Source organism: Nyctereutes procyonoides, unplaced genomic scaffold, assembly GCF_905146905.1.
Source record: "Nyctereutes procyonoides isolate TBG_1078 unplaced genomic scaffold, NYPRO_anot_genome, whole genome shotgun sequence".
Taxonomy (NCBI): Eukaryota; Metazoa; Chordata; class Mammalia; order Carnivora; family Canidae; genus Nyctereutes; species Nyctereutes procyonoides.
In genome coordinates, this window is record NW_026575046.1 from 64187012 (window position 1) to 64610792 (window position 423781).

At 37.4% G+C, this 423781-nt stretch overlaps 9 protein-coding genes, 2 non-coding genes and 1 pseudogene across 34 annotated transcripts; 9 read left to right on the forward strand and 3 right to left on the reverse strand.

Annotated features, from left to right (window-relative positions):
- The first annotated feature begins 3308 nt into the window (after positions 1 to 3308).
- ANXA7 (annexin A7) lies at positions 3309 to 35867 on the forward strand. Of its 2 annotated transcripts, XM_055325414.1 has the most exons (14): positions 3309 to 3404; positions 12116 to 12170; positions 14083 to 14287; positions 14826 to 14936; positions 15475 to 15539; positions 15952 to 16017; positions 20020 to 20122; positions 20337 to 20431; positions 24518 to 24631; positions 25003 to 25173; positions 27220 to 27390; positions 27470 to 27545; positions 29096 to 29208; positions 31599 to 35867. In XM_055325414.1, exons 2-14 carry the CDS (start codon positions 12117 to 12119, stop codon positions 31719 to 31721), a joined length of 1467 nt encoding a protein of 488 aa, XP_055181389.1. In that variant the 5' UTR covers positions 3309 to 3404; position 12116; the 3' UTR covers positions 31722 to 35867. The 2 variants fall into 2 exon arrangements, with proteins under 2 accessions (XP_055181389.1, XP_055181390.1); XM_055325415.1 differs by lacking the exon at positions 15952 to 16017.
- On the forward strand, positions 5635 to 5739 carry LOC129510000 (U6 spliceosomal RNA). Its single transcript, XR_008664462.1, has one exon. It is a non-coding gene; the product is annotated as a U6 spliceosomal RNA (small nuclear RNA).
- Positions 35868 to 39101: 3234 nt separating the features above from the next.
- On the forward strand, positions 39102 to 133681 carry CFAP70 (cilia and flagella associated protein 70). Of its 11 annotated transcripts, none has more exons than XM_055325243.1 (28): positions 39102 to 39240; positions 41609 to 41711; positions 42903 to 43089; positions 57271 to 57369; positions 57534 to 57613; positions 70656 to 70835; positions 74340 to 74522; positions 77088 to 77182; positions 82109 to 82208; positions 84208 to 84342; positions 90064 to 90234; positions 90419 to 90499; positions 92045 to 92136; positions 100291 to 100351; positions 100679 to 100873; positions 102681 to 102812; positions 103499 to 103624; positions 106879 to 107012; positions 107134 to 107249; positions 107449 to 107676; positions 114395 to 114541; positions 115077 to 115198; positions 116594 to 116746; positions 117453 to 117614; positions 120161 to 120250; positions 121944 to 122045; positions 131025 to 131072; positions 133165 to 133680. In XM_055325243.1, the coding sequence occupies exons 2-28, from the start codon at positions 41649 to 41651 to the stop codon at positions 133243 to 133245; spliced, it is 3363 nt and encodes a 1120-aa protein (XP_055181218.1). In that variant the 5' UTR covers positions 39102 to 39240; positions 41609 to 41648; the 3' UTR covers positions 133246 to 133680. The 11 variants fall into 11 exon arrangements, with proteins under 11 accessions (XP_055181218.1, XP_055181220.1, XP_055181221.1 ...); XM_055325245.1 differs by having other exon boundaries at positions 114410 to 114541; XM_055325246.1 differs by having other exon boundaries at positions 74364 to 74522.
- A 1090-nt stretch (positions 133682 to 134771) lies between these two features.
- Positions 134772 to 136362, forward strand: MRPS16 (mitochondrial ribosomal protein S16). 3 transcript variants are annotated; one of them, XM_055324952.1, is made up of 3 exons: positions 134772 to 134958; positions 135384 to 135644; positions 136117 to 136362. In XM_055324952.1, exons 1-3 carry the CDS (start codon positions 134946 to 134948, stop codon positions 136248 to 136250), a joined length of 408 nt encoding a protein of 135 aa, XP_055180927.1. In that variant the 5' UTR covers positions 134772 to 134945; the 3' UTR covers positions 136251 to 136362. The 3 variants fall into 3 exon arrangements, with proteins under 3 accessions (XP_055180927.1, XP_055180924.1, XP_055180926.1); XM_055324949.1 differs by lacking the exon at positions 134772 to 134958 and adding an exon at positions 134965 to 135139; XM_055324951.1 differs by lacking the exon at positions 134772 to 134958 and adding an exon at positions 135147 to 135283.
- Positions 136363 to 136513: 151 nt separating this feature from the next.
- On the forward strand, positions 136514 to 143253 carry DNAJC9 (DnaJ heat shock protein family (Hsp40) member C9). Its single transcript, XM_055324948.1, has 5 exons — positions 136514 to 138757; positions 138893 to 139033; positions 139826 to 140080; positions 142070 to 142156; positions 142506 to 143253. The coding sequence occupies exons 1-5, from the start codon at positions 138578 to 138580 to the stop codon at positions 142620 to 142622; spliced, it is 780 nt and encodes a 259-aa protein (XP_055180923.1). The 5' UTR covers positions 136514 to 138577; the 3' UTR covers positions 142623 to 143253.
- A 138-nt stretch (positions 143254 to 143391) lies between these two features.
- FAM149B1 (family with sequence similarity 149 member B1) lies at positions 143392 to 214782 on the reverse strand. 4 transcript variants are annotated; one of them, XM_055324945.1, is made up of 14 exons: positions 214605 to 214782; positions 209256 to 209360; positions 207641 to 207770; positions 185533 to 185675; positions 184619 to 184735; positions 177269 to 177436; positions 176127 to 176314; positions 155864 to 155964; positions 153963 to 154069; positions 151402 to 151626; positions 149244 to 149364; positions 148869 to 148994; positions 146141 to 146219; positions 143392 to 145052 (listed from the first exon to the last, which is right to left on the reverse strand). In XM_055324945.1, exons 1-14 carry the CDS (start codon positions 214649 to 214651, stop codon positions 144970 to 144972), a joined length of 1740 nt encoding a protein of 579 aa, XP_055180920.1. In that variant the 5' UTR covers positions 214652 to 214782; the 3' UTR covers positions 143392 to 144969. The 4 variants fall into 4 exon arrangements, with proteins under 4 accessions (XP_055180920.1, XP_055180919.1, XP_055180922.1 ...); XM_055324944.1 differs by having other exon boundaries at positions 155840 to 155964; XM_055324947.1 differs by lacking the exons at positions 207641 to 207770; positions 214605 to 214782 and having other exon boundaries at positions 155840 to 155964.
- A 162-nt stretch (positions 214783 to 214944) lies between these two features.
- Positions 214945 to 252037, forward strand: ECD (ecdysoneless cell cycle regulator). 5 transcript variants are annotated; one of them, XM_055325054.1, is made up of 15 exons: positions 214945 to 215109; positions 216729 to 216946; positions 221001 to 221118; positions 224141 to 224228; positions 224312 to 224490; positions 225529 to 225721; positions 226479 to 226607; positions 229246 to 229374; positions 232311 to 232396; positions 238897 to 239003; positions 239136 to 239319; positions 240807 to 240874; positions 242369 to 242583; positions 244072 to 244282; positions 251594 to 252037. In XM_055325054.1, the coding sequence occupies exons 2-15, from the start codon at positions 216742 to 216744 to the stop codon at positions 251683 to 251685; spliced, it is 2004 nt and encodes a 667-aa protein (XP_055181029.1). In that variant the 5' UTR covers positions 214945 to 215109; positions 216729 to 216741; the 3' UTR covers positions 251686 to 252037. The 5 variants fall into 5 exon arrangements, with proteins under 5 accessions (XP_055181029.1, XP_055181032.1, XP_055181033.1 ...); XM_055325057.1 differs by lacking the exon at positions 251594 to 252037 and adding an exon at positions 244482 to 246832; XM_055325056.1 differs by lacking the exon at positions 214945 to 215109 and adding an exon at positions 215123 to 215285.
- On the reverse strand, positions 245957 to 262882 carry NUDT13 (nudix hydrolase 13). Its single transcript, XM_055325060.1, is given in 10 exon segments — positions 245957 to 247058; positions 248167 to 248321; positions 248999 to 249038; positions 249040 to 249111; positions 249269 to 249394; positions 250970 to 251076; positions 252057 to 252191; positions 253603 to 253742; positions 256537 to 256628; positions 262786 to 262882. Coding segments are annotated over 9 exon segments (1053 nt in total). The 5' UTR covers positions 256620 to 256628; positions 262786 to 262882; the 3' UTR covers positions 245957 to 246863.
- A 17962-nt stretch (positions 262883 to 280844) lies between these two features.
- On the forward strand, positions 280845 to 361948 carry P4HA1 (prolyl 4-hydroxylase subunit alpha 1). 3 transcript variants are annotated; one of them, XM_055325404.1, is made up of 15 exons: positions 280845 to 281077; positions 297590 to 297697; positions 298555 to 298651; positions 299584 to 299735; positions 301864 to 302001; positions 315726 to 315965; positions 318765 to 318961; positions 320861 to 321037; positions 323388 to 323458; positions 340491 to 340590; positions 352132 to 352185; positions 355294 to 355359; positions 358832 to 358900; positions 359387 to 359483; positions 360965 to 361948. In XM_055325404.1, exons 2-15 carry the CDS (start codon positions 297622 to 297624, stop codon positions 361033 to 361035), a joined length of 1605 nt encoding a protein of 534 aa, XP_055181379.1. In that variant the 5' UTR covers positions 280845 to 281077; positions 297590 to 297621; the 3' UTR covers positions 361036 to 361948. The 3 variants fall into 3 exon arrangements, with proteins under 3 accessions (XP_055181379.1, XP_055181378.1, XP_055181380.1); XM_055325403.1 differs by lacking the exon at positions 323388 to 323458 and adding an exon at positions 324493 to 324563 and having other exon boundaries at positions 280847 to 281077; XM_055325405.1 differs by lacking the exons at positions 280845 to 281077; positions 323388 to 323458 and adding exons at positions 296012 to 296098; positions 324493 to 324563.
- Positions 361949 to 366990: 5042 nt separating this feature from the next.
- On the reverse strand, positions 366991 to 367857 carry LOC129509882 (protein AMN1 homolog; annotated as a pseudogene).
- Positions 367858 to 384393: 16536 nt separating this feature from the next.
- LOC129510059 (U6 spliceosomal RNA) lies at positions 384394 to 384500 on the forward strand. The gene has a single exon (XR_008664501.1). It is a non-coding gene; the product is annotated as a U6 spliceosomal RNA (small nuclear RNA).
- Positions 384501 to 401864: 17364 nt separating this feature from the next.
- On the forward strand, positions 401865 to 423047 carry PLA2G12B (phospholipase A2 group XIIB). Of its 2 annotated transcripts, none has more exons than XM_055324810.1 (4): positions 401865 to 402207; positions 413006 to 413094; positions 416844 to 417009; positions 422348 to 423047. In XM_055324810.1, the coding sequence occupies exons 1-4, from the start codon at positions 401997 to 401999 to the stop codon at positions 422467 to 422469; spliced, it is 588 nt and encodes a 195-aa protein (XP_055180785.1). In that variant the 5' UTR covers positions 401865 to 401996; the 3' UTR covers positions 422470 to 423047. The 2 variants fall into 2 exon arrangements, with proteins under 2 accessions (XP_055180785.1, XP_055180786.1); XM_055324811.1 differs by having other exon boundaries at positions 422351 to 423047.
- Positions 423048 to 423781: the final 734 nt, after the last annotated feature.

Consider the following 423781-nt stretch of genomic DNA (forward strand, 5'->3'; position numbering starts at 1 on the left):
CACACACAACATATAAAAATTTAACTCAAAATGGACCAAAGGCCTAAACTGCTAAAACTCTACAACTCTTAGAAGAAGACATAGCGGTAAATCTTCTTGAAGTTGGATTGGGCAATGGTTTCTTAAATATGACACCAAACCTGTAAAGCAGCCAAAATTAAAATAGATAAATTAGACTTTATCGAAATTAAAAACTAAAAAGGACAACATCAAATGAAAAGCATGGGAGAAAATACTCATAAATCACATATCTGATAATGGACTTCCATCCAGAATATATATAAAGAACTGTTACAACTCAATAAAAAAACAAATACAAAAAAAAAAAAAAACAAATACAATTTGCAATACAAGTTGGGCAAATGATCTGAATAGATATTTTCCCCAAAGAAGATATACAAATGATTGATAAGCACATGAAAAGACGCTTAACATCTTTAGTCACCAGGCAATAAAAGTCAAAATCATAATGAGGGACGCCTGGGTGGCTCAGTGGTTGAGCACCTGCCTTTGGCTCAGGGCGTCATCCTGGAGTACTGGGATTGAGTCCTACATCGGGCTTCCTGCATGGAGTCTGCTTCTCCCTCTGCCTATGTCTCTGCCTCTTTCTTTGTGTCTCTGTCATGAATAAGTAGAATCTTAAAAAACAAAACAAAACAAAAAAACAATGAAATAGCACTTTATCCATTAGAATGATGTAATTAAAGACTGAAAATAAGTGTTGGTGATATCGAGCAATTGTGATCCTCATAGACTCATGAGGATATAAAATGGTGCACCATTTTTGGAATACAGTCTGGCAGTTCCTCAAGAAGTTAAACATTGAGTTACTATTTGGTCCAGCAGTCTTGCTCCTTGGTATGTCCCAGAGAAATGAAACCATGTACCTATGTGGTTATAGTGGTACTATTCACAAGAACCAAAAGATAAAAACCTAAATGTCCATCAACATACGAATGGATAAATGTGGTATATCCATGTAGTGAAATACTTGGCCTTAGAAAGGAATGAAGTACTGATTCATGCCCAAGGTTCATAGATGAACCTTGAAAACATGTTCATTGATGTTCGTGTTAAATGAAAGAATCTAGTCAAACACTACACAGTGTATGAGTACATTTATATGAAATGTATAGAATAAGCAAATCTATGAAGACAAAGTAGATTAGTGGCAGCATATAGATGAGGGTTATTGAGGTAATGGCTTACGGGTATGGGTTTTATTTTGGAGGTGATATAAATGTTCTTGAAATTAATTGTGGTGGTATAGGTCTATATGTGACTATATTAAAAACGATTGAATTGTACACTTTACATGAGTGGATTGTATCTTCATAAAGCTGTTACAAAAAAATTTTTTTTTAATCTTAGAGAACATAGGGGTCCCCAGGTGGCTCACTTGGTTAAGCCTCCAAGTCTTGATTTTGGCTCAAGTGATGATCTCAGGGTTGTGGAAATGAGGCCCATGTTGGGCTCCATGCTAGACACATAGTCTACTTGATATTCTCTCTCCCTTCTGCTCCCCCTCTTTGGGGGAACAAAATCTTAGGGAATGTAAAAACGGAGAATATTTGCTAAGTGCTTAATGCAATGCCTAGCACATTGTTCATACTTAATAAATGGTACTTCTTGTTAAATTCATACTACTTTAGTTTTACACGGTAATGTAAACACATTGAGCTAACAATACTGTGTAAGTACTGCTATGATGATGGAAAAACCAGTTGGATGTGCCATGGTTCAGACAAGATAATGCAAGTGCCAGCTAAAGTGATAGTAGGAGGCCTGGAAAGGAACAGGTAATTTCTAACAAGTGAATAGTGACAGTTTATAGATAAAGAATGTAAGTAAAATCTATAGAGTTTGGTTACTGATTGTGATGGGTGAAGTGCAATGTATCAGAATCAAATCAGGAGACAGAAGCCACACAGTAACAAAGGACACAAAAGTTTCCAACTTAGTAGACTGGTGGTGAGAGTACCTAAGTCTAAATGCCTAGCTTCATGCTAACTGCTGAGAAATCTAAGATGGCTTCTGCCCTTAAAGTGTTTCCAACTTAATAGAAGGAGACTGACATCATTAAGTGCAATATATTTCCTTACTCAGCAAATGAAAAAATTTGCATTTTAAAAACCTTAGTGAAAATCTTTTGGATAGTGCTATATGGGATTCTAGCACATGCTCATCTCAGCAGGTCTGTCAGAGCCATTTTTCCCCCCTCCAGTATTGGATATAAATCTCTGCTTATTTGATCACCAGATCAAATGTTAGTCTGGGTTTTGGGGGCCATTCATTTGGGGGAATGATTTTTCTAAAGAATAAATTGGGCTATGTCATTCCCTTGTTTCAACTTCTCCAAGAGCTTCCCTCTGAAACCAGAAAAAATCCAAATACTTGATGAGGAAGCTTTTGGGTGGAGAAGCATGTAGAGTAATAAGTTGATGGTTCTCAAACTTAAGTGTACATTAGAACTACCTGGAAGGCTTGGTAAATTGCCAAGCTCCACCCCTAGAGTTTGATTCAACAGATCTAAGGTTGAGCCCCAAATTTGTATTTCTAACAAGTTTCCAGGTGATATTGCTGCTGCTGGTATGGGGACCACGCTTTGAGAACCACTGTAAAGGGAAGCTGGTTTTTGCTCTGGAATAAACTTTTTAAAAGATTTTATTTATTCATGAGAGACACGGAGAGGCAGGCTCCCTGCAGGGAGCCCAATGTGGGACAGGATCCTATGACCCCGATTTCACACCCTGAGCCCAAGGCAGACGCTTAACCACTGAGCCACCCAGGTGCTCCTGGAATAAACTTTCTTAATGAGTTTAAAATACTGGTCTGAGCCCTTGAAATTAAGTAAGATATTTAATGCTAGTGTGGGCGTCAGATTTTAGGGCTCTAGTGTGAGGGGAGCCTAGTGTCACCCAACAACCCGTTTAGAGTGGTTTTGATTGACGTATCTCGATATCTGAGTAGCATCCCCAATAAGAATTAATTCATTTCATAGGGATCTAATAAAAGACACGATCTTTATCCTTTACAAGGCCTCAGGGGAGGACAGTAAATCAGGCGGAGGGGCCGCACCTGGACGCCCAGCCGCCCATCACGGAAAGGGCTCCGGACTTTCTTACAACCGCTGTGACTTGAAAGAGCCCCCAACGAAATTAGAGAAACGTGACAAAACCGGCTGGTTCCCTGGCAGGCCGCGTCTCCCCACAGGTGGGGCTGCGGCGCGCGGACTGCGCGACAGCCTCGGGCCCGGCGGGCGGCCCCGCCCCCCGCACCAGGGGCGTTCCCGCGCTCCCACCGGGCTCGGGCGGCGGCCGCGGCGCTCCGCCTCTGCGGGCCCGCCCCCGGCTCCATCTTGCTGGCGACCAGGGTCGGGCTGTGACGCTGCTCCCCCGGGCCAGGTGAGGAACGGCGCCCCCTACCCCTCCCGCCCCCCTCCCGCGCGTCGCCTCGCTCAGGCCCGCTGAGGCCCGCGGTCCGGGGGGCGGCCGGGCCCGGCGCGTGTCCCCGCGGGGGGAGGGGGGTCGGCGGAGGGGCCTGCGGGGCGGGGGGCGGCTCCGCGCGCGTCTCGCGACCCGGGCTGCCCGGCGGGGGTGGGGGCGCGGCGGCTGGCCAGCCCGCGGATCCTCCGCGGCCCGAGGGTCAGAGGGAGCAGGGACACAGGTGGGGGGGACTGAGGCCACGGCCCAGCTGAAGTGACCTCAAGGCAGGCTGAGTAGGGAAACCAGCAAGGAGCAACAACGAAAGCTGGCGGGCGGGGATCTCCGGGTGGCTCAGCGGTTTAGCGCCTGCCTTTGGCCCGGGGCGTGATCTTGGAGACTCGGGATCGAGTCCCACGTCGGGGTCCCTGCCTCTCTCTCTCTGTGTGTCTCTCATGAATAAATGAAGTCTTAAAAAAAAAAAAAAAAAGGCTGGTGACTAGATTTTCCGGTGACACAGCAAATTTAGGGAAATTTGTCCGGCGCCTCACTAAGCCTAGGACAGAATGCCTAAGCCTCAGATTGTACATTGCCTCAAGGAGACTGTTCTGGGAGATAACATTCCAGATTGGATTCCTGGTCCCTGAACAGCAAGCGTCGTCCCGAGAGAACACTTCCTCTGCAGAGAAAGAGAGAGGTGGAATGTTCCCCATCAAGTGACAGAAATGAGAAGTCCTGACGGCCTTTAGACTCCCTGGTTTATTCTATCTGGTAGGGACCTAATCTGATAACCTGTCCTAATGAGAGCTAATGAGTTACCTTTCAGGCACGGAAGGAGTTTCAGGCACTAGTTGGCCACTCCAAATTTAAGCTGCTTTTCGGTCCTCACTGATGGTGGCTGCCTACGCTCCCCTGAAGTCCCCGCCGGCCCTCCCTTTAGTTCTTCATCCAAGGGCCCTGACTGACAGATTTAAGTTGTCCTTCCTGACCAAGAGGCGGGTTTCAGAAAGCTGTAGTATCTCCCGTTGGCCATCTTCTCTTCACTTGCCCTTCCTGTTTTGTATTTGTTTCATAGATCTGCAACAGCTGCCTCTTGTGTTCCTTGGACTTCTTGCCATCTTGAGACTCCTATAGTGAGACCCACCCCTTTTAGTAACTGACTCACTGGGTGGAGATGGTTTGGAGAACCAAGAATGATCTCTAGTCTTTTAAAAGTAGTTGCAGATCGAGAATGTTAAAAAGGAAATAAAAGGTCTTGTTTACCAGTATAGTCGTCTTTATTCCTTGGGCGAAATGAGTAATTTGTTGAGTCATCCTGGGATTTGTTTAGTTTTTTGCAAAAGCTTTTTAAATCTGCCTTTTGAGTAGATGATACATGCACAATTCCAAAAGAGCTAAAGGTACATTGAAAATTGAGTTTCCTTCCCATGATGCCTCAGCTCGCCTCCCTAGAGGCAGCTACTGGTTTCTACTTTTCTGAGAATACTTTCAGGGATAGTCTCTTATACATAGAAGCAAATATATCTTCTACGTTTATAGTTGCAGTTTATCTATGCAGGGTTCACCTGGCCTTTTTTCCACACTTAATATGATTTAGAGATGGTTTTATATGGATTTTAAAAAACTGAATTTTATTTTTTATTAAATAATCTATGCCCAACATGTGGCTTGAAGTCAAGGACCATGAGGTCAAGAATCACATGCTCTACCAACTGAGCCAGCTAGGTACCCCAAAAGCTGCTCGTGCTATGTAACACTTCATTGTCTGGAATCCATTCCACCTGTACTTTATTGATGGACTTTTATTTATTCTAAAGATTTTATTTATTAGAGCGAGTGAGCATTAGCCAGGGATAGGGTGTAGGGCCCGAGGGAGAAGCAGACTCCCCGCTGAACAAGGAACATGAAGCAGGGCTCCATCTTGGAGCTCAATCCCAGGACTTTGAGATCATGATTTGAGCAGAAGGCAGCCACTTAACCACCTGAGCCACGCAGGTGCCCCTTGATGGACTTTTAGGTTGTTTTTAATGTCTTCTATTACAAATAGTGCTGTAGTGAAGAGCCTTGTACATGTATAATTTTACATTTGTGCAAATAATAATAATTTCATTTCCCTGGAAATGAAATTGGATTCTAGGACTTTTATAATTACATTCATCAGAATGTACCCAAATTCACCTTCTTAAATTTGCTTTAAGTTTTCTTATATGCAGTGCTTGCTTCAGCAGCACATATACTAACATTGGAATGATACAGAAAAGATTAGCATGGCCCCTGCACAAGTTTTCTTATATGCAGATAGTCTTTACTTCATTTTCATTCTGTTTTGAAACTTGTTGACATAATATCTCTAGGCCTTTAAGGGTAAGATTTAATATAGTAGTTAAAGAATGTAGAAATAGGACTTTGTCACTGGAACAATTCCTGAGATTTAGAAATTTAAATGTAGTCTTTGGTACTGTTAACTAGTTGCCTTTAAAATTTTTCTCAAAATTATCAGATTTTTTCCCCCTTTCTTTTGACACTGACCTCTTTTGCCGTTGGTCCATCTGATTGTTCTAAGATGCTGTTGTCCTTTTATTCCTTATACCAAACATTTTTTTTTAATTTTTATTTATTTATGATAGTCACACAGAATGAGAGAGGCAGAGACACAGGCAGAGGGAGAAGCAGGCTCCATGCACCGGGAGCCCGACGTGGGATTCGATCCTGGGTCTCCAGGATCGCGCCCTGGGCCAAAGGCAGGCGCCAAACCCCTGCGCCACCCAGGGATCCTATACCAAACATTCTTAGAGAAGAAAGGAAAAACTGATTTAGTCTCTTCCTATTTTTACATCTGAGCCTTTGAATTACAAATGATTTAGAACTGACTGGATCAATTTTCTTACTATCTTTCCTATTAACTTATAATTTTGACCCAATATTGACCCAGTACATGCCCATTCATTCTCAATTTAGTGTTTTTAGCTTCTATCTTGTGCTTATAAGAGACACTACAATAAATTTTTAAGATTTTACTTATTTAGCTTTTTTTTTTTTTAAGATTTTATTTATTTATTCATGAGAGACGTAGGGAGAGAGAGAGAGCGCGGCAGAGACACAAGCAGAGGGAGAAGCATGCTACATGCAGGGAGCCCGACATGGGAGACATGGGACTCTATCCCTGATCCCGGGTCTCCAGGATCACACCCTGGGCTGAAGGCGGCGCTAAACCACTGAGCCACTGGGGCTGCCCACTTACTTACCTTAAAATCCAGCATGCATGAGCTGGAGGAGGGGCGCAGAGGGAAAGGGAGGGGTATAGAGAAGTGAGGGAGAGGTTAAGAATCTCAAGCAGACTACATGCTGAGCATGTTGAGCATGAGCCCTTACACTGGGCTTAATCCCACAACCCTGAGATCATGACATGAGCTGAAGCCAAGAGTTGGATGCTTAACCCACTGAGCCCTCCAGGTTCCCCCTATAACTTGTTTATTATCTCATTTTTCTATACTGTGTACTCAAAAGATAGGATACTTTCCTCCCCAACCTTTCTATCAGCACCAAGGACAGTACTTATTACATAATAGGGTTCTGTTATGTTGAATTGGATTTGTTTGGGGTCTTTTTTTTTTAATTTATTCATGATAGTCACACAGAGAGGGGGGGGGCAGAGACACAGGCAGAGGGAGAAGCAGGCTCCATGTACCGGGAGCCCGATGTGGGATTCGATCCCGGGTCTCCAAGATCACGCCCTGGGCCAAAGGCAGGCGCCAAACCGCTGCGCCACCCAGGGATCCCTTTGGGGTCTTGATATAAAAGAAAATACGTATCATTTATAGCCGTAATGGGGAGAAGAGCCAAAACACATGGAAAAATTTAGCAAATTAGATGGTAGATCCAGAAACAACCAAAATATTCTGGTATACCAAAATATGATTCATAGACCAGCATCACCTGGAACCCTAGTTAGAAATGCAGAATCTCATACCCCATTTCAGAACTACTGAAGCAGAGTATGCATTGTTTTTTTAGACTTTTTTCATGAGAGACACAAGAGAGGCAAACACATAGGCAGAGGGAGAAGAAGGCTCCTCATGGACTCAATTCCGGGACCCTGGGACCATGACCTGAGCCAAAGGCAGACACTCAACCACTGAGCCACCCAGGTGCCCCCGGAGTATGCATTTTTAACAAGATCCCCAATTGATTTGCATATACATTAAAGTTGAAGTACTGTTTTATCAAGTACATTGTTCAAAGAAGGAAGCGAGAAGATTTGAGCTGGTTAAGTCAGGAGAGGTGAGCCCAGGCACGAGGGCCAAGTCAGTTAATAACAGTGGCTGAAGCAAAGGTATGCTGAGAATGGTTCAGGTGGTAGAGATTTCACATTGGAAGTTAGGTATTGTTAAGAGATAAAGTGCATAAGTAAATTGGAGGTAGTACTAAGGTGACCTGAATGTCAGGCCTATGAATTTTCATTTGACACTCCAGCAGTAATCCTTGAGTTCTGACCTTAAGAGGGATATGCTGAAAGAGGAGCATTTTAGGAAAATTATAAGTGTGAAAGTACATGGGAGGACATAAATAGAAAAGTAATTTTAGTAAAATAGACATCAAGTGATAAAAACATGATCTAAGGATGTGGCCATGAGAATAGAAACTACAGGAAGAGTGGGAGAGGCATTTCAAAGGAAAAGAAAAACATTAGGTTAATTAATATACTCAGTAATAGGTAATTTAAGTAGTGGTACTAGTAACAGGTACAGAATTTTTTCCACGTTTCTGTTTAAATCCTAGTCAACACAGTACAATATTAGTTTCAGGTGTAGAATTTAGTGATTCATCAGAACACCCTGTGCTCATCACAAGTGCTGTCCTCAATACTTATCACCTGTTAAACCCTCCCCACCTTCCCACCCTTCTGTAACCATCAGTTCTCTATAGTTAAGAGTTTCTTGGTTAGATATGGGATATTAAGAGTGATCTGTTGGGAAAAGATGAGTATTTAATTCCACACATACTGAAGGCCTCCTAGCTGGCTTCTCTCTTAATATACTCCTCATTCTGTTTTGATGATTGTTCATCTTATAATTATATCCCACCTTTTGCCTTGCACACATGGCTGTTCAACTTTCCTGCCAATGTATCCAACACCTTTTATTTTTTTAAAGATTTTATTTATTCATGAGATACAGAGAGGCAGAGACACAGGCAGAGGGAGAAGCAGGCTCCATGCAGGGAGCCCGACGTGGGACTCAATCCCGGGACTCCAGGGCTACACCCTGGGCCGAAGACAGGCGCCAAACCGCTGGGCCACCCAGGGATCCCCTCCAACACCTTTTAAAACTTAGTTTAGGGGCTCCTAGGTGGCTTAGTGGTTGAGCGTCTGCCTTGGGCTCAGGTAATGGGTCCTGGGATAGAGTCCTGCATCAGGCTCCCTGCAGAGAGCCTGCTTCTTGCTCTGTCTCTGTGTCTCTCGTAAATAAATAAAAATCTTTAAATAAAACTTAGTTTAAACTTTTGAGAATTCTGTTACTCTGCAATCTTAATACAGTGTTTTTATGGTAGATGCTAAATAAATGATTATTTGGCTTTATATAGATGTATTTGCCAGGTATATTGCATCTGATAACCAATAGTTTTTTAGATATGGTCAGGCAAAGAAAGGTTAGTGTTTTGAATGTTTTTGCCCCTCTATTGTTTATTTGCATTTGTTTTAGGCTAGTAGTGTTTTCTTCAAATGCAAAAGGTATTTACCTATACATATATGTATGCATATATTTGTGGCTTTTTGGTTCACCCTGGCTGCATTTGTTTTACATGAGTTGCCTTTTAAAATTTTTTTAAAATTCAGTTAATGTAATGTATTATTGGTTTCAGAGATAGAGGTCAGTGATTCATCAGTCTTATATAACACCCAGTGCCCAGTACATCATGCACCCTCCTTAATGTTCATCACCCAGTTAATCCCCTCCCCTCCCCTCCAGCGACCCTCAGTTTGTTTCCTGTGATTAAAGAGTCTCTTGTGGTTGGTATGAGCTGTCTTTAAAAAGAAAAACAACAAACTTTATTATGGAAAAATTTTAATATGCAAGTGTGGACAGAAGAGTGTATTGAATACCCATGTACTTGTCACCCAGCATAAATAATCAACTCATGATGATCTAGTTTCATCTATACTCCAGCCCAACACTTTCATGTTATTTTCAAGTGATTCTCAGACATTATAGAATTTTATCTATCTATCTATATATATATATATTCAGTGTGTATCTCTAAAAGATCAGATGCTTTACAAAAATCAATACTATTATCTAAAGATGTAATAATTTCTTCACATCGGATGTTCAGGTTGTTTGCATATCCAAAAACAAATGAGCACCTATTGAAGAAAATAACTTTGAATTGATTCTGTCCTTCTCTTTCTCCTTCCTCTTTCTTTCTTCTTCTTCTTTTTTTTTTTTTCTTTTTTTTAATAGAGAATCTTAACCAGGCTCCATGCCCAATGCAGAGCTTGATCTCACAGCCCTGAGATCATGACCTGAGTTGAAATCAAGAGTCAGGGCAGCCCCACTGGCTCAGCGTTTTAGCACTGAGGCCCAGGGTGTGATCCTGGAGACCCAGGATCGAGTCCCATGTCAGGCTCCCTGCATGGGGCCTGCTTCTCCCTCTCCCTATGTCTTGGCCTCTCTCTCTGTCTCTCATGAATAAATAAATAAAATATTAAAAAAAAAAGAAAGAAATCAAGAGTCAGATGCTTAACCAACTGAGCCATCCAGGGGCCCTGATCAAGCTTCTAGATCTGACTACAAATTTATAGTAAATAACTGTTCAAGATTATCATGGAGATTCAATTGGCAAAATGCAGATTGAGGAGATTTCAGGACAAACTGGTTCCTTTAAGTAAGCTACACAGAAAAAAATAAGAGAAGTGAGGCTTATACAGAGATTTAAGAGACATACCAACTGTCTAGAATATATGGACCTTATTTGTATACCAACTTGAACAGCCAAACTGATAAAATTATTTTGAGACATTTGGGTAAATTTGAACACTGAATGGATATTTAATATTAGAAAATCACTAAGTTTTTAAGGTACAATATTGGTAAATGACCATGGTTTGAAAGAGTCTTCTTTTTACACATGGTATACTGACATAAGTTAAGGGATATGATGTCTGGGAATTTGTTTTAAAATGATCTAGGGAAGGGGGCCCAGGGTGGCTCAGTTGATTAAATGACTTTGGCTCTGGTCACAATCTCAGAACCCTGGGATGATTGAAACCCACTTTGGGCTCTGCACTCAGCAAGGAGTCTGCTTGTCCTTCTCCCTCTCCCTCTGTCCCTCCCCCTGCTCAAGCATACACTCGCTTCTCTCTCTCAAAAATCTTAAAAGACCTATGGAAGGGTAGTGGTTAGGATACAAATGAAATAGAATTAATTATGATGTGATAATTGTTGAAACTAAACATGAAGTTCATGTGAACATTCATTATATCAGGTTGAACCACAAGAAATTCGTATGTTAAAACAGTTGAATTTCAGGAACGCCGTGTATTTCAATCTAACGCTGTTCTAAAATCTGTGAATTTCCCATAACAAGTAAACAAGTACAAAATAAACAATAAAAATATTTAAAAGACAATTAGAAATTTGGACACCGACACATTGATGATATTATGGTTTTATTTTTAAAAGAGCCCTGTTAGGGACACCTGCGTGGCTTAGCAGTTAAGTGTCTGCCTTCGGCTCAGGGCATGACCCCAGGGTCTGGGATCCTGTCCCACATCAGGCTCCTTACAGGGAGCTTGCTTCTCCTCTGTCTATGTCTCTGCCTCTCTCTATCTCTCTGTCTCTCATGAATAAATAAATAAACAAACAAATCTTAAAAAGAAAAAACCTGTTAATTTTTTTAAGCCCTGTTTATTAAAAGAAGTTATGTTTGCAGGGATATATACTGAAGTATGTATAGGTTAAAATGGTAGGATGTCTGGGATTTGCTTCAGAATAATCCAGTGGAGTGGTAGGAAATGACTGAGAGTATTGAAAAAACAAAATTGGCCATGAATTAATAATTACTGCAGCTGAGTGTTGAGTCTGTGGGGTTTCTTATACTATTAACTTTACTTTTGATTAAGTTTGAAACTTAATGAAACAATAAAAAATTAATAAAAAGGTATATGTAACTACAGAATGTTAACTGTTAGCCATTTAATGTTACATCAAATAAGGAGATATCTGTGGCACCTGGAAAGCCCTTATTTTAATATTTACATATTCATTTTATTTTTTAAATATATTTTAGTGTTACCTTTTCTTTGTGGCAAGGAACTATTGTAAATTTTGCATTAATGGAAGTAATATAAAGCAGACATAAAATAGATTTAAGTGAAAAATTAATTGGCTTAAAAGATACTCTGTAAATATTCCATAAAATAATAGTACTAATAGTGTTCAGGTATGACAAAAATTATATGGTATGAAGAGAATGAAGTCGGAACATTTACTGTGTTATACTGATTCCATTGGTATGAATGGTAAAATGAAGAAGCATTTTATAAACTTTGCTTATACCTCTAATATCCGCATGTTGAATGCTTAACAGACTCTTTTGAAGATCTCTTTTGTGTAAAACCCCATGACAATATATATCTTCAAAGGACTTAACTCTTATAAAAAATTACAGAGGACTTTTTTTTATTGTTACAGAATGTCATACCCAGGCTATCCCCCAACAGGCTACCCACCTTTCCCTGGATATCCTGTGAGTATTGCCACTTATAAGAGTAAAATAGCTTGTGTACTTGGAACAGGCGTTGTATAGGACTAGCCCATGACAGATCTTACAGGTATGTTAGAGCAAGGGTCATAAATTCAATTACCCAGAGGTACTGAGTAGAAGAATAAGTGTATTAAGGCAGGTGTTATGGAGGAATGAGAGGGTGCTTGCCTAGTTTATGGATAGTTGACAGCTACTCAACTTTAGCCTCACATAGGCATACTGGCAGGCAGACTCCATGTTGCTAGATATTCCATTTCTTAAGTAAAGCCAGATATGTGGATTTGATGTGAAATTGCTCCAACTTTTTGAATTGGGAACTTTTTTAAAATGTTAAATGTTGTATGAGCCAATAAAACATATGTAAGCTAAATCCATCCCATGAGTCACTGGTTTTTAACCTTTGTGTTAGAAGGTTTAAAATAATTAAGAAGGGCTTGACCCAGAGATAACAAATTGCAGTGGATTAAAGATCCCTGGGTTTGTGGTTCTAAGACTTTTACTATTCGAAGTTCATTTTACAATGTGCTACTGAGTTCTGCCTTATTGATACCTGTACTATGAGGACTAAACTTATAGCTGAGACATTTTTTTTATTATTTATTTATTTATGATAGTCACAGAGAGAGAGAGAGAGAGAGGCGCAGAGACATAAGAGGGAGAAGCAGGCTCCATGCACCGGGAGCCCGACGTGGGATTCGATCCTGGGTCTCCAGGATCGCGCCCTGGGCCAAAGGCAGGCACCAAACCGCTGTGCCACCCAGGGATCCCTATAGCTGAGACATTTAAGTGAGAATTATGCTTTTCAATTTTATACTCATAAGTGTGTATACCTTCTTTCTAACTCTGGGAGAAGACAAAGAGAGGCCTATGCAGATTAATGATAATGTGTGTGTCCTTATGTAAAATGAATATATAGCTCTCTTGAATAGGAGTGATGAGAATTATGAATATTCCCAGGCCCATATACTGAACTGGACTCTGGCTACCATTTCTGTCGGTGTTGGCTAATTTTTGAAACAAACAACCCCAACATCAAAGTGACTTGGCACAATCAAAACTCATTTCTTGATTACTTTAGTTTTTAGAAGTCAGTGGTGGGAAGGCAGGAGGAGGGGGGAATCAAGGAGGCTTTGTTCCATGTAGTCTTTTGGATTCTCGGGCTCCTTCCACATATTGGCTCTACTATCCTCTAGTGCCTTGGAGTCCTTCCTTGTATTTTCTGCTTCCAGTGGCAGATGAAGGAAAAGAGGAAGGAGGTTTTTAGGGAAGGAAGGAAGTGGTGTAAGTGGTGTACATCACTTCTGTTGCTGTTCATTCTCCAGTATTCAGTCATATGATCCTACTTAACTGTAGGGGAGATCTGCGAAAGGTAGTCTAGCTTTATGGCCAGGTGAGAGTTTAGTGAACATGTAACAATCTCTGCAACTCTTAGACATTGTCTAGTTTGAACTGGGCTCCAAAATGTCACACCCATGTATGACTCAGGTCACCCCCCCCCCTTATGCAACAGGTTCTGGTGTGTTGCAAGAGAGCCGTGAATTCTCTTTAGGGTAGAGAGATAATTTTTTCTCATATTTCCAGATGCTAGAAAAATAAGGAATGAATTAGCTTTGTTAATTTTTCCTGAAGCCTTGAGGTTTGTAGAGAGTATGGTTCTTACTCCCAAAGAGAGAAACAGACCCCTCCTGCCTCACACAGGTAGAATTAAATTTAACTGAGTTCTGACAAACTAGTATACTGGTAAACTAGTATAAGACACCAGGACTTTTAATGCGATTTTTATTATGTAAAAGAAAATCTAGACCTAAAGAGTAATCGCAGTTTGGTTCTTTTTTTAGGTGGGTCATATTTCTCTATGATCACATTCATTTGAAAAATTTTCTCATTTTTTTAGCCTGCAGGTCAGGAGTCCTCTTTCCCCCCTCCGGGTCAGTATCCTTATCCTAGTGGCTTTCCTTCAATGGGAGGAGGTACCTACCCACCAGCCCCAAGTAGTGGCTACCCCGGAGCTGGTGGCTATCCAGCCCCTGGAGGCTATCCAGCCCCAGGAGGCTATCCTGGTGCCCCACCACCAGGGGGCGCTCCATCCTATCCTGGAGGTGAGTGATGTATTGTGGAATTAGTGATGATTTGGGATTGCTGTACCACTTTTTCCTTTTCTTTTTTATCCTTTTCATTCTTGCTTGTTTTGAATGAGGTCAGAGATGCTCTTAACCTACTCTCTACCAAAGACATTAAGAACCTAGCTGGCAAGATAGACATAGGAAGCATAAAAGCTAGGAACAGTCTCAAAAATTCTGTTGTGAAAAAGAATAAATCATGGTAATAACAGACCAATATATAACAGTTTGCTTGATTATTTGTAATCTTAAGAATTGATATTTCAGTTACCATGATTGTGATCTTTAGGACAGGTTTGTCCAGAGGTAAAAAAGCTTAGCAATTTTGTATTATGTTATGTGAATGAAGTAAAAATTATTTTGTAATGGAGAAGGAATTGATAAGTTGAATTTAAATCAGAGACTGCTGTTACAGCATCAATAGCATATTTTTTTTACACTGTTCTTAGTAGATAGATATTTTCCTAAAGTTTACTCTTCACACAAGAACTGTCACTATATTTATTCTTTTTTCTAGTTCCTCCAGGCCAAGGATTTGGAGCCCCACCAGGTGGAGCAGCCTTTTCTGGCTATCCACAGCCACCCTCACAATCTTACGGTGGTGGCCCAACACAGGTCCCACTACCTGGTAGGTATCAGCTGTCCAGAGAAAAATAATAGCATGCTATTTTAAATTTTTCAATTGTCATTGAGAGAACTTAGTTTACATCTGGATTAGCCTTCAATAAACTTGTACAGATGGAAATAAGGGCCCACTTTTTCAATTACAAAAAATCTGTTCCGAAGCCAAAAAAGCAAAACCTTTAGGAGCTTCTCTGCTCGCTCCCATAATACTCCTAAAATGTCCTGACATCCTTTCCAGATGGAATCAGAATTTAGTTTGGTTCAAGTGTTTAAAAATAAAAAGGTGTTATTTGTTAAATTGTGTAGAACATGGAATATTTTAAAAGGTTCTTCTGACCAAAGTTGGTTTCAGATTTAGCGAATTATATATAATATTAAAAGTTTATCCTAGTGAAAAAAAAAAAGAAAGTTATCCTAGTGAATTAACAAGGCATGAATGTTCTCATGTTTTCATATTCATAATAGTTCATGCTATTTTGGAAAATTAAAACCTATCGGACCTGTTTACTGTATGTTTGTGTGGGTTTTTTTTTAACGTGTAGGTGGCTTTCCTGGAGGACAGATGCCATCTCAGTATCCTGGAGGACAAGTTCCTTACCCAAGTCAGGTATTTCTGCTCCTATTTTTATATTTCATCTAATTGAATTGGATAATGCCAAACAAGGGCACCACTCCTTGGCCAGCATAAGAGATTTCCATGAAACAGAGGAGATGGTCTATTACAGTCACTTAAGTTTTTGATCTTTGCTTCTGGTACAACTCAATGCTCTCTTTGGTCCATTGGCTTTAAGTGGTGTCCTGATGACTTTAATAAGCGTAGGTCCCTTCTCACAGGTGATGATACCCATAACTTTCTCATAGAGATTCACTTGGGTTCTTAACATTGGTTTTCCTTTTCTTCTTCCCTCACTAACAGTTAAAACTATGAACCTGGGTGACTTGAGTAATTGGTATTTCTGGCAGTGTTTGAGAAAGTGCAGTTTCATTTTCCCTTTTGTAACCTTCTACTCTTTTTTCAGATCAATACAGAATCCTTTCCTTCCTATCCTGTTTTCTCTCCTGTTTCTTTGGATTTTAACAGTGAAGTGAGTAAGGTTTTCTAATGTTCACTAATTACTAAGTCCCCTATATGTGCCTTCACTACTTTCTGATTCCTTGTGTTTGTCTCTCACAACTTCTTTGAGGGCTCAACTATGTCTGTTTTATCTTTATGTCCTTATGTGCTGGGCGAGGCTTTAACCACGGTAGCCAACTAATGTTTGTTGAATTGATTTCTCAGTAGCCCTAGAAGGTCTCCTATATATCAAATGTTTGGTCTATAGCTGTATAGCCCCTTAATTTAACCTTGCTTAATTTTTCATTGCCTTGTTAATCCTTTTATATCCTATGCAAGTTACTAGGAACACAGTGTACTTTTATGCTTATCTTTATCTTGATTTTTCTTATTTATTTCCAAACTGTTTATTCATAAAGATCTAGCATTTTCAAGCTTTTTTAAAGCTGGGGTGGGAGAAGGATTACAGTGTTGGAAGAGAAACATGCTAGCTATTTTCTGGCTTACTTTCTTGACTTGAGGAATTTGAGCTCCAGAGACACTAAGAAATTTGTCTAGGGCCACACAACTAGTGAAAGACATAGCTAAGACTAGATCTAGTTCACCTGACTTCCAGACCAAAGGTCTCGCTGTTACATAATGCTGCTTTGCTGATACTGTAAATGATATTCCTCCAAAGCACATAGGGAATTCCTTTCAATCCTCTTCTTATTATTGAAGTTGATTTTTAATCATATTATAAATCTGTAGCTATCTTAAAAATGAATGACAATTTTATTTTGGCTTAAGCATGCACATAGTTTTATAGACATTTTATGACTGAATATAAAAAATTTTCAAGCATAAAACACTAAAAATGAAACACCCACACGTGCAACTCATGTGTAACAATTACCCATTTAAGATAAAACTAAAACCAGTAGGTGGAAGTTAACAGAGTGGTAGATTTTGGAAGATCTTTTACATGGAATTGGAATAGGCTATCTTGTGAGGAGAGTTCCCTATCACTGAAAGTCCTCTGGTAGAGGGTGTGTGTGTGTGTGTGTGTGTGTGTGTGTGTGTGTGTGTGTGTGTGTGTGTGTTTAGGAAGATGAAAATTTCTGTCTTGGTTGGGCAGATGGGCCAGGTGACCTCTCCTAATTGATCCAATTTTGTTTTTCAGCAGGAAGATTGACATCAGATAAATGTCAAAGGGTAGAACTTTTGGTGGCAGATAGTGTGGGCTTTGCTGTGCTGAGAAATTTTCCCTAGTTTGAGTTTTGACCTGTAGAACATAGACTTTCATTTCTTTTAATCCAGTATAATGCCTGGAGGATAGTATTTTTGATGAAGATTTGCTTCAAATGTAGACTTTCAACATAGAATGAAACATCCATATTTCCCTACAGATGAAAAATGGAGTGATTTTTTTTTTTTAGATTGATTTAAAAGATTTATTTTAGAGAGAACACAGGTACACATGAGCATACACTAGGGAGTGGCAGAATTCAGGCTCCCTACTGAATGGGGAGCCTGACCTGGGGCTCAGTCTCATGACCGTGAGATCATAATCTGAGCCAAACCAAGAGTTGGATGTTTAACTGATGTTCCACCCAGGCACCCCACTAATTTGAGAGAGATCCCCTCTGGTAGGGGGAAGGGGCAGAGAAAAGGGAGAGAGAAACTCAAGCAGGCTCTATGCTCCATCTTACAACCCCTGAGATCGTGACCTGAGCTGAAACCAAGAGTCGGATGCCTAACTGACTGCGCTACCCAGGCCTCTCCCACCCCAGTTTGTTTTTTAAGAAAGAAGAGGATAACAGAAAATGAGAATCCTCAAATAGTGCATGTTAAGGGTTAGTTTCTGTTGCTGTCTAGTCCAGTGTATAGCAAAGGTTTTTGCTCTACTTAGGATTTTAGTAAAGGTGGTTACATCAAAGGAACTTTCTTAGTTTCTTGATACCATAAGGCTCCTATAAAGACTTATATTGAAGAAAAAATTATACTTGAATATTTGCAGTTGAGAATGGTTTCAGTTTTTTCTTAAAACCACCATACAAATATGTGTTGGTTCTCTGCTTGTATTGCTGGCTTAGAAACTTCATAGTGTAGAACAGTCGTTAGAAGAAATTGTTGGTGTGAGAGAATAGGTAAGAGAGAAATTATTGACCCTAAAAAAATCTTTGCTGAAAGACGCTCTGGTCCCTTTTTCCCCATTTACTTTGTGTCTGCAGTTGCTGGCATATTGTTGTATTCAATGAATATAACTTTAAATGCAGTTTCAGTTGCCTAAAAAGCAGTTGAGTCATTTTATATTTTGGAATGGTGTTGAATGTATCTTTAAGTGATATTTCAGAGATAATGGGTTAAATGAAATATATTATTAAAATACAGTTTTAAAAAACTGTGGTGGGATATCCTCTCATTTCATCCCATCTCTCTTAAGCCCTGATTTGAATAGTTTAAGAAAACTATTTGTTTCCTAGCTGTGAATTTTTAAATTCTTTAAATTTTGAAATAATTTGACTTACAAAAAAGTTATAAAAACTGTACATTAGAATTCTGTATACTCTTTACCCAGATCCTCCAATATTAACTTCTTACACAAACACAATATGATCAAAATCAGGAAGTAACATTGGTGTAATACTATAACCCAACCTATAGACCTTATTCAAATTTACCAGTTGTCCCAATAATGCCCTCCTTTTCTGGTTCAGGATCAAATCCAGGATGAAATATTGCATATATTGTCATGTTTCCTAAGTTTCCTTTTCTTAAAAAATTTTTACATTATTATATTTTTAGTAATTTCTATGCCCCATGTGCCCCTTGAACTCATGACCCTAAGATAAAGAGTAACATGCTCTACTGACTGAGCCAGCCAGGCCCACCTCTTGTTTCCTTTAATAGGACACAGTGCTTCAGTTTTTGTTGTTCATGACCGTGACACTTTTAAAGAGTACTACCAGTTATTTTGTGGAGATTCTTTGGCTTGGGTTTGTCTGATGATAGTTCCTCATGATTAAAGTCAGGTTTTGGGAGGAATACCACAGAAATTATCTTGAATCCCCATATCAGGAGGCTTTTATCATTGACTTACTCTGTTATTGGCAATGATTGGTTTCGATCACTTGGGTCTGCCAGGTTTTCCACCATAATGTTACAAACTATGCAAGTATCTTGGTTCTCATCATAGTTGTACTCGCTAATTTTAGCATCCATTGATGATTCTCTCTGGAAAAATTATTGCCATGGCATTCATTATAGTGATTTTTACATTTCCCCGTAGATTTATATTTTCACAATATAGTCCCTGTTTTGCTTTCTGGTTTATTTCCTGTATAATCAGTGAAGAATATTCTACCTCTCAAAGTCTCCAACCATTGTTTCATTTTGTGTCTTTTCTTAGTTCAAAATGAGTTCTTTCATGTTCGATAATGAGGGCCTGTTAGAAGAAATGGAGAGATATTGCCAAAATTATATTGCTTATTTGAAACCTTATTGGGCAGCTCAAGGTCTACCTAACTAAAATTCTTATTGTGTTATTGTCTTTAGATCAAACACTGCTGCTCATCTCACTACTATCCAGTGATCAATCTCTTTTTTCCTCCTACCAAGAAGGAAATCAAGACCTAGGGAGATTGTAACTAATTTCACAAGCTTGTCTTTCTTGTCTCCTGAAAGTTTGGTGTTTAGCTGTCTTTTGGTAGGAAGAGGATAGGTCTTTCTTGCCTGTTCCAGAATGAGCCTTCATAATAAAATGTTCAAATCCTTTGTCTTAAAACTTAAACATGGCCTCTTTGCCTAAGTGATGTCTTAGGAGGTCTTAAGTTGTCTTGTCAGGAGAGAATCCTGACTTTTTTTTTAATTTGTATTTCTTTTATTAAGGAAGTTGAATGTTTGTTCATGCTTCTCCCCCCCCAATTTTATTGAAGTATAAGTGGCGTGTAACATTGTATTAGTTTTAGGTGTACAACATGATTTGATATATTTTTATATTATGAAATAATTAGCATAACAACTGACATGGATTTTATGCCTCTTGTTTCAGCCTGCCGCAATGACTCAGGGAACCCAAGGAACAATCCGACCAGCTGCCAACTTTGATGCCATGAGAGATGCAGAAATTCTTCGGAAAGCAATGAAAGGTTTTGGTAAGGAAAACAGGTTTTTAATCTTATTTATAATTTTGAGTAGTTGAATCTAAAGTAAAAATAGGCTTAATATTATAAATCAAATTTATGTGCCTGTGCACATACCTCAATTTAATCTGGCACCAGGCACCTTATAAACATCTAAGAGATGTCCTCAAGGAATACCCAGTACAGAATTCATCTTTACTTAATTAAACATGTATGGTTCTTCCAGGGACAGACGAACAGGCAATTGTGGACGTTGTGGCCAACCGTTCCAATGATCAGAGGCAAAAAATTAAAGCAGCTTTTAAGACCATGTATGGCAAGGTATATATATATTTTTTTCTTTTCTGGCCACAAACAGTGGCCTGTAGACTCTTCATTTTTGTCGGATTGGATACTATCTTTTTATTAGTGCTAGTGGTATAAAGTAGAGACAGCTAGATTTCAGAGACTCCCGGAGTGGTGTGTTCACTATTTATCTCTCTTAAAAGCCTTTCTAATTCTGGAGTAGTCCTTGATCTCATAATCATACTTCATACTATGTCTGATATGTGATGGATGCTCAGTAGAAAATAGATTATGGCCACAATAGCATAATTGATAACAAATTTATATATAAAATAGAAAAATAGTATAATAGAGAAATAGTTTGGTTCTCAGTCTTCTTTATAGTGGGATTCAAGGACTGACTTTACAGCCCCTCCTATTTTTGGTGTTTGGGATCTTCTTCCACTCCTCTAAATATATCCTCATTATGATTGCATGGAACTTCTTGCCATTCTTGCAATTCCCTGCACACATCATGGTCTTTTACATTTCTATGCTTGGTATACATTGTTCTCTTGGCCTGGAACACCTTTTCCTCTTTTTCTTCATGCCAAACAGCTTCTTCCAGATTTACCTTAAATCAGCAACTCTGAAATTTCTTTGATTTCTATGGGCAGATTTTTGCTCCTGCTTTCTCTGTGGCCGAGTAGCATTTTATAAAACCTCTGCTATAACTGATCAATCGCACTGCCCACTCCCTGAACCCATGAGCTCCCCTCAGGTAAACCATGCCATATTCATATGTGCGTTTTTAGCTCCAAGTACAGGAATAATAATAAATAGCCACTTAATAAATATTTGCTGACTGGATGATCAGTGACAAAATCCAGCAAGATTCTGTGGCTAAATAGTGTTATTGCTTAGACATAAAGGGTAGGCCAGGTAGCATTGTTTTTCCATTTAGATAGGAATCCTAGCATTTCCTGACATTCTCTGGATCCAGTTTACTTTTCTCAGAATGGGAGTAAAGGTTCATTGGTTTGTCCCACTTCACCTGATCTGCTCTGCCTTATTCTTGCTGCCTGGCCCAGGTCCACTTCTTTAGTCTTAAAGCTGATTAAGTGATACAAACTCTTGATTTCCTCAGGGTTCAACATCAGGCTTGCTTCTCGAAGAAAAGTATTTTCCATATTATGAATCTCTTTAGTTCATATATAACCTGTGCTATGCTCTCCTAAATTTTTTCCTATATCATTAAAACTAAATTCACAGGCTGTTTTTTTTTTTTTAACAGCCACCTTTTCTCTTGGCTTCCTATTAATTAATACAAATATCATTTGTTGTGGAGTTCTTGATTCCACATTCTTCTTTATCAATTAGCCTGTGAGTACTTACTCAGTGCCTACTGTATGCCAGCCACTGTTTTGTCTTAGCATCCAGTTGTTGACTATATCTCATTGATCTAATATGTAGAAGGGTTCTTTTAAAATGTCTTCTATCTCAAATCCACCACTCAAGTCTAAGCCTTTATTACTTCTTATCTAAGTGTTCTGGTAGCATAAATTTCTTATCTATAGGCTCGGTCATCACAGTCCATACTGCTGGTAGTTGTCATTTCAGTGCCATCTTCTTGCATAAAAACTTCTAGTGGTTCCTCGCAGCATGCAGAATCAAATCCACATTCTTTAGCTTGGTCTTCAGGGCAATAACACAAGAGTATTGTTACAACTCTGACTCACTCATCTGTGAGAACATTCCCCTCTAACAAAATTGGTTATCTTACTGCTTCATTAAACAAGCTTTGCTCATTCTTGCCTCACTCTAGTGATTCTCTCAACCTTAGCTGAACATCATAATCCCATTTCAAACCTAAGAACACATGCAGAATATGAATATTTGCCCTCTACATTACTGTCTTTTGTGGCTTACTTGGATTTTTTTTTTTTTTTTTAAGAAAAATTCCACAGTGGGGATCCCTGGGTGGCTCAGTGGTTTAGCACCTACCTTTGGTCCAGGGCGCAATCCTGGAGTCCCGGGATCGAGTCCCACGTCAGGCTCCCGGCATGGAGCCTGCTTCTCCCTCCTCCTGTGTCTCTGCCTCTCTCTCTATGTCTACCAAAAATAAATAAATAAATTTTAAAAAAAATTCCACAGATAATTTTAATGCATAGCCAAGACTGGGAACCATGTTTCTTTTTCTCATCTGTGTTCTTCCCTCTTGCCTGAAATATCTTTCTTCTTCCTCTTTGCCTGCTAATTTTTACATACTCTTCAGGGTCTGGGCTAGGAACTTTCTCTAAGTTCTCTGGCCCACTTTTAACTTCTCCTGTTCCAGCTTTTTCTGCTGTTTGTTTATGTCACTTACTCATCTGGTGCTGGAGTTGCCTTATATTATCTCTTTATAGATGTTTATCTTTCCAAATAAGAACACAGTAGAACAAGAACAGTATCTTATACTAAGTAAATATCTGTTTATCATTTTGTTATATTCTTTATTTCACGTGTCTTTTTTTTTTTTAAGATTTTATTTATTTATTCATCAGGGACACAGAGAGAAAGAGGCAGAGACACAGGCAGGGGAGAAGCAGGCTCCATGCAGGGAGCCTGACGTGGGACTCGATCCTGGGACTCCAGGATCACGCCCTGGGCCAAAGGCAGGCGCTAAACCACTGAGCCACCCAGGGATCCCCTCACGTGTCTGTTTTTGTACCTGGTATAGTGGTAGAAGGATAGTAGGTATCTATTATTAAGTGCTTATTGGTAGGGACACCTGGGTGGCTCTACGGTTAAGTATCTGCCTTCAGCTCAGAGCATGATCCCCGGGGTCTGGGATCCAGTCCCACATCAGGCTCCTTGTGGGGAGCGTGTTTCTCCCTCTGCCTATGTCTCTGTGTCTCTCATGAATTAATAAATAAAATCTTTTTTTTTAAGTGCTTATTGGTAGATGAATAAAATATGTCTGCTTGAGGGGCACCTGGATTGCTCAGTCAGTTAAGTGGCTGACTCTTGACTTCTGCTCAGGTCACAATCTCAGGATCCTGGGATTGAGCCCCGAGTTGGGCCTTGAAATGTTGGCAGGGATGTAGAGAAAGGGGAACCCTCTTATACTGTTGGTGGGAATGCAAACTAGTATGACCAGTCTGGAAAACAGTATGGAATTTCCCATTTTTCCCTCAAAAAGTTTAAAATAGAGCTACCCTACAACCCAGCAATTGCACTATTAGGTATTCTCCAAAGGATACAAATGTGATGTAGTGACTCCAAAGGGCACCTGAACCCCAGTGTTTATAGCAACAATGTCCACGATAGCCAAAATATGGAAAGAGCCTAGATGTCCATTGATGGATAAATGGATAAAGATGATGTGGAGTGTTTGTGTATATATGTATATATACAATGGAGTATTGGCCATTAAAAAAAATGAAACCTTAACATTTGCAATGACATGAATGGAACTAGAAGGTCAATCAGAGAAAGGCAAATACCATATGATTTCATTCATATGTAGACTTTTTAAAAAAGTTATTCATGAGAGACAGAGAGAGAGGCAGAGACATAGGCAGAGGGAGAATGGGGAGCCAGATGTGGGACTCGATTCCAGGACCCCAGGATCATGAGTTGAGCCAAAGGCAGATGCTCAACCACTGTACCACCCAGGTGCCCCACTCATATGTAGACTTTAAGAAACAGAACAGGTGAACATAGGTACAGGGAGGGCAAAATAAAGTAAGATGAAATCAGAAAGGGAGTCAAACCATAGAAGACTCTAACTGTAGAAACAAACTGAGGGTTGCTCGAGGAGAGGCCCCCAGGGGGATGAACTGGGGTAACTGGGTGATGAACATTAAGAAAGGCACTTGATGTAATGAGCACTGGGTGTTAGATGCAACTGATGAATCACTAAACTCTACCCCTGAAACTAGTAATACACTACGTTAATTAATTTCAAATTTAAAAAAATACATCTAAAGTGTAACAAACTTTAAATGTATATATTTACTTGTTTCTAGTATATGCTATTCAGATTTGAAATTTAGGTTTTCATAAAGCAATTTGATTCCATTTTTCCGTATTTTTCTTAAAAAATTTAAGCAACAAAATTTGGAGAGCACTCATACTTAGTTTGTATTTGTAATTAAACAGGATTTAATCAAAGACCTTAAATCAGAGTTAAGTGGAAATATGGAAGAACTGATCCTTGCCCTATTCATGCCATCTACATATTATGATGCCTGGAGTTTACGGAATGCAATGAAGGTACTGTATGTCATTTACTTTATATATTTTTATCCTATTTCAAATGTTAAACCCCACAAATTATGGCAGTTTTGAATGTACAGCTAAATCAATACATCATATCATCTGAATATATAGAGCTTTTTAGGTCTGGAGGCCAAAGAAATATTTGATAGAATAGTAAGATTTAATTACTTCCAGTGATTTTTGGTTTTCTTTTTTTTTTTTTTTTAATAGTTTATTTATTTATGATAGACATAGAGGCAGAGACACAGGCAGAGGAAGAAGCAGGCTCCACGCCGGGAGCCCAATGCGGGACTCGATCCCGGGACCCCAGGATCGCGCCCTGTGGTTTTCTTTTGTATAATTCTTCCTTTCTTCATTTCATATAGGGAGCAGGAACTCAGGAACGTGTATTGATTGAAATTTTGTGCACAAGAACAAATCAGGAAATCCGAGAGATTGTCAGATGTTATCAATCAGAATTTGGACGAGACCTTGAAAAGGACATTAGGTCAGACACATCAGGGCATTTTGAACGTTTACTTGTATCCATGTGCCAGGTGAGTATAGCATGAATATATGTTGGAGGGAACATTCTTTCTGCTATCAATGAGCATATTTACTCTTTTTAGTATTTAGCCTACTTGGAATGTTGCCATCTTTAGGAATTCTTAACACAGACTCCAATGTACAAATTTCTTTATAGTCACAATTGAGATTTATTTATGCAGATCTGGCTTTTGTAAGAGATTAGAAATTAACCTCTTTAAAGGTATATGGAATCAGAAATCAAGTTGAGGCTCTGTATTTTAGGCTGGGAAGAATCTTGTACTTCTAAGCTTAGCATTGTACTGTCAGTTAAATTGGACCATCAGTTGAAAATATGCAGGACTGCCATGGAAGTGCTATAGGAGGTGGAAACTATGAGGAGAGATAGAAGTGCAGAAACATTTCTCACACTTCATAATAATGTTGTGATTAGCACCATCCCTTATTCTGATTTCCCAGATGTGCTGGAGTAGTGACAGAAAACTCTCCAAATAGAGTATTTGGGATGATATTAAACACACAGAATGAGATGATGGTTTATTTGAAGACCAGCACACTGGTTCAGTATCAGGAGCTATTGGCTATCCTGCTAGTCACAAGGTTGGACACTCTGGAGGGATCTGAAAATAGAGGCGGCTGTTCAGAGCAAAGGGAGATAGTTGCCAAGAACCGTGTGCAGCAGTTAGTGGATGTGGAAATGAGAAAATAAAGCAAATGGGTGGGAAGAAACTGAATTTCCCCACCGTGGACTAACAGAATAAGGGAGTAGATTAGCATTTAAAAACAATAACAAGACAACAAAAGCAGGAACAGAGACTTAACACTAAAAAATGATTATTAAGACTTTTTATGAGGTTCTGAGTCTCTTTATGCAGAATTCAAGGCCCAGCTACTTTACAAAGTAAAGCGACCTCTTACAGGGAGTGAGCAGAGGAATGGCTTCCCAGGAAAATGCTACTGGTGTTGTGTGTCTGAGTCCAAAGGCAGGCAGTCATCTGGGAAGCTTTTCCTGAACATCTTTTCATGTGCTCTCTTTAGTCTTCCATTTAGAATATGCTTCTGCATATTTCTTCTGCCCAGTACTCCTCAGAATACAGCGTCTCACCTTCAAGGAATACCTTTCCATTTTGTTCCTCAGACAGACACAGAGACTCTAGAGGGCAGCCTTTCCTTCTTTTGGGTTTGTGTTTCTATTTTTGAGAGAAACCAAATGCCCATGTAAGCTTTACTCTCGTTCTGGCCTAGAGCTTCCTCTCTGGCTCTCTCCTTCCCCTTTCCAGGGAAGAGTTTGATACACAAATTGGCACAGTCCAGCAGAACTGGAGTTATTTACAGCTTTTTCTAAAAAGCTTATGTGTCATTTTTATGTTATGTATTTAAAATAAAACTTACATATTAAGACTACACTTGGCTAAAGGAAAGGAGATTCATGAAGCTTCCATATTACATATGATCTAAATCCTTTGAGGGCAGGGACCTTGTCTTTCTTGTGTCCCTACCACCTAGCACATCCTGTTGGTTCACTTTCTCTGGAGAACCCTGACTAATACAGCCTCACACAAAACAAGTGCCCTATACCTTTTAGCTGCATGAATGAATGCAAAGTGGAACTCAGTATACTGCATATTGATCTTAAATCCCAGCTAAGGAGGATTATAATTTCTTCATTTGCGTGAGAGTTTATATCTCCTAGTAGAGAAGTTTTTCTTTTTGTGTGGGGGAGGGGTTGTGTGTGTGTGTGTACACGTATGTATGTATATAAATAATTTTTTACAGAAACTTTTCTGGTTTAACTCTGTCTTTAATGCCCCGAAAACCTCTCATTTTAATATAACCTCATTAAACCATGATCAAATATTATAAACTCCATAGTTGGTGGTATAATAAAGTACTAGTTACACTAGTATAGGTTCTTTGGAAATGAAGATATGCATGGCAAACTTTATGCATTAATCTCTAACAAATTGTCCCTTTAAGTCCCAAAGTGACTACACTGTTAAAAAATTTTTAATAGAACTTGTATCATATTTTCCAATTCCTGCCTTCCTCTGTTGCAGGGAAATCGTGATGAGAACCAAAATGTTAACCACCAGTTGGCTCAGGAAGATGCTCAACGTCTCTATCAAGCTGGTGAGGGGAGACTTGGGACAGATGAATCTTGCTTTAACATGATTCTTGCCACAAGAAGCTTTCCTCAGCTGAAAGCTACTGTGGAGGCTTATTCCAGGGTATGAGCTTTTCTTTTAAAGGTTTGGTTTCAGTTTTAAGTTGTGAAAATATTTTAACCCTTGTACTTTTTGTTTGCAGGTGGCTAATCGAGATTTGCTAAGTAGTGTTGCCCGTGAATTTTCTGGAAATGTTGAAAGTGGTTTAAAGACTATCTGTAAGATACTTTTATGTTTTGCTTTTATTTTATTTGTAGATGGTAATAGTTGTTACCATTAAGTGATGATAATATAGCTGTAGCCTCCTGGGAATCTGCTTAGGCAGAACTAATCCTATGTTTTTATATACAGTTCCCTATGAATGGTGGTGGTGTGATCAAAAAGGATTGTTTTGGAATTATTTGGTCTTTATTCTGTATGCCCTTCATGAGGACTAAGCAAGAATTACAGCAGATATAACATTTCCATTAAAGTGAATGGGAAAGCCCTAAAGAACTACAAGTGCCACCATACAAAGCCTCATTTTGAGCTCCCCAAAAAACACATTTAAAAAATATTTATTTATTTAACAAGAGAGCCTGAGCAGAGGGAAGGACAGAGGGAGAGGCAGACTCACTACTGAGCAGGGAGCCCAATATGGGGCTCAATCCCAGGACCCTGGGATCATGACCTGAACTAAAGGCAAGTGCTTAACTGACTGAGACACCCAGGTGTCCCCACAAAAAAAAAAAAAAAAAAAAAAAAAAAAAAAAAAAAAAAAAACTTTTTTTTTTTTTAGTTTATGTATAATCTTTCCACCCAACATATGGTTTGAACTCACAACTCTGAGATCAAGTCACATGCTCCACTGACTGAGCCAGCCAGTGCCCCCCAAAAAACTGATCTTTCAAATATTCAGTCCATTGAGACTCTTTTCCCTTTGAAATAAAAAATTCCAGTTTCTGGTGTTCTTTGAGATGTCCCTTAAAGAAATGGGAATTTAATTCTTATGGAGAATATATGACTAAAGAGAGTTATTAGTAACACATTGTTATTAGTTGAGTGTCCTATAAATATTACTATAGTAATTGTACTTAAAGCAATAATGTACAGTTAGTATATCTCTGCCATCTGCAGGAAGAGACTCTGCTAAGTTAATTTTCCAGAAAGAAAACGTATCAGACTTATTAACATTTTCAAATTTTGGCTCACATCTGGTTTTTTTTTTTTTAAGATTTTATTTATTTATTTATTCATGAGAGAGAGGAGGCACAGACACAGGCAGAGAGATAAGCAGATTCCATGCAGGGGAGCCTGACGTGGGACTCCATCCCAGGACTCCACCCTGGGCTGAAGGCAGCGCTAAAGCTAAACCACTAAGCCACCTGGCCTCCCTCACATTCTGTTTTTTATATTAGAATGTATCTCTTATCCTTCTGTCACCCAAATGATATATTTGACATCAAGAACTCAGATTTCAGTTATTATTTCTTTTACATAAGATATTACCAGGATTCAGTTGCTACATATTTTTTCACTTGAAGGAGGGGAAAATGTAAGGAATCTAAGGTATTACATCGATGGAGGAAAAAATAATGGGATTTATTGGCTAAAGGGAATCCTCTAGAATGAAAGGTAACCTGTCTGACAGCTAGAAAGATAGATGGATGCTGAGAAAAATCAAGATTTCTGAGATGATAAGGATCAAAGGCGGCTAAAAGTGTTAAATGAAGCTGGAGCATGGATACCTTTGTTAAGGCGTCATGTGTAAAGCATCTCTAATTTGCAGTGCAATGTGCCCTGAACCGCCCCGCCTTCTTTGCTGAGAGGCTCTACTATTCTATGAAAGGTGCTGGCACAGATGACTCCACCCTGGTCAGGATTGTGGTCACTCGAAGTGAGGTGAGGCTATCTTTTCTTGTCTGATCCTACTTGATTTTCTTTTTTTTTTTTTTAAGATTTATTTATTTATTTGAGAGAGAAAGAGCACACAAGTTGGGGGAGAGATGGAGGGAGAGAGCCTTTAAACCTCGTACTCCTCCTGAGTACGAATCCTTGCAGGGCTTGATCTCAGAATCCTAGGATTGTGACCTGGGCTGAAATCAAGAGTTAGGATACTTAACTGACTGAGCCACCCAGGCACCCCTGATCTTACTTTATTTTGAATGTTCATTTCCTAAAAGTTCCTCAGCTGGTCATTAGGAATGGTGTTCAGAAAGAGCTCACTTTAGCACTGCTAGTAGAAGCTGTGTAAAGTAGTGTTTATTCATCCTGTGCGAGAGGATTGAGTTAGTGAAACAGACCACTGTCTCCGTATGTCCAGTGCCAAGAGATTTTCCTACTTGAGAAGGTCTGCAGAGAATACTGATTTATGCTAAGTTGGAAAAGTGTTTATCTTTTTTATTTTGCTAATGTAAAAAGTTATATGAAAGATTAATCCTATTGGATACAAAAATTCTTGAAATTTAGCATGTCTTTTAATTACAAAACAAGTTTTAAAAATTTATCTTTTTCTCTTTACCTAAATATACCTCAAATGCTTTCCTTTCTTTGACTTTATATATTTATTGGACTTCTTTTTAAAAGAAAACATGCTACTAAATTAGAGAAGGTAAATCATTTTCAAAAGATCACCATCATACGGTGTTTTAAAAAACCTAATTTGTACTTAGACCTAAATTTTCTAAGCACAATCTTTTCTTTAAAGCATAAAATATACACAACCTGAAACTTAACATTTTAACCATTTTAAAGTATGCATTCCAGTGGCTTAAATTAAGTACATTCACATTGTACAATCATTACCACCACAACTTTTTCACCTTGTAAAACTGAAAATCCATACTCATTATATAATAATTCACCATTCTCCTTTCTCCCCAGCCCCTGGCAACATTCTGCTTTCTCTTCCTATGAATTTGACTACTCTAGGTACCTTGGATAAATGGAATCATACAGTATTTATCCATTTGTGAGTGGCTTCTTTCACTTAGCATAACATTTTCAGTGTTCATCCATGGTTGTAGCATGTGTCAGAATTTCTTTTTTAAGGCTAAATAATGTACCATTGTATGTATACACCACCATCTGTAGATGAATAAATCTGTCAGTAGACACTAGGGTTGCTTTCACTTTTTGCCTATTGTAAACATAGTTGTACATATATTTGCTTGAGTTCTTGCTTTCAAGTCCTTGTTTTTTCGTATGTGTATATACCTGGAAGTGGAACTGCTATATCATATATATGGTAGTTATATTTTAATTTTTTTGGGAGTCACCAAACCTTTTCTACAGCAGCTGCCCTGTTTTACATTCCTACCAGCAACGCACAAGGATTCCTGTCTCTCCACATCCTTGCAGGCACTTGTTATTTTTTGTGTTTTTAAGAGTAACCATCCTATCAATTTTTTTATGTGGTTTGTTTGTTTGTTTGTTTATTTATTTATTTATTTATTTATTTTTAAGATTTTATTTACTCATGAAAGACACAGAGAGGCAGAGACCTAAGTAGGCTCCCTGTGGGGAGCCCGATGCAGGACTGGATCCTAGGATCCTTGGATCATGACCTGAGCCAAAGGCAGACACTCAACCACTGAGCCACCCTGGTGTCCCTTTTTAATGGTTTTTAACTGACCAATATTTTGGGGATAATAGATGAAACTAGTACCACCCTTATTCATAGTATCTTTACACAACAGTGAATTAGCCCTTCTCTGGGTGATGCTAGCAGTGGTAAGAATGCTAGCTCTGAGATGTCAGTCACTTGGTGTTTTCCGCCCCCTCTGCTTTGATTTAGAATTAGGTTCTTTTTTTTTTTTAAAAAATTTATTTATTTATGATAGTCACAGAGAGAGAGAGAGAGGCAGAGACATAGGCAGAGGGAGAAGCAGGCTCCATGCACCGGGAGCCTGACGTGGGATTCGATCCCGGGTCTCCAGGATCGCGCCCTGGGCCAAAGGCAGGCGCCAAACCGCTGCGCCACCCAGGGATCCCTAGAATTAGGTTCTTTTCACTATTAAAGAATAATTCTGGGCAGCCTCGGTGGCGCAGCGGTTTGGTGCTGCCTGCAGCCTGGGGTGTGGTCCTGGAGACCCAGGATCTGGTCCCGCGTCGGGCTCCCTGCATGGAGCCTGCTTCTCCCTCTGCCTGTGTTTCTGCCTCTCTCTCTCTGTTTATGAATAAATACATAAAATCTTAAAAAAAAATAAAATAAAAATAAAGAATAATTCTAATAAATATCAGTTTCCTCTTAACAGCTTTTTTCTAACATCAAAAATATCTCTTGCATGCAGATTGATCTTGTACAAATAAAACAGACGTTCAGTCAGATGTATCAGAAGACCCTGGGCACAATGATTGCAAGTGACACGAGTGGAGATTACCGAAAGCTTCTTCTGGCTATCGTGGGCCAGTAGGAGAGATTTTCTAGATAAATGAAGCATATCCTTCAATGACTGATCTGCATGCAGCAATATCAACCATCACCTAACCAAAAGAGCTTTTTACTAAGGACTGTGTCAGGGTATTGTGCTTGGTTTGCACATGTGGTTATTGCCTTAATTCTTATTTTTTTCCTCTACAATCAATGTGAAGCAATATCACAATGATGGTAGTAATAATGCAATGTTTATAAGGCATAATTTTCACTGTTCTTATTCTAATCAGAATCCCAAATAAATATCACAAAAAAATAAATATCACAACAATCTCTAATTCTGTGTAATAAAGCTGAATAAAAGAAAAAGTTGCTGAAAACTTTTAGTTTTCAAAAAGTTCCAAAGTTCACTAAGTTCCAAAACCTTAGTAGGTCCATTGGACAGTTATAGTTGGTAGTATGTCAAAACTGTATTACTTTTTTAAAGATTCAGCTCTTTAACCTATAAGAGTAATTTGCATCTTATATTACATAAATTGTCATTCTATATTTATAAATGCTAAACTTTCACGTGGAAAAAGGATGAGTATTCCTGTAGCAACTTTTTAAAAAGGGATTATATGTTTAGATGCATAAATATAAATAATATATAGCCTACTTTTATGTCTACTAAAACTCCCTAAGGGTCTTTATTGGCCCTTGGTTTAAAAAAAATAAGAAAACTTTAAAAATTAGTTGCAATTTAATCATGATTCAAGAAAGTGAAGCTTGACATACAGGAGGTGTACTCAATTAGTGAATGAAACTTATAGTATTGGGAAAATTGGATGCTAGCTCTTTGGAGTAGTAGTTCAGGAGCTCAGTTAGTGATGTAGCCGTATCATTACAAAACTCATTGGTTTATCCCCACTACTGAGCAATTACTTATTGAGTATATTGAGCATTATAATGGGTAGTCAGAAATACAAAAGGAGGTTTTAAATATACTAGGGGTTCTAAACAAAAATTACGATACAAAAAATTGTAAATATTAGATTATAAATTCTGCTGAGTATGAGAACCCTATTTGTTCTTTGTGTGAAGCTCCCCAACACAAAGCAGAAATTTAACAGATTTGGCGAACGACTGTACCAAGAATTGAGAATAGTAAATATCAATTATAATTCAAAGAACATTAGTTTTGTGTAAATATTAAGGGGCATGTAAGGTGGCATAAGATACAACCTTACTCTAAGAGAGGTAGACCTGTGCTCGCTTCGGCAGCACATATACTAAGAGAGGTAGACCTATGTACAACTGTAGAGACCTATGTACAACTGTACAACCTTACTCTAAGAGAGGTAGACCTATGTACAACATGGACAGGATAATGGGATGGATGTTAATTACTTTTTTATAGTTTTATTGAAAAAGTTCCAGTTTGATGTGGATTTTGAAAAAGTAACAGTGACGGGCTTTGGTAAATACCAGAAGTCAGGATAAGGTATTAAGGAAAGAAAAAGATAGGAACAATATATTTTTAAACTTTGAAAATTGAGAAATAAATCCTATACCATTCACCTTTTTAAAGTGTATATACACCTCTGGTTTTTAGCATATTCACAAATTTCTGCGATCATCATCATAATCAATTTTGAGTATTTTCATCGTCCAAAAAGAAACATTAGGCCTACCAGTAGTCACTCCTCATTCTACTTCCTCTTGTCCATCTCCTAGCAATCACTAATCTTTCTGTTTCTACGAATTTGCCTATTTTGGACTTTTCATATGAATGGAATCATTTAGTATGTGGCCCTTTGTGTTTGGTTTCATTCAATTAGCATAGTGTTTTTAAGGTTCATCTGTGTTGTAGGTGAGTCAATACTTCATTTTGTTTTATGGCTGAAGAGTCCACTATAAGGATATACATTTTTTTGTCCATGCATCAGTTGATGGGCATTTGGGTTGTTTTTATCTTTTGTCCATTATGATTAATGCTGCTGTGAACATTCATGTACAAGTTTTTGTGTGGACATGTGTTTTCAGTTCCCTTGGCTTTAGAACTAGGAGTGGAGTTGCTGGATCATAAAGTACCCTTATGTTTAACTTTTTGAGGATCTGCCAAACTATTTTCCAAAACAGCTGCATTTTACAGTCCTACCCCTCAGTGAACCCAGCTTCCAGTTTCTCTTCATCCTAACCCAACACTATCACTATCTGTCTCTTTGATTACAGCCATTCTAGTTGATGTGAAGTGACCTCTCCTTGTGGCTTTGATGTGCATTTTCTTAATGACTTATTTTCTTGTGCTTATTGGCTATTTGCATATCTTTGGAAAAATGTCTTGTCAAAAGTATTAGTACTTTGTCCATTTAAAAATTGCGTTATTTATCTCTGTATTACTGAGTTGTAAGGGTTATTTATATATTTTGTATGGAAGACCCTTATCAGATATGATTTTTGTTCTCTCTTGTATGAAATTATCAGTTTAGGTGCAGCCACAAGAGGAGACACAGGAGAGGGTCAGGAAAACTATTATATTCAAACATCCTAGAGACAAGAGGTACTGCACTCACTGGGCCACATGGTAAAGACTCCAGGGCAGTCTGGAGGCCCAGGGGAATGCTTAGGCCATGATCTTTATTGTGGTTTCTGGAAAGGCAAAGCAGGACAGGATAAACAGTTAAGTATCAGCTAGTTTGAATAGTTTTGGTAGTATTTGGGCTAGTTGGGTAGTCTCTAATGTCCTCATAACTGGCCCTGGGATAATTAAGGCAGAATAATATAGCCTTCTGGGGTGAAGGCCTGATATAGGAGGTATGACTCTGGTTTGATTAAAGGCATGCTCCTTGCTGGGACCTTTGCATTCTCTGTGAATGAGCTTACCAGGGAGGACGAAGTCACTTTCCAGTCAGAAAAGTTTTTTAAGATAGAAAAACATAAACACAAAAAATGAATGATACAGCCACTAAATACAGATTTATAAATATTTTCTCCTATTCTGTGGATTGCCTTTTTACTCTTTTAAAAAAAATTTTTAAGTAATCTATGCCCAACATGGTGTTCAAACTCAGAACCCCAAGATTAAGAGTTTCATGCCCTACTGACTGAGCCTACCAGATACTCCTTTTTTTGTTGTTGTTGTTTTGGTTTTTTGTTCATTCATAGAAACAGAGAGAGAGGTAGAGACACAGGCAGAGGGAGAAGCAGGCCTCATGCAGGGAGCCCAACATGGGACCCAATCCCGGGTCTCCTGGATCACACCCCGTGCTGCAGGTGGCGACAAACCACTGCGCCACTGGGGCTGCCCCAGATACTCCTTTTTAACTTTCTTGATGATCTCCTTTAATGCACAAAACTAAAATTCTGATGAAGTCCAATTTTTCTATTCTTTGGTCACTTGTGCCTTCAGTGTCATGTCAAATCGTTATCTAATGAAGGCTTAACATGATTTACCCATATGTTGTCTTCTAATATTTTTATGGTGTTAGCTCTTATATTTAGGTCTTTGACATTTTTAGTTCATTTTTATATATGGTGAAGTAGGTGTCCAGTTTCTTCATTTTGCATATATGATTGCCCTATCATTCATTATCTGTTGAAAAGACTGTTCTTTCCCCATTGAATGGTCATGGCACTCTTGCCAGAATTCATGGACCATAAATACAAAGTTATATTTCTGAATTCTCAATTCCATCCCATTTGTCTATACATTTATCCTTATGCCTTGATTAAGCTATACTTATTTGATAACTGTAACTTTGTATAAGTTAGAAATTGCGAAGTATAAGTCCTCCAGCTATGTTCTTTTTCAAGATTGTGTTGGCTATTTTGGCCATTTCCATGCAAATTTTAGAATCAACTTGTCAATTTCTGCAAAAAATCCATCTGGGATGTTGATAGTGATGGTATTGACTCTAAGTCAACTTGAAGGTGAGCAAGCAATATATTTGATTGTATTATTGCATGCTATTGGCAATAAATTGACTGTAAATAATAGATTAGCTGATTAGAAAATGGTTTTGGAGTAACAAGAAAGGAATTTGTTGGGATAGTGAGTCATTTAGTGTGGAGGTCTTTGAAACCTTTGAATTTTTTTATCTATTAGATATTAGAGCTTCTTTTTGCCCCCAAATTGGCTTGTATATGCAGATGATTTAATTCTGACTCTCAGTACTGTTGTATTAAAGACGGTCTTTTCCATGTTTTATTATGAGGTTGATGTTTTCAATCAGTCAAAAAACATTTGAATGCCTTTCTTTTTAAGGACTATAGGAAATTCAGAGTGGCTAGCTAAGCACTCCAGGAGAATAAACGAACTACAACACAAGGTTTTGCCCTCAGGCCCTCTACAGTGTCATTGTCTCGTGACAATGATTAATTATGTTTAAGGAAGTGACACCTGTTACTTATCCTTTTTTGCCGACCCATCATGAGTGATCTAGAACAGTTCCCAAGCGAAGACTTGCCCCTAACCCTCACTTATTAGGTAAAAAAATATTTCATGAGCAAGATAGGGTGGCTGTCTTGATGCACATTTACTCTCAGCCCTCACCTGGGAAAAAAATTCAGAAAGCAATGCCTTACTCAATAGTTTCATAGGTCTACTTTTTTTTTTTTATTACATGTATACTGCAACCTTAAAAGATCTTAATTTTTATAATTTTAATATGTTTATAGCAGGAATAAAATTTATTTTTAAAATTTGGCTCTGGTAATTCTGTATCCTCATGTTTCCATGGACGTGGTATGTGTGTGTGTCATAACTTGTTTTGAAATAATTGCAAATGTACAGAAAAGTTGCCAAAAACAGTGCAAAGAATTTCCATGTCATTTTCACCCAGATTCTCATATAGTTAACATTTTATTGCTTCATTGCTCACTTTATATGTGTGTGCATATGCACGTGCATACGTTCTTTTATTTTTTCTGGACATTTTGAGGGTTGACAGAGCAAACTATAGACATGATGTTCTATGTCTCCTAAACACTCTGTTGTGTATTTTCCCCTAAATAGGGACAGTCGTACACAAAAACAACCTTCCAAATCAGGAAATCATTTTTGGTACAGTACCATCCAATCCATAGAGCCCATTCAAATTTTCCCAACAATGTCTCTTCTCTGGTCCAAAATACCAAATAGGAATACATTTTGCATTTAGTTGTCATGTATCTTCAGACTCCTTTAATTTGGAATAGTTCCCCATCTTTATGTCTGTAACAATTTCAAAGAGTACAGCATTTATTTTCACTTATTTGTAGGACGGCCTACAACCTGATAGCAGGAATACCACAAAATGATGCATTGCTTTTCCCAGTGAATACCAACAGGAGGCATGCAGTGTAGACTCCTCCCAACCCTGGTGATTAACCTTAATCACATGATCTTGTTGGTTTCTTCATTTTACCATTTCTCCTTTGTAATTGATTAGTACTCCAAAATAATGCCAATATCCTCTTCTCCTCAAACCTCCTCCCACCAACCTTCAGTATCCACTGAAGACCCTGCCTGAATCATCCATCTCTGTAATGGGTGCCAAAGGTAGTTCTCTGTTTCCATCATTTCCTCTGCTTTTTTTGGATTAGCATTTTACTATTAGAGCTTTTCTTTCTCTCCACTTATTTACATCAGTGTGAACTTTAGATTCCTGTTTTACTCAATGGATTGTAATCCATTATTATTGTTTATTTTGATGCCCCAATTGTCTCTGATTTGACCAGTGGGAGCCCCTTCAAGCTGGCTCTTAACATTGCAACATTTGAAAGTATGTATATTAATAAACATGGATCATTAGAGTTTTAGTTTCCATTGTGACATAACAGAGTTTTGACATTTTGAAGCTTGCATTTCAGCTTCACCTAGGATACTTTACTCCCTTCTGTTATGGACTGAATGTCTGTCTCCCTAAAGCTCATATGTAGAAGCTGTAATCTTCATTGTGTCTAATCTGCAGTAAAGAAGTAATAAAGGTTTAATAAACCTTAATAAGAGTGCAGTCCTGATCTGATAGGATGAGTACCCTTATAAGAGGAGATACCAGAAAATTCTGTGTGTGCACACACTGAGGAAAGGCCATGTGAGAACACACCAAGAAGTTGGCAGACTGCAATCCAGGAAGTGCTCTCACCAGAAACCTAATCAGGCAAAGCCTTGATCTTGCACTTCTAGCTTCCAGAACTGTGAGAAAATAAAACTTCCATGGTTTAAGCCACCCTCTCCCCCAAAAAGTATGTATGTTGCTAAGATTCATTCATATGATAACTATAGTTCATTCATTTAGACTGCTTTGTAATATGCTATTTTGTGCCTATGTCAATGTATTCATCTACTCATTGATAGACACTGGGTTGTTTCCACGTTTTTGCTATTTTACTATTCCAAAATCCTAATGTTGAGCTTGAAATGTATTAAAATTTTGAATTAATATCATATCCTTCAAATCTGTTCATTGTATAAGTATTGAACACTAGAAGTATGATTGTTTTGCAGTCTCACCAACAGTACGTGAGAGGCTCACTTTTATTTTTCTTCCAAGTTTATTTTTCAAGTTTTTATTTAAATTCTAGTTAACATACAGTGTAACGTTAGTTTCAGGTGTAGGATTTTAGTGCTTCATCACTTATATGGAACACCCAATGCTCATCCTCACATGTGTACTTCTCAACACCCACTACCCACTAACCTATTTTACCCATTCCCCCCCTGCCACTCTCCCCTCCAGCAACCTTCAGCATGTTCTGTACAGTTGAGTCTTTTATGGTTTGCTTTTTTTTTAATCCTCTATTTCATCTGCTGTTTCTTAAATTCCACATATGACTAAAATCATACAGTATTTATCTTTTATTTCATATAGAGGGTCACTTTTAAAATACTATCATCTGCATTTTTTTTTTAAGATTTTTATTTATTTATTTATTTATTCATGAGAGACACAGGCAGAGGGAGAAGCAGGCTCCCTGCAAGGAGCCCGATGTGGGACTCGATCCCAGGACCCCAGGATCACGACCTGAGCCAAAGGCAGATGCTCAACCACTGAGCCACCCAGTCGCCCCTATCATCTGCATTTTTCATGGAGAAAGATTTAAATGACCTGTTTTCAAAACCATGCAATAAACGCTTTTAAGTAAATGTCCTCTTGGTTTTTCTTCTATTTATGTAAGGATATTGAAGGAAAAGGGTCGAGAAAACAAAATCAAAAGTTGGAAAACTTTAGGCTCGTGTGGATGCAAATTTGCATGCACGGACGAGGCGATCCCAGGCAGGACCGGGCGGCTCCAGCACGCAATTCGCAGAGCCCAAGCGCAGAAACCCACCCCCACCGCCCCCAGCTGTTTCCCTCCCCTAAAACTTTATCGCGAGTCTTGGGATACACTTTGTGGTGATTGCTTGGGAACTAAATTCTCGCGAGAGGTAGGTAGTTGCTACAGTTACGCTTAAGGCGTTTGCGGCTTCCTCGGGTAAGACGTCGGTATCGCTGCTCAGGGAACCTTCTGCTCCCGGACTCCCCGCCGTGGCTCTGCGACCGCGCCCGTTACCTCAGTCTCTTCAGCTAGGCCGCGTCCCAGCGCCGTGCACTGAGGTACAGACCTAAACGCCACCCACCCCGCTGGCCGCTGCGCCGGCCCCTCCCAGGCCTCCCACCTGAGGCCGGGCTTAGAGCTCCTTCTCGCTTTGCCCCAGATAGCCGGCAGTAGCTCCCTACCGCGCCCCTGTCCCCAGACGACACCCGCCCATCCCATCGTATCCGTCGTCAAACCTGTTTCTGGTGTGACTGTTCCCTCGCATTTGTTTTCGTCTTAAAGATTTTGCTTTTAAGTAATCGCTACACGCAACGTGGGTCTTGAACTCACAACCCCGAGAGCAAGAGTCTCATGCTCCACCCACTGAGCCAGCTAGGTGCCCCTCCCTTGCATTTTCTTATGAGCAATATGACAAGGAATGGGTGCTTCTTGGGAGCAACAAGAGCCCGCCCCCGCCGCCTGGACCTTTTAAAAAATTTTTTAAATTGGAGTTCAATTTGCCAACATATAGCATATAACCCAGTGCTCATCCCGCCAAGGGCCCCCCCTCAGTGCCCGTCACCCAGTCACCTCGCCCCCCGCCCACCTCCCCTTCCACTACCCCTTGTTCATTTCCCAGAGTTAGGTGTCTCTCATGTTTTGTCACCCACACGGATATTTTCACTCATTTTCTCTCCCTTCATTCCCTCTCACCAATTTTTATATTCCCCAAATGAATGAGACCATATAATGTTTGTCCTTTTCCGATTGACCTATTTCACTCATCATAATACCCTCCAGGTCCATCCACGCAGAAGCAAATGGCGGGTATTCGTCGTTTCTAATGGCTAATATTCCCTTGTATACATAGACCACATCTTCTGTATCCATCATCTTTTGATGGACACCGAGGCTCCTTCCACAGTTTGGCTATTGTGGACATCGCTGCTATAAACATTGGGGTGCAGGTGTCCCGGCGTTTCACTGCATCTGTATCTTTGGGGTAAATCCCTAGCAGTGCAATTGCTGGGTCATACTGCCGCCCTGACCTTAATGCAACTAGCCAGATTTCTTGCATTCATTATGCAGTAAATATCCTGCTAAGACAAGGCAGAGTGCCAGGCCCTGAGAGACTGTAAAAATGAATGAGAGATTACTTGTCTTGAAGGGAGTAATTGAACTTTCAGGAAAAGCAGTGCACATTAATAATACCATTTGTATTGTACTTCATAGCTTAAGCAGTTTTACTATTTTAGTGGATATTCACAACAAATGTGAAAATCAGAAGTTAGATTATCTCTTTTATAGAAGGTGAAACAGGCTCTGAGAAATTAGGCTAGTGAAGGCCTAATTCATGTGCTACTAATGAAAATGAGAGTAATGTAAAAAGGTCGTTTCTAATGTGAATTAAAATTTTTTTTTAATTTATTTAAATTCAATTTGCCAATATATACTATAACACCTAGTGCTCATCTCATCACGTGTCCTCCTTAATCTAATGTGGATTTGATAAGAAAATTGTCAGGGTCACTTAGATCCTGAATGAGCCTGAAGACATGGTGTTGAACAAGTGATCTGAGATGTTTAGATGACTTCAAGTGAGGGAATAGCTGAGAAGAGATAGGATAATTTTTTAAAGATTTTATTTATTTATTCATGAGAGACAGAGAGAGAGAAGCAGGCTCCATGCAGGGACCCCAATGTGGGACTCGATCCCAGGACTCCAGGATCATGCCCTGGGCCAAAGGCAGACGCTCAACCCCTGAGCCTCCCAGGCATCACAAGACAATAATTATAAAGCCTGCGGACAGCAAGGTATCACCTTTTTTGTACCACCAGTCCTAGACATAGCATAGTGTGTCCTCAGTAAACGTTTGAATTGCATTAAGTTCCACTTAAATTGAGGTAGAAAATCTTTCTTACACCAATTTATTTTTGAAATTATGTCCTTAGTATTGTAAAATAACTAGAAAATATCTCAGACTAAATTGGACATATGTCAGAACTTTTACTGATGAACTAACCATTATTCCATGTGGCTGTTTTTTTCCTGTTAGATATTTTTATAAAAGCAATTAAGTCATCTTTGAAGGGAGATTTGCACATTAAAAAAAAAAAAAAACCTACCAAAGAATACTATGGGAGATGTAGGGGGTAGTGGTGGGGTGGGAAGTAAGGGAGATGCCATTCCTGCTCTCTTTATCTTGTGATGATTTGTGCTTCATGGGTTGGTTATATGTATAAAGATCATGTCAGCACTAACTGAAGGAATCCTTCCTGTGATCAGGTCTGTAAAGCACAATCCAGCAGCAGAGGTTGGAAAGGGCACAAAACAATGCTGGACTGTGGCATTTTCCTAGGTTCTCACCTAGTATTGGTTATGATGTAATGTGGGTATTTCTGCAGCTGTGGTACTTGAGAGGAGAGATTGATTCATTATGTTTACAGAGACCAAAGAAGTCCAGGGGGACTTTGCCCAAGTGCTGCTATGGAGCAGATGTCATCAACAGGCAGACCCGTCCAGATCACTGTGACAGATGGATATGACTTGGTAAAGTTATTTTTGGAAATTAGAGAGGTTCTTAGTTTATTCATTTTTCTTGAAAGTATATTTGTCTTTGAGTTCAAGTTTACCTGTCAAACATCTATCTGCAGGTTTCATGAAGATGTATTGGGAGCACCAGCAGGAGGAATGGTTTTGCACCCTCCAACACATCAAACCTGCTGGTCTTAACATTTCAATGGCATTCTTTTTAAGATTTTTTTTTTTTTTTTTTTATTCATGAGAGACACAGAGAGAGGCAGAGACACAGGCAGAGGGAGGAGCAGGTTCTATGCAGGGAGCCCGATGCAGGATTCGATCCTGGGTCTCCAGGATCACACCCTGGGCCAAAGGCAGCGCTAAACCGCTGAGCCACCCGGGCTGCCCTTCAATGGCATTTCTTTCTCAATTTTCCTTTTTGTTAGACTATATAATCAGCAGGTCACATCACTATGTGTGTAAAATACCTGGCAACTACATTTAACAGGTGAAACAAGAAGTGATTTTTGTTTTTCTATACTACAGGTCTTTTTCTTCTGAATTCTTCCAGAGTTTCTCTTGTGATTAATTTCAATTGTTGATTTTAAATAATAAAACTACAATATAAGGTAACTTAAAAATTACAAGAATAATGAAATGGCAAAATATTCATTCACTATTATGAAGTCAGGTAGCTCATTCCAAAACAGGATGTCATGAATGATCTCTACTTTGTTTTAAAAGGTATATATAAAAGGTGTATGTATAAATGTGTGTGTACATATGTATATATATATATATATATATATATATATACACACACACACACATATGTGTATTCACAGAAATGCACTAGAAAATATATTCTAAAATATTAATAGTGCTTGCGTGTTAGAGTGAAACTATAGGTAATTTGTTTTCCTGTGTGCTTTTCTCACTTTTTCAAATATTTCACAATATACTTTTATAACCATGTGGATAACAGAAGTTATTTTTAAAAACTCCGAATGTAATGGCATTTAAATAGAATGTTGCAGTTAGCTACAACTAGATTTGTTTAATTTGTTACAACTTTCTATCTACCCTTTTTGTATTTGTGATATATAGCTTGTTAGGAAAACATGGAAAATACTGTTTAGTTCAAGTCAAAATGAGTTGCCAGATATGTAGGAAAATTCTCTCTTTGAGTATGATTGTAAAGTGGTATCTTTCTGTCAACAGAAAGGTTTTAAAGGAGAAACTCCAGTTACTTTTATTCGTGCAGAATTCAATCAAATGGTTCTGGGAGACTCTGCAAAAGTTACGGTTTCTGCAGAAGGAACTGCAAAGTACAACCTCACAAGCAGTTTTGAGTTCAATCCTGAAGGAGGAATTACTTTAGATGACATTGCCCACAAACCTGTGTTCTGTAAGTCTCTGTGGTACTAAAAATATTAATTATGTTGAGTATGTTGTAAGGAGATTCTGAGGTATTTAGTAGCTGTTTGGGGGACAAATGAATACACCATACCTTTTTCACCTAGGAATAACGTGGTATAATTTGAATCCTACCTGCTTTTGGCAGCAGTCTCCATAGGCGGCTAATTTTAATCAGTTTGTATCAAAGACCTTTTGACATTTGACTGTACTTTGCAGTCCTTATCTCCTAAGCTGGATTGGGAGCTTTCCTAAATATTTCTGTGTTTAGGGTTGCCAAATTGAGGAAAAATAAAATTAGGACATATATTAAAATATTCATTGGTTATCTGAAATTCAAATTTAATTGGGCATCTTGTATTTTACCTGGCTACCCTATCTGTAATTCTGTATACAATACTTCTGTACACTTTTTTTTTTTTGAAATTCAGGTCTGTATCTTACTTATTTTAGAATTTCTAGTGCCTAGAAATATCTGAGACATAAAAGGGCTCAAAAAATGTTCAATGAATGAATGAATAAATGGACATATAACTTCTGTATCAATACTTTTACAGTTTCTAAGTACACAGTATTATCTCTGACATACTTTGTTCTTACACCTATACATTAATCTAAAGCTCTTGTTTTAACCTATACTATACCTATAATTTTTGTTTTGTTATTTTTTTAGTGGCACATCTCCTGTAGCATCTGCCAAAAACCACAGATTCCAAGATCCCAGACCCAGAGAAGTGGGACCTACCTGGGAATCCTACAGTATTCTAGAGTATTGCATTCTAAGCCTTTTTTCCCATGAAAGTCACCTGAGGCTGAGAGAAAATAGGCTTCAGAGTCCTACCCTAGACTATTAAATTCATGATTGCCAGGGAAAGATCCTAGGGAGCTGCATGTAGGAACAAAAGTGTCTGGTGATTCCTGGGAAACACTGTTCCAGAAAAGTAATTCTTAGGTCTGACCTAGCTGGGAATCAATTACCCATGGAGGCATCCATCTAATCCATACTCTCTACTCACTCCATTCTACTTCTTTCTTCTTTGCTTTGTGCTTCTCTGTCACTCCCAATCCCAAGTAAGAGGAGTGTCAGTATCCTAATTGCCTTCCTCCCTGGCACGTTAGATGGGAAAGGCAGAACTGGAACATGGTTTTAAATGTGACATTGAATTCATGAGAAAGAAAGGGCCAGCCCTTTGTTACAGAAGCAAAAGCTGGAACTGAAACCTGGAACTCTTGAACAGCTGCTGTTGGTATGTGGTGGTGTAGGCAGAAAGGGCAGTACTCCAAAATCTAGGGACTTGGGTTTTAATGGTCTTAAACCAACATACCTTGGGCAACTGTAGATGGGAGCTGTCCCCAACCCCTTTACCACAAGCCAGGACTCTCAAAAAGAATGGACTAGAAAAAAAATCCATGCCCCATCATATGTGGTCTAGCCATTGGATAGATGAAAAAGGTCTTTCCTAATAAGTAGTAATCATAGGGTTATTCCAATCATTAAATAACATACATTTTCTTAAAACATACAAGGAACATTTATACAATAGAAACTGGCTGGCCAGATACTACTCAATAAAACAAGTTCTGCCATATGCCAAAGAATCAATGGGATACAGACTAAGTTTTCTGACCAAAACACAAGTCAACAAAATTAGAAATATATAACAAAAATATAGGGAAAAAAGGAATCCATTTGGAATTTTTAAGTAACACTTAGGTGTAATTCATGGGACAACAAAGAAATCATAAGACAAACTATAAAATATTTAGAATCAATAACAGAAAAACACGAAATATCAGACTTGTGAGATATACCTAGAGGTACATTTATGCTCTCAAGTGCAGTCATAAGGGATCAAAAAAGATTTAAAACAGAACCTCTGGGGTGGCTCAGTCGATTAAGCATCTTGAGACTCTTGATCTCAGCTTAGGTTTGATCTCAGGGTTGCAAGTTCAAGCCCTGCTTTGGGTTCTATGCTGGGTGTGGAGCCTACTTAAAAAAATAATAAAACAGAGCCTCTGGAGTATATATACTTTCCCCTATTCGTTTCACTAAGTACAACTGCATACCTCAAACTTCCTATGTAAAACAAACATAAGAGACTCTGAGAAGTGGAGAGAAAAAGGAAACGAGACATGAGGAATGACACAGTGATGAATTGCTTGGGTTTTTTTTTTTTTTTGCCTTGTATATCCTTGACTTGATACTGAAGAGGCCAGCAACCTGGAAACATGAATGAGTGCAGACCAAAAAAAAAAAAAAAAAAAACTAAAAGAGATCTGCTCTAACTAAAGACCAGGCAAAGGACAGCCTAGCAAGACAGAAAACTTTCAGTCAGTAGCTGTGCTGCTCCAGCCAAACATCACAGACACAAAAATGTGGCCCCACTCACACCCAAGCTGAATGGGAGACTGACTTCTACTCTCACAAAACTTAAATTAGGTGCTCCAGCTAGGTGGTGTTTGAGAATACCAAATAGGAGGCCAGGATTTTGGTGCTGTGTGGTCATGAGCTCTCTCTTTCACCATGCGGTTTTAATGGAGACCACATAGGAAGCTTGGGCTTCTGCCGCAATCTGACAGTAACAAGATGTCATTCTACTACCTACTGGTGTGGTGTCAGAGGAGGCCTAATGTCAGTTTGAGACTCACCATCATCTATTGGTAATGAGCCTAAACCCACTGTGGTATCTGTGGAAAAGAGGTAAAGAACCAGAACCCGCACCCCTCATCAGCAATAATGAGGAACTGTCCCTCTCAGGTATCAATAGAGGCAGATTGGAGATAACAGACAATGCCCCTCCCCTTCCTCTGTTGGAGCAGTATAGAAAAATCCAGCTAAAACAGATGGTTTAATCAGAGTTTCATAACATACAAAAAGTCCAAGATTACATGAAAATCATTCATCATACCAAGAACCTGAAGATCTCAAACTGAATTTTAAAAGATAATCAGTAGATGCTAACAACAAGGTAACAGATACATTAGAATTATTAGACAAAGATTTTTAAAAGTCATGATAATCATTGAGCCATTGCAAACATGCTGGAAACAAAACATAGACTCAGCAGAGAAATAGAAGGTCTTAGAAACAGAAGACATGAAGAACCTAATGGAAATTTTAGGTTAGAAAAATATAGTAACTTATGAAAAGCTCAGCAGATGGGCTTAACAGCAGAATAGAGGAGACAGAGAAACTGGAAGACAGAAAAATAGAAATACCCAATCTGAGTAATCTGGAAGAAATAAACTAAAAAAAAATGTAAACAGCTTCAAAGGCCTGTGGGACTATGACAAAATGTCTAATAGTGTCATCAGAGTCTCAGAAGGAGAGGAGAAAGGGTGAGACAAAGAAGTAAAGCCTGAAAACCCCAAATTTGGCAAGAGACATACACCTACAGATTCAAGAAGCTGATCAGACTCCCAGTAGGATTAAGCCAAAGAAATCCATATTAAGAAACATCATAATTAAACTTTTGAAAACTAAAGACAGAACAAAATCTGAAAGCAAAGGAAAACAACTAGAATGTCATCAGTTTGTCATCAGAAGCCATGGAGGCCCAAAGGGAATGGAATATTTTCTAAGTGGTAAAAGAACTCTCACCCAGAATCCAATACTCAGAGAAAAGATGTGAAGGGGAAATCAAGACTTTCAGATGAAAGAAAAAAATTGTGACCAGCAGATCCACCCTGAAAGAATGGCTGAAGGAATTTCTATAAAACAGAAGAGATATGATGAAAGAAAGAACTGAGGAACATCGGGAAGGAAGGAAGAATATGGTAAGCAAAAATGTAGATAAATAAAGAAGCTTTTCTTCTCTTTGAGTTTTCTAAATTGTGTATGACACTCGAAACAATGTATAACACTGTCTCATGCAGTTCTAAGGGTATATTGAGAAAATATTTTAGGCAGTTAAAAACAGGAAAAGCAAAAGGACATAAGAGAGGTAGATTTCTATACTTCAACTACTGATGACACTTGTAATAGATTGTAATAAGTAATGTATATGTAATGCAATACCTAGAGCAATGACTAGAAAACCTATACAAATATATACACTTAAAAGTATTATAGATAAAATAGAATTCTAAAGAACGTTCATATAATCTACAGGAAAGCAGAAAAAAGAAAACAAATGAAAAAGGGAGGACAAAAGACTTAAACCCTACTATATTAATAATTACATTAAGAAATCAAGAGACAGAGTTTGCAGAGTGTTTTTTAAAAAAACATGACCTAACTGTATGCTGTCTACAAGAAACTCAAAATATAACCATATAGTCAGGTAAAATGTAAACAGAAAAATATATTATGTACACATTCATCAACAACTGGAAATGACTGTATTAGCATTAGATAAAATAGCCCATGCAAAGAAAATAACCAGCGTCAGAGAAGTTCATTGATAAAAGACTCAACCCATCAAGAAGACATAGCAATCTTAAGTGTACATGCACTAAACAACAGAGCTGCAAAATATGTTAAACAAAAACTGATAAAACTGAAAGTGTGAATAGACGGATCCACAATTATAGTTGGGGACATAAACACCCTTCTCTCAATTTATGGAACAACTATATAGAAAATCAACAGGGATATAGGAAAACTCAACAACACCCATCAGCCTACAGTATCTAATCAATATTTTTTGGAAAGCAGAACATTATTTTCAAAAGCCCACAGCCCACATACCAAAATCATACTCTGGGTCACAAACAACCTCAACATATTTAAGTGACTTAAAATGTGTTTTCTGACAAGAGTATCAAGCTAGAAATCAACAATAGAGAACAGGAAACTAAACACTTGAAAACAAAAAGACACATTTCTAAGTAATCCATGGGTCAAAGAGGACATCTCAAGGGAAGTAAAAAAAATACAGTGAACTGAATGGAAATAAAAATACAAGGTAACAGAGTTTGTGGGACATAGCTAAAGAACTGCTGAGAAAATTTATCACACTAAATGCATACATTGAAAAAGAGGAAAAGTCTCAAATCAGTAATCTAAGCTGCCATCTCAAGGATTTAGAAAAAGAAAAGGAAAATCCAACAGAAGGAAGAAAATTATAAAGATGAAAGCAGAAAGCAATAAAATGAAAAACAGAAACAATAGGGAAAAATCAATGAAACAAATAACATAGCTGGTTATTTGAAAACATCAAGGAAGACTCACCAAAAGCAGAAAATGCTCCAGAGGAGAAAAAAGGCACTATAAATTATCAATATTAGAAATGAAATGGAATTAACATCACAGATGGTAGACATTAGAAGGATAATAAAGAGATAAGCAACTATACATAAATTTGACAAGAAAATGGGCCAGTATTTTGAAAAACACAAATTCATCCTATATCATCCTATATGAATAAAGTTGCTCTGTAACTGTCAAGGAAATTGAACTCATAATTTGAAATCTCAAGCCCAGATAGTTTTACTAAAAAGTTAAAAATAATAACTAACACTAATTCTACACAATCTTCCAGAAAATAGAAGAGAGGAAATACTTCATTTTCTGATGCTGGTGTTACACTGATACCAAGACAAGACAAAGTACAAAAATGGGAAACTTGTGGCCAATATTTGTTATGAATATAGACACAAAAATTCTAACAAAATACTAGCAAGTAAGCAAGTAGGATTCAATATATAAAAAGAATTCTATGTCGTTATGAAGTGGGATTGATTCTAGGAATCCAAGATTGGTTCAGTATTTGGAAATTAGTCAATGTCATCTACTGTGTTCATAGTCTAAAGAAGAAAAAGCACACAGTCATATTGGTCAAAACAATAAAGGTTTTGACAAAATTTAATACCAATTCATGATAGAAATTCTCAGAAAAATATAAATAGAGCGAACTTCATCAACCTGACAAAGGCAAACATTATACTTAATGGCAAAAGATGAAATGCTTTCCTCCTAAGATTGGGAACAAATCAAGGTCAGATCTGCTCTCACCACTCTTATGAACATAGAGCTGGAAGTGCTAGACAGTGCAATTAAGTAAGAAAAGGAAATAAAAGGCATCTAGCTCTGAAAGGAAGAAATAAATCTGCCCCTATTTGCAGATGATATGATTGTCTATGTAGAAAATATCAAGGAATATGCAAAACTTTTAGAAAGAAAAAGTGAGATAATAGGATACAAATTTAAATGCACAAAATCAATTGTATTTCCATATGCTAGTAACAAACATGGACACTAACTAAAAATATAATAATACATCACTTACAATTGCTCTTTAAAATTAAGTCATGTAAATTTAAGAAAACATATATAGCACTTATGTGCTGGAAATTATACACTGTTAAATGACATTTAAAATTTTTATAAATGGAGAGACATACTGTATTCATGGACTAGAAGACTCAACATAAGTAAGATGTCCGTTCTCCCCAAACTGATACAAAGGTTGAATGTAATTCTTATCAAAATCCCAGAAAGATTTTTTGTAGATATGGACAAGAGTATTATAAATGTATATAGAAAGGCAAAGGAACAAGGAAAGCTAAAATAATTTTGGAAAAGAATAAAATGGGAAGAATCACTATACTTTATTTAATGACTTATTATATAGCTACATTAAAATTGTGTGGTGTTTGTGTAAGGATAGATCAATGGAAAAAATAGAAATAAAAATAGACTCATCTGGGGATCCCTGGGTGGCTTAGCGGTTTGGCGCCTGCCTTTGGCCCAAGGCGTGATCCTGGAGTCCTAGGATCAAGTCCCATGTTGGCTCCCGGCATGGAGCCTGCTTCTCCCTCCTCCTGTGTCTCTGCCTCTCTCTCTCTCTCTCTGTGTCTATCATAAATAAAATAAATAAATAAATAAATAAATCTTTTAAAAAATAGCCTCCTCTAAATATGCCTAATGATTTTTAAAAAGATTTTATTTTTAAGTAATCTAGACCCAATGTGGGCTTCATACTCAGAACTTGGAGATCGAGTCATGTGCTTCACCAACTGAGCCAACCAGACACTCCTGCCTAATGATTTTTGGTAAAAGTGCAAAATTAATTCATTGGAGAAGTAGCCTTTCAACAAATGATGTTAGAGCAATTGAATATCTGTAGGCAAAAATATGAACCTCAACTTTAGTCTCATACCTTATACAAAAATTAACTCAAAATTGATCACAGATTTAAATGTAAAATGTGAAGTCAGAAAACATTAAGAAAAGAAAAAGAAAATCTTTAGGATCTAAGGTTAGGCAAAGAGTTCTTAACACTAAAAGCATGAACCATTAAAGAAAAAAACCTGGTGAATTGGACTTCATACAAATTAAAAACTTGCTCTGTGAAAAACCGAGGTTAAGAGTAAGAGAAAATATCTGCAAATCACAATTCGACAAAGTAATAGTATCAAATATATAAAGAACTATCAAAATTCAATGATAAAAAATACTCCAAACAAACCAGTTAGAAAATAGGCAAAAGACATGAAGAGACAATTTACCAAAGCGGATAAAAGCATATGAAAAACTGTTCAAAGTCATTAGCCATTAAGGAGATGTAAATCAAAACCACAATGAGACATCACTGCACACATATCAGAATGGTTAAATTAAAAATAGTGAAACCATCAAATTCTGACAAAGTTGCAAAGAACCTGGATCACTGATACATCCCTACTGGAAATGTCAAACGTCAGAATTTCTGGTGGGAATGCTGTCAGTCTAGAAAGTAGTGTGCAATTTCTTTAAAAACAAAACCTGCAAACCACCATATATGATCCAGCAATTGTACTTCTGGGCCTTTTTTTAAAAAATTTTATTTATTTTTTTAAATATTTATTTATTTATTTATTATTATTATTATTTTTTAATTTCTGGGCCTTTATCCCCCCCCCACAAAATGAAGACTTATATTCACACAAAAAACAGTATTTAATTTCTAGGAGCTTCATAGTAAAAAACTGTAAACAACCCAGATTCTTCCATGGGTAAACAAACATACAGCCATACTATGAAATGCTACTCATCAATAAAAATGAACAAATTACTGGGACACAAACCAATCTTAGTGGATCTCCAGAGAATTGTGCTGAATGAAAAAGCCAATCTTAAAAGGTACATACTGTAAAATTATATTTATATAACATTTTTTAAATGACAAAGCATAGAAATGGAGACTAAATTAGTTGTTGCCTGGTGTTGAGGATGATAGTGGAGGTGTCTTTAAAAGGGTAACATGGGTTAAAAGGGTAACCAGAATCCTTGTGGTGATGAAATGATCTGTATCTTGACTGTATCGATGTCAATATCCTGGTTGTGATAATTTACTGTAGTAATGTGAGATGTTACCATTGGGAAAAACTGGTACAAGATAGCTTTCTGTATTACTTTCATAATTGTATGTGAATCTGAAATTATCTCAAAATAAAAAGCTTAATTTGGGATATTCTATTCTTACAGGGGGAAAAAAGCATCTTCGGTGGTGAGAAGTCTTGAAACTCAAAACCACTGGAGTTATAATGATAAAGCATTATTGTCTGCTCAAGAGTGAAAGAAAATACACAAATTAATGAGTCAACCAAAAGCAACCCCTCCTCAGCATAGAGCCCACAAATTAGACTGAAACTGTGAAGGTAGCTGTGAAAACAAAACAACAAAAAAAATGTGGAGACCATGAGTACCCTCTGCAATATAGTGTCATTTTCCCCTTGGATTTTCTTGAGAACCTCTTTCCACTTTGCCGAGAGTTAAGCTGTATAAAAGAAAGTTTCCTCTTTGCTAGTGGGGGGTTTATTAACAGTGTGTAAGTCTTCTAAGAAGATGAAAGAGAGCTTTGACCATTTTGTTTTTGGAGCTCTGAGTGTATTAAAAAATGGGCACATTCCCCATCCATGCCCCATGGATACAAAATTGTTTAAATATATCTTTAATAAAATAGTTCTCAACATTAAAAGATTAAAACCTATTGAGTTACTACTAAAATACAGAACTAAAATACTAAAATAACAGAACTAAAATAACAGAACTACTGTTCTACTAAAATAGAACCCCAAAGAATATAAAATGAAAGAAGAAAGATAAGAACAAAAATTAATTAATTGGGAAATAAGCCCTAAAAAAGAGCTACAAAACAAAACCTGCTTCTTTAAAAGACTAACAAGGGTAACTTGGGTGGTTCAGTGGTTGAGCGAGTGGTTCAGTGGTTGAGGGTATGCCTTAGGCTCAGGGCGTAATCGCGGGGTCTTGGGATTGAGTCCCACATGGGGTTCCCTGTGGGGAGCTTGCTTCTCTCCCTGCCTATGTCTCTGCCTTCTCTTGATGTCTCTCATGAATAAATAAAATCTTAAAAAAGCAACTAACAAAATAGACAAACTTCTGGCATGATTGGGCCAAAACAAAATGAAACCAAGACAAACAGTATTAGGAAGAAAATGGGGCACTACAGATAGAGTGTACTTTTGAAAATTATGAAAAGAATATTTTTGAAGATTCTGGGAAGATAAAGTAGGAAGCACCAGGAATCTGTCTCCCCACCTACACAATGCTTGCACTGCCACATTTTGTCTGCTACAACTATTTTGGAACTCAAGTCTGTTGAAGGCTTGCAACTTCCAGGGGAAAATTTTGATGGCACATTGTGATTAATTTTGGTTAATTTCACTTTTTTTAAGGTTTTATTTATTTATTCATGAGAGACAGAGAGAGAGAGAGAGAGGGAGAGAGGCAGAGACACAGGCAGAGGGAGAAGCAGGCTCCACACAGGGAGCCCGACATGGGACTTGATTCCGGGTCCCCAGGATCACGCCCTGGGCCGAAGGCGGCGCCAAACCGCCGAGTCACCCGGGCTGCCCTAATTTCAGATCTTAACACAGTAGCAGCTACTCATTTCCCACCCCTGTAGGCATGTAGCAGGGAACCATGTATGTGTTCCTCTAGTAGCTCGCACACAGCATGCTGGAGCCAGGATGAGCTAAAAGGACCTTGTCCTTAAATATTGTGGATCTGTTCTCTGATTGCTGATTGCTGCTTCTGATCACAGAAGACAAAGAGGCTATCTGCTGTTTGTTGTTGCACCTCCCTCCATTCCATTGTTGTAAGGCCCTTCCTCCTGCTAGAAACTACCAAGGGATTTAAAGGGAGCATCCTTTATCTCCCTTTCCTTTTTCTTTTTCCCCTGTTGAGGAACCAGACATTCAAAACTAGGACACTTGAGAACAAGTGCACGTGAGGTGAAAACTAGAAAGTGACCATGCATGTCTAGGGAAATACTCAGAAAATAATTTGGGCAACCTGGGTGGCTCAGCGGTTTAGCGCCACCTTCAGCCCAGGATGTGATCCTGGAGACCTAGGATCAAGTCCCATGTCAGGCTCCCTGCATGGAGCCTGCTTCTCTCTCTCTCTCTCTCTCTCTCTCTTTCTCGTGAATAAATAAATAAAATATTAAAAAAAAGAAAATACCTTAATTTTATGCCTCAGGCTAACCCTCAGCACAGAGACAACCTACAGTGACAAAAAATAAACAATAAAAAACAGTAAACCCTGGGAAGGGGGAGAATCTAATTTCCAGACTTATCCCATTATTAGATTCAAATATCCAATGTTCAACAAAAAAATCATAAAGTATACAAGGAAACATAAAGTATAGCCTATTCAAACAAGAAAAAAAATCACAAGAAACAACAATGTTGGCCAGAATGTGGAGAAGAAACTTGTGCACTGTTAGTGGGAATGCAAACTGGTGCGGTCACTGTGGGAAACAGTATGGAGGCTCCTCAAAAAATTAAAAATAGAATTACTATATGATCTAGTAATTCCACTATTGGACATTTACCCAAAGAATATGAAAACACAAATCCAAAAAGATATATGCACACCTATGTTTATTGCAGTATTATTTATGATAGCTAAAATATGGAAGCAATCCAAGTATCCATCAATAGAGGAATGGATAAAGAAGATATATATCTTCTAAGCTAAAGGGCAATCCAAGTGCTTATATATAATATTCTAAGCTAAAATATGGAAGCAATCCAAGTGTCCATCAATAGAGGAATGGATAAAGAATATATATATATATATATATATATATATATATATATATATATATATGCATCTGACTCTTGATTTCAGCTCAGGTCCTGATCTTAGGGTCATGAGATTGAGCCCAATATCAGGCTTCTTGCTCAGCATGGAGTCTGCTTGGGTTTCTCTTTCTCTCTGCCCTTCCCCTGCACTCTCCAAGTCAATCAATCAATCCTTTTTTGAAAAGCAGGATACAAATTCAGCATACAAATATCAGTTGCATTTCTATATACTAACCATGAACAACATGAAAAGTAAGTTATAAATTCCATCCAAAGGAATAAAATACCTAAGAATTAACTTAACCAAGAAGATGAAAGACTTAATACAATGAAAACTACAAAATGTTGCTGAAAGAAATTAAAGATAACACAAATACATTGAAACATCCCATATTCCTGGATTGAAAAAGTTAATGTTGTTAAGATGTTAATCCTACCCAAAGTGTTTTACAGATTCAGTGCAATTCCTACCAAATCCCAGTGTTTTTTTTTTTTCAGAAATAGAAAAGGCCATTCTAAAATTCATATGGAATCCAAGAGACCCCAAATAGCCAAAATGATATTGAAAAAGAGCGAAGTTGGAGACTTCACACTTACTGTTGTCAAAACTTACTACAAAACTAGAGTAATCAAAAAAGTATAATAATGGCAGAATTAAAGACCTATATAACAATGAAATAGAATAGGGAGCCCAGAAATAACTCCTTACACATATGGTTAAATGATTTTCAATAAGGGTGCCAAGACCAGTTAATGAGAAAAAAACAATCTTTTCAACAATAGGTGCTAGGAAAATTGGATATCCGCATACAGAACAATGAAGTTGGACCATTACCTAACACCATATATAAAAACTCAGGATGGATTAAGGACTTAAATGCAATACTAGAAAAAAAAACTCTTAGAAGAATATATAGGACAAAGCTTCATGACATTAGGTTTGGCTATGATTTCTTGGATAGGATACTAAAGGCAAAGGTAACGAAAGAGAGAAATTAGGGGAATTAGGGGTGGCTGGGTAGCTCCATTGGTTGAGCAGCCGACCCTTGGTTTCGGTTTGGGTCTTGATCTGGGGGTCATGGGATGGAGCCCCATGCTGCTCTGCACTTGGTAGAGGATCTGCTTGAGATTCTTTCCAGCAATTTTACTTAAGGGAATATATCTGAAATAATTGAAACCAGGGTTTCAAAGAAATATTTGTACACTGGTGTTCAAAGCAGCATTATTCAGAAAAGGTAAAACATGGAAGTAATCTACATGTCTGTCGACAGAATGGATAAGCAAAATATGGTATATATATATATATATATACATATATATATATATATATATATATATATATATATATATCTGAATATTATTCAGCCTTAAAAAAGGTCTGACATACACTACAACAAGGATGAACTTTTTTACATTTGTTTTTATTGAAGTTCAATTTGCAACATATAACACCCAGTCCTCATCCCATCAAATGCCTTCCTCAGTTCTGTCACCCAGTTACCCCAACTCCCCACTCACCTCCCCTTCTGCAACCCTTTGCTCATTTCCCAGAGTTGAGGCTCATGGTTTGTCTCCCTCTCTAATTTTTCCCACTCAGTTCCCCTCCTTTCCCTTATAATCCCCTTCACTATTTCTTATATTTAACAAGGATGAACTTTGAGGACAAGATGCTAACTGAAATAAGCCAGTCACAAAAAGACAAATGCTGCATGAAGTATGTAATCAAATAAATAGAGACACAAAGGATCATGGTGGTTGCCAGGGGGTGGGGAGAGTAAGAATTATTGTTTAATGTATATAGAGTTTCAATTTTAGAAGATGGAAAGAGTTATGGTGATGGATGGTGGTGATGGTTGCACCAAAAATGTGAATATGTTTAATATCATTGGGTATGCTGGTAAATTTAATATGTATGTTACAATTAAAAAAAGACATTAAAAAAGTATTTTGTAATTACTTTTGAAAACAAGATCACAGAGTTTGATAACATACCACACAGGCATGTATGTTATTAAATTGTGTTGTCTTTGCCAAAAATACTGAAGATGAACCTAAGTTTACAGGAAATAAGAACTCAGAAACAAACACCATGGAGGAGAGGGAGACAAATCCAGGAAATGAGACATTCTATAAAACAACTGGCCTGATGTCTCCAACAAGTCAGTATCATAGAAAAAAAAAATGTATGTGGGTAAAAAGACTGTTCTAAATGAAAATAAATGTAAGACATATGAGAACCAGATGCAACATGTTGTCTTTGGATCCTAGTTTGAACAAATGAGCTACAAAATAAATTTTAGGACAATTGAGAAATATTGAATGTAGACTGGGCATTAGATGAATTAAGGAATTACACTTAATTTTATTATTATACACTTGCTAGATTGATAAAAATTATTGTGACTATGAAGGAAAATGCCATATTTGGAATTTATATACTTTAGCATTTAGGAGTAAAATTTCATGATGTCTGCATGTACTTGAAAGTATTTCAGCAAATAAGAATGGATAAAGCAAATATTACATGTTAGTTATTGTTAAATCCAGGTGATGGCTATATAGATATTCAGTATACCAATCTCTCTACTTTTTCTGTGTACTTCAGATTTTTCATAACACAGAGTAAGCTGCAGTGGAAAACCTGGTACATACCTTGCAAGCTCTGTAAATTACTCAAAGATCTAGTAGATCCTATGCTAGGCAAAATGGGAAGATGTAGAATAGTTTTTTTCAAACTGCAGATCGCAACTTTCTTGTCATTCATAAAATTGATGGAAGGGGATCATGATCAGTGATCTCTTATACATGAAATAGAATACAAAATACTTAAGGGTTTTCAGTTAGTAAGGTATGAATATTATATGCAGCTTTGTTTTAATCATATCCATCGGTTACTTTTATACCTATGTATGTACATGATGATGATATAAAGTCTACGTTTTACTTTAACTTGTAGGCAAAAATTCAATATGTCACTGACGTGGTTCAGTATTTCCATCAGAAGTCACTAATATTGGTGGCTTCTAGGTTTTAAATTAATATCTCTTAAATGTTTTTGACAATGCTTTGTTTGCTGCATCATGATTATCTGATGGATGACTCAGACATGTTCTCATTTTCTTTGTTTTGATTTTTCTAGTAACTATGACTGAAGTTTTACCAAAGGAAAAGAAACAGAAAGATGAGAAGACCTTAATTCTTGGTCAAGCTGTGGTGGACCTTCTTCCTTTACTGGAAGGTCAGATGTGTGATTTGGTCAAAAGCAGATATAGGAAAGCTCATGAATTTTAGCTCCAGAGAAGTGCAAAAATCAGCCTCAGTAAATTTGAGAGATTTGATAAAAAGATGAGCTGCTTATCTCTGCCTAATCCTTCTATGGCTTGATTTGCCTTCTTTTTGCAGGAGAGAGTTCATTTGAAACAATGGCCCCCTTGCACCCTGTGCCAGGCTCACCTTTAGAACCTCTTCGGTCAAGTGTTAAGGTAACCAGAATTATAAATCTCAACCTTCCATCTGCCATTCAGTCTACCAAGTTTGTTTGCTATAAAGGTTCAATTCAGTTGAATACAGTTCATCAGGAGTATTCTTTTCACAGGCACACATAGTACTAAGTTCTGGAAACAAAGGCAAATAAGTCAGAGTCCTATTTTAGAAGTCCATAATCTACACACCATGGGTTATAATTAGTCTGATTAAATGGTGGAATGGGGCATGTGGACACAGAGTAGTTATTGGTTACTTTCCAGGGGTACATGTAACCATGGAAATGCCTCTTGAGCTATGTCCTGATGGATTAAATTGAAATATACATGGATGCACCTAACACACTTCCTGGCATAGTAAGCCTGAAAAGTGGCTGTGCCACTGGTTTGTCCTCTGGGCTGTGTTTTCCATTCTTCAGTGGTCAGGGTCAGCAGTTTCTTGGGGCATTATTTTTGCCACTCTGGTGCAACTGCACTCACTTTCAACAGGTACCACAGCTGCTTTCTGTTTTGCAAAAGTAAAAGGAGAGAAGGGCCCAAATGACCCAACTATTCCAAATGCAGTTCCCTAATTAACCATTGCTGTGGGGGCCTTCCTTCTTCTTATTGATTCTGACCTTGAGTCTGCGATAATCTACTTCTGTATCTGCTGTAGTCCTCTCTCTCTCTTATTTTAGGCTGTGGTTTCTTTCTCTCTCTTTCTTTCTTTCTTTCTTTCTTTCTTTCTTTCTTTCTTTCTTTCTTTCTTCCTTCCTTCCTTCCTTCCTTCCTTCCTTTCTTCCTTCTTTCTTTCTCCTTTTCTTTCTTTCTTTTCTTTCTTTCTTTCTTTCTTGCTTTCTTGCTTTGATCTGATTTAATTTGCTTTCTGTCTTTCTGGGATTCCTAATATGTAGTCCACTGATAGCATTTCTTACTTTCCAGGGTTATTATAGCATTATTCTTTTATTGTATGTAAAGGTGTAATTTAGTATCTTTCTGTAATTCCATGTGATTTGTGTTGGAATGACATATATATTTGAGCTCAGTTGGCCTCCACTGATCCAGTCTCCTCACTTATGTACCGTTGATTTTCCGTACATATCCTTTTTTTTTTTTTCCAGTGAGTTGGTGCCTTTATTGGCCAGCCGGCTACTTGAGGGGGAGATGAAGTGGGAGGAGTGCGTGGCCCCGATGCCGGGCCTGCCGTGCTTCATTCCTTACATATCCTTACAAGAAAAATTAGTCAAAGGGATTATTAGTACTTAGGATGTTTGCTCATTAGTATTCCTGTGTTTAGTTGTTTTACTCATTCAATGAAAAAAAGCATGATACTTAATTTTCATTTGCTTGTGAATTCCACTAATATTATATGTAAGCATCTACCCTGGTTATTCTCAAAACTCAAAGAGTAAAATGATATAAACCTGTCCTTAGAAAAGTTTCCAATAAAGTATTCCCTGTCTGGATTGAGTGATACAAATTAGAAATCTTGAGGATATTTTACTTATCCTTCTAGAGACATATTGATCAGAGATGTCACATTCTTCAGTGCCTCTCTTAAAATATTCTTCCCTTTGGTATTCTCATTTCCCACTCACTGACTGTACCTTCTTAGGTTCTTGCACCATACCTCATTCTTCTGCCTGTGTCTCGTGCGAATGTTCTGTCCTTGGCCACCTTTTCTTCTTAGTCTGTGTTCATATTCCTGGTTTGCAGGGGGAGGTTATTCATGATTTAACAGTCACCAGTATGAGCGCTCCCTTGGACCCCAAATATAGCCAATCCCCAAATGTGCCTTTCAGCAAATCCAGACTATTTTATCTCCTAAATGCCTCTGGACTCTCTCTTCTTAGCTTTATTCCTATTATTATTGACTTATAACCTTTCAACATTACAGGTAGCCTCCCTCCAGTTCTGGCTTCTCACTGCTTGCTGAATTACTTACAAGTAAATATGATGACTTCTCATCCCCTGTTCAGTACTGTTTAATTCATAGATTCTCCCAGCGCTTACATGTTAAGGTCTAGAATCCTTAGCAGGCACGTAACAGCTTCTGTAATAGGAGCCTGCCACTTGTTAAATGTCATCTCTCAGACTCCCCTTCTTATTCTTTATATTCTAAACCCCTGAACTACTTAGACCTGAACAAAATACACCATGCTATTTCTTTTTTTTAAAAGAGTTTATTTATTCATGAGAGATACAGAGAGGCGGAGACATAGGCACGGGGAGCCTGATATGGGACTCCATCCCAGGACCCTGGAATCATGCACTGAGCTGAAGGCAGATACTCAACCACTGAGCCACCCAGACATCCCACACCATGATATTTCAATTGTCCTTTACATAAACTCTTCTGTTGGTCATTTGTATGTCTCCCTTGGAGAAATGTCTGTTCATGTCTTCTGCCCATTTCTTGAGTGGATTATTTGTTCTTTGGGTGTTGAATTTGATAAGTTCTTTACAGATTTTGGATACTAGCCCTTTATCTGATATGTCATTTGCAAATGTTTTCTTCCATTCTGTAGGTTGTCTTTTAGATTAAAAAAATTTTTTTATTTAAATTCAATTTGCCAACATATAGTATAACACCCAGTGCTCATCCCATCAAGTGCCCTCTTTAGTGCCCACCTCCCATCTCCCTACCCTCCTCCCCTTCCGCAACCCTTTGTTTGTTTCCCAGAGTAAGGAGTCTCTCTCATGGTTTGTCTCACTCCTTAATTTTTCCCCACTCAGTTTCCCTCCTTTCCCTTATAGTCCCTTTCACTATTTCTTATACTCCACATATGAGTGAAACCATATGATAATTGTCCTTTTCCAACTGACTTATTTCACTCACTACAATACCCTCCACATAGAAGCAAACGGTAGGTGTTTGTCCTTTCTGATGGCTGAGTAATATTCCATGGTATATATACCACATCTTCTTTATTCATTCATCTGTTGAAGGACATTATGGTTTCTTCCACAGTTTGGCTATTGTGCACTTTGCTGCTATAAACACTGGGGTGCAGATATCCCAACGTTTCACTACATCAGTATCTTTGGGGAAAAACCCAGTAGTGCCATTGCTAGGTCATAGGGTAGCTCTAGTTTTAACTTCTTGAGGAACCTCCACACTGTTTTCCAGAGTGGCTGTACCAGCTTGCATCCACCAAATAGTGCAAGAGGGTTCCCCTTTCTGCACATCCCCTCCAACATTTGTTGTTTCCTGTCTTTTTAATTTTTGCCATTCTTACTGGTGTGAGGTAGTATCTCATTGTGGGTTTGATTTGTATTTCCCTGATGGCGAGTGGTGTGGAGCATTTTTTCAAGTGCTTGTTGGCCATGTATAGGTCTTCTTTGGAGAAATGTATGTTCATATCTTTTGCCCATTTCATGACTGGACTGCTTCTTGGATGATTTTGATAAGTTCTTCATAGATCTTGAGTACTAGCCCTTTATATGATATGTCATTTGCAAATATCATCTCCCATTCTGTAGGTTGTGTTTTAGTTTTGTTGATTGTTTCCTTCACTGTGCAGAAGCTTTTTATTTTGATGAAGTCCAGTAGTTTATTCTTGCTTTTGTTTCCTTTGCCTTCATAGATGTGTCTTGCAAGAAGTTGCTGCGGCCAAGTTCAAAAAGGGTGTTGCCTGTGTTCTCCTGTAGTATTTTGATGGATTTTTGTCTCACATTTAGATCTTCAACCATTTTGAGTTTATATTTGTGTATGGTATAAGAGATTGGTCCAGTTTCATTCTTCTGCATGTGGCTGTCCAAGTTTTCAACACCATTTATTGAAGAGACTGTCCTTTTTCCAGTGGATATTCTTTCCTGCTTTGTCGAAGATGAGTTGACCATAGAGTTGAGGGTCCACTTCTGGGTTCTCTATTCTGTTCCATTGATCTATGTGTCTGTTTTTGTGCCAGTACCATACTGTCTTGATAATCACAAGTTTGTAATATAGCTTGAAGTCAGGCATTGTGATGCCCCCAGCTTTGATTTTCTTTTTCAATATCCCTCTGGCTATTTGGAAACTTTTGGGTTCCATACAAATCTTAAGATTATGTGTTCCAACTCTGTGAAGAAAGTCCATGGTATTTTAATAAGGATTGCACTGAATGTGTAAATTGCTCTGGGTAACATAGACATTTTCACAATATTTATTATTCCAATCCATGAGCATAGAATGTTTTTTTTAATTTGACTTGAGTTTATTATTTTTTTGTAAATTTATTTTTTATTGGTGTTCAATTTGCCAACGTATAGAATAACACCCAGTGCTCATCCCATCAAGTGCCCCCTCAGTGCCCATCACCCAGTTTCCCCCACCCCTCGTTCGTTTCCTGGAGTTAGGATTCTCTCATGTTCTGTCTCCCTTTCTGAGATTTCCCATTCATTTTTTTCTCCTTTCCCCTTTATTCCCTGTCATTATTTTTTATATTCCCCAAATGAATGAGACCATATTATGTTTGTCCTCTGACTGACTTATTTCACTCAGCATAATACCCTCCAGTTCCATCCATGTCGAAGTGAATGGTGGGTATTTGTCATTTCTAATGGCTGAGTAATATTCCATTGTATACATAAACCACATCTTTATCCATTCATCTTTCGATGGACACCGAGGCTCCTTCCACAGTTTAGCTATTGTGGACATTGCTGCTATAAACATCGGGATGCAGGTGTCCCAGCGTTTCATTGCATCTGTATCTTTGGGGTAAATCCCCAGCAGTGCAATTACTGGGTCGTAGGGCAGATCTATTGTTAACTCTTTGAGGAACACAGTTTTCCAGAGTGGCTGGACCAGTTCACATTCTCACCAACAGTGCAGGAGGGCATAGAATGTTTTTCCATCTCTTTGTGTCTTCCTTAATTTCTTTCAGAAGCGTTCTGTAGTTTTTAGGGTATAGATCCTTACCTCTTTGGTTAGGTTTATTCCTAGGTATCTTATGCTTTTGGGTGCAATTGTAAATGGGATTGATTCCTTAATTTTTTATTCAGTTTCATTGTTAGTGTATAGAAATGCCACTGATTTCTGGGTATTGATTTTGTATCCTACCACACTGCCAAATTGCTGTATGAGTTCTAGCAATCTTGGGGTGGAGTCTTTTGGGTTTTCTACATACAGTATCATGTCATTTGTAAAGAGGGAGAGTTTGACTTCTTTGTCAATTCGAATGCCTTTTATTTCTCTTTGTTGTCTGATTACTGAGGCTAGGACTTCCAGCACTATGTTGAATAGCAGTGGTGAGAATGGACATCCCTGTCATGTTCCTGATCTTAGGGGAAAGGCTCCCGGTGTTTCCCCATTGAGAATGATATTTACTGTGGGCTTTTCATAGATGGCTTTTAAGATGCTGGGGAATGTTCCCTGTAACCCTACACTCTGAAGAGTTTTGATCAGGAATGGATGCTGTATTTTGTCAAATGCTTTCTCTGCATCTATTGAGAGGATCATATGGTTCTTGTTTTTTCTCTTGTTAATATGATCTATCACGTTGATTGCTTTACGAGTGTTGAACCAGCCTTGCATTCTGGGGATAAATCCCACTTGGTCATGGTGAATGATCTTAATGTACTGTTGGATCCTATTGGCTAGTATCTTGTTGAGAACTTTTGCATCTGTGTTCATCAGGGATCTCGGGTCTATAATTCTCCTTTTTGGTGGGGTCTTTGTCTGGTTTTGGAATTAAGGTGATGCTGGCCTCATAAAACAAGTTTGGAAGTGTTCTGTCCCTTTCTATCTTTCAGAACACCTTTAGTAGAATAGGTATTGTTTCTTCTTTAAATGTTTGATAGAATTCCCCTGGGAAGCCTTCTGGCCCTGGACTTTTGTGTCTTGGGAGGTTTTTGATGACTGCTTCAATTTCCTCCCTGGTTATCGGTGTGTTCAGGCTTTCTATTTCTTCCTGTTCCGGTTTTGATAGTTTGTGGTTTTCCAGAAATGTGTCCATTTCTTTTAGATTGCCTAATTTATTGGTGTATAGCTGCTCATAATGTTTTTAAAATCATTTGTATTTCCTTGGTATTGGTTGTGATCTCTCCTTTTTCATTCATGATTTTATTAATTTGAGTCTTATCTCTTTTGTTTTTGATAAGACTGGCTAATGGTTTATCTATCTTATTAATTCTTTCAAAGAACCAACTCCTGGTTTTGTTGACTTGTTCTACAGTTCTTCTGGTCTCGATTTCATTGAGTTCTGCATGAATCTTTATTAACTCTCTTCTTCGGCTTGGTGTAGGTTTTACTTGCTGTTCTTTCTCCAGTTCCTTTAGGTGCAAGATTAGCTTGTGTATTTGAGGTTTTTCCAATTTTTTGAGGGATGCTTGTATTGTGATGTATTTCCCTCTTAGGACTGCTTTTGCTGTATCCCAAAGATTTTGAACACTTGTATCTTCATTTTCATTAGTTTCCATGAATCTTTTTAATTCTTCTTTAATTTCCTGGTTGACCCTTTCATCTTTTAGCAGGATGCTCTTTAACCACCACGTGTTTGAGTTTCTTCCAAATTTCTTCTTGTGATTGAGTTCAAGTTTCAAAGCATTATAGTCTGAAAATATGCAGGGGACAAACCCAGTCTTTTGGTATTGGTTGAGACCTGATTTGTGACCCAGTATGTGGTCTATTCTGGAGAAAGTTCCATGTGCACTTGAGAAGAATGTGTATTCAGTTGTGTTCGGATGTAAAGTTCTGTAAATATCTGTGAAAACATCTGGTCCTGTGTATCATTTAAAGCTCTTGTTTCTTTGGAGATGTTGTGCTTAGAAGATGTGTCATTTGCAGAAAGTGCCCTGTTGAAGTCTCCCAGTATTAGTGTATTATTATCTAAGTATGTCTTTACTTTGGTTATTGATTGATTGATATACTTGGCAGCTCCCACATTAGGGGCATAAATGTTCATGATTGTTAGGTCCTCTTGTTGGATAGATTCTTTAAGTATGATATAGTGTCCCTCTTCATCTCTTACTACAGTGTTTGGGATAAACTTTAATTTATCTGATATGAGGATTGCTACTCCAGCTTTCAAGGACCATTTGAATGGTAAATGGTTCTCCAACCTTTCATTTTCAGGCTGTAGGTGTTCTTAGGTCTAAAATGAGTCTCTTGTAGACAGCAAATAGATGGGTCTTTCTTTTTTATCCAGTCTGAAACCCTGCATCATTGGTGGGATCATTTAGCCCATTCATGTTCAGAGTTACTATTGAAAGATACGAATTTAGTGTCATTATGATACCTATTCAGTCCCTGTTTTTGTGGATTATTTCTTCAGGCTTCCTCTTTCTTTTAGAGTCTCCCTTAATATTTCTTGCAGAGCTGGTTTGGTGTCACATATTCTTTCAGTTTCTGCCTATCTTGGAAGCTTTTTATCTCTCCTTCTATTCTGAATGAGAGCCTTGCTGGATAGAGTATTCTTGGCTGCATGTTTTTCTCATTTAGTACCCTGAATATATCCTGCCAGCCCTTTCTGCCTTGCCAGGTCTCTGTGGAGAGGTCTGCTGTTAATCTAATATTTCTTCTCATATAAGTTAGGGAATCTCTTGTCCTTTGCTGCTTTAAGGATTTTCTCTTTATCTTTGGAATTTGCAAGTTTCACTATTAAATGTCAAGGTGTTGAACAGTTTTTATTGATTTTAGGCGGGGATCTCTGTATCTCCTGGATCTGAATGCCTGTTTCCCTCCCCAAGTTAGGGAAATGCTCAGCTATGATTTGTTCAAATATGCCTTCTGGTCTTCTGTCCCTTTTGGCATGCTCTAGAACCCCAATTACATAGATTTTTCCTTCTGAAGCTGTCATTTATTTTCCATAACCTTTCCTCATGGTCTTTTGTTTTTCTCTTTTTTTCCTCAGCTTCCTTCCTTGCCATCAACTTGTCTCCTATGTCACTCACTCTTTCTTCTACCTCATTAACCCTCGTCGTTAGGACCTCCAGTTTGGATTGCATCTCATTTAACTGATTTTTTTTAAAAAGGAAGATATATTTTTTTAAAGATTTATTTATTTATGATAGGCATAGAGAGAGGCAGAGACACAGGCAGAGGGAGAAGCAGACTCCATGCTGGGAGCCCGACGTGGGACTTGATCCCAGGACTCCAGGATCACACCCTGGGCCAAAGGCAGGCGCGAAACTGCTGAGCCACCCAGGGATCCCCTCATTTAATTGATTTTTAATTTTGGCCTGATTAGATCTAAATTCTGCCATCATGAAGTCTCTTGATTCCTTTATGTTTTTTTCCAGAGCCACCAGTAGCTTTATAATTGTGCTTCTGAATTGGCTTTCTGACATCGAATTCTGTAAAATTCTATAACTCTGTGGCAGAGAGTACTGTCTCTGATTCTTCTTTTGTGGTGCGTTCTTTCTAGTCATTTTGCTCAGTGCAGAGTGGCTGTATGAGCGGGCTGAGTCAAGAATATCAATCATGACCTAAGTAAATTTCACCCTAGATGATTCTGCCAAGGTCAGAGACCAGAAATTGAAAACAAAGATCAGAATGAAATAAAACAAGAGGACCACTAAAGTGAAAAACATATTTTAAAACAAAGTAGTAAAAAATAAAAGGCCAGAAATCCTAAAGAAGAGACAAAAAAAAAAAAAAAGAAAAGAAAAAGAAAAAGAAAAAAAAGGAGAAGAAAAAAGGGGGGGACTGGGAGATGGTGGTGGTGACAATGTTGTAGTGGAGGGAGAATGTAGTTTCCCTGAGGGGTTCTAGAGGGTGATCCTCTTGTTTCTGAGTATATTAAGTTCTGTATGTTAGAGGATGCTCAGTCCCAAATTTATATAAACCAGAAATACTTATAGAGGGCCCCAACACTGACCACCAAAACATAAGTGAGATAAAAGAGGGGGGACAAAATGGGAATGAGGAATCTCACAGAATGAACCAGCACAGTATACCGCTTGGTTCTGGGTGCATGATGGTAATGTTTTAGAAGGTACTAACTTCTGCCATTGTAGAACAAAATGAGTCAGATAAAACAAAAAACACAAAACAAAACAAAACATATCTTGTATATCTCCCAAAATTAAGTTGAGTATGTTGAAGAGAATCTAGAAGTGGAAAATATATCTAGGACCTGTAATTGTAGGAATATGAAAGTCAAAAAGGAAGAATCTTAAAAATGAAGAGGTGGTAAAATATTTAGGTAAGGTGGGAAAAGAGAAAAAAATATTGGAAATTTACAGTCTTTTTTTTTTGGTATTTTTTTTTATTGGAGTTTGATTTGCCAACATGTAGCATAACACCCAATGCTCATCCCGTCAAGTGCCCCCCCTCAGTGCATGTCACCCAGTCACCCCAGGAAATTTACAGTCTGATATAAAAACGAGTTGTACTGGAAAAAGAAGGGAAAAAAAAAAAGGAGTGGTACCCTCTGGTTCTATATACTGTAAATCCCTCAACTTCCCCTGGAGCTTTCCAGCGCTGCTAGGTCAAGAACTTGCTCACCCCCTGTCCTTCCAGTTGGTCTCTGGGGGAGGGGCTGCTGTGCTCTCAGGTGTGTGCAGCTGGGGGAGCTGCCCTGCCCCCCGCCGGGTGCAGGCTCAGGGGGAGCTGTTGACCCCCTGAGGCCTCTGTTCCCTGGCGGCTCTACCCCTCCCAGGCACAGGGTGACACCAGGAGGAACAACACCACTGACGGCGGCCAGGTCTCCAGCTCTGGAGTCAGCTCCCACAGTAAATACCGCAGCTCCCAGTCCGCACGGGGCTAGGTATTCCCGGGGTGGTGGGGGTGCTGACCTGCACAGCTTGGGGGCGCCTGGTGGCAGGAGAGTCCTCACTGTCCTGTGCCCTCCCCGTCTCCGCCTGTCCTGGGGGCACCACAGGATCCTGGTCTGTGTCCCCCGGCGCCCTGGAATCCGGGGCCTGCGCTGCTGGAATTGCGCTCCCAGGCCGCAGATCCCCAAGGCAGCAGGGTGCAGCCCCCTCCATCAGCCGCCGCCTGAGCTTCTCCTGAGGCCCCACCCGGCGCGGCCTCCAGCCCTTTACGGAGCTCAGCCCCGCGGTCTGTGCCACGCTCTCCCTTGGGGTGCACTTCCTCTGTCAGTGACTCCGGGAGACTGGAGGCTCCACAGCCCTTTCTGTGGTTCTGCTCAATTTCCCTCCTAAGCGCCTTTTCCTCCAGGAAGAATCCAGCGTGGATTTTTTTAAAAGTTCCTGCTTCTCCAGGGCTGGGCTTTCCGGTCCCGAGGCTCTTGCTGCCCGGCCTTAGCCCGGCTCCTCGTGGGGCCCCACCCCCACTTGATTCTTTTTTATTTTTTTCCACCTTCCTACCTTGTTAGAAGCAAAAAACCCTTCTTTCTGTAGCGTTCCAGCTGTTCTCTCTTTAAATCTCAGGTCGAATTCATAGGTTTTCATCATGATTTGCAAGTAATCTAGGTAAGTTGGTGGGGCCGGGTGAGGTGAGGCAACTACTCCTCTGCCATCTTGCCCTCCCCCCTAGAACTTTATCTTTGAAATTTGCAAGCTTCACTATCACATGTCAGGATGTTGATTGGGTTTTGTTGGGTTTTTTGGGGGGGTCCTCTCTGTCTCTTGGATATGAATGCCTGTGTCCTTCTCCAAATTAGGGAAGTTCTCAACTATGATTTGTTCAAATATACTTTGTGGTCCCCTCTCCCTCTCTATCTCTTCTGGAATCCCAATAAGATGCATATTATTCCTTCTCATGCTATCATTTATTTCCCAAAGGCTTTCCTCATCAGTTCTTAATTGTTTTTCTCTTTTTATTTCAGCTTCCTTCCTTTCCGTCAACTTTTTTATGTCACTCACTCTCTCTTCCATATCATTAACCCTAGTAGTTAGAGCATCCAGTTTAGACTGCATCTCAGTTAAAGTATTTTTAATTTCAGCCTGATTAGATCTCAATTCTGCAGTAAGAGAATCTGGAGTCTTTTATGCTTTTTTCTAGAGCCACCAGTAATTTTATTATTGTCCTTCTGAATTGTATCTGACATGGTACTTAAATCCATATCTAGCAGATCTGTGGCAGAGAGTATTACTTCTGATTCTTTCTTTTGTGGTGAATTCTTCCTTCTAGTCATTTTGTTCAATGCAGAATGGCCATCCCCAGTCCAAGTGCAGCTGCCTTGCTCCTTGGGCGCTGCTGGTCCCCTCCCTCAGGCCCTGGGATCTGGTCTTGACAATGGTGCATCCCCTTTAAGGAATAATCTGATCAGAACTGATGTGTGGTTAAACCTCCAACTCTAATTTTAACTGGATTTCTCTTTCTCCCCACTGAGTCTGATGGATGCCCGCCAGTGCTCCTGCCTTTCGTTTTGCTGATTGTTTCCTTTGCTGTGCAGAAGCCTTTTATCTTGATGAAGTTCTAATAGTTCATTTTTGCTTTTGCTTCCCTTGGTTTTGGAGACATATCTACTAAGAAGTTGCTGTGGCCAAGGTCAAAGATGTTGCCGCCTATGTTCTACTCTAGGATTTTGATGGATTCTTGTCTCATATTTAGATCTTTCATCCATTTTGAACTTACTTTTGTGTATGGTATAGGAAAGTGGTTCAGTTTCATACTTATACATGTGGCTGTCCAATATTCCCAACTTCATTTGTTGAAAAGTCTTTTTTCCATTGTATATTCTTTCCTGCTTTGTTGAAGATGATTTGACCATATAGCTGAGGGTCCATTTCTGGGTTCTCTATTCTGTTCCATTGATATATGTGTCTATTTTTGTGCCAGTACCATACTGTTTTGATGATTACAGTACTCTAATACAGCTTGAAGTTCAGAATTGTGAGGCATCCAACTTTTGTTTTCTTTTTTCAACATTACCTTGGCTATTTGGAGTCCTTTCTGGTTCCATGCAAATCTTAGAATTATTTTTTCCAGCTCTGTGAAAAATGTTGGTGTTATTTTGGTGGGGATTGCATTGAATGTGTCATTTGGGTTGTATAGACATTTTAACAGTATTTGTTCTTCTAATCCATGAGCATGGAATGTTTTTCCATTTTCTGTGTCTTCCTCAATTTCTTTCATAAGTGTTCTATACTTTTCAGAGTACAGATCTTTTACCTCTTTGATTAGGTTTATTTCTAGGTATCTTATAGTTTTTAGTGCAATTGCAAATGGGATTGATTTCTTGATTTCTCTTTCTTCTGCTTCATTATTGGTGCATATAAATGCAGCAGACTTCTGTGCATTGATTTTATATTCTGTGAGTTTGCTGAATTCCTGTATCACCTCTAACAGTTTTTGTTGGAGTCTTCTGGGTTTTCTACATAGAGTATACTCTATGTGAAAAAAAACATAAAATTAAAAAAAAACTACTACACTTAAGTTATAAAAGTAGTCACAGGGATCCGTGGGTGGCACAGCGGTTTGGTGCCTGCCTTTGGCCCGGGGCGCGATCCTGGAGACCGGGGATCGAGTCCCACGTCGGGCTCCCTGCATGGAGCCTGCTTCTCCCTCTGCCTGTGTCTGCCTCTCTGTCTCTCTCTGTGTGACTATCATGAAAAATAAATAAAATCTTTTTAAAAAAATAAAATAAAAGTAGTCACAGAATATAAACTAGCAAATAAAGCAACCCAATGTCACTCTTGTGAAACTATTATTAACATTTCAGGATAGAACCTTCCAATTCCTCTCATATATGTATTTGTATACATATATGAGAGGAATATATATCAGTATATTCCTGATATATACTGACATCAGCATGGTAGAGGGGAAAGGCCTCTAATTTAGGAATAAGATTCTCATTTCGGCTATAGTTCTGATTTATGGGACCTAGAGAAAGTTTTTTTTTAAGATTTTATTTATTTACTCATGAGAAACACAGAAAGAGAGGTAGACACAGATAGAGGGAGAAGCAGGCTCCACGCAGGGAGCCCGACGTGGGACTCGATCCGGTACTCCGGGATCATGCCCTGGGCTGAAGGCAGGCACTAAACTGCTGAGCCACCCGGCTGCCCAGGACCTAGAGAAAGTTATTTGAAACCTCTATATGGAAATAATTAAACTTGACCTTCTTACCTCGAACAGTGATATGAGATTCAAATAAGATAAAGAATGGAATGGGTTGGGAAAGCCTCTGGCATTTTCAAAATGCTGCATAATTTTATTCTTTTCCAGCAGTGCAGTCTTGAAGTTAAAGTATTTGTGGCAGAACCATTATTGACCACAGCACAGATTTTAGGAGGCAATCTACTGAAAGTTACATTGGAGGCTGCCTACTCTGTGCCTGAGTCTTTCATTCCAGTAGGGCCTCTGCAGAACTACATGATTGGTCTACAAGTTCCGTCAGTTGGAGAGGTAAAGCCCTACAGCCAAATATTTATATAGATTTAAACACTTATATGGTCATCTCTTCCTCACCTGCATTCAAAGCAAGCTCTATTAATGGTTGAGACTTTTTTTTTTAGGCTTAAAAAAATAAAGTTTACTTCTGTTTTATATGTAGATATGTATAATTTACATGTATATAATAGTATGCAATACATATAATTTATGTCAATAAATACATATTTATGATGGAAAATAAGTAAAACATTTTTAAATTGATCATTTTAATGTATTTAAATACATTGTATTTATGCATATATTTTGTAAGTTTTGTACAATGTGCTTATTTATATAAAACTTTATTAATTTTGGGTTATTTTCTTAGTCCAAATTTCTTTTTTAAAAAAGATTTGTTTATTTTGGAGAGAGAGAAAGGTAGAGAGAGCACAGGTGTGCAGCAGGGAAGGGAAGAGGGAGATGGAGAAGGAATTTCAAGCAGACTCCCTGCTGATTGCAAAGCCAGACATGCAATCAGGATCCCATGACCCTGAGATCATGACCTGTGCAGAAATCAAGAGTCAGACACTCAACCAACTAAGCCACCCAAGCACCCCCTTAGTCAAAATTTCTATGGAATGATTATGTCTGGATTTTTTGAGGCTCTTGATAGAGATTTCCAAATTGCTTGCTAAAAGGGTATAATAAGCTAATACTGTCATCTGTTTTATTGCCATCTACATTTCAGTATGGAACCTTCCAATTCCTCTTCACCATTTACATTCCCACTAGCAGTATAAAGGGTTCCAATTTCTCCATATCCTCATCCACATATATTATTTCCTGTTTTTTATTTTGTGATAATACCCATTCTAGTAGGTGTGAAGTGGCATCTCCTTGTGTTTTAGATTCGCATTTCACTAATAACTAATAATGTTGAGCATCCTTTCTCATCTTTATATTGCCATGTGTATATTTTCTTTGGGGAAATGTTTATTCAAATTCTTTGCCCATTTTTGAGTCAGGTTGTTTTTTTGTTGTTGAGTTTTAAGAGTACTTTATATATTCTAGCTATGGTTCCCTTATCAGATATGTAATTTACAAATATTTTCTCCCATTTTTAACTTTGTTGTTTGTATGTTTTGCTGCACAAAATTTTTAAATTTTAATGAAGCCCTAGGACACCGAGTGGCTCAGCGGTTGAGCACCTGCCCCTGGCTCAGGGCATGATCCTGCAGTCCCAGGATCAAGTCCTGCATCAGGCTCCCTGCATGGAGCCTGCTTCTCCCTCTGCCTGTGTCTTTGCCTCTCTCTCTCTCGGTCTTTCATGAATAAATAAATAAAATCTTAAAATGAAGTCCAATTTATCTATTTTTTTTCTTTTTTGTGTGTGTGTTTGTTATTTCTTTTTTTTTATTGGAGTTCAATTTGCCAACATATATCATAACACCCAGTGCTCATCCCATCAAGTGCCCCCCTCAGTGCCCATCACACAGTCACCCCCACCCCCGCCCACCTCCCCTTCCACCATCCCTAGTTCGTTTCCCAGAGTTAGGAGTCTCTCATGTTCTGTCTCCCTTTCTGATATTTCCCACTCATTTTTTCTCCTTTCCCCTTTATTCCCTTTCACTATTTTTTATATTCCCCAAATGAATGCATTTATTTTTTCTTTTATTGTCTGTGTCTTTAGTGACATAACCAAGAAATCATTGTTTAATTTGATGTCATGAGGATTTCCCCCTGAATTTTCTTCTAATAGTTTTACAGTTTTAGCTCTTACATTTAGGCCTTTGGTTCATTTTGAGTTAATTTTTGTATGTGGTTTAAGGTAAGGGTACAACTTGATTTTTTTTCCATGTGGATAATTGGTTTTCTGCACTGTTTATCGAAAAGACTGTCCTTACTACGGAATGGTCTCGATATGCCTAATTTTGATAATTTTTGCCAGCATTCTAGTTTTTATGAAAGAACAGATTTTCAGAGGTCTTTTCTCTGTCATTCCAGAAATGCCTCTCCTCACAAAAGTTTTTTTTTTTTTAATTTATTTATTTTTATGATAGTCACAGAGAGAGAGAGAGAGGCAGAGACACAGGCAGAGGGAGAAGCAGGCTCCATGCACTGGGAGCCCGATATGGGATTTGATCCCGGGTCTCTAGGATCGCGTCCTAGGCCAAAGGCAGGCACCAAACCACTGCGCCACTCAGGGATCCCCTCACAAAAGTTTTTTAAGCTTAATCAACAGAACTAGAATTGTTGAGTTATAGGGTATGACAATTTTAAATTTACTGGTGACTGCAAAATTGCTTTCCATAGTATGCCAATTTACACTTCAATCAACTATGTATAGGAATACCATTCCCTTCACAATATTCCCAATGCTTGATATTTTCAGACTGAATTTGCCAATCAGTGGTTTAAAATGGTATCTCATTGTTTTTATGTTCATTTTAATTGTTCTTAAGGAAGTATATCATGTTTTAATTTAAATGTTAGATTATCTTTTCCCTTTCTATAATTTGCATATTCATATCTTTATCAATTTTCTATTGCAAATATGTTTTAAATAAGTTATAAGTAAGAAAGTGCCTATGTTGTTAACCCTTTGTCAGATTTGTTTTTAAAAAGGTTTTAAAACCTTTTTATACCTTAAAACCTGTTTTTAAATATATATATATATATATATATATATATATATATATGTATATATATTAGTGAATACCTATATATATATATATATGTATTTTGGAGTTCGATTTGCCAACATACAGTGTAACATCCAGTTCTAATCCCATCAAGTCCCCCCTCAGTGCCCGTCACCCAGGTACCCCATCCCCCACCCACCTCCCATTCCACTACCCCTTGTTCATTTCCCAGAGTTAGGAGTCTCTCATGTTTTGTCACCCTCTCTAATTTTTCCCAAAACCAAAAAGGGTTCAAAGGAGAATCTGAAGAAATAACCCATATATAAGCAATCAGGAATGTTGAAATGAATTTGCTAATAATTTTATTTTATTTTTTTAATTTTTATTTATTTATGATAGTCACACACACACACACACACACACACAGAGAGAGAGAGAGAGAGAGAGACAGAGAGAGAGAGAGAGAGGCAGAGGGAGAAGCAGGCTCCATGCACCGGGAGCCCGACGTGGGATTCGATCCCGGGTCTCCAGGATCGCGCCCTGGGCCAAAGGCAGGCACTAAACCGCTGCGCCACCAGGGATCCCAATTTGCTAATAATTTTAAACTCATCATCAGCCACAGGGCAATAATCAATTACATTTTCACCAGACAAAATATTTTTGCATATCTACGGATAAGAATACTTTTCATTATTATCTATTTTTATCAATTAAATAATTTTAAAATAACACAAAGACAATGAAGAGCATAGGCTCCCCTGTAGAGTCAGATAATCACAGATGGAAGTGTCTGTTAGACAACACCCAACATTACACTGAAAAGATACTTCAGTAATCTTTTTGTTCATTTGAAAGTCATAAAAAATTTCCTGATGTATGATAATTTATTCTGTAGAAAGATTATTCTATTTTGTTCAAGAATGGAACTCTGAAGCTTGGAGGAGAAAGAGAACCGGTTCCCAGGCCCAAAAAATGGCCAATTGCCAACATTCTGGCTCCAGGAGCTAATAACATTCCTGATGCTTTTATCATTGGTGGGCCCTATGAGGAAGAAGACGGAGAACTCAGCCGTCCTGAGGTGAGAGAATGGTGCAGTTTTTTTGTGATAAACTAAGTACACAGACAGATACTCAAACATTTTTTGAATCCTCAAATTTATATATATATTTGTTACTTGTTAAAACAATTATCTGATTCTGATGAAAATATCTCCTGCCTTCTTAAGCTCAACAAACAAAATAATTTATTAAATTCAAATGTGCTCTTTATTTTATTTTAAATTTATTCATTTTTAAAATTTTTTCTAAGATTATATTTATTTGAGGGAGAGGAGCATGAGTGGTGGAAGGGGGGAGTTACAGAGGGAGAGGGACAAGCAGACTCCCCCCTGAGCAGGGAGTGCTACTTGAAGCTGAATCCCAGGACTCTGGGGTCATAATCTGAGCTGAAGGCAGATGCTTAACCAACTGAGCCACAAAGGCACCCCAGTTTTATTTATTTATTTATTTTTTTTAATAGTTTTTTTTTTTTTTTTTTTTATTTACTTATGATAGTCACAGAGAGAGAGATAGAGGCAGAGACACAGGCAGAGGGAGAAGCAGGCTCCATGCACTGGGAGCCCGACGTGGGATTCGATCCCGGGTCTCCAGGATCGTGCCCTAGGCCAAAGGCAGGCGCCAAACCGCTGCGCCACCCAGGGATCCCAGTTTTATTTATTTTTGAGTAGGTAGTTATATGGTCATAGGTCATGTACATAAAAGCAAATATATATACTCAAAAGAAAAAAGGAAGACTCACAAGCAAAAACATTTGCAAGAGTGAAGTTTCCTTGTAAAGAGTGCAACAGAGTAACATTTCAGAAAGACTGACTCACATAAGTCAACATAGTAAAAGACAAGAATAAAATTGTTTTTCTTTAGGAAATCTAGATTCATAGAAAGTATTCAAAATCTTGTTATTTTTCAGAACTGGAACCTGTCAGGAAGACAGGTTTTTGTTTTATCTCAGGATATAAAGTGTTTATTTGTTTATTTTTATTTTATTTTTTAAGTTTGTTTTTTAGCGGAGTATATAAAGTGCTTCATGATATTGAAAGCAGGGGAAAATGTTAGTTTTCCTTTATATACACACATATGTACATACATGTATTCCTTTCCTATTGGTTGTTTTTGTTTTTGTTTTTGTTCTTACTGAAATGGTGGCATACTCACTGTTTTTGCAACTTGCTTTTTAGTGTCTTGGTGATTTTTCCACGCTGCTGCCTAAAGAACATTCTTATTTTTATTTCTTTCTTTACACTTCCTGTGGACACACTTAAATTCACTTGACAAGTCTCCTTTTGGTGGATGTTTAGGTTGTTGAAAGTATTCTTTTCTTTTTTATTCCTTTCTCTCTCTTGCCTTCTCTTTCCTACTTCCTTTTTCCTTCCCTCATTCTTTCTTAATTCTTTCTTTGTTTGTATATTCTAAACTTGTTAAAAGCAGAGAAAATACTGCAAAGATACATGCAAATGTTACTTGAACGAGTTAATAATCATTAATGGAAACATTCAATAAAATAATTTGTAAAGTGAGGATGGTTGAATTATTTTAAGTATCTAATTATTTTAAATAGTTGAAATAAGTCTGGCAATATTTGAAAAACATTGTATAGTATCTTCTCATCATTGTGATTAGTGAAAATTCATACTGCTCTTTGATTTATATTTTTATTTAGATCAGATATTTTATTTTACATATTGAGATTTTATGTTACAATTTGCTTTATTTCTTTTTTTTTCCATTTCAAGTTTTTATTTAAATTCTAGTTAGTTAACATACAGTGTGATATTGTTTCAGGAGTAGAATTTAGCATTTCATCACTCACATAAAATATTCAGTGCTCATCACAAGAGCCCTCCTTTATACCCATCACCCATCTAGCCCATTCTCTGCCTACCTCCTTTTCAGCAACCTTTAGTTTGTTCTCTATAGTTAAGAGTCCCTTATGGTTTGCTCTGTCTCCTTTTTTCTTTTCCCCTATATTCATTTGTTTTGCTTCTTAAATTCCGCATATGAGTGAAATCATATGGTATTTGCTTTCTTTGACTGACTTATTTCACTTAGCATAATACTCTCTAGCTCTGTCCATATCATTGCTGGCAAGATTTCATTCTTTATGGTGGCTGGATAATAATCCATTGTTTTTTAGTCCATATCTTTAGTTCTCAACCCTGGTTGTTCATTTGAATCACCTGGAAAGCTTTTAATACAATAACAATGGCCAAGCCCTAACTGAGATCAATTACATAAGAATTTACTTTCAAAATATCACTGTCCAGGTAGTGATTTTTTAAAAAGCTCCCAGACAATTCTAATATGCATCTAAGGTTGAGAACTGGATGACTGAGGTTATATGAATGATATTTGGAACTTTAGTACTGGATTGTTATGAGAATATGAATAATTTATATTATGTACTTTATTAATAGTAAAGTACCCTAAAATTTAAGATGTGGTAGTAGTTATAGTAGTAGTCATATTTATAGTAGTAATAGTAGTAGTAATAAAAGTGTTGTGATCAAATCCATTAAAAGAATGCCTCACAGATTGAGCAGAATGAAGCCATGACACACCGAGGAAACAAAAGTCTTATTATTTTACAGGACAGGGAATTTAGGAACCAAGCAGAGTGCATAAAGAAAAGGATTATTTGGGACTTGGAAAGTCGCTGCTACCTTGATCCTCCTGCAGTGGTCAGGTAGGAAGAGGAATGTCTAACCACCAAAGAGTGTAGGCGGGAAGAAATGTTACTTTTGTTAATTTTATCTGTATTTGAGTTAAAGTGATCTGAGAATCTTTTCCACCACAAATTCTAATAACAGAAGTTTTTAGTGATTGTGGCTTAACTAAGGTGGGTTCTGATTCCTTTTCATATAAAACAAGTCCAGAGCTAGTATGTATGGTACCTTCACAGTGTATCAGGTATCTAGGCTCCATCTTTCTTTTTGCTGTATCTTCTTTAGCATGTACCTTCCAACCACAAGGTTGTCTCATGGTCTAAGATGGCTGTTGGAGTTCTATCTTGCACATTCACATTCCTCACAGAAAGTTGGAAAAGGGGGCAGTGTGTATGGATTAAAAAAGGACACATGCTGGGTGTTTTAGCCCCCTTATAGAGCCTTCCTAGAGCCCATAGGTTGAGCCTTCTGCAGCCTCAGTTTATATCTCAGTGGCCATCTCTAGATGCAAAAGAGGCTAGGAATTATATTTTTATTAGACACATTGTTACTCAGACTAAATCAGGAGTTTGATACTAAAGAAGAGCAGGGCACTTTATATTGTGTGAGTAACTACCAGTCTCTGTTACAGTAACCTAGTGCTTAGGGAGAGGATGGGAAATAGAAGATTATCAATATATGTATAATTTGAATGAGCAATTCTAATATTTTTTCAATTCATAGACTATTTTCAAAAACCGTGTTAAAATTACAAAAAAATTGCATAGACATTTCAGAAAATTTCTATGTACCTCTGGTTCCCCACATGACTGTGGTGTATAATATAAATATACATTGTTGGGATTGACTTGCTGATATTTTGTTAAGAATACATTATTGCTATTATTATTTTGATCTATTTGATCAGTTAAAAATAAGAAAAATTTGAAAATTTATTTTCCCTTAATTTTATTCTCTGATTCTCTTCTTTTTTTTTTTTTTTTTTGATTCTCTTCTTTTTTTTTTTTAAAAAATTTTTTTTTTTTTTATTTATTTATGATAGTCAGAGAGAGGCAGAGACACAGGCAGAGGGAGAAGCAGGCTCCATGCACCGGAAGCCCGATGTGGGATTCGATCCCGGGTCTCCAGGATCGCGCCCTGGGCCAAAGGCAGGCGCCAAACCACTGCGCCACCCAGGGATCCCTGATTCTCTTCTTTTTTTAATGAAGATCCAAGTTTCTGACCTTATAGGATTTTCTTTTTCTCTGAAAACTTTTAGCATTTTTTGCATGGCAGGTTTCCTGGCCACAAATTCTCTTCACTTTTGTTTGAGAAAATCTTTATTTCTCCTTCACTTTTGAAGGATGATTCCCTGAATACAGAATTCTAGGTCGGTGGCTTGTTTTTTTTTCAAAACTTTGAATTGATTTCACTCCATTATTTTCTCACTTGTATGGTTTCTGAAGAGAAATCCAATGTAATTCTTATCTTTGTTCCTCTATAGGTAAGGTGAGTTGTCCCCCCTCCCGCACCCCCGTCTTCTTTAAAGATTTTCTCATTCTCTTTGATTTTTTACAGTTTGAGTATGATATACCTAGGTTTTTTTTTTCTTTTTCTTTTTCTTTTTGGCTGTATGATGCTTAGTGTTCTCTGAGTTTCCTATATCTGTGGTATGGGGTCTGTTATTTAGTAAAATTCTCTCAGTCATGACTTCATGTATTTCCTTTATTCCTTTTCGTTTCTTCTTTCTGCTATTCCTGTTACACCTTTTGTAATTATTCCACAGTTTTGGATATAATGTTACGATTTTTCATTTTTTTCCTTTCCATTTTAGTTTGGGAAGTTTTTATTTTTTTAAAGATTTTATTTATTTATTCATGAGAGACACACAGAGAGAGGCAGAGACACAGGCAGAGGGAGAAGCAAGTTCCCTGCAGGAAGCCCGATGCAGGACTCCATCTCAGAACTCCGGGATCATGCCCCAAGCCAAAGGCAAATGCTCAACCGCTGAGCCACTCAGGCATCCCAGTTTGGGAAGTTTTTATTGACATATCTTCAAACTAACTGATTCTTTACTCAGCCATGCTCAATCTACTAAGTCCATCAAATGAATTCATTTTTGTTACAGTTTTTAAATTTTCTAGCACTTCTTTTTTATTCTTTCTTTGGGTTTCCATCTCTCTGCTTATATTTCCATCTCCCTATTATATTATTTGCATGTTTCTGCTTTTTCCATTAGAGTTCTTAATGTATTAATCATAGTTATTTTAAATTCCCTATGTGATCATTTCAAAATATATGTTGTATCTGAGTCTAGTTCTTATGTTGTGTCTCTTGTCTTTTTTATAGCCTTTTAGTATTCCTTGTAATTTTTTATTGAAAGCTGGACATTATGTATTGGGTAATAAGTGTGGTAATTAGGGTTTTTAGTGTGAAGTTTTCTATCAATCTGGCTAGGGGCTGAACTGTGTTTAATGTTTGCTGTAACTGTAGGTGCTAGAGGCTTCCGTTTCCTTTTTTGCTCCTCCCCTGTTGTATTTGGTTTGCCTAAGAATTTTTCTTAGATAGGGTCTGTGTTTTGCAGCCTCTCAGTTATAATCCATTGTTACTATACCAGAACCCTGCTGATGTGGTGGGAAAGTGTTGGAAAGGGGAAGTGTTTTATAATTCTGTGGTTAAAGTATTGTAATGGTTTGACTCCCTGGGCTGTGAACTTCAGAAGTGTTTAACAGCATTTTTTTGTTTCTTCTTATGTGAGACAGGAAGGCTAGACAGAGCTGGGGTTGTCTAATTGCCCTTCCCCTGGGTCAAATAAGGCTCTGGTAAAGTAGTTTCCCTTAAAGAGTAGGCATTTGGGGGAAGACTGGGTGGCTCAATGGTTTAGCACTGCCTTCAGCCAGGGCTTGATCCTGGAGACCTGGGATGGAGTCCTGCGTCGGGTTCCCTGCATGAGCCTGCTTCTCCCTCTGCCTGTGCCTCTGCCTCTCTTTCTCTCTGTGTGTCTCATGAATAAATAAATAAAATCTTTTTTAAAATTAGGCATTTGTTATGGATAACACTCCAGGAATATTTCAAAATGGTTGCTTTTCCTTCTTCCTGCCTAAGAGGATTTTTCCCATATCTTCACCGTGAACATTTGATGGGACTCCTTGATTTAAAACCAAAAATGGGGATCCCTAGGTGGCGCAGCGGTTTGGCGCCTGCCTGTGGCCTAGGGCACGAGCCTGGAGATCCGGGATCGCATCCCACGTCAGGCTCCCGGTGCATGGAGCCTGTTTCTCCCTCTGCCTGTGTCTCTGCCTCTATCTCTCTCTGTGACTATCATAAGTAAATAAAAATTAAAAAAAAATAAAAAAATAAAAATAAAAAAAATAAAACCAAAAATCTATGGGAATTCCTTAAGACTAGGCTTCCAGGAGTCTAACTCTGGCTAATCCAGCCTCCAGCAATTTGTCAAAATTACCATTAAAATGTTTTTACCAGTTCCTGGCTCCATTGCTTTTTCCTACTTGTAAGAAGGTCTCAACTGTGATTCTCAATACTGGTCTGTCTCTCCAAGTTTCAGGGTGGTGAATATGCCCCATGAACTTACTTCTTTTTTTTTTTTTAAGATTTTATTTATTTATTCATGAGAATACACAGAGAGGAGAGAGAGGCAGAGACACAGGCAGAGGGAGAGGGAGAAGCAGGCTCCATGCGGGGAACCTGATGTGGGACTCGATCCCAGGTCTCCAGGATCAGGCCCTGGGCTGAAGGCAGTGCTAAACCGCTGAGCCACCCGGGCTGCCCCATGAACTTACTTCTTAGATGGATTAAGAAAGGTCATTGGTTTTTCAGTTTGACTTTTTTGTTGTTGTTCTGAGGACAGGAGCAACAACTTCTAAGCTCTTTACATGTCAGAGCTAACACTGTAAGTCCTACTTTTTTTTTCCACAGGAGAAATAAATACCTCTTATACTATTTACATACTTGTCTGATTATTTCTTTAGAATAAATCACTGGAAGTGGAATTTCTGGGTCAAAAATTGTGACCATTTTAAGGTTTTTGATACATTTGTTGAATTGCTCTAAAAAATGTATAGTCTGCCTCTGCTAGCAGTGTAGTAGAATTATTTTTTGAATTTTTAGATTTGGGAAGGTTTAAAAAACCTATTTATAATAAAAATGCTTATATATGTGTGTGTATTCCTTTACTTTTTAAAAGATGTATTTATTCATTTTGAGACAAAAAGGGAGAGAAAGCATGGTGGTGGGGGTGGGGTAGACGGGAAGGGCAAAGGGAGAGGTAGAAGAGATAGTCTCCCAAGCAGGCTCCATGCTGAGGCTTGAGCCCCAAAGAGGTCTCAGTCCCATGGGGCTCAGTCCTACAAGGCCAAAATCAGGACCTTAGCTGAAACCAAGAGTGTTGCTTAACCAAGTGTATCATCCAGGTGCATCTCCATTAATTTTTTTTAATTTAAATTCAATTTTCCAACATGTAGTATAACACCAGTGCTTATCACATCACATGCCCTCCTTAATGCCTGTCACCCAGTTACCATCCACCCACCCACTTCTCCTTCTCCACCTTTGTTTCCTAGAGTTAGGAGTCTCTCATGGTTTGTCTTCCTCTCTAATTTTCCCCCACTAGTTTCCCCCTTTCCTATGGTCCCTTTAACTATTTCTTATATTCCACATACTTTCTAAAGACAAGGAATACTTACTTTTATTTTATTTATTTTTTTTAAAGATTTTATTTATTTATTCATAGAGATGCAGAGAGAGAGGCAGAGACACAGGCAGAGGGAGAAGCAGGCTCCATGCAGGGAGTCTGACGTGGGACTCAATCCAGGGTCTCCAGATCACGCCCTGGGCTGCAGGCGGCGCTAAACCGCTGTGCCACCCGGGCTGCCCGGAATACTTACTTTTAAATTACACTAACCTCATTTTTGCATATGATGCTAACGGGCTGATTTTTTTATTTGCAGTTTTCAGAAGCGAATTGCTGACTGTCGATTTTGGCCTGTAGAGATCACAAGAGTTCCTCTGACTATTGCACCCAAAGGGAAAGCTGCAAAATTTGATAAGGTTAATTTGTTTGCTTAAAAATATTTATATAAGAAATGTCTTGTCAGACCCAACCTTTTGTTCTGTTTCTAAAATGATACCAAAGGACTGTGTGAAATGATGTAGCTGCTCTCTATGGTGACCAGCTTAACCCGATTTGCCAAGTAGTTTCCTGGTTTTAGCACTGAAAATCTCCTGTCCCAGGAAACTCTCCTGTGTCTGGCAATCAGGACGACTGGTTACCCTAGCTCCCCATTGTCCACTAAAACTTGTTTAGACTTTATTCCTAGACATCCTATTTCCTTTTACTTCTTTTTTTTTTAATTTTTAAATTTATTTATGATAGAGAGAGAGAGAGAGAGAGAGAGGCAGAGACACAGGCAGAGGGAGAAGCAGGCTCCATGCACCGGGAACCCAACATGGGATTCGATCCCGGGTCTCCAGGATCGCGCCCTGGGCCAAAGGCAGGCACTAAACGGCTGCGCCACCCAGGGATCCCTCGTTTTACTTCTTTGTTATGGTTTTACCATTGATAAAAACACATAAAACAGCCATTTTTATAGGTCACAGTAGTTACATATTGGCAACATGGTTCAACCTAATACATCCTCCTGAATTTCTTTTAGACATCCTACTTAAAATGTTTTAGCCTGATAATTAGAGTAATAGAATTCATTGATGTACATTATTCTGAAAAGATCTAGCTTTGTGAGCCTAGAACATGTTTTCTCTGGTTTTATTTGTACATGTCTGGTATTTTCTGCTTGTTCATAAACTCGCTGAGGGTAGGAATCCAGTGATTGACTGCTTTGTATCCTCCACAGTACCTAGCATGACTCAGGCTATACAGCAGATCCTTAACAAGTACCTAAATTACTTTATTAATTTTCAAAATAGTGTTTTTTGCATAATGAAAATACTACTGCTAGTAACCACTTCTCCCTTTGTAATATGTAATATACATTGGCTAAATTTCCTTAATAACATAATGTTACTACATGAACATAGGACTTTTTAATCTAATTTCTAATTATTATAATACATGTAATCAAAGATATTACTTTTAATCCTGTGGGGATTAAATGTGTTTTCTTTTGCTAAATTGATTTTTTCCCTACTAAAATTTTCTATGGCAAACCATATAGCCATAAAAATGGTTACATTAATTAACAAGTATTCATCTTTGTAATGGAAGTTTAGGTGAAATTAGAGATGGCAAATACATGGTGGGAAATCTCATTCATTCTTCTCATCCATGGCAGATATTACTGATTAATCAAAATGTTTTTTCTGGGCACCCCTGGTGGCACAGTGGTTTAGTGCCACCTGCAGCCCGGGGTCTGATCCTGGAGACCCACGATAGAGTGCCGCGTCAGGCTCCCTGCATGGAGCCCGCTTCTCCCTCTGCCTGTGTCTCTGCCTCTCAGTCTCTCTCTCTCTCTGAATAAAAAAATTTTTTTAAAAATGTTTTTTTCTTTCTGAACTCAGATAAGGATAGAGAATCTTTCTCAATCAAATACTCTGAAACAAATCCACCAATTTATTAGAATTTAGGCATAAATTAAAGTCTGTCATCAGTGGTTTGAATGATTTGTAAGGTCTCTTTCATTGATAAAAATCAGAATCACAGCTTCTGATTCTCTTATTTTTTTAAATTATTTTACAAACCTTCACTTTTTCTTAAGAGGCAACATGGTGAAATTGACTTTTCAGTTGGATATATATTGTCAATTTGAGTATGTATTGATTTAACTACTGCCTTTACTATTTATTAACACTGTTTTATGCATTATTTCAGTGATCATAATATTATTAAACCCATTTTTAACATAAAAGAATGTAGATCCAAAATATCTATGTAACTGGCCTAAAGCCAATAGTTAAGTAGCATTAACTAGTTCCTAAAGCCAGGTCTTTGGATAACTAAGTCAGTGCTCCATATCTTATGCTGCATTGCTCTATACCACTAATAGATCTCTGGTTTTATTCCTTTTATTCTTCTGGTTTTATCATCCTTTAGGTTGATGATGAAAGTCAGCTTTCATTTCATGGTGTGGCTTATGTTAATATGGTCCCATTGCTGTATCCGGGTGTGAAGAGGATCCGGGGAGCTTTTCATGTTTACCCTTACCTAGACAGTACAGTCTATGAAAAGGTAAGAAAAAAACTATATAGAGGGTATTATCCTATTTATCCTTTTATATATGTGTTTACTTACATCTTTAGCATATATATCATTGCAATTGAAGTTTGGAACCAGCTGGTATACTAGGATTTAAATAGAGCACCTTACAGTTATTCAGTCATTGAATACTTAAAAACTTTAGGATAATAAAAGGTGAAAACTAGAACAATCTAAATCCCCATCAACAGGTGAACAGAAAAACAAATTTTGCTGTATATCTATAAAATGAAATACTACTCAGTTATAAGGAATGAACTATTGATACATGCAACATGGATGAATCTCAAATGCATTATGCTAAATGAAAGAAGCCAGATAAAAAACAGTACATAATGTATGATTCCATTTAAATAGAATTCTAGGAAAATAGTCTGTAGTGACATAATACAGACCAGTGGTTGCTTGGAAACAGGAATAGAAGGAAGGATGGATGATAAAAGAATATGAGGAAAGTATTAGGGACAAGGGAAATTTTGGTTATCTTGATTATGGTGATGGTTTCACATGTGTAAACATGGGTCAAAATTAATCAAATTGTGTACTTTAAATATGCAGTTTATTATATTTTAATTTTACTCAATAAAGTAAGATAATCTTTAAGATAATGAAAGAAGTCTATTGCATTAAGTATGCAAAAACATAAATCCATGAACTGATTAATGAGCTACAATATGGTTCTTTCCATTTTCAGGTGTTAAAACGTTAAAATCATTTATCTTTTTATCTATCTATATGTGTATATATATAGAGAGAATATATATATGTATACATTTTTTGCCCAAATAAAAAATTAGTTTTATCATGTTGTTTCTTAGGAGAAAGTGAGTCTTTGTAAAACACAATAATAACAAAAACATTACTGTTTCATCAGTATTAGGACAGCAATTTTCCAATAATAGAGTCATGAAAGACCTATCATCTATTTGCAAACCAACTGAATAGTAAATTATTTTTATATAAGTATCCTTTAATCAGAATTCATACTTAGAGGGATGTATCTTAAGGAAATAATTTAATAAGATCAAAAACTTTATATTCGTCAAAACTTTTTGGGATCTATAATAGTAAAAACTAAAAATGAGTTTAAATGTCTAAAAAAAATAAATAAATGTCTAATAATAGAGAAAGGATTAGTAAATTACTATAAATAAAAATGATACAATATGCATCCATTAAAAAAGATAACTGTTAATGCTTTGTAAATAGTTAAATGGAAAAAAAGAATGCCAAGATGTTTGATCTATATAACATAGATCAAAATAAATTCCAAATGAGTTAATTAAAATGTGAAGAATAGTTAAATGTGAAGAATATAAAGTTTAGTTTAATAGTTTAGTTTTCGATGGACACCGAGGCTCCTTCCACAGTTTGGCTATTGTGGACATTGCTGCTATAAACATTGGGGTGCAGGTGTTCTGGCATTTCACTGCATCTGTATCTTTGGGATAAATCCCCAGCAGTGCAATTGCTGGTGTGTAGAATCAGAAAAGACCACAAATAGGGGAATATTAAAAAAAGAAAACCAGAGCTGGGGGCATCACAATGCCGGATTTCAGGTTGTACTACAAAGCTGTGATCATCAAGACAGTGTGGTACTGGCACAAAAACAGACACATAGATCAATGGAACAGAATAGAGAATCCAGAAATGGGCCCTCAACAATATGGTCAACTAATATTAGACAAAGCAGGAAAGACTATCCACTGGAAACACTGTATCATAATTGAAAGGTTATGGGCCTTGATTTTAGTCAGTCTCTAGTTTGAATTCTGGAATTGCCATTCACTAGCTGGATGACTTTAGGCAAGTAATAAGTTTCTCTCAACTTCAGTTTATTCATTGCTAAAATAAAGACAATGCTTATTCCCTAGAGTTGTTTTGCATATTAAATAGATAAAATATGTAAAGCACTAGGGGTATAGTTGACACACTGGCATTTTTATCTATTACTTTTATTATATCCATATGGTTGAAGAATATTGTGTATATATTAAAACTTATCCTTATGAAAATTTTAAAAACATGAGATGATGCATGTGATAGTCTATTACATGAAAACTCAGGATATAAAATTATATTCAATATGATCACAACTTTTAAAATATATATAATCATAATTTTTAAATGTATAGAAAATATTAGAGAGGAAATCTTTCTGGCTATATCTGAGTGAGGAGGTTGTCAAATTTCCTACCGCCTCCCCACAAAAGCAACTATAAAGCTGGAAAAATTGACAAAAAAATCATTTTAGCACTCTGGAAATTGATCAAAGGCATAAACAAACTAAAAAGTATTAATGAATGAAAAACTATGGAGTTTAGGGCATTCTTGTTTGGGGCTGCTCCTAAAACTTCCCTAAGCTCTTCCCTACTCCACTCCTTTGGCTTAATCAGTATCACAATTTTTCTAGGACAGGATAGGCTCTGAGGACTGGCAACTTTGCTGCCATAGAAGAGACACAATTTGGGACAGTGGTGAAGGACCCATGCCCAGTGATGTTGTTGGTTGAAACGGAGATCTTGTGGAGAGCAACCAACATAACTGTAATTAGAGTCCCAAGAGAGAAGAGAGTAAGAGGCAGAAATGACACATGAAGAAATAATGTCTGGAAATGTCCCATGTTTGATGAATACATTAATCTACATATCTAAGAAGTTCAGAGAACCCCATACAAAGATCTACAATATACACATTATAGTGAACTGTTTAAAGACAAAGAAAAAATCATGAATTCAATAGGAAAAAAAAAACCTCATTGGTTATATGGGAGCACCAATGTAGTTAACAGCTGATTTTCTTCTGAAACAGTGGAATCCAGAAGGCAGTGGAATAACATATTCAAAGTGCTAAATGAAAACTCTAGCAATCACAAATGAAGGCAAAATAAAGATATCCCAGGATAAACAAATATTGAAAGAATTTTTTACTAACAAACTTGTCTTGCAAGAAACACAAAAGGAAATTCTTCAGCTTGAAATGATATGGCACCAATTGCTAACATGAATCCACCAGAAGAAACAAAAAACACTAGGAATGGTTAAATTTAAGTTAATATAAAAGACTTTAGAAATATGTTTTTTCATTTTTACTGTCAATTTCTTTGAAAGACATTATATAAAGCGTTATCTTGTTGGGTTTATAACATATATAGATTTAATTTATATGATAATGGTAGCATAAAGGAAGGAGGATAGTATGGAACCATGGTTCACTAAAGTTTTTACATTATTTCAGAATTAAGTTAGTATCAATGTGATATAGATCTTAATTAGTTAGGGTGGCTAAGAAATTGTGTGTGTGTATGTGTATATACATATTACTATATACAAATACATATGTATAAATAAATAAATAAATACACACACAGAGGAATTAAATGGGAGCATCACAAATATTTAACATTAAAGAAGGCATTTAAAGGAAGAACAGGGCAGCCCAGGTGGCTCAGCGGTTTAGCACCACCTTCGGCCCAGAGTGTGATCCTGGAGACCCAGGATCAAGTCCCATATCGGCTCCCTGCATGGAACCTGCTTCTCCCTCTGCCTATGTCCCTGCCTCTGTGTGTGTGTGTGTGTGTGTGTGTGTGTGTGTGGTGTGTGTGTCTCATGAATAAATAAATAAAATCTTTAAAAAAGGAGTACCAGAGGAACAAAAAAGACAAGATATATAGAAAACAAATAGCAAAATGGCAAACATACATGTAAATACTTCAACAATAACTTTATGTGTAAGCAGCATTAAACAACCTAATGAAAGGATAGAGATAAGACTGGATTTAAAAAAAAATCAAGATTCAATAATATGCTGTCTAAAAACAGACAGACTGAGATTCAGATACACATAAATTGTAGTAAAAGGATGGAAAGGATATGCTATGCAAATGGAAAATGTAACATAACTGAGTGGATATATTTATATATTTATATCCAACAAAATAGACTTCAAGGAAGTACTAAGAACATAGAGTGGCATGTCATAATGATTAAAGGGTCAATTAATCAGGAAGATAGAATTTATGAAGTATTATATATAGGGACACCTGGGTGGCTCAGCAGTTAAGTGTCTGCCTTCAGTGTGATCCTGGAGTCCTGGGATTGAGTCCCACATCAATCTCCCTGCATGGAGCCTGCTTCTCTCTCTGCCTATGTCTCTGCCTCTCTCTGTGTCTCTCATGAATGAATAAATAAAATATTTTAAAAATAAAAAATAAAGTATTATATATAATAAATACATAAATTATAAATGTATACACACCTAACAACAGAACCTCATGGCACTTGAAGCCAAATCCAACAGAATTGAAAGGAGAAATAGGTAATCTGACAGTAACATTTAGAATTTTCAATATTCTGATCTCAATACTTGGTAGAAAAGCTATATATAAAATCTATGTGAAACACTAACATAGCATACAATCCAGAGAATCATTTTTAGGAACTTACCCAAGAGAACTGAAAACCTGCATTTACACAAAGACATATATGTGAGTATTTATAATATATCAGTGAAACTATCACCATAATCAAGATATATATAAATATCCATTACCTCACTGCAAAGTTTTCTTGTGTCTTCTCATACCTTTGACCACTCTTCCTCTCTTTATTTTTTGGTCTGGCTTCTTTCACTCAGCATAAATTATTTAGATTTCATCCATGTTGTTTAATTAAAAAGTTGTTATGAGATTCTTTTCCAGTCATTTACCAGTTTGAATTTTACCATACAAAGTTTTTATTTTTTTTTAAAAGATTTTATTTATCCATTCATGAGAGACAGAGAGAGACATAGGCAGAGGGAGAAGCAGGCTTCATGGAGGGAACCTGATGTGGGACTCGATCCCAGGACCCCAGGATCATGCCCTGGGCCAAAGGCAGGTGCCACCCAGGGATCCTGATACAAAGTTTTTAGTTTGAACTTTAAACTTGCCCTATTTTTCCAATTAGAGTTGATAGGCCAACTAGTAATTAGATAATATATATATTTTTTATTTTTTATTCATGAGAAACACACAGAGAAAGGCAGAGACATAGGGAGGAGCAGGCTCCTTGAAGGGAGCTCGATGTGGGACTCCATCTGTGACGGCAGGATAATGCCCTGAGCCAAAGGCAGGTGCTTAACTGCTGAGCCACCCAGGCGTCCTGGATAATATTTCTTTCTTTCTTTGATTTCCCCCTAGGTTTTTTTCTTTTTCTTTTCTTTTTTTAGATTTTATTTATTTATTCATGAGAGACACAGAGAGAGGGGCAGAGGGAGAAACAGGCTCCCCCAGGGAGCTCAGTGTGGGACTCAATTCCAGGATTCTGGGATTATGCCCTGAGCCAAAGGCAGACACTCAACCACTGAGCCAGGAATCCCCTGGATAATATTTCTTATACAGAAGTAAATTCTACCACTTGAAGTTAATCTGAAATTATGTATCAAAGATTAAGAGCTTTCTGGGAATAAGAGTTATGAAACAAAGATCTCTTCATAATAATTTAAATAATCGGATAGGCAGCTAACTTTCTATGATGGTTTTAACCTGCTCAGCCGGATGGCAGTCAATAAAGTTTTTCATTTCTGCATCTCCCTCTGATTCTACAATGTTGAGATTATCTAGAAAACTAAGTGAGAAAAATTAAGACAGAGGTCTTTCAAATTTGTCTCATTTGTCTGTGATTCATTCAAACATTTTTGTTTGTTTCCTTTCAGACCAAATGTTCATTTAGCTTGTTCCGGGATACTGGCCATCATTTGGTTCAGAATAATAAAATAGGAGGAATTAATTCTCCATTGTCTAAACCTGCTGTTTCCAAGAACGTAAAAGAAGATAAAACAGTTAAAGAAAAGGATATAGAAGGAAAGCCTAGGCCTGGAGATATGGTAGGTTGTTGAGAAGGTGATGATTTTGCTAATTTTGTTACATTCCAGAGGCTTATACTGATTTATTATATGGTAAATTGCATCAGTTTAGTTTGCATTTTCTTGCAATATAATGATCATTATTCCTGACGTTGTGAAGATCATGTAAGAGTTCAGTTTTTGAGGTGTGTTCATTTTCTTTCAGCAACCACCTAGTATAAAATCTCAAAGCTCAGATACTCCTTTGGAAGTTGAACCCCCTCTAAGCCACAATCCAGAAGGACAGGTAATTATGCATAAAGAGTTGCAAAATTAAGTATGGTATTGTGAAAAACTCTTATCTTAATTACCATCCCATATTTGCCATGACTATTTTATGACTTTGGATAAGTTTCTTTGTCTTGTTAAGACTCTCTAAAATGGGCAGATAGTACCAAATTAACTTTAAGGTCCTTCCTAACATTATGAGTTTATGGCTTTTATTAATTCTATAATATGTACTAGGAGGGATGCAAAAATGCATGATCTGCAGCATTTATTCATCTGTACTCAGGACATTCAACAGTCTGGTGGGTGAAACAGATTGGTACATAACTAACCATAATACAGAATTTTAATGAATGCTCTAATAGAGGTACAAATAAAAGGGCTGCAAGGTATCAGAGAAGACAGATTAATGACTCTTAGGATGGAGCAGTCTCAGAAGGCTTCATGGAAGAGGTGGCATATGTGCTAAGTAGTGAAAGATGAAGAGAACACTGCCGGAGGAAGATGACAGGATTGGCATTTCAGGGCCCGGAAATAGCTTGAGTCAGGGCACAAAGAAGATAGCAGAATTTGGAGTATGTCAATTAAATTAGTATACAGCACAAAGAAATGAAAAGAAGGGAGAGATTCTGGAAGGAAGTGAGAAAGGAGGCAGAGAGGCTGCACTGAGTTATAGGAAGACTTTGAAAGGCTTGATATAAAGTTTGGGTTTCATTGTATAGGTGATGAGGAACTCTTGAGCCTCTTCCTGGAGACTCACATTAAAATTTTTTATGTCATGTGGAAATAAAATCTTATCTGTATTTAAGGGCAGAACTCTTGCAAGGATGAGAGGGAGAGAGAGAATGAACAAGAGAATGAATTTGGGGTAGAGACTTCAAATATCAGTTTATAGGTTTTTATCATAGTACAGATGAATGTTGATGCCAGTTTGATTTAGGAAAGAGGCTGTAGTAAAGAAAGTCAGAAACTTGAAAAGACAAGATCTACAATTGGGAAGTTTGAGGGTGCTGAGGAAGAAAAGCTAAAGATAACTCAAGTTTCAAGCCTTACATTCTAGAAGGATGAAAAAATTATTAAGAGAAATGTCAAAAGAGAGGTCAATATAAGGGAAATGATAAGTTCAATTTAGGACGTTATATTTAGGATACTGGCAAGATTCTGGAAATGTCCATCAGGTTGCAGTTGGTAGATAATGATGTGGATGCTGTGAGTGGGAATATCAGAACATTATGTGAGTATTTCTTCAGGTCTTCAAAGATTTGGTGGCAGAAAGAATAGCATTTACTTAAAACATTTCCAAGAAATGTGCTGAAGTGCTTCAGCTGAGGTAGAAGTTTCCAAGAATAAAATTGGAAATGCTTTTCTGCAAGAGATAACCACTGTTACTATTTTCTCTCAGTTATTTTTCTATATTAAAAATATAGAAAGATCAAGCTCTATACAGTAGTTGGATATGCAGTTTTCTTACTTATATTGTGAATGTTATCTTATGTTACTAAAATTTGTTCATAAATATCTATTTTTAATGGAAAGAATAAATTAGAGAAAACTACCTTTACAGCAATATGTAGAAGCAGGGACATACATCGTGTTGGAGATTCAGCTGGACAAAGCCTTGGTTCCAAAGCGAATGCCTGAGGAGCTAGCCAGAAGGTGTGTAGCAATGGTTCTTATATTTGTTTTGCAAAAACATTTTAGGTATAAATAAAAGGAATTCAGATTGTCTTCATAAATATAGTTTTCCATGTTTTCCGCCTCAGATGAAGTTTTCTTTGTTCCTGTTGTTTTCTTATTACAAAAGCAGTATGTGCTCATTATTAAAAAAAATAAAGGTTTTGAAAAAATTGAGATCAGCAAGTATACAAAAACACTCAGATTTCTTCTCACTCAGTGATAGCCACTTAAAAAAAACTGGTATTATCCTTCTGGAATTATTGTAAAGTTTCTATATTACACACATAATAATATATAATAATGTGTAATACAGAAACTTTACTCATGTCATAAATAAATAAATGTAATTTTTAAAAATAAATGTAATTTTTAAAAACTGTTTTTATATTGTACCATAGTGTTTTGATTGTGTTTCTAGGAAATTGTCCATTTCATCTAGGTTATCCAATTTGTTGATAGACAATTGTTCATGATATTCTCTTACTATTCTTTTTATCTCTTTAATAAAATGGGGAGTAATGTCCCCATTATTTATTTCTGATTTTAGTAATTTGAGTCTTCATTCTTTTTTCTTGTGGTTACCTTGGGAATTATAATGACTATCTTAAACCTGTAACAACCTAATTTGAGAATACCAACTAAGCTTCAATACTATTCACCCTGCTCCTCTATGTCTCCATCTTTCCCTCTTTATATTATTGTAGTCACAGATTTTGTTTATTTATTTAAAGATTTTTTAAGATTTATTTTTTAGAGAGAGAGGGTAAGAGGGAGAGGGAGAGAGAGGATGTCAAGCAGACTCCCCACTGAGTGCAGACCCAGATGTGAGGCTCAGTTTCACCACCCTGAGATCATGACCCGAGCCAACCAGGCACTCCTACCACAGATTATATTTTTATACGTTGTGCAAAAGATTAGCACAGATTAGCAGAGATTTCTAGCTGCTATTTTATGCATTTACCTTCTAAAAACAAGTAAAGAGGAGTACAAACCAAAAGTATGATAATACTGGCTTTCATATTTACCTTTACCAGTATTCCCTATTTCTGCAGTTACTTACTAATGTCCTTTCATTTCAGCCTGAAGGGCTCCCTTTAGCATTTCTTATAGATTAGGTTTTACTAATAGACTCTTTGTTTATTTTGTTAATTTCTTCTTCATTCTTGAAGGCTAATTTGCTGTATATAGAATTTTTGGCTGGCATTTTTTTCTTTCAAAACTTTAAATATGTTACTCTAGTACCTTCTGGCCTCAATAGTTTGTGTTATTCTTATTGACATTATTGAAATTATCTGTTTATCCTAGGTGACAAGTCACTCTTCTCACTGCTTTTTGAGTTTTTCTCTTGTCTTTGGCTTCTGTCAATTTGACTACAATTTGTCTTAGTATAGATCTCTTTAAGTTTATTCTGCTTGGAAATTGTTATGCTTCTTGGATGTATAGATTCATGTCTTTCTGCTCCTTTCCCTCTCTCTTCTCCTTCGGGGATTCCCATAAGGTGTATACTGATTGTACAAATTGTGTATGTTGATTGTGTCCCACAGATTTTAGTCCCTGTTTACTTTTTTTCATTTGTTTTTCTTTATGTCCCTCAGACTAGGTAATTTCAATTTTCCTATATTCAAGTTTGTTCATTCTTTCTCCTGCCAAGTCAAATCTGTTGAACCCTCTAGTAAATTTTTCATTTCAGTTATCGTACTTTTCACCTACAGACTTTCTATTTTGCTCTTTTAATAATTTGTCTCTTTACTAATATTCTATTCTTATTTTGCTTATACATCATTTTCCTGATTTCTCTTAATCTTTTGTTTGTGGTTTCCTTTAGCTCTTTGAGCACAAGTTGCTTTATTTCACATCTTTTTGTACCAAGTCCAATGTCTGGGCTTCTTCAGGAAAAATTTCTATAAATTTCTTTTTTCTTTTGAAAGAGCCATACTTTTACTTTTTAATGCATTTTGTGATTTTTTGTTGTTGAAAACTGAACAGTTTGATATTATGATGTGGGAACTTTGGAAATCAGATTTTCCCCTTCCCTGGGGTTTGCTGTTCTTAATTATTGAGTTATAGGTTGTGTTCAGTCAGTGTTTTGATTGAGATTTTCTTAAATGCCAGGATCTTAATATAATAAAATAAAAATAAAACAAAAAATCTTTTTAAAAATCTTTGTGAATGACTCCATGCTAGAGCATTCTTTTTTTAAGATTTATTTATTTATTTTGAGAGAGAGAGAGAGAGAGAGAGAGAACATGTGAATGGGGAAAGGGGCAGAGGGAGGGAGAGAAGCAGACTCCTTGCTGAGCAAGGAGCTTGAGGTGGGACTCAGTCTCATGACCCTGAGATGATGACTTGAGACAAAATCAAGAATTGGACACTTATCTGACCCAGGTGCCCCTGAAGCATTCTTTTAACTCTTAATGAGGCTGTTTGTAATTCTGCCTCAGCCTTTACTTCCTGCTTCCACTGGGATTATAGATCAGTCAGTGGTAGAAGCTTAGGGTCTTCTCAGCTCTTTTCTGAACATGTATACTGTCCTGAACATGTGTGCAGCTTTCTAAATTCTTCTACACAAGTACTTTTGAATACCCTAATTTCCAAAAAACCTGTCAGGCTTTTCTTCCTAGGCCTTAGGTGGTTTGTTGTGTTGTAACCATAATCTTCTGTCCCACAGAGCTGTGAGTTTTTGATAACCTTACCATGTTTTAGGGCAATGCACACCCACTGGTTTTCTACCACGAGTGGATTTCAAGAAAGAAGAAACAGAATTGAGTGCCTTATGTCAGTCATTCAAGTAGCCCCAGATAGGTTAGAACAAATGAAATAACTTGGGAACAAAGTCTGCTCTGCTTCTCCAGAATCAGAGCCCAGTGTGCCATACTGGAAATGTCGGTTTCCATTTTCAATTTGCCACTGAGCTGGGAATGGGGTGAGGCAAGGGCAAGTAAAAATGCCACAAAGCTGTAACACTATTGTAATTGCCTTTTTCTTACTTTGGTATTTGCTTGGTTGCTATAAGCCTTAGACTGTCTTCCACAGTTCTGGCAGAGTTGGTTCTGACAGTTGCTGATTGTATTTTTCATTGTTTCTACAGAGGGATGGGAGTTTAGGGTTTTTTACTCTATGATTTTGCTGACATCTAGACTTCAACTTTCAATGTGAGGAGCACTATGCTCAGTGCAGGATGAAAGGAAATGATAGCTTTTTATCTTGGAGGTTATTTACTACTGAAACTTATTTTTAAGGGTTTTGATAACTATCCCCATGTTGCCTTCCAAAATGTTTGCAATCCCACAAGTGATAATATGAGCCTACTTCTTCTTCATACATTCACAACACAATATGTTTTTATATTTGCTATTTTGACAGGGGAAAAAGTTTCTCATTTTAATTTTAATCTACATTATAAATGATTTAGTGAGATTAAACATTTTTTCAAGTATTAATCATTTAGAGGTATTCTTTTGAGAATGACTTGCTGGAAGTGGCACATTTATCCTTTATACCAAAAATTTCAAAACTTTTTATTTTTATTTTTTTAATTTTTATTTATTTATGAGAGTCACACACAGAGAGAGAGAGAGAGAGAGAGAGAGAGAGGCAGAGACATAGGCAGAGGGAGAAGCAGGCTCCATGCACGGGGAACCCGACATGGGATTCAATCCCGGGTCTCCAGGATTACGCCCTGGGCCAAAGGCAGGCGCTAAACCGCTGCACCACCCAGGGATCCCCAAAACTTTTTAAAACTGTGTTTAGTCTCTTTCCAAAAATAAGTTGATAATATTTACTATAAATTACATATATAAAAATAAAGTTGATAAACTGGAAATAGAGAGTTAAAAACTCAAGTTCTGGAAACAAAGAGGAGGCAAGTATTAAGTAGAACTTTCATAAATAAGCACCAAATATTAGTTCTCTAACAAAAAAGGAAGTCCTATAAATTTATGTAGCTTTAACCATAAAGGAGGACCCATACTAGTTCCAAAAGAGATCAGATTTCCTCCTGGCATTAAATTCTAAAACAGATTTCTCATTTGAGCTCTTACATAGGGAATACTGAGTGACAAAATAACAGCATGCTTAATGAAGGTTTTATAGCAAATGTAGGTGCAATTTTTTATAACTTTTTATTGAAGTATAATTGAAATTTAACATTGTATTAGTTTCAGGTGTACAACATAATGACTCAATAGTTGTGTACATTGTGAAATGATTATGACAACAAATCTAGTTAATATGTCATCATACATAGTTAAAAATTTTTTTTCTTGTGATGAGAGTTTTTAGGTCCACTCTTTTAGCAACTTTCAAACATGCAATACAGTATTATTTCTTGGGGTTTTTTAAAGTTTTTTTTTTTATAGTAATCTCTATACCCAACATGGGGCTTGAACTCATGACCTTGAGATCAGTCATATGCTCTTCTGACTGAACCAGCCAGGTACTCCTCAAATATGCAGCACAGTAGTATTATTTTATCTTATTTTTATTTTTTTTATTTTATCTTATTTTTAAAAAGATAAATTCATTTTAGAAAGAGATGGGGGGAGAAAGAGAGAAAGTGTGATGTAGAGGGGCAAAGGGGAGGGAGAGAGAATCTCCAGCAGATAACCTGCTGAGTGCAGAGCCTGATATAGGGCTCAATCTCACAATCAGGAGTTCAGATCCTGATGTCAGGATCAGGACCTGAGCCACCCAGGTGCCCCTATTCTTAGACTTTTTTTTTTTTAAATACAATTTATTTATTTATTTATTTATTTATTTATTTATTTATTTATTTATTATAGTCACAGAGAGAGAGAGAGGCAGAGACACAGGCAGAGGAAGAAGCAGGCTCCATGCACCGGGAGCCCGATGTGGGATTCGATCCTGGGTCTCCAGGATTGCGCCCTGGGCCAAAGGCAGGTGCTAAACCGCTGCGCCACCCAGGGATCCCTATTCTTAGACTTTTTAATGAGATATGGTTATTACCTGAAAGTTTTTCTTTGACTGTAGGGAGGTAGAAGATAGATTTCTCTTCCAAGGTAGCCCAAATGACTATTATAGAGCAAAGGAAAATTATAATGGCAGTGTTAGAAAATCAGACCCAATACTCATAAAAGGTAATTTGCCTTTGGTTCCTGCCTGAGGCATATATATATATATATATATATATATATATATATATAACTGCTGAATCTATGTCAATGTATAATAATATACATAAATTTAATGCATTCTTGGGCAACCCGGGTGGCTCAGCAGTTGAGTGTCTGCCTTCAGCTCAGGGTGGGATCCTGGGATCCAGAATTGAGTCCCATATCGGGCTCCTTGCAGGGAGCCTGCTTCTCCCTCTGCCTGTGTCTCTGCCTCTCTCTCTCTTTCTCTCTCTCTCTCTTTCTCTGTGTGTGTGTGTGTCTCATGAATAAATAAAATCTTTTTTAAAAATCCAATGATGGGGCTCAATCCAATGTTTCCAGGGTCATTGTGACCTATGATTAGTGAGTAATTACTCAGTCCTCCTTCAAGCACTTTCTTTACCAGGCTCTCAGGATATCAGACCCTGATATCCTGAGTTTTATTTCTCCTCCTCTGGTCTTCTTTCTCTCTCCAGCTTCTAATGTTGGAGTCTCTCAGAGCTCAGTCTTTGGACGTTTATTCAATCTACCTTAACTCCCTTGGTTTTTATCTAATCTCATGGCTCTACTACCAGCTGTATCCTAATGGCTCCCAAATTTATATATGGAGCCTGGACCTCTCCTGATATAATATGGAGAGAGGTCATATATCTATTTCTCACAAACTTTCTGGTCAGTCATAGTAATCTCTCACCTGGTCTCCCTACATTCTACCCTTCAGTTTATTCTTTTTTTTTTTTAAGTAACAGCTTTATTGAGATATAGTTCACCTAGCATTCACTTCACCCATTTAAAGCATACAATTCAGTGGCTTTCAGTATACCCACAGAGTTGTACAGCCTTCACCACAATCAATTTTATAATACTTTTCTTACCCTTAAAAGAAACCACATACATATTAGCAGTTGCTCTCCATTTCCTCCCAATTCTCATGACAGCACCCAACCCAGAACCCTGCAGTCATAGGCAACTATGTATCTAATTTTTGTCTGTATAGATTTTCCAGCCTTGGACATTTCATATAAATGGAATGATACAATATGTGGTCTTTGTGACTGGCTTTTTTCATTTAACATAATGCTGTCAAGGCTCATCCAGACTATAGCATGTATCAGTACTTCATTTCTTTGTTGTTGAATAATAGTTAACTGTGGTATACCACATTATTCCACATTCTTCAGTTGATGGACATTTGGACAATTTATTCTATACTGATTGTGTTAAAATGGAGGTCAACTCCTGTAACTAACTCCTCTGCTCAGAAACTACTAGTGACTCCCTGGCACACTCTGAGTAAAAGCCTAAGTCCTTACAATGGCCTACAAGTGCTAACATATTCTGTATGTACGTTGCTCTCACTTTTTCTGTCCAGCCACATTTGGCTTCCTGCTGTTCCTCACAAATGCCAGGCACACTGTTGCAGCAAGGCCTTTACACTTTCTGTTCCCTTTGTCTGTACTTTCCTTATCCCAGATATCTACACAACTTGCTTCCTTGAGATCTTTACTCAAATGTTACCATCTCAGTAAGTGGCTTGAGGAAATGTGTTTCCCTATTTCACCACCCTAACCCCCAACACAGTCTGTCTGCCTTACTGCATTATTTTTCTCCATGTCACTAACATATCACTAACATATTTATCTTATCATTCTTTCCTCCACTAGAATATAAGCTCCATGAGGGAAAGAATTTTTGTTATTTATTTATTTATTTATTTATTTATTTATTTATTTATTTATTTAGATTTTATTTATTCATGAGAGACACAAAGAGAGAGGCAGAGACATAGGCAGAGGGAGAAGCAGGCTCCCTAATGGGAGCCTGTTGTAAGACTCGATCCCAGGATCCCGGGATCACGACCTCAGTCGTAGGTAGACACTCAGCCACTGAGCCACCCAGGTGCCCCTTGTCTAATTTATTTAATGCTCTATCCCCAACACTTAGAAAAGTTCCTGATAAAAAAAAAAAAGAAAAGTTCCTGAGGAATGATAGTGACTCAGTATATATTTTGAATGAGTGAATAAATAACATTGTCTTTGGAGAAGATATTGGGAGACCACACAACAAGGTTGTCAACAAGGTTCACAACAAGGAGACAATTTAATATATATTGTTTTATACTTCATAAGTTTTTAATCATAGGGATATATTACCTGTTAAAGTAAATAAAACTAAAATTAGAAATTATGAGCAGAGGTATACAATTACATAGGACCTATTAAATAAAAATTTAATTTGTGAATTTGATTGTAAACTTGAAGGCAATACTATATACTTCAATAGGATCTGAAATTATAAGGAAGAAGAGCTAAGAGTTTAATATCCTCTAGTTTTTGTAAGGTCTCCCGAAAATGGAAGTTAGAAGTTTTGGCATAAGTACGTTGACAGTGACAAAATATATTTTCTTAATCAGCACATCTGATATAATTATTATCATTTAATGCAGTCATAAATTATGTGTGCCAAGAGTATACTTTTTATCCTGGATAGAGAGGAAGGATAAGCATTCACTTGGCTGTACTGTTTAGATTTCCAAAACTTCATTCTTTCAGAGACTCTACAGGGTGCACCTAAAATGATAACACCCATTTCTTGCCAACTCCTAAGTCAAGCAATCTCTTGAGAGAAATAGCAGTTTTTAAAAAGGTGTAAGAGTAAAGCCAGGGCTCAAATTAGCCAAAAGTACAACCTAGCTACTTTCTGAGCAGCAACTTCCTGGGTTCTTTCCTATCTACTCCACAGCCATATACTATTCTATGGTTCATATCTAGGTTTTACATGAGAGAATTACAGTGCTCAAGTGTGATATGGGAACAGAACTTAGATCTCTCCCGTATAGGCCCTTTGGAAGTAGGAACAAGAGAATAGAAATCTGCAGATAATAAGGTTTGGTTTGGTTTTGTCATTTTTTTCTTGTACAGGGTCAAGGAAATGATTTCTCCAAGGCTACCTCTTACTCGTCGGACAGGAAATCTGCAGATAATAAAGTTTGGTTTTGCTTTGTCATTTTTTTCTGGTACAGGGTCAAGGAAATGATTCCTCCAAGGCCACCTCTTACTCGTCGGACAGGAGGAGCTCAGAAGGTAAGTGCCAGAGCCAAGGTGAAACTATAAGTAATAAGGTGTTGAGTGCACTCATTTGAAAATTAGGCATAGACTCTTCAGTATATTTTATAGAAGGGGTGAGAAATTGTAACTTCACTATTTCCCTTCCTGGTTCAGTTTGTGACCAGTGACATATAATGAATAGTGAACATTATTTAATCTTGGCCAGTAGTTTCTGAGCTGAAAATTAAAGGGCAGTTTATACCCAAAGCATTATTGAACGTAAAACCCAATCCGGTTTCAGACTTCCATTATATATCTTGATCTCTTCGAGGCCTCTTTACCAGACATTTTGTATTTTCCTAGGCGGTAAGTGACTACCACACGCAGGTCAAGAATATTTCTAGAGCTATTCTGGATGAGTATCATAGGATGTTTGGAAAACAAGTGGCCAAACTGGGGAGTGATATGGATAGTGAAACCCTGGAGGAGCAGAAGTGCCAGCTCAACTATGAACTTAACTGCTCTGGAAAATACTTTGCTTTCAAAGAACAACTCAAGGTAAATATTCTTTTACTTATTCAATGGATTTTTATGAAGCATCCTCTCTACATGCCTTATTATTAGTTTTTCTCTGGTCATGTTCAGCTATGCTTCTACCATTCTTGCTGTTGGTGCAAAGAGTTATGTTCCCTATGATAGAATATGAGAAGCTCCACTTGTGCAAAGCCTTGGAATGGTTCAATATCTATTCCAAGTGTGAGCTTTGAAGAAACTAAGTCATTGCTTGAAGCTAGGCCAGATTTTGAGCCAGGTTTCATGTTGCTGTAGCAGGCAGAAACTATACCTTGTACTGATTCCATGACTAATTATCTGTCTCCCATTTCCTATCTTTCCATAGTCCACAGAATCACTAAGATTTGAAAAATATTTACTTAATAATAATTTCCTACATAATAATGATTAACATTTATTGAGTGCTGTACACCAGAAAAATTTTTGAATGCTTCATATTTTACTAATTTAATCCTAACAACAACCCTGTGAGGTATATGTTACTCATTTACAGGTAGAGAAATGCCATATTAATTGGTTAAATAATTTCCCCCAAGGTCACAGAACTAGTAATGGTTAAAGATGGGACTCAAGGGGGATCCCTGGGTGGCTCAGCAGTTTAGCACCTGCCTTCAGCCCAGGGTGTGATTCTAGAGTCCCAGGATCGAGTCCTGCATCAGGCTCCCTTCATGGAAACTGCTTCTCCCTCTGCCTGTGTCTCTGCCTCTCTCTCTCTCTGTCTCTCATGAATGAATAAATAAAATCTTAAAAAAAAAAAAAAGATGGGACTCAAATTCAGGCAGTCTTCTTGCTCCAGAACCTACATTCTTAACTCCTACACTGGATTGCCACTCTACATTTACTAAGCGTCCTGTACTGTACTTATTAGATAGTAATAAGGTAAAAAAACAACGATGCTCACGGAGGTAAAGAGCTCTTCTCAGTAGGTGGCATAGTCACAACTTAGTTTGATTCCTGGTTCTACTATTATTGGATGGTCAAATGACTTTATCTCTCTGAGCTTTAATTTCTTTACCTAACAATGAGGAATAATACTATCAGTAGGTGGCATAATCACAACCAGTTTGATTCCTGGTTCTACCATTATTAGATGGATGGTCAAATGACTTTATCTCTCTGAGCTTTAATTTCTTTACCTAACAATGAGGAATAATACTATCACATGGGGTCATTTTGAGAATTAAATAATATAATGCATGGGAAGTGCTTAGTACAAAACCTGGCAATAATATTAGCTTAGGGGAGAAAAAGCTGTCATGGCTATAGCAATATGTTATCTGTATAGCATTTTAAACTTCACTACCTATCTGTTATCTTTCTTTGGCTTCTCAATCATCTTCTGAAGTAAGATAATAAGACCAGAAGTACACATCAATATAACAAATGAGGAAAATGAGATACTAACTGTAATTTTTTAGGTTGTACAGTGGCAGATTAGAACCAGAATTCCATTCTCTAGACTGTCATATCAGGCCTTTTTCTCTTGTATCATGTGGTCACCATGAACGATGTAATGCATAAACCTAATGCTGAGGTCTTCTTTAGCTTTATGACTCTCTTCACATGATATAAGTTCTGCACTGACAATATTAGTGATGATGTCAAGAAAAGAAGTCATGCAGAATATGTCGACTGGGGAAAAATCAGAAAGCTGACATTCTAGCAGTTACCAAAGGAGAAATCAATTACTTTCTGAAATTCTGATGAGCCTTAGACCAGAAGCTCAAGGAAGGCCTGTGTTGTCAGCATGGTGCTGGACTCTAATCAAATGGATGATCTATGTCTCTTACAGCATGCCGTAGTAAGGATTGTGAGAGAGAAGTATTTGAAGACAACATCATTTGAAAGCCAGGAGGAACTGCAGACATTTATTAGTGAGCTCTATGTGTTCTTGGTGGATCAGATGCATGTGGCCTTAAACCAGGTAGATGCTCAAGAACTAAGAGCCCTTCCTTTTCTCTGCAGGGCATCAAAGTCTCTGAATGATTCCTTTCTTCCTTACTTCCTTTCTTGCTTCATTTAGCAAACATTTATGAGGTGTCTGCTCTGTGCTAGGCACTGACAAAGGAGAATAAGAAACTGCTTAAATTATAAAACTAATTTTGGGGAGAACAGGGAGAATAATTCAACTTCCTGGAATAATAAGTTTCATAACTGTCATAAATGTGATGGATAAAAGACATACATAAAATCACTTAATTCAATTATAAAACAAAAATCATTATTTTATTTATTCTGTGCATGTGTGCAATTCTGTTTGCTTTCCTGTGAATGTGTGCAATTCTCAGTTTGTTCTCCATGACTGGCAATCAAAACTAAGAAACATTATGAGCTTTCAGGTATTATACCTGAATGACAATGACACTTCAAACATGCTTTTTCTTTTTCTTTTTTTTTCAGACAGGGGATGAGGGGGCAGTGGGCAGGGGGAGAGAGAAATTCCAAAGCAGGCTCCCCAGTCGTTGTGGAACCGCACACAGGGCTCAACCTCACAACCCTTGAAACTCCAATATCATTTTCAACTTAATTACTGGGTCTAATATCTAGTTTATTCATATAAGACTCTACTTGTAATTGCTTTGTTTTGTTTAACATCTTGATATTGATAAGACCATGCCAGATGATATCCAAGGCACTGTTCCAACCATTTATACAAGCAGTGAACAGCTTCGACTCTTTGCATTTGAAGCAGAAGTCAATGAGAACTTTGAAATGGCAGCAGTATATTATGAAGAGGTAATTAAATGTCTTCCCAGTGGTAGTTGTTACTATTATTTGTATAATGTGTGTATAAAAAATAGTAGTTTTTAATTATTTAAAACCCAATGGAACTGAAAAAAGGATAGACACATAAATCAATAAGATAGAGTCTAAAGATAGGTCCACACAAATAAGGCCATTATATTTTTGACAGCGGTATAAAAGAAATTCAATGGAGAAAAGACAGCCTTTTCAAAAAAAAATAGTATTAGACCCACTAGTCATCCATATGCAAAAAATGAACTTTGACTTAAACCTCAGACATTGTATAAAAATCAACTTAAGGGGCACCTGGGTGGATCAGTTGATTGAGTATCCAATTCTTGCTCTCAGCTCAGGTCTTGATCTTAGGGTCATGAGTTTAAGTCCCATGTTGGGTTCCACACCAAGTGGGGAGCCCAATTAAAAAAATCAACTTAAAATGAACCATAGGTCTGAATGTAAAACATATAAATATTTTAAAAGAAAGCAAAGGAGAAAGTCTTCATGACCTGGAATTTAGGCAAAGAGTTATTGGACATGACATGAAAGCATGATCCATAAAAACAAGGGTAAATGGAACTTCATTACAATTAAAAATGTGTTCTTGTAAATGATACTATTAAGAGAAAAAAAATAAAAGTAGAGACTGGAAGAAAATATCTTCAAAACATATCTGACAAAGAGTTTGTATCCAGAATATTCAGAACTCTCAAAATTCAACAATTGAAAAACAAATACAAATGGGCAAAAGATTTGGACAGGTATTTCACTAAAGAGGATATAAATATGGTAAGTAAGAGCATGAAAAGATGTTCAACATCATTAGTCATTAGGGAATACAAATTCAAACCACAATAAGGTGCTACTATGATTTATTAGAATAACTAAAATGAAAAATGCTGACAATATGAGGTGCTAGTGAGGATAAAAAGTAACAGGAACCCTTATACTTTGTTGGAGGAAATGCATAATAATAAAGCCTCACTCTGGAAAATAGCCTGACAATTTCTTATACATTTACCATATGACCTACTCCTGGGTATTTACCTTAAAGAAGTATAATCTTATGTACATGAATGCTTATGGCAATTTTTTTCATAATTGATCAAACCAAAAACAACCTAAATGTTCTTCTAAAGGGTGAGTAAATGAACAAACTAATGATTTACCTATATAGTGAAATATTATATAGCGATAAAAGAAATGAACTACTAATACAACTTGGATGAATCTCAAAGGCATTATACTGAGTGAAAAAAGCCACTGTCAAAAGGTTATGTACTGCTTGAGAGACTCCTAACTCTGGGAAATGAACTAGGGGTGGGGGAAGGGGAGGTGGGCGGGAGGTGGGGTGACTGGGTGACGGGCACTGAAGGGGGCACTTGATGGGATGAGCACTGGGTGTTATTCTATATGTTGGCAAATTGAACACCAATAAAAAATAAATTTACAAAAAAAAGGTTAGGTACTGTATAATGTTATTTATATGACATTCTCTTTTTAACTGAAGTATAGTTGAATATAATATATTGCATTAGTTCTAGATATGCAATGTAGTGATTTGACAATTATATGCATTACTAAATGCTTATCACAACAAGCATATTTATTATCTGTCACCATACAAGTTATTACAATATTATTGACTATATTCCCTAAGGTGTATTTCTCATCCCTGTGAATTCCTTATTTTATAACTGGTGATTTGTACATCTTAATCCCTATTTTGCCCATCCTTCCATTCCTCCCTCTGGCAATCACCACTTTTCTCTATTTATGAATACACTTCTGGTTTTGTTTGTTTTGTTTTTTAGATGCCACACATAAATGAAATCATATGGTATTTATCTTTTTCTGTCTGACTTTTTCACTTAGTGTATCACCTTCTAGGTCCATCCATGTTGTTGCAAATGGCAAGATGTCATTCTTTTTTATGACTGAATAATATTCTGTTGTATATCACATTTTCATTATACCATTCATCTGTCGATGGATACTTAGGTTGCTTCCATATCTTGGCTATTATAAATGATGTTTCAATAAACATAGTGGTGCATATCTTTTCAAATTACTGTTTTGGTTTTCTTCAAGTAAATGCCCAGAAGTGGAATTACTGGGTTGTATGGTGTTTCTATTTTCAATTTCCCGAGGCACCTCCATACTGTTTTCCATACTGGCTGCACCAATTTACATCCCCACCAACAGTGCACAAGTGTTCCTTTTTCTCTACATCCTCACCAACACTTGCTATTTCTTGCCTTTTTGATACTAGCTATTCTTACTGGTGTGAAGTGATAGCTCTTTGTGGTTTTGATTTACATTTCCCTGATAATTAGTGATGTTGAGCATATATTCACATATATCTTGGACATCTGTATGTCTTTCTAAAAATGTCTATTCAGATCCTCTTTCCATTTTTAATCATATTATTTGTTTTTTTTTGGTGTTGAGTTGTGTGGGGGTTGGAGGAATGGGCAAGTAGGTGAAGGGGATTAAGAGGTACAAACTTCCAGTTATAAAATAAATGAATCACAAACTTCCAGTTATAAGAGAAATAAGTTTAATAAATAAACCACAAAACAAATAAATAAATAAATAAGAGAATTATAGCATAGAGAATATATAATAATTTTGTATTGTGACAGATGGTAACTATACTTGTGGTAAGCATCTTGTGATGCATATAATTGTCAAATTGCTATGTTGTGTATCTTAATAAATACAATATTGTATGTCAACTATACTTCAATAAAAAATAAAGTGTACAGTGGTGTTTAGTTTATTTACAGAATTGTGCAACCATCACCACAATCTAATTTTTACAAACAAATTTTTAAAAGATTTTATTTATTCATTTGAAAGAGAGAAGTATCAAGAGAGAACACGAGCAAGGAAGAGGAACAGAGGGAGAAGCAGGCTCCCCGCAGAGCAGGGAGCCAAACTCAGGGCTTGATATAAAATGAATCTGGGTTCCTAAGTAGTTAGAGGAATTTATGGTGACCATTGACATTGACACTAAGAAGCAATGACTTGAAGATTTAATTTTAAAATTATTCCAATAATTATTTATTCACCACATACTATGAGCCAGAATAGTGACTGTGCTAGACATTCAGAATTCAGTGGTAAACAAAAAAAATGACTTAATTTCTGCTATCATAAACTTAAAGTATTTATGGCATTATGTGCATAAAAAATATGACATAGTGTTACAATAACCTTGGTCTTCCTGATGTTTCATGGGATAGAGGTTGGTCCGGGAGCCGCAGAATCTGGAACACTGGCTGGACTATGGTGCCTTCTGCCTTCTAACTGAGGACAACATCAAAGCACAGGAGTGTTTTCAAAAAGCCCTTTCTCTCAACCAGAATCATATCCAAAGGTATGGGTGAAAGGGAGATGAAGAATGAGTAGGAGCAGATAAGCTTTTATATGAAATATTCTTGGTTCCATGACTGTGACATGGGACCATGCTGTTAATTATGTTGGTGGTCTCTTCTCAGCTTGTTGCTCTGTGGTGTCCTGGCTGTCCTGATGGAGAACTACGAGCAGGCAGAAATTTTCTTTGAAGATGCTACTTGCTTGGAACCAACTAATGTTGTAGCCTGGACTCTACTTGGTATGGTATTTTCCTGTGATATAGATTGTGTTTTCTTCCCTTATAAGATTCTCACTTTCTCTTTTCATTCTGTAATGGCTCATCACATCGTTCTTACACTTTGGTAAAAATATGGGAAATACAAGTGAAATGTTGCAGTTCTTAAGTTTATGGTGGTGGAAAACTAGCCACATTTATTTCAACATCTTTATTTTTTCAGGTTTGTACTATGAAATTCAAAACAATGATATTCGAATGGAAATGGCATTTCATGAGGCCTTCAAACAACTTCAGGCACGAATGCTACAGGCACAAATAATGAAGCAGAGGAGCATTGGTACTGTTGAGTACATTGAAGAAGGAGGGAAAGTAGAAGAATCCAGTTTAGGCCCTTGGGGAATCACTAATGGTTCTTCTGCAACAGCAATTAAGGTGGAAGCCCCAGCAGGTAGGACCAGGAAATGGAAATAAGTGGCTATTGGGAAAAGTAATGGCCTTATGAATAGGACATGGCACATAATAGGTATTAAATAATTGTCAAATGAATCAGTAGACAGAGTTTTGAGTTGTCCCAGGGATACCAGGAAAGACTCCTTCTAAATAATTCCTCATTCATATGAATGAAAGTCTGAAGCTTTTACTGTTGCTATTTGGGTTTTTTAGTCTTAGAGAATTTACTGTTTCTGTGTATACATAAGAGGGGTATCATTGTAGAAGAGTAAATTTCTTTCATTTTCCCCTCACTTTCTTTAACAACATTCTCAATCTCTTTGTGATTATTTTTCTTTTTTTTTTAAGATTGATTTCTTTATTTTAGAAAGAGAGCATGAGCAGGAGGGGCAGAGGGAGAAAGAGAATCTCAAGCAGACTCCACGTTGAGCGCAGAGCCAGAGGCCAGGCTTGATCTCAAGATGCTGAGATCATGACCTCAGGTGAAACCAAGAGTCAGACGCTTAGTGGACTGTGCCACCCAGGCACCCTCTCCCACCCTTGTGATTCTTAAGTTTATTCATATTTTTATAAACACACACACACACACACACACACACACACACACACACATATTCCCTTTTTCCCTGTTCTTCATTGCCATTCTCCTTTCCTCCATTTTAGGAAATCAATCATTCTAATGTGTTTAATATGTGTGCCTTTGTTTAATATGTATATGCCTTTCTTGCATATGTTATTTTATGTGTTATTGCATATTGTTATTTTATGTGCATGTATTTTTAATAGTTTGAGGTATAATTGACATTTCATAAACTGCACATATTTAACACATACAGTTTTATATGTTTGATGTATGAATATACCCATGAAAACATCACCACAATCAAGTTAATGAACATACCCCAAATCTCCAAAACTCTCCTTGTGCCCATTTTTAAAAAAATATTTTATTTATTTATTCATGAGAGACAGAGAGACAGAGAGAGAGAGGCAGAGACACAGGCAGAGGGAGAAAAGGAGCCTGCTGTGGGACTCGATCTCAGTCCCAAGATCATGCTCTGAGCCAAAGGCAGATGCTCAACCACTGAGCCACCCAGGCATCCCTCCTTGTGCCCATTTGAATCTCTTTCTCTGGCTCCCATTTCCAGACAACCAACCACCAAGTCTCTCTCTGTCACCATCAATGAGCTTGCATTTAGAAATTTTCTAGAATTCTAAAATTCCCAAAATTTTCTAGAACTTCTAGAATTAAATAGAATTGCACAGTATGTTCTTTTTTCACTAAGCACAACTATTTTGAGATTCAAACATGCTGTTGCCTATATTAGTATTTCATCCCTTTTTATTGCTTAATAGTATCCCATTATATGGAGATACTATAATATGTTTATCTATTCACCTATTGATAGATATTTAGAGTGTTTCCAGTTTGGGACTATTAAAATAAAGCTGCTATGGATATTTGTCTACAAGTATTTTTATAGACATACACTTCCATTTCTTTGGGTTAATACTTAGGAGTTGAATTGCTGGGACTATGGGTTAGCAGTGTGCTTTTAATTTTATTTTTTTCTATTTTTCTATTTTTAAAAAATTTATTTAAATTCAATTAACATATAGTGAGCGTATTATTAGTTTCAGAGGTAGAGTTAAGTGATTCATAAGTCTTATATAACACCCAGTGCTTATTACATCATGTGTTCTCCTTAATGTCCATCACCCATTTACCCCTTCCTCACACTCCCCTCCCCTCCAACAAACCTCATTTTGTTTCCTTTGTTAAGAGTCTCTTATGGTTTGTGTCCCTCTCTGATTTTTGTATTGTTTTATTTTTCCCTCCCTTCCCCTGTGCTTCTGTTTTATTTCTTAAATTCCATATATGAATGCAATTATATGATAATTGGCTTTCTTATATTGACTTGTTTTGCTTAGCATAATACTCTTGAGTTCCACCCATGTCATTACAAATGGCAAGGTATCTTTTTTTGGGGATGGCTGGGTAATGATATATTGTGTGTGTATGTGTATACTATATATATATATATATACACACAATATATACAATATATATACAATATACATACTATATATATATCATCTTCTTTATGTATTTATCTGTCAATGGATATCTGAGCTCTTTCCATAGTTTGGCTATTGTAGACATTGCTGCTGTAAACATTGGGGTTCAGGTGCCCCTTTGGGTCACTACATTTGTATCTCTGGGGTAAATACCTAGTAGTTCAATTGCTGGGTTATAGGGTAGCTCTATTTTCAATTTTTTGAGGAACTTCCATACTGTTTTTTTTTTCCAGAGTAGCTTCACTAGCTTGCATTCCCACCAACAGTGTAAGAGGATTCCCCTTTTTCTGCATCCTTCCTGACATCTGTCATTTCCTGACTTCTTAGTTTTATATACTTTTAATTTTCTAAACATATAGGGAATTTTTCAGGTATCTTTGTTATCTATAATTTAATTTCATTGTGGTTAGAAAACACACTTTGCAGATTTGAATCCTTTTAAATTTATTTTGTTCTGTGATCCAGCAAAGGATCTATCTTGATAAATGTTCCATATTCACTTGAAAAGAATGTGTATTCTGCTGCTGTTAAGCATTCTATAGAATTTTAGGTTGAATTAGTTGATACATTCAACTCTCCTATATCCTTTGTAGTTTTATGTCTTTAAAGTTTTGTTTTAATAGTTCTTCTTGCCTCATATTTCCTTTAACTTTATATTTGTTTTATATTTAAGTTTATTTGGATTCCATCCTTGAAAGTGATGCTAAATAGGCATCCAATTTTATTTTTCTCTATATAGAAAAATACAATTTTTCTCAAAATTATCTATTAAACAACTGTCTTTTCTGTTTTGTTGTAAAGTATATGTCTCCAAGCTTTTTATTCTGAGTGACTGGTCTGATCTTAAAACAATATTATATCCTTTTTATTGCTGTGGTGTTGTAGTGTGCCTTAATATCTGGTGTATTAGGTTCTCCCATTTACTTGCCTCCCATTTTTATATCTGACTTGCCTATTAATGGACTTTATTTATCTATATGTATTTTTAAAAATTTCTTTAGAGCACTTTATTTTATTTAATATGCACTAAAAATATTTACCTCTTAGTTATATCTAATACTTTTACTGAGTAATCTACTGTCTGAACTGCAGAAGTTGAAGTTTTAAAAAAGGCAAATGATTTACCACAAATCTGTTGACACCTGAAAAACATCTAATGGCAAGTCTTCTGTTTTGGTCATTTTATATTCTAAGGTGTCCATACAAAAGTAGGACTAAATTTTTTAATCTAACAGAAGAGAAGCCTGTACACAGTCTGAAACACACATCTTAGATCTGAGCATCACAAATAAAGAGAAGAAAAATGAAACCAAGCCAAAGTGGTTTATCTGACTCAGGCACTGAACTCAGGTTACTAAAGGTGGGTTTATTCCAGTAACCATTCAAGTGGGGATTGGCTCATTTTTAGGATTTACTTCCAGGCCTCTTCTGAGTCCATTAAGCCCCCAGTCAATGCAGATGTCCCACTTGATGGACAGATGAGTAATCTAACCCCACTGGGTTTATTTCAATAGTTTGATATGTGATAAGCTGCTTCTGAAGATTTTCTGAGAAGTCTGTTCTCTATTAAAATAAGATAGACCCTCAAAATATGAATGTGAACATTTTCTAATGTTATAGACAACATATATTACAAATCCACTCTTATAGGAATATTAGTAAGAATACAAATTAGCTTAAAAAACAGGCTCATGGGCAGCCCAGGTGGCTCAGCGGTTTAGCACTGCCTTGAGCCCAGGGCCTGATCCTGGAGACCCGGGATCAAGTCCCATGTCGTGCTCCCTGCATGGAGCCTGCTTCTCCCTCTGCCTGTGTCTCTGCCTCTCTCTCTCTATCTCTGTCTCTCATGAATAAATAAATAAAATCTTAAAAAAACAGACTCATCTATATGTATTTTATAGTGTGTTTATCAAGTATATAAACAATCCAGTTGAAATTTTTATTTGGACCTTACTGAACTTATTGATTATTTTAGGGGTAACATCTATGTTATTAAATCATTCTATCCAAGTATGAGGAAGGTCTTTCCATATCCTCAGATCTTCTGTGTCCTTTATTAAAGTTATAGCATTTTCTCCAATGAGGCTCTGTTTAAGTAATTCATAATAACCTTTTGGATAACACTGCTACCATAAAGAATCTTACTTTAATTTTATTTTCTCATTGGTTATTACTGGTATTTTTTAGTGTATGCTATTGATTTTGACATTTTATTTCTTTTTAAGATTTTATTTATTTATTTATTCATAGAGATGCAGAGAGAGAGAGACAGAGACACAGGCAGAGGGAGAAGCAGGCTCCATGCAGAGAGCCTGACGTGGGACTCGATCCCGGGACTCCAGGATCATGCCCTGGGCTGCAGGCGGCGCTAAACCGCTGTGCCACCGGGGCTGCCCAATTTTGACATTTTAGATTTTAGTGTTTTCTGTTGTTTTTAGATTGAATTTGTATATGTCTCTTGTTTGACTTTTATTGATTCTAGTAGATAATTAATTGTATTGTTTTTTTCTAGAATATGATTATCATATTATCTGCTAATAACAATAATGTTAGTGTTACCTTTTCCCTCCCAATCCTCATACTACTTATGTTTTCTTACTACCTCCAATAATATATTATATGTTAGTCATGGTGGTCAATTGTATCTTCTTTCCTATCTCAATGGGAATGAATTTTAAATTCGGCTATTAAATATAAAATATACTGTAAGCTCTGTCAAAAAACATTTCTAGAATTAAGGAAATCCTTTCTATTCCTAATTTTCAAAGAGTTTTTTTTATTCACAGCTGTTATACTTTATCAAATTTTTTCTGCATTAATTGAAAAAAGTAAAATAATTTTCTTTATTATTTTACTATTTTATTATCATCTGTGCTGTTGAAGTTATGTATATATAATTGTATTCTTATGTAGAAATACTATATAATGGTATGCTCTTATGCAGCTCTTCCTAACTCTGCATTCAGTGACGTAATATTGGTTGCTTGAAATCAGCTATGACAGGCAAACACTACAAACCAGACTTCATACATATTCAAAAGCCAATTGTTGAACATTTACCAGCTCACTACTTGATATATAAGAAAACCTCAAGTATTTGTAAATTAAACAATACACTTCTAAATAACCCATAGATCAAAGAAGAAATCACAAAATAGTTTGAACTGAATGATAACACAACAAATCAAAATTTGTAAGATGAACTATATTAGTTCCCAGAGGGAAATTTATAGCTTTAAATGCCTCTATTAAAAAATAAGAAAGATCTAAAACCAATTATCCAAGATTCTACCTTAAGAAGCTAGAAATAAATTAAGTGCAAAGTAAGTAAAAGGAATAAATAATAAAGATCAGAGTAGATGTCAATGAAATGGAAAATAGACAAGAATAAAGAAAATTAATGAGGTAGTTGTAGATTCTTTGAAAAGATCAATTAATAGATAAATCTGATTAGAAAAAAGAGAAGATACATAGTACCAATATCACAAATGAAAGAGGGGACACTACTGCAAATCATATAGATATTAGAAAGATAATAAGGGAAATTATTAATAATGTCAACAAATTTAACAACTTGTATGAAATGTAAATACCTTGACAGACATACAAAGCTTAATCAGAAAGAAAGAAAATCTGAATAATCAAGACAAAGAAAACTCCAGGCTTACCCCATTCCTATCATAAACTTAGGAAATATAAGACGGAATACTTCCCACAGTTTGACCATAATTATCACTGTCATATTCAAAATCAGACAAATCCATCCCAAGAAGAGTACACACCAATAGCCTTCTTGAACCTGGACATAAAAAAGTATTAATATTACTCCATAAATTTTAGCAGCATATATAAAAGATAACATACCCAATTGAAGGAAGTTTGATCTTACATTTGAAAATCAATGTGATTTACCACTAGAATAGCTAATTTAAAATAAATGATAATACTAAGTAATGGCAAGGTTATAAGAGTAGCTGGAACTCTCAAACAAGGACATGTTCATGACTCAGGCTAGCAGCAGGGTTGGACTAGGGGTCATAGTTATAGAAGCTGTGCTGTCAATTTGGCTTGAACTTTTTAAATTATTCAGAAATATAAAAATATATAAAAAGTCTGGGGCATCTGGCTGGCTCAGTCAGTGGAGCATGTGACTCTTGATCTCAGGGTTATACGTTTGAGCCCCATATTGGGTGTAGAGATTACTTAAAAACAAAATCTTTAAAAAGAAAGAAATATAAAAAGTCTATAAAACAGGTTTATCCATGCAATATTTAGGAAATATGCTTCTGGGATCCCTGGGTGGCGCAGAGGTTTGGCGCCTGCCTTTGGCCCAGGGCACGATCCTGGAGACCCGGGATCGAATCCCACATCGGGCTCCCAGTGCATGGAGCCTGCTTCTCCCTCTGCCTATGTCTCTGCCTCTCTCTCTCTGTGTGTGTGTGTGACTATCATAAATAAATAAAAATTTTAAAAAAAGGAAATATGCTTCTTATACTTTGAAAATAATTATATTTTATATCCTGTAATAACCTTTTAATATCTAATATAGGAAGGGTTTTTCTTTCCTTTTTTCTTTTTTTATTATTTATTTATTTTTTGGGGGGGGTTCTTTCCTCATTAAAGTTTAATCTATTTAGGACCATCCATTCTAGATGACTTTCTTGAAGAATCCTCCAAACAGCAGTCTGACTCACGAGAACACATTACATCCACACAATCTCAGGATCCAACTATCAGCCAAAAACCATCCAACATACTTCTCAAGGAGATGCCAGTGAAAAAAGGTACTTAGGAATAAAGATTTCCACTTGAAAGAAGGGCATAAACAAACTAGACAAGGATGAAAATTATTATGATGACCAATATGGCAATCTTAACTTGTTTGAAGTTGATTATTTGTCATATTGCCTAAGTTCCTTCATATGAAGTTAGGTTCTGATAATCTGAACTCTGTAGTGCAACTCTCTCAATAAGCAAGGATTTGTATTTAGCTCGGAGAAGGGGCTAACTACAGACTTATGATTAGAATATCTACAGGTTGTGTTTCACATTCAGGAAGATCTGAATACTTTTAATAACCATTTTATTTGGTTGTGACATGAATTTGCGACCACCAGTAGTCTAACCTTGAGCACTTTTGAGATCTTTGGGCACTGTTGCCCTAAAGGAATCTATTGCTTTTCAGACCATAACCTCTTTCATACATTAGATTAGAATTTTCTCCTTGCTATCTTGGTAGTAATGTAGCTCACTGCCTGAGCTTCTGACATTTTTTTCCTTTACATCTAATCATCTCTTTTTTTAATATAATATTTTCAGAAACATCAAAATGTCAAGATTCATCAGCCGTTTTGTATCCTAGCCCTTATGGTGTTTCCCAAACTCCTGCCACCATCTTCATGGAGACCATACGTTTCTTGATGAAAGTCAATGCTGTGCAGGTCAGAATATTTGGGAAAGGGCAAGTAGATGGAAATATTTTAGTGAACTACTTCTTCAATCCATACCGGTATCTTTCCAAGCTTTAATATGTATGATGCAGAAATCAAATATGCTTTTGAGAGTATACTGTAGGCCCAATGGTATGAACATCCAAATATGAACCACTCTCTACAGAGAGCATCAGAAGACCATACTGCAAATCTGTTCCCTCAGAATACCAGCAGAGCAAAATCAGACTCTAAAGGATATATATTTATTATCAGAACTCATATTATGTGAGTGTTGGGGGTTCACAGGAGCCTAATCATATACCCTTCTTCCTTTCTAGGTTGTAAACAATTATAAACATATACATGATACTATATGAGGGAATAAAAATATTATTTTTTTATTTGTATAATTAGGCTGGAGATGTGACTAGCCTCAGATTTGACTTACTTATGCAGTCATGGGTAGAGCTACTGGAGAATTGTCCCTTCCTCCCAGAGAAGAAGAGCGTCCTGTGAGGTCTGCCTACCACATGGGAAACAAGAAATATATCTGTGAAGCAAGCAGTAGGAGAAAGAGCAAAATGCAGTAGCCAGGAGACTTGGCCTTGATCCTGAAGAGTGCATGTTCCACTTAAGGGTGGAGTAGGCCACATTAAACAGGAGCTTTTAACACATTTCCCAATAGAGAAATAGGCTTTCTGTCTTCCGGATTAAATAAGTCACTATCCCCCCTTTCTCCAGGGCAAAGAGCCAGAAATATATGTAGAGGGAACAGCTCCAGAACCTCTTCTTACTGTTTTTCTAAGAAGATGTAAGTGTAAATGGGAGTTGGGAGAAGAAAAGAAGGGCTCTTCCTTCTGCTTAGAAAGTACATCTGACTTTGTCAAATTTGCAAGCCTTATATAGCATTAAAAACAAAGAATAGCCCAAAGTATAAAACTGGCAAACATAAATAAGAGTTTTTCAGAAACAGGTATTTATGTTTCCAAGACCTTGAGTTTAGAATTTTAGAAAAGGAGGTTTTGCCTCACTGTCAGTTTTCTGAATAATTACAGCTGCCTGAAAAAGTTACCTCATGTGTCAGTGGGGTGGTTAATGTGTTTTTTCTCTGCTGCATAATAAATATATGCAAAAACTCACCTAGTATGCTCACCAGCAAGACCAGAATTGTGCAGTACTGCAGATTTTTCACTTTGAAATGTCTACATCTGGTGACTAGGTAGAATACCTGGTAATGGACCCATGATGTGCTGTATCTTTATAATTCACCTCTAACCTTTTGAGGTTGATAATCATTTCATTTCTTATTTGTTATTATCAGGGACATAATATTCAACTGCAAGAGCTAAGATACTGATACAATGCAGCTATTTATATTCCTTATAATCTAATTTTTCCTTATAGTATGTGCACAGAGTGCTTGCACATGAGCTGTTATGCCCTCAAGGAGGCCCCAGCTGTGAGTATTACTTGGTGCTGGCCCAGACACACCTTCTCAAGAAGGACTTCGCCAAGGCAGAGGAATGCCTTCAACAAGCAGCTCAAATGGACTACCTGGTAATAACTTTTGCTAGAACATCTTGAGTATAGTTTGGAGGGAGGCAAGCAGGCTTTCTTAAAGGTGGTGATGCCATATCACAGATAGATTTCTGGTTACCAGAAGTGGAGGTCATCAACTTTCAGTAAACTCATTTATTTTATTCTGTTCGTTTTTCTCAAGCAGTTATGAGTTTTGCAAGGGGCAGAGAAAAGGATAAGGAAGGATACCTCTTTAGGGCAGCCCTAATGGCCCAGCGGTTTGGCGCTGCCTTTGGCCTGGGGTATAATCGAGTCCCATGTCAGGTTCCCTGCATGAAGACTGCTTCTCCCTCTGCCTGTGTCTCTGCCTCTCTCTCTTTCTCTCTCTCTGTCATGAATAAATAAAATAAAATTTAAAAAAAGGATATCTCTTTAGCAGAGAGCTGATCTATTTCAAGTTTTCCGGACTTCTTCTGTTTTCATATTGTGAACATTCTCTTGGTTTGTTTGAATGTTTTTCTTAATATTTACCCCAAAGACAAAATAGTTTTGAAAAATGCAAGAAAGAAATGAGGGGGCAGACCTAGAAAAATACTCCCCCAGCCCAACTAAATGGCCCTCTTTCTAATTGAGTGCTATTAGAAAAAGAAAAGGACTTAATTTAATTTAAATTTTAAACAAAGATCATTAATGTACTTTTAAATACCACCTCACCCCAAGTACTACTTATTCTTTACTTTCTCAGAACCCTAATGTCTGGGGTGTGAAGGGCCATCTCTATTTTCTAAGTGGAAATCACGCTGAAGCCAAGGCATGCTATGAACGAACTATTAGTTTTGTAGTGGATGCTTCTGAGATGCACTTCATCTTCCTGAGACTGGGGCAAATCTATCTGGAAGAGAAAGAGGTGAGGCATAGAGGATGGAGAGTAACCATGTAAATAAATCAAGTCATATTACTCAGCCATTAGAATGACAAATACCCACCATTTGCTTCAATGTGGATAGACTGGAGGGTATTATGCTGAATGAAGTAAGTCAGTCGGAGAAGGACAAACATTATATGGTCTCATTCATACAGGGAATATAAAAAATAGTGAGAGGGATTATAGGGGAAAGGAGAGAAAATGAGTGGGAAATATCAGAGAAGGTGACAGAACATGAGGGACTCCTAACTCTGGGAAATAAACAAGGGGTGGTGGAAAGGGAGGTGTGCGGGGGGATGGGGTGACTGGGTGACGGGCACTGAGGGGGGCACTTGATGGGATGAGTATCAGGTGTTATACTATATGTTGGCAAATCGAACTCCAATAAAAAATACATAAAAACAAATAAATCAAGTCATGATCTGGAACCTGACCACTGTTCAAGCATTAACATCCATCTATGTGGACCAACATAGTAATATGATATTGATACTTTTATATCCAAAGGTAAAGTGACTCAACCAACATCAGATAAACTAGTAATTACTAGAGCAGAATTCAAACCCGGGCAGTCTAATATTGGAGTCTGTAGTTTTAACCATTACGATAGAAAGTTGTGTAGAACACAATAAATGTTGTTGTAGTTAATATTTAAGCTAACTTTCTTTTACTATCAGTATTGGAAACATTCTTAGCTTTACTTAACTAATGGAAAATGTCAAAAGAACTTTTTCAAACTTCTTCCTTAACATAAAGGTTTATATTTAATTCAGCTGAGGCTAACCCCATTCCACAGGGAACTCTAACTTAACTCTATAGCAATTACTCTCCATTTTAGAAATTACCCCAAGACCTTCTAAAAAAATTTTTTTGTCCTCCTCTGATTGACTTATTTCACTCAGCATGATACCCTCCAGTTCCATCCACGTTGAAGCAAATGGTAGGTATTTGTCGTTTTATGGTCTCATTCATTTGGGGAATATAAAAAATAGTGAAAGGGAATAAAGGGGAAAGGAGAAAAAATGAATGGAAATATAAGAAAGGGAGACAGAACATGAGAGACTTCTAACTCTGGGAAACGAACTAGGGGTGGTGGAAGGGGAGGGGGGTGGCGGGTGGGGGTGACTGGGTGACGGGCACTGAGGGGGGCATTTGATGGGATGAGCACTGGGTGTTATTCTATATGTTGGCAAATTGAACACCAATAAAAATAAATTTATAATTTAAAAAAAGAATTTTTTTTTTGTTATGGGAAATTTCAAATACATACAAAGTATGGGGCACCTGGGTGGCCCAATCAGTTAAGCTCTAACTCTCCATCTCAGCTCAGGTCTTGAGCTCAGGGTAATGAGTTCAGCCCCTGCACTAGGCTCCATGCTGGGCATGGAGCCCACTTATAATACAAAAAAAAAAAAAAACCCAAAAAACCTAAATACATACAAAGTAAACAGAATAGTAGAAATGAACCAACATGGACCCATCATCCCATATCAACAATTATCAACATTCTATTTTTTGACTGTGCTTTTGTTTTGACTTCATTCCATTTCTACCCCCAGAACACCCAATTCTCTATTTAAAATAAAACAATAGCAGCAACAAAAAGTTGTGATGCCTTATAATTTAAGTATGAAGGCCCACATAGGCTTGAAAGAGAAAATCACTATTCTAATGTGGTGAAATAAATAAGTTTTCTTTCTGACATCATTGCAAGCTGCATCTGAACCTAGCTTCTGACTTATGTATTCACTAGGCAAGTAATTTCCCTAGGCAAGCAATTCTTAGGCTATTTGCTGAGGCTTACCTATAGTTACATCTCTCATATTGGAGATGCAAGACAAGAAGTGGTCTAATTGGTTTGAAAGTTTGCTTTTTTAGTCTTTCTGAATGTTTCCTGTATTACTCAGCACTAAAAAGAGATAAACTAGCAAACCATGAAGAAATCTAAAGGAAGCTTAAATACATATTAGTAAGTGAAAGTAGCTAATCTGAGAAGACTACATACTGTATAATTCCAACTGTGTGACATTCTGGAAAAGGCAAAACTGTAGAGATAGTAAGGAGATCAGTGGTTTTGAGGGGTTGGGGAAGGGAAGTGATGAATAGATGAAGCAGAGAGGATATTTAGGACAGTGAAAATACTCTAATAATAGATACATGTCATTATATCTTTGTCTAAACCTATAGAATGTATAATGCCAAATGTGACCATGGACTTTAGGTGATAATGATGTATCAATGTAGCTTCATCACTTGTACAAAGGTACCACTCTGATGGGGGATGTTGATAATGGGAGAAGCTATGCATGTGTGGCAGCAATGGGTATATGAGAAATTGCTGTATTTTTCTCTGCTTTTCTGTGAATCTAAAACTGCTCTTAAAAACTTATACTTTTAAAAAAATTGAGTGATCATTTAACTTAGATTGAGATTTTGAGTACAATTACAGAAGCCCCATAATTATCCTAGCAATATAGCATTTGAAACTTCCAGAAGAGCAATAGCTTAGTGGTGCTTTCTTTCTACAGTATGAAAAGGCAAAGAAAACCTATCTGCAAGCCTGTAAGAGATCACCTTCATGCCTTACCTGGCTAGGACTGGGAATAGCCTGTTATCGGGTAAGAAGATGAAGGCTCAAGAATAGGCCTGTCAATACAGCAGACCTTGATTCCTTGGTCTTCCAAGCACCCTGGGAGTTTGTAATGTTGGTGGGAAAAGTTACTTTTCAAAGGTGTTCAGTAAACTAAATAGTTGATCTGTACTATAAAAACAAAACATTCTTTAAAAATCCCACATGTAATCCCTCTCTATTCCTATTCTTACAGCTCCAATTCAAGCCTCATCCCTGCTTTATCTGCTAGGGTGATCTCCTATCTTACCTCAATCCATCTCCCACATTTTTATTAAAGTGGTCTTTAAAATATGCAAATATTATGTTACTCCCCTACTTAAACTCTCCAATGGCTACCCTTTGTTTTAGAATAAAATTCAATATATGATTGATGCCTAGTCTTTAGTTTTATTTTATCTTCCCAAATCTCTCTCTTTTCTCCAGCCATACATGCATACTTAAGAGTTTCCTGACCACACCACACTCTCTTGTGCCTCCATGCCTTCATATATGATATTCCTTTTACCTGGAATGTCTTTCTTCACCTCGTACATCTAATAGACTCCTATTTATCTTTCAAGATTCATTTTAGTAATGTTTCCTCTCAAAATCTGTCCTTTAATTCCAGGGTAGAATTATTCCCATTTTCCTCTGTCCCTCCACTAGATCTATATATGCTTTTATTATAGAAATGTTTATTCTGTATTGTAACTATTTATGTGTTTGGGCTTTCATTTTGTTTTATTTTATTTTTTTTACATATGTGTCAGTGAACTCTTTGAGGGGTTGTATTTTATCTTTTTATTCACTTACTTAGCATACTACCTGTCACAGAATAAATCCTTAGCAAGTATAATTGATTGAATAATATTGGTTGAATAATGAATCAATATATTGATTCAAAATTGAATCAATATCTTAGAGACATTTAAAATGTGGACCAAAATATGGGCATTGGTGAAAGGCCATTCTTCATATTGTCTCAGGTCTAGAAACTCATAATTGTCTTTTCAAAACAGAAAAAACCAAAGAGCTACTCTACTGGGGAGAGGAGTGCCTTATTTCTTCCTTAGGTAATCCTTTGGAAAATTTTACAAAATTTTGATATCCCTATGTCCAGAGGATAGTGAGCATTCTAGAGCCTGAATATTGTACTGATTGCTCAAGATTGTACTATTAATAACTAATATTAGCATTTTGACTGGCTGATAGGACTTTAACCTTAAGAAAGGGATGCACAATGTAAAGGAAGAAACAATAAATGGATCTGACAGCCTACTGTGTTTGGGGAATACACTGAATGATGCATACACAATAGTGAATACTTCTGGTTTTCCAGTTCTGGCACCTGAAGCTCATGGATGCCTTGATGGAACTTCTGTAGAGGGAAGGCGGGAGAGAGGGATGTCAGTTGAGAGCCTAGCAGGCAGGACTCCAGATTTCCCTACCTGGATTTTTAATCCAAGTTCTTATTTTAACAGGTTCATATATTGGGCTACCACATAAGATTTTGTTTGAAGAAAGAGTTCTGAGCTAAAAATTTTATTTTTTTCTGAGCTAAAAATTTTAAAAACTGAAAACTGTTTGTATAGGTCACATTACCACTATTATTTGGACATAGTGTTTTAAGCTAAACTAACTCCAGCTGGCTTAAGGGAAACCTGCTCTGGCTTAACTCACACTTTTCTTTTTCTATCAAGTTGGAGGAGCTTACAGAGGCTGAGGATGCTCTCTCTGAAGCCAATGCATTGAACAACTACAATGCTGAAGTGTGGGCATATCTGGCTCTGGTCAGCCTGAAAGTGAGTGTTTATTAACCTTACACAATGCCCTTTTAGGGCAAAGATATGAGGAAGTAAGTAAATGGTCATCAATTCATGATAGTTGAGGTTTAACGAGCTTTAGATTTGGTCATTATACTGATGATGAAGGAGGGGCCCAGTCTGAGAAGCACTTGGAATGTGCTCAAAAAAATGATATATTCACATGTGTTTGTCTGGAAAGGGGATTGTAGAAATGAGAGCTAGCCATTTGGGCTTGTTGGTCACAGGTGAGCAGGAGTGGGATGGGCCAGGGCTTATTGCCAGCTGGGGTTCTTTTTTTTAAAATTTATTTATGATAGTCACACACACACACACACACACAGAGAGAGAGAGAGAGAGAGAGAGAGAGAGAAGCAGGCTCCATGCACCGGGAGCCTGACGTGGGATTCGATCCCGGGTCTCCAGGATTGTGCCCTGGGCCAAAGGCAGGCGCTAAACCGCTGCGCCACCCAGGGATCCCAACCAGCTGGGGTTCTGGGTTGGGTGGGCTCCCTGTGGCATTTTCAAGCTGCTCTGCAGGCTCCAGGCAGGGTGTGCATCCCCTTCCTCAATATGAAGTATATGATAATCAGAGTATGACCTAGGGTTGGGGTCAGGAAAGATGAATCAAGGAGTCATTTTGACTTTCAAACCTTATTATTTAAGAAACTCATTTTGTAAGGCTATAGCTTCATAGATTGTGGTTCCCCTGATGGGTCTGAGTAAAGTAAATTGAAAACCTTCTGGAACCTAGATTTCATTAAGAACATTAGTGATTCATATGAAGAGGTCAAAATATCAACATTTACAGGAGTTTGGAAGTTGACACAGCCTTCATGGATGATTTTTGAGCCATTTAAGTCTTCACTGGAGGAAGAAAATGCAGATTTGGTGAAAACAGCAAGAGAACTAAAATTATAAGTGGAGCCTGAAGAGGTGACTGAATTGCTATAATCTCATGAAAAAAACTTTCACAGATGAGGAATTGCTTCTTATGAATGAGCAAAGGAAGTAGTGTCTTGAGATGGAATCTACTCCTGGTGAAGATGCTGTGAAGGTAGTTGAAATAACAACAGAGGATTTAGAATATTATACAAACTTAGTTGATAAAGCAGTGGCAGGGTTTGAGAGGATTGACTCCAATTCTGAAGGAAGTTACTGTGAGTAAAATACTATCAAACAGCATCACATACTACAGAGAAATCATTCATGAAAGGAAGAGTCAGTTGATGTGGCAAACTTCATCACTGTCTTATTTTAAGAAACTACCACAACCACACCAAATTTTACCAACCCTCACCTGATCCATTAGCAGCCATCAACATTAGGGCAAGACCCTCCACCAGCAAAAAGATTACAATACACTGAAAGCTCGGATGATTCTTAATATATTTAGCAATAAAGTATTTTTAAGTTAAGGTACATATATTGTTTTTTTTTAAATGTGATCTAGCATTGCTCACTTAATAGACTACAGTATAGTGTAAACATAACTTGTATATGTACTAGGAAACCAAAAAATCCATTTGGCTTGCTTTATTGTGATATTCACCTTATTGCGCCTGGATCTGGAACAAAGCCTGCAATAGCTCTGAGGGATCCCTGTGTACTGAAGTTCTACCATGGCAATAACACACATACACACACAAAAGAAATTGGAGGAAAAGGATTAAAAGGAAGTTTAAAAACTGAAAGATATAATAAAATGTTTCACTACTGAAAGAACAGACCAAAAAACAAAAACAAAGAATGGTGGTTACTGTTGGGGGGAAAAGTTGGGGAACAGAGTAGATAGGGACAGGGTTAGCAACCCCTCTTAAAGTATATCTTAGGGGCACCTGGGTGGCTCAGTTGGTTGAGCATCTGCCTTCTGCTCAGGTCATGATCCCAGTCTTGGGATCGAGTCCCAAGTCTGACTTCCTGCTGCGGGAGGGGGGCCTGCTTCTCCCTCTTCCCCTCCTCCACTCATGCTCTCTCTCTCAAATTAATAAATGAAATCTTTTTAGAAAATGTATATTTTATTATATCCTTTTGATTTTTTATTATGTATATAATCTATTCAATAAAGATTAACACAGAAGAAGTGGATTTGAAAGGTTGCTTCATAAAAGATTAACATAAAAAAATCAACATGAAAATCAAATACCATCAGGAACAGCCAATTTGAAAGTCTAACTTTAAAAATCCCATTTAGGATTTGTATGGGTAAAAGCATAAAACTTTATCGCAATGTATAAAGGAAGATCTAATATAGATATTATGTTCATTGACAGGAAAGTTTCAATAACATAAAGTTGAGAAAATTTCCCCAATATCTAATTTTAATACAATTCCAATAAAAATAATAACAGGTTTTTGTTTTTTTTTTAGGAACTTGATCAAGTAACACTAAAATTCATTTGCCCCATAAAGGCCAAAATATAGCAATGACAATATGGACAGGGTAATAAGGAGTGAAGGTTTTTCTATGAATTATCAAGCCTTATAATGAAGCTCTAATAATTAAAACTCAGTGGTATTAGTGTAGCGATAGGAAAGTGGAACAGAATCGCTAGACAGAAGAAGACCCACATATATATGGAAACAAGTTTTGATTAGATTTTGATTATTCAAAAATAATTGGGATAGCCTAGGAATTTATCCTGAAACTATTCCTCCAACAACTAAAAACTATACATGCAAAAGATATTGATTACAATATTATTGCAATTGCAAAATATTGTAAACAACATACATAGGACAATATTTGAATAAACTATGTTATATCCACAAATGGAGTACTATGCTGCTGAAAGAAATAATGGAGAAGATCTCTATGAACTGATATGGAGTGATTTCCAGGATATATTTTTCAATAAAAAAAAAAACACTAACGTGCAAGATTTTCTATAGTACATTACCCATTTGTATAAAAAAGAAGGAAAAAAAGAAATCATATACATATTGGCTCACTTGTGCAAAAAAAAAAAGAAAAGAAAAAAGAAAAAAGGAAGAAAAAACCAGAGATTAATGAGAGTGTGTTCTATAGTTCATGGGCAGACATAGGGTAGAAGGAAGGGAGAGAATGCGGGGGTGACCCTTTGTACCTCTTTGTTACAGATCTGACTTTTGGAACCATGTTAGTTTCATTTTTTTTTTAATTTTTTATTTATTATTTATGATAGTCACAGAGAGAGAGAGGCAGAGACACAGGCAGAGGGAGAAGCAGGCTCCATGCACCGGGAGCCTGACGTGGGATTTGATCCTGGGTCTCCAGGATCATGCCCTGGGCCAAAAGCAGGCGCCAAACCACTGCGCCACCCAGGGATCCCTGTTTCATTTTTTTTTTAAAGAAACAAAATCAACAAGAAATGGGGAGATTGTATAATATCATAACAACAAAACAAAACTACTTCCCATGAATAGCATAATAATACTGAAGGTGGGAAAAAGAGAACTAACTTAAGATACTTTTGAAAGATTATTTGAAATATATACTTTCAGACTAAAGAGAAAAAACTCCTCTATACAAATATTGGATTCCAGTTATTAAGCTGTTTTTTTTTTTTTCGGAGTCAGGTGTTAGCAGTTCTGAAATTACTAAGTATTCTATGATTTTCCAAATAAGAGATTATATTGTGGGTAACGGGAGCTAAGTGTCTCATTGTCAGAGGAGTTACAAATATGGAAACCAGGAAGATTGAATGATCTTGGAGGGTTAGAATTGAAGATATAAGCTCAAATTTGATGGATTTTATAAATAGATATTATATATAATTGGGGGATGCATGGGTGGATATACCTAGTGCTCAGGTCTTGAAAATCTAAAAATTGGAGTCCATTAAAAGGAACTAGGAAATTTGCCCAGTTTATAAAAATAAAAGAATCATAGGCTTATTTGAAATGGCTGATTTTAGAACTGGGATAGGGAAAATCAAGATGAGACCGGAATTTCTTGTTGGAGCAAAGTAAAAAGTGCTCAAAGATTGAGACATAACAAAAACACAAAGGGAAAAAACAAAGGAACTGGCTGGCCTAAAGGGGAGTCCCCACTGTCAAGGATTACAAATGAGAATCTATGAGCCCACAGTAATATAATTGAACAAATAAATGAATGGTAGAGAAGAAAGCTTATAGTGAAAGGCCAACTATTAAATGAGTAAGGAATTAAGGAATTAGAAAATCACAATTTGGAAACGACCATAATAATATTTAAGGAATAGTCACCAATGTATCCTGAAATTATGGATGTTTTTATGGAGTAAGAAGATCTTTACAGTCTCAAAGCATTTCCCCATGAGATATTTATTTTTTTCTTTTTTTTTGATATTTATTAATTATAAAGGGGAACATAGTGAGGTTATAGTAGAAAAATGTAGCAGATAACAATCTAAACAAAGGATCAAGGTTACCATCACCAGTATTGGGATAAACAGCATGTACCTCCTGAAAGGATGCAGCACAATGTCTTTTTTGTGGTATTCTTGGCAAAAGTTCAGAACCTGACATAATCATGAAGAAACATCAAACAAATACAAATTGAGGAGTATATTACAATTACTGTCCTTGATGCTCTTCAGAGCTGTTCCAGATTAAAAGAAAGGCTGAGGACGTGAATTTTGAATTCAAGGCATGATGCTAGATTTTATTTTGCTATAAAACACATTTTGGGGGAGCGCCTGGATGGCACAGTTATTTAAGCATCTGACTCAGTTTCAGAGCAGGTCCTTATCCCAGGGTTGTGGGATTAGGCCCTGCATCAAGCTCTGCACTTGGGTTGGAGTCTGGTTGGTATTCTCTCTCCCTGTCCCTCTTCCCCTCCTGCTTGTGTTCTCCTCCCGTTCTCAGTCTCTCTCTCTCTAAATAAATCTTTAAAAAAAAAAAAGACATTTTGGGGATATTTAGAAAAAATCAGAATGAGGTATATAAATGAGACAATAGTATTATATTTGTACTAATCTGCTGATTTTGATAATTGTTCTGTGGCTGTGTAAGAGACTATCCTTGAAAACACATACCGAAGTCTAAAATTGCATCATTCTGCAATTTACTTTCAAATGGTTCCAGAAAAGTTAAAATATATACTTATGTGTGTGTATGTGTGTGTACAGAGAGAATTATTCATGTAACTTTTATTTAACCTGAAATTATGTCAGAGAAAGGGGATTCATTAATATACTGCAAATTAACACCACATTACATATCCACTAGAATGGCTTAAATCAAAAACATTAACAATACCAAATATTGACAAGGATATGGAGAAACTGGGACCCTCATACATTGCTGGTGGGGTTACAAATTGGTACGGCCACTTTAGAAAAGTTTGGCAGAGTCTTAAAAAGTTAAACATACACTTACCATATATCCAATGATTCCATGTCTCTATATATAGCCAAGAAAAGTGAAAACATATGTCCACACAAAGATTTCTGTATTTCATTGCAGCATTTAATAACAAAGACTGAAAACATTCCAAATGTCCATCAGTGAATTGATAAACAAATGTTGTATATGTATACCATGGAGTACTACTCAGCAATAAAAATGAAATTCTGGGGACACCTGGCTGGCTCATATAGTAGAGCAAATGATTATTGATCTTAAGGTTGTGAGTTCAAGCCCCATGTTGGGTGTGGAGTCTACTCAAGAAAAAAATGAAATTATGATTTATGTAACAGCCTCAAAAACACTATGTCAAGTAAAAGAAGCAAGGCACAATAGATCATATGTTATTTTATTTAATTTATAAGAATGTAGGGAAACTATTGAGATAAAAAAGATCCCTAGTCCCCTAGGGCCAAGGGTGGCATTTGGGATTGGCTGCAAACAGGAATGAAGGAACTTTTTGGGAGTGATAGAACTCTTCTAAAATTGGATTGTGGTGATGGTTGCACAATTGAACCATAAAATTAGTGAATTTTATATGTAAATTATACCTCAATAAAGCTATTTTTAAAAACTATAGAGCCCCCCAAAATGAGGAACAAATGGATTATTCAATAAATACTGATTGAGCAACTGGCTTTCCATATGGAAAAAATTAGTTCCCTACATCACACCAAATACACACACACACATAAACACACACTTCCAGCTGGTTTAAAGGCCTAAATCTTAAAATTTTAGATTGCTTAGAAGAAAATACAGAGAATACCTCTATAGCCTCAAGGTATGCAAGCTTTTTCATGACCATAAAAGCACTAGCCAAAAAAAAAAAAATAAAATATCAATAAATTAACAGCTTTAAAGTTGGAAACTCATGCATAACAAGACACTAAAACCTTAAGGACTTTATTATAAATACTTACAACATTTTAAACATTGTATTTAAATTCAATTAATTAACATATAATGCATTATTGGTTTCAGAGGTGGAGGTCAGTGATTCATCAGTCTTGTATAACACCCAGTGCTCATTACATCACATGCCCTCCTTAATGCCCATCTCCCAGTTATCCTGTACCCCACCCCTTCCCCTCCAGTGACCCTCAGTTTGTTTCCTATGATTAAGAATCTCTTATGATTTGTCTCCCTGTCAGATTATGTCATTTTTTATTTTTTCCTCTCTTCCCCATGATCCCATTTGGTTTCTTAAATGCCACATGAGTGAGATCATACAATTATCTTTATCTGATTGACTTAGTTTGCTTAGCATAATATCCTCTAGTTCCATCTACATGACTGCAAATGGCAAGATTTCTTTTTTTTGATGACTGAGTAGTATTCTATTGTATATATATGCCATATCTTTATCCATTCATCCGTCGATGGACATCTGGGCTCTTTCCATAATTTGGCTGTTGTGGACATTGCTGCTATAAACATTGGGAAGCAGATGCCCCTTCAGATCATTGTATTTGTATCTTTGGGGTAAATACTCAATAGTGCAATTGCTGGGTTGTAGGGTAATACTTGTAACATCTATAACAATTACAGTTTATAGAGTTATATAATATAGCTACTATATAAATACGTCCTGCAATAAGGGAAAAAAAATCTTTCAATCTGATTGAAAATTGGTCACGGGTCACCTGGATGGCTCAGTCAGTTAAGCGTCGGACTCGATTTTTGGCTCAGGTCACGATCTCAGGGTCGTGAGATCAAGCCCTACTTCGGGCCTTGTGCTGGGTGTGGAGCCTGCTTGGGGTTCTCTCTCACTCCCTTTCCCTCTTCCCCCTCTCGAAATAATTAAAAAGAAAGGAAAATGGTCACAGGATAGGAATATGCAGTTTGCTGAAGTAGAAATCATAACAGTTAGTAAACGTATGAAAAGAAGTTCTGCCTCACTTGTAATCATGAAAATGCTATTTAAAATGACAATGTGATAAGGCACCTGGGTTACTCAGTCAGTTAAGCGTCTGCTTTCAGCTCAGGTCATGATTGCAGGATTGAACCCCTGCTCAGCAGAGCCTGCTTCTGCCTCTCCCTCTGCCTCTCCCCTCCACTGGTGTGCTTTCTCTCTCTCTCAAACAAATAAAATATGTTTTTAAAATGCAATGTGACAGGAATTCACACCCATCAGACTGGCAAAAATTAGTCTGATATTATCAACATTAATAAGGATTCTCATAATTGCTAGTGCATATAAATTGGTGCAACTACTTCAAAGTGCAATATGGTATTATTTACACAAATTCATAGCTACAACTTAGCAATTTTATATCTAGACACATTTCTAAGAAAAATACCAGAAGACATGTACAAGAATGTTTACTGTAGCATTTTCCATAATAGCAAAAAAAAAAAGTCTTTTCAAAATTGTTTTGGCTGTTCTGGATTCTCACGTCATTTGGATTTCTGCCTTCCTGTGGCAGAAGTGAAACAAAGATAATAGTACAGGAAAGGAAGATGTGCTAGAAAATGAACTGAAATTCCATGAACTTCAGGTGAGAAAATCTTTGAAGTGTGGATATTATAGGAAGGTCTTTTAAATAATGAAAGTTTTGTGAACTAGTAAAAATTTTCCATGAACTAGCACTGATCAGGAAATTAAACTAGATATTCACTAACTTTCTTTCTAGCCTGAACATTCTATACTTTTCATATTTGTTCAATATTCTGTTATGCATGTAGTTCATATTTATGTATTCCCAAGTGACACTGCATACGCGAACTTGGTAAGCACAAACTTGTTAAGTATAATAGTGAATTCATATTTTTCTCATTTAACTCCTAGATGAGCGCTTCATGCAAAGAATAACTGGGAGCAATATTTAGTGTCCTCATCCTATATCCAGATCAATGTGGAAGGAATTCGTCTCTGCTTTTTCTAATGTATAAAGGCAGGATAAAACATAATATAGTTAAAAACTTGGACTCTGGAACCAGGCTGTTTTTGTTTAAACGTAGCTCCTCCACTTATTAGCTTCATAACTCTGGGAAGTTACTTAACCTCTCTGTGCCTACGTATTTCCATCTGTAAACACAGAATTATAAATTTTTTCTCCTAGAGTTGTTTTGAGGATTAGGAATGAAAGTATGTAAAGGACTTAAAACAATGTAAGCACCTAAAACAAAGTAAACCACAAAGTAAGCATTATATATATTTTAGCTATTATGAACAGAATGGCTTCAATCCTGAGAGAGACAAGTGATTCATGAGGCTTTTGGGGACAGGGGGAGATGAGAGACCAAGTTCTCTTTAAGCTTGTTTTCATTTTTAAAATTTTATTGTTTTTTTTATTGTATTATTATTTTTTAATGTAGGCTCCACACCCAATTTGGAGCCCAGTGCAGGGCTTAAACTCACAACCCTAAGATCAAGACCTAAGCTCGAGTCAGACGCTCAACTGACTGAGCTACCTAGTTGCCCCTCTTTAAACTTTTTGAAATGAATATATATATATATATATATAATATATATATTATATATATATATATAATGGAAAAGATTATTAAGAAGGTATGGAATCCTGTTTTGGTAGAAATGTTTGTGGCAACGTCCTTTCCCACCATAGTGTTTATAATAAATCATGAGCTGCTGTTCTTTTTTTTCAGGCTGGACGGCAACTGGAAGCTGAGCAGGCCTATAAGTACACAATGAAGGTATGATACAGATGCCCCTGAAGTTTGTACTGTATGAAGGTTGGAAAACTAGGAGGAAGATGCTGGCTTAGTTCAGGACTTTACAGCATTTCAGGATGTGAATATTTTCCAGAGGCTTTTTTTTTAAATTTTTTAGATTTATTTATGATACAGTCACACACACACACACACACACACACAGAGAGAGAGGCAGAGACACAGGCAGAGGGAGAAGCAGGCTCCATGCACCAGGAGCCCGATGTGGGATTCGATCCCGGGTCTCCAGGATCGCGCCCTGGGCCAAAGGCAGGCGCTAAACCGCTGCGCCACCCAGGGATCCCCTCTAGAGGCTTTTCTTCTCATCTTTGCCATTATTATACAGCTGGTGGGTTTGGAATAACCCATATATTACTATGGGGGATCTTTTTTCTACCTCTTTAGAGAATTTGGTTTAATGGAAAGATAAATAGCAAGGGAGGCAGTAAGCCTGAATTATGGTCCTAGTTTTGCCACTAACTTTACTCTGTTATCTTCTTTCAGCCTCATTTCATCTTCATTTCAGCCTCATGTTTCTTCTTTCAGCCTCATTCACCAGACTGAAAGTACTGGTCAGCAAACTTTGTATAAAGGGCAAAATAATATTTTAGGCTTTGTGGGCTAAACTGTCTCTATTGCATCTACTACCCTCTGTCCTTGTAGTCCAAAGGGAACCACAGACAACACATAAACAAATGAGCATGACTGTATTTCAAACAAGTTTACTTAACAAAAACAGCAAGCTAGATTTGGCTCATAAGTAGTAATCTGCCAATCCCCGGCAGAACGTCTATTCTATTATGAATCACAGTTTACAATTGGTGGCTTAAACAAATTAGGAATTTTATTTTTCTCATCTACTGAAAAGCCCAGGGCTGGTACCAGAGCTCCACAATGTCACCAGGAGACCCAAACTCTATAGCTTTCTGCTCCACCAGTCATAGCATGCTGTCCCCATCCTTCATAGTTGCAAGACAGCCATTGTAGCTTAAGCCACCATATACATGTTTCAAGCACAATAAAGAACAAAAGGGAGGCAAGAACAAAGAGGATATGCTACTAGCTATTTCACCTCCCTTTAGGAAGCAATGACTTTACAGGAATAAAAGATACAGCATAGGGAATATGGTCAATGGTATTGTAATGTATTGTAATAGTGTTGTGTGGTGACAGACGGTAGCTATACTTGTGAACATAGCATAATGTATAGACTTCAGAATCGTATGTTGTGTACCTGAAACATGGTGTGTCAACTATACTCATATAAAAAAGGATGTTTAATTCACATGTAAAGAAAATCATTTTCAGAGAAAAGAATCTACTTTTGAAAAAAAAAAAAAAAAGCAATTACTTTAGTTTACATTTAATTGGCCACAATTGGGGATCCCTGGGTGGCTCAGAGGTTCAGTGCCTGCCTTTGGCCTGGGGTGTGATCCTGGAGTCCCGGGATCGATTCCCGCGTTGGGTTCCTGGCATGGAGCTTGCTTCTCCCTCTGCCTGTGTCTCTGCCTCTTTCTCTATGTTTATCATGAATACATAAAATCTTTAAAAAAAAATTGGCCACAATTGGTTGTAAGACTACCTCTAGCTCTAAAAGAAGAAAATGGAGTTTAGAGGGCTGCATTCCTGCCCTGAAAAAAATGATTTTGTTAGTAAGAAAGAAGAGAGTGGGTATTCACAAGGCAACTAGATATTGCTACTACACATTTAGAGTCTAAAATTAAATTCAGATCTAGTATCTTTGATTCCGATGACTTGCCAAATTATAATATTGTAGTCAAAATAGACTGGGTGATGAGAACAATTTAAAAATACTTTATTAAAATTATTTAACAAAAAAATACATAAACTGCGAATGTTCATACAACTTGCATTTTCATAAAGTGAACATGTCCATGTAATCAATCAGCCCTGAGTTCTGAGGTTCTTTTAATGGAGTTATCATGAAAAAGGGCATATAGGAAGAGCCCAATCTCATGCCAAGGAACTATATTCTTTAACTATGGTCCAGTAAATGATAGGTCTACACATAGATATATCACGTATGGTATGTATCCTCTCCTTCCTTCTCATGCAGCTGAAACTAAAAGATGAGACTCTGCTTGCAGAGATCCACATGGTACAGGAGACAGTTGGCTTTGGAAATCCATCTTTTTGACCTCCTTCCAGCTGAAGAATGTTCTGTATGGGACTCGGAGCTCCTTTCCTTCCCACAGAAATTAAACTCTGGACGTCGTGAAAAATAAGGGTTGGGGATGGAAAATACTGTAAGCAGAAACCCATTCATTTACTTCCGTTGGCTGTCTTATTGAATGGCTGTTACTGGATATTTTACAGGTTGACACTAACTGGATGACAATAAAAAGATTCAAAATTCACCAGTGTGGTTCTGCAGTTAATTAAGGTCTACTGAGCTATATGTAAGAATGTATTTATTTACATAGTTAAGGTAAAGTGGGTTCATTATTAGGGTTTCTGGTAAAAGCCTATCAGGATCACTCCTGTAAGTCAACTACTAAGGTCTCTTGCTAGGTTCACTTCTTGGAACTTGAGAATTAAGGCATCAATTTCTAGGTGGTTCCAAAGGAGAGTGCTATGCTGGATCACTGTATTAAAACACATTAGTGGTGGCCAAACTCTGGACCCAATGTTGAAAAGAGCTGGACAGAAGTCTTTGTTGAGGATGGAGGTACGGACTACCTCTCACCACGGTTACCTTCGCGGATCTAAATCACAAGGGCTCCAAGAAGAGTCCATTAACTTATAATAGATGCAAACCTCAAATGAGGCCAGTATTCTAGGGCTAATGACAAAGGAACTATCCCCCTGGATGACTGCAGAGCAAAACCAGAAATAAAGACTCCTCCTCCTTAATTTTTTATTTTATTTTTTTAAAATTTTTTTTAATTTTTTAATTCATTTATGATAGTCACACACAGAGAGAGAGAGAGAGAGGCGCAGAGACACAGGCAGAGGGAGAAGCAGGCTCCATGCACCGGGAGCCCGACGTGGGATTCGATCCCGGGTCTCCAGGATCGCGCCCTGGGCCAAAGGCAGGCGCCAAACCGCTGCGCCACCCAGGGATCCCCCTTAATTTTTTAAAGACGGTGCAGATAATATGACGGAGACCTGGGAGACCAAGTGAGAGGCATTTTAAATACAGAAGAATAAAATAAACCTTCCAATCATTTACAGTCCTCGTAACGGACTTGGCTCTAACGCCGCTTCCTTTAAGAGGCCTTCCGGAAGCACCAAGGAGGCTTCAGGCTGCCGCCCCGTCTCCTGCCCCAGGACTGAGTACTGACCACCTTTACGGCCTCTGGTGTCATCGCAGCGCCTCCCCACGTGACCGAGGGCTTCCAACCGGCGGGAACCGCGCCCCCTCAGCCTGGCGTTCGGAGCTATGGCTCTAGCCAGGTGCGCGGAACACGTGCGCTGGAGGATGGATTTGTGGAGCACTTTAGCCCTTCGGGCCGCTCCCCGGGATCCTCCCGATACCGCTCGCTCCGCCAGGAACCCAGAGTCTAGCGAAGGCCGACAGCGCCCACACAGGTTTGTTCACGCTTCCACCCCAGCGACACGCAGGTTACAGCGCGACTTTTTTGCGGCAGTTTCGGTTCGTTAGGGTTCACGGCGTTGCATTATGGGAAATATAGGGGCGGGAAAGCGGAAGGGGCGGGGCAAGTGGATCCTGCGCCTCCCGCTCCGAGGCTCTAGGGCTGGGGCCGCAAGGGGCTGAGGTTCGGGTTGTCGCGGTGTGGCCGTCTCCGCGTTGGTCCTCCGCCCCGCCCGACGGGCGGCAGCGCGCTCGGAGGCGCGGCAAGGGGCGCACGGGCGTCGGCGCCCGCCGGCTGCACCATGGTCCAGCTCAGTGAGTGACCTTCCGGGCGGTCGCGGGGGCCGGGAGCAGGGGAGCCGATGAAGCCGCTCTCCTAGGCGAGCTGGAGGCAACCCGAACCTGCAACGGCCGCACTGCCTTATGTCTGTCCGTCGCCTTAGGTTTTTCTCACTGAATCCTTCCCGAAAGTCTGTAAGTGGCATTCAGTTGGCAGGTGAGGCAGCTGAGGCGCCGCCGTGGTCTCTGTTACACGGCCGGCTGGTGTGGAGCGGCTTGAGGCGGTCCCTCTGGCTGCAGTGCATGGGAGGAGCTTCACCAGGACGTAGTAGCCAAGCCGGGTCGACAATAATGGGTGGATGTAAGGATGCTCCAGTCGAGGAAGGGGCTTATTTTATCTGCCTCATTTTGTTCCTCTTATGTTCTCGGTTCCTGTGTCCTAACGACTTCTCTCTCTGCAGCTCCTGTCCTGCGCAAGGCCTACCACGGGGGCCACTTAACCATCCGCCTTGCCCTGAGCGGCTGTACCAACCGGCCTTTCTACCGCATTGTGGCTGCTCACAACAAGTGCCCCCGGGATGGCCGTTTCGTGGAGCAGCTGGGCTCCTATGATCCCCTGCCCAACAGTCACGGGGAGAAAATCGTTGCTCTCAACCTAGAGCGGATCCGGCATTGGATTGGCTGTGGGGCCCACCTCTCTAAGCCTGTGGAGAGGCTTCTGGGTAACTCAGCTCTAGATTTGCTTCATTGAGGGGATTTTAAATTGAAGTCCGTTTCGGAATAAGAGTTAAGAGTGACTTTCGTTACCTCAGGCTGCTCAGGGCTAGAGTGAAAACCGGAGTTGTGATCTAATTATCATTTTGACTGGAGACCTCTTTTGTGGGCTGTTTTAGGAGACTTCGGTGAATGGGATTTTGTATTGAAAATAGTAATAGTTTTTCTTGAATGAATATCTGTCTTTTTTTTTTTTTTTTTTTCAATTCAGGACAATAGGAAGTAACATCCATTGTCTCCTTGTAGTAAATGGAGGGGAAGGACTGGGGGAAGAGATAAGACAGTTTGGCAAGAGAGGAGCATGTTTTAAATCCATGCCGCAGGTCAGGTCTCTGTTAGACCTCGGCTCTGTAAGGCTAAGCTCCCAGGGAAACCCTGCTTATACCATGTTATAATGAATGAAAATCCTGTTGCTTTTAGGTCTTTCTGGCTTTTTCCCTCTGCATCCCATGATGATCACAAATGCTGAGAGGCTGCGAAGGAAACGGGCACGTGAAGTCCTCTTAGCATCTCAGAAAACAGATACAGAGGCTACAGAAACAAAAACAAGCTGACTTCAGTGAGCAGAGAACATTGGGAGAAAGGTCAAAGCCCTCTTAAAACACCTGTGCAGAACTCTTAGTTTTATTAGATTTGGAGGTCAATAAATGGGAGTTTTCTGAGTCACGCATGCTCTTCTGGCCTGGCTTGAGCACGACTCAGGGAGAGATTTGTTCTTTCTGACATAGAGCTGGTCTAGGTACTAATTAGCTTTTTCAGCCTTCATCTGGAAGAGACAGTGGCTCTGGGGTGTGCTGGAGATGAGCTGGGCCTTAGAACTCTTGGACAACTTTACAGTCTGCTGCTTTCTAAGACTTCCCCGTTTGAAAGCTCCAGCCAGCCTGTCCATGATCCATCCTTGCAATTTCTTCCTTAATCATTTTTGGTCATCCCACTAGCTCAAGAATATAGTTACTTTGCTTATTAATATTTTGTGTGTGTATGTGAAATTGTAGATTTACATTTTCTTGTTTGACTCAATCTCAGATTTACAAGGGTAGATTTTTTATGAGCTTATAAGCTATGATAGCATACTTAAGAATGAGAAACTAGAAGAAAGGTAATATTGAACAATACCTACATACATTTTTGACCCTTTACAACTAAGATTATTTGTGAAGATTATAAGGTATGAAAGTGGGAAAGATGGTCTCCCTTTGTATTGATGGGAGATTGAGGTTCAGGGGTGGAAACATGCCCAACGCCATCTATTTTGATTTGGGCAGAGCTAAGATTCAGACCCCAATACGCATACCTGGAGAGGCCTTTCCAACATATTATATGGTCGGGGGCAGGATTGGTGTGAGGTGAATAAAGATGAGGGGCTTTTCAAAAGTCCACTTAAAAAGCCAATGATATGAGGTTTAGGTGTTGTGAGTTTGGTAACATACATGACTGGCTGTGGCCTAAGCCCAAAATGTCACATCTGCTTCATCAGAATTGCAGGACAGTCACAAGCATGGATTACAGGGTTTTTGTGCACACTCTAGATAATACAGATTTCAAATTCTGGCATAAGACTAGGATGTAGAAAATTTATAGAGGAGATACTAAAGCCCTATCAATGTACCAACTTATTTTATTCTCTGGGTTTTATATACTGAGAACAGTTACCAACCATAATGAGTCAAGTCTCTCCCAAGGTTGTCACTGGTTGGCCTCCCTTGCACTGATGGGACTTCAAAGGCAGGGCAAGAACAGCTGACTACCTGGATTTGATCTTGGATCTGGGAAAGAAGAATGCTATGAAAACTATGGGCACTCTGGAAGTTAAAAATAATGTACTCTAGAGAGTTTAAGATCTTTGGATAAACTAGTTGCTAGAGCAGAGAATGATCATGAAAAGCACTGACCAGTAATGGGAACTGCTGGGAAATGGGTTAAGGTATTTTGGACTACCGAGTTTCCACCAACTCGGTATTCACTTTGTGCCCTGGTCTGTCTTTCCCCTGTGATGTGTATAGACATACTCCCTGTATGAGCTCATCCTGTCCCTGATTTCCAATTTTCTCTAGCTCTATGCTTGCTTTGCATCACCTGGCACAGTTTCTCACCATCTTCGTTGATTACATCAGCTTACTTATGTTTCAAATCCAACATGCTCAAACCCAGCTCTGCACTTTAGAAAGCATTAAAAAAAAAAAAAAAAAAACCTTCAGCAGCTTTATTTTTACTCAGATGAGGGTTTGGTCATGTTTCCTTAACCAAAGTGGAAGGTGATAAGGAACTGGAAGGTGAATGGGAATGATTCTGTAATAAATGTTACAATTTTTAAAAGACTAGTATTTTGTGCTTTTAGTTTAGGCTTTTTTCTTGCAGGAATTAGGGAAGAGTACTTACCTAGCAGTCCCAAGCTGTAGGTCTTAGAGTTTGTGTGCTCTTGTCAGGATCATTGAAAAAGAACAACGTTGAACCATGTCAGCTCTTCAAATGTCGGTGTTATGAACTTTTTTACTTAAAAAAGGGCAAACGGCAATGTATGGTTTAGACTTAATATGGACATGCCATCTATTGAATGAGCTGCTGCACTGGGACACCGGGGGGAAGATAATCGCCAGATTTCTTAAGGGGAGGAGGGTGCAGCGGCCCCGACTCCTCCTCAGCTACCCAACACGCGAGGCCCCGCCCGCCGCTCGGACCTTCGGTTAAGTTCTGGCCATGCCCTCGCTTGCAGCTGCCGTAAAGTGCGACGTCGTGGCCACGCCCTTCCGGCGCTTCTTGTGACGCAGCTGCTCCGGGTTGTTTTTTTGCGCGGGAAAAGGAGGCAGTCTGAACCTCTACCCAGTGTCGCAGAGGTCGGCGGTTCTAGCGGAGGTTGCGGCGCCCTCCCTGGCTGCCGGCTATGGGGTTGCTGGAGCTGTGCGAGGAAGTGTTTGGCACCGCCGACCTGTACCGAGTGTTGGGCGTGCGGCGAGAGGCCTCGGACGGCGAGGTCCGACGGGGCTACCACAAAGTGTCCCTGCGGGTGCACCCGGACCGGGTCAGCGAGGACGACAAAGAGGACGCCACCCGCCGCTTCCAGGTACGCGAGCCCCGGCTCCGCTGGCTGCCTGGGTTTCTCTCGATCTCCTGGCCTGGTGTTTTCTAATCTTTATTTCTCGCAGCGCGGTTTCAGCGAAGGATGCAAGGGTGACTTTTGGATGCTCTTTCCTCGCAGATCCTCGGGAAAGTCTATTCTGTTTTGAGCGACAAAGAGCAGAGAGCGCTGTACGATGAGCAGGGAACAGTGGACGAAGATTCTGATGTGCTTAACCAAGATCGGGACTGGGAGGCCTATTGGAGGTTACTTTTTAAAAAGGTAGAGGAGTCTGGAGGTTTCTTTGATTATTCCAGTCAGTCATTCGTTAAACAAACGATATATTGAAACGCTTTAAAGTATTGCATTTTGTGTTGTGTAGGAATGAGGAATTTGTTTCATTTTCAAATACAGATAAATATGTATACACACACGGGCAAGTATTTCTCAGGAAATAACACATTTGAAAAAGAATAAATCACACATACATTTACTGAAATGAGTATTTAATTTCCTGCTGATGTAGAGCAAGTGTAGTGAAAAAGGTGAGGGTTTTTTATTTTAAAAGATAATGCTCCAGGGTCGCCTGGGTGGCTCAACGGTTTAGCATCTGCCTTCAGCCCAGGGCGAGATCCTTGAGTCCTAGGATGGAGTCCCAATCCGGCTCCCTGCATGGAGCCTGCTTCTCTCTCTGCCTGTCTCTCTCTCTCTCTCATGAATAAATAAATAAAATCTTTACCAAAAAAAAGATAGCGCTCCATTTTACATATCTCTACCTGTAAGTCCTGAGTTGTTCTGGGAAACTTCACATAACTTTTCCTGGTCTGTAGTTTAGTAGTTGTGAAGATTGGGGGGAGAATTCTGGAAAAACTTTGGCATGGAAAGCGTGGTTCCAAAAAAAAAAAAAAAAAAAAAGTGGTTCCTTGCAACAAATTCAACTCAAGCCACTGTTGTACTTGGGAAGAAACATCTCAATACCTAAATCTAGTTTTACTAGTATATTTTTTATTTAAAATAAAATTCTCAATAAAATAAAATTCTCACAGTTAAAGTATATATCTCTTGTTTGTCCAGATATCTCTAGAAGACATTCAGGCTTTTGAAAAGACCTACAAAGGCTCTGAAGAAGAGCTGGCAGATATTAAACAGGCCTATTTGGATTTCAAGGGCGACATGGATCAGATCATGGAGTCTGTGCTGTGCGTGCAGTACACAGAAGAACCCAGGATAAGGAATATTATTCAGGAAGCCATTGATGCTGGCGAGATCCCCTCCTATAATGCCTTTGTCAAAGAATCAAAACAAAAGATGAATGCAAGGAAAAGGAGGGTAAGATTTTGAATGCTGTTAATTATTTATATCTTGATTGCTTTTAAAAATAATGTGAAGGTATTTACAATAATAGAAATAAATTTAAGATTATTGAGATGAGAGTAGGGATTAACTCTATAGTTATATAGCTCTTTTCTTAATAAAATGAGCATACCAGTTCATCAAGAGCAACTTTTTCCCCTAGTATGTTGTGCTCAAGAAGATTTTGCTATGTGGATTGTTTAATTAATATCATCTTAAGATAGCACTGAAATATTCTTCATATGGGCCAGTTCTTTTAGCTTTTTAATGGCATTGCTCAAAAAGTAATGGAGTCCAGATACAAAGGGTGGACAGTGGTTCTCAGTTAAGAGACAGGGAGAGGGTGGCTAAAACTTTTTTTTTGACTCTGTCTTGTGCATACAGATTTTCTTTTGTTTTTGTCCAGATTGATTCTTGAATTGGACCTAGAACATACATTTTTTTAAACAAATGATTTAGTTTATTTTGATGAAAGTGTCTTCCCAAACAAGCTTTGAGAGGAACACTTGTGAAGAATCAAGAATTGTGGCTTCTGTATCTTATTAAACTGTGGAATTGGTGAGGGTAGGAATGATGGCAGAGAAAAGGAGCTTAAGGATAGACAGCTGAGTTCTGGGAGGGCGTGGATTCAAGGTAGCAAGCGATTGTGTCTTGTGGGGAAGACCAGACTGGGACTGAAGTAACCATAACCTGGCTTTCCCAGTAGGAGCTCAGTGGAGAGCAGTCTAAGAATTTAGATCTCTGGTGGGTACCTGAGGTGGGTTTCTTATTTTGTATGGCTAAATTGGAGGTGGAGGTAGTTCTGCAGTTTTGATTCAATATACTTACAGGGGGAAGCTGGTGTGTGTGTGTGTGTGTGTGTGTGTGTGTGTGTGTGTGTGTGTGTGTGTAGGCCCAGTGGAATGTATATCAAGATTATCATTTTTGGGGGTGCATCATGACTGGTTCAGTCAGTAGAGCATGTGGCTCTTAATCTCAGGGTTGTGAGTTCAAGCCCCACTTTGGGCATGGAGCCTAGTTTAAACAAAAAAAATCATCATTTTGGCTCATAGGCTACATCTGTTTAGGCCCATGCTGACAGTTTAAGTTGATAATCATTTTCTCTGGTGAAACTGAGTACAACTGTATCCAATAATAGGATAGATACTAGCTTGAAGCTTCCAGAGAGTTGGGGGCAAGCAAATGGCATAGTTTTTAGAGAGACTCCAGCAAGCCTGGGGAGTTAGGTATGCAGTATTAAAAGAAAGAAATTGAATACAAGGACTGAAAGTAGACAATGGAAGCTCTGTCCTTCTATCGGACTAACAAAATCCTAATGTATCACCATTTCTAGTATTAATAGCATTCATTGCTATTAGAAAATTTACTGGGGTTTGGAACCTGTTATAGTGTTGTTGAAAGAACGAACAAAACCATTATCTTTCCCAAGGTATTCTCGTGGTATTTTGCAATCCAGTGCCCTAGGAAAATTTGGCAGAAGGTGGCTTTGAAACTAGATAAAGAAAGGTAAAAACTGAATTCATTAGTGTTTATCCTACTTGGGAATTTTAAAGCAGGGTTAATCCCAAGGTACTGCCACTCATTACATGTAGTAAAAAGTGGGTTTCCAAAGGAGAGGAATTTGAGATGCCTGTATCCTGGCAACATTTTTTAAGGCATCCTTGGTTAAATGACCCTTCCTGGCTCTCTGGCATTTTGTTTTCGTTCTTATCACCATGTGGTTAATGAATTCTAAGCTACTTGCTACCAAAACGGGAAAACTCAAATGTTTATTGGAATCAGAAGATCTACTGCACATGCTCAGTGTTGTCTTTTAATGAATGACATATTTATGCAGTTGTGTCCTCCTTACCTATATAATCCTCAAATTGAAAGGTTCTTACCATAGATTTGCTTTGGGGAAAGAGTGTATATTTTTAGTATATGTTAAGTTGCTATGGAGTCTCACATGAGTTTCTGTTTTAGGCTCAGGAAGAGGCTAAAGAAGCAGAAATAAGCAGGAAGGAGTTGGGCCTTGATGAAGGAGTAGATAACTTGAAAGCAATCATTCAGGTAAACTTGGCAGATTGTCTTTGAAGGTTGTCACTACTTTCATGTTCTGATTTACTATTGATACTTTCTTTAGTGTATGATGTTGTGGGTATTTTGTTTGCTTCTTTTAAGACATTCATGTACCATGTTTTCATCCTTTTAAAGTGTGTAATTCAGTGGCTTTTAGTATATTCATCTAGTTGTATAACAGCACTAATTCCAGAACATTTTCATCACCTTAAAAAGAAACCCTTTGCTCATTAGCTGTCATTGCCTATTCTCCCTTCCACTAGCCTCTGGCAACCACAGAGTATTTTTGTCCCTGGATGGCCTTGTGTTTTGAAAGCTTGTGTTTTAACTTCTTAAACAGAGCAGACAAAAGGATCGGCAAAAGGAAATGGACAGTTTTCTGGCTCAGATGGAAGCAAAGTACTGCAAACCCAAACGAGGAGGGAAAAAAACGCCTCTCAAGAAAGAAAAGAAATAATGGAATTTTCTCATCAAAAGCCCTTAGGTATTCATTGGTGCCATTGTAGGCAAGGTACAGTCAAGATTTGAAGACAAAAGTCAGCCCTGCCCTTGAGAAAAGTTGTCTTTCCAGCCTAAATTATTGAGGTCAACTCTGTAGACAAAGCAGAATCTCAGCCTGATTTTGGTAATCCTAGAAATCCTGATACTTTTTGAGGTCCTGTATGAAGGAATTTGGTGGTGATTTTTGAGGGAGTGGGGGAGAGTAGTGTACTTCCTGGCAGCACTTGTCTCTGTTGGATCTTCTGTACAAGGAACTCTTGTCTAGAATGTGGGTTTGTCCCGTACTGCCTTTAGCAGTTGTCATTTTGCAGGAGTGTGCATACAGCTGCAGAGCATTGAGTAGTGTGTGTGTGTTAATTAGAACAGTAACTCTAGCTAGAACGCTTTCAAAACACTTGCTAGATATGTCTATCAGATGTTTGCCATTTTGCTTTCAGGGTTAATATCCTTGAATAGATCCTCTCCTTTTTGTTTTATGAAGCCAGGTTTTATACTCTTCACTTGAAGTATAGGAGAAACAGATGTTAAGATTACTTCATGTGTCTTTGTAAGACTTATACATGATGAAATAAACAAGTTAAAAATGACTCTTAAGTTCTGAGGTCTTTTAAATGATCTCAGTGATCATTTAAACTATGATTTAGAAAAACTATGGATGCTGTTCAGAGAAGAGAGAAGAAAGTAAACTGAGTCAGCTTTATGATAGGTAGCCAGATTTACATAACATACAGAGAAGTTGTCCTGCCTGTAACTATTGAATGTCTGTCCTTAGGTGCAGATCTTGTTTGAACTTGCTTCCTCCTCTATAAAAAGGTGTGGGAAGTTGGGCTAAATGACTTCTTAGAGGCTTCTTCTGACTCCTTTAACTTTGAAAGGCAGCCATCTTGATCCATCAGTTTGTTATCATGCACTTATGGTATTGATTTGTGAGAATAATGCAGGGATGTTTACTTACATTTAGTTGAATTGGTGTGTACTCATTGGAATATATGGAAATTTTTTTGGCAACTGATCAACTTAAAATCTCTGAATTACAGACTTATATATTCAATACCATATGCATAAAACAACCCTTGTGTTACTGAGTTTTATGTATGATAATTTATCTGAGGTAAGCACATGACACAGTCTGTGATTACAGATTAAAAAATACTTTTTAATTGTATTAAAATATAATTTAATGCACGTTGTTTGAAGCATCTGTCTTCATATGATACATCTTGATATAATTAAAAAATTACCCGTTTATCCACTCTGAAGATTTACAGTACGATCTAAAACTGATATGATCATCAAAATTAAAGTTGAATGAAATTTAAATAGAATAAATTTAAGCTATAATTAAAACCACTGCTGCATTTATGAGTGTCCTCCCAAAAAGGTCCATGGTGAAATCAGAAGAATGCTGAAGGTTCTGTATTTCTGCTCTGAAGATATGTTTATACTAATTACCAGAGTTTCTGAAATTTTAAGGTATTGCTGGCTCACTAATCAATCCTATAAATTTTTAAGTTTACTTAGAGTTCAAGGAGAAAATTTGGTAAGGTGAGTTAAATATATATATATATGATTTCTAAAGTCCTGTAAGAAGAAAAGCATAATCTGATAGGAAGCAGGCATTGTGAGGTTGAGCTGTCCTATCCGAAAATAAATATACATTATGACTTATTACATATTACTTTATACCAGTATTCCACATTTGTATCTTTAGTTACTTAGCTCCTCCAAATCTCTTTGTAAGATTGGACATCTAAAGAGAAAGCTTTAGGAATGACTTCTGTTTGATAAGTAACTCAGATTTTTGACAGCTCTGTCTCCTAAAAATGCCTTAAAAATGAGTACAACTCTCCAGAAATTCATACAAGCAGAAGTATTCTGGAGCCATTGATAATATCAAACAATCATTTGCTGCTTTTTGTGTATGTATAGCCTCATAGAATCCTGTAATAATTGAACCTGATCATTGTTTTTTGTTTTTTGTTTTTTTTTTTAACCTGATCATTGTTAACAGACAACATGAGCAGTGATTTGGGGATAATTATTCATTCATTACATCTTTGGGTACAGATTTTACTGTCTAATAGAATAGGTTAACTTAATGCTGAAAGAAGACAGTAACTGGAGAGAGAAACAGTACCTATGTAATCTTTGGCAGATACTTTTTTTCTCAGTTATACCAGATTAACGCATCATGAAGATGGTTTTAAGTTGTCTCTTATATACAAGCTTTGCATCACAAGATGACTGAACGTTGATTCGTGAATTTTTCTCACGTGTTTCCTGCAGCCTGAAGCAGGTTCTTCTCATTTGCCCTGTGGTCCCTGCCTGGTTCTAGAGACTGGTCTACCTCTGTTTTGAGATTTTGTAGATCCATGTAACTGAGGACCTGTCAGACAAAGATGACATCATAGAGTAATGTTAGTAGACATTCTAGATTTGACCATCTCAAGTTCTATCTAAGGGCTCTTTTTGTTCCAATTATCAGTCAGACTTAAATTTGGAGACTGGGACTAAGTAGTAACGTATTTTCACCAAGACAATAAAAACTACATTTGCATTCTATCATGTAAATTCAAAACATCTATTAAGATATGAAACCTAGTTTTAGAGAAGAGCCCACTGATTAAAAAAAAAAAAAGACTATGTCTGACTTATCTAAATATTACGACTGACCATCAGTAAGGCTGAATGTAGTAACTAGCTCAGAGGCAGCATTGCTTCTCTATGAGGACTAATCCAGGGAAGAGTCTGTTGAAAGCATTCAGAGACTACCAAGCAATGCAATAGGAAATGAACAAGAGAATTCATTTGGATGACAGAGATGGTTTGAGGCAGATTAATTTTAACATACTTGATTAATCTTATTAACAGGAAATATTTAAACTGCTTAATACTTCCGAACTTCACCGACAACATCATGAGAATGACCGTGATGGTGATGAATTTATCTTTATAGGGAGAATTAAGATACTCTTAAACTTTCTACCCTCCTCTGAAAATACAATCTATTAGAATATGACTTAAAAATCAGAACAGTTAATGGGATGGACTCAGACTCAGCATGTCTTAACATTTTTAAATTTCTTTTCTTACCTTGGCCTAGCAGGTTAACTGACCAAAGTAGTTTATTCTATGGCAATATAGATTTTGCCTGCATAATAAAATCCGTGCAGTGTTTGAATGTTACCAAAATGACTTACTTAGCTTAAACTTATTAGATTGGAAAAAAAAAAAAAAAGTAGTTTGCCAGAGTGGTAAGAAGTTAATTTACATATGGAAAAACAAATCTGGAACATGGCTGTGAGCAATAGAGGTCTCCTCTATCTTTATTACTATCCCATTTCCAAAAGGAATTTGAGGTGAGTTACAATGATGTAGGGGAACAATATAATAAAATCCGGAGGGAGGGAAAATAAACCTAGAACAAAGGCAGCATCTTAACATAGTCACATAAAATAAGAGCCATGGTCCTACCTGTCACTGCAGATCCCCTACCAGGTCGGGCCTGATGAGGATACTCAACGGCACAAGAATGATGGTACTGTGTATCTGGCTGCAGAAACAAAGAAAAGATGACACACTTCTTACAATGTGACATTTCCCAAAGGATAATATATTAGTAGTATGTTTACAAGGGAAAACCTTGAAATCAGACAGTATTGTAAATGGCATTGTCTGCCAATCTGAGGGACAAGTTGGCTGAGTACACTCTTGTACATCAAGTAAAAAAAATCGCAAGCCAGGGACGCCTGGGTGGCTCAGCGGTTGAGCATCTGCCTTTGGCTCAGGGCGTAATCCTGGAGTCCTGGGATCGAGTCCCACATCAGGCTTCCTGCATGGAGCCTGCTTCTGTCTGCCTATGTCTCTGCCTCTCTCTCTGTCTCTCATGATAAATGCATAACATCTTTTAAAAATTTTAGCACTTAAAAATAATCCACATGGTTTAATATTTCTAAGCATTTATAATTGGCTGCCAAGGAAATTTTATCTAATTTCAACAATCTGCTGTTTAAAACAACAGAATGGAGCCTTTTCAGCAACACAGATACCCATCACTTCACCTCCATACTTGAAATGAGACTCAATATGAAACCCAAACATTTCAGAATTATTTCTAGGAATTTAAAGATTTTCAGAACAGCTGAAATAATGAAATGCAAATATCAAAAAAAGTTGTGAATGCCGTCCTGCTGGTGCTTCTGGAATAAAAATTACCCCTCTCCGTTCTCTGTCAGAGCAATGCAATCAAGAGATTTCAAGAATTTTTTTTTATGGTGAAGCCCCCCCCTTTTTTTTATTGGGGTCACCAAACTTCTTTATAGAGGGCCAAAAAGTAGATATTTTAGGCTTTGTGGTACATACTGTTGCAGCTATTCAACTCTGCTGTTGTGATGGGAAAGCAGTCATGATATGTAAGCAAATGAGTATGGTAGCTCTACAGAAACAGGAATTTTTGTGGTAAGCCAGATGTCTCATACCAACGGTTTGCTGACCCCTCTTCTAGAGGAGAACACCAGGGGGAGCTGAGTGCTAGTCTGGAAGTGCCCCGCCAAGAGCTCCAATCTAGTGCTCTGAGTACCCTGAGCTGTCAACTCCTCTCCCTTTGCATGTCAGCACATTAGGAGAGAAATAGCTAAGGAAAGAAATTCTTGCATTGTTATAAACATCAGAAAAAAGAAACTGTCTTAATGTGTTAGTTTAATTCCTAAGGCAACCAAAAATTAAATGTTTTATAGAGAATCTAGCTGTAGAATATAATCAAACACTGCTCAACAAATGCTCTGAATTAAATTACGAGAAGATGGATTAATAGAGGTTTTCAAGCTTTCTAGGGTTCACATTAAGATTCAGAAATGCTCACATTTTCCTTTAGCTCCTGTTTTGGTGAATCTTCCCCTAAATAAAGCATCTTGAGGTCTGTTGAATAGTGCCCCTGACCCCCAATCCCCTATCCCCACCAAAATTTATGCCTATCTGGAACCTGTGCATTTTACTTTATTTGGAAATAGGATCTTTGCAGATGTAATCAAGGTAAAATGAAGTCAGATTAGAGTTAGCCATAAATTCAGTGATTGGTATCTTTATAAGAGGGAAATTTGGACACAAACATACAGGGAAGACGGCTATGTGAAGGCAGAGGCGGAAATTGGAGTGATGTAGCTGCGGGCCAAGGAGTACCAAGGATTGCTGGCAACCACCAGAAGCCAAGAAGAGATAAGAAAACCTCCTCCCTAGAACCTGCAGAGGGAACATGGTTCTGCTGACACCTTGTTTGGACTTCTAGGCCCTGGAAATGACAATAAATTTCTGTTGTTTGAAGCCACCCAGTCTGTGGTAGTTTGTTATGGTAGGCCTAGGAACTTAACATGCTGTCTCATTAATTTGTTCTCACCACTCTCAGTGGTGGACTGTATGGTGCTTTAGGCTGATAGAATTCACCAGTTAGAAGTTGGAATAAGTGGGCTTCAGATACCACCATCCTGGAAAGTGGTATAGGATTGGAGGTCCCTGGCTTCTGGGCACTGAGTGGTTCCAGATCCCCAAGCTCTTCAAGCCGCCTTGCCACAAAGCAGATGAAGTGGGGTTGAGTACGGTCAGTGCATGACCTCCAATCTCCCAATAAGCTTTTTTCTATTACTTGCTTAAAAGTAAAAGGGCCAGTAAATGGACATTAAAATGGTAAGGCGATTTGAGCATCTCATCTCAAACACCAATTTAAAAAAAGATGAAAGTCCTGACTTGGCATCCATCAGTCCACATAATTTGATACCACTTTTGGTGTAACTCCATAAGAGCAGTGTTAGAGAAGGAGTTATGCTGATTTGATGTACTGGAGTTGAATTTCTTCTTCTTCTTCTTCTTCTTCTTCTTCTTCTTCTTCTTCTTCTTCTTCTTCTTCTTCTTCTTCTTCTTCTTTTGCTTATTCTCAGGAATATTAACATTTAACAATTTAAATTGTTTAGAATTTGTGACTTATGTATAAGGCATTTTACCATTTTCATTTTACCTTATTACTTTTCTTATTTTCAATGGCAGAGACCAGTCAGAATTTCAATAAAATGTACTTACAACACTATTTTTATTGTTAAGAGTCTCTGCTTTTATTCTTGGTTGGTTAAGGCGCTATGTGAAACCTAAAGTCTGCCAAACTAGTTTTTTTCTTTCCCCAGCTGTCAAGACAATAGAGGAAGTATGTCCCTACCAAAAATGACTGAGTTGTGTTGGGCCTGGAGAAAAAGTCAGGTAATAGGAGCCTCTCCTGGGGCTGCTGATAGTTAGGCTCATCCACCACAGCACTTCGAGCTCGATTGGAGTCACCATGGGTTTTCTACAGGAGAGACAAAAATTATAGAAACTGTTAAAACAACTTGTAGCAAAAGCTATGCATGTCCTCCATCAACCCAAGTAGGTATGGTAACTGCAGGCCAAGCAGCTCCAGTTCCATTGTCAGAGTTAGGATTCAGTTTGTACTTCTGACAAAAGGTATTATAAATCAATTCCAGAACAATGAACCCTGCAGAAGTACTGCCTATGAGGTTTTATCAACACATGGAAAAGCAGGAGGAGAAAGACGTACCGTTTGTCTTTGTGGCCCCACAGAGCTCAAGTGTTCCACTTCAGCTGTCCCAATAGGGGGCAGCAGATTGTTTCGACTCAGGGGCATTGGTGAGGGAGAGGAGAGCGAGTCCTGGGCTGGGCTGCAGATCCCACCAGCAAACACCAAGATATGAAAAACACAAAGTTACAACAATGCAAGCAAGCTGATTTAGAATCAAATAAATGAGGGAGATGAGTTTAATGTCCTGCACAGAATGCTTTAAGTTGCCTATGTTCTTAAGCAGTCGCAGGATTTTGGAAAATTAGAGTTTGGGGGATTTTTTCATAGTATTTTCTGATTTTTGTTGAAACTTTTATTTTGGGCACACAGCAGAAGTTGACCCTTTGTCTCACAGAATGCTGGACAAAAGCAGTTTTCCCTGTCTGGTGTTAACACTGGGTGTTAACCTATCAAGGATTTGTAATTTCACATCTGGTGGAATTCTCCACAGTTCTGGGACTTTTGGTTCTTTTCAGTAATAACAGTAGTCCTTCCTTATCTACTGTTTTGCTTTCCATGATTTCAGTTACCCGTGGTCACTGAGGTCCAGAAGTAGATGATCCTCATTCTGACGTATTGTTGGAAGGTCACGAGTAGCCTAATGCTGCATCACAGTCCCTCCATCATTAACCTCACTTCATCTCATCACGTAGACATTTTATCATCTCACATCATCACAAGAAGAGGAGGAATAAGTGTGGTACAGTAAGATACTATGACAGACCACATTCACATAAATTTTACTCCAGTATATTATACTTGTTCCATTTTATTATTACTGTTAATCTCCTGTACATAATTTGGAAGTTAAACTTTATCATAGGTATGCAGAAGAAAAAACATGTAAGGTTTGGTACTATCCACAGTTTCAGATATCCACTGGGGGTTTTGAAACCTATACCCTTGGATAGGAGGACTATTGTAATTAGGATTCCCAGGCAAAGTTCCTAAATGTTCCTTTTATGGTATTTCTAGTGGTTTGTAGCATTACTCCTACTCAAGACAGTACCTAAAAATCAATGATACTTTCATGTCCCAAAAGAAAGAAGGTAACTGGGATCCCTGGGTGGCGCAGCGGTTTGGCGCCTGCCTTTGGCCCAGGGCGCGATCCTGGAGACCCGGGATCGAATCCCACATCGGGCTTCCGGTGCATGGAGCCTGCTTCTCCCTCTGCCTGTGTCTCTGCCTCTCTCGCTCTCTCTGTATGACTATCGTAAATTAAAAAAAAAAAAAAAAAAAAAAAGAAGGTAACTTGTTTCCGCTTTGAAGAAACTGTCAGAAGGTATGAGAGATTAATTATACCACAAGAGAGCTCTCTTCAAGTAAGTGAATCTATATATTAATACCAACATCAACATAAAATAGTAGGTAAGAAAAACCTCCAGTGTCCTGACAAAGACTTTTGGTTGTTAATGGACATTTCTTTTAGTGAATCTTTTGGGATAAATTAAAACAAACTGAAAAATCAAAGTCAAGAAATCACATGTGCTTGATTTAAAAGCTGAATTCATGATCTTGTACACTTGGTCATAGTCTTAGAATCATACATCCTAAGCTGTTTTGTGAATCAGCAACTAATGAAAGAATTTTATTTAAAAGTAGGCTTCTAAGTATTTTTTACAAGGCTCAGTGAATTAAAGGTGGCAAAAGGGAAGAAAATATGGTTAGTGTCATTTCCTAAGAAGTGCTAAGGGATATTTTCCCCAGTATATAGACAAGTACTTATTTGAGATTAAAATGTTATTGTCAATAGAGTGAGCAAATCCCAGTGGTCAGAAAAATATTAAAGGGGAGATAACTTATTTTGGGATGAATTTCACTGAGCATGTACTCGCTAAGGAAAATGTTTAATAAGATACATATATCTTACTTCCTTCGATCAGTGTCACTGAAGTATTCTAGCCAACATTTTATTTGTATAAGTAAAAATCTTTAACAGGAAGATCCAGTATCTGAATTGTATTCAAATTTAATCACATTTCTTTTTTGGATTTAAACCAGTGTACAGTCCATCATGAGAATATGCAATGATTAGTTTTTAGGCAAATGTTTTAGTCTTACACTTAAATTCATCCTCTCTATAAAGTTCTTCGTTAGTTTTATGACAGTTTCCAAAAATTCTGCTTTTCAAACCTACATTCGGGGTCCTCTGAGGATTTCTTCCATAGGTCTTGGCGTTCCAGCGCATGAATGGCTTGTGCTGATGGGATGAAGGGTACGTGGTGGAGGATTGCGTCTCCTGGCAGATTGTGCTGTGTATGACAGAGCCGATGTACTGAGCTCTAGGGCTCGATTTGGCCAATTTCGAGATGAAAGGATGGTACTGGATCCAGGTCTCATAAGTAACTTGTCATCAAGATCTCTAGTGGCCAAATCAGAAACCAACAATGAAATGGACATTGCTTTGTATAGGGAAACAGGACTCAAAGGCTTAAACTATAAAATATATTCAACGGAGAATAAAGCAAAAGTAAATAACCTAGTTTACACAAGTCACGTAATCTAGTTTAGGCATGAGAACATGTTCTTAAAAGAAATACCTCATTTTAATTGTACAGGTAATTTACTAGAATGGAGATTTGGTGGGAAAGCTCATCCATTATTCACCAGGCATGACAGTCGCTTCTTCAGTGACAGTGAGGCTAACCTGAAGAGTACCTACTCTAGAATGCTTCCCAGAAGTTCATCCTAGGGACTGAGATCCCTACCGTATTTGAGGCATTCTTTGTGTTGAAGGAAATGCTTAGTTGAAAGGCAAATAACTGCTGCTTAGGAAGTGTGGCACTAGCGAGGTTCCTACTAGAAGAGGAAAATACTGAGCTCATTGGAGCCTGCAGGCATGGGGATTGGGTTCCTTGGAAAGCTGGAAACTTGTAGACAAAGGATCCAGAGCCTCATGCTGCCCAGGGCACTAGGACTACGGTAGATCAGTTTGCATAAGCAACTGAAATACAACTTTTCTGTAAGTACTCTGGTAAATAGAATACCATGCCCAAACAATTAAGTAGCTTAAACTCTGCCCTACAGACTCAGGTTTTTATTTTTGTTTTTTAAGCAGAGGAGATATTTCTGTTGTAAGACCCCTGAGAGACAGTATTTGGACAAGGAAATGGAGGGAAAGTGAAAGAATTAAGCTCTGCTACATGCTCTTTTGGCTTTTAGCAAGTTCCTCAAACTTGGTGACTGCTTTGGTCCTCTAGTGCAAAATATACCTCAGCATTTGGAGGACCTTGAAGGGAGAATACCTACCAAGAAATGGAACTAAACCTTGAGTGTCAGTCACAGAGGTCGTGCTGGCCTTCTACCACCCTAACCATTCACTTACTAGCCTTTTCTTTGCACACCCTAACTGCTTTCTATTACAGTAGCTTTAGGACTTAGCTGCTCCATGCTTATCTTTATTTTGTCTTCGGGACTACTCAGTCATAATCCTGGATTCAGTTATCACCTTTAGCCAGGTGACTTCTAGATCAATCTCCAAATCTGATGTCTTCCATGTTTCCAGTGAGATGGCTTGGCACTGTAAACTCAACACACCCCAAACCAAATGTATCTTTACCCTACAACAAACTTCCCTTGAGCTTTGAAATCTCAGAGCTGATTCTGGTTCCTCTATTTTTATAGAATCTGTCTTCTGGTGTGAATGTCTTCTAAAATATTCCATTCCTTTCTTATTCTTTGCTACAACTTGAGTATAGGCTTTTAGTAGCTCATGCTTGAACTCCTATATTAGACTCTTTACCTTCAGTTCCTCCTTCTTCAATCCAGTCTGTGTTCTTCTGCTATAAAATCTCTTTCAGATTCCTGACTTAAATACATGTGCTGCCCAAGTGAAATTGGGAAGTGTCAAATGGCATAATTACTTAAGAAAACTGTATGGAAGTTTCTTACAAAGTTAAACATACACTTACCCAAGAAAAATGAAGACCATGCAAGAATATATTTATGGTGCCTTTATGCATTAGAGCCACAATCTGGAAACACTCCAAATGTTCATTAACAGGAGAATAGATAAATCGTAGTATGTTTTTACAATAGAATATTATTTATTAATAAAAGAGAAGGTCACATGCCACAACATGCATGAATGGATCTCAAAAACATGGCATTCAAAACTGTCCAGTCTGGTCCCAACCTTCATTAATTTCTGTCTTCTTTCCACTACTCACACCATGATCTATTTTAATTCTGGAAGATGGCCCATGATCTTTGGTCAGAAGCATTAAAATTCTGACCTCTTTTCTTACTGTAGCAAAACTGGTCTGCTTTCCCTTCTAAAGAGTCTGTATTTTTTGCCTCCAAATCTTTTCCCACACCATTCCTTCTATCTAGAATAGTCATGTTGCTCTTCTCTGCTTATCCAAACTCCCATTTTGAAGGAAAAGTTCATACTATAGTTACCCACCAAAATGCCTCACTTCTTTGGGACTGCCATGCATTCACTCTGGGTACCACACACTTGACATTCAGTCACAAAAATGCACTATTTGGTTGAGTCTCTTTTTACCCATGTCTGTCTTCTCTTTCCAGTTACATTATCAGAAACCATTTCCCTTTAATGTTTTTACTCCCCAGATGTCTCTTTGATTGCTTGGTATGTACTCAATATATGTATGATGATTTGACTGATTTATCTTTCCTTCTATTTCTCAGTGATCTACATAAATTCTAAAGTCTTAAAAATTTTACATTTCTTACAGTAGCTTGTCCATTAGGGAGAGATTTCTTGGCTGTAGAGGCATCCCATGAACCAAGAGACCATTCACATTTGGCTGATGACCACTTGCCGCTTGACAGAGATTCATCTATATGTCAAAAGAAAATGTTACTTGGTTGGTGAAGACATTTCCTGGGTTTCCCAACTTTGCCAAATTTTCAAATTAGATCATCTGTACATTCTTCTATTCCCCCCGCAGCTGAAGCCCCAAGTCCACTGTCAAGATGACCAGTCCAAGTCCTTTTCTCTTCATTTCTAAGTGACTGCAGGTAGGGGAAGCCTGATCAACTGAGATGAAAGCAGTTAACAGCCACTCTGATAGGGGAGAGAGAACTTCATTCCTATCATTATTTACATTACATTAGGGGGAAAAAAAACCCTACAAAATATGGAACAAATATAGGAAAAAAAAACTAGAGTAAACTCAGACATAATCTCTTTCATCAAACAATCTTATTTATGCTCTACACTAATGCTTTTCTTTCATGAGCAGTCATGACCTCAATTCTGAAGCCTCTTATTAGCAAGAGTTCATCTTATCCTAGTGTTAGAAGGACTTAATCTTCCTTGGACTGACATTGCCACCTTGGGGTGCTATTGATTTTCTGTCAGATCATCAGTTCAGTGCCCTTTCTGGCCATCTCCTCCTCTGCCATACCACGCATTTTCCTCCTATTTTCTCTCAGAAATATTTGAATTAATCCTTTTCCTTCCTTTGGTTATTAATAGCCAGAAACATTTAGGTTATTCATTACTTAGGCTACCTAACCCATAGATCACTTCATGTTAGAAGTATTTTATTACCACCGAAGGAGCATTAGTTCACCAACTAATCCTCCAGTGTAATAAGATATAGATGGGCCTTGCTGGTTTTATTTTTAAATAAACCCTTTGTAAATCCAGCAGCACAATATCAGGCCAGGATACAAAGCAAATACTAGATCTGGTAGTAAAGCCCAGTGTTGATGAGCATGTCTCAAGGGTTAGGACTCTCCCTCATTCTCTCTCTCTCTCTCTCTTTTTTGCCACAAGTAACACTGGGAAACTATTAGGAAACAGCCTAGATAAGTCATTACACAGTCATGAAATCAGGCTCATCAGCCTTCTGCAAGAAATGGCTATGTTTATGCTTGTCCACGGACTTAACTGGGACTTCTTCCTTCCTTTGGTTTGCCTTTTATGCCTCAGTTATAATGAGTACAAAACCCCCCCAAAAGCAAAAAAGTCAACAGATTGAAATATCAAAAATAAAAACCAGGTAGGCTGAGATAAAAGAAAAAGGAACCAAATGGACAAAATCATAGGATGTTAAGGCCTCAGAAGATCTGAGGATTGTTCCCCTTTCAGTCATATCCTTTATTCTTCCCCAAACAGAATTAGGCTACCACATAGCTATTTCTACATTACATGACATATGGATGACTTTTAAAAAGAGCTGACTGAAAATGATCAACCCTAATTTGCTATTAATTTTTTTAAAAATTTCCTTGAGAGAGAGCGCGTGTGTGCAAGCAAGAGCTGGAGGAGGGGAGAAGGGTGAGAGAATGTTAAGCAGGCTCCACACCCAGTGCGGAGCCTGCCATGGCTCTTGATCACACCACCCTGAGATCATGACTGAACTGAAATCAAGAGTCAGATGCTCAACCGACTGAGCCACCCAGGCGCCTTGCTATTAATTTTTAAACTGAAATTAAACATCAGTGCAGAGTCACTGGATTATTGTGATAAACACGTAACTCTACTGAAAAAAAAAAAAAACCCTGAATCCTACATAATAAAATTAAAGCAAATAACTGAGCAAGCTGCTTCTGGCAAGAACAACCCTGGGTTCTCCAGGACTTCCCTGCACGGGGCTTACTGGGTTTGAGGTGATGGGCGGCACCTTCGACTGTGGCACTGGAGGGAAGACCAGAGGTTGTGGCTCATTCAGCACACGGGGGCTTCCTGAAGCTGGTCTGGAGATGGCAGCCGTGCTCTCATCATCTGAGCAAAGGAGCAGAGTCTATAAGCCATGGGTATCTTCGGATTCAGAGCAAGACAGTGAAAAAAATTTTTCCCCAAGAATTCATAATCTAAGCCTTCAATCACTTTTGCAGCCCAATTCATACCACCCTCATGTAGAAAAAAACCCATTTAGGAAGTTAGTTTAAAGTGGTTTCTGAGGCTCATGAGGCCTATTGGTACCTGGCAGAAGGAAAAAGATCTCTGGAGTAAAGCTGTCCCATAGAACACCTGGAGTTATAATATAATGGCTTCTGGCCGCATGTGGCACTAGAGCCCTTAAGATCTGACTCGTTATTGAGGAACAGAATTTTAAATTTTAGTTAATTTTAATGAATAAAATGAATTTGACAAAATTTAAATAGCCAGATTTGGAAAAGAAAAACTACAAAAGAGAAAATTGCTAAAATAAAAAACAGAACTAATAGATTAGATACTGCTGAAGATGTTAGTGAACTGGAAGAAAAAGATGTGAAGAAATAATTCTGAATTCAATCCAGAGGAAAGATGAAAAATATGAACTGTACTCTAAAAAGTTAATTTTCCTGTATATAAATTATACCTTAGTTTTAAAAATGTACAAATAAAATCACAGTGAAACATCTTTTTACATGTTGACAATGAAATATTGATCAGTATCCTGATGAGATTGTCAACACAGGAACTTGTGTACTGTTAGTGGGCATGTAAAACTGGTACAGTCATGTTGGATAGTTTGGTGTGATCTAGTAAATTGAAGATACATATTCCCTAAGACCCAGCAACTCTATTCCTTTGTATATACCCTAGAGGAAATCTTGCACATGTGTACCAAGAGAAATGCTCAAGTTTTATAGCATCATTGATCATAATTGCAAAACACTGGATTTGAGGATTTTAGCACTTCTTACCATCAGTTATGGCTCCAAAGCACAACTCAAGATGAGGAACCATGTTTCTGAGTAGAATTAATATGCACTTTGGGTCTTCATTGTTTGTAAATCACTTATATTATCAGTACAGTAGTAAACCAAAATGTAAACCAAATCTTGACAAAAATATCCAGTGAACTTTGTTTCCCCATTAGCAAATTAGGGTTAATAGTAAAAATAATTATTCATTTTAATTAATTATATTATTAGTTTTTACTTTAAAATATTTTTTCATAATTTGGATTTTAAAACTGGCCTGATTAAAGTTTAAATGACTGTAAAAATAAAAGTTATAATAATGTTTATATTTTCTTTTTTTTAAGATTTTATTTATTCATGAGAGACACAGAGAGGTGCAGAGACACAGGCAGAGGGAGAAGCAGGCTCTATGCAGGGAGCCTGACATGGGACTTGATCCAGGGACTCCAGGATCAGGCCCTGGGCTGAGGCGGCACTAAACCACTGAGCCACCAGGGCTGCCCACGTTTATATTTTCTTAGCATTTTATATGCTTTTGGGTTACTGTTGACAAACCTTAAAATACCACAAGTAGTCATATGGTCCTATGCACTTTGGTTTTGTTCCTTACATAGGGGTAGAAAAAGTTGTTTTAGTGGTAGGGATAGGTTTGTACCAGCACCCACAGGTTGGCTCTGAGAGCAGCTAACCAACTGGTCCACACCAAAGCCCAAAATCCAAGAGTTCTCTTTCCATACTTGAAGATGTTATTTTACAAAAGTAATGATAATACCTAACATTTATTGCACTGTTCCATATTCCAGGAACCATTTTATATGCTTTAATGTAACTCATTTACTCCTTATACAACCCTATGCGATATTAGATTTGAGAGCAGGGATTGGCTAACTGTGGCCCATGCATGGGCCAGATATGATCCATTACCTGTTTATCTTACTGCAGTAAAATGAGCATAACATAAAAATTGCCACTTTAACCATTTTAAAGTGTGCAATTCAGTGGCACTGAGTACATACATAATGTGCAGCCATCACCACTCTAGTTCCTTAACTTTTTCATCACCCCAAAAGGAAATCTCATGTCCATTACCACTGTTACTTTTTATAAATAAAGTTTTAACAGCACTTTATTTTTATCACTGTATAATAGTCTCCTATGAATGTATCACATTGGACTGTTGAGGAACATTTGGGTAGTTTCAAGTTTATATTTTCCAGCATGTGGTACTATTACGGACTTTCTTTTTTAAAAGATTTTATTTATTTATTCTGAGAGAGAGAGAGAGAGAGAGATAGAGCAAGTGAGAGCGAGCGCACAAGCAGGCGGAAGAGCAGAGAGGGAAGGAGAAGAGGGCTCAATCCAAGGACTCCAGAATTATGACCTGAGCCAAAGGCAATTGCTTAACAGAGTAAGCCACCCAGGCTCCCCTATTATGGACATTCTTATGTATGTTTTAGTGAACATATATACTGAGCACATAAGAGTGTACACAGGCACATCCACCCATTGGTATATTGTTTATGGCTGCTTTCAAGGGCAGAGTTGAGTAATTGCAACAGACAGGATAGGATGAAATATTTACAACCCGTCTCTTTATACACAAAGTTTGGTGACTACTGTTTTAGGGGGTCAACTCACTAAATCAGTCCACCAAACCATATAGAGATCCTCCAGCTCCATTTCAAGATCAATTTCTTTTTTTTTTTAGACTTTAGGTTTAAAATCAAATAATACAATGAAATAACCTGAATTTATGGATGCACAGAAGAAATAAACTAAAAGGATATTAATTCACAGCCTAACCCCAGTAAATTGTGAAAGTTGAAATGAAAGTTCTCTCTGATATCTCAGTGGTGGATAGTGAAAATTGAGAATTCCTTTATTTAGCACCAGTGTTTATTATTACTGCAGTTCAGATATAACTGTGGACTTTATCATTTATCTGATATCTCCAAAAACTTAAACTGATATGATATAAACCAGTTTTTAAAGGTTTTTAGTTTTCTAATACCAGCTTTATTTAAATATTTTACTTATTTATTTGTTTGTTTATTTGTTTTTTTGAAAGAGAGAGAGAGAGAGAGCAAGCACAGCGGGGCAGGGTAGAGGGAGAGAGAGAATCCCAAGCAGACTCTCTACCGAGCAGGAGCTCTATGTGGGACTCAATCCCACAACCGTGAGATCATGAGTAGAAACCAAGAGTTGGACACTTAACTGACTGAGCCACCCAGGTGCACCTCCAATTCCAGCTTTAAAATAGAATTTGAAAAAAATAAAAATAAAAATAAATAAAAGAGAACTTGACATGCATACAACAGAGTGGCTTAAAAAAAAAAACCCACATAGACAGTATCAAGTGTAGCAAACATGGAACTCTCATACAATACTGGAGAGTGTAAATGGTTGTAGCCACTTTGGAAATTTTTTTGACAGTCCCCACTGAAGTAGGAATAGAATATTTTATGACCCAGCAGTGCTACTCCTATGTGTCTAGTACATATGTTCATCAAAAGATATGTACAGGAACATTCCTGACACCATATGCTGGCAAACATAAACTGCAAATTACTCAATATGATATAGTCATACAACAGAATATGATATAACAAGGAAACTATTGTTTCAAGCAAAACAATTGAATCTAACAATGTGAGTTTAAAAAGACATGCAAAATGATATATACTATAGGAGTCCATTCTTATAAAGTATAAGTTAGGATAGGGTTACTCTTAGGAGTTTAGGAGTTTAGGAAGTGATAGAGAAAGCATGAGAGGGGCTTGTTTAATGTTGGTAATGTTCTATTCTTGGTCTGGGTGCTGGTCACACATGTAGATTCATTTTTAAATTGAAAACTATTTAACATTAGCACAATGATTTGACAATTATGTAAATTTCAAAATGCTTGCCATGATAAGTGTAGTTAACATCTCTGACCATACAAAGTTATTACAGTATTATTGACTATATTCCCTGTGCTATACTTTTCATCTAAAGGATATACTTCTTTTATAACTGGAGGTTTGTATCTCTTATTCTCCTTCACCTATTTCATCTTTCCCCACCACCACCACTCTCCCCTCTGGCAACAACTATTTTGTTCTGTATGAGTTCTTTATATATTTTGGATATTAATCTCTTATTGAATATTATTTGCTATTATCTTCTCCCATTCAGTAAGCTGCCTTTTTAAAAAAATTTCCTTCACTGTGCAAAAGCTTCTTAGTTTGATATAGTCCCAGTTGTTTATTTTTGCTTTTTTTTTTCCTTCCTTGGGAGACATATCCAAAAATATTGCTGAGGCTGATGTCCCTGAGTTTACTGTATATATTTTCTTATAGGAGTTTTATGGTTTCAAGTATTATATGTAGGTCTTTAATCCATTCTGAGTTTATTTTTGTGTATGCAGTGAACTGTCTGGTTTTAGTCTTTCACATATAGCTGGTTCTGTTTTTCCAACACCATTTATTGAAGAGAGTGCCTTTTCCACATTGTATATTCTTGTCTCCTTCGTCATAGATTGACCATATAAACATGGGTTTATTTCTGGGTTCTTAATTCTGTTTCATTGATCTATGTGTTTTTGTGACAGTACTATGCTGTTTTGATTACTGTAGCTTCGTAATGTAGTTTGAATCCCGAGATTGTTATACCTCCAACTTTTGTTCTTATTTCTCAAATAGTCCGGGATTTCTGTGGTTCCATACAAATTTTAGAATTTTTCATTCTAGTTCTGTGAATAATGCTGTTAATTTTTTATAGGGATTGCCCTGAATCTGAAGATTACTTTGCATAATATGGATGCTTTAACAAAATTAATTCTTCAATCCATGAGCATGGATATATATCTTCCCATTTATGTGTGTCAACTTCAGTTTCTTTCATTAATGTCATACTTTTCAGAATACAAGTCTTTCAGCTCCTTCCCTAAATTTAGTCCTATGTATTTTTAATGAGATTTTCTTAATTTCTCATTCTGCTATTTTGTTACTAGTATTTAGAAATTTAACAGATTTCTGTATATTGATTTGTATCTTGCAACTTTACTGAATTCATTTATTCTAAAGGTTTTTGCTGGGGTCTTTAGGTTTTTGTGTTGTTTTTTTTTTAAAGCGGTATGTCATCTGCAAATAGTGACAGTTTTCCTTGTTCCTTTCCAGTTGGGATGCCATTTTTTTCCTTGTCTGATTGTTGTGGCCAGGTCTTTCAGTACTATGTTAAATAAAAACAGGAAGAGTGGACATCCTTATCTTGTTTTTGATCTTAGAAGGAAAGCTTTCATATTTTCACCATTGAGTATGATGTTAGCTGTGAGTTTGACATATATGGTCTTTATTTTGTTGAGGTATGTTTCTTCTCTACCCATGTTATTGAGTTTTTATCATGACTGGATGTTGGATTTTGTCAAATGCTTTTCTGCATCAAGATCTTCATGTGATTTTTATTCTTCATTTTGTCAGTGTGTTATATCACATTGATTTGTGGACGTTGAACAATTCTTGCATCACTGGAATAAATCCCACTTGATCTTGGTGAATGATTCTTTTAACGTATTTTCTTAAAGATTTATTTTATTTTATTTTATTTATTTTTTAAAACATTTTTATTTGTTTTTATTTTTTTTTTTTATTTATGATAGTCACGGAGAGAGAGAGAGAGGCGCAGAGACATAGGCAGAGGGAGAAGCAGGCTCCATGCACCAGGAGCCCGATGTGGGATTCGATCCTGGGTCTCCAGGATCGCGCCCTGGGCCAAAGGCAGGCGCCAAACCGCTGCGCCACCCAGGGATCCCAGATTTATTTATTTTAGAGAGAGAGAGTGTGTGTCCACAAGCTGGGAGAGGAGCAGAGAGAGAGAGAGGGAGAGAATCTCAGGCAGATTCCCTGCTGAGTGTGGAGCCCAACACAGGGCTTGATCTCACCATTCCCCAATCATGACCTGAGCTGAAATCAAGAGTTGGATGCTTAAGCCACCCAGGTGCCCCTATTTTAATGTATTTTTATGTTCAGTTGCTAATATTTTGTTGAAGATTTTGCACCTATGTTCATTAGGGATATTGGTCTGTAATCTTATTGTTTTGTATGTCTTTGCCTTGTTTTGGTATCAGGATAATGCTGATCTCATAGAGTGAACTTGGAAGCATTCTTTCCTATTCTATTTTTTGGGATAGGGTTTTTATTTTATTTTATTTTATATTTTATTTTATTATTTTATTTTATTTTATTTTTATTTTATTTTGAGAGAGAGAGTGGAAGAGGGAGAGAGAAAATCCCAAACAGGTTCTGCACAGCTCTGTCCAGTGAAGAGCTTGATGTGGGGTTTGATTCTATAACCCTGAACTCATGACCTGAGCTGAAATCAAGAGTCAGATGTCCAACTGATTGAGCCACTGAGGCATGCTGAGAGGGATAGGTTTTAACTAGAATTCACCTGTGAAGCATAATGTCCCAGACTTTTCTTGGGAATTTTGTTGTTTTCAAGATCTGCTCTTTATTTTTTAAAAATTTTAAAAATTTATTTTAGAGGGAGAGTGTGAGTGGGGAGGAACAGAGGGACAGGGAGCGTGAGAGAGAACCCTCAAGCAGTCTCTCTGTTGAGCATAGAGCCCAGTGAGGGGCTCAATCTCACAATCTTGAAGTCATGACTTGGACTGAAATCAAGAGTTGGATGCTTAACTGACTGAACCATCCAGACACCCCATCTTGGGAACTTTCTGATTACCAATTCAATATTTTGTTACTGGTAATTGATTTGTTCAGATTTTCTATTTCTTCCTGATTCAGTCTTAGAGACTTGTATTGTTTCCAGAAATTTACCCATTTCTTGTAGATTTCCAGTTTTTGATAGCAGTCTCTTGTAAGCCTTGTATTTCTCTGATATAGTTTCTAAGTTCTCTTTCATTTCTGATTTTGAGTCCTCTTTTTTTCTTTTTTGAGTCTGGATAATGGTGTATCAATTTTTTTTTCAATTTTATTTTTTTCAAAGAAACAGCTCTTAGTTTCAGTGACCTTTTCTATTTTTGTTTGTTTCTATTTCATTTATTTCCACCCTGATCTTCATTATTTCCTTCCTTCTGCTAATTCTGGGTTTTGTTCTATGTGTGGTTCCTTTATATATAAGTTTAAAATGAGACTTTTCTTGGTTTTTGGGGTAGCCATGTATTGCTAATGTAGCCATGTAACCTTCCCTCTTAGAATTGCCTTTTCGGTGTCTCAGAGATTTTGAACTGTCCTATTTCCATTTTCATATGTCTCCAGGTATTTTTTGATTTCCTCTTCGATTTTTTCATTGACCCATTGGCTATTTGGTAATATGTTGTTTATACCAGGTGTTTATATTCTTTTATTTTTTATATTGTAATTGATTTCTTATTTCATGCTAATGGGATCAGAAAAGATACTTGATATGATTTAAAGATTTATTTGAGAGAGAGAGAGGGAGGCAGTGAGCGTGAGGTGGAGGAGGGGCCGACGGAGACCAGCAGACTTTCATAGAGTGGGGAGCCCAATGCTGGGCTTGATCCCGGGACTCTGAGATCATGACCTGAGCCAAAATCAAGAGTCAGATGCTTAACCGACTGAGCCACCCAAGCGCACCTGATGTAATTTAAATATTAAATTTATGGAGACTTATTTTGTGTCGTAACATGTAATCTACCCTGGAGAATGTTCCATGTGTACTTGTTCTATGTGTATTCTGCCATTTTTTGAATCGAAGGTTCTGTACATATCTGTTAACTTCATCTTGTGTAATGTATCATTCAAAGCCAGTTTCCTTACTGATCTGCTGTCTAAATGATCTATCTGTAATATGTATGGGGTCGTAAAGTCCCCTGCTACAATTGTATTACTGTCAATTTGTCCCTTTATGTTTGTTAATATTTGCTTTGTATATTTTGCTGCTATTCTGGATGCATAGATATTTACAATTGTTATATTCTCTTGTTGGATTTATCCCATTATTATGAAATGCTTTTCTTTGTTGCTTATTACAGTCTTTATTTTAAAGTCTATTTTGTCTAAGTATACTAGTCCAGCTTTCTTTCGGTTTCCATTTGAATGAAATATCTTTTTCCAACCCTTCATTTTATTCTTTGTGTCTCCTTACATCTAAAGTGAGTTTCTTTTAGGCAGCATAGAGATAGGTCTTGTTTTTTTTTATTCTCTCACCCTGTTTCTTTTGAGTGGAGCATGTAATCCATCACATTTAAAGTAATTGATAGGTATATACTTACTGTCATTTTTGTTAATTATTTTCTGGTTATTTTTGCATTATTCCCTGTTCCTTTCTTCTTTTATTGCTCTCTTCCATTGTGGTTTGATTACTTCCATTATTGTTATTCTTAGATTCCTTGCTCTTTTTTGTGTGTGGGTCGGTCAAAATTTTTCAGTGTGGTTATTATGAGATTCATATGTAACACCTTATCAGTATATATAGTAGTCTATATTAAGTTGATGTTTGCTTAGGTTTGAACACATTCTAGAATCACTTGATTTTTACTCCATGTTTTATGTATATAATATCATATTTTTATAACTTTTTAGTTTGTGTATTCTGGCTGATTTTTGTAGATATAATACATGTTACTACTTTTGTGTTTTAATCTTCATAGTAGCTTTATAAGTGATTGATTACTGCCATTACTGTATGTTTGCATTTGACAGGAAATTTTTTTTCCTTTCAAAATTTTCTTCTAGTTATGACCTTTTTGTTTCCACTTTAAAGTTCCTTTAACATTCTTTGTAGGGCCAGTTTAGTCATGATAACTCCTTTAATTTTTGTTTGGGAAATTCTTTATTTTTCAATGCTGAATGATAACTTTGCTGGTTTAAGATTTTGAATATATTATGTAAGACTTTGAATATATTATGCCACATTCTTCTGGCTTGCAAAATTTCTGCTGAAGAATCAGCTGATAATCTTATGAGGTTTACCTTGTATGTAATGGTTTCCTTTTCTCTTGCTGCTTTAATTTTTGTCATTTTAGTTATTATATGTCTTGTTGTGGGCTTCCTTGGGTTCATCCTGTCTGAAGCTCTCTGTGATTCCTGGGCCTGGATGTCTGTTTCCTTTTCAAGGTTAGGGAAGTTTTCAGTTATTATTTCTTCAAATAAATTTTCTATTCCTTTCTCTCTCTCCTCTTCTTGGACTCCTAGAGTGTGAATGTTATCACACTTAGTGTTATCACAGATGTGCCTTAATCTATACACTTAATTTTTTTTTCTTCTTTGCTGTTTCAGTTTTGTTGCTTTCCATTACCCTGTCTTCCAGATCACTGAACCATTCTTCCACATTCTCTAATCTGCTATTAATTCCCTCTAGTATATTTTCTGAGGGAAGGGGGGGAGGGAGGGCAGAGGGAGAGAGAGAGAATCTTAAGCATACTCCATGCCCAGCATGGAGCCCAATGTGGGGCTCAGTCTCACAACCCTGAGATTGTGACCTGAGCTGAAATCAAGAGTTTGACTAAGCCACCCAAGCAATCCCACCCCCAGTGTATTTTTCACTTCAGTAACTGTACTCTTTAGTCTGACTTGTTATCTTTTTAATATTTTTTATTCCTTTCTATCTCCTACTCTTCTCTCAAGTCCAGTGAGTATCTTTGAACTCTGTCAGGTAGATTGCTTATCTCCATTTTATTTCGCTCTTTCTCTTTTGTTTTGTCTTGTTACTTCATTTAGAACCCATTCCTTGGTCTCCTGATCTTTTTCATAATCTGCGTTTTTTTCTATGTGCTAGGTAGGCCTGGTTTTGAAAGTAGTTGCCTTATGTAGGAGGCATCCTGTGGTGCTCTGTAGTGCAATCCACCTTGGTCATCAGAACCAGGTGCTGCAGGTGCCTGCACCGTCCTGTTTTGCTTGAGCCAAGGTTACTGTGGGAACACTGGTGGGCAGTGTTTGCCTCTTGAGCAGCTCACTGAGAGGCCTGGCTGCACCTGCTGTAGACTCAATGGTGAGCAGGACTATCCTCAGTCCCACAGTCTGCAGTGACCAACTGTGACTGCTGCAGATACAGTGTTGGGCAGAGCTTGCTCCTGGAGTAGCTAGCTGAGAGACCCACCAGCATCTACTGTCAGCATGCTACTGTTCACATACTGGTGTGGGGTTTAGCTTCCCCACTCTCTGGGGTGGGCATCATTTTGTAGGCAAGTTCCTGGCCAGGGCTGACTACCAGGATGATAGGGGAGGAGCTGCTTTTGGAGATGACTGACAGGTAGGTCAGGCTGGATGGGATGAGACTGCAGGGGAATTATGGGGGTATAGTAAGTAGTACCAACAAGATAGATGGAGTGTCAGAACTGCCTCCCACAAGTATCTGGCTATCTATGCTAGGTAAGTGAAAGGATAATGGTGCCTTCAAGTACTTCTGTTCCCAGAGGAAATTGCCACACATCTCTGCTTTTCTGGCACATGTCCTAAAATAAGTCAAGAAATCTTCCTGTAGAGATAGGAAGATGATGGTAGAATAGGAAGACCCCAGGCTCACCTTATCCCTTGAATACAACTGAATAACTATCAAATCATCATAAATATCCCAGAAATCCACCTGAAGACTGACAAAACAAACTCTACAACTAAAGTGAGAGAAGTCATATCAAAGAATGTAGGAAGTGTGGAGATGTGATTTAAGAGAGAAACGGATTGTAGTTGCTGCAGATGGGAGGGAGCTATGGATGTGAAGAAAGGTGAGAGAGAGAGAGAGAGAGAGAGAGAGAGAGAGAAAGAGAAGAGAGAAGAGAGGAGAGAGGAGAGAGGAGAGAGGAGAGAGAGAGGAGCACATAGGGGAATGCACAAGAACATTTCTCCATAGCCCTGGCTTGGAAAATGAGAGAGGCTGAATTTCATGAGTTCTTGCAATTGGTGGGGCTTAAAGGTTGGAGTTTTAAGGGTCAACAGGCTTGGTTGGGATAGAGCTTAGAGGGCACTGTGCTGCTCTTGGAGAAAAGGCAGGCAAAGAACCTGGGGGCATATAGTATAGAAACCGCAATCTGAAGAAAATATGGGGTACACAGTGGGGAGATTATTTGCTCTTCGTGGAGTGTGTCCCTCAGAGGCAGTATTCTCAGAGACATCTCTCTGAGAACAAAGGAAATGGCCAGTGCCATGTCCCTCCTCCCTAACCCCCCACACCAGCATAAGCACAGAGTCACGTGCAGGAAGCAGCACAGTACAGACAGTGGCTACCTAACTTGCTTACACTAGGCCTTGAACCCCTGTGCTCCAATGGTACTGCCCTTCTCAGTCAAACTAACTTCATCCTGGTGTAGCAGGCCCCTCCCCCTGAAGACCAGCGTGACCCCTCCCCACACCACATCTCCTAGCGAGAGAGTTTTGTAGGGCCTCAGTTCCAGTGGAAGCAGTAACAGGTCTCATTTCACAAGCAGACGAGGACACACCTAGTTAAAACACCACTTTCAGGCCTGGGACAAAACACTGTCCCAGCAGGAAAGAAAAGCCCCTGCAGATGCCTGGCTGGAAGGGCAGAGAAGACAGAACACAGTAACACAGCATAGGCAGCACACACTAGAGCCACCCCCTGAAGCACCAGGCCCTGGGCACTACATGACATCTTTGTAAGGCCATTACTTTCAGAAACAGGAGATATAATTGGCTGTTCTGATACACACAAGCAGGCAGAGACTTACACAAAATGAGAAGACAGAGGAATTTATCCCAAATAAAGTAACAAGATAAGGCCATGGCCAGAGATCTAAGAAAAACAGATATAAGTAACATGCCTGATGCAGAATTTTTAAAAAGATTTTGTTTATTAGAGTGAGAGAGCAGAAGCAGGGGGAGCAGCAGAGGGATAGGGAGAAGCAGGCCCCCTGCCAAGCAGGGAGCCTGACATGGGGCTCAATCCCAGAATCCTGGGATCATGATTAGAGCCAAAGTCCTGCGTAGCCAACTGAGCCACTCAAGCACTCCCTGATGGAGAATTTAAAGCACAATCATAAGGATACTCACTGGACTTGAGAAAAGAATGGAAGATGCCAGTGAGACTATTACCATAGAGGTAAAAGAGTTAAAAAATCATACAGAGATGAGTGCAATAACCAAGATCAGAAATACACTTGATGCAATGAACAGTAGGCTGAATGAAGCAGAGGAACAAATTAAGGACCTAGAACAAAATAATGGAAAACAAACTAAACAAAAGAGAGAAAGAATTATGCATAATGAGAATAATGATTGTATTATAGGAGTCCCAGAAGAAGAAGAAGAGAAAAGGGAGCATAAAATTCATTTGAAGAAATGATAGCTGAAAATTTCCCTAATCTGGGAAAAGAAACAGGCATCCAGATCCAGGAGGCACAGAGAACTCCCATCATACTTATGAGAAGCACGCCCATACTGAATCATGATGAAACAAAATCTGAACATATACTAGTAAAGGAGACTGAATGAGTAATTAAAAAACTTACCAAAAACAAAAATTCAGGGCCAGACTAGCTTCACTGGTGAATTCTAACATTCAAAAAATAATTAATACCAATCCATACTCTTCAAAAAAACAGCAGAGGAAAGAAGGTACTAAAACCAAGGATGCCACAGAAAAGTACAGGCCAATATCCCTGATGAACATGGATGCAAAAATCCTCAACAAAATATTAGCACACCAAATTCAACAATAAATTAAAAGGATAATATATCAAAAAATAAAAATTAGGGATGCCTGGGTGGCTCAGTAGTTAAGCTTCTGCCTTCTGTGTGATCCTGGAGTCCTGGGATTGAGTCCCACATTGGGCTTCCTGCATGGAGCCTGCTTCTCCTTCTGCCTATGCCTCTGCCTCTCTCTCTGTGTGTGTGTCTCATGAATAAATAAATAAAATCTTAAATAAAAATGAAAAATAAAAAAATTAAAAATTAAAGGATAATACGATCATGATTAAGTAGTATTAAACCAGGAATGCAAGGATGGTTCAACACTCACCAGTCAATATGATACACTACATTAACAAAATGAAGAATAAATATAATCTCCTTAGATGCAGAAAAAGCATTTGACAAAATTCAACACTTTCAACAAAAGTAGATATAGAGAAAATGCACAACATAATAAAGTACATATATGACAAGCCCACCGAATACATCATGCTCAATTGTGAAAAACTGAAAGCTTCCTCTAAGATCAGAAACAAGACAAGGATGTTCACTCTCACCCTTGTATTCAATATGGTATTGGAAGTCCTAGCCAGAGCACTTAGGCAAGAAAAAGAAATAAAAGACATCCAAATTGGGAAAGAAATGAAACTCTATTTGCAGATGACATATATAGAAATTCTAAAGATTTATCAAAAACTGTTAGAACTAATAAATGAATTCAGTAAAGTTATAGGATACAACATAAATACACAAGAATCTGTTGCATTTTTATATACTAATTAATGGACTATCAGAGAAATTAAGGAGATAAAAGAAGGGAAAAAATCCCACTTAAAATTCATCAAAAAAGAATAAAACACCTAGGAATACATATACCCAAGGAGGTAAAAGACCTGTATAAGTGAGAACTACAAGACATTAGTGAAAAAACTGAAGAGGACACAAATAAATGGAAAGATATTCTGTGCTCCTAGATTAGAAGAATTAATACTGTTAAAATATCCATACTAACCCAAAAATAGATTCAATGTGATTCCTATCAAATTTCCAATGGCTTTTTTCACAGAACTAGGACAGATAGGGTGCCTGGGTGGCTTAGTCAGTTAAGCGTCTGCCCTCAGCTCAGTGAGTCCCGCATTGGGCTCCTTGCTCAGCTGGGGGCCTGCTTCTCCTCCTCCCTCTGCCTGCTGTGCGCTCTCTCTCTCTCTCTCTCTCTCTCTCTCTCTCTCTCTGTGTGTGTGTCAAATAAATCTAAAAAAAAAAAAAAGAAAGAAATAGGACAGTCCTAAAATTTGCATTAAAACGATAGAAGACCCCAAATAGCCAAAGCAGTCTTGAGAAAGAACAAAGCTGGAGACATCTGGCTTCCATATTTTAAACATAGCTACAGCATATAGCATATATATAGCTATAGCAATTAAGATACTGGCAGAAAAACTGAACAGAAGAGAGAACTTAGAAATAAATCCATGCATGTATGTTCAGTGGAGGAAAGGACAGTCTGTCTCTTCAATAAATAGTTTTTGGAAAATTGGACCAGTATCTTACACAATACACAAATGCCAATTTAAAATAGATTAAACACTTGAACATAAGACTTGAAACCACAATAGGTCTTGGCTATGATTTTTTTAATCTGCTGCCAAAAGCAAAACCAAGGAAAGCACAATAAAACATCAACTGAAAAAAGCTTCTACATAGCAAAAGGAAAAAATCAACAAAATGAAAAAAGCAACCTATTGAATGGGGAGAAAATATTTGCAAATCATCTATCTGATAAGGGGCTAATATCCAAAATACGTGAAAATATATACATAGCCAAAAAAATTCAATTTAAAAATGGGCAGAAGATCTGAATAGACATTTTCCCAAAGAAGAAACAGATGGCCAACAAGTACGTGAAAAGATGCTCTACATCATTAATCATTTGGAAAATGCAAATCTAAATCACAATGAGGTATCACTTCATACCAGTCAGAATGGCTATTATCAAAAAGTCTGGAGATAACAAGGGTTAGCAAGGAGGTGGAGAAAGGGAACCCTTGTGCCCTGTTTGTGGCAATGTAAATTGGTGTAGCCAGTATGGGGAAAAGTTAATAATAGAGGTACCTGGGTGGCTCAGTTGGTTAAGCATTTGCCTTCCGCTCAGGTCAGGGTCCTTGAATACAGCCCTGAGTTGGGCTCCCTGCTCAGTAGGGAGTCTGCTTCTCCCTCTGCCCCTCCCCTTTCCCCAGCTTATGCTTTCTCTCTCAAATAAATAAATAAATAAATAAATAAATAAAATCTTTTTTGAGAATTAAAAATGGAGGGACACTTGGCTGGCTCAGTGGTTGAGCGTCTGCTTTCGGTTTGGGGCGTGATCCCGGAGTTCTGGGATTGAGTCCCACATTGGGCTCCCTGCGAGGAGCCTGCTTATCCCTCTGCCTATGTCTCTGCCTTCTCGCTGTGTCTCCCATGAATAAGTAACTAAAATCTTTTTAAAAAATAAATTAAAAATAGAGCTACCACATGATCCAGTAATTGCACCTCTGGGTATTTATCGGAAGAAAATGAATACACTAACTTGAAAAGATCTGTGTACCTCCATGTTCATTGCAGCATTTATTTACAACAGCCAAGATATGGGAACAACCTAAGTATCTATCAGTAGATGAATGGTTAAAAAAAATTGTGATATCATATATATATATATATATATATATAAAGAATATTCCGCTAAATGTATATAGTGGCATCCACATATATATATGTATATAGTGGAATATTCTTCTGTCATAAAAAACAATGAAACTGTTCCATTTGTGACCTTGAAGGCATAATGCTAAGTGAAATAAATCAGAGAAAGAAAAATACCATATGATCTTTCTTTTTTTTAAGATTTTTAATTTATTTATTAGAGACAGAGAGAGAGAGAGAGAGAGGCAGAGACACAGGCAGAGGGAGAAGCAGGCTCCATGCAGAGAGCCCGACGCGGGACTCGATCCTGGGTCTCCAGGATCACTCCCTGGACTGAAGGCACTGCTAAACCGCTAAGCCACCGGGGCTGCCCCCATATGATCTTTCTTATAGATGAAATCCAAAAACAAATAAAATGAAGCTCATAGATAAAAGACTGGTGGCTGCTAGAGGCAGGGGTGGGAGCTGGAGAAATGGGTGAACATTTTTTGTTTTTTTTTTTAGAATAAATAATTTGAATTAAAAATTTTCTCATCTATAAGAAGAATTAACCATCAACAGACTCACATTCATACAATTTGAAAATATTAAAAATGTTTTTAATGAGATAAAATTCATGTAACATAAAAGTCACCATTTTTAACCATTTTACAGTTTACAATTGATAGGATTTTAGTATATTCACAATGTTGTGCAACCAGCACCACTAATTTCAGAAAATTCCTATCACTCCAAAGAGATACCACATACCTCTCAATTCCCTTCTTCCTCTATCCACTGGCAACAACTAAACTACCTTCTTTCTCTATGGATGTGCTTGTTCTAGACATTTCACTGAATGAAATAATAAAATATATGGCTCTTTGTGTCCAGCTTCTTTCACTTAACATAATATTTTCAAGGCTCTTCCATGTTGTAACATGCAGGATTACTTTATGAACGAATAGTATTACGTTGCATGGTACATTAGTTACTTAGTCTGCTACAATAAAATACCACAAACTGGATGGCTTAAATAACAGAAATTTGTTTTCTTCCAGTTCTGAAGGCTAGAAGTCCAAGATCAAGGAGCTCTCTGGATCATAGGCAGCTGTCTCCTTCCTTGTGTGACCTCTTCTCTGTGCATGCACAGAAAAGAAGCTGTGCCGTCTCTTCCTCTTCTTATAAGGATACCAACTCTATAGGATTAGGGCCCCACACTTGTGATTTAATTTAATCTTTTTTTTATTTCATTTAATCTTAATTACCTCCCTAAATATTCCATTTCCAAACATTTGCATTGGAGTTTAGGGCTTCAACGTACAAATTCTGAAGAGGACACAATTCAGTCCATAACACTTGGATATACCAAATTCTGTTTCTTCAAAACAAAATTGTTTGTTGATGTACATTTGGGTTGATCCTACTTTTTTTTAAAAAAGTATATATTTTTAAGTAATCAATGCATTCAATGTGGGGTTCATACAACACTGAGATCAGGGGCCAGATGCTTCACTAACTGAGCCTTTTATTCTACTTTTTGACAATTACAAATAATGCTGTTGTGAACATTCATGCATAGGCTTTTGTGTGAATATGGTTTCAGTTCTCTTGGCTATATACCTTTGAATGGAATTGCTGGGTCATAGGGTAATTTTATGTTTAACTTTTTGAGGAACTACCAAACTGTTTACACAATGGCTATACCACTTTACTTTCCCACCAGCAATGTATGAGGTTTTCAATTTCTCCACATCCTCACCAATACTTGTTATTGTCCTTTTTTTCCAACGTAGCCATCCTAGTGGGTATGAAATTGTATTTCATTGTGATTTTGGTTTTGGTTTATATTTCCCTAAGGAATATGATGTTGAACATCGTTTCATATGCTTATTGGCCATGTGTAACCTTTGGAGAAATATCTATTCAAGTTGTTTGCCCATTTTTAAATTGGGTTGTTTGTCCCTTTGTTGTTGAATTTATACTTTATATGTTGTGGATCCTAGATTCTTATCAGGTGTATGATTTGCACTTATATTCTCCCATCCTATAGATTGTCTTTTCATTTTTTTGATAATATCCTTTGATACATAGTTTTTTTTAATTTGTATAAAATCCAGTTTATTGCTTTTTCTGTTGTTGTTTATGGTCTTGGAATCATCTAAGAATCCACTGCCAACCTCATTAAGATTTACTCCTATGTTTTCTTCTAAGAGTTTTATAGTTTTAGATCTTAAATGTATGTTTGTGATCCATTTTGAGTTGATACTCTGTATGTGGTATGAAATCAGGGTCCAAATTCATTCCTTTTTATGTGACTATCCAGTTGTTTTAGCACCATTTCTTGAAGAGACTTTTCTTCTCCCATTGAATGGTCTTGGCACCCTTGTTGAAAATCAATTTGCCATAAATGTTTGGGTTTATTTCTGGACTCTTGATCCTATTCTGTTGATGTATATATTAATTCTTATGGCAGTACCACATTGTTTTAGTTAATGTAGCTTTTTTTTTTAATGTAGCTTTGTATCAAGTTTTAAAATCAGGAAGTGTGAAGTCTCATATTTTGTTCCTTTTTAGTATTTTGGACATTCACTCAACTTGTAAATCTACTGGGGAGTATTGCCATCTTAACAATATTAAGTCTTCCTTCCAATCCATAAACACAGGATAACTTTCCAATTCTTTAGGTCTTCTCTATTTTCATACAATAATGTTTTGAAGTTTTCAGTACAAAAGTCTTATACTTCCTTGGTTAAGTTTAATTCTAAGTATTTTATTCTTTTTGATGCTATTGTAAATGAACTGTTTCCTTAATTTCATTTTCAATTATTCATTGATAGAGGCTGAAAGAATTTTGAGAAGTGTAATAGAGCTAGCATAAATTGCCTCGAACGGACTTAGTAGAAATCTGGATTTGGAGGATGCTGTAGGGGAGGGTTTAGAAGGAAATAAGGAACATTTTATTAGAAACTGGAAGAAAGGAGGTGCTTGTTATTTAGTAAAAGAAATCTTAGTGAAATGGTCTTCTGTGGTCATGTGGTAAGCAGGACTTTTAAGTGATGATTCTGGTTATGTAGCTAAGGAGATTTCCAATAAAAGTGTTGAAGGTGAGGTCTGATATTTTTCTTGCTACTTATAATAAAACACAAGATGAGGAAGAGAAAGTGAAAGAAAAATTATTAAATATAAAGAAACCAGGACTTGATGATTTTGAAAATTCTGTATCTCTAGATGGCAAGAAAATTTAATGAAAGAAGGCTGTCAGATCCTCAAAATTCTACTGGCAGGAGGCAGTCTGATAAAACTACTAAGCTACACACATGCGCTACATTTTATGAAAAAGGAAAGGTGACTCAGAGGGTAAAACCAAGAGCCCAGAGGTTGGAACAGAGAGCTGAGAGGATTATTTCTAGGATTGGAACTTCCAGTATTTCCCAACTGGACTTCAGAATTGCTATGAACCCCTTTTTTACCTTCCATTTCTGCAAACTACTCCCTCTTCCTTATCTGGAATGTCTGTGATCCTTTCCCTGGCCCACTATTATATGTTGGGTGTGTTGGGTAAGGTAACTTTTCTCCAGGAGTGGAATGGCTGGATTATATAGTTAGATGTTTATATACCACTGTATATAGTCTTTATTTTCACAGGTCTATAGATGGAAAGGAATTGTGCCCCAGAAACTTTACTTAATGTATTATATCCAGGAACTTTGTCTATATCATGGCCTGATTTAGATGATAATATTTTGGACTTCGGAGCCTATGCAGTAATAGGATGGACAAACTCTACAATGGCCCCTCTATGATTCTTACCTCTTGGTGTTCACACCTAAAAGTGATGAGATGTCACTCCCATTAATATGTTATATTAGCTGTTTTGCTAGCTGACTAGCTCTCAGTCTTTCTTGATGGCCTTGAAGAGGAAAGCTGCTGTGACTCCTACAGCTACAAGAAACTACATGCTTCAAAGAACACACAAAAGGGGTAGTGGATCCTTTCCTAGTTGAGCCTCTGCATGAGAACCTAGCCATGGCCAACACCTTGACTGCAACTTTGTAAGATCCTAAGTAGTGGACTAGTTAAGCAATTCTTGGACTTCTGACCACAAATCTGTGAGATAATAAATGTGTGTTGTTTGAAACTGCTAAGTTTGTGACCATTTTTTATGTATCACAGAAAATGAGAACAATTCTTAAAAGGCTAAATAGACATTTAACCATATAATCAGACCATTCCACTCCTAGACATTCACCTAATAGAAAAGGAAATATATGTTCAAAAAACTCTGATACATAACATACAGACCAGCTACATGTATTAGTCCCAAACTGAAACAATCCAAATGTCCATGGACAGTAAAATGGATAAATTATGGAACAATGGAATACTTTTTAGGAATAAATTGCTGACAGACACAATTACATGGATGAATCTCAAAATGATCCTGCTGAAGGAAGGAAGCTGACAAGTAAATACCATGATTCCATTTATATGAAACTCTACAAAATAAAAACTAAACTATAGTGACAGAAAGTACATTTTTTTGTCCCTTGGGGATGGTAGATCAGGCATGGGCAGAAGGGAAGGATTACAAAGGTCATGAACTTTTGAGGGTTCATTATGTTCATTATATTGACTATTTTGTAGTTTCACGTTTATATATACATGGGCAAATTTACCAAATTATATACTTTAAATATGAATGGTTTATTGTATATCAGTAATTCTTAAGCAGTTTTTAAAATGTATTTGCCACTTGCACATGTTTTTTTCCTCACAAATAATTATATTCAAAGAAAACACAATCTAATTATCATAGAATAGGCCTTGTTGCTCATCTACTCATTCTCAAATATTTTCTAAGTATCTGTACATGCCTGTGGGAAATACAAATATAAACTTTTTACACTAATGAAGCATTTAATCTGATAAACTAGTTAGGGTTTAAAAATCATAAACAACTATTTTTTTATATTGTTTTCACAAAGATCCTTACCAGAAGCAAATCCCTCCCAATGACTACGTGTCAGCTGCTCCATACAGCTCAGAACCTTGCTCCACACATCGTCAAACACATAAGCAAGGACATCCTCTTTCATGCAGTAAAATGGAGCAATGGGTGGGTACCCTAATTTCTGTTTCTCTGGAGCTGCTTGTAATTTCTTTCCTTGAAACCCCTCTTCCCTGTAACAAAAGCAAATAATCCAATAAACATTTGTTAACTGGCAGGAAAGGAAAAGCAGAAGAGCCCAATAGCACAAGAAGCTACTCTGAGGCTCTTCTGGAGATTCTATCTGTAAGCCAGAAACTCTCAGTTATCTGCATTTGTCAGGGAGAACCAATAGCCCCAGTATTTTGGGGTTAATACTCTAGCTAACAGATATGTTTACTATGATACATATATTAAAAATTAAGACAAAATAATTCTGGAACCCTTGAGGTATAAAGAAATATCTTAAGGTCTCTATAGTAAAAATTATCACTAGGGTAGCAGAGGTCTCAAGAATTAAATGGGGAGCTGTAAGCAGGAAAGAAGGATGGTAAGAGGTTTATGCAGAGCAACTAAAGACTTTCTCCTCTGCTTCTTTCCCAAGGAAGAGCTGGCCTAGCATTAAGTCGGGGAGAAGGCTGATTAGTATTAATTGTATTTAAATTTGTATTTCTTTTCATAGGAGATAATATTTTCATATGATGAAAACATTCAAATTATAAGGAAGGAAATATATGTATGTAGTGGAAAATAAGTTTATAACGCTGTCCCTCAGTTACCATTCCCAGAAGCCAACACTATACTTGGGTCCAGAGAAATAGTTACATTATATTCTGTACTGCACTTTGGTTTTTTACTTAACAATGTATCTGGCCCTTGATCCCTATTAATACAGATGAATATGCCTCTTAAAAAATAGCTGCAGAGTATTCCATTGGATATGCCATGGCCGGTTACTGATCAACCAACCTTTTGTTCTTATAGTCAGTACTGCATTCAATATCCTTGTATGTAGGAAGTAATAGGAAATAAATAACCAAGTGACATAAATCCAATTATAGGTAATATTGTGCTATACTTTGGAAAAGATAGATATTAATTCAGAAAACAGGAAAGGAGTAAAAAAGCTTTAAAGACATAATACTCACATATCAGTGTGGTCAAATGCTAGGTATTCCTCTATTATTCCTTCAGAGAAGATTACACAGTCTTCCTCTTCTCTTTCCATAGAATACAAGCTAGGGGATTTGGCAATGGAAGATGCTCTATGAGCATAAGAAGATGAAAAATGTAACTTCTTTCCTCTAATACCAAATCTGGGAGAGGAAAAAACAAATATTAATTTTGTACAACAAAACTGAACTCACAGTCCCCTCCCCGCCACAACAGGATCAGGAATCACACACATGCTCTACCAACTGAGCCAGCAGGCACCCCTCTAGAATTTTTTTGCTTTAACAAAATAGGCCTTTTTGTTAGTAAGAAAATTTCAGTTGGATGAAAGGAAAAATGTTCCCATTGCCTCTAAAACTGCAGCAAAAACCCCCAATAGTCTACACCATAAAAGTGTTTTTGCAAATATTATTTCTAATAAAGGAACCTTTTAAATCATCAGACTTCAAAGATTACCATGTCTGGAAAATAACCTTTAACTTCTAAAATATTTGTAAGTAATAAAAAAAAAAACAGTGGTTTTGCCTTATCACGCATTGCTCTGTTAGTAACATTTAATTTGAAATATTTTCTTGTGAGGAAAAAAATCATTGGTACTTTATTCTTCTCTCACATGCATGGAGGATAAAATGACTTTGCTAGGTTTTTAATTTTTTTTTAATTTTTATTTATTTATGATAGTCACAGAGAGAGAGAGAGAGAGGCAGAGACACAGGCAGAGGGAGAAGCAGGCTCCATGCACCGGGAGCCCGACGTGGGATTCGATCCCGGGTCTCCAGGATCGCGCTCTGGGCCAAAGGCAGGCGCCAAACTGCTGCGCCACCCAGGGATCCCCAACTTTGCTAGGTTTTTAAAACAAAGAGTTTAATTTGGAGCCAGACCATCCATGTGTAAACTTTAGGAGGTAGAAATCTGCAGCCTTCCTGGAAGTGATCACTGCAATGAGGTGGTTGAGAGGAACAAGTGGCCCAGAGCTCTTTCCTGATCAGGATCTGAAAAGTACAATTAGCTACTCTCAATTCCATTTCAGACCAACCTTATACCCAGTGGATCTCTAGAATGGACTGAACTAAAGGAAATTTACATGAAGGTGTGATTTCATGATGCCAAAAGGAAAACATAACTTAGTATCCTGGAAAGGAAATAAGCCTGTGGATGAACTTGCCAGTAGAACTGAAAATATTTGAAATATCTCCATGGCTTTGGAGAGCTTCAGAAAACTCTTTATGTCTAAAAAAAAAATAATCTGATTTGTATTGAGCTTAACTAGCCCTTGCATTTAGGATAGCTGTAAAAAAGAAATAATAATAAAAAAAACAAAGGCTATAATTTATGTGTGATACAAGGGAGACAGGCTTAAGACAAACAGCAGCCATACCATACAACCTGACTGGCTTTTGTAAATTGTGGTAAAAAATATAATAAATTTTCCATCATAACAATTTTAAACTGTACATCACAGTAGTGTTAAGTATACTCACATTACTATTGTGTAGCAGATTTTCAAGAACTTTTTTATCTTGAAAAACTGAAACCCTAATACACATTAAATACTAATCCCCTCCTTCTGGCAACCACCTTCCTATTTTCTATGATTTTGACTACTCTATATAGGTAATGTGAGTAGAATTATACTGCATTTGTCCCTTTGTGACTGGCTTATTTCACTTAGCATAATGTCTTTGAGGTTCATCTATATTGTAGCATGTGACAGGATTTCCTTCTTTTCTAAAGCCACATAATATTCTATTGCATATATATACTGTATTTGCTTTAGCCATTCATCTGTTGATAGACATTTGGGTTGTTTCCAGATATCTTGCCTATTGTGAATAATGCTGCAAATGGTTGTGCAAATATCTCTTTTTGATCTTGCTTTCAATTTTTTTTTGATATATATAGCCAGCAGTGGGATTGCTGGATCATATGATAATTCTATTTTCAATTTTTTTATTTTTATTTTTATTTTCCATTTTCAATTTTTTAAAGTAACTTCCATCTTGTTTTTCATGGTGGCCGCCCCATTTTACATTCCCACTAAAAGTACACAAGGGTTCCAATTTCTCTGCATATTTACCAATACTTGTTATCTTCTGTTCTGTTGATAGTGGCCATCCCGATGGGTATAAGGTGGTATCTCATTGTGGTTTTGATTTGCATTTTCTTATTATTAGTGATGTTGAGCATCTTTTCAAATGCTTGTTAGCCATATATGTATCTTCTTCAGAGAACTGTGTATTCAAATCCTTCGTTCATTTTTAAATTGGGTTATTTTGTTGTTGTTGAGTTGCAGAAATTCTGTATATATCCTGGATATTAACCCCTTATCAGATATGTGATTTGAAAATATTCTCCCCCATTCCACAGGTTGCTTTTCATTGCATTGGCTCAGAATTTTAAAAAAATAATTTATTTATTTATTTGTGAGAGACACAGAAAGAGAGAGGCAGAGACACAGGCAGTGGGAGAAGCAGGGAGTCTGACGTGGGACTCCATCTCGGGTCTCCAGGATCACGCCCTGGGCCGAAGGCGGTGCTAAGCCGCTGAGCCACCCAGGCTGCCCAAGGCTCAGAGATTTTTAAGTTTGATGTAGTCCCACTTATTTGTTTTTGCTCTTGTTGTCTATGCTTTTAGTGTCATATCCAATAAATCATTGCCAAATCCAATGTCCTGAAGCTTTTTCCCTATGTTTTATTCTAGGATTTGTATAGAGTTAGGTCTTATGTTTAGGTCTATAATCTGCTTTGAGTTAATTTCTATATATGATGCAAGGTAAGGTTCCAAATTCATTCTTTTGCATCTGGGCACCTAGTTTTCCCAGCACCATTTGTTGAAGAGTGTCCCTTCCCCATTGTGTAGTCTTGGCAGACTTGTTGAAAGTCATTTGGCCATTTACACAAATGTGCTATTCTATTAGTGGTTTTCAAGGATTACAATTCTGCATATAGTCACACACTTTAGCATTTTATTAGGTATTACAGCTAGTTAATTTTTGTTGAGGGATATATTTAAACTAAAGGTTGACAGCTCCTTATGCTAACTTGAAACAGCAAAGTGCATATTTTTTTTCAAGTGGAAATATCCTTAAATTCATATTCTCATGGCCCTTTTTTGCCTGTGTTTTCTCTACCACCATCTTCTATTATTTTTCGGTTCTGGAATTCCATTTTGACCTAAACACTAATATTTGTTTTGATTGATAACATTGTTTTGCAGCCATAATATCAGTGTATACATTAACTTTTGTATCATTTGGTATCATAAAAATATGATATGCTTAAACTTATAGTAAAAGAAAATGTTGAATGCTAATCATGTTGTAATCACTGTGCTGTTAAGAAATACAAAGAAGAAAATACTGTAGTTTTGTGTTTTGTATTGTACCAGTTTTCTCTGGACCAAGAATTCAAAAATAGAAATTGAACCAAATACTTTGTTTAGTACATTTGACACCTTAAAGAAAGTCAGTGTGAGAAGATTCGTGAATAAGAAAGAGAATGACAGAAGACAGTGATAGAGATATAGCTTAAGTCAGCTTATGATACAATTTTACATTTTTATCTTAAATTCAGTGGGAAGCTATTGAAGATTTTTAAGTGGGAGACAGAAAGGAGCAACCCTTAATTTTAAAAGGAAAATCTGATGTAATGTTGAGTGGCAAGAATGGATATAATTTGAAATATTATTTTTATAGAAAATCTCATTTATAAACCTCATTTTATGGCAAATTGATTTGCTAAACTGAAAAAAATCAAAATGAATATGACACATTTTTCCGTACCATTTACAAAGCAAAAAGTGCCAAAATAGCAGCACCAAGTTACAGACCTTCACTACCCAAATTTTGTTCTCAAATACTATTAGCCTCTCAACAGAAGTAGGTCTCCTTAAATTTCAGCTGATTCTATGTCTTGAAGAAAAACTTAAAGATGGGCATGGAACATCCTACTGTAACCACAAAGCAAAGACCGTCAAGACAAAAACAAAGTAACTAGCTTGTCATGGCCAAGTTGTAACAATTTGGGCATCAGTAATTATGATTAATTAAAATATATAAATATTTTGAAATGCTCTGAGTTCATAATGGTATTCAAGAAAATATCAAGTATGGACAAAGTAAGGGTTACATGAAAGTAAATATGGATTCTCTTATGCTTTCTATAAGCAGTGGTATGCTAATAAAGCTGGATAACTTGTTTCAGCTGAGTATATGTCTGTATATGAATTATAAATAGATGTTTGTTTTATCTGTATGTTAAATAAAAATAATAATTTAAAACTGTAAGCAAATAGTCCAGAAAAGCACAGCCAAAGTAAGAAGGGCTAATCAGCAGTAGGGTAGCAAGTAGAAATGAAAGAAAGGAAGTCTGCAGTATGTTGCAGGATGGTTTAGCCAGATATCCTAAAAGAAGAGGGGCTAACTGCTCAGGCCTTGATTACTTAGTTCCTTGGAGAAGAGTGTCTCAATAGAACTACTACTTATAAAATAATAAGGCATATATAAAATCTCTACTAACATCAGGTAAATATATTAATTACATAACTTGAGTTATGTAATTTTGGTCAGTGAGAATTAAAGAATACATCACCTCTGTGAAAGACATTAGTTTGTAAAACTCTGGGAATTATATAAAAAGCAAATTTAAAAAGGCTTATTCATGTAATACATGAGGTTTAAATTTAAAAAGAAAATTCAGCCTAATGAGAAGAAACTTGAATTTTGAGAAAAGCAAACAAATTCCATTCTTTAACAATTTAGGTGATAACCCTGGTCCTATAACCATAAGTGGCCTAATGAGATAATGTTTTACGTTGTGGTCTCTTGAAATGACTACAAGCCCCAAAAAGCATCAGAACTACTGCTACTAAAAACTCATAGCTCAAATAAGTAAAATTATAGCCTTGGGGAAAAGTTTAGGAATAATAAAAAAAGGGAATTAAAACTATGATATTTTACAATAGATTTAAGGGTAAACATAGATTTTTGAAATAATCCTATTTAGGTTTTTAAAAAATGTTTTACTTAAATTCCAGTTAGTTAGGGGCAGTCCGGGTGGCTCAGAGGTTTAGTGCCGCCTTCAGCCCAGGGCCTGAACCTAGAGTCCCAGGATGAAGTCCCATGTCCGGCTCCCTGCATGGGGCCTGCTTCTCCCTCTGCCTTGTCTCTGCCTCTCTCTCTTTCTCTCTGTGTTTCTCATGAATAAATAAATAAAATCTTTTTAAAAAAATTCCAGTTAACATACAGTGTGATATTAGTTTCAGGTGTCCAATATAGTGATTCAACCTTTGCATAAATCACCTGGTGTTCATCACAAGTGCATTCCTTAATCCTCATCACCTATTTAACTCATCCCCCCCAACTCCCCTTCGGTAACTATCAGTTCATTTAAGTTAAGAATTTGTTTCTCTGTTTTGTTTCTTAAATTCCACATATGAGTGAAATAATACATTATTAGTCTCTTAGTTTGCTCAAAATTATACTCTCTAGAATCCATCCATGGCAAGATTTTATTCTTTTTTATGGCTGAATAATATTCCATTACACACACACACACACACACACACACCACATCTTAAATTTTTTTTAAAGTTTTTATTTATTTTTTATTTTTTAAATTTTTATTTATTTATGATAGTCACACACAGAGAGAGAGAGGCAGAGACACAGGCAGAGGGAGAAGCAGGCTCCATGCACTGGGAGCCTGACGTGGTATTCGATCCCGGGTCTCCAGGATCGCGCCCTGGGCCAAAGGCAGGCGTCAAACCGCTGCGCCACCCAGGGATCCCCACACACCACATCTTAATCCATTCATCAGTTGATAGACACTTGGGTTGTTTCCATAATTTGACGATTGTAGATATATGCTACTATAAACTTTGGGGTGCATTTATCCCTTTAATTAGTATTTTTGTATTCTTTGGGTAAATACCCAGTAGTATGATTGCTGAATCATAGGATAGTTCTATTTTTAACTTTTTAAGGAACCTGCATACTGTTTTCAGGGTGGCTATTCCAGTTTGCATTCCCACCAACAGGGCAAGAGGGTTCCCCTTTGGGCACCTGGGTGGCTCAGTCAATTAAGTATCTGCCTTCGGCTTAGATCATGGTCCCTGAGTCCTGGGATTGACCCCCAAGTCAGTCTCCCTGCTTAGTGGGTAGCCTCCTGCTCCTTCTCCCTTTGTGCCTCCCCCCATTCATGCTTGCTCTATCTGTCAAATAAATAAAATCTTTAAAAAGAAGAGGTTTTCCCTTTCTCCATATTGTTTGCCAACACCTGTTGTTTCTTGTGTTGTTGATTTTACCCATTTTGATAGCTGTGAGGTGATAGCTCATTGTAGTTTTGATTTGTATTTCCCTGATGATCCATAATACTAAGCATCTTTTCAGGTGTCTGTTGGCCAACTGTATGTCTTCTTTGGAAAAATGTCTTCATGTCTTTTGCCCATTTTTAAATTGGATTATTAATTTTGGAGGTGTTGAATTTTATAAGTTCTTTATATGTTTTGGATACTAACCCTTTATCAGATATATCATTTGCAAATATCTTCTCCCTCTCCATAGGTTGCCTTTTAGTTTTGTTGACTGTTTCCTTTGCTGTGCAGAGCTTCTTATTTTTGATGAAGCTCAATAATTTATTTTTGCTTTTGTTTCCCTTGCTTCAGGAGACATACCCAGAAAAAAGAAAAAAGTTGCTATAGCTGATATCAAAGAGGTTGTTACTGCCTGTGTTCTCTTCTAGGACTTTTATGGTTTCAGATCTCACATTTTGAATTTGTTTTTGTGTATGTTGTAAGAAAGTGGAATAATCTTTTTTAGGTTTATTTTGCTGTTGCTTAAAGAGTTTGAAGTATTCAAAAGAATTAGCTATTTTAAATAATATACTAATTACCCAGTTTAAGCTAACAAACTAACAGCTTAATGTGTATAAAGAAATAAAGTTGGAATTAATATTACATGTTTAAGAAAAATCACTTTTTCAAAATTTTTTTCAAAAAATCTTTAAAGTGTGTTTCTCAGACCCCTAAATTTTTTTGACCCAGTCTATCTACACTTTATTTCAAGAAGGAAGTGCCTGTATTTATAGACATATAGAAATACAAAGATAGAGATAGATCTGAATAACAAAAATATCCTTAAACTCTAGGGAATGTCTTATTTTTTGAACAAAAAATTATATAACAAAATTCTCATATGCGCAAAAAGTACAATCTTAACAGAATTTTATGTGCTTTATTAAATATGAACAAGTAAAAAGTTTTTGAATCACCTAGTATAACACTTGCACATTTGGATACATAAATACTTAAATATTATAAATACTTACATAGTAGAATCTCTTTCTTGAGAAAGTGCTGCCTCATGTGAAGCTGAAACAACAGAAGGGGATCTAGGATACAGCCCATAACCTTCACTTGGAGTGATTATCTGCCTACCCAGAATCCTTCAAAATGAACAACATAAAAAGACAGTTAAACACCTTCACCTGTCATTCATACAAAATGTAGATATTTTTGGAACAAATATGCTGGCTCTATATAAAATTCCAGTACATACTTAGTCTGATACTGATTAAGAATGATTCTTGAGAGAAAATGTGAATCCAGAGTCTTATTAGAGGTATAGCTCTCTTCCACAGAATGGAGACATAAATGATAAAGCTATAGCTTCCCACCATTGAAAAAATCCAAGGAAACTGAGCAAGCATTTGTAATTTTCCCTCTGTCCTCTACAGTAACCTTCATTAAATCTGCCAAAATGGATGAAAGCCAGCCTGAATTAGTGAAAACTATGAATTACATTCTTAAGAACATGATGCTGAATAAGTTTTAAATAGTTAAGTACAAGTAATATGGTTTCTGAGGAAAGTTTCCTAACAGCTTATATCTGCTTTCAAGTGTACATATGAATTTTCTTGTAGACAACAGTGTAAAGAAGTACATTTTCTGACCCTCTTGCTCAAAAGAAGAGCTGTTTGGACAGCCACAATACACAGATCTCAGCTACTGGTATAGAAACTGTTTTTATTCAATTAGGACAACATAGTGGTAGTTATGAAAACTCCAAGAAACTTCCTTCAACTTGAATTTTCTCTCAACGGAGTCTATCCATCAGATGGCCTTATTTATATTCATTAAAACCAAGCCCATAAAGATTTCAGAATACAAATTTTTTTGGATATCTACTTTTCAAGTTTTAGTGTTTGCTATGAATACAAGCCAATACTAGGGCTTTTAATACCTGAGGTGAGGAAAGCTACATGTCCATTGTTGGCACTCTTCTTGTAAACTCTTAGTATGCACACTTAACTTCTGCTCATACAAGAGTTCATCAATGGCTGTGAACATTGCCTGGACCTTTTCAGTAGCATTTTGGTCAAGTTCCTAGAAGAAAATATCACACCAAAATATTTAGATAGGCTTTTAAAGTCATAAAGGTTGCTTTCAGCAATCAAATTTTGTTTTTAATATTTAACCATTTGAAATACTGCTGAATTTCCATGAAGGAAAAGTTAGTGAATTTTCATCTTATAATATTTATATTTTCTTTCTATTCCTATTTAAAGAAAATTTATAGAAATATCTACTTTTTCAAAGTAATATTTTCTTTATCATAAAAATACTATGTTTATTATAATCACCTTGAAAGAAAGGTATGAAGAAAAATGAAAAAAAGTACCAATAATTCTATCAAATATAATGATTGCTAATTTTAGTATAGCTGCTTGGTTCCAGTATTTTTTTAGAGCTGAAGACAGTTAATCCTATACATTTGACCCTGAACAACATGGGACTAGGGGTGCTGACCACCCTCCCACCTCCCCTGCATGCACAGTTGAAAATCCATATATAACACTTGAGTCTCCAGAAACCTAACTACTAATAGTATACTGATGACTGGAAGCTTTGCCAATATCTCATATTTTATATGTGTATTACATACTGTTTTCTTATAATAAAGTATACTAAAGAAAAAGTTATTAAGAAAATCATAAGAGAAAATACATTTACAGCACTGTACTGTATTGAACATAAAAGTGGACCCACATAGTTCAAACCTGTGTTCAAAGGCCAAGTGTATATGCATTATTTTGTAGTCTGTATTTTTCAATTGACAGTTTAGGTTGTCCCTGTCCTCTATAATTCTTTAGCAGCACCTATAGAGATGGCTATAAAATGTAAATCTGATCATGTTATCTGATTCTCTGCTTGTCCTCTACTTCATCTGTATTTATGCACCTTTAACGTTTTGGTGGAAGAAAAGTTAAACCTTTTATTAAAGTATAAGATAAGAAATTTGTATTTTTCACTCCAAGAATAAAAATCAGCTTCTACCCAATTAAAAAAGCTTTGCTAAATAGATATGAAGGTTAACTTTAAAGACTATTTACCTTAAAAAAAAAGAGCTATCCAATTATGTAAAATACATTTGTTAAAAAGGACTTTGATATGCTTTAACTTTCCTCTAAGTATTTTTCATGTTTTTATTTTGAATTTTAGTATTAATGTTTTTTTATAACACATATTACTTATTTTAGTAACTTAATTTACCAGTATGCTTTGCCAATAACTTTGCTTTCTGATTCTGTGTGTATCCCATTCCTTTTTTCTGCCTTTTTCTTATTGATATAATCAATCCTTTAATAGTTCTCTCAGTGTATAATACATAAGGATGGAAAATTCTTGTTCATAGATGCTTAAGATGTTTTTATTTTGCCTTCATTATTGAATGCTAAAATATGACATATTTATATATCTTATTAAGCATATATAAGAGGTATATCATTCATATATATATATTCATTCAATATATATATGACATAGAGAAAATATCTCTTTTTTCCTTAGCATTTTGAAGACTTAATATCATTATCATCTGGCATTTGTTGTGACCAATATTCTGTTGTTAGTCTGATTTTTACTCCAAAATGTGTAGAATATCTTTTCTAATAGCTTTTAACATTTCTCTTTTTATATTTTCAACAATTTCTCTGGAATTGATCTGGCAGTGTTTTTTTGTTTTTGTTTTGTCTCAGTTGTTATACTTTTCAACATGAATACTGTTATTTTAACTCAATTCTTAAAAAAAAATCAGTGATTATTTCTTTCAATATTTCCTCTTTCTAAAACTTCTGTTAGATATGTACTACAGCATCTTAATCCAGGTTTCATGTTTCCTAACTACTCTTCAAATTTTCAATGTCTTTAGCTCTCTAGTTCGAGGTGATTGTCTTAGTTTTATCATTGTTTACTACAGTTCTGTTTCACTGGAACTGTAAACTGGATACAATCCAGTTTACCTTATTTATTGACATATTTCAAATGCTATTCATTTCAAGAGTTCAAACTGTATCTTCGTATCTGTCTGTTCTTAAATATCTCTATCTGCTTTGTTTTAAAACCCAATAATTTTAATGGATGCTATCTTATCATTTAATTCTTTGAGTATTTTAAAGTTTAATAAACTTATTGAAGAATAATTTACATACAATAACATTTCAAGTATATATAGCACAATATTTGAAAAATGCGTTCACCCAACTAACTACCATTGCCTTCCAGATAGTTTTTTTTAAAGATTTTATTTATTTATTCATGAGAGACAACGGAGAGAGAGAGGCAGAGATACAGGCAGAGGGAGAAGCAGGCTCCATGCAGGGAGCCGGACGTGGGACTCGATCCCAGGTCTCCAGGATCAGGTCCTGGGCTGAAGGCGGCACCAAACCGCTAAGCCCCCCGGGCTGCCCAATCTTCCAGATATATAAACATTTCTATCACTCCACAACTGTATTCTTATTCTGCTTTGTAACTGAAGTGTTCCATTCCCCATGTCAGGAAACCACTAATCTGATTTCTATCATTATAAGTTAGTTTTGTCTGTTCTAGAACTTTGTATAAATAGGATTATGCAGGTGTACTTTTGTGTGTTTAACTTCCTTCACTCAGAATTTTTTTGAGGTTCATCTATGTTTTTGCATGTGTTAGTGTTCATTGCATTCTATTGCTGAGAAGAATTTCATTGTAGGAATATGCTACAATTTATCTATTCTTCTTTTGAGGGACATTTGCATTATTTGTTATGAGTAAATGTAATATGAACATTCATGTACAAGTCTTTTTCTGGATATATATTTTTATTTCCTTCTGATAAATATATCGAAGTGGAACTTCTGGGTCTTATGAGTATCATGTATAATGCTATACTATTTTGAAGTGTATATATACATATATATGCAACACACACATATACATATATATATATATATACACACACATACATATATACAATTTAGCACTCCCATCAGAAATGTGTGAGCATTCAATTTTGCTCTACATCCTGGTTAAAATTAGATATTGTCAGTCTTTTTAGTTTTAGTGAGTGTGGTGTATCATGACCATTTTAAATTTGCATTTCTCTGATGATTAATGATACTGAGCATCTTTCAATATGCTACTTGGTCATATATCTTCTTTCATGGAGTTCAAGTTTTTTGCCCATTTTTTTCACCTGCTGTCTTCTTAGTACAGAGTTTTTAAGTTTTGGATACAAGTCCTTTGTCAAATACATGTACTATTGCAAATATTCTCTCCCTACCTGTGGTTTGACCTTTCATTCCCTTGATGATATATTTGAAAGCACAAATGATTTTAATATTGATGGAGTCAAATTTATCCAATTTTTTAGGCTTGTGCTTTTGGGGTGTCATATTGTATATTGTTGTATTGCAAGTTTTCTCATATTTTTTTCTAACAGATTGACAGTTTTTGTCTTTAGCATCTTTGTCAAAAATCAATTGACTCTAAATGTAAGGGTTTATTTCTGGATTACCAGTTCTGTTCTATTGATCATTATGCCTGTTCTTATGTCAGTACCACACTGTTTTGATTATAGCATCATTTTATTAAGTTTTAAAATAGGAGAGTGTAAGTCCTCTGACTTTCTCCTTTTGTTTCAATATTGTTTAGGCTGATCTGACTCCTTTACAATTCCATATCCATCTTAGGATCAGCTTAATCAGTTTCTACAAAAACTGGTAGGGATTTTGATAGGGAATGTATTGTATGTATACATCATATACATCAATTTGGGAAGGAATGCAGTCTTAATATTTAGTGTTCCAATCTATAAACATGAATGTGTTTATATATCATTTTCTCAGCAAAGTTTTGAAATTCCCAGTGTATAAGTTTTGTGCTTCTTTTGTTAAGTTCATCCCTTTTGTTCTATTGTGAATTGATGTTATTTTTTATTTTCATTTTGAGTTGTTCATGTGCTAATGTGTAGAAAGATTTTTAAATTTAAATATAATTCATATGCTATGAAATTCATCTTTTTAAAGTGTGCAAGTTAGTGGTTTGGGGCCAATAGTTTGTAGTATATTCACAGTTGTGCAAACATCACCAGTATCTAATCCCAGAATATTTCATCATCCCCAAAAGAAATCCTGTCACCATTAGCAATCACACTGCATTTCTCTTTCTACCAGTCCTTGGCCACAACTAACCTACTTTTTGTCTCTGGATTTGCTCTTCTGGACATTTCATTATATAGAATCATATAATAGCCTTTTGTGTCTGGCTTCTCTCATTGAGCCCCCTTTTAAGGTTCATCCAGAGCATAGCGTGTATTAGTACTTTCCTTTTTTTGGCTGGATAATATTCTATTAGGTAAACATGCCACATTCATAATTGATTTTTATAAATTGATCTGATATACTGTGATCTTAACTTATTTCTTCTAGTAGATTTTGTGGGGGTAGAAGGAGTGTGAACTCTTCAGGATTTTCTATATCATGTCATCTGCGAATGAAGATAGTTTTTATTTAGTCCTTTCCAATGTGGATGCCTTTTTGTTGTTGTTGTTGTTGTTACTGCTGTTTTATAAATGCTGACAATATTTATTTTTTATTTTTTAAATAAATTTATTTTTATTGGTGTTCAATTTACCAACATATAGAATAACACCCAGTGCTCATCCCGTCAAGTGCCCACCTCAGTGCCTGTCACCCAGTCACCCCCACCCCCTGCCCACCTCCCCTTCCACCACCCCTAGTTCGTTTCCCAGAGTTAGGAGTCTTTCATGTTCTGTCTCCCTTTCTGATATTTCCCACTCATTTTTTTTTTCCTTTCAATGTGGATGCCTTTCATTTCCTTATATTATCTTACAGCACTGAGTAAAATCTCCAGTACAATGCTGAATAAAAGTGACAAATGGAACTGGAGATTTACCCAAAGAATATGTAAACATTAACTCAAAAAGATATATGTATCCCTATGCTTACTGCAGCATTATTTACAATAGTCAAGATACGGAAGCAACCATGTGTCCATCTATAGATGAGTGGATAAAGAAGATGTGGTATGTATACATGCACGCACACACACAGCAATATTACTCAGCCATAGAAAAGAATGAAATCTCGCCATTTGGAAGAACATGGATGGATCTAGAGGGTATAATGCTAAGTGAAATAAGAGAAAGACAAATGCTTTATGATTTCACTCACATGTGGAATTTAAGAAACAAAACAAACAAAGAAAAAATACAAACCAAGAAACAGACTCTTAACTATAGAGAACAAACTGATGGCTACCAGAGGGGAAGTGGGTAGGGGCATGGATAAAATATGGGAAGTAGATTAACAGTATACTTAGGATGAGCTCTTAGTAATGTATAGAACTGTTGAATACTATCTTGTACATTTGAAACTAATATGACATTGTATGTTAACTATACTGGAATAAAAATAAAAATAAATTAAATTAAAAAGTGGTGTGTGGATATCCTTACCTTGTTCCTGATCATAAGAGGAAAATATTTGGTCTTTCCCCATTACATACAATGTTAGCTGCAAGTTTTTGGAAATGCCCTTTGTCAAGTTGATGAAATTCCTTTTGATTTCTAGTTTTTTTGAGTTTCTATCATGAATAGACATTGGATTTTGTCAAATGCAATTTCTGTGTCTACTGAGATGATGTCCTTTTTGTCTTTTATTCCATCATTCTATATATCATTTCATGGAATGATGTATGATGTATTAAATTAATTTTCTAATGTTTAACATAAGCTGTGCATTCCTGGAATAAATCACATTGTGTCAAGGTAAATAATACCTTTATGATGCTAGATTTGGTTTGCTAATAATTTAAAGTTTTTGTGTTTAATTTTAAGAAGGATATTAATTTGTAGTTTTCTTGTAATGTCTTTGTCTGACTCGGGTGTCAGGCTAATAATGGCCTCAGGGAATGAATTCTTTTCTGAAAGACTGGTAATATTTTTCTTTAAATATTTAAATCAATTTTTTATATTGACCTTGTATCTTGTGGCCTTGTTAAACTCTATTCTAATAGATTTGTTTGTTTTGTGGATTCTATAGAATTTTTGCATACAGAATTCTTTTCTTGGTAGCAGGGTAATATTGGCTTCATGGGATGAGTTGGGAATTGTTCCTTTCTCTATTTTCTAAAAAAGTTTATGAAAGATAGCTATTATTTATTCCTTTAAATATTTGATAGAATATATCAATGAAGCTATTTATGCCTGGGTTTTTCTTTGTAGGAAGATTTTTAATTACTAATTTATTTATTATAGATCTATATGGATTTTAATTTCTTTTTGAGTCACTTGTGTCTTTCTAGAAATTTGTCAATTACATCTAAATTATCTAAGTTTTTTTTTAAGATTTTATTTATGCATGAGAGACAGAGACAGAGAGAGAGAGAGAGGCAGAGACATAGGCACAGAGAGAAGCAGGCTCCATGCCAGGATCATGCCCTGGTCCGAAGGCAGAGGCTCAACCGCTGAGCCACCCAGGTGTCCCTAAATTATCTAATTTCTTAGCATGAAATTGCTTATTACAGTTCCTCAGTCCTTTTCATTTCTGAAGAGTCAATAATTATGTCCTGCTCATTCACTTCTAATCTTGTTAATTTGTGTCTTTTTCCTTGGTCAGACTAGCTAAAGACTTGTCAATTTTGTTTTTTTCAAAGAACCCACTTTTGACTTTACTGATTTTCCCTATTGTTTTTTGTTTTCTATTTCATTCATTTCTATTCTAATCTGTATTATTTCCTTTCTTCTGCTTGCTTTTGGTTTAGTTTCCTTTTTTAGTTTCTAAAGGTAGAAGCTCATGTTATTGATTTGAGACTCTCCTTTATCTTTTTTCTTTTTTTAAAATTTTATCATAATTTATATTGTAAAATGATCACAATAAATCTAGTTAAAATATGTCACCATACATAGCTACAGAATTTTTTCTTGATCTCTCTTAGCAAATTTCAAATATGCAATACAATATTATTTACTGTAGTCACCATGCTGTACATTACATCCCCATTACTTATTTACTTTATAACTAGAAGCTTTTAAATTTTGACTGCCTTCATCCATTTTGCCCACTCCCTGACTCCCATCTTTGGCAAACAATCTGTTCCACAGATTGGAGCTTGATTTTACCCCCATAGGATTTAAAGCTATTAATTTTTCTCTAAACACCACTTGAGCTACATCCTACAAATTTTGATATTTTTTCCCTTTTCATTCAATTACAAATACCTAATTTCCCTTGTAGAGTTCTTCTTCAACCCATCAGTTAATTAAAAAAGAACTGCTTAATTTTCCAAATATTTGAGAATATCCCAAATTTCTAGGTTTCGATTTCTAACTTAATTCCAGTGTGGTTAGAGAACATACCTTGTATAGTTACAGTCCTTGTAGGGTTATGAAATTTGTTTTATATATAGAATATATATTCTTTTGTCTTTGGGTGGAATGTTAGGTCAAGTTTGTTAATAGTGTTGTTCAAGTCTTCAGTATGCTTGCTGATTTTCTGTCTAGTTGTTCTATCAAGTATTGGGAGTAGTGTATTGAAGTCTCTGGCTATAATTGTGTGGTTTGTTTCTCCTTCACTTCTCTCAAATTTTACTTTATGTACTTTAAGGCGTGATTATTAGTGTGTATATATTTGTAATTGCTTTATTTTCCTGATGAATTGGCCTTTTTATCATTATGAAATGTCTTTGTGTTTCTATAGTAGTATTCTGTTTATTTTGTCTGCCTTGGCTTTTAATTTTTGTGTCCTTTCATGATCTCTATATTTGCATGCTGTTTGGATATGTGGAGAGTTTATCAGACCACTATGACTACCTTATTTCCCAGATCTCCTTGGTAAATTTCTGGATAGTCTGACAATTGATTTTCTTTGCCCTAGCCAGTACAAAATCCACAGATTATCTGAGCCACTATTTTGCCTCGTTTGTACACCATTGAGTTTGCTACTGTTATTAATGATGGCATTGGGTATAGAAGTTTGTCCAAGTTCCGCTCCGAACTACTGAGTCCTCTCTGGTAGTGAAGCTGCTAGTTATCACAGCTTGTCCCTCTGTACAGGCTCTCACTGTTATTAACACATGGTTCTGCTGATTTTAATGAATAACTGCTTTGCTTTGTTAAGTACCTTTCGTCAATTTCCTAAAATGGTTGCTTTGACTATTTTATCGAGTTTTATTGCTGCTTTGGGGGAAGAAGACTTGTCAAGCTATTCATTCTGCCAAACTAGAAGTCCCACTCCATAATTTTCTTTTATGACATGTTTTTGTCAGGTTTGCGGCATCAATATTATGCTGGCCTCATAATGTAAATTAAAAATGCTACTATTTCTTTGAAAAAGCTTGTGTGACTATTATTTCTTCCATAAAAAGTGCATGATAGATTCAGTAGTGAAACCACCTAGGCCTAAAACTTTCTCTAAGAGAGTTGATTCAGTTTCCTTACGAATTTTACAACTATTCAGATTTTTAAAGGGATTTGCTCATTTTATCTAAGTTTTAGAAGCATAAAATTGTTCCTACTACTAATAGTCTTAATGTCTATAGGATTTGAGGTGATCTTTCCTCTTTCATTCATGGTATTTGTGATTTGTGTTTCCTTGCTTTTTCTTAACCACTATCTCCAGAGAGTTTATTAATTATTAATCTTTTCTAAGGATCAACTCTTGGATTTCCTCATTTTCTTTTATTTGTTTTCTGTTTCACTGATTTTTGCTCTTATTTCCTTCATTCTTCTTTGGGTTTATTCTTTCCCAGTATCTTAAGGTAGAAACAAATTATTCATTCAAAGCTGTATTCTTTTCTAAAATAGGTGTTTTGGCCTGGGTGGCTCAGCGGTTTAGTGCCGCCTTTGGCATGGGGCCTGATCCCGGAGACCCAGGATCTAGTCACACGTCGGGTTTCCAGAATGGAGCCTGCTTCTCCCTCTGCCTGTGTCTCTGCATCTCTCTCCCTCTCTCTGTCTTTCATGAATAAATAAATAAATAAAATCAAAAATAAATAAATAAAATAAAATAGGTGTTTAAAGCTACATACTTCTGGGACACCTGGGTGGCTCAGTGATTGAGTGTCTGCCTTCGACTCAGGGCGTGATCCCAGAGTGTGCGATCGAGTCCCACGTCTGGCTCCTTGTGGGGAGCCTGCTTCTGCCTATGTCTCTACCACTCTCTCTCTCTCTCATGAATAAATAAAAATCTTTAAAAAATTAAAGCTACAAACTTCTGGGGCACCTGGGTGATTCAGTGGTTGAGTACCTGCCTTTGTCTCAGGTCATGATCCTGGGGTCCTGGGATCAAGTCCTGTATCAGGCTCCACACAGTTCTCCCTCTGCCTATGTCTCTGTGCCTCTCTCTGTATATGTCTCTCATGAATAAATAAATAAAATCTTAAAAAAAGCTACAAACTTCCTTGTAAAAAGTACATTAGTAGCACCTAAATATTTTGATATTTTGTGTTTTTATTATTATGTAATTCAAAATACCCTCTAATTTTCCTTGTAATTTGATATTTGGAAGCGTGTTGTTTAACTTCCAAATATTTGGGGGTTTTCTAGGTATGTTATTGTTACTGATTTCTAATTTAATTCTGTTGTGGTCAGAGAATATATTCTGTGAAATTTAATCTTTTGAATATTATTGAGACATTTTACAGTCCACCATATAGTCTGTACTTGTGAACATTACACGTGTGCTTCAGAAGAATATGTACTCTGTATTTACTGGGTATAGCATCAGATCTTGTATATTTTTTACTGATTTTCTAATTGTTCTATTAATTATTAAAAGCTTCAACAATAATTGTGAGTTCACCAATCCATCTCTTTAATTTTATCAGTTTTCTTTTTTTGTTATCCTTTTGTGAGTTTTTAAATTTTTATTTAAATTCAATTAATTAATATATAACCAATATATTATTGGTTTCAGAGGTAGAGGTCAGTGATTCATCAGACTTATATAATACCTAGTGCTCATTACATCACGAGTCCTCCTTAAGTTCATCACCCAGTTGCCCTATCCCCGCCCTCCCTCCCCCTTCCAGCAACCTTCAGTTTGTTTCCTATAATTAAGAGTTTCTTATGGTTTGTCTCCCAGATTTTTTTTTGTCTCCCAGATTTCATCTTGTTTTATTCTTTCCTCTCTTCCCCTATGATCCTCTGTTTTGTTTCTTAAATTCCACATATGAGATCATATGATAACTCTTTTTCTGATTGGCTTATTTCACTTAGCATTATATCCTCTAGTTCCATCCATGACATTGAAAAGGGCAAGATTTCATTTTTTTGATTATGGCTGATAGTATTCCATTCTTCATCTTTCTTCATCCATACTGAAATTCTATTAGATGTGTACTTATTTAGAATTGTTATGTCTTCCTGGTCGATTGCATTATAGACTGAATTGTGTCCTCCTATGTTGAAGCCTAACCCACAATGTGATTGTATTTAGAAACGGAGCTTTTAAAAAGGATATTAGGTTAAATGAGGTCATAAGCTCTAAACTATACAGAACAAACTGAGGGTTACCAGAAGGAAAGGGGGGGATGGGTTAAATAGGTGATGGAGACTAAGTAGGGCACTTGCTGTGATGAGCACGAGGTGTTGTATGTAAATCTTTAAAGAAATCTTTAAAAAAAACTTTAAAAAATTAAATTAAAATAAATAAATAAAAATTTGGGAAAAAAAGGGTAAGGGTGGAACTCTAATCTGAGGGACTGATGGTTCTTGTAAGAAGAGGAAGAGATACCAGAGATCACTCCACCTGTGCACATGCCTACAAGCAAGGCCATGTGAGGATACAGTATTCCAGGAGGAGAGGCCTCACCACAAACCAACCTGGATGGCACCTTGCTTTTGGATTTCTAGCCTCCAGAATAATGAGAAAACAAGTGGCTGGTGTTTAAGCCACACAATCTATGGTATCTCATTGTGGCAGCCTGAACTAAAACAAATTGCCTCTTATCACTAGGAAATATTCCTCTTTCCTAGGACAAACTCCGTATTTTCAAGTTTATTTCCTCTCATATTAATATAACCATGTCAGCCGACCGTGTTCGTGATGTATCTTTCTCTAGCCGTTAAATATCAACCTATTTGTGACTATATATTTATGATGCATCTCTTCTACATAGTATACAGTTGAACCTTGCTTTTTTATCCATTCTGACAATCTCTGCTTTTAATTGGAGTATTTAATCCATTTACATTTGTTTTAATTGTTGAATTGAAATCTACCATCTTGCTATTTCTTTTCTATTTGTCCCTTCTGTTTTTTGGTCCTCTCTTGATTCTTTCCTTTTTTCTTTTTCCTTTGACTTATTTGATTAACAAATGAAATATCAGTTAGTATTCCATTTTATTTCCCCAATTGGCATTGGCATCTTTTTTTTTAAGATTTTATTTATTCATTCATAGAGACACAGAGAGAGAGAGAGAGAGGCAGAGACACAGGCAGAGAGAGAAGCAGGCTCCACGCAGGGTGCCCGACGTGGGACTCGATCCCGGGTCTCCAGGATCATGCCCTAGGCTGCAGGCGGTGCTAAACCACTGCGCCACCAGGGCTGCCCTCTTAGGTTATTCTTATTATAATTGTTAATGCTTGTCCTATAACTAATAATATGCATTTCTAACCTATCAAAGTCTAGTTAGAGTCAATATTTTACCACTTTATACCTCCTTCTTCATACTTCCCATTTCTCTCTTGATAATTTCTCTTTCCTATTTCATAAATGTAATAACATTAAAACAGTATAATTCCATTTACGATCACCGATCCTTTCAGCTGTATTTGTCTCTTTTACTTCTACAAGTATAAATTCCATCTTGCATAAATTATAAATCACCAGAAAATATACACTTTTATATTTACCCACTTATTTACAATTTCTGATGCTCTTTATCTCCCCCTAGCCTTGCATATTCCAGCTGCTTCATCTTCCATGAATGCTGATCTCTGTTCCTCAGCACAATGGAATCACCATGCCTTGTTTGGACTTGAGCTCACAAATGGATAGTCAGAAAATTATCTCCAATCAGGAACCAGGGGCCCACCTTATGAGTTTCCCTTCTCTCAGGGACTGTAGATATGTGTTGCCTATTATCCAATGCTTCAAGCGACACCCAACATAGGGTTTTCAAAGCCAGAACAGAATAAGGAAAGCATCAACCAACCTGGGAGGGCACTCTGGTATATGAAATTGGAACCCAAGCACAGTAATGAAGGTGTCTGTGTAGGAAGATGGCCTGCATCTAAGCAGTTTTCTTGACCCTGAGCAATGCAAGAGGGGTGTTCTAGTTACTTTGGCAGTGTAGCAAATTACTCTAAAATTTAATGACTTAAAACAGCATCATGTATTATTTCCTCAGGTTTACATAGGTCAGGAATTTTTAGAGATCTCCACAATATCTGAGATATCAGTTGAAAAATTTAAAAGCTTGGACCTGAATTCATTTGAATGCTCATTCACTCAAATATCTAGCAGTTGATGCTGGCTTTTAGCTGGGGGCTTCAGTTCATCTCCACATGGGTTTTCCCATGTGGTCTGGTCTGAACTTCCTCACAATATGGTGGCTGGATTCCAGGTCAAGTATCGAGAGAGAGAGAGAGAGAGAAAGAGAGAGAGAGAAACAGAGGCAGGCAGAAGCTGTGTTACCTTCTAATCTAGAAAATTATACAGCGTCACATTCACTGCATGCTACTGATTGAGCCAAACAGTCATTCACATTCAAGAGGAAAAAACTCTCAATGGAGAAGTATCAATATCTTGTAAGAAGAGCATGTAAGATGGGATGTATACTGGCATGACTTTGAAAGTACAGTGTCATAGTGGGTGTTTTTAGGCTGGAGAGTAGGTTGTTGCAGAGTATTTGAGCACAAGTAAGATGAAGAGGATGTCCATGTGGAAGGCAACCTGCTTGTAATGATGGTACCAGAATAGAGAGAAGGCTATGTGGAGAGCAGGCAGCCTCACACATGGTGATAGTCCAAGAAGGGTGAAGAAGGTACCTGTATGGAAGTCAGGACTACTATGGGTGTCTGGCTCTGAGCAGGGTGAGAACAACATCCAATGGGTGAAAGGGTACAGGGGGTAGTGACCCAGTATAAGGTATTAAAACATTTGTGAAGTAAGAAAGGCATTAGTAGGAAACTGGTTACATTCAGGGGCATTTATCAAATAAGTAAATATATTAAGGATAATAGAATCCAGGTTGCTTAGTATCAAAGAAAGAAGTTACAAATATGAAAGAGGAAAAAACTAGAATAAACTTTGTCATGTCAGAATGGAATAGGGGAAATACATAGATTCCCTAGTCCTGTCCACTGAGAGGGTCTTCAGGGACAACTAAAAAGCAATGAACATACTTAGCACCCAAATATTTGTTTCTAAATGTGGCACTAAAAGGAATCAGGGCTCCTTAGAGAAGTGGCTGATTCCAGCGCTGGGCCAAAGAAAGTACAAAATAAGTCTCGAGTATCTTGTGCCAGAAAGTGAGATGAGAACATGTCAATATGTCCTACTGGCTTCTGCCATACGAAGGGACTTCTACTGGCTAAAAGCTGGGACAATATGAACTTCAAAATAAATAATGATAATGACATAACTCACTGAATAAAATAGGAATCCGCGAATCTACGCTGATGTAAATAAATTCAAAAATTGAAAGTTTGATGAGGAATAGGATAGCAGCTACATAATTTCAAAGTCACCTCTCCACAAAATACTTTTTAAAAAAATATTTTACTTATTTATTTTTTTGGCAGGGGGAGCACGAGCAAAGGAAGGGGCAAAGGGAGCAGGAGAAGCAGACTCCCTGCTGAGCAAGGAGCCCAACTCAACTTGGGCAATCCCAGGGTGTTGGGATCATGACCTAAGCTGAAGGCAGATACTCAACCATCTGAGCCATGCAGGCAGCCCTCCACAAAATACTCTGAAACAACAGAAAAAATTAAGGTGTAAGACACCAGACCTTAATTAAGTGATCAAAGTGAACATCATCAGTAATAGGACAAATGGAACCATGTGCCACCAAATAGAATGCAATAAGGAAAACAAGCTCATACCTGTGATATCACAGATGGAAACTAAAGAGACATAACAACGTTAAGTGAACTTTTGCTATAAAGGATATTATTGGGATAACTAGTGAAATTTTAATGAGGTCTAGAGGATTAGATGGTAGCCATGTATCACTGTTGGTTTCCAGAATTTGATGCTTACACTCTGGTCATGTAGTGTCCTTGTTTGAAGAAAATACATACAAAAATCTTTAGTATGAGGGGGAATCATGTCAGTAACTTGCTCTCAAGATGGTCATGAAAAATAGTTCTTTGTAGTGTACTTGTAACTTTCCTGTAAATTTGAGGTTGTTTCAAGTTTTTAAGAAAATACTGTACATAGCATTTGCAACTCTGATCTCAGACTTTAGATTTCATTAAGACACAACCTTAAAAAAATGGAATTCAAAGGACTTACCTACTCTTACATGTGATACCTGCAATGAAGTGTTTGTGTAATACAAGGAAAATACCAACATTATCTATATAATAATTAAAAACCTTGAAAACACAATCATTGCAATAAAGGTCAATGATAAATGTATTCTTCAAAAAAATAAAATAGTTTTCATATGACCTAGCAATCCCACTCCTAGTTATATACCTAAGAATATTCAAAACATATGCCTATAGAAAAATTTGTACACAAATACTCAGAATGGAATTATTCATAATAGCCAAAAAAACAAAACCATCCAAATGTCCATCAACTAATGAATAGATGAACAAAACTTCAGTATTTTTGGAAGTATATTCATCAATAAAAAAGAAGTTCTGACACATGCTAAAACATGGCTAAATCTTGAAAATAATGTTAGATGCAATAAGCCAGACACAAAAGGTCACATTGTATGATTCATTTGTATGAAATGTCAGAATAGGCAAGTCCACACAGACAGAAGGCAGATTGGTGGTTCTCAGGGGGCTGGGGGGCAGGAGGAGTGCAGAGTGATAGCTAATGTGTATGGGACCTCTTTGGGGGGGTAATACAAATGTCCCAAAATTAGTCACTAGTAATGATTACACAACTTTGTGAATATACTAAAAACCACTTCACTGTTCACTTTAAAAGAGTAAATTCTGTATTACATAAATTAATATCACAGTAAAAAAAAAAGAAAGTCCAGTGAAAGTTAAATCTAATATTAAATAGAGGAGAAATCTATTAAAATATGTAAGTACAATATTAGAAGTTTTAAAAACATGACAAAGAATATAAATTTTTGCTAGAGGCCAACATTATCACAGAACTCAGTTACCTCTATGACCCAGCAATTGCACTGTTAGGGATTTACCCCAAAGATTCAGATGCAATGAAACGCCGGGACACCTGCACCCCGATGTTTCTAGCAGCCATGTCCACAATAGCCAAACTGTGGAAGGAGCCTCGGTGTCCATCGAAAGATGAATGGATAAAGATGTGGTTTATGTATACAATGGAATATTACTCAGCCATTAGAAACGACAGATACCCACCATTTGCTTCAACGTGGATGGAACTGGAGGGTATTATGCTGAGTGAAGTAAGTCAATCGGAGAAAGACAAACAGTGTATGTTCTCATTCATTTGGGGAATATGAATAATAGTGAAAGGGAATATAAGGGAAGGGAGAAGAAATGTGTGGGAAATATCAGAAAGGGACACAGAACATAAAGACTCCTAACTCTGGGAAATGAACTAGGGGTGGTGGAAGGGGAGGAGGGCGGGGGGTGGGGGTGAATGGGTGACGGGCACTGAGGGGGACACTTGACGGGATGAGCACTGGGTGTTATTCTGTATGTTGGTAAATTGAACACCAATAAAATTAATTTATTAAAAAAAAAAACCCAGAAATGGTCTTGCTGGGTCAAAAAGTAAATCAATAAAAAAAAAAAAAAAGAACTCAGTTACCTTAAAAAACAGGTACCATACACCCATATAACAATAATAAATAGATTAAAAATGTAATTTTTAATATTGTATTATATAAGGTACCTAGGAATAAATCTTCAACAAATGGACCTTTATGGACAGAATTATAACAATTTATTAAAAGATATTAAAGAAACTGATATTAAATGAAAAGACTTATGGAGAGCCTGGCTGGCTCAGTCAGAGGAGCATGTTGAGTGTTGATCTTGGGGTCAAGAGTTCAAGCCCCTATTGAGTATAGAGATTACTTAAATAAATAAACTTTTTAAAAAATGAAAAGATTTATATATCAAATTCATGAATAGGAAAACTCAGTATCATTAAGATAGCAGTCCTCCCCAAAATGACCTATGCAATTTAATAATCAGATTCTAACCTGACAAGGATTGGCCAAGACAATTATGAACAATGCAGTAAGAGTTCCCTACCAGATTATTTTGGATTATTATAAAGCTATAGTTTAATTAAAACCAGTTTTATGAGTTTAGGACAGACCAGACCCTTCCATATTTTAAAACTTAATCTATAACAGAGGCAGCACAGCAGAGCAGTGGAGAGAGGATGTAATGATTCTGTGGGAAATGATACTACCTTCTGTGGAAGGGTTGAAAAAGTTACGTCTACATTTTTAGTGATCACAATGACCAAGGGGTGCTCCAGGTATTTAATATGAAGGGATAATGAATACTAAACATCTTGCTAGGCATGAGACATTTCTGTATAATAGCCATATCCAAGATGCCCAAAATGCCCCTGCTTAGAAATCCTGAATTAGTCAGTAAATGGTGCTAAAAAAAAATTCATTATCCATATGGAAAAATTAAAATTATGTTCCTGCTGTGAACCATATACAAAAAAACAATTCCAGGTGGATTATGGACCTAAATGTGAAAACTATAAAAGCCACACACTCGGAAAAGATATTTGTAATATATTTAACAAAGGATGAATGTGTGATTGCTACGACTAACAAAAGCAATTAACAGTGGCTTAAACAAAGTAAAAGTTTATTTTTCTCATTAAAACAATTAGTCTAGGGATCCCTGCATGGCTCAGCGGTTTGGCGCCTGCCTTTGGCCCAGGGCGCATCCTGGAGTCCCGGGATCGAGTCCCGCGTCGGGCTCCCGGCATGGAGCCTGCTTCTCCCTCTGCCTATGCCTCTCTCTCTCTCTATCATAAATAAATAAATCTTTAAAAAATAAAAAGAGGCCTTTTTAAAAAAATTAGTCTAGGGGTAGGCATTAAAAAGCTGATATGGTAGCTCCACAGATATCAAAAACTCAGTTTCTTCTATCATTTCCATTCTCAATGACACTTAATGGTCCAAGATGCCTGCTGTACCTTTAGCCATAGTTCCATGTTCCAGGCAGGAATTAGGAGAAAGGGAGTAAATGGGAAAAAAAGCATTCCAGAAAGCTCCATCTCCTGACTTCTGTGTACAATTCATTAGCTACCACTACCTGTAAGAGGCTGAGAAATAAATTTTCAACTAGGTACAATACCTGAAGTTCTACAGGGAGAGTGGATATAATGTAGGTATCTGACAGTCTCTGTTATAAACATTTCTAGACAGGGTTCCAAAAACTATGACCAGCTTGTTTTGTAAATAAAGTTTCATTGGTATAGTCACACCCATTTATTTACCCATTATCTATGGTTGCCTTCTCACTACAGTGACAGAGTTGAGGGTCCTGATGGAGCCTACAAAGTCTAAAATATTTCTACTTTATCGAAAAAGTACACTCACCCCAATCTAAAAGATAAAGAACTCCTATTAATATGAAAACAATAAAAAATAAATGGATATGAAATATAAACAGGCAAGTCAAATACTACAAATATGTGCATCATCATCTATGGAACTCTCCAAACATAATGCTGAGCATAAGAAGCCAGATACAAAGAGTACATACAGATGATACCATTTATATGAAGGGCAATAATAAAAAAAACTAGTGACAAAGGTCAGAATAGTGGTTATTTGGGGGGTTGCAAGAGGTATCTAGGGTGCTGATTGTCTATATCTTGATCTGGGTACCATTTCTCTCTCTCACACACACACGATTTCTAAGTTGTGCAATTTTTTTTTCTGTCTAACCTACCCAATAGCAATCAGATACCTTTTTTTAAACCTAAAAGTCTGATTTAAAAGTTTGATAATTCACTGTTTTGGTCAAGAGTATAGGAAAACAGGCTCTTCATATATTCCTGATGAGACTGCAGATTAGAACAACTTCTACAGAGGCCAACTTGGCAACAGCTTTCAAAATTACAAAAGCATGTATCTTTTGACCAGCAGTTCCACCTCTAGAAGGTTATCCTTGGATATATCCACATCTATGTAAAATAGTATATGTACAGTATTATACAGTATTATAAATGCATTTTTTGGTAATAGCAATGAGTATGCAACTATTAAAGAACAAGTAAATTTTTTATAATATAAATATTCTTCAAAATATATTAAGTAGAAAAACAACTGGCACTATACAGTGTATATGACAAACTTTATGTAAAAATAAAAATAATTAAAATGTATAAAGTTAGCAAAGGAATAAATTAAATTTGTTAATAAAGAAATCTTGTCTGGTTCCTTTAATTGAAATAGCTTTAATGTTTTGACATTCAAACTGATTTTTGCTATTCAATTGGCAAATAGTCATCAAGTCTCAAGGGTTTCCTCCTTGCTTACTGAGAATTCTCATAAGGAATGCTTTTTGAAATGTATTGAATATTTTTCCAGCATCTATAGGTTTGATCATACTTTTTCATTTAATTAATCGATGCTAAATATATTACATTTGCAGGTACATTTCTTAGAATAAACCTTACTTGAGATTTTACTCAAAGGGAAAAATAAAATGATAAAGAGAACTAAAAAAAGATCTAAATAAAAGAACTATATTTCAAAAAAAAGAACTATATTTCTAGCTAGAATACTAAGATGAAAAATGATTGAAATGTGTATATATATTTAGCACAGTGCCTGGCATCTACTAAATATTCAGTAAATTTTAATCCTCTCTACATCTTCCCTAATATAAAGTTACAATGCTAGACCAATTAAATTCCTGATGAATATTTTATAAAATTTGATGCAAGCGAAAATAAAATTAAGCTTAAGAGGTAAGTATTAGGACACAAATACTAAATAATATACGTTGTTTAATGAACATTGGTAAATTTGCCCTAAAGATTTTAAAAATATAATGAAAATGACATGATTTTATTTTTTTTTGAAAATGACATGATTTTAAATCAAATATAGAAAAGTGGATCAAACAAAATAGGTTCAACAGTATAAAAACTTAATTCATACCTCACACCATATATTATTTAAAAAGTATGGTAAGTTAAAAGGATAAACATAATATTCTACAAATGCTATTAAGAAGAATAGTGCAATATTCCATCTTACTAAAGATAAAATCCTGACGTATAAAAATGAAGGTAGTAAAAAGAAGTAGTAGTAGTAGATGTGAAGGTCGAAAGTGAAATGGTGGGGATCCCTGGGTGGCTCAGCGGTTTAGCACCTGCCTTTGGCCCAGGGCGCGATCCTGGAGTCCTGGGATCGAGTCCTACATCAAGCTCCCGACATGGAGCCTGCTTCTCCCTCCTCCTGTGTCTCTACCCCTCTCTCTCTCTCTCTCTCCGTCTATCATAAATAAATAAATCTTTTTAAAAAAAGGGAAATGGTAATATTTGATCTTTAAAAAAATCTGCTGTGCAGTAAATAAAAAAAGGAAAGCAAAGGAAAGGGATACATTTGTATGACATTTATAACTTATAAAGAAGTACTAATTGCAATATAGAGACAACTAATGGAAATACAAAGTTAGTACATTAAAACTTCACAATAAGCCATCAAATTAATTATTTCCCTTAGGATAAAATTTAAATTATTTACTATGGCTTTATATGATCTAGTCCTGCCTGCCTCTCTGATTTCATTTATGCTTTCTCTGTCTGAGACCATCCCCCAACCTTTTTTCAGTTCCATGAACATACCAAACATTTTCCCTTGGAAACATGAAACTCTTTTCATCCTTTGGGCTTTTGCATATGCTGCTGGTTAACTGTCTGGAAAGCTCTTTTTATCACTCTTCACGTAGTTAACTTTTTAATCTGTAAATCCCAGATCTATCTATCTAATAATCCTATCTAAAGTAAATCTCCAAAAAAAAATAAATAAAGTAAATCTCCCCTATAATGTCTATCTAATAATCCTATCTAAAGTAAATCTCCCCTATAATGTCCTGTTTCTGTAAATCCCAGATCTATCTATCTAATAATCCTATCTAAAGTAAATCTCCCCTATAATGTCTATCTAATAATCCTATCTAAAGTAAATCTCCCCTATAATGTCCTATTTCAGTAACCTGTCATCTTCCTTAGAGGACTTCTCACCTTTTGTATTTTACTTATTGTTGTTACTCTCCCTCATTAGACTATTCAATCATGTGAATCTCACTCACCCTATATTCCCCAGTACAATGTCTAACAGCAGATGTATTCAATAAATATCTATTGAATGAAGAAAAATAAAACTCAAGCATCAGGTAATAATGGAAAGTTCCAATTATGATATTAGGGATATTATATAACTATATATAGCTATTCAAATTGAGGTATGGAAGTAGTAAAAGAAATGTTTATATGGAATAATGGTGAATGGAAAAGCAGACCACAAAATAGGATGCACATATACAACTAAGTAAGGAAAGTGTTTATACAACCAAATTCAAATGACTGGAAAATAATTCATGGTGATAATAATAGATTATAACAATTAGCAGACCTTGTAAAGAAAAGAAGTTGTTAACAACGATATGCTATAAAGTCAGTATTGTGGAAGAGTGCTTACAAAGTATAAAAACAGAGTATAACATTGTATGTACACCATGATTACAGCTAAATTAAATATAAATTGAAAGAAGACACAGAAATAAAAATACCTATTGCATCAAGGCAATAAACATGCATAAAATGTGACTTTAAAATTTTCTTTTTGGGATGCCTGGTGGCTCAGCAGTTTAGCAACTGCTTTTGGCCCAGGGTGTGATCCTGGAGGCCTGGGATTTAGTCCCACATTGGGCTCTCTGCATGGAGCCTGCTTCTCCCTCTGCCTGTGTCTCTGCCTCTCTCTCTCTCTGTGTCTCATGAATAAATAAATAAAATCTTAAAAATAAAATTTTCTTTTAAGGTTTTGATCTTTTAAAAATAATATTTTATAATGGTATTCATATGGGGAATATATAAAAAATAGTGAAAGGGATTAAAGGGGAAAAGAGAGAAAATGAGTGGGAAATATCGGTGAGGGTGACAGAACATGAGAGATTCATGGGAAATGAACAAGGGGTGGTGGAAAGGGAGGTGGGTGGGGGGATGGGGTGACTGAGTGATGGGCACTGGCGGGGGCACTTGATGGGATGAGCACAGGGTGTTATACTATATGTTGGCAAATCGAACTCCAATAAAAAAACATACAAAAATAAATAAAATATTTAATAATGGGAAACACCCATAAATAAGTAAATAAATAAATTAATTACTCAATCTCTTCTCAACATCTAATAAATAACTGAATAACATTTTGGGCAGATATCTTTAGTCCTTTTTTCTAATATGTATATAAGCAAAAATATATGTAAACTCAGAACCACACTATCCATATTATTTTTAATCTGCTTTTTTCATTTAATCATATATCATAATCATTTTCCCAGTCTATAGTAGCTTAATAATCAAGTTCCAAGAATAATTTAAACAACTGGTAACAGTGGTGAAGAGACACATTAGTGGACTACACAAAGCAAAAGGTGTAGACCCAGGGCCCAGTTTCATACTAATGTTAAGTCTAACACTAACATTTTTAAGGATCAACTACTGTATCCATAAAACAGCAAATACTGAAAGAGGGTAAAAACTGATGAGAAGTATTAAAATGTAAAAAACCAATGTTCAAGAGTGAGGAATGAAATATACTGACAAAACTGACAAATCCTAACTCCCAGAATAGTCTCCCAAGTACTCCATCAGACCAATAACATACAACTCACACCATATCCCCAGGAGAAGTCTGAGCTGCCTTCCGTAGAGATCCCTGTGCCTGTATAGCTTAGAAAAGCAGATCTTGAATTCCCAGTGTCAGCTGATGTAAAAGGTGATTCTTGTGTAATGTCAGAGTCACTAAATGCAAAATTTGGAAGAAGAGAGAAAACAGAAAAATTCTTATACTTTCTCAAGCTTCTGTAGCATTAACTACTCAGCAATTTACTAGGTGGCAAGCATGTATACAATCCACAGAAGCAAAAATAAATGAAGAATTTAATATTTAAACATGGAAAAGTCTTAATTCCTACAGAATTGATAACAGTGATTCTAAATAATTCTAGTCATAGTTTGCAACAAATACTTTAACATTCAACTTACCATTTCAGAAATATGAACAGTAATATTTGAACTTGTATGGCACTTTTACAGTTTACCAAGCACTTTTATAGATATAATCCCATTTTATCCTCACAACAACCTGGTGATGTAGAAGTCAACTGACCCCATCTAAAATTTTTTTTAAGTTTTTTTTTTTTTTATTTAAGTACACTTTACATTCAATGTGGGGCTCAAACTCATGACCCTGAAATCAAGAGTTGCATACTCTTCCAACTAAGCCAGCCAAACACCTCAATTAACCCCATTTTTTAAAGATGATCTGAGATTGAGTTTTAGGCTTTGCTTTTTTTATTTTAATTTTTATTTTTAAACATTTTACCTATGCATTTGAGAGAGAGAACAACAGAGGGAGACAGCAGGGAAGGAGACAGAAGGGGAGGAGAGAAACAGACTCCCCGCTGAGCAAGATGCCTGACTTGAGGCTCAATCCCAGGACCCTGAGACCATTACCTGAGCCAAAGGCAGATGCTTAATAGACTGAGCCACCCAGGTGCCCCTGGTTCTAGATTTTTAAAACTGGTTTTATGACTATAATTTTTCTATGATACCACGTTGCTTCTCAGAACCCTCTTTGAAATTACAGTATGCTCTGTTTCTTAAAATGATAACTGCAGCTAATATTTACTCATTAACCCATTATGTCAGTCGTGCCAAGTTTTACATACTTTACCTCATTTATATTCACAATACCCCTTAAGAGATACTATTATCAGGATCCCTGGGTGGCGCAGCGGTTTAGCGCCTGCCTTTGGCCCAGGGCGCGATCCTGGAGACCCGGGATCGAGTCCCACGTCGGGCTCCCGGTGCATGGAGCCTGCTTCTCCCTCTGCCTGTGTCTCTGCCTCTCTCTCTCTCTCTCTCTCTCTCTCTCTCTCTGTGACTATTATGAATAAATAAAAATTTAAAAAAAAGAGATACTATTATCTGGTAAGTAACTTGCCCACTGTTACCCAGGTAATAAGTGGCAGAGCCAGGATTAAAAATCAGATGTTAGACTCTTTCGGAGTCTTGGCTTTTAAGTATGTCAAAATACTACTTTTCAAGGGTTATAAGTATGATGTTTCCATTAGCTGTTCCAAAATGAAAACTGAATGGTACTGAAATGTGATAAAAATTATTGTTTTATTTCATTAGTACAAGACTAGGTATCAAGTCTAAACGAAAAAATACTTTTGCCATTATCAAGTGTAATAAGCAAACAAGTACACTTTGTGTTATTACCTTTGGGAACTTGTGTCTTTTTCATGGCTGTCATTAGTAGAAGAAATTTCATCCAGCTGCTCTGGAAGGGGATGATGATTAACAGCATGTTTTGTTATTCCTTTCCTGTGAAAGATTTTTTAAAAAGTTATATTTCCTGTGAAGAAAAAATATATACTTTTCAATAACTTGAGTACAGATTAGTCACCTACTTCCTGCTGCTCTGGGACTGCACTGTCCTATGTGGTAGCCACTAAAACTAGCAGTTAAAATGTGGTTAGTCGAGGAGCAGCTGGGTGGCTTAGTGATTGAGCATCTGCCTTTGACTCAGGTTGGGGTCCTGGGATGGAGTCCCACATCAGGCCCTGCAGGGAGCCTGCTTCTCCCTCTGCCTATGTCTCTGACTCTCTCTGTGTCTCTCATGAATAAATAAATAAAATCTTTTAAAAGTAAAATAAATTAAATTAAATTAAAATGTGGTTAGTCGTTGGGGATCCCTGGGTGGCGCAGCGGTTTGGCGCCTGCCTTTGGCCCAGGGCGTGATCCTGGAGACCCGGGATCGAGTTCCACGTCGGGCTCCCGGTGCATGGAGCCTGCTTCTCCCTCTGCCTGTGTCTCTGCCTCTCTCTCTCTCTCTGTGTGTGACTATCATAAATTAAAAAAAAAAATGTGGTTAGTTGGCATGATGAGCACCAGGTATTGTACGGAAGTGCTGAATCACTATATTGTACACCTGAAACTAATATTATATTGTATGTTAACTGGAATTTAAATAAAAACTTATATTCTTAAAATTAATTTCACTGAAAACTTAAACTACAGTAAGTTATAACTTCACACCTATTAGAATAACTAGCACAAAATATAGTAATAACATTAAATGCAAATAAGGATGTGTAGAAACCAGATGTCTCATACACTGCTGGTGGAGGAAAGGTAAAAAGGTATAGCCAATCTGGAACAGTCTCACAGTTTCTTTTTTTTTTTAAGATTTTTAATTTTTATTTTAAGAGTGAGAAAGAATGAGTGGAGGGCAGAGAGAGAGGAAGAAGCAAGTTCCGCTGAGGAGCCCCACACAAAGCTCTCCATTATAAGACCGTGGGATCATGACCTGAGCTGAAGGCAGATGCTTAACCAACCCTTGAGCCACCACAACGCCCCAATTTTTAAAAAAATTTATTTATGAGAGAGAGTGAGAGAGAGTGTGCATGGGAAGGTGCAGAGGTAAAGGGACAAGCAGGCTCTGCACAGAGCATGGAGCCCAACATAGGGCTCTATGTGGGGCTTGATCTCGGGACCCTGAGATCATGACCTGAGCTGAAACCAAGAGTTGGATACTTAACTGCCTGAATCACCCAGGAACCCCAGTTTCATACTTTCTAATCAACTAGTACCAATGTCAGTTTCCTAGCTTTGACATACTAGTTACATAAGTTGTCATCATTAGGGGAAGGTAGGTGAAAGGTTCATGGGATTCTATGTATGATTTTTTAACATACATAGTCTATAATTGAGTCTATAGTGAGTCTACAATTATTTCAAAATAAAAAGGCAAAAAACAAATTTCACCTGTTCTATTTTTTTTAACATAACTACCTGAAAATTTAATATTCCTTATGTGGCTGTATTATATTTCTATTGGACAGAGCTGCACTAGGGAGTTCAACATGTACATTAAACTAAGGGATCAATTATATGTTCCAGTCTTTTTTTTTTAAGATTTTATTTATTTATTCATAGAGACACAGAGAGAGAAAGAGAGGCAGAGACACAGGCAGAGGGAGAAGCAGGCTCCATGCAGAGAGCCTGGTGGGGGACTCAGGATCACACCCTGGGCTGCAGGCAGCACAATACCGCTGCACCACCGGGGCTGCCCTATATGTTCCAGTCTTTTTTTTTTTTTTAATATGTTCCAGTCTTAATCATCTATAGTAGACCTTCCTCCCCCCAAAATTCTGTAATAAAATAAGTTTAGGAAATGTGATAAGCTAAACAAAGTACATAGGTTTCTTTATAAAAGGCCTCCTTAGGGCCTTTCATATGTAAATGTATATTATAAATCTCTAATACTCTTATTTCATAGGCAAGGAAAGTAAAGCACAGAGAGATTAAGTAACCTGCTTAAGGGATGCCTGGGTGGCTCAGCGGTTGAGCATCTGCCTTCAGCCCAGGGCGTGTTTCTGAAGTCCCGGGACTGAGTCCCACGTCGGGCTCCCTGCATGGAGCCAGCTTCTCCCTCTGCCTGTGTCTCTGCCTCTCTCTCTTTCTCTCTCTCTGTATCTCTCGTGAATAAATAAATAAAATCTTTTGTAACCTGCTTAAGGTCATATGCCTAGGAAGTGATGGGAGCCAGGATTCAAATCCAAGTACTCTGGCTCTGAGGATTCTCAGACCAAATGAATAATTTGAGATTTTAGTGAATTGTACCATTTTTATATATAAGGATAAAGCTAAGGGCCCAGTCAGCAGTCTGTACTTTAAACTATTTCTCAAATGGTGGGGATGGGTTTGTGCAGAGCTATCTGAACTTCTCTCATTCAATGATCCTACAACCGAAAGCTTGTCTTTGAGACAGAAGTGAACAGAAATGTGGATTCCAGCTACAAAACAGAAACATAAGACATATTTTAGTCTTTCAAAGAAATGTGAGTATGAAATGATTAGGTAACACCAAAGAAACATTAAATTTGATTGTAACACTGCTTTTACATAAGAAAATACCTGGGGGCACCTGGCTGGCTCAGTGGATTAAGTGTCTGCCTTAGGCTCATGTTGTGATCTCAGGGTCCTAGAACTGAGCCCAGCACTGCTCCACGGGGAGTCTGTTTCTTTCCCTCTTTCTGCCCCTCCTTAAGCCCCTCCCCTGGCTCATGCTTGCTCTCTCTCACACTCTCTCAAATAAATAAAATCTTTTTTAAAAAAGAAAATACCTATAATTTTTAGAAGTGCATACTGAAGTATATAGGGGTGAAATGATAGTGTCTGGGATTTTACTTCATTATTTACAGATGACGGACAGAGAAAATGAAAAAAGATAAAGACGAAGATGAAGCAAATATATCAAATTTGTGATAATTGTTGAATGTGGGTGATAGGTGGTTAATTATATTATTTGCTATACATGTATGTTTGAAATTTATCACTTTTTAAGTGTTAAGCCGTATGTTGAAAATCCCTTTTTTTCAAACTCTTTTCAATATCCATAATTTGGAACTAATAGGGAGAAACCTAAAGTTACTTATTCAAAGCAAATTATCATCATAACACCTAAAGTAAAAATCGCTTTTATTTTACTGTCATTGAGATACATATAATCTTCATTATTTTCATTATTCTTATCCTCCTGACTCCTCTACGGAATCTTTGGAGGGGTTGCTTTTAGGGAGTATCAAACCAACAATAGAGAACAAGTACCCTAACTATACTGGAGTAATTCTCACCCACTAAATGCCTACCAACAACTTTTTCCATAAAATATGTATTTTTTTACTCTCAGAATGGTCAGAATTAATTAAAAGCAGATGTTTAGCTGAGCCCTGTTCCTTTTATTAGAAAATTACTTTCTTCTTCATACTTCCTAAAAAGCTTATTGTCTGAATTGCTACTGTATAAATATCCTATTACTTAGTGGATAATAAGCTTCTTAAATTAAGGCAAGAAGAGATCACAGATTTTCTTTGTATGTCTGTTGTACCAAGTAAAGGTGGGAAAGGACAGGAAATAACCAACTACTGAGAATCTACTATGTGTCAAGCCCTGTGCCATCACTTTGGATATGCTTTATTTTTTTAAAAAGATTTTATTTATTTGAGAAAGAGCACAAGGTGGGGGAGGAGCAGAGGGAAAAGTAGACTGAGCAGGGAGCTCAAGGCGGAGCTCAATCCCAGGACCCTGGGACCACTACCGGAGCCAAAGGGAGACACTTGACCAAGTGAGCCACCCAGGCTCCCCTTAGATATGCTTTTATTTATTTATTTATTTTATTTTTTAAAGATTTTATTTATTCATGAGAGACACAGAGAGGCAGAGACAGGCAGAGGGAAAAGCAGGCTCCATGCAGGGAGCCTGACGTGGGACTCCATCCTAGGACTCCAGGATCACGCCCAGGGCTGAAGGCAGACGCTAAACCTCTAAGCCACCCAGGGATCCCCCAGGTATGCTTTTAGATAAAGTCTTAGTCCTATATTACAGAAATGAATGCTCAAATATTTAGTAATCTGCTTAAAAGTCACATGACTAGAAAAGAGCCTAGCCAGAAACCCAGATTGACTGAAGATTCCATGCTTGTTATTACCATATGTAGTTAGTATTTAATTAATAAATGTATGGTTGCTAAAATTACATGGCTCTATGGAGAGAAAAAAAGTTGGGAGTTGAGTATAAAAAGCCTAAGCTCAAAACCTATTGGTTATATAATCTTAGGATGTGTAACCTTTCTGATATTTCATGCTCTGAAACACTGAAAGACAATCATGCCCATCTTACAGGGTTGTTGCAAGGATCAAGAGGTGAAAGTCGTTTTGAAAGTGAAAGCATTAACAAATGTACATTATCATTACTTGCTAAATTACAATGCCTCACCGTTGTAAGGGACGGGAGGTGGGTCTTTAAGCTTAAATATTTGCTCTCTAGATCAAAACTTATCCTTAAGGATTCCGATGTTTAATTGCAGAGATGAGGAAGTAGTATGTGTCACGATTATGGCCAAAGCTTCAGGGTCAGACTGACACCCGGTTTGTGTGCTCCACTGCCTTCTGCCTGTGTAATCTTTGACCTGCTTCAATCTTAAATCTGGGACATTTGCAGAATGTAAAAAATAATATTCCCTATTCTGTATCCCTGCTGATAGGATTAAGTGAGTCAATGCATGTAATCAGCTTTGCATGGTGCCTGGCACTAGATAGATAGATATATGGATTTTTTTATTGGATTTTAATTTGCCAACATATAGCATAACACCCAGTGCTCATCCCGCCAAGTGGCACTAGATATACTTAACTTTGTTGTAGCACTCAGTCACCTATTAGTACCTTCTCCAGTCGTCAATGGCCTTTGACGGTGAGGCATGAAGCACTGAGAAAACTACAAATGCCACAGGAGACCCAGTCCCTGAATTCAGGAAGTGCAGCCCGGGAGGGCCAAGTCCTAGGACAGCACAAGTGACACGCCCTTAGCTGGACAGGGAGACAGACCGGGCAGCGTCTGACAACTCTAGGAGGAGAGAATTCCAAAGAAAACGTTCCTTCCCCCACCCTGGGAACGGGAAGGTGAGAAGCATCGGTTGGGAAGGATCCCGACCGGAGCGCCCGCGGCCCCGCCTCAGCCTCCCCCGGCCTGAGGAGGGCTGGGAGGGCTGAGCAGTCCACTCACAGCTCCAAGCTCTGTGGCACCGCCTTCCGAGTGTATCTGGAGATCATCCTCCTCTTCCTCCTCTGCCGCGAAGGGGGCGGGCACGCCAGGGTGGGGGCCTCCGGGCCTGGCCCTCCCGCCGGCTGCGGCCCGGCCCCCTCCCGCCACCTCCCGGCCCCGCCACGCCCCGTCGCCTACACTCGGGACAGCCGCCACTCCTAGAGTCCCCTCCCCTCCGGCCCTCCGCCCCTCCGCCCTCCCTGCTTCCCCGCGGGGGCGGAAGTGACGAAAGCACCGGGGCACCCGCCTAAAGCTCCGGCGGACGCGCAGCAGTGACGCCACCGGGGGTTCCGGGGTCGGGCGGGTCTTTGCGAGCTTCCGCTGGCCTCAGGTGCCCGGGAGACGTCGGGACTGACCTTGGGCCGGGTTTTGGCTGCCACTGGCCGCTCCGGACCCGCTCCCGCGGTGGGAGGGGCGGCGGAGGAGAGGTGCCGCGGCGGAGACGCGTGGGGGAGGCCCGGGAATCGTAAGCGGAATTGGCTTCCTTCCGTCTAGTGAGGAGCACTAGACTCCGGCTCAGCCCTCTGCTGCGCCGTCTCTCCTCTTTCTCTGCGTGTCGGTTTTCTCACTTGTACAGCAAGGAGTTAGCCCGAGTGATCTCAAAATCCCTTCCTGTTCGGACACTAAGTTCTGTATAAAAATGTGTGCCTTACATTATGGGGTTGGGTGGATGGGAGTGTCCGCCCCTCGGGGTTGGGAAGCCAGATGATGATTTGGACAGACTGGATAGAAGGTGCAGGTTCCCCTCGACCTCGTCTTATCAGCCCGTTAGGAAACCGAATAAGAATAAAAATCGAATTGTGCCTTGCGAATTGTGCCCATCCAGCGCGGTGCGTCCTCTAGCAAGGCTCATCTGGCAGCAGCAGTTAGCTGGTGCTTGTGTTTGTAAGGGAGACCCTTAGAAAATAGAGCTATTTCCCTCCTCTTGAGACTTGAAAACGGGGTTAGTTTCAGGACAGCTGTAGGATCAAGAACCATGGGCAAACTATTTTGGTGGAAGATGATGGGACTTGAATGTTTTTGTGGTTTTGAACTCCCCTGTGCTGGACAATATTCATAAAACGAAATTTAAATTCTGCGGAGTGAAGGTTCAGAGCTTTTTTTTTTTTTTTTTTTTTTAACGGTGTACGTGTTGGTTTTTTAAAAGATTTTATTTATTTGTTTATTCATGAGACACACACACACACACAGAGGCAGAGACACAGGCAGAGGTTCGAGAAGCAGGCTCCATGCAGGGAGCCCGACGTGGGACTCGGTCCTGGGTCACCAGGATCACTCCCTGGGCAGAAGGTGGCTCTAAACCGCTGGGCCACCGGGGCTGCCCTCTTTTCTTACTTTGGATAAATTTTATATTCCTTTCTCTGTTTATAAATTTTTATTTATTTATTTTTAAGATTTTATTTATTTATTCATGAGAGACACAGAGAGAGGCAGAGGGAGAAGCAGGCCCCACGCAGGGAGCCCGACGTGAGACTCGATCCTGAGTCTCCAGGATCAGGTCCTGGGCTGAAGGCAGGCGCTAAACCGCTGAGCCACCCGGGCTGCCCCAGAGCTTTTAAAAAATAACAATTTAAACTAGGAGAGGAATTTGAAAGTAAAAGAGTAACATTCTCATTTTACAGTTAAGGAAAAAGCCCCAGAAAGAGAAATTGAGGTGCTCAAAGTGACACAACTAATCTCATGGCAGAGCTGGGGCTTCTGATAGTATTTCACATAAGCTGTTATTGCAGTGCTTCTCAAAGTGTGTTATGCATTCACACTAGCGCTAGTACAGGGGCAAACCTTTTATTTTATTCTTGCATACCTATTAGTTAATTTGGACATGTGATACTCAACATCTATTTACTGTACTGTATGAAAAGTTCTAATATAGTTTTAAGGATGAAGAACATAAGTTTAAAAATCATTAGAAGAATATTAAATGGGTGTTACCATTCATACTTGATTAAGGCAAAAAATTAAAATGAGAGTATGTGGGTAACTGAATTTTGGAAGACAATGGAATCATGTAGGATAGTTCAGAGAATTGGATTTTACTTCTACATTATTCTGTGTGGTTTTACATTGTTGAAACTTTAAATGTAGTTTTCAAAGAAGAATGGAGGAAAATACGAAGCTGGCCACAGTGGAAGACACTGTGGAGTATCACCTGTTCCTGATACCAGATGAACCAAGGGACCCAGAAAAGCACAAAGAGATTCTTCAAAAGTATATTGAGAGGATAATGACTCAGTTTGCACCTATGCTGGCCCCCTATATCTGGCAAAATCAGCCTTTCAATCTCAGATATAAACCAGGGAAAGGTAAGGCTCTTTTCCTTATTTTGATGTGATGTGTTGACATCTAATTCTGACAATGATGTATAATAGTCCATAGTTCATTCAGTCTTGTCAGGAGATTTATAACCTGAACTTTTTTGATTAGTGATGCTTGCCTATGTTTGGTTAAATCCTTAAACTTAACCAAAAAATTTTTAAAAAATTATCTTGATGAAAGCTTTCTAATAGTAATTACCTTAGGAACTAATATATACTCAACATTATTATTAAACCATGGCTATTCTTTGCAACTTTACTCTTCTGTGCTGTAATGTATCTAGGAACCTATACTCAACAGGTTCAGGCATCTGGCTTCCTTAACCATAGTTTGCTTTAGTGGTTACTCTGTATTCCTCAGTCTTGATCATGTGTTTAGTAGGCTGCCTTATTTCACATAGTTGTGAAACTATGTGGCTCTACCTGGCTTATAAAGAGAAATAATTGGGCTTAGGGCCATTATTTGCTACTCAGAAGCATTTTGAGATTGCTTCACTGCTTCCCTGTATTGTTGGTGCTTGACATCTGACCTCTGGCCAAATATGGCACTTTTTCTTATCATTTCATATAGCTTTAGTAAAATGAGGCATGAAGAGGTGACCATGGCTCTTATTTTATGCAGGGTCTTATTTCAGATCAGGAGTCTGGCATCTTTTGATACTGTCAGTTTAGGTTTAGATTTAGTGTTTATCTGTTCTCCTTTGGCTAGCAGTTACCAGATGTGTTCCCTGGTGTTAATTTTATTGAACTCCTGTTCACTGAAACACATGTGATATTTATTGGCAAGAACACTGGCACATAAGCACAGCACATCCAAAACCAACTCCTTATCTTTTTCCTAGAAAATCTTTTTTACCCAATGTTTTCTTGTCTTGCTTAATGGTACTGCTATCCACCTAGTTATTCAAGCTTGTTAATAATTCAAAATTATACTCAGCTCCTCACTTGACCATGTTCAGTCAGGTGCTGAATCCTAGTGTGGTTACTCCTTCAATGTGACCGCTTCTCTACATTTGTTTAGCTACAATCTAGACCCTCTTTATCTCTTCATCTGGAAGACTACAGTAACCCAACTAACCTCTCTGGTTCCAGTGTCTCCAATTCTTCACACTGTTGCAGGTTACCTTTGTAAAAACACAAATTTGATCATGTCACTCTTCTGCCTAACATCCTTCACCAGATACCCATTGCTTCTGGATAAATTGAAGTTTAATATATAAAGTAGATGAAAATAGACACTCTAATTGGACCTTCTCTAAGTAAAGAAATTTGAGAGATCTGAGTTGGGGAGAAGAGTTAGCTAGGCTATTCTTCCTACTTTTTTTTTTTTTTCCCATAGCAGCTCTAGAGACACTCCCCAGTGTGCTTGTTTGATCTTTAGTCTGTTAATGTGGTAGGTTATATTGATTGATTTTCATATACATCACATTGCATTCCAGGAATAAACTCAACTTAGTCGTGGTGTACAATCTTTTAATGTGTTGAATTCAGTTTGCTAGTATTTTGTTGAGGACTTCTGCATCGGTATTCCAGGGATATTGGTCATAGTGTTCATGTATTGTCTTTGGCCTTAGGATGAGGATAATACTGGCCTCACAAAATGGATTTGGGACTGTTCCCTCCTCTTCAGTTGTTTATACAAGTTTTAGGAGGATTGATGTTAATTCTTCTTTAAATGTTGGCAAAATTTTCTAGTGACTAAGAAAAAGTCACTAGACGTTTTTTTTTTCTTGCTTGTGGATTTATTGACCACCAGGTCCCTCCTCAGCTTTCACCTTGCAGGCCTCGCCCACTCTATTTTAGAGTCAGGAGCTGGGAACAGCACCTGTTTCCTCCTCTCCCAGCGCGGGCTGGACATTTTGGCGGCACCCCTCTCCAACCCAGGTGTCGGGGTTTGTGTTTTCCAGTTCGCCCTCCCTCCCCACCCCCTCCCCACGCAGCCCTATTTCCGTGGCCGTGGGCCCGGGTAGCAGAGCGATCCACGCTCACACACCCCCGATCTCCAGCAGGCTACCTGCTTTGGAGAGCATCGGCTGGACCGCTCGGACCCACCTGCCTCCCAAAGTTTGGGGCGTGGAGGGGGGGCCGGGACACGTGGTAGCTGGCTGTGGCTCAGCCTGGGGGTCCGGAGGAATGGAATGAAGCCAGAAGTATCACATTAAGCTTAAGAGAAAAATGAGACCAGGCATATTTACATACCACCGGAAGACTCTTGGTGAGAAATGTGTAATCCTTGTGTGTGTTTGATCAGAAAGTACTGTTAACCCAAACAGGAATATATCAAAAACACCTCTGGAGTACTTTAGAACCCAACAAATGACATGCTTATTACATTGTAACTACAACCTCCTCCACATTATCACTGTAATTTTCATAGTCATTACTAAATTATAAATAAATTGTTCTTGAGCAGTTTACAGAGGTAATAAATGCCTTTATCCACGAGTATTAAAAAAAAAAGTCACTGGACTTTTTTTTTTTTTTTAATTAGCAATGCATAACATTTATTTCCTTGACATTTGTCTTCCAAAGAGTTCACAGTGTTTCAGTGTCAGTTGAAACAGGGGAAGAATCTCAGGGAAGAATCCTTCACATAATAATAGGACCACTGGTAATAATGTCTCTCAGTTCTTTTCAAATCCATAAAGATGCATTCCTGATGAGTGACTGAGCTCGAGGTCCAAGTCCCTGCTCCACTGTGTCGGGTGTACTTGGACACAAGCTCGAGCTTGTAAATCAGCCCTCGTGTGTTTGCATCGGTGTTGGCTTCTCAGAAACTTCTCAGTGTCGGAAGTTTTTGGTTACTGATTCAATGTCCTTACTAGTAACCAGTCTGTTAAGATTCTCTATTTCTTCATGTTCCAGTCTTAATAGGTTTAGTGTTTCTAAGAATGTACTTAGTTCTTCTAAGTTATCCAGTTGTTTGGTACACAATTGTTGATAGTGTTCTCTTATAGTCCTTTTTATTTCTGTAGTATAGATTGCAATATCTGATTTTCATTTCTGATTTTAGTTACTTCCATCTCTTTTTTTTCTTACTAAAGGAGATTTTGTCAATTTTGTGATCTTTCAACAAACCAAATCACTTTATTTTTTTCTATTGTTTTTCTATTCCCTGTTTCATTAATTTCTGTCCTAATCTTCATTATTTCCTTCCTTCTGCTAGCTTTGGGATAGCTTTTTCTTGTTCTAGTTCCTTATGGTGTAAAGTTAGGTTGTTGATCTGAGATCTTTATAACTATAAACTTCCTCTTAGCACTGCTTTTAGTATGTCTCATGTTTGTTTTCATTTTCTCAAGGTATTTTCTAATTTCCCTTATGATTTCTTCATTGATCCATAGGGTTGTTTAAGAGTGTATAAAGTTCTACAGATTTTGAATAATGCACTTCTTTAAAAGATTTCTGCTTGGGATCCCTGGGTGGCGCAGTGGTTTAGCGCCTGCTTTTGGCCCAGGGCGTGATCCTGGAGACCTGGGATCGAGTCCCGCATCGGGCTCCCAGTGCATGGAGCCTGCTTCTCCCTCTGCCTATGTCTCTGCCTCTCTCTCTCTCTCTCTCTCTCTCTGTGTGTGTGACTATCATAAATAAATAAAACTTTAAAAAAATCATAAATAAAAATAAAAAAAAAAAGACTTCTGTCCATCTAACTCTAGCTTCCTGATATTCCCAGAACACTGTATTGTCGTCTATCATGCTTATATGCCTTTGCACGTACTATTCTCTCTTTCTGGAAAGCCTACTTCTAGTCATTCGTCCAAATGAACATAGCTCAGATATCACATTCTTTATGCTCACAATCCCCTCAGTGCATACATCTGTTTGTTGTCTTGTTTTGAGATGGTGTGGTGGTCCGTCTCCTATTGTCTAGATCCTTGGGTCCTCATAAGTAGGCTTCTTATGTCCTGTTCAGCTTTGTAACCCCAACTCCCCATAGTACCTACAGCATGGTCAGTCAATGAATGTTTATTTGAATGATTACGTGTATTTTTATGTGCACTAACAAATTGATTTGATTATATGATTGCTTTTCTCTTGTTTTTAGGAAATGTTCCTGCTCATATGTTTGGCGTGACAAAGTTTGGGGATAACATTGAGGATGAATGGTTTATTGTTTATATAGTAAAGCAAATTACAAAGGAATTTCCAGAGTTAGTAGCAAGGTATTAGTTATTTTAATTATCTAAAGGAATTCTCTTTTGAGACTGACTACATTTTTATCCATTTAGCAAATTTTTTTTCAATAGTCTGGTAGAGACTGTACAAATTTGAGACTTAGATTTTGAAAGTGACTTTATGTTTTCTTTTCTCTTGTCACTTCCTTTTCTTGAGGAAAAATATAAGTACATTGGCGAGTTTAATATCCTCAATTTTTAAACAAAAGCTGCCTATTTTAGTTTTTTTTTTAAATACTCATTATGGAAGATCAAATACAGATAGTAAATAAAATCCAAACAATACCAAAGGGTGTTTAAGAAAATCTTAGGGGACATCTGGGTGGCTCAATGGGTAAGCCCCTGCCTTCGGCCCAGGGCATGATCCTGGAGTCCTGGGATCAAATCCCACATCGGGCTCCCTGCATGGAGCCTGCTTCTGTCTCTGCCTATGTCTCTGCCTCTCTCTCTGTGTGTGTCTCTCATGAATAAATAAATAAGAATCTTTAAAAAAAAAAAATCTTAGAAAAAAATTCCATTTGCAGGTACATGTATACATTTGACAGATTACTCTATCTTCCTCTATTATACCTTAGCTGTATATTTTTTTTGAGAAATCACATATGGAGAATTTTAAAGAAAAATCAGAACAGTTATATTAAAAGCAAAGTAGGTAACACTGCATTCTAAATCTATTCAAAATGGGAACTGATAGTTCTCTGTAATTACCAAGTTGTGTCAGCAGAGGGCAGTTCACCCATTTGCCACGTTATCCTAGTTTTTCTGTCAGCCTCCAAATTCTGATCTGTACCCCTAACCTCTTCCCCAGCAGAACAAAAAGAAAAACAGCTTTGAAAACTTCTATCAAAATTTCAAATATGGAAATAGAAAGAATGAACCCACATGTACTCATCACCTAGCTTCAACAATTATCAACTCATGAACATTCCTACTTTATCTATACCTTTCCCCTACTCCATTACATAGCAAGATTATTTTAAAGCAAATCACCAATAGTATGCCATTTGATCTTTAAATACTTTAAGATGTAAATATAAAAGATGACTCTTGTTTTAAATACTACTATTACCACATCTCAAAATAATTAGCAATAATTTCTTAATGATAAAATTTAAAGTGAACAAACACAAAGATAGTCATTCCTTTCTTTACAAGGATAATAGGGCGAGGGCAATGCCTTATGTGTATGGATTCTGATCTTTATATAATCATGACCTATACCTGCAAACCAGGCCTCTAAAGCTTTTTAAATAATAGGCATCTACTGTCTTGTCAGTTTCTTTTTTTAATGAGAAAAAGAAAGAACTTCTATCTTTGCCAGATTAATCTTCCTAAGGTAGTGCTCTAACCCTTTTCTACACTGCCTTGAAATCTTTCATTCCTTTTCTATATAAAACTAAGCTCATTCTCAATGACTCTGTTAACATTTAAAGCTCTTCAGAAAATGATATAACTGCCTTTTTTTAAAGATTTATTTATTTGAAAGGGGGAGAGAGAGAGAGAGAGAGTGCACACAAGCAGGAGGGGCAGAGGGAGAGATATTGAGAATCTCAAGTAGACTCCATGCTGAGCCTGGAGTCTGATGCAAGGATCAATCTCCCGACCCTCAGATCATGACCTGAGCCAAAACCAAGAGTCAGGTGCTCAGCCCAGGCACCCCATAACTGTTCTGTTCTAGTCTTAGTCTTTACTAATTGTCATTCTCCAAATATCCACCTCAAATAGCTATCTCCGTGATTATGCTTATGCTAATCCCTCTTCTAAGAACATCTCTCCTTTTCTCCTTATGTCTCCACCATTAAAATTGAAAAGATCTAGAACAGTATATAAAATACGCTACCTTTTGTGTGACAAGAGAAGAAAATAAGAATTTATATTCCTATTTGCTAGATTATGCATAAGCAACCTCTAGAAGGATAAGCAAGAAATAACAATGGTTTGAGGATAGGAATGGGGCATATAGGGACAAAAGGAGGAAGGAAACTTTTTCAGTGTGTAACTTTATGTATTTTTTAAAAGTTTGGCAATGTGACTATCTTACCTATTCAAAAATTTAAATTTATGGGTGCCTGGGTCACTCAACTGGTTAAGCATCCAGCTCTTGATTTCAGCTCAAGTCATGATCTCTCTGCCCCTCCCCCTGCTCATGTGCTCTCTCTCTTTCCATCTCTCTCAAATAAATACATATATCTTAAAAAAAACTTTATTTATTTATTTTTTTATTTATTTATGATAGTCACACAGAGAGAGAGAGAGAGGCAGAGACACAGGCAGAGGGAGAAGCAGGCTCCATGCACCAGGAGCCCGACGTGGGATTCGATCCTGGGTCTCCAGGATCGCGCCCTGGGCCAAAGGCAGGCGCCAAACCGCTACGCCACTCAGGGATCCCTTAAAAAAAACTTTAAACATTTTTTTAATTTTAAAAAAGTGATACAAATGAGACAAAACAAAATTATCTCTCAAGGTCCAAGTAACTTTTCTATAAATGCTTTCCTAATCTTGGCTCTATGTGATTTTTTTTTTAATTTTTATTTATTTATGATAGTCACACAGAGAGAGAGAGAGAGAGAGGCAGAGACATAGGCAGAGGGAGAAGCAAGCTCCATGCACTGGGAGCCCAACGTGGGATTCAATCCCGGGTCTCCAGGATTGTGCCCTGGGCCAAAGGCAGGTGCTAAACCACTGCGCCACCCAGGGATCCCTCTATGTGATTTTTTTCTTCCTTTGGCACCCTATTATATAGTTTCGTATTTTGTCTGGTGTTACTTATTTATGTACTTATTTTTTCTTCTTATCATCTCTCTCAAACTTCCTTTATTTTAGAATCTCTTTCAGTATTTCATATTTCAGTATTTCAGTCTTAAGTATTTTGCTTTGTTATAATAATCTACACATAGCATATACTCAGATATTTACTAAAATGAAAGAAAAAATATTAGAATAAATGTATCTTGATTAGTAGCATATATGTGCTTTTTTGAACGCATAATTGGAATTTCTTTTGCATTAGGATTGAAGACAATGATGGTGAATTCTTGTTAATAGAAGCTGCTGACTTTCTCCCTAAATGGTTGGATCCTGATAATAGTGCCAATAGGGTAAGTATCATGTTGTAACATTTTTCACACATACCTAGATTTTGTCAGTGCCCAGAATGAAAATTAAAATGTGCATTTTGCAGGTGTTTTTCCAGCGTGGAGAATTGTGCCTTATTCCTGCACCAAGGAAACCTGGCACAATGTCCTGGCTACCCACCACACCCCCAACGGTCCCACAAGCATTGAATATAATCTCAACACACCCAGAAGAAATTTTGGCTTCAGAATCTATACGAGCTGCAGTGAATAGACGCATCAGAGGGTAAGAAAAATATTTTCATTGCTAGTCAAGGAGCCTTTTGCTTTCTTTTCTTTTTTTTATTATTTATTTATTTATTTATTTATTTATTTATTTATTTATTTATTTATTTTTGCCTTTTGCTTTAATGCAGCTCAAGTTTTTGGTTGCATGTAGAATTTCTTTCACCTTTAATGCTCATTTTCATTCTGTCTTCTTCCTTCATGAAAGTGACTAACAAATTAAACTTACATGTTCTAAAATTAAGAAATAGATACATCTTTTAATTCCCGTTCATAGGTGTTAATATTCCACTCCCAATATTTTTGCACTGCTTTACTCATGTACTATATCCATAGATAAAAATTTTGAGACATACAGGACTGAAAACCTAAGGGAGTGCAATGTACTCTGTGGTTCTGGGGCTCTGTGTGGGATTCTTTTACCTATGTGGAACACTTTAGGCTCTATTCAAAGGAGATAGTCTTCACCTAATAACCTTTTAGATTTAAGTACCTATTTAAAGTTTAGCACTATTCAAGTTTTAACAATATAAAATCTCTTTTAACTTTTTCAATATACTTCATAACATTGTTTTAGAAGAAAAAAAACTCTGATTTTATCCTTATTTCAAAGAATAGTAGAGTTTTTGTTTTGTCTTTATTGAACTACTTTGTTTTTCTTTAAGGATTTTGTTTATTTCAGACAGAGCATGAGCCAGAGAGTTGTGGGGGAAGAAGGCGCAGAGGGAGAAGGAGACTCCGACTGACAGGGAGCCCATCGTGGGATGGGACCCTGGGATCATGACTTGAGCTGAAAGCAGACACTTAACTGACTGAGCCACCCTGCTGAACTACTTTAATTCCTTTTCTTTAGTTTCCATTTCTTCCTACTTTTCTCATTCCCTTTCTTTTGTGCAGTTTTTAGTGTATATGGTAGCTTTATCTTCACCTTCCTTGTCATTCTACATTTTACTCTAATGAACCAAGATGATACAAGGAGAAGTAAATGGGAGAAGAATTCTAGATACATATCATTAAATAATTATTTTATTTGATACAGATACCCAGAAAAAATTCAAGCCTCCCTCCATCGTGCACACTGCTTCCTTCCAGCCAGCATTGTAGCGTTGTTAAAGCAGCACCCCCGATTGGTGGCTGCGGGAGTCCAGGCGTTTTACCTGCGGGACCCCATTGACCTGCGAGCCTGCCGTGTTTTCAAGACTTTCTTGCCTGAAACACGAATAATGACATCGGTAAGATAGCTTTCTTGATCACTTAGGTTGTGTCACTGGAAAGAGAGTTGAACATGATTGTAATTGTACACTAGAGAAAACTGGAAATATTTTGTTTCCTCAGGGCAGGTTAATATACTTTTATTTTCTTTTTTCTTTTTTCCCATCCATGGAGGAAGATTTCAAGAGACTTCACTTCCTATTTTATATCTAAATGTTTCCTAGATATTTTCTGACCATATTTTTTCTATTTTATTTTCTTCTTAAGAGTAAAACATTTTGGGGATCCCTCAGCGGTGTAGCACCTGCCTTCAACCCAGGGTGTGATCCTGGAGTCCCGGGATCAAGTCCCATGTCGGGCTCCCTGCATGGAGCCTGCTCCTCCCTCTGCCTGTGTCTCTGCCTCTCTCTGCCTCTCTCTCTGTCTCTCATGAGTAAATAAATAAGATCTTTAAAAAAAAAAAAAGTAAAACATTTCATTTCTTCCAGAGACTTAAGAAATATCCTTTATCTTCTACCTACCCAAATTGCCACATAATGTAATTAATGAGAGGAATTCCATTAGTGATAACTAAAAAGTTGACAGTGAGGTCAATTTTATGGCATGTGAATTATATCACAATAAAGCTGTTACTAAAAAATGTCGGCAGGTAAATAGGTTGGATCTTCTTTGCATTTCATATGAATACAAAGCTCATAAATGAAATTATTAACTGTAAAATGATACTCAAATTTTTACTTTCAGGAAGACTCATATATTTTGTGTCCTAATGTCTAGGTCACTTTCACTAAATGTCTGTATGCACAGTTGGTACAACAAAGGTTTGTGCCAGACCGGCGGAGTGGATACAAGATGCCTCCTCCATCTCATCCTCAATATCGAGCCCATGAATTGGGCATGAAGTTGGTAATGTACCATAAAATTTTATATTCTTCCTTTCGGTAAAAGGGCTCTTAATAGAATAATGATATAGCATAAAAAGTCTAGAAATATACCTAACTTACGTGAGACTATAGTAAACTGTGGCATCTCAAACAAAAAGAAAAAATGGGTTCAGTAAATGATAATAGAACAACTGTGAAGCCGTCTAAAAAATTAAAGTTGATTCTCTCACATCTATACCAAAATAAATTCCAGGTAGACCAGATATTTAAAAGAGAACATTGAAACCGTAAAATCTGAAAGAAAACACAGGAGAATTTTTGATAATTTGAATAGGAAAGTCCTTTCTAAACAGGACTTGAAACCAGAAGCTGTTATAAAAAGACTGATAAATTTGATTATTAAAAATTAAACATTTCTGAGGCAACTTGGGTGGCTCAATCAGTTAAGCATCTGACTCAATTTCAGCTTAGGTCATGATCTCAGGGTTCTGAGATCACACCCTGTGTCTGGCTCCATGCTAGGCATGGAACCTGCTTAAGATTCTCTTTCCAGGGATCCCTGGGTGGCGCAGCGGTTTGGCGCCTGCCTTTGGCCCAGGGCACGATCCTGGAGGCCCGGGATCGAATCCCACATCGGGCTCCCGGTGCATGGAGCCTGCTTCTCCCTCTGCCTGTGTCTCTGCCTCTCTCTCTCTCTTTCTCTCTGTGACTGTCATAAATAAAAAAAAAAAAAAAAAAAAAAAAGATTCTCTTTCCAAATGAATACCTACTGTTTATGTTGATGTGGATGGAACTGGAAGGTGTTATGCTGAGTGAAATAAGTCAATCGGAGAAAGACAATTTTCATATCGTTTCACTCATGTATGGAATATAAGAAATAGTGAAAGGGAAGAGGGGAAACTGAGTAGCGAAAAATTAGAGAGGAAGATAAACCATGAGAGATTCCTAACTCTGGGAAACAAAAAAAGGGTTGTAGAAGGGGAGGTGGGTAGGGGGATGGGGTAACTAGGTGATGGGCATTAAGGAAGGCACATGATGAGATGAACACTGGGTGTTATACTATATGCTGGCAAATTGAATTTAAATTTAAAAAAAAGAGGGGATCCCTGGGTGGCTCAGTGGTTTAGCACCTGCCTTTGGCCTAGGGCCTGATCCTGGAGTCCCGGGATCTAGGCATCACGGGATCAAGTCCTTCACTGGGCTCCCTCCATGGAGCCTGCTTCTCCCTCTCCCTGTGTCTCTGCCTCTCTCTCTCTCTCTCTCTCTCTCTCTGTGTGTGTGTCTCTCATGAATGAATAAATAAAATCTTTAAAATAAATACATTTTTAAAAAAGATTCTCACTTTCCTTCACCCTCTCCCTCTGCCCCTCCCCCCCCAAGAAAAAAAAAATTAAGCATTTCTGTGTGGAAAAGAAAAACCCCATAAGTAAGTCAAAAGATAATAAGCCTGAAGAAAATATTGTATTTGTAATTTAAATTAATAAGAAGTAATTTCTCTAATATATATATATAGAGAGAGAGTTCCTACAAGTCAATATGAAAAAAATACTAATTAATTAATAACAAGTGTTCAGAAATCAGGAACAGACAATCCACAGAAAAGGAAACACAAGTGATTTTTAATCTAAACATAAGAAAAATGCTGGCCCTTGCTCATAACAAAAGTAATGCAACTTAAAGCTACAAAATAGTATTTTCTACCATCTGGCAAATAACAAAATGTTTGATAATATATATTGGATTGGTGAAAAAATACACAGAGTTACTAAAACATCATTGATGAGACTATAAGTTGATTTGATCTCATAACAATTTGTCAATATCCATCAATATATAAAATGCACACACCCTTCTGGTCAGCATTTTCACTTCTAGATATTTATCCTCCATAGATATTTTACATGTGTACAAAGATGTATGAGGATACTTATAGAATTATTTATAGTAGCAAAAGATTGGAAACTACCTAAATGCATATTAGTAGGGGAATAGTTAGGTAAATTAGTCTACCTCTGCAGTGAAATGGATAAATTTGTATGATCATATCTGAAAGAGCAAGGTTTGGAACAGTGTCTATGTTGCCACTAAATGACCACAGTGATGGAGTAGGATATACTGATACAGATACACACACATCTGGTTATGTGCATATATTAGTTCTGAAAGGATATACAAAAAATTGGTAACAATAATTTTCTCTAGAGTGATCAGGAAAGCTCCCTGTCTGACTTATTTTGACATGTGCATTCATTATATTTTTTAATCAAAGGACTCTTAAAATGAAGAGATTCGAACCTCCCTTCCCTTTCCTTTGTCTGAGACCATGCTGAATTCATTTATCATTTCTGTTAGACAGAAAGCTTTTATAAGTCTTTTTTTTTTAAGCAAGTAAGAAATAAGTTTAAATTTCTGGTTTTATAATCAGCAAAAAAAGAAATCTCTTTAAAGAGAACAAGAATCTTTGTTTTGTATTATTTGCTTTCCCTTTATAATTTTTAGTAATCTATAGAAATTGAAAAACTTGAAAGTCATCTGATTTTTTCATAAAATTCAAAGTGTTATAGATGTCCGTATGCCCATATATCCAGTTACTAGTTCTTGAGTGTGGCTAAATGAAAAGAAAATAACTTAATAATGAAAATTCTGTCTATTCCATCTAGGCTCACGGATTTGAGATCTTATGCTCCAAATGTAGCCCACATTTTTCTGAATCCAAGAAATCCTTCATGACTACCTCGCCACTCTGGGCTGGCTTCCTTGAAAGTCTGAAAAAGAACAATTACTTTAAGGTAGGACTTGCAATGCATTTATAAAATTGTACAATCCAGGGAAAATCAAGCCTATAAATTAGAGTCCTAAGGTTCAAATTTAATGTGTAATATTGTTATAAAGGCTTGAGTTAAAAGGGACTATTATAGTTCGGTGTTAATGACAGGGTGACCATGAACTGTTTCCAGTATTTTAGAAAAGTTATTAACATTTATGCAAATGATGAAAGTTATTATTTGTATCAGAAGAACAACTTATGCAAATCATAGGCAAACATGAAGATACCAAACAGAAAAATGAACAAAGACATGGCTTAAAAAAATTCAAAAAGACAACTAATAAATTTCTCTTAAAATATTCACTCTCTAGGTGCCTGGGTGGTGCAGTTGGTTAAGTGCCTTCAGCTCAGGTCATGATCCCATGGTCCTAGGATCAAGCCCCGCATCAGGTTCCCTGCCCAGTAGAGCATCTGCTTATCTCTGCTACTCTGCATCTCTGCCCATCCATGCTCTCTCTCTCTCAAATAAATAAACAAAATCTTTAAAACAACAATAATTCAAAAAAAAAAATTCATGGGCACTTAGGTGGCTCATTCAAATAGGCATATATCTTTGGCTCAGGTCATGATCCCAGGGTCCCGCTCAGCAGGGAGTCTGCTTCTCCTTCTGCCCCTCCCCCCCTGCTCAAATGCTTCCCTTCTGTCTCAAATAAATAAAATCTTAAAAAAGAATTTTTTTTTAAATAAAAAATTGGGGATCAGTGGTTTAGCGCCTGCCTTTGGCCCAGGGCGGGATCCTGGAGTCCTGGGATTGAGTCCCGCGTCGGGCTCCTAGCGTGGAGCCTGCTTCTCCCTCCTCCTGTGTCTCTGCCTCTCTCTCTCTCTATGTCTATCATAAATAAATAAATCTATAAAAAAATAAAAAATTTTTCCTCTTAAGTAGTAAAGATATACATATGAACACAGTAATAAAGACTTTTTCACATATGTGAAAAAGAATTTGTATGATATTTAGTGCTATTGAAAGTGTAGTGAAGGGACACCTGGATGGCTCAGTCAGTTAAGCATCTGCCTTTGGCTCAGGTCATGATCCCAGGGTCCTGGGATTGAGCCCTGCATCAGGCTCCCTACTCAGGAGAGAGTTTGCTTCTCCCTCTGCCCCTCCCCCTGCTCATGCTCTTGCACTCTCTCTCTCTCTCATATTCTCTCAAATAAACATATAAAATCTTTTTTTTAAAAAAAGAATATGGTGATATAAGAACAGGCATTTCTCCAAAGAAGACATACAGAACGCCAAAAGCTACATGAAAAGATGCTCAACATTACTTATCTTCAGAGAAATGCAAATCAAAGGTCACAATGAGATACCACCTCACAGCTGGCAGAATGGCTTAAATCCAAACACAAGAAACAAGTGTTGATGAGTTTGTGGAGAGAAAAGAACCCTCGTGCACTATTGGTGGGAATGCAAACCGGTACAGCCACTGTGGAAAACAATATGGAGGTTTCTCAAAGAATTAAAAATAGACTTATTATATGATCCAATAATTCTACTACTAGGTATTTACCCAAAGAAAATGATAATGGGGGATCCCTGGGTGGCGCAGCGGTTTGGCGCCTGCCTTTGGCTCAGGGCGCGATCCTGGAGACCCAGGATCGAATCCCATATCGGGCTCCCGGTGCATGGAGCCTGCTTCTCCCTCTGCCTATGTCTCTGCCTCTCTCTCTCTCTCTCTCTGTGACTATCATAAATAAATAAATTAAAAAAAAAAAGAAAATGAAAATGGTAATTCAAAGGGATACATGCAGTGTGTTTATTGCAGCATTATTTATAACCAAGATGATTTATAGCCAAGGGGAGCAACCCAGTGTCCTATCAATAGATGGAAGATGTGAGATAAATATATATATATGAACATTACTCAGCCATAAAAAGTAATGAAATCTTGCCATTTACAACAACATGGATGGATCTAGAGGGTATAATGCTAAGTGAAATAAGTAAGAGAAAGTCAAATACCATATGATTTTACTCATGGAATTCAACAAACTAACCAAATGAACAAAAGCAAAAAGAGACAAAAGATGGACTCTTAGCTATAGAGAATAAACTGTTAATTACCAGAGGGAAGGTAGGGGGATGAGGAAATAGATGAAGGGGATTAAGAATACACTTCTGGTGATGAGCACAGAGTAATGTATAGAATTGTTGAATCACTGTATTGTACGCCTGAAACTAATACAACACTGTTAACTATGCTGGAATTAAATTTTTTTTTAAATTTGAAGATATAAAGACTAGCAATATGGAAAAGTGCTTATGATATTATAGTTTATTTATGAAAGAATAGAAAATCTTAAGTGTGAATGCCAAAAGAAACATACATGTGAAAAGCAGAAATGGTAAAGTAGGATTCTTTTGGGATGCCTGAGTGACTCGGTGGTTGGGCGCCTGCCTTCGGCTCAGGTAGTGATCCTGGGATCGAGTCCCACATCAGACTCCTGTGGGGAGCCTGCTTCTCCCTCTGCCTGTGTCTCTGCCTCTCTCTCTCAGTCTGTGTCTCTCATGAATAAATAAATAAATCTTTAAAAAAAAATAAAGTAGGATTATGCTATTTTTTGGTTCTATTTGTACTATGTTTTATAAATTAATTACTAATCAATTATTTCTTAATAACTAATTAAATATTAGAAAATGATAGCAAATCTTCCAAATTGGAAAGAGGTCCTTAATATGAAAGGATTAGGAACTACTGCATATAGCCTAGTCCCCTTATTTGGAGAAACTGCCCAAAAAAAGTACATTAATAACAAAACGGGGATTGGACTCAAGCCTCATGATTCTTGAATATCACACTTGCCTCCCTGAAAATTGCTGGTGAGCAGATTATTTTAATGATACCATGTAAATAATGTTCTGAAAGGCCTTTTTTCTTTTTATCTTTTTTTTTTTTTAAGGGACTGATAGAAGGTTCTGCTCAGTACCAGGCAAGGCTAGAAATGGCAAAGAACTACTTCCAACTCTCAGTAAATCGGCCAGAAAGGTGAGTTTATCACTACCTAACTATGGCAGCAGAGTGGTAACCTGCCAGAAGTTAAGGTGTTCCTCACCCTTAAGATAGTTGCAGAAGTTGCGGTTGCCATATTTAAAGAGTTAATGATAAAGATCAGGGCTGAAGTGGGGGAGAGGAGGTGTTGCTACAGAAGATCACTGGAGGGACGCCTGGGTGGCTCAGCAGTTGAATGTCTGCCTTTGGCTCAGGGCATGATCCTGGGGTCCTGGGATCACATCCCATATTGGGCTCCCTGTAGGGAGCCTGCTTCTCTCTCTTTGCCTGTGTCATTGCCTCTCTCTCTGTGTCTCATGGATAAATAAAATCTAAAAAAAAAAAAAAAAAAAATCACTGGATTTGGCACCTGTTATTACTGTCATCATCATCATCTAATGGCTAACATTTACTGGTACTTACAAAGTGTAGGCTACTTTATTTATTTATTTATTTATTTATTTATTTATTTATTTATTCATTTTTATGTAGGCTACTTTAATTTGTTAACTCTTACAATCCTATAAAGTAAGTATAATTATTATCGTTCTCTATTTACACTAGAGAAACTAAGCCAAGAGAGATTAAGTAGTTTGCCAAAGGTCAAACAGCTAATAAGTGACAGATACAGGATTTGAACTTAGGCTGTCTAATATTGAACATATATATAATTCCTATAGGAGCCCTTGGCTGTGTCTAGCTACTTTTAGGTAGGTCTGAAATATAGGATAAAGCAGACATTCAGCTTTCAAATCACTTTTCATTCTGACCTGCCTACATTTTCTGGGAAAAGAAAGAAATGAGCATAAGGTTGGGAGGAAATGGCACCCCTTTAAAATTTAATTAAGTGGAATTCTTTTTTTTTTTAAGATTTTTATTTATTTATTCATGAGAGGCACACACAGAGAGAGAGAGACAGAGACATAGGCAGAGGGAGAAGCAGGCTGCCTGCGGGGAGCCTGATGTGGGCCTTGATCTCCAGACCCTGGGCAGAAAGTAGATGTTCAACTGCTGAGCCACCCAGGTGTCCCAAAGTGAATTCTTATAATGATGGAGTAACATATCTGACTAACCCCCTTGCTAATTGTAATTATAAACTCTGGACAGAAATATAAGGAACAATTATTTGAAGACAATAAAACAACAAAATAAGGCAAAAATTGAAGGAAATAGGACCCTAAAAGAAGAAGATCACAATGGATAAGGTGCACATTATCCCCCCTGACAGTGCAGCGCCAAGGGAAAAATAGAGCTCTAGGGCAGCCCAGGTGGCTCAGCAGTTTAGCACTGTGTTCAGCCCAGGGCCTGATCCTGGAGACCCGGGATCGAGTCCCACGTTGTGCTCCCTGCGTGGAGCCTGTTTCTCCCTCTGCCTGTGTCTCTGCCTCTCTCTCTCTCTCTCTCTCTCTCTCTCTCTCTCTCTCTCTCTCTGTGTGTGTGTGTGTGTGTCTCTCATGAATAAATAATCTTCAATAAATAAATAAATAAAATAAAATAAAATCTTAAAAAAAAATAGAGCTCTAGTAGAAAGCTTCAGTCCTACTAAGCTCAGGAATCAAAGGTCACATTTTGAATATTGAAAAAAATGCAATTGATGTTAGCAAAATTGAATGAGATACTCAAAGCTATTGAATAACATGAAAGAATAGTTTTGTATATATTACATTTAAAAGGTCCCAAGTTGTGTGTGTTTTTCATTTTGTTGGCTTTTTTTTTTTTCCAAGTGAAATTTACTGGTCTTGACCTCCAGTCATTTTGCTTATGTCTCAGACGTCACTTATTTATGTTCTTTGAGGACTGATGAAGCAAAGTTGATGCTGAGAGAACTCTAGCCTCAGTTGTCTATGAGATAATAATGACTTTACAGCAGTCCTTTCTTTCAGGAGTGTCTGTGTATGCCTTTGTCCCATTCCCATCAGTTTTATGGCAGTAATTGGTGATAAAAAGAGAATTCATTATTAGGGTATCATTTCAGAAAACATGGGAAAGAGAGGGGAGTAAAATCAGTGGCCCCTCATGGTTAGAAGAATCTCCCTCAGATGATTCCCATCTGCCTGAAAGGGCCACTCTGCCTATGGAGAAGTTACCTTACAGACCTGGGTTAAAGAAATGTTAAGAAATTAGACAGACTCATATTAGTTAGGGCTCCTTGCACAAAACAAGATAGATTGGTGGCTGGGTAGCTTTTTTAAAATAATGACGTTTGTTGTTATAAAAGTAGCACATTCATTCATTATAGCAAATACAGAAAGATATAATAAAGAAAAAATTTATACCAGAGAGTCAACCACTATTACCATTTTTATCTACTGCCTTCCAGGATTCCCCCCCCCCCCCATATCCATCTAGTTATTTTTAAAACATTTTTATACTATATAAAAATTTGTGTCCTGTCCCTAATTTTTACTCATTATAATCTTACTTTTCCCCATGACATTAAAAGGTCTTTATAAGCATAATTTTAAAGAGCTCCACAACATTTCAACAAATTGATGTATCATAACTTACCACATTTTTACTACTGGAGAAAGAATTATAAGTAACTTACATGGCCAGCATTTTAAGTAGTGTTGCAAAAGAGACTCCCATTCCTCAAACAAGGAAAACTTCTCAACAGTTTAAAACCAAACTCACATCTCCCACCAAAACCTATTCTTGAATTCCCAGTGTTGTTGTTGTTTTTTAAGTACCTGGATTAATATCATAGACTGTTTCCCACTTCTTGTCACCTAGACTCCCTGGCCCTCCTTGTATCCAGTCCCTTGATCCTTTTTATTATCATGTTGTATCTCGCATTTTTCTTTTTTTACCACCCACTTACTCTAATTACTTCTTTTTCTTTTTCTTCTTTTTCTTACTTCTTGAATTATCGCAATACCTACACTTGTTTCCTAACCTCTAATGACTCTTCTCTTCCAAAGCAACCATTAGAGCCAGGAGAATATGCCTGAAATATATCTTCAATCATCTTTAATCCCTTTCCTAAAAATTATTAGATTGTAACAATGAAAAATTGAACAATATAAGTATCCATCAATAGTAGATAAATGAATTGCAATGTATTTGTATGATGGACTACTATCCATTAGTTAACCAGAGATTAGCTAAATGTACGTAAATCTAATCCAGGATTTCTCAACCTTGGCACTGTTGACATTTTGGACCAGATAATTCTTTGTTGTGGAGAACTGTTCTGTGCATTATAGGATATTTAGCAACATCCCTCACTTCTACCCAGTAAATGCCAGTAGCACTCCACGCCACCTCCAGTTGTGACAACCAAAAATATCACCAGACATTGCCACATGTCCTCTGGGAGCAAAATTATCCCCAGTTGAAAACCACTGATCTAAATAAATAGATTTTGAAAACATGATGTTGAGTGAAAAAAGCAAGTTGTAAATATGTAGAGTATGGATGTTATACATATAAAAATGTTTAGTACACAAAATGCCATATGTTATTTATGGATATGTATATATCCATTCATTCAACAAATATTTGTTGAGTATCTCTTATGTATGTATCTCCCCAATTCCAGGCACTGGGGATATAACAGGTGAACTGGGAGTCTCCCTGACTTATGAAGCTTATATGCTAGTGTAGGAGAAAGACAATAGATGTTAGATGGTGATAAGTGCTTTGAAGTGAAAACAGTATATGAGGAGAGGGATGAACAGGCTGCTATTCTAAACATTGATTGGTTGATTGATTGATTGATTGATTTAGAGAACACAAAAGGAAAGAGGGGGAGAGGAAGAGAGAGAATCCGTAAGCAGACTCTGTGCTGAGTGTGGAGCCTGATGTGAGGCTCAGCTGCATGACACTGAGATCATGACCTGAGCTAAGACCAAGAGTACGTCCCTTACCCAACTGAGCCACCCAGGTGCCACTAGGATGTCTGAGATTCTGTTTGAGAAGGGATATAAATGAAGTGAGGGAATGAGGCATACAGTTATCTGAAGGAATAAAATTCCAGAGAAAGAGAACAAACAGCAAACACAACATAAATACATGTGTGTGCACTCAATGGACCAGAAGGATATTTGCAAGAGCAGTCACCTCTGGGCAGTAATGAAATGGATTAGAACTGATAGTGTTGGTTATCAAAGGAAAAATATTAGCTGTAACTATAGTCATATATATCATTTGTTTAATTTTTTATGCTAAATATATAAGGGTAATCAGTCATACCTTTAGAAGTAAGTATAACAATATAATTCTAGGTAGTAGGGATATGATCATTTGTTATATAATCTTTTTTTGTGTGTCTTTTGGACTTGTCTATATTATTTAAATCTCTTAAAACAAAAATTAAAAATAAAAAAGAAGTCATCAGTGATCACCCACGGCTTATTTCATTGAGTCCAAACTTAGCCATTTCAGGCTCACTGTGCTCTCATCCCAGTCCATCTGTTCAGCTCATCCTCCATGCTTATGCCAAACTGAACACCATTTGCTTTGTGAACACACTCTGTACTTCTTTGCTTTTATACAGATGCTCATTTCCCCCTTTGCCTGAAGTTCTTCTACCCTGTCTTATTTGTCAAAATCTTCCCTGTTTTTTTTTTTTTTTAAAGATTTATTTACTTAAAGAGAAAGGGAGAGCGTGTGTGAGCCGGGGGAGGGGTAGAGGGAGAGGGAGAGAGAATCTCAAGCTGACTTCCCGCTGAGTGCAGGGCTCAATCTCATGACACAGATCATAACCTGAGCTGAAATCAAGAGTTTGGACGCTTGGGACGCCTAGGTGCTCAGCGGTTTAGCGCCTGCCTTTGGCCCAGGGTGTGATCCTGGAGTCCCAGGATCGAGTTCCGCATTGGGCTCTCAGCATGGAGCCTGCTTCTCCCTCTGCCTGTGTCTCTGCCTCTCTGTGTGTGTCTCTCGTGAATAAATAAATAAAATCTTACAAAAAAAAAAAAGAGTTGGTTGCTTACCGACAGAGTCACCCAGGCAGCCCCCACCCCATTCTTTAAGGCCTAACTCAACTACTTCCATGGTCTTTATCATTTTTTTAAAACTTTTCTGTAGTTAATATGATTAATTACTTTCTCCTGTGACTCTTCACAGCATTTGGTCCAACTCTATGACTGGCGTTCCATATGACCTGCTGCAGAACCAAAGGTTACTTGGATACATGTAACCAGTGGATACATCTCTGAACCTCCATACTCCATTTTAGTCTCAGCAGTTTTTCTTTTTCAGCTTTATTGAGATATAATTGAGGAACAAAATCATAAAATATTTAAAGTGTACATCATGGTGACTTGATATATGTACACATGGATCTAGTTAATTGGCAGTTCCATCACCTCTCATATTTATCTTTATGGTGGGCAATGAGAACATTTAAGTTCTACTCTCTGAGCAGATTTCAATTATATGATACAGTGTTATCAACTATAGTCACCATGCTTTAAATTAGATCCTTAAAGGTATTTAGAAACTTTGTACATTTTTACCAACCTCTCCTTATTTTCCTCACTCCTTAGTCCCTGGCAACTACTTTTCTACTGTCTCTATGAGCTTTATTTTATTTTTGAGATTCCACATATGTGTGATACCATGTGGTATTTATCATTCTCTATTTGGTTTATTCCATTAGCATAATGCCCTCAAGTTCAATCCATTTCACAAATAACAGTATTTCCTTCTTTCACATACGTATTTCTCTAGATAATATTACCTTTTATTTAATATAGCACATCTCCTTTATCCAACCATTGGTAAACACTAGGTGGTTTCCATTATCTTAGCTGTTGTGAGTAATGCTGCAGTAAAGGGAATTGCAGGTATCTCTTCAATATTCCTTTTTCATTTCCTTTAATATATACCCAAAAGCAGAATTGCTGGATCGTATGGTAATTCTATTTTTAATTTTTTAAGAAACCTCCATACTGTTTTTCATAGCAGTTGTACCAATTTACATTCCCACCAACAGTGCATGAGGATTCCCTTTTCTCCACATCCTTACCAACTCGCTTATCTTTTTGGTAATAGCCATTCTGACTGGTGTGAAGTGAGGTCGTATCTCATTGTGATTTTGATCTGTATTTCCTGATAATTAGTGATGTTGAGTGCCTTTTCATGTACCTGTTGACCATTTGTACATCTTTGGAAAAATATTTATTCAGGTCCTCTGCCCATTTTTAAATCAAATTGTTTTTTACTATCGAGTTGTGTGAGTTCTTTATATATTTTGGATATTAACCCTTCATCAGATGTATGATTTTGCAAACATTTTCTCCCATTCAGTAGGTTACCTTTTCAGTTTGATGATTTCCTTTGCTGTACAAAGCGGTTTTCTTTGAGCTCTTTTTATATTTTAGAGTTCCTGGTAAAATTTTATTTGAGAAAAAGGGGTCTGTAACCTAAAACAATTGTTTAAAAACAAATTAGATTAGATAATTCCTCCCAGCCTTAAAATACTATTTTTTGTGACTATTATTCAGCACTGTCTTATGAAAAAATCCCTATGTCTTTTATTTTTTTTTTTATAGCTCTCTTGCTATGAGCCCAGGTGAAGAAATCTTAACCTTATTACAGACCATGCCATTTGATATAGAAGAGCTTAAGAAGGAAGAAGCTAATCTTCCCCCAGAAGATGGTAAGTGATGGACCAGGATAGAGTTAGGATTAGGGAAAATGAAAATATTCCACTAAGTCTCACAGGGCACTTCTCTGAGAATACTTGACATGCGAGTTTGGTATGGCGGCATCATGTTTTCTTCTTTTTCAGATGACCAGTGGTTAGATCTCTCACCAGATCAACTGGACCAACTACTGCAGGAAGTTGCTGGCAAAAAAGAAGCAGAGCCCATTTCCAAGAAGGAAGAACAGAACTATGACTTAAATCAAGTCTCAGAAAGTATGAAAGCTTTCATATCCAAAGTCTCAACTCACAAAGGAGCAGAGCTGCCTCGGTAATTTGTGTTAGAATATAAATATCTGGGATCCCCGGGTGGCGCAGCAGTTTGGCGCCTGCCTTTGGCCCAGGGCGCGATCCTGGAGACCCGGGATCGAATCCCACTTTGGGCTCCTGGTGCATGGAGCCTGCTTCTCCCTCTGCCTGTGTCTCTGCCTCTCTCTCTCTCTCTCTGTGTGACTATCATAAATAAATAAAAATTTTTTTAAAAAAAGAATATAAATATCTAAGTAGCTAGAATGCAGGTGTTGAAGTCATCTAGTCATTGCCATTTCCACCCTTTTATTTTTCTTTTCAGTAAATGATTTGTACTGCTGTGTTTCTTCTTTTGGTGCCTAATACCATGATGAGTTATCTGGAGTTGTATTTCTAATAGCCTGATTCTTTGCAATTCTTAAAGTAAGTCAGACTACTCAACAGATCTAAAAGCTTCCATCCCAGAGCTGTGCAAGGAAATCGTACATTTTACTCTCTAAACTTTTACTCAGAATCTTACGGACTCCTAACATCTAGCTCTCAGCAAATCCACACTTCCAATCTCCCACCCCTCAAGCAGATTGGAAGCTTCATATTCAAAAGAGGGAGATTAAAGAGCTCATCAGAGAAGAAATAATAACAGAAGAAATGGGAAGTTACATTTGGCAAGTAATAGAAAAGTAAGGTAGATGGAATTGTCACTTAAACAGCAAATATATCTTTATTCGTGTTGATGCTCTTGAGAAGATTAAAATTTATATTCTGTATTCTCTCTTTAAGAAAAGAGATTGGGTAGGGGGACGCCTGGGTGGTTCAATCAGTTAAGTGTCCAACTCTTTTTTTTTTTTTTTAATAAAGATTTTATTTATTTATTCATGAGAGACAGAGAGAGAAAGAGACAGAGACACAGGCAGAGGGAGAAGCAGGCTCCATGTAGGGAGCCCGACGTGGGAGTTGATCCCGGGTCTCCAGGATCATGCCGTGGGCTAAAGGCGGCGCTAAACCATTGAGCCACCCGGGCTGCCCAAGTGTCCAACTCTATCTCAGCTCAGGTCTTGATCTCAGGGTTGTGAGTTCAAGCCTCCACACTCAGTGTGGAGCCAGCTTTTAAAAAAAGAAAGCAGAGATAAGAGAAAGTATGTTCTTACTTTTAAAAGTTTAGTTCTTAAACAAATAGACTTTCTTAAAATTAACTCAGATATGTGATTTCGCCTGCTGATGGTGTGTGTGTGTGTGTGTGTGTATCTTGTGGGAAGTGCAGGGTGGGTAGGTCCCTGAATCAGCATAAGTTAAATATGCATAAACAAAGTGAAATTTTACTTTTATTTATCAGTCTTTCCTATTTCTTTTGCTTTGCAAGACCATTTAAACTACAGTTTTTCTTGTTCCACTTATTTTGAGATCATATATCTATGGTAGTGTTCCTAAGAATGGCACTGTCTTTAAAAAAAAAAAAATGCCAGAGAGTTGTATTTCAAGATAAATGATTTTTTTCCTTTAATCTTACAGAGAACCTTCTGAGGCTCCAATCACTTTTGATGCAGATTCTTTTCTTAATTATTTTGACAAAATTTTAGGTAAGTTACATTGTGATGTTTATTTTCATTTTGAAATGGTAAATAGCAAAGCTGTTGCTAGAGCACTGGAGCATTGGATCTCTTGAAGTCAGAGTATTTGCTTTTGCCTCATGATTTTAAATTGTTTTCAATCATAAACTTCTGCCCAGTTGAATGATTTTGCAGAGGATGCTTAGCTCAGTGCCTAACATACTAGCTGCTCATTGAATATTTGTTGAATGAGTGAATGCTGTGGCTAGATATGGTTTTACCTTGGGTTCCATGTTATACTGTTTTTTCTCTTTTAAACTTACTGTACTTAACCCTAATAATAAAAAGACAAATAGCCCAATTTTTTTAAAGATTTTATGTATTTATTTCATGAGAGAGAGAGAGGCAGAGATGCAGGCAGAGGGAGAAGCAAGACCCCCCCAAAGGGGAACCCGATGTGGGACCCGATCCCAGGACCCTAGGATTACACCCTGAGCCAAAGGCAAATGCTCAACCACTGAGCCACCCAGGCATCCCTAAATAGCCCAATTTAAAACAAAAACAAAAACAAAGAATATAAATAAGCAATGCCTTGAAGAAGAAATATAGACAAATAAATATTGGAAAATAGTTAACTGTTTCTAATAAGTAAATACACAATGCAAAATAAGAACTTATTTTTTTGCTTATTATATTGGCAAAGGCTTAAAATATTCACAATACTGAGTTTTCTCAAGAGTTGAAGAAATGAGCACTGTCAAACCACTTCCATGAGTGTGGAAGTGTAGGATTTTTTTTTACAGGGCATTTTGGTACTCTAGAGAGTTTATAACCTTTGACATAGAAATTTCACTTCCAGGAATTTTCTCTATGAAAAAGACACATATATGCTAAGATGGTGATTACATCATTGTAGTAGCAAAAAATGGGAATGTCCTAAATATCCATGGAAAAGGAAATGGTTAAATAATTTATAGTACATCCATATTATTAAATATTGTGCGATCTTAAGAAAAATTGAAGCCCATCTGTATGTTTTCACAAAGGACTTCTAAGACATAAATAAGTAGAAAAGCAAACCATTGTTCAATATGTATAAATATGTAAAAAAAATAATTATTTTTTAAAATTATGTTTTTATACATATGTACAAAACTGCATAAAGGCTGGGTACCCAGGGATGCTTAACTCTGGGAAGAGAATTAGATGTGAGATACTAATAACTCTGTATGGCTTGAAATTTATATCAAAATAATTCATGTATTTTGTAGCTTTTAAGTTTTTTAAGTAAAAAATTTTTGTAACCAAATTCATAATTTAAAAAAAGCTAAATTTTTCAGCTCAGCCTGTATACTTTTCTGGAAATATCAGCCTGCAGTACCATTTTCCAGAAGGGATTTTTATGAAGTAATTTACCTCTGTTTATTGGTCCTTTTCTGCAGATAATATTTAATTAACTCTTTGGAGAGGTATAATCACTCAAAAAATTACTATATGGCTCTTTCTGTGTTGGGGTCTGTGTAGGGCCAAGTCCTCATGAATCAGACTCCGATGATCTGGATGAGGAAGACTTTGAATGTTTAGATAGTGATGATGACTTGGATCTTAAAACAGAGGAGGCTGGGGAAGAAGCATCTGTAAAAGGTACTCTTAGTAATCTCAAGTCATACATGGCCCAGATGGACAGGGAATTGGCATATACCAACATTGGCAAAAGTTTCACCACCCAGAAGCAAATGGTATGTGTGAGTTTAACCTCTCCCTCTGTCTAAATATCTTACTGTTATGAAGGAGAGCTGAAATTATATTTTATCTTAGTTTTCCTTTTCTTTCCTTTTTTTTTTTTTATTTGTGATCCTTTTTTGGTGATGATTTTGATTTTTTTTAAATTTGAAATAAATAAGAATGTAAGATTGTTAATATTTCCCTAACTAATAAGATAAAGGATTATTAATTTTGTTCTCCTAAATATAGTTTAATTACATTACTTCTTCTATGTTATCCATTAGGATTTAAAATAAAAAGTCATGCGATGTGGTCAGACTAGTTTGTAGTTGTTTCTACTGCCAACAGCTTACACAGAGTTTAAAAACAGAAAGGATCTTAAATATCCAAATAATTTTCAAGTCTTAATAGTGTGTTTTGTGTTTTCTCAATTCCAAATAAAGAATTCAGCTTCCACTAATTTTTTTTATCCTAGTTTTTATACCAGCAGTGTCTAACCTGGACCTAATAGACACATGAAATAGAGTGGACTCTCAAATTTGAGGGATTAGGGCTTGAAATCCAGCTCAGCCATCCACTGACTATATCCATGAACTAGTAATTCTTGTCATAGAATTCATATAGAACTAAATGAGACAACAGAAAAATACATAATGTGGCCCTTATCTCAACATTCTTCATCTTGCTTTGATCATCTAAACCACATTTAAACTAAAGTCATTTCCAATATTGCCCAAACCTACAAGAAACCAAGAAACCATGTTAAACTTCTCTAAAGCAGTGTTTCTAAAATATTAGTATGCATATGAGCCATTTAAAGATCTAAGTAAAAGTGAAGTAAAGTAAAATATAGAAAATAAAATGTAGACTGTAGTTAAGTAGATCTGGGCTGAAGCCTGAGATCTTACGTGTCTAACAAACTCCCAAGCAACACACATGCTACTGATTAATGGACTGCACTTTGAATAGACAAGATACTCAGGTCTATAAATCAAGGTACAATCTTTCAAATCCTTTCCCTAACCTGTGAAACCAGAGGCTCAAGTAACAGTTTGGAATCTTTGTGGTTGGACTCCACAGAGCCTCAGGTTTTAAGTTTTTTCATTGGGGGGAAAAAAAGAAATCTAGTTTTTTTTTAATCTAAAAAAATAGATTTTTTTTTTTTTTTTAGCGTTTCTTTTTGCAGATCTCTTAAACTCTTAGGCAACCTATATGTCTCCTTAACCCTGGTTATCTTGGGCTATTTCAAAATAGGGAAAAAATCCAATTTACAAAAGCTTTTCCTAGAAAGAAGTGTGTTATAATCTTTGGAGCCAAATTCTAATATGTGTGTTAAATTGTGAAGTTTTTTAGACTTCATTTTTATTATTCTATCATTAAGGATAAGAAATTTCCTGTTTAATTTAGAATTTAGTTTTACATCGTTGCTTAGTTTTTATTGTAACTACCATCTACCCTAATGGCCTGTTATCCCATGATTTTGTTTTCTCTCTATAAATAAGGAATCTCTATCCCAGACTACCAATAATAATTCGGATGAGGAAGATTCTGGTGCAGGAGGATCTGTTATGACACCAGTGGATGTAGACCTGAACCTGGTTTCAAATATGCTGGAATCCTATAGTTCCCAAGCTGGACTGGCAGGACCTGCGTCCAACCTTTTACAAAGCATGGGAGTACAGCTGCCTGATAACAGTGATCACAGACCCACAAGTAAGCCAACACAAGATTAGCCGGCACACCTAGGCTCTTTTTTTTCTTCTTAAATAAATATTGAGTCTGACTGTGCTCATGTCTAGTTTAGATGACTCATTTAGTAAAAATGTTTCTTCAGTACAAGTTTCACAGGCTAACTTCTCTGTGAGCCCCATATGTTGTCCACTCTGCATAAGTCTTTGTGATCTCATCTTAGGTACATACGAGGTTTTGAAGTCAGCAGAAGAAAGAAGAATCAAGCCCCTAGACAGCCCCTGAGAGGAGATACTCTGTGTTTAGAACTTTTTTTTTGTTTTTAAGATTGATTGATTGATTGATTGATTGATTGATTCATGAGAGACACAGAGAGTGAGAGGCAGAGACACAGGCAGAGGAAGAAGCAGGCTCCACACAGGGAGCCTGATGTGGGACTTGATCCCGGGACTCCAGGGCTATGCCCTGAGCCAAAGACAGGCACTCAACTGCTGAGCCACCCAGGCGTCCCATGTGCTTAGAACTTTAAGTTTATCTTTATTGAGGATTAAAGGAAGAGAAAGGAGAGTGATAGGCAAAAGTGAGAAATGAATGAGTTGCTTTTTTATTCGTTACCAGAAATGACCTTGAGCCAGACTCACTAGTGACAAATACATTTAATATTTTACCTGTTTTTGCTCTTCTGCTTCTTGAACTGGGTGCGCTCTTTTTATTCTTAGCACTTGACACTCATTGCCACATAAATGTTGTCCAGCCAGGCAGGCCCTGTACCAAAGTTCCTTTTATTTATCTGCCATTTTCATTACCCAAGTCCTGTCCTCTTTTGCCACAGCTTTCAGATATCCTTGGAGTTCTTCTTAGAAGCCCTCTTCCACTCACTGCCAGGAAACAAAGTTCAATGTCGCAGCTCTTCTATTAGCCTCTCTCATCTTTTCTTTTCCAAAACAACACATTAATCCAAAAGCAAACAGTTACTCCATGTTAAGTTTGAGAAACTCACAACCAGGAATCCTGCACACTCCCCTTTCTATCAGTATTTTCAGACTGGGGATGTGTACACATGTGCTCACAAACACACCCACAGAGAGACAGAAAAGATTGGGAGATGGTAATACACATGGACCCTGAACTGTTTTCTTCTAACTGCAAGATATGAAGAAATCTCAGGACCTCTCTTTCGAGAGTGCTTTTCCCTTCTACATGCTGGGTTCAGTTCAGGTCAGGGCAAGCTGCCAACCTAACAGGACAATCAAGTCCCATCACATACTATCCCTCAACATTTCCTGATGAAGGCACTTTGATTTCCCCAAAGCACTGATGATTTGCTAGCAATGGCAAAAACAACGATCTTTTGGGATCAAAGGGAAATTCAGTGCTTCATCTTGTCTAGTTCTAGAATAACTTTTGCTTAGTCCTGTACACTTTGATGTGTCTACACATCCAAATAATCTTAGGATCACTGGCACTTGTGTCTTTGCCTAAAATCATCCGAAGACACAACTCTTTCCCAGCCATTCCTTTTCAAACAGACCTCTAACAATATTTCTTCTGCACGTTGCTTCAGTTGTTCCACACTTGAAACCTGGACTTAAATGTTTATCACACTAATAGAGTCCTTTTCTCTCCACCTACCCCTTGCCCCAGATTCTCACTTTCTACAATTTCCTCACTTCATAAGACAGAAAAATACATCTCAGCAAAGGTGTAGAAATTTATTTTATTTCCTCCAGATAAATTCTCCCCTATGACAAGGTATAGAATAACATATATGAATGATGAGTAATCCTAAATTTAGTTTATCCCGTAAAACAAGAAAATGGTTCATCTTCACTTAGCTGAAGTTACAACACATAACTGGATATGCAAATGGCAGTGACCATTTTATATCTAGGAAATCAGAAAAAGTGATTATCTTTTCCATGGGTCACATGCTGAGCAAGTAACAGCAAAAGACTTAGCTATCTTAAGCCCCGCCGGGATGCAGTTATCTCAGCAGAATATCACTGCATCTGATTTATTACAGAGTACTCTGAGGAAGACATTGGCTCCCACTTCCCACTTTCTTCATCCCTTCAGATTACTTAAAGAAATATAACTTTTATTTAAATACCATGTACAAAATAATTACCTGTACACAAGTTGTATAATGTTATATTGTGCTATTTTTCTTAATTCTGTGAGGATGAAAAGTAACTCAGTAGTGGGCTGAGATTTGCTATGTATCTTCAATACTAAGATAAAATTAAAATTATACCGGGCACATTTTGGCAGTTAGTATAAACCCAGCATTAACAAGATACATGCTGAAAGATGTTTGCTTCCGAGGCCTCAGTAAAAATGAGTGAACGGGGGCCTACATCCAAACTAATGCTTCAATCTTCCCTCTGATTTTGAAAATCGTCATCATCAGTTTGCATTCTGATTGCCTATTAATAGGAACTTCCCTAACACTGCTATTAGAGACATCCCATTGTAGGGTCACCTTTCACTCTGCCTTAGTATGAAGTTGGCTTGGAGATGGCCTTTGGTCACCTCCTCTTTATCAACTGATCTCTCTTTTGCCACTCCAGGATAGTGAGAAGGGATCTAGGTGCCTCAATCTGAGCTAAGCCGGCAGGGTAGAGCAGGATGGCTTTTCCACCCATTCCTTAATCAGTTGGTGGGCAATGGCTAACTTGGGGGGCAACCAGAATGTCCCATTCTGTTGCTGAGTATATGGATTATTTCTCCTCAGGGCTGTGGCCACCTCATCATGACTGAACCAGCCAGCTGCCTCTAGTTCTTTCAGGTTCACCTGGATCTAAAAGACATAAGAAAAAAACAGAATGTAAGGCTAGGAGCTACAGAATTTAGGATACTTTGGCCAAAGGTGAGAAAATGTTCCCAGAACTGAGCAATACCTAGGACCTACGGGCTGAGAGATAATCAGTTTTAGCTATTGTGCAGAAGCAAAAGAGGCATAATTAAAAGGTGAGAGTTAAATATATTGTTTTAAATAGTGTAAAAGAAAAAAAGTGCATTTTAAAAATCCTAGAAGCACAAATACTGAAATACTAAAGAGTGGTTAACAGTGAGGTGTAATATATAAATAATTCTGGATTAACTTTCAATTTAAAAAGAACATAAAATTACTCTTCTCTAAAGGATAGGGATAATTAATGATTATCAAAAGCATATGGGACGCCTGGGTGTCTCAGTGGTTGGGTATCTGCCTTCAGCCCAGATCCTGAAGACCTGGGATTGAATCCCGCATCAGGGTCCCTGCATAGAGCCTGCTTCTCTTTCTACCTGTGTCTCTGCCTCTCTCTCTCTCTGTATCTCTCATGAATAAATAAATTAAATAAAATCTTAAAAAAAAAAGCATAGTATCTTCTTTGTAATGCACACTGCAACCACAGGAAGCTGAGACAGATGAGATATTATTCTATGCAAACCAAAACACAATAGACTTTGGCAAGTAGTGACCACACTGCCATCTATCAGGGATGCTACAGAAGAGCAAGACAAGGCTGGATAAGACAATGTCTAAATCCCTTTCGACCAGAAGTTCCTATGATTTCATATAATTAGTCCCCAAAATCCTAACAAACTCAAGCAATAAGACCAATCCTGAAAGCAGTCACTTACTTTGATATACTTATTGTGTGCCTACTCTGCTCTGTTAAGTCCTGATGAAAAATAAATTGCCACATGACTGAGATACATACAAAGAAGAATAGTAACTGCATTGGCACTCTGAATTTCCTTGGAGATTGTTTCCTTTACAAGATTGCAAATTCCTTAAGGGAAAAAATCGTGAATTACACATCTTCATACAAAATAGACAGTGATGGACTAGACAGGTGCCTACTGACCAACTTGGTGAAGCAAAGGGAATATCACAGCATAAGGGAAGCATGAGAACTTACCTCTGTCTGCCCTGGTTTCACAGATGCATGACAAGCAATCATGAGTGAGCTATTAGGAAAAGACCAGTGCTGGGATGCAGAGTACTTCAGTCTTTCCAACTCCAGTCCCACCTCTTCTGCAACTTCTCTCCGGACAGCCTCTTCCAGACTTTCACCTATAAGCACTCAGATTAATTCAGGACAGCCCTGCAGCAGGAAGGGTGATACAGATGCCCATTTGTGAAAGGAGCACAAAACTGGCTCCAAAGTTTCATGAAGTATTCTTGGGAGAGCCTTAAATCCCTGAGCCTCTACAACAACAGGACTCAAGTCTGGAGTTGAGTGCTGACTTAGTTAGTTAGAATGCAGAATAAGTGACAAAGAGGCTACTGCTGACCTCAACTTTAATAAAATTCTAATCCCATGTTTTACATTTTGTAAATTTTACCCCACTAGACTGAGGAAAAAGAAAAACCTATAACTATCTATTGAATTCTAATTAATACAATGCATGCTGAAATATTTAGGGAGAATCATACTAATGTGTGCAAACTATACATCAAAGAATAAAATGAATTGATGGATGGATAGATCCGTGATAAAGTAAATGAAGAAAACAGTTATAGGATCTAGGTGGTGAATGAGTGTCAACTGTATAATTCTTTCAGCTATGCCATATGTTTGAAAACTTGCCTGATATTGGAAAATTCTAATACCAGAAGGCAGTTTTATTGACTTGATAGGGAACAGTATGCTTCAGACTCAAAGCACAACAGCAACAAAACAAAAAAATACCTACAATTGTTAAGCCCTTGTGTCCTCTGGGCATCTGTGCATGCCCTAAACCTCTTACCTATATCACAAAAACCTGCCAAGGCAGAATACGTTCCCTTGAGGAAAGGAACTCTGGCGGGCAAGCAGGCATCGGGTCCCATCCGACACCAGAGTGATCACCACAGGAGCCATCTGGGAAGAGGGGATGGAAATTAGAGATGGGGCCTGTTAATGGGATGAAGGAGTAGATAACTAAGGGAAGCCTTTTAATTATATAGGCCTCTACTACTCCCTGGGCAGACTAGCACACAGTCTTCTTGGATCACTGTCCTTTTAAAGTAGTACTTACCTGTGGATAATAGATGATCTTACTGGAAGGACACACGCGCTTGCTGCCAGCCACATTTTTCTTGGTGGGCTGCCCACTTCTGCTACAGAACTGATGAGCATCATGCCAACGGAGAAGAGCCTGAGCCTAGGAATACAAAGATAGGCTGATTTCCGTTGGAGAGGATGTGGAGCTCATATATAATCAGGTTGGGCCTCGTATTGAGAACAATTCAAAGAGAAAAGCTAATTCCTTTCCAGCTCACCTACTTTTCCCAGTTATTGACTGTTTGAACTTTAAAATAAGGAAACTATCTGAACATACTCCTCTAGCATCTGAAATATGAATAAAAGGAAACCTATTTTAAATGTATTATGAATTATTTTAAAAATATATATATATATATGGGATTCCCGGGTGGCTCAGTGGTTTAGCGCCTGCCTTTGGCCCAGGGCATGATCCTGGAGTCCCGGGATCAAGTCCCGTGTCGGGCTCCCTGCATGGAGCCTGCTTCTCCCTCTGCCTGTGTCTCTGCCTCTCTCTATGTCTCTCATGAATAAATAAATAAAATCTTTAAAAAATAAAAAAACACATATATATTAACTATTATAATAAATGCTCCATGTACTTATGACCCAGCTTAAAAATAAGACATTCCCAATATAGTGAAACACCCCAACACATACGCCTCCCCAATAAAAGTAGAATTTTTATTCAAATAAAAATGTTTAGAGATGTCTTTTTATTTATTTAAAATTTTTTTTAGATTTGATTTATTCATGAGAGACGCAGAGAGGCAGGTTCCCGATGCGGAGCCTGATGCAGAACTTGATCCCAGAACCCCAGGATCACGACCTGAGCCAGAGGTAGATGCTCAACTACTGAGCCACCCAGGTTGCCCTTATTTTTTTATTTATTTTTAAATATTTTATTTATTTATTTGACAGAAAGAGCAAAAGTAGGGGGAGGAACAGAAGGAGAAGCGGGATCCCCACTGAGCAGGGAGCCCGATGTCAGGCTTGACCCCAGGACCCTCGGATCATGACCTGAACTGAAGACAGATGCTTAACTAACTGAGCCACCCAGGGACCCCAGAGAGGTCTTTTTAAATTAAATGAACAACCAGAAGCACTTTAGCAAGTGAAGTGTACAGCTGTGAGGATGTCATTAAAGCAATACAAAGTAACTTCTCATAGGAGTAACATAATGATGCATATGTATATGTCATTAAAAATATGAGGCTGATAGATCATACTGCTATAGATATGCATGTCCTGGGCAGCCCAGGTGGCTCAGGGGTTTGGCGCTGCCTTCAGCTCAGGGCGTGATCCTGGGGACCTAGGATCAAGTCCCACGACAGGCTCCCTGCATGGAGTCTGTTTCTCCCTCTGCCTGTGTCTCTGCCTCTCTCTCTGTGTGTTTTCATGAATGAATGAATGAATGAATGAATGAATAAATAAATAAATAAATAAATAAAATCTTTAAAAAAAAGATCTGCATGTCCTTAGAAGAAAATGGTCCTGCCAAAAATAAGGGCAAAAGAAAGAAGAATAAGCAGTTGGCCTACAGCACACTGTACTGCCAAGGTTTGTAGGAAGGACTGTGATCTATCTGCAGAAGAAGATATCAAATGTCATTCTAGCCTTGTGCATGCATGCCATATATTCACCCGTAAACACTGCTTTACTAAATTTCCTACAGAACTGAGAAGTCAGAATCTACCGTGGTCAGCAAGGAGGCATCCTTTGTGTTCAGCTGAAATAGAGCCTTCCTCAGATCAGTGAAAGAGCCCTTGAGTTCTATCTCCATTTCTGCTTTCTGTAAGGAAGCTAGAAAACGAGAACAGAGGATAAGATGAAACAAACACTAAACTTTGCCTCTCAAGTATGCCTGTTAGAGCAGTCTTTCCCAAACTCACCTAATAATACTCAACCAGGGAAAATAAAAAAAAATATGTAGGTTCTCAAGCCTCTACATAAAGTTTCTGAACAGCAGGTGAGTGAGGCCCAGAATTTTTATGTTTCAACAAGCACTAGGTAATTTCTTATTTTCAGACAAATTTGAGAACTATCAGAGCATAGTATTTCTCAAGATCCTCTTCAGAGGGGTGCCTGGGTACCTGGGCCGCTGAGCCTCTGCCTTTGGCTCAGGGTGTGATCCTGGGGTCCTGAGAGTCCTGCATCGGGCCCCCTATGGGGAGCCTGTCTCTCTCTCTCTCTCATGAATAAATAAATAAATCTTTAAAAAAATATATCCTCTTCAGAGTAATATTTGCATTAGCCATACACTATCCCTGGAAAAGAGGTAAAATGGGACCTCTAAGCTCCTATCTGCATTGCATTCCAGCATCATTACATTTACAACCAGACCTGAAAGAGAAGGAAAGCCTACTAGGAGCCATGAATCTATACCCAATTGGTTCCCAAATGCAGGTCTGAGGACCCTGAGCCACTGCATGGTAATATGTTTACTCACCCAAGGTAAGAATAATGTCATGAATTTTTAAATGTTTCCTATGAAATATTTAAGAAATATAAAATGTATAAAGGTACAGAGAGTAATACAATGAACATTTGCGTACCTACCACCTAACTTAGAAAGTATTAAAATGTTCTCGATTTTTTTTAAATGATGACGACGGTAGATCACGACGGTAGTATTTTTTTTTTTCTTAATGTCCTAACTTAAAAAAAATACAAGGTTGATAACCTTTGGTACTCTCAAAATTTTCTTTGAAATTATGCTCTTACGTGGAATTCCAAAGTCTGAGCACTACTGGGAAATTCCCATTAGGAATAATGTTCTATACCATTTAGGGAAGAGGAGCTATTTAGACCTAGATCCAGAGCAAACCATGCTTCATGCTGTTTGGAGCATCCAATCAGTACCGAGTCTTCTATTCTTTGTGTGTCCTGTCCAAACTTAGCCAGGAGCCTTTCCAACTCTAAGAAAGAGAAAAGGAGAAGGGAAGAAAACAAAGGCTTTCAATTAAATCACGAGCAACCGGGCAGCCCCGGTAGCGCAGCGGTTTAGCGCCGCCTACAGCCCAGGCTGTGATCCTGGAGACCCTGGATCGAGTCTCACATTGGGCTCTCTGTATGATGCCTGCTTCTCCCTCTGCCTGTGTCTCTGACTCTATGAATAAATAAATAAAATCTTTTGAAAAATAAATAAATAAATCACGAGCAACCATATTAACCTTCTAGGAAATCATCTACTTCAGCTTGCAGTAGGTATACCTGCTTCTAGCTGCTGCCCGGCAGCTAATTAGCTATATAATCTTGGTCTAATAATTTAACCTCTCTAGGCCTCCATCTTCCCAATAACAACCTGAAGTGTTTAGACTAAAGAAGGAACTCTAGCTGTGTAACACTGTATTCTATGATTGTATCATGAAAGGAGCATATCCCCTAGTTCAAAAGATACATGACAGTTAATGTATTATGGCACTGAAAAAAAGTGTCATGCTTAAAATGCTAGAAACCAAATCAGTTACATATAATTTAGTCTCCAGATTATGCTGAGTATGTGGGCTAGGGTAGACTATTCATCCAAGATCCCAGTCTGTATAAGACACGTGCTGTACATGGAGAAAATCTGTCCTCCTGTGCATGAAGGACTTATATTTGTTTACAATGCAACATAGCATTGCCTTCTGATGGCATCCTTATATTCTTCTGCACTGCTAGGAACTACCTATTCAAATACTCAACATCTGACCCAGGAAGAAATTCATTGAAAAAAAAAAAAAAAGAAGGAAAGAAATTCACTGGCTTTGTATTTAGAAGTAACTCAATGTATAGTGACATCATATACAACTGAAAGTTGGTACTTTGAATGCCAAATCCCAGTGGCTTATATATCTCTAGTTATATACCCTAAAAGAGTTCTCAAAACAAATTAATTTTAATTCACTTTTGACTCTTCTAGAAGAAATGAAGCCATGATGCAAATCCTAGACATTAGAACAGTATGCAATTCCATGAAGGCTTGGAAATCACTGGTTTAAGCAGGGTTTGGCTTTATAAGTCATGTGTTCTCTGTCACAACTACTCCACTCTGCCACTGTAGTGCAAATACAGCCACAGACAGTATGAAAATGAATGAGCATGGCTGTGTTCCAATAAATATTTACAAAACAAGAAGTGGGTTCCAATTTGGACAGCAGTTTCAATGACCCCTAGTTTATCACCAAATATTTGGGCAGCTCAGGTTTATACACTCAATAATCAGTAGAAAGAGTTTGAAAAATCTGGACTCTAAAGTTGAAGGATTCTTCTCAGGGATCTGATATGGATGAAATTCTGCTTAGTTGCCACAGCCTGATCTACTCTACTGGTCCTCTTTGGGCTTACCTAGTAGGCTATACTGGGGGGCCTGGTACCGTTGTTCTGATTTCTGAAGCAAAGGAGCCAGACTATGAAAGAGGTAAAATGCTCCTGTCTGCTGGGCTTTTTTACATGCATCATCATCTTCTTTCAGTTCAAATAAATACCTGTATTTTGGAAATAAAGCATTACAAAACCACACTTAATTACTTGTACAGCATTCATCTTTCAGAATTCTGTCCTTGCATCGCTCTCCTATCACAGTTATTTCACTTATATCCTAAGTGGCTCTAAAAAGGATTTTAGTTCCTTCCTTTGTGCTACTTACTGTACATCTGGCCCATACCTCTGTGGCTGCACTTATACTATTTGTTAATTTGTCTGTTTCCCCCCAAAAAACTATGATCTCCTTAAGGGCAGGGTCAGCCTTAGTTCTGTATCTCCAGTAATTAGCATACTGAATGCTCAATTCAATAAATAGTTATTGAATTGAACTTCAAGGGTAATAAATATTTACTGAATTGAACCTCAAGGTACTTTGCCAATATTATGCTGTGAGGCAAGAATTTACATGCAGTGGAGTGAAAGGAAAACAAGTACAGTGATAAAACATCAACCACCATCAACCAAATCCCTAGAAATGGGAGCAGACTTTATTATTGCAGATAAAGAGCAAACACTATACCTTAAGTAACACTGTCATTCAATGTAGGGATGATAAAGAGCAGATTTTACCTTAATACATTCCTGCCTCCAACACTAGTCCCCCACATGGACACCCTTAGTTCATTATCTCTACTGAAGAGACTGCTGATGGGAAATAAAGCCTATACTTGACCACACTTATTTAATAAGTATAATATCTTCAATAGCCAAAATACAAATGTGGAAAACACAACATCCTATCATTAGTTTCTCTAAGAGAAATAGCATTGGATCCAGTTCTAGGCTTTTCAAGCACCTTCATTAAGATTAATTTCAAGAGCCTTGGAAACCAGGTCAGGGTCCACGTGATTCAGGGGAACTGAATGTAGATTCTCCTTCTGGAGCCTTAGGGATAACCATTTTTGCCTATTAAAAGCCCTAAACAGACTCAGATTTATGGCAGATTTTGTCACTTATGTAGCCATCACAGTTTAAAGATATTTTCTGTAGGATCTGGGAGCTTTTGTAATACCAACAGAGTTAGCTCAACATGAAACTACAAAGCTAAATGATAAATGTGCCCCAGTGGCATCTTTAGGAACCTATTTTTGACTGTATGATAAAAGGGGTCACAATGAGTTCTTTATAAACACAAGACCAAAGAAACTTGAGATTTTAATACTCAGGGTATTTTTAAACTCATTATAAGTGACTGCAGCTTCCTGGGGCAAAGACTTAATGCATGTCAAAGGAGAGACCTGTGCCACTCAGAAGTTACCAAATATAAACAATAGAACAAACACTGCTGCCTCCTAAAAGAACAGTAAGAGTGGTACAACCTGTGCTTTGCCCTAATGACCCTAAAAAGCAAAACACCTACAAAAACACCCAGGTTAAGGTCTTAAGCCTGGGGCCTCATTGGAACTGGAACCGAGATCCCAAAAGCTCCTTACCTTCTTGATCAGGAACACTAATTTTAAAAATTCATTTCCCCCTTTAGTTATAATAGCAGGGAAACAACTCTAAGATTATCAGACTGAAGCTGTTGTTTTCCTATTTAAAAAAATAAAAAGTCATCCCATAAAAATCAGGAAATACAGTTAGTAATTTGTTCAAAAAAGGGAAATCATCAAGAATCTCACCATTCAGGGATGATCACTGTTCACACCTGGGAATTCTCCAAACTATTTATTGTTTATCTGTACATATATAGGTATATTCAGAATCATGCCTTTTTTCTTTAACATTATTTTCACACCATCTTCTTTATTGATAGAATTTCATTCTAAATGATTGAATGATTCAATTCTAAATGATTTTTTTTTCATTTTAAAACCACTTTAATATAGCCATTTTTAGACTTCTCAATAATTGTTCCATAATTCAATTATTGTTCTTAGAGTCTCAGCCTGAGAACTACAAATAACCTAAATGCCCAACAATATCTACTCTAAGTACAGCAATTTTCTTTTCTCACTCTTGTTCATGTAACACTGTATGCTTATGTGCCTTTAAATTTTGGACTGGGCACTCATGTTTGGCAGAACTTTTCATGTACAAAGCCCTGGTTATGGGTATATCTCTTCAGAGGAGTTTTACATTTGCTTCTGCATAGTGCCCAGGGGTCTTATAAGTCTACAACTACTACTTACATTCTTTTCCTGGGTTGGGGTTTGGGGACCATAACACAGATGGTACAAATTTAAACCCCAAACCATGGGAACAGGCTTGTGATTTCAAATTCACAGATTTCAAATTTGCCCAGGCTATGACAAAGAAGTCCTTTACCATCTTCCTGTAGTGCTGTAGGTTTTGGGTTTTTTTTCTGGTCTACCTTTAACTAGTAGTTTAGTTCCTTAGGGGGTGAGGGGTGAGAGAATTAGAATTATCTACCTTATTTTCAGGAAACTTCATGAACTATTATTATTCAGTAGAGTTTTTAATTCCATCATAGAGATGTGCCATCATTTAATTAATCTCTCCCTTACTGTTGATTCATCCATTCAACAAGCCTCCGATGCCTACCATGCACCAGGTATTGTTTTGTGCACAAGGCGTACCACCATGGAAAACACAAAGTTATTATCTTAATAATATTAAGTATACTTAATATTTAAGCATGTTAGATATTTTAGGTATATTTGAATTTTAGTTAATTTAGAATTTTTTCAATTATAAATAATTTGCAGTGAATATCCTTATATGTATATCTTAATCATGCATCCTTAATCCTAAAAATAGGATTTTGAGATATCTATATTTTATAATTTGGTGGGCCAAAGAGAATAATCAGAGCTCAGGTTGGTCACAACTCACCGGGTCTTAGTGACATAAGTTGACAGCAGCCTATAACACCAAAAAGATTTTTTCCTGCAAGCAATTCCACAATACAGGGACATTGTCAGGTCCTTAGAGAAAAGAGGAGTTAAAAAAAGAAAAAGTCATAGTATGCAATTTAAAGTAATGAATCACCAAGAGAGTTATACTTTAAACCAGACTTTTTAAGATTAAGGAAAGAGAAACTGAATAGGAGTCAGATGATCTGGCTTCTTTTTTTTTTTTTAATTTTTTTTTTTTTTTTTTTTTTTTTTTTTTTTATGATAGTCACAGAGAGAGAGAGAGAGGGGCAGAGACACAGGCAGAGGTAGAAGCGGGCTCCATGCACCGGGAGCCCGATGTGGGATTCGATCCCGGGTCTCCAGGATCGCGCCCTGGGCCAAAGGCAGGCGCCAAACCACTGCGCCACCCAGGGATCCCTGATCTGGCTTCTAAATTGCATTTATACCGCTAATTAGCTATGGGAGTTCAACTTTTCAGTACCTCAAAATTGAAACTTGTTCTGCCTACCTAACAGGTTATTGTGAGAATCCACTATCTACAAAAAATATATGTTCCTTCTTCCATATTGGAGGATTGTTGCTAGAAGGTAGCTGCAAAAAAAAAAAAAAAATAGAAGGTAGCTGCTAAGCCACAGTCTACATTTCTCTCTTATATCTAAGCAGGGCCAAAGGTAGGTCTTAACAATGGAATGTAAGTGGAAGTGATGTATCTCTCCTAGGCTGAATCAGCTAAGAAGTAGGTATGCCTAAGGGGCGCCTGGGTGGCTCAGTCAATTGAATGTCCAATTCTTGGTTTCATCTCAGGTCCTGATCTTGGGGTGATGGGATCAAGTCCCACATCAGGCTCCTTGCATGGAGACTGCTTCTCCTTCTGCCTGTCTCTCTGCCTCTCACTCTGTGTCTCTCATGAATAAATAAATAAAATCTTAAAAAAAAAAAAAAGTACATATGCCTTCTCCATTCTCTTTCCTCCTTCTGCTTGGAAGACTCTGGAATAGCAGAGTCATTGAAATGTAGAAGCCTGGATCCTTGAATCACAACCTAGAGAAAAGCCACCTGCCAGGGCACGTGGTTAGCTCCGGGATTGAGCATCTGCCTTTGGCTCAGGTCATGATCCCGGGTCCTTGGGATGAGTCCTGCATCAGGCTCCCTTCAGGGAGCCTGCTTCTTCCTCTGCTTATGTCTCTGCCTCTCTCTGTTTCTCATGAGTACATAAATAAAATCTTTTTTTTTCATAAATAAAATCTTAAAAAAAAATGCCACCTGCCAACTAAAGACACCCCCACCCCTACTTTGGAATATTTATGAGTAAGAAATAAACATAAGCAACTAAACTTTTGAAGTTTGTTACAGTGGCTAGCATGACTCTAAGAGACCAGGTAAGACCGGGAGTGTCTCCAGAATAATGGGGCTAAGTTTCTTAGAATATTTGAAAACTAAAGTCCCTCTGAGAATGAAGTAAAAGGAATCCTATAGATAAGAAAAATATAAAAATCATGGCCATTTGGAAAACATCTCAAAAGGCAGCTATGCAAATCTACATGAATCTAAGGTTTTTTCTATTTTGTGTATCTCATGAGATGTGAGAGAAAAACAATTCTCTATCTTACAAATTCATTCTACAGAAGATGATTCCTTTTAAATTGTATACCAGTAAGTATTTTATTCCCCATGAAAAGTACATTTCACATTGGCAATAAAAGTCAAGAAGTTCCACTGAAACGAGAAAATCAGTACAGTTAATTAACCAACCACCCTTTTAACTGTGCCCAAGGGAAGCAAGCTTTGACACTGAACAAATTACTGAAGAACATCTAAAGTTTAGGCTTACTTCTTGGTTGCATAATTATGAATCACTGATGACTAATCCTTGGATAGTTTTGGCTACAATCTATGTCCTAGCCAAGGGTAAAATATATTTAGTAAACGACATTCAACAAAAAGTGCTTGTTGAAAACTGACTTTATGCAAGGTCCTTTAAGAAAACACAAAAATGTACTAGATGAAAAACCTGTCAAGGGACTCTAGCAGGAGAGAAAAAACAAACATAGCTTTCCCAGAAGACAACATGTGATATGTGGGTTATAAAGCATTCTAGGAGAATATTAAAAGCGTAATTCCTACTTTAATAACCCAAAGACTTGTTGATACACTGGAAGAAATGTGTTTACATTTCTCATATATGGATATGTCATATGTATATGTCTCAGGTACAAACTCTGAGAATATAAGTTGGTGCAATATTTGGGGGGGCGCAATTTGGGAATATCTATCGAAATGTTAAATAAACATCCCTTTCACCTAGCAATTCCACTTCTAGGATTTTATCCCAGGAGGGAAAGGATATGTATAGGAATCTTAACTGAAAAGTATGTTAAAGGGGAATAAAATACAGCTCTTAAAAATAAATAGAAAAGGGGCTCCTAGGTGGCTCAGTTGGTTAAGTATCAGACTCTTGGTTTTGGCTCTGGTTATGGTTTCAGGATCCTGGGATAAAGCCCGCGTCAGGGTCTACACTCAGCAAGGAGTCTGTTTGGTAGTCTCTCTCCCTTACCCTCTCCCTCCCACTCTCTCCCTCTCTCTCTCTCTCTCTCTCTCTCTCAAACCAAATCTTTAAATAAATAAAGATAACAATGGAAACATTCATATATAGTAACAGGGAAAAAACATTCACAATATATGATTAAGTAAGAAAAGCAAGTAATATTTGGTTTACCATGATCTAATTAATTTATAGAGGAAAGGACATGGGGGAACCTGAGTACCTTAGTGAGTTAGGCATCTGACTGTTGATTTCCGCTCAGTCATGATCTCAGGGTTGTAGGATTGAGCCCCATGTTGGTTGGTCTTGGCATGGAGCCTGCTTAAGATTCTCACTTTCCCTCTCCTGTCCCTGCTCGCCCCCACTTCTCTCCCTCTCTAAAAAAAGACGGAAGGAAAAGGGCATATACATATCAGTAAACATAAATTATATATGTATTTATTTCTTTTTTTAAAGTAACTAGAAGTACACATACCAAATCATTAACAGGTAGCTAATTTGGAAAAGTGGGATGGAGAGAGGAGTTGAAAAGGGTACTTATAATTTTTACTTTGTACATTTCTGTATTTAAAAAAAATTCTAACCATATGTATGTACTCCTTTTACAATAAAATAAGTATATTAAAAATAGTCTTCCTGAGACCAACTGCATAATGAGGCTAATTGGAAGCTATTGTACTCAGAAGCACCTCACCAAATTGCCTGGGAGACCAAAGAAATTCCTTTGGTGAATTCCTTGAATCCTGAGAGCCAGGAGCTGTTTGGTTGCAGCTTTACCAACTAATCTGTGTGACCCACTGTACTTGACTGCCTGCTGTTTTGCCTAGTTTCTGTTACTAAATTAACCTTAGCCAGTTGTAGATTATCGTGGTCTGCTGATTCATGGGATGGTGGTCATAGAGCTTGTAAAAACTATAGTCAAGCTCTTAATGCAGCTTTGAAAAAATATTAATCAGTAGAAAACCAGGCTTATTTTAACTGAGAATTCTATCTTCGTTGGTACAGTCATAAAACTAGTAGATAAAGATTAGATCTAATTCCTTTTTTGAATGGTCCCTTGTATATTTTTATTATACATCTTATATAAAAACAGTATAGAGATTACTGAAAAGTCAAAGAAGAGAAAATGATTTCCTTAAAAATCAGCTGTAACTGTATTTTTCTCTTTTAAATAGGTCGTTTAAATTATAAAATAAAGAGAACTACATTACAGGATCTCTAAAAAAGAGAATTGTGAGGGCATCCATAATGTGGCCACATAAACATAACATAATTTAATATGTGTTTCCTAATCTTTTTAGACATACAAATTCTACATATTTGTAATCAGAGGACATATTTTTGTCAACTTGCTTTCATGAAACACATCACAAGCAGTTTTCTATGTTTTTGTACAAGCTATATAATTTTTTAAGCTGCAAAATACTACATTAAGGTAGACATCCTTATTTTTCTAAACATTCTCAATGTATCTTAGACATTTAGGTTGCTCTGATTTTAAATTATCAGAAATAAAATACCACTAAATACCTGTGTGCTGATATTTTCAGGTTACTTCTTTAAATTTCCCAAAGTAGAATTACTGGGACAAAATTCAGTTTAAAATCATATGGGTCTTCTACACATTGCCAAACTTTCAAGAACTTTCATTTTATATTTCTTTGATAACTATAGAGATTGAAAGTGTTTTGAGATTTAATAGATCTAGTTCCCCTTTTGCAAACTGTTTGATGTCCTGTGCTCATTTATTTACTGTGGTTTTGGCCACTCTAGATTTTAGAATCTTATAGTACATTTATTGTATTTTCCAAAATATCACAGAAACACATTATAGGAACCAACTGTTATATGTATTGCTTTTCTTTTCTTTTTTTAAACTTTATCTATTTATTCATGAGACAGAGACACCAGCGGACTCCACACAGGGAGTCCGACGTGGGACTCGATCCGAGGTCTCCAGAATCAGGCCCTGGGCTGAAGGCAGCGCTAAACCGCTGAGCCACCTGGGCTGCCTTGTATTGCTTTTCTTTGTGAAGCAGCCATTCAGAAGGAACCTCAATACAAAAAAAAAAAAAAAAAAAAAAAAAGGCTCTTTTAACAATGAGAATATGTGAAATTAGAATGAAAATATAATTTCTTATAACTCCATGCTATTTAGGAATCTAATGCAGAGAAAATGTGTTACTTTTTTCTAACTGGTTTGTGATTTTTTACTCTCTTAAGGGTCTTCAGTGCGATGTTTTATTCAAAGTGTATTGGCTTAAGGTCTCACCTTTAGCAAACATGCTGGAAAACAACTGGTAAACCTGCCATGATACTCAAATCCAGCTGCTCAAATGCCACATTTCCAACAGAATCGTTGTTTTTGTTTAAATTGGCAGCTATTATTGTATTTTATTCCTGAGAGCATGCTGGGGATAAAAGTTCACTATTCACAAAATAAGTCTTGGAAGAAAATACTAGCACCGTTATTCTTATGTTAGATGACAAGCTCAGGCCTGTTTTGTTTATAGGGTATGTGTGTATCTCCAAACCAAGGAAGGGACAGGGAAGCAAGAAATTAAAGAGACTCAATTTTATTCTGGGCTCTGTCACTGACTGAATTTGTGATCTGGAGCTGTCACCTAACTTCTGGGAGCTTAGTTTCTGTCTCACTTCTCACAGGGGAAGGAAGGAAGGAGAGAAAATAGATCTAAAGTATATTATAACCATGTCAGGTTTTCACATACCTAATTCTCAGATCTGTAAAATCCTTAAATGTTGGAATTGTGTCTTCCCTATCTATAGCCCCTAGCACTGTGTCTATCACATTGTAAAACACTATCAATGAGAATGAATGAATTTATCCCATTTTACAAGTGAGGAAGATAAAGCTTTAACTAACCTGAAATCGTAATTTAGAAAGCAGCAGTTTCAAACCCAGGGCTATCTGGCTCCAAAACTCATGTTTTGATGAGACATACATAGGAAAGCACTTTTCAACATGCATTTATAATTTATGTCTGATACAAAGACTGATAGAGACGAAAAATAATATTATTGTTACCGAAAACTATTCCATGAGGAGGCAAGGCTGTTAAGATTAACCATTTCTCTCAAGGCCCTGTACTAAATAATTCCCACATTTCTCATCCTGTTCGTCTTAACAGAAGAACAATTACTTTAGAAAATACGACCGCATGAAGCAAAGGCCCACTCCAATCTCTGTGGTTACTTCTTTCGAGAAGTTTGGTAGTGTTTGAGAGAGCTCTTCAGTCTGTCTATTCATTACTGTGGACCTCAGTGGAATGGGGAAATACACAAAACTGAGGAGCCACTGGGATCCAGATTTCAAGATCTTACTAAGTAGCTTTATGGTTTGCTTTCTTAAAAAAAAAAAAAAAGTTTCCTCCCTTAATTCAAAAATCATGCAGGCACAATGCAAAGAAGTCAGCAAATTCCATATTTAAACGGCTGTCCAAGAAAGTACCAGAAAAATATTAGCTTTAGTTAAAGAGATAGTTCCTGAGTTATGATGCAAAACCATGTTCATTCCTTAGTTTCTCCAAGAAGGAGGAGACTAAGCTAACATCACAAAATGCTGTGACCGAGAGCTTTTTTTTTTTTTCAAGTTTTGATTATGCCTTCCCATAAAATCCCTCCTGCGCTTAGAAGCTCAACAGTTTTCTGTTCCGCTGTACTCACTCTGAATTCTGTTGGGGGAGGGCGACTTCCTAGGACTCAAGAATCTGCAGACACCAGGGAACTCCTAATGTTCCTGGGAAGTAGGGCTTTCCCCCCCAGAATGACCACATGCCTCCGCCACACTTCCCAGAATCTCCTAGAGGTGCACTCTGGGAAATGTAGTTCTGTTTTCATGCTAGCTGTTTAGTCCTACAAAATTATTATTTTTTCTTTTCTCTTTTGTTTTAATTTTTTTTTAATAGATTTATTTTTTATTGGTAGTCCTACAAACTTAATCACGGTTATAAGCATGTTTTTGCCACACTTCCCAGAATCCACCTAGAGATGCACTCTGGGAATTGTAATTTAATCCAGAGGCACGTGGCTCTCCACTCCAACTGCAAAGTTAACCGTAATTGTCAAAGGCATGATTTAAGATCTTCCAAATCTATTACCAGGAAATCTACAGACCCTGTCTTTGGAGTAGCAGTAGATTCACTTTCGAATAACAAAAATATAGTCATTAAATCCATCCCAGTATACAAAAGGCATATTTTGCAGGGGAGGAAAGGGGCAGGAATTTAGATAACTTTCATCCTTTCTGTATCTCTATTTCTGTCTCTGACTGCCCACTTTAGAATTAGCTCTAACATTTCATGCAATTCTGACCATTTAAAAGGACCTGGCTGTGTCTAAATGTGTGTTAGAATGTGTCGCTTGGTCAACCAGGGCAGGATTCCATGACTGGAAGCAGTCTCCTAGCAAAACTACTTTGGTTCTGCTCTCTTCTTACTATTAAAGTTGTTTGCTTATAGGAAAAGACATTTTTTAAGGCCTTTCATTCAACATGTATGTATGTATATAAGTATTAAAGATTTTATTCATTTATTTGGCAGAGAGAGAGCACAAGAAAGGGGGATCAGCAGGCAGAGGCAGAGAGGGAAGCAGGCTTCCCGCTGAGCAGGGAGCCTGAGCAGGACGATGAGATCATGACCTGAGCCAAAGGCAGAATTTAACCAGCTGAGCCACCCAGGTACCCCGATTCAACATGTATTTAATGGAACAGTTAATAAGCACTAGATATAGCAGGAGGAAAAACATGAAAATTTCTGTCTTCATGCAACTTACATGCTAAAGGAAGAAACAAGTAAATATACAATGTGTCTGTTTATAAGTGTTGAGGAGAAAATGAAGCAAGATAAGAGAGGATTTTGCTATTTTATATAGGATGGCCATATAAAAGGTTTGTTTGTAAAGGTGATAACTGAATAAAAACACTGAAGGAGTTGAGGAAGGAAGCCAAGAGGAAATCTATGAGAAGAGATTTGTAGACAGAAAGAATTAGCAGATACGTAGGTCCTGGGGAGGATGTGTAACTGGCAGGTCTGAGGAAAGCCTAAGACAAAGCATGATGATTAGAAATGAGGTCAAAGTGTAGCCAAGTATCAGATCACATAGGGCTTCACAAGTCTTACAATTCTTATAGAACCAATGTAATGCTTTTGATTTTTACTCTGAGAGGGATGAGATGTTATAGAAGGATTTGAACAGGAGAGTGAGACAATTTGACTTACATTTTAAAGGAATTACTACTGGAGTGTGGTGATTAGACTGTAGGGAATATGGGTTGTTAAATCCTGAATATCATTGTTAATATGTAACTTGGTTACATGGGTAGGAAGAACAGTAATTCTGATTGTTGACCAGCCATTTCTTTTGGACCTTTCCATTAACACATGAACCCAAGCATTTTATCAGATTGATTAATTTTTCTTATGGAAGCACAGAATATTCTGAGGGATACAAGATTATAAAGTCAATGAATTCCAAAGAGATGGGGAAACATGCTTAGAGAAAGTTAGGGCTCTAATGATTTCTTAAAAAATCAAAATAACTATATTTTTGAGCAATTAAGTGTTAGGTGCAATATAATACAAATAATGCTATGATCTGAATGTTTGTGTTCCCTCAAAATTCATACACTGAAATAATAATACCCAGTGTGATACTATTAGGAGGTGAGGCCTTTGGGAAGTGATTAGATCATAAGGGTGGAGCTCTCATGAATGAGTTTAATGCCCTTATAAAAGATGCCGCCCCCCCCCCCACACCAAAAAAAGGGATCCCTGGGTGGCTCAGCGGTTTAGTGCCTGCTTTTGGCCCAGGGCATGATCCTGGAGTCCCGGGATCGAGTCCTGCATCGGGCTTCTGGCATGGAGCCTGCTTCTCCCTCTGCCTGTGTCTCTGCCTCTCTCTCTCTCTCTCTCTCTCTCTCTCTCTCTCTCTCATAAATATATAAATTTTTTTTAAAAAATTAAAAAGATGCCCAAGAACACTCCCTTGTTCTTTTTACCATGTGAGGATTTTAGAGAAGTCAGCAGTCTGCAGCCTAGAGGAGGGCCTTCATCAGAACCCAACCATGCTGGTGCCTTGATCTTGGACTTCCAAAATGTAAGAAATAAATTTCTTTTGTTTATAAGCTTCCCAGTCTGTGGAATTTTGTTATAGCAGACCAAATGGACTAAGACAAATAGAGAAGATTAACTGGGCATTTACTGCAGCCCAGGTACCATACAAAGTGTTTCATACATTATCATTAACCATGTGAACATCCTATGAGAGATCTATTATTATTTACACTTTACACATGAAAAAAAAAAGGTTACAAAAGGAGAATAAGGAGTGAGTGCTGGTGTAAACAGAGGTTTGGAGGGTTTTTTGAGTGATGAAAATGTAAAATAGTTTGTGGTGATGGCTGCACAATTCTGTGAGCCTAAGAAATAAAGATCACTCAATGGAAATGCACACTTTAAATGGATAAGTTATATATTATTTGAATTATAGCACAATAAAGCTGTTAAAATATTCAATCAAACCATCAATTATGTTAAACAATCACAGTGCATGGTTAGTAAATACAACAAATATAATATAAATAACTATAACCTTCACAATGTTTTTAGGTCATGATAAGGTAAAAATTATTTTTCCTCCAACATGCTTAAGTTTAAATCAAAGACAATGTGTAACCACATAATAAGTTAATACCGTTTTAAGAGCAAAAATTGAGCCCTAAATGGTTGAATCCCAGTCTAGCTTTTTTCGTGGTGAAATTAACAATGTATTTATTTTTTTAAAGATTTATTTATTTGAAAGAGCACTTCCTCCCTAGCGCACCTGCATGGGAGGTGGGGGGAGGGGCAAAGGGAGAGGGAGAGAGAAAATCTGAAGCAGACTCAGTGCTGAGCTGAGAGCCTGAGGTGTGGCTCGATCTTACAACCCCCAAGATCATGACCTGAGCCAAAACCAAGAGTTGGATGCTTAACTAGCTGGCCACCCAGACACCCTGAAAGTAACGATGTATTTAAAGATGTGTGTTTATTAATTCACTGAACAGATATTTATTGAAAATCTGTCATATGCCAAGCATGCTAGAATTGAGGTTACAAGGATGAATAACATACCATCTCTGCCATCAAAAATTAATTATTCATATATATGTGTGTGTGTATGATGTGTGTGTATGAGAGAGAGAGCAAGTTAGCATGCAAGCATATGAGACAACGGCTCATTTAGTCAGTCTTTGGCCACTTAAGGGAATGGACAAGGATGAAATGTGTACCTGAAAAAAAAAAAAAAAGAAATGTGTACCTGAATAAACTTGGAGAGAAATTACTTCATTCTACTGGCAGGTTGTTTTTTTTTTTTTTTTTTAAGATTTTATTTATTTATTCATGAGACACATAGGCAGAGGGAGCAGCAGGCTCCCTCTGGGGAGCCTGATGCAGGACTCGATCCCAGGATCCTAGGACCAGGCCCTGAGCCAAAGGCAGACACTCAACAACTGAGCCACCCAGGTGCCTATCTGCTGGCAGGTTTATGATTAGATGGTGTCTCATTACATGTGGGACAAGAAAAATATTTTAGCAAATGGATGGGAAGGGGTTTGTGTGAGGGTCCCTTAAATAACTTTCAAAGAGCCACTTTGAAAGAGCCCTATCTGCATAGCCAGTGGTGCTTAAACATTGTGGGAGGTCCTTAACCTTTCTCTTCAGGAGCAAAGTACAAAAGGTTTCCTTCTCCTCTACCCTCCCAAATATCCAATGATGCTTGACACACCAGTGAATGGAACCAAGACCATACTCAGCTAAAAGAGAAGATAAAACAGAAAAATTATGGTATACTAAGTTAAAAATTAATTTGAGTGCATGATTGTGTTAACATAAGGCAGTCACTAGACTGACTGGGTTTCTATTTCCTGTTAATTGAACTCTTATTCTCTTTGCTTTTGCTTCTCAAGCCCCTTAATTACTTTTATTTTTTTTATTTAAATCAATTAATTAATGTATAATGTATTATTGATTTCCGAGATAGTGGTCAGTGATACACAAGTCTTAAACAACATCCAGTGCTCATTATATTACATGCCCTCCTTAATGTCCATCAGCCACCTACCCCAACCGCCCACCCCTCACCCCCCCCCAGTGATCCTCAGTTTGTTTCCTATGATTAAGAGTCTCTGATGGTTTGTCTCCCTCTCTGATTTTGTCTTGTTTTATTTTTTCCTCTCTTCCCCTATGATTCTCTGTTTTGTTTCTTAAATTCCATGTATGAGTGAGATCATGTGATAATTGTATTCCTCTGATTGACTTACTTCACTTAGCAAATACCCTCTAGTTCTATCCACATTGTTGCAAATGGCAAGATTTCAGTTTTTGATGGTTGAGTAGTATTCCGTTGTGTATATATACCACATCTTCTTTATCCACTCCTCTGTGGATGGACATCTGGACTCTTTCCATAGTTTGGCTATTGTGGACATTGCTGCTATAAACATTAACAACCCCCTTTTTTAAATGACTGTGAACAATTTCACTGTAATCACTAGAAGTTCCATCAGAAAATTGTCAGAAGTTAATAAAAATTACCAGAGTCAGGGCACCTGGGTGATTCAGTCAGTTAAGCACCTGCCTTCGGCTCAAGTCATGATCCCAGGATCCTGGGACAGAGCCCCACATTGGGCTCTCTGCTCAGCAGGAAGCCTATTTCTCCCTCTTCCTCTGCCTGCTGCTCTGTTTCTTGTGCTCCCTCTCCCTCTCTCTTTGTCAAATAAATAAAATCTTCTGAAAAATTTACCAGTTTTATTATTAGTTAAAAAATCTGGCAAAAGACTTTCAATAATGAAGTATGACTATAGTTAAGTAACTTTCACTTCTCTAGTGTCTTGTATAGTTTCATCTTTACCCCACTATCTAAAGAGTTTCTGAATATTAGAAAAAATGTATATTGTATATTATTATACTACCAAAGCAAATGTAATTTTTTCTGTTACTTTATCTGGTTATTTTGCTTCTCTAAGATTCAGTTGGAGATATTCCTAAATCTCTAATATTTTATAACATAAGTATTATCCAGATATATAATCATTATATTTTTAATGTTGGGTGAAAAGAATTTAGATATTTCCCCATGATTTACATTATCCATACTCTCTTTATTCCTACATTACAATGGAAGCTTGGGAGGTAGCTGTTATCAGTTATCTGTTGTAACAATAATGCTTCATAACAAACAATCACAAAATCATAGGCATTTACAAGTGTTTATTTTATTTTATTTTTTTTTAATTTTTATTTATTTATGACAGTCACAGAGAGAGAGTGAGAGAGGCAGAGACACAGGCAGAGGGAGAAGCAGGCTCCATGCACCGGGAGCCCGATGTGGGATTCGATCCCGAGTCTCCAGGATCGCGCCCCAGGCCAAAGACAGGCGCCAAACCACTGCGCCACCCAGGGATCCCTACAAGTGTTTATTATTCACACGCTTGGAGTGGTTGGGGAGGTGATTCTGCTGATCTTGGTTAAGCTCATTCATATGCCTAGGAGTGATACACTGTTATATAATCTAAAATGGTCTTGACTAGGACAGTGAAGGTACATTGGCTCTGCTCCATATGTCTCTCATTTGCAAGCAACTAGCATGGGCACATTCTCTTGATGATGATGGCAGAAGGTAAAAGCAAACGTGGAAATATGCAAGCCCCACGAGAGATCACTCTGACTTCTGATACCAACTACAAGTTTTAGGGCTTCTCAAAACCATTCTCAGTTTTGGTAGAAGGACTCACAGAGCTTACTGAAAGCTATTACACTCATGATTATTGCTTAGTAAAGGGAAAGGATACAGATTAAAATCAGCCAAGGGGAGAAGCACATAAGGTAGAATCTGGGGTACCAAAAGTGGAGCTCCCATTGTTAGCTCTCCATACAGAATGCATTATTTTTACAGCATCAGTGAGTGACAGACAATACATATAGGATGTTGCTGACCAGAGAAACCCACTTGAGCATTGGTGTCCAGAGTTTCTACTGGGGCTTGAAAAGCCCCAAAGCCCCCATTGTAAATCACAAATGCTGGGGTTGTGTCGACAACCCCTTTCATACTATTGGGTATGGCCAATCCCCATCCAAAATTACATTGTTAGATTACCCAGCATGCCCCCAAACATCCAGGCAAACAAAGACACTCCTGTCAGTCATGAGATGACCTCCCAGAAACCAAGGGCAAAAGCCAGACCTCATTTTGGGCAAGGTAAATTTTTTTAAAGACATAGGTATGAATACAGGAAGTAGGGAAGAATTAGGACTATTAGTGCAACCAACCAAACACAGTAGCTCTATTAAAAGTATTCCTGAAATTGGTATAGGATATCAAACAGTGTTATTTAACTTTAGGATTGACTTAAGAACTGACATTAACCACAAACTAATTATAGATGCTATAAATAAGCTTCCTCTTTACCCCTTGTATCCATTAGGATTAGAACTCATCACTCCATAATTTTTGGAAAGTCATTGAAACAGATCTAAAACTCATCAGCTTTGCTTCTATGATTAAAAAAACCCAACAAGGGATCCCTGGGTGGCGCAGCGGTTTGGCGCCTGCCTTTGGCCCAGGGCGCGATCCTGGAGACCCAGGATCGAATCCCACGTCGGGCTCCCGGTGCATGGAGCCTGCTTCTCCCTCTGCCTATGTCTCTGCCTCTCTCTCTCTCTCTCTCTCTCTCTCTGTGACTATCATAAATAAATAAAAAAATTTAAAAAAAAAACCCAACAAAACAAAACCTCATACATACTATACTAGACAGTATCCAATGATGATTGCTCCTATCAATATAGTACTTCATGCTTTTCCAAGAATTTTCAAAACAACTCTCTCGATTGGTTCTCATAATGTTTTTGTGTGGTTTGTAGGGGACATATTATTATGGACAGTTGGTGGATGAAGCTTAGGGCAGCCTTCTATACTATTTTTTTAAAAAATATTTATTTTATTTTAATTTATGATAGTCACAGAGAGAGAGAGAGAGAGGCGCAGAGACATAGGCAGAGGGAGAAGCAGGCTCCATGCACTGGGAGCCCGAGGTGGGATTCGATCCTGGATCTCCAGGATCGCGCCCTGGGCCAAAGGCAGGCGCCAAACCACTGCGCCACCCAGGGATCCCCAGCCTTCTATACTATTAATGATGGACTAGAACCTGGGCTCACTGATTCTACCAGTGCTCCTTCTAGATCAAAGTTTTTCTTCCTACCATATCCTGTAATTCTGTGACTGAATGAATTTCAGGTCCTAAACTCTGAGTCTTGCTTCACCAAATAAAGTTGAGATTTCTGGCATTCTCGCCTGGTTTGTTAGAGCTTTTGACAAGTTCATTAGGTGGAAGAATGCATGGACTAGCCAAGCTTTACAAATCTTTCAGACAGTTAAGTCAGATGCCGTTTGTTTATAAGCAAAAGCATTTTTCTGAAATGTAACTTGTTTTCAATAAAATATATTTTTTAAATTTGTAAATATTTCCTTTGCTTGATAGAATAGCTGTTAGACATTCCCCTGCAAGCTATAGCACTTGAAAATATGTAATATTTAGGACTCAAGTTATTTATATTCAGAGAGTGATACATTGCTAAGAAAAAATACCAGAAAATGAGAAAGGAGTAACTGGAATCTGATACAGCTGTCATGCGATTCATAAATTGTTCACAACCAAAATTAATACATAAGGATGCCTTATTCACCAATATATTTCCAATGCTAGATATAATGCCTAGAATATTGTAAGTGCTCAATCAATGTTTGTTGATTGAATGAATAAGTGAATAACTAAAATAGGCTTCCTTATTACAACAAACTGATCCAAATAGAGTGAAGACAAAAGTTGTTTGGTAAAATGTAGTAGTCTTCTGACATGATTGTTTTTCTCTTGGAAAACAAGTACACCTCCTTTGGGAATTAGAAATTTGGTTCAAAACAAGAAAACAGCTGAGAGCTGAATTGGAGCCTTCTCTAAAACAACTCTGAATACAGGTGCTAGAGTACTATGTCAGTTAAGATGTGTTTGGTTACTTGCAAAGGAGATTGGAGAAAATTCAAATTTAATTTTCTTAAACAAAAAGTGAATTTATTAATTTGCATAACTAAAACATCCAACTATAATTTGGGCCTCAGATACTATTTGATTAAGATTTTACTCAGTCTGTCTTAGCTCTGACCTATTTCATGTATTGGCTTGTTCTCAAGTTGGCTTTCATCATGGTAGACAAAGAGCTGCCAGAGATCTTAAGGCTGTTTACTTTTTTGCTACTATCCAGAGAGTATGTCTACCCTCAGCCATGAAACAAAAGTATTGGTCTTCACTCTATTTGGATCAATTTAAACTACAAAGCCCCATTTTCTGGACTCCTGACCAAACAATTCCTGGGTCAAAGAAACGTCATGAATTGTTTAGAACGTGTGTTAAGTGACCATCCCTAGTCACTGTGGCAAGACTGATTATCACTTTATTGATGTGAATCAGGCCTATCAGGATGAGGAGCCGCCCCTGATTTTGGAGTAGATAAATTTCTTGGATATGCAATTTGATTTTATTATTTTTGGAATGTATTGTGTTATTATCTCTGCAAATATTTCTAAAGGCCCATTTCCATTTTCTTCCCTTTCTGGGACTCCAACTACACATATGTAGGATTTTTGTTACTGTCCCACAGCTAATTTTGTTGTTGTTCTTTTTTTTTTTTCACTTTTTTTCTCTTTGTATGCTGACATCCCCTACTTTTCAAAAGTTTGTATAACACCACTTTGCTTTTATGAAAGACAGACATCAGTACCATCAGTACCTGTACTGAGAGATATCAGAAGAGGATTTTCGCCTTTACCAAAAAAAGACAAAAAGCAAAAATAGTCTTCAGTGTTTGTTTTGCAGTGAGCTATTATAGAGGCAATATGCACCCCAAGCAGAGAGAGTAGCACTGCCAGGCTCCTTCCCTAGGAGCTACACTCAACTAATCAGTACCAAGCCACCATAACTTTACACTGTATCTGTGAGTATCTTTGCTCTGTATCTTGATTTATTTTGTGCATTTGTTAGCAAGATGTGTCTTAAGGTATCAGAATTGCCTAAGAGGTTATTTTTTTTGGTCTGGGAGTGTTAAACAAATTAATGGTGATTGCTTCTTCACTTTTAGCTTAGAGAAATGTTCACAGAAATGCTCTACTTTCGGATAGGTGGTGAAACCTGTATTGGTTCAGATAACTTGATCTTCTTTTCTCAGCTGTGTTGAGTACACTGATAAGTCTATCAAAAGAATTATTCATCTCTGAATATCATGGGATTTTTTCCCTTAGTACTTGGTTTGACTTGTTCTTATAATTTTCATCTATCTACTGAAATTCCTCATTTGTTCATGCATTTTGTCCACTTTTTTTCACTAGTTTGAAGTCCTTATCTGATAGTTCCAATATTGGGCTCATTTCTGAGTCCATTTCTGTAAACCACTTTGTCTCTTGACAATGGAATTTTTGTTCGTGTGTCTCATGATTTTCTAATGAATGCTGGACATTATGTGTAGAAAAGTACTATTTTCTGGTAAGTAGTATCCACACCTCTTCAATGAGCTCACCTTTTCTGTCAGGTTGTCTGTGTACATCACGTGCTTCAAATTCATTTAGCAGGAAGATCCTGTTTCCTTGTGCTTAGCATGGGGGCTAGTGTGCCAGAGAGTTTCTCTGTGTTCCTGCTTCCCTCTGGGTTTTCAACTGCCCCTGCATTCTTATGCCACAGAGGGGTTCTCTCTCTCCTCATTCATCATTAAGCTGGGTTTGTGATGGAGGTGTTTGCATCCTAGTCCAGTCTCAGTCTTAGGGAGGTTCTGTGTGCCTGGGCCTTGGGAAGTGGGACTTCTTCAGTCTCCTTTTAGTGGAAGCTAACTCAGCCTTTTATCTACACTTGGTCTTGGGCAAGTTTCCTGCTCCTCCCTCAGCAATAGTGGATCTCAGTTTGTTATCAGTGTAGGATCCAGGGTCTGAGAAAGTTTCCTGCCTCCTCTGCAAAGATACTTCTATACTTACCCAATCCAAAGAGATCTTTGTGCCCTAGGGGCCAACATGTTTGCTACCCCTATCCAGTGGCTTATGGCTTCTGCTTCATAGGATAGAAGAGTCTGAGGAAAAAGGGTCTGGGAAGTTTTTTGGCCAATTCCTAGCAGCTGCCAATTACCTCCCTTATGTCTGCAACATTTGGGGTTCTTTGTGATCACCTGCCTTGCCCCTAATAATTCATCTGAGCATCACTAAGCTTGTGGGAAATCCTTGGAATTGCAATCTCCCTTTGTGTCTGAGGCTCCCAACTGACTAACTAGCATACACATGACATTTAACAACTCATTCAACTTTCTGTTATTTCTCACTCTGCCAAAACTGTGTGGCCCATTTTTCCTTGGTTGCCTTGCAACCTCAGCTGTCTGATGTGCTCAAGAAAATGTATGACTTTACAGATTATGTGGCTTTTTTGTCATTGTGGGAGAAAAAATTCTTGGCACTTTTTTTTTTTAACATCCCAAGCAGAAGTAGAAGTTACACCTAAACTGAAATGCTGGGCAATCTTCATAATGTTGGCAAAGTGGGGGATGAATTCCAAGTAGGCAGGACACAGTGTCCATTTCAGGTACAAACATAATCAATAAATACAATTCTGGTAACAAGTTTTCTTTTTTAAAATATTCTATTTATTTATTCATGAGAGCCACAGAGAGAAAGAGGAAGAGAGAGAGAGAGGCAGAAGCAGGCTCCATGCAGGGAGCACAGTGTGGGACTCCAGGATCATGCCCTGAGCTGGAAGGCAGATGCCCAATCCCTAAGCCACCCAGGTGTCCCAATGTTTTACTTCGTTTAGGCAGTATAGAGGTTGAGATAGACAAGGTAATGCTGAAGTTATAAATAACTAAGTTTTAGTGAGTTAACATAATAGATGTTTGTTTTCCACTCAAGCTACATATGTAGATTGTCAAGACAGTACAGAGTTTGAGGCTTTGTTTATTGTAGGAACTCAGAGATCTGGACTGATGAAGGTTTCATCTTGAAACGGGCTTTCATGGTAACTATAGTACTTGGGAGGGACTGTGATGAATCACATTTTGACTTTCAAACATGTCACTTTCATTGGCCAAAGCAAATTAGTTGGCCACAACTAACTTTAAAGAAGGTATAGAAGAGCAGACTGTGTGGGAAAAGTCCTAGAAATATTTGGTGAACAGTACTAATGAATACCATGGAGAGATAGCCTTGCCTTGCCAACCAACAGTAGAAAGACATGTACAGTTAATGTGCAGCTGACTCAAATTTAGCAGAATTAAATCTAAAGGCATCACAGATTGGGACACCTGTGATGGTGTCCAGCGGTTGAATGGCTTCAACCTTCAGCCCAGAGCATGATCCTAGAGTCCCGGAATCGAGTCCCACATTGGGCTTCCTCCGTAGAGCCTGCTTCTCCCTCTGCCTGTGTCTCTGCCTCTCTCTCTCTCTCTGTCTCTTCTCTCTCTCATTCTGGATAAATAAATAAAAAATCTTAAAAAAAAAAAAGAACTGCAAGTAGAAAGAAAAGAACTGCAAGTAGAAAGAAAGGAGTTTAGTTTTTATATAAGGTTTCATTGTGATAGGAAATCTGCTTTATAAGACAAACTATTAATTGGCAGGATAAGTTTGAAACCTGTGATGGCCCCTGTCATTTCAAATCTAATAAGATTCAAAATCAAACTCTTCAACTGCTCTGCAAAGTAAGCTCACTTCCCCAACTTCTTTATTTTGGTTGTTGATACCATTATTATGGCCAGCTTTCCAAACTAGAGACCATGGCACATTTTTTTTTTGTGTGTAACTAATATGTTCTGCTATACCAGCTTGAGGGTACAATATACACATGCCTTTTGCTTATTAAAATTAAAGGTCTTGGGGTGCCTGGGTGGCTCAGTGGTTGAACGCCTGCCTTTGGCTCAGGTCGTGGTCCCGGGGTCCTGGGATCAAGTCCCGCATCAGGCTCCCCGCAGGGAACCTACTTCTCTCTCTGCCTATGTCTCTGCCTCTGTGTGTCTCTCATAAATAAATAATGGGGATCCCTGGGTGACTCACTCAGTGGTTTAGCGCCTGCCTTCGGCTCAGGGCATGATCCTGGAGTCCGGGGATTGAGTCCCGCATTGGGCTCCCTGAATGGAGCCTGCTTCTTTCTCCCTCTGCCTGTGTCTCTCCCTCTCTCTGTCTGTGTCTCTCATGAATAAATAAATAAATAATCTTCAAAAAAATAAATAAAATTTAAAAAATAAAATTACGTTAAACGTCTTAATGCTTCTGTCCTGTTTACTGAGAGGTCTTTCTTCCTCTCTAGAGTTCTCTCAGATAATTCCCATGATTTCAAGAATGCTTATCCTGAGTAAGGGGTCAGTCCTAATTACTATATTCACTTCTAGGACAGAATGTTAGGAAATCTACTCAGACCCTTGGGAAATGTCATTGTCTTCAGATATTGTTTCAGTCATGGTCATATAAGTGATGAGTGTATTAGTTTCTTATTGCTTGTATAGTGTTATCACCAACTTGATGGCTTAAATACAAACTTATTATCTTACAGTTTTGTGGATTAGAATTTTGCCGCATGTTTCATTGGGTTAATATCAAAAGTGTCGACAGTGTTGTGTTCCCTACTAATTGTCCTAGAGAAGAATTCTTGCCTTTTCCAGTTTCTAGAGGCCTCCCACATTCCTTGGCTCCTAGTCCCCTCTCCATCTTCAAATCAGCAATGTAGCAAATATCTCACTTTGCTTCCACCTCACATCCTCTTTCTCTGACCACAGCTAGGAAAGGTTTTCAGCTTTAAAGGATCATTTAATTAAGTTGTGCCTACCTGGAAAATCCAGACTAATCTTCCCATATAAAGATCCTTAATTATATCTGCAAAGTTATTTTGCCAGGTAAAGTAACATAGTCACAGGTGCAAGGGAGTAGGATGTGGACATCTCGGAGGGGACATTTTTCTGCCTGCCATGGTGAGCATCTCTATTGAGGCCACATGACATAGGTAGTCTCACTACCCCACTGCAGCTACTTTCCTCAATGCCATGGTGATAGGATGTTAGTAACTGGAGTGGTTTCCAGTTTCAGTGGCATTCATCTCTTGACTTTTGTGTTCCTACTCATGATTAAACAGAAAGTTTCTATTGCTCCTAGTCCCAAGACTCATCCCCGTGTCTAGTGACATGGAAAACTCATATTCTTTTTTTCTTTTAAAGACTTTATTTATTTATTTATGAGAGACACATACAGAGAAGGAGGCAGAGACATAGGCAGAGGGAGAAGCAGGCTCCATGCAGGGAGCCCCATGTGGGAGTCAATCCCCAGACTCCTGGATGACACCCTGAGCCAAAGGCAGACACTCAATTGCTGAGCCACCCAGGCATCCTGGAAAACTCATATTCTTACATTGCATTTTCTTTTGTGAAAGGTAAATAACATGCTATTGCCTCATTATTTAAAATATTTAAATGCCTTCTCATTGTACTTGTTACAGTACGTATGGGCCCTACATAATCTAGCCTTTGCATATTGATCACCTGGTTTCTCCCTTGCTTATGGAACTACAAGTACACTAAATTTCTTTTAGCTTCTCAAATTCATCAAGCTTTTTCCTGTCACATGCTCCTCACACATGCCATTCTCTCTCTTTAGAATGCTCTTGTTCACACATTTCATCTGGCCAATTCAAGTCTCAGTTTATATTTCATTTTTTCAGTGACACTTTCCTTGTGTTATCTATCTAAATTATGTCCATACTGTTATCCTTTTCTACAGAACCTTATTTTCTTTTATTATAATTACTATTTATTTATTTAGTGTATTTTCGGTTTCCTTCAAAGGCCTCCAAGTTATATGACAGCAGGAATCATATATCACTCTAGCCAATAAGATTATAAACTCTTTAAGAGACTAATTAAAGTTTGATCTTCCACAGCCCAGAAGGCAGTGTCTTGGACACTGTTGGTAGGCGTTCCATAAATATTTATTCAATGAATCTTGGACTACAGATCTAGACTCCACTTTCTTTCTCTTCTAAGTCACATAGCATAATATTCTAAAACATTGCTTCCATCATCTTAATCCCCTGCTGAAAAACATGTCCACTATTACCTCTTTTAGCAAATTCAACTTTATTATTTCTCCTCTCAAATAAAGTATGTAGTATTTTATAATCCTCACAACACAATTCAGTACTTATCTATTCTCTCAAATGATTTCTAGTTATTTCATATGTGTGAATGCAAGTTGATTAAAACTGCCTTCAATAAGTCTACATTTTCTATTTTGGCTTCCCCTTTTTTTGGAAGAAGCTATCAATCAAACTGTGAAATAAAAAATTGATTTATTACTTTGTATGTGTAGAAGCACTATACTTGTGTGGTCTAGTCTCTCTGTTGATCATATATGGTATTTTGTGAAATGTGGAGTTCGGTTATTGACTGACTTTCAAAATGGGAGTGGGTTGGGTTGACGTCAGCTCTGGAAGCATAATTACTCTAGTGGAGAGACTGTTTACAATTGGCTGATTTTCAGAGATATGTTCACAAGAGTAAAGCTGTTGCTGTTTGGCTAACTTTAAAAAGTGGGAAGCTGTCACTGACTGGCTGGTTTTTTTAGAGGCTTCTTCACAGCTTTGAGTCACCACCATTGATCTATTAATTGAGTTGAAAATTACTTCTGTTCATTAGTTGTTACCATAGCTACACAATCATCTTTTCCTAAAAATATGGGACTTTTAATATTTTCTTCAAGAATTATTTATTAATTGATGAACCCATTCAACTTTTTCAGTTGTGAGAAGAAATCGGGGGTTTATGGTACAGCTAGAACAGTTCTGTTCTAATGTTTGGCCTTTTTTTTTTCTTTCTTTCTTTTTTTAATGTTTGGCCTTTCAAAGGGTAGTTGTATCATTCTTTTTCTCTCTGCAAGGTATCTCTCATTTTCATTCTAACTAAGCAGGGATGATCAGGTTCAGCAGTCATATATAAAAATTGATGTGAAATGCCCTTTTTGGGCAACCAAACAGTATTGATAGGTACAGGCTAGACATTTCTTTCAGCTTCACAACTGATTACTGATAATGTCATGTAAATTTTTAGGATTGTTGTTACATTTGGAAGAATCTCAAATAAAATTGTTTGATATGACTGAAAAGAGTTCAGGGCACATTAGGTTTCTTTAAACTGATAATACTCTAACAAGCTTGTTGTGGATATCCTTATTTAATTCTAATGGAAAAGAACTTCCTTTTATAGCTAAGCATTGACAAGCATTAAATCTTTCATTAAAATTTTACACATTCAGGGGCACCTGACTGGCTCAGTTAGTAGAGCATGTGACTCTTGACCCTGGGGTTGTGGGTTCGAGGTTGGTGCTGATAGGTAGAGATTACTTACAATTTTTTTTTACACATCCAGTAATTAGAAGGATATCCCACAGATTAGCTCTAGGCTCCCTAAGTTTTGTGTCTGCTCCACTATATATATTTTCTTGGTGGTAGAACATAGGACACATTCAAATAGCTACTAAATGTCTGGCCCTTCACCTTTGTTTTATTATGATGGGTGGGTTGGCACAATGGGTGGTAGGAGTATTCTTGGATGCCATTCCTACACTGGGACAGCTGGCAATATTTTAACTATGCATAGAAGTGACTGTGAGTTACAAAAATATATCCCACTAAACTCAAACCAAATGTATTCTAACTCAACTTCCTTCAGCTAAATTTAAAAAATGCCTGCTAGCCACTCCTACACCACTGGACAAGGGGAAGTGTGACAGAGGAGAAATCAGTGAAGAAAGAATTTGCGGTCTAAATATTGCAGTCAAAATTTTTTGTGAACTGTGTGAATATACTGCTAGGGCCCCTTCCAGGGCCTTGGAAAAAGCTAGTGCAAATGAAGTCCCCTGAAGTTGAAACCTTCTTAGCTATGCATTAAATCTGCCTTGGGGTCTGGGGCCTTTTTATTTATAGGGTAGATTGTCAATTTTCAGTCAGCTCATTTAGGACCAGTGTATAGGTTGATTACAGTTCCATTTGAGGCAAAGATTTGCCTCTTGTGTTAAAGGGCTTTCTGCTTTGTTTAGACTAAGAAGTTCTCAAATTCTTTGCTTTCATGACCATTTCACTCCTAAAAAAGTATTGAGGACTCCAAAAAGCTTTTTATGTGGATCATATCTGTCAATATTATCAGTAATAAGAGTCAAACATGTAAGATATTTATTAATTCATTTAAAAACATAAACAAGTCTGTTACATGTTAACATAATTAACATTTTTAATGAAATAGAACTATTCTTTCAAAGCAAAAAGCATTTAGTAAGAAGACTGGCATTACATTTCTGTAAATCTCTACGTCTGGCTTAATAGAATTCTCATATCTGCTTCTGCCTTCAATCTGTTTCGGTATCACTGAAAATGTAGTCTCTGGAAAAGTCCAGTCTTCGTACGAACTAATTTTGATCCCCAACTAAACTTTGAGAACTGCTGAGTTGACATCATTATACCTACTTTCTGGGATGCCTACAGCTTTCAAAATACCCACTCTCTCTGTATTTATATAATCAACTCCACCTTCTAGATAAGAGGGAAATGTTTAAATATTGCTATCCTTTTTTGCATACAAGAAAAACTTCAGAAACAATTTTTAAAAAATATTTTGTTTATTCATTCATGAGAGACACAGAGACAGAGGCAGAGGGAGAAGCTGCGGGGAGCCCGACGTGGGACTCTATCAGGGGTTCGGGGTTCACGACCTGAGCCAAAGGAAGATGCTCAACTGCTCAGCCACCCAGGCGCCCCCAGAAACAACAATTTTTAATGAATCACGAGTCTTAGAGAAGTAATTTTTCCCTTTTACTGACAAGGGTAAAAGCATCTCCTTCACTGTCTCCTTTTTGATAGCAAGGCTTTGTTCTTTGAGGAATACAACGGCAAAGGCAAACGTTAGACCAAGACCAAAAACAACGCTGGGCGTCTTACATGGTCTAGGGATACCATCTAATATTTACCAAGTCCCTTCTGCGTGCTAGGCATGTACTAAGTGCTTCACATACATTTTCGCATTTAATTCTCCCAGCATTCCTATGAGGTACCTACCATCAAGGTACCTACCATCATTCCCATTTTACAGATGAGAAAACTGAGATAAAGAGAGGCTAATGCCCTGCGTTTTACAGGGCTGAGCCGGAAACTACATTAAAAAAAAAATCTATCTCCGGAGCGCAATTACCCACTGATACAATATAAAGGTGGACAGTAGAGGTGAAAAAGGGAGGTTAGTAAAGGAAATAGCCTCAGGGGTAAGATAGCTGAGGTACCAAGAGAGGATGCACTGTATTATTTTTCACCCGAGGCTTCTTTTCTGCGTCATTTTCTACGCTCCCCTGTTCCTCTTTCCGTATCTTAGTTATCTCACTGCAGGTGGTTTGGACGCCCAGGCCTGGGGCTGAGGTTGAAATTAACGCGTTCAAAAACCTGCGGAAAACGAGCGAAGCAAACCAGAGTTAGCGAAGGAGACCGCGGCGTGGCGAGGACCCTGCGCACGCGCAGCACATGCCAGGCCCGCCTGCCCCCCCCGCTCCCCCCGCCCCTCCCCGCTCCGCCCGAGATTCCCCCGCTGGGCTGGTGGGGAGGCCGGGTGTGGGCCGCGGGCGCCGAGCAGAGGGAGGCGCGGGCTGGGCGCCTGCGCAGTGGCCGGGGCGCTGGTGTGATCGAGCTCACGTAGCGAGGGCTGCAGTCGCCTCCTCCCCAGCGGCGCCGTCGCAGCCTAGAGGTTATAAAAGGGCTAACTGGCTCCCTCTGCTGCCCAGTCGCGCCGCCAGCGGGCTGAGGGAAGGGTGCAGGTATCCGGCCCGAGAGCAGACTACAGCGGACTGAAGAGCGCGCCGCCCCCCCCCCCGTGCCCACTCCCAGGTGAGACGCTCCCCGGGACCCTGGAGTCTGCGCCTCAGGCCTTAGCACGCCGTGGCCCTTCTCGGACAGCTGTGGCGGCCCGGTCCCTGCTCACTCCGATGGGATGGCTTGGGGGCGGAGGGTTCTCCAGTTGACCCTCACAGCGGCTACTGCCTCTTTTTTTTTTTTTTTTTTTTTTTCCTGGAGACCTGGCCCCGCGCCCCCTGGCTGCCCCACAGGCCCTAATGCCGGTCGCCGCGCTCCCCTTCTCCCGCCTCCTTGCCTGGTCGGCGCCCCCGGCCGTTGAGGCAGCGGCAGCCTCCTTCCCCGCCCTGGGGACCAGGACTTTCTTGAATATTCCTCGCTTCCCGGGGAGGGCTCTCAGCCTGTTGAGTTTTTCCGAGCTGCTCTCCTACCTGGTCCTCTCCTGCCAGAGCTGGGGCGGGGGCGGGGGGCACGCGAGGGCGGGGCGTGGGTTTTCGGCCTCCGCCGCCTCAGATGGTTAGCATGTGGCGGAGCGGAGAGCGGGCTTCACAGCCCGGGGTCGGGAGCTGAAGCCCTCGGGGCGTTGCGCCCTCACGGGAAAGTCGTCCGGTCTGAGGAGCGGACGGACCCAGAGCCGGAGAAGTTGGGGCTTGGCTCATCTGTTGCGCGCAGCGGCGCTGCTGGGGCTGCGAGACGCAGCCCGGGGCGCAGAGTTTCGGGCTGCTGCGTGGAGGAAGGCGGCTGTCAGATCGCCCGGTCGTCGGGGAAGCTCCTCTTCCTTCCTCCTTCCACGACTTTTTTTTTTTTTAAAGGCACACGAGCTTCACCCCCCACCCTTCTCTTTCAGCAGAGTTTGCTGCTTTTAAAAGTCCCCATCAGTAAAAACGAGTTCCGTGGTTGTGTGAGAACTTCGAGTTGCATCGCACCAATGCCGCCCCCCCCAACCCCCGCCACCGCGCCCCAGACGTATGTTTACTTAAGGGGAAGGAAGGATGATACTCCTTCTCCCATTTGTAGGAGACTGTTTCTCTCCTGAATACTCGAATGTGTGAAAGTTCAGTTTTTTTTTTTTTAGACAACTCTCAGGCGTTCCGGAGAGGGAATTCTCTCCTGGAATTCTGTGCACTGTTTGCTTTAAGAAAGGGATAGAGAAGCGAGCCGTCCTTTTAGGAATTGATCAGAGAGGCCACCGAGGGTTGCCAATTTCAACTTAACTGTTTATGGTTTCTCAGAGAGCCGCGGCTCTTGGACTTTCCCTTGGAAAGCGCTCCGAAGGGATGAAACAGCCACTACGTGAGTGGGGGAGGGGAAAAGACGTGGCAGCAGTGTTCTTTCATCAGGTTTGCTCCTTTAAAAAAAAAAAAGTTTCTGGCAAGAGACGTATTTCTCCTTTTAGGTTTAGATGTGCGAATAGCCTTATGAATGAGGCTAGTCTTTTTCTAAAATAATCAGATGGAATAGTAGGAACACTAGAATTTAAAAGACATTTTGAAGGTATTTTTCTGATCGAGTTTCTAGAGAGAAGATGGATACCTTAAGCAGGAAATATTCAAGAAGCTGAAAGTGAACAATCTTTAATATGTGTTGCCTTCATTTGAAATTTAAATAGACCTTGCATGTGTGTGTGTGTGTGTGTGTGTGTGTGTGTGTGTGTGTTTTCTTTAACTAACTTTTGGCTTCTAGCCTGTGAATAGAATTTCGGAATCTTAAGTAGGAATCTCAAATTTTTACCTCTTTCTTTCTGTAGGAAGCATAGGCTTTATCACTTACCTTTAAGCGCCAGGTCATTTTTAATTTTGAAACATTATGCCTCAAGTCCTGCCAGTATTTTAAAAAGCTGATGGTAGATGCATCCTACAGATTTAACGTAGACTAACTAGGAAAAGGACTACTTTGTCTCTTTTTAGATGAGATAATGCTGTTTCCTTTGACATCTTAAAATGAATTTTATTTCGAAGTACTTAAAGTAATAACTTTGGTAAGCAGATAATTACATTGGCCATTTTGTTGCCTTGGTAACTAAGGTAGTAAAACAGTTAAAAGAAATACACCTTTTAATTACTGTAGAAAAATTTAGACAGTGTGAAAGACTATTGAAGAAAGAAAGCTTTATACCACTTAGGTGGTCCAGGTTGTTGCGGGTGAATCTTGGCTTTCTGATAGTGAGATGCTAACCTTTTCTAATATTGCAGAGTGGGTTGTATACTGACTGACAAGCAGCATCTTTAATAAGGTGATGAAGTTCAAACTCCTGCTTTTATTCCAGGGATGTAGCAAGAGTTACTCCAGGGCCTCAGTGGTAAAGCTGTGAACCTTCCATTTCTGTGGAAGGAATGCCTTATTTACTTAGCAATTAATTATCAACTGGGATATAATTACTGCTTTTATATTTGAGAAGTGTACCCTGAGATACATAGTAGCAGTTCTCAACTTATTTTGAGGTCATGAAATCCACTGAAAATCTGATAGGAGGTGTGTGGGTCCTGAGTCAGAAAATGGAAGTACATGTGCATGGAGTGTTATGTACCATTTACAGATACTCCCCTCCCTCAACCTTACACAGCTGTTAACTATTATAAGGATAAAAAATAAAAGATATATAAAGTTAATCTTTAAATACATCTAGGTATCTTGAAGCAGTATTTCTTGAATATTTCTGAAAACGGAACTGAGCTATAAGTCTAACTGGATTTGAATATATAGATGACAGTAATAAGCTATTGCTGAAAGGGTTTCAGCAAAGGTTAATAGGTTGGTGGGAGAATTGTTGAATTGCCTAGGCAATCATATGTGGTATTGCTCCCCCTGGCTTCCCCTCTCCCTCATATGTTGTAATAGGTCTTTGGTTTTCCTCTGAAAGTAGAAAATGCTTGGATGTAAATAAAAATAAATTGCATTGGCCCTTGGCATGAAACTGTTTGCTCTTCATACAGTGAGAACTTGAATCTTACAATTAAATCATAATGGTGTGTTTGTGCTTAAAATTATATGAATATGTAAGACACAGGCCAAATAAAATGTGTATGTATTTATGAAACTAGTTAAAGCTTCATTCATGTTTCTACCCCATGAAATTTATTTGTATAATATGAAGCTATCTTCTCATTGGTTTTCCTCTGGCCAAATTTTGTGCCTTAATAAAAACTAGAAATTCAAAAGACTTCATTAAGGTACGCCAGCACTTTTTGAACTTGATATAATGAGAAATATTCCTTTTCCTATGTTTCTTTGGATGATCAGTGTGACTATTAGTATATTTGGTAGGACATTGGCAAAAATACAGTATAGTGGTCCTGCTTAGTGTCATCTGTGAATGCATACTATCTTGGACTTCTTCCTCTTCCCGTTTAATATTTCATATAAGTATGTCCATGTTTTGGTGGTTTATGAAATTTTCATTTAAATAGTAATATTATAATATGTTAAATTAATATACTCAGCCTTTCTTTCTTCTTGGGCATTTGAGCTGTTTCTTCATAATAAGTAGTGCAAAGAGAAGGCTGTAATTTGGTGGTTTATTTTATCCACCTGTATAGCTACAGTAAACTTTAACCAGTTTTTTGTTTTTTTCTGAAAAGAAGCACATAACCATAAACCACGTATCAGTAATTTTTTCTTTTCTCTGAAAGAATTTTCTGAGGGCATTGGACTGGGCTCTAAAAAGATTTTTTTTTTTTGTTAAAAGATTTATTATTTATTTATTTATTTATTTATTTTTTTTATTTTAGACATAGAGAGAGGCAGAGACACAGGAGGAGGGAGAAGTAGGCTCCATGCCGGGAGCCCAACACGGGACTCGATCCCGGGACTCCAGGATTGCGCCCTGGGCCAAAGGCAGGTGCTAAACTGCTGAGCCACCCAGGGATCCCCTAAAAAGATTTTTTATCTACCTGATAACAACTGATTATATATATATATATTATATATTTATATTATATATAATCTTAAAGATTTTATTTTAATTAATTAATTCATTCATTCATGAGAGAGACCGAGAGAAAGAGGTAGAGAGACATAGGCAGATGGAGAAGCAGGCTCCCTGTGGGGAGCCTGATGGAAACTCCATCCCAGGACCCTAGGATCATGACCTGAGCCAAAGGCAGACACTCAATCACTGAGCCACTCAGGTGCCCTTTGTACTTTACATTTTTTAAAGTGTTGTTTCATATATAATTTGTTCCTTAAAATAATTCTGTGAGGTAGTTTTATATCGTCCCTATTTTACAAGTGAAACTGAGAGAGAAGTCAAGTAATTTGTCCAAGCATAGTAACTGTGAGCACTAGGACTGGGACCTAGGTTGTCTGTTTTCTATTCACATTTCATATATTTTTTTTCATTTCATATTTTTAAATTCTGCAACCATGAATTCATCACTCCTTATTCTAGTATATGTGACTTTATTTCATATGTCTTTTCTTGAACTTGACAACTTTAGGTGTGGCATTAGAAAAAAAGAGGGAATTGAAAGCTAGAATGAGAAGAGGAAGACTAGGGTTAAGAAAAATAGAATTTGCCCCCAAATTTATATAAATTCCTAGGTAGGGAGCTCCTCAGTGTCCCATTAGGGGATATGAGGTGTCTAAATAAAGCTTTTGTTTTGCCTATGAATATCCAGCTCTTCTAGACTATCCTTGCTCTATTGAGTTGTCTTTATACCTTTGCCAAAACCAAACAAACCATTTTCTGTGTCTGGATTGTCTATTTTGTTCCACTGATCTACATGTTTCATTGAAAATTCTGCTTTTGGAATATTTTGCTATCACCTCATATTCCTTATTTAAGCTTAAAAACTCTAAAATGTAAAAATCTAGATTTTGCTCTTCATTTATATCTTCAGGGTGGTGAAAACAAAGTTGTCTTATCAGGACTTTCTATGTAAATAAAAAAATAGATGAAATTTGTTTTGGAGCAGAAGGGATTGATGGTGGTATTATGTCAGCAGGTAGAGCTGGGGAGTTAAACATTTGGATTTTGCTCACTCTGTCCCTGATTTGAATTTGTCTCTTCACTTCAGTGCTACTTTGACTTTGTTTTTTTAGCTCACTTGTTTACTTACAGAAATAGACATGTTCTATTAAATGTTTACTAAAGAAAATGCACAAGTTGAGTGACGATCATTGTGATCCCACCTCTCAGTTAACATTTTTTTGAGTTCTTTTAGTTACTGTGTAAAGTTTTAAAGTAGTATGTATGATACAAAATCTTTGAATTTAGAAATTGAACTTTAAAACTTCTCCACATATATATTTACCACTCTCCAAATTAGAAAACAAACCTAGTTTAAAGAGTTTGTATCTCTAATGCTGCTTTTTATATTACTGCTAGTTTTTATTTTTTATTTTTTTAGAGAATTTATTTATTCGTGAGAGACACACATACACACACAGAGAAAGAGAGAGAGAGAGAGAGAGAGAGAGAGAGAGGCAGAGGGAGACACAGGTAGAGGGAGAAGCAGGCTCCATTCAGGGAGCCCAACATGGGACTTGATCCCGGGTCTGCAGGATTACACCCCGGGCTGCAGGCGGCGGTAAACCACTGCAGCACCGGGGCTGCCCTATATTACTGCTAGTTTTTAAATCCCCTAACCAATATTTATTGACACTAGTGTTACTAAATACACATAGTTTCCTTAATATAACCAGTCAAGAAGATACTAATATACAGCCAAGAAGATACTGCAAGGTCTTTCTTAAAACCAGAAATATATAGACTATGTTAATATTTGGAAATACTTATAAGCAACAAATAAGGCATATATAATTTAATGGTTCTTTCCCCTTTTCTCTTCCACTGCCTCTGTCCACTTCTACTCAAATTCTTAAATAAGAAAGTCTGCATCTATCTGCTAGTAGACTAGGCTACTTGTTCTTTTTCACGGTCTTAGCCCAGGATTGAGGTTTCCTGAGCTTCCCACCATGCTCTCAGCCTTTTCTTTTTCTGTGTCTCTTGAGACAGCCTTGGCAACAAATCCATCTATTCTTAAGTTCTTGCCCCACATCTAAAAGTAACATTTTTAAAAAGATTTTATTTATTTATTAGACACACACACACACACACAGAAACAGGCTCCATGCAGGAAGCCTGACGTGGTACTTGATCCTGGGTCTCCAGCATCATGCCCTGGGATGAAGGCGGCGCTAAACCGCTGAACCACCCAGGCTGCCCTTAAAAGTAACACTTCTTAAGTGTCTTCTATGTGCCAAGTATCCTCCTAGGCACTTTCCTCAAATTATTGGTGTTTTTTAAATTTCTTGGTGGTAGTCAAATTTGACCTCATATTTTGATACCATTTTTGCTTATTTGGCTTCTTGTTAAGGGGATCACCAAAAAAGAAAAAAAGGACATTATTGATGACTCTTATTATTGTGGGGGGCTTTTAATATCATTTATGGCAAATTTTTTATATTCTGTATCGTGGGCATAGAATCCTGACCTTTTCCCTTCACATTGGGAAATGTATGCATTTCTAACTGAAGTGTTTGAAATAGTTGAGAGGTATATTATACAGTTTGAAATATATAATTGAATAGTCAGTGAGGAATAGAACCATTTTAATAATATTCATTTCTTTCTAAAACTTTCTCCTTCAGTCTATATTTGTTTGTAAAATGTTTCTGGTTTAGGGGAATTTGACTTTTCCAGTTGAAATAGAAACTTTAAACATATTTAAATTCAATATTTTTAACTGACAAAATTTTTTATTTCACTTTTTTTACACTTTTCCTGATTATTCCATGTAAAGTGGAAACTAGAACTGTTTAAAAAACATACACAAATCTATGACATCAATAACTGGGGATTTTCTTTTTTGCTATACTATTTTCACAACCACAGTGTGCTTGCTAGGCAATATAACAGAAGCAAGCAAGGGGCAGAATACTGGTAAAGAAAGACAAGGCAAGTTTAAGTTCAATTTTGAATCTAAATTCCAAGTTAAATCTTTTAAAAAATGGATTAAAATAATATTTATTCTAAACTCTCTATTTTATATAGAAATGGAACTTACTGGATTTCTAACAAGCCAAAAAAGACCTTATTACTTATTTTGCCTATAAAAATATTAATTGCTGGGTTAATAAGACAATTAATTAGAACTGTGGGTTAAACAGAAACCCCAGTCATACTACCACACGGTGGAATTTATGTACACATTGTGGGGATAGGGAGTTATCTTAACAGTTGAGGTCAGGAATGCCATTAGGCTTCAAGAATATGTGGAAAACATCAGAATGTTTTATTCTCTCTCTTATCCGTCTTCCTCTCTGTATACCTGCTTCACTCTTTATTCTTTCCAGGTAAAATTCATTTACTTTTTGGCCTGTATATCAAAACTTGGTCCATTGCTGCTTCTGAGCTTTATACAATTCAGGCATTCAAAGAGTGCCTGCCCTTTTTTTTTACCCCCTCTCAATTTTATTTTCAAAATTTCCAGGAAGGAACTTTGGCAACTTGATGAGGGAGAAGTATCATGCTGTGTAACATGAGTGATGAAACTGTGGGGATGAATTAAAGGTAGACTGGTGCCGTAAAAAAGGCAGAAGGAGGGCAGTTTCCAGAAGAAAGAGAGTAGTGGTGGTAGAACACCATACAGGCAAAAATAGGTGTGTGCTTTTGAAATGACATTATATTCAAGTTCCTTCCGATAAAAAAAATTGAATTTTGCAAGAATCTCCAAAAGACAGATCGTGTAGGACTTTTTCAACTTGATCAGATAAGGCTAATATCTTGATTTAGTTCTTCTTTCCAAACAAATTTCAAAGTGCTAGTCAGTTGGAGTTATACCAATAACTGGGTTCACTGCTTGAGGAAAGACAGCTGTGGGAAAGAGGCTAGCATGATTTCTGAGTTTTTATAGAAAAGTTGGTCATAACTATTAAAACACTTGACCGTCAGATTGTATGTACTGGAGATGTAGCTCCCTCTCTTTGGGAGCTTAAGTATGACTGGAATTCATGGTGTTAAGTTAAAACAAATGGCAGTTTGCCAGAGGGATTATAGGGAAGAACAGAAATATAACTAGTTCTATTAGTAAGTACTCTTAGTTGTCTTAGAAAATCCATCCTACTTATATGGAAGAGACATGCAATGTCTTGATATATACCATGTTGTAATAGCCTGAATTAGAAGCTTGAATTTGTGCTGGTCTTTTGCATTCACTATAAAAATTGTCAAAAAATTTAAAGTCTAACACACGTGTCAGGGCAACCAGCATTTGACTGTGGTATTTGTATGAGGTTAAATAAACTTTGGAGCCCTCTAAAAGATTTGGAACAATGTGGAAGGCATGGAGAGACTGCTAGAAGGAGACCTGTGGAAAATTTTTAGTGTCAGTGAAAGTTTAGATTAGAATATCAAGCATTCTTTAGTCGGCCTTATTAATTTTTAATGATTTGTTTGGGAAAGACCAACTTTTTAAAATGTTGCAATTTTTTTCTTGGAAGAAAAATGTTAGACCGAAAGGCTGATAGAATTATTTGCCAGATACCCTGTTCCTAGTAATTCATTAAATAACTTGTACATACAATTCAATGAATCCTGATAACTCAAAGTTGTAAATATTTACAATGTAGTAAAACTGTTTTAAAATCTGTTCCCAGGTTTGATTGACCTGTGAGTGTGTGGGATTGGACTTTCCTGGGAGAAGGACTGTAGGAAAGTTTTAGATAAATATTATACTTTGCTATTTGTTTTTATCTGGGCTTACCTGAGAATATGTTTTCCAGAAAGATTTTTCCATATACTTTTTTCTTATAGTTTCTAAAATATAATGTTCATGTATATTAAACAGGTATAAAGTACATGTATGTTATAAAAGTTAGATAATAAGCACTCATGAACCTACTCATGATCTAATCAAGAACTAAAATATCATCAGTATATCTGTAATATTTCAGCACTAAATTTTATACTAGTGTAAATTTATGTTTATATCTTTGACTCTTCCTTGGCTTTCTTTTTTTTTTTCTTCCCTCTCCCCGTTTTTTTTTTTTTTTTTTTTGAGTCCAGTCTTTTCAGGGAGCTGAGATTTGCCTTCTTTGCATCCTCTTTAACCCATTTAAATTCTATTTCAAGCTTGTCTGAGGATTTAGAACAGGAAATATTTGTATCTTACTATTTAAATTTTTTTTTTTTTTAATTTTTAAGTAATCTCTATGCTCATTGTGGAGCTCAAACTCACAACCCTGAGATCAAAAGTCTCATGTTCTCCCAACTGAGCCAGCCAGGCGCCCCTGTATCTTACTATTTTTTTTTATAAAACTCCAATGTCTTTTAGGATGCTTGACTCTTAGATGCTCATAATGATTTGCTTTGCAAGCTGCTAACTGAATGAAGATGGAAATAAATGGAAGTGAGACATCAGAAGTAAGAAAACCATTGTTTTAAAAACCTGTGGTTAATAAAGATATGATTGCTTACAAACAAGTATTTAATATTAAAAGAGATTAGAGGAGGGGCACCAGAATGGCTCAGATGATTAAGGATCTGACTCTTGATCTCAGCTCAGGTTTTGATCTGGCTCAGGTCTTGATCTCATAGTTGTGAGTTCAAACCCCATTTTGGGCTCTCAGTTTGGGATGGAGCCTACTTCTAAGAAAAAAAGATTAGAGGAACTATTCACCAGAATAATTAGGAATTCAATTATATTTTTCAAAAAATAAGTAAAATCTTACTTTTTTTTCAAAGATTTTATTTATTCATGAGAGACACAGAGAGAGGCAGAGACCTATGTAGAGGGAGAAGCAGGCTCCTCGCAGGAAGCCCAAGGTGGGACTCAATCCCAGGACTCCTGGATCACGCTCTGGGCTGAAGGCAGACGCTTAACCGCTGAGCCACCCAGGCGTCCCTTACTTTTTTTTTTTTTTTAAGATTTTATTTATTTGAGAGAGAGGAAGAGAGCGTGTACACACCCAAGCCAGGGAGAGGGGCAGAGGGAGAAGCAACTTATCACTGAGCAGGGAGTCCGATGTGGGGCTTGATCCTGGGACTCCAGGATAATGATCTGAGCCGAAGGTAGATGCTTCATCAACTGAGCCACCCGAGTACCCCTGAAATTTTACTCTTTTAAAGGTAGAAAGCTCCTTTTGCGTGATTTTAAGGGATGTTTGTTTGTATCTGGTGGTTTTCAAAGTGTGATCCCAGACCAGCAGCATCACCATCACCTAAGAATTTGTATAAATTAACTACATACCTCAGACCTGTAGGTGATTCTGATACAGCAGTGAGAACGACTGCTATCTAGGGCTATTTAGGGCTATTTCTTCATTTGATGGTCATAGTAGTTTGGAGTAATGCTGTGTCGTCTGAACTTCATATTGCAAGTGACAAATCCAACTTGATCTAGTTTAAAATTCCTTAAAAAGGGAATTCAGAGGCTCTCTTATTGGGTTGGAAGATTATTGCAGTAGCTCACAGATTCAAAGCATTGGTTTAAAAACTGTGGTTAATAAAGATATGATTGCTTTACTGACAATTGGAAGAGTCAGGGCTATGGAGCTTGGAATTGTTTATTTCTGAATGACTTTGTTTATAGATTGGGTTTCTTTTTTTTTTTTTTTAATTTTTTTATTTTTATTTTTTTATTTATTTATGATAGTCACAGAGAGAGAGAGAGAGAGGCAGAGACATAGGCAGAGGGAGAAGCAGGCTCCATGCACCGGGAGCCCGACGTGGGATTCGATCCCGGGTCTCCAGGATCGCGCCCTGGGCCAAAGGCAGGCGCCAAATCGCTGCGCCACCCAGGGATCCCTAGATTGGGTTTCTATGTGTCCTTGACAAGTGGGAAAGATCGTCACAGACAGATCCAAATTCATATCCTATGAGCTTAGCAACTCCAGAAGGAGCTGCTTTGTATCATTTCACAAGCCCACTCCTCAAATGTTTTTGGGAGAAAGTGTCAATGACTGGCCTAGCCCGCATCATATGTCTTTCTGTAGGAGGAAGGATAATAATCTGACCGTGTAGTTCATGGCTAGATATTTGAGTTGCTTTCATATAAGCTTACTGTCTTTGTAGCAGAGAGAGAAATCTGGAGAATATGAAACAGGCACAAATGTGGATTGTATTTGTTAGCTACTTTTTTTGTATTAGGGAGTAGTTAACCACTTCATTAAAAACTTAGGGTAGGGGATCCCTGGGTGGCTCAGCGGTTTAGCGCCTGCCTTCTGCCCAGGGCGTGGTCCTGGGGTCCCGGGATCGAGTCTCGTGTCGGGCTACCTGCATGGAGCCTTCTTCTCCCTCTGCCTGTGTCTCTGCCTCTCTCTGTCTCTCTCTGTGTCTCTCATGAATAAATGAATAAAATCTTTAAAAAAGAAAGCTTAGGGTGAGGGGTACCTGGGTGGCTCAGTGGTTGAGCTGCTTCTGCCTTTGGCTCAGGTCATGATCCCAGGGTTCTGGGATTGAGTCCTGCATTGAGCTGCCCACAGGGAGCCTGCTTCTCCCTCTGCCTATGTCTCTGCCTCTCTGTCTCTCATGAATAAATAAATAAAATCTAAAAAAAAAAACAACTTAGTGACATACATAATATGGGAGTTGATGTTTTATTATTATTGTAGGTTTATTATTTTGTATAGAGTTAACTTTCTTGTCACTATAAAAGTAAATATACCCTAGGACATCTGGAAAATACAAAGAAATAGAAAAAATTACCTAATGTTCTGCTTTCCAGGAATAACTACATTCTGATGAGTTTCCTCTGTATATTTTTATGCATAGTTATTATAATTTTTTTCTTTTTATCAGTATTTATTTCTGAATTTTGGAGTAGAGGAAACGTAATCTCATTCAATACAGATTCCATCACGGTTGTAGGATGTTAATTTATTAAGACTAATTATAGTTAATAAATTAAGACTTAATTTTTAATTTTTATTATTTTTTGAACCATTATTTATTTGCTTATTTGAGAGAGAGAGAGAGAGAGAGAGAGTGTGTGTATATGCAAGAGAACACAAGCGATGGAGAGGGAGAAGCAGGGTGCCCGATGTAGGGCTCCATCCCAGGACCTTCAGATCATGACCTGAGCTGAAGGCAGCCACTTAACTGATCAAGCCACCTAGGCACCCCAAGACTTTATTTTATTTTTTAAGATTTTATTTATTCATGAGAGACACAGAGAAAGAGGCAGAGACATAGGCAGAGGGAGAAGCAGGCTCCCACAGGGAGTCCTGTGGGACTCGATCCCAGGACTCAAGGATCATACTCTGAGCCAAAGGTAGATGCTCAACCACTGAGCCACCCAGGCATCCCACCCCAAGACTTTATTATTTATTTATTTATTTTTAAAAGATTTTATTTGTTTATTCATGAGAGACAGATAGACAGACATAGGCAGAGGGAGAAGCAGGCTCCATGCAGGGAGCCTGATGTGGGGCTTGATCCCCGGACTCCAGGATCATGCCCTGGGCCGAAGGCAGGTGCTAAACTGCTGAGCCACCCAGGGATCCCAAGACTTTTTTTTTTTTTTTTAAAAGCAATTTGAGGTTCACAGCAAAATTGAGAGGATGGTGCAGAGATTTCCCATTTACTTTCTGCCCTCACACATGGATAGCCTCAACATCCCCCACCAGAGTGGTACATTTGTTATAACTGATGATTCTATATTGACACATCCTAATTACCCAAAGCCCATACATAGTTTATGTTATCCATTCACTTTTGGCATTGTGTATTCTGTGGGTTTGAACAAATGTATGTCCAAAAATAAATGATGTATGTATCATTATGATATCATACAGAGTATTTTCACTGCCCTAAAAATCTTCTGTACTCCATCTCTTCATCCTCCACTTCCCATCTACTGATCTTTTTACTATTTTCATAGTTTTGCTTTTTCTAAAATATCTTTTGTTGGAATCATACAATACATAGCCTTTTCAGATTGTTTTTTTCTTTTTCTTTTTTTCTTTTAAAGATTATTTATTTATTTATTCATGAGAGACACAGAGAGGGAGTCAGACACAGGAAGAGGGAGGAGAAGGAGGCTCCATGCAGGAAGCCTGATGCGGGACTCGATGCCAGGTCTCTGGGATCATGTCCTGAGCCAAAGGCTGAGCCACCCAGGTATCCCTGTTTTTTTTTTTTTTTTTCAACTTAGAAATATGCATTTAAAATTCCTCCATGTCTTTTCATGGCCTGATAGCTCATTTCCTTTTAGCATTGATAATAATTCATTGGATGTACCAGTTTATTTATCCATTTACCTTGAAGGACATTTTGGTTGTTTCCAAGTTTTAGTCATTATGAAGAAATCTATAAATATTCATGTGCACATTTTTGTGTGGAACTAAGTTTTCAAGTTTTTTGGGTAAATACAAAGGAGAACAACTGCCAGATTGTATGGTAAAAGTATGTCTGACTTTTTTAAGAAACTGCCAAACCATCTTCCAAGATGGCTTATACCATTTTACCAATGAATGTTTCTTAATTTTTAAATTTTGTGTTTTAATTTAAATTCACAAGTTACAGCATATACTCATTTTAAGTTCCTTGACATATATAGCATCATCATTAGATATTTGTGAATTTGTTAAATTTAATCGTTCATTTGAAGGACAAAAAAATGGATCCTTGATAACTGAACTCTTAAAATTATTTTTAGTTCTTTTGTGACTTTCTGTATTCTTAATCTACTTTTCTGTTAATATCTTAGTGGTTTTCTTACTGATTTATAGGAGCTCTATTTTCTTTAGTTTCCTAGTTTATAGTTTATAGGATTTTTAAAAATTTTGTTTTGTTTGCTTTTTTGTGGGAGAGAGCATGTGTACTATGTGTGAATGAGAAGACAGATTAGGGAGAGGGAGAATCTCAAGCAGGCTCCATTCTCTCAGCACAGAGCCTGACACAGGGCTCAATCTCAGGACCCTGAGATCGTGACCTGATCCAAAATCAGGAGTAAAGACACTTAACTGACTGAGCCACCCGGGCACCCCTTTCATAGGGTTTTTTAAAAACACATATAAGCCTAGATTATTCTTTGTATTTGAATTCCATCTGGCTTTTGATAGATTACTTGTTTTATCATTTTTAAAGTTTAGAGATTCATTTCTCTTTTTAGAGATCTAGTAACTTTTCTTTTTGTTATTTTTTGTTAATAATAGCTCTTTGATCCATCTAGAATTTATTTTGCAGCAGGATGTAAGGTAAAGGTATATTGTTCATTTGATTAATGCTTTGAAATTTTATGTAAGGCCTATCATTGTTAGAAGCAGTTTTCAAACTTTAGTGATTTCTGTAGGCTAATGAATGGTTCTTGATTCATTGAGAAATTTAAGGACAATGAAAGATGACAAAAAACCTTTAGTGACAAATGTATCTTAGCTATGAAAAAATGATAAGCTCTTACCTGACAAATCTAAACTTTCTTATCTGAGTTAAACATTTAGATAACATTTCTGATTAGCCTTTTGTTAGTACAGCAAAAGCATTTGTATTTTCTGGAAATAACATTTATTCATGAAGAAAATTATGGCAGAAGTCTGTGTAAACAGTGAGAAGATTCTAGACTTTTCAGACAGCCTAGGATTTTGAAAAAGCCTTGTGCTTTGGCAGGAGCCCAGGAGAGGAAGTGTCTGCATCTGCTGTATTCTAGAAGCCTTCCCAAAGAGTTACTGTAAAGCAGCCAAGAGAGCAGTGCATTTTACTACTGTGTGGTTCTGGAAGTATCTGGAAGCTTGTGGCAAACTTGAGGGAGGAGACTTAGGAGTACTTCCAGAATGTCCGTTTCTGTGGGGATTTATTTTTTATTGAGATTTAAGAAGGGGAAAGGGTTTTGCTTTTTTGTTTTTTGGGGGATTTTTTTTTTGGCAAAATAGGGAGCTTTCCAATGTGGACTTGAACTTGTTGGTTTAAGTGAAGTCACTTGGAAGGAGTCAGAAGTGCCTGCTCAAAGATAAATAGGGAGACAAGAAGAGTAACAAATGGGAGCCTGTTACTGGGGCAAGAGGTACTGTAATAGTAACTTATTCTTCTGTAAGGTAATAAGGAGTACTTAAAAACCCATGGATGTGATGGTGAAGGATCAAGAACAGCGTGCTGTCAGGATATTTTGGAAAAGAAAGGTAAAATCTTTCTGATGTTTAGTTGATATTTGCTGCTGCCATGAAGAATCCGTTCTGAAAAGTCAGTGCTACCAGGGACAAAGAGAAAAGACATGTTTTGCTGCCAAGTTAAAAAAAAAAAATCCATAGCTATGTACTAGGCTAAGAATGTTTACATAGAACACAGCAGATAGAAAAACCTCAGTACTAGGTCCTTTGAGAGAAATTACTATCTTAAATCGACAGGGCTGTTTATTCTTTTTGATTCTGTACAGCTTTTAAAAAATAACAGCTTTATTGAGATATAATTCATGTACCATACAATTCACCCATTTAATGGTCATGATTCAGTGGTGTTTAGTACTTTTACAGTGTTCTTCAACCATCACTCACCACAGTCAATTTTAGAACTTTTTCATTGCCCGAAAATCTACAACTTTTTAAGTAGGTTCCATGCCCAGTGTGGAGCCCAACACAGGGCTTGAGCTCATGTCTCTGAGATCAAGACCTGAGTTGAGATCAAGAGTCAGACCTTTTTTTTTTTTTTTAAGATTTTATTTATTTACTCATGAGAGACACACAGAGAGAGAGACAGAGACACAGAGGGAGAAGCAGGCTTCATGCAGGGAGCCTGATGTGGGACTCGATTCCAGGTCTTCAGGATCGTGCCCTGGACTGAAAGCGGTGCTAAATGGCTGAGCCACCCGGGCTGCCCAAGAGTCAGACCCTTAACCAACTGAGCCACTTAGGCACCCTGAGAATGTACAACTTTTAGTTGAACTTATTTTAAAATTGAAAGCCATGTAAGAAAAGGATGGAACAAATTAGGAAACTAAAGGATAGGGATGCCTGGTGGCTCAGCGGTTGGGCACCTGCCTTCAGCTCAGGTCGTGATCCTGGGATCCGGGATTGAATTCTGTATCAGGCTCCCTGTGAGGAGCCTGTTTCTCCCTCTTCCTGTCTCTGCCTCTCTCATGAATAAGTAAATAAATCTTTAAAAGAAAAAAAAAAAAAGGAATTTAAAGGATAAATCAGTGGCTCTAAAACCTTTTTTTCCCCTTTAGAACATATTCTAACATATAAGATGGAGAATACATTAGATTGTATTTTGGTAATATTTAAATTACTTTAATGAAGTCATTTTTATGGGACATTCATGGTTTAGATGTAGATAACAGAGAAAACTTATTTTTCAGGATGTATGAATTACTATCTAATCACTCTAATAGTAGTAACTAAGGAGAAAACAAACCGGTTGAATTTTTAAGCATTAATTATCAGGTGATAACAAACATATTTTTTTAACATGAAATATAAAGTTAGTACTCTAGTTATATGGAAAAATAAGATAGTAGCTCTTATTAATTACATTATTTAAATCAATTTACAAGAATTAACAGTCTATGGGCAACGTTAGTGTCTGACTTCTATTTTGTTCATAGGAAAAATCAGTTAGGAACTTTACCTATCCTACTTTTTTTTTTTGTTGTAATGGCCATATTTCTCTTGTAGGTGTGTAAACCTGAAAAATTAAGTTTTCCAAGATGATGTGGTATATTTTAATTGTAGGGGTTCTACTTCCCCAGTCTTTTGCACATCCAGGCTTCTTTACTTCAATTGGTAAGTCTGTTTTTGCTTTGTATTGTTCTTGCATTTAAATTTTTTTAAATAAAAATTATAAATTACCTAAATTCTTGGCCCAGGCATAACTTTTGTTTTCTGTGCTCCTATTTTAGCCATTCCAATTCTAATTTTAAGTCTACTTCATTTTGCAAGTCGGACAATATTGGCAAATTCATCAAAAAATTTATTTTTAAATTATAAAACAACACTACTTTTTCTTTTTCCCTACCTCGGCTCTCACCTTTTTTTGTTCTTGAGACTAATTAGAATTTAGAAATTTTTATTCAATAAACTAAAACCACACTAACAAACGGTATACTTCACCAATGAAGTTCAAATCATTCATGTTTAGTTATTTATAAGAAGATGTCATTTTATATCCCGAAATTAGATGCCATAAATTTAATACCCGAAATTATATGTCATTTTTTCATTTTATACGAAATCTTTGTAAATATTACTATTTAAAATAGCATATTGGTTAAAGAAGAAACAAAGTAAGACTTCCACATGTCCTCTTTTCCCCAGGAATATTTTTTATGTTTGATGTGTATCCTTTTATATTTTACTCTATGCACACTCATCTGCCTTAAATGAGATATTTTCCTTCATGCTGTTAACCAATTTTACCCTTGTGTGATCGTAGTGCTTACTGAAATATGGGTATTAAATTTATGACCTCTAATTTCAGGATATAAAATGATATAAAAAAGATGTCTTCTTCAACATATCTGTGTTTATTAACAGTTAACTCTTCTCAAAGAATGAAACATTCTTGATCATTTTAAGTCATTCTAAAATACTTGTGTTGACCAATGTAGATATTTGATAACCTTCCCTTCTCTTCCTTCTAGGTCAGATGACTGATTTGATCCATACTGAGAAAGATCTGGTGACTTCTCTGAAAGAATATATTAAGGCAGAAGAGGACAAATTAGAACAAATAAAAAAGTAAGCAAAGTGTTCTACTTTCTATGATTCTGATCCCACCTGGATGTTTTTGTTCTAGAGCTAAAACAGGTGGAAATAGAAGCCACCTGTCTTTAAAGTTGGTTGGAATGGCTAAAATAGGAGCACAGGAAACAAGAGTTATGCCTGGGCCAAGAATTTAGATAGAGGAATGTGGATTGAGATAAGGATATAAATGGGAATGGGTGTTGACTGACAATTTCTAAAAGTGGTTGCTAACATCTTCCTCTAACCTCCCTAATCAAGTCATCTTTTAGAGCATTTTTCTAATTCTATTTATCTTCACTCCTATGGTTGTATTCTAGAGATTACAGTGGTAAGTATTGTTAATTATTTAATTGATATGGTTTTTCCTTAACTGCTGATTTATTTTTAACTGACTCACATTCAAAGTTAATCCTGACCTGTGAATTCCTGCCTTTTATTTAGTGAGAAACTGAATATTCAGAGAGTTGTTTTGTTTTTGTTTTAAAACATAGTCTTAGGTACTGAATGTAAAATTTTGGTTTAAGTTTGATTTAAATTAACCTGTAACTGAATTTTGATTGGGCTAATCTGTACCTTACAATAACTAGTTATCTTTAAGGACCTGTGGAGAGATGAATTTTTAGACCCTTACTTGAGGGATCCAGTCACACCTTTTCTAAGATCGGTTTTATTTACTGTAACCATTTGAGAGAAACAAAACTAAAAGAAAAAGACTTGTTATATTTTGATTCTACCAAGCTAGATTTTACCCATAACAGTCTTGCTTTTTAAAAAACCTATAATTTTATTTTAAAAAGAATTTTTGAATTTAGTTTTCACTCAAAAACCTCTAATTTAGTCTTTTTTATTTTTCTGAGTGTTTTTATGAAATTGTGTTCTTCCTTAGTAAGTGTATATGTGCTCCATTTAATGTCTTATGTGTATAGATGGGCAGAGAAGTTAGATCGACTAACCAGCACAGCAACAAAAGATCCAGAAGGATTTGTTGGGCACCCTGTAAATGCATTCAAATTAATGAAACGTCTGAACACTGAATGGAGTGAGTTGGAGAATCTGGTCCTTAAGGATATGTCAGATGGTAAGTCAGATGGTAAGACTAAGGAGGCAAAAATAGTTAAGACAGTATTACTGTCATGTGTGGAAACGCCAATACTAATAAATTCATTTCCCAGAACATCAAGTGTTTAGTGTTGTAACTGAATTGTTGCAGGGGTGTGTTTGGTTTGACTGGAGTTAGTCTAGATTCTAAATTCCTTAATTTAAAAAAAGAAAGGGAAGAAAAACTGGAAACAAAAATAAAACTTTAGTGTAAAAAAGTGATTTGTTGGAGGCTAGCACTGTCATTTTTTTTTGCTTTGAAATTTACAAAAGCAAATCAATTACTTGACATATAGCTTCATATCTGGGGGTTATCCTTTCCATTTTAGGATTACCTTCAGACTTCAAAAATTTATGAGTAAATCTCTCTTTTATCAATTGTTAATGTATTGGGACTGGTACTATTAGGAAGAGTGTTAGCTGTGTTTTAGATAGTATTTTGAATCTTAGATTTGTTTTACTTAGACAATAAATTTAAAAACTAAGACTGCAAACTTTAACAATGAAGGTCTTTCTAATTAAAACAAAATTAGAATAGTGAGGTGTTTTAGATAATTTAGTAACAGATACAGAAAACTAAGCCTGGAGTTTAAGAACTAGAGTGAATATGCTTAGACATAGTAATGGCTCAAATACTTAGTGACTGAAGGTAGAAAGAAAAAATGCAAGAAAGAGGGAAAGAACTGAGCTAGCTATGTAAATGAAAATACTCTTGAGTGTTTATGAGTGTGAGCAGTAAACTATTGCACATAGTACAGAAAGCCTTGAGGAAAATTAAGGCAAGCACTTGTGAAAACTTCTTCATGGTGAGAAGGAAATATCAATGATTATTTGCTCATATATAGCACCATGAGAACATTTTTAAAGTCTTGTATGTGTGTGTGTGCACACACATTTATTAATTTAAAACAATTCTCAAGTAATGATGTTTATGACCTAAATTCTTTTATAAGGTAAGTCTTGGGACTTGATGTTTTAATCTGTGGTAATCATCCTTATAATGCTGTAATACATATATTTTTCCTCTTTTTTATTGGAGAGCATTTAAGCAATTCTTGGATTTTATTTTGGGTCATAAAAAAATCTGCCAAACTTGTAAAATTCCATGTGGACATTGTGACTAAGAGTTGGTCTTAAAACTAAAAAAAAAATGCTTGATATGAGGTTTAGCCCTCTCCTAGCTAATTGTTCATTTGTACATTTTCATTAACATAAAAATGCCTGGCCTTTTGCTGATCAAAATCCACATAGTTGATTATAAGTAACTGAGAGGGGAGGGAAGTTTAATACCTAACTTTTATTTGCCAGTGATGACACTTACATTAAAATTTTAAACTACTTTTTGTTTTTGTCTTTTTTGGTTCCTTAAAGAGTATTTAGCAACCATTCTCCTTAGGCAGTAATTAGTTTGTTAATTTGGTTTTTGCTATATTTTATATAAAACCTTTTAAAATTAAGATCAGATTTTATGGAGAGCAAATCTTGATCACTATATTCCATAACTTAATATATCTAAATATATTTTAATAAACAAGCTCACTTGATTATCTTAAATATATAATTAATATCTCTCTTTCCCCCTCAAAGAATTCCACCAAACTTTATATATTTACATGTTTACATAATGTGTGGTACATGCAGAAGAATATAGAACTTTAAGTGCATACATTTTACTTACCATCTGTTATTTGAAAGTATAATTGGTTGCCAGTGGATGTCATTTTCAAATCATAAATCCATTCATTTTCAAGCTTAGTGTAATTAAAAACTCAATTATCATATCAATTATCAATAGGACACTTGGGTTGCTTCCAATTATCATGTTGATCTTTTACCTAATTCAGATACGGTTTATGTGGTGACTTCAGATTACTTAAGCAACATTAGAACTTGGGAAGATTGAATAAGTTAGAGGTATTTCAAGTCTCATTCAGTGTATTTAGTTTTTTTCTTGTTGAGTGTGTGGAACTTGTATGGTAGAAAATTATAATAAAATCAATTTTGAAAAATCCTTATAAACACTCTATATTGCAAATTGGAAGTCTGTGAGGTTCTAGAGTCTTTTTTTTCTTTTTTTCCTTTTTTCTTTCTTTTTTTCTTATTTCAAGGCTTTATCTCTAACCTAACCATTCAGAGACAGTATTTCCCTAATGATGAAGATCAGGTTGGGGCAGCGAAAGCTCTGTTGCGACTACAGGACACCTACAATTTGGATACAGACACCATCTCAAAGGGTAATCTCCCAGGTAAGAATTCTTCTAGTCTATAAAATATTTATCACCTGGTTGTTCTTTTCAATCCATCAGGACAATGTTCATCTAAAAAAAAAAAACTTTCGTATTTTAAGATTTTATTTTATTTTATTTATTTATTTTTTAAATTGATTTTAGGTTTTTTTTTTAAATTTTTATTTATTTATGATAGTCACACAGAGAGAGAGAGAGAGAGAGAGGCAGAGACATAGGCAGAGGGAGAAGCAGGCTCCATGCACCAGGAGCCCAACGTGGGATTCGATCCTGGGTCTCCAGGATCGTGCCCTGGGCCAAAGGCAGGCACCAAACCGCTGCACCACCCAGGGATCCCCGTATTTTAAGATTTTTAACATTAGTTTATTTTACGGTCTTTGAGGACAAAACAACTCTCTTTCCTTAGGACTTAATAGCTATGGATAAGTTTATAGCTTGTTACTGTGAAAGCTTAATATTATAGGTACTTAATTTTAAGTAGGCATTTTTAGCCTGGAAAGAGAAAATCATTTTTCCTCATGTTTTTCTTTAGAACATCCAATATTTGTATGTAAAGTTATAAAGGAATTGATAATCAAAGTTTATGTGTTCAGTAATTTAAAAACCAAGACATTGGGTATACATACATTTTGAAAGTGTTCTATAATATGGAACGTCCTGCTTTATGACTTGTTTTTGGCAAAATCTTTTAGGTTACAGCTAATTTCATGATAATTTTCTTTAGAAATGCTTTTATTGTACAAAATGTATATAACAAAATTTACCATCTTAATCACTTTTAAATGTGTGATTTAGTGGCCCTACATACATTCTCACACTGTTACGCACCCATCACCAGTATACATCCCTATTGCTCTTTTTGTCTTGTAAAACTAAAAATTGTATGCATTGAACAGTAACTTCCTGTCCCTTACCTTCTTCAGCCCCATCATTCTACTTTGTTTCTATGGTTTTGACTATTCTAAGTACCTCAAATAAGTGGAACCATACAGTATTTGTCGTTTTGTGATGGTCACTTAGCATAACATTCTTAAGGGTCATCCACATTGTAACAAATGTCAGAATTTCCTTACTTTTTAAGCCTGAATAATGATGCATCGTGTATGTAAATATATAGCACATTTTGCTTATCCTTTCATCCATCAATAGGACACTTGGGTTGCTTCCATGTGTTAACTCTTGCAAATAGTGCTGCTATGAACATGGTGTGCAAATATCTTTTCAAGACCCCGCTTCCCATTCTTTGGATATATACCCAAGAAGTGTAATTGCTGGATCATATGGTAATTCTATTTTAGTTTTTTGAGCCCAAGAAGTGTAATTGCTGGATCATATGGTAATTGTATTTTAGTTTTTTGAGGAACTGCCGTATTATTTTCCATAGTAGATACACCATTTTACATTCCCACCAACAGTGCCCAAGGGGTCCAATTTCTCCACCTCTTCTTCAACACTTGTTATTGTCTCCTTTTTTGTTTTGTTTTTTTTTTAATTTTTATTTATTTATGATAGTCACACACACACAGAGAGAGAGAGAGAGAGAGAGAGAGAGAGAGGCAGAGACACAGGCAGAGGGAGAAGCAGGCTCCATGCACCGGGAGCCAGATGCGGGATTCGATCCCGGGTCTCCAGGATCGCGCCCTGGGCCAAAGGCAGGCGCCAAACCGCTGCGCCACCCAGGGATCCCTCCATTGATCTTTATGCCATATTAATACCATACTGTTCTGATGACTGTAGCTTTTGTTTTTTTTAAGATTTTATTTATTTATTAGAGCATGCACTCATGGGTTCATGAGCAGGGGAGAAGGGTAGAGGGAGAAGGAGAAGCAGACTCGCTGCTGAGCTGGAAGCCGAGTAGGGGTTTGATACCAGGACCCTGAGAGCATGACCTGAACTGAAGGCAGAGCAAGGCAGACTCTTAACTGGCTGAGCACTCAGGAGCCCCTGATGACTGTAGGTTTGGAGTAAGTTTTGAAATCTAGAAGTTTGAGTTCTCTGGTTTTGTTCTTTTTCAAGAATGTGTTTTGACTATTCTTTTTCAGGATTTTGACTCTCCTTTGAGAATACATACGAATTTTAGGATGAGTTTTTCTATTTCTGCAAAAAAAGTCATTGGGATTTTGATAGAGATTGCATTGATTCTGTAGATTGGTTTGCATACTATTGCCATCTTAATACTATTAAGTTTTCCAATCCATGAACATGGGATGTATTTCCATTTATTTATGTTTTCTTTTATTTCAACGATGTCTTGTGGTTTTCATTGTATAAGTCTTTCACCTCCTTGCTTAAGTTAATTCCTAAGTATTTTATTCTTAGAATTGTTTTAGTAGGGGCACTGGGTGGGTCAGTCAGTTAAAATATCTGCCTTTGGCTTAGGTCATGATCCCAGAGTCCTGGGATGGAGCCCTACATCAGCATCTCAGCCCAGTGCAGAGTTTGCTTTTCTCTCTGCCCCTCCTTTTCCACTCATGCTCTCTCTCTCTCTCAAAATAAATAAATAAAATCTTTTTTTAAAAAAAGAATTAAGTTTTCAGATTATTTATTGTTAGTATGTAGAGATGCAGTTGAGTTTTGTGTGTTGGCTTTGTCTTTGCTACTTGCTGAATTTTTTATTAGCAAATAAATGTTAACAGTTTGTATATGTAGTCTTCAGGGTTTTCTGCATAGAAGATAATATCTGTAAAGAGAGATCATTTTACTTTTTCAATTTGGTTGCCTAATATCACTTTTTTCTTGTCTCATTGCTCTGGCTAGAACTTCCATACTGAAGTAGTGAAAGTGGGCATCCTTGTTTTTGTTCTTGATCTTAAAGTCTTTCACCATTGCATATATTTGCTGTAGATTTTTCAAGTTACCTAGCTGCTTTTTACTCTTAGTTTGTTGAGTGTCTTTTATTGTGAAAAAGTTTTGAATTTTGTCAAATATTTTTTCTGCATCAGTTGAGATGATCATGGTTTTTCCCTTCATTCTGTTAATGTGGTATATTACATTGATCAATTTTCATATGTTGAGACATCCTTGCTATCCAGGAATAAATTCCACTTTGTTATGGTGTATAATCTTTTTAATAGCTGCTGAATTCTTTTTGCCAATCCTTGAGGGTTTTTCATCAATATTTATAAGGGATACTTTTCTGTACTTTTCTTGTAGAATCTTTGGATTTGGTGTAAGGGTAATGCTGGCCTCATAGAATGAAATGGGAAGCATTCCTGTTCAGTTTTTTGGAAAAATTTGAGGATTGGTGTTCTTTAAATGTTGGATAGAATTCTCCAGTGAAGCCTTCAGATCCAGGGCTTTTCTTTCTCAGGAAACTTTTGATTATCAAATTAGTCTCCTTACCATTTAGTTACAGGCCTATTCAGGTTTTCTGTTTCTTAGTCTTGGTAGGCTTTTTGTTTCTAGGAATTTTCCCATTTCATCTAGGTTATCTAATTTGTTGGTGTATATTTTTCATAGTACTCTGTTATAATCCTTTAAATTTCTGTAGAATTAGTAGTCCTATACTTTCATTTTTTATTCTAGTAATTTGGATCTCCTCTTTTTTCTTAGTCAATGTAGCTAAAGAATGATCAATTTTGTTGATTTTTTCTAAGGACCAACTTTTGGTTTCATTAATTTTTTCTCTCTGTCTTTTTTTTTTTTTAAGTATTCTACTTAATATACCTGTGATATTTCCTTCTGCTAGCTTTGGGTTTAGTTCTTGTTTTTCTAGTTTCTTAAGTTGTAAAGTTATGTTGTTGATTTGAGATCCTTCTAGCTTTTTAATGTAAGCATTTACATTACATCCCTTTACATTGCTTTCACTGTGTCCTCTAAGTTTTGGTATTTTGTTTGTTTTCACTTGTTTTTAAGTGTTTTCTATGATTTGTTTTTTGTTCCATTGGTTAAGAGTGTGTTGTTTCATCTCCACAAATTTAAAAATTTGCTAATCTTACTTTGTGGTACTGATACCTGACTTCACACAATTGTTTATTTTTTGCTTTCTCACTTTTTCTACGAGTATGTGGCTTGCTATCATTACTATCTCCTTGTCAGCTGAAGAAATAGCTGAAGAAATAAAATATATTACCCCTGTCTTCATATTGAAATTGATTTCCTCAGTAAGAATATAGAATGGAATGAGTAACTTGTTAAGATGTTTCTAGCTCATCTCTCTTTATTTGGGGGTGAATATCAAGTGGGATTGCTAACGATGGTACAATATTAAATTAAATAATAAAATTTCCATTAAACTGGTACATAATTCCATTATTTTCTATTTCTACTAATAGTATACATTATAACAGTTCTGATAAGATCATAACCATATCTTTTAAACAATATATTCTGTATATCTTCAACATTTTTCACTCAGTTTTTGAGTAAATTCATCAAACTGCTGTATTATATGAAGAATTGATTTATTCATTCTCAACCATGGATGGGCATTTTGGTTATCCAGTTTTTCGCTATATCAAAGTTTCTTTTTTTATGTCAAAGTTTCAGTAAACATCCTTGTTTATGTATTCTTTTGCTCATGTATACACATGCAAATGTTTCCTTGGGATATAAGAAGTTAGGGTATATGCTTTGTCAGCTTTACCAAATGTGGCCAGATTGTTCTTCAGAGTAGATGCACCTATTTATATTATCACCAGCAAATTCCCATTTATTCATACACTTCATAATCCTTGGTTTTGTCAGGCTTAAAACTGTAGCAGTTTAGATGTGAAACAATGGGAGTGAGAGTTGAGGGGGAAGGATATTTGTTTTTTCAATTGTTTCAAAACAAAAAAGTCAGAGAAATTTTATTTCAGTGGATATATGTTGATGCCATGTTACTCCTTGATTAATTTTGTCTAATTCTTCCTTTTTGGGCCTATCTTTTGAAATGCTTTGTTGATATTTTAATTTTAAGATTTATTTATTTATTTGTGAGAGAGCGAGCCTGAGGCTGAGGGGCAGAGGGAAAGGGAGAGAGAATCTCAAGCAGACTCTGGGTTTAGTAAGTCCGATGGGGCTCAATCCCATGACACTAAGATCACAATCTGAGTGGAAACTAAGAGTCAGCCACTTAACTGACACCACCACCCAGGCACCCGTGCATGTACTTTTTAATTTCCTCTTTTATTTCCTGGTTGACCAATTCTTGTTTAGTAGCATGTTATTTAACCTCCATGTATTTGTGGACTTTTCAGATTGTGTGTGTGTGTGTGTGTGTGTGGTTGACTTCTAGTCTTACAGTGTTGTGGTTAGCAGTTGGTTAAGTGTCTGCCCTTGGCTGTGGTCATGATCCCAAGGTCCTGGGATCAAGCACTGCATTGGGCTCTCTGCTCAGTGGAAGCCTGCTTCTCCCTCTGCCCTTCTCCCAGTTTGTGCTCTCTCTTTCTCTCTCAAATAAATAAGTCTTAAAAAAAAAAAAAACTCCAAAAAACAGCGTTGTGGTCAGAAAAGATGTATGCTATGATTTCGATCTTTTTTAATTTCTTGAGGCTTGTTTTGTAGCCTAATATGTGATCTATTCTGGAGAATGTTCATGTGCACTTGAATATGTAGTCTGCTGTTTTAGAATGGAATGTTGTGAATATATCTGTTAAATCCATCTGCTGCAGTGTGTCATTCAAGGCCAGTGTTCTTTCTTGATTGTCTTTTTAGATGATCTGTCCATCAATGTTTGTGGGGTGTTAAAGTCCCCTACTATTATTGTATTATTATCAATTAGTTCCCTTATATTTGTTATTAACTGTTTTATGTATTTGGGTGCTCCCATATTGGATGCATAAATATTTACAATTGTTAGATCTTATTGTTGGATTATCTCCCTGATTATTATATAATGCCCTTCTTTGTCTCTTGTAACCATCTTTGTTTTAAAGTCTAGTTTGTCTGATATAAGTATTGCTACTCTGGCTTTCTTTTGACATCCATTTGCATGGTAACTGTTTCTCCATCCCCTCACTTTCAATCTGTGGGTGTCTTTAGGTCTAAAATGAGTCTCTTGTAGGCAGCATATAGATGGGTCTTGTTTTTTTATACATTCTGTCACCTTATATTTTTGATTGGAGCATTTGGTCCATTTACATCCAAAGCAATTATCTATAGATATGTACTTATTGCCATTTTATTTCTTGTTTTGTCATTGTTTCTGAAGATTTTTCTCTGATCCTTTCTTATCTTTCTTTCATGGTTTGCTGGGTTTTGGTTTTATAGTGATATATTTGGATTTCTTTGTCTTTATTCTTTGCATATTTATTAGTGGTTTTTGGTTTGTGGTTACCATTAGGTTTGTATATAACCTCTGCTGCATGTAGCAGTCTTTATTAAGATGATGGTCATTTAAGTTCGAACTTCTTCCTTATTCTCTTCCCTGTATTTTGGGTATATGGTATCATATACCTTTTATTTTGTGAGTTCCTTGACTGATTTTTTTTTTTACAGAAATACTAATTTTTACTGCTTTTGTGTTTCCTACCTTTATACTGTCACTTTTAGTCTCCCTTTTCCACTCACAGTCCCTTTAATATTTCTGGAAGGGCTGGGTCAGTGGTCATGAACTCCTTTATTTTTTGTTTGTCTGGGAAACTCTATCTCTCCTTCTATTCTGAATGATAGCCTTGCTAGATGTCTTCTTGGCTGCAGGTTTTTCCCATTCAGCACTTTGAATATATCATGCCACTCCTTTCTGGTTTGGAAAATACCTGCTGAAAAATCTGCTCATAGCCTTATGGGATTTTCTTTGTATGTAACTCTCTTCTTCTGTCTTGCTGGTTTTAATATTTTTCTTTATTACTATGTTTTGTCATTTTAATTACAATATGTCTTAGTATGGATCTGCTTTTGTTGATTTTGTTAGGCATTTGCCTAAATCTGGATATCTCTTTCATTTGCCTAAATCTGGATATCTCTTTCCTTCCCCAGATTAGGGAAATTTTCAGTTACGATTTCTTCAAAAACCCTCTGCTCCCTTTTCTCTCTCTACTTCTGGTGCTCATATAATACAGATGTTCTTATATTTGATGGAGTCACCGAGTTCCCTAAGTCTCTTCTTGTTTTGCATAATTTTTCTTTCTCTCTTTTGTTCAGCTTGATGACATTCCATTATTCTGTCTTCTAGGTCATTAATTTCTTCCTCTCTTCTAGCCCGCTGTTCATTGCATTAATTGAGTTTCTCATTTCATTTATTGAGCCCTTTATCACTGCTGTTATTCCTTATTTCTGTGTTAATAGTCTCACTGATGTCTTCCACTCTCTTCTCAAGTCCAGTGAGCATCCTTATGATCATTGCATTAAATTCTACATCAGGCATATTACTCATATTTATTTCACTTAGATTTCTAGCCATGACTTTGTCTTGTTCTTTCATTAGGGACATATTCTCTGTCTTTGCATTTTGTCTAAGTCCCTGTGCTTATTTCTGTGTTGGGAAGTCAGCTACATCTCCTATTTTTATGGTAATGGCTTTATGAAGGAGAGATTTTATAGTCCCCTGTAGTAGTATCTTCTGTTCCCCAGGTCCTGGTGCTCCCAGGTGTGTCTGCATTGTGGGCTGCGTTTGCTCTGCTATTGTGTTCTGGCTACTTTATTCTCTACGCCAGTCATCTGCAGAGGCTCTCTTTGCCTGTTGTCATCAGTGTATAGTCCTTGGCCTGAATGTGGTGAGTTTTAACTAGGTATGCTCTGGTCTGCTTGTAAAATGAGACCTGTCCCTGGCCATCACCAGAACTGAAACTCCAAGGTTGGGAGATGTGATGTTTTCAGGGATTTGGGCTGAGAACAGAAACTCCAAGGTTGGGAGATGTGATGTTTTCAGGGATTTGGGCTGATCTTCTGTAACTGGAGCAAGTGTGACTGGGAAGGACAGTTCTTCCGGAGTGCTGAGGTGTAAGCAAGTTGGGTTCAAATACCAGCAGTGAGCTGGTTTCTGTAGGTGGCTCTGTGTTTATGCTGAGGGGCATGGGAGGGAAATGGCATATGCCAGTTCCTTTGATCCCAGATGGGGTTTTTTCAAGAATGCTGCTTCTCTGGGACATGCTCCAAGATGAGCAACTAACCTCCTGACAGTGTTCCCCAGGTGTTCTTCAGATTGCTGTTTCAGTGCTGTATGTACAGAGGCTTTTGCCTTGCCTGTTCTCCAAAAACAGCCCCAATGTCCTCTGAGCTCTCCCAGAGTCCAGCACACTAGGCTTTAAACTCGGCAGGTTGCAATAACTCACAAAATTCAGGCCCTCTTGCTTTCCAATTCAGTTGTTATGGGGATTTCCTTTTTCCTGTGTGCTAGTTTGTCTCTTGCCCTTCTCTGATAGCACAGCTTCCACCCTACCACGATGGCCATGATCCCTTTCTTTCCCAACTTCCCTTTTTGTGCTTCCTACCTTCTTTGATGTGGCCTCTTGTCTACCTTTAGTTGTGGAGTTTGTTCTGCCAGTCTTCAGATTGATTTCTGGGGTATTTAGGATGATTTGATAGTTATCTAGTTGTATTCATGGGATGAGAGGAGCCTAGGGTCCTCCTCCTCCTCCACCACCATCTTGACCTTCCTGATTCTTAGAACTGTATGTTCAAAGGGAAATGTCAGGTAAGTATTATTTATTTTTTATTATCTAAATTTTATTATTTTTTCACATATTTGTCATTTTCTTTTTTGTTAGTGTCAAAAAGGGTATTTTGTGATTTCCTTTATAAGGCATAGAAAGAACTCCATGGGACATGACTTTCTCCTTCTTAATGTTGCTTATAAGATTTTTTATTATGGAAAATATAAAAAAAATAAAAGTAGTGACATAATGAGTTTCCATGTATTCATTACACAGCTTCAAAAGTTTTTAACACTTTGCCATTCTTTTTTTTTTTAACACTTTGCCATTCTGGTTTCTCTGTTCCCTCTATCCCCTGCTTTTAGTTGTTTTTACTGAACCATTTTTTAATTAATTAATTTATTTTTTTTTACTGAACCATTTTAAAAGCAAATCCTGTACATAATGTTATTTTATACACAAATAAATATGTGTATCTAACTGATCAATAAGGTATTTTTTTATTTTTATTTATTTTTATTTTTTAAAGATTTTATTTATTTATTCATGAGAGACACACAGAGAGAAAGAGAGGCAGAGACACAGGCAGAGAGAGAAGCAGGCTCCCTGCAGGGAGCCTGATGTGGGACTCGATCCTGGGTCTCCAGGATCACACTCTGGGCTGAAGGCAGTGCTAAACCGCTGAGCCACCCAGGCTGCCCAATAAGGTATTTTTTTTTAAATAATATAATTACTTACTATTATCCAACCTAACAAAGTGACAGTATTTCTTTAATACAATTTAATACCCAGTCAATCCTCAGTTTCTCTGGTGATCTCAAAGATACCTTTTAACAGTTGTGCATTTTGGTTATATCTCTTAAATCTGTTTTATTCTTCTCTCTTCCTTTCCTTTTCCCCCCCAGTCCATTGATTAAGTTGGAAAAACCTGGTTATATGTATTGTAGAATGTACATTTTAGAATTGCCTGATTTTTTTCTTTTGTATTAATTTGTTCCTCTAACTTCTGTGTTTCCTATAAACTATTAGAGCTTGAGTCTCAATTAGATTCAGGTTTTGTAATTAACTCCATAGGTGGCGCTCTGAACTTTTATTGAATTACAAACCAGCCATCTAACATCTCATCACTCTTTTTGTGATAGTGATTGATGGTAACTTGGGTGGTGGGAGACTGCTAATGCTAAGTCCCTATGAGGTTTTCCATGAATTTCTTCTTCTTCTTCTTTTTTTTTTTTTTTTAAAGATTGTATTTATTCATGATAGACACACAGAGAGAGAGACATAGGCCGAGGGAAAAGCAGGCTCCTCACAGGGATCCTGATGTGGGACTGGATCCTGGACCTCGGGATCACACCCTAAGCCGGAAGGGTGTGGCGCTCCACTGCTGAGCCACCCAGGGGTTCCTCCATGAGTGTCATCTAATTGTTGTGGCAGTCTTTGATGATCATTGCCCAGAACTATTTCATTAGGGGTTGAAAAATAGTGATTTTATTATCTTATTCCTTCTGTTTTATTAGCTGTAATTCTATTAGTAGAAACTTTCTTTCAGGAACCATTTGGTTACCCTGAAATAGAGTTTATATATGAAGGGCAAGATAAATTTATTTTTCTTATATTGATTTTCAGAGTAACGAGTTGTTTTTCTTGTATCAGTTTTCAGAGTAATAAGTTGATGATGTAATAACTTCTAGTAGTGACCAGTGATTTTGATCTGAAATATCACTATAAACTCATGGATTTTTATATATTTTTATATTTCTATTATATTAATTATTCATTTGATGCCCAGTTATCCTGTTTGAGGCCAGTGGGACTCTCTTTAGATTGGCTAATTTGTTTTTTTTTTTGTGATGATCCTATTTTTCTTTGCTAGCAAGGAAATTTAATTTTTTGGCACAGTTTTTCCAAGCTTATCTTATAAATTTCTACCCAAAGCAGGGAGAATCAGACCTTGCATAGTGAACCTTGATCCTTTTTAATGGGGAATGACATTTAGGGAGTAGAGTGTAGCTAGGTTCTAGGAATGTCTATTGCTAGAAGTTTGTCATTGATTCTAGGTCTTTTCAACAGACAGAGGTAGGAAATACATGAGTTCATGTTGTTAGTTCCAATTCAAATATAAGATTATAGGGTTTATGTACTTCTATCTCTTTTGTGTTGAGACTCTTAGTACCGGGGTCCCTGGGTGGTTCAGTGGTTGACCACCTGCCTTCAGCCCAGGGCATGATCCTGGAGTCCTGGGATTGAATCCCACATTGGGCTCCCTGGGGGAGCCTGCTTCTCCCTCTGCCTATGTCTCTGACTCTCTCTCTCTGTGTCTCTCATGAATAAATGAATAAAATATTTAAAAAAATAAAAAGAGGGGATCCCAGGGTGGCTCAGCAGTTTAGCACCTGCCTTCGGCCCAGAGCATGATCCCAGAGTTCTGGGATTGAGTCCCACGTTGGGCTCCCTGCATGGAGCCTGCTTGTCCCTCTGTCTGTGCCTCTGCCTTTTTCTCTCTCTGTGTCTCTCATGAATAAATAAATAAGATCTTAAAAAAAAATTAAAAAATTATCTTTCTTAATGGAGAATGCTGTTCCATTATGTTGACATATCAGCCTGTACATTTCCTTGCTTTTAGTTTTATTACAGTTGTTACCTACAGTATTTGGCTCAGCTATAAAATTTGTTCATACAAGGTGTTTCTTCTTCAAACCCTAGTACTAAACTCAAAATAATTAAAAAATAGTATCAATTCATAGGCATAAAATTACTACTCTTGTTTCATATTGTGGAATGTCTTAAGAGTAAAGTTACCAGTTTACTTTTCCCTCTTCTGTTAAATTTTGCCATTTTATGGTATGATATGACACAAATTTCTGGAGTCATAGTGTACAAATTCCAATTCCGGCTTTGCTGTGTGACTTTGAGCACAATAGTTAACCTCTCCCTACCTTAGTTCCTCATCTGGATTGCTTTGAGATAAATGAGTGACAAATGCCTAGCACATAGTAAGGCCTCAATAAATGTAGGCTGTTGTCTTAAAGGTATTTTTATTGAGGGTTGTTTTAATGTCATATTTCTTTAATGATTAAAGAGGCTGTTTTTCCACTTTTTAAAGTTTTTAGTTTCATGTGAGCTATCAAATATCTCCTTTTTGTTTAAACTAGTTTATTTTTTATTCTTTTAAGTAGGCTCCATACCCAACATGGGGTTTGAATTCCCGACCCTGAGATCAGTAGTTGCATGCTCTACTGATTAAGCCAGTCAGGGTGTCCTGTCTCCTTTTCTTAAGACAGAAGTTTTACGTCACAAACTAGTTGACCTACCAGCACTAAAAGCACAACTAATTAAAGATTGATGTTAGACGTCACCAAAATTAAAACTTCTGTACTTTAAAGTACACTATCAAGAAAGTGAAAAGACAACCCATACAGTGAGAGAGCATGTGTGAACATCATATTTCTGACCAGGGACTTGTAGCCAGAATATATAAAGAACTCTAAAAGTAATAAAAAGAATCAGATTTTTATTTTATTTTATTTTATTTTATTTTATTTTATTTTATTTTATTTTATTTTATTTTATTTCATTTTATTTTTTAAAGGAAAGGAGAACTTTCCTTTTTTTAAATTTTTATTTATTTATTTATGATAGTCATAGAGAGAGAGGCAGAGACACAGGCAGAGGGAGAAGCAGGCTCCATGCACTGGGAGCCCGATGTGGGATTCGATCTCGGGTCTCCAGGATCGCGCTCTGGGCCAAAGGCAGGCGCTAAACCGCTGCGCCACCCAAGGATCCCCAAGAATCAGATTTTTAAATGGGCAAAGGATTTGAGTGGACATTTTCCCAAAGATGATATACAAATGGATAATAAGTACGTGAAAAGATGCTCAGCAGCATCATTAGGGAAATACAAATCAAAATCGTAATGAAACACTACTTTATACCCAATAGAATGGCTATAATCAAAACAAATGGACAATAAGTATTAGGATGTGGAGAAGTTGGAAACTTCATATATTGCCGGTGGGATTGTAAAATGATGTAGGTATTTGGAGAACAGTTTGGCAGTTCCTGAAAATGTTAAAGCATGGAGTTGCTATGGGACCTAGCAAGTCCACTGCTAGACATAAGAGTAATGGAAACAAACGTTCATGGAGAAACTTGCACATGAATGTACATAGCAGCATTATTCATTAAGGCCCAAAAAAACTAGAAATAACTCAAATGTCCATCAACTGATAAACAAAATATAGTCTTTCCATACAGGGGACTACTTTTTGGCAATAAAAAAGATTCTACAACATGAATGAATCTGGAAAATGTTATGCTGAGTTGAAAGATGCAGTCACAGAAGACCCTATGTTGCATGATTGCATTTATATGAAATAACCAGAATAGGCAAATTTATAGATCCAGAAAGTAGATGAGTGGTTGTTTAGGGCTGGGGCAAGGAGGGGGAGATAATGAGTAGTGACTGCTGATGGGTACAGGGTTTCTTTTGGGGGTAATGAAAATGTTTTATTTTTTATTTTTTTTTAAGATTTTTAAAATTTATTTAATCATGAGAGACACACAGAAAGAGGCAGAGACACAGGCAGAGGGAGAAGCAGGCCCCATGCAGGGAGCCGGATGCGGGACTGGATCCCAGGTCTCCAGGATCATGCCCTGGGCCAAAGGCGGTGCTAAACCGCTGAGCCACCCAGGCTGCCCAATGAAAATGTTTTAAAATGAGATTGCAGTATTGGTTGCACAACTCCGAATATACTAAAGACTAATGTATTCTTTAAATGGGTGAACTTTATGGTATGTAAATCATACATCATTAATGGTGTTGAAAGGAAAAGGGAAGGAACCAATCAATTTATAGGTCTGCTTCTCTTCCTGTCCATTCATTTTTGCCCAAATTATTGGTTAGGAGTAAGATATATGTCCTGTGGGGATTCCTGCTGTGGTAAAAAACTGCGTGCTTCAACTTAATTGATGTTTCATTTTGGCGTGATGGCTGATAATTAAAGTCTTGAGTTTTCTGGGTACACGGCCCTAATGTAATTTTTACCATGTTTCATTCCCCTTTAGATTGTCCTTTGTTCATAAACTTAGGATAATTCTTGATTTACGACCTCAGAAGGTTGTTATAAAGTTCAAATGAAAGTGAGATAGCACTTTGAAAGCTGTATACTCCTAAATATTTCTGAAGTTCTCTTTCTTTTCTTTCCATAGGAGTAAAACACAAATCTTTTCTAACAGTTGAAGACTGTTTTGAGTTGGGCAAAGTGGCCTATACAGAAGCAGATTATTACCATACAGAACTGTGGATGGAACAAGCACTAAGGCAGCTGGATGATGGCGAGGTCTCTACCATTGATAAAGTCTCTGTTCTAGATTATTTGAGTTATGCGGTATACCAGCAGGGAGACCTGGATAAGGCACTTTTGCTCACAAAGAAGCTTCTTGAACTTGGTATGTTAATTTGGTCTGATTCAAGATTTTGTGCATATATAATTCTGATATATGTCTGTGTTTTGTCTTCTACAATGATATATATATATATATATATATAATTCTGATATATGTAATTCTGATATATGTCTGTGTTTTGTCTTCTACAATGATAAATATATATATATATATAATTCTGATATATGTGTAATTCTGATAAGTAATTCATCATATAGCTTTGGTACTTTTTTTTCTTTTTCAAGTCTTTATTTAAATTCTAGTTAGTCAACACAGTGCAATATTAGCTTCAGGTGTACACTTTAGTGGTTCATTACCTACACACAACACCCAGTGCTCACCACAAGAGCCCTCCTCAGTTCCCATCACCTAACTCATCCTCTACCCACCTTGCCTTCAGTAACCATCAGTTTGTTCTCTATAGTTAAGAGTCTGTTTCTTGGTTTGCCTCTTTTTTTTCTCCTCTATGTTCATTTGTTTTCTTTCTTAAATTCTTAAATGAGTAAAATCATATGGCACTTGTCTTTCTCCGACCGACTTACTTCACTTAGTATCATACTCTCTGATAGCTCCATATGTGTCATTACAAATGGTAAAACTTCATTCTTTTTTATGGCTAAGTATTATCCGTTTGGTAGTTTTTGTTATAAGTCAAGAGTCTTAGACGAATTTTATCTTCTATAAATGAATTTATATGAATTTATGAAATGAATTTATAGAATTTTATCTTCTATATCTTCTTTCATTTTTCTCAGCTAATGGTGCTATGACAATGGCTATGTTTTTCTGCTGTGTACCTTTCAGGAACTTCAAAATTGGACCTAACCTAGCTAATTTAGTCAAAAATGTTTACTTACCATGTTGTCATATTAAATATTAACCAGTTTCCTTTGAAGAATTTTTTTGTTTTATTGCATTTCATATTTAAAAATAGTGATTTGAAATAGACTGAAAATATATTTGGTTGTCATATTTGAATGTTAGATAATGTGATATCCTATGAGGATTTTATCACTAGTATTTTGAACTCATTTCTCTAAGTATGAACCAGGGACGGTGTGCATCAGAATTACTTGGATACATATTAGAAATGAAAAATTCCCTGATCTCCACCCAAGACCTACTAAGTCAGAATCTCTGGAGGTAGAGTTGTATGCTAATAAGTTCAGGTGGCCTTTGGTATATAATGAAGCTTTAAAACTTTTTAAAAATTAATTATTTTCTGAACACAGGTTAATATGTGTATGTCAGAAGAGTCAAACCATTTAAAAGGATTGGTCATCTGAAAATGAACTTCTGACACGTTATTTCTTGGTCAGGTGAATTAATAAATTAAGATATTAGTTTATCCTTTTTTCAGTATTTTTTAGAGATTTTCTTTCCCCTTCTGACTTAGAGTCATTATAGGAAATTTTTAAAAATAGAAAAAGATATAGAAGAGTCATCCATAAGCCAGTCATTGAAAGATACTGACAAATTTTGTTTCCTTGTAGTCTATACTGCCTTCCCTGTGCATATACACTTCTTTCTTTCTTTAACAAAATTAAGATCATACTGTATATCTCAACATACATTATATTGTGAGGAGTTTCTCAAACACAATGTTTTACAAATCTAATGCTAGATTTCCTAAACAGTTAATCTCACAAGTGAAGTTTCTATGTATTGTTCTGCCTTTTTTATTTGGGTGGGTGGGTGGGTGGTGGTGGTGGTTTGGGTTTTTTTTTTTTTTCTCCTGGATGGGTGGAGTAGTCCTCTTTTCCCCTGCTAAAAGATAGTTTTAAATGATGACTAGCTATTCAGAAGCAGTTAGTGGATTCTGGTTATTTGAAAATTATATCTTTAAGTTTCTCTTTTTCCATCTCACTTAGAATTTTGGGACTGAAATTCACTCAGCCCTCTGAAGTAGGCTGTGTTCTGTATTTATAGTGTATCTGTGGTGAATGTTGCTTTTGAACTGTACGCTGTCTTCCCCATGATGATTACATTTCAGTCTCAGAAAAATCTTTTCCATGGCTTAAAATAAGTAAAATGAGTAATATTTTAGAATTTATTTGGCATGAAATTGATCATAATTTATTTGGCTGATTAGTAAGTTCCAAAGTAGAGTATTTGCTACTTTGAAATAAATGGCTGCTTCCTTCTCCAGAACTCTTTTTGTATATGGTGACTGTATGTGATTTACTTGGGGCAGTACTGGTTTTTACATACTGTGTCAGTATGATAATTTTTTAAAAGATTTTATTTATTTATTTTAGAGTGAGAGGGCGAGCATGCACAAGTAATGGGCTTTGGAGGGTAGGAAGGAAAGAATCTCAAGCAGACTCTGTGCTGAAATGTGGTGTCAGAGGTAGGGCTCATCCCATGGCCCCAAATCAAGCCCAAACTGCAACAAGGAGTTGGTTGCTTAATTGACTGAGCCACTCAGGCACCTCTAGCTAAAATTTTTATTAGTGCCTCCTTTCACTCTCATAAGTATCTCAGTTTGGAAGGTAAATTATGTGGTCCTCTATTTTTATATTACTATATTCTGATGCTTGAATGACTAAACTTTTTTTTTTTTTTAATATTTTTTATTTATTTATTTTTATTTATTTATGACAATCACACAGATAGAGAGAGAGAGGCAGAGACACAGGCAGAGGGAGAAGCAGGCTCCATGCACCGGGAGCCTGACGTGGGATTCGATCCCGGGTCTCCAGGATCGCGCCCTGGGCCAAAGGCAGGCGCTAAACCGCTGCGCCACCCAGGGATCCCTTGAATGACTAAACTTAACCATGGACATGTTTTCTTCCTTAATAGATCCTGAACACCAGAGAGCTAATGGTAATTTAAAATATTTTGAATATATAATGGCTAAAGAAAAAGATGCTAACAAATCTGCTTCAGATGACCAATCTGATCAGAAAACCACACTGAAGAAAAAAGGGGCTGCTGTGGATTACCTGCCAGAGAGACAGAAGTACGAAATGCTGTGCCGTGGGGAGGGTATCAAAATGGTAAAGTGGAAAAGCCAATTGTGTGTGTGTATGAATGTGTGTGTTTGTACATAGTTCTAGAGAGAATCAGAGTTCTTTTATATTTAAGCATGTGTGATTAAAAATTAGAATTAACTGCTTAAAATATTACAGTATGCTAAATCACCTTATTGTGGATGTCGCACTTAATATGCTCCGACTATTCATAAAATAATCTTACAATAAAACTTTGAATCATTATGCCATTTTGTAAATTTTTTGTAATATAACTCTTTGCATAGGCCAAAAGAAGCTTATTTTTATAAGATGGAGGATTAGATAATTAAGAGGAGTGATAAGGTGGTTTTTAAAAATATTTTAATGCAAAAGAGATTTCCACAGTCTTAAGCAGAAACAATATACTGTCTTAAACCATCCTATAAAACAAAGAACACATCTTTTTTTTTTTTTTTTTTTTTTTTTATTTATTTATGACAGTCACAGAGAGAGAAGGAGAGAGAGGCAGAGACACAGGCAGATGGAGAAGCAGGCTCCATGCACCGGGAGCCCGATGTGGGATTCGATCCTGGGTCTCCAGGATCGCGCCCTGGGCCAAAGGCAGGCGCCAAACCGCTGCGCCACCGAGGGATCCCACAAAGAACACATCTATACAATAATCTCTTACGGTTTTGCTCCTAGTTGACCTTGATAGGATTGCTTAGTGAAATGTATTAGTCTATTTAGGAAATACTTAAAATGCAGAAAGTGTTTCAGCAGATTTTGGCTTTCACATTTATTTTATTTTATTTATTTATTAATTATTATTTTTAAAGATTTTATTTATTCATGAGAATACACAGAGAGGAGAGACAGAGAGAGAGAGGCAGAGACACAGGCAGAGGGAGAAGCAGGCTCCATTCAGGGAGCCTGATGTGAGACTCGATCCCAGGTCTCCAGGATTATGCCCTGGGCTGAAGGCAGCGCTAAACCGCTGAGCCACCCAGGCTACCCCAGATATTTTTTTATTGCCCTTAATAACTCTTAAAGACAAGATCAAAATAGAACCATAGGTATAAAACAGAAGTCTGCTTAATTTGGCAGTTTGTAGATATGACATAACACATCAACACTGCCCAGAATCAAAAGATCATCTTTATTCTCAGAATAAATTCACCTCATTATTGTATCAAACACTTACAATAAATAAATCTTTAGATTTGACTCTAGAGGTAAAGGAGAATAAGCATGCATCATTATTTGTCTTAGTATGTTAGCTAATAATTAAAAAAAAACTAATATTATTCCTACTTCATAGATGATATACTTGTTTAATCAAGTGAAGAATTACCAATGGATAACTTATTTAGTTAATATAGAAAGCAAGGAACATTTATTTGTTTTGTTGATCACTCTATTTTTGATACCCATCAAAAAAAACACTTGCCTTCTTTAATAACTTTCTTTTTTTCAAAATTAGTCATTTTCATCTTTGCTTTTTAAAACTAAATTTATTTATGGTGCAAGCATATAACTGGGAGATATTTAGGAAAACCAGGTTTTCTTGGTGAGGTTTTGTTTTATTTTTCCTTTTAGAAACTTTTTTTTCTGGAGGCTTCCCAGTTACTTTGTGAACTTTGGAGCAGTACAGGTCATTCATTTCATATTTTCATAAATATTTCATTATTTCTTTCATATTTAAACACCTGAGACATGGGTTAAAAGTGAAACTCCTACCTTTTTTCTTATTTAAGGTCTAGCCTCTCTTCCAGAAAATAATCATTAATTAAACTTACAATCCTGAACATCCTAGATGATGCAAAATACTTGCAGAGTACTGTCTTTTGTATATTCTTTCATGATTATTGTTTCTTTTCTGCATAACAGCAAACATTAAAACTATTATTATTCTAATAGGTTTATCATTTTCTTAACTATGTTTAGACTCCCCGGAGACAGAAAAAACTCTTTTGTCGTTACCATGATGGAAACCGGAATCCGAAATTCATTCTGGCTCCAGCCAAACAGGAGGATGAGTGGGACAAGCCTCGTATTATTCGCTTCCATGATATTATTTCTGATGCAGAAATTGAAATTGTCAAAGATCTAGCAAAACCAAGGGTAAATAATTTTTTCTTTTTTTCTCTCCGTTTACTCTGTGTATCAGTTTTGCCTTTGCAAGATTACAAAAATGGTAATTGATATGGCAATAACTCCACAGATAGTTGTAGATATTGTTGTCACAACATAATGGAGTTGTTTTTTGTTTTTTTTTCATAATGGACTTGTTAATAAGCTCTGTTTATACCAGTTCTTCCTCAGTTTGCTGTTAATACAAATAATACCCTGCAGCTGGGTATTAGGCACTTAATTCTGAAAGTCATAGATGAGATTTTTATTCACACTGATTTTATTCACAGATGTTTCCATATCTTTCTAAAAAAGTTTTAGATGTATTTTTGAACCTTTAGTCTCATAGCCTAATCAAAGACTAACTTTCCTATATCTTCTATATTTTTATCTGAAAAAATTCTTTTTTTTTTATCTGAAAGAATTCTTGAAGTATTTTTATTCCCCTTTGGGCACATTGTTACTGGAAGATATAATTGGGCACAAGCATCATGCTAATTTGAAATAAGGACATCATAGTTTTCTGAATTTAACTCACATCATTTATCTTAAGGAAAACAAAAAATTTTTTTAAATTTAAATTCAGTTTAACATACAGTGTATTACTAATTTCAGAGATAGAATTTAGTGATTTATTAAGGGAAACAATGTAAACACAAACCCATAAACTTAGTGTTTAGCATAGAAATTCTTCTTTTAAGAGAATATGAGAAAGACTATGCTTTATACTCTTGCCTTTTCCCCCATCACCTTGTTCTTTTTTTTTTTTTCCGTCACCTTGTTCTTAAAACCTATTTGATCTCATTGATAGTAAAATACAAACTGCCATCACTTTCATAAAGAGATTGTTAAATAAACACCAGGCATATTTGTGCTCTTACCAGGCATATATTGCTCAAAATATTGGCAAGTTTTTTCTGTAAAGGAGCAGGTAATAAATATATTTTAGGTTTTGCTGACCATACCATCTATCACAAGTATTCAAGTCTGCCATCATGTGTAAAAGCAGCTATAGTAAATACATAAATGAATGTGGCTATATTTTAATAAAACTTCCAAAAATAGGTGGCAGGCTGTATTTAGCCCATGGGCCATAGTTTGCTGATCCTTACTGTAAAGGTTTAAGTATCTGGATATCTGTACTCAAAATAAATTTAAGGTCAGAATTTTTAAGTTTTACTATTACAAATTAGTACTTCTATCTTTCTTCCTTTCTTTTTCTTTTTTACATTTTAAGTGGAAAATACTGTTCTAATATGCATAGGTGCTGTCCAAGGGAATTCTTTTAAATATTTCAAACCGAGCACTACTTCTGTTGCATCATATTTTGTCAGTATCTTTTCAGTTTCTATTTTAGATCATTCTTTGTGGTTTGTAAACCCAGTAAACCAAAATATCTTTGTAGAATTTTTATTAAGAATTCATTTCAGTTTAGAGGTCGAGTCTTATATCTCTGGATTTGGAGGCCTCAGTCTTCAAAGGGGATGCTCAGTTGGATAATTTTAATCAAAAATTTCAATGGCAATAAAAATTTTATATTCTTTTGTTAATCTGAGGATCATTTTTTTTTAGTTTAAAGTCATCTTGGTTGTCCTCCTTTCTTACTGTTTTTGTACATTTATGAGTTCTTTTTATCTGCCTTTCTGCTAAGTCCAAGATTATTTCACTGTATATGTGAAATATATGAGCAGATATGTTGAAGGAAGAAAAGATGGTCCTTGAAACAAATTTTGAACATTAATGTTTGTAAACAGTTCCATCACTAAAAACAAATTAAAATCAAAAGATTGACATAGATCATTAACTACAAATAGCCTTTTTTTTTTTTTTAAGATTATTTATTCATAAGAGACAGAGAGAGGCAAAGACACAAGGCAGAGGGAGAAGCAGGCTCCATGCTGGGAGCCTGATGTGGGACTCGATCCCGGGACTCCAGGATCATACCCTGGGCCGAAGGCAGGCACCAAACTGCTGAGCCACCCACGGATCCCACAAATAGCCATTCTTATAATGATAAATTAGACTTCAAATTTTAGAAATTTCTCTTTCCTCACAGTCCTATTCTCCAATCGCTGAAAGAAATTTAGTTTTTAATGTCTTTTGTGTGTATACTCTCCATTCATGCAAAGCAAAAAAAACAAAAATATACAAAAAGCTAAAGAGCCAGCTGTCTTTCAAGGCTCAGCACAAGGTGACTGGAAGTCTATGGAGTTATTTTTTTCTTTTCATCCTCCTTTGTAAAAATCCCAGAATTCTAACTGGTTGGATAAATGTGATTCTTTTTTTTTTTTTTTTTTTTTTTTGTTTTGTAATGCAACTATTTTGATGGTTGGCTTCACAGCTGAGGCGAGCCACCATTTCAAACCCAATAACAGGAGACTTGGAGACGGTACATTACAGAATTAGCAAAAGGTAAGAGATGTGTATGTTGCATATTTTGCCCTCTAATGAGTGTTTTGTACATCCTACAGGAATATTCATTTAAGGGAAGTAGGTCATTTTCAGTCTCCAGCTCAAGTCACCGCCTATTTATATACGCATGGATAAACTGCTTTGTGTTTCACAGGTCTTTCCCTTCAACTAGAAGTTCTTTTTTTAATCTTTAATTCGTCTGTTATTTTTAGGGAATTAATATGCTTTGCATCTCTCTTCAGGTCAGGAATCAAATCTCCAGGAAATGGCTTGATACTTGTTTTCTTTTTTCCTTTTTCTTGCAAAAGGGGAAAAAAAGAAAAAGAAGCAGCTTGATTAATATCGGAGTAGTCTTTGTTTATATAGTTTTCTCACATTCACACATCCTGCAGTGAATTCACATCATTCTTCATGGTGATTATATTGGCCTTTGTTCATTCATCTTGTGAAATACCATTGTCATTTTGGAGTAATCTGAATTCCTCCTCTTGGAGTTATTTTAAAAAACTTGCTGACTTGAAAGTTGGCAATGGAAAGAACAGAGTTATGCTTCTGATCTCAGTCTTCCAACTACTAGTACTCATGAACTTACTTGTTTTACTTTGCCAGAGAGACTTAACAGTTTTACCTCAGTGAGAGTTTTAAAAAATAAATTTAGAGAGACTATTAACTATACTTTTGTCAAAAATACTTAAAGGACATTAAACTTCTAGGTCTGAGAAAGCTCCTGTGAAACCCAGTGCTATAAATCATTTACATACAGCTTTAAATCATTTTTTTTTAAAAAAAAAGTGAAAGGACAATAAATCTACAACAAAAATATGTCAACCCATTTTCTCTTGATTTGGAAGTGGCTTTTCTTATTGCCACCTGTCTAAATGTTTTTGCTGATTTGAAACCATTACCTACCATCCAGACCAATCTGAACCCTTCCGATCACCTGTGGCTTGGCAAAACCAAATAAAACCAACCAAACAAAAGCCCAAAATTGCCTGCTACGTGAGTAAGTCCTTGTCCTTTCTCTTTTTTTGTAGCTGAGCCGAGCTACAGTACATGACCCTGAGACTGGAAAATTGACCACAGCACAGTACAGAGTATCTAAGAGGTAAGGGAGTAATGGAGAGAATTTTAGTCCTATTTGAACCATTTTCTTTCTTGAGAATCTAATTTTCATAAAACCCATGGTGCGGTTTCTAAGACCAAGACTTTAGGCATGACAATCATTCCTGAATTTTCATGATAGACTAAGACGACTAACCCCAGACATGGTTATGGGGCAGTTAATAGAGATTTTCCAGAAGTAGCTTACTAGATTTCAGAATGCCTGCTGAAACTCCCCAGGCCCCATCTGAAACATGAAGTTGTGTTCCCATATTGAAGTAAGAGAAGTTCCCAAAGAACCTTCATAGAAACAAGGCCTAATTTGGCTTCTGTAGTAAAGCAAAGATTTAAAAATCTCAGGGTCACCAGAATAGCTAACTGTAGGTATTGGAAAGTACATGCCTTGAAGGATCCCATGACAAATCCTTAAGTCAAATGATTTCAAATTATTTGCTTTTAACAGTGTTTACAGAGAATGTACTTAAGTTATTAGCTGATAGATCACTTAAATAATTTTTAACAGTAGATTCCTGTATAACTCATGTATATAACTTAGAAGGAGCCCACAGAATAAGTGACATTATTCCAACAGGAACTCCTTTTCCATCTACTTATTTATGTAAAGGAAGTTTCTCAGCTCTCTTAGAAATAAGAATATTGAAAATAAAATAAGCTCCTTCTGTCTCATTAGAAATATCTTAACATATTTTCACTTTTTATATTGGATAATTGTTTAATCACATTATTTAGAATAATGTATACTAATAATTGTAATCTCATTCCAGAAGACATTATTTTTAACAATTATACCTTTAGTGTAATAGGAATTTATATTTTTATCAATTTATAAAATTTTGTTGTAGAGAAGTTTAATGTAATAAAAGACTTTTAGGCATATAAATATATTTCTGTAGGACAGGGCTTCTCAACCTCAGCACTATTGATGTTTTGGATCAGATAGTTCTTTGTTTGGGGTTGTCACAGCTTTGTATGATGTTTAGCAGCATCTCTGGCACTCACTTGATGCCAGTAACACCCTTCTTCCCAGTTGTGACAATCAGAATGTCTCCAAATATTGCCAGATGTCCCCTGGTAGGCAAAATTCCCACCACCACCCCCAGATTTAACCTCTTCACCCATGTTGAAAGCCACTACTCTAGGGTAAGAATGGAATGAAGATACAGTTCAAGGGGAAAAAAATGATACAAAATTTCCCAAGTACCAAAAAAATACTTCATTCATGTCATTGTGGTATTTAGATTCCACTGGATATATTAAAAAAAAAGATCATTTTTCAGTAATTACTATTTCAGTATGCCAGAATTAAATCCTTTGAAACTATTTGATGAAAAATTTTAGTTGTCAACTAAAAAAATGTGCAGAACCTAAGCACGTAGATTTTAGCAACTATTTTAGGAGTTAGAGGAACAAAAATTTTGAATATTAGTGCTATAAGTCATAGCAAAAGTACTATGAAGGCTGTACAGAATTCATTGTTTCCTTATTCTTTTTGGGCGAAGCTATATGTCCTCCTTATGGTAATAACCTTTAACATGGCCACAAACATATCATGGCTTTCTAACTGTGTGCCCCATGCTACCTGCCCCCTGTCCCCAATTAGAAGATATGAAGAAAATTTAACTTCTATCATTTGAGTTTGATTTCAGGGCGACCAAGGATTTGCAGAAATTAATTTGGATAATGTTTTGATACGTGATTTATAATGCTTCTGTGCATTGTAATTAACTCTAAATTTCAAGTTAAACTTCAGCTTACTTTCCATTCTATTACAGAATCCTATGTCTTAAAAAATTAACCTGTTATAGGTGGGGTAAAAGAAGAAAATTAACCCATTGCCTAACTTTTTTTTTTTTAAAGATTTTATTTATTTATTCATAGACACAGAGAGAGAGAGGCAGAGACACAGGCAGAGGGAGAAGCAGGCTCCGTGCAGGGAGCCCGATGTGGGACTCGATCCTGAGTCTCCAGAATCATACCCCAGACTGCAGGCAGCGCCAAACTGCTATGCCACCAGGGCTGCCCCATTACCTAACTTTTTAAAGAAAATAAGCCATTATATATTTTATCAAAGATTACTACATAGTTTTAGGCATTTTTACTGTCATGAGCCTTGTATCTAAATTTTCAGATTTGGATGCCTTTAGGAAATGCATAAAATTTCATGAACTTAGTTCTTTGGAAGTCATTTTTGGAAATTTTTTATATATACAATGGACCTTTTGAAGAAATATCCAGCCCACAGAGTCATTGGACTCTTACCAATAAGGCAAAATAAATTACACTTGGAAAGGTGATCTAAAAAAAAAAAAGGAAAGGTGATCTATGATCTTTTTTTTTCCCTTAAGAACTAAATATTTCTAAACATTTGAGCTTATTTTTAAAATACTCTAATTTTATATCTCTGAAAAGCAGTTTCATTGGATTCCTTTAGAAAAACACAACCATACTTTATTTCGTCTATGGCAATAGAAGACCTTAACAAGCAGCCATAGAAGCATTGGAAGACACACCAGAATAAATTTACTCGGTCTCAGCATAGTATGCAGTGTGTGTTTGTGTTCAAAACAACCTAGTAACAATGGAGTTCCACAGCACAGTGATACTCCTATTTACTCTTAAGGAAAATTGTTCAGCAAGTCTTTTAAAAATAAAATGCATATGTTAAGAGAGAGGCCTTAACTGTTAAAGAAGGAATTTGCTCCATAACATATCCTAAACCTTTTGTATTTTAACAAATAAAAAGTTTTTGCTATTTTGAGAATTTATTAGCTCTATCAAGACATTTTCTACCCATCACTGGGAATTGGAATTTTGAAGATTCCTACAAGTGAAATAAATGAGTGTTTTATGTTTCCTTCACACATTATAACTCTGAAAAAGGCATCTCAAATGTAAAATAGAAAAATTAATGTGTACTAATATTAGTTAATGTAGTTCCTTTTGCTGTGGGAACATCTGTATTTTGAATGGGTCAGAAGGGAATTTCAAATATCTGTATTTTGAGAAATTTCTAAGTTATTGCATCATCTTCCATGGAAGGAAAAATATGTTCCAGCATCCTAGCAAATAGAATTTTATTTGGGTAAAGTATGTGTGGAAATCTATTACTGTTTATTTATTGACTGTCTTTTAACTTTTGGTAAGTCCTTTACAGTATTTTTTTTTTTAAAAATTTACTACAGCTTGTTAATGGAGATGCTAATGATTTGGGCTGAGTCAGAGAAATGGAATTCTGGTTTTAGAAAGGTAAACATTGAGTTACATGCTCTAAAAAAAGACAGTTTAGTTATGTGAGCTCATAAAGTCCTGTTAAAGTAATATTAAGAGATATGCAAATAAACAATCTAGTGTGGTAGAAAAAGCTTCTTTGATTCTGGGGAGTTATTTTTGGAAGTGGTTTTCATTTTCCTACTCTGATACACATTTTCCTATAATATATTTCCTTATGCTTATTTAATTTACTCATGTAAATAAGGAGCAAATATATAAAAGCATATTAATATTTTACAGAACAGGGGCAAATACAAATATCTGTGAATTTCAGATATTTTTTTAAATTGGAGTCACTTTTAACAACATTGCCCTCTGTTAGGTTGAACAGTGGTTCTCAGATTGAGATTAACTGAATCGGACAGATCTATAGTGTCATTGTCTAATTGTCCCACTAAAAACCAGAGGACCAGGATGAATTTCCAGGCTAGATGGTAACTCTTTTTTTGTTAACCATCAAGCACTTACAGAAGAAGACTTAGGGTCCAGAATTATTTTTTGCCCTTGCAAAAAAAAAAAAATCACAGTTTTTATATTAGCTAATTGTAAAATGTCAATTTTTACATGTGTTGGGTTAGAAGGAGAACCTAGTGCAAATTTTATCATTCACATTTTCCTTCGGAGGCTTTTTGCCAAAACCTCCAAAATGATAGTGACTGTCTATTTATTTGAACATGATGTCCTTATTAATATATTAAAAATATAGTCCTGCAGTGTGAGAATGTTGCTTCTTACTCAAATAAAGCATTCCAGGAAGACCTGGGTGGCTCAGTCAATTAAGTTTTTGACTCTTGATCTCAGCTCAGGTCTTGATTTTGGGGTTGTGCGTTCCAGTCCTATGTTGGTGGGGTATGGAGCCTACTTGAAAAGAAAAGAAAAGAAAAAGCATTCCAGTAATGCTGTAAAACAAATAATATATTAGAAGAAATGGGGCAGCCTGGGTGGCTCAGCAGTTTAGCGCCGCCTTCAGCCCAGGTTGTGATCCTGGAGACTGGGATCAAGTCCTACGTTGGGCTCCTTGAGGAGAGCCTGCTTCTCCCTCTTGCCTGTGTCTCAGTCTCTCTCTCTCTCTCTCTGTCTTTCATGAATAAAAAAAAATAAAATCTTAAAAAAAATGTTGAAACATTACTCTGAATGTACAACTTAGATCTGAGGTTCCTATGATTAAGACAAAAAGGAATGTATTTTGTGTCATCTAATTAGTAATGAAAAATACTGTACTTTACATTCTAACTTGATTAAAAAATACTGAATAGTGGGAACCTTGATTTAATTTAATGGAGGAATAAGACTTTTAAATCCTGAAGAACAGACAGTTAATATATATTACAGTATCCTTATTACCTCCACTGAATCTTTTAGCAGTGTTAAAACAATCTAAATTCAGGGCTGATTTCTTAGACTAACTGATAGGACTGTAACAATGTTGCTGAAGACAGATTGGCAGTTGGCATCCAGATGAACAAAATATTTTATTTATTTATTAATTATTTTTAACAAAATATTTTAGACATATAGAGTTCTCCAGCTAAAGAGAATCCTTTTATATTTTGGAGAGGTTTTCACGTGAAAGTCAAATTAATAAGTAGAATTTATTTTCCTCTCTAGTGACAGTAATAGAACTGTAATTAAGATAAGTTCTTTTTAACCTTTAATCATTAGTAACTTTAACTGCTAAGCCTCAGACCTTCCATTGAGATCATTTATGGTATAACAAAAAGTGCAAATTAAAACTTCATAAGATGGGGAATCCCTGGGTGTCTCGGTGGTTTAGCGCCTGCCTTTGGCCCACGGCATAATCCTGGAGTCCTGGGATCGAGTCCCGCATTGGGCTCCCTGCATGGAGCCTGCTTCTCCCTCTGCCTGTGTCTCTGCCTCTTTTTCTCTCTCTCTGTGTTTCTCATGAATAAATAAAATCTAATATATATATATATATTATATATATATTATATATATATAATAAAACCACATTTTAAAACTTTTAAAGAGGGGATCCCTGGGTGGCTCAGTGGTTTGGTGCCTGCCTTCGGCTCAGGGCATGATCCTGGAGTCCCGGGATCGAATCCCACGTTAGGCTCCCTGCATGGATCCTGCTTCTCCCTGTCTGTGTCTCTGCCTCTTTTCTCTCTCTGTCTCTCATGAATAAATAAATAAAATATTTAATAAATAAATAAATAATAAAACTTTAAAAGAAATCTAAACAATTAACATTAAAATATTTTGCCTTTAAGATTAGGAAAAATTTAAAAGATTGATACTGGCAAGGATTTTCTGAAAGGGCACTCATAAATGTATAGTAAAAGTATAAAATACCTTTTTGGAGAACAATTTGACATCATTCATCAAAATGTAAAGTTGTCTAGCAGTTCCACATGTAGGAGTTTAACCTACAGACAGGTATTCCCACAAGTGTGCAAAGATATAAAAAAATTTTCATTACAGTATTATTTGTAATGGAGGAAAAGTAGAAATCGCCTTATTTAATCAGTGCTTTATTGGTAGATCTTCATGGTCATTTTAGAAGTAAAGAAACTTTATTTTAAAATGAAAAGCAGGGATCCCTGGGTGGCTCAGCAGTTTGGCGCCTGCCTTCGACCCAGGGTGTGGTCCTGGAGTCCCAGGATCGAGTCCCACATCGGGCTCCCTGCATGGAGCCTGCTTCTCCCCCTGCCTGTGTCTCTGCTTCTCTCTCTCTCTGTGTCTCTCATGAATAAATAAATAAAATCTTTAAAAAAAAATAAAATAAAATGAAAAGCAGGGGCACACCCAGGTTGGTGGCTCAGTTGGTTGAGCATCTGACTCTTTGTTTTGATTCAGGTTGTGATAATCAGGGTCATGAGATCCAGCCTCACATCAGGCTCTGCCCTCAGAGCGGAGTCTGCTTGGGATTCTCTCTCTCTTCCATCTCCCTCTGTCTCTCTTGCTCATGCTCACATTCTCTCTCAAATAAATAAATCTTTTAAAATAAAAAAATGAAAACCAGTAGCTAAAAAACAGCATGGAATGGGAATATAAAGTGATATAGTTGTTATGGAAAAGAGTCTGGTATTTCCTCAAAAAGTTAAACACAGGATTACTATATGGGCCAGAAATTCCACTGCTAGGTATACACCCAAAAGAATCAAAAGGAGGGGGGACTCAAGCAGGTACTTGTACACTCAAATTCATAACAGCATTACTCACAATAGCCAAAACGTGGAAGCAACCTAGGTGCGCATGAATAGATAAGCAAAATGTTGTATATCCATATAATGGAATATTATTCAGCCTAATAAAGGAATGGAATTCTGATACATGCAACAACATGGATGAACTTTGAGGATATTCTATTAAATGGAGTAAGACAAGGATAAATATGTGATTCTATTTATAGGAGGTAACCAGAATGAAAAATTCATGCAGACAAGAAGTGAATTAGAGGTTACTAATTCACTAAGGGGCTAAGAGAAGAGGGGAATGGCAAATTATTGTTTAGTGGGTACAGAATGCAGTTTGAGATGATGAAAAGTTCTGGAAATAGTGGTGATCATTGCACAACTTGTTGAATGTACTTAATGGCATTGAATTTTACATTTAAAAATGCTTAAACTGGTAAATTTTATATTAATGTATTTTTTACCACAATAGTTTTTTTTTAACTGAGGTGCTATGTGTATTGACTTGGAAAAGTGTCAGAAGTATTTTCAGGGACAAAAAAGTAAATGTGTTTATTGATGTGGAGATTGGAAGGTGGGTAGATTTCTATTTTTAAAAAAATTCTCTCTGGGGACGCCTGGGTGGCTCAGTGGTTGAGCATCTGCCTTCTGCCTAGGACATGATTCTGGAGTCCTGGGATCAAGTCCCACTCATATTGGGCTCCCTGCATGGAGCCTGCTTCTCTCTCTGCCTGTGTCTCTGCCTCTTTCTCTCTCTTTCTTTCTCTCTCCCTCCCTCTCTTTCATGAATAAATAAATAAAATCTTTTTTAAAAAATTCTCTCTGTATATTTGTTTCCATACAGGGAAATGTTGAGAGGATAAGTACCTATTTATTAGTACTGTGTATCCGTAAAGAGTGGGACTAGGAGAAGGACTTTATATACTTTTGTATCATTTGAAATTTTTATAAGTATTTTTTAAAATAGCTTTGTTGGGAGATACACATACCATACAATTCATTGGTTGAAAATGTACAGTTGAGTAGTTTTTAGTATATTCAGAGTTGTGCGTCCATCACCACAATGAATTTCATTTCATTTTATTTATTTTTTATTTATTTATGATAGAGAGAGAGAGAGAGAGGCAGAGACATAGGCAGAGGGAGAAGCAGGCTCCATGTACCGGGAGCCTGACGTGGGATTTGATCCTGGGTCTCCAGGATTGCGCCCTAGGCCAAAGGCACGCGCTAAACCGCTGCACCACCCAGGTATCCCTCATTTTATTTTTTAAAAAGATTTTATTTGAGAGAGAGCATGCATGAGAGAGCACCAGTGGTGAAGAGAATCAGGCTGCCTATTGAGCAGGGAGCCTAATGTGGAGCTGAATCCCAGGATTCTGGGATCATACCCTGAGCTGAAGGTAGCTGCTTAATAACAGAGCCACTCAGGCACCCCTCACAATGAATTTTAGAACATTTTCATTACCTGAAAGAGAAAATCTCCACTCCTTAGCAATAACCACTCAGTCCTCAATTCATCACCTCTCCCAGCCCAGCCCTGGTGGGTGATCACTAATCTACTTCCTGTCTTTATAGATTTGCCTGTTCTGGATATATATTTTTTAATATTTGGTTTATTTATATGGAGAGAGAAACTACTAGCAGGAGAGGGGAAGAGGAAGAAGGATAAGTAGACTCCCTGCTGTGCACAGAGCCTGCCAAGGGGCTCCATTCCAGGACCCTGAGACCATTACTTGAGCTGAAGTCAGATGCTTAGCCAACTGAACCATCCAGGTGTCTCTGTTCTGGTTATTTCATATAAATGAAATAATACAATATGTGGCATTTTGATGTGGCTTCTTTCACTTGCCATGTTTGCAAGGTTCATTGATACTGATGTATGTATCTACACTTGATTCATTTTGGGGGCTGAACTATATTCCATTGTATACATGTTACCTGTTTTATTTATCTATTGATCGTTGGATTGTTTCTACTTTTTGGCTATTATGAATAATGCTGGTCTGAACATTCATGTATAAATTTTTATGTGAACATAAGTTTACATTTCTCTTGGGTACACCTAGGAGTACTCCTACACCTAGGAGTGTAATTGCTAGGTCATAGGATAATTCTGTATTTAATCATTTGAAGAACTGCTAACCTTTTCCAAAGTGGCAGCACCATTTTATAATCCCACCAGCAGTGTATGGGTCATTCCAGTTTCTTCCCATCCTCATCAACACTTGTTATTGTCTGTCTTTTTTATGATTATAGCCATTTTTGTAATGTGCTATGGCATTGTGGTTTTGATTTGCATTTCCCATTGGCTGATAATGTTGACCATCTTTCCATGTGCTTATTGGCCATTTGTTTATTTTCTTTGAAGACTGTTTATTTTTAGATCCTTTACCTATTTTTGACCTGATTTGTCTTTTATTTAGTGGTAATAGTTCTTTATATATTTTAGACCCAAATCTTTTTTTTTAAAGATTTTATTTATTTATTCATGAGAAACGGAGAGAGAGAGGTAGAGACACAGGCAGAGGCTCCCTGCAGGGAGCCCGGTGTGGGACTCGATCCTGGGTCTCCAGGATCATGCCCTGGGCTGAAGGCAGTGCTAAACCACTGAGCTACCCAGGCTGCCCCTAGACACAAATCTTTATTAGATATTTGATTTGTAGAAATTTTCTTCCAGTCTCTGACTTGTCTTTTCACTTTCTTGGTAGTGTCCTTTGAAGCACAAAATTTTTTATTTTGATGATACCCAGTTTATTTTTTTTATTATTGCTTATACTTCTGATGTCAGAGCTAAACTAATGTCTAACTTAAGGTCACAAAGATTTAGACTTACAGTTTTTTCTAAGAGTTTTACAATTTTAGCTCTTACATATAGGTCTTTAATTCCTTTTGAGTTCATTTTTTTTTAATATGATATGAGGTATGGAGCCCAACTTCTTTCTTTTGCATATGCTCATTTGGGGCCCAAGACTATTTTTTGAATATAACAAACACTTCTTATGTGTATGTGTGTGTATATATATGTGTGTGTGTATATGTGTATATACACACATATACATGTGTGTAGGCCCCATATTGAACATGGACCCCACATTGGCTTGAACTCACAAGCCTAAGTTCAGGACCTGAGCTGAGATCCAGAGTTGGATGCTTACCTGAGTTGCCTGGGTGCCCCACATTTCTTGCTTTTATAATTTTAAAAGTGTGAAGTGAAAATCAAAATGATAATTTGCTAGAATACCAAAAGTGAAGGTGTTTGGTAACAGGAAACTAGGCTGCAGAGTAAGCATTGTCAAAGAGAAGATTAAAGATAAAGAGAGGCAGTAATTGGTAGATTGAGTTAGAATGTATTTCTTCCAATTCTGAGTTTCTAGTAGAACTAGGAGCTAATCTAGTGTGTCAGTGTACCTGTCTTTCTGACTGGCAACAATTTGAGTTAGAAAGGGTAGATTCAACAGCATAGAGAAAAGATCCAGTCTCTATAAGGCTGAAGGACAGTGCTTCTATCAAAGTATATGAGAAAAAGTAAGAGTAGATTCTTGTGGTAGCAGGGAAGGAAGTTGAAGGCAACAAGTAGGAAACAAGGTTTTCTGTGGGTGATGGGTTCCAGGATGGATAGGAACAATTCTCAAGATGTATCTAGTTTGAAATTTTTTCTAGAAGATACTTATTTTTTTAAAGGATTTTATTTAGTTATTTGAGAGAGAGCTAAAAGAGGGAGCATGAGTCGGGTGAGGGAGAGGAAGAAACAGGCTGTCTGCTGAGCCAGGAGCCCTACATGGGGCTCAATCCCAGGACTCTGGGATCATGACCTGAGTTGAAAGCAGACACTTAACCTACTGAGCCACCCAGGTGCCCAGATATATTTATTTTGAAAGAGAGAGAGGGAGAGTGCATGCACACGCATGCATGAGAGGTGGGGAGGGGCAGGGCAAGAGGGATAGAGAATCTCAAGTATACTATGCACTGAACACAGAGCCTGACTTAAGGCTTGATCTCACACCCTGAGATCATGACCTGAGCCAAAACCAAGGGTCAAATGCTTAACCAACTGTGCCACCCAGGTGCCCCTAAAATTTTAATAGAACACTTGCCAATCTTGTGTTGCAGTTATCTGTAAAAATCAAGTCAGTAGTTTGTGGCTTATAAAGTTCAAAATCTGTCAAATTGTTGCCAGCTAGAAAGATAGGTATAGACAGACTAGATTAGTGCCTAGTTCTACTAGGAACTCTGTCAGAATTGGGAGAAATAAATTCTTAGTGTATTTATCTGCTGCAGCCTTCAAAATAATAAATTTCTTGGATCCTTCCTATTTCTGCCGCACTGAGGAATTCTACTCAGCCAGTCCATATAAATTTGCAAGGGATCACCAGACAAGTAATTATGGTAAAATAGAATAAATCTTGGATTATCTAAGAAGTTTCTGATTAATTCATTTCTTCATTTAGCAAATATTTATTGAACATCTACCATGTGCCAGGCACTCTAATAGGTTCTGTAGATATAGTGGTGAGCAAAACCAAGTAGAACTTATATGTATTTGGGATTAGTAGTTGAATGAAGACATTTTACCTTAACCAAACAACAAATTAATATACAGTTAACTGTGATAAATGCTACAAAGTACTATATAGTACTATATGTATATAGTACTATAAAAGATATATAGTACTATAAAACATTACCAGAAAAAACAAAAAACCCCAAAACATTACCGGCAGCTGCCTTTTGCATTTCCAAGGGGATGGAGGTAGCCTCTATCTGAGGTGCTTCGGTTGCAAATGGTTGCCAGCTCCAAGATTAATGGTTCTGGGGGTACAGCTGCCACCATCCTCCATCCACTGGACCAAGGGTGATTCCCATAGTAGCATCCAGCAGGTGCCCACCAAAGTCCTTGTGGTCTTTTATATATCAGAAGTACTACAAAAGCTTGACTGCTTTTGTGAAGAGCATTTTATTTCTTAGAGAAAATGTTAAGAGTTACCTCAGAAAAATACTTCTTCCCTCTTAGAAGAAGAGTGCTAGCAGGACCTCAGTCTTTTGAGGTAACAGACTGAAGAGGATTCCCATCAGGGTGGGTTATCTTGACCTCTGCAGCATCTGGGAATGGGGTGGGTGATGTGCACTAGATGATGCATGCTGTGGTAGATCATGTGCGCTGGCAGAGATCTCTGGATGGAAAGACCATGGTACTGTTACAAGTGGAAGGCAGCATTTCACAGCTGGGATAATGAGAGCAGCATTCACTGAAGAAGTCATTCAAGCAGCTAGGAAATGGAGAGAAGCTGGAAAGAGATGTCTATCTGTTCTTCAAGGAGGGTAGAGGCACAGAAACTATGACATGTGCATTCTAAAGAGGAAGATGTTTTGAGCTTGTGGATAGTTAACATGGATGCCAAGGTTGGGCATAAAGTGGAGAGAGTTATTCAAAGACTGCAAGCAGCATTGAATGCTCAGCCAACAGCATCAGTCTAGAGGCTGGTGTTGCTGAGGAGGTGGACACGTGTGTAGTTGTGGTGGTCAGACATTACTAGATGGAATTAGGGGATGATGAAAAGCCTATAGCCTAATCAAATCATTCAGCAAACTACTGATCCTCTTCAACCTGGAAAAGGATTTCTAAGGAAGACAAATTGTCTCATAGTTTGTTCCTGTAGTCTAGTTTATTTTAATGGTAAGAGTAGCTTACTTTAAAAAAAAAATACACACACGTAGGCGCTCAAATTACCTTCTACAGGTATGTGAGTGATAATCTCCCTTCATGAAATTAAGACTTATTTTAAAATCTATTTATCTAAAAAATAAAAGTTGTTTGAAACTACAATACTAATCCCTACTGAGGGCAAAGTATAGTCGATAGAAAACTATTAACAGATCAAGTGTGTCATGTATCAGGTCATATACCAAAATGGAAAGCTAGTTTTAAGCAATATTTCAGAAGCCTTGCTATTTTAAAAACTGAAAGTGTTTCAAAGTCTTATTCTTAATAATAAATAATTGTCCCTGTTTGTGAGAGAATAAAATTTAGAAGATTGCAATAACTGTGTTTCACAATATTTACCCACCTGCATACAAAAGACAAAGATAGTTGCCTGTGTTCTAAAGGAGGGCAAAATTAGAAAACTCATTTTAGTCTTGAACCAGAGAATGTTTCTTAAGAGACTTGCTAATCATTGTAGTATCCACAGCAAAATATCGCCTTACCAATGAAAAAGGTGCATTAATGTAACAGTTAAAAAAGAGATGTGATTCTTAATGTTTTTAAAAAATCCTGTCAATTGTAATCATTATAGATTTTATAGCTGCCTTTCTTACAACTTCTTAACACAGTTTGAGAAAGTATATTATTGTTACTTACTATTTTTAATATAATTTTACTGAAGTCAGTCCATCAGAACAAGAAGAATCCTATATATTTTCTTTTGAAATGGGTGTGAGAAATATAAATTTTATAACAGTATTATTTGGGTGTGAGAAATATAAATTTTATAACAGTATTATTTATCCTGGTTCAGTTCTAATAGCATGTCATGTCAATTTAATGTTGTGATTAGTAAAAACTTCTTCACTCTCCTTCCTTTTCCTCTTATTAAAATAAAAATTATAAGTTTCGACAGGGAGGAGTCAAGGAAGGCTTCTCTGAAGAAGAGATGACTAAGTTGATAATCCAAAGCCTGATCTTTGCAAAGTGAAAAAGAGACTATTCTGGGCAGAAAGAAGAAAGAGCACATGCACGGGCCTTGGGGCTAGAAGGAATATGTTCTTAAAGAAATCAAGGTGGGGCACCTGGAGAGAGACTATAGTGGGAGAGGCTGTAAGGGAGACCAAGACCAAGCCAACCAGAGAGACTGAAGGAATGCTGGAGAATGAATGAGGAGGAGTTTCCAGAAGGATGAACATTCAGTTGTTACTAAAAGAGCAAATACAATGAGAATTGGAAAAATCTTGGTAGATTTAGTACCACATTAAGTAGGTGATATTACCAAGAGCAGTTTTGATAGAGTGGTAAGGGACTGAAGCTACCCTGGAATGAATTAAGAAATGATTTGGGACTCTTGGCTGGCTCAGTTGGTAGAAATGTGACTCTTGATCTTGGGGTTGTAATTTTGAGCTCCACAATGGGTGTAGAGATTACTTTAAAATATTAAAAAAGAAATGAAGAGTCTGTGGGAAAAGTTGGCTTACAGAGGGAAGAGAAAGATTGGTGGCTGGAAGAAGATAGAGCCTTGAAGGAAAGACATTTTTTTAAAAGATTTTATTTGTTAGAGCGCACAAGTTGAGGGAGGAAAAGAGAGACAGACACCTTGCTGAGCAGGGAGCCCCATGTGGGACTCCATCCCAGGACCCTGAGATCATGATCTGGGCTGAAGACAGATGCTTAATTGACTGAGCCACCCAGGCACCCCTGAAGGAAAGAATTTTTATATATTTAAGGGAGAGACTTGAGCTCAGTTTAAAGCTGTGAGAGGAATTGAGAAGGAAAGTTGATTAAGGCAGAAAGGGCCAATCAATGATTTATGCTTCCTAAAATGTCAGAAAATAATAGAATCTAAGGCAGAGGATTAGCTTTAGATTATGGAGAGAAATCTCTTTGGAACTGGAATGAAGGAACTAGATGAACTAAAAGGAACAGATAGATGCAATCGTAGGTAGATTGTACAGTTTCTATTTTCTGTCAAGTAGGGGATATGTACTGAGAGAAGGGGGAAGCTGAGGTGGGTTGGAGTTCAGAGTAGAAGAAGGAGTAGGAGTCTGGGCCCATTTGAAGTTGGTATTCATGAATTATCAGTGGAATACATTTGCCCTATTTCAGGACTTTGTCCAGTAGGGTTTGATGACACAGGTATAAGCTTAGTGAAAAAAAATCATTCCTGAGGATAGTATTTTTGCCAGGCAGTTTAATTTAGGCACTTAGCAAGAATGTTGTTGAAATGATAGATCGTGGAATCAGAGGTTGATGAGAGAAGTGAAGAAAGAATGAGGTTGATAGACCAGGAAGAAGCATATGCAAAGGAGATAGTGTAATTTGGGGTGCTTTTTTTATTTAGCTATGGTTCCCATACCATAAAATTCCCTCCTTTAAAGTGTATAACTCAGTGGTTATTTTAGTCTTTTTAGTTATGCAATCTTTACCATTATCTAATTTCCAAACATTCCCATTACCCCAAAAAGAAAGCTTGTACTTATTAGCAGTAACTCCTCATTCCTCCTTCCTCTGGCAACCCCTGATCTACTTTCTATATCTGTTGATTTGCCTATTCTGGACATTTCCCATAAATGGAATCGTAATATGTGGCCTTTTGTATCTTGCTTACTTAACATAATGTTTTCAAGGTTCATCCATATGGTGGCATGTATCAGTACCCGCTTCCTTTTCATGGCATAATAATCCATCATATGGATGATATATCACATTTTATGTATCTCTTCATTAGTTGATGAATATTTGGATTATCTCCACTTTTTGGCCATTACTAATGCTGCTATGAACATTCATGTAGAAGTTTTTGTATGAATATATGTTTTAATTTTTCTGTATGTACCTGGAATTGGAATTGCTGAGTCATATGTAACTGTATATTTTACAATTTGAGGAAGTGCCATACTGTTTTCCAAAGCAGCTACACCATTTTTACATTCCTACCAGCAATGTATGAGGGTTCTGATTTCTTCACATTCTCACCAGCACCTGTAATTGTCCATCTTTTGTTTTATTTGGGGGCTTGAACTCAAGATCCTGATATCAGGAGCTGGGCTAAGAATCAAATACTTAACTGAGCTAACCAGGGGCCCCTGTCCACCTGTTTTTATTATAGTCTTCCTACTGGGTGTATTTTGGTACCTTTTAAAAACTTATTTTTATTTATGCAAATAACATTAATTTTTTCTTTTTTTAAAAAATTATTTTAGAAAGAGTGTGTGAGTAGGGGGAGGGGCAGAGAAAGAGAGAATCTCAAGCAGGTTCCCCACTCAGCATGGAGCCCAATGAGGGGCTCAGTCTCATGACCCTGAGATCATGACCTGAGCCAAAATCAAGAGTTGGACACTTAACTGAGCCACCCAGGTGCCCCTACATGAATTTTTTTCTTATAAAATATTTACACTGTAGAAGTCAGGCTAAAAACCCTATGATCTCCACCCCAGTCAGTTCCTATACCTTACCTAAAAAGAAAAATTGTTTTCAATTTGGTATGTATTTTTACAGAATTTTAAAAAATTCTCAATGTAATAGCTCTCTGTAACCTTCTTAAATTAATCCAGCTGTTTTCAAAGAAACTGAAATAAATGAGTCAGTTTTTTCTAACCTTTAAAAGGTAGCATCTTTAAAAAATTACAGCATTCATCAATAAAAATCCTATCAAGCAAGCCAACTAAATGCCTATAGGTGAAGGCTTACTGTCTCATATATTATGGCTTTTGAAATGATGGCTTTTAATCTTTATGTAGTGAAACATTATCAGTAAAACTAATATTCTTGTTCTTAGTGCTTGGCTCTCTGGCTATGAAAACCCTGTGGTGTCTCGAATTAATATGAGAATACAAGATTTAACAGGACTGGATGTTTCCACAGCAGAGGAATTACAGGTAGGTATTGATATTATCCTTAAATTATATGCTATCACATTATTTCTTTATACTTTTTCAAAACATGCTTCAGATGAGAGTTCTTAACATTGTACAGGCACTGTAAGGTATTGCAGGAGAGTTTGGGACCCCAAAAGTGAATATGCAAGCTGAAATCATGCAAACTGATCTTAATAATCACTGGGAAAAATTAAGATTTGTCTGTGATCTCTGAAATTCTTTAACAAAATGTTAAAAACTTACTGTTAAGTATAAATTTATAGGGAAATGAACAATATGGAACATTAATATTTATTAAGTACACTATAATTTTTTGTCATTCTTAACTATAATTCTGTTAGGTAATTGGGGCAGTTCTTATTTTTTAATGTGTTTTTCTCTCTTTTCTATTGAGTTAGTTACCATAAGATTTACCTTGGTTTTATTATATGCACATGGTTATGGAGCCATCACCACGATCTAATTGCAAGAATATTTCATCACTTCAGAAACTTTAAGCAGTCACTCTCCATTCCCTCTCCCTAATGCTCTGGGCAATTTCTCATCTCCTTTCTATTTATGAATTTGCCTTTTCTAGATATTTCATATAAATTGAATAATATGTGGCCTATTATGTCTGATTTTTTTTATTATGTCTGATTTTTATCACTTAATGTAATGTTTTCAATATATCAGTATTTTATTCTTTTTCATGCTGAATAATATTCCATTTTTTGGATGTACTACACTTCATGTCAGCTGAAGGATATTTGGGTTGTTTGCACTTTTTGACTATAATGACTAATGCTGCTGTGAACATTTGTGTACAAGTTTTTGTACAAACATTTAAAATCCATGGGTATATATCTACATATAGAATTGATGAGTCATGTAATAACTTCAGTTCAACATATGAGGAATCGCTAAACTATTTTCCAAAATGACTACACGGGGGCAAGATGGCGGAAGAGCAGGGTCCCCAAATCACCTGTCCCCACCAAGTTACCTAGATAACCTTCAAACCATCCTGAAAATCTACGAATTCAGCCTGAGATGTAAAGAGAGACCAGCTGGAATGCTACAGTGAGAAGAGTTCGCGCTTCTATCAAGGTAGGAAGACGGGGGAAAAAGAAATAAAGGAACAAAAGGCCTCCGAGGGGGAGGGGCCCCGCGAGGAGCCGGGCTGAGGCCGGGGCGAGTGTCCCCAGGACGGGAGAGCCCCGTCCCGGAGGAGCAGGAGCTGCACCAACCTTCCCGGGCGGGCGGAAAGGGGCTCGCAGGGAGTTGGAGCAGGACCCAGGAGAGCGGGGATGCCCTCGGGCTCCCGGGGACACTAACAGACACCTGCGAGCGCAGGAGAGTGCTCCGAGCTCCCTAAGGGCTGCAGCCCGCACGGAGGGACCGACCGACCGGAGCAGCTCGGAGGGGCTCGGGAGCGGATCCAGGGAGGGAGCTGCAGGGCGGGAGCGCGAATCCAACAGCGCAGGCCCCGGAGCACAGGGCGCCAGGACACAGCCCAGGATCCGGCCTCCCCCGGGACAGGCAGAGGCCGGGAGGGCCCAGGACAGCAAGGACGCTCCTGCCCCGAGCTGAGCAGATCAGCGGCCCCGCCCCGGAGCCTCCAGGCCCTGCGGACGGAGAGCCGAGAGAGCCGAGAGCCCCGAGAGCCCCGAGCCCCGTAGTTCCTGCAGAGGCTGAATCCAGGCTTCCAGAGTTGCCATAGCAACTGCTGCTGTTCCTCCCTGGGTCCCACGGGGTAAACAACCCCCGCTGAGCCCTGCAGCAGGCAGGGGCAGAGCAGCTCCCCCAAGTGCTGACACCTGAAAATCAGCACAGCAGGCCCCTCCCCCAGAAGACAAGCTGGACGGACCAGTGATACTCTCCCGTGTTCCAATACAACTTGTTTTTGGCCACTCTGCACTGAGCAAAATGACTAGAAGGAAAACCTCACTTCAAAAGAAAGAATCAGAAACAGCCCTCTCTCCCACAGAGTTACAAAATCTGGATTACACTTCAATGTCAGAAAGCCAATTCAGAAGCACCATTATACAGCTACTGGTGGCTCTAGAAAAAAGCATTAAGGCCTCACGAGACTTCATGACTGCAGAATTTAGATCCAATCAGGCAGAAATTAAAAATCAATTGAATGAGATGCAATCCAAACTAGAAGTCCTAACGACGAGGGTTAACGTGGTGGAGTGAGTGACATAGAAGACAAGTTGATGGCAAAGAGGGAAACTGAGGAAAAAAGAGACAGACAATTAAGGGACCATGAAGACAGATTAAGGCAAATAAATGACAGTCTGAGGAAGAAAAACCTACGTTTAATTGGGGTTCCCGAGGGCGCCGAAAGGGACAGAGGGCCAGAATATGTATTTGAACAAATCCTAGCTGAAAACTTTCCCAATCTGGGAAGGGAAACAGGCATTCAGATCCAGGAAATAGAGAGATCCCCCCCTAAAATCAATAAAAACCGTTCAACACCTCGACATCTAATAGTGAAGCTTGCAAATTCCAAAGATAAAGAGAAGATCCTTAAAGCAACAAGAGACAAGAAGTCCCTGACTTTCATGGGGAGGAATATTAGGGTAACAGCAGACCTCTCCACAGAGACATGGCAGGCCAGAAAGGGCTGGCAGGATATATTCAGGGTCCTAAATGAGAAGAACATGCAACCAAGAATACTTTATCCAGCAAGGCTCTCATTCAAAATGGAAGGAGAGATAAAGAGCTTCCAAGACAGGCAGGAACTGAAAGAATATGTGACCTCCAAACCAGCTCTGCAAGAAATTTTAAGGGGGACTCTTAAAACTCCCCTTTAAGAAGAAGTTCAAGTAACTCTGAACGTGAATGGGCTTAATGACCCCATCAAAAGGCGCAGAGTTTCAGACTGGATAAAAAAACAGGACCCATCTATTTGCTGTCTACAAGAGACTCATTTTAGACAGAAGGACACCTACAACCTGAAAATAAAAGGTTGGAGAACCATTTACCATTCAAATGGTTCTCAAAATATACCCTAAAAACTACAGAACACTTCTGAAAGAAATTGAGGAAGACACAGAGATGGAAAAATATTCCATGCTCATGGATTGGCAGAATTAATATTGTGAAAATGTCAATGTTACCCAGGGCAATTTACACGTATAATGCAATCCCTATCAAAATACCATGGACTTTCTTCAGAGACTTAGAACAAATTATTTTAAGATTTGTGTGGAATCAGAAAAGACCCCAAACAGCCAGGGGAATTTTTAAAAAAAGAAAACCATATCTGGGGGCATCACAATGCCAGATTTCAGGTTGTACTACAAAGCTGTGTTCATCAAGACAGTGTGGTACTGGCACAAAAACAGACATATAGATCAATGGAACAGAACAGAGAACCCAGAAGTGGACCCTGAACTTTATGCTCAACTAATATACAATAAAGGTGGAAAGACGATCCACTAGAAGAAAGACAGTCTCTTCAATAAATGGTGCTGGGAAAATTGGACATCCACATGCAGAAGAATGAAACTGGACCACTCTCATGCACCATACACAAAGATAAACTCAAAATGGATGAAAGATCTAAATGTGAGACAAGATTCCATCAAAATCCCAGAGAAGAACTCAGGCAACACCCTTTTTGAACTTGGCCACAGTAACCGGAGAAGGACAAACAGTGTATGTTCTCATTCATTTGGGGCATATGAATAATAGCGAAAGGGAATATAAGGGAAGGGAGAAGAAATGTGTGAGAAATATCAGAAAGGGAGACAGAACATAAAGACTTCTAACTCTGGGAAATGAACTAGGGGTGGTGGAGGGGGAGGAGGGTGGGGGGTGGGGGTGAATGGGTGACGGGCACTGAGGGGTACACTTGACGGGATGAGCACTGGGTGTTATTCTGTATGTTGGTAAATTGAACACCAATAAAAATTAATTTATAAAAAAAATAAAAAATAAAAAAAAAAAACAAAAAAATAAAAAAATGACTACACAATTTTCTAATTCCATTGGCAGTATGAGGATTACAGTTTCTTCACATTCTTGTCAACACTTGTTCTTGTCTGTTTTTTTTCTCATTACAGTTTTCATTTCCATTTCCCTGATGGCTAATGATGTTGAGCATCTTTATTTTTTTGAGAAAATTTTTGTTCACATCCTTTGACTATTTCTTAATTGAGTTTTTGGGTTTTTGTTGAATTTTAAGTGTTCTTTTTACATTCTGGATACAGGACCATTATCAGATATGTGGTTTGCAAATATTTTCTCCCATTCTGTAGGTCATCTTTCATTTTCTTGATGATATCCTTTGGCACAGAATTTTTAATTTTGATGAAGTCTGATAGGTCTTTTTTGTTTTTTGTTTTTGGAGTTTTTTTTAGTTGCTTGTGCTTTTTTACTAAATTCCATAATAGTTAACATACAGTTTTATATTAGTCTCAGAAGTGCAATATAGTGGTTCAGCAATTTTGTGCATTACAGTGCTCATCATGATAAGTGTACTCTTAATCCCTATCATGTATTTCACCCATTCTACTCTATTCCCCTCCTATCTAGTAACCATCAGAATGCTCTCTATAGTTGAGTCTGTTTTTTGGTTTGTCTCTTTTTTTCTTTGTACATTTGTTTTGTTTCTTAAACTCCACATATAAAGGACACCTGGGGAATGACTCAGTGGTTGAGCATCTGCCTTTGGCTCAGGGCATGATCCCAGATTGAGTGCCACATCGGGCTCCCCATAGGGAACCTGCTTTCCCTCTGCCTATGTCTCTGCCTCTGTGTGTCTCTCATGAATAAATAAATAAAATCTTTAAAAAACTCCACATGAGTGAAATCATATGGTATTTATATTTCTCTAACTTATTTCACTGAGCATTATACTCTCTGGATCTATCCATGTTTTTGCAGATGGCTAGATTTCATTTTTTTGTGGCCGAGTAATATTCCATTTTGTTTATATATGATTTTATCCATTCACCTGTCAATGAACACTTGAGTTGCTTCTAAAATTTGGCTGTTGTAAATAATGCTGCAATAAATATAAGGGTGCATATATCTATTTGAATTAGTGTTTTTCTGTTCTGGAATTACTGGATCATATGGTAATTCTATTTCTAATTTTTTGAGGAACTTCCATACTGTTTTCCACAGTGGCTGTGTCAGTTTGCATTCCCACCAACAGTGCACAAGGGTCTCTTTTTCTCCACAACCTCACCAACACCTGTTGTTTCTTGCATTTTTTTTATTTTAGCCATCCTGACTGGTGTGACCTGATGTCTCATTGTGGTTTTGATTTACATTTCCCTGATGATGAGTGATGTTGAAATGTTGAACATATTTTCAAGGGTTTAATTTTTTTTTTTATTTACTTATGATAGTCACAGAGAGAGAGAGAGAGAGGCAGAGACACAGGCAGAGGGAGAAGCAGGCTCCATGCACTGGGAGCCCGATGTGGGATTCGATCCCGGGTCTCCAGGATCGCGCCCCAGGCCAAAGACAGGCACCAAACCGCTGCACCACCCAGGGATCCCTGTTGAACATATTTTCATGTGTCTGTTGACCATCTATATGTCATCTTTGGAGAAATGTCTGTTCATGTCTTATGCCTATTTTTTAATTGAATTATTTATATTTTGAGTGTTGAGTTGTGTAAGTTGATATAGCTAATGTTAGAGAAATTACTGTACCGCCTGTGCTCTTTACTAGGATTTTTATGGTTTCAGGTATCACATTGGGTCTTTAATCCATTTCAAGTTTATGTTTATGTATGGTATAAGCAAGTGGTTCAGTTTCATGCTTTTGCATGTTGCTATCCAATTTTCCCAACACTATTTGTTAAAGAGACTATCTTTCCCATCGCATATTCTTCCTTTGTCAAAGGTTATCAATCATATAATCATGGGTTTATTTCTGGGTTTTCTGTCCTGTTCCATTGATCTATGTGTCTGTTTTTGTGCCAATACCATACTGTTTCAATTACTACAGCTTTGTAGTGTATTTTCATATCTGGGATTGTGATACCTACAGTTCTTTTTCAAGACTGCTTTGGCTATTGGACATCTTTTGTGGTTCTATACAAATTTTCATATTCTTTGTTCTGATTCTATAAAAATAGCTGTTATTTTGATAGGGAGCGAATTAAATCTATAGATTGCTTTGGGCAGCATGGACATTTTAACAGTATTTGTTCTTCCAATACATGGCCATGAAATATCTTTCCATTTCAGTTTCTGTTAGATCCATCTGGTCCAGTGTGTCATCCAAAACTACTCTTTTCTTGCTGATTTTTTTGTTTGATCGATCCATTATGAGTGTTAAAGTCTCTATTATTATCAATTATTTCCTTTATGTTGTTATTATCTGCTTTATGTATTTGGGTGATCCGATGTTGGGTACATAAATATTTACAATTGTTATATCTTACTGTTGGATTGTCCACTTTATGATTATATAGTGTCCTTCTTTGTCTCTTTTTATAATCTTGGTTTTAAAATGCGTTTTGTCCAATATAAGTATTGCTATTTGGCTTTCTTTTCACTTCCACTTGCATGATTAATGCTTTTTCCTTCCTTTCACTTTCATTTTTTAAAAAAGATTTTTTATTTATTCATGAGAGACAGAGAGAGAGAGAGAGAGAGAGAGAGAGAGAGAGAGACAGAGACAGAGACAGGCAGAGGGAGAAGCAGGCTCCATGCAGGGAGCCAAATGTGGGACTTGATCCCAGGACTCCAGGATCATGCCCTGGGCTGAAGGCAGGTGCTAAACCACTGAGCCACCCAGGGATCCCTGTGGGGTTTCCTTCTTATGTAATTATTTTCTTTTACTGCTTTTTAAATTGTGTATTTATCACTGCTTTCTGCCATTTTAATTACTCTATGTCTTGGTTTGGACCTCCCTGTTGATTTAGTTGGGGGCTCTCTCTACCTCCTAGAGGTGGATTTCTGTTTCTTTCCCCAGATTTAGAAACTTTTCAGCTATTATTTCTTCAAATTTTCTGCTTCCTTTTCTCTTTCCCTTCTAGAAACTATATAATCCAAATGTTACCATGTTTGATGGTGTCACTGAGTTCCCTTAGTCTATTTTCATTTTATTTTTCTTTTTCCTGTACAGCTTGATTGCTTTCCATTACTCTGTCCTCCAGGTGGCTGGTCTGTTCTTCTACCTCCTGTGTTCTATTTATTCCCTTTAGTGTATTTTTAACTTCAGTTATTGAATTGTTCATCTCTGGTTCTTTTTTGTTTTGTTTTGTTTTAAGATTTTATTTATTTATTCATGAAAGACACATACGGGAGCAGGGGAGCAGACACACAGGCAGAGGGAAAAGCAGGCTCCACGCAGGGAGCCTGACCTGGGACTCGATCACAGGACTCCAGGATTATGCCCTGGGCTGAAGGTGGCACTAAACTGCTGAGCCACCTGGGCTCCCCGTCTTTTTTGTTTTCTATCTCATTGTTGAGGGTCTCATTGAGGTCCTTCATTTTGTTCTCAAGTCCCATGAGTAGCTTTATGACTATTACTTTAAATTCTCAATCAAGTATATTACTTACCTCAGTTTCACTTAGGTCTCTTGTGATTTTTTGTCCTGTTCTTTCATTTTGGGACATATTCCTCTGTCCCCTTATTTTGTCTAACTCTGTTTCTGTCAGGTAAGTCAGCTATGTCTCCTATTCTTGAAAGTAGTGGCTTTATGAAGAAGAGGTCCTGTGGGGCCCTGCAGCACAATGTCCCCTGTTCACCAAAACCCAGTGTTCAGGGGTTTCTCCTATATGTGTTGCATGTACCCTACTGTTGTGGCTGAGCCACTTTTGCCTTTAGTTCAGTCATCTGCAATGGCTCTCTTTTCCTATTGTGGGCAGGTTTAGGTCCTTGTGTTGTTAGTGAGCCAGTCTGGAAACACCTTGGGCTTAAGCTGAGTCGGATCAGATACTTGCCAAAGATGTAGTGAACCAAACTGCTGGGTGTTTTCCCTGTGTTGTGCCCTGAGAAGTTTTTGTTGGTGGGCGGGAGCTACAGGCAGACCACTGTCTGCCCCCAGCCCACTCCTGGACTGCAGTTTAACTAGTGTATTTATCTTCACCTCTCCCCAGGGCAGAAGTCATTTTGGAGTGGTAGAGGCTTGTGTCAGGGCTACTTGCACACTGCTAGGCTTGTGGCATTAATTAGCCAGGTGGACTCTTAAGAGTGTTTTGGAGAGGGCTGGAGATCATGGTGCTAGCAGGATCTGCACTGGTTTGCTGCAGGAGGGAGCCTACAGCCCCTGGGAAAACCCCTGCCCAGGTTGGAATGGAATGATGGGTCCATAGAAAAGCTCAGGAAAGGGGGAGGTGTACTGTAAGACGCATGCAGCTGTGCTGCGGGAGGGGATCTGAAGTTGCCTAGGATGGAGGTGATGTGTCTGTAGAAGAATGTTGGGGCAGGGCTCTCACTTTTAGCAGGAGAATGTTTTGCTGCCTTGGTTCCCACAGGTATCTGTGTTTCTAGTTTGGGACAGGGGAAGGAAATGGCACCTTCTAGCTCTTTTGTTCTTTGAGAAGTCTCCCTCAAATCCCTGTCCCTCCAGCATATGCTCTGAGAATAGTAAATAAATTACCTTCCTATATACCCCAGGCACTTTCAGACTGCCTCTTCCATATTGTATCTCAGCTGGGCTCTTTTTGCACTGGATTCAGTTTCTTCTAGCCCTCCAGCTCTCCCAGAGCTGAGCTTACTGATTTTTAAAGTTCTAGGTGTTAAGCCCCACTGATTGTGAGAACTTGAGAAACCAGGACCCTCTAGTTTTCAAAGCCAGATGTTAGAGTTTCATCATATGCATATAGCCATGCATGTCCCTGCCTGGGGCACCTAATGTGAAGGTCTGTTCTTCCCTCTCCACTCCACTGCATCCCTCCCTCTCACAGGCAGACCCACAGCGTTTGGCTCCCAAGTATGTCTCAGCTTGTCCTGCCGTCTTCAGTGTGGCCTCTTTACATTTAGCTGTGGAGAGTGTGTTCCTTCAGTCTTCGGGTCATTTCTGGGTTATTTACACTGATTTTGGTGTTATCTAGATGTACTCATGGGACAAGGTGAGCCTAGGATCCTCCTATTCTGACATCTTTCTCAGAAGTTCTTGGTTGCTTTGTGCTTTAGATGTCTAAGAAACCATGGCCTAATGCATGGTCACAAAGATTTACACCTGTGTTTTTCCCTAACAGTTTTATAGTTATCTTGTACATTCAGATCTTTGATCCATTTTGAGTCAGATTTTATACATGGTAGGAGGCAGAGGTCTTAGCTTCATTCTTTTCATCTGACTATCCAGTAGTCTCAGCATCATCTGTTACAAAAACTATTCTTATTGAATTGTCTTGGTAATTTAAAATATTATGAATATTGAGAATTAAATAAAGTGCTTTATTTCTTTGTAAACACTTATCAAAAATAAACATTCCTTCTTCTCGTTGTGAAATGATACAGAGTAAGCATGTTTTCTCTGCCTTTGCAAATTGTCATACATCTAGGTTTGGGTCAGCTTTCAACATTTTATCTTTTGTGCTTTCAAATATCCTTGAGGATACATAATAAGGTTTGTTTTTTACTGTGAAGATTTTTTTCCAATATCACTTCCTTCAAAACATTTTTATTCTTTCCATCACAGTCACTTTCCTTATGTAAATAAGTTTGCCTTCACAGTTCCTCTGGAACTGTATATGTAGAGTTTCTGGAACAGCACAAGTAGAAGCATTCCCCTTGTCAGTTTTTTCTGTATCTCCATTTAGGTTTGATTTGAATTGTACTTAAAGTATCATTACTTTCCATTTCTGTGCTGTATGTTATCTTTGTTAACCAGTTCCTCTTCCAGCTATCCATTTTAATAAAATATCACATGGGTTTTCATTGATAGGAGGCAACCCAACTACATACTTTGCTGTCTTTGTGTAAACTGAATAACAGATATGCAGTGATAGACTTTGAAAGAAGTGATTGGTATTTGATCATGATGTGCAGCTGTTATTTACATGGTAATTTGTGGACTAAAGCACTAGCAGCGACCATAGTGCTTTATGCAATTACAGTTACTATGTTGTGGTAACTGAAATTTAAACTTAGGTTGTTGGTGGTCTGATGTTAATGATTGACTAAACTATTAGATTTGTGCATTTTGGAACTGTGCAAAGCAGGATTGCCTATCTTTAAATTTGCTTAATGAAGTTGCCATTTATTCCATTGGTAATCTACAACTTCCTTGGTATTTATTACATTACTAAAAACTCTTATATATATCTTATTATTTCCTGATCTGTATTTATTCTCATCTTCACAGAATCTTTAAGCCTACTTGATAAAGTTCTACTTACTAGGCTGATTCAACTCAACATGTCTACAACATAAGGAGTCAAATATCTAGAGTAATAATAATTTACATAGGACTTGGGACTTTGCTGTGGGCAATATACTCTTTTAATTATGTTCTCCTTTCATTTCATCAGCAGTGCTGTTTAAGTTACATTCTCCTTTTATTTTGTCATATTGGGATGCAAGGAAGGAGTTAAGGAAGGTATCATTCTCCTTAGATTACAAATAATAAAACAGATGATATTGAAAAGTTACATATATTATAACTAAGAAAGCTAGAATTTACAGTCAGACCAGATACTTTTCTTCTTTTACTGTTTCACACTGGGACACTGTCATTACCAATTGAAATTGTTAGGGCCATCAGGAATAATTAAGTTTCGTGTTAACTTCCTTTTTTACTGTAGGGTAAAAAAATATGTAGGAGATTTTATTAAAACAGATTGGGGGACACCTGGGTGGCTCAGCGGTTGAGCATCTGCCTTTGGCTCAGGGCGTAATCCCGGGATCCAGGATCCAGTCCCACATTGGGCTTCCCTCATGGAGCCTGCTTCTCCCTCTGCCTGTGTCTCTCCCTCTCTCTCATGAATAAATAAATAAAACCTTAAAAGAATAGATTTAGGAGTTTCCCAGCATTTGAGAATTTGGAAAACACAAGTCGTGATTTAAATTCCAAAGAAAACTGTTTAGTAACTGATAATAGAAATCTCAAAACGTTAATTCTGGGAAATTTTAATTCTAAACATTTTAATTTTAAAATTCTAGCTCGGGGCAGCCCGGGTGGCTCAGCAGTTTAGTGCTGCCTTCAGCCCAGGGTCTGATCTTGGAGACCTGGGATCGAGTCCCACATCAGGCTGCCTGCATGGAGCCTGCTTCTCCCTCTGCCTGTGTCTCTGCCTGTCACTCTTTCTCTCTCTCTCCGTGTGTCTCTCATAAATAAATAAATAAACTCTTAAAATAAATAAAATTCTAGGTCAGATTTAAGTCATGTATTAGAGGAAAACATGTACCCAAACATTTGCTAAAGAAAAGCATATTAACTAACGTTCTAAAACATAGTATAGTAGCTATCCTTAGTTTTTTATCCTTGGTTCCTTAGGAACTATCATTGATTTAAACTGCTTTGCCTTTAATTTCTCTAGGAGTAGATCACCATGACAAAATAGGACTTATGTATTTTTTGAATAGTACTCTTGATTTTTTTTTTTTTTTGATGCATGCTTTGTTCCTCTCCTTCAGGTAGCCAATTATGGAGTTGGAGGACAGTATGAACCCCACTTTGATTTTGCACGGGTAAGTAACAACAAAAAAAGAATATAGGAGTTCTACTGAAACTCAGGCATGACATGTTAATTCTTTTCTTTTAGTATTAAAAATATATAGCCTGTTTGCAAATTTTTGGAAGCACAGTGGAATAGATGATACCCTATAAAACCTTTTTAGCAGTAAAAAAAAAAAAAAAAAAAAAAAAAAAACAAAAAAAAAAACCATACTTTTAAATGCATTGCTGAGCCTGGAAGGAAGTAAAGGCAGTTCCCAGAGGCAAAATGAACAAAGAAAACCTAGAAACTAAAATTACAGTGAAGGCAGGGTGGTGGTGCAAAAAAGCTGAAGCTAAAGGCTTGTGTCTCCAGGAATCTGGAGCTTTGATGACTGACTGCTCTGTGAGAGGACCTACCACTGTGCAGGCTACTGAACCTGAGAGACACACATATAAAACCTGAATCTCCAAAAAGGTTACGCCTTCAAAGAGAGAATAGCATCGAAAATAATCTGCTCTGAGTCAGGAGTCTTAAGGAGAGTTGCCTGTCATCAACTTGGTGGGGATGTAATGTGTATGAGAGAGACTCTTCCGGGAGTTAGAAAGCATATGCCTGCTCCCACAATAACCTTGGATTTGAATTTTCACTACCCTAGAAGAGGAGAAGTTAAAGTTTTCCAGTTAGATAGTGCTCCTTGGTTACCTATCCTTGGCAGAAAAAAACTCTTGTCCTCGTTGAAAACAGGCATCCTCATTCTAGCACCTCAGGAATTCTAAAGATATTAAAGTCAGCCAAATATGAACTCCTTAAAAAAGAAATTACTAACTGGTGATAAAACGCCATTGGTGAAACTGAAGTAGCCAACCGATTTAGATGCCCCCCAGGATGTTGGGTACTTGAATTATCAGATACAGAATATAAAATAACTGTGTAATATTCTTTAAAATTAGAGGATAAAAATTAATAAACTTTCAAAATGACTTAACATTTGAAAAACAAGCTCTAGGTAGAAAAAAGTAATTGTTGAAATCTAAAGTTTGATGGATAGGGGCACCTCGGTGGCCCAGTGGTTAAAGCATCTGCCTTCAGCTCAGGGCGTGATCCTGGGGTCCTGGGATCGAGTTCCGCATCAGGCTCCCTACAGGGAGTCTGTTTCTCTCTCTGCCTTTGTCTCTGCCTCTCTCTCTGTCTCTCATGAATAAATAAATAAAATCTTTAAGAAAAAAATAAGATAAAGTTTGGTGGGTAATTTAAAACAGACAGTTGAAGTGAATTAGCAAATTAGCTGATAAATCTGAATTAAAAGAATACACAGAGACAGGAAGACAAAAAAGATGTAGAGAGAGAGACACTGGAAAATAATATTAAAGCAGTTTGCTAAAAAGCTGTCCTTTACCAAGTTATAAATTATATATTACCAAATCTCAATTAATTAAGCTTTATCATAATTACATCAATTCTAAGAACTGTCTCAGGTATTTTAATAACCTTCTTGATCTACTACCATTGTAAAATAATGGTATATTCTTTTGAAAGAAAACACAGCCTATATTGTGTTATATATAGCCTTTGACCAGCCTAAATACCAAAATCCTAGAATCTTTTTCTATGTAGGCCAGCAAAGTGTATATTTTTAGTTTCTTTCCCTTCTATTTTCAATTACTGAAAAATGTCTGAGTCTTAGATGGTGTGAAAGCATACAATTCAAGCCCTGCCATTAGTGCAACTAAATTTTTTCTTAGTTTTTTATTTTGAAATAATTACAAATTCCTAGGAAGTTGCAAAGAAATGTACAGGGAGGTCTCATGAACCCTTCCTTCAGCTTCCCCCAACATTAACATCTTGCATTATCATGGCACACTATCAAAACGAAGAATGAGGGGTGCCTGGGTGGCTTAGTTGGTTAAGCATCTGCCTTCAGCTCAGGTCATGCATGATCTCAGGGTCCTGGGATTGAGCCCCCTGTTGGGGGGGGTCCCTGCACAGCAGGGAGTCTGCTTCTCCCTCTCCCTCAGTCCCTCCCCCTACTTGCGCGCACTCTCTCATTCTCTGTCAAATCTTAACAAAAAACAAACAAAAAACCTAAGAGGTAATGAAACAAGCCACCAAGTTTATTCATATTTTCACCAGTTATATTTACACTAATTTATGTGTGTGCCTATTCAATTTTATTACATGTGTAGCTTTGTGAAACTACCACCACAGTTAAGTTGCACCATCACTGCCAGACTCCTTTATAGTATGCTCTGTAGCTGCATATATACCCTTCTGCTTCCCATGCCTAACTGCTGGTAACCACCAAACTAACCTGTTCTCTATAATTGTCATTTCACAAACATTATATAACTGTTAAATGCAGTATGTATTCTTTTGAGATCTTCTCTTTTCACTGAGCATAATATTCCTTTGAGGTTCATGTTCTTTCAGAATGTATCAATAGTCTTTCTTTTTATTGCTAAGTATTATTTCATGGTTTGGATGCACCTCAATTTGTTTAATCATTCATCCTTTGAAGGATGTTAGGGTAGTTTTCAGTTCAGGGCTATCACAAATAAAGATGTGTGTAAATTTCTGTGTGAAAAATCCATTTTCATTTTTCTGGGATAACTGCCAAGAGACTGTATTGTATTTTAATTTAGATTTAAATAGCCAGATGTGAATTCTCCAGCCAGATTAAAGTGCTGACTGTCCAAAAGAATGACAAGCATAGTAGCAGTAAACATTTGAATGGATCATGAGTTCAAAGTAAATCTCAAGGTAAATTTTTTACTCACAGAGAATAGAGTTCATGAATGTAGGTAAGAGGCTATCATGTCTTGTTCTGTTTTGTTTGGTTTGGAAGTGAAGCTATAGGCATTAATTTTATTAATCTGTGGATAGTAGATACTGGTTTTCATTATTTAGGCTAATAAATCTGGGTTTTTTTCCCCTGCAATGGTCTTATCAAAAGTATTCATGTACAAGCTGAATTGACATCCAAGTATTTGAGTGCCTGCTATACAGTGTGCAGTACACACTATCTGAACTTTTTAGGATTGTTTTTGTCATGTCCTTTAGCATATTACTGGTGTTTATTTGCCACTAGGTAATTTGCATTACTGAATTTTATACCATTGAATTTGTTGTGTTTTATTCACAGAAAGATGAACCAGATGCTTTCAAAGAGCTGGGGACAGGAAACAGAATTGCTACATGGTTGTTTTATGTAAGTTGCAGCTAAAATTTTTTTGTAAGTTGGGATTTTATTACATGACATTTATTTTGATGTGTTCAGATGTTTGTTTTCCTTAGCTCTTATTTAACATCATAAAGTTTTTTTTTTTTTTTAATTTTTATTTATTTATGATACTCACACACAGTTAGAGAGAGAGAGAGAGGCAGAGACACAGGCAGAGGGAGAAGCAGGCTCCATGCACCGGGAGCCCGACGTGGGACTCGATCCCGGGTCTCCAGGATCGCGCCCTGGGCCAAAGGCAGGCGCCAAACCGCTGCGCCACCCAGGGATCCCATAACATCATAAAGTTTTTACAACTGAGTAAATAGAGGGGATTTTTGCATTTGTAACTTATTAAAATTGTAATATGAAAACCTTAATGCTAAAATTACTAACAGTCTCTACTTGGAGACGATCATTACTGATATTTTGGAGTATAGACTGTTAATATGTGTACATAGGCATCTCTATATATTTGCACTCATTTTAACAAACTTTGAAATTTTTGTTGATATAAATCAGAAAAGTATACAAATCATAAGTACTATAACTTGATAAATTTTCACAAAGTGAACACATCTGGTGTAAGCAGCAGCCAGATTGAGAGCATATTATAGCACCCTGGAAGCCCCATTATGAATAAACATATTCACATTATTTATTGAAGTTTCAAAACAATATGATATTTTTTAATTTTTCCTATATGTTTTTTTTAAGTATTTAAACAATTTAAGCTTTGAGCACAATAATTTATCATAGTTGTGAGGTTGGGTGGGCTTCACTCCTGATTCTTGCTCTGGATCTTTAATGCATCTGTGGTCAGATGATGACTCACTGGGGTCATTTTAAAGGCTGGGATTGAGACTGGATTTGGCCCAGAACACCTGCATGTGGTCTGGGCTTCCTCCCAGCATGGTGACTGGATTACAAGAGCTCATACCCACAAAAAGCAAGGCTGAAATGCATAGCATTTTTATTACCTAGCCTCTGAAATCAAATAATGTCACTTCTCTTGCATTTTATTAACCAAGGCAATTACAAAGATCTGCCATGATTCAGGAGGAGGGGACATAGACCCTGCCACTTGATAAGAGTGTTAGTGTGGGATGCATGGGTGGCTCAGGGCATGATCCTGGAATCCCGGGATCGAGTCCCACATCAGGTTTTCTGCATGGAGCTTGCTTCTCCCTGTCTGTGTCTCTGCCTCTGTGTGTGTCTCATGAATAAATAAATTTTCTTTTTAAAAAGTATTAGTGTAACAGGAAAAAGAACACGTGGGACAGGACATATTGGTATATATTATATTTGGAAAATATAATCTCCTACAATGTTGTAACCTTTGTTACCTTAAAAAGATGTGTTTTATATCTAGACTTAAATTTTGCTTATTTCATCACACTTTCCACCCCCTAACCCATTTGAATGATATGAAAATGGCATCTCTTTTTATTTTTCTCAAACCCTACCAGAATCTGTGTACCTCTGCTGTCTCTTTTCCTATCTTTATTGATCCCTGCTGCCTTCCCTGTCTTTTACAAAACCTCTGTCCTCCAATCCTCTCTCCCTCCTTCCAGCCTACTTTATCATTCTCCCTCCCTCCTACAACTTCATCTGTTTCCAAAAAGATTTAAGATCCCATAAAAAAAGGATTTAAGTATACTGTAATAAAAGGACTCAAAGAGAAGACCAGAGAATCTGATACATTATATAAAATTCATACAGTGAAATCTTGTATACTTTCTAGAGGTGAGCTCTCCATAATTGTACCAATATATATCCTGCCTTTAAGTGTGATGTTTGTCTGACTTCGATCTGTACATCTTTTACTTATTAAATTGGCAGTTACTGTAGCTTTAATTTGCATTTCTCTCATTAGAAAGGTGATGTTTAAAAGACATTCAGTGGGGTTTTTTTTGCTTTTATGAATATTGATGCTATATTATTTGGTCTAATATCTGTAAATACTAGCTTTGACCATTTGATTATGTTAGATTATCAATTTTTATGTTCTCCTCTAATTCTGTAGCATTTTGATTAGTAATTCATACCCCCCATTGTTTAAATATTATTGCCAAGTGGGCCATTTAGCACAACTTTTTCATTTCTCCAAAGTTAGTTTTTTCACTACTTAAAGAGCTGATAACTCTTTGCTACTGATGTATTTATCATAGTAAAATATTTTTCTTTATCCCACTTAATGCTTTTATTTTTATTTAAACAATGCCTGGTATTAAGATCAAACTCTGTTTTCTTTGGTATAACATTTGCCTGGCAATATTTTTGTTTTCAGTGTTTATAAGTCCCTGTTTTAGATGTGACTCTTGTATATAGCATAGTTTGTTTTACTTTGTGATACAATCCTTATGGCCTAGGTTTCCTTTGTCTCATTTTGTCCGTGTACTTCCTCAATCTAGAAGATTTGTGTTTTTATTCTAGGTTACATTTAAAAACTTTTTTTAGATCTTAATTCCAGTATAGTTTAACATACAGTGTGATATTAGTTTCAGGTGTACAGTTTAGTGATTCACCACTTCCTTATATTACCCGGTACTCATCACAAGTGCCCTCCTTAATCTCCTCTCCCCCACCTCTGGTAACCATCAGTTTGTTCTCTATAGTTAAAAATTCTGTTTCTTGGTTTCTTTCTTATGTTCCACATGTGAGTGAAATCATATGGTACTTATCTTTCTCTGACTTAGCATAAAACTCTCTACTTCTGTCCACATTGCAAATGGCAAGATTGCATTCTTTTTTATGGCTGGATAATATTCCATTGTGCATATATACCTTATCTTCTTTATCCATTCATCTTTCTTGTTTATTTATTCATAAGGAACTCAGAGACATAGGCAGAGGGAGAATTGGCTCCCCAATGTGGGACTCAATACCAGAATCATGACCTGAGCCAAAGGCAGACACTCAACCACTGACCCACCCAGGCATCCCTGTCCATCTTTTAATAGATACTTGGGTTGCTTCCATAATTTAGCTATTGAAAGTAATGCTGCAGCAAACACAGGGGTACATACATCCTTTTGAATTAGCGTTTTCATATTCTAATACCTAATACCTAGGAACACCTACTGTAACTACACTAAAGCTAAGCAATGAACAAATGAGAAGTCCTGCCCCCATGGAGAGGATATTCTAAGTGCAATAAATGCATAATTATACCCCTGTATTACTTGATTTATTGGTTTTAAATAATCTCTTTTTATATCTGGCTATAAAATATAAACGATACCCATATCTCCCTTCCTATCATTTCTTTACTTCTTTTAAGTATATAAACCTAAACAGCATCTTGTTTTTGTAAAAAATTGAGTAGCATGCACAAACCTTCCTATGTTAAGTAGAAGTCCAGATGTTCTCATATTCTCTGCAGTGTCCTTTCTCCCTCACAATGGCACATTTAACTTTATTATGCCAGTGCTTCTGATAATCGTTTCTGGAATTCTTACAGATGAGTGATGTGTCAGCAGGAGGAGCCACTGTTTTTCCTGAAGTAGGAGCAAGTGTTTGGCCCAAAAAGGTAAACTTGATTCCTTTGTTATTTTAATTTTGTGAGTCTATTTTTTCCCCAAGGAAGAGATGCACCCTTTATTTCATGACCTAATTAATGAATTACATTTTTTAAAGATAGAGATAATGTAGTCCTTATGTATACTAGATAAAATTTTGAGTATTTTTATGGCACAATTTACCATGATTATCTAGAAGTAGTGAACAGCCAAGGATTAGTACTTAAAAGTTTTCATTTCTGAAATGGGTTCCATATGATGTTTATCCCTCCATCTTGCTATTGTAAGGTTTGTTAGCTTTGTTTTGGCAAATACTCTTTTGTCAAGCAGCTTTGTGTTATTAGCATTTTCATATGCTCACCAAAATTTTGTAAATGATTTACTCATATTTTTAGAATTTTATTAGGAAGATAATGCTTCCACAGGAAAATTAAATTATTGCAAAAAATGATAACCTGATATGTTATGTAGAGGTAATTTTGTATTATTCTCCATAGGGTACAGCTGTTTTCTGGTATAATCTGTTTGCCAGTGGAGAAGGAGATTATAGTACACGGCATGCAGCCTGTCCAGTGCTGGTTGGAAACAAATGGGGTAAATATTTCCTATATTCTCTTCTAAGATTTCAGTCTTATTTTGAAATTAATGTCTGTATCTTAAAAAGAAGAGAACTCCTAACATTGAAAGGCAGTTTTTGATCTTAATATTTGCTTTCAAAGATCAGAATTCTTTTTTTTTTTAATTTTATTTATTTATGATAGTCACAGAGAGAGAGAGAGGCAGAGACACAGGCAGAGGGAGAAGCAGGCTCCATGCACCAGGAGCCTGACGTGGGATTCGATCCCGGGTCTCCAGGATCGCACCCTGGGCCAAAGGCAGGCGCTAAACCGCTGTGCCACCCAGGGATCCCCAAAGATCAGAATTCTGATGACAGTTTTTAACTTGAATTCCCACTTGAATAAGACACTATCTATCCCTCAAGAAGTTTACAGTTATTCTGATTGAGACATGCTAATGGATAAATAGAATATAGTATAGTGCATTACTAATACAGAGATGTAAACAGAAGATGGTAACTCATTATATTGGGGCTCTAAAGCTTAATTTTAAAACTTGGTCTTGAAGCTAGAGCAGTATATTTTCCAGGAATGTTAGGGACCAGGACTCATGAGGCTAGAGAGATATTCAAGGTCATGCTAGTGCATGACCAGCCACATTAAAAAGATATAGAACCAGATGGTTTTAAATAGAGGCTAAATAATATAGAAATCCATTTCAGTATGTATTACTAGCCACATTTCAGGTACTTAGTAGCGATGTGTCTAGTCTAGTGGCTACCATATCAGACATAGCAGGACTAAGGACTGACACCTGATTATTAGGATTTTAAAAATCTCCCCTGATGATTATAATGCTTGAGAATCACTGGACTAAAAGAGAGTAGTGAAGGGGAGATCATTTAGAAAGTTCTTTTCCCTTGTCTAAGTGGGCAAGGATGAAAGCCTGGACTAAGGCAGCAGTGAAAGGGTTGAAGAGTAAAGAGGCTGAAGAGCTATATAAGAATAAGTGACAGGGTAATTATGGGTCCTAGTTTAGATATTTTATACACGTTGATGCCACTGATTGATCTGTAGGATATAGGAAGAGTAGACAATTCCATCTGATGTACGTTGTAAAGCAGTATCTCAGAATCAAGGAAACTTAATTATGAGCACATAATAGTAGTGATTGGTTGTAGAGTTGTTCCTGGAGAGTGGAGGCTTTGTGTTCATTTTTAAAATGTCTCTATCAGAGATTGTATTTTGCAAACAGGAAAAATAATGTTCTGTCTGTACCTACATCTTAATTCCAATTGCGTTTCATTTCAAGCCTTTCATTGAACATCAGAAACTTTAGGAAATGCACAAAAACTCTCCAATGTGTGTTCCAACTTTCAGTGGAGTTCTTCATCTGCCTTCATCTTACTTGGTCTTGAACTTTTAGCTCATTTAGAAACTTTGATACAGATCTAGCTCCTGCAAGTTCATTAAACTAATTAGATAGTAAAGAATATTAATATTTTTTTTCTCTCACAGTATCCAATAAGTGGCTCCATGAACGTGGACAAGAGTTTCGAAGACCGTGCACCTTATCAGAATTGGAATGACAAATAGGCTTCCTTTCTTCTCCTGTACTCTAATGTGTCTGATATGCACATTTCCCAGTCTTAACTTTCCAGAGTTTACAATTGACTAACACTCCATGATTGATTTCAGTCATGAACCTCATCTGATGTTTCATCTGTGGACAATCACTAACTTTGTGGGGTTTTTTTCTTTTAAAAGTAACACTAAATCACCATATTGTACATATAAACCTTTAAAGTTCAGTTGGTATCACAGAGGATAAAGCAAGGTAGACCTAAAAAGTGAGGAATTTTTACACTTTTATCTTAAAGAACTTCTCGGATAAAGAAAACAGTTTAAGCATCTGATTATAGTATCTCACTATATCTCAGTAGGGAGTAGCTAGAATGGGCCATCTGATTAAGGAACAGAAGCCTCACAGTATGTACCTAGGTATTAGGTTTACCTAGTCTTACTTTTCCGGATCTACCTGAAGACTAGGAATAAACTAGGCCTCTAATCAGGGTTCCACTTGATGTTTGCCCCATATGCTATTCTGAGTTGATTGTGGTGAATTAAGTCTGTTTAAGTTAAAATACTTTGATTAAAAATTTTTTAAATACAGATCCCTATATAACAGTGGGTCTTCTTAACTAAAATGATCATTAGTCTCTTGCCCCCTTTTTTTAAATGACTGATGAGTTTGTCCATAAAATTTACTATTTTTCTTAGTGCTAATACCTTGCCTCTTATTCCTGCTACAGCAGGTGGTGATATTGGCATTCTGATAAAATATTGTGCCTTAGGAGACTGGAAATTTTAAAATGTACAAGTCCTTTTAATGATGAGGGAATTGATAAAAATTTTCTAAAAAGCCAAAATGTTTTTTTCAATTCTCAAATGTGTTGTGACAACAATGACCTATTTATGATCTTAAATCTTTTTTTAAAAATGTTTCCGTTTTCTGTGTGGTATTTTTCATATTTGAATGTGAATGCATGCTATAGTGACACAGATCATTCTATTGTTACTTTTTTTTTTTTTTTTTTTTAATGCATAGGACTTAGGTTTATCCCCTTGGTTTTCATTCACTCTAATGTCACACTCTTACGGTAGAAAATTTAGGCTCTCTGAACTTTCAGATATTTATTCAAAATAGGTTTCCTTCAAAAGGAACTACAACTTTACTATGGTTATGGAGCTATTACTATAATGGTACTTAAGCTTTCTTTTTCAAAAATATGGCGTAATATAAAGCTGTGACCCTAATGAAGTATACTAAGTTTATACAAGGGCTCTTTATCTTTTATGCACTCTTTAAATATTTAATTTGGGTAAGAAAGTATTACTTTTACCAACTTAAAAAAAAAAAAAACAGTGAAATTCCTTTCTCCCAAATACCCTTTGTTTCACCATAACTATTTTGGTAAAAAATATTGAAAATAAGCTTCAGTACTTTAATCTACTTAAATTTTGTGACCATAGAGGATTTAAAAAAAAAATCCTGTTAGAAGCAATGTAAATGTGAGGGGATAGAAATAAAATGATGGTTCAGTGAATGGAAACTAACCTTTATTACCTTACGTGTTTTAGCAAGTAGAATAAAAATAATATATATTTCAGAAGGAAATGACATTCTTACAAATTTCCTCATTATATTCAACCCAAACTCTCCATGGGGATCAGTAAACTCTTTTCAGTATTATATCTTACAGAACGTTCCCAAGTTTCATTACCAACTATTTTTCATTCCAAATGAAAAGGAAGAAAAACAAAATCCTGTCAAAAGCTTTGAGCCCAGTGGTCATTGCAATTTTTTTTTTTTTTTCTAAAGGTGAACATTAAAATAAATGAGGGCTACATACCAGCCCTGGATGCCTTGGGGCACAGAAAAAAACTGGTTTAAAAGAGAAACTAGAATAGAAAGGAACTCTACCAAAGGATAGGGGAGCTGTTAGAACTCTCTTTGGGTTGGAGGGGCTAGTAAGTGCCACGGTTATGTCCCCCCTTCACTTTGATAGCGTGGATGAGAACAGTCAGGCAACCCTAGCATGCCTCGAGTCCACACCAGCCCCAGTCATCCCACCAAGGCAGCCTCAGCTGGAGCCAGGATGGGGCACACACCAGGATACTCTTAGTGAGTGCTCACTATAGCACCAACCATCTCAGTAAGGTGACAGAGGCCCACAGCACCCCAAAACACTCCAAACCTCTACCACTTTGGCTCCAGAGGACTTGCCAGAACACTTGTGGCACAGCACTCCAGAAACCCCTAGCCAGTGCCTGCCTTGGTTCCAGCCACTCCACCAAGGCACCCCGGTGTGGAGTGCTCCAGGATTCATTGACCCACACCCTGCCTCAGCTCAAACTGCTCCATAAGGGCATCCCTTGCACTGAGTACCCCAGGAACCCCAGCTTACACCCACTTGAGTTTCAGCTGTCCTGCCAGGGTGTTCCCTGCACCAAGAGCCCCAGGACCATGCCAGCACATGCCTACTTCAGCTACTTTTACCTGCCAGGGCATACCCTGTGTGGAGTGCCCCAGAACCCCCCAGCTCACACCCAGCCTTGGCTCCAGATTCCCCAGCTTGTGCCTCACCAGGGTACCCTCTGCAGAGATCCCAGGGACCCTAGTTCATACCCACTTCAGCTTCAGCTAGCCTGCCATGGTACCCTCTGCACAGAGAGCACAGGAACCACCCCAGGCTATGCCCATTTCAGCTCTGGCTATCCCAAAAGGACAGCCCCAGCACCCCAGCCTATGCCAGACAGCTCCAGCAAGCAAATCAAAATCACCAGGTATACACAGTCTACACGGGATGGCCATACATGAGACCATTCCTTTGAGTTTAGAAGTAGCTGTCCCACAAAATTCATGAAATAAACACAAAGTCAAGCAAAATGGGGAGACAGAAAAATATGTTCCAAGTGAGTTAAGACCAAACCTTCGAGAAAGAACTAAATGAGATGGAGATACGCAATATGCCTGATAAGTTTAAAATAATGATCATAAAGATGCTCAGTGTACTGGAGAGAACAGTGGAAGAGCTCTGCGAGAACTTGAACAAAGAAAATATAAAAAGAACCAATCAGAGTTGAAGAATACAATAACAAAAAAAATACCCTAAAGGGAATCAACAGATTAGCAAATACTGAAGAATGGATCAGTAATCTGAAAGACGGTAATATAAAGCAATCAAGATGAACAGCAAAAGAGAAGAATTTTTATTTTATTAAATAGGTTCCATGCCTATTGTGGAGCCCAACATGGGGCTTGAACTCATAACCCTGAGATCAAGATCTGAGCTGAGATCGAGAGTCTGATGCCTAGCTGGTTGACTGAGCCACCCAGGTGCCCCCAAAAAAGAATTTTTAAAAATGAGGCTATGTTAAGAGATCTCTTGGACAAGAGCAGGCAAACATTCACATTATAGCGGTCCCAGAAGAGGAGAGTTGGGGACAGAAGGCTTCTATTACCTGGGGAAGGGAACATATCTAGGTTCAGGAAGCAGAGATGAACTCAGGTGGTCTATACCACAACACATAATTAAAATGTTAATGATTAAAGAGAATTTGAAAAACAGCAAGAGAAAACAAAATAGGTACAATGGGAAACTCCATAAGATGATCAGCTGATTTTTCAGCAAAACTTTGTAGACTAGAAGGAAGTGGAATGATACATTGAAGGTGCTGAAAGGAAAAAAACCTGCAACAAGACTATCTGTGAGATTATTATTCAGAATTGATGGAGAAATGGTTTCCCAGATGAAAGTTAATTATTATTAAGCCAGCCTTACAAGAAATGTTAAAGGGCCTTTCTTTACATGTAAAAGGCTATAATTAAAAGAAAATTCTGAATAAACGGATGTAAAATATACCATACACAGAACACATGATGGGGGGGCGGGTAAAAAAGTTCTTTTAGAATGTGTTCAAACTTAACCATCAACTTAATACATATATACTTAAAATGTCGTATATGAATGTCATGATAGCCACAAACCCAAAACCTGTAACAGATACTCAAAAAATACAGAGAAAGAAAGCCAAACAACACTAAAAGTCATCAGTCACAGAGAGTAGAAGAAAGGAACAAGAACTACAAAAACAACCAGAAAAACAATTAAAATGGCAGTAAGTACATACCTATCAACAATCACTTTAAATGTAAATAGTCTAAATGCTTCAATCAAAACATACAGGGTTATAGAATGAAATAAAAAAACAAAAACAAGAACTGTCTTATGCTGCCTACATGAGACTCACTTAAGACGACACATGCAAACCAAAAGTGAAAGGATGGAAAAGGTTACTCCATGCAAACATACGGGGGGAAAAAAGCCAGGGTAGCAATACTTTTATCAGACAAAACAGACTTTAAAATGAAGATTATAGCAAAAGACAAGGCCATTAATGCTAAAGAGACCAATCCAACAAGAGGATATAACAATTGTAAATCTCTATACACCCAACATTGGAGCACCTAAGTATATACAGCAAATATTAATAGACATAAAGGGAAAAATTGACAGTAATACAATAATAGTAGACTTTTTAACACACCACTTTATATCAATGGATAGGTCATCCAGGCAGAAAACCAATAAGGAAATAGTGTCACTGAATGACATTAGACCAAATGGACTTTACAGATATATAAAGAACATTTCATCCAAAAACAATAGAACACACATTCAAGTGCACATGGAACATTCTCCAGGATAGAGCACATATTGGGTCACAAATCTTGAGACATTTAAGAAGATTGAAATCAAATGTCTAGAATAGAGCACATATTGGGTCACAAATCTTGAGACTAAGAAGATTGAAGTCAAATGCATCTTTTCTGACAATCATGGTATTTATTAAACTAGAAATCAATCACAAGAAGAAATTAGAAAAAAATAGATACATGAAGGTTAAATAACATGCTACTAAACAATGAATAGGTCAACCAAGAAATCAAAGAAGAAATAGGAAAATACATGAAGACAAATGAAAATGAAAACATAATGGTTCAAAGTCTGAGACACAGTGAAAAGAATTTTTATTTTTAAAGATTTTATTCATTCACGAGGGGGGGGGTGCGGCGCAGAGATACAGGCAGAGGGAGAAGCAGGCTCCATGCAGGGAGCCCAATGTGGGACTCCATCCCCGGTCTCCAGGATCAGGCCCTGGGCCAAAGGTAGTGCTAAACCACTGAGCCACTAGGGCTGCCCCATGTTTTTTTTTTTTTTTTTTAATTTTATTTATTTATTCATGAGAGAGGCAGAGACACAGGCAGAGGGAAAAGCAGGTTCCATGAAGGGAACCCGATGTGGGACTCAATCCTGGGTCTCCAGGATCATGCCCTGGGCTAAAGGCGGCACCAAACTGCTTAGCCACCTGGGCTGTCCAATGATATTTTGTATTTACTCATTCTTACATTTTCCTGAATGCAGTATTTAAGGAAGAAATTTCATAGATGAATAGCAACTATTTGGGAAAAGTAGCCATAGAAATCAAATAAGTGGGCAAAGACCTCAGTAATATTTATAGGCTGAATGGTTAAGGTGGATGATGTGGGTTTATGACATTAAACTATTATATTTTATTCTATTATTATTTTTTAATTGAAATAATAAATTCTGTGAGGATTTACGGGCCTGATGTTCAGCTTCGCTTTTGGCCAATGAGCATTTAAATGCTTATGGAAGGTAGGGGCCAGAAAATAGCAAGGAAGATAATTATGCTTTTAGAGATACTTAGAATTTGCCAAATGGTTATTCATAATGGTAAATTTCTCTTGCAACAGCTCAAATATGTAGGTAAGAGAAGGAAATCTTCAGGGAAAACTGGTAATTTAAGTTTGTTATTTAAGGAACAAACACAATAGTCCCTGCCTACCCCACCCCCCCATTCATTAGAGGGCATGCTAGGCTTACCACGTCAAAAACAATGACTCCGCAAACAGGATAATGCACTATTAAAATGTTTAGGAGTCTGTTAACTTCAAAGCAAAAACCACATTATTGGAAAGCCAATCTCTTAAAACCATTGTTTCCTGGGAATGTAGTATGAAGATCATTGCTTTGATAAGCTTCAGTAAGCATCAATAAACAGTCCACGTCACTTGCTTTAGTTTGTTTGGGCCTACTAATTGCTCCAGGACTTCTCGTGAATGATCTGTTATTAGGGGGCATCCATGGAAGAGTAATAATACGTATCTGAGGACAGCAAGTAAGGACAGCTTCTACAGCCTCATCAGATTTACACAAAGTCCCATATGAATCTCCTCTAATTTCTTGGCACAAGGTCCACTAACAAGAGCAACCACACCATCATCAGATACCTGAGTAGCTGAAAAATCAACACACTGCAAAAATGGGCAGTTTTCTCCCAATGCATGAAAGGACACATCAGTAATTCCTAAACAGCCACCTAAATCAATGATCTTTAACAGCCGGCAGTTGAGTGCAAGAGCAAGGACTCCTTCATCAGTAAGATTACACCATCTTTTCAAAGAAGCTTCATGGAGGTATGAACAAGAGGAAGCCACAGCTTTTATTCCTTTTGAAGTTATGGAAATTGTTTTCTTTTGAGGAACTTATATTTAATTTATTTAATTTTCTGCAGTTGCACAGGTGTAGGAGAGCAGTATCTGAAATGTCACAGCTTCTTAGATCTAGTGTTTGGACTTCAGGATGTAAAATCTCACTTATATTTGAATATGTTATCTGCCCCTGGGTACTCATTATTTTAATCAGTCTATCTTTTATGTTGGGAGGCAAAGGCTTATTGTCTGTGATATATCTGGAAATATTCTTCATGAAGCACCACAGGCATAGATCCAGGAGCTGACTGACCCGCCGCGAGCTAGGCATCGTGGCCACCCCGGGGAGCCTCTTCTGCGGTCCCCAGGCCGCCCCAAAGCAGCCAGAGACCGTCCATCAACTCCCAGTGAAAAGAGTTTTAAGGGAAATTTATAGCAATAGAGGCATACCTAAAGAAACAAAAAAATCTCAAATATGCAACCTAACCTCACACCTAAAGAGACTAGGAAAAAAGAGAACAAAGCCCAAAGTCAAGAAGGGAAATAATAAAGATCAGAGTGGAAATAAATAAAATGGGGACCCCAAAAAAGGGGAAAGATCAATGAAATCAACAGCTGATTCTTTGAAACAAAATTGATAAACCTTTGGCCTGACTCATTCAGAAAAAGAGATGACCCAAATAAATGAAATCAGAAATCAAAGAGAACAACCCAACACCACAGAAATACAAAGGATTATAAGAGACTACTACAAAAACCATGCCAACAAATTGTACAATCTAGAAGAAATGGATAAATTTTTAGAAACATACAATCTTCCTGAACTGAAGTAGGAAGAAAAAGGAAATCAAACTAGACCAATTATAAGTAACAAAATTGGAATTAGTAATCAAAAAACTCCTCTAACAACCAAAAAGTCCAGGACTACGTGGATTGACAGGTGAATTCTAGCAGACCATTAATGAAGAGTTAACACCTATTCTCAAAACATTCCAAAAAAAAAAAGAAGGAAAGCTTCCAAATACATTCTACAAGGCCAGCAATTACCCTGATAACAAAACCAAAGTTACTACATAAAGTAGAAAATTATAGACCAATATATCTGATGAACATAGATGCAAACATCCTCAACAAAATATTAGCAAACCACAATTATAAACAATACGTTAAAAGGATCATTCACCAGGATGCCTGGGTGATTCAGTCAGTTAAGCATCTGACTTGATTTGGGCTCAGGTCATGATCTCAGGGTCATGAGATTAAGCCCTGTGTTGGGCTCTGTGCTCAGTGGGGAGTCAGATTCTGTCTCTCCCTCTCCTGCTGTCCGTCCCCTTGCATATTCTCTCTCTCTTTTTAAAGATTTTATTTATTTATTCATGAGAGAGACAGGGAGAGAGGCAGAGACATAGGCAGAGAAAGAAGCAAGCTCTATACAAGGAGTCTGATGCAGTACTCAATCCCAGGACTCCAGGAGCATGCTCTGGGCTGAAGGCATGCACTCAACTGCTGAGCTACCCAGGCATCCCTCTCTCTCTCAAATAAATCTAGAAGAGAAAGGATCATTCACCATATCAAGTGGGATTTATTCCAGGGATGCAAGGATGGTTCAATATTAGCAAATCAATCAAATCACACCACATTACAAAACGGAGAAAAATTATGATCATCTCAATAGGTGCAGGTAAAGCATTTGACAAGATCTAACATTAATTCATGATAAAAACTCCCAACAAAGTAGCTTCAGAAGGAATATACCTCAACATAATAAAGACTATCTATGAAAAACCCACAGTTAACATCATACTCATGGTGAAAATCAGACCTTTTCCTCTAAGATTAGGAATAAGACAAGGGTGTCCAGTCCCACTAGTTTTATTCAACATAGTACTGTGGGTCCTAGTCACAGCAATAAGCCAAGAAAAATAACAGGCATTCTAATTGGTAAGGAAGAAAGTAAACTCACTATTTGTACATGACATGATACTATTTATAAAAAACGCTAAAGACTCCACCCAAAAACTATTAAAATAAATTCAATAAATTTACAGTATTTAAAGCTTATACCTAGAAACAGGTTTCTATACATTAATGAACTTCCAGAGAGAAATTAAGAAAATATTTCTATTTACAATTGCACCAGAAAGAATAAAATACCTAAAAGTAAACTTAATTAAAGAGGCAAAAGGCCTCTACTTGGAAAGCCATAAAACATTGATGAAAGAAATTAAAGATGATACAAACAAATGGAAAGAAATCCCATGCTCATGGATTACAAGTATTATTATTAAAATGTTCATACTACTCAGAGCAGTCTACATATTCAATGTAATTCCTATCAAAATACCAATAGTATTTTTTTTAAAACAGAACTAGAGTGAATAATCCTAAAATTTATATGGAACGACAAAAGAACCCAAACAGCCAAAGCCATCTTGAGAAAGAAGAACAAAGTTAGTGGTATCACAATTCCAGATTTCAAGATATACTAAAAAGCTGTAGTCATCAAAGCAGCATGGTACAAAAACAGACATGTAAATCAATGGAACAGCATAGAGAGGCCAGAAATAAACCTGTGCTTATATGGTCAATCTATAGCAAAGGTGGCAAGAATATATAAAGTGAAAAAGACAGTCTCTTCAATAAATAGTACTGGGAAAATGGAGAGCTTCATGCAAAAGAACGAAACTGGACCACTTTCTTACACCAAACACACACACAAACTCAAAATTGATTAAAGACCTAAATGTGAAACATGAAACTATAACACCCCTAAAAGAAACATAGGCAGTAATTTCCCTGACATCAACCTTACCAACGTAGATGTTTCTTCAGGCAAGAGGGGAAAAAAAGCAAACATAAACTACTGGAACTACACCAAAATGACAGGTTTTTTTTTTTTTGTTTTTGTTGTTTTGTTTTGTTTTGTTTTTACAGTGAAGGAAATAAAAAAGCAACCTACTGAATGGAAGGACATATTTGTAAATTATATTTCAGACATATATCTAACAAGGGGTTAATATCTAAAATATATTAAGAACTTATACAACTCAACACGGAAAAGACAATGTGATTTAAAAATGGGTAGAGGACCTGAATTGACATTTTTCCAAATAAGTCATACAGATGGCCAACAGACACATGAAGAGCTGCTTAACATCACTCATCATCAGGGAAATGTGAATTAAAACCACAATGAGATATCACCCTATATCTGTCAGAATGGCTAGAATAAAAAATAAAAGAAATAACAGGTGTAGGTGAGGATGTAGAGAAAAAAGAATGCTCATGCATTGTTGGTGGGAATGCAAACTGGTATAGCCACTGTGGGAAACAGTATGGAGGTTGCTCAAAAAATTAAAAATAGGGTTTTGTGGGTGGCTCAGTCAGTTAAGTGTCTGCCTTTGTCTCAGGTCACAACCCCAGGGTCCTGGGATCAAGCCCCATGTCAGGCTCCCTGCTTAGCTCTTCCTCTCCTTGTTCATGCTATCTTTGTTGCTATCTCTGTCTCTCTCTCTTAAATAAGTAAAATCTTTTTAAAAAATTAAAAATAGTCATACCATATGATCCAGTAATTCTACTACTGGGTATTTACCAGTACCCCTGGTATTACCACCACCCCTGAAAACACTGGTTCAAAAAGATTTGTGCTTCTATGTCTATTGCAGCATTATTTACAATAACCAAGATCGGAAACAACCCAAGTGTCCACTGATAGATGAATGGATAAATATGTTTTTTATATATATTGTAAATGGCAAGATCTCATTCTTTTTTATGGTTAACTAACATGGATGGACTTACAGAGTATTATGCCAAGTGAAATAAATCAGAGAAAGACAAATATCATATGATTTCAACTTCTATGTGGAAGCTAAAAAACAAAGAGAAGAAACAGACTCATAAATACAGAAAATGAACTGATGTTTGCTAGAGGGACAGATGTGGGGGCATGGGCAAAATGACTGAAGGGAAAAGGGAGGTACAGGCTTCCAGTTATGGAATGAGTAATCACAGAGATCAAAGGTACAGCATAAATATAATCAATGGTACTGTGTTAACACTATATGGAGACAGATGGTAGCTACACTTGTGAGCATAGCATAATGTGGAGTTCTCAGATCACTACGTTGTACTTCTGAAACTAATGTAAGATTGTACATCGACTACATTTCAATTAAAATAAATAAATAATAAAATAAATTAGGGCTAGAGCCATCTTGGAAGATGTGGAAACTGTTTCCTTAACAACCTTAAGTGCCTATCCTTCAAGATAGGAGTTTCGTCACTTGTTAACTTTAAGCATGGAATTATCATCATTTTTACCAACATGGAGTTAACAAAGTATTTACCAAAACACTCAAACAGCAGGATAATTAAATGCCATAACTAAGAAATAACCTAGTAGGATTATTTTTTTAATTGTTTTAGGATTCTGTGGAAAGCTAAATTGTAAATACAGTGATGAAAGAAGCAATCAGGGAAATACAAATCAAAACAACAATGAGCTTATAACCTTGCACCTGTCAGAATGGCTAAAATTAACACAAGAAACAATAGGTATTGGAAAGGATGTGAAGAAAGGAAAACCTCTTGCATTGTTGGTAGGAATGCAAACTAGTGCAGCCCCTCTGGAAAACAGTATGGAGGTTCCTCAGAAAGTTAAAAATAGAACTATATTCTATGATCCAGCAATTGTACTACTAGGTATTTACCCAAAGAATACAAAAATACTGGGACACCTGAGTGGCTCAGTGGTTGAGTGTCTGCCTTTGGCTTAGGGCGTGATCCTGGGGTCCTGGGATTGAGTCCCACATTGGGTTCCCTGAAGGAAGCCTAATTCTCCCAATGCCTATGTCTCTGCCTCTGTGTCTCTCTCATGAATAAATAAAATCCTTCTTAAAAAAGATACAAAAATACTAATCCAAAAGGATATATGCACCTTGATGGTTATAGTAGCATTATCAACAATAGCCAAATTATGAGAAGAGCCCAAATGTCTGTTGACTGATGAATGGATAAAGAAGATGTGGCATATATGTATAATGGAATATTATTCATAAAAAAGAATGAAATCCTGCCATTTGCAATGACATGGATGGAGCCAGAGAGTATTATACTAAGTGATATAAGTCAGAGAAAGAAAAATACCATATGATTTCACTCATATGTGGAATTTAAGGAACAAAACAAATCATCATAGGGGAATAAAAGAGAGGAAAACCAAGAAACAGACTCCTAACTATAAAGAACAACTGATGGTTACCAGAGGGAAGGTGGGGGAAGTGGATGGGTTAAGGAATGCACTTGTTGCGATGGGCAAAAGGTATTTTATATAAGTGTTGAATCACTCAATTGTACTCCTGAAACTAATATCACACTGTATGTTAACTAACTGTAATTTAAATAAAAACAAAAAAAAGTTAACCATTTACTTTGGTGAAAATATAAAATGGTTATTACAGTGTGAGAGGATTGAGACGAGTTGTAAGCAGTAAACACACATATATAAATATGGAAACCAATACATATGCATACACACAAGTATGATATTATTGCTGAGAAGAATTTAAATATCTCTATATAACCAAGTGCTAACTGGTTATATGTACATTCCATATCCAGTATCCCCTTAAGCCTGTATAGCTGAAAATGAACAACATATGTGCAGGGACCCATGGGCTTAAACAACTGAATGACTGGCTTGCACACATTAAGAAATTTACAGAGTAATACCAAAACAATACAACATAACAAAAATCCAATCACAAAATAACTATAAATCACTCAAAAATAAACAGAATTGCAAAAGATAAGTTGCTAGGAGAAAACAGAATGAGAAATGACATCTTAATCTGGATAGCCAGCAACATAAGAAGCAATCACTTCTCTTGGCAGCACTTATTTTACTGTGGTAAAAGATAGGTTTTAGAAGGCACAATATTGGGTGACTTTGAGAAAAAGGAATGAATTATCAACACTAGAGAGTACCATTTGTTAAATTATCAGATCGGAATAAAATAAATTTCATATTCCTATTCTAATGTTCTTGGATATTATCCCACAACACTGATGACTTATGCAAAATTAACTGTAGTAGACCTGTAATGTCCTTGGCTGCCTGCTTTATTAACTTTTATTTGAGGATTTTAAGTTTATTTTCTGTGTGACTGTAGGATTCAGCTAAATATACATTTTGATTCAGCAAGACTGATAAGCTATAAAAAAATAAACATTAGGAGGAAGGCAGTCTTATCAAATGTAAAAAGCAGATTTTTAATAAAAGGAACAGCCAAAAGCAGTGGAAGTCATCCATACTCTACGTTTTGAGGTTTGAGGTCTTGTTGAATTTCCATTGCAGTGCTTCTCTGTTGAAATTAGTTGTACAAAGCAAGATAATGACAGATAAAGTTTTAAAAAAACAAAAAAATCCTTAGATTTTATTTTGTTGTTTCAATATCCTGATAGGCTTATTTCTAATACAAATCTGTTTTAGGCTAAACATTTTAAAGACTTCAGAATAATACTTCAAATAGAACACAGAGTGATGTGCAATTTTATATTTCAGGGCATTTTAGGGAGATGAATTGTATCTTTTTATTTATTTATTTTTTATTTTTATTTATTTATGATAGTCACAGAGAGAGAGGGAGAGGCAGAGACACAGGCAGAGGGAGAAGCAGGCTCCATGCACCGGGAGCCCGACGTGGGATTTGATCCCGTGTCTCCAGGATCACGCCCTGGGCCAAAGGCAGATGCCAAACCGCTGCGCCACCCAGGGATCCCAAGAATTGTATCTTGAGTCCTTTTCTAGAAAAGGCACTTATTAATTTTAAGTGCAACAGAGACCCAGAATTATTATTGTAATATCTATTTTAAAGCTGTAAATGTAAACTCCACTGCAGTGTAGGTTTTATATAAGTTTGAATATAACAGGAGTTAAATTATATTATGCAAAATAACTACATAATGGTTAACTTCTAATAACAGACATTAATCTTATCCTTTGATACCTAAATAATAAAACTTATTGTAGTTGTTAACTCTTAGAAGATAAAATAACCTGGGTGGTTCAGACGGTTAAGCATCTGCCTTTGGCTCAGGTCATGATCTCTGGGTCCTGGGATGGAGTCCCACATTGAGCTCCTGACTCAGCAGGGAGTCTGCTTCTTCCTCTGCCTCTGCTCACACATGCATACACACTCTCTCAAATGAATACATTTTTTTTAAAAGAAGATAAAATAACTTACATAATAGTTTAATTTAGTTATGTTCTAGCTTTACATTTAAAAGGCAACAAAGTTAAGGCTCTGTGACATGAAACACCTGTCAGACTTTTGTTGTGAGATGGAAAAAGTGGCCCTTATTAAAAATAGTCAGTGTTATCTTTCCCACATTCCTGTTTTTCTTCTGCAACATGAGAAAGTAGCCTATAGAAAGTTAAACTAAGGTAACTAAAAGTGCTCTGAAACAGTGCTACTTGGAGTGTGGTTTGCAGAAGAGTTGGCATGGGATTTGTTACTGGTACACAACAAGATAAGAAAATTACATCAAAAACGTGTATCAATAAGTACATGGTTTTGTTTAGTTGACTTTTTCATAGCAAGATTTTCAAGATGAAAAAGCAGTGTGTTATTTACATCATGTTACAGGTTCTTATCTTAGAACTAGCTTAAGTGGCATTGCTCTAAAACATACAAACTGTTTGATCCCATATTTTTAAAAGGATTTTATTTATTTATTTGAGAGAAAGAATGAGCAGGGGTGGGTGAGAAGAAGCAGGGTCCTTGCTGAGCTTTTTACATTTGATGTGGGTTTTGATCCCAGGACTCCAAGATCATGACCTGAGCTGAAGGCAGCCTTTTGACTGAGCCACCCAGGCACCCCTAATTCTGAATTTTTAAAAGCATTAAGAAAGTTTAATATGTGTGTTTTGCATTTGTTTGGGATAAGGAAAGCAAATTTTGTAGGTCTTAGGATAATGGGGAAAAACACTTTAGAATAATTATTTAGCTTTGTAAATAACATATCAAGGAATCAAGAATATCAAGATCAATGTATTTTCTAGAGGAAGATACCAGACTAGGAAGCTCCAAGCCCTTGTTTCCCCTTGGAAACAGGAAATAAACAACTAGAACCTGGATAAGATAACTTTTTAGAAGTCTAGAGGTCTGAAAAACAGCAGAAGGTTTACAGTCACCAAGTGAATTCCTAGTCAAGAAAAAGCCACACTCAGCATGGTAGGAAATTTGTGGTATGTTTACTTACTCTTGTCCTATTCTAAAAATGGTGCTGGATAGATGAGAGGAAGTAGTTGCCCAATTCCCAATTTCCCCTCTTGAACCAGAGGTAACAGGGCAGACCTAGTTTTTAACATTCTATCCTGTTTGGAAGTTGCCTGAAGGACTGGTCTGTTCCACCTAATTCAGAGGTCAGATAAGGAAAAACTTAGGACTAGAAAAAGCCCTGGGATGGGACACCTGGGTGGCTCAGTTGTTGAGCATCTGCCTTTGGCTCAGGGCGTGATCCCGGATCCAGGGATCGAGTCCCACATCAGGCTCCCTGTGAAGCCTTTCCTCTGTCTGTGTCTCTGCCTCACTCTTGGTCTCTCATGAACAAATAAATAAAATCTTAAAAAAAAAAAGACCTAGGAAGCATTAGACACTGTTTTATTAAAGCTGCATGGGGATAACACACCTGCAGATAGGTAAGGCAAGAGGTTACAGGTAGTACAATATAAGACCCCCCAAATGGGCTGAGATGAGAGTCTTATGGAAATTAAGACATTTAAAAGCAGCCATGTATATGGGGAGATTAAACATGCACGCACACACACACGCATACATGCACACTGGCAAGGCAAGATTCATGCCAAGAAAAGCCCTTAAGTCACCACTCCAGGCTGATCCTAGGGATCAGATCTTGCCCTGCTAATTACCAAAGGTCCCTCAGCTTGGAGTCATTTGGCAAAACTGGGAGAGGTGGCTATTTTTACAATTATCTAATTTTTCAACCAAAGAAAAGATCACAAGACATACAAAGAAACAGAAAAACATGATCCATTCATCCCTGAAGAAACAAACACTGGATGTGTTAAATGAAGACTTTAAAATACCTGTCTTAAATATGCTCAAAGAACTAACGGAAAACAGAGACAACTAAAGGAAGTCAGGAAAACTATTTATAAACAAAATGAAAATATTGACAAAGGGTTAAAAATGATAAAAAGGATCAAGCAAAAATTATGGAGCTGAAAAAATACAAGAACTTGAATGGAAAAATTCATTAAAAGAGTTAAACTGCAGACTTGAATAGGTAGAAGAATAAATCAGCAAACTTGAAGACAGGTCATTTGAATTGATCAAGTCTCAGAAGCAAAAGGAAAAGAATGAAAAACATTGTACAAAGCCAAAGGGACTTTAGGACACCATCAAGCAGGCCCATATACACATTATGTGAATCCCTTAGGAAGAAAGTTGCTGAGAGAGCATTTGAAAAAATAATCATCAATGATTTCCCAAATTTGAAGTCATGTATGTACAAATCCCAAAAAAGGAAAGAATTCCAAGTAGGTTAAACTCAAAGAGAATAACACTGAGATGCTTAATAAAACTCTCGAAAGCCAAAAATAAAGTGAGAGTCTTGACAGCAGCAAGAGAAAATTGACTTGACATATACAAGGAAACTTGAATAAGATTATCAGTGGATTTTTCAGCAGAAACCCAGGAGGCCAGAAGGCAGTGGAATAATACATGTAAACTGATGATGAAAAAAATGTGAATCAAGAATTCCATTTTTAGCAAATACGTCCTACCAAAAAATTAAGGAAAAATTAGATTCTCTGATAAATAAAAATTAAGGGATTTTTAAAAAGATTTTATTTATTTATTCATGAGAGACACAGAGAGAGAGGCACAGGCACAGGCACAGGGAGAGGCAGGCTCCATGCAGGGAGCCCGATGTGGGACTCGATCCAGGGTCTCCAGGATCACACCCCGGGATGAAGGCAGCACTAAACTGCTTGACCACCGAGGCTGCCCTAAAAATTAAGGGATTTTATTACTACTAAACCCACACTACAAGAAATGCTTCAAGTTGACTTAAAGCCATAGGAGAATATAAATATCTGTAATAAAGGTAAATATATGGATAACAAAAAATCAATACTGTAGTTTTAATTTGTAACTCCCCCTTTTCCTGTAGGATTTAAAAGACAATACCTAAAAAATAAATCTGTATTAATGGGTACACAACATATAAATGTATAATTTGTGACTTCACTAACAAAGGGAAATGGAGTCGTAAAGGAGTAGAATTTTGTGTTATTGAAATTAAGTTGGTATCAATTTGAATTAGATTGTTGTAACTTTAGGATATTATGCATAATCTCCATAGTAACCACAATTAACTATTTACAGAATATACACAAAAGAAAATGAAAATGAATCAAAATGCATTATTACAAAAAACTAAACACAATGGAAGGGAATAATATAGGAAATGAGGGACAAAAAAGCTGTAAAACATAAAACAAAATGGCAAGAATAAGTCCATCCCTGTTAGTCTTACTTTAAATGTAAATAAATTAAACTCTCCCATCAAAAGACATTAATGATATAATCAATTAAAAACATGACTCCAGGGGCACCTGGGTGGATCAGTGGTTGAGCATCTGTCTTTGGATCAGGTGGTGATCCTAGAGTCCTGGGATTGAGTCCCACTACAAGTCCCCCACAGGAAGCCTGCTTCTCCGTCTGCCTATGTCTCTGCTTCTATGTCTCTCATGAATAAATAAATAAAATCTTTTTTAAAAAACCCACATGACTCCAGTGTATGCTATCTAAAAGATATTCACTTTATATCTAAAGACATGCACAGGTTGAAAGTGAGAGGATGGAAAAAATATATTCCCTATTAAAATCTCAGTGATTTTTCTTTTTACAGAAATAAAAAGCCATCTTAAAATCAATATGGAAATTCAAGTGACCCTAAATAGCCAAAACAAACTTGAATTACAATAGAGGTGTCAGACTTTTTTATTTCAAACCTACTATACAGCTACAGAAATCCACATAGTGTGGTACTGGCATAAAGACAGACATATAGGGATCCCTGGGTGGTGCAGCGGTTTGGCGCTTGCCTTTGGCCCAGGGCGCGATCCCAGAGACTGCCTCTCTCTCTCTGTGTGTGTCTATCATAAATAAAATTTTAAAAAAAGACAGATATATAGACAACCAAAATAGAATAGATAGCACAGAAATCCTTATAATTCAGCAACAACAAAATTTTTTTAATGGATTAAGGATTTAAATAGACCTCTTCCAAAAAATATACAAATGGTCAGTAACCACATGAAAAGATACTCAACATCATTAATCATTAGAGAAATGTAACTCAAAATCACAATGAGACATTACCTCCCATCTTTTTTTTAAAAAAAGATTTTATTCATTTATTCATGAGAGAGAGAGAGAAAGAGAGGCAGAGACACAGGCAGAAGGAGAAGCAGGCTCGATACAGGGAGCCCGATGTGGGACTCGATCCCAGGACTCTGGGATCACGCCCTGGGCTGAAGGCAGGTGCTAAACCGCTGAGCCACCCAGGGATCCACCTCCAATCTTTTAAAGTGATTGTTATCACAAAAAATAGAAGGTAATAATAGTGTTGATCAAACTGTGGAGAAATCAGAATTCTTGTGTTTTGCTGGTGGGAGATACTGGCAAGTGGTATGGTCATTTCTCAAAAAAAATTAGAGTTACCATATGATTTAGCAACTCTATTTCTAGGTACATATCCAGAATAAGGAAAGCTGGGACTTAAAAAGATATCTGTAAACTCATTTTAATAAAAGCAGCAGTGCTCACAACCAAAAGGTAAATGCAACCCAAGTATCTATCAACGGATGAATGAATCAACAAAATGTGGTATATACATATAATAGAATGTTATTTGGCTTAAATAGGAAGGATATTCTGACCCATGTTACAAAATGGATGAATCTTGTAAACATGCTAAGTGAAATAAGTCATATACAAAAGGACAAATATGATATGATTCTACTTATATGAGGTATCTAGAATAATCAAATTCATAGACCTAGAAACTAGAATAGTGGTTGTCAGGGGCTGCAGCCAGAGGTTAATGGGAAGTTATTGTTTAATGGATAGAGTTACAGTAGGGGAAGACGATGAAGTTTTGGAGATAGATTATAGTGATGGTTGCACAACAATAAATGTACTTAATATACACTTAAAATGGTTAAAATTGTAAATTTTACTACAATAAAATAAGTTTCAAAAAAACTAAAATAGAATTACCTGTGATCCAGCAATTCCCTTTTGGGGGTATACACCCCACAGAATTAAAAGGAGACTCAGATATTTGTATACCCAAGTTCATAGCGGCATTATTCACAATAACCAAAAGGTGAAAGCAAGTAAGTGCATTGGCAGATAATAGGATAAAGTTAAAAAAAATTTTAAAGGACAATTTTTAAAATAAATAAAAGAATTAAAAAGAAAATTACATTGAAAATAAGCAAAGAAGGGGATCCCTGGGTGGCTCAGCAGTTTAGTGTATGCCTTTGACCCAAGACATGATCCTGGAGTCCCGGGATCGAGTCCCGCATCAGGCTCCCTGCATAGAGCCTGCTTCTCTCTCTGCCTCTGTCTCTGCCTCTCTCTCTCTCTGTGTCTCTCATGAATAAATAAAATCTTAAAAAAAAGAAAGAAGGAAAAGACGCAAAGAAGATCTAAGATAGAGATAATAGGAATCCCTAAATATATAACAAAGAGGAGAATAATGCTTACAGATTATGCTTCAAGAAAACTTTCTGTATTGTAAGCATGTGACATTAAGGATTTGACTGTAATATAACTGCTTGACATTAAGCCTTTGATTGCCAAGGTGTCCATTTCAAAGACATCCATCTCCAACAAAGATATTGCCAACTGTATGAAGCAGCTACAAATGAAACAACTGGATAAGGAACCAGGCTGCCCCAACCCATGAAGATCCTCTTTTAGAAATTCCTGGGTAATCTAGATAACTGGCCACTTGAGTGTCCCTACTTTTCCCTTCATGCACATTTCTACTCTTTTAAAAAAGATTTTGTTTATTTATTCATTCATTCGAGACAGAGAGAAAGAGAGGCAGAGACACAGGTAGAGGGAGAAGTAGCCTCCATGCAGGAGCCTGATGTGGGACTCCATCCCTGGACTCCAGGATCACACCCTGGGCCAAAGACAGGCGCTAAACCACTGAGCCACCCAGGGATCCTCGCACATTTCTTCTCTTATGCTTGAGTTTGCCAATAGAGAATGAACCCATGAAACTTAAGGCACATCAACCTCAGATCCTAATAAAGACAGAGGTCAGGTCTGTGCTCTTGCCCATTTTCTCTATCTATGATCTTGCCCTGTAACCCTCAATCATGCCCTGTACCCTCCAGAATCTTTAATAAATTTTGTTCTTCTAAGTCTCTGATCGCTTTTGCTAGGTGTGCCCTGCAATAATAATAAGAATGACAAGGAATAGTCCAGCACCGACATTGGTTCCAAACTACAAAATGTCTATTGGAGTTTGCCATGAGTAATATGGGCCCAGATGAGTGTCTCAGGCATTCCTAGGTAATAGCATCATTATCAATAGGCTGGAATTGACACACTTTCTTTAAAATATTTAAAACTATATAATGAAAAAAATGCTGTGTATCTGTGATTAGTGAGTCAAAATGACCAATACCAAAACATCCTTGTAAATTACCATGTTTTAAAGAGGGAAAAAATTTCTTTGATCATCTTGGCAAAAAGTCCACATGATTCATAAGGGAGAGAAAGTTAGATCATGATCAGATGTTGACAGCAACACTTTATCCCAGAAGAACATGGATTAATATATTTCAAATAGTCAAGGAAAGAAAATGTGAATGAAGAATTTTATATCTGACACAACTAACCTTCAAATATAAAGGGCACAGACAAATCTATGAACATGTAGGAATGTGTATGTGCCCAGGATCCCTTCTCAGGAAATCTAGAAAATGAGCTTCAGATGCCAAAAGGGAAATTATGAAATAGATATGAAAAAGAGTGAATGCTGTGGTATACAATAGCATTTACAGGAAATTAACTTTTAATGTTTATAGTAAAATACAAACAGTTTTAAAATCAATGTATTTATAGTCTAGCTACTACGGAAAACAGTATGGAAGTACCTCAAAAAATTAAAAAAGAACCATGTGATCTAATAATTCCACTTCTGGGTATTTATCTAAAGGAAATAAAAGCACTAACTTGTAAATATATAGGCACCCCCATGTGTACTGCAGCATTATTTATATAGCAACCTAAGAGTCCATCAATGGATGAATGGATAAAGAAAATGTGGGGTGTGTGTGTGTATGTGTGTACACACAACAGAATATTATTCAACCTAAAAAAGAGAAAGAGGAAAATTTTGCCACTAGTGACAATATGGATGGACCTTGAGGATATTATACTAGCTGAAATAAGTCAGACAAAGATGAATAGTATGATATTATTTATCTGTGGTCTCTACAAAAGCAAAACAACAAAAAGCCCTGAACTCATAGAGAACAGATTGGTGGTTGCCAGAGTTAAGGGGGAAGAGGTGGGTGGGTGAAATGGGTGAGGGTAGTCAAAAAGTACAAATTTCCAGTTATAAAATAAATAAATCCTGAGGATGTAATGTATACCATCATAACTATAGTTAATAATACTGTGTTGTATATTTGAAAGTTGCTAAGAGAGTAAATCTTAAAAATTCTCATAAGAAAAAAAGTGTAACTAACTATGTGTGATGATGGATGTTAAAGATTATGATGATTCACAATATATATAAATATTGAGTCATTATACATCTGAAATGAATATAATCTTATGTCAGGTATATGTAAGAAAGAGAGAGAGAGAGAGAAAGAAAAAAGAAAGAAAAGAATTATCAGCCCCAAGTGTCAATAGTGCCAAAGTTGAGAAACCCTGATCTCAGCAGTCTGATGAAGAATAGCTGATAGAAATTAATTAATTGTGATGAAGTATTTTCTTGAAGAAATTCAGAGAAAGACAAATACCATATGATTTGACTCAACGTGTGGAATTTAAGAAACAAAATGATGAACATAGGGGAAGTAAGGCAAAATAAAGTAAGATGAAAACAGGGAGGCAAACCATAAGAGATGCTAAATTCTGGGAAACAAAATGAGAGTTGATGGAGGGAAGGTGAGTGGGGGAGGGATAACTGGAATGGGCATTAAGGAGAACACTTGATATAATGAGCACTAAGTGTTATATGCAACTGATGAATCACTAAATTCTACCCCTGAAATTAATAATAGAGTACATTTTAACTGAAGGAATTTAAATAAAGAATTTTAAAAGAATTCCACAAGTAAAACTTCCTCCTCAATTTTTTTCCAAGGAGTATTGCAGTTGAGCCTGATAGATAAATAGATTTATTATCCTATTATTTTTTCTTGGAATATTAAAGGACATTATAAAAACAAAAATATCATAAAATAAATATATTTAATTAGAGACAGAATAGAGAAAACCCTTAGTAAGTATCATGGAAACAATTAGTGCTTACATGAAAGTTTGGAGTACTTACTACCTACATTAGGAAAAAGAAAGGTCTAAAATTAATAATGTAAGTTTCTACATTAAGAAACTAAAAAAGCCATACAATGAAGTATTACTCAGCAATGAGAGGGAATGAAGTACTGACACATGCTACAAGATGGATGAGCACTGACAACATATACTAAGTGAAAAATCAGTCACTAAAGACAATATATTATATGATTCCATATATATGAAATGTCCAAAACAGACAAATCTATAGAGAAAAGATTAGGATTTGCCTGGAGATGGGGTAATTAGGAAGTGTTGGCTAAGGTATATAGGACTTCTTTTGGGTGTAATGAAAATGTTCTAAAATTGCATGATGATGAATAATACATAATTCTGCGAATGTACTAAAAGATACCAAATTGTACATTTTAAGTTGTTGGGTTGTATGGTGTATTATATTTCAATAAAAATGTTTTTTAGGGTTAGAAAAAGAAGAATGAATTAAATCAAAAGCAGAAGGTAACATCACAACAAAGAGCAGAAATAAATGAAATAGAAAATAGACCAACTATAGAGAAATTCGATGAAACCAAAAGCCAGTTTCTTGAATAGATTGATAAAACTGATAAGCCTCTAGCAAGAATGATAAAAAAACAGAGAAAAGAAACAAATTACCAATATTGGGAATTTTAAAGGGGACATTACTACAGTTTCTACAGATATTGAGAGGATAATAATGGAATATAATGAACGTCTATATCAATAATTATATAACTTATATGAATTGGACACATACCAAGAATAAATGGCCTGAATAGCTCCATATGAAGTAAAGGAATTGAACTAATAATGAAAAACATTACCATAAAGCAAAATTGAGGCCTATATATTTTCAGTAAGCAAATTCTATCAAATATGTACAGAAGAATACCAATCCTATACAAATCCTTTTAGAAAACAGAGGAAAAACTTCCTTACTCATTTAAGAAATATTCTGATTCCAAAAACAACAAAACTACCAATAAGGCTCTCATGATCACAGAAGCAAAATCCCTTGCAAAATATTAGCAAGTCCAATTCAACAATAAAAAGAGGTTAATATTCTCTGACCAAGTCATATTTATCTCAGGAATACAAAGTTGTTTTAACAATCAAAATTCAATCTGTGAAATTTACCACATTGCCAGAGGAAGAAATAAAAAATGATCACATGATTCAGTAGATGCAGATAAAACTTTTGACAAATTTCAATAGCATTCATGCTTAAAAAAAATAAAACAGTGCTTGCATCAGCAACACATATACTAAAATTGGAACAATACAGAGAAGATTAGCATGGTCCCTGTGCAAGAATGACAGGCAAATTCAGGAAGTGTCACATATTTTAAAAAGTAATTTCTAGTTTAAAGAAAAAAAAGTAAAGCAAACTAGCTATAGAGAGAAACTTCCAACTTGATAAAGGGCACTTATAAAAACCTTACTCTATCATCATGTATAAATGGTAAAAGACTAAATGTTTTCTCACTATGTTTGGAATGAGGCAATAATGCTTGCTTTCCCCCTTCCTTTTTAACACTGTGCTATGGTCTGAATGTTTGTGTCCCTCCTCCACCAATTGATATCTTGAAATTATCACCATATTATGATATTAGTAGGTGGAGCCTTTGGGAAGTGATTAGGTCATAAGTGTGGAGCTCTTATGAAATGGATTAGTGATCTTATAGAAGATTCCACAAGGTTCCCTAGGCCCTTTCACCATATGAGGATACAAGAACTCTGTAAACCAGATGAGGGCTCACCTGACTATGTTGGCAGGCTGATCTCAGACTTCCAGCCTCCAGAACTGTGAGAAATAAAATTGATACTTTAAACTACCTTGTCTGGGATCCCTGGGTGTCGCAGCAGTTTGGCGCCTGCCTTTGGCCCGGGGCACGATCCTGGAGACTCGGGATCGAATCCCACGTTGGGCTCCCGGTGCGTGGAGCCTGCTTCTCCCTCTGCCTGTGTCTCTGCCTCTCTCTGCGTGACTATCGTAGATAAATAAAAAATTAAAAAAAAAAAAAAAACAACTACCTTGTCTGTGGCATTTTGTTATAGTAGCCCAAATGGACTAAGACCCATTATAGGAAGATCCTAGTCAGTGCAATAAGATAAGAAAAAAATAAAAGACATATACATTGGAAAGGAAGAAGTGGCCTTTATTCACAGGTGACATGATTGTGTTTGTAGAAAATCCTAGAGGATCTACAAAAAAGCTTTAAAACTAACACAGACTGGGGCTGCCAGAAGAGCATGTGACTCTTAATCTTGGGGTCACCAGTTCAAGCCCCATGTTGGATAAAAATATTACCAAAAATATATACATATAATATGGGGATCCCTGGGTGGCTCAGCAGTTTGGCACCTGCCTTTGGCCCAGAGTGTGATCCTGGAGTTCTGGGATCAAGTCCCACATGGGGCTCCCTGCATGGAGCCTGCTTCTCCCTCTGCCTATGTCTCTGCCCCCCGCCTCTCTCTCTGTCTCTCACGAATAAATAAAATCTTTTAAAAATACACACACACACACACACACACACACACACACACACACACACAATAAACTTAAAAAAAAAACAAACAAAAAACCTAGTACAAGGGCCCTAGGGTTGCAGAGCCGATTAAGTGTCTGACTCTTTCAGCTCAGATTGTTATCTCAGGGTTGTGGGGTCCAGCACTACATCCAGCTCCATACTTAGTGTGGAGTCTGCTTGGGATTCTCTCACCTTCTATCTCCACCCCTACCCCTGCTCTTGATCTCTCTCTAAAATAAATAAATCTTTAAAAAAAAAAAAAAAGCAAAACTAGGGGATCCCTGGGTGGCTCAGCAGTTTAGCACCTGCCTTTGGCCCAGGGCATGATCCTGAAGACCCGGGATCAAGTCCCATGTCAGGCTCCCTGCATGGAGCCTCCTTCTCCCTCTGCCTGTGTCTCTGCCTTTCTCTCTGTGTCTCTCATGAATAAATAAATAAAATATTTTTTAAAAAACTAGTAGAGAAAAAAAAACTAGTAGAGATTAATAAGAATACGAAGTCCATATACAAAAATCAATTTAAAATTAAATTTTAAGAAGCAATGTATATGTAAGATCAAAAAAAAATCACTGAACATAGCCGAGGTGGCTTAGTCAGTTAAGTATCTGCTTTCAGCTCAGGTCATGATCTCAGGGTCTTGGGATCCAGTCCTGTGTCAGGACTCCCCCTCCCAAAGAACATAGATGAAAAAAATTGGGAAAAAATGAACAAAGTTGGAAGTTTTAAATAACCTGATTTAAAGACTTTTTATGAAGTCACAGTAGTTGCGATAGTGTGTATTGTTATAAGAATAGACATACAGATCAGTGGAACCAAATACAAAGTCCAGAAATAGATAAATTCATATACAGTCAATTGATTCTTGACAAAGGGGTCAAAGTAATGCAAAAGGAACTGTGTAGCCTTTTTAACAATAATTGGATATCTACCTATCTTCCTATCTACCACATGTGTACCAATCAAATTTCACCTTTATCTCACACCATACATACAGAAAAACTTGAAGTGGATAATATACTTCAATGTGAATAGTAATAGTATAAAAATTTAGAAAAAATACAGGAGAAAATCTTTGTGACCTTTGTGTTGGCAAAATTTCTTAGGACATAAAAAGCATTAACCAGAAAAGAAAAAAATTATAATTTGATCCTACCAAGATTTTAAATTTCTGTTCTTTGAAATCCCAGTACTGTAGGTTTTAAAAATTAGCAAACAACTTGGCATTGCAAACTATAAATCAAAAATAGCCTAACCAAGTGTTGTCTATTCTAAGAATGTAAGGATCAGTATTTTAAAAAAAATCTATTGGGCAGCCCCGGTGGCACAGTGGTTTAGTGCCACCTGCAGCCTAGGGTGTGATCCTGGAGACCCAGGACCGAGTCCCACATTGGGCTCCCTGCATGGAGCCTGCTTCTCCCTCTGCCTGTGTCTCTGCCTCTTTCTCTCTCTGTCGCTCATGAATAAATAAAGAAAATCTTAAAAAAAAAAAGTCTTCTTAAAAAAATAAAATAAAAAAATAAAATAAATAAAAATCTATTAATAAATCCAGTCTTAAAAATATATAATATTAATTGCTAGGGAAAGGTGTATGACATACAGTCCTGATTTCAAACAAACAAAATTTTGAAAACTAGAAGGGGGAGCTTCCTTAGTCTCATTAGGAGTATCTACTACAAGCTTCCAGTAAATATCACACTTGATTGTAAAAGTAGTCTTAAAGTATTCCAGTTAATGTAGATGCAGCTTTGAGGCAACAGGTTTGAACAATGGAAACTTTTTTTTTTTTTATGATTTTATTTATTTATTCATGAGAGACACAGAGAAAGAGGCAGAGACACAGGCAGAGGGAGAAGCAGGCTCCCTGCAGGACTCAATCCTGGGACTCCCGGGATCACGCCCTGAGCCAAAGGCAGCCTCAATCACTGAGACACCCAGGCGTCCAGAGCAAAGGAGACTTAAGGAAGCCAAAAGGGTCCATAGTGACTGCTCTGCTGACGCAAACAGGCTTAACTAAGTGACCCACCTTGAAATAGCCGTAGACCCTAACTGACTAATCAGGATGCCGCCCCACAATAGGGTCAAAACGCTTACTAGCACTTCTTCCATTGAAAATGTTTCCTAAGGCAGCCGGGGTGGCTCAGTGGTTTAATGCCACCTTCGGCCCAGGGTATGATCCTGGAGACCCAGGATGGAATCCCACGTCAGGCTCCCTGCATGGAGCCTGCTTCTCCCTCTGCCTGTGTCTCTGCCTCTCTCTCTCTCTCTCTCTCTCTCTCTCTCATGATTAAATAGATAAAATCTTTAAAAAAAAAAAGAAAAGAAAAGAAAAAGAAAATGTTTCCTAAGGGTTTGCTGAGGAGAATTGCAGAGGAGGAAGACCTGAAGTTCACCTTGTCCCATGGACACAACTAGATAATTCTCACATCAGCGTAAACAACCCAGAAAACGACCCGAAGACTGGCACAACCAACTGCACAACTAAACACAGAACAGAGGCCACATCAAAGAGGGTAGGAAGGGCGGAGACCTGGTGAGGAGCCCAAGAGATTTCAGGACCATCTGTGGGAGGGATGGACCCACCAGCACCCAGACGGGAGAGAAATGGGACTATCACACCAGGGAGCCAGCGTGAGGAAGAATAATCCTCCTTAACATTTGGCTTTGAAAACCACAGAGGCAGAGTTTCAAGAGTTCTTACAACCAACAGGACTTAAAACCTGGAATTAAAAAAAAAAAAAATCAGCAGGCTTGGCTCTGGGAAAGTTGGGAGGGCAGAGGAAACTGAGTCCCTGGCCTTAAAGAGACAGCACAAAAAACAGACTGCAAAGATTCAACATAGAAGCAGCAATTTGAAAAATGCCTGGGGCACGCAGGAGGGAGGGTTATTTACTAATATTAGAGTGTGTCTGGAGGGAGAGACAAGAGATGGTTGGGAAACTCCTCTAGGAACAAAGGTGCTGGCAGGCACCACTTACCTTTCCCCACTCCCCAGGGGAAACAGGCAGCCAGCTGTGGAGCGGTGCAGTGCCACCATACACTACCTAATTGGCTTGTACTGCACCCGGCCTCTCCAACATTGGCAGATCTGCCCCTCTAGCCAGGGGCACCCAGGGAACCCAGCACTGTGGGTTCCCTACTTCAGATGTCCTGAGCGAACCTTGCTAACACTGTGTATCCTGAACTGCATGCTTTGTGGGGCCTGGGTCCCAGGAGCAGCAAAGTCCCTTCTCCCAGGGGACCTGTGCACAAACCTTGCTAAAACTGCAAGTCTTGCCCCCATGTGCTTTGTGGATCTGCCCCCTCTAATACACTCTTGAACACAGCCCATTCAAACTGGAGCCACAAACGTGGCAGTGGGCAAGCAGTCCTGACAGCACCAACACCACTCCAAAGTAACGCCTGCTCTGGAGAGACGGAAAGATATCCACACACACCAGTCTGACTATGACCAACAGTGGGCTGGGGGTAGACAGCTGATCTGACTGTAGGCCCCACCCACCAACAGAAGCTTCTCAGGGCACAACACAGGGAAAACACCCTGCAATTTGGTGCTATTGCATCTCCAGCAAATGCGGAATCTGATTCATCTCAAGCCCAAGGAAGCCACAGACTGATCCGCTAATACCACAGGGACTAAATAAACATGGCTCATGACAAGCAAAGAGAGACACTGCAGATGGCTGGACTGAAGGAAAAAGCAGCTTGGTCACAAAAGCAAGGTGCACCCAACACACGTAGAAAACACTTCTGAAGTACCAGGTCCTGGTCTTCAGGGGGTACTGCACAGCACAGCACTACAGGATCTTTCCTTTATAAGGCTACACCTCTCAAGAGCAGGAGACATATCTGACTTACATAACACTCAGAAACAGAGCATAAATAAAATGAGGAGACAGAGAAAAACATCCCAAATGAGAGAACAGAACAAAACCACAGCAAGAGACTTAAATGAAACAGATATAAGTAATATACTTGACAGAGAATTTAAAGTAATAATCATAAACATATTCACTGGACTTGAGAAAAGAGTGGAGGGCATCAGTGAGATCCTTAATGAAGAGAGAAAGAATCAGAGATGAAAAACACAATAAATGAAATTAGATGGAATAAATTGTAGAATAGAGGAAGCAGAAGAATGGAGCAGGAACCCGGAGGATAGAGTAATGGAAAATAATTAAGCTGACTGAAAAAATTATACAAAGTAGAATAGACTAAAGGAAAGCAGTGACTCCATCAAGCATAATAACATATGCATTATACAGATCCCAGAAGGAGAAGGGAGAGAAAAGGGGCCAGGAAACTTATCCGAAGAAATAAAAGTGAAAACTACCCAAATCTGAAACAGAAATTCAGATCCAAGGGGCAGAGATCCCCCCAATAAAATCAACCAAGATGGGTACCTGGATAGCTCAGTAGATTTAGTGTCCAACTCTTGATTTTGGCTCAGGTCATGATCTCAGAACCATGTGATCAAGGCCCCCATCAAGCTCCATGCTGGGAGTGGAGCCTGCTTAAGATGCCCTCTCTCCTTGTCCCTCTGCACCCCCACCCTCTGACTGATGCATTCTAAATAAATAAACGAATAAACAAATCAAAGGAGATCCAACCAAGACATATAGTAATTAAAATATCAAAAAGTAATGATAGAGAATTTTAAAAGCAGGAAGAGAAGAGAAAAACAGTTACATAAAAGAGTAACCGCCATTAGATTATGAGTGGATTTTTCAGCAGAAAATTTGCAAGGCCAGAAGAGAGTGGCATGACATATTCTAAATGCTGAAAGGAAAATCTGCAGCCAAGAATACTCTATCCAGCAAGACTATCATTCAGAATAGAAATACAGAGAAACAGTTTCCAGACAAACAGAAGTTAAAAGAATTCATGATCATTGAACCATCCCTACAAGAAATGTTAAAAGGGACTCTGAATGGAAAGGGAAGATGATAAGTAAGACTAACAAAAGTGGGGAGCATAGAAGCAGCAAAAAAGGGCTCAGTTGGTTAAGCAACTGACTCTAGATTTTGGCTCACATCATGATCTCAGTGTCATAGGACTGGCCCCAGATTGGGTTCCACACAGCAGGGAGTCTGCTTTGGGATTCTCTCTCTCCTTTCCCACCACCGCCCTTCCCTCACCCAAGCATGCACTTTCTCTAAAATAAATAATCTTTTTTAAAAAGCAGTAAAAATAAGTGTATCTGTAAAAATCAGTCAAGCAACTCACAAAAGAATGTAAAGCCAGGATACCATATACCTAAAATATGGGAGAGTAAAAAAAATAAATAAATAAATAAAAACCACATGATCATTTCAATACATTTGGAAAAAGTATTTCACAAAGTACAACAACATTCATGATAAAATTCCTCAACAAGGGCACCTAGCTAGCTCAGTTGGTGGAACATGTGACCCTTGATCTTGGGGTTGTGAGTTTGAATCCCACATTGGGCTTAGGGATTCCTTTAAAAAAAAAAAAGCCCTGACATAGTAGGTTTAGAGGGAATATACCTCAAATAATAAAAGCTATATATGAAAAACCCATGGCTACCATCTCATCAATGGGGGCAAACTGAGAGCTTTTCCCTTAACATAAGGAACACAAGAAGAGTGTCACTCATCACTCTTATTCAACATAATACTGAAAGTCCTAGCCACAGCAATTAGACAACAAAAAGAAATAACAAGCACTTAAATTGGTAAGGAAGAAGTACAACTTTCATTTGTAGGTGATGTGATATTATATGTAGAAAACTCTAAAGATTCCACCAAAAAACTACTAGAATTGATTAGTGAATTCAGTAAGATCACAGGATATAAAAATCAATGTACAGAAATCTGTTGCATTTCTATACACCTTAATAGGGCAGCAGACAGAGAAATTAAGAAAACAGACTCATTTAAAATTGCACCAAAATTTTAAAATTGCACTCATTTAAAAATTGCACCAAAAATTTAAAATTGCACTCATTTAAAAATTGCACCAAAAATAATAGAATACCCAGGAATAGAGGTGCCTGGGTGGTTCAGTGGGTTAAACAGCCATGGTTTCAGCTCAGGTCATGAGATCAAGCCTTACATCAGGGTCTGTGCTGAGCTGAGTGTGGAGTCTGCTTGAGATTCTCTGTCCTCCTCTCCTTCTGCCCTTCCCCCATCCTTCTCTCTCTCAATAAATAAATTTTTTTAAAAAAGGATACCTAAGAATAAATTTAACCAACGAGGTGAAAGACCTACTCTGAAAACTAGAAAACATTGGTGAAAGAAATCGAAGAATATACAAATGGAAAGTTATTCCATGCTCATGGATTGAAGAATATTGTTAAAATATCCATACTACCAAGAACAATGTACAGATTTAATGCAATCCCTTTCAAAATACCAACAACATGTTTCACAGAACTAGAACAAACAATCCTTAAATTTGTATGGAACCACAAAAGACCCCCCAAATAGCCAAAGCAATCTTGAAAAAGAAAAACAAGCCTTGAAGAATTGCAATTCCAGACTTCAGGTTACATTATAAAGCTGTAATAATCAAAACAGCATGGTACTTGCACAAAAAGACACATAGATCAAGGAATAGAATAGGAAGCCCAGAAATAAACCCACAATTATATGGTCAATTAACCTACAACAAAGGACAGAATATGCAGTGGGAAAGTCTCTTCAACAAGTACTGTTAGGGAAACTGTATAGCAACAGGCAAAAGAATGAAACTGAACCACTTTCTTACACCATACACAAAAATAAACTCAAAATGAATTAAAGACCTAAATGTGAGACCTTGAAACCATAAAATCCTAGAAGATTGCATAGGCAGTAATTTCTCTGACATCAGCTGTAGCAATATTTTCTAGATATTTCTCTTGAGGCAAGGGAAATAAAAGCACAACTAAACTATTGAGGCTACATCAAAATAAAAAACTTCTGCACAGCAAAGGAAACAATAAAACTAAAATGCAACCTACAGGATGGGAGAAGATATTTGCTAATGACATACCTGATAAAAGGTTAGTATCCAAAATATATAAAGAATTTGTACAACTCAACATCCCCAGAAAACAAATAATCCAATTAAATATTGGCAGAAGATGTGAACATTTTTCCAAAGATGACATCCGGATGACCAACAGATCAAAAGATGCTCAACATCACTCATTATCAGAGAAATTCAAAACTACAATAGATGTCACCTCACACCTGTCAGAATGGCTAACATCCACACAAGAAATAACAGGTGTTTGTGATGATATGGAGAAAGGGGAGCCCTCTTGCACTGTTGATGGGAATGCAATCTGGTACAGAGACTATAGAAAACAATATGGAGTTTCCTTGAAAAGTTAAAAATAGAACTATCCTACAATCCAGCAATTGCAGCACTGGATATTTACCCAGAGAATACAAAAATGCTAATTCAGAGGCATATATGCCACTCTGTTTGTAGCAGCATTATTTATAATAGCCCAGATACAGAAGCAGCCCATGTCCATCAATTGATGAATGGATAAAGAAGCTGTGGTGTGTGTATATGTATACACATGAAAGCAATATTTCATTCTTTTTATAGTTGAATAATATTTCATTACATATGGAATGCTCCAGCCCCTCGTGTGGTTCCTGGGTCCTGCTAGAAACCAGCCTGGTGTTTTAAGCCACGAGAAAGGAGCCCCTACAGCCTCGCTCCCGTTCCCACCACAACCACCAGTGAGCTCCACATGTACACCTAGCTCTCTTAGATTTCAAACGTTGTCCTATTTCTGGCCTCTGAAAAGTGAGAAAAAAATATTCCATTAGTGAGAAAATATTCCATTACATATGGAATATTATTCAGCCACAAAAAATGTAATCTTACCATCTGCAATGACATGGATGAAGCAAGAGAGTATAATACTAAATGAAATAAGTCAGTCAGGGAAAGACAAATACCATATGATTTCACTCATATGTGGAATTTAAGAAACAAACAGAAAAATATATAGAGAGAAACCAAAAACAGACTCTTAACTATAGAGAACAAACTACTGGTTACCATGAGGGGGGGCAGGTGGCACAATGAGTGAAATAGGTGATGGGGATAAATGAGTGCACTCATCATAACGAGCACCGGGTGCTGTATGGAATTTTTGAATTACTATATTGTACAACTGGAACTAATATAACACTATGTTAACTATACTGGAATTAAATAATATAAAACAAGATTTGGCCACACAAAAAAATCTAGTAACCAACCTCAAAGGCATGGATATCTTTGATTTACTTAATAAAAAATCAGGAGTGCCTGGATGGTTCAGTCAGTTGGGTGTTCCACTCTTGATTTAGGCTCAGGTCATGATCTGAGGGTTGTGAGATTAAGCCCCACATTGGGCTTCATGCTCAGAGTGGAGTCTGCTTGAGATTCTCTCTCTCTGGCCTCACCACCACTGCACCTCTGGCTTGCATACATACACAAGCACACACTCACATACTGTCTCTCCCCCTCCCTCTCTCCCATAAATAATCTTTTAAACAATTTTTTAAAAAGAAAAAGAAATCAAAAGAACTGTGTTAAGGTTGCTTGATGGGCTATATGAAAATACAGAAAGACAATTCAATGAAATTAGAAAAAATACAGGAACAAAATAAGAAGCATAAGAAAGACAGAAGTCATGAAAAGAACCAAACAGAAAATCTGGAGCTGATGTATACAATGAGGAGGTTGAAAGATTCAATGGAGAGCACCAACAATAAAATGAATCAAGCAGGAGAAAAACAAAAATTGTGAATTTTTTAAAAAGTGTGAATTAGAAGATAGGATGTTTGAAATTATCCAGTCAGAGGAGAAGAAAAAGAATAGAGAAAGCCAACTGAATCTATAGGATAACATCAAAAGACACACTTTGTGAATTATTAGAGTCCCAGAAAGAGAAGAGAGGGAAGAATCAGAAAGCTTATTTAAAGAAATAGTGGGAAGGAACTCCCCAAATCTGGATAGAGACAATAATATCTAAGTTCATGAAGCTCATAGGTCACCAAAGAAACTCATCTTAACTTGAAGAGATCTTCACTTTTACACAACACATTAGACCAGATGGACTTAACACACATATATAGAACATTCCATGCAAAGAAACCCAGAATACACATTTTTCTCAAGCACACATAGTATATTCTCTAGGAAAGACAATATGTTAGCCAAAAACCAAATCTTAATAAATTTAAGATTGAAATTATATCAAGAATCTTTTTTGACCTCAATGGTAGAAAATTAGAAATCAATTACAAGAAGAAAAATCAATTATAAGGAAAAAAATTCACAAATATGTGGAAATTATACATATCAGAAGAGAAATAATAAATACCTTGAGACAAATGAAACCAAAATATAACACACCAAACCTTAGGGGATGCAGCAAAAGCCATTCAAAAGGAAGTTCACAATGATAAATACCTACATTAATAAACAAGAAAGGTCTGAAACAACCTAACTTTATATATCAATGAACTAGAAAAAGGAGAACAAATGAAGCTCAATATTAGTAGAAAAAAAAGGAAATAAAGATCAAAGTGGAAATAAATGAATTAGAGACAAAAAAAAGAGTATAGAAAAAAATCACTGAAATTGAGAGCTGATTTTTTAAAAAGAAAAACAAAATAGAAAAACTTTTTGCTAGACTCACCAAGGGAAAAAAAAGGATATAACAGACACCACAGAAATACAAAGAATCATAAGGGACTATTATAATTATACACTAACAATTGAGCATCTAGAAGTGGATAAACTTCTAAAATATACAACCTACCAAGACTAAATCAAGATGAAATAGAAAATCTGAGCAAACCAGTTACTAAGAAGGAGATTAAATTAGCAATCAAAATTCTTGCAACAAAAGTCCAAGATCAGATAGCTTCACTGGTGAATTCTACCAAACATTTGAAGGATTAATATCAATCCTTCTCAAACTCTTCCAAAAAATAGAGGAGAGACACTTCCAATCTCATTTTGAGGCCAGCATTATCCTGATGTCAAATCCAGACAAGAACACTACAAGCAAGAAAAGAATAGGACTGGCCAATATACCCAACGAATATAGATGCAAAAATCCTCAATAAATTATTAGCAAACTAAATTCAACAATACCTTAAAAGGATCATACACCATAATCATGTAGAATTTATTGTAGAGATGCAAGATTAACACTGACATTAATCAATGTGCTATACCACATTGATAAAATGGGTAAATATATGATCATCTCAATAGATTCAGAAAAAGCATTTGACAAAATTCAATACACACTTATGATAAAATATCTCAATGAAATAGATATAGAGAGAACATACCCCAGCATAATAAAGGCCATATATGAGAAGCCAACAGCTAACATCATATTCAACAGAGAAAAGTTGAAAGCTTTTATACTATGAGGAACAATACAAGGATGCCCACTCTCACCACTTTTTTTTTTTTTGAGACAGAGAAAGCAAGGGGAGGGGGAGAGAGAGATGGAGATAATTTTTTTTTTTTGAGAGAGAGGATTTTTTAAAAAGATTTTATTTATTTACTCATAGAGACAGACAGAGAGAGAGAGAGAGAGAGAGAGAGAGAGGCAGAGACACAGGCAGAGGGAGAAACAGGCACCATGCAGAGAGCCTGATGTAGGACTCAATCCAGGGTCTCCAGGATCACTCCCTGGGCTGCAGGCGGCATTAAATCACTGCGCCACCGGGGCTGCCCAAGAGAGAGGATCTTAAGCAGGCTCCATACCCAGCATGGAGCCTGACATAGGATTCAATCTCATGACCCTGAGATCATGATCTGAGCCAAAATCAAGAGTCAGATACTTAACCGACTGAGCCACCCAGGTGTCTCCAAAAATTGTAAATTGAACCATTGCAAGTTAGGGACTATCTGTTCCCTGAAGCCCATAAGACATTGATGAAAGTCACTGAAGGTGACATGGTGGAAAGATATTCCATGTTCATGGATTGGAAGAATCTTAAAATGTCCACTATGCCCCCAAACATTTATTGATTCAAAGCAATTCCCATCAAAATTATAATGTCTTTTTTCAAAGAAATAGAACAAACAATCCTGAATTTGTATGGAACACAATAGACTCTGAATGGCCAAAGCAATCCTAAGAAAAAAGAACAGAGGTAGAGGGGCACCTGGGTGGATCGGTGGTTGAGTGTCTGCCTTTGGCTCAGGCATGATTCTGGGGTCCTGGGATTGATTCCCACATCAGGCTCCCCTGTGGGGAACCTGTTTCTCACTCTGCCTATGTCTCTGCCTTTCTGTGTGTCTCTCATGAATAAATAAATAAAATCTTTTTAAAAAAAAAATAAGAACAGAGCTGGAGGCATAACTTCATGATTTCAAACTATACTACAAAGCTATAGCAATTAAAACAGTATGGTGTTGGCATAAAAGCAAACACACAGATCCATGGAAAAGAACAGAGAGCCCAGAAGTAAACCCAGGTATATATGGTCAATTAATAAAAAAGGACCAAAAAATATAGAATGGGAAAAGGACAGTCTCTCCAAAATGGTGCTGGGAACACTGGACAGTCACATGCAAAAGAATGAAAATAGGGCAGCCCGGGTGGCTTAGTGGTTTAGCGCTTCTTTCAGTCCAGGGTATGATCCTGGAGACCCTGACTGAGTCCCACGTCCGGCTCCCTGCATGGAGCCTGCTTCTCCTTCTGCCTGTGTCTCTGCCTCTCTCTCGCTCTGTGTGTGTCTCTCATGAATAAATGAATAAAATCTTAAAAAAAAAGAATGAAAATGGACTACTATCTTCCACCATATAGAAAAATGAACTCAAAATGGATTAAAGACTTGAACGTAGGGGCACCTGGGTGGCTCAGTCAGTTAAGCATCTGCCATTGGCTCAGGTTATGATCCCAGGGTCCTGGGATCAAGCCCCACATTGGGCTCCCTGCACACAAGGAGCCTGCTTCTCCCTCTCCTGCCTGTTTGTGTTCTCTCTTGCTATCTCTCTCTCTCTCTCTCCCCCAAATATATAAGTAAATAAATAAACAAATAAATAAACAAATTCTTTAAAAAAAAGAAGACTTGAGCATAAGACCTGAAACCATAGAACTTCTAGAAGAAAATATGAGCAGTAAACTCCTTGACATTGGTCTTGTCATTATTTTTTTGGATTTGAACCAAAAGCAACAAAGATAAAAATAAACAAGTGGGACTACATCAAACTAAAAAGCTTCTGTACCACAAAGGAAGCCATCAAGAAATGAAAAAGCAGCCTATGGAATGGGAGAAAATATTTGCACATTATATATCTGATATGGGGTTAATATCCAAACTCATGCAACTCAATAGCAAAAAACTAGACAATCCAAGTTTTAAAAATGGGCTGAGTGTTCTGAATAGACATTTTCCCAAAGACAACATACAGGTGACCAACAGACACACAAGAGGGTACTCAACTAATCAGGGAAATGCAAATTAAAACAATATCACTTCACATCTGATGCAATGGCTGTTATCAAAAAGATGAGAAATAACATGTATTGGTGAGGATGTAGAGAAAAGGGAACCCCATATGCACTGTTGGTGGGAATGTAAATTGGTGCAGCCACTATGGAAAACAGTGTGGAGGGGCACCTGGGCAGCTCAGTCAGTTAAACGTCTGACTCCTGATTTTGGCTCAGGTCATGATCTCATGATTATGAGATAGAGTGTGGAACCTGCTTAAAATTCACTCTCTCCCTATCCCTCTGTCTGTCTCTGCCCCTCCCCTTCACCCCCCTGCTCATGCTCTGTCCAAAAGTAAATGAAAAATAAATAAATAAAAAAGAGTATGGAATTTCCTTAAAAAAAACTAAAAACAGAACTACCGTATCATCCAGCAATTCCATTTCTGGGTTCTATATATATCCAAAGGAAATGTACTCAGAATCCTGAAGATATATCTATACTCTCATGCTCACTGTAGCACTATTCACACTGGGTATGTATGGAAACAACCTAAGTGTCTGTCTACAGTGAATAGATAAAGAAAATGTGACACATGCACACACTCAACCATGAGAAAGAAGGAAATCTTGCTATTTGTGACAACACGGATGGAACTTGAGGGCATTACATTCAGTGAAATAAGTCAGACAGAGAAAGACACTGTATGGTATCATGATTATACATAAAATCTAAGAAAGCAAAACCCACAGAAACAGAGTTGAAAAGTGGTTGCCAGAGGTTAGGGATTGGGGAAATTGTGGAGATATTGGTTAAAGGGCACAAATGTCTAGTTATAAGACAAAAAAGTCCTGGCAATGTAGTGTACAGTGCAGTGACTATAGTCAACAATATTGTATTATGTACTTGAAAGTTGCTAAGAAAATTGATGTTAAATTGTTTTTACCACAAAGAAGAGATTGTAATTATGCAAGGTGAGGGAGGTGTTAACTAATGCTATTGCGGTAATCATTTCATGATATATAAGTATATCAAATCAACATGATGTACATCTTAAATTCACAGAGTATTTCTGTCAATTATATCTCAATAAAGCTGGGGAAGAAAACTGGGCAAAGAGAGACTTGAATAGACGTTTCTCCAAAGATGATATACAAATAATCAATAAGCACATGAAAAGATGCTCAAGTCACTAATCATTAGAGAATGTAAATCTAGAACAAGAGACACTATCTTGCACCCACTCGTATGGCTCCTGTCAAAAAAAAAAAAAAAAGGAAAATAAGCAGTGTAGGTGGGGATGTGGAGAAATTGGACCCTGTTTGCACGGCTGGGTGAATGTAAATAGCGCAGCTGCCATGGAAAACAGTATGACAGTTCCTTGAAAAGTTTAACATAAAATTACCGCATGATCTAACTAATCGAGTTCTAGGTATGTTCCCCAAAGAATTGAAAGCAGGGACTTGAACAGGTATTTGTATACCAATATTCCGAACAGTATTTTTTATAATAATGAAGTATTGCTAATATAACATGGATGAACCTTGAAAACATTATGGTAAGTGAAATGAGCCAGACATAAAAGGACAAACGTAGGACTCCACTTCTATGGAACAGGCAAATTACAAATTCCACAGGAAGTAGAATAGTGGTTGCCAGATGCTGGGGGAAGAGCACAATGGGGAATTACTAATGTCTAATATGTATGGAGTTTCAACTGGGAATGATGAAAAAGTTCTGGAGATGAACAGTGATGACAGTTGAACAACACTGCAAATGTACTTATTGGACTTAATGCCACATTTTAAAACAATTAAAATGGCAGTTATACATATCTTATCACAAAAATAAAAATGGTATGGTATCAAGAAATGGGGAAAAATACTATTATAGTTCCAGCAACAGTTGTATCAGCATAAAGATCCTTCTCAAAATTAAAAATTATCAAATATTATTTGCAATCTTGCATTTGCCAAGAGCAACTGACAGTGCTTTCAATTATGTGAATCAAAAATGAAGTTAATTGGAGTGTAAATCTTAAGCTATTAAACACATTTGCAGAGAAGTCAGAAAAGTCTTATGATGATCAACGAATACATCCCATATTATTAACGCAGCACATATTGTATTATATAAAATTAGGACACCAAAAATATTTTTGCAATTTGCAAGTTTATATTGTTACTCAGTTATCACTATTATCCCAGGATATTTTATGATTAATAAGATCTTTTTAAAGGAAAAGCTTTATACTTTAGTTCCTTTAGTGGCACTTTTTTCCTGCTTTCTGAAAAAGAGTTTCTCGTTTCCATTTTGACTTGGCCCCACAAACCCCTGATCCCCGCTTTACCAGTGACAGCCTGTCCATTTCCAACAGTCCTCTTGCCTTTGTATCTCAGCTTTCTCACCTCTCAAATGGGAATGGTGTCTACCCTGCTTCATAGAATTGATGTAAAACACACACACACACACACACACACACACACACACACACACACAGTGGTTTGGAAAAAAATAGGTGTTTTAAAATACTGGTGGCATTGTTGTCCATATGAAATATTTTTTTAGGAGCGCCTGCGTGGCCTGGTCAGTTAAGCATCTGCCCTCAGCTCAGGTCATGATCTCTGTCCCAGGATTGAGCCCCACGTTGGGCTTCCTGCTTAGCATGGAGTTGGCTTCTCTCTTTCTCTTTCCCTCTGCCCCTCCCCATGCTCATGTTCTAGCTCCTTTTTAAATAAATAAATAAAATCTTTTAAAAAAAGAAGAGAAAAATAGTTTTTAGCCATTGCCCTTTCTGGAGTTTGAGTCTCTAGACAAATACATTTCTTATCTAAAATGAAGAAGTGTAATTCATAATTTCCTATAGAGCTTTCCAGACTTTTGAGAGATAGCCTAAATGACTCCTCCTGTTCATATAGGAATCATTTATACAGACGAGTGATCTCATGGATGGAATTCATTTCCTCATGTGACTAAAAGCAAAGTATGAGAGTGATGCCGAAACACTGGACTCCAGTCAACGGTCTTAAAGCCTGTGATTTCAAATATTGTTCCTGACAAGCCCTCTAACTTCTAAGCAGCTCTGAGTAAAAACAAGACGAGGAAAGGGGAGGCCGCCCCCCCCCACCCCAAGCACCATCCCTGGGCAATCTGTAGACCTCAGACACTGCTGAGGGCAAGCAACACCACTCTAACAAGGAGGCCAAACTGTCCCAGCACTGGCGTGGCCGCACTTAGTAGCTCTGCCAGATTAGAGGCCGAGTCTGAGAGCCAAGAAGAAGGGATCAAGGTAGAAGCCGGGGTCCCAAGTCTGGAAGCCCACTTCGCGCAAACTCACAATATTCTGACCATTGGTACAGGTGACACTGTTGACTCCCTACTTTTGTGGGTTTCCTGAGCCCTCAAGACATCGCACCACATCTCCCTGAAGACCATGCCCTGGTGACTGGCTTTAGGGGGCACTGGGACCTGCAGACAAGCTCTTGTGTCAAGAGGCTGGCCCTGAAGAACCAAACTTGTAACAGATCAGTAGGTTAACAAGCTGGTTGGGGGAGAATTCCAACTGCTCCACGGCTCAAGCCCCCTACAAGTTGGCCAACATCTTAATCTCTGTCCTCCAGGCCTGTGGAATCCACTCTGAAGTGTTCTCTCTCACTGGCCATCCCTTAGACAGGCCCTCCCACTGCCTAACCTTTGCCCTTTCTAATTGCCCTGATCTCATCCCAACCTCCATAGCTATGTTTAAAGTCCACCTCTGGGGAACACACAGATTGAGTGTTCCAGATAATCCCCTTTCCAGTCCTGCTTGACATCTGGCCAGCAGGCTTCGGACCTGGACTTCCTGGGACACTGGCCAGGGTTTGAGGAAGACCCCAGTACCTACCTGGCTTCAGGATGAAGCTGGCCACCAGCTTCCTGATTTTGTGGCTCAGCCTGGGGGGTGGCCTGGCTCAGAGTGACACCAGCTCCGATGCCGAGGAGTCCTATTCAGACTGGGGCCTTCGGCACATCAGGGGCAGCTTTGAATCTGTCAACAGCTACTTTGATTCCTTTCTGGAGCTTCTCGGAGGGAAAAATGGAATCTGCCAGTACAGATGCCGCTACGGTGAGTGCGTGCCCTGCTTCCCTTCCCTTCCCAGGTGGACCTGTGAACAGCTGGAGCAGGGTCATCCCTGTCATCCACTTCCTAGGTCGGCTTGCCAGATTCAGCAAATAAAAACAGAGGGCTCCCAGGGAAATGTGAGTTTCAAATAACCAATCATTTGTTAATACATCTGAAATATTTGGGACATACCCTATAAAGTACTGGTTGTTTATCTGAAATACAAATTTCACTGAGCTTCCTCAAGCTTTTCTGACAAATGTACTCCTGGGAGACTGGTTCCCTGAGGCCATTTTAATGAATTTGTGGGGAGGCCAGTACTTAGGGACTGGAAGCAGGGGTCAGGGGGAGGGGGGAGGAGAAGATGAGGGGTCTTTGTGAGTTGTTCCTAGGGGTGAAAACTGGAGATGAACATTTGGAGCAACCTCTGCCAGCGGGGGAAGCAGTTTCCTCAGTCTCCCCCGTGCTAAGCTTGGAGATGGATTCTCCTTCCCCCTCACACAGTTCACACCCTCCTGCCAGCTCAGCCAGTCCCTCAGGGGCTCCCAGGAGGGCAGGCCCTGCTGCTTCGGCCTGGATCAGCGATGGCACGCTGTCAGGGGGCAGGGGGCCTTGCCGCCAGCCAACTCTGCCCGCATGGATGCGGCCCTGAGCAGGCCTCGTGCTGCCCCTCAGGCCTGGTGCCCCATGTACAACTGTGAATGGGTGGAGGCACCACCTTGCCTGAGTTGTAGAGAGGGCACCAGGGAGCACTCAGGCTGCCAGAAGGAGTCCCTGGCACCATATCTCCCTTCTCTGCTCTGGGAGTCACGTGAGCACAGCAGAAAGCAGGGCCCTGGGCCCTTGCAGCCAGGAGGCAGGGGGAGCTTCGAATGCAGAGGAGAGATTATTTTCTAAAGCATACACAGTTTCACACAGCATTAGTTTTATGGTTTAGTTTATCAAATATTTCATCACAGGACTGGACGAAAATGGTGAGTCAGTCTAGCCTAGCAGGAAAAACATTTGAGAAATGTTTTCTCCAAACACTCAGCAGATGAAACTCAGCTTGGAGAGAGACTTGAAAAAGCTCCTTTATTGCTGGGCTCATCAGTCTCACTCTTTTTACCTTCGAGCTGGGCACATCACTTCCTTACAAACCACAAGTGACTCAGAGACAATGGGTCATCCTCGCAGCAGAACCCCAGAGTCTCACAGGACACGGATTTCAACCCGGTACAGTTATGGTGAACAGAGGAGCTGCATCTTCTCTGTGAAGATCCCAGAGGGTAAAAAGTGATCTGTGCTAGGACCCCCTGGGCCCCTAACTCTACCTCTGTCCCAAGTGGGCCGGACAAATGCAGAGGTGCCTTGTCCCTGGACTGTGCTCACCCAGCTCTCAGCAATGGTGCAGGAAGGGGGTTAACTGGCTTCCCGGGTTGAATAAATACAGGTGCTATTTTCCTTCCTAGAGATAATAAGAGACTGTGGTTTAGCAAATACATAACCACAGGAATTTTAGGGGGAAACAAGAATCAAACCTTCTTCCTTCTCTAGCAAAAGAGCATTAAAAGATTTCAGCAAATTTTGGTTGCAAGCCTCGACCCCGGCAGGGTCAGCAGTCACTGGTGGGGGGTGGGGGATAGTCAACAGAGACATTGCAGGAAGGCAAATAACTCCACTCGCTCTGAAAACAGAGCCTGTTCAAGGAGGGACCTGAAAAACACGTAGGAAATACAGGGTTAAGCCTTATTACCTTTGGAACCCGGTGGAGTTCGAAAACCTAGAGGCTGTGGCCAAACAGCACAAAATATCTTCTCAGTTGATCATGAATCAAGCTATCTTTGGAAGAGATAATACCTAATAATTAACTGGGTCTCTGTCCTTTCTCAGTTTGCTTTGTGATACACTTCTTGTGTGTAATGCCTCTCTCTAGAGCAGTGGTTCTCAAACTCCCCTGTGCTTTGAATCCCCTGGTGTGCTCCTTTAAAAAGATTGCTACTCCCCCGTGTTTCTGATTGGGTAGGGCAGTAGGTCAGGGGTGGGGCCAGAGGATGTGCCTTTGCCGAGTTTCCAGGTGATTCTGATGCTGCTGGTCCTGAGTCCACACTTCTAAAGAAAAAAAAAAAAAACTGCTTTAAAGACTGTGATCTTTTGTCAGAGGAAATAACTTAGCAACAATTAGTCTACAAGCAAAAAATTTCTAGGGATCCCTGGGTGGCTCAGCGGTTTAGCGCCTGCCTTTGGCCCAAGGCATGATCCTGGAGACCCAGGATCGAGTCCCACATCGGGCTCCCTGCATGGAGCCTGCTTCTCCCTCTGCCTGTGTCTTTGTCTCTCATGAATAAGTAAAATCTTTTTAAAAAGATTCTATTTGATTTCTACTTCACTATTTAAAACCATAGTCCTATCTTGGCCCTGCAATTATAAGCACCTGGGGAGCTTCAAAAGCTCCTGCTGCCCAAACCAATTTAATCAGAATCTCCGTGAGTTGGAGACATCAGTATTTTTAAGGTCTCCCGGGTGATTAGCAAGTGTAGTCAAGGTATGGAGCAGTATTTTGAAAGGTCATTCTTGGAGAACTTCAGTCCATAGGTTGTTCAGACAGGGGAAGGTGCGTTTGTGTCCTGGTACCCTACAACACTGACATTGGTTTCCTCACTTCTTAGATCTATAGCAGCCTTGTTTTCATGTCAACACAAAATCTGTACTTGTCAAGGAACAGGCTATAAATATAATGAGATTCAGCAGGTAGCAATTGGAGATGTAGCACAATTGCTACAAGGGGCCTGCACTACTGTGAACAAGAGTCCCTCTCCCACCCCAAGAGATTCTGATTCAGTAGGTCTGCGGTAGGGCTCTGGAACTGCTCAGGTGGTTCTGGAACCAAACTTTGAGAAATAACTAGTAACGGAAAAATCATGGGTTTGAACTGGGGGTGGGGTGGGGGTGAGGGTGAGTGAATTCCATTGCTGGTGACCTTGGGCAAGTTACCTAACTCTCTCAACTTCTGTTGCCTCATTTTTATAAATATGTTAATAACACCTACCTTAGGTATGGGAGATACCAAGCAGATTTTATAAACATTATGAGAAAGATGGTCTGGTGAACAGGTTAACTATACCTTCAGATCCTTCCAGTTCTCTTTCAACATAAAATTAAAAAACACAGGATACCTGAGTGGCTCAGTGTTTAAGCGTCTGCCTTTGGCTCAGGTCATGATCCCAGAGTCCTGGGATCGCAGGGAGCCTGCTTCTCCCTCTGCCTATGTCTCTGCCTCTCTCATGAATAAATCAATAAAATCTTTTTAAAAAATTTAAAAAACACAGAAATCCCAGTAGTTGGACAACACCCTCTCAGCTTCTGGAAGAAATCATCAAATGCTGATTTAAATGTTCTGTGCCTTTATGAAGGTCTCTGGATGAGGGTACCCGGAGCAGAGTTTCTGTGTCTTGTAAATCATGATTGAAGACACTATCTGCACTCATGCTTGATTAAAAGGACCTCATGATGAATTTCTTCTTGGACTTAGTTCTAGAAAAAGTATCTCTAAACTTCAGTCTTCTTCTTTTATTTTATTTATTTATTCATGATAGACACAGAGAGACAGGGAGAGGCAGAGACACAGGCAGAGGGAGAAGCAGGCTCCATGCAGGGAGCCCAACGTGGGACTCGATCCTGGGTCTCCAGGATCATGCCCTGGGCTGAAGGCAGGAGCTAAACTGCTGAGCCACCTGGGCTGCCCAGTCATCTTTTTTCAAGAGGGCTTTTTGTCTCTATAAAATCTAGAGCGAAGTGTTATGAACCTGTGAGTTTATATATTTTTCCAGGGAAAGGATTCACAGCCTTCATCAGATTCTTAGGGGATCCATAGCCTGAAAAAAAGAAATAGCCACTGGTTTATTTTTTATTTTATTTTTTTTTAAAGATTTTATTTATTTATTCATAGAGACACACACAGAGAGAGAGGTAGAGACACAGACAGAGGGAGAAGCAGGCTCCATGCAACGAGCCTGACGTGGGACTCGATCCCGGGTCTCCAGGATCACACCCCAGGCTGCAGGCGGCGCTACACTGCGCCACCGGGGCTGCCCTAGCCACTGGTTTAGAGGCAAAGATTGTTCTTTTTTTTTTTTTAATTTTTTAAAAATTTTTATTTATTTATGATAGTCAGAGAGAGAGAGAGAGAGAGAGAGAGAGAGAGAGAGAGAGAGAGGCAGAGACACAGGCAGAGGGAGAAGCAGGCTCCATGCACCGGGAGCCCGACGTGGGATTCGATTCCGGGTCTCCAGGATCGCGCCCTGGGCCAAAGGCAGGCGCTAAACCGTTGCGCCACCCAGGATCCCACAAAGATTGTTCTTTTGCTAGGGTGACCAGCTGTCCTGGTCTGCTGGGGACGGAGGAAAGAGGCAGGGTGGGGTAGGGATTCCTGGGATATGGACTTTTAGTACTAACACGGGGGCAGTCCCAGGCAAACCAGGACAACTTGGTCATCCTCCCTCCTGCGGTAACTTAATCTGTTTTAGCAACTGAAGTAGAGTTTATTGCTTCAGTAAAATTGTCAGAGTTCTGCTTTGTTCCCTTGATGTGTTCCTCATGTCACATTTGAGTGTTTTTGGAAGGATATACATGTTTTTTTTTTTTTTAAGATTTACTTATTTGAGAGAGAGCGAGAGATCATGAGAGCATGCATGAGCTGGGGAGGAGCAGAGGGAGAGGGAGAGACAGAGGGAGAGGGAGAGAGACAATCTCAAGCAGACTCCCTGCTGAGCATGAGCCCAATTTGGGGCTCATCCTATGACCCTGAGATCATGACCTGAGCCAAAATCAAGAGTCGATGCTTAACCGACTGAGCCACCCAGGCACCCCTGGAAGGATATACATTTTAAATAAAGTACTTTGATTCTTTAGTGGACTTCCAGTGGAGCACAGATTCTGCAGGAGCCAGCAGGGTGGGGAGAAGGGACACACCCTCCCGGGAAGACATAACCCTTGACCTGAGTAATAAAGCCCAGTAGTTTTTACTGTTCTTTTCAGTGACAAAACTGAGAGAGAAGAAAGGCTGGGTCCAGGAGGCAGTGTGCATGCCTGTGGCCGAACTTGGGTTTTCTAACTAACTCGCCTCCTAAATCTATCTCATTTGCCTTTTATTTATCTTTTAAAAGATTTTATTTTATTTTTTTTTTTTAAAAAGATTTTATTTATCTGAGAGAGAGAGACAGAGAGAGAGAGACAGAGAGCACACTAGCAGGGGGAGTGGCAGAGGGAGAGGGAGAAGCAGACTCCCTGCTGAACAGGAAGCCCCAATGCAGGGCTCGATCCCAGGACTCTAGGATCATGACTGGAGCCAAAGGCAGACACTTAACCAGCTGAGCCTCCCAGGCACACCCTCATTTGTCTTTTAAGTGTCTGACATGTTTTATGGTGTTTCATTTTGTTCAGAAGTTTTTCATTTTCATAAGATCAAGTCTGTCAGTCTTTTTCTTTACAGATTCTCAATTTTGTATCTTGCTTAGAAAGCCATCCTCACATCACAATTATAACAACCACCTTCTGCTCGTTTTGTCTGTGAAAGCAGCCATAGCTAATATGTAATAAATGACTGTTGCTGGGTTCCAATTAAAATTTTCATGGACACTAAAATCTGAACTTCATAGACATTTTCACAGGTCACAAAATATTATCCTTGTTTTGACTACTTTTTTTCTCCCTACCGTTTAAGAATATAAGAACATTTTTAGCTGGCAGGCTATACAAAAACAGGCAATGGGCTGGTCTTGGGTCATTGTTTACCAACCCCTGAGCTAGAGGATCAAGTTGTCAGCCTCCCACTCCTATAAATAGCCAAAACCAGACAATAAAATTAATCTGTGGACATAGTGTATTATCAATGCCTAGGCTCAAAACATCAAACTATAAAGACTCCATACAACCTAAAACTACTCAAACTATAAGTTGAGGATATAGTAAATTATTGCTGCCCAGAGTCAAACCATCACCTTTTTTATTAGAACATTTCTTTCAGGGGCACCTAGGTGGCTCAGTAGGTTAAGTGTCTACCTTCTGTTTGGGTCATGATCCCAAGGTCCTGGGATTAAGCCTTGCATTGTGGTCAGGGGAGAGCCTGCTTCTTCCTCTCCATCTCCCTCTCCTCCTCTTCTTGCTTGTGCTCTCTCTCTCTGTGTCAGATAGATAAATAAAAATATTTTTTTAAATGAACTTTTCTTACAAGCTTCATTTCTAAATGTAATTCATGAACTATTAAATTCATGAACAGCTATCATGAACTATTAAACACACACACACAAAATAACTATCAATAGCAGGACAGGTAGGAAGTGTCTGTAGTTGGTGTTCCATTACCTTTCAATCTGGGATAGAGAATTTTATCTTCTATGAGTCATCAAGAATGAAAAAGGCAGAGGGTAACCCAGGAAATGGCACTGCATCTGCTGCAGAAGCTCTTTATCAACAAAATTATTAGAGAAGTTTTATCATAAAATTTACACATTTGTTTCTTCATGAAAAATTTCCTCCCTAATTTCTATAAAGCTAGTATGTGTAGGACATTTGTAAAAGAATAATCCAAAGAAAAAATAAAATCACCACAATCATCTTACCTACAGGGGACAATTCACATTTAATCTGTGGCATAGTGTGATTATTTTCATATGTGTAATTTGATGACTAACACTATTTAACACATTTTACCCATTCCCCAACTCCTGGTAATTCTCTCTCTCTCACACACACACACACACACACACACACAGACACACACACATGGATACACATACAGAATCGGTATCAGTGGTAGGTTACATTTCTCAAGACCTTGGAAAAGTAGTGTAGGGATTACTGGTGGGTTGGCAGGCCCCATCAATAAACACAGTTCCTCTCCATTACAAATATAAAATGTTGGGCGAAAATAAAACATTAAAAAAATACACCCTCAAGCTAGAATGGAATAAAGCAAAACCTATAAGTTCTAACTGAAGAGGAACAGCAGTCCCAAAGTGGTGAGCAGGAGCTGACTTGGAGTTTTTTGTCAGGAACATATGTAGATTCTAGGGGCTGAGGGATGAGTTTTAATACCCATACAAAGAGGGGCGCCAGGGGGTGGCTCAGTCAGTTAAGCATCCGCCTTTGGCTCAGGTCATGATCCCAGGATCCTAGGATGGAGCCCTGTATCAGGGCTCCTGATCAGTGGGTAGTCTGCTTCTTCCTCTCTTTCTCCTCCTCCCCCTTGCTCATACTCTCTCTCTCTCAAATAAGTAAATAAAAATCTTAAAAAAAAGTGAAAAGACAAGCCAAAGAATGGGAAAAAGTATTTGGAAGGAAGACATGAGTGGCTAATAAGTACAGGAAATGATGATCAATGTAATTAGTTATTAGGGAAATGCAAATCAAAATGACCATGCGATACCACTTTACACTCACTAGGATGGCTGTAATTAAAAAGACAGTTTTTAACAAGTGGAGGGAAAAAAAAGCAAGTGGAGGAGAAGATGTGGAGAAATTAGAACGCTTCTATTTTGCTGTGGGGAATGTAAAATCGTGCCACCACTTTGGAAAATAGTCTAGTAGCTCCTCAAAATGTTAAACAGAGCTAGCATATGACTCAGAAGTTTTATTCTCATGGGGAAATGAAAGCATATTGTCCACACAAAATAATGTTTGTAGTAGCATTTTTCATAATAGCCAAAAAGTGGAAAAAATCCAAATGTTCATCATATTTATTGACAATAAAAAGAAATGAAATACTGACCCATGCTACAACATGGATGGGCCTTGAAAATACTATGCTAAGTGAAAGAAGCCAGACACAAAAGGCCACATATTGATTTCATTTATGTGAATGTCTAGAATTGGCAAATTTATAGAGACAGAAAGTCGATTAGTGATTGTCTAGGGCTGATAGATCACTTCATCTTGGAAGCAACATATCTCCACTTCAGCCGTATTCTCTAGGTCACAGAGACCAACGGATCAACACACAAGGGTGTGAACACCAAGAGACTGGGATCACTGGGGACATCTCGAACACGATTTTATATAAACACTGTACCACAGAAACAAATGCCAAACAGATTGTGGCAGAGATGATCCTTGTAGCCTAATATCTTCCTCCTTCTCTGTAGTAATAAGTCCTTCCTGCCCAATTTTAAGCTCATGGGTACCCGCTTTTGCAACTAGGTATTGCTGTTTGATTAAGGTCTGGCCAAAGGGAAGTTCGATGTGTGTATCCTTCTGGAGTGTGTTTATTAAAGAGAGGGGCTGTGACCATTCTTCCTCCTTCTTTTATCCTCCTGCTTGTAATATGGTTGTGTTGGCTGAAGTTCCATTTGAACCATGACAGTTAGGGTTCCATTCTAGGGCTGGTAGATCAGAAAGCTAGAAGCAGAAAAGTGTAGATTTACAATATAAGCCTATATCCACAATTCTAGATTATAATATATTCTATCTTGTTTAAGCATCTGAATAATACAGTATGTAGGGGATAGAATAAATACATGGTAAAATTATAATACTCTACTGAGGGACATAAAGGAAGACACAAGTAGATAGAAAACTGTATTATGCCCTTGTTTAGGAAGACAGTATATTCTAAGAAAGTCAGTTGTTTCCAGATTAATCTATAAAATCCATGTATTTTCAATCAAAATCCTGCACTACGTCTGATAGACTTTACTAAGTTGATTCTAAAATTCAGTTGCAAGACAATAGGTCCAAAAGAGTCAAAACAATTTTTAAGAATAATGAAGAGGGGTACCTGGGTGGTTAGGCATCTGCTTTTGGCTCTGATCATGATTTCAGGACCTTGGGACTGAGCCCTGCATTGGGCTCCCACTCAGTGGAGAGTCTGCTTCTCCCTCCCTCTCTGCCCTCCAACCCCACCCCCTGCTCATGCTCTCCCTACTATTATTGTATTATTGTCAATGAGTTTCTTTCATTTTGTTGTTAACTGGTTTATATAATTGGTGCTCCTAAGTTAGGAGCATAAATATTTACAATTTTACAATTCCGGACTTCAGGCTGTATTACAAAGCTGTAATCATCAAGACAATATGGTTCTGGCACAAAAACAGACATATAGATCAATGGAACAGAATAGAGAACCCAGAAATTGACCCTCAATTCTATGGTGAGCTAATCCTCAACAAAGCAAAAAAAAAATATCCAACGGAAAAAAGTTTCTTCAACAAGTGGTGCTGGGAAAATTGGAAAGACACATGCGGAATAACAAAACTGGATCATTTTCTTAAACCTTACACAAAGATAAAATGGATGAAGACCTAAATGTAAGATAGGAATCCACCAAAATCCTAGAGGAGAACACAGGCAGCAACCTCCTTGACCTAGGCTGTCCACAGCAACTTCTTGCTAGACACATCTTCAAAGGCAAGACAAACAAAGGCAAAGATGAATGATTGGGACTTCATCAGGATAAAAAGCTTTTGCACATCAAAGAAACAGTCAACAAAACTAAGAAGCAAGCGATATATTTGCAAATGTCTTATCAGATAAAGGGCTAATATCCAAAACCTATAAAGAACTTATCAAACTCAACACCCCCAAAACAAATAAACTAGTCAAGAAATGGGCAGAAGAAATAGAGACATTTCTCCAAAGAATACATGCAAATGGCCAACAGACACATGAAAAATTGCTCCACATTACTTGTCATCCTGGAAATACAAATGAAAACCATAATGAGATATCACCTCACACCAGTCAGAATGGCTAAAATTAACAGGTCAGGAAATAACAGATGTTGGTGGGGATGCAGAGAAAGAGGGAATTCTCTTATACCTTTGTGGGAATGCAAATTGGTACAGCCACTCTGAAAAACAATATGGAGTTTCCTCAAAAAAGTTAAAATAGAGCTACCGTATGATCAGCAATTGGACAACTGTATATTTATCCAAAGGATACAAACATAGTGATTTGAAGGGGCACCTGCACCCCAATCCAATGTTTATAGCAGCAATGTCCATAATTGCTAAACTATGGAAAGAGCCTAGATGTCCATTGACAGATAAATGGATAAAGAAGAAGTGGTACTTATATACAACGGAATATTACTTGGCCATCAAAAAAAATGAAATCTTACCATTTGCAATGATGTGGATAGAACTAAAGGGTATTATGCTAGGTGAAATAAGTCAAAAAAACACAAATATCATTTGATTTCACTCATATGTGGCATTTAAGAAATGAAACAGCGGATCATAGGGAAAGGGAGGGAAAAATAAAATAAGGCAAAATCAAAGAGGAGACAGACCATAAGAGACCCTTAACTACAGGAAACAAACTGAGGGTCACTGGAAGGGGAGGAGGGGATAACTAAGTAATGGCCATTAAAGAGGTCATGTGATGTAATGAGCACTGGGTGTTAGATCCAACTGATGAATCACTAAACTTCACCTCTGAAACCAATAATACACTATATGCTAACAAACTGATTTTAAATAAAAGAAAAATTAGAAAAGAAAAAAGCTAACAGAAACAAAAGAAACATTAGAATTATTAGTAAATGAATATTCATGAAAGTCTTTGAGAATAGGAGAAAAATGCCAAACTAATCTGAAGGTCATTACCCTTTTATGACATTATCATTATCATTAGCATCATTACCACCTAACTGGGATGTGAATATCTGGTGAGGAATGATAACTTTTATTTTTTATTTTTTTGAGGAATGATAACTTTTAAAGGAAAAGTTGCATATGTTTTTAGATAATTTTTATCTGATGAATGTTCCCAAATGCTTAATTTCTAAATATTTCTTCCTGCTTCTTTCCTTTCTTTCTCCTGCTAGGAAAGGCACCAATGCCCAGACCCGGCTACAAGCCTCAGGAGCCCAACGGCTGCAGCTCCTATTTCCTGGGTCTTAAGATACCAGAAAGTGTATGTACCACCATCATTATTTTCTTAGTTGATTGTTTTAACTGAGGCAAGTCCAAGAGTTATCAGTGATCAGAGTGATAACTTAGGGAATATAGTTGAGCAGTATAATTACTTTAAACTGGATGCAGAGTAAGGGAGATAATTTTCAGAGAAATCACCTGATTTCCTTTCATCAGAGACAGCTGTCCTCAGATAAGACCTTGTGTAGTGAACTTCAAAATCACCTCTGCTAGTATCAGCCAAATCTTAGCGGATCAGACATCACTTCATCTGAAATCTAACAAGTTTGACTTCTTAAATTTAGTGAGACTTTTCCTGTGATGTGCTGGAGCCATTGGCACTGACCATAGATACTTTTGCAAGTGGTTGATTTCAGGCTGGTAGCACCGAACCAAGTATGTTTAGAGTATCAAGGTCATAGTAATCTGCACACACCCACTCACAAGCATCCAGCCCCCAGCCCCACCCTTGCCCCCAATCTGCCACTGGCTAAACTGCTGGCTGTTTCTCAAACCCCTGGCCTCCCATGAAAACAAGTAATAAACTGATTTATTTTAAGACCTCTTGGAGGCCCCTTTATCTTTTTTTACTTCAGAAAAGAGATGTTATGTAAAATGTAGGTAGAAGGATTTCATATCTAAGCTGTGATTTTTTTTAAAGATTTTATTTATTTATTTGAGAGAGAGAGTGAGAGAGCACACGAGAGAGCTCGAGGTGTGGGGAGGGGCAGAGGGAGAAGCAGGCTCCCACACGGAACTTGATCCCAGCACCCTGGGTTGTGACCTGAGCCGGAGACAGAGGCTTAGCAGACAGAGCCACCCTGGCGCCCCTAAGCCATGATTTTTGAATTGTGTCTTAAACAGGCTAAACCTCACTTTTCTGCTGATTCAAAAGATTTACTTTGTAATAGTTTTCTAAGCAGCTTAATGTTTATTCTTCTATCAAAAATGCTGCCCACCAACGCATTTTTGTGCAAATTGGAAAACTGTCCCCTCGCCTCTTCCATTTGTCAGAACTTTATCTCAATATACTGTTAGAAGAGGAAATTTCACTGCCACTGGCTAGACATTTTTCTTTTTTCTAAAAAAAGATTTATTTTAGAGAGAGAGAGAAAGAGAGCATGGGGGGAGGGGCAGAGGAAGAGAGAATCTTAACCAGACTCTGCTGAGCGCAGAGCCTGACTCAGGGCTCGATCCCATGACCTTGAGATCAGGACCTGAGCTGAAACCAAGAGTCAGATGCCTAACCAACTGCGCCACCCAGGTGCCCTGGCTAGGTATTTTTCTCAATTAGTACACAAATCTATGATATCCCATGGGAAGGTGGCCCTTTTCATATGACACTCTTGCATACTGCATGACCTGCCCAGCTATATGTCCCGCCTTGTCTATGCTCATCAATATGCATATGGACACAGAAGAAAGGCAAGCTTTTCAAATATATATTTATATTAGAGAAATCCTTGTTTTTAGCTCATGTACTTGATGCCAATTTAGAAGCTATGGAAGTGGTACTGAAACCTCTATGGGAATGTAAAAGTGGATGGAAATTAAGATGGACACATTAATGCTTCAGCAAGGCTTGACTTGTGAACAAACTTTTCTCTTTCTTATCCTGGAAACTTCCCTCTCCCCTTCACTGTTTTTCCTGTAGAATCTTTGTTCTAGGAACTTGGTTTGGAGTTGATACCGAGTAACGAGATTTGGAGGGCTGGCACCCATGCTTGAAAACATAAGGGACATGCTGGCAGCATAAATCAGATTCCTACTGAAACTGCCCCCAACCCTGTAATTTCCTATAAAACCTCTCAGCTGCTCACCCCGGGGCTTGCTTGTAGTCTAGGAGGCATTAGCCTGCTGCAGCCTCCTTTGCCTGGCAAAGGAATAAACTAGCTCCCTATTTTAGCCCCAGACTCTGTCTTCATATTACACATTTTGGCTCCAGAGCACAGAGGTCAGTTTTCAACGACAGTAGGCACTCTATTTTGGGAGTAATTTTGGGAGTAATGTCATTTTGTTTATTGGTACTAGTATTGTTTAGAACTAGTTCAAGAGTTTCCAATTGAGTTGAATTGAATGAGAATGACTATACTCATCAAATTTGCAGGCACCTCTGCTGTGATGATATATGTTTAGTTGTAGGGATGAGGTACAAGCAAAATGGTTTACTGCAGAAATCAAATGATAGGAATCTGCCCAGAAGTGCAGAGCCCAGGCTGTTGCCTTGTCTAATGAGTTACATTACCTCTTAATGTAACAATGTGTTTTTTTTTCTTTTTCTCACAAGGGCATTTTATTTTATTTTTTTTATAAATTAATTTTTATTGGTGTTCAATTTACCAACATACAGAATAACACCCAGTGCTCATCCCGTCAAGTGTCCCCCTCCGTGCCCGTCACCCATTCACCCCACCCCCCGCCCTCCTCCCCTTCCACCACCCCTAGTTCATTTCCCAGAGTTAGAAGTCTTTATGTTCTGTGTCCCTTTCTGATATCTCCCACACATTTCTTCTCTCACAAGGGCATTTTAAACTACCAAGGTCACTACTCTGCTTTAGGTGGCCTTGGAGCAAAAATTCAAGTAAGGGAACACTTCAGGAGACCCAAGTGGAAAGGATCTCTAATAGCTGGTTCATCAATCCCCATCCATATTGTGAAATCAGATTTCCACAGTTTCCCCTCAGGTCCAAGTCTGTATGATCAGAAGAACCACAAAAGATTCTAAGATGCTCTGCCTTTGTCTAGACACCCTCATTCCAAAATTTTTCACATACCACCAAACAATTGCTCTCTGTAATCACTCATTCTATCATGCCCCTTCCTTGTTTGAGAATCTTTATCAATTCTTCCTGGTTATTTTGGAAGTCAGGGTCATCCATCAACTTGCCTTTCTCCCTAATTTAAAACACAATAAACAAACAAACAAAAAATCCCTGCTAAGACCCCTGAAAGACTAAACAAACTGACTTGCACACATATGATTTGCTCATACCTCCTTTTTTTTACCTGCTACACCTTAAGTCTACTTTCACTCCTAATCATCCTCTCAAAAAAAAAAAAAAAAAAAAACCCATGTAGAGTTATCAAACTCTAGATTTGGCATTCTATGAACTTAGTTACTCAGTTTATGCACAACATTTACAATTGTTTATAAGATGCTTAATACATATATCTGTGTGTGTGTGTGTGTGTGTGTGTGTTGGCTCTTGCCATTTGACTGCTGTCCCCCTATGGTCAGGAATCATGTGCTCTACAGCTCACTGTGCTCCCTGACACACAAACCTTTAAAACAGTGCTATATGAGATGGGTCCCTAATAAATGCTGATGACTTCTTGATGAAACGAGGCTTAATTTTTCATAATTCTGAGCTTTCAGATCCTTTGCTCAAGCAAAATCTCATATCTTAGGCTTTAGTTGAATTTGGAAGTCCTGCAGCTCTGTCTTCACTAACCTTCTGATCTCTATTTTCATCACTGTCATGGCCTGTGAATTTGAAAATTGCTAAATCTAAAAGAAAAAGAAGAAAATAGGCTACTCAGAGTTAATAAACTAATAACCAAACCATGACTGAAACTTAACATCCTGTGACTGTCAACCTGATGTATTCTCTCCAGTTGGTGTTTCTGAATTGATCTGCATGTATAATCGGAATCTGAGAACTGGTAAGTTAATAACAGGGAGGGCAAGGTTGCCTAAGGTCTAAACGTAGCATTTTCTTCCTTCTCTTTCTTTCATTCACTTTTCTCCAGATGGACTTCGGCATTCCAGCAATGACCAAGTGCTGCAACCAGCTGGATGTCTGTTATGACACTTGTGGTGCCAATAAGTATCGCTGTGATGCAAAATTCCGATGGTGTCTTCATTCTATCTGTTCTGATCTGAAGCGGAGTCTGGGCTTTGTCTCTAATGTGGCAGGTAGGTATCTTAAGGGCATCGTCTGGTAAGCAGGGAGTTTTGTTCCTGTTTTCATACAGAAATGTATCCAGAACCCCGTTACACAAAGAGACCATCAGAGCTTGCTGAACTTTCTTATAGAACACTGTGACAAATCTAAGATGGGCGAAGGAAGAGTCTGGGCATTCCTTCACTAAAGTTCTTGCTGTTCTGCCCAGGAGCTGCTGGCACCACTCCTGATGGACAGTGCCACACCAAAGTCTTCCCAGAGATATAAAAATCTATCCTTCAAGATCAGAGAAAGGGTTGCCCAACTGGCTTTGGTTATTCATTCCACTATTAAATAATTTTCCCTATTAGGAGTAATTCTGTAGAGGACCATTTGGTTTGGTTTAAGCTCTTTTTTCCTTATTTTGTTTTCAGTTAGGGAAATAGGGTTTTAAAACTTATCTTTTTTTGTGTAAAGCTCTCTCTATATACTTGAGGATAATTATTTTTAGTCAACTGCTTAGCTACCTAGTTTCTATCACTGATTGCTGATTGTGTGATTTCTTTTCCCTGATTCACCTTACGGAAAGTTGTAATCCTTTAGTTTCTGAAGCCAGAAAATTACATCCAGGTATTAGCATTATATATTTTTAGTTGGCAAAGTTTGAAGTTTAATCTTATAAGGAGCTGGCCTCATGCCCCTGAGAAAGTCAGCAGTAGAAAGAATCTTGGATCGTTTTCATAGATCAATGTCTAGAGTGTAGTCCTGAAGTGTGAAGGCTTGAAAATATGAATAATTAGTTAGGCCCTGTAAAAGGGAGTATCACTCTATCTGTATCTACAAAAGGTGAATAAGTGCCTGCTGCTAATCTAGAGTTAGGTCAAGTTACTTCCTCTAAGCAATGTTCTATTGATTTATTTCTCCTATCTCTTTGATATGCCACTTGCCTGGTTACTGCAAGTTAATTTAATCTCTGGGTCCCATCTGATCTATTTTCCCCCATAGGGACCAGATATATTTTTGTACCACATGAATCTGGTAATTTCTACTCTCTGTGTAAATCCTTCAATTGGTTCCTCTTCCTTGGGATTAAATCCAAATTCCTTAGTAGGATATACATAGCCCTTTCTGATCCAGCCCTATCCTACCTAATATTTTCTCTCATTTTGTGGGTTTTTTTTTCCACTTTTTTGATGAAATTACTTGCAAAGCAGAAGTTTAATATTTTAGGTACAGTTTATCTATTTTTTTTCCTTTTGTTGCTTGTACTTTTGGTGTCATGTTAGAAGGCTTTGCTTAAACTCAAGGTCACAAAGATTTGCTCCTAAATTTTTTTCTAAGATTTTGTTTTAGCTTTTTAGGTATATGATCCACTTTTAGTTAACTTTTGTGTATGGTGTAAGAGGTCTAACTTCATTCTTTTGTATATGGATATACAGATGTGCCTGCATATTGTTGAAAGACTATTCTTTCTCACATTCAATTGTTTTTTTGCACTCTTATCAAAAATTAATTGAACATAAATTCAGTGTTTATTTCTAGACTTTCAATTCTGTTCCATTGATCTATGCCAGTACCACACAGTCTTTATTACTGTGGTTTTGTAGTAAACTTTTAAATCAGGAAATGTCCTTCAACTTTGTTCTTTTTCAAGATTGTTTTGAATATTCTGAATCCCTTGTATTTCCATATGAATTTTAGGTTCAGCTTGTCAATTTCTGCAAGAAATGGCAGTTGAAATTTTGATAGGGCTTTTGTTAAATCTGTAGATAATTTGAGGCATGTTATCCTTTTAACAATATTATGTTTTCTGATAAATAAACATGAATCTTTCCATTTACTTGGATCTTCTTTAATTTCTTTCAATAATGCCTTATAGTTTTGGAGCACAAATCTCATACTCCTTTGTTTAATTTATTCATAAGCATTAATTTATTTATTTTGTTGTTATTGTAAATAAAATTTTATTAATTTTACTTTCAGATTATTCATTAATAATGTACAGAAATACAACTGATTTTGTATATTGATCTATTATCTGGCAACCTTGCTGAACTCATGTGTTAATTTTGATAGATTTTAGTAAATTCCTTAGGTTTTTCTCTACAGAAGATAATACCATCTACATATCATCTTCCTTTCCAATGCCTTTTATATATTCCTCTTGCCAATTTTCCGATCTAGAACTTCCAGTCAATATTGAATAGAAGTGGTGAGAGCAATGTAGGCAGCAAATAAACAAATGGTACAAAACAAGGTGTCAAAGAAGAAACTAAACGAGAAATAAAAAAAAATATTGAGACAAATGAAAATGGAAACAAAACATACTTAAACTTATGAAATGCAGCAAAAGCAGTTTTAAGAGGGAAATTCATAGACATAAATGCCTACATCAAGAATAAAAGAAAAACCCTGAATAGAAGAACCTAGATTTATACCTCAAGGAATGAGAAAAAGAAAAACAATGGAGCCCAAAGTTAGTAGAAGAAAGGGAATAACACAGATCAGAGCAGAAATAAATTAAATGAAGACTAAAATAACAATAGAAAAGATGTAAATTAAACTAGGAACCAGTCTTTTATAAAAAGATGAACAAAATAGACAAACTGTAGCTAGACTCGCTAAGAACAAAAGAGAGAGGACCCAAATAAAAAAGTCAGAAATGGAAGAGGAGGCATTACAACTGGTATCACAGAAATACAAAGGATCACAAGAGATTACTATGAATAATTATATACTAACAAATTAGACAACTGTGAAATGGGTAAATTCCTAGAAACATACAATCTACAAAGAATGAATAATGAAAAAATAGAATCTGAACAGACTATTAGTAAGGTGGTTGAATCAGCAATCAAAAATCTTCCCACAGGGGATCCCTGGGTGGCGCAGCGGTTTAGCACCTGCCTTCGGCCCAGGGCGCGATCCTGGAGACCCGGGATCGAATCCCACGTCGGGCTCCCGGTGCATGGAGCCTGCTTCTCCCTCTGCCTGTGTCTCTGCCTCTCCCTCTCTCTGTGTGTGACTATCATAAATAAATAAAAAAAAATTAAAAAAAAATCTCCCCACAAAGGAAAGAACAAGATGGACTTTTTAAAGTGGCTTTAACATTTAAAGAAGAATTAATAAGCCATTGAAATGGTTTCAACATATTTATTTATTTATTTATTTTAAAGCCTTTATTTATTTATTCATGAAAGACACACACACACACACACACACCACACACACACACACACACACAGAAGCAGAGACAAGGGCAGAGGGAGAAGCAGCCTCCATGCAGGAAGCCTGACATGGGACTTGATCCTGGATCGCCAGGATCAGCAGATGTCCCGACATCAGAAAACGGATGTCACAGATCCAAGAAGAGCTTGTCAGGAAAGAGCCAATTGACAAGATTTTTTTTTCCTTTTTTCTAATTAACTCTGATTCTCTGATTAATGCATGCTTATAGTAAAAAAAAAAAAAAATCAACAAAGTATCCGTACTTATACCTAACAAATGATCACTTTAAATTTTAGAATACACTCTTTGAATATTTTCTTCTTTTGCAGAATTTCTACTTATAACATCACAATTTTATTCAAATAATAAAATATTATGAATAGCAAAACAAACAAACAAACAAAAAACACCACTGGGCCGAAGGCAGCGCTAAACCGTTGAGCCCCTGGGGCTGCCCAGGCTTCAACATTTAAAGAAGAATTAATGCCAATCCTTCTCAAAGTCTTTAAAAAAATAAAAGAAGAGGGAACACTCCCAAACTCACCTTATGAGGCCAGCATTACCCCGATACCAAAACTAGACAAGGGCGCCACAAGAAAAGAAAATTTCAATATCCTTGATGAATATAGATGCAAAGTCTTTGATAGAATATTAGCAAAACTAATTCAGTAATACATTAAAAGGATCAAACATCATGATCAAGTGGGATTTACAGAAGGGATGCAAAATTGTTTCACATCAGTAAATCAGACAATCTGATACACCACATTAACAAAATGAAGCATATCAACAAAATGAAGCATATCATATGGTCATCACAAAAGATGCAGAAAAAGCATTTAACAAAATTCAACATCCATTTGTGGTAAAAACTCTCAACACAGTAGGTATAGAGGGAACATACCTCAACATAATAAAGGCCATGCATGATAAGCCCACAGCTAACAAAACACTCAATGGAGAAAAGGGGAAAGCTTTCCCTCTAAGATCAGGAGCATGGCAAGGGTGCCCACTTTCACCACTTTTATTTAACATAGTATTGGAAGTATTTTAGCCAGAGAAATTAGGCAAAAAGAAGAAATAAAAGATATCCAAATTGGAATGGAAAATGTAAAACTGTCACTGCAAATGACATGATATCATATATGGAAAATCCTAAAGACTCCACCAAAAAACTTAAAACTAATAAGCAAATTCAGTAAAGTTGCAGGATACAAAATTAATATACAAAAATCAGTTTTGTTTCTATACACTAATAATGAATTATCAGAAAGAGAAATTAAGAAAAAGATTTCATTTACGACAGCATCAGAAAGAATAAAATACCCAGGAATAAATTTAACCAAGGAGGTGAAAGACCTGTGCATTGAAAACTATAAGACATTGATGGAAGAACTGAGGATGACACAAAAAAATGGGAAGATATTCTGTGATCATGGATGAAAAGATTCAATATGCTTAAAATGTGCATACCCAAAACAATCTAGTTTCAATGTAATCCCTATCAAAATTCTAATGGAAGATGTTCTGAGATGCCTTCCCTTCCCTAATAACCCTTGCCCCTAAAGGGATAGAGACTCTTTCTGGGGGTTCCCATACCACCTTGATGTCACTTCCATAATGGTGTAGTGTAACCATTGTTTACCTGCCCATCCTGTCCACCTCTTAGTCCAAACTGCGAGTACTTGAGCTGGCATCTCTTTGGTCTTTGTATCCCTTACCTAACAGATTGGCTGACCAATACACATGGTTTTTCAATGAGTGAACTGTTAATTATCCCACACCTGGACAGAGAAAGCTGTAGGAAACATACAGTTACCTGAGGGAATGTTCTGCACAAATGGTAGAGTTCCATGGAGTATGGGAGATTCTGATTGCTAAACATGATTTAGACCTGGAGGCCCACAAAAGAAGAGTACCCCCAAATGTATTCTGCTTTACTAGATTGGATGGAAGCTAATGAAAAAGCTTCTTCTACATGTATGTTTTTCTTTTTAATTCTGTATTTGGATTAAGGCCTTAAGTAGGATGATGTCATCCTGGTATGTCATCCTTGGAATTACATTGCTTCTTAAAATTACTCAAACCACTTGGGATAGTTTTGTATATTAACCTTTTACTTCTCTTCATTTTTTTTTCAAGTAGCCTGTGATTCTCTGGTTGATACCGTGTTCAATACTGTGTGGACCTTGGGCTGCCGACCTTTTATGAATAGCCAACGTGCAGCGTGCATCTGTGCAGAAGAGGAGAAAGAAGAGTTGTGAAAAAGAGGTGCTCCCTTCCTGGTTTTGAGTGACGCCACAGCTGTCAGTCTCTGAGAGGGTAGTGTGGCAGATGTGTCTCATCCTTGCTTCCAAAAGTTTGGATACCACAAAGCAAGAGAAAGAAAACCTTGTTCTACAGCTGGAAAGTGAGTCCCATCCTTTGAGGAGAATTGGAAAAAAGCCATGGAAATATTTGAAGACTATTCTTCATTTTAACACTGGATGCCCCAACCAAGACATATTGTCTGGAACTCAGTTCTTAAAGACTAAAATAAAGACGAAAATACTGGGATTCCTGGACTGGGTAATTACATTCTTAAGTGAAATTTTACAGAGTTCAACCATTTGCGAGGCAAGGACTTTCCTCTGGTCCATATCTTAGTTGCCAGTCAGCATCTCATATTTAATAAAGTGTACTTTTTAGAAAAGAGATGATGAATTCCATTATCTCCAATGTGCTTCCATTTCATTTAGAAGAGAACAGAACCCATCTCGGTAAGTTCCACCAATGATAACCATCATTCTCACTGGCTGAAGAGATAAGAACAGGCGGGCAAAGTCAGAGACTTACCTGGTTGAGGCCATTGGAGGTGGAGATCAGATGTTGTTAGAGGTTCCATTTTTTCCTTCAGTGAACTATTCCTGCTGATATTCCCAATTCCTAAGTGGTATTAGTGTCATGTTAAGATCTGAGAAGCACTTGGTAAAAATTGCGACTGAAGAAAGCCAGGAAAAGTCCCTGAAATCTGAGGAGACACAAATGGTCAATCCCTAAACTATGGTTCTCTACCCTGACTGCAGATTAGAAGCACCAGAGGAGCATTAAAAAACAAAGCATCTCTGGGGGTGGTGTCTCCCTATTGGTGTTTTGCAAAGGCTCCACACCTGATTCTGATGCCCTGGGAAGGCTGAAGTCCTAAGGTCAGGAACTGGCAAGTGAAGCTCATGGGCCAAATCAGGCCTAACACCTGCTTCTGTGAAGTTTTATTGGACCACAACCATGCTCTCATTTGTTTATGGCCACTCCTGTGCTACAACCTCAGACTTGAATAGTTGTGACAGACTGTATGGCCAGAAAGCCTAAAACGTTTACCATTTGGCCCTTGACAGAAAAAGTTGGCCAACTCCTGACCTGGGTCGTTCTCTTTTCCCTTCCTTTTGTTAATTTTACTGGTTCGTTAAGAATTGTTGATGATAGCCATTTCTAAAAAGAAAAAGAAGAAAAACTGTTTCCCGATCTGTAAAGCCATAAAATTAATTGGCACATTAAGAAATTGGATTTAATTGCATAAAAAATTTATCCCTGTGGTTT

Excerpts from the sequence above, each read along its gene's own strand:
- MRPS16 (XM_055324949.1), top strand. The coding sequence starts at position 135,067 with ATGTCTGTCCGTCGCCTTAGGTTTTTCTCACTGAATCCTTCCCGAAAG. Across the intron at positions 135,140-135,383 it reads AAGTGGCATTCAGTTGGCAG|CTCCTGTCCTGCGCAAGGCC; the intron begins GTGAGGCAGCTG and ends CTCTCTCTGCAG. Across the intron at positions 135,645-136,116 it reads GCCTGTGGAGAGGCTTCTGG|GTCTTTCTGGCTTTTTCCCT; the intron begins GTAACTCAGCTC and ends TGTTGCTTTTAG.
- CFAP70 (XM_055325243.1), top strand. The coding sequence starts at position 41,649 with ATGGAGCAGATGTCATCAACAGGCAGACCCGTCCAGATCACTGTGACA. Across the intron at positions 107,013-107,133 it reads AACCAGAATCATATCCAAAG|CTTGTTGCTCTGTGGTGTCC; the intron begins GTATGGGTGAAA and ends GTCTCTTCTCAG. Across the intron at positions 122,046-131,024 it reads TGGCTCTGGTCAGCCTGAAA|GCTGGACGGCAACTGGAAGC; the intron begins GTGAGTGTTTAT and ends CTTTTTTTTCAG.
- ECD (XM_055325054.1), top strand. The coding sequence starts at position 216,742 with ATGGAGGAAAATACGAAGCTGGCCACAGTGGAAGACACTGTGGAGTAT. Across the intron at positions 229,375-232,310 it reads AAAAGAACAATTACTTTAAG|GGACTGATAGAAGGTTCTGC; the intron begins GTAGGACTTGCA and ends TTTTTTTTTAAG. Across the intron at positions 239,320-240,806 it reads AAAGGAGCAGAGCTGCCTCG|AGAACCTTCTGAGGCTCCAA; the intron begins GTAATTTGTGTT and ends TTAATCTTACAG.
- ANXA7 (XM_055325414.1), top strand. The coding sequence starts at position 12,117 with ATGTCATACCCAGGCTATCCCCCAACAGGCTACCCACCTTTCCCTGGA. Across the intron at positions 15,540-15,951 it reads AAGTTCCTTACCCAAGTCAG|ATCAATACAGAATCCTTTCC; the intron begins GTATTTCTGCTC and ends CTCTTTTTTCAG. Across the intron at positions 27,546-29,095 it reads AAGTGGTTTAAAGACTATCT|TGCAATGTGCCCTGAACCGC; the intron begins GTAAGATACTTT and ends TCTAATTTGCAG.
- P4HA1 (XM_055325404.1), top strand. The coding sequence starts at position 297,622 with ATGATGTGGTATATTTTAATTGTAGGGGTTCTACTTCCCCAGTCTTTT. Across the intron at positions 321,038-323,387 it reads AAGATCTAGCAAAACCAAGG|CTGAGGCGAGCCACCATTTC; the intron begins GTAAATAATTTT and ends TTGGCTTCACAG. Across the intron at positions 355,360-358,831 it reads TTGCTACATGGTTGTTTTAT|ATGAGTGATGTGTCAGCAGG; the intron begins GTAAGTTGCAGC and ends GAATTCTTACAG.
- FAM149B1 (XM_055324944.1), bottom strand. The coding sequence starts at position 214,651 with ATGATCTCCAGATACACTCGGAAGGCGGTGCCACAGAGCTTGGAGCT. Across the intron at positions 177,437-184,618 it reads CAAGAAAGAGATTCTACTAT|ATTTGGTATTAGAGGAAAGA; the intron begins GTAAGTATTTAT and ends TTCCTCTCCCAG. Across the intron at positions 145,053-146,140 it reads TAGGGGATCTGCAGTGACAG|GTCCTCAGTTACATGGATCT; the intron begins GTAGGACCATGG and ends TTTGTCTGACAG.
- PLA2G12B (XM_055324810.1), top strand. The coding sequence starts at position 401,997 with ATGAAGCTGGCCACCAGCTTCCTGATTTTGTGGCTCAGCCTGGGGGGT. Across the intron at positions 402,208-413,005 it reads CCAGTACAGATGCCGCTACG|GAAAGGCACCAATGCCCAGA; the intron begins GTGAGTGCGTGC and ends TTCTCCTGCTAG. Across the intron at positions 417,010-422,347 it reads CTTTGTCTCTAATGTGGCAG|TAGCCTGTGATTCTCTGGTT; the intron begins GTAGGTATCTTA and ends TTTTTTTTCAAG.
- DNAJC9 (XM_055324948.1), top strand. The coding sequence starts at position 138,578 with ATGGGGTTGCTGGAGCTGTGCGAGGAAGTGTTTGGCACCGCCGACCTG. Across the intron at positions 138,758-138,892 it reads ACGCCACCCGCCGCTTCCAG|ATCCTCGGGAAAGTCTATTC; the intron begins GTACGCGAGCCC and ends CTTTCCTCGCAG. Across the intron at positions 140,081-142,069 it reads TGAATGCAAGGAAAAGGAGG|GCTCAGGAAGAGGCTAAAGA; the intron begins GTAAGATTTTGA and ends TTTCTGTTTTAG.